This window comes from Labrus mixtus, chromosome 13 (genome assembly GCF_963584025.1).
Source record: "Labrus mixtus chromosome 13, fLabMix1.1, whole genome shotgun sequence".
NCBI lineage: Eukaryota > Metazoa > Chordata > Actinopteri > Labriformes > Labridae > Labrus > Labrus mixtus.
The window spans coordinates 3,233,050-3,794,911 of NC_083624.1; the positions used below are offsets into that span (position 1 = coordinate 3,233,050).

Here is a 561,862-nt window from a genome sequence, read left to right on the forward strand (position 1 = left end):
ATAATTGATTTTTTTGGATAATTGATTCATAATTGATCGTTTTTGTTATACTACAATTTGGCCCTTTGGCAGGGAGAATGAATTGAATGTGGCCCTTGCCGTGACCGAAGTTGCCCATCCCTGGCCTATAGAAACGTAGCCAAAGCTAATGTAGTCTGTTTAACGCAGCTGTAATAAATCATGCGTAAAGGAAGGTAATCATTTTTTTTGTTCATTTCAAAGTTTGACCTGGTTTTTAACATTACCAAACAGCAGCAGATTCACAATCTCAACAAGAACTGTTTGTCCAGCACACTAGTCTTTGGTATTTTTCGGTGGTTATGCTGAAAGCGTTTTTTTCTTTTTGGACAATTTTCATTGATTGATGTTCATTGAGTCACTTTCAATTCAATTATTTTATACTTCAGGCAGTAGCTGGTTGAAAACACAGGGGTCTTGTTTTGTGTTTCAAAGAGGATGTCTGAGGAAGCTTTTGAGAAATGTCATTGTGCAACAAAAGCTAGTGTTGATAGACCATATCAACTATCTATATCTGTACAGCTAAGACGTAATGTACTTCTTCCTGTCACCCACTGGCCGATATATCATCCTGTTTAACATCTTGTCTATCAGTGGCTTGGCTGCCTACAGCAGTGTTTTCTCTCCCGAGGGAGCAGGGTAACAGAATCCCAGGCTTATATAGACATCCACACAAAGGATAGGCCTCCCTGGCAGGTGGCCTCAGCATAGATAAGTGTGTTTTCTGTTTTTGGGGGGGGGGGGGGGGGTGGGTGGCAGGGGTGTGAATGAAGGACAGACTGCTCACTTACAGCGCCTGTTTCTCTTCTGAGGGATGACTCTCACGTGGGCGTAACACACAAGGAGGTGGGACTCAGATTGAGGCTTTCTATGACAGATACGCTGATCTGTTAGCGGGGCAAAAGAATCCCCTCCACCTCAACACAGACATCGCTTTTTATTCCTGCTTTAGGAGGTAAAAGCTACCAGTCATTTATTAAAAACAAAAACACTGAACATAACAACAGATTAATTGACCCTTGACATCCACCTTGCTTTTTAGTCGTTACAAATTCCATATTTAGCTTTCCAGAAGTACTGCGCTGTAAGTAGTAAGCAGTGTTGAATGAGACATTTTTCAGATCTTTGAAATAATAATTCAACATTGACATTAATAAAATCTGCAATGTAACTAAAATCATAGACCGTAGTTAAACATGGACGTAGTCTCAGGGATGTCACCCATTGGTGACAAGGCTGTAAACATGTTTATTCTGAAATGCAATATTTTTCACTTTTGTGGGATAAATGAGAAAAGCTTTAAGACTGAGGACTGAGTATCTTAAGTAAACCTTCTTCACTTGCCCAAAAGAAGAAGCAGACGTTACCTTTTGTGCAACATGATGGACTTACATATAGTGCCAAACAGGCCTGGAAATATTGTTTTCTTAAATTGTAAATTCTACCAATATCTAAGAACATATACGTACCCATTCAACAATACAATCAAATTGATTGATTAAAAGTCTTTCTTCAGAAACAAAGTTGAAACTATTAAAGTGTCGGCCATGACATTGACCCACATCCTCGCATTGTACTGTGCTGTATTTCTATTTTATCAATCAATCAATCAATTTTTATTTGTATAGCGTCAACTCATAAAAAGTGTTATCTCGAGACACTTCACAAAAGAGCAGGTAAAAGACCATACTCATTGTTATGTTACAAAGATAATATATATATATGTAGAGGATATTGTAATGGGAACAACATTGATGGTTCCACCGTCTTCTCACTATCAGCTCTTGGGTTCAGGCTTTAATGTCACTGTTTCCCCCTCGGTCTGTTTTCCAATCCTTCCACTCGTCTCACTATTTAAACACACTCATCTCTCACTCCAGCCGACTCTGACAGCAGAATTTGAGGCAAGTTGCAAGAAACACAAATAACAGAGAGCTACGTTTATGGTATTTGTATAATCCATGAAGTGAAAATTATGCACTATTTAGATGAAAGGCAATTACACAATTACAGCTAATGAGACCAATCCTTTTCTTTCACCCCAAAGAGTCCTCAGACTAATTATCAAATTAAAGAAAGCGTCTTTTCTCCCTCTGACCCTGCGCTGTCGTAAAGGGAGGGAGGGAGCTTTGGGAAAGGCAAACATTGGTCTGCTGTGTGGAGGCCGAGGGTGCAGAACAGGCAGGCAGCATTTAGAAAGTGATGGGTGTATTAATCACTGCTTAAGTTAAGACAGCTTTACGGTCTGCATAGCAGGCATACACACACATGTGGGAGCCTATACAGACACTCTGCTGCTCCGTCCTTTATACATCATATATGACTGTACTAAGAGGGCCACCAGCCAAACAGGAAACGTGGTCATTCCCACGGGAAGTGGAAGTGTTCAGACGACTGGCAGACCCTGCTGGTTAAACTTCCTACTCTGAGGAGGTTAAAGATCCAAAGAAATCCACCTGACCCCCACATGGATGCACCACGATTACATTTTCTTTATTACTTTCTTTGTTTATTTTAAAGTAAATCCGATGCTAAAGGATCAGTGGGTGAGATTTAGTGGCATCTAGTGGTGAGGTTGTGAATGGCAACCAAATGTTATCTTCTCCAATCACTCCACCACCACCTTTTGTTTTAGCGAAGTGCAAACAACTTGCAGTTCCTCGAGTGTCCACATGAGGCTTGCTTCAAAAGACCCAGACGTCACATACACACTCCATATTGAAACAGTCTATGGTTGTAACTCACTTCTTTTGACACTGACCAAGCAATAGTGCTTAATAGTGCATTAAAATGTCCGACATAAAAATGGACGATCTTGACACTGTCTTGTTTGCTTTAAGAGGTCATGAAGAGGCATCATTATTCATTTAAGTCTGTTTCATAACCAGCCAAAAACTCTTCACAGGAGCTTTAATCTTCAAATAAAACTCAGCTTCAATGCCAGATCATTGACTCAATGAAAGAAGTGGACATAGCGTGTTGGCTTCAAAGTGAAGGCAATAGAGAAATGCATCATAACTGGTTTCTTTTTAATACCCAGCAGGGGGCAACTCCACTGGTTGCAATAAAAAAAAAGCCTGATTATATGGATCCAGATTACAATATTATCCTACTTCTCAGTTGTATTGTAACCTCAGTAGACATTTTGTTATTTATGGTCTTTGTCTTTTTTCAGGTCTTCTTCAAAACAGCATGATGTCCCAATTTGAGTAAAATTTAAAACTAAACATGGCATACTTTTGAGCTTGGCTAACTGTGACCTCTCTTCTGGATACCAAAAACAAAGATGGCAACGGCAGATGTTCCAAACTGAGCATTCGAAACCCTCCTCAAAAAAAGAATGGATGTGAGCGGTGTCTATGTACCGTTTATCTTATACTGTCTTTAAACCGGTACAGTAGTTTTGGCAAACAGCTAAAACATTTCAAGAGCTAACTGTGTCACTGTCCTTGATTCAAAATTCATCTGGTTGGGTTGATTCTTTTCCTGACTAATCAAACAGCGTCTGTTTTCTCTTTTAGTGCTGAACGGTGGAACAGGGAAAAATATTCAGCGCCCCCCCCCCCCACCCCTTCACAAGTCTGTTGCCAAATGGGGCAGCAGCTCCTTATGGTACAGAAGGTTTAGCTCCAAAGCAGCTCCCCAAAAATGTTCATGGTCTGTTGATATCATCCCTCAATTAACTCTTAACTTAACTCAAACCATATACCACCACTTGTCTGCTTGTTTATTCACTCTTTAGCTAATAGCAGCTGCACCTTCTGGCAACAGAGAGGCACACTCAGCGTGCAGCACCTTCTCTCTGTTCTTCACCTACCGAATGATTTTTGACTTACAAGGATTGTTCAATGATGCCGTTAAGTGTAAAGTTAGTGCTTGGAAGTACGTCTACCATTACATTTTGCAAGTGTTTCTCCCTTGTGCATGTTAAAAGCACCATAAAACTCCAAATAGAATCACACCTTATGACACCGAAATTTGACTCGTCACACAGCTATCACATTTCAACGCGCACAGCTAACAAGCATCAACTTAACTGCGGCTTTTCCTCCATTTTCCCACTCTCCTGTGCTTTCACTCATCAAACGTAAAGCCATGTCTTCCTCTGCCACCCATTTTACACTTTGAAACAGCGTGAGGGTCAGGGCTCAAAGGTTAAAGAGAAGTTCTTTTCACACTCCCACGCCTGCCCCGGCTTCACAGAGCCATTCTTATATACAGGTGCAGGCTGTCTCTGAAACAACTTAACGGCCTCCTGCCTCCAAGGAAAGACCTCGGCGAGAAAAAAAATACACTCCTAATTGTTCCCTGCTCTGTGCCAATGACCGGCCGAAAACACTCCTTGTTATTGCGTCTTTGCAGAGTATTTTTCCAGTCATAGCGGCTGACAGAGGGGTTGGTGCGAGTTCACAGTCCCCCCCGCTATGACAGTAACTCCTCCTGTCACCTGCTTTCATATGGCAGGGCTGTTGGTGCATGGTGAGAGACTCCAGCTGACACCCCTGACACGGCTGGACTTAATGAGGACTGATGGGAGCCTGTCAGTGGAGTGACACGTTAAGTGGCTTTGTCATAGATCAGCCGGCGAGTTTTATGCAAAAGCAGGACTCACTTTTACTTGGAGATGACCTTCCCGAAGTTCACTGGAAGCGTTGCGGATGCAGAGCTGGGTCGCGTTTAATTTTTTTCAACTTTGGGGGTGAAGGGATTGTGTGGTGAGGAAACAAAGGCGTTCATGAATGCATAAAAGTTACAAAAACACAATCTCTCTGCCTGTTAGAGGACACACATATCCTCTAAATGTCACCTTAAAAAGTTCAACTTGAGGGGAATTTCAAATATTTTTAAGTGCTAAGAAGTCATCACAGTTAGGGTTCAGAGCAGCTGCTTTGCACATCCCTCTTGTAGATATACAACTACTTGTGAGTTTGTTAAGGTAAACAGAGAAGGGATTTGGTTTCAGGTATAAGATGTGGGTAAAGGCTCTGAAGTGTTGCTAAAGCTGAGGGAGTTAAAGAACAAACACAAGGAGAAAAGAAAGACGATGGCTGAGGCTGGATCTGGTCTCTGTGGTCTCTGTGGTCTCTGTATTTACGTAAACACAAAAATAAATATAAGAAATGATTTAAGATGTAGCTACTGTCTCGTCTAGGCAACACAACTAATACGGTGTTTCTGAGATATACAATGATTAGACACAGCGACTTTTAATGAAACCTTAAATTTCAGTAAATGACGTTTGCAGGTCCAGTGGCAATGCAAGCAAGACTTCTCCTAATAAATCTAAATAAACCCAATGTTGATTCGTCTAATGTTAAGTCACTATTTCGTTTCCAGCTACGACATGTTTAGAGCACATTTGTAGCCATTCATCAGATGCAGATGTTAACTTTTTAAACACAGGCCTCCTCAGTTTCACGGGCCGACCCTTCCCATCATAATTCTTAAGAATCAGTCCATTCAAAAGTGGAAATGAGGGGACTCCATGCTGAAAGTTTCCAAAAGTAGTCCCATATTCCCGTCTAAGCCTAACAAGAAGTTATTTGCTCATTTGTCTGAATTGTTAGAATCATTTGTGACTGTGCTTTCATACGTCCCCAGTGGTCCATGAATCACAAACGACTCTTTGTGGCCCACCGACATAATTTGTTTCCTTTTGTTTATCCCACTTTAGTCACGCAAAGCTTGATTCATAGTGAGACAAATCTAACGTGCAGAATTTGTCATGTAGTCAGTTTGAATATATTTTGGGCAGTAAATTCCAGTTTAAACTATTTAGTCAAAGCTACAACCAGTGAGGAGTTCAATCCGCTGACTTTGGTTGCGACCTGAGTCCCGTGAGAGTATTTCACATCAGCTGTCCTGCAGACAACCCTCGTACAGACGATGAACACAAGCTATGCTGAGAAAAAAAAACTGATCTATTTCCACTTTATGCACAGTTGTCTTTTGAGAAACTGTGATCTCATTCTTATTCAGAAAATGATTTCCTTCAGCACCACATTTGTGTTTATTTCTGCTGCTCCATTAGCAACAAAGTCATTTACAGTATGACCATGTTAGCTAAATATAAGCTAACCCTGCACTGAGGTATGAGACACAGTACTTAGAAAGTAGATTTATTGTGTAAGCCAAAGTAAAACTAAAAGACTTTTTAAATGTATGTAAACATGTTAGTCCCACTGAAATGGTACTACATTTTATTTCTCAAAGTCGATCTAATATAATGTGGAGGGAGCTTGATTAACTCTTCCATGTATACGCGTCAATCAGACCCAAACTGGACTAGGTGTTCTGCACATGCTCCACAGTACCTACGCCTGGTTTTGTCCCGGACGTCGAACAGCATAAACAAGTAGCATAGCAGAAGTCTGCTTTGGGATGTCACCATAAGCTTGAGGGATAGCGAGTATCGTATTTGTACCAAAAGTCAAGCATAGACCTTAGAGAATATACGAAATCAACAGAGCTGTAAAGTAGTCTTCATGTTTTCATCGTTCAACATACAACCTCATCTTTGCTGTTTGCTAACTTGCTAACATGTTAGTCCAATATTGACTAGCATAAATGGGGTATATCGCCACCGAATGTAGCGGATTGGGACATACTTCCATCAATAATTTGATTCTCCCCTGGTGCTTATGTGAAGGGACAAGGACAGTATACCAATTAAAGTGATGTATCGAGCTTTAACCATAGCTCCATTCAACTGTGCATGTCAACGTGTGAGTGCTAGATTTTAAAAAAGCCTTAAACCTGCACCACAGGGTGAGATTCCAGTGATTCACAGCAACATTTCTATCATTATTCATGTCAAAAACCTGTTTTCAGTAATAAATACAGTCAGTAGTTTGTAGACTAGTGGTGGGTATTCTCTACCGTATTGTTCTCTTAACAATGGGTTTGACTAACAGGCTTAACAAGGTCAAAATGCTCCAGCAACACTCGTAGTATGAAGATCAACTTTATTAACAAATTAGACCCACATGCATCAGGGTCATCTACTAACAGGCTTAGCGCCTGCTAACCAGCTGCGGCATTAATGCCCAAGATTGCAAAGATTACAAATTTCATGTCAATTATTTTACAATTTAACAGCTTCAGCTACAATCTGGTCACTTTGCTATAAAACTCTGTAGCAGTGATTTGATACTTTTGTACAGATTGCAACAACAACTTATTTTGAATGAAACATTTTTTGTCGAGATTTTTTGTCTTCTTGTATAATTGTAGCCACGGCTGTAACACCTTTAAACCTTCAAGCTTACATTTAGAAAACTTGCAATAAATTGCACAAAATACGTATTTGGTCACATTTACTAACACAAAGTAATGTGATAAAGTTAACAACAATCTTTCCTCACTAACATCACACAAACACAGCCTTATGTTGGGAATTCACTTGAAATGAATATCAATTTTTTTTCCCTTCACAAAGCAGACAGCGCCTATTTGTCATCATGCTGAGCAGTTGTGTGTGTCCATGTGTGTGAGACACAAAGACAGAAAACTTTTCCAGTTTAGCTGCAGGAGTGGGAAAACAATTGTTCCTGACTGATTTTCCTCTAACCCCATAATGAAGCCCATGTGTACGAGCAGCCTTTCAACAAGCTGCAAATCTGTGCCCGGCCCACTCTCCACTTGATTAAAGCAACAGCCACTCACCTGCTCCTCATTAGCCCGGGCCAGGAACAGACCCGGCCAAATAAGTTAGCACCTGTATGTTCCAATTCCACATGCCTTCTGCGTGTATGTAATATTTTTGCGTATTAAGATGACAGCTGTATAAATGATGGCATGGGCTTAGCAGTGCTGATGTTGCTGCTGTGTGTTGTGAGGGAGATGGAGGGGGATGGATGTGTGGAAACTAAAAAAAAGTATTGGGTGGAGAAATAGCAGGGACGTGTTCTGTGTTTTTCAGACTTTGGAGATCGATGAGGGGACTGGACTTGGAAACAGTCATTAGGCTTAATCAGGGTCCCTAAAGGAGAGCAGATGGTGGCGGGAGGGGGGGGAAAGAAAATGTAGATGTATGTGCATGAATCCAAAAAAATAATATACATATATACATATATGTGAAAAATGATCAATCACACGTGCCTTCAAAGGGCCTATGGTGAGCCCATTGTTGTAAAAATCTTTATATTGGTTAGCCTTATAGCTAGTGTGCATTGGTTCCTAATGTAAAGAGGCTGAAGCAGGCGGTCAGGGTTCAAGTCCAACCTGCGGCTCCTTTCCTGTCAGTCATCCCCCCCCCCTCTCTCTCTCTCACTCTCTCTCTCTCTCTCCCCCCAGTTTCCAACTCTATCCACTGTCCTATCTGAATAAAGGTATAAAAACCCAAATATAAGTCATAAATGAAATCTTATGTATGAGCGTGTTTTTTTTTTAATATTCACCTGACAAAGACCTCAGTGGGATAGAAATGCTGTAAAGTTGTTGTGTCTACATATGTTTGTTGCATGGAGGAAGTGTGCAGGCTTTCCTTTTATTATTGGTGTGTAAACAACACTATTTATATCCACTGTGGATGTATGTAGTGCTAAATGTGTCCAGACGTGCTGGTCATTACAGAGCAACCCTAAAGGGCATTGTGTGGGATGGGATCATCAGAGTGCTGTTGTTTCTGTCTGGTTCCTGCTAACCATGTAGTGACTCCTCTGACCTCTGCCTGCTCTGAATGGAAGCATATTAACACTCCAGGCTCTCAGCAACATTTAACCAATTTGGTAAATTATCTGTGAGGCCACTTTTATAGCGCTTTCTTATTATTCAGAAGGAGGGGGAGTGGAAAGAGGGAGAGATAGAGAGACTTGATGAAGGGATATGGGCATGTTTGAGCCAGCTCCCATTTACATACATTATCAGGGCTCTGCTTTTCCCAGAGTCCTATAGAGGAAGCACCTGTTAGCCTCTCACAATCTTTTCCCCCCTCTCTGTACCCCTCTCTCTCTTTTCTGCTCTTTCATCCCTCCATTTCTGTAGCTTCTCAGCCTCGACCCCCTAGATTCACCCCACGAGCAGGTGTTCCCCGTCAAACAACCAGCAGAGAGAAAGAACAGACCAGGAGGGCAAATTGGCCCATGTAGGAAAAAAACCGAAAGATTTACAGTAGAGGTTTGGTGCTGCGTGTAAGCCCCTCCAGGCAGGGGTTGGACTGAACCCCGGCCTGGTCCAGGTGTTTGATACCATCACTTCTTATTTACCGTGTGCGGACATACAGTTGTTCCTCGGGCCTCGACTCAAAACAAATTGCCGGAATGGAGGGTTTGTAAAAGAGATGTCTGTTCTGTCGGCGGAGGGGTTAAAGTTAATTTGATCGGGCATGTGTACTCTGGGCGAGGAGCGGAGAACATCTGCATTCAGTGGCATGGCCCCATTTGTTGCAATTTTGGGTCTCATTTCCATTTGCAAGAGAGATAACTGCTCACATATGGAAGCAATAGATAGAAGAGGTCAGTGCAATTCCTTACACCGGGGGGACGAGGCAGGGAAGGGGGGAAAAAAAAAAAACCTCATGCAGTAATCTCAGTTGGCATAGGAAGAAACAAAAATCTGGGGTTTGGGGGAAGGAATTTCTTTCAATGCAGTGATTCCTTGATTCGTTTACCAGCCAATAACAACCCCACACCCCTTCCAAACCCACTCCAATCACTCCTATTATCACTGATTGGATCTGGTGACATGATGTTGTAGAGCGTGCTCAAGCTCTCACTGGGAGTCAGATTTCAAATGGCATACTGATAATACATTAGGAAAATATACAGCAACCTAATCCCCATGTTTAACAGGAAACCCCAGGTAGTTTGGATATTTGGAGATAAGTTTGTATTAGATACTTATCAGTAGTGTGTATTTAACGTACTGTAATATAGTGATGTAATGGATCACAGTTGATCCATACGGACCAACCAGCGCGGTTTGGAACGCATGTGATCAAGGGATCAATAAGACTTTATCATGATGTGGTAAAATATACCCATAAATTATCCAATCCATTGGAGTTTATGAGTTTTGTGATCCGCTGCAGCCTTACTGAAATCAGTGTTCAGCACAGACTGTATGGAGAAACCTGGAGAAGCCCAGTGGAAAAAAAATATCAGTTTGAGAGTGACGTCTATGAAAATATTTGGACTGCACTGCTTTGCTTTTGGACAGTTTTTTGGCAAGACGTTTTCCGATGAGTGATTATGACAATGAAATTGTCTGACCCAGCATTTTGCTGCAGATTCACGTCCACCGTGGTTCATAGTTTAGCCTCCACGAGGGAACAGTAGCAGGCTATTCCAAACAGAGGCCGCATGCAAAATCCGTAATTATTAAAAACAACCTCTCGGCTCATTGTCCAAAGATACAACTTTGTAGGAAAAGGGAATGTGAATAAGTGACATATTTCAAAATTAAACAAGACTGTTAAAAGTATCCTCTTTCATTCTCTATTTTTTTTTAGCTACTATGTGTAAACAAGTCTTCAAAATCATCAAGATGTATGCGTTGATGATATTTGGGAACAACACAAATCTGTTTTATGAATTGACAACATTATGGTTGGGATTAAGTTTAAATTTTGGGAGAAATTGTAAATGTTCAGAGGAAAATTGTGTTAAGAGGTTTATTTCATTGGGGTAAAGGTTGGTAGTTACAATAGTAAACATGTGGTAGAAGTTATGGACAAGTCACAAAAGATAACTCTAGGTTGGAAATGGTAAATGTTGCTAATGTGATTAAGTTTATCCTATACTCCATCTTTTGCTCCGGTCATAATCCTTATGCTGTTATCGATTTAATACTGTACACTGCTCCTCAATTCTACAATTCATAGCAGACACTTTTATCCAGAGCGACGTACATCAGAGAGTAACTACAACACAAGCAAGGATCTAGAAGAGAGGAAACAACTTCAGTAAGAGCAAACGATCAGCTTTAAGTCCGATCAGACACACAGGTGCTGACAGGAAGTGACCAGAGGCAAAGCACAACATCGACAGTTGTTGTTGAGAGCTCCAATCAGCATCAAAACAACCCTAAAATCGCCATTATCAAATAAAACCATCGTCATCAATAACATCATTAAGTGTGTAGGTATTCATGAAAGAGCTTTCTGTGACACTGTTTGAAAAAACGTTTTGCTGCTTTTTATAAATGTGGTAAGAGGCAATCTAATGTGAAGCTACCAAGCTGTAATGTATCACAGATGTTATGAGTTGTCTTCTCTTTTCTACAATGTTAAACTAGAGCATGCTATTAAGAATTAAGAGCCAAGGGTAGGCTGGCATGCATGAGATGTAGCATGTCAGGGGAAGGTCTTCCATTGCCACGTCATGCAGATGCAATAGGCAACAACAGCTCCTGTCATGTACGTGGATTAAGTTGAACAACAAACCAAAATGCAGCTGCGACATCATGAAATCTCCCAGTCAGGATCGGAGGACTTGCTGTTTGTCAGTACAGTCCCCCAAAAGCCTGACAACTAATGGAAAACTCCAGGCACAAACTCCAGACATCGTTACGCTTCACATAATGACCTAACGACATGTCGCTCAATATTCAAAACAAGAGCCAATCTAATCTTGTGGATGATTCAAATCTTCTCTTTGATTCTCAACGGTCCTAAACTCAACGCGCTGTGAGAGTCTCATAATGAGGCGAGTTAAATCCCCAATCTTACAACTGGTATGAAGCCACCGGAGAGCAATTACACTTGAGTTTGATAGTTAGCAAAGGACCAGAGGAAAGTCTTTTTTCTGCCATAATGTCTGGACTTTGGAGACCAATCTAATTGAGTGTCTTTGTGTGTGTGTGAGTGTGTGTGTGTGTGTGTGTGTGTGTGTGTGTGTGTGTGTGTGTGTGTGAGAGAGAGATTATTTATGATTAGAAAGTGTAAGTGGAAAATCTGGAGGAGATATCTTGTAACAGGGAGTGTTTGATGCGGATCAGTGTCGTGCCGCTCTCTCTGATTAATTACGTCCAGAGCCTCTAATGGGTGCCTCGATGTGCTTGTGAGGGGTTGACTTGTGTGAAGACAAAAGCCCCCCCCCAAAAAAAAACACTTCTAAAGTGTTCTTTGAGCTGAAATTTTTCTCTTTTTTTGGTTTTTGGAACAAGATGACTGATTCCTGGTTGTAAATTCTCAGCTTCAGACAAACTGATTCATGTCGGAGAATGAAAAGAAATAAAGCAAGAAAGACAAAGAGAATGCTTCAGTGTTTTCTGTGACTGATCCGCCGAATATAATGGTTGGATTCTGACTTTTTAACATCTGCTCTGGGTGTGCAGTGTGTGTCCGTGACCCTGCATGTGACTCGGCCTCCCGTCTCCTTACCAGTGCCCCCTGAAGCCCTCATTTCCTGTCGGGAGAAGGCGGAATTGGATGAAGGGACGCGGCTAGAGGCCTCTCGGGGCCTGGATTAGGTCCCGTATAGGAGCACAGAAACCCAGTCTGGACATGTCTCCATCCAAACTTACTCAAGGACTCATTTCAATCCCAACACAAAGAGGAATAACGTCCCTGCAGCCAAAACAGGTGCTTTTTTTATTTTTCCTCGGGCAAAATGAGCGCCAAACAAGGGTTTGGTTACGGTAATGGTTTCAGCTGTAAGAACATTTTCACCAAAAACAGCGGAACAATGGCGCTCCTCCAAGGTAGCGTGGCTTAATTTGAAACCTTGGGGTAGGACCGACAGAGAGACGACTGTGTGTGTGTTGAAGGAGAGCTCATTAAGAGCAGCCGTGTGTGTTTAACAGATACCAAGGGCTCTCTTTCCTCCAATAACAACTCATTAATGAAGGTTTGTGTGTGTAAGGGAATTAGAGCGGCTGTAGTCATGAATCATGAGACACATCAGTCTTGTGTTATTGATCAGATCTCAAACAGCAGAGTGACAGAGATAAACACAGCGGCAATGTGAGAGGCAGGAAGAACAACTGGCTGTTTATATACGTCCATCTATCCACATGCTTTTATGAATGACTATTAAATGGCTGGAATGATTGACTTTCCACCCACTAATTACATCATCCTGAATAGCTTCATAATTCACTTAGTAATGACTTTTGAAATAGCTACATCATGCTAATTTGATGACGAGATTTTACATGTTTTTAGACATTTTTTCTCACAATGCATAAATGCGGACTTGCCAGGTCATCGTAAAAAAAACTAAAAAAACATGAGTGTTGAAAGGACAGTGCTTGAGGCCCGATTCACACAAGGTATTGTGCAGCTTTTTTCGCCCGCCGAACATTTGCAAATTAATTAAAGTGACACTTTCTATTCACAAGATATGCAGGAGATTAAATGCAACCATTTCTGCGATGCACAGCAAACAACATCTCTGTGCATTGGTGCTGATTAATCAAATGTAAATGAGCTATTATGCAGAAATTTGGAAAAAAAATGGGGAAAATTGACTATTCTAGTAAGCCTCATAGCAAAAAAAGCGAATAATTTACAAAACCCCAGCACTAATAGCCATGTGCAGTTACCTTTCTTTGTCCAAAGCATTTTGTCTCTGCTGTGGTTTTGCAGCTTTTTTGTTTTTTGTGTGCCCTTACCTCACTGGGTGCTTTTCTGTAGCGTAGCTGTAAGCAGCTGGATTTCAGGGTTTACAAGACAACAGGAGAACAACCAACAGCTGGTTACTTTGCAATTGCAAGGCTGCTTTCATTACAGTTCTGAACTAATGTTGATCGATTGATAGGTGTACTACAGTATCAGGAGTCTGTACATTGTGTTTTATTTTGAAATTGACTGGATGCACTATGACTTCCTGTTCAGTTGGATATGCTCTGGTCACTGTGCTTGTAGAGGGCTTGAACAAAAATAGACATTTACATTCTGTATTTACTGCAGAGCTTCTTCCTCTTAGTGCAAAGTTAAAATGTTCTACAAAATGTTCCAGAAGTGTTCTCTTAGTAAATAAAGATAAATGAAATGAAAGAATAAACATTGCATACACAGGATTTGTAGGAGTTGTAGATGTGGTGCTAAAAAAAAAATCGAATAAAGCCCCATCCCATGTCATACTGTGTGTGTGCTCAAATTCCTTTCCTGTCGTGTTCAACAAAGTGTTCAGAAAGAGAATTAAAGGTATCACATGGATAAACTGAGCAACGCAGAGCGAACATATGAATGAGGGGAGTGAGAGGGAGTTGTGAGTAATCAGTTATCACTGCTGTGATTTATGGCCTGTTTTTACGTTAAGCATGTTATGTGAACAATGACGACGGCCCAGTTTATTGAAAAAATACCTGCCTGCTTAAAATAAAGTGCTCCATTTTTCCCTCTTCAAAGGATCGGGCCTGCTGCAGGGAACGAAACGCAATTAAAGAACAATAATAACATCTACATGTAAAAAAAAAAAAAAGTGTGTGTGTGTGTGTGGGGGGGGGGGGGGGGGGGGGGGGGGGGGAGTTGGCTGTTGTAAGGGGAGGGGGGTGATATATTAACGGGATACTGGCTCAGTGTTCCCGCCTGTGAGATTCCAGAGTCCTCTGACTCATCTGTGCCTGTGTGGCTCGCTGTGTGTTATCACCCATCAGAAGGATTTTGTGAAGTTCTTTACACAGCGTCAGACTAAAGGAAAAAAAGTAGTTCAACAGCTTGCTAAGTCAATGCACAGCCCCGCAGATTTCACTTCTTCTCCCTGAATGTCTGAAATGGGAAACATGTGTGCTTTGATGGCTGAGATTCTTTTATTATTAGTTTGTTTTGAATTAGGCTTGTGATTGCAGGATCCTGGGAGGCTTTCACTCCACATTAAAGTGCTGATTTGACAGAATACGCTTCATTTTTTTTTGTAAGGATAGTTACCGTTATAAACTCATTGAAAATTTGATTATGCTGCGGTAATGAGATACTTTATCAATCCCTTTTGGAAGGAGGTAGGAGGATCTGTCCAGGACTGCAGACATTCTGCATTTATTGTTTTTTTACCAAACCAAACAGTTAATGGACGACCTGCTGACCCAGAGAAGAACACATTACTGCGAATATGAAAACAAACTATAAAATTAGTATGTTATCAAAAAAGTATCACGAGGAGGACTTTGCCAGGACATTATTTCATGTCATGCAGTTACACCCACATGCTAAATGCTCATTATTTGCTCTGTGTTTTATGTCTGTAACTTGTTTAGTGTGCTGCTTCCTGTCTTGGCCAGGACACCCTTGTAAATAAGATTATTAATCTCAGTGAGGTTTTCCTCATTAAATACATATTACATAAAATAAAATCAATCTGAATTGTTTCATAACAATGTGAGCACACATGTTTTGCCATCTGTTTTTGCCTTCCTCCTTGAATCTATAGAGCAAACACCAAGCACACGTTTTTTTCAAATCTTTCAAAAAATGATTTTATTTTATAACTTTATTAGAGGTACAGAAACGTGGATAGAGTTAGCAAATTGGAGAGAGATAGAGAGAGAGAGAGAGAGCGAGAGAGAGGGGAACATGTCATGTAGGAAAGGAGCCACATGTTGGATTCGAACCAGGGTCGCCCGCTTGAAGGACTACAGCCGCCGTACATGGGACGTGACGTTGGAACTAACGGAGCCACCGGCTTCCTGTTTTTGTGTGTAAATCTTTGATGTCCATAGTTTAGTTGGATTCATGCATCAGATGGGTTTGAACACAGAGCCATCATTTAAAACCACTTGTCACACAAAATTGGCCTCTACATAAACTACTAAAGTTGAATGTAACAGTTATGTGTGTTTTCGGGTTTTTAGTGTTGGATGTGTTGTGGTCTCAGTTTGTAGTCTGAGAAGCATCAAGCAGGTTTCAGTCGAACAATTCTGTGTCGAGGGCAAACGGGCAAAAAGCTGAATTCAATCCCACAACCCATCGGTTATCGTCTAATGGAGATACGGTATTTTACCTCACTCTACAAAAATCCATCTACATAAAAATAAGAAAACAGTCAGACCCATAACCGTCATCTTTCAAATCTAACTCAAGTCTTTCGTCCTAAGTTGTTAGTTGTGACAGCGGGAACACTAAAAACTGGCTGTTGACGAGTCCTAGTGCAAAGCTGTTAGAAGTCTGTGGTTTAGATAGTAAGAGCCCCTTCTCGTGGGTTTCATGAGACCTCAGCCTCCAGGTTCGATCACTTCCCGATCCGTCTTGCTAAACCGTGGCAGCGTTGCATCTCCTGCGCCGTACAGCTTGCACAATAATAGCAGGTAGCCATTCAAAGTGACAGCATGGTCACAACCAATAAGCCAGCGGTGATTGGGCCTCTCTGGGGTTGGATTTATTTTAATTCACTAATCCTATAATGGTGAAGCCGTGTCCTCCTGGCTGTGGGGGCTCCTTATACTAAAGGACTGACAGCGCCCAGCCATGGCCGGCCTGTCTCATTGCTTCAGCAGAAAACTCACAGATGCACTAAGCGGTATTTGACTCCTTAAGCTCTTGGAGGACTAAGGTTAGAGGCTGACGGGGGTGCGGGGATAGAGGAAGGATGCAGGGCAGTTGTTGTTGGTGTCGATTTTGAGGCCGGGAGGAGGGAGGAGTGGACTTTTGAGGGGACCTAACAGACGAAACATTCACCTAAAAAAGTGCATCGCCTGGACTAATGGGGAAATTATTTATGAACTATTTGCAGTGCACCTGAAAATACCTCCAGTGAAATTATGTTTGGCAACCCGAACTGCTTTGAAGTCAATGGAGTGGCAATAAAAATTAGGCCTTCATTAGTGAGCGGGGCCTTTCAAACTGAATTGGCCCAGTCTCGGCGGGTCAGGCTGCAGCACACACATGGAAGCAATTTGCCTGATTCTCTGCTGTTTTTATGATTTTCCCCCCTTTAATTTTTTTTTTCTCGCCGCACTGTGCTCCTTTTATGTTGCATTTAGGAAATTAACACTAACTGACAAATTACTTAGTAAATAAAAAAGTAGAAGCTTTAGATTTTTTTTTTTTTTTTTTTTTTTTTGAAAAGCCAGAATAGCCCAGGGGCTGGCGTTCTCTTAGAAACAAAGAAATCCTTGATAGCTGTTAAAGATACGTCACCTCACAGCCCGGCTTTATTTTATCAAGTGTGTATAATTTTTCATTTGGCATAAATGTAAGGCATTCATCTCCCCTGTGTGCCCACTCAGAAAAATAGTGCACTTAAGAAGAAGAAAAAAAAAATCACTTGAAGGGATTTGGGGGTCATTTGCAAAACTGCTTTATGCTTTGGTCAAGCACAAATCTCATTCACAAAAAAAAAAGAAAAAAGAGAGAGAGCAGCCGACTGAAGCAAAAACTGTGTAATCTTCACAAAGCCAGATGCCCCAAAGTCCAGGGGATTGTAATCTTCAGAGATGTAAGCTAATGACTTAATCACTTGCATTTGTAAATCTTATTATTGTAAAAGAAATTGCTGCAGTGATTAAATTACTGATATTTATCTCCTAATAGCGCTGATTAGGAGGTGATGCTAATCTGTCATTCTGAAAGGCTGATATTAACGGCATCAATCTAAGAACAACAATAAACACTTAATGTGAAAGAGATGTTTTGTGCACTGGGGGACCAGATGGCCTGCTTTAGTCTGGAATGTGTAATACTCTGGCCCTGCTTGGCCACAGCGCTAATGATGGGAACCACAAACTGTTGACTTATTTAATTGAGTTGTTTTGGCCCATTAACCTGTTGTCTGACACGGCGGATATGTGAGTTGGGAAAGAGAACATTCATGCTTCATTTTTAAAGAGTCTTAGTTTCGGCTGGACAGTTATTTTCTTAATACAGTTCAGTCAGAGATCCAGTACTTTCAGTTTAACCCTTAAGACCCCAGTAACAGTTTGTTTCTGCGGGTCATAGATCAGACATCTCCAGCTCAAAAGCAGAAGAAAAAAAAAAAGATTAAATTTGTGTCTTTTTGGAAGGTTTTTTTCACAGCTTGTGTCGAAACATTAAAAAAGAAAAAAAAAATCATACAGCGCTAAAACAATGATCAAAATGTATTTCTGTTTAACCAAACACCTCCAATGAATGAAGCTGCCTTACACAATCTCACTCCTTCCTGTAAAGCTGAATCGTCCTTACCTTGTCTATTTTAAACTGTTGAAGATTACTCAACAGAGTACTGCTGTTTACTTCTTATTTTTCTATTTCCATGTTTACTGTTAGTCTTCAAAAACACAGAGACTATTACCTTGTATCTATAAACCTACTTGGCTATGAACCATTATTTCAGTTATGATTGTAATGTCAAAAAAGTTTAAAAAATAAATAAATAAATAAAAAAGGCCCTTGTATGGGAAAACATTGTAAAAGTATCTGTTAAAATGGCTGTTTCATCATGGAAATGCTAAAACATAGACAGATCATGTTTAAAAGCTGAGTAACAAAATAATGTGTAGCACCTCTATAGACGCTGTATTCTTTTTTCTCTATGAAATTTAAAGTTGAATTCACATGTGTAGCATAAGGAGTCAACTTTCAGAGTCTGACAACAAATTCATCCACTGGAGAACATCTGGCTGTGAAAACTAAAAACAACGTTTCTGCACTAAAAATTTCGGCACTAAAATCAGAACATAAAAAAGTTGTCATTTTTTCTGGACTTGACTATGAAGTCATTTTCATAGAAGAAAGCGAGCATGCAGAGGTTACAGGTAGCTTATGATGACACAATATTAAGAGACCAACATGATGCATTGTTAAGAAACCTTTTCTATAATCAGAGACATTGATAAAGATGACTCTTTATGTCTGTAATTATTTATAATAGTACATGTAAAATATGAGCTTTTACTGTGCTTTTATACCGTGCTGTCTGTCTATGTAGTGTGTTGTCTTGAATAATGGACCTTGAGTCCATAATACACTTTTTAATTGAATGAAATTAAACTGAATATGATTTAAAAACCATGTTAGAAAAACACGTCAAAAAAGAAAAACATCTCAACCATACAAAGTTATGATTCTGGTCATTGACACATTTTAAATGGTCTACTTTGCAAAGTTAGAACTCTATTTTCTGCGTCTGGAAAATATAATCTAAAAAGATTGACTTTGCCGGGCGCTAGTTGCGTCCAAAAGGTTACGAATATCTTTCAAACGGGAAAACTTTATGTTTTTGTCAGAGCATATTCCACAGGCAGTAAATACACACTTTTATAACTTCAACACTGCAGCCGAGGTTTGAGCATTTGAACAGTTTTTATGCTTTTCTTCTCGATTTTCTCCTCGCCCTGATTTTGGCACATCTCCCGCACCTTTCCCTTTGAAAACCCCCCAAACTGTGGTGCCGTGTGAAGCTATTCTCCAGTGCTTGTTCTAATGCTACAGAAGTAGCCATAAATTATGCAGCATGGAATATGTATATGTATTGACTTTAATAAGAGCTATTTCCTACACGCCAGCTTTTGTACCTGCCGAAAGAATCACTTGGGTGCTCTCTAACACTCGACACACTCGCTTGTTCTCTCACTCGCGCGCTCCTCTGCTCACTCTCAGCTGGGGGAAATGAAACTAAAAAGAGCATAATTAAAATAATAATAGAGTCTCCTCTTGTTTGGGTGGGTGGGGGTCGGATGTGTTTTTTTTTTTTAACGGAGGAATTTGCAGGAACTGTCGAGGAGTGTTAGTGTAAATAAGTAAACTCTGCTTTGTAAGATTGTGATACCTAATCAAGTCAGTGCTGACAGGAGTTCTCTCGCTCCGTCTTTCTCTCTGTTTTTCTTTTTTCTCTCTGTCTGACGTGACACTCCGTCGAGCGTTAGTGCTGAATACTTAATGACACAGAAAAACAACAACTCATTTAACAGTGAGACAACAAGCTCAGGGCGCACTGAGACACATTCACAAACAAATGTTACTCCGTCTTCCTCCTCCTTCTCCCCCCAGTCCTGACCCCGAAATGAGGTTTACTGTGCTGCGCATGTCATTTGTCCACCTCTCCTTCCTGTTTTTGGCCTCTAGTGCTTTGTGTCTATGAATGCTAACATGTCTTACCTTGCCCTGGGCGAGAAAGAAAGCAGAGTATACCATGGTATTTGACCATTCTCATCCGGTAGTCTCACTCTCTCTCTCTCTCTCTGGAAACCTCAGACAATAACATTCACAGACTCCCACAAACACACACACTCTCACAAACACACTCCCTGACAGTTGGACTGAGGTCTCGCTGGCACTACTTGTCAAAAGCGTATAAGTGCTTGTGTTTGCTGGCCATGTGGTGCCCTTCACACGGAGAGGGAGGCTAAAATGGCTGTTGACACCGGAAGACAGCAAACTCGCAGTTCAGGAGTGAACTCCAACGCCACACACACTGCACAACCAGCATACCACGTAGTAAGGGGAAAAAAAATGGAGAAGGTCAATCAGTGGCTTGAACCGTGAAAACGACAAAGATGATGTCATCAAGCTGAAATAAAATGTAAAGAACAAACAACAGTGACGTGGTGGTACGCAGCGTCCTTTTTGAGCAACTCATAAAAGAAAAAGACAAAAATAAATCTTAAGATTTGTATGATAACTTAAGTGAGTGTTGTTTTCTTGTTTACAAGATCTACACAGTTTACCCTGGAAATTTAGAAACAGCTAAGATTCTTTCCTTTTTACAAATACTCGTTGCTTGAAATGATTTAAAATATTTTTATTTTCCAGCATGAGTTGCTAAAAATTGCCAAAAAACGCTTTGTTTCCTGATTTAGTTGCCTGAAAAAGCAAGAAAAGTTTTTGTTTCTCAAATTATCTTCAAGAAATGGCTTGAAATATGTTTTTCTAATATGAGTTCCTGAAATGGCTCAAAATGTTTCTTTAAAAATTTACCAGTAGATTTTAAAATCCTAATCGTCATACACTTTGTCGTCCCTCAACCACCGCCCGACGCTCAGCCACCCCATTGGACTGTGTCATCCATACAACCACCGCCGTCCTCATCCATGCACGGCCTGCTCCGACCTCCACCTCAGCTGCGAGGAAGTGTGGACAACAGGAGCACGAGGAATACAAAGGAGAAATCCTGCCTGCATATTATCCCATAGTCTCTTTTGTAGTGTCTCCAGATGACACTTGTTATGAATTGGCCCTATACAAATAATGATTGGTTGATACACTGCAAGCTATTGCATGCTAGTACAAGAAGCTAACTGCCAGTATATGTGTCAAACAGAAAGCGGGTAAAAGCCAACACAAGGTAAACCCGTGTTTTGGAATCAGCTTTTATATCCACGTGGCATTTCGCCTCACTTTGCTGCTACACCCACGTCCGTCATGTTTGCCATTTGCCATCAAGTCCAATCACTGAATAGTATCCACTCCTAAACTCACATGCACGCTGTCATTGCTGCTCCCCGCCCAGAAACATCTCGTGTCAACAAAAACAAAACAAAACATCAAAAACAGGCAGAGGACAGGGTCACAGTGCTGACACAGTCATCATCACACCCTGTATGGAGGCCCATAAGTGATGATTGAGCAGCATTACTTCTGTATAAGTCTGTATTTTATCTTTCAGGAAAAAGCTTCTGACTCTATCTTTCAACTGACTTTAACTATAAATGAACATGACTTATTGTGAAGACGCTGTTTATTTGTGTATATTTAATGTATAAGAACATTTACATCAGTTTCTGGTCATTGATGAAAACTTCCTCTATGTACATACAATGTTGGGTTTAAATACAGGGTGAGGATTATGGGCATTCCTGGGTGCCATAGTGGACACCCGATCCAGGGTGTTATGGGGTGGGCTTGAAGTTCTTGAACACAACACACTTTCCAATCTACATTCCAAACAGCCAAAAAAGAAGGGGGTCAATCAGCGGCCTGAACTGTGAAAACCACAAAGAAGATGTCATCAAACAAAAATGCTTAGGTACTGATGCTGAAAGATGGATGCTAAACAGAGGGGAGGCAGGGCACTATTAAGATGACATAAGGGACAACCTCTCAACAGCTGCATGGGAGTGCTGTCTGCAGAAAATGGAGGGCGATACAAGGGAACACTGATAGACTAACAGCAACAAGGGGAGGGGGGGAGTCATCACCAGTCTAAGCATGTGCTGATTGAGCCCAACTCGTTTTAACCATGCAGGCCTTCGGAGACCCTGTAGTTGGCAGCGAGGTCACAAGAGTACCAGCGGGGGAGACACGGAGCTTCAAAAAGCCTCTCTGTGCTTCATCGAGCAACTGCGCGCTACGTGGAATGCGGCCGCGCCGAGACTCACTCAGTCGTGGTGGGACCTGTTCTGATTGAGCTAACAGCTGGGATATGACATCAGCCATCACAGTGTTGGCCATGTTTTCACTCACTGCAGCACTTCTGCTCTTAAAAGGTTCCATCAGTACCACTCGGGCGAGTTGCAGAGAGTTGCTTTTCATCTCTTTGGCTGTGCAATCCCCCAGCTGGTCAGGCGAGTGCCCCTTTGGTAAGACGGGACGGAGACGCCAGAGCGCTGCTGCTCATAAGTGGCTCATTGTCTGTGTGCACAATACATAAAATAACACATGCACGCACAGATCTGAGTACGAGACAATTACAGTCAAAAAAGAAAGGCCGCATTTTTCCGTTTATGTCCGTTTCTTGAGGCTGTAACTGAAACCAAATGGCACCTATATCTCACTCCAGTGACAAAAATGGATTTCATGTGTGCGAGATGTTTTGGCAACATATACGAAAACTTTTGGTTTGACCTCTGCACAGGTACTTGTGAATGAATTTTCATGAGTTGCGCTGAGCCTCCAGTCACACTTTCCAACAGGGGCCTCTTAAAAATACTAAACCCAACCTCCTCTGAGAACACACTGTGATTTAGCACTTATTTCTAGCATAAAAATGCCTCTCTGTATTTCTTACCCCCGTCTTCTGTCCAAGTATCTTTCCACTGTGACACCGAGGGACCAATTGAGACAGAAATCTATTTGCATTGCTCCGTGGTGCGTTTGAGTCTATGCACACATTGCCTGCAGTGAGCAAATCACCAGGGTGGAAGAAAAGAACGGTGAGAAAAAAAACTTAACAGGCAAAACACTTCTACAAAGCAGCTTATCACATTTAGCATGTGCTTATTAGGCCTCGTGCCTCTGCGCCGGCTGCTGAGAGATTGAGCTGAGTTATTTGAACTGCTTCAGACTGATGGTGAGTCTGGGGTATTCTGATGAAATGCAGTGACATAGTCAAGCTCACATAGAGGCCTGATGTTTCAGCTGCTCTCTGGGTAAATGAGGAAAACTAAACACCTCAGGAAGATGCAGATGCGTATCTCACATGTAGGTAGGAGCCTTTCGAGCGCTGTGACTAAAATGTTCACACCATACTGTTGTTTAAGAATCACTACCCAAAATCTTTTGTGTGGCTGTGCCAACTAAATAACAATGGCAACCATTTTTGAGACAAAACCCCACACTTTGGTCACTGGTAAACCGGAAAATTCTTCATCCTGTTACAGATCGGTTATGCCAATTTATTTCCCATCATTCATTCAGCATGCCATTCCTTTGAAGCTAGCAGAAATATACAGATTTATATCAAATATCTTCCTTTGTACCAGAAAGGTCCCATCATTAAAACCTATCATTGATACTGTACACATGAACATGTTACAAGTTAGAGCTTTCACACTGCTGGCGTGAGCAGTGCGTCTCACAAATATCTCGTGCAAAAAATGAAGAGAACATAGAAGGCTCACCTATATTTCGCTGCGTCTGGTTCTCAGTCTAAATAGACAGTAAAATGGTGTAAACAGCTCCATATTAATGTGCTGCAATCCGTATTTCTATATCGGACGTATGTGGCAGGCATGAAGAGGAAAGTACAGTTGAATTTTCATGGGATTTTCAAAGTAAAAGCTCAGTCTGGCATTTCTGGGGAGAAAATGGAATGAGTGAAAAAGAAAAGCCATTCGACAATCAGTCGACGGGATAGGCTTAATTTGACATATCCGGTTCGACTAAATCCTTAGTTGGGGTCGCCTCTAGTTTACTTTATTTATGTTTATTGATTATGATAAACAGTTGAACACACAGCTATCTTCCCTTTTCTTTCAGAATAACTTTACAACATAAAGAAATATTTTTTTTAAATATTGTTAAAAGCATGAATAGTAGAAAGACAGGGCTGACAACAGGGACACACAGCCAACACTCAGATGCAGCAAACATGCATCCAACAGTCAGCAAACATGCATCCAACATGCATCCAACATGCATCCAACATGCAGCAAACATGCAGCCAACTCACAGCCAACATGCAGTAAACAACATGCAGCCAACACGCATCCAACACGCAGCCAACATGCAGCCAACATGCAGCAAACATGCATCCAACATGCAGCCAACATGCAGCCTACACGCAGCCAACATGCAGCCAACATGAATCCAACATGCAGCAAACATGCATTCAACATGCAGCCAACATGCATCCAACATGCAGCCAACACGCAGCCAACATGCAGCCAACATGCAGCCAACACGCATCCAACATGCAGCCAATACGCAGCCAACATGCAGCAAACATGCAGCAAACATGCATCCAACATGCAGCAAACACGCAGCCAACACGCAGCCAACATGCAGCAAACATGCAGCCAACACACAGCCAACATGCAGCAAACATGCAGCCAACTCACAGCCAACATGCAGCAAACAACATGCAGCCAACACGCAGCCAACATGCAGCAAACATGCATCCAACATGCATCCAACATGCAGCCTACACGCAGCCAACATGCAGCAAACAACATGCAGCCTACACGCATCCAACATGCAGCCAACATGCAGCCAACATGCAGCCAACACGCATCCAACATGCAGCCAACATGCAGCCAACATGCAGCCAACATGCAGCCAACACGCAGCCAACATGCAGCCAACACGCATCCAACATGCAGCCAACATGCAGCCAACATGCAGCCTACACGCAGCCAACACGCATCCAACATGCAGCCAATACGCAGCCAACACACAGCCAACATGCAGCAAACATGCATCCAACATGCAGCAAACACGCAGCAAACACGCAGCCAACACGCAGCCAACATGCAGCAAACATGCATCCAACACGCATCCAACACGCAACCAACATGCAGCAAACATGCAGCCAACATGCATCCAACATGCAGCAAACACGCAGCCAACATGCAGCCAACACGCAGCCAACATGCAGCAAACATGCAGCCAACATGCAGCCTGTGAGAATACCATGATGGCTACACCTGGCAGGTACACTACTGGGTGTAAATATAGGAACAACTCAAGGCTACGTTAGAAGGCAATGGTTAGGTTAAGTTTTAAACCAATAAACAGAAGGGTGCCCACATAGTGAGGACTCTTAAAAACCCTAAAACCATAACCTTAAACATCTCCAATGTTTAAGAGTTTTATGTTTAAGAGAAGGAGCAATGGTCAGTGCTACTCTTCTCAGTGTTTAGGGCATCACTGGTCTTGATAATTTATCTCAAACTGGTAAACGATGTGAAGGTCCAAACTGACCAAAAATAATTAGTCCATGATGGGATTTCTGTTGTCTTGCTAGTTCAAATCAGATTACCACATTTTTCTGACTTCCCTCACAGTGAGTAGATGCTGTAGGTAGTGTGTAGTTCTACCCCATCACTTTTAAAAAGCTCTGGCAGGTTCTCACAACATGCTACCCGTCCTCTGAAGCCTAAAAGGAATCAGCAGCATTGTGACTGCCTCGGCTAACCTAAGCTTCCCTTTGTTTCTCTGCCAAAAAAGGGCTCATAGAGTAGTCGCATGTTACTGCGGCTCATTCTCACGTCATTGCCTTGTCATACAGAATAAAGGGCTCTGATCGGAGCTGCAGTATTGCAAAAAGGTATGAGAAAGAGATGGACGGAGAGAGCTCACATACATGGGGTACTTAAAGCCATACACTGATTTGGTCGGCAGAGAAAAATGGTTTTGTCTTTTAGAAGAGTTGTCGCCAACCCTCCAAACACCATCAAATCAGAATAATGGTTTTCTGTTGGCTCTAACTGATAATACAGCCATAATCATAACCTCCTTTTTGACAGAAATATAAATATAATACATTTACTTTTGCCCAAACAAGACGCACACACATGGATCTTTCCCCCTCTGTTTGCCGTCTTTTTGAAATCTCGAAGCTCCATCTCACACACCAAGTTAATCTGAGCCTGAAAAATTCCTAAAATACTTGGCTTCTTCCCCACTTTGATCTGAGGAAAGTTTTTTAAATTTTTTTGTAGGGAACGCAGCCACCACCACCACCACCACCCCTCCACCCTCGCACCAACAGCCTCCGTCAGCTCCTTGGTTCATTAGCCGACCTTTAGCCACCGAACAACAATTAGGGCCTGTCGTTCGCTCGCTGGCTTGACTCTGCCAGGCAGACTGTGCGGCGAGGAACAGTCCCTGACTAATGATTGGCTAAAGAGAGCTGACAGCATGTTACAGCCACAGCTGTAATTGAATACAAGCTCTAACAAGCCTTTGAACAGGAGCAAGAAATATTTCATAAGCTTGATGCAATTTGGTGGGTGCATGTAATGAAAATAATGAATGTGATTCCTTCACATTTTTAACTTATAATTGATGGGATTTTTTACTTGTTTTTTTTTTTTTTTTAAGGAAATAATCAGATCGAGACAGACACAGGGAGTGAGTCATTTGAAGATTTTGATGCCTTTTGCCTACCAAAAAACAGTTTCCCCAGTATTTTGTAGCTGTATACATTCTAATTTGCTGTTTTCAGCATTTATAACAAGACTGATGTTTTGCCCTTTGAAACTGCTGCTGATACGTTAAACATCGGGTGCTTGACGAGCAGCTTATTATTTCTCGGACAGTTCCCATCCCAGACTCAGTCCTCTGGATAACGATAAATGTTGTGATATACGCTCATTGGGCTTTGCTGTCCTTTCTGATGCTTATCTATAAGCCTGGTCTGCTTTTAGCTCGGCCTGCTCGGCCAATTTTTCAACCTTACATTCCAAGTATTCCTGCTACAAAATGCACTAATCAAAACACGCTAAAAACACATATTTAGATTACCTAACTATTCCCTTATCGTAATTGCGTGCATAATTTAGCTATGTCATTTGCAGGGCATCATAAATACACTCTTTGAGCAACATTTGCAAAAGTTGGAATGGAGTGAGGGGAAAGTTTTCCGCCCTCACTTTGGCCATAATTGGGACAAAAAGAAGAAGAAGAAGAAGAAGAAGAAGAAGAGGAAATCAGAGATCAAAGACTTACACAATATCAGAGTCCAGAAATCAGGACAAATGTCACAGAGCAAGCGAAGGAAAGACCCCAATGATGAATTGGACCAAATTACACAGAGAAAAACAATCAAATATTAAAAGAGGGCACACCACTTTCCCCCTCTGACATCAAGGGTACACAGCGAGCAATCACACGACTGAGATGTTCATCATTGCTTCCATTTAGTGTAAGAGTAATAAAAGAAATGTCAGAGCTGGGAGAAGAATCCCAGCCTGGCCCCTCATTATCCACAGGGGACAGAGAGATTTTGGGTCCTAATAAGGACATAATTTAGGCAAATTAGGACCTTATGATAATGAGGCTGCTCGTAATAAGGCGTTTTTGCTCTTGTTTGTTTTCTTATTTTGCAGCATATTTACCCTACATGGCCACTAAGATTAAAAAGGGTGCTTCTGATTGGCTCTTTGCTTTGATTTTTATTCTCTTGGCCGAGCACCCTTGATGTGTGCTTTGAATTCACCCGGGATGAATCAAGCTGGAGTCTGAATTTTTAAACAAGGACCTCTTTTGCAGCTTATTTTATGGATTATCACTGTCTTTGTGTGGGGGTTGGACATGGAAGTAATTACCTGCGAGACTTAAACTTTTTATTTTTAAGTAGGTTAATGCTTAAAAGTTGGAGGCACTCAATGAAAGTGCAATCGGTTTGACACAGCAGGTGATGCATCTGGTGTTTGGAGTTTTTCCTGCATGTTTTATCTATGAAGAGCTTCAAAAGCAAAGAACAAAGGATAATGCTCTGGTGGAACTACACAAGCTATCAACTACAAATCCCTCTTTGGGTCTCTTTGTCTGGTTCATAATGGTTGGTAACCGGATTATGGTGGATGCATTTAAACATAAGTTTAATCAGCTGACTAATGTATGGATTTACTATGCAAGTCTGTAGAGTTTCAATTTGGTGTTCAGGCTCAACTGTGTCAATCCCTGCAAGTTGAACTAAGGTCATACCTCACAGCAGATAGCATCATGATTCATGTACATCCAGCATATAGGTGGAGGTAAGAGTACGCTACTGTGTATGACCAGGAGCATCAGCGTAACTATTGCTTTCAAGTGTTTGCAGAAAGGTTTGCTAAGGGGCAGTAAATCCCCAGATTAGCTGCTTTATTCACTGCTGAATGTACAATGTTAGCACGGTTGATTCTGTAGGTTATTAAAAAGCATATCAGAAGGAATGCAAAAATAACCCATACAGAAATTTCAGCTATGAACAAAAGAAATTAGAAATTTGGTTTGACTTATGTCACAGCACAGAACTCCTTCTTGCTAGCAGCTGCCTGTCAGATGTAGCTAACTTTAGCCTCAGACAAAAAAAAAAAAAACATAAAACAAATAGGTTTATTTTGACTCAGGACATTAACTTCCCTGACTAAGGCAGCTTGGTCTGACAGCCTTCTCTTTAGCCGTCCTCCTCATTGTCCTCATTTAACCTCATATCTGGCATATGTCCTCCACCATGTTAGCGTTTAGCATCCTCATTTCTTGAATTGGATGTCTGTGAGCCACTGAGTCACTCTGTCTTCATTTATTCTTCTTGTTTACAAAAGTAACTTCAACAAAACGATACATTACCTGTTCTAGCTTCGAGACAACAAACTATCAACATACTTTTATGTTGTCCCACACAAGCTACCCTACTAGCATTGATACAATCCAATTATCACACACAAAAAACAGCTAAAGTAAACTGATACATTTGGGTACATTTTAAATATGATTACAATTGTTATTTTATTTTATCGCTGTCTCCGCTGTCTTAAAAGCAAACCATTTATTTCTGTCAAGCTTAAATCTAGGGACAGAAGTCATTATCTTTGCTTCAATAATTCTTAAGGCTACAAAGTTGGTGGAATTTTCTTTCTTTTTTTTGTTTTTTTCACACGTTTAACAGATGATTGCAAATAACACAGTAGCTTTAACAGGGCAGAGCTTTGAGTTGCTGCATTACATTTTGTTCGACATGGAGAAAGACACAGAGGGAGACAAAGACAAAATAACGGATAGAAACCGCGGCCACTTTGCAGTCGTCAAAGGCAGGTAGAAGAGAAGACAGCGTTACATTGACAGTGAATAAGTGACAGCCGCTCTCATCCTTTAGTGCTACGCTTTGTTCTCGCGTGCCCCATCCCGTGTCTCCCCTCTCACTAATTGCAAGGTGGACATCTCTGACGCACGTTGGGGAATTTCACCCGCGATCTGGCACAGATTAACAGTCCCACAATGCTTTGTTGCTGCTTTATTTGCATGATAATTAGTTGGTGGCTGTGTGTATTCTAATTAATTTATTATTTCACAAATATAGGTACACAGGCAGAGGGAAAGAGAGAGAAAGAGAGGAAGAGGAAAATAGAACAATGTGCATTAATTAAAGTGATTAAAGGATTGACTGAACTTTGCCTTGATGTGTTTATTCAATTAATAAGCAAAGTGGCAGATGACTGTTTGACTTTTATAACAATTAATTGTACCGTTTTCGTTAATTTGGGCTCATTCATCTTACACTCATCCTCCTAAGCCATCACATCAATCTTTCTCAGATTGTTCATAGAGGATTCCCATTCTTAATTTCAAACGGATGTCTTCTTGAAATCAAATTATTAATCAAATGTTCTCTGGCAACTAGTTTGGGTTAGGGCGTGTTGTTTGGTTTGGTGCTTTGTGAGATTAGAAAACCTGTTCTTGCATAGACTTTGAATTACCCCCATATTCATGTCCTTTACCTCAAGGAGGGAAAAATAATGTTGGTATTTCCAAGACAGAAAGCTCACTCCTAAATGAACATCAGTCATGTTGTGTGTACTGCACCCAACTTTCTTGCTCCCAGGATGCTTCTGCTGACGTCAGCAAAACCTCGGCTTCGGAATCTGATCTTTATAAACCTCAATCTTAGTTATTGTGGCGGCTTAAGATTGAAAAATGCAGATAGACTAATGCGAATAGTAGTGGAGTTATAGTAATCCGTTAATACCGCTTGACTATCAACACTGGAGTTATCTTTCTTAGATTTGGAAATTCTGACAAGTAGTTATGTTCCTAAAAGCCTTATAGAAATAATAGCAAATACAACAGCACATCAATGTTGAAAAAACAAAGATCTAGATGTTGCTATGGCTTCATGTCCACGTTGGGTCTCCAAATACAGATCTTACTTAGCAACAATAAATTGAAACTTCTGGTAGGTCTAACTTCTGCAAAATAAAGCTAGACAATATTTCACATTTTTGGTCACTTTTGGTCGTGCAACAATCCCAAACACATGGTACAGTAGAGTTTTTATGGTTTCTGCCTCAAGAACTATTTTGATAGGTCAATTTAAAAAATAAAAAGGTAATAGGTACTTATTTACTGGTTTTGTAACTAGCGTATGGTACACGTCTCCTGAAAGAAAGTCCTGTGTTGTCTGACCCATCCATCAATCCAACCGTAATCACAAGCATAGACTGTATAAAACATTGACGTAGTCCCACAGATGTCACCCATTGGTTTCTGAAGAAGAGTTTTGAAGCTAAACGACTGCGGTTGCCATATTGGAAATCCTATTTCCACCTAACTTTCAGTCAGTCTAGAAACAGGCAGAGAGTTGGAGCTCAGATGGGCCTTAAGCCTCCTGGCGAACACCTACAACACGCTCACTTTTCACTCAATTTGTCACAACACTTATTACGCAAATGTATGGAAAAAGTGTGTACCGTTAAAGATATGAGCTCACGTTTTATCCTAGTGTAAAAAATTAGAATTTAAACATGGGTGTTACTGGAGCTCCCTGAGCATTTGGAGTTAGCCTCAAGTGGACTCTTGAGGAACTGTAGTCTTTTGCACTTCAGCATTGGCTTAATTTTTTAACACCAGAGGTTGCCACTGGATCCCAAGGCGGACTTTTTGCACTCTTATTCACCTAACCTCAATCAAATATGTAAGAGGAGAGGATCCAGAAAAAGAGCCTAGAGGGGTACCAACGATGTCAAATTTTGAAATGATGGGCCACCGACCAAGCTGCTGTATTTGATGACTTTACTGAAGGGTTAGCTGCAATATGAATATGAAAGTTTTAGCTTCTATCTACCATTCCATTTGCCTATCAGTATGGCAGGCAATCATTACACTTTGTCTGTCTCTTACTTGTCCCCTCCTTTGCCTTCTTACTTCCTTAATCTGGGACACGGAGCAGCACTTCCTCCCCCGCCACCTCCTCTGCCTCCGCTCTTGCACGGGCCTCTGTGAGAGCTGTACACCAGGGAGAAGGAGCAGTTGTCTTGCGAAATCAGAACTGTTCTTTATTGTCCGCCTCTGTATCCTCCCTATTCCCTCTGCATTGTCCAGGGGAACAAAGGAAACTGTCTCTTTCTCTGATAGAAGCCAATGGTTGGTAAGAGGTTTGATTTGAGTGTTGAGGATGCTATTTGCCTAGAGAAAGCCCGAGGACGAGGGCTGATCGCGTTTGGCAATAGAACCGGGCTGTCAGCTGGCATCGAGCGGTAATTGCTTCCCATGGCAGGACCCCATCGGCCGGGAGACGAGGAGCACGGTGTGGAGAGTTGACGCGGGAATCCATTTCCACTGCAGCTTGGTCATAATTGTTTCGTGAAACACAAGGATACTTGTTGCCAATCTGCGTGAGGGCCAAGCTCTGATTGACACCCATTGACCGGAGAGACCGGGGGATGCTGGGCGAGAGAGGAGAGGAGGTTTGGAAGGCCTTGAGTATCACCATGATTGTCACTCAAAGATTTGAAGTGGAGGAGGAGAGAGAGGGGGAGGGGAAAATTGGAAGAGAGAGGAAGAAGAGGAGAAAAAAAAGGACCATCATGAGTCCTTAATGATCCTGTTTCTTTTCTGATAGTTTCCTCTTTCATTATTTATCCTTTCAAAATCAGACCTTGTCCCTGGTGAATGATCATTTACACAAGTCAATAAGGCAGTAATCCTGAAAACAAGCAGCGCGGGCAAACGTAATGATTTTCCCGACGCTATACTCTACAGGGGCGAATGTATATTTTATCCACTTTAAGCTGCAGGAGAGCTATTGATTAGTAATTGATAAGCTCGTCTCTTCAAATAGACGCAGCTGCCTGAGTGTTTCATCAAGGAGATCCTTAACACTGATTGTGATTACCATACGCTCGATCACTCAAGTTGCTTTCACAGGAACAGCTTAATATCTAGAACCGCTGGCAAGAGATGGCAAAGTACAAATATTATTTACTCAAGTAGAAGTAAAGATACATGTGGTCACAGACATTTCATTCACTTGATTCCACTCTCCCAAGTCAATTTTAGTCTCTCAGTTTTTTCTTAAAACGTCTATAACACAACGACACAATCTTCATTATTTGTCTGACCTGTGATCTACACTAATTGATGTGTCATAAATGATCTTTTCTGTAGCCCCTTATACATTGCCAGTTGCAAGATTTGACTGCGACTCCTCTGTTACACTTTGCCGTCAGTTGCGGGCCAAGTCTTTGGAACGCTGAGCGATAATCATTGGAAGTAACGGTGTCACTGTAAAGTCCAGAGCAACCACGACAGAGTGGTGCTTTTTTGTGTGTTTGTTTAAAGGCTTTATATGCAATTTTTCACACTTAAATATAATAGAAATCAAGTATATCCTCTGTGAGTCATGACTGTCTACAATGGGTGTAACACCCGAGTCCCACTGTCTGTGATGTTTTCAGAGTTTTCAGAGTCCTATCTTCAGTTTGTTTACATCGCCCGGACAGGCCGGCTGACTCCTCCCCTCACGAATAAAAGTTGTTTAATTGAGGGACTAGAGAAAAGAAGAATAACATACTGTACTCACTGCTTAACTGTGTTTCTAGATCACGCTCATTTCAGGTAAATTTACATGCAGTGTGAAGATACGAGCATAAATAAAGATCGCTAGCATTAGCATGCTAACACAACAAAGCACCGCAAGTTGTTTTGGTTTCATGCTGGTGCTCAAGGGCGACATCTGCTGGATCAAAAAATCGCATAAAAAGCCTTTAAGTGCGTGCAAAGTTGCTTTACACATGGTGCCTCTTGTGGTTTTGCAACACAGGAACAATATGTAAAACACCAACAGTTATGGTGCTCCATGATGCAAAAAGAAAGTCCCCACTTAAGTTAAAGAAAGAAGTCTGTTCTGAAAACTTAAGTATATTTGTGTTAAGATGAAGGGGGTTAAAGTAAAGGGTGGCCAGAAAAATGTATACTCAAGTGAAGTACAGACACCTTAGAAATCTATTTAAGAACACTAAGCATTTGTATTTTGGCACTTCCGACCTTTGCCCATTGCCACACTTCTCCATCTCAGGTGGCTTGGATCTATCTGGCGTGAGCACCCAGGGAACTTATCACTCACCTGTCCAAAGCTAATTCCACCTGGTGTCAAGCATGGAATTGGATTTAAGGACAGAGAAGTAGCGCAGGGTCCGTCTGCTGTCAGCAGGTCCCAGTGCCCCTCTCGTGTGTCACTTCAGCGCTGTGTGAACATGCAGGGTAAAGCGCCATCACAGGCTATCTGAGGCCCTGGGCAAATCTCTGATGACATTCTCCATTCCCCAAATACCCTGTTACTTTGGACCAGGAACCCTATGTGTCTCTAAGCAGAAGCAGCACATTGTAGAGGGAATAGGAAGTCAGAGGAGATCCTGACCATGTGACAGTGATGGCCTGTTAGCTGTCACACACAAGAAAGATACACCCAGGTAGAGTTTACCCTCTCTGATAAACCCGAAGAAACAGCATTTGCTAAAATTACGATTTTAAACATAGCTATGTAATATTCAAATGCAATTCATCAACAATCTAAGGTCTGCTATTAATCTATATCAAGCCACCGCGATGAAGAACAGACCTTTGTAGGGGATAATGCTCGCTGCAGAAACAAGTCCGGTCAGTTTAATGTCCGCCTCTCAAAGTTACACGTCTATGGTTCAATAAAACTGAGAAAGAAAAACAGAAGTAGAAAACACCGAAGAGCTAAAAGACTACGAAATCAATTCATGTTAAGAAGACACAAGATGGACAACTTCGTTTCCCACGAACTAGCAGACTTTGCGAGTTGCAAGGCAGCAAAAGTTGGCCGGCTTCTGCGCTGATTCATACAGTGTCATTTACCTTCTACCGCTTCACCATCTCTGGAAACATTCAGTGAAGTAAGTAATATAAGTTATTCTAGAAGAGGAAGAGATCAGAAATGCCAAGCCAAGTGATTTTAGATTTAATATACGGAAATTATTTTTTTTGCTAGCGCCGTCATAAATTGTAGCTCAAACATTCAGACACAGGCTGATTACATTAAGGTGCAGGACTGAACGATACAGGAAGTTATTTCTAATGTGCACGGTCAGGATAATGTACAGTGGCTAGGCTGTTATAGCACAAAACGGAAACCCATAACAGAACCCTTCATGGTGAAACCAGTCCCACATAACAGTCACTGTACTACATTATTCCTTATATTGTTTATATGTACACCTGAAAAAAGCAAGTCCTAAAAAAACAGATTTTTTTTTTTTTTTTGTATCGTCAGTGTACTTTTTATTCGTTCCGTTCAGAAAGAGGTGGTTACTTCTGTACAACGACAGAGTAATTGACGCGGTAACCGTCTTGTTTAGAGACTGGTCCGGGTCAAGGGTGAGAGATTACCCCTGAAATATTCTCCCCGAGAGGAAATGGCTGCCTGGGTCGTCAGCCACCGCCTGCTCACCACTTTGCCTTGAGGCATTCAAATTGACAGGTCTCATTATGTGTGAACTCCCGATATTCCCCTTCGGATTCCGCGGCCTGTCTGTCTCCACCTGCCCGTCCATCTCACCGCGGCACCCACTCACTGACAACCACCATCTCCTCCACCACTTTTAGACTGGAAACAAGCTGGTGTGTGTGTGTGTGTGTGTGTGTGTGTGTTGTTAGTGTATGTGTGTGGGTGCAGGCAGTGGCAGGCTTTATAGAAAGGCCCTAGCTATCTGCTGACAATCTGACAGGGGTCCTCTTGTAAACAAACTGCAACAACCAGTGTGATCTAACCTATAGCGTTGTACTGCAAATTAGAAGCACACCTCACATGCATACACACCTACATCTAAATACAGAGGTGCACACACACTCACACTCACACTCACACACAAAAGCATGATGGTACCTCAGCAGAATCTTAAGTACCTTATGCAAACTGTATGTTTGTTGGGGAGGCACAGGCAGAGCACTGATGAGTGGCTCATTATGGCAACACCAGCACTACACACTGGGTATCGCATAATCAAAGCCTGGGGGTACGTATTAATTATCCTTTTGAATAGTGATGAAATTTTAAAAAGCTTCTCCTTAAGGCTCACATCACGGATAGATGAAACAAAGCGCGGCACAGCTTGCACGCCCAGGCTCACATGTGTTTTTACATCTGTTCAGGATATTTCAATTTGATGCTCAACAAGCTGAGAGCGAGATTAAAGGATAATAATGTGTCATCCTGCACACAAGCATCTCTTCCAGAGCGAGTAATAGCACATCAGCAGGCAGGCAGGCGGGCGGGCGGGCGGGCGGGCTGGCGGGCGGGCGGATTCTGGAGGAAAAGCTAGCTAACAGCCATCACAGGCAAAGTCGATCCAGTCACGCATGTGTCTCCTGCATGTCTCCAGTCAAGGTTGCTGAGGCACTGTCTCTCTCTCTCAACTGGGAAAAAGAGAATACAGGACTAGGGGGAGGGGTTGATGGGGGGGGCGGATTTGTATTGAGATTTGCTTGAAAGAAAATATTTATGAGCACATTCTTTTTTGTCTTTAATGAACATGTTTAAAGATTGTTTCACCATCTATAATTCATATAGTAGGGCTTCGTCAGGGAAAAAAAGGGCGGCTAGTTGCAGTTTGTACGCGCGAATCCCTGATCTGGAAGGTAAAGAGCATCCTGAACATCTGCTTCAACTGAGAGGTGCGACTGCTTGACACCGCTGTGGCACAAAGAGGGACTCAGGGGATACTGAGGCATTGTATGCATGAGGGTATTTGTAGGCAAATTGTGTGGGAAGCTGATGATTGACACTCATTGACCAGAGAAAGGTGTTATGGAGGGAGAGAGGTTTGGAAGGCATTAAATATCGGAATGACTGTCATTCTCAAGAGAAATGCAATCATGGGAAGGCGAGGGAGAAAGCAGACATCCTGTAAGGCTTTGCTGTAATGTTCTGCTCTTAATAGAACTGATCTTTTACAATATCAAACTTTCTTTAATTTGTATAATCCCATCAATAATCCAGCGAACCTAACAGCAGGCAGCGTTTTATCAAACAAAGATTTATTTTTATCTTCTTTAAACAGCAGACTAGCTATTGATTCCTTGATTCCTAATTAATGACATCCTGTTTTTTAGAACATTCCTGTCTGTTCTAAAGAGGGAGACGCTTTTAACTTTGATTATTATTATCACACTATCTATATGTTGAAAAGGGTGATCATGAAAAGCCTCATCCCCAGAGTCTTCAGCGTAACATGTTAAAGTAACTAACAAAAGGAAATGGGCCACATTGAAATGTAGTCCAAATGGTTGAGTTGGGCTGGGCAGTCCCGTCTGTGACAGAGCAATTAGACAACCACAGTTTGGGATTTTGGATCGGCACCTGGGCAGCCCAATCAGGTTTCAACGAGGGCCTGGACCACCCCTGGACACACCTCTTTGCACAACAAGTCCCCATTCTATAATACATCCAAGGCGTACACCCCTACCCATATCCCCTCTGTCATGACCCCCCACCTCTCAGAGGGTTGAGTCCCACTGTTTGACAACAACAGTAAAGGCTGAATTTACAAAAACATGTAATCCTTCTTTTCCCATAAAGCAATCAATATCAACCTCCCTGCCAGAAAATGCAGACGTTTTCCAAATTCCACTTCCAGTCTGAAATGTAAGCTTTGTGACATAATCAGGATTATATATATATTTTTTTTAGACCTAAGAGCAAATAAAAATGTAACACAGGCTAAGTAGTGCTGCTTGAAGAGTAAACTAGTTTTTAAATTAATCTGTCACCCCAACATGCTTGTAGCAGAACTTGGCTACTTCTGCCATTTCTATTTGTTTCATGATTATTGAGTATATATATTTATTAGAGAAGGGGCCTAACATTGATTTCAATATGATTTATTTTTTAAAATATCCTCTGATGAATTAGAAAAAAGCTAAAAACTGAATTTAACTGAAAGCTAATGTTAGCAAAAGTAAGCAAACCAGCAGAGACGCTTAAACTGTTAGCTATAAGTAAAAATTAATAAACAGTTCCATAAATTATCTTAAAGTCATGAAATGGTCAGCTAACAGTAATTATTAAACAAAGATAGGACACAGTTGTGAGTTGTTAGCCAGTTTAGGGGTGGTGCGTCTTCATGTGTGGCTTAAAGTAATTTAACTGCTAGTAACACATAGTTAGCTTAAAGGCTGAAACAAGTTAGCTTATGAAAGAAACTGATAATGATTAAATAGTTCCCTGAATGTGTTGGATAAACGGTGATATTTGATTAAACTGACTTAAACATTAAGCTATAAACTGTCGCCTGCCGTGCAGGAATCAGTAGCCACAAATGTAGGTTATTTTTGATGTCAAACGTGTTTGATCTGCTATCACGTCAGCATTAAACAAGCTGGAAGAATACAAACACAAAATGAACAAAGAATTTGGCCAGAAAATCTTGTTGTGCTAGTTGTAACGACTGCTATCTAGCTAGCAGTCATATGCTAGGCTATATCACACGTTTTGTTGCTCTCTCTAGAGGTATATTGGTTTGATAACCCTACCTAAGACATGAATTTAGATGTTTTTGATACATTAAAATGTGCAAATTGATTCAGTTAATTAAATATAATTCAGTGTTGGATGACATCCCTTTGAATTTAAGTTAATTCAGCAAATTCTGAACATTTTAGCAGAGTTGATTAGGGGTGATTCAGTTTAGTTGACAGGGTTGTGGGGGTTACCGCAGCCAAAAAAGATTAGGAAGTAATACATAGACTTGAAATATTTCTTGTCCTTGTGAAGCTTGAACATTTGTCAGCAAGGTGTTGATCCAAAACTGCATTCATTTTTGAGTCCTGGTTATGTGAAGGTGTTGTACTGAACTGTATCATATTAAAGGTTTATTGTCATGTATGAAAATGAAGTTGGGCTAATTCTTAGAAACACTTTTCAACGTCTGCTGTAAGAAAAGGTATAACTCACCTGCATGTGGAAAAAGGCTAATTTTTTGTGAGATTTTGAGAGCCAGAGTTTTCTACCTTTAGCAGAAAATATGAAAGTGTTTTTTCAGGTGAACAATATGAAAAGTCAAGGAGCCAGGCTTCATGACAACATGCATCAGACCTCCTTTGGTTCAGCAGAGCAGCATTTGTCTGGATGTCTCCTTCTATGACCAGAGAGAATGATCTAATCGCCTACTGCTGCTGCTCCTGCAGATACACCCTCAGTGATGACAGCACGGGTGAGCAGGTGAGGTCGCAGCCAATTGTCGCTAATAGGAGCGAGATCAGGCACGGCACTAGCAACTGTGCAAAAACTCTAACCTTATTATTTACAAAGCTGCACCTCCAACCTTATCAGACTCAAAAGCGCACGGCTGAGCAAAGATTATCACAGTCAAAAAAAGAAGAGAGGGAAAAACAAGCTATACTGTAGCTGTCAAAATTTCATCCTGTCTGAAATCCTCCTTTACAAGTGCCTCACTATATGTAAACAGAAGCACACACCCACACAAAGACACGCTCAAATACACAAGCCCCAAAAAGTACACACCAAAAAGCACACACTGTGATTTTCTTTTTTTCAGTCTGGGATGTTGGAAAACCTGTCAGACTTTCACAAAGAAAAGCAAATTTATTTATTTATTTGAGTTCAGAGTAATTACAGGCATTACGGCGGTGCTTGGCTGTGACATCTCTTTATAAAATCAGGTTCAGAGTGCGCCAAGTAGAGACGTGCCAGGGAGGAAATGTGACTCTTTTCCTCCTCTAATCTCTAATCAAATTAAATAGGTGAGCACTTTTTTTTTTTCTGCTCCCTCCCTCCCTCTCTCCCTCCCTCCCATCACATGAGACAAGAGAGGATAAGCTTTGCCTGGAACTGCCAAGTGTACATCTAGATACCATGAAAAATTCTACTCGTCAGCACCAACTTCCATAATTTTTTGGTCCTGAGGAATTTTTCAATATGACTGCATGAGTACACATAGCAGCAGCAAAGGGAAAACACCAGAGCCAAGAATCCAATTGAAGGTATTTGTTTCCATTTCCGGCTATTTGGCAAAGACGAGACTAGATAAATATGTTATTCCTTCCTGCCGAACACAGTGGCTTCTGTGGAAATATGTTCCTCTTGCCTCTTTTTCTTTGACTCTAAATAATTGAACAGAGAGAGAGGAAGGCCTCTGCAGGGTTCATATTGAGTTTTTACCCACTTTCCCCACATCTGTTCCTCCTCTTTTTACACACGGAAAAAGATCCACGCTCGCACTGATCAGATGACAACGCGGCTGTCTGAAATAGGCGCCTTTGAGCTTTTTTGAGATAAAGACAATCGCAGGTACAATGTGGTCAGACTCCGCTGGGTTTGCACATGCTATCGCTCCTCTGCTAGCACGAGCGCCACCAGGCGCCCCAGGGCCCTGACAGGAAAGATATGACTTTTTTTTTTTTTTTTAAAAGGGGGGAGAATAAAAACAACTTCCCCCCCCTCATGAAGACGTTAAGAAAGCCTGTGTTTTACATCTCTTTCACAACGACAGCTTCGGGGACAGTTTATATGCGAGAGACGACGATACTTTGACACCGTCAGCTTCTGACACTGACGTTAGCAACCATTGCGGGCTTGGAGGCGCCACAGCAAAGCGGCCGACTCCTCTCGTGTTGATCTGTGTGTCTGTGTGTGAAAAGATACTGTAGGTCTTTTGTGTGTGATTTGATGTCTAGAGGCCTTTATGATAATGAACACCAGGTCTTCCCCCACTAAAACATATCAATAAATAAAACATAGGAACTCCTTCATTGTGGTTGAGGCGCGGGCCCCCTTTTAGCTCACTGCCACTTTAAGGGAGCGTGGCATAGCTGTGATACAAATACACCATCATAAACACTTAAGATGAACAATCCACCTGAGACTGAGAAAGCGGCCCCTTTTATCCACGGTGAAGGAGAAGTATACATAATTAACAGAGTAAAGTGTAAAGATATAATTGGTACGTTGTTGATAATCTTGATTACCATTATTAAGTAGTTTTTAAAGATACATGACTCTGAGCCATATTTAGAGGACCTAACTTATTAATCAGGCAGCTGTTTGCTGTAGCTCTACAGAGAAATGCAGACGAGGTACAGTAATAACTTGTGTAAGAGGAGAGAATATATTGTAATTAAAAGCTAAATTAATAATCTAACAGAGAAATTTGGGAGCTTGAACAGTGGAATGCGCAACAATTTAGCCGAACATTTACGACGGTTTAATAAGAGAGAAACTGAGCCGACGTCAAGAATTAACACAATCAAACTCTTTTATAAATCACTGGCTACATGAAACAAAAAGTTTTTAAATGACTTGAAAATTTCCCCCCCTTTGTGTCCTGATCATCTGTGCAAAAGCCTTTGTTTCTTTGTGTTTTTAAGTCTTCCTGCAGAGGTCACGTTTCAGGTCTTACCCTCAGGTCCCAGGTTTCGCTCGCAGGTGCAGTCTGCCGTCCGGGCTCAGCTCAAATCCCCCCCCTACACACACACACACACACACACACAGACACACACACACACACACACACACACACAAACCGTCCTCAGGCTCCACCGCTGCTCTTCAAACACTGCTAGAAACAAACAGACAACAAAAAAAAAGAGAAAAGGATTAAACATTGATTAGTGAGAAAAACATTGGTGGATGTTTATTTCCAGAGGCAGAACATTTGAAAGAAGGATTAATCAAGCAGGAGAAAAATATCGTAATGAGCCACTCCGACATGTTGGTTTGAAATCAGAAAACAACATAAAAGTGGTTAAATTACCACTTATTACAATCTGATTTGTTCCCCCAATTAACCTTATTGAGCAACGATCGATAAAAAAGTGAAAGTAACTTTGTACCAATGAAATCTGAGACTTTTGATGAGTGAGAGCTGCTGTAAAAACAGACAGATCTAACTTTTGAGCTTAGTTTAGTATATAAAAATCTGCCTGTTTATAACTAAATCTGATGATTTCATACTTAGATCATTAAAATGTTAATGTTTTACCCCTTTTTAGACTTCCAATCTTACCTTCTCTGTCCATCGTCATACCTTCATTAAGGTCACAGGGTCTAAACTGTTTGAACCATCACATCCAAGTGGGCAAAAGTCATCAAACTTTCCATACAGTTTAAATATCATGCATCATGAATCCATACAGCAGCACCCATACAGTAAGGGTGTGAAACATTTCTTATTTGGGCTTCAGCCTTTGTGTTGATGCTTGTCGTCATAGTCATACTGCCCTCCTTTGGTGGAAACTCATATTACAACGAGTGTTCAGCGGGGAGAGTCAGTGTTGACTGAATTTGACTAAATGATTTGATTCGATTATTGATGACAGTGAAAGATTTATCATAACATCTACTTATCATCACAAGGTCCCATGACTACTACCTAGCTCCCAACAGAACACAAAGGGAAGCGTATATTTGATAGACTGGGGATTGTGTAACGTAAAGTTTCTGTCCAAGGTTGCATCTTTTTTTTTTTGCTCTTTTTCCTTTCAATCCCACCGTGCATAAGTCGACATAGATTGCAGGAATCATGTCAAAACTCTCATTCGTTGTGTTCGCCAATATTGATGAATTTCACTTTTTTTTTTTTTTGCATTCCCTGAGGCTACATTACAAAACACATAGCTGAATGTATTCATCACTGGAACATCAGTTTCAATTCATTTAAGTGCTGTTTTGCCCTTCTCTTGTATCACCTAATGTGTGGAAAAACAGCGCTCGCATTACGACTGAAACTTGTTGCATTACAACACATGGATGTCATTGAGGGAGAGGCGCTTTAATGTGCCATTTATTCAAGCTCATACTCCTCATGTGTGACCAAGTGCTTTGACACTCTGAGGAGTGGGATCAAAGAAAGCAGAGTCACTCACTGACTGTCAGATAGCATGATGATGATGATGACGGAAAATCTGATACACTAATAACTATTTTGGATTTGTCTTTGAGTATAATGATCTAACTCATTAATTTACCTAATGTAGATTATAAGAAGGGAGGATGACAGAAGAGAACTGAGCAGGAGTGGTTGCTTTTTAAACTAAATGTAACATCTTATTTCAAAAAGCTGAACTATGAGCACTTATGAAAGAAAATGCTACTTTATTTCTCAGAGATTTATGGCACATAAGAGTAAATAAAAACGTGCATTCCCAATACTTTTACATCAGTGTCATGAATGCTCCCTGAACTGATGTTGCACTTGTAGCAGTGGGAGTTTCCCATGATGCAATGCAAGATCAGTGCTTCTGCTGCATTGCTTTGAAGAGCACATTTATGACGTCATTAAGCCGTTTCATGCACTACAAAATGCACGTGTTTAATCACAGTAAGAACGAAGCTCCATTTATTACATTTCACTTAATGTGTCACTAATACGATTTTTCTCTTGAATGTTTGGGATTGTTGAGACTGCTCTCCTGCGCACCTGTTTGGGCACCTTGTACTGTTATCATTCCGATTGTTGCATGTGTTCGGATGACTTTGCATCATTTCCTGCACAGCTCCGCCCACCTCCAACCTGGGATGACGTCTAAATCAGTAAACACAAGTGGGAATGCCTGTGCCTGTGACGATGTTTGTCAAATCTGCTCTGAAATGCTGAGAGAAATATGCGGTCACATGAGCATCTACAATGACAAAGTGGAGGCCTGACACTGATTGCCATTGGAGGTAAATATGTGAATCTATAAAAACATACAGTGGCTTTTTTTTACAGAAGCAGAAAGTAATCAACTGGCAGCTCACTGTTTTGCAGCAGTTAGTGGTGAACTTTATAGGGAATGTGGTGCTGATTAAATAGTGCATCTGGCATCAGACAGAAGCAGGCGGTCATATGGACCATAGAGTAGTTAAATTTGTTAATGGTTGTTATGCCAAGCTATTAATCTAAAAATGATGTACTGATGTTTTTTTTTTTTAAAAAGGCTAGAGTTACTTTGGGGGTAAGGGCTTTGTGTCAGATATTGCTGGTTTACTGAAATGTGCAGAGTGAGCATATTCACACCGATTGTCTCAACTTTATGAGATATGCTCAGATACATACGATACATAGAGAGAGAGCTGAGACTACATACATTATATCAGGGATGGGGCAACTTTGGTCACAGCAAGGGCCACATTCATTTAATTCTCACTGCCAGAGGGTCAAATTGTAGTATACAAAAAAGATTACAATCAATTATGTCTCAAATTAAACTCAACATATACCAGTGATCAAATATTATTATGGACATATTTCCTGTTTTCATGATTTCATGGCAGATTTTGTCATGTTTTCTTCATGTTTCAAATTACTTGATATGTAAAAATTGACCTGAGGGCCACGTTGAGAGTTGATTGGGGCCGCATATGGCCCCCGGGCCGCCAGTTGCCCACCCCTGCCCTATATTATGACTGCCGTAAGGTCAGGACGATGCTCAATATTGTTGTTCTGTTTCAATGCGTCCTCTTCTGTTACTCTTCTGTCAATATTTGATGACTTTTGTCGTTATGGCGATCATTTCAATCCACTGTGACGCTAACAACCAGCACAGATGATCTCTGAAAGAATACAAGACAAGACTTGTGCTGCTTCGCTTCCTGATTGTTGTCCCCTGAATTTCCTTTGAATTTTCAAAACATCAGCAGTGAGCCGGGGTGAAATTTGGGGATTTAAGCATGCAATTGGTTGCAATAACACAACCAGAAGGCGGGGGTTATCTGAAGAGACAGACAAGCCTCTTCTTTTGCTTGGACTCAAATATACCTGTGAAGATGTCATGAGGAAGTCATAGTTGGTGTAAAAAGGCTGAATTCTGTTCGTTTGTGGGCGTTCTCACAACCGCAAGATTCAGGATCAGCGGCAAATTAATTCATGAAGTTGATGAAAACGCGATAAAAAGACTTTCCATCCAGTGTTGTTAGTGACGATGTTAAGCCACACCTAGAATATATTTAGAGTAATAGTAAACCATGTTATAATGGTGAAAGCAGCTACTGTAAAGTGGCCATTAAGTGCGAGAAGAACGAGAGAAAACCTGACTTCTTTTTGGTCAGTACTGGTGAAAACATTTGGACTTTGTGTAGCTGTCTGAGAGGCCTGACTAGAATAATGAGTGCCTGACGTCTGGGAGGCAGGCGGAGGGAAGCTGATTCAAGAAAGCGGCCATGTTTCGGATATTGCCATGATTGAAACCAGATGGTACAGGGAAAACACACACTTTTCATTTTTCATTACGCTCTCATTTGCTGAAAGAAGTCCTTTAGATGCAATGAAAAACGAGCCTTGAGAACAAGTTCAACCTCCCTGCGATGGAAACATCAGGAATAAAATCATGTTTGTAATTAACCCGGCAACAAATTAATGGGCCTCCTGATGAAAAATGTCCAATGAATGAGGCGAAGTTCATTCTCCTAAGTCAGTGAATCAAAGGCCTGGACATAAACAGGAATCTGTCAGTGGGACATGCTGGTAAAAGAAGCCTGAAACCCTGCTACACCCGGTGTAATGTGTAGGCTTGTGCACATACAGAGACAGTCCCTCAGGGCCAGGAAGATGGTTTGGCAGAGGGATCACGAGGAGCAGGTCAACACGAGGAGCTGCAGGAAGGCGAGGCGAAGACGGAGGAGTCAAAAGCAAAAAACGGGAGAAGTCTTTGAATCCGGTGGAATTCCTCTCCTCCTCCTCGGCGGCTCCTCTGGGAGGCGTCAGGAGCCTGTGGAGAGAGCGAGGTAAGACGGGGACTGTCAGGAACAAAGCTCCAAATTCACATGATATGTTTAGCTAAAAGGGTGAAAGAGAAATGAATCAAAGCTTGGCGGGATCAAAGAAAACGCAACAATAAAGTCAAGGCGGTTGCCATGGGACCAGCAGGAGATGCATATCATTTATAAGTAGTTCTCGGGCTCTGTCAGATGTGGAGGGAATTGATTGTTATTGTTTGGAGGATGATTTGCTGCTGGAGGGGGTTAAGAGCAAGGGTTATCATCGCACAGTGAGAGGAAGATATCTCCTCGCTTGTTTTAAACAGCACACGCCTGTGATCCGTGTCAGAGGCCACCGCCGGAGAACCTTCAACTCACGATAACAGACAACAAGACAGACACAAAGACAACTTTGTCAACCCCATAAATATCTCGTCGGCACCAGCCATTGATAGGCTAAACATTTGTTTTGTATCTTACACTGTCAGAGGTCACAATCATTGGTACTGTTTGAATGTGAAATCAAATAGACTTAAGCTGTTAACTGGAGACTTTCATTTGCCTTCATGCAGAGAACATTTCAAACGAACAACCGTATCAAGGAGTATGCTGTTGTTATTTTTTCAGTCTTTAAACTCTTTAAAAAGTCAGTTGACTTAATTACAAACAGCCCAGATTCTCTCATTGCCCTGGTAGTATCGAGCCGTGCAGATACGTTTGTTTTTATGCACTAACTTATAGAATTTTCCATCCTTTACAAAGTCTACCAATAAACTGACGCAATGCTCAAAGTATTAAATACAAACCTAACTCAATAAGCCACCAATGGCAATTCATAAAACAGCAACATTTCCGGTTCAAGTCCCTCCAGGGAACATATGTTTCATTCTTTCCCCTTCATTTCCTGTCATCTCCTGACTGTCTGCAATAAAAAAGGAAAAAACCAGCATGAGACCAAATAGCAATATGTCTTATGAGATATTGTGTTTTTTGTTACCTTGGATAGGTCTGACATCTCCTAGAAAACTGTCAACAATGAATGTGTCGCTCGTCCAATGTCTTGTAACTTTGGTAGACAGTGTTTTAAACATTTAAAGTGGACGTACCGTCAATGATTAATGAGTAGACTCCTTGGATAGTCACAGTGTTACTCCAGAAGGTGAGTAAGGTACACAAAATAAAACAACTAATTCCCAAAGAAAAAGAAAGAAAAATAGGATTAAGCATTGATACTCACAAGATTCTAGGTTTAGGGGTTATGTTTGGGTTTGGCAAACATTTCAATCTGATTGGCCACTCCTGGTGCCACACTCAAATCCTAAGCCATGATTGGCTTTTGTCTTCTGTTGCAACAAGCGGCTAGTAGATTTCTTTGCTTTTCAACGTCTTTAAAGCAACAATATGTATAAGAACACAGTTTGCTGTGGTTTGAGAGGTCTCTGAGTGCTACTTGCACCGTCACAAAACACCCACAGTGCTGTTACACTTCTGGAACAAGCTGGAACAATTTTGCACAAAGTATGACTCTGGAAGCGTCTACAGCCTGTTTTTTTTTTTTTTTTTGCAAACTGTTGTTTGGAGTATGTGTGTGTGTGTGTTCAGCTGTTGCAATCATGTCTACAGTCCGTGGCTTAATGGCTACATTAAGGGGATAACTTATAACACGCAACATGAGGTTTGTAAGGGTGCAAACTTATAAAGACAACAAGAAGGAAAGAGAGTTGTTTTTGGCTGCTGCGGAACATGACAGAGCGATGACGACATAACGATTTAGCCTAACATTACTTTGCTATCTGTTATGAATAACAACGGCAGGGATGTACACTCATGCTCTTCTTAGCTTCTTCAGTCAGATGAAAGTTATTGTACTGTGCGATCGACTTTCAAACAACTATTTTAAGGTGGAACAGTTACATATTGTACTAAGTCAAAATATGACTTGTGTTTTACTATTATGTCAAAATAAAACTGTGAAACAGTTGACTATCAAAATTTGGCTTACAAATATTTAAAAATGTACTGATGATTGTATAGATGATGATTATATTTGGACTATTCTTCTATTTTTTTTTTTACTTTTCTTGGCACATATGGGCTTCCATACAAATTAAATTACAACACGTGTTTTCCAATAATTCAACATGTTCCTTAATTACTGAGACTGAATGGATTTTCCACATGCACACATGCCCCCAGAAAACCAGCCAATTTGATTGACATGACAGTGGAGCACTTTTTTTAGTATATGCCTGTTAGTGTGTGCATGTGCACTTCTGCGCCCGTGTGTGTGTGTGTGTGTGTGAGTGAGTGCTCGTGCAGAGATGAGACCCGTCTGTCTGCTGCTCTCTCAGATTGCACCCATGAGAGATCCCAAAATAACAACAAAGAGCCCTCAGTGGGTCGGATGAAAGCCCTGTCACCAACCATTTCAGCACGCAGAGTCTCCTCCCCTACTGTATCTCTGAATGACACCTCACACATCACATGGAGACAGGAAGGGGAGACAGTTGCTCGTATTTGACCGCAACTAATATTTCCATATGTTAATGAGTTCGTATTTGGCTTTTAGCAGAGGGCAAATGGATTTGGACTGTGAGCTGAGTGATAGTGTGTTCATAATTTCACAGCTGATGTTCATATTTTCCTTTGGTTTAGTGAGAGTAGTAGTTGGGAGTTTAAAGTGATCAGACAGATAACACAATAAAAACATTTTTAAATAGTTTAATACACTCACAAATACACTCACCTGCCATGAGAAGATTGGTTCCACCTAGACTTGTTCATATGCAGGTAAATCAAGGGATTGTAAAACTGTACTCTTAACAGAAAATAAGGAAGTAATTAGCCTAGTTTAGCACATAAAACAGGGTACAAGGGGAAACAACTAGCATGGCTCTCTCTAAAGTTGCCAGTGAGAGCTGCCATAACCTCAAATGCTTCTTATTTAGCAAAAAACTAAAAACTTATATTAGTAGGCGTACGTTTAAAAAAAAGTGAAAAAAAATGCCATGTGATGTGTGTCTTTTATTCTACAGAATAACTTGCTGAAACAGCTTTTTTTTACATCAAAAATCCACCACTCAAAAGATTTAAAGGAACAGACAAAGATTTAGTGACAGAAGATTAATAGCTGGAATACAGAGGTTTTATTAGCACTGCTTAGCTTTAGCAATGAAACAAGTGGAAACAGCTAACATGACCTTGTTGGTATCTCAAAATAATGACTTTAAACACCAAAAAAAACGGAAATTGTGTTTTTAATCTTAGTGTTTGGGGGGGGAGGGAGGGTGCTCTAATTAACTGAAAGGAACAGTTATAACTTTAGATTTCACCGAAGCCAGGAGCTGATTAGCTGTATGCTAACCTGGTCGAAGCTCTTAATTACGCTAATCTGTACACAAACTTAGATTGGAAACTATTGTTATTTTTACTGTATTGCGGTGAACAACCTGCATTAAAGTCCTGCGGTTTAGTTGTCACATTACGGTGACACAACACGGCTATACACCAAGAAATAGAATACTCAAAAACTTGATTTGTGTAATGTTTTATATAATAGTCATTCATACAGAAAACCTTTACTTCACTCAATGTAACATTTAACATACACAAGCTGTGCCATCGTTAAAAAAAGGGTTTGTTTTTTTATTTAAAGCTGCAAGTTTAAAAAAAACGACTAAAGCAGAAACGTTTTGTTTTGTGATTTTTGTCTACTTATGCGATAAGCAAACACATATATTCCCAATATGTGAAAGTATTACTTTTAAGTAATTTAATCAAACAAGAATTGTTCGAATAATGCGAGGCCCCAAAATAAAGAGCAGCCATAAATCAAATCAATATATCTGCTGAATCACTGAGTACAGTGAGTGTATATTCCACTAATCTGATACACCAACATAAAGCCCCGTTTCATGAAAAGTAGCCGAGTCTTTTAAACAGTCCCAATCCTCTGTGAAAATCCCTCCATGTTCTACAACTGATGTCAGTCCAAAAAACTACAAACAGCCGAGAAGGACTCCATTGTTATTTCTAACTGGTAGAAGCCCTGAGGTTATTTTTCCTCTGCCTTGAAACAAATCAATGAAGCACAACTCACTTTGAACAATCGCACATTTGCTGAAATCAGATGTGGGTTTGAGGAGTCAGCCATCATCCCGCTTATTCTGTTTGTTGACAGAGGAGGCCTTTGATAAACAAGCCCGCTCTTTGAAACAGGTGCCCGAGCATGAGTTCAGTTTTGAGAGGCAATTCAGGGAAAAATCTGACTGATTAGAGAGTGTTTGTTATTCTGCATGCAACCATTTGGGTTGTGCAAATCCTTCCCGAAGTCACAAGAGATGCTTTGGTTTATAAACAATGATGCTGTTTATTTTTTTTGACTAAGATGACACAAGAGTTTGACATGGATGTTTGCAAAAAAATGTCAAATACATCAGCAGTGAAATTGGCTGTCCTCTGCTGTCACTTTGATGCAAATGTCAACAAACAATGAAAGAAAAAGTCGCTGCACTAAAAGTTTATTTAGCCAACACTGCCCCCTAGTGCTGAAAATAGATATTGCATGAAAGTAAAGTTAACGTACAAAGACACTCAAAATACTAAATCTAATGAAACCTTTCACTTGAGATTATTGAAAAGCTGGATTACTTCACTTTAGTATGAAGCATAGTTAGATTTCTGGTCTTAAACATGAATAAAGTTCATCTGTTATGTGTTTTTCTACAACAGGAAACACAACATGCAGTCCTCCTGGTTCCCAAAACCCAGCTTGTCCCCACTATCAACATGTGGAAGTGTTTCCAATTCGCTATCTACTAGCAGCAAATGGTCTTAAATCAGTCATTTTAATATCAAAGCACTTAACACTAGAATGATGATTACTTGCAGGTGGATATCCATGCTGCTTGTCAGGTCTGCATTTGAAGAAAATGACTGAGCTCTTATCCGACACGTACAGTACAGCCAGTGTTCAATAGGCAAGATCACATTACAGAAGATTACTTTGGAGTTTCAGGCAATTTTCCCAAATTACACTGGCCTTTGGTCTCTGCTAAACTTGATTGACTTGAATGGTTTTCATTAGAAAAGGCTCTGAGGAGGCTTTGCTGTAGATGCTCGTACACAAAGCGTTGGAGGCATTCGAGGGTGAGCGGGTGCAGATGGGACACGGGAAGTGAACGGATATGCAAATGTCCTCATGGAAATGCTTCATCGTGTTTTTAAAAAAAAAGGACACAGACTCATGCTGTGATTTGTTCCCTGGCATCTGTGTCGCAATCAACCAAACATTGCTGCATATAAATCCTCTCTTTGAGAAACGGATCTGTAACGCAACATGCAGAGGATTTATTGAATAAATAAAAGGTTTCACAATCACTCTGGAAGACAAGGGTTGTTATTGTATGTGCTTTGATGCCCTCTGTGTGTGCTCACAATAAAAAAAACACCTTCCATGATTTAAACTCAGTGTCATATTTGAACTTCAGTCCACCCTCCCCGTGTCTCTCCTCATCAGAAGAACAAAATCTGAGCAGTAAAAAAATCAGCTGGATGACACAAAGAGCCTGAGCTCGGACTGACAGGAAAATAGCCGTGAATAACGCGACCACCCTTATTACCATTCTAGGAAAATACTTAAGAGAGGGATCCAAAACGAAGTGTAATGCAGATATACTTTCAGTGTCAGAAGGAATAAGAAGTGTTTGTCCTGGCCAGATATCCTCACATACCCATCAGCTGTTTGGCTGCTTTTACCCAAAGCCTGGAAACTGAAACCCAGTAAGATATCCAAAGGAATTAAGGGGCGGTTTTAAAGGCTTCTGAGCTTTTTAAAGAGCTACCTTATAATACAATAAAGCAGGAATGATTGGTTATTGATCTAATGGTGACATAAACTTGAATTTTGAAAAGTGCACCACAGGAAAGAATTAGACAGAGAACTCCACTTTTCATAAAGTTTTCCGCAAAGATATGCAGGTTTTTGGTGCCACCTTGAGGAGGTTAACTGGTACAACAAGGACCTCAAATTCAGTGCAAATATTATAATGGCAGAATAAATGGGTTGTATTTACAGACTAAATAAGGGTGAGCTGCATGTAGTGTTAGTAAAACAGGGGCAACGTGGGCAGGTTTTGAGTTAGTGGACCCATGGGCACAAAGAAATATCACACCCCCAACCCTCTCTATTTAACAAGTGAAAGCCTCAGCTGTATCATTTCTGGGGACTCTGTATGTCATTGGGGATCATTAAGTTGTTGTTTTGCAGCACTGCATTGTGTCTGTTTTGTGTCACTTTTGATTAGTTCTGAGAGTGTGTAGAGGTGTATCTTTGATGGTGTTTCAAAGTTATTCTGAATGTCACTGCAATCGTGTTGTGGTTCTTTGGCTGCATGGTGGTGTTGCATCTTCGCTGTGAGGCAACAGCACTAACCACTGCAACCCCTGTGTAGCCCAAAAGTATTTCAACCGCAGGTCTTCATTTGGTATGGTTTGCAAAGATTATGGTCTTTTACCTGCTTTTTGTAAAGTGTCTCGAGATAACACTTGTTATGAATCGGCGCTATTCAAATAAAGATTGATTGATGGATGGAGATTGATTAGTGTAAGAGTAAGAGTGGTCAGAGTTGAATTATATGTTGAAAAAAAAAAAGATTGTTTATGGTCAATCGAACAAAATTGGATTTTCTTATTTTCCATTTGGAGACAGTACTTAGAAGTGTTTGTCCACTGGTGAGTGCATCTTAAACTATTCAGGAGGAAGGGAGGTCAAGTTAAAATAACACAAGGTTGTTTTTGTGAGTTCAACAAGTTTGTGAAGTTGATAAATGAGGGTGAAAAAAAAAAAAGCAAACCATAAAAACAAGACAAATGCTCCACCCATGCTTCAGAGACGGTTTGACAATCTGTCACTGAAGACTCGGCCTCCCTCATCAATGGCAATCTACCTCAAAACAGCCAATAAAACTGATGCGGGCATGAAGTCATGCACAGAAATGACATCTCTTCACGGGCGAAATCGCTGCTTACATTTTATCATTTCTCTTTAATCATCTCTCTCCCATTGCGTCAGGATTGCATCATCATAATATGACACTTCAGAGTGTTTTAAGAGGCTGGATGCACTCTGCAGCCACAGCCGTCGTCCAGCTGACCACAGTGCGAGTGCTGAAGGAATGAAGAAGCATGTACCAAACTATCAAACAGGCAATTCAACTTCAGAGAATAAGAATCCCCTTTAAAGTAAAAGTACTTCATCTCATTTAACCTAAACAGCCGCTGATTTGTCCACATTCAAATCCAGGGTGAAGACATGAAAGGATGGAACTGTAGCAGCACTTCCTGGAGGCAACTTACAAGAAAAGTGCCTTATTTTTTAATGCAACGTTAAGTGAGTAAACTTTTGCACCACCACAAGGTTCAGCTTGATTTCTGAGTGGCAGTGCCATCTCAGATCTAATTTTGGCAGCTGTATGAAACCAAGTGAGCCATTTCACTGAACACATTGCACTTTTGAAACACCTTTCATGTTAGCGGTTTCAGCAAAGGACACCAAGTCTGCATCTGCATCACAAACAGAGCACTGCTGAGGTTAGATTGTCATTTCAACTTATACTATCTTAATGTGATATCCCTTCCCTTATTGCACTTTTTAAAGTTTTCTAAAATTTGTATTTTATATGTGCCATTGTTCAACTGTGCGGTGATTAAACCAGGTGGGCAAATATTCTGAAGCAACAATGATTTAAATAGTAGTCAAATACTTAAATAGTCACCAAACAGCTGATTTACACTTCAAATCTGTAAAAGTCATTTTTCTACTGTTTAACCACATACAAAAATACATGTGTATAAAATGTACTATGTCTGTGTGTTCTAAGTGAACCAATCTGCAGTATAAAAAAGTTTAAACTAGCATCACTTTTACTTGACACAGTAGACTAAAATGCAGCTTAAACATGAGGTATTGACTGTTCATTATTTCTTTCCCTCAAACTCTTATGAGTATGTTTGCTTTGAACTATTTCCATGCCAACCATTCTGGAGGAGTGATACATTTGACTGTTTAAATAAATAATGAGAGATCTTTTGTGTAAAGGAAAAAAGTGTTAACACATGAACAGGAAGAAGTATGTCTTCCTCCACCGCAGGCACCCAAAACTTGACACAAAACTAAAAATTCCTCAGAGGAGATTTAATTCAAATTATGTCAAATCCATCATCGCATAACAATTTTTTGTTTTTTGTTTTTTTTTACAAAGTTGGCTGTCATAATGCGATGGAAAATGATTTTAATTCTGCATAGTTCACCTGCTACAATTTAATGGAAATAAAAGCATCAAGGAAGTTCCCAGTTTGAACCACACGAGTGTCCCCAAATCCATGTGTGCTCATCATGTCCACATACTGTCTCTGTGTCCTCTCCTTCCCCTCGGCCTGGGCGAGCATGTTCAGAGACTGCAGAGTGGAGTGAGGTCTCAGTCCGTCCAACATGGTCTCTGCTATGAGCACGGCACATCCTGAGACCCAACAGAAGAGATTACACAACACCTTAGAGTATGGGATCAGAATAATCTAGACCAATAAAAAAAAAAAGTCAGTGTTTTATGCCCAAGCTTCATCCATAAAGAGTTTTTTTTTCTTCATATGTCATCGACAAAACCAAAACAGAGATGTTAAAACAAAAAAACACTTTTTATTGGTTCAAGGATGCTACTTGAAAAAAGTTCACACTCAGTAAAAACATGTCTGTCCCTGATTTTGGCGACAGTTATCTACATTTGACAGTTGATCACATACAGTGATTCAGAAGGGAGTTATCAGTCACTCCTTGATGCAGAGCATAGCATCCAGCATGCTGTCTGTGTGTCGGACATGTGCAGTTAGAAAACCGTGGCTCTTCAGAAGCTGACTGTATTCTGTGGCACTCCTCTGTTTCCCCACGCTCATGCTGAGGGCCTGAAGCAGACCGCGACTCGGACCACCTCTGTCTTCATCCAGGAAGATCTCGCTTAGCAGGAGTCCGCAGTCTGGCACAGTGATGAAGTGTATGCAGACGAACAAACTTAACATGACAGTATTTGCTGATTCATAACCCGTCATAGATCCTTTTGCGTTCATTTGCATTGTGAAAACAGTAAAGATCAAGGAGAAAACCAAACAAAGTTGTTGACATTTAACTTGCCAGCTCCTAGAAAAATAACCCGATGACAGATTTAAATCAGAAGCTCTCAACTACTGCAGACCAGTGTTCACATTTCCACTGAAACCAAACCAAACAGCAGCGGATTTAAAAAAAAAGTGATTTCACCGGAAAGTGGAAACTGTTCAGTAAAATCAGACATTGCTTACTGTAGTGTGACGAGAGTGTTTGATAAGAGAAACCTGCAGAGTACGGTGACTGATTTTGAAAGCAGTCAGCGAAGATAATCTGCAAAACAGTTTCCTGGTATTTCACAAAGAATTCACAATACATTACAGTAACTAGTCTCAGGTACTTAAACAGACCATACTGTGTTTAAGTTATTCTTGGTAACACCGTGCATGACACATGCTTCCTCGTATTTTATGATTGTGCAGCGTTTCCTCAACATGTATTCTCCTTGTAGCCTTTTAGCTCACCTTCGCCTCTCGGTGATGTAAATGAAGTTAAAACAAACAAAGCTAGGGGCATCATTTCACAAAGAAGATCAGTGAAATGTCACTGTTAAAAGTTATATTTGACCAAAAAGTTGATGTGCAATATGGGAATTAATAAAAAAATGATTAACATTAACAAAACATATTTTGCCCCCAATGTGATGACGATTCTGACATCAAGTCAGGAGGTCGGGCACCTAATTGTTTTCCGAGTTTCCGAGTTGTTGTTCCGACTTGAGCAGGTGTTCATGTGCATTTTACAACTCGGAAACTCTTTTTTCCAATGTGTCCGACACCGCATGAATGCAGCATAAGCTCCCTGGTGGGCATGTCCTTTAAAAAGCTCCTGTTTTTTTTTTTACTCTAATACATCGGCACAACCTGACGTAAGGTTCTGGCCGAGTCGAGCTAAGGTCTCACAGCAGCAGCTGTGTACCTTTTGATTAAAAAACTTTACCGAGGTTTAATATGGACATCCAACATCGTAACATTATAGGTATGTATTTAAATATGAATCAGAATTATAGATCTCCTTTCAATTATATTAGGATTGATTGTTTATTCAAAATGTAAGACTGAAATTGCAAAAGAATTTTACCTGGTCTGCACGCATCTGAGATCCTCTTCAGCAGAATACCCACTTTCTCATCAGGCCAGTCATGGAGAATTCTTGCCAGGATGTACAAGTCGGCTTTGGGTAAGTCATCTTTAAAGAAGTCTCCTGTACATACAAAGAGGATAAGGCACTGCAGTGGTTAACACGGTGTTTGCAAATATTTGTCGTAAGAAATATAAAACAGAAAACCAAACTGACCTGCGACGAAAGACACCCTGTGCTCTCTGTGCTGAGGAGTGAAATGCTCACTCATGTCAACAACAGCTGGCAAGTCGAACACCGTCACAGACAACCCTGGGTGAGCTTCTGCGAACTCATAAGCCATGGCGCCGGTGCATCCTGGGAAGATAACCCAAACAATAACATGTTAAAGAGGGATTTAGGACCTGAAGACACAATTTGAAACACGGCTGTTCTCTCCTTACCTCCAACATCACACGCCGTTTTAAAACTGGAGAGGTCAAAGGCTGTTGCCACGGCTTTTCCTGTGACTTTGGCGATGCTGTGCATGGCCTTCATGAATCTCAGTTTGACTTCTCGATCGTAGTAAACAGTATCCTGTATGTGAAAACAAATGACCAACAGGAACAATAAAAAAAAACAAATCCAATTGCTTCCATGTCGGGCTGAAACTTGACAGATAATCACCTGAAACATGTCCTTGGATTTCTTGCCAAATGCTTTGTCATGCTGGTTGGTTCCCTCCTGCACGGCGCTCTCGAGGTGGGAGAAAAGAGGCCAAACCGTGCTGTTACAATGCTGGATGTAACCATGCAGCGATGAAGGAGCGTCTGACAGCAGAAAGCGTGCGGCCAGATCCGTGTTCTCGTACATCGGCTTGTGGCTTGCTGGGACGAAGAGACAAGAAGAGGTCCATTAGGTCATATATTAAATGGCATCTGTTTAATAATGACAGTAATGATCTATGCATATGAGCGCTGACTGACTTTGCTCTTTGCTCCTCAACAGTCCCAGAGACACGCAGGCTTCCAGCAGACATTGAGTCCCCTTCAAAGAGGCTTTGATCTCCTGGGCGATCTGCTCTGCCTCCAGCCCGGGTCTGCTTTGTAGCAGGTCAAACACACACATCTTGGAGGCTGTAAACAGTGCCTGGAACAATTTTAGAAAGGCAGAATGAATACAAAGTAAGTGTACGTCATTTATACTGATGTGGATGTTGGATTTTAGACAACTTGTTACATTTTAATTAAAAGGAAGAACGTGCAACTTTTTTGATCCAGCAGATGTCGCCCTTCAGCAGCAGCATTACATCAAAACAAACTTCTGTTTGGCGACACCTCGGCTATTCTGACCCCTCCACTTAAATTTGCACGAACAAGTTTAGCACAAAATTTCCCTTTGCTCGAGCTGCAATTACCTGTGGCCTGCATCGTTGTGTTAGCACACTAATGTTAGCACACTTTAGTTAGCTCGAAGCTTCACATTGCATACAAATTGACACGGAATGAGCGTGCTCTAAACACACTAACGTGACATCCAAATTAGCAGTGGGTATGTTATTCTTCTTTTCTCTAGTCCTTGACTAAAACAGCTTTATATGCAAGGTCGCCCCGTCCATGTAAACACAGCTCAGACAACAACACAGCCAACGGGACTCATTGTAGACAGTCATGACTCAGAGAGGCATTTACAGAGGACATACTGAAGTCCTATATACATTGCATCGGTTGCACTTTGATCAGATGTAACAATGTCTACAAGTATTATCCCCGACAAATAAACTGATAAATAAATACTTAATTTCTGCTATATTTATGTGTAAAATGTCAAAAACAAGAAAAATGGTAAGACTGTGCTTTGGTTCAGTTTCATAAAAACACCATCAAGTCCACACAGTTCAGAAATGGCCATGTTTAAAAAATGTAAGAAGTTTAAGTTTAAGAAAAGTTGATAAACGTATTAATTCTTATTAAAGAAAATAATCCTAACCAACCTGTCCGTTAAATTTAAAGTATAAAAACTCAATCATCCCAGCGTTCTATCGTGTCTGTTAAAGCTATCTGGGTGCCAGGAAACCACCTGTATCTGTCTGAAGATAACCTCAGTATGACTTCCTGAGGTGTTTCTGATAATCTCTCAGTAAAACAACAACATGAGGATTGAATACAGATTCAGACTTTGAAAAGAGCACGGCCAGCTGTTTCCCTGTGTGCCGTGGTTTTATGCTCTGCTGAGTTGGTGAACATACAGGAGAGGATTGTCAAGCTGCTTTTCTAACAACTCAGCAAACAAATATGCCCCCCCCCCCCCCCAACAATTACTAGACTAATCCTTTAAAGCTCTTTTGAGGAGTTTTAAGTGGGGTGTAAAACAGGCTGAAATTCAACTCTATTCAGAATTTTTTTTATGCCTGTAGCTGCTGCTGGGAGGTTAGTAACAGACAGTTACTGCACGTTGCAGACACAGACATTTCTGAGTGTTTGGTGTTGTGTTGCCTTCAGACTACGCTGCCTTTTGCTTTATCTGTTATGGCACTTTCTCAATTCTGCCATATAAATAAAGTTCTAAGGCTGTTCTTACCTTCGAGGCTTTGAATCCATCCATCAATTCCATCATTCTCTGCAAGTCTTCTTTCTTGGGTCCACTGTCCGCATGCACGGTCAGCTGCCCCCTGTTGGTCATCTGTGGTAATGCTGTAGTTTTACAGGTTGCTTTATGTTCAGATGAGTTGTTGACTAACGCCTGGGAACTTTCACCTGCTTCCCTGTCACTACCAGTCCTTTTGACCTAAAACATTGAGAAGGGTTGCCTTTAAGTAATGACACCATTTTTAATGTATTGTTCTCACAGGTTGAAAAAAAAACAACTAACCTTATTGAGGGGGCTGGCTGAGAGGCTGTTCTGGTTGTGGTGTGTTTGACTGGAGCTGTTTGGGAGGTTGTGTTTGGCTGAGGAGCTGAGACTGTTGCTTTGAGTGCCATTTTCACTCAGGCTCACTGACAAACTCTTCTCATCCAAAGAGGAAGTAGATCGGTTGTAAATCAGGTCCAGCTGTTTGCAGAAGTGGTTGAGGGGGAATCCCACAACGTTGAGGAAGTCTCCGTGGACGTACTCTACCAGCATGCCCCCCAGAGCCTGAATACCGTAGCCACCAGCCTTATCCCTGAAACACATGCGTTCATTTACACACAATAAAACACACACACACACAGACGAAGCCTGAGTGATGTCACTCATCTGTTACTGCAGGTGGCTCTGGTGCAGGGGTCTCCAACAGGTAGCTCGGGAGCTACTGGTAGCCCGCGGGCAGGTTTTCAGTAGCTCGCCTATAGGTTGACCGACTGTGTTAAAAATAAAAATAAAAATCTGACGACGGTAAATGCACCTCTTCCCACTATTCATATATTTGGCCCATAAAAACAAGTATGAAGTACTAATGTTTTCTTGGACATTGATGTGAATTTAAGATTATTGATAAGCATTGGCTTATTGCAATTTCACACGTGTACAAACAGTATCTTAATTCAGCTGATGTGAGCTGTGTCACATAATAAATGTGCAAGCGATTTGATGCAAGTAGCCCTTGGCCACTTTCATTTTTATAAAGTAGCTCTCAGATGAAAAAAGGTTGGAGACCCCTGCTCTTGAGGATCAGCAGCAGGCTGTAAATGCCGTCTCAGCCAAACTTTCAGTTAACCTAACGACAGGCTAAGAGCCTATAGTGTTACATCGCGCCTGCCTGTCAATCAGGTCGCTCTCGCGCCTAACTATGCAAAGCACGTTTGTTCCAAAAATCAAAAAGGATGCGTTATTTTTTTTTAATTCACGTCTAATATCTAATCAGCCCAACATTTTTTTGTACCAGGCTGTAAACATGTTTATTTCTTCTGTAAAAACTGGCTTTTTTGAATGTGGTGTGTGTGTGTGTGTGTGACTTCCAGGGCTCTTGCAGCCTCTTGCAGGATTTTGCACTTCTGCATTGGCTTCATTTTTCAACATTGGAGTTTGTCCCGTGACACAGACGAGTCATGTGGCTGTGTGTGTGTGTGATGATACAAGCTAAAAAATAAAAAGGAATTCACACAATGCACTCTAGCTGACTTCTTGCTGACATAATCCCGGTCAAATAGGACAAGGCAAACACAGCTTGAACAGTACTCAGACACCAAAGTCCAAAAAGCAGCAGGTTCATGTGGCTCAGATCCAATAAAATCACCTCTAATGACAAATGTCCAGTGAGGTTACAACGCTTGGAAAGTCAATAGTTTTATGTAAGCGTCTAAGCCTTTATACTCACATTGGTTCACCGCTATTGATGTACTCCCACAGCATACTTTCTGACAGATCTGCAAACTTCACCTTTGTTTCTTCGTAGAAGTCGATCAGCTGGTAATCCACTTCATCATCTGGGTTAAAACAGAGATTTGGAAATGACATGTGTCGCCTAACAGAGACTACATTTGGCAACTGAAGTCCTCTAATACTGTATAAATTCACAAAACTTTCCAACATTTCAGACAGAATTTCTTAATGAGAGATGATCTAATGTTAGATTTTCTTCCCGGATACTGATTTAGCTACACTGCCTCTCATATACAACGATACAGAGTTCAATTCCAGCACCAGTTAGATAGTAAAATAGTAACATGTGACAATATATAGCACAACTATATTCTCACAGGACATTTGGGAAACAGAAAACAATGAAGAAGCAGAGTATTCTCTGGCACAACTTCCCTAACTACCAAGGTGCATGAAGAGAGAAAGGCTTAGAGGAAGACAAAAAGCTCCAGCAACACTTGTGGTTAGAAGATCAACTTTATTAACAAATTAGACCGACGCGTTTCGGTTTGTGTCTTTCATCAGGGTCATGACCTGATGAAGACACACAGGAAACAGACAATAAAACAGCTCCACGAAGTTTGCTTCATCAGCTTTCTACAGAAAATAAACTGGAACAAGCGTTCAGAAGTGACTTACTTTCATTGTCATGGCAGAGAACAATAGCAACACCGGTGTAGACGCTGTGCTCTTTACCGCTCAAGCTAAGAGAGAAATACAGACAAAGAAAGAATTGTTCAAAAATGTATTTTTCTTTTCTGTTTTATCGTTTAAAACTCAGGACAGTGTGAATGTTTCTGACCTTGACAGCATCCTGTAAGCATCATCTTTGTCCACCGGCTTCTCCAGAATCATGCTATCCACAGTCTGTGGAAATGAAACAGAACAGAATTATGAACACATTATAAACAATGTGAGAAATACAGTTTGTATTACATAGACATGGAAGAGAAACCGCTGTAATGCTTTCTTTCTCACCACGATAGTGTCTGCGCCGATGACTATGTCAGGAGTCTTCAAATGTTTCTGCAGAGAATGTTAAGAATCAATGCACCGTGCAACAGGACAGGTAAATAATGTATTGTGCACTACCATACAATAAGGGGTTAAACTCACCAATAGCATCCTCCTGGCCACCTCCAAAGCCTTCTGTTTGGCTGTCTCAACAGCATACTCATGAGGTTCTTTGAAAAGTGACTTATCCAGAGTTTCTTTGAACCAGGATGGTACAACCTCAAACTTTAAGCCCTGAAAGTAGAAGGAAAGTTTACAGTTTAAAAACAAACGTGTGAGTGCTTTCTGTCGATGAAATATCCAACTGAAAACTGCTTTCAAATCACCTTGAACACATCTTCTAAACAGACACTCTTTGGTACTTTTCAACATTGACATCAATATGTTAAAAATAGACAAAGTAAGAGATGTGATAAAACATGTGCCACATTTTTTAGATTAGATTAGATAAACTTTACTGTCTGTCCCAACAGTGACAGAAATTCTTCTTTGACATGGCTCAAACAATAAACTGACAACCCCACAACACATTTAAAAATACAGACATTAGAACGGGACTGTTACAAACAACAGCTGATAAAAAAAAAAAAAAGTCTATTTGATCTAGTTAATTGTGGTTTTTGCAGAGGGAATGAAGGATTTTTTGGAGATGTTTTTCCAGGCCAGAGGGACTTGTAGCATCTGCCTGATGGCGGTAACTGGAAGAAAGGTCTGGAGGAGGTAAGAGGGGTCCTCTGTGATCAGGTTGGCTTTCCTGATCACAGAGCGGTTGTACAGTTTCTCAGCCTTATTCATAGTGTTATCTGGGACATGCAGGATTAACAAGACAGATAGCTGTTTGATCAACTATTGGTTTGTAATTAAACATGATCTATGCTGCACATATTCATATGACAACTTGAAAACTCGGTGTATTTTGGGGTCATAAAAGCAGACTCACAGATGAAAAAGTAGAAACCTTGCACCGGATCAACTCAAGTTATCTGGCTACCTAAACATTTCCAAGTAGTAGATCAATACGCACCGCATTGCGGAGAATGTCCTGTCTCCTAGGAGAAGCACTTGCCAGCACGACCAGTTTATTGGCCAGTTTGGAAATGACAGGGTTCAGCACCATGGTGTCTCCTCGTCTAACTGACCCTATGATGTAAAGAACACAGTTAAACATTACAGATGTGGCCTACTTTATGGTATAGACTCAGCATCAAGATGTCAGGTGACTGCAGTTGTTCAGTCACTGAGGACCTGCAGGTTCATAAAGTGCTGACAAAAAAAATCAATAAATCATTTCAGTGATTCATCGAAGAAAAGAGGTCTCAGCTTCTCTGATTATCTCTGGTGTAAATAATTGTATATTACAAACTGAAGTTTCTTTTACTCATCGTTGCATTTAATGATGAAAATAGTGCAAACTGAGTCACTGAGTCCAGTTCTGGGCAAAACTCCCACCCACCTAATCCTCTCACTTAATCTTGTAGAACGGAAATCAAATCACAGCCTGCTTGCTGTGGACAATGTGCAATGTGTTGCTCCCACAGTTTAAACCGAATAAACTGTATCTACTGCAATGAAAACTAATTATCTTTAGTAATTCTGAATATCTTTTTTTTTTTTTTTTAAACATGCCATGTGTGTGTATAAATTTAACTGATTATTTCAAAATTAATTTAAAGGACCAACTTGAATTATTGGAGGCAAATAAAGTAAATGCATGTTGAGGTGTAAAAGGTTAAAGTCTAATAGGTTTGTGGACTGACAGGTTGATCTATTAAGAAAGAAAGCACCAGTCCTGGGCCAAATCTCATTACATCGTAAAATAATAATGCATCAAAAGAAGTAAGCTGCCCTTAATACTATTAAGACATCCTCACTCATTGTAATAACATACAGTTGTAGCAAATAAGCACTATATAAAAGTAGTTTTCCTATGTGTAGCATTACCATCATTGATATCTCTCTAGCTTAATGTATTCACAAAACGTGTGCGAGTACGACCTGTCAAGTTTATGAGATAATAACTTACAACATGCATAGTTGAAAACACTTTAATCTCTTCAAGCATGGAGTTAGCGAACAGCTAATGTGGGTCGTTTTGGTGACTTAATGTGAAACATGTAGGTGAACTTTTCTGTAAGTGAATGAGACATTTCTCTTCAACGTCACGTTTGCTCAATAAGTTCTCAGAATAAACGACAAGCTACAGTGAGAACGGCTTTACAACGAACAACCAACAAAAAAACACACAACCTAAGAGTAACTTTAAAGAAAACGTGTGAAGTATATCGCTTACCTGGCTGCAGAAATCAGGAAACTGCAAGTGGCAGCTGCTTGCTAGGATTGGACGACCCAACGTGATGACGCATCACGTTGACGTAGCTTAAAGGGGGCGTATACACCATTCACTTCTTCAGAGTGACACAACAGCCACCTCTACAATTGCTATTTCTCATTAAAAAACGATGATAATAATAACGATGGATTAAGACAAGACAAATTAAGGAAAAAATAAACCTTAAAATATTTTATTTGTTGTTTAGTGCCTCAGTTTTTACAATGTTTTCATCCGTTGTGTTTATTTCAAAAACTTGTTTTAACTTGGACAGTTTTATAGTTGTAATTTATTTAATATTATTGCCCCAACTGTTTGGTTGTGCTGTTTTCAATTTTCTCTTGTGAAGCAAGATTTCTGTGGCAAAGTTGAAGCTGAATAGGAGGAACTTAAAGATGGCTTCAGTTAAAGCGGTGAAAGGTCAGCTCTACCCATGCATGGTTAAAAACAATTCAAATGCATTTGCAGACATACAGATAATGTTGACATTTTTTGAAAAGCAAGATTTGTTCTGTCATACAAGGTTTAAAAAAAAAAGTTAATTTATTTACATTATATTTACACTGGTGAATGCTACATCATTTTTCAAAGTTACAGTTGCTTTGCATGTTGATAATAATAAAATAAGACAAAACATTTATTAAGGGAACATAAGGTAATGCAGAAAAAATAGCAATGACAATCAGCTGCCTCTGTGGTTTGAATTTCACATAAAAACAAAAATGGAAGCAAAATAATTTCACATTTTGACCAGTTTTCAAGAGTCTTAAACATTCAGCTCAACCTTAACCACATATTTTTCTTTCACTTCCTCGCACTTTTTCCTCTTTCTTTCACTCCTTTTCTATTCTGCGGTCTACTGTGGCATCAAAGACACTTTGCTGTGTTCCCTCTCTTGACCTTCAAAGGTGCAATGTGCAGAGTACAAGCTGTCTTTGTGGTCAGTCTTCGTGAAGTCTGCACTGCTCTGGCTCGGCAGATTCATTATGTGTCTCAGCTTTTGCCTGAATTCCTTGGAAGCAAAGTAGTAAATGAAGGGATCAAGGCAGCTATTGACACAGGTGAAACAGAGAGATAGTTTGTAGGCCGTATAGAGAGACTGACCATAGAAGATTTTCATGACACCATGAGTCATCAGCAGGATGTTGCTGGGAGCAAAGCAGACGATGAAGACCAGGATGACGACCGCAGCCAGACGTATTGCTCTATTTTTCTGCACTGTCTTGCGATCACTGGCCAGTTTGCATATCACACTGATGTAGCAGAATGTCGTGACACAGAAGGGGAAGAAGAAGAGGATTAACACCATGCCGAACACAAAGGCCGCCCAGGCTGCCTTGGAGGGGAGCATGGTTTTCTTCAGCATGTCAAAGCATGTGGTTATCCCGAGTTCAGGGATATCAAAGGTCAGGTCTGTGGTCATCAGCGGGTTCAGAACGGCCAGGACCACGCCCCACATGAGGACACAGCTTATGACGGCCACAGCTTTCTTCTCTCTGGTCTGTCTGAAGAGCATGGGCCGGACGATGCCCAGGTAGCGATCAATACCGATGGCCATCATGGTCAGGATGGAACAGTACATGTTGGTGTAGAAGGTCAGGGTCAGGAAACTGTAGGTAGATACACAGAAGAAGAAGAAGAAGAAGAAGAAGAAGAAGGTTCAATTCTAAGTAATTCAAAGGATTTATTAGAAGTTTAAGTAGCAGTTTTTCCAAAACACCAAGGTTTTACATGAGCAAATATTCAGTAAGGCAAGTCTGATAATCTAAGATTTAGGAGATTGTGTAAAATCTGAAAAAAGTGCGGGCATACAACTTAGAATATTTATTTGAAAAAGGAAGCTTATCAGTTTAAACATGAAATCATTTGTCTGCTTATTTTATCCAAATGTATTTAAGCAATAACTCAAGAGAGAGAGAGCTGTACTGAATATCAGAAATGCTGATATTCATTCATACATGTAGGTCGAAGATAAACAGCACAACAAGACGGCCTGGAGTGTAATATTGCATTTACACAAGAGAGAAAAAAGAAGCTCAAAGTAATGGGTTGGGGCGCTGGTTTAGCTCAGTGGTTAGAGTGTGCCCACTACAAACAGAGGCTAAGGGTTCAAATCTCACCTCGGCCTTTCAATCAATCGCTTTTTATTTGTATAGCGTCAACTCGTAACAAGTGTTATCTCGAGACACTTTACAAAAAGCAGGTAAAAGACCTTACTTATTGCTATATTACAAAGACCCGGCCTATCCTATTTCAGTCACATGTCATCCCACACTCTCTCTCCTCCCAACATTTTCTGTATCTCTTCAGCTGCCCGATCCAACAAAGGCAAAAATGGCCCAAAAAGTAACAAGCTCCACCAACTCAACTAGTTTCCTAACATGACTCGAACAGGATTGTATGTTTTAATTTGTCATGTTTAGTTTGACATACATAGTTGAAAGTCCAAGTGCTGTTATACTCTATATCCGCCCTCAATGAAAGCCTCTTGTCCAATCCGAATTCTTGGTCAAAACTAAGTTTGGCAATCATCTATTCCCTGTACTTATATCTGTGCCCCAAGTCCTTGTTTTTTATGCTATGGTTAAATAGCAAATACGTTAGATTTACCAAGTTTTGTGAAATTTGTTTTATTTTAGGGAATACGAGAACATGAATACTCGTGTCATTGTTGTCCTGTTAATAAAAATGAACGACAGCAGCTATGAGCTAATGACAGAATAAAGATTCAAGACAGGAGAAAAGTTTTGTTAGCTCTCTTGCTGCTCAGTAATAAAAACTACCCATTGACATTTTATGAGGGTAACATCTATGCTATGCAGCAGGTTATTCTGTGTCATTTAGCCAGAGCATCTAAAGACTCTGAAGAGTCAGCTCACCTGGCCAAGAAATAGTTTTGCGCACTCTTTTGTTATTACTTATTCACCCTATTTCCTGCAGAGATGAACAATACGTATGTCATTTATCAGTTTAAGAAGGTGCTGACGGTTTTGATCAGTGCCAGGCTAGCTCTTTTGCCCTTTAAATGGGCCGACTGTGGCTCAGCTGGTTGGTATTGTAGAGTGGGTTGTCTCTCCACTGGCAGGTCGGGGGTTCGATTCCCAGCTCCTGCAGCAACATGTACGATGTGTCCTTGTCGCAAGACCGAATTGCTCCCGCTGCTTCGTCGGCAGTGTATGAATGTGTATGAATGGGATTGGTTACCTATGATGGACACTTTACATAGATAACCTCTACCATCAGTGTGTGAATGTTTAGGTGTGACCTGCGGTGTAAAAGTGCTTTAAGTAGTCAGAAGACTAGAAAAGCGTTATTTAAGCCCAAGTCAATTTACGCTAGGATAAACTACCTGGTACCGGTAGTAGTTTAATGAACATAAAGCAGTGTATAGGTGTAATATGATCTTCTCACCTCACACTGGGCATGAAGGTAAATTAGTGTATTTCCCAGAATGTCAAACTATTCAAACTGGTTAGCTGCTGAAGGACAATGAGCGGCTGGCTTGATGCATTTTTCCGTTTTATCAGTACTATACCATGTGCCCTTAAGTCATAGATCATACCTGCACATGTTGGATCCCATATTCCAGTGGTAGCCTTGGAGCTGGTAGGCTATCTGAAAGGGTAGAGCCAAGCCAACAGCCAGGTCTGTGAGGGTGAGATGTATCATGAAGATGATGGAGGGAGTCTTTGGGGAGGTGCGGAAGAGGAGGATCCACATGGAGAGGCCGTTTCCCACCAGGTTCACGACGGTGACGATTATGTAGATGATGGAGATGGTGACGCTGACGTGTACGTTCTTCAACAGGGAACGGGTGGCGTTGTCGAGCTTGAAGCTGCTGGAGTTAGCCGTCATGGTTTGAAGAGAATGGCTTCTCATCACCTGTGTGGGAAAAAAAATGTGATGGTTGTGAAAGAGTGTTTGTTAATAAAACATACTGGTTAATACTTTTAAAAACGTTTGAATGCATGTAATGCCAGTGTTTTGTAGCGTATGAATTAAAAAAAAAAAACTGAAACAGCAACGATTACACCTGGTTTGACTAGTCGCATGCCATTGAACGCCTGTGTTTTTTTTCAATTTGAATGTAAAATGTTGCAAAACTGTTTGATCTGGAGGTGTGAAATAGATACCTCAGCATTCAAGTCTATGCCTCCTTGTTCTCATTGTTGTTTGCACCCAAAGAGCCCATGTGCAGGGTGGAGTTATCAAACAGGAAAAAGCCATGCTTGATTTGTGGTGAGTGCTAACTGTCACTCTGAGCAGCTCATGCGTAACTGTCACATGTGCTGTACAGGCAGACAAATGACTGGAAGTGAAGTGCTTGTAAACTCAAACTTATGTGGAGAAAAGAATGATTCTGTTCTTTGCACTACAAGGTAGTCAGTATAGTCAACATTTTGACACAGGTGAGGAGTATAAACATCTAAGTGCCTCGAAGAAAAAACTTCAGTTGCGTGCAGAGTTGCAGGGTGATGGTTTTACTATTTCCTTTCAATTCCAACCCCCACTTCCCATCCTGCTGCTGTTGAGGTTCTTGTTTGTATGTCACTTTTGAAAGTTACACTAAGAAAAGGTTACATGTCTGGTCAGACTCTTGACTCTACCATTTTGATCTGGCTTTAATTTTGAGGATTTTTTAATCCTCATTGAATGTTTGAATAATTTTTCTTTTACAAAAGCTTTTTTTCTGTTTTTTTTATTTTTTTATCTTTTGCTCATTTCTATTCATTTACTATATGGGATGTTATAGTTTTTAATGCTGTATTTGTTATGGCTATTGTCATCTTCTGCTCTTTGTTTTCAACCTATATGATCCTGTGAGAAGCCCTCCTGGTGGCACGTTTGTATGAAAGTTGTTGTATTAATAAAATCAGTTGAAGCAGACACGTGATGCTGGTGGAGGGGATTGCCACGTAAATTACACACTCATAATTTTTACTGGAAGTTGTGAAACGGAAAGCACACTTTTGCTGACCAAATGACAGTTACAACAACACTTTTTTTTTTCTTTTGTTAGCAAATCAAAGAAAAAAAGGTTGCAACATTCACAGTGTCAGACTGTAATGTGGCTGTGCTCTCCAAAAAACAAAACAACAAGCATTTTAAAACACAATGTTAATTAATGTGAGTTATTTATCTGCATGTCTGGCTGTTTATGCTCTCCATTGAGGTATTTGTGAATGATTTTGACAAAAATTAGCTGTTCAGATTTGTTATTTGTGTCTTTTAATGTGTAATGTATTTTTTGTATTTGTATGCTCGTTCTTTGTGTGAACCTCTGTTAATTGTGCTGCTGCCTGTCTTGGCCAGGACACTCTTGAAAAGGAGATTTTTAATCTCAATGAGTTTCTTTCCTGGTGAAATAAAGGTTTAATATAAAAAAAAAAAGTCTTATGCCAATGGATGTTAAGAGTACTAATATTTGATCTTAAATCCAAGTCGTTCTATTGGCCACTGTGTGTTGTTTGTGATATTAATCTAAATAAGAACATCATCCAGAAAGAAGACAGAAAATGCTGTAGTCACACTTCACTTTCTATTTGGACATTTAAAAGATAAAAAGTCACACAGCAGATTTCAAATCATAATTTTTAGATCATTTTACTTTCAAAAAATAAAAGATAAGAACACCAAAAGATGAAGTTCATGACATGCGGTGGAGTCAGTTTGGCTTCATATCCAAGTTCATAATAAAATTAAACTAAACAAACATTTACTGGTCATAAAGGCATCGCTTTACCTGATAAATCTCAGTCTAAAAAAACAGTTACTCACCTTGACAAACACAGAGGAAGGTGACGTAAGTCAGGTAGGCATGTGAGAGGCAGTTACAGATGGAGGTTCAGATGTTGTGACTGCTGAGGAAATGAGGCTGGTTAGAGTGCCAAAGACAGTTTGATAGCAGAGGAAATGGATCATGTGACCATCTTCATCCAATTCCAACGGTGCTAACTTCACCCACCAGTGTCAGTTTGGAAATAGCTTAAAGCACATGTGTACGCCTCCCCACATGGTCAAAGCATGGAAAACACATACCTTTACTCATCATTAGTACCTCCCATTACATCCTTATATATATATATATATAGTGATTGACTTACCTCTGAAGTAACACATTTACACGTGTGGAAGGTTTACAGACAACCTGAAAGAAAAAGTTTCACAAATGTCTGTTTTGGGATTTCCTGATACCACAGAGAGTGAAACTTTCACTTTGAGAGATATTTATGTCGAACAACGTGAAATGAAAAGAAACACAAGAGAGAAGTCACAAAGTTCTACTCAGCAACAGTGCATATAGGAAGTATTCCACCCACTCAGGTGTTTTAACGCCTGACCCCTATGAGCCAGGACGCAGTCTGACATCCTCTGCTGGCCTTCCCAAAGACACAGGCACTGAGCCCCCCCCAGACTTTGAGAGCGCCTGCCAGGGGAGATCAGACTTACAGAGTCCGTCTCTCGTTTTATTTCTCGACTCAAGACATGCTTTTACAGAACAGCTTTCACTCTGTTATTTTATATTTAATCTGATTGCTTTCATTGTCTGTCTACTTTTATTGTTTGCTGTGAAGCACTTTAGCTACCTCTATTGAAAAGTGCAGTACAAATTAAGTATTATTATGACTAAGAGGAAGTCATTTCCTATCATAAACAAACAAACAAAAAAAAAAAAACAGAAGATGTGAAAGTGAAACCTTTATGCTAATTCTCTTTTTGCAGTACTAAAAGGGAGTTTTGGTTCCTTGGAGATGCCAACAGAATTTTGCATTTTTTTACAACTACAATTTAGATCACTTCCAGGAGAACAGGTTTAACTTTCAAATAGAGTCGTATTTATTTGTTGATGTGTGTAAATAAAAACAAATGAAATCCACTGTGATTTGATGTTTTAACACAAAAAGAGTGTTAAAAGTTCTAAGGGGTGTTAAAGGAGCTGTATGAAGGGGGAGCTGGTAGCCTTGTGGTTGGGACGCACGCACCCTGTAAAGAGGCTGGGATCCTCAAAGGCAGGCGGCCCGGGTTCAAATCCAACCAGTGGTTAATTTCCCCACTCTCTCTCTCTCTCTCTCTCTCCAACAAAGGCACAAAGAGCCCAAAAATAAATCTTAAGAAAGAAGTACTGTGTGAAAGCAGAGGGTAATAGATACATGTATGTGTGCTGAGACTGATTTATATGCATTGAATAGTCCATCATATCGTGTGACTGGCCCAGTATACTGTAACGTTGTCACCATTTGCAATACTTCCATACTTTACGATACCATGTGTTTTAAAGCAATACAAGCTCCATTATTATAATGATTGAAAGTACTGAAGCTTTAAGATAACTTCTGATCTTTAGTCATGTTTTTAGAGCGAGTGGAAGATTTAGAGAACTGAAAAAATGAGAGAAACTAAAACTGAGAGAATTACAACATTTCGTCTCTCAACCAGAAGGTCAAGGGTTAAATCCCCAGCTCCTGCAGCCACATGTCCGATGTGTCCTTTGGCAAGACACTTAGCCCCAAATTGTTCCAGCTGCTTCGTTGGGCGGTGTATAAATATGTATGAATGGGATTAGTTCATTCTGATGGTCTCTTTACATAGCAGCCTCTGTCATCAGTGGGTGAATGTGTAGGTGTGACATGCGGTGTAAAAGTGCTTTGAGCAGTCAGAATACTAGAAAAGCGCTACATAAGCTCAAGTCCTTTTACCGAAAGGTTGCCAACATCTTTTTTTTTTTTTTTTTAAATATGACAGTGTGAGAGAGAATGTTTGTGATAAAAAAAGAAAAGAAATGACCCGATATTGGATGCCTCAGACTCGTAATCTTGTTGCTGTTGGTGTCGACACAGATTAGATTTTTATTGCAACCACATGCGAGTTAGAAATCTGGTATTGGGCCAACCCTGGCACACTTTATGTCACACGATCACACATGGTGTTTAAAAGGGATGTTTCAAGTCTACAAGTGAAGTAGGAACGCCAGGTTGAAGTCATCGCTCACAAGATTCACACGATGTGCCGTGTTGTATTCGCTTCCTGTTGATGTGACAGTTCTGCTTTATCTGGATGACAATGTGACAGACACTTTTTTTTCTTCTGGTAACTTCAGTAATAAGTTCTGTTGTCAAAAAAAAAAATCAGTTAAAATAGACAGACGGCCCGTCAGGTTTCACTATGATCTCATCTAAGGTGGGGTTTGGTTTTCAAGCATATCTCCACCCACTTTCATGTGTGTGATCATCCATTGTTTGTTCTAGTTGACTCAAATCTGCCAGATTTACAGTATATGTTTAATAAGGTCAAGGCTGCAGCCTCAGCAAACTGTCATTAAAGAACCAGAACACTGATTTACCTCTTAGCACGTAAAGGGAGCTTTATTCTCTTACAATTCAAAGAACACAAAATATACAAGAGGTATGATAGACAAATGTTCAGTCATGTGCAAAAATAATGTGTAAGGCTTGATCAACAGACTATATCACTATACAAATATCTGTGGCTTCTCTGTTACAAATTAAAAACCATGCACACAGCATAGAAACCAAGTTGATCTGTTACTAGGAAATGCTTCATAGAAAGGTAGAGAACATGTTCTTCCTGGCTCATGGTTGATCATGTCACAAATAAAAGAGTATTCCATCATCTCTGTTATATGACTCTTCAGGATAAGAGGGACCAAATTTAAAAGGAAGCAGAAATGTTCGCGAGAGCCGTCCAACATGTTGACATTGTCCTCTTTGTCGATTATATCTCGTCACCCCTCTCTTTTTTATCTTTACGTACAGTACATAAGACACACACACACACACACACACACACACACAATGTCCTCTTCTGTTCTTCTACATCCACTGTTTGTAGCTCATCCCTACATTATATTTCATTTTTAATCAAATCTATAGGATTATTACAAACATCAGGTTTCAGCACAGTCCACAAAGGCTTCATAAAAAAAGGATCTTTTGATGGATACCACAAGCGAGCTACCTCATATAGGGAACGACTTAAAAACAAAATGACAAAAAAGTTATTACATTGAGTTTTCTCATGAAATAAAGGTTTTAATGCAACTTAAAAGTTAACTTGCAGGAGCTGATTTTAAAAACAGTGCGTGAGAAATGAGAAATTAAGTTGTGCTGTCACTGAAGTTACTACTATCGTTGGGTTATTCCAAAGACACATTTTTTTATATGTCAAACTCTAAGCTACATAGTGTTGTAGTCAAGACCACACTAGCCGGGACCAAGACATACACTAGACCAGAGTGCTCAGAGACCGAGACATTTAGGGAACAAGACTGAGTCAAGACCAAGACCATAAATATCAATTAAAAAATCATCAACTTGTGTGCAGCTGGCATGTCACTCATTTAGACCGAAACACAGGGAAGGTTGCGGCCTTAACCAGGGGGTTAAAAAGATTTATAAATTAATTGAAGTGATCCGTTCATTTAGAAAGGGGCGTATCCCTTCTAATAACAGTAATGACTTTGAAAATTACTCTTTTAGCGGTAGTCTTGAATTTACAATTCAGAGTCCGCCCAGTCAGAGACCGAGACGAGACCGAGTAAAAATTATTTCGATTCCGAGACGAGAACGAGACCTTCAAAAAGTGGTCTCGAGGTCGGTCTTGAGAACAAGACAGATTTTGCGTACTACAACAGTATGCATGTTCATGTTCCTGCAAAACAAAACCTAACAAAACTCTGAATTTAAATGCACCTGAAGCCAATTAAAAAAGCCTAAAAGACTGTAATGAAGTGCTTCTCTTACTCAATAGAGTATTTTTTTTAAAAGCTCAGTGATGACTTCTCAATCCTGCCACAGTAAATGTTATTCATTAAAATTAAATTATATTCATTTACAAACTGCTTACTGTTCATCTTTGCTTTTCTCAAACCCTTTCTCCAGGCCTGTTGCCATAGCTACCACCTCAAAACAATGCTCGGCCCCAGGCTCAGGTGAGAGGCCCACGGGGAGGCAGTCGTAGCCTTTTCCTGCCGAGCTCATGCGCTTCCTGTTTCGTGCGCCCGGCTGGTAGAGCTGCATGGCGGGGCGGTCCTGCAGGGAAGACAAAGAGCAGGGACATGGGAGAGACAAGCAGTGCACAAGTCGAACATTCTTTATGCGTGCTCGGTTATTTTCTTTATTCGGTTTATTCATTATAAGTCCAAATGGCTGATGTTTTTTTTTTTTAACACACACTGGGTTTGTAGGTGCAGAAAACAACCTGGTAACAAAATAAACCTAACACCCTGCAGACTTTCACTAGAATTATGAGAAACTAACAGGAAGTTTAAAAAAAAAAATCCCTTTAGGGCTCACCTCCTTTTCACACTAAACATGACTCACTTCCACTTCAGTCTGAAGTATGTAGCTTAAATGAAGACTTTCAGTAATTGTTTTATGGATTTCTTGGCATGTTTAATAGATCTTTTTGTGGTTTATACTGAGTCAACAATGTTGTCAACCCTAACCCTGAATACCAGGGTTAGGGTTAGGGTTATGGATTCACTAACCAAAGATGGGGAAATGATTTAAGCAGAGTAAAGTAAAGTAAAGTAGACTTGAGTTGAGTTGACTCTGAGGAAGACGCAGTGTGTCAAAACATTAGTCCTTTGCATCAATAGAATTTGCCTTAAGTGGTTCGTGTGCTCAAGTTGTTTCTTTGGATTCTGCCGGAGAGCAGGAGTCCAGTGATTTATATTTTCAACGTCTAAGGTCCTTCTCTGAGAGCACTGACCTCCATTTGTGGAGCGGCTGAAGCGCAACAGATTCCTTCTACCTTAAGTCGAGCTGAGTTGACTTTTGTTTAGTACAATGAAGTAAAGTCATTTCCATTTTCCATTCAGAGTGAGATGCAGATTGTGCACGCCATGACCTTCAGTTGTTAAGCAGCCGGAAGCTCGCTGGATAACAGGCCTTACAAAAGGAGAGGAGCTAAAGCAAGAAAATAAGCATATTATAACAGTTTGTCATTTAATCACGCTCTTCACTAAACCTCAGAAAATGATCAATTTATGGAGCAATCATCGAAGGTGCTATCTCTGCTGGAAGAGAAGTTGGAAGTAAATTTAAAAGTGCTATCTCAATGCGTATGCTTTATGACCTTTACTTCATGACTCAGGTCAATGAGACTGTTTCTTGAAGCAAACACGCTCATGTGAAGAAAAACATGGTTTGTCTGAGTTGATAATCATCCAGGTGTTAACCACTGGACATCAGCAACCATCTGAAACACTGCAAATAGTTGACATCATGAAAGAGAAACCTTTGGTAACCATCCCCCCTTCTCATGCTCACCTTCTCGCTCACCTTGTTTCGCAGACGTTCCTTCCTGTTACCCAGCTCGTCCCTGTCCTCCTTTCCCAGTTTGTCTCCGCTGTCAGGACAATAAGAATAGCCATGATGGTGTCCCTCTTTCTTGGCCCGGTCCTGGCAGTAACCCTTCCCCCACTTGGTTTCGTCTTTGCGGCGCATGAACTTGTCAAACTCATAGTGGTGTCTCTGTCGTTTCCTCTCCTCATCTTTCCCGCGGTGATCCTTGTCTCTCTGTCTTCGGCCGTGCTGCTCTCTGTGCTCTTTGTCGCTCTCTGGCTGCCCTCTAGTGGTCAGAGAGGGGATTGCAGAGAAACAGAGTCCATAATTATTACAGTCGTTCTGTAGTTACATGAGAAATCTTTGAACGACTTTACAGTAATGTCATGTGTCACTAAGTAGCCATCTGACACAATGCCCCACTCCTATATTGATGGAATATCACAGTTCTTACTTTTCTTTGGGATCCTTTGACTTCACCTGTCCTCCAGTTTTCTCCCATTTTCCTCTCTCCGTCTCCCCGATGTCGCTTTTATCCTTCATTCTGTCTGAATCCACGTCATCATCCCGGTCACTCTTCTTCAGGAGCTACAGCACGTACAGAGCAACACGAGACAGAGTCCATAACTACACGCTGATACATCACTCAAAAAGCAATAATAAGTGTGTATGATGAAACAGGTCTTAGTGACAAAGGATCACCTTTATTTTGATGTCTTTATCGGATAATTTCTTCTGCTTCTCTGCCTCTTTTCGTTTGCGCCTCTCCTCCTCTCGCCGCTTTCTCTTTTCTCCTCCCTTTGACGTTTCTTCTCAAGCTCCCTCCTCCTCCGCTCTTCTCTCTTCTCCTCTCTTATTCTCTGTAAATAAAGGTGGAGCACATTATGAAAGGTTTATAAAAATGAATTTAAGCAGAATGATCTTTTTCATATATATCTCTTTGTTTTGTGTCTTACCTGTTTCTCAATTTTCTTATTCTTGATGTACTCCAACAGAGGTGTTGTCCTTTTGGCTGAGAACAAAAGCAAAAGAAAAGAACAGACATGAACTCTTATTGAAACTCATTGTAAAGATGTAAAAACACATATATCAGTGTGTGTGTTACTGTACCTATGAGTTCTCTGGTCTTGGCCTCTATCTCTCCCAGCAGAGTCTCAGGGTTGGCCATCGACTTCTCTTCATCACAGGAGTAGTTCTCCAAGAACCTCCTATATTCAGGGTCTAACGGAGTTTCAAGGCAAAATATAGATTTTCTTTAAATGTCAAATCTATTGAGAAACATATTTAGTATCCGGTTTATTCATCTCCTTGTGCAATCATCAACAGTGCAACATCATTTCCCACTGTGCAATATATATGTAGAGATATTTTACTTCTTCTTTTTTTTTAACCTGTACTACTTAAACCCTTCTACCTGAACATACATTTATTTTTCTCTTTCACAAATCATATTTTTCTACTGCAGAGGACATATTTTCTTACCATTTCAATATTTTAATTTCAGACTGTGCAGTATATATTCATACTCTTTGTGGCAAGCTACTGTTTTAATGTGGAATAATCATTATCTGCTGTTAATAGTGCTGTTATCTACATATGCATTTTACCTTTACTTGAATGCAAGTTGTTGTTTGCAGCTGTGATGCCTCTATGTTGGTGCACTTTAAGGTGAAGCATTTCTTATTCTGTTGTACAATTGCGCAATCACAATAAAGGCTTTCTATTCTTCTATTATTGTTTTTCAGGATGGACCGTTTTCTTATTTCAGTACCTTCCTCGATGCTCCCGGCTTTTGCATCTTTTTTCTTCAGTTTCTTCTTGGAGATTTTCTGGAAGGGGGCAAACTCTACCACAGCAGGATACTCCTGGCCTGAGTAAATATTGGAATAAAGGCAGCGGTTCATTTTATAGACCAAAACGGTATCAATGGCAACAAAGTGTTAAAGCCGACCCTATGTCTATAAAATGCAGCCTGTAGCTGTTACACAACCATGCTTTTGTTTGCATTTCATCTCGTATACTAGGTCGTGTTGTGTGCTGATGACAGGGTATGCAACAAAGTCATACAGAGTCTAAATAAAAAGCAGACATACCCTTGTTATCAATGAAGACATAACCGTCAAATCTGTCCCTAAACAGCAGGATATCTTCAGGGTTTTTAAAGTTGATATACGCTCTGGAGAACAGATGGGGATAAAGACTGTGAAGAAAGGAAAAATATTTCTCTTGTTAGTTCAAAAAGAAACAAGAAATGTTTTTATTATTTATTGATTTAAAGTGTTATGATTACCTTTGATCAGCTGGAAAGAACTCAAAATAGTCGTAAGGTGGAAGAGGGCTGAGTTGTTCCTCTAGCAGGTCTTTTGACAGGTTAGGCGGAAGCCTTCGAATCACCACCTGTAATCAATGAATCGAAAAGTATTTCCTCATCTTATACAGATTAACATTGTAAGTAGTGCACTTATGCTTTTTGACTTGTTACAGCTTTCTTTTTAAATCTATTTTTATCCCTTGCTCCACTTTCCAAAATAATAGCATCTCAAGGGGTTTTTTTTAGGAGAAGGGGTTACACAATAATAAATATGACTTTATTTTCCCTGCAGGGGCAAGTGTTGACATTTGTACTGAACTCCAGCATGGATTAAGCAGATAAATAACATGTCTGACAGTCAAACAACAGATGTCTGCTATCTAAACGATGCTGAAGAAGGCAGAAATAAAGTGTTTATTTTAAAGCTTTTAAAAGTAAGCAAAATGTAACACAGCCTGCTTAAATTTGCAAATACGCATACACAAATAGCAGGCCTTATATGATCTAATATACTAAACTGGGTTTAAGGAGCCCAAAACTGGTCTAACAGGACTTAAAATGCAGTTTTATTACAGAACTTGCAGCCGTGAATGATTAGACAGAGTGTATTAATCTTTGTTGTAAGTGTTGAATACATTCGTTTGAACACTAGCTGACAATGTCAACGTAATCTACAGCCATCATTATCATTGCATTTATCCATCTTATGTGCAATTATAAAGTCTAATCTTATATAAAGGTAAGAGAAAAGGCGGGACCGTGGATAATATGTCCTCCTCTCGTCGCTGTCCGCGGTGCTGAAATGTGCCCACCTGCCTTCATGCCTCCATGTCCGTTTTCCGAACAGCGTAAACAATGCGACACATCTCAAACACTCCCTACCTACCTTCGTGAAAACCTCTTTCCGCTCCTCTTTCTGCTTAAGGTTGCCGGGGATGTTTTCCTGGTCTCTTTGGAGGTCTCTGAACTGTATCTCGACGACGCTTTTCTCCTTGCCAACGGTCATTTGGTCCTTTTCAGACCTCATTTCTCCCCATCTCCCTCTCGTCCGTGTTGTTGCTGTGTCCTCGCGAGAGCGGTAGAATATCGCGAGAACAGAGAGATTTAAAAAGACAGCTTTTGCTGCAGCTGTCAGAGTCTGAAGCCCTCTATGCTGAAGCCGTATACTTTACCCACAAAACTACGATCAGATGTGAGGAGTGGGGCAAGGAAACTATAAATGAAACTGGGGAGGGAATACAGTCAACCACCCTGTCCATCCCAATACTTTTGAAAGTGGTCTAATAATTTAAATCAGATTACATTCAAATTAAATATAAGATTAAATCAAAGTATTTAAAGAATTGATATCCTGATGTAAAAATCACTTTAATAATGCAGCTGGTGAATGTGGAGCCTGGTGGATAACAACCAATAGGCAGCATTCAAGTATCTGAGCCAGTCATATTCATTGATTACAGTTCTAATAATTAATATATTATCAAATGGCATATAGTATATACTACTCATTTACAGAACAAATAGGCCATACTATTAAACTGGACTCAAGCTTCTTGATTTGAGTAGTTACTTCGTAACACTGGTCACATAATTTAAATTTTTTAACCCCACTGATATTTATAATTCACATTAAGTGCAGGTGAAAAACACAAGAAAAATATCAACCACCGCAGTTCTTTATATCACTGCAGAAATTCGTCGCACTGCTGCTTTTGTAGGTTCAGTACATATTTGAAAACTATCACTAACATCTGCTGCGTAATTTCACCAAGTCGGCACATTTCTACATCAAAGAAAAAGAGCAAAAGGTGATAAAGAAACACGTTTATTGCACTTCTTTGAAAATAATCCAACCACCACTTGAATCAGTTCATGTCCCAGAGTAACAGTTAGGCAGTCCCGAAGCCCTTGGTGTCACCTTGCAGGTCCGGAGTCGGGCTGCAGGTCATCCGAACGGCACGAGCTTCCAGGAGAGCTCCAGGACTCTGCGCACGAGGACTGACTCACCGAACGACCGCGCGCATCTCTGTCGGGGACTAGAAGAGAAAACAAAAACGCCCACGAAACTTACATTACTTTAACTCAGAAAGATTGTACTGAATGTTAAAACCAGATGTGGACACATTGAACACTGTTCGAGGATAAACCGACCAAACACTCACCGCTGAGGAAAGGTTGCCACTGTCTAGGTCTCTCCGGTGTGGACACGGAGCTCTTCAGGCTTGGGACAAAAGTGGAGCAGGTGTCCAGGTCCAGACAGACCCTGTCCTGGCTGTAAATGACGGCTGACTTAGACGGTGTACAGCCCATTTCTGTATACATCACTACAGACTCTCTTTATTGGGTGTAACAACGCCAAAAACTACCGTGTATGCTCCTTGAATATCAGGAGGGGAGTGGAGGGGGTGCTGCGTGTTTTCAGTGAGCCTCGGGAGACCACACTCCTCCCCTTCAACATCACATTTGAAGAGATGGTCTGAGCTTCAAACTGTTTCAGACAACACGAAGGCTACATAACTGAAAAGGGTTTGTTTTCTGGAAAGGTTTGGGTGAAGTGGTACATTAACAGAATCGTCCTCCCCAATGATTGTAGTTAAGTGGAGGGATAAAATAAAACCTAAAATAATCACATTCTTGTCAATATCTTAAAGTAGCGTAGTGTGCAGGCAGTATTATATACACTCTGTAACCACTCCAACTACATCCTCTGTTAGAAAATATATAACTATGACAATTAACAGCTGAATTCATTACTTATGTGCTTAAAGATTTCACCAACATTTTGTAAAAGTATCTCATTCGTTTAACCACAACTATAGTCTTGTTTCTAAATAAGAATTTTGTCAATCTGACAGCATGTACAAACATAAAAGTATAGACTGGAAATGAAAATCCCTTGTGTTAAACATTTCCTAGCTCTGATGTACCTATGTGCTTTAAACTACATTATTAGGATCGACACAGAACACTCTTAAGATAAATGCATGGTTTATTTGATCAATTACCAAGAAGATTTTTTTTAATTCAAACTGCTTGTATTTAAGCTGGCTCTTTATTCAAGGTGTAAATCCACAGGTTGAGCAACACGGAGGGTCCTGCCATAGGCAGTAATAATAGGTGACGAGTCTTTTTTATGATGTGAGGTGTTCGGCTGTGTTTGCTCCGTTCAGTCAAGCGTCAGAGGAAACACATGTTCCCAGCGTCTTCAGGCTTAACCCAAGGTTCAAAACTAAACCTATACCAAGGCTCGTGTTAATTCCCCTTTTAAAGTGCATTCTTGCTTAATTCACTCACTTGTAGTCATGTCCATAGAATTCAAAATGGCGTGTTCTATGTCCATACCCTTACAGAAACGATCACATCTAATGCACAAGACGGGGAATCCACAGGAAACCCTTAGTGGATGACGGGTGCCACAGTTTTAGTTTTATTCATTGGGCTCGGATATGTGTACCTATGACGACCTGTTGCTTCGACAGTTCCACCTGCACACAGGGTGACATCACGTGCTGGTGTCAGACAAGGTGTCTAACATGACGTCACTCTCATACATGTCACACTCCAGGGTCAAGGAGAGCCGCAGTGGCGTCTCCAGCATCATCTTGTCCTGATTTGAGAGTGGCGTTTCCATGGATGTGATGCTGGTGTCTTCCATCCTCGGTGTGGCCATGAGCTCCCCGGACTCTGCGGTGTTCAGCATCTTCATCAGTGCAGGAGTGTTCAGGCTGCCTCGCACCTTATCATTGATGTCTGTGCCTTAGTGGAAACACATGAGAAATCATCTTTAGTGCTACTGAGAGAACATAGCTGGACTCAAATGAGATGCAATTCTGGAATGTTAAACTTTTTACAAACCATTTCCCCAAAAAAAATTTTGAGGCATTTCCTACCTATATAGGCGTCCGTGTCACCGATGTACATCTCGATACAGTGGCCAAGCATGGTCACAGAGAAGGTGTCGTCCCTTTTTAGTCCAAGTGCCTGCACAGAGAGGAACAAAACCACCTTCAAACATGTATTCCTTAAGATAAATAAAAATCAACAATCCACAGGTAAAAAAAATACATGCTTTAATAAGATCCTCCATGTTTTTTCTTTTGAAAAGGTGAAACAAAACATTTCATAACAAACATACATCACAGAACATTATGTTGCTTTTTTAGTATAAACTGCATTTTCTACTTTATTCTTTATTTCAACTCTTCAGCTCTCTGTGAAAAGGTTGAGAGTGAGAAACTATAATTTGATGTGTTACAGCTGAAACAGTTTCTTTAGTTTATTAAATAACAGAGATAATGTCAAAACATTACTTTCTGAGGTTAGGGGGGAAAAAAAGACAAGGCAGGAGAAAAAGGAACCATACCGTGTGAAAGTAGTCGATAGCGCTCTCAAAGTCGCCCATTAGGCTGTGCACGTATCCGATGGCGGCGTAGGTGGAGGCGTGCTGAGGGATCAACACCAAAGCCTGACGGTGGTACTCCAACGCCTGGTCGTACTTTCTACAGAAACAAACAGCACAGTGTGCAAAGTTCTTATCACTGCATCCACAAAGACTTCAAAATGGTGTTTGCAGAAACTTCACAAAATACAAATGTGAAATAATAGACATGTGACATGAAATGGAATCAAAACAATGACTTGGTTGGGGCGACTGTTGCCTAGTGGTTAGTGCGCACGCCTCATATACGGAGGCTACAGTCATCAAACTGGGCGGCCCGGGTTCAATTCCGACCTGTGGCTCCTTTCCCGCATGTCATTCCCCAATCTCTGACTCTGTCCACTGCCCTATCTCTAAAAATAAAAGGCATATAAGTCCAAAAATATACCTTTAAAAAAACAATGACTTGGTTGAATACCCCTAACTCAAACTTTTTCCTAACAGCACGTACAAACTGTGTATTTATCGGTTTTCAGATAAGGCATACATGTTTTGATGATGGACCAATAACTTTCAGAATAAAAACTATACAAACCTTTCAATACAGCCTCTTGTGTGGCACACATTCTGCAAGGCCCTTATATCTATGGAGTGGTGGCTATGCATAATTCATTAAAGGGTATTTTCATGAATTCTAAATGAAGGCACTACCTCTGCTGAACGAATGAAAGAGAACAAGTGAGCACATCTGTGAAAATAGTTCATAGCAAACAGGTGAACGAAGGAAAAAAGGAAAAGGAGGGGAAATTAACAAATCAGAGAAGAGTGCACTCCGACCAATCTTCTTTCATCATTCACTAAGGATAAATTTAGCCTCCCTTCTGAGCCCTACATGTGCCCTCTTAAAATAAGACCCTGAAATCCATGATGCTGTTCGGACAAAAGGCAGAGCAGTCTCTCTCTTACGGAGCCTACCTAAGAGCATTCAGATCACTGAAATGAGCGGCATTCTTACTTCAATTTCCGACACACATGACCCAGGTTGTTTAACAGGGGCTCCCATTTATCCACAGTGACCTAAAATGTAAAAGACAAAAGCAGAGAGCATAAATAAAATACCTCAAAGAGAGTGAGTGAGTTTGTTAAGATGCTCAATATTTATATGTTTATACCTTTTTGATTAAATCAGTTACCTCATTCCCTATGGCTTTGATCTTCTCCATTGCATCGAGAAACAACCTCTCTGCCGTCTTCCAGCTGAAACAGAAGAGAAAACATTTTTACAGCCCATCTGAATTTTTAAAATAAACCACATATCACAGTGTATTTCACTGTAGGTCATTGAGGTTTTACATTTCCGGTTGCTCATAAGGTAAGGCAAGTTTATTTAGCTCAGCAACAAGGCAATTCATAGTGCTTCACTCTAGACATCAAAAGCAACTAACATCGACTCAGTGGAAACATCTGTACATATTGTCATTATTATAATAGCTACCTTTGTCAAACTAGAGGTCCATATGTGTGATTGAGTGTGTGTTATTGGCTGAATGACTCACTCTCCGTTTTGAAAGGCAACCACGGCCACCTCGTGTATGACAAACGGGTCCTCTGGAGCGATGCTAAGAGCCTGGCTGAAGAAACGTTCGGCCAGCTTGGAGTTGTTGGTCAGACCGTACTCCAGGCCGATGTAGAGCATGGGGAGGTGACACCTGGAGGAAAGAGTGCAGGAGAAGTCAGCAAACATTATGTTCAAATAAGGTTTTTTTTTTTGCTTGTTAGCCAGAAATAACTGCTGGATACACTTACTTAGTGTTTCCAAAAACCTAAAAAGTTTCTCTTAAAATGCCAATAACTGAACATGTTTTTTCCATATTCAAATTTTACAGTTTTCCCAAAAAAAAGCAAAAAAAAAAAAGCACAAGTTCAGGTGTCAGGTATGCAACGCTACACTCAACTCATGAGCAATACATATCATGATACTGTTATTATTAGGTAATACTTTTTAATTATGAGGTTGTATAATTACAAATTAAACAAAACACTTGTTCTTTATATAAAAGAAACACTAATACCTTTGGATTTGTAAAATTTGAAATAAGGAATTATTAAAAAAAATCTTCAACTACTGACGTCCAACAACAGACACCAAAAGTGGATAGTGCCCTTTACTGGTTGAAAACAAGTGTCTCATCAATTTGTATTGCGAGTTATCGTTACACCCCCGCACCTCTATACTTCTTTATGTTGACATGTCATTTGACTAACTAGTCAACTACTTTTTTTTTTTTTTATACAGAAGATGTATTTTTGGGCTTCTTGTGTTTTTATTGTATTGTCATAGGACAGTGGATAGAGTTGAAAATCAGGGAGAGAAAGATTGGGGAATGGCATGATGGAAAAGAGCCACGGGTTGTTTTGGAACCCGGGCTGCCCACTGGGAGGACTATAGCCTCCGTACATGGGGCGCACGCACTAACCCCTACGCTACCTACTCCCCCTCAAAGTTTTAAACTTTTTACACAACTTGTTTGTGCACCATCAGTCGTGGAAATGTTCGATTTTATTGTCTCATGTCTGCCCACCAAACCAAAATTTGAGAACTCAGTTGCAGTTTTTTTTACAGAGATGAGTCTCATCTATTGAAGCGCCTCTCTGTGATAAAGGCTGACATGTGAATGGTTAATGCACGAAGCATGTGAAGTTGTTGACTCCAAGAAGACATATTGATGTAAGTACCCTTTCATCAGCTGTGCAGCAGTGAAATAGGCAGCCATTGCTTGGTCATGCTCACTCTCCACTGCAAACGAATGTCCATAGGCAATCCATGCAGGACCATACGTCCTCTCCAGCGTGGTGGCTTTGCTGCAGGAGACAAACAGAACACAACATGGATGAGTGAACTGTTAATGTGGCCTTGAACAGGATGTACATCCTTTTGAGCAATAAGATACAAACCTGAGGTATCGCCGAGCGTGTTCGTTTTTATGGCCAACCATGAGATAGTAGCAGCCGACAGCAAACCAGGACACCTGAAAAAAAAAAAAGATAACTTTAAAAGCAAATTCAGTTAAAAGGAAAAGATTGATGTATGTTGATATAGACACAAGTCTTACCGGGTTGTTGGGATACAGGTCTACAAGTTTGTGTGAGAGGTAAAATAACTCTACAAGAGGAAGAAAACACACACACATAAAAAAATATAATTAACAATATAACTGGTAGGCTGGCAAAGCAATCAAACCAAACAATATTTATGCAAGAATCAAAAGATGATAGTTTACCATTTGATTTCCCGAGCTCTACTAGAGTTCCTATGTGGACTGGTAAACAGTTGGCATGGAAAGGGTCTTTGACCATCACCCTGAAATACAAAATTAAAGGCTCTTCAAAGGTTCTGCATTTGCATGACGACATTAACTTGTTGACCTTTTTCTTGTCACTGTTGAATCACAATCATCTGTCCACTTCAGACACGCATCTAAATATTCCCAGCTTCAGATGTATGCCTTTATTTGAACAGAAATGATTGCTGTGCGGCCTAAGAAGCTCTATTCACATCATTTGTAGTTCAGGATTAATACAAAATGGGTGTGTTTTTAGTCTCATCATCCCCTAGTCGGTCTCTACTCAAAAGTAATAAAATCTCAATTCACGTTTTTGCCATTTGCAGAGCAAATTGACGAATGTGTAACACAAAAATTAACAGCAAACTTAAGTAACACATGAAGACACCTACGTTGATGTGAGTTTGTAGCACATCTTGAAATCACAGTTATAATAATGCCTCTCTGCAAGAGACACCACTACATCCAAATTGTCTTGAAGTCCATTGACCATCTCTGGCACCACCAAATCACTGGGCTTGTTATACTGTAGTAAGAAGGAGAGAAGGGGAGAGGGAGAGAGAGAGAGAGAGAGAGAGAGAGAGAGAGAGAGAGGTTGTGTTATGTATTCATACATGTGTGTGGAGGTGGGTGTAGGCTTGAAATGTGGGAGTTAAAACAATGCCATGAAAAAAGCAGAGAAAAGAGACAGATAAAGAGGGGTATGAACAATAACAGGCTGGAATATTTATAACAGTCATTTGCATTCTAATTTGTATTAATGGTAAACAAATTAATCCTGAAGCACGGCAACAATGGACAGAAGCACTTGTTTGTACGTGCACTATAAAAAACAGTTAGGGAGGAGAGTGTCTCTTGGATTGACTGTGTTTATGTACATTGTAATGGGGGAACCCAGACTACAATAACACAATAAAGTGTCCATGTTATAAAGGAATATGCTTTTAAGGCTTTGAATACAAAGACAAAAGTTGGTGTTTGACATTTAGAAAAATCGACAGTATAATAGACGTATCCTTTCATTTATCAATCAACTATTAAATCATTAAAAGATAAATGCAGAGCCCCCTACCTTCTTTAACTTATTCTCAAACAGGAAGTGTAACAGCTCCTCCTCCTCCTCAGTGCACTGTTGACTCAGAGGAAGTGAGTCAAGGAAGTCTTTCTCTGTTGAACAAATGACCAAGACATCTCACATGTTCAAGTTATTAATCGTATAATACATACAAATATCTGTACAAAATAAATAGTATCAATGAACATCATCTCCACAGCTCAGCCTCACCTTCCTGCGCTGTCAACATGTGGTGGGACGTTAAAAGGTCAAAGGCTTCAAAGCAGTAGACATCCAGTTTCAAGGCCTCTTTGTAGCTGGAGGTGGCCAGTGGTCGGTTGTCCATGGCATCATAGATCTTACCCCGCAGGAGGCAGATGGAGCTGCTGACCTGGATTATTCCAGTGACAAAGAACCAGCACAGAAAGAGAACCGAGGTCAGAACCTCTACACACCACGCCCTGAATCTTACTCTTAAGTCAATATGATGCTAAAGCTCCATCAAATCCTGACTAAAACTAGGCAGCATTCTGAAACAAAATACATTTGAAAAAGAAATCCCTCTGTGAAAAAAATTGCTTTCAATGGCTACCTAGTGAGCACAAGTGTCCATATCTGTTTCTGAAGCGAAGGTCTTACAAACTTTAAGCAGATACATGTTATTGATAGGGACTTGATACATGTGATGCTGGTATTGTTTGATTTAAGTGGAACTACATATGGCAAACAGGATGCTAAATGACGGGTACAGTAGCTGTACAGTCAGCCAAAATATTTTCCAGGAGAACATTCAACACATCAATTATTTTAAGAAGAACAAAACCCTGGAAAAAGCAGGGATATGTTGTTTAGTGTAGGCTGTTCTTCCCCCAAAGCAATTTAACAGGACAACAATGAATATATAGATTACGTCATGTAACACTAACACGTAAGAAATGGGCTTTATTATCATAGGCTGTATTTAGTATTTTGGAGTATTTCAGTGGCAGTCTAGACTTACAGAGGCAGGAGACATGTCCCAGTCCTTGTTTGACTCTGATGTCGTGTTGTCCTCTTTCATGCTCCTGTCCCACAGCTTCCTACTAGCTGGCTCCTCTGCATCCAAGATATCCAAGGCCTGCTGGAACTCTTTGGCAGCATACTTCAGAAAGTCAGAAAAAAAGAATACTATTCCTTATTGTCTTTGAATGATATACTGTATGGGAGGTTTCTCTTGATTATAATCTGCAGTGTCTAAAACACTAAAAACAGGGTTTAGAGCTGATTCAGTGAGTTGATTTCAACTACTTACATGGCACCTAGCAGCAAGATACTGACATGCTCCATACAACTGTGTGTGAGAAGACATATGTTTGAAACAAGCATTAAACAAAGACCTTTTCACCCACTTCCCATCACATACATTATACGTTACCTTGTCAAGTTTCCGCGAACGGAGGGCATGGGAGGCTCTGTGGTACTGTGAGGTCAAGTAAAGGCACTGAGCAAGCCAGTAAATGTCTTGGGGATCCTCTGTATAATAAATAAAGAAGCAGGGTCATCAATTAATGACGTTTGAGAGTGAGCAGAGACAGGGTGAGCAACATTACAACTGTTGGTAAGCTCCCCATCTTCCACCTAAACCTGTTTCAGTTATATATTTTTGTTTTCCAATCAGTCAACAACTTACTCCCCCCGTCTGTTTTCAAGATATATTTCAATTCAATTCTCAAATCCATCATTACAACACAAGGTCAGCCAGCTTATCAATTCTCTATCAGATTCAGAGGACCTCATTGTTGGAACAATTTACCCAATCATATTAGAAACAGCACCAGCTTCAACTTATTGAATAGAATAGAATAGGATTACTTTATTGATCCCAAACTGGGAAATTGTGGCGTTACAGCAGCAGGTTATCCAACACACAATACGAGTAAAAAACACAATGTTAGCAAATCTAAACACAATATAATATTTAATACAAAGTAAATAAGCACTAAAAATATCAAAACTAAGAATGGGAATATATACAACCAAGACTTAACTAAGCATTACTAGTCTTAAATAGGAAGATTAAATATGGAAGATTAAATGTAAATGTGCAAAAACAGAGTTGTAAATGGACAGTATTGACATAAGTTAAAGTAAAAAACAAAACAAACCATTTATTTCCTGCTTGGCCAATTAACCAATGCGCCATCATAATCTTTCTCTGCCATAAGAGCTTATTTTCCTTTTCCCCCTCATCTTTAATTTGTCTCTTTCTTGTTTTGCTTTCTTTTACACCTTATTGAGTATGTGCTCTAGCTTCATTGTTTTTGCTTGGACAACATCAGGGGTGGGCAACTGGCGGCCTGGGGGCCACATGCGGCCCTCGTCAACCCTCAATGTGGCCCTCAGGTCAATTTTTATACATCAAAACATGAAGAAAACATGACAAATCTGTCATGAAATCATGAAAACCAAAAATATGTCCATAATAATATTTGATCACTGGTATATGTTGAGTTAAATTTGAGACATAATCGATTGTTATCGTTTTTGTATCCTACAATTTGGCCCTCTGGCAGTGAGAATTTAATGAATGTGGCCCTTGCTGTGACCAAAGTTGCCCCATCCCTGGACTACATTGTCTCTGTGTTACATGTTTCTCTTCAGGAGGGCCACTCGACAAGCACCTCTGGGTTTATTTGGCTCCTCCAGCACATTTCTTTCAAAATTGTATTTATTTATTAGCACACATATAAGAATACATCAAAACAGGATTAACAAAAACATAAAAGGTGTGTCAGGAGAGGTCAAGAAGCCAACAGGCTTATACAAGGGACCTCACCTCTTAAGAGACAAATAAATCAACTAAACAAATCGAACACACACACTTAGACACATACATACAATACAGCTTTTTATTTAAATTGTACTGTGTTCACTTTTTGTCTGCAATCTTTGCTCTTTGCTGCTGTAACAATGTAAATTTCCCCATTGTGGGATAAATAAAGGATTATCTTATCTTATTAGAAAGACTGAGAATGTTAACCCTCTATCAGCTAAATGAAACAGGCATTGATCTATTAAAAATGGAGTGAATAGTATAGTTTGTTAATTAACTAATCATTATGTACTGTCTGTTTTTCCATTGATCTATTATGGTAAATAAATAAATAAATAAATAAAAAAATAAAAAAGTACTATCCATCATCGCAGCTCACGACTAACAGTTTATTTTTCAATCAATCAATCAAACTTTATTTATATAGCACTTTTCAGACAAATTAAATTGCAGTTCAAAGTGCTTAACAAGAGTGCAGAAAAGTTATTGACGAAAAGTAGTTTATAAAATCATTATAAAGCCAAGGTGGAGTAGTGCAAGTGAGCTATTTGTGAATGCAGGAGTTAACACCTTACAAGCTTTATTGAGGAACCTTATGTACAGATTTATCGGTCGCTTGAATGACTCAAAGAATGTAATTATGATGCTGCTGTCGAACCAGAGTTATAGTGCAGTACGCTACCAGTCATACCTTTGGAGACATTGGTATAAGTGCCTTTCATAAGAGGCGGGAATATTTTTATTCTAATGTATATGTGTGTGTTGTCTATTTTTTTTGTATTGTCTTTTAAAATGGACCTTGAGTCTAATAATAAAAGTTGATTTTGATGAGGATGATGATGATGATGATTGATAAAATCATTGAGAGACTAATGCACACCAATAAGAATTAAAAAAGAAAATACATGTATAAAAATAAAATACGACACGTAAAAGATATTAAAATAAATACATAAGAGGAAAATATTTAAAATTGTAGTAGGATAAAAAGACAATACAGTAATGTTAAGATTTGAATTGATATAAAAGCCAGACTGAATAAATGAGTTCTAAGACTGCGTTTAAAAATCTCGTGGTTTTTAGTTTTTGATGCTACCTAACAGAAGAACACTCTCCATATAAACAAACTTTAGTTGTTTATGTAATGGATTAAATAAACTGCTCATTAAAGAACTAACGGAAGTCACTCACCGTGAGAGAGGGATGCTATCTTGTCGGCCCAAAAGAGAGCACTTTGATATTGTTGCTGTAAATAAACAGAAAAGCAGAACAAATAATCACTTGAAGGAGAATTATCGTCGTGGTTAGTTGCACTGCTGTCCTCACAGCTTTAAACTCGGCTGTCAGAGAAAACTGCGAAGGGTTGTTACAGTTCACGCCTGCTATGCTCTTAAGATAGCATCAGCTAGCACTACACAAAACTATGAGCGAAGCAGTAATTCTCACCTGGTCAATGTACTGCCTTACTCGCTTTCGAAGTCTGTCGAGATTCATTTTTATGTCCCTGGAGTTTTGGCCCTGGCTATCAAAACAGTTTCATTATCAGAGACGGTAGAAAATGTTGCATAACAACAGTGCACAAACACAAGTGAGTGCTAACTTGCTAGCAGCGTAAAATCAAATCCGCGGCTTCTTTCTGTACAGTGTGTTCTGCAATATTAGGCCGTTAGGAAACATGTTCTGGATAGATAGTTCCGCACTAAGTCTGGGGTGTTCTTACGTTCACGCAATGTTACTTTCAAAACAAAAAAAACATATAAAAACAATATACATGAACTCTAATTTAATTAATTCATGTATCTACAAAATTCGATTATTATTTTCGAATGAAATATGCACTCTTTAAAAATATTGTGTTATCTAGTGATTGATTGATTGATTACATTTATTTCAGTGTGGCAAGTGGCAGACTGCATGATTAATAGAAGATTGCATGTAAACTCATTGTGCACAGTTGGAATTTGGTCATTTAATTTGCAGATGTCAATCCAGGGCCCCTTCCAGTTTGATCCAGAGCAGACAAACAATGCAGATCAAATTCTCCATCTAAAATGTGTTATGACTGCTTTTATTTTACATTATTTCTTCTCTGCTTCTGTCATGCAATCAATTTACTCCTGCATCAGGAATAGAAGCTGGAATAATGCTCAGTGTTAGAATTGATCATTTATCTCCAGTGGCCACTGTGTAACTGTGAAATCTTTTTTGATTGATTGATTGATCGATTGATTGATTGATTGATTGATTGATTGATTGATTGATTGATTGATTGATTGATTGATTGATTGATTACATTTATTTCAGACATATCAAATAAAATCAAACATATCAAAAATACAAAACAAAATTAAAAGCACGAAAATACAATAAACAAAAAACAATGTTCAAATTATTTCACAAAAAAAGAAAAAGCAAATTACATATATTCAATTGACATGCCTGAAAAGGAGTAGGAATAAGTATAAAATTTATTTAATCCTACCCCTTTTCCACAGCTCAATAATTAATATTTATTAAATTAAATTAACTTCCTGTGTTCCTTGTAATCTCTCTATATATACAATCTATCTATATACAATTTGCTATACTATATTTATGATACTATATTTGAGTGTGTTCTAAGCACACATGCAGGCAACTATTGCTCTTTATGATTTTTAATCTGGTACTATAATCCAGTAGGTCTACTAGATCATATCAGTTACGTAACTTTTAGGTCCAATACTAAGGCACAAAAAATAACTTTTAAACAGCTTATATTGTCACTGAAAGAATCTTTATTGTGCAGAAAACATGACTGTCACAAAATAACCGGATATTTTATCCTTCTGAAAGATTTTCAGGCTCCTTCTTGGGTGTTTCAGGTGTATGAGGGTTGTTGGAGGTTTTGGAACCATCAAGTGGGGGAGATGTTTCAGCAGTATGAATGGCGGAATCAGCTGTAACTTGAATGTTCCCCTTAGACTTTACTTTGCCCATGGCTTTGTTGCTTGCAAGACTCTTAGTGGTTATGTCTCGACTGATCTTTTGGTCTTTACCACAACCGCTTGACTTCTTTATTGCTTTTTCTTGACCCTGATGTTGACACAAAAGAGAATATTTATTATATTATACAATAAAGATCATTTTAAGTAGTTAAGATGTCATTTATATTATACAAGCAGCAAGGTAAAGTTATCTAAAAAGATGAGGAAGATGTGACCTCTTTCTGATTTGTCCATCCTCTGGGGTAGCGTGCGATGCTGTCCATCAGCTTGACATTTTTGTGCCAGTCCTTATGGAAGTTCTTCACATTATAGGTAGACTTACAATGGTCCAGACGGAACAGGATCTTTTGATTTTCCTTGGTAATGCGGAGCAACTCCTGATGTTTTCTCTCCTTACCCAGGCTTAAAAGATGACAACAAACAAGTTTAAGAAGCTGTGTTTTTAGTTTCAGTGTGCCCCTTTTTTGTCAGTACAACTTTGTTGCCTGACTTATTCATATGAATCTTTGCACATTGTTTCTACTTGAACACCAGCTGACCTTTTTCTTTTGTAATAATTCCTGTCGTCAACTCCTCCAGATGTCTTCATGATGTGAAATATCTTTTCAAGAAGAATATTGTTTTCCCTCTGCACCTTCAGGTTCCATTCATCTGCAAGCTTAATGCAATAACATGCGAAAAACAAGTATTAACATGTTAGTTTCACTAATACACTTGAAATGAAAATGTTCTGCTCTTTCCAAAATTAGAAGTACTGCAATTTATACAACAGTTAGTACAACATGGAGTATGGAGTACAACAGCACCGGGTCTTTTATCACTTTCCAAAGCTGTTTGCAAACAGTAGATTCAGCAACATTGTGGCACACTTTGCAGAGCAAATTTGGAGAATATTTCTTCTTAAATAACATTTATAAAGCTGTGAATTGTAAGGTGTATACAATCATAAAGTAGCATTTGTACAGGTACAAGTACAGGTACAGTTAAAGTTGCAGAAGTATTGGTGGAGGCACATGGACACAAATTCTGTTGATGCAGTTTTTACTGATTATATAAATGCCACTTGCAAGAACTGTTGTATAAAAGCTCACAAGAGGTTTTGCTTACCTTGCCTATACTCAGTACAACAGCACTCCCTTCTGGTTTGTGTTGCTTAATTAACACAGTAAATTCAGTTTTACTCAGGCACTTAAAAAAAACAACAAGATTCAAATCATTACGTAATTTTAAATGTTGTAATTTATCCCCATATAAAATAAAAATTATATTAAATGAGCTATTTATTTCTTAGAGTTTGAGACGCCCTTGTATGTTTTAAGCACAGAAAACATCTGCTGCCAGCCTGAACATGATGTGAGTTGAGTTGAAAACATCAATGAAAAAACAGAAACCTTTTGTTTCTTCAGGCCCTGAGTCAGGTGAGAGTAGGTCTTCGGTGCAGTGATGTTTAACATTGATTTTGCTGACTTCACCTTATGTGAGGAAAAAAAAAGAGACATACAGCTTTGATAAATTTGTTTCAAACACAGTAAGTGTTCCTTTAAGAAATTCTACTGTATTGGTTTGTGATTGGATGACAAGTGAGATATAAATGCATTTTACAAACCAACCTTTTCCCTGTGTGCGTCATATGAAGCCTTGTCCCATTTGAACTGCAGATATTTGTTTGCAGAGGGAGGGCAAGGTTGATAAGCCAGATGTGCCTTCATGGTCCTGTCAAGACTAAAAAACAAAACACAAGATAACAATTCTACAAGGTCTAACACTTAACAAAAAGGAAAGGAGCATTCAAATAAAGCATACTTTTTGCATTAATTGCGTGGTTCAGATTCAATCGTAACGTACAGTACAAGTGAAGGGTAATTAACCTAGTACAGAGTCTGTCTCACCTCACAAATGGTTGCCCGCTGGTTTTTGATATCCCGTCTCCTCACCCGTCAAAGCGCTCCTGAGCGTCCAGGTCGACAGGAGCTCAAACACCGCAGTCTGTTTTATGCCAGTCGTACACGGTCGCCATGGCAGCAGCTGGAGAGCGCGCGAGATGAATGGACGGTTTCACTCATGTTAATTAGCGAAGAGTGAATTAGATTCACGCAGTTAAAAGCTGGAAAATGGAACTGAGTTTTCATTATTTCTTCACGGTTTCTAAACTATTAGGGCATGCAAGGAAAAGCAAATGAAGTGGTCGGCCTACATTTTCATGTGCATCCTGCTTTCCACTTAAGTCAACGTTTTTGATCGTAAAATATTTAAATCCAATGCCGAAATAGAACATTAAATACAAAACAAACATGATTGAATAAATGAGGTCAAGGGCATGTAGGCTACTGTATTTTGTTGTTGTTGCATACAGAAAACTACAGCCATGGTAACAGTTACCTGGAAACTTTCATCTGAGCAACTTAAACTATCTAGCTGAATGCAAACACAGATATTACAGAGAACCACACAAAAAACCTGCTGTCATAACCCAGCATATTTCTAAATGGGCATTATAAAAAACACTTAAAATGGAAAAATATTTTTCTCTAATTTGGAATAATTTGAACAAAAAGCAAACACTTTTATACAATGAGCTGCTTTGATGTCATAGGATAATACTTTATTGATCCCCAGAGGGGAAATTCGGACGTTACAGCAGCACAGACAAGAAAGCTCAAAAATACACATTAAACAGAATAGATAAGATAAATAAAAATAAAAACAGGGGGTATATACAGTACAAAATGAATGATGAAGTTAACTGGGGGGAATTGAGAATTGAGGCAGTATTTGCAGAGATGTCAAGTGATGTAATCTTGTAAATTAACCAAATATAGTTAGGACTTTAGGTTACAATAGAGCAAAACAGCAAATATTTATTGAATGAATCTCATTGAGGTGATATGACTTCATGAATGAACATCCAGCACAACGCTCCCTCCTAGTGGGTAAAGCAGGCTATGACAGTTTAAATTGCCAAAATAACTCAAATCCCATGCCAGGGTGAACAAGCAAAGCACCAATGAAAGAGGAATAGATTTAACTGTAATAGATCACTATGTCACGCTTATTCACGCACCATGATAACCTCTGACTTTGTAGTGCCACAAAGACTTAGTTTTCTTTTAAATATAAAATTACATGTAACATAAAAACTATGTAAGCAAGAAGTTCCATATAGGCAGAGTTTTATGAATCTACTGCATGTGTGTATAACAACAGTAGTAATGATTCTTTATATTTGACATATGCCAACACAAATAAATTAATTGTTTCCGCCCAGTGAAGTCGCATCTCAGTGCACAGATGAGCCCTCATGAAATAATTATTGGCAATAAAAGTTTCCAGTCCACCTTCCAAGGGACGGATTGCAGGTTATACAGGGGGATTAAATGGGGACAGATAGGGGCCTTGGTCCCTAAAATTCTTGCAATTTTCTTGCAGCTCATTTTATTTAATATAATTTACAAAAATAGGACTTAATTGATCATGTATGAAGTTTACATTTTTATAACCTTTTTGTTTATACAGCTGATCTTTCATTCAGGGTCATTTACATGTCTGTTGATTAATTATTTTATATTTTTCAAAGATTTAGGGCCAGTAGGGATTCAATTAAACACTTTTTGTTATCTGTAAATATCATCCTCATTAATAAAGAAGGGAGGTAATGCTGTATTTAAGATAATCAGGGATGTTTTTATGCTCAAAATGGCAGGGGATGCTACCTGTTCCAGGTAAGTCCCAAAGGTGGATCTTCCATTGCACCGTTGTGGGAATAAGAGCAGAGAAAGATGCTCTCTTTGGGATAGGTGGCATACAGCAATACATGTGCTCATAACAGAAACAGGGTGTATGTGTTTGCATCAGTTTGTACATGAACACATGCATGTGAGGTTTTTCAAATTCACCAATTCATAATCTTGAAGCCAAAATGCTATTTATGTTAGCTCTTACAGAGATTAAAACATGTTAACGGTTGTAAAATCATGATTAAAAAAAAATGCTTTTCTAACATCTGAGGTGTATTTTGGTCTTATTTGCTTTGTCAGTGTTATTCCTGACTCAGAGAGCTTAAAGAACCCAACGTTTTTGCCATTCCTGTTTAAATTATGTAATGTATCTTAGTGCAGGTGTAACAGGAGCAGCCATAACATCACCACGTATGCAATCAAATACAATCCAACACAACAGTTCTACCATAAACTCCACGTTTACAAAGCTTTTACATTTTTCAGTTTTGAAAGGAGTTAATATTTTGTTAATGGAGTGGCCAAAATATCAGGACCACCTAGATCTTCAATATCAAGCACTCTAATATACCACCGCCACCAACGACAACCTCCATTGTCAATACAAAGTAGAATTATTATCACCTTTCTGATCATGTCAACAAACACTGAAAATGTAGACGCCTCATCTGATTGATGTATAGCTAATTTTAAGTAAGGATATAATCTCTACATTATGTAGCAATCTAATTCAAAAATGGAATTCATTTACACTTGTGTTGTTGTGTTTATGGACCACTGGACAGACACACCACTGTCTCCCCTGCTATAGGAGACCTGTCACCGCTGATTGAGACAAATACCAGGACTCCCCTCAGAGCTCATATTTTACTTTCCTTGTTTGTACCTGAGGCCAGCACCACAATCACATCAGTTTTCAGGCATCATATGGAGTTTGAGCCTTTCCCAAAGGTAAGGATCAAGTTTTTTGTTTTTTGTTTTTTTTTAGCCTGTGTGACGGAAAGTGACTACGGTAACAGGTCCCATGAGAGGAACCTGTTTAGAGGCGGCTACATCACACTCACTCTCTAAGCCTGTGTGTTAGCATTACTAAACAGGCACCTGCAATCAAAGAGCACTGTCTGAAAAAAAAAGAAGTAGATTCTCCCATTTTTCAGTTCCTCCGAGGTCACACCAGAAATACGGCAGACCATGCTTTTGTCGGAATAATTCAATTATGCAGTCAGGTTTCTGAAAAGGGACACTTTATTCCTGCACTTCAGATCGTCAGGCTGTCACAGTGATGCATTGTGAGAGGAGACGTTCAACATCCCAAAGGGAAAAAAAAGGTCTCTTTTCTATCCTTAAGAGCTCTCCCAACCTTTCTCTGTGATCACATATCAGATTCTTGAAGCAGGCAAATGATACATCTCCAGACACGGCTCTCTTACTCCGAGAGTTGACCCTGTTCTGCATATATCTAATATTACTGCATACGCTGTACATTGTAATCATGTCAGAAAGTGCGGCAAACACACATTGCATGTTTGACTCTTCGTATCGGAGTGTTTCCAGCTCTTCTTCCTTCTCCTGCTCCCGACTTTGTGCTAAAAACCTAAACGGAACTCATCCCCTGGTTAGCTGTGACGGAACTTTAACTCTAACAAAATCTGAAAACCCTTCTCACTTGATTTATAGAAAGTACTTTCAAAGTCAACACAATTTTCAGCTAATGGATGGTAGAATAGGTAACGACTCTGAGGCACTATACTCTCAGCCCTGCAGCTCCATTAATGACGCAGGGCTGCAGAGGGATGGATGCTTTGACTCGGATATGGGCTTTACCCCTCTAAAAGAGGCTTTTTTTAACGACCGTTTGGTGCACGCGTATGCCGCACTTCCTCCTGAACGCTGGAAGTTTGTCCCATTTTAATGCTCAAACCCACACAGGCCTATATCCCAGATAGATCTGTGCTATGAAAGCGTATGAATAATGGAAGATGCAGTCTTTACAAGTTAAAAAAGACCCACAGTGCTGTTACGTAACAGTGGAATGAGTTATGAGGATAACAAATTAAGCGACGTGAGGCCGAGCACAGTCACACGCAGGACTAATCGGCTGCTGGAACACAGTCGCAGATATAAGCTCAGACTTCACCTCTTAAATGTGACCTAAATGTTCTACTGTTTCCCTTGGCAACTTCGCCTCTTCTGAACATCTCATCATCTCGGTCACTGGCAAGGTCCCTCATCTTTGAAACCTGCAGAAAAACAAACAATTTCTCTCAATTACTAAATCTCTCAGAGGATAATACAGACCATTCAGTTTTTCATTAGATAGTGCATGATGTTAGGGGTGCTTTAACCTCTTGCTCCTTCTCCAGATTATTTAATGGTTCAAAACCTTTTCACTTTGTTCATAACGGGAGTTTTGAACCTGTGAAACGAATCACTTGAAAATGGAAGACATCTACAGTATGTAACGGAGAATACTATGTAGCCATGTGTAAAGATTAAGAAGAAGAACCCAGGACATTCAGTTTTGTTTTTTTTTATGTTGATTTAGATCCCCATTAGCTTCAGCATAAGCTAGAAGCCATATCAAGTTTGCAAGGAAGCATATCCCCCATCTTGATAGACACAAAGTGCAATAACTAAGTGCAATAACAACAATAGGCGAAAAAGTGCAAAAACACAATGTGCAATATTACTGTATTTATTTGTGAGTGAATAATAGCTATGCAAATATTTTCATGTTCAGAATCAACTGGATAAGACTCCTTTAAAAAAAAAAAAAAAAAGTTTCCATTTTATCTCTGAAATGTGTAAAGCTGACTTCAGGTGCATTGCACACATATTCCAATGTACCTGTACTGTCCTCTATGTGTGCAATTACATAACTAATGCATCTCTATTAGTCTCTATTCTGTTCTGTTCTATGCAGCTGACAGTGTGAACACATTTTAAAACTTTACTGTTGTCATGCGTTGTGTTCAGGTGCTTTTAAGAGGCTCAGAAATCGCATACTTCAAGCTTTGGCTGCATCCAACAGGTACTATATTCTGTCGTGGAAGAATACTGATCATCTTAAAGATACATTATGTAATTTTTTTTTTTTTTTTTAAATCAACAGAAGCTTCAGAAAAATAAATATTTAGTGCCTTTTGGTAAGCTAAGTGAGTCTACGACTGAAGCAGTTCAAAACATCTAAGTATCATTTGGATTGCCAAATATACCGTTTTATAAATGCTGTGAAAAGAGAGCCAGTTTGGTTTCCACACGCGTCGAACCGGGCTGTGAAAGTATTGAAGTAGTTCATGAGGAAACAACCACCTCACGCTTTACACTCTAAATAACCAGATGGTATCACATGTTGTCGTCCTCCTACTTGTTGTGTTTTATTCTGGTACAAGTAGTACGAGATAATCTTTTATCCTGGCTGTAACAGCGTCTTCTACTGCACTCTGTGTACAAGATGTTCAGGATAAAGATAGAGCATGGAGCAGAGTAGAAAGGCAGATCAGTGGTTAAACAGGGAGCTGAAATATTGATTATCTTATTGGCTCTGCAGGAAACAATCAATCAGATGATCACACATGGCTGTATGTTGGGGGTTAACTGTGGGTTCATGAGCTGGACTATGTAACTGCACTGTTACAGGCATGTGGAGCAGGCCAGTGCAGATCACAGCCTTTAAAGAAGAAGCTCACCGCAAAGACAAAACATGGACACAGGCAGCTCTTTAAATAGCAGATGGCTCAAACTACACTGTGAGCAGACAAAGAGAGCTCAAAGAGGATAACACGTTCAACTGTTTGAATCTTAAAAAACACAAATATGTTGCTCACCATATTTTCATTATGGTGTTGTTCAATCAGTAACTCCTTTCCTCAGAATTCTGACTTAAAACTCAAAACATTCATCTCCATGTATCACGATTACTTAGGGGTAACTTTGACTACATCCCAAGAGATCTGAGTTTACATGAACAATTTGGAGAACAAACTCAGAAATCTTGATGATTTAAAATCTTGAAAAAAGGATTTACTTCAGGCCCTGCACATTATCAAGACATGAGTGAGTGTATCTTTAGACTAACTTTAGTTTGGAGGGTGGAGAGGAAGGGCAGTATCAACACTGAACAATGCCTGGCATGAGAGTGACCACATGTCTCATATCTGCACACTTGTTCACGGCTCCATAAGACAGAGACCCCTCCCCATACTTTGGGTGACTCCCTAAGTTAATGCACTTCTTACCTCACCCTTAAAGAAAAATGTACAATATCTAACTTCAACTGTTTCCCGCCCACGCCTCTTTGTGACGGATGTGGATTAATAAAGAAAACGCTGTTTGTGCAGAAACCACAAATGATCTCAGAGTTTTTTGGGGGGGTTTGTAACAGAGGGAGAGATGGACTTCAAAGGAACAGAGAGCCAGCCTGAGGTTGAAACGAACGCCAACCGATCCATTAAACACTTGAAATCAATGCAAAGTTGATTACAAGTCTGCAACGGCTCCTAATATTTCAGAAAATAGCGTTTATTGAACAGCCAAGAAATTGGCTCTGAAGTTCGGTGGGAGGAGAGAACAAGGACAAAAAATTAAGTACAGCACCAAGCATTCTGGGAGAGAAATTAGAGGCCCTTGATGTGCAGTTTGGTAATGATGACATGACAGTTTAATTGAAAATGAATTTATTAATCTAGGGACAGCAGCAGATTAAGTTCTGAAGGTCGTACTCAAGTTTACCAGTTTTTTTTTCTCTGTCATAAATTATTTTAGGGCGATACCCAAATCAGAACTTTTGTCAGCTGAATCAGATTTGTCTTTTCAATACAAGTACTGACTTTTCTTCCTGTTTTTGAAGTTCAGCACCACAACACACACATCTGTCAGCCAATGAGAGTCTCTGATTTTACTTGGAAAACCTACAGCCAACACCCTTTTTTCTTTCAATCCATGTCAAGCTCTTTTGATCTATATCATGTAACTTACAAAAATATATTAGCCGCTGGGTGTCTGGATCTTAAAGCTCCAGTGGGAAGTATTTTATCGGTTATGGAACAATCTTAAATCAATACTGATGTCTCTTTATGACTAACCAATGCAAACAACACCATCATCATAAAGACTTTTTCTAGTATTTTCAATGCCTGAAACGCCTGCTGTGGTGTAGGTGTTTGACAAAGTGATCAGCAGCACTCTGCAGAAAAAGCTTTATTTTTTTTGCTCCATGTTTAAGATTCACAGAGAGTTAGTTAGTTTATGCTGAAAGTTCCTTACAATAGCTTTAAGGCTCTGCTTGTAGCTCTGAAAGAGCGTCAGAGAAACAGTGATTTTTGTAATGACAGTAGTCAGTGTTTTTACCATTTTTAAACCCTGGGTTTGTTGTGGAGATGAGTACACCTCGAAGTGCATAGGTTACAACCTTGTGTTTATTTCCAAATAATGGAATCATTTTTTGTTCCAAAAAAAAAAGCTTCCCAAAAAGTGAAGCTAAAACATTTGGAGCTCATCCTACTGACTGGCCGCAGTATGTGTCATAAGCTCCGCCTCTTACATGTTAAAAGATGAGATGAGATGAGATGAGATGAGATTCAACTTTATTGTCATTACACTTATACAAGTATAGAGTAACGAAATGAGGTTTGGCATCTCACCAGAAGTGCAATAAGCAGAAAGTGCAATAATCTGTGCTATGTACAAGTAATTACAAAATTTACAGATGTAGACTAAAAAAAAGTGAATTATTGGGTATATATGGCTGGATTAATGGGATGCTATAAATATAAATAAATGCTATAAATATAAGTATATTCTTAGGATTATAATATACAGATTAAGGTGCAGTGAGCATGCTATACTATATTACAGCTAATATACAGAATATGGACATTTTGTACAGGTTGATAATTTATTGAGGTGATATGAACATACAATAATACAATAATACAGGTAGATGAGAGATGTGTGTGTATGGCCAGGAGGGTGGGGGGATGATGGGTGTGAGGTGATGTGCAGGGGAAGGGGGGTCAGTGGGGGGCGGAGTTCGGGAGGGAGAGAGAGAGAGAGAGAGACAGAGTTCAGAGTTCGGGGGGTAGAGTTCAGTAGAGAGACAGCTCTGGGGAAAAAGCTGTTCCTCAGTCTGCTGGTTCTGGTCCGGAGGCTTCTGAAGCGCCTACCGGAGGGCAGGAGGGTAAACAGTCTGTGGGCAGGGTGGGAGGAGTCTTTAAGGATGCCGTGAGCTCGCCGCAGACAGCGTTTTCTTTGGACATCCTCAATGATGATCCTCAAAAGATGGGACATGGGTCAAGAAAATATAAATAAAAAACTTTTTTTTTTTTAAATCAAGATGGTGTCTGTCTAATGTTATCATGCTGACCTATGCCTGAGTATTCATTATACTGAGAATATCCTTAGGGACAAGTAAATCTTTTGATACTAATAAAGTCCTATCTTATCTTATCTGTCCAGAGTTAAGTTTAAATGAGGGATTTGATGCTATAAAAAGGGCCATTTTGTGCAGGCTGACTGCTAAAGGGTAATATGTCTTGCTTGTGGCAGGGGGGTAATTTTGGCTTCACATTTGTAAAACAGCGGGAGAAAGAGGCATGTTGTCCATCTTCATGTAGGGTTTGTTTATTGATGTGGCTATAAAAGTTTTTTTTTAAATGTGAAGCTTCGTAACTGATGATTTGGGTATAGTTCAGCAGGCAGCCATTTCTTTACTGGCCTTCTTTGTTAAGATCTATATCATATGAGTCACACAGATGACAAAATGGAAGGGGAAATAAATTGATATGAGGCCTGACATCTTCATTACAAGGCTAGGGCACTGGGCTGAACACCCCGGTAGATAGAATTAGACATTCTCTCTGTGAATGTGGCCCGGCTTGCTGTGCAGTAAAGGGTGCCTGATTCCTCACTGCGCCCCGGTGTCACTGCCCTTATCTCCGTGAAATAATGAAAATTGTTGGTCACAATGGAATTTAAAGAGGAGCCGGTTATTATGTGTGTGGGATTCCTCAATTTGTGCTATTGGTCTTTTGCCCTATTAGTCACAATGTGGGTGCGCTGGAGAGGTTTTACAGCCCATGTCTCAACATCTACATATGGTTGTTGCATTTTAGCCAAGTACCTGTAGCAGAATCAGACGGTGAACCGAAGCTTGATACCATACTGCAATATGTAACATTTCATATCATACATCTACAACTTCTGATTAGACTTGCAACTTTAAAGGAAGAATGTGCGACTTTTCGATCCAGATGTCGCCCTAGAGGACAAGCACTTAACCAAAACAAACTTCTGTTTGGCGACACCTCCGCTATTCTGAAGCCTACGCTCTACCCTCTGGCGGCACACCTCCAGCCCCCCTTCACTTGCATTCTCACAAAGGAGTTATGAATTAGAACGCATGATAATTAAACACTATTAAGTGCAAACGGCGGACAAAATTGTCCTTTGATCGAGCTGCAATTGCTTGTGTCCAATGTTAGCACTCTTTAGTTAGCTCGTAGCTTCATATTGAACACAAATTGAAAAAGAACGACCGTGATCTAAAGACACTGATGTGACATTAAAATAAGCAGTGAGTAGACTATGTTATTCTTCTTTTCTCTAGTCCTTAACTATGTAAACATGATGAAAACACGGCTCCTACGACAATACAGCTGGCAGGACTTGAGCTTCTCACTCTTTGTGAGACAGTCATGACTCAGAGAGACATTGACAGAGGACTTTAAATTTCTGTATTTATGTATCATGTAGCACATTCTTCCTTTAAACAAGTGCAAATCATAAAGTTAGCTAAATGAGTGGAGGTGATCAGTTTGATTATGTTTAGAATGAACACACTTATATCTTATATATCAAACTATTTGTATACATTGTACCTGTGTGTTTGATTAAAGTCTTTCACCATGACTTGGTTTCCAGCAGCTGCTCATCATCTCGCTGACATTTACTCTAAGAATGTCCAAACACGGCCGACTCTCCCTCTCTGATTGGTGGACATGTTGGCGCTGAGTATGCTGGATGATGGTTTTTAATGCTCTTACTTGACTTTGATATACTCTTCATGTGGTTATTAAAAAAAAAGTCTGACAGACTAGAAGCTCCTGAAAGCATTGGACATGACCTTGGCAAGTGCTTAAGTGTCTATTTTAAGTACAAACGTATTGCTTTTAATCACCGAAGGGAGTCATTTTTAAACAGGTTCAAATGTTTAATTATATTACATAACTATCATTAACGAGGCAGGACGCTGGCTCATTTCATGACAGTGCACATTATGTCTAACTTCCTTAAAGTCAAAACACTGGTTCAAATCTATAGCAGAAATAACGTCATTGTTGTGTTTGTCCATAATAAAAAAGTGATGAAATATATATTTAAAATGGTGCATATGATATTCAACTTTGAACAAATGAGCTCAGAGTCCTTCATCATTGTCTCTAATTGCATGATTACACATAATTATGCAAGTGGTGGAAACTCGCGTTTATCAATGCTACTCTTTGATTGCTTATTTAATTTGGGGAAAAAAATTAAATAATAGGAATTTTCACTCCTGTCAAACAAACATGCTGAGGTACAGGCTACTGATGTGTGTGGGCATTTATTATTAAAATTTTGCAATTACTAATGTTACATAATCCACTTATCTCAGCACAGTTTATCACGCTTACTGCCACCTTTCCACTTTATTAAATGTATTAAAATATCTTCAGTCTAATTGAGAACATAGCACTTATCCTAATAGCCGTCCAGATCGTTTGAATTAGGATGCACTCATTACGTCCAACCTCTAAAGAATAGCACTTGTGCAATTCATGCATACTTCACACTCCCCCATGTGTGAGCCTTTAAAATGTGTACAGTAAAACAACAACACAGAGACTATATGAGTAAAACTGGAACCAGTCCATTTATCTCTTAGTGCATCTTCAATCAAGTTATTTTTTCACCACCAGAAGTAAACAGGCTTTTAAAAAAAACTCACAAGGGAGCCACTTCCCCCGACGGCCGCAGCCAGGGCAATCAAAAAGAAGTATTCTAATGATTGCTGACAAAATTGTCAGACAATATCCTCCAGGGTGCTATGATACTTTACATTACAGTAGACAGATCGATAGGGAGGATGACATGAGAGGCCTCTGCAGAGGGAGAGAGAGAGAGAGAGAGAGAGAGAGAGAGAGAGAGAGAGAGAGAGAGAGAGAGAGGGAGAGCTGCAGTGCACCGCTCCGCTCCGGCCTGTGATCACTCCACAGAGAGTTCATCTGACCTCACAGGAGACGTGAAGAAGCAGCAGCACAGCACACATGTAAGAAGGAAACTGCCTGAATTGGTTTGCACACAGTGTCAACGTTTGAAGCTCTTTACTCTCTTACAAAGTTTAGGATTTCAATTTTGAGCCACTTTAATTTACAATTGTGTTTTAATTGAAATCTGATTTACCGTAAAACTTTGAATAAAAGCCCATCATAATTTAAGACCCAGTACCTTGTACTAGCCTGGTGTTGCCGCACTCTCTCTATAGAGGCCACGATGCATTTCAGTTTTGAATTATTGAATCCAGATCAAATGTAAGGAGAAAGACAACAAATAAAGATGAACCTCGCGGGCTTTGAAGATGGAAACAAATGTTTTTTCATCCCTTAAGCTACATTTTAAAGCTATAAAAAAAGCTTTAAACAACTGAAGACGTTCTGATATGTTTACGCAGCACGCATTAGTTACTATATTAACAGGGGTTTCTCTCTGTCTCCCTCACAGAGCAGCAGGTTGTCGTGGAGGGATGGGCCTTTCCCATCTTTGCTGAGCGAGGTTTGTTTGAAAATAATTAAAGGCCCGTCTCGTATTGAAGCCTGTCCCAAATAAAGGTAGGGTCGTTTTATAGACTAAAGAAAAAAACAAGCCCGGGCTATTAAGTTTTACGGTGTATTGTATATAATATGTATTATAAGTACTGCTGTTGTTGCTTGTTTTAATGTGCTTATAATCTGGACGGAATTTGGAAATGAGGTAAACCTTGATGACTTTTTGGGAATAAATAAAGGTTTGAAATGAAATCATTCCATCCGCCTCCCGTCTGAGCCTGTGGACTGGATTTATGTTGGTGGGTGTTCTGCGGCTCTTAATTTGTGCGTACACCTGGCACCGTAAAAGTGCAAGCGGGTACACAACGCGCGCAGTAATTGAAACATTGACAGTCCTCGCTTTAAGAATCAATAAGGATTTCTTAACAGTTGGCCTTTAAACAGTGACACAGCAAAAAATTAGAATGTGGTGGAAAGAAAGTCAATCAGGAAACATTTTGTTTCGAAGTGGCCCACGTCCCCGGGGAACCAGTTATCACTGACAACTGACAAGACCTGAACGCCACAGAACTAGGTCATTAGAGTGGATTAATGCTGTAATTCAGAGATGAACACACAACGCAACCCACTCTAATCAACCCCTCCAGTCTCTCATCGAGCTCACGGCTCTGTGGTTAATACTTGTTCACACAAACTTTGGCTTTCGCTCACTCAACGTGACACTGCTCAAAAGAACCTCTTGATTAAAAAGTCTCCCGTGTTGAGTTCACCTGCAACTGCCAGGACATTATAATGGAACGATAAGAGCCCACAAAATACAGTTTTTTTCAGACCAGTATGGATATGGATTTCTGGAGGGAAAATTCAAAGATTTCCAATATGGCTGCCAATATATGAAATGTATTAGATTTTGGAATAAAAAAGACATTTTCACCTTGCATAGTCAACAAATTGTGCACTGGTATGACTATGTTAATGTACGTAGAAGCCAGCTTTCTTCAAAATAAAACTGATATTAAATCTATTTAAAATGACAATACTTTGTCAACCGATTCCAGTTTGGACCACGGCCCGCTCTGCTGTGACGTTCTGCTAGAAGTGCTGCAGACAGTGCTGAGAGTATCGTTAATCAGTCAGAGCACGCCCTGCTGGACGAACTATGCCATGACACTATTTTTTTTAATCACTCCAAGAATTTCTTTCTGCATTATATTTCTGTGAAATAAAGCTTCCATGCCAACACATAACTACAAACAGAACTGTAACGGATATATCTGTGATTGGTCCATATCAGCTGGTAAGATCGGCAAACAAATATATCAGTCAAGTTCTTAAAACGGAAAGATGAATGAGGTGATCTACTGAAACACTGTTTCCTTTATCAACATTTTTCTTGAGCTCATATAAGCAGTAAATCCAATACTTATCCTGGACAAAAATATTTAAAAATACAGCAAGAAGGAAAACGGTCATTTCTTCTTCGAGGAGTCTTTTTTTGTGTGAATTATAGTCCACAGGAGATGATTTCAGGCAAATAGTATCAAAAACCTGTGAGTGGGGTCAACACTATATGAAGTATCCAATGGGTCAGTTTCTTAATACTGGCAGGCAAACGGGTTTCTGCCATTTGTGCTGGGAGGGGGTCACGCTGACACATCTATGACTTAAACCTCAACAGTAAATTTGGAAAAACTCACAACAAACACCACAAGTCACATATCATATTTTAAAAAGCTTAAGCACAAGTACTTCCTCTCTCTTCTACACTACCCATACCTGCTGAGGGCATACGCACGTAATCAGGGCAACACAACACCTTGTTCTCCTCTCGGTGTGTGATGGAAAATGTTTAAACCCCTGGAGAAAAGTCAACAAACACAGTGGAGAGCAACACTAACGACCCTTGTCCTCTGGGATGAGAGAACAAAACAGCCAGTAAATGTAACCATACATTCTGAATGTTGTGCCAAACAAATATTAAATGATTTGCTTTGACATTTATCCTGCCACGATTAATAATTTCCTTAAATATCGATTTGTTTTTATGGGATGATTAAAGTCCTTTCAAGCACTCTGTGCATTAACTTTTATTATAAGTAGATTTTCTGCAGCCAATGTTGATTGAGGGATCTGTTGCAGAGCCCTCCAGGTTACTCTCCACTCCGCAGCATTGGTTCAGAAAGATGACTTGACACAAACACAACACAGCCTAACCCACTAAGCTAGCACAGGTGAGTCTTAACACCTGGAGCTTTTTGATGCAGAATGTCTTATCTTGATCCTCAAACTGCACCAACTTAAAGGAAACTGAGAGCTTAGAAATGAAACTGAAAATGTATAAAGACAGAGGGGCTGTAATGAGGACTGTTTAACGTGTTGTGCACACATCCTTTGGGGGAAAAAAAAATCCACTTTAGACACTGTCATCTGTTGGAAAATCAAGCTGAATACCGCTTGGGACAAAAGTCTCCGTCAGATCATAAAAATTTCCAGGAGCATCACTGAAATGACGGCGCAGAAACCACGTGTTTACGTAATGGAAAGCCAATCTTTCAATTTAACCCCTCCTCCCCGTCTATTTCTAACAGAGCTCCGCCACCAAAGGAAATTTATGCAAATGTTTTTATAGGCGCACCGGACTTTTTGGAGATGCGAGTGGCGTGGTGCTGAAAAAAAAGGCTGGAGGAAAATACCCCGCACAAAAAAAAAAAGAAAGGGAAGAAACGCACACTTCAGGAATCACGGAGACACAGCAAGAAGCCCCCAAAAGCCTGGCTCTACGAGAAACGGTGCAGTGTGGGACTAGAAGAAATGCAAACTGAGGTTGGTGTTATCTGACCTCACCAAGCGAGCTGCTTTCTGGGAGAAACGAATTGGACCGGATCCGGCAAAGTGCTGTTTTGTTGGGGCTATCATTGCAGCAGTCTGTGCATAGGATGCATCCTCCCTTGGCTTTTGATGCTGTGCAGATCCACCCTCCTCTCCTCAGAGTGATGAACTAATAGGCAATGATTTTCTCCTCGGAAACCCACCGTGTTCTACTGTTTTCACGTTAGTTGTGTTTGTTTACTGGCGGCCCGTCTCCTCCCGGTGCGACACATGCAATTTACAGAGTATATTTTCTATTATCGACTAGTTGAGGAGGCATCCTTTATACGCCAGAAGAAGAAAACACACCGTTATTACGAAGTCTGACAGATGCCGAATATTTTGCCACGTGAATGAAAACGCATAGGACTTGGATATACCTATTTTTCTATGATACAATTGGTAGCCTTGTCCTGGAGAACTGATCCAATTGTGTTATTATGCAACCGCAAGGATCTCATCTATATCTGGGTGTTTAAGCCACTGGATTGCTCTTCGCCCAAATCAATGTGGTTTCTTTGGAACATTTTCAGCAAAGGAACGCATATGCTGCAGTGTCTTTGTGGCAAGAGTCTTAAGAAAAACAAGAATCCAAGTGGTAAGCTCATCACCATTATGCCTACTCCTGCGTCTCTCGCTGTGGACCGGCGTTGTGCGTGCGTGAGAGTTTGTGAGACATAGTGTGTGCGTGTGTGTGTGTGTGTGTGTGTGTGTGTGTGTGTGTGTGTGTGTGTGTGTGTGTGTGCGTTATTCGTTTGTTTGCTGTAGGCTACTGGTGATAGATCTGCAATCATATTTATGCAGCGAGTGGATCATGCAGAGGCGCTGGGAGGGGGGGAGGAGGGGGGGGAAACAACTTATTCTGTGCAGCTATACTATCGGCGACTCCAGGGTTTGGGGACGCGCAGCGCAGACACACAATAAGCCCCCCTGCATCACCACGGCATCATGATCTCCTAACTTTTTAAATAGCGCTCTCTCTCTCTCTCTCTCACACACACACACACACACACATACACACGCGCAGACGCGCACACACGGACACGCTATAGGTGTCTTTTCAGCGGATCAAATCCACGCACAGTCATTCTATTCTGCCCTACGTGATTTCTCTCTCTTTTTTTTTTTTTTTTTTTTTACCAGATTATTCCATCCCCGGGTTTACTGCAGCAGCATTCCCCCCCCCCCCCCCCCCTCTGCAACACCACTTCTCGATTAAATGGGCTACTCGCTGTGCAAACCAGCCGGAGGAGACAGACTATTCTTTCATGTCTATCTCTCGGCTGTTGCAGACCAGCATTCATCATAACCGGGGCCTGGCAATGTAGCCTATGATTTTTACACAAGCACCTCAGTTAATTTTGTGTTTTTTTTAAAAAAAGGTAGTGCAGGTGAGTAGTAGGGCATAAAGAATTGGAACTGGTCGACCTGCTGCACTAATGCAAATCCTGCATTTGTCGATTCAGACTGCACTTTTCCCTTCAACATCACCCTTGTTATTAAGTTACAGCTGTCATCAAATGCAACAGAGTATCAAAGAATGTGCATTTCAACAGGCTGTTAGGTAGAAAAAGCCCCAGGTGGACAGCATGTAGTGCGGGCTACTTGTTACCTCATGTTGTGGGTTTGAAGATGATGTGCTCAGCAGCAGCAGCAGCAGCAGCACAGTTCCTCCACACTGCAGCTGCAGTATAGTAGATCATCATCATACTGTAGCGGGACTATTTCGCCTTGCTGACACTGCAGGAGCAAAGAATGAAAACATGACCCACTATTAGTCGCATTTAAGTTGCATTTCAACCATTCGGATTCTATGTAATATTTAAACACACAGAGATAAAAATTCAGATGACTGTCAAGCCACCACCAGTTTGTGCTTTTTCACGAAGCAGACATCGGTTCTTCTATGTTGGACTTTTACTTTGGTGAACTGCAGGCGAATCACGGAGCTTCCGCTGGGTTAGTCTAGCTGTTTTTAGTAGTTAACAATAACACAAGTTAACTTCTTTATGCACCTCGTAGGTCGTTTGAAACACCTACCACCGATTTTAATTAATTCTGCTTAAAGAATAAACCCACATACACCTTTAAACCCGGTGCCCCAAGTTGGAAATTAAGCATTCAGTCAAACGCGAAAGAAAGCAGGAAGTACTTCACTACCATCGAAAGATCTCCAACAAAAATGATTTAACGTAGCCTAAGTCTATTAATAATAATAATAATAATAATAATAATAATAAAAAAGCTTTCTGCTTTGCTTCTACGCGTATAATACTTTAACAGACATTATTTATATATAACTGTAATATTATAAATAGCATTCAAGCATTTATTTTGTGAGGTGATAAGTTATGTCATATCCGGTTGCCATCTTCGTTTGGAGTAAAGAAGGAGCAGCAGCCAACTCATAAAACTCGGAGTTATTTATGTCTATCTGTAAAAGTATGTTTTTTTTCTTTGGAAAATGACTCAATGTAACCTGGAAAGTATGTCCCCAAAAACAGCAGTAAGTCTTTTCAATCAACCTGTACATTTTTTTCCCCACATTTTGGGAATAGCAAAGTTGTAAAAATGCTGATTAGTCTACTTGAAAGTCACAATGTTTGCCAAATACACAGGAGGCCTATGCTCTGGGGGAAACTGACTGAATGATTGTCAGTGAAAAAGCTGCATTAAGAAACTAACTTCCCTTTAACTGGTATAAGAATCACTGTCAGATGTCTGAGATGTAAATCACATGCCTTTCAAAAATAACATAGCCCACCTTTACCTTGTGGTGGCTCATTATTGAATTATTATAAAGTGGTGGTGTGGGCACAGTCATAGGGGTTTGTGTGGAAACAGCAGACAAAGCTAGCAGCTTGCTGGGAAATGAAGTAGGTCAAGATACAGACTGTGTCAGTGGGGTTCAGTACTGTTTTTTTACGACTTAAAAGTGCAAACTCGTTGATTATACACTGTCATACAATCCACACAACAGCTACAGAGGTTCCTTTAACAACCTTACAGGAATTTGTAGTACCTTTTTTGTTGCAAGACAGACAATCCTCTGTGTGGCCCTCTGTCAACAGAAGCAGGTGTTTTCAGTGTAGTGCTCACTAGGCCTGAGCTGCAAGGCCTAGATATAGTGCTCCAGCTTTTTGGCTTATTTTTAGAAACACAACATAACTGAGAGAACACAAGAGAGACTAAGCCAACGGAGCTGTATCAATAAGACTGTCAGTATTGTCAACATTGAAACATCTGTTTTATAATTCTGATATTGTTTTCTGTATCCCTTTTCCCATGCAAAATTAAGCTTAGACATACTTACTCTACACCTACTACCGTTTAAACCCAATTTTAAGCTGATAGATGTAAATATTGACCTTTCAGTGGTAAAGTGGTGTAAACATATTTTTGACTTTTGTGTTAATGTATCTGTAGCTAGGAAAGTTACTTTAGCCTTGGAAGTGTTTTGATAGATAATTGTAATTTTGTGTTTCTTTATTTCTGGTTTTTGAAAGTTGAAGATAGGAAGGGTGTGCTTGTTGTCTCCAAGAAAACCAGTTTTCATAACAAAAATGTATCCTTGAAAAAACAAAAGCTAGAGAAAAAGTCTCAGCTCGATTAGAATTACCAAAAAGCTTCATAGTATCATGTTGGGGACTTAAAATTTTAAAGTTATGCATCATGGATAAATCATAAGGTAATTTTAAAATGAATGCAAGTGCACTTTAAAAACCTACATGACTGTGAGCCTCCAATGATTTCTTAGAAGATATTTTGACACAGTATGACATATTTAGCTCCTGGATGTTTCTTTAAAGAGTTATTTTTCTTTCCAGTTATCACTATCTTCTGGTTGTGTCTGTGTATGTTTAAAATGATCATATTTTGTGAAATATTGAATATGTAATTTGCCATACAATCTTGAGAAATTGGGAAAGTAAACTTACGGTTTTGTTGCAAAGTAATTTATGATCAATTAGGTTTGATGTACAAGTTTTGATTACTTTTCTTGAAATATACTGAATGGTTTTATCTTGAAGCCAGATGCCACTAATAGAAGGTTTCCATGTAATTAAATTGGCAGTGCATGGAAATAATGTTTGAACGGTTAATGGTGCAAAGCATCTCCTCCCTTTGGGTTGTTCATTCTTTAGAAGCTGTCACTTTGACTTCACCTGGCTTTTAATAATACTCGCCACCAAACATGATGGATTCTGATACAAACGACAGTCAAGATAAGGTTTTATCACAAAATAAAACCACTAACTTTTTAGTCCCTAAATAGTTAATTTGTCTCTTTGTTTCAGTTTTTTCCTGCAGAGTTCTTGCTTTTAGCTACTGTACATTGTCCTAAGGGAATTGGTCTGCAGCAACTGGCATTGCTGACCAACCCCCTAATGTTCACTCTCTTGTCCAAGGATGGGTACACGACTGAACATACTTCATTAAGTCAATTAAGTAATGAACTAGCTGAGTTGTAGGGATGACACTGCCCTGCAGCCTATGTAGCATTTGATATTGTGCGTCTGATCTTGAACTTTGAGAATGTCATTAGGAGGATCGTAGCTACTAAATGACAGGGTAACTATGATTCTGACATTTAAATAGTGAGATTGATCTACTATGTGATAAAGAAAGACAGTTGTTGAGTGCTCACCATAGACTGTGTATAAAACATGGGAAAAGTCTCAGTAACATTGTCCATTGATTTCCAAAGAGGCATTGTGAAGCTAATCAGTGCTGGTCACCATATGGAAAATGCTGGCTCTACCTAACTTTCCATCAATCTAGTAACACTCAGAATGAAAGAGGTGGAGCTGAGGCAGGTCTTAATACTATTGACAAACAGGTACTTCATGTTTGCCTGTCATTAAACTCAACCATGCCCCAAATTATGCAAATTTCTGAATTACTCTCAAGTTTAATTCAATTGAAACGGATGAGTTGTGAAAAATCACCTCATGTAAAGTGTGTTCCAATGAAGACGTGCACTTATGATACCAAATTTTTTTTTTAGAGTAAACATTTTTATGTCTACTGTAAGAATTGGCTGTTTTTTTTACATGGGACCTAAAAGAAATTCCTTGATCTTTGCAGCCTCAAGTGGACACTTGAGAAAATGGATCTTTTTAGTTTTTGTGTGAATTAGTTTCATTATTAAGTAGCCTACTTGAGGTTGCCTCTTGGGCATTACCTTGAGCATTACCAGCGGTTGCAAAAACTTATTTCAGTTAATTCATTACCTCAGTAAACATTTTCCCTATGAGTTTATGGTCTCTCAAGTCATCTTCGATACAAAATGATGACATCTTGGACTTTTTGGTTTCAAACAGCAGAATACTGCTAGTGTAGCCTGGCTGCTGAGAGAGCAGAATTGCAGTGACGTCATGAAGTCAGTAGGTTGCTTCCTGAGAGTAGCACATCAGTGGTTCATTCATTGACAGCAGAGTGACAGTACAGGTCACAGAACAGCCAGGCATCCACGTGAGGATGGTTCATAGCATATCAAGTGAAACTCAACTTGATTAATTGTGACAGAGAACAGGAAGCTGGACTCAAGCTTCAGTGCTTTAATGCTATTGCCGTGTTTGTTCTAAGGCTATACTTCAGCTTTAACTTGACCTCACGCTCATGACTCTGTTACTGAAAATAATTCAATACGATCTGTAACAGGGACAACCATAATGGAAGAGCACAACATTTTACTGGTCTTTGTGATGTCGTTGCTGTCGCATGACTAAAATGTGCAGTGTAACATCTGTTGAGGATCAATAACAACGCTAAATAGTGCCGGGAATTTCAGTGATAACTAATATTATACTGATCGTATTATAACAAAACAGTAAATATAATCCCGTTACTGTATCATCATATGGATAAACTAACGTGTAACTAACGTTACTTTGTCAGTCAAAATGCCCCAAAAAATAAACTTTTTGTGTTTCTCTGTCCGGTCTGAGAGCAGTCAAAAACCACTTTCCCCTTGCAAAAAGCTTTGAACAGCAATGCATGATGGTACACTTCTTGGATAGGGACCATCAGGTATATTTTCATCTATTGTGGGATACAGTGAGTGCACTATGTAGGGTATGATTATGCTCACTTGTTTTTTTTCCAAATTTAAAGTTTGTCACAACTGTTAGAGCTGCTGAGAACACCACAGGTTATTCCCTAGTCCTTTACTTTGTTTTTAAAACTAAAGTGTTATAGAAAGTAAAGTTAAAAGTAGAAAAATGTACTTCTTATGACAGTCTGAGGTAGATGTTGTTGGGAGAAGCCAACGCAGTAATAGCGGCCTGTTAACTTCCAGTTTTGCCCACAGATTGTATCTCAAATCTTGTGTGATCAGTTTTAGACGTTTCAAAGAATACTATTGCTCAGCATCACGTTAAGCTGGTTGCTGTTATATCAAGTAAATGATATTTTGAGTGTAAAATATTCTCCATGCTGTGCACTATTCTTTGCTGAGCAGAGCCTTCCATAGTGTAATCTTAGACTACATATGCAATTTAATAACTCAGATTTTATGCTGCTTCTGCTGTCTCTTCCCCATCTTACTCTCACCTCCGAGGAAGAGCGGCGCATCTCAAATTCAGCTGTTCTCCAAAATCATCTCCGCTCGAGAATCTTGGAGAGGCCAGCATTTTTACACAGTTAAAAAGCTGCATGATTTATTTGTGCTACATACCCACGCCAGTTTTAATTCGTGGTAACAAAGAAACAGCAGTAATAATTAAAGGGGGCCGGTAAGATTCAAACAAGAACTCCTACAATTAGAGTAACAGCAGGGTTGGCTAAAAATATCCACCTCCAACCACCGTGGCATGTTGCTAGGTTTCATACAGAAACATTGCAGTAAGTTTGTAAATGGATCAACTGAAACAGCTTTTCTGGTAACATTAAAGGATTATGTAGACCACAGCAATATTAAAAGAAACATATCTTATATGGTACAAGTTCAGGGCCTCTCACTACATGTTGCAGCTGAGAGTGCATACATCCTCACGATGCATTTAAGTACATAAAAAGATAAAGTTTTCATCCTCTTCTTTTCTTCTCATGGCAGCATACAATCCCATAAATGTTCTGATTCCTGTTGTGTTTTTGAGCTCATCTGGAAAGGGCGAACAGAGTTGCATGTTGCTACAGCGGATATGTCACAGGTCAGCAAAAAAAAATGTCTCACTCTCATCTTTTTTGGCTTTTTTTTTTGTGACAGCAGCATCATCAGTTTTCACTGTGAATTAATTTTGGCTGTCTCTGTCCTGCTCTTGAGAAATATGACCTGCAGCGCTGATGAGATTCTATAGTTCCTGGCTGCCATTCTCCCTCCCTCTGTGAGACAATCAAGTTTACATACAAATAAGCTCAGACAAAGGGGGGGGGGGGGGGGGGGGGATGTATATACAGTGTATGTATAGAGACATATAGGACAGATAAGAGATTGCATGCTGCAGCAGGGTATAGGATTAACAGCTGTGGATAATAAATCTGAATTTACTTGAAGTATCTCCAAGGATGGTCTTAGCACTTCCCTGATGCTCCACTTTGCAGCAGAGAGGAATGATGGGACATGTAGTTCTGATTGGTTGCCCCTGTGTGGCCACTGGATCTTCTGGTGGAGATTTGTTTTAGGTCCCTGCAGGGAGTCGCTCTCTGTTCCTTTAAGGTTAGGGCTGATGGGAGTTCACCTGAAGGGGAAACACTGAAATGGATCAGTTCACTTACAGAGGCCCAGGATGGACAGCCTCTGCTGTTTACCATTTACAATTAGAGGTTTACGAGTCTATGTTTGCATGGGGAAATGAAAATTCATGGATGTAGCTTACAAAGTATTGACATGTCTTTTTAAAGTTCAGGTCAGTGTCAGACGGGGGAAGTTAACAGCATGCTGCACAAACAGCATTTGTTTACATTTTTCATAACAAATACTCAGAGAAGTTTGACTCTTTAAAAAAAAAAAAAGCAGTTGAGATTTTTTATGAAAACTGTACTTACTCATGTGAAGGACAACAGCAGCACAGAGATAATACCTCCAACAACAACAGGAGGTGCCAAGATGGACACAAAAGTTCACACGTAGCTTTATTGTAAAAGGGATGATCTCGAGCACATGACTCTTTGGGTCCTCTCAACTGCAAAGCATAAACTTCTAGTTTTTTTTGTAAGGTTGTCTAAAACTTCCAATACTTTCCATTCCATGTACTTTTTTAAAGACTCATTTTTGTGCTTTTACTTTCATCTGATAAGAATATAGACAGAGTCAGAAATCGGTTAGCAAATGTTGGGAATGACGTGTTAAAGGAGCTCAGGTTGGACTCGAACCCAGGCTACCCGCTTGTAGGACTGTAGTATACTTACATGGGGAGTGACCTGACCGCCAGGCCATCAGTGCCCTAATACCATGTGATTTAAAATTATACAATCTCTATTAATTCATTTATTCAACAGTATCAAAAAGCTTAAAAAAAGGAGAGATCATTCAGTCATAACCTGAATCAGAAGCTGATGAACATTTTGGTACCAAAATTGCAGACGTATTAATCTAATTAAGGCAGTGTGCAGGAGTTTTTTTTTTGTTGCCTTTTTTTGGAAATAATAAATGAGGAATTACACAGTAAGGCCCAGGGTTTCTATTTTTGTTGCTGCTGCATTCAACTAGGTATCGATATCATTTTTTTTTTTAATATAGTAACATATTGAGGTAAAAAAATCTGGTATCATGACAACCCTAGTTTTTGGGCTTATGGTTTTAAATGTATGGCCCCGCTCTGGTTTATTCACATCGCCTTCATAAGTATAATTTCCAGTCACAGTGGGAATTCATCTAGAAAAAAAAAGAATTGTAACGCATAATACATTTCCGCCTCAGCACCAAACAGCAGCCAGACAAGGTAAAAACCCGGTGGACATAGTGGACCATTAAGCAGTCATTTATTCCCCTCAGGAGTTTGTAGTGTCGTCTTTACAGCTCGTTTCTTCTTCCTTCATACGCCAATTTTTTTTTTTTTTAAACAGTCAGTATATAAAACAGTACAATAAGATAAAAAGGCCGGAGTCAGTTCTCCCAAAGCAAAGTCTGAACAATGTCAACTTCTGAGTGCTCGTCTGGTTTTGACCTTTAAAGCCAACTTGAAGAATATGTACCATTTTTTTTTGTCAGCTCATGAGATCAATAATGGTTTGCATATCAGTAAACTTATTACTCAGGAAAATTGTCAGTCACTAATAGTGCAAGGAGGCTGCAGTTTGCTGTAACCTGCACTTAGTGGATTGTTGATTGATATAGTAATACGGTCTTTTGTAGCAGTGGTAACAGCTTTAAAAGGTTATATCATTCTTTGGTTTGGTAGACCATTTAATGCACTTTTCCTTTCTTGAAACATATCCATTAAGATAAAAGGATGGCATCTGTGTCTTGCTCAATGCAGGTGTACAATCACTGTCAATTTAAGCTGTTATAAAGCATACATGACATCTTAATACCTGACATATTTGTTGTAGCCTTGTTAAAAGCCAAACACATATCTTCTGAATGAACCGTGGGAAGGGGAATGAGGATTAGTTGATTGCTTTGTGATTTGAGTCACAGATACAGTTGCTACCTGTGGTGAGAGAGGTTGCTGTGAGGAGCACCCAGCGACTGAATGAGAATCACAAAGTGTTCATTGTGAATGGTGCTGATTTAAGAGATTTAAAGCTTTACAAGAGTGCATTTTATGTTTTTTTATTTTGCTTTTTATGTCCCAATGATAAATCTTTTGTAACAAATACTCTAAAAATTTGAGAGGTGGAGGTGGGAAAAAATAGTTTTTTGTAAAAATCAAGATTCTTATCTTCTGAGAATATAAAGAGATTCATAATTTCCCCCAAAAATTATAATCAGTCACTCCCTGGTAAGTGCTAACGCTAGCTCTTTAACACTTAAAAAAAAGTCGACTTTAAATCATGAATCCAAAATTGTTATGAATCAAAAATAGATTCTGAATTGAATCATGACCCCAAGAATCAAAATGGAAATCGAATGGTGAGACACCCAAAGATTCCTAGCACAATCTTTTCCTGTCCTCAGTTTGTGCAGAAGAGTTTTTTTTTTCTTCTGTATTTCTTGCAGTGACGTTGAGCTCAGAGGGATGGGTTTGACTGCTTGTGGATGGCTACTGGCACGGCTGAGTCTCTTTTGATGGAGTAACTTCAGATAGTTTAATGAATTGTGTCTCATCCGTCAGCTTTATGAACTTCCCTGTCCTCAATCATTTAGAGTCATTTAAGGTCAGCTGAATTTCTCGTCAGGCCAAGAGTGATAATGTCGACCATAGTGCTTAGAGGTCATTTTCTAATCCCAAGACAACAGAAATACAGTACAACCATTTTTAATACAATTAAAGTTCAGTGATATATGAGCAGTTGTTAAAGCAAAAAAAAAAAAAAAAACAGCATTGCAAGTGCCTGCATTGTTGGAGCTTTCTTTTTGCTTTCAACACCATGAGGCAATGAAACGCAATCCAGAAAGTTCTGATCCTTTGACAGATCTGAAAATTTGAAGACACAGACATACTGAAAAAGTGATTTGAAAAACATATTTTGTAGCGATGATATGTTGCAAACAGTCATGATTTTTCAGTAATCTATACCAGGGACGCTTAATACACAAATTGATGCAATTGGCTCCTTATCATAGATGCTAAGCTTTGGATGTAAAATCACTGATAGGGAGTAGTTTGGGAAACACTCACTACAATGAAACACTCACACAGGTCTTCTGGCTGTTTCTGTCCCTTAGTAGTGTACTTAATGGATTCTTTTATTCTGCATTTTACAGAATAAAACATTAAATACTTTTGTCAGTAACTGTATCTTAAAGTGTGTCACATTGATGAAGTTTCAACATGAAACAACACACCATATAGCGTTCATTTCAAGGACTTCATAGTTTCACAGACCTCAATAGCTCATAAGGGAATCAGGACATCAGCACAGTTTTAAAAGTCACTTTTTTATAGGAACACTGGGAAATTGAGGCACATCTTAGAATAGTCATCACAGGAGGATAAATAGTCGACTCCCCCCTCTGTTTTCTTCCCAGTTTCCTATGGAGGCTCCATAAATCATCTTGCAATTTGGCTCATCCTCTGCCCTTAATAGTGGAAGCTGTGTGATATTTCCCCCACATGCGTGCGTGAAGGTGTGTTATGTGAAGGTGTAGAGGTGCACACTCTTAAGTAGGCTCTGTCAGACACATGACCACATTGAACCCTCACTATTTAGATCACAAAGGATTGCACACATGGCATTGCTGTATAGAGCTGCCGAGCCTGGCTGATACTCTGCGCTCACATTCTCAATAATGTAACAAAGTGATAAGAGAAAGAGAATATTTTAGGTTAACCAACTGTGAGATTATTGATAAAAAGGAACAGAACTTTGAATAGTTTCAGTCCAGCTGACACAGGTGCATGCACCAATTAATATTTCCAAAAAGTGGACTCTTTCATTGAAAAAATAGGATGGGACGGACTTCTTTCCCAAGAGAGATATTTTATATCAGGGTTCAGGGTGTGTAACAATTGCTGTGACTTTCTAGTGTTATGTAATTCCCAATGTAACCAGTCTACTATGTTTTGCAACACTGATATGGAGAGCACTGTTATGACTCAGTCTTGTGTTTTTTTTTTTTGCTTTGCTGATTTTACTGAAAAAAAACGAAGTTCAGATGTCAGGGCTCATATTGTGACATTGCCAGATAAAAATACTGAATGGCCACAGAGAGCTGAAATGAAACAAGGGCTTCTTGGTATATGTTCCAGTAAATAGAGATCCAAGTAAGAAAACTACAACTCGGTAAAGACCTTTGGTGGCTGTGATCAACCAAGCTACGATATCACAGTAATAGTTGGTTTGTCTCAAGACTGCGAGGGGTTTCAACTTCTAATAGTAAGTGCTAAATGTAAGCCAACGCAGACCACAGGTTGGGAACCAATGCACTAGACAAATAAATTAGTTGTGCTGCAAACAAAATCGTTATTATATCTATCATGTTAAAATAGTATTAATATTTATCATTGATCTCTGGCTAGCCTTGAGCTGCACATTTTTATTGGGTGCCAGCAATGACATTATCAGCGTCCAGTGATACTGGGAGTAGTGTCCGATCTTTTTTTTTTTTTTTAGAAAATGTTATTGTGTGAATGAGCTCACTATGTACTCCTCCCTAGAACTCCCTCGGTAGGAAGTTATGAATGAGTTTGTGATTTCAGACAAGGCCTTTGTTTCTTTGCAGCCATGGTTCCTTGTTAAGAAGACATGACAGGTTCTCTACAAACTGAATTATCAAAGCTTGAAAAAAAAAAGTAATTCAAGGTGTTTTCTGAGCACTGGTATGGTGCTGTACTCAAGAGGGGCTTATTTAGTTGTAAAAAGAGTTGTGACTTCATGTCAACTATAGAAAAACTTTGACTAGTCTATTTTAATACTGAGGGTGTAACGCAGATTGTGTGGCAGTGCTCACACTTTTAAAGTGTGAACCTAAAAAAAAACAGCTTGTGGCTGACTTTCCTCCATGTTTTCAGATCAGTGACTCAGCTAGAAGAGTTTGGTCCCTGGGAAATGCAGCAAGAACCGGTCTTATATTGGGACCACTTCTCCCACGGAGTCCTTGCTGCTGTTAGTAATTGACTATTCTATTTTTCTGTTACTCCCTGAGAAGCTATGTCCTATAGTCCGAAAGATCTGAACTCTTTTTAGTCAGCTTTAACGCAGTCAAATTGTTACAAAACTTGCAAATATTTATGTTGGAATCTACTAAATATAAAATAAATAGCAGAGTCGTCATCCAGCATGCTTGTATGCTCTCGCTGTAGCTCCTTCCCATTCATTCAGCAGCTCCTTTCCCCCCCGTGCTAACTACATTACTCTTAATAATAAATTTCCTCTTCGGATTGAAAGCTGATGTGATTATAGTGGAGATGTTTTAAAAGGAATATTATAGCTCCTGCTAACAGAAACCCTGGAGATATATATTTCATTCAAACAAGTCAACAGAAGAAGCTGAGAGGTCTGTCTGTATGAAGGCGACTTAGTGTTCATTTAGTGCAGAACGCCACAAAATATATATAAAAACTACCAAGTAGTACCAATAGCATGTAGAGGATAAACCTTTTCTGGGTACATTGGGATAAGTGGGCATTTCTTTTTTTTGTAAAAGAGAACTCTCACTACCTTTAACCTGCTTAAATTCAATACACAAGGATGAAATCTTTTGGACAGTTGGTTTGATTCATCATGTTGACAGATATGGAAATGCTTCCAGTAGGACACTCAGGACGGGACAGAGGATCCACAGTCAAAACAGATAGATGGTAAAACAATGTGTAGAATCCACACTCTAAGCTTGCCATAAAACAGAAAAGAACACACCGCAAAAATAATTCATATTTATAAAAGCACGCTACAAACACCTGCATGTAATGTTGTTTTATAAATCATGATTTATTTGGAGATGTGCTCACGCGGATCAGCATCATTTTTTAAAACAAAAAGGGCCCGCAGACAGTGCATCTTGTTAGAGACTTTGAAAAATATTGACAAAACTACAAGAGGGGCAATGGTACTGAGAGGAAAAAGAGGGTGTACAAGGAATGCATCAACAGATAAGATTTATCTTCACTTCTTTTAGTTTATTTTCTTGCTTTTGTACTTGGATGTAATAGGAAAAAATCTCCAGCAGCTGAAGGGTGTGAGAGCCGACAGAACGCGCTGACTGAGCCCATGTGTTATCAGCAATATTGTTTCCAGTCCATCATCTGGGAGCGGAATATGATGAAGCCACATTAGCATGTTGCCGCGCTCTACGGCAAGCAGCACGGGTCATGTTCCCCGTGGCTCTGATGACAGGAACGCAGCGTCTTTAACCTTTATCAAACACGCGGCTCTGAACATAGTGGCGTGTGTTTGTGTTGTTAGGGCCGCGGTACGTGTTGCTACAAATCCCACAGCCCAGAGGCGTGCTGCTAAACTGATGCCTCTATATGCTGCACTGTTTCAGAGCGATGAGGGCTGCTGGGAGGAGACACAGAGCGGGGTCAGTCGGGCCTGCTCCTGGAAGTACATTTTAATGATTTGATTATGATTGATTGCTGATATGATTTCATGACTCACTGTTGGCCTGGAGCTCATTTATTACAGTTGTCCATCATCTGACTGCGCTGCCTATTGACGGCAAAATCTGAGCAGGGTGCTCACTCTCTCTCTCTCTCTCTCTCTTTATGGCCAAATAAAGGTACTATGTGACAAAAGTTTATTACCTACATATCATTGTAATTTCTGCCTGGGGTTGCTCTTTCAAAAACAATAAGAAGATGTAGTTTTATGACATCATCAAAAGTTGGATTCGGTGGACTTTTTAGTTTCATTGCCAAAAAAATCTTACATTGGACAAATTCATGTATTAGAGTTTAACTTGTGGTATCTATTTTACTTCAATAAAATAGCCAAATCTAATCCAAACAGTTTGCAGACTTTCTTGGCCACTTTTTTGACATATCATCTGTTGTTTTCCTGTTTTCAGGAAAAAGAGCATCTCAATCAAATGCATTAGCTTGAAAAAAAATACGGATCGCTATGGGTTTTAAATTTGTTAGAAACAATTGGATATTGTAACTACAAAGCCTAGATCATAGGACTAGACTTTGTTTGAATACTTTAGACACAGGAAATGTATGGATATTAAACCTTTGGGACAAAAAGACTGAAAGGTTTGCATGTATGATTAAATGGAAAGGCTTTTGGTGAGAACTAAAAGAGAAAAGTGAAACATTGAAAATAAAAAGGAGTCCTATTTTGAATGAGCTCAGTGGAGTTTCACGTGTTCTGGTTTTCCCTCAGGCTGTGACCTTCTCTGACACACTGCATTTTACTGCTTCCATGGCAATGTCAGTATTTCTCTACCCAAGTAAATATTAAATATAGTCTTGGTTGAGAGCATGTGGAGCTCTTGGTAGTGAAGCTGTGCTGTAGTCATGTTGTTGGAAAAAAAAAAAAAAAAAAGGACACTGTTTTCTCTGGGTGGCCAGGTTTGTCTGATTGGCCAGGTTAGGATTACTGCTGTATGTCATTTCAGTATTTCTGTTTCAAACTATGTGTCTTACGATGTTACAAGTTCATTTAGAAGACACTTTTGTACAAATCGATGTACAGCTGAGAGTAAGTGCAACACAAGCAAGGATGTAGAGAGGAGGAAAGAATAAATGCCAACAAACAGCTTGAAGGTAGAGTGGACACAAGGTGCTGACAGGCTGTGCACAGAGCCAATGCAAAGGGTGTGTAGGATTCTTTTTTTAACCTTCAACATCAACAGCCTCATCATTAATATCATCACCATGATATTGTAATCAACAACAAAATGTATTCACATTTACAATCATTGAAATAGCTTCAGCTTGATTCTTTTGTTTCCTATAGGAATGTCCTAACTGCTTGCGAGCTTAGAAGCGTGATGCACCGCTGTTTTAACCCCGACGCCCCCGTTTCCATTTTTCTCTCTGTTGCTCACATTGAAGGATGAGGAACGAGGGGGCTCTACTAGGCACTGGCACTAGCTTTTCTACCTCAACAGAGCTTGTTGTACAAAGTGATAACGGCCCATTAATAATATCCACATCCTTGATTGAAATGTTGAGCTTTGACTTGTATCGACATCGGAGGAAAACTTTGTTCAGCTCACCTCAAGTCGTTTACTGACGAGCCTCAGGCTGTGATTTGAGTCAAAAGCTCCTCAAGACAAAGCCACACACATCTGTTTGTCCGCCTTCAATGCAAAATCACTAGATGGCATACTGTTTGCAAGGGGAAAACTGAAATTCACACAGCAAAGAATTAAATATTGAATGTATGCAGCGTGGACAGCGAGCGCAACATCCACTCGATTGCTGTTAGGACAGGTGAACACATATTTCTAGGTTTTGTATGCAGAGAATAGTCAAAGTGTGTCCTCTTGTATTCCAGCCACTGTTTTCTTTTCTTTTCTTTTTTTAAATGTGTTTTGGTTTGGAAAAATAAGGCCAGTGTGGTTAAGCTGAGCCCCCAGGACTACGGGGCTATGTTGAGGAAAGTGGCCTACGTTAAAACAACAAGTTGACTTTTTATTTGACACAATATTCTAACCCTTGTCTCTCTTCAGTAGGTCCTGCGTTTTTTACCATTTCAATAAAATTAAACTTCAACCCTACACTGCATTAGCTTTTTACGCTAAATCTAACTTAAGTTCATTTTGGGTTTTGTGATAGATGTCTGCTGGTTGATGTTTTTTCTTTTTCCTTTTGTATTTATTTGTTTGGTCTGGATCCAGAAGTCTCTTTTGTGGAGGTGTTCTGTGAGGCCCAATTCAGAGCTGCTGTAGTCCTTTGTGCTGATGAAAACTACAATGAATTACAGTGTTTGAACGTCTTTTAAGTCCTCAAATTCATTGACTAATATTTACCTGATGCAACATCAAAGCAGCTCTTTGCTTTTTTTTAAATGCTGTGCTCTTTTTCAGGCTGAATGGCCATCTAAGAAGCTGGGCTTGATGACCAGCCTGTTGAGGCAGATTCATCATAGACTTTGAGCTTTTGATTCATGAGCTCGATTCATCAAGTCATTTGTTGAATATCTTAAAAATGCATCTTTTCTAATATATTTTTTTACTCAACATGTTCACACTTACACATTGTCTTCCTCCCCCTGTCTCCCATCAGTTGTCTCCCTCTGTACGGGGGTCTGTCTGTGCAGTGCTAGAGGTTGTGTGGTGGCTACGGTATGCTTTGTAGATTTTTGCTGCAGTGCAGCAGGCAGCATTGTGCTGCTGCTGCCTCTGTCTTTCTCCTGCTCTCTCTCTCCCCTCTCTCTCTCTCTCTCTCTCTCTCTGTGTTTGCATTCATTTTTTGTTTACATTGTTTGTGATTAGTGGAACTCTTCCAAACAGTTTGAATATATAAAAGAGAAAGCCCCCAAAAGCTTCGGTCTCATTCATCACACCGGGCATGCCCAACACTTGGGTGCCTTTATTTCATGTTCAGGGACTTAAACAGCTTTGTCAACATTTCCTATGATAACCTTTTGGGAGCTCTTATTTAAGTACTTGTTTTCACCTCTTGCACATCCCTGTCTTGGAGTTCAATTCCCACAGTTTTAGACCAGTCCTCCCCCTGTGGCTGTTTTTCCTTTAGACAGAGAAAAAGCGAGTGAGAGAGAGGGAGAGAGGGAGGGATGATGGGGAGAGCAGTGACTAAGTAACCTGTTTGTGGTGGTGAGTGCTGGGCTCTCCGTGCAGAAAGGCCAGTTGTTTGCAGTTATACACACAAGGCTAGAGACAGAGGAGCACTCAGGTACAGTGTGTCACCGAGCAGACAGACACAGCACCAGGGGACAGAATGGGAGCTGAAACACTTCTGTACAAACAACATGTAGCTAAACTCACCGGCACACAATATCTTTCTGAAACCTTTTTGTTTGGGGACTTAGTGCACTGCCCTCCTTGCTGTCCCTTGTCATAGAGTTATTATTTCACCAACAGCATTTAGCCATGACGTGACAGCACTTGACATTTCTGCTATAGCTAATGTACTGCCAGCTGAGGGAGTGTCACTGTTATCTTTTAGGATATGGTTATCTGCATGCCTGGCTGGGATATGGTGGCGGGGTCATTCACAAGTGGGTGTCAGGCGAAGGTGTGTGTGCGTGTGTGTTTTTTCAAGTGTGAGAAGGTAGCCATGCTCGTGTGATTGGGTTAAAAGGTTGTGTCAAGCTCTGCTGGACATCATGAAGGGCAGTTGTGCAAAGGACATGTTTATTCCAAGTTCTATTAAATGTATCGTCACAGTTTATTAAGATAAATCAAGTCTGATTCAGGGTCGGCCCTTTGCAGCCAGGTCTATGGAGGCAACATCTTTCGCTAAGATTGTGGAGCGGCATGTACGTAAGGCACTAAAGGCTGAAGGAGAGCATGGTGAGTGCAGCGGAGGGATTGGCAAGTTACCGGTTAAGAGTATTTTTTTAAAGGAATTTCTTGCTACAATTTAAGGTTGGAGATATTGTAAAGTGACACACACATTGGCAGTCATGTTTCATCCCAATGTCCTGCTTTTGAAATTGTTCCTCAGTTAAAAAAAAGTAGATGGTGAACTTTGGCGCCTCCTTTAAATCCTCGGATTAATGGAAAAACAGGACTTCCTCAATAACCTAGGCAAATGATTGATTTTTTTAAAACCGTAACCGTGCTTTCATTTCCTTTCAAATTTTCCCGCTTTAAAACACTGTTAAAACTCATACAATACTCCAAATGTTATTTACCTCAGCTGCCTCCTTCAATTTTGTCACATTCCCTGTCATCCAGCCTTTTTGTGATGTGCATCACTGGCTGAATAAACGGCTAAACGACGTCACCTTCAGTAATTGACATCAGAATTACTAGTCTTTAATTCGACTAGTCCTAAAAAGTTTTTAGCCGGAATGTTTGTGGGTTCGATTCCCCAGCTCGTTCAGCAACATGTCCGAAGCGTCCTTGGGCAAGACACTTAACCCCAAGTTGCTCCGGCTGCTTCGTCAGCAGAGTATAAGTGTGTATGAATGGGATTAGTTAATGCTGATGCACACTTTACATAGCAAGCCATCAGTGTGTGAATGTGTGTAAACGGGTGTGACATACGTTGTAAAAGCGCTTGGAGTAGTCAGAAGACTAGAGAAGCTCAAGTCCAATCTCGCACCTTTATTGATTGTAATTAATTAATTAATGCTGACAGGCATATCATTTTATATTTTGGCCCACAATGCCGTTGTTGGGGCTGTAGCCATAGACTGGCTGTAGCCTTGGGCTCTACTGCCTGGATGTAAACGAGCACAGTGAACAGAAGGTAGCATCCTGTAGGAGATGTGCTTCTGGCAGTATTTTTATTTATCAAAAAAAGTGTAAATAAAGTTCTTTCTAGGCTGTGTCTGGTCAACGACTAGAAAATGACTTTCGATGACATCCCTAGTGTTTCTTTCATGCCTCGTTCCTTTTTTTCCGGCCTTTTTACTCTCTTCCCTTTTCCCAGTGTCAGTGACAGTCCAGGACTGACTAGACTTTTTCGGTGGATTGATAAGATTTGAGTTAGTCCTCTAGAGTTCTTGACAATCTATTTATCGTAGCAGTGGTCTGATATACAGAAATAACTGGCCGTGGAATGACTTAATGGACCAATAAGAATTGAGTATTCAGTCCAGCTGTGTTATGAAATAGTTGACAGGTTTTGCATGTTTTTTTTTTTTTGCGAAACAAATCCCTTAATTGATTCACAATGTGAGTTTGATTGACACATAGTCTGTGATATATATTTAAGAAAGCCCCCACTAATGTGAAGTCAACATGAGCAGGAAAACTCTTATCAATGCAGTCTGCTTCCACACTAATGAAACTAATCACTGCATTGCAGATGATCAAACCTGAAGGTCACACTTTGAAGTGTGCGTGTGTGTGTGAGAAAGAGTATGTTTGCATGTCTATGTGTATATGTGGTTCACTCTCCCAATTATTTTCTGTGCAGCTGCATGCCAGCGAGGCTGAGGTAACTTCATTATGTATGCAATGCTTCTGGAGTTTATTTCGTATTATTTGTCCTGCATAAAATATGAACCCTTTTTGAGGCCAAGTGAAGAAGCCGAGATGCTCGGCTGTGTATCTCCGACTTCTCTCCTCTCCTCTTTTAGTCTGCGCTCGGGCCTCAGCAGCTTACCCAACGTGTCGTGTATGAATTTCTCTTTGATAACGGCTGAGAAAGTAGTCACTTTGATGGACCTGCTGTTATAGCAACAGAGTCACGATCCACGGGCTCCAAGGCCAAACATCATGGCTGTGTTTTGTGATGCTCTCAATAGAATCATCTCCCTTTTTTTTTTCTCACTGCAAGAAGAGTTATGTAACAGAGCAACTCAAAGCCAATGTTGGAACACTTTACGCCAAAGTATCAACAAATAAAAACTGCTCTGGATTCAAAACTGACAGTCACCAGATGTGATGTGAAGACGGGTGAGTGTGTCTGCTGCTTGTAGACAAGTGGGAAGTTTGTCACCTGAATTTTGCCAACTCTTTTCCATCAGTGTACTGTAGCATTGTTACTCATCTTCTGAACCCTAGCTTTGTTTAAAAGTGACAACAATCACTCAAGCCATCTGTCTTGCAGCCCCTCAAGAATTAAAGTAGAAAATCATTCTTTTAATTTCATGTTTTGTGGTCCTGTCGTATAAACGTCACTATCTAGCCCATTGATGACTAAAGAAAGTTTTCTAGGGTTATTAATGATATTGTACACAGTTTGTATTCGCCTGGAAAACACACAAATGACCAAGACTTCTCCTGCACTTGAATACATATTATGTGTAAAGAAGATGCCAGGGACAATATGGATCTGCTGCAGCAAAAATGCAGGAGAGGGAAGGTGAACAGTATCGGATAAATACCGCTGCTAACTTCAGTTACGTCATTTGCCAGATTTGTAGATAAAACTTGGATAGCTTGATGGTCTGATTTCTGATTTATTTATTTTTTGTCAGGGTCAGAAAAGGCCAAACGATGCCTATTTTTAAGCACTTTTAAGCGCTGGTTGGTCCAGGCAAGGGTAGAGTACGAGTATGGACTGGGAGCTAGGGAGGCATTTGATTGGGTCTTTCAATCCGGACCTCAAAACAGTGATAGGTCGGAGGATTACAACAGCGAGAGATAACAACTCTTTTCTGACCTTTTCCAGAGCACATAGTTAATTGACTGCTGTCGGGGTGTAAAGACCGTTTTCACAAATATAACAAATAGTATGTGCTCAATAGAATTACCAACCCTACATTTAAATAAGCCAATGTTTGTATCGTTCTTTCCTCCCAGCGTATTACAGTACCACCATCATGATCCAACCGATCAAATACATAATTACACATGCAGACATGAAAACATCCTCCACAAGTTCGCAGAAGTAAAGGAAGATAATAAACACCTCATAAATAGAATGATGCAACTTTTCTAGCACTTTTGGTGGTAGTTGATATATTTACCAATTTTCTGTTCCACTGACTTTGTGTGTCCTGCTGCTGGAACATTTACGGTGTAACAGAGAAAAAAAAACACAAATCGAAACTGTCTTCACCCTTAAGTATCTCTCTTCTTACACGCGCTGTAATTGAAACTTTGTGGTTTTCTTCAAGATCTTTAAAGTACAGAGGGGAAATAGAATATAAGATTACAGAGCTGACCTAATTACCTGAACACCCCCCCCCCCCCCCGAGCTATTCATCTTTGTGATATAACACCCTCACACTTTTCAAAGAGATCAATAGGGAAGCAACCGTTAAAGCACTCTCCATGAGTACTATAATATTCTACGCTGGATTTAATGATTTGTAAGATACAGTTACCTTATGTTAAATATTTCATTCATTGAATTATGTATGATCCACTCACAGCGGACAAATTGATAATTACTTCGACTTTAAGTGAACTTTCAGTTTAAATGTATATATGCCTGAGTCCTTATGGTGTATATAAAGGGAAAGAGAGGGGGGCGAGTTAGTGACAGGTGCTTAGAATTCCCAGTAGAGTCGAAGGAAGCAGCTTTTTTTTCCCGAGGCAGTTGTGAGAGGACAGGCGTAGAGTGGCTGCAAATTGACTTGAAGAACAGTCTTTTGTTGACGATCAATCTTTACAGCTTTCTGGGGTCACTGCCCTGCTGGTGGTGTAAAAAAGTAATCTTAACTTAAACCTGTGATGTAGGGATCTCCTTAGTGCTGATCAAATCCTTCCAAAAAACTGTGGTTGTTGTGCTTTAGCTTATTGTTTCCATGTGCTGTTGAAGTTAGGTTAGTGCTGAAGTGTTTGTGGTTTAAACTTCAGAGTCGGTTGTCTCTCATTTGAAAGATTGGCGGTTCGATCCTGCAGTCTACATTTCTTGCAGTCTTAGGCTAAACGCTGAACCCCAAGTTGCAACTGAAGGCAGAGCCAATGTCCAATCATTGTTTCAGAAATGGCATTTTTTCCAAGTCTTCAATTTCCAACTTTTATTAAATACCATACTGTGGACTTTTTATTGTGAAATTGTGATATTATGAGATTTTGGGGTCATTCCATCTCTATTAATTAGCATATATTTTGCAAACAATAGTCCGGCTTTCTATGCAAATTAGCGTCACTGCAAAAAAGTCAAATTCATAAAACTAAGTGCTGATGGTTAATGGTTCCAAAGTGCAATTAAACGTCATCTCCCGCCCAGACTTCACAGTTACAGCAGAAGTGACGGGGCAAGAGCAAGTTTACGCCAGGTGTGTTCGGTATCGGATACGGTAAAAAACACTGATAAGTACATTCAGATGCATGACGAAGGCAAATTGCTCTTGGCTGTAAAACTTTAAGGGTGTGATTGCAGCGTTTTGTCTTTAGATATCTTCTTCAAACTGGACCTCCAGATTGAACAGATAGTGATTGCATGTGATGCACAATCCATGGTGCGTTCAGTGGACACAGTCCATTCTTTATACACATCTGAGTGTATTCTTTGGCTTGATTGTGATTTGTTTGTGTTCTTCTGGTACATTTTATTGGCAACTTGTTTCCTCTAATCAACTCCTGTGATTGATGGATTGCTGCAGTTGTCTAGAGCAAATGTTAACACACACCGAGACACTACAAATGAAATTAACAATCTAACTGAATCTCTTTAATGTTCATTTGTGAGCTTTTTTTGTGTGTGTGCAATTGACTAGTATTTAAATCATACCCTGAGATGATTCTTTACCCTTTTTCGAAGCAAAAGTCTAATCCTCCGTGGCCTTCACGGAGGGCTCCTTATCTCCCCCTTATCTGTTTGTGGTGCACTTTATTTCCTTTTCCTCCTCCTCTGCTGTATCACTTTTCCCTGCAAGGGCAACACTGGCTCCCCTAGATCTGTTCCAAAATGACCTGTCAGTTAAATCTGATCCCTTTTAGACTGAGCAAGACTGGTCTTTTGCATGCCAAAGTCTTGTTGATCGGGGCCAAACGTCCTCCGGTTGCCCTCCAACTCACCACGGCAGCAAGAAAAGGTCTCCTAATATCTCCACAGTAACTCTAGAATCTGTTGACACTGACAAAGAAGGTTGCGACAGCAGACGGGTGCAGGTATTTCTCTCTAACCAGATCAGCAGTCTTTTTGAGCAGTGAGAATAGAGTTGGAATAGGGATGTGCGACAATCATGGATCAATGCGGGAAAGAGCGAAAAACCGGAACTGAGCCTTCTAATAGAATCAGCATTGACAGGGAAACCGAGTAACTGCCACTGTTAAACCTCCTGATCAGAAAGGGAGAGTGATGTTTTATTCCTGACAGACGGACTTCTGAAAAGAATAAGAATATGGAATGAAACATGTTGAACATGTTATACTCTCGAAATGACTCAGAAAAACACAGGTGAAATACGTTTGTCAGATGAACTTTAAGGCAACTAACTGCTTTGCCACCATCAATAATTTAGCTCATTTGTTGCTGCAGTTTTTCTGTTTTTTTTCTTTACCTTTCTTAGTCCATGACTACAATTGCTGTTGCACAATATCAAGCAGTGACTAGTTGCAACGAGGACTCAGAACATAGACTGTATAAAATATGGATGTAGGCTCAGTGACATCACCCACTAGTTACTGAAGTGTAGTTTTGAAGCCCAAAGATGGCAGTCCCCATATTGGAAATACTGTCTCAACCCCAACCTTTAGTCAACCTATAACAAGCAAAGAGGCAGAGCTAAGGGTCTTTGGTCCCTTGGCAAAAAGCTACGACACGCCTGTTATAAAAAAGGCAGAAAAAGGTAAAAGAAAGTGGACAATGGACAGACTGAGTTTTCTGTATCTTCTGCTTTGACTTTATTTTTCAACCAAGGAGGTTGCAGCATGAATTTGCTGAAACTGAAAATAGTATTAGAGGTTAAAGGGTAATGGAAACCTTTACTGTTGGATGACGTGCAGGCTAGGCTATTTGTCATCTAGACAAATGACCCAACAACCTTTTAAGCCCGAGGTACTTCAACAGCTTTGTCAAATGAATTAATGGACGCCTTTATTAATCCCCACCTGTCATCTTCTGGATATGTATCATTACTGGTTGTATAAAACTGTTTACACTGTTTGAGCTACTTAATTTATCTACCAGCTTTAGCGTACCAAAACAACAGTGTAACATCTGCAACTGTTTTATACAACTTTTAGCTAATAATACAACCCTTAAGCATTAGTTTTAGCTTATTTATCCTAATAAAAATCAATTTCCAAGTTTATTATTTCACGTCTTTATCCAGACCCTAACATACTAGTGATGCACACACAGTGTTTGTTGTACACACAACCACACGAGTCCTGTCTAAATCCAGTTGTCAGCTTAACTGATTCGCACAGGTCCTTATTTGATTACCCCGTTGATGTTAGATGTTGGCGGAAATGTTGATGGTGAGGAAAGGTAAGAGTAACTGACAAGGACACTCAGTGAAGCACCAAGGTCCCTATGTCATATACACCCCGCAGCACGCCACTCCTGGGTGCTTAGCTCTTCAGAAAACCGCCTTCTCAGACTCTCTTTATTAATATGTGTTTGGAGCGGATCTTATTAGAAGTGAGAGGAGGATAAAAATAGATTGAGAAGCAGACCACTGAACACCGCTATATATAGCATGTGTTTATTAAGAAGAAAGTGGGTGACAGGACACCTGAGGGTTAATGGTATTGTCATGAAACTACAACATAAGCAAAAATGAAAGCCATCAAGGCAGTGAGGCAGCAGATGGGCATGCCAGTTAAAAAGTGCTAATCTTTTAGAGTTTATAATGCGGGTGTGTGATGTATTATGTGAACTCCAAAACAGAAACTGTAAAAAAAAAAAAAAAGCTAAGATAATGTAATTCTTAATGTATAGGTGATTTCACAGGTATATTACGACACTTCCCTTTGTCATAAATATCAATAAAGTCCTTGAGTCTTCGCTTAGTTGACAAATTGAAGCTGTCTTGTTGTTTAATTCAGTGGCACAATACAATGCACCCGTGACCCGGTAAATGTGAACATGACTGATATATGTTTCATGGATTTATGGAAGTCGCAGGCTTGCCGTTTTATCCACATTATGTCATGATGAGCAAAGCATCGTGGTCCTTTTTTTATGGCTCAGTATATGACACAGAAGATAGAGGGCCATATGTCCAGGCCCATTGTTATCGCCCTGTAGTACAACGTGATGTATAGTGCACAACCACAATATGGCCATTTGATATGAGGCACCTTGTAAGGCCATTGCTCTGAGCCTCGCCACATAGAAATAGCTTCAGGCTTTCCTGAAGGGAACATGGTGGGAAGATTTGTGTTATTGTTGCTGCTCTTCATCTCCTTGAATGGTGTATGGGAAACTGACGTCGAAAGTAATTTTCATTGTGAAATGACACAAGTGAACACAGGTAATAATCATTGACTGTGTATTAGAAGTGGACATAGCTATCATGATGTCACTTATTGGTTTGTGGCCTGCCATATGGAGGCAGTGAGTTCAGCCTTTTGGCTGTTATTATTCTGGAGTCACAAATGACCATATTAGGTCGCAGGTGTGCAGCTCCAGGAGAGCAGGGGTTGGGGAAGGCAACCTGGTTATAAGTATACCGCAACCTTGTTCACATCCATGTCAGTGTTTCCCCTACCATTAACTTTTTTTTTAAACATTTATTTTTGGGCTTTTTGTGCCTTTATTGCAGAGATAGGATAGTGTATAGAGTCGGAAATCAGGGAAATAAGTCATTTAAGGATACCTTTCCGATAGAAAAGGACAGCTGTCATTAAAAGTAACGCATGAACACCAAGATTCCGTCAAGTGTTTGTGTCGTCGTGTCGGCATGTCGGCTTGTCCCCACCCCCCCAACGCTGTAAACCTAGGGGAAACACTGCATGCTAATTACATAACCAGAGTTGTTTTTTTTATTATACCAAAATAGAACTTGTGAAATGTGCAAACTCACCACTGGCTGTGCCAAGAATAAAGCTATTGCCCACATATCAGTCCACACCCCTGAGTACACTTAACTTTCTGGTTTAATTTAAACTGATGATGTAAGAATTAAATCTCTGTACAGTTGTTGTGAATGGGTTAAGTGGCAACAGTGGCCATTTTTGTACCAGGCTGTTGATTATGTCTGCTTTAAAAATTTGGCATTTAAACATGGGAGTCTATTGGGATTGACTCACTTTTGATGCCAGTCTCAAGTGGCCATTTGAGGAACTGCAGTTTTTACCACTGGCTTTGTCTTTATGCCTTAAGGTTGGCACTTGGTAAAAATAAAAATAGAACCTTTTATTCCACACCAAAAACACCAGCCATGCCAGCGTGTGTCTTATGATTTTCAGAGTCACAGCGGTGCTTTTAGCTTAATGCTAACGTCAACATGCTGTCATGCTCTAAATGAAAATGCACAGAAATATGCACACACTGACAAAAACAGGACTGACAATGGGTGTTTTTTCTTCTGCACTGAGGTAGCCTGACAGGAACTTAACATTTAAGACCTGACATTTGTAAAGTTACTTTCTCTAAGCTCTTGCAAGTCATTTTAGAAAACAAGGTCATAGGTCCCAGGAGCTAAGGAGGCAAGTTGGCTGCATAAAGATTTTAAAACCACATGTGAACTTGTGTTAAGCACCAAGTGATTACTGCCACTTCACTCTGGATGTTGTTTGGACCTAAATAGCTTTCTGTGCGGAGGCCTCGGTTAAGGCTGAGAAAAGCATTACCTATTCAGCACTGCATAATGTTAACAAAAAAAAAACAATAAAAAGTGAAATATTCATAATGCCGTTGTCATGGCTCAGGAAATTGTAATTTATTTATTGATGCAATGCATGTGATGGAACCACGGAGTGCTTCTGTGTGGTTAAAAAAAAACATGCTTATGGAACAAGTGGAATCTGCAAACTTTCATGTAATGGAGCTTTTTTACCCACCCGGCCTGGCCTTGTTTTACAACCCTTTATTCTCCTTACTGTAGCCAGGCCACAGCTTAGAGGCTGCTGCTAGCTTGTTTTGTGCTATCAGTTGTTTAAAACTCTTTTTTTCTTTCTTTGTAGTCAGCCTTTTAGGAGAGATGACCTCTGTAGCTTATATCTGAACAGCATGCCCAGACTTGGGAGGGAGGGAGTCCCACCTGTTCTCACACACAGACACCAGCAGTGAGCACAGGCTTTGATAATCTGATGATTGTACTTTTCTTTCTTCTCCTCTCTCTGTTCCTCTTTGAACATTATTTATTTCCTGTATTTTGCTATTTCTAAGCTGCAGTCAAATCCCTGCACGCTTGTATCTCAATGAATGAATTCACCGCTGCTGTCACAGCAAAAGGCTAGCTACAGGTACAGCAGGTGTTGTGTGTGTGTGTGTGTGTGTGTGTGTGTGTGTGCGACAGAGAATAGAAGAAATGCTGACTAGCAGGAAGTAAAATTGTTTAGGTGTTGCACAGAAACCTGGGAAATGTGTGTGTGTTTAAACTGCTTGTGCATGCATCACTGTGTGTATGTTTGATCCTGTGTGTGTTTTCCCTCTAAACGCCCCGTGTTCACCTGGGATTCATTCAACACCTAGACGCCTTTGTGAAGTGTCCGACCTGTAAAAGAACAAAAGACCTCTCCTACGACAAATTACTCACAATCGGAAACATGTGCATGCATGCACAACATCCCATTGGTTAGCTTCTCACTTCTAATTGGAGTACCATCGTTTCCAGCCCGGAGGCGAGTCTAGACTTGTTTGTACTTAGGATGTAATAAGAGATGTTATGGAGCCTGGGTCAATCATTTTGTGTGTACAGTTTACGCATGCATGTATCTTCTGCGTCTTATGTATGACTCAGATACAAATCTAAATTTATAACAGTATTTTTATCCGTATATTCTTTGCCCTCTCTTCCCACATCTGCTGTCTTTGAGTCTGCCTTGAGTTTGTCTTTGTCGACGTTTTATCTGTATTCCACGAGGAGCTGCTGTCCACGGCGAGCACCACTTTTTTTGAGCGTTCAAACATACAGCGATCTTTGTAATGCGCCTCACTTTAGGTTTGTTAAAAAGTGAATTAGTGTGTTTGTATGTGCTTCAGGCTGCTACTGGTACAGTTGAATACAGTGCAGCAGCTGTTGCCTGCACTCTGTCCTGTTAAATTTATGATGTCTTAAACCCCCCCCCCCCCCCCTTTAGAACATGGAGCAGGAAGCACTTCTGCTGCCTGTTGTGGGTACGGACGCATGGCAGATAAGGCTCTTACGTAACATTAAGGCAGTGATGGGCCCTCCTTTAAACTAGAATGTGTGCATGATGTGTTTTGTGGTGTTCCAGTTAAACCATTATTATATAACATATTGTTTCACAAATGTTGCTTTATGGATGCTTGGTTGGTTCAGAGAGATATTCCATTGCTCCCAGGCTGTATTCACTGATGGTGCATTTTCATGCCATTTAGATGCTGCTTTTGCGACAAGTTTAGCATCCCTTTGAAGTTTCTTCTAAGGTGGATGGGATTAGTCATCTTTAAATATTCAACCTAACTTTACTCCCTTTTCTTTCAGCAGCTGCAAATGTAAGTCCACTAGCTAGGGATGTTTTGCGCGGTTAGTTGAATTACTTCTCTGTTGAACTCATAAATGTTGGCCCCAAATGCCGGTTAAATGTTGTGTTTAAGCTGTAATGCAGACACTGGCCACTAGCCATGTTGTGAGCTACGGAGTAACGGGCGTGCTCTCCCTGCTCTACTTCCTGGATGTAAACCAGCACAGTCGACAGATAGCATCGCATAGGAGCAGCAAAGCATAAAACCATTTGACCAGAGGCCATTCTGAATTAAAAACACACGAGGATTCATGATGGCAGCCCGAGCTGGGAGATGTCTTTTTTTGTTTTTTTGTTGGCCCTTTATGCCTCCGTTTAGAGATACGACAGTGTATCAAGTCATAAATCAGGGAGAGAGTCAGAGTAGGGAACTAAATGCGAGAAAGGAGCCACAGGTCGTACCCGAACCCGGGCCACCTTCCTGCAGGACCACAGCCTCCATACATTCCCTGGGAGATCGTTTCTGATTTATTTTCAGCCCCTACACACAAAAGAGACACAATAAGGTCTTAAATTTTCTTGAAGGAGTCTTGTCTGCAGTCTAATTTCTTGGCCGGCTAAATAAGGTTCATTTGTTCCTCAGAGTCTTTGTTTAAAAAAAAAAAGAAAAAAAAGAAAATAGGAGTCAGTGTGTCTCACTCATCCAGCTTGAGCATCATGCACATAAATTAGATTACTATTACTAATAAATTCTATTACTGTGGTGATAGAGGCAGTGAACTCTCACTGCTCGCTGAGTGCTTACAGTGATTACAGAGGCTTATAATGAGATGTGCATAGCAGGAGAGCTGAAACGGCCTCAGTGACTTTTATCAATGCACAGGCACCTGTTAACACACGCATGTGAAGAGAAACATGTAAACTCAGTTCACTCAGATGTGATTTACTGTTTAAAGTGTTTTTAATTATATAGTGGTGAGAAAATATTGTGCAGGTTGTGACTTCTGATTTATTTGATATTTTTGGCTAACTACAACTCAGAAATGATTGTGTCATTATTTCAACATTGCTTCTTTTTCTGACACTTTGCAGCCGTTGTAAACTTTTATTGTACACGCGTTATTTTTTTTTATCTGAGCACATCCTGTTATTTATTTCCTCTTGTATATGTGGCCCATTCAAAGTACGCTGAATGAATTATAGCTAATTGTTGTTTGATGGCTGGTTTGGCTTGAATTTAAATCAACTTGCTTTACACCACAAGAGCATAAAAATTGTGAGCATTTTTTGAGTGTGTGTTTTAAGACGTAGGCCTTTTTTTTTTTTTTTTTACCACTAAAGGTCTCTACAGCAGCCATAAAGTTATTTTTTTTTGTGTCGCAGAAACTTTCAGTTTTCCCAGGCTAACCTGCAAACAGGCATTAGTCCAGTCTGTTGACTTTTGACCGTGACTCTTGTAAACCAGCATGTTGTGGATTCTGGGGTATGTCCAGTATGTTTTTAGGATCCTGCTACCGGCTCTGTTGGGTGTTCACTTCACAATTTTAAAGTCAAATATGTCTCGTTCACTGTTCCCATTGTGGATTAGCTGGGTCTAGCTGTGTTTAAGCTAAGTGCCCTGCACCAGTCAAATAGTATTTCAGGGGGCACAAGAAGTACGTTCTACGCAAAGGTGGAGCCCTCGCTCAGCAGGGAGGGACGTTTGTTTGTGCTGCCGCTGCATGTGCATGTTTCAGAGACCAAGAGAGAGCGGACAAATTGTTTTTCCATTAAAGTTTTTGCCTGCATGTCCTGGGTGTGTATACACTTTATGTAACTTGAGTGTATGTGTGTGTGTGCATTCTGCCCGCTTGTTCGCTCTTGTCCTACATCAAAGTGTAGTAGCCATACAGTTAGTCTGAGGGGGCACGTTTCAGCTCAGTATTTATGGGAGTGCGTGCTCTGTGAGTTATAGTAGTGGGCCTGCTCTGCCTTCAGATACAAATGGCATCCTTCCAGACGAGAGCACTGTCGATCTGATGAATCTGTTTCAGTGCAGATTCTCCCCACAGCAAAGCCACTACACCACAGTCTAATGGAGCATATTGCCTTAATCCCCCATGTCTTTCTCTGCTTCTTTTCTCCATGCCTGTGCTTGTATTTGAACTGAAATAATGTCAAGCATGTTGCACACCAAAACAATCAAAAAGTATAAGAAAAAGTTGTTATGGTTTGATATAAATAGATAGGACAGTGGATAGAGTCAAAAATCAAGGAGAGAGAGAGAGTGGGGAATGACTGAGGAGCCACAGGTCAGACTATACTCACCACGACTATAATCAGAAATCTTTAATTGTCTGATTATTTTAATTTTCACATTAACTTAGACATTTCTTCGTCTTTTTTTTTAACACCACCACTAACCTGCCCTTTAATTCAGCAGCTCCGTCATGATGATTCCAGTGTTGAAAACTCAAATCTAAATGCAAACTTTGGAATATATTTTCACATGCAAAACATTTAGTTAATTTTAGCCTTCGAATCTAATGGAAAATTGAAGTTGGTGTTGTATGACTTAATGGCTCATATGAACAGAAAAAAATTAAACACATATTTGTCTGAATTAACATTTCCTATGTAAATGATTTAAAAGTGAAAATCAGCCATTCTCAATCCCAAGCCCAAATACAGATGCATCACCAAGTCCTCTGTGTCTCCAACAGACACACAATGTACCATTTGAATGTCTGAATAAGACACACCAGGCTCTCAAACTGCTCCATCTGTTTACATGTTTGATGAAAATGGCAGCTCCTGTTATTAGAAAGACAGTAAAGTTCACTTTAAGGTGTTGGTCAGTTGTGTCAAACAATGCAGGTTCATCCAGGAGCTAAATCCTGTTTAAAACAAAAGAACAAAGATCAACCTATAGAGTCATCAATCTAACTCACTCTATATATATTTTTTTAAATTAAACATCACTAAGAAGTTTTTGTGCTTACTGTAAACTTAACATACCAAGCTGTTTAAATTCAACCGTGTGGTTTGAATGAAGAAAGCAGATGCTTTAGCTCATGTATCTGTGTGACACAGTGTTGGTATTTAAGGACCTGTAAGTAAAACTTGGTGGTAAAAAAAAAAACCATAACCTCTCCTTAATTCAGAGGGTTATGGCAGGTCATAGAGGTACTGGTGCATCCGTTGCACTACCATGTATAAATTATACGTCTCTTTCTTTCCCTCCAACACCTCTCTCCCCCCCCCCCCCCCCCCGTCTCCCCTCTCTTTCTTTGGTGCATATGGAAACTCTAAGAATAGCCCTGTCACCTGATGGGCCTGATAATACTGTATTGATGCCAGCCCTGCTCTGCCCCTGCGCTACCCTGCTGCTGCAAAGTGAGCGAGTCAGGGACTGCGTGTGCGTGTGTGTCTGTGTGTGTGTGTCTGTGTGTGTGTCTGTGTGTGTGTCTGTGTGTGTGTGTGTGTGTGTGTGTGTGTCTGTGTGTGTGTCTGTGTGTGTGTGTGTGTGTGTGTGTGTGTCTGTGTGTGTGTCTGTGTGTGTGTGTGTGTGTGTGTGTTTCTAACCGGGAAGTAGAGGATCAGTGGGTTGTTGACATCCAGAGTCCTGTTCTGCAGGAGCTTAAGTCCCCCAGGGGGGACACTATGGTGCTGATTAGTGCAGCAAGAGGACACACAACTGTACCCCCCCCCCCCCCTTGTCTGCCTGTCTGTCTGTCTCTCATTTTCTCACCCTCTCCGCGTCTGTGTCTGTCTTTTTCACCCTCTTTCGTCTCAACCTCTACTCCTCTCTACCTACCTGCCTCTCTCTTCTGCTCCCCATCTTTCCAATCTCTCTCTCCCTCTCTCTTTAGTCATGCCTCACTATACCAAAAAAACCAAAACGCTTTCCACTCCTCTTTCTTCTCTCTGAGTCACACGTCAATATCTTTGTGTACACTTAACCTTTCCACGTTTTTCCTGTGCCTCTTGCCTCCCTCTCGCTGATCACACACTGGATCTTCTGTGATGACACATGTGGTTTATTCAGCGGAAAACACTGTGTACTCTGCTCCGCGTGCTGTTCTATTATTCTATCAGGGAGAAAGGAAGGAAGGGAGGAGGATGGAGATGCAGAGGCAGGGATAGACAGTTTGTATTCTTTTCAATGATTATCTCGGCCTCAAAATTTCAGAAAGACGGTATTTGAGTCGAAGTTAATCTCAAGCTCTCCTGGAAGGAAAGGAGTCATACCTGAGTTAATGCAATAAGTCCTGCGCTGGTTCTTTCTCGCAAAAAGGCATGATCTTATTTTTAGTAGGACATGTGCAGTTGAAGCAGAGTTTAATCCAAAATAAGAAATCCACTTTTGATGGTGACAAAGGTGATAGTGACTGAAACGGAGATGTTGACGTGAATAGAAAAAAATAAGACCGTAAATGAATCATACAATGGCCTTACTATATCATCAGACATTAAAGAAACACGCTTTGATGAAGTGCTGGCTTCTCTGAAAACAATGCAGCAACCAGTATGTCCTCCTCCTAAAGTTTAGGTTGCGGTCCGGAATGGTTTGATTTTGTTTTGAACAGAGAAGGTAGGCGATTTTAAGAACACCCCCCAAGGCCATTTTGGACACCCCTCGGTTTTCCATGCGAACTGCAAACCAACAGGTTAAGGAAGCAGCCAAGTATAGATACAGTCAGATATAACTGATTCTCCCCGACCTAATATGCCTTAGCATTTTTCTAATAAGCTCCACGAGCAGAAACGTGGTAAAACTAGGATAAATATTTGGAGATTCTTTTAAGAAATTGAGAGAGGTTAGAACGCAGAAAGGCTTAAAGACTGATGTTCTTGTAACTCAAGTTGCTGCTATACTTTCCATCCACAGAGCACTTTGGGGGATGCAACAGTGGGATTTGTAGTTTTTAGTTTCTGAGTTACAGAGCTGGCTAAACACTGAAGCTTCTATGTCCATGACATGGCAACCTGCATGCACATTAACTTAGGGGTGATAGGGCGGGGGGAGACAGCTTTCTGCAATGTTTTGAATTTGGACTGCAAGTTACATATTGCTCCTTTAAATTGAAATTTGAATTGACAATCCATCTGTGGGTTTACATTTAACTTCATGTTAAATGGGCTCAAGCCAGCGCCCCTGAGAATGTGGAGCGACAGACATAACAGAGCAAGCCCTGCTTGGGAATACTTCTTCCATCCACCGGTGTGTCTAGCACACATTAAGTAAACTTGCTGCTAGTAAAACACCATTTTGACAATAAGAAGAAACAACAGTTTGTGTACGGTAAACAAGTCTGTCGTTTACTGTTGCAGCAGCAGAGATCCGTGCAGCAGCCACCGCCTGAGTTTCACCCCGCGGAACAAACTTGTCATGTGTGTTATTCCTCACGATTCCAAGTGAAGTGAGTGTTGTCCAATTATGACATAGTGCAGTTAGTGTGTGTCACTCTCCCTAATGATAAGTGACTGGACACAGAGGATAGGCCTTGTTGTACAGCACACATGCTTTATTCATAGCCACTGCACAAGGAAACTGCATCGGGCTGGACAAGCACGTTTCTGTCTCCATCTGAGGGAAGAAGGTTCAATTTGGGGAAAGGGAGTCAGCCCATTTCCTTCACCCTTTATAATGTATGTGATGTTTTTTAATAGACAGTATTTTATGTATATGTGGAGATAGTAATGTTTGTTTGTTAGCATTTTCCCGGTGTTACACTCATTTTTGTCCGCTTGTAAATGTGAATACTGACAAGACTTGAGGTAATTATGCAACACAGTAACAACATTGGTCCATGATTTGGACCAGAGCAAGACGCCCTTAGCTATTGGTTTAGGCTGACTTCCCATGGCAAAGTAAACTAAAGTTGAACTTCACCGAAATTGTGACAGAGAAACAGTGTGATGTTACATTACTAGACAAAGCAGCCCAATTAGTGTGTTGGAAGGTTTGAAGTCCTGTGAGAAAATTACCTACTACAACATGGGAATTAAAACCATGATTAAAAGCATCTAATTTCAATGTTGATAGAGCAGTGGTCTGCTGCGATAACAGCCTCCGCCCTTCTGGAAAGCCTTCAACACAACTTTAGGGGGTTCAGCCCAGGGCACCATATAGGCCTGTTCCATACTCATATAGTCTCTCTTTAAACAGGATCAACTGTTTGATGTGGGGACGTTTCCAATGATTTCACCACAAACTTTGAAGTGGGACTCTCAATGGGAACTATCCAAAAAACTATGAAAAACAGCCAACCTTCAAAGTACACACACTGCAAGTCGTAGTTAAATAGAGCCATTGTTGTTGATGTTGATTGTGCAGAGCTGGGGAACACCTCTGTGGGTTTCAATGCTCTATTGTGGTGCATTCTTTCTTTCAAGCAAAAATGAGCAGGTGTTTCCTATCAGATATGTTCCTCCTGAATAAAGAAAATACGAGGATTCCCTTTGATATTTGAACAAAGGCAGGAGCAAACAAGCTGAGATTATCAGACCGAGGTGTTGCCACCCTTTTAATATGTGAAACATTTCAGAGGCTTTTTCCTTTTCCTAGAAAGAAGCTGTGATAAAACCACATCAGACTTTTTTTTTTTCTTACATGGGTGGTAATGGGTAGTTCCAATGAACAGAACGGGTTCTATTGTCACAGGATGGAGGGCCAACTCCTGTGAAGAGGTCTCCCCACAGACCGGTCTCTTTCATGAGCTCTATTAGTCTCATGTAATATTTGTCCTGTGTTTGCTTAACAACCAGCAAGCCGCTCTAGACAAAAAGCAATTTTGCCGCCCCTATGTTGCAACGCAGCATACAAATAAAGGGAAAAAAAAGACGCAAACCGCAATATGCAAAACAGAAAGCCCAAGTAGTCCCATGCAATGTAAGTGTGCTTACATTTTCAGCATTATTATAGTATCCAGGAGTCAACATGCACAGATTTTGTATCTCCAAATACAGATAATGCTTATTAAAACATATATCTTCAATAGAACTTGGAAATCATCTAGTTGGCCTACATTGACGCATCAATGCTTACAACTAAACATATCTCTGTCTTTTTCTTGTTGTTCTGATGGTCCTTTTTGATCATTTAACTAGTTACTCTGGTCTTTCAAATTTACCTTCCTTTTAACCCCTCATGACATAGCCTCACTTGTGCGAGTATGATGCATCTTTGTCATCTTTGTCACCTTTGTCATACCTCCGAGCCCGTAAATGTCATGTTCACTGAATTGCTTCTTTGCTGTGTTAAGTCATTAGCCCTCTGAGCCTGCACACTCACTCTTGCTCTCTATGTGGATCACTTTCAGAAATTGCTCGGCATCTTTTGTTTCCTGCAAACTGAAAAACTGTACAAATGTATGCATGAATGGACAGTGCTGTGGACATTTTTTTCCCAATATGAGAAGTGGATATAGACTCTGCTTTCAAAAGTGAAGTCAATGTGGAAGTGTTTTAAACTGCATATTCTATTACTTAATGGCCAGAAGAGGGCAACTCCAGTGGTTGCATAAAAAAGTCAATGTATTAAACTATGGAAAAAGAAAAAACGTCCTACTTTTTACATGATTTTTGTATGATCTCGGTAAACATTCACTTGAGGAGTTAATGGTCTTCACTTTGTAGTATTCAATATAGCTTGGTGTTAATGGTTGATTGAAAAGATCCCATCCAACTCAAACAAGGCCAAAAGGTCAAGTTAAGTGGCTAGAATTGGCTGAGTAGTCTAGTCTAGTAGACATCCAACAGGGTCCGCCTGTCATTTAAAGTGACCCTCGCCCATTAACTTTAACAAGAATTAACCTTAAACAGATGAGTTTTATTAAAATGTATTCCATGTACGGTTGTCATGATAGAAAATTGCTACGCATATTAAGCTTGTCAGGACGGACAAAAAATCCTCTTGCAACGTTTCAAAAAATCCAACAGGAAGTCCACACTTTAAAGTTGAATTTCACAATAATGGCCCAAAATCGCCGATTTCAGCCTTCCTATTTGAACAGACTTGTTTGTGGGCACCCAACCGATCAGCGCGAACTCAGTGTCAGTGTGTTCTAGACAGGCTCAACATATCTCGTTGTGCTCTGCACGTCATTTCGTCAAAAGGCATGTGCGTTTGAACTTTTTTGTGCGTTTTGGCAAAAAAGTTAATGCGAGCTATAAAGAACAAATCTGTTGTTTGTACCATGCTGTAAACATCTACTACTTATAACTGGGCCTAATGGCTTTTGGAACCCAGAACTGCTGGGTTTTTTTTGCAGTAAAGCATTATCTTATTTTTCAGATAAAATGCTAAGACTTCAAAAAGAGAGCGTACAAACCAGTGGATGACATCACAGTGCGAAGTCTTACGGTCTGTGGTTGTAGATCTGTGTACACAGTAGGCCAGATATATTTGACCGAACATGGGGTGTCTTAAATGTGGAGAAGAAGCATATGTAGATGTTTAACTTAGGGATCACTTTAGTTGACTCACAGCTCAAAATCTCAAATTGCCTTGTTTGTTAGGGATTATTTCACAGATGACTACCAGGTGCCATTTTCCAATCCAATGAGTCAGTCCTCGTCATGTTCCAGGAGGTGAGAAGCTTTCCCAGGGTTACAGACACAACAGTGGCAATCACCTCTTCTAAATACCTCATTCGTTGACAGAAAGCGGCGCCCCTGAATGTCTCCGACAGACTGTGACTTCACAGTGGATGATTCACTGACGCCGCTTACCAGTGGCTGCTTTTTCACTGTGTGATCAGGAAGGAGCCTGTCTATCATGCTAAAGCAGTAAATTAACCATTTACCTGCTCTGCCGTCATCATGGCCAGCAGAGAGCAGATGGTGTTGTCAGAGGATCTTGTAGAAGTGATATATTTTTAATGTGCTGTAAGTGCTGAGGCTGAGAGGAGGTACTGTACATAAACGCTTGAGCTGTCGCTGGTTTGACAGGTCAGCTCTGGTCCTCCTGACGTTGTGATATACCCAGAGGAGGTAACGGTGCCATAATAACAACACATATACACAATGCAAATGATGTAAACAGCTATGGTTTTGTTGCATTTCTCTGAATGCATGTTAGTGCCCTCAGTTGACACCAATCCATCGCAGACATACGGAAGCATCTTCTTTTTTTGAGGCATGACAAGAAACAGAAGACCCTTTCACTTGGTTGACGGCCTGCCAGAACAACCCCCCTCCCCACCGGATTGTTGATGGACAGCTTGCCTCCCCCCACCCCCTTGCTCCCTATCCCTCTTCCTGCATCTTATCCCATCTCTCCCCCTATCCCCTTCCAAGCCCCGCACAGTCTAGACCTGTGAAGGCTGTTTCATCATGAGCCGGGGATCCAGCTGAAGATTTCTGCCTTTTAATAAGGCAGTTTTTTCTTACCACTGTAACTTTTGCTGCTTTGCTAAAGTGCTCATGATGGATAGGCCGGGTCTTTGTGACATAGCAATGAGTAAGGTCTTTTACCAGCTTTTTGTAACATAACAATGAGTAAGGTATTTTTACCTCCTCTTTTGTAATGTTAACAGACAAAGAGTAAGGTATTTTACCTGCTTCTTGTAAAGTGTCTCGAGATAACACTTGTTATGAGTTGACGCTATACAAATAAAAATTGATTGATTGATTGATTGAAACCATATAGTCACCATTAGCTCATGAATTTGAGTTTTCTGGAAGATGGATTTGTTGACATATGACTCAGTATCTCCTTTGGTTTAATTCATGCCATTTAGATAAAACCTGGACAAAAAAAAAGTAGTTTAACAAAACAGCTGCAACTTAAGGTCCACCTAGATTTCAAAAGAACATTTAACTTTCAATCAAATTATGTCAATTATGACCTTTGTATGTCACGTTTTAAAGCCTCTGTAGTAACTTTATGTTATTATCTTTGTATCTATTATGTGTTTATGTGTGTTTGAAACACATACATGTTGTTGCACATGGCATAGAAACGGTTTGATTTAAATGTGTGAAGGACTCAACCCCTGCCTTCACATGTCTTTCTTCTTAATCGTAGAAGAAATACAGTCTTAGCCCAAACTGGCTCGCATTCAGGTACAGATGAGTAATATATGCAAATGTCCACCTACTTCATTTTTAACACATTATTATAGTTTAGTTTTTACTGACTATATATATTTTTCTGTTATTTACATGCTTTCTTATTCTCTCCTTCATCAGCTGCAGTTACTCATGTGACAGCTCCAGCTGTATCTGCTTGTGCTTAAGTTTCTCCTTTCCCCGTATAAACAATAATTAAAGCATTACCCGTACTGTTAGCTTTGACACTCTTGCTGTTCGCTTCCTGTTAAAAAGGCAGACCTCCCATTTAATGTGCGCTGAGGTCTCTGTCTAAGTGCTGGCAATCATTTCTTTTAGTGAGCGGGTAAAGAAGGAACCTTTTCTCTTCGTTTTACATTTTTTATTGTGAATGAACGTTACACTGTTATTGATATGTGAACTACTTAGCAACTGTTTGACATTTTCACTACGTAAGATTAGACTAGAGCTGAGATTATTCTGTGACACTGTTCTCTTAAGCTTTTTAAAAAGCTCTGGATAAAAACATCTTTATCTCAATCTGTATTTTAAAATGTGCTCTGATGATTGCAAGCACTAATAATGAGTATAAAGAGACTTGGATAACATTTTCTATATTTTGCCACTCACCCATATTACTGCCAGATATTTGCACACCATCTGTTTCAGATTTTTGCATGTTGCATACAGACATAAGAGTTTACACCATGAAGTCCATTTGATGCTTTGGTAAATTGTCAAACAAATAAAATAAAAGTACGGAAAATGTCAATTGTTGGCGGTATCAAATTCAAACTGGGCTTGTCAATATTGAAACTGTGAAATTTCATTGTAGTTTGGTAAATTACATGTGCACATGAACACATTTAATTTGTGTTATTTTCAGTTAAGTATAGGCTTACCCATTCTGTTTTATTCACATTTAACACAATGTCACGACTTATTAGGAATTGGGGTTGTAAACCTTTTTTTTTAGGGAGGGGGGTGACAGGGCTTTTATTTTGATAGGACAATAGATAGAGTTGGAAACAGAAGAAAAAGAGTATGTGAAGAATGACATGCAGGAAAAGAGTCACATAAGACCTGAAATAAGTATTTATGTGAGCATTACCGTATCAGTTTTTCAGTAGTAGAGGAAGAATTCCTGTGAGTGAGAGGTACAATGCAGCGCAGAGGGCAAAGGTCAAACTCTAGGCTGATACTTGTCAGTGATTCTCTTTGTACCTGTGAGTGTGTGTGTGTGTGTGTGTGTGTATGTGTGTGTTAGAGTGAGAACATAAATACACTTTGTGGTGTGGTGCTACAGTAGCACATCGTGGAGCATTTTTCCGAAAACCACTTGACATATTCATGCCCATCTGTTGTTTAGAGTCAACACAAGGCGGTGCTCCAGAGAGAAGGGTGGTAGTGTCAGACCACATCGGGTTTGTACTACACTGAAGGTCCAGACAAAGTCATTCCTATTTGTTGGGGTTTTAGGCTTGTCATCCAGTGTCTTATTTGCATATTGATGTCAAGAAGCTGATCAAAACTTTCCATATAGTTTCTGGAGTTGCTGAACAATGCCAGGAATGTTACCAGGCAGCAAATATACCCCACGCCTGCCTCCTGCCACTGGTTCACTGTCAGTTTAATATTTCATTGTAAGATTTGAAACTGTTTTATCAATCCGATTTATTAACTCCCAATACTGCACCACTACAGCTTAGCTCTTTTGACTAAACCATAGGATCGAAAAGGTTTTGGTTCAATATGATGTGATGAAATTTGATATAGAGACAATACTATATGATATGATACACTTAGATGCAAAAAAAAAGTCCAATGGCGCATGCCATTAGGATGGAACATAACCAAAGACCGTGACCAAAAAGACGAGCTATATATAAAACTGTGGGCTGACCGTCTTATTCCATCCTAATGTATTGTATCATGTTGTATCCATAACAGAACCAACATGATACAATACATTAGGATGGAATAAGACGGACCATTATGCTTGGACACCATACAACACAATACAATATTATGATACACTATACTACGATGAAGAATGGAACGTGATCACACAGAATAGGAACGATTCAATATTAGACTATCGAATCGGACAGGGTAGGGAAGGATATTATTGGACACGATACCATTCAATAAGATGTGATAGTGCAGTACAGTAGGATACGATAAAATACTTCATTGTCCCCCTTTGGGAAATTTGTAGTCACAGTTTACGCAGTTGGTACATAAAAGAATACACACATACGTAAATGCATATCGCCAAGAAGGAGACACACACATAACAGTGACACCTAACACAGCACACATAACAGTCAAAGTGGCAGTTTGTAGTTAGCATTATCTAGACTCTGTGAGGGGAAATTCGTCCATGACTTGAATGTTTCTGTAGCTGCCTTCACAGTACCAATCATACTAAGGAGACAGTTTTGGTCGCCCCTTGAGCTCAGGGGTAGCTCATGGGTGATCCCCATATATCGACTGTAACTAATAATGAAACGTAGCCTGCGTGACGTCACCCATTGTTTTCTGAAGGGCTGTTTTGGAAGCCTACCATGGCGGTTGCCATATTGGAAATGTTTTCCCCTATCAAACTTTCGAACAACCTGACGGCAGGCAAATAGCTGGATGTGAGGCTGGCTTTAAACCTCCTGACTAACCGCTAACAAACTGCCTCTTGGATATCTCTCTTCCTCTGCTCGCTCTGTGTCTGTCTATAGAACAACCTGACCGCCTGTGTCAGAGCTGTCCCCTTTACTTATTCAAAGCAAAAGCTCTGTTAAATTTGCTCCAAAGAATTATATAATCCGACAACTGTAAATGTGAAAAATATAATTTTACATTATCCGCCCTTCTTCATGAATCGCCTCGTACCAGCATCATTTTTATTGTCATTTAACTTCATTTACATTTGCTTTGTAAAGTGCACACTAATGTTCATGCTGTGCTAAAGGTATAAAAGTGACTTTACTTCCCCGCCCTCTAATACACTTAATGATGAATAAAAAAAATTCAGAAGTTATCTAGATCCACAGCACATTAAGTTCTGCCTAAACTGTGCTGCCGAACCCTCGATGTAATGCACACACTTGACTTTAATGGGATTTACAGAATGATTCAGCCTATTATGTGTCCAGGAGTGACAACACACGCTTTGCAAATGGAAGAATAATTGTAAAAAATGATGTATTATGTGTTGCTCTTTAGTGTTTGTTTATGTTAAGTTCAGTTTATTCAAGATTGACCAAATTAGCACCAATAAACAGGTCAAATTGCTCTCTTTTTTTGTGGAAATAAAAGGCGGATGATTCATGCCTTTACCTGTTGTGCTGAAAGCGTTTGTGATTAGATTTTTCCGTTTCCCCTCTCTGCTTGTAGTTTACACACATCGCACTGAGTATAATGTGGAGCTGAGTGTGTATGGATGATAGCAGTGTCACTTTGGAGTGTGTGAATGGGAGACCAGGTTTGTGCACACGAGGGTTTTGAGTGTCTGCGGATATTGAGTAGCACCGAGTGGCGTTTGTGTGTGCAACAGCAAGACCCACTTACGGCTTAATGAGGGGGACTGTTGGATGGAAGCTAAGCAGGCTGTCCTGGATAGTGTGGTCAAAATATGGGTCAAGACCGGATCCTTCACAGCTCCCTGCTTCACTTTAACCCTCCTGGCTGTTGTACTTTTCCATGGATTCAAGTGTGTGACTGCATGCACGTGCACATGTTGGAGCTAACACTCTTCAAACCTTTTTTTTTGTGTGCTCTGATTTGCAGTCGTTCTACTTGGGTATTTCTCTTCTTGTATTTGTCATTGGCTCTCTGTTTTGACCTTTTGGTTGACCTCTTTTATAGTTTAGAAAACAGGATTTCACTGCTGCACAGGTCACATACGGTCAGTTCTCCACTTTTGATTTGTTACACTCCTGTATCATTGATGTCACGGCTTTACTCCCCCCCCCCACTCCCCCTGTGGTGAGTTCTGAGTGTCCTATGGGTGTCACAGCTTAATCGGTCCCCATGGTCGGCATGTAGACAGAGTGACTAATGAAGGGCACTGCTGCAATCGCCGACTGATCTCGCTGAAACCATCAAAGTCTGTTTTTAGGTGTTTGAGACTAAGACCGTGGACTTGGACGAGAGAGGTGACAACGTTATTAATATTGATTTGTTAAGTTAAACGTTTATTTATACAGTATGTACAGCTTGAGTAAAACATGTATCACAGTTGGTTTGGAGATTGTATAAGGAAGTATTGTAGGGTACTGTAAAATGACAACCTGCCACTGTCTGGTGTTTGAATGGCCTTCCTGTTACATGAACTTTGCACTGAAACTGGACTGTTAAATGAATGTACATGAGAGATTTCTTAAGTGAAATCAATTGTATCAACCTCTTCAAGTATTTGGTTTAGGAATATATGATAAAGAAAACAATCAATCATTATTTATATGCACACAAATCACAAGAAAAGTTATCTCTGGACAAAAAAGAGCGGGCATAGATTGTACTCTTTATGTTTTATTTAGAGAGACGCAACATTAACTCACCAATGAGCCAACAGTGAGAGAAAAACTTTTAACAGGCAGAACCTGACTCGTGACAGGATTGGCTGAGAAAGTGGGATCAAGGGGCAAGCAAAGAGTGAGAGAGGCGTGGGACTAAGAGTATAGAATCCAATTTTTAATGTGAATGATATAATGGAGTAAAGATATTCCTAGGCAACTAATTTCCTAGTCGGTTCATTGGAAATTTAAATTCTGACTTAAGCGACTAGTCTAAAGTTAAGAAAAATCTCAGAAAACTGTCAAAGTTGAGCACAATTTATTTAAAATTGTCTGGGGGTAAAAAGAGCAGAGTGTGGCTAATGTTAGCAGTGTTGGCACAACCACCTTCTGGGGGTTCCCTGCAGGTTAACATCCACATACCTGTACTGAATGTGCTTACTGTTGCTCCAGTCAATATCCCAGTTGAACCTGACACAGCGAGCATACATTTAATTCTCAGTTTTCTAGATCAAGATACAGCCAAACCACACTGCTCCAACAAGATCTTAACATTATTATGCACAGTCTATGAATACTGTTCACTGTGTTGTTTACATCTGGGTAGTAGAGCCGGGAGAGTAGGCCCATTAACCATTAACCCGAACTGTGCTGACTAGCGAGGGCTATAACTTATGATGTTTAACAGTTAAGTCGACTAATTCTCACATCCCTAGAGCGGAGCCTTGCCTGCTTAATTTAGCCCTCCTGATGTGCAAAGTAAAGCTGGAGCTCTCTTCAGACACGATTAAAATGATATCATCAGGGATACACAAGCACTTAGGAACTCTTTCCAAAAAGTCCCCTTAGTTGTCACAAAGTGTTTAGCTTTCGCAGCGTCTTACATCAAGCAAACTGCTGTTGACTATAGCAGCTAAAAGCAGGAGCAGGAATAAGAAAATCTAAGATTTCAACCAGAGACACATTGATGAACTTTAATGGCATTAACCCTGAAACTAATTTCTGATCATTCAAAACATTCAAAAGCAAAAGCAGGTCATTTTGACATGGGAATGTAAATAATTCCATCTCAATTTAAAATGTATGCCTTTTTTCTTTTTTCTTTTTTTTTTTTAACATCATGCTTTTAAAATTTTCTGATGGAGAAAAAGAGAAAATTTCCTTGTTTATAAATCTGTTTATTTGTAGTTGTTACATTACAGTCGGCCAGTGGTGTGTGAAGCATGCACTGTTGTGGTATTTCAAAATGTCTGCACCATAAAGAACTGTGAATGAAATAGTTTAGCAGAGATTGTTCCATTGTTCTAAAATCTACTAAAAAACTTGTGCATTGAAGTTGTGAATCCAAAGATCAACTTTTATTCCATTTCAAATTTGGATTGCTTGCAGTTTGCAGATTTTAAAACATTATTTAAGCAGCACCTTAAATTGCACCTTTGCAATGTTTTCTACCTTTCGAGGGAAGCTCTCTATAGCCTCGTTTCCACCAAGCAGTCCGGTTCAGTTTGGTTGGTACGGTACACATTTATTGGTGTTTCTACTCTCAAAAGTTGAAAAAGAACTGTTTTGTACCGTCCTACTTTCTGTGTGACAGCGGTAATAAAGGGCAATCACAAATTATTATTTTTGATTTTGAGAGAGTCTATTCATGACTGACTTGGCAGGGCAGACCACAGCTGGACGTCCTCCATTGTTACCCTTTGTTAACTGTGTCCCATTCTTCTTCTGCCTTGAACTTATTGGCGGGCTTCCCTGTGCCGCTCGGCAATGATGTCACACTATATTGTAGCTGAAGCAGCTATCTCCATCAAGGTTACACTCCGCCTACCAAGTAAGGGTTTGGTTGGCTGTGGAAAAGCAGGCGAGATCAGGGTTTACCGTACAGAACTTTACCAAACTGTTCTGAACCAAACCAGACCGCTTGGTGGAAATGGGGCTTATGAGTGAGCTCAGGGTAGAGTTCAGCGCTGGTGCTGTCCATGGTGCTGAACTTCCCAAACTGATTTCTAGCCATTCCAACATACACCTCTCAGTTTCATATCATTTAAAAAACAGAGTTCATCTCTTGTATGTTCTTTGCTTCTTTTTCCGACTTATTCATTCCATGTGATGAACATCAAGAGTTGTTTAAAATGCCTTTGGGTGCATTATTTATACGTGTTTTTAGTTTGAGAGTTTTGGTCTGAGGCTTTGTCATGTTATATATTCATCAAAGGCTTTCCTTTCAGACTTTATTCATTTTGCAGATACATTTTCTTTTAATAGCTGACAGTCAGGAGACACAGAGAGAGAGAGAGAGACAGAGAGAGAGACAGAGAGAGATAGATGTTGCTTTGTCTAGTTGTCATTTACCAAGCCGCTCTTGATTACCATTTCAAATTAGCAGCTCCATGCTTCATTACACCACTCGGTGCCCATCTGAATACAGCTCCATGGACGGTTATCACTGCCATTTCCACATGCTACACTGTGTTTGAATGAGATGCCTTCATACGGAGAGAGTAGAAAATTTTTAGTTCTAAAGTAAAAGTAACTTTGAAGAGTGGGCATGAAGCATTTCCTTTATCATAGACCTGGATTCATGTTGTATTCTATCCAATGTTTCCGCAGCTGCTGTGCGGTTTCAATCAGAAAGCTTTGATCAGTTTCTTAGTGATAGCTTCCAACACTCGGTTAAAAGACATTCAATAATATGTTTATTTGTGTGCACACTGGAGGTTTTGATTTATTAGTGCACTGTGTGTCTATACTGTCTAGGATAAGTGAGCGAAAGCTGCCATCGAACTGTCTTAACTGTTGTTACCTATGAGTCGACACAAGACACAGTTAAGATACAGAGACATTGTTGGTATTAGCCTCTAGTGAGGACGTCCCCACTCTTGTAGAATGTCTGAAATCCCTTGTACAATATGATGGCAAATATCAAAATTTAAACATACAACTTCTTAATATGAATGCTGAAGCTGTACTCGATGTTTGTTGGCTCATACCGATGAGTTTTAGATGCCCAGGTGGTGTTCTAATGTGGTTTAGGATCTTCTGCAGAGTAGTCATTATCAATCTGGTCGCCTGATGGTCTTTTTTACTTTTAAGAAATGTTTCCATTTTTAGAATTGGTAGGTTGTACTTTTCAGTGGTGCACAAACTTTTGGATATATCAGCATCACTCATAGCGGCTGCTTGATTCTGATTTGCCGGAGTGGTGGGCTATTTGTTTGTTTTTTCAGTAAAAGATTGGCATAGAAGAGGATCACATAGATTTTGAGAAGCAGTGAAGAATAACGTGCAAAAGATATATTGAAACATAATTTTTTTTCTGCCCTTAAAGTTTCTTCAACCCCCCTAGCACTCCCCGGCGACCCCCACTTTGAAAATCAGTGCTCAAAAACATAGCATACATGTTTATTTAAAGGCTTACATGCAATCTTTTTATTTCATTTTTTCTTACAGATATAGACAAAACTCGAAGACTATCCAAAATGTTGCACTTAGATTGTTTTTATGTTTGTGTATGATTTCATCTAAATGTGCTGATTGCATTAAAAGTAAACTCTGATAATACTCAGATTTTTTTGTGCATATTGCTGTACGTTCTTTGTACTGCAATAGTATCCTAAATCTTGATTTTTTTGATTGCCTAGTTTACACTATTTATAGAAATATTTTGAGCCCTAATCCATTGATCATCTTACTTTATTCTGTCTTCGGTTTTATGCAATACACAGCCGTGGGAGCAATGGGAAGAACTTGCTGCATGTGCATTTCTTTTTTAACTTTCTTTTCTTTTTTTAAAACATTAATAGGAGGAATGTTCACAGCTGGATTGGTTTAAATGTTCTCCTATTTGTCTGCGATTGCTTTACTCTGTATGTCTGCAGTTATCACAGCTAATCTGTATCAGTGCGTAGTCGGATACAGATAAAGAGATGGATGAAAAGATAGAGACAGAGAGCGCGCTGGGAGAGTACATCATGAGTAGGAGGAATGTGAGCCTCTTGGGAGCTTGCCTGCAGGTTAAGTGAGGTTCTTGGAGACGCTGGAGAGGCTCTTTATTCACTTAATTACAGGTTGGCACAAAGTCTTTGATTAAAGACTTTCTTATTGAATTCAGCATGCTTTAACAAGTCACATGTATCTACAACTACAATGTAGTGCTGATTAACATCCAAAGTTTCATAGGAAAGGAGGAGGTGTGCAAGAAATGTGAAAAAAATGTATTTTATGTTTCAAAGCTAAAGATTATACAGGATTAGAAAGTGTTAAAACCTGCTCTGTTATCCTCCATTTAAAAAATAAAATAAAAAAATGCTGAATTCAGGTTTTTGTGAAGCAGTTTGCCAAAAACGGTGAGAATGAAAGGTGCCCTGATGTGTTTGGCGAAGTCTCCCACTCAGAAAGTTTTCACCACATGTGTCTAATGGGGCCTTTTGTCAGTAAAGCTGATCTCGAAGGGAGGACATATAGATGCTCATAGATCACAGGAGCAGTCTTGGCTAAGCTCCCTCTGCCAGCCCACCTTCCTGTCCTTTTTCTTTTTTTTTTTTAAAGATGTGTGCGCCTACACACTCATTTGCTTGATGAAATGCTTTTTTTTGTTTAGCATTTTAAAGGTTTCACTGATGAGAGTTTAAGTGAAAAATTATCACCAAAAGAAACTTTCTGTTTGCTGATGTTCAGGTTACTTTGCCTCCCACACAGAAGCTTCAGTATTCATTTAAGTTTAAAGCATGAAAACTTCACCAAATGTCTCTATCTTTACTTTTACTCATCGTCTTTATGGCATGATCTGATACTGATTCTGATACATCAGGGTCTGTATTTGCCGATAATGTTTACAGATGTTAACATAAAAAAAAACCAACTGATTTTTCTATGGCCTGCATTCAGACATTCTTTTGATATCTGTACCCTGTAAAGTACATTATTGAACTTAAAAATGTAGCAGCTTGAATTAAAAACTAGGGCCTGACCGATATGGGATTACGGGGCCCGATACCGATATTGATACTAGGAAGAGAATAATCCAATACAGATAAGTTTGCAGATATCTTTCTTTGATCTATGTTCGTTCTTTAAAGATAGATAGATAGAGACATTTATTGGGTTAATCTCTCAACACTTGTGGAAAAGATATACATTATAAGGAAGACAAGATGGTCACTCAACTGGAAAGTAACTGGGCATGTACGTGATTCCCCGCTTGACTCTCTGGAAAGTGATAATACGTGTTGTAATCCATATAGTGCCCTCTGCTGGTGACAGAGAACTGCTAGTTGAAACTCAAATGAAATACTATTTGACTGGTAAATAAATGTAGTCATATCTTTGCATATCTGTGATAAAAGTAGCCGATACTGATAGTCACTTGATATCGGCAGAGATAATAGGCTGGCCGATGAATCGGTCAGGCTCCAATTAAAGTGGAAATACAATGTAATTAAAAAGTGGTGCAAAAGTGATGACACTCGATTTGGGTCAAAAAAAGTAGTACATTATAATATTACTTACTTGCTGATACCCAATACCACATTGTCGGTTGTAATTCTGACACAAGTATCAGTATCAGAACAGGAATTATCTATACCTATCAGTCACAGGAACTAATGAAAAAAATAATCAATGAGGAACTACTTTAAAGGCTTTATATGTGATTTTTCACACTTAAATAAAATAGAAATCAAGTATATCCTCTGAAAATAACTCTGTGAGTCATGACTGTCTACAATGGGTGTAACACCCGAGTCCCACTGTCTGTGATGCTTTCAGAGTTTTCAGAGTCCTATCTTCAGTTTGTTTACATCGCCGGGACGGCGGCTGACTCCTCCCCTCGTGTATAAAAGTTGTTTAATTGAGGGACTAGAGAAAAGAAGAATAACATACTGTACTCACTGCTTAACTGTGTTTCTAGATCACGCTCATTTCAGGTAAATTTACATGCAGTGTGAAGATACAAGCATAATAAAGATCGCTAGCATTAGCATGCTAACACAACAATACACCGCAAGTTGTTTTGGTTTCATGCTGGTGCTCAAGGGCGACATCTGCTGGATCAAAAAATCGCATATAAAGCCTTTAAGTGGTAATAAAATACATTTTGCTTTTCTAAGTATTAACTTTCCAATAGTTAAACAAATTCTGTTAAGTATTGATACCACTACTACTATTGATTAAATGTTCCACAGAAGTATATACGTCATCTTTACTCCTCTTCATTATGGATCTTCTATCAATTTACATCCCAACTTACATGTTTCAGATCCAGGAAAGAGGTGAATACTTGATTCTAGTCGAGGGTCAGGGTGACTTTGCTTTTGCTTAAACAGTGTTGGATGTGCTCATAATAAACAAGACCATGTGCTCTAAATCCCACATATACAAAGATCAGGTAAAAGTTCCTGCTTCTGCGTTTGTTCTACTTCTTCAACTTTCACATTGAAGTGAACTCTGAGATGTTATTGCTCCCTTCAAGGCAGCGTTCTCTACTGTACACAAACAGGAGTTCAGTCTGAACTGTGCTGGACTGTTTAGCCCGGCGCCTCTCAAAGTAGGCTGTTTGTAATTGAGGGAGGTTTATTATAGAAGGCCAGAGGATATTTTAAAACCAATAAAGTTCTGAAAAAGCCCCGGCTAGCTCTAAAAGCCCTGATTCTGTCTTGGTGATTTACACCACTGTGTACTGTAGGTCTTCTTGGAGGCTTTTAGCAGAATGATTTAGTCTGTGTTGGTGGCTGTATACATGATGAATTACCTGCTGGTGATGAGATAACACATGTCAAAGTGTCGCTGTCACACAGCCTGCACAGTGGACACACAACGGGGAACAATGGCATGTGCTTTTCTCACTCTGAACGCATAATAGGCGATGACAGGGAGGGGTGGAGATATTGCAGCAGCTCGCTGAATTAAAGAGATCAGAGGTGTTTATTTAAATATACGAGTCAGTGACAGGGAGCGGAGAGATCCAATAATTATCCAGGGCAACTTTACTGTGCATAGGCTGACAATGGCACAGCATCAAAAAGCTGCAAACAAGCCTTTGACCGTGTTACTGTCAGGCCATTCTCAATACCAAGTCAAGAAATACAACAACTTGGTCAACTGCACCCCCTAAATAAAAATATACCATTGAGGTATCACTCTAGCTTCCTTTATGCTATCTTCTAGCTTATGGTTTTGATACAGTATCTAATGCCTTTTACAGACCTTTTTCGCAGTAGTGCTGTAACTAACCTCAACCATATTGATGCTGCGATAATATCGTTAATATTGGTGTTCCAGTCTGGGAATTAAAATTGCGTTTCGGTGTTGTGGAAGTACAGCACAGCGGGAGCTCCACATACACACAGTCAGACATGAACACTGTTACGAGCTACACACAGCCCCACAGCTAAATGTTATCCTAGTGCCTATGCTAAGGCCAGTGAGCCCGTAACCTAAATGCCTCTCCTTCCGTGTTGCGTAAACGTGAAGGTGTATCCTGCCTTACCTGAATGTGTGTGCAACTGTCCTGTCTGTTTGAGGGCGTGCGTGTAGGTGCCTCACCCCGAAGATCCTCGTACGTGCCGCGACCAGCTCACTCGGACAGCCCGATCCGCGGAGCCAATGGTGTACGATCTCCTCCGCCAGCCCTCTCTTTCATATCAGTTTAGTTCAGGTGGAAAAAGCACCCGTGAAGTGTTGAAACAAAAGCAAACATTACTTCAGATTCCAGTGCTAATGAAGATTACAGAGACAGAGCCACCACCCCCCCCCCCCCCCCCCCCCCCCCCCCCCCCCCCCCCCCCCCTCAGGTGTGTCATCAGTACTGACCCTGCTTCTCCTCCTACTAACCACGCCTACCGCTAAAGACACTGAATTGGATCCTCATAACGCATTATCATAACAACACACACACAATGCGCAGACCTTACCTGCTTGGCTACGCTTACTGTAAACGGTCTCACCTCTGTTACTACCTCTGAAGACGGGATGGGGGATCACTTCGCCCCCCCCCATTATGTCTCGGCCATATTCACATTGAAGGTGAAACGTCAGAGGGGCATAAATGTAGCAGTTTGAAAGGGCAGTCTGATTAGGGTTTTTAAGATGATGTGATGACATACAGTATAAAGTGAAGTGAAGGTCTGCTTGGAGTGGCAAATCACACAAACCCAGGACCCAGTTGCCAGAAACACATCCGGAACATTGGCTTCATTTTTTCAGCACCGGAGGTTGCCGTTTGGTTTTGAAGCCGAACGAAGGCAGTCACCACATTGGAAACGCTGGCCGCACCCAACGTTCAGTCAATCTTCTCGCAAAAAAAGCTGGTGAAGCCTCGTGGGAAACAGCTACACCACCGCGCCCGCCTTTCAGTCAAATCAGCAAATATGCTCCACTCTTTGCCTTCATAGCCTCTAAGCCATAACATCATGAAATCAAAGCAGATGAGTTATTAATGAAAAAAATCATTGAAAAACCTGTTCAGTTTTTACCATTAGAGAAATGAGCTGCAACTGTTTTTGGAACCAGGCTGTAAACAAGGGCACTTTTAACATGGGACCTAACAGGATTTTCTTGGCTGTTGGCGCAAGCCTCAAGTCGACACTCTCAGAAGTGCAGTTGTTTGCACTTTTGAATTGGCCTTTTTTTTTTTTTTTTTAAACACAGGAGGTTGCTGTTAGGGTTTCACGTCCAAAAGCCATAAAATGTTATGAATGGTATCTGCAAGCTTTAAATTAAAACATGACTGCAAAAACCAATCTCATGTTCCTTATTTATGACTGTAAACTGCAGCGCTGTATTTTCAAAGTTGTAATGGCGGTGTATTATATATTTTTGCTTGACTTGACAGTGCAGCCCAGGACACAAGAAACTGAGCCTATCTAGTACCTAGATGGTTATTTTTTGGAAGCTTATGGCCGTAGAAGATGTGTCGTATTTGACGAGTTATGAGGGAGAATATGTTGCTGTTGTGTTTTCTGCTTCGTCCCTGTGATTTTCTCCTCCTCTTTGTCGGTCATTTCATGTGAGTGGCCTTTATATCTAAAACATCTTTTCCCCTGATCTCATAAATGTGTGTTTTTTTTATGCATTATGCATGACTGACCTCCCGTAGATCAACATATTGGAATGATGCTTTTTGCCTCGCAGTGCTCTTAAAATGAAGGAGGGAAACGAGGGGTGGGGTGGGGGGGGGGAGGCAGTTGGGCTGGTGGGTGGATGTGTGGTTGATGGGAGAGGACCAGCCACAGGCCTCACACAGTCCTCCCTGATGCCCCAGTGTGCTCTCAATGACAGGCTCCTGTCCACCTCCAGACTCATCACCTTGGAGCACGCAGGGTCATGAATATTCAACAAAGTGTCCGCTGTTTATCACTATGCAGCAAAGATCAATGTGTGCCCTCTGCATGTGAACACACTCTAATCTCTCTCTCTTACTGTACAGACGGAGGGCTGATCAGTAAATGCCAGAACATGGATCCACTGTTTGCGTTGCTCGTTCACACTGGGCTGTTATATGAAGTATAACGATGCAGGAGAACTTCGAAGAGTTGTTCTGATGACAGCATTAGAAAAGTCTCCGATACTGCCTAAAACGCAGGATTGGATATTGGCAAGTGACCCAGTCTTGGCACCGATCTGATACCAGAATGAATTATCAACAGAAGAACCAAGTTCCTTTAACCAGTTATCAATTCTTTCATTTATTTTAAGCCATGTATAACGTGAGCACAGCACACTCAACCAATACAGAGACCGTAAATAAGGCAGAGAAAGGAGGAATAAAGCTATTTAAATGTAAGAGATCATAGTGTTTCTCGAAACGCTGCGCCGAGAGGAGGCTGCTACCTGAGCTGTGACAAATATTGGCCTTCGGTTGTTTTTGGTAGTGCTGGGAGATTATTCGAGTTTCAATTATAACCACGCAGCCGCTGTGGGTTTGAATCTGACCTCGGACCCTTTGCAGATAGCCTAGTGGTTATGTTGCGCGCCCCATGTACAGAGGCTATAGACCTCGTCGCAGCGGCTGTGGGTTCTGACCTCGGCCCTTTGCTGCATGTCATCCCTACTCTCTCTTCCATCACATTTCCTGTCTCTCTTCAGCTGTCCTCTCCATTAAAGGAAACCCTCCCCCCTCCTCGCCCTACCAAAAAAAAAAGAAGAGATACATATGATGGCAACATGTTTGCAGAACCGAAAAATTCTCCATCTCTCTTGCACTCACTTTGTGTCTTCTCTTCTCTGTGGAAGTGCTGCCCCTTGTACGCAGCACTCTCGCTAAAAATGCTAAAACTTTTGGCCCGCTCCGGAGTGAAACTACTCCCCCCCCTCTGCAGCGTGCCAAATAAATATTGAGTTTATGAGTTTGTACTCATTCTCTAATTGGCAGCAGGCTGACTGGGATACTGTAGAACAAATAATTTTATTCCAATTTGGTGTCCCTCCAGTCACTTACTTCTAAATCTGTGGAAGTAAAACATCATAATAGACGGTATATATTGTTGGCTGTGTTAATTACAAGAGGGGGACATGGTAAACATTAAGTAAAGGGAATATGCAAAGTCAGGCAGCGAGATATGTTTTGCACTTTTGATTTCATTCTAATGCATCAACAGATAGATTTCCTGACTTGAGTGTGTTTCTCTGCCACCTCATGAACATTGTTTCCTCGGCCTATTGAACATGGGTTACACCGCATTGTATTTAATCAGCTAATGCTGCGCTAGGTCGACTTTTCCTGATGAAGCCGCGCTAACGCTCGTATCGAGTGTCTGCTGTGCTGAACAGCTGAACTCAGCCACTTACTGAATCCCACCCAACGGGGAGATAGGGCTCATCATAAAACTGCTTTATTGAGAATGCTAAAGCTAGCACATCCATTGCAGTGGGAGGAGGGGGGAGAAGGTGGGTGGGCTTGTTGGGGGGGGGGGGGGGGTAATACAAGGAAATCAGGAGGGACAGAACTTGCAGTGTGTGTGTGTGTGTTTTTGAGCCATTGTCAATGAAAAAGTCTAACTGTTTGAGGTGGACGAGGAGTTAGCTTCATGTAAATACAGATCAGTGTGTGAATGAAAAGCACACACTGTGGGTGAAACGTGTGTGTGTGTGTTTGTGTACACACACATGCATATATGTGAGAGCAGGAGGCGGACCTGTAGGTTTGCACACCAAATGATTCAGCACTTCATGGACAAGATTCATGTTTTATGACTATGGGCTTCCATAAATTACACGGCCTGGCTTTCTGCTGCTGCAGCACAGCTTCACTCTCTCTCTCTCTCTCGCTCTCCCCCTCTACTCTCGCTCTCTCTGTCTTCTCGTTCTCCTTCATTTTTCTCACATTTGTCTCCCTTTGCCCTCCCTGTTGCTTTTTTCTGTTGCTACACTAAGCGTCCTGGAAATTTATGTTGTGGATGTATCTGTAGCTGCTGTATGCCGTTATGTAAATGTTGTCAGAAAACAATAAACCTCAGTAGAAGAAGAGCCTAAGGATGTTTACCGCTCAGCCTACTCGTGCGGGGATAAAGTCCACCACGGCAGAGAGACGTGCATACTTGACTCAGCATGTTTACCTGTGCACCGTGTGTAGGCTTGTGACAAGCGGCTGAACTCGTACTTCGGGGAGCTTCCTGTGTGTTACTAAGCAACCGTGTGCATGCACTGCGGAGTCTGTTTTAGTTTTTTTTTTCTTAAGGAGCACTGTCTCACACTTGGTCCCCTTTGTAAATGTGTTTTTAGCTGTGAAAACAAACAACGAAAGAGAGCAAAAGAGTTAAGAGGTTGTTTTTTTTTTTTATCAACTTCTCTGTGTGCTGGATCAACAGATGTGTGAGGACAGCTTGACTCAGGGGCCCGCTTTCACCTGGCCCTGCTCTTGAACATCTACCTGGTGCTATCCCCGTCCTCTCTGTAGCGACAGGCTGACATGAAAGTCAAAGCTGTGTCAAAAATCATATCTGCAATGTAAAATCTGTCAAAATGCTGGTTATACATTTTCCTCGAAAAGACGGGGGACATGACAGCTCTCGGAAAGTGAAGCCAAATCATTTGGAGCTCCCCCTACTGACAGGCTGCTGCATAGGTCGTAGAGCACACCTCCTCCTTCATAACAGATGGGACATGGGTCACATTATGATATCAAGATACAGCTTGAATACATTTTTCACAAATGTGGCTTCTGTGATTTTATTGTGCTTTATGTATGGTTGTTCATGTTCCTAATAAGTTGACTTTTAATTAGTGTTTTGATGCTATATGAAGGGGCCATGATTGACAGCTCTGTTGACAAATGTGGCGCCTATAACGTTGTGTCGACTGGATTAGCAGAGTAGAGATGAGAGGAAAAGTAACAACAAGGCAAACATAAGAGTCATTGGACTTTTCATATCTGTGAGTGTCTGCCTCAGACCCACACAAGAATCTGATCTGATGATGGATTTCTCACACCTGAGGGCTCTTTGCTGTTTTGAGATGAATGTCTGTTTTTAGTCAGCGGAAATGGCGGAACATCAATACCGCATCTCCACTGTCCAATCTCTGCTGCGTAAATTTGGGTTCAAATTAACGTCACCAGCATTTTTACATGCCATTGCTCGTCGTGGCCGGCACTTTGGCTTCACTTTTGGACATCAGGAGGTAGAGACATGTCATCCATCTTTATATACAGTCAATGGTTTGTACTATTACATTCACATATTTTGGTCTTCAATAGGTAAATCGGTAAACTTGCTTCTCTTCCTGCAGTTTCACAGTTATCAAGTATTTCATCGGTTAATTACAGTTTTGTTACAATGAATGTGTGCAGAGGCTGAATATGAATCTGTTTGTTCTGAGGTTCTGAAGATGAATTATCGCGTCATATTTTACAACAACTATCAAAAGTTTATTGGAACCATTATCAAGGATTTTGCTGAGCTTTCAGTTTCACCCTGGAGGTTAAACAGTTTTTGTTGCTTTTTTTTTTGTGGCAGAAAATCAACATTGACATACATATATATATATATATATATATATATATATATATATATATATAGTGTAGTCAAAATCTTTGTTTGACTTCTGTTTAGGTCAGCGCTGACCACCATTTGTTGTGTCTGCATGCTGAAAAATTCTGGCTTTTTTGATCTGTTATTATGCAACAGATAAAGAGGTTAACACTGGAGTATAAATACATATTCCTGCAAGTTAGAAACTAAGCAGTTAGTCTGCTTACAACCAGAATAGCAAGAGAAAATATGTTGGTACTATCTGCAGATAAATGGCAGAAAATGTCATCATTCTTTGCATGTCTTATGTTAAGCAGATGGCTTTTATATGTGTGTATGTATACATATATAATATTTTTTTCTTAGTAGTAGAGTAGTTTTTGAGCTAAAAAGACACTTAAGACTTCTTGATTTTAAAAGACCCAGAGTCTCAGCACCAAAAGCAGCAGTGAGGACAGCAGACTGAACAGCATCATTGATACCTACTATCTGTTGCAGCTGTATCTTAACAGACCTGCTGGTGCTGTTACACCGAGTAGAAACAAGACGGTGACCTCTCTATAAGACACAGGAGTTAAACCAATCTAATTCGAGCCCGTCGATGAGAAAGGAGCGCGTTTCCCTGAGCAGGAATTGACCAGGTGTCAGGGGGGTCTGATGGAGAGGAATGTGTGAGCGTGTGCAATGAAGTGAGTACGTGTGAGGAGCATCTATTGTAAGTGCAGACATTTGTGTATACCTGGACATCCCAAGAGTCTTGCTTATCCCAGGAGCTTCCCTTTTATTTGATATGTTGCTATTTTTAGAGCTGTGTCGAAAGGTCAACTCCTCCATCGGCCGGAGAAAAAAACCCTTAAACGACGGTTTAACAGAAGAACATGCCTCCTCTGGGAAATACACACGGCTTAGCTACAGTGGCCTGCGACATGCTTTAATGTCCTTAACACAATACCTTGCTCTAATGACACTGCAATGTTTTTTTTGCTAACAATTTCACCTGAGGATTTACCTCACAACCAGCTTTTATTGTTTGCAAGTACGATTATTACTATTTACGCTATATGACGTTTTTAAATCAACACATTTTGCACTTCTTGTCTTGTCAGCATATCCCTTGAAATGATGCTCAATCTAAAGTCTCTGCAGTATTCTACAATAAAACGAGTATTGCAGTCTTGGTGTGCCCGAGTTCAAGTGGGTGCAATGAATTCCAACACTATAAAGTTTTCATGTTGAAACAAGTGTCACAACATTAGCAGACGCTTACAGCATCACTTCCTCTTTCCACCGTCCATTCATATATTCATCAAAACATACATTACCCGCTTTTTTCCTTCGACTTCTTCCCTCCCAGAAGCTCCAGAGGAAGAACGATATTTAGAAGTATTTTGGTAAAACATGACAGTAGAGGTAAGAGAAGAACTTAGAATATTTATACAACAGTAACAATACCACAATGTAAAAATACTAAACAAGCTTTAAAAGCCCTTCATTCAATATTTATATTCAGGTACAAGTGCACAATCATTAAAGGCTAAATTAACTTTAAAGGGACCTTCTGCATTTTTAATGTATTCCATTTTTACTTATTTGACATTAAGTTAAATAATTCAATCATTATCAATTCTCAAAACTTCACACACCGATATTATGTTCTGCACTGATATAAAAATATTCTCTTCACAGAGATAGATTTAGAATTGATTGTCCTTGAGAATACCTATTGTAGTAAAAGCTTTTGAGAGGTACATTTTTGAAAAAAACTCAAAGTTTGTACCTCTCAAGTTCTTAAATGAGTCCACTTTGTTACTTTGATCTATAAGAATCTGTTAAAGCTCCTTTAACTCTAACTTTGTGTTGATTCATTTGCGCCCCTCTGTGGACAAAAACACTACTACACGTCTTGCCCTGCACATGCATACTGTCAGTGGTGTTTTTAGAGAAAAAAAAATCTCACCCTGCTGTTTCTTGCACTGTTTATTGTCTTCTGTGACACCTACCACCTGACAGTGTTTACGTATGTTAAAAGTAACCATGTAGAAGAAGTAAATGTAGTTGCCGATGGTCTTTGTTTGCTATTTTAGGTCATTTAGAGCCAACAATAATAATCAGGTGTCATAACCTCTGAAAAACTCCTCACAGGAGCTTTAATATGTGCTAAAGGACTTGTTCTCTTTTTTCTTCTACAAAAAGTAAACTTGTAAGAATTCAGTCTTTTGTAAGTTTAGGGGATTCAGATTTCTAGTTTGACTGTCAACATGGGCATCAGGTCAGCATGAATGAATCCAGCCAGGAAACTTCAGATTCTTCTTCTTCGGCTCAAATATTCAAGTCAAAAGGGAAGAAAACCCAAAACAGAGTTGTCAAACATCTGAAAGACAAGAACACAACATTAGAACAATAATCAATAAATCAAAGTAGATTAGTCTCTCATATGGAAGTTCTCAGGTTTCATTTATATGGACAGAGAGAAAAACACCTCACTAATGCTTAACTTTTGTCCCATGTAGAGGTCAAAAGAGTGAGTTCATGTGAGAGCAGTGCATGGAGTAATCAGGTGATTTCAATCTGGCTTTCTATTAGGGACAGCAAAGCAACAACCAATCAGTACAGAGGAAAAGAGAAGTCAGGAAGTGACCGAAAGGAAGTGAGGCGTGTGAGAAAAGGAAGAGGTAAGAGGTGTCAAAAGGCTGATTTTTACCTTAGTAACCAATGTGAATTCAAGCTGGGGAAAAAATCACAGAAATAAAGAACTTTTTTTTTTTTTTACATCAATACATCAAAATTGCACAAAGTTGTTAAAAAAAATGAAGTTTCACATCCCAAACTGTGGATTTGGAGTATTACCACGTTAAGCTAATTGGCAGAAGCGAGGTCAGTGATATGTCATAACACATCATCGTCGTCATCATCATCTGCAGATATTTCTTCTGCCAAAACCTTCACCTGGTACATCCTGAGGCCGCAAATAAAAAGAAACCTGTCCCTCCTCCACCTCCTCCTCCTCGTCATCCTCCTCCTCCTCCTCCTCCTCCCCCTCTGGAGGTTGTAGGTAGGCGTGATGGAGGAGGTGAGTGAGCTCGGGCCAGCATCCACGTCCACACAGCGCAGGCTTCGTCCTGCCAATTCCTGCACTCACAAATTAAGTCCCGCCCCAACAGCCTGATTCACAAGGAGAGAGAGTCACAACATTGCTGTTTGTTATTTTTGCCAGGTGAATTTTTAGTTTCAAAGTCATTCGAGATTTCAAGCTGAATGTTGAAAGACACCCTCCCTGCATGTGCAGCGAAGTCATACAGACTTGAGCTCTGGCATCTCACTTACACACCAGCTAATTATAGTCCACAGTAATTACAAATGTGTCATTTCTCATTAGAGCCGAACAGCAGACATGCAAGTGAAACACTCCATTTGATAGAGGGCTTTTTTTTTTTTTTTTTTTAATCTTTTCCTCCACTCTTTTATATCTTTTAAGTCTGACATGGAGTTATAAAACTGCTCAGAGGTACCCATGGTTCCATTTTAATGAAGCTCACATATCTATGATGATTATTTCATTATCCTGATTTGCATATATGTTAATTGGACCCTTTGGGTATAAACAGCAAGGGGTCTATTTTGTCATTGTTATGTCGATTTAATGCTGAGTCTTCACTTTTTGTTTCATTGCATCACCTGCTTTTCTTCTCTTCCTCTAACCTGCACACAACATGAACCTGTTGCAAACAGCCAAAAGAGTAGGAACAGTCTGAAAACATCTCGAGAAGAATCAGTGCAACAGTGAATCAGTGCAACAAGGGGGCACAATCTGTGCCCCCTTGTTGCTACCCTGTTTTTAATAACCGTTTGTTCATGTGTTCATGCGTGTATGCGTGTGCAGTTGGACGTATGGCACTGCAACGACTATTGGAAACTGTGTGACCTGAGGCTCTTATCTATGTATCACACAGCCGCATGTGCCGCTGTTACATAACACACAAAAATGCAAGAACAAATGCCACTTTCTTTTTTTTTTCAAACTTTTATCCTCTTTATTTGATTTCACTTTCCATCTGTGTCACACACACACACACACACACACACACACGCAAACACACACACGTACACACACACACACACACACAGCAATGAATGTATTTGCAGTAATTAGACAGCGCATGAATGTATATACAGCATCAGTCAACAATACAGGATTAATTATCATATAATTATTCACCCAGAAACTCACAATCACATTACGGCCTATCATTGTAAAACAGCCCAATCTCCTCTAGTTGGATTCCCATCCCATACAGTGTTTATCATGCTGTCAGGACTTTGATGACTTTTTGATTGATTGATGCATAGATTTCATCAACTGACTAACAGTTGATGTCATTGTCAGCAATGCTCAAACAGTGTCTCTGTCTTTGGCCTCTTGGGAGCAACATGTTGATCTTAGGAGGAGAGTCTCGTTTGTTGTAAAAGGTTTCAGTTTTTCACCGCTCTTATGACAGCTGGTTGTCTTAATGCAAAGGGAGATTTTAAAAAATGTGAAAACTGTAGTTAAATTCAGGAGAAAAACATTTACATGACAGACTTTTACATCCCAAGAAAGCTGCTTTATGTTTAATTCACTGGATCTGTTTTGCTTCATTATCTAAACTGGAGTTGATGGAGCTCGACCAAAAAGAAAATATATTTCTGTGTTGGCTTGAAAGCAATCACAAAACTTCTATCCTTTGTTTAAGGGGGTGAAAAGTGGTTTTAAAGTGGAGCAACATAGTTTATTCTCTGTACAGTAAGAAGCAGTATGCTGCAGGATTACAGTGTTGTTCATGAAGAGGCAGAGTCCTGCTGAGCTCTGCACTGCCCTCTAGTGGCGGAACAGAAGCAAAGCATGTTCTGAGCAATAATTTAAGCATGACGGTAGGGTTAAAAAAAAAAAAACAGACAGGCACGGTCTGCATTTTCATTCTTGTTGTGAAACACAGAGTGCAGGATTGATTAAACCTCGAGAGGATCAGATTTGACAGGTTCTGTTTGATAGTCTGTAGTGGTGCTCATGCTGGAGAACTGTGCACCAAATGCACTTCTTTTGTTTTAAAAAGCTTTGTTATGTCTACCCAGATTATATGTCAAGGCTCCTTTAAACAAACACTACAACCATATGTCAGGTAAATAATTTGGGGTCTAGCTAAGACAGGGGTCTCCAACCTTTTTTCATCTGAGAGCTACTTTCAAAAAATGAAAGTGACCAAGGGCTGCTTGCATCAAATCGCTTGGATTTATTTACATAGCTCAGCTGAATTAAGATACTGTTTGTACATGTGTGAAATTGCAATAAGCCAATGCTTATCAATAATCTTAAATTCACATCAATGTCCAAGAAAACATTAGTACTTCATACTTGTTTTTATGGGCCAAATATATGAATAGTGGGAAGAGGTGCATTTACCGTCGCCAGATTTTTATTTTTATTTTTAACACAGTCGGTCAACCTATAGGCGAGCTACTGAAAACCTGCCCGCGGGCTACCTGTTGGAGACCCCTGAGCTAAGACATGATAATTCATATACGCTATAAATTCATACCAGATTTTCCTTTGTGTGTGTGTGTGTTTGTGTTTGTGTGTGTGTGCATTAATGCTGCAAGAGGCTTATGAAATCACAATGTTTTTTGGGGAAAAATGTCAACCCCCCTGCTGCTTCAATATGCCTTAGAGTTTCAGTGACTTCATATGGCGAGTAGGGATTTACTGCAAAGTATTCATTATGTTCAGTTTCACCATCAACCCGACTTATCACTTTGAAATGGTTGAACTTTTTTTGTAACTTGAGACCTCACTGTGAGATGCAGAACTTCAGCTTGTGTGTGACTAAACTTGAGGCATGCAAAGGTTTTTTTGTGCACATATTAATGTGTAGAATATTAAAGTTTTTTTTTTTTTATGCTCCACATAATAAATGATCAATTTAGGATCAACCAGAGGAGCGACCTTAAGAGGCAAATTCTGACAGAGAAGAAGAAGTTGAGAAGAATTTCTTCTTCCAAGTCGAGTAGATCAGGGTTCTGCTCATTAGCATGTTTAACACGGACGGTTTTATGTGTATTCGATATGTTTTTCCAGACTTATCAATGACTTTTTTGTTCTAAAATTTTAGGAAATGGTGTCAAATATTTTCACCTAAGCCTGAAACACAACTTCCTCAAACATCTCATTTGACGCAGATACTCAGTTTGTAGTAGTAGATGAATGAAACCGGAAATATCAGAGGAATATGACCTTATTTTTAATCATTTTGATTTAGATGGTTTTAGTTTTGTACAGTAGTAGACATTTAATGTAAAAAGAGTTTCAGAATCAGAAATACTTAATTCAACCTCAGGGGGGGATTTAGTTGTTACAGTTCCTCTTTTCCACAATGTTCAAGTAAGAAATATAATTTGATCAATAGAATTAAGGGTAAAATGAGAAAAATAAATAAGAAATAGGTTAAAAAAGTTCAGATCATTTGAGGGAATAAAGCAGTATGTGCAGAAAGCGTCGTACTGAACAGTAGATATTTTACTCTGAATAAGCCACATTATAGACTAAATGAAAACATTGTTATTCAGTTTAGTATGAGTAGTGCATACTGTGGGTTATTGTTTGTCAGTGTACAGAATTTGAAATGCATGCCTTTAATAATTACATCACTGAAGAGAAAGTTAAAAAAAGAAACATTATCACTTGACTTGACTTGAAGGTCTTGGACTGCATTAATCTGCGGGAAAACATGGATTACAGCTAAAGCCACTATCCCGCTCGTATGAAGAAGGACCAGATTTATTATAAGCACTGCAGTCGTTTTTTAATACAAATCAAGCTGTTAATAGGATGAGCTTAAGATGGAAAAGTAAAACAGATGTAACTCTAATAGAAAACGATGAAAAACCAGGTCCATGATTTCTTGTTTGGACTTAACCTCTTGGGTTTTTTTTTTCACCTCAGAGATCACAGACGAACAGGAACACCTCTGTGGTTGTCCTGCAGTATAAGACTGAGTGTGTGCAGCTGCAGCGGCACAGGACAGGAAGTACTTGATGTATTCGTAGCTTTGGTAACATTTGATCTGTGACAGAGTTAATGGCTGTCTGAGTGTCTGCCTGTAATGACTGCTGTCATACCTAAGCATTAACCCCGTCACTTCAGACTAATCACTGTACTCCCCGTCCCCCCTGTCACCTCCATTAGCTCACAGTCACACACACACACACACACATTATTCCTATAGTGGCAGCATATAATCCATTTCTTCTAACTTTATCCTCACGACCGCGAGGGTCACCGCAGCCAAAGTGTGGCCCCTGCTAATGACGATTAGCGTCATAGCTTTGGCCGTTACAGACATCATTAGTCTTTCATTGTCTCTTGGGGAAAACTTTATTGCTGTTCTCAATCAGAGGTGGCTGAGGTCCCCGTTCACACACTTGTCTCATCGGAGATCTATGGCGCATGTCGTATAATAGACCTCCAGGAATTGGAGACATTAACACACACACTTATGAGACATAATGTTTCATGCATCGTGTTATTTTTTTTATGGCTTTGGTTCCATTAACAAGAGGACAATTTGTCATGTTGTCATAAAGTTTATAACTCATGTTATGTAGCACTACAGTCGTTTTTTTTTTTTTTTGCATGGTATATTTTCAACATGAAATCAAACAATCCTTCTTTCTCTGTTATTATCAGTAGTAAAAACAAAGCTTATTGGTCGCTGGTCTTTGCAGCTTTAGAGGACGTTTTTTACTGCTACAAGTCTCTAAATCAAAACAATCCCAAAAGAGGCGGTTTGACCTGAAGAAGCAGGGGATCATGGGAGTTGTTGTCTTCATTGTTTTACAACCACTAGGGCTTATAAAAATCTGTGTGAACTGACATTAAACCATTTTCATAGACTTGGTAAATGCATCTTTGTAATGTTATGAAAAGTTTAACCACTGCAAATTAATTTCTGGATTCAAAGTTGGGCACTTTGTAAATACAATCAATAACTTAATTCATCAGGTGGCGCGGTGATTAATGCGCGCGCCCCATGTATGGAGGCTTTGCTCCTCCAAGCGGGCGGCCCAGGTTCGAATCCCACCTGTGGCTCCTTTCCTGCATGTCATTCCCTACTCTCTACCTGATTTCTGAATCTATCCACTGTGCTATCTCTCAATTAAAGACACAAAAAGCCCCCCAAAAAATCTTTAAAAAATAAAATCAATTTATCAAAATCTGATTCTAGTTAACCAGATGTGGAGAAACATTTCACATTTGGTGTAAATTGGGTAAAAATCAAAGTTGCAATTCTTACAAGCTGAGGAAGAGGAACTGATGTTTTTATGATCAGACCCAACAAGTGAAAGTGCAGTGGCCTTAAAGTCAGAGTTGGACATTCTGGGAAATATTCTTGAATCTCTTTTTTACCATAAATTGAGCTGAGCTTAGTATAACGTCCTGACACACAGTGGAAATACCTCCTCTAGCCTCTGGCTCTCTATACTCATTTAGATAACATGTTATATCTGGTTGATATAATCAGTACAAAAAACAGAATCTTCAAAGTGATAATTCACCATAACCACACGAACATTTCTTACATCCACGGTTTCATTCACTGACCTGATTTTGCTCATATCACATCTCTGAATTCACAAACTGGCCTGACCTGACTTCACCCTCATTACCATTCTATTAAACCTCCCATCAGCCAAACACACCCCGGACCTTCACCTGCATCACAAGCTGATGAATATTAATGTGCTCACCTATACACTCTATGCATTTCCAAGTTGGTACACACTCTGTCTCTGCTTACCCACACACCTATCCATCAGCACACACACTCGCTGTCTAAGAAATGAAAAAAGAAAGCGCACGCACACACAGCTACACACACTCTCGGTGTCGGCCTTCAGCTCGGCTGCGTGCCTTTCCAGAGGGGTTCGGACTAATTGATATTCTCCCACAATGCTCAGGGCTTCTCCAAGGAAGCTCACTCTGCAGAGCTGCTGACACGGCAAATTCCATCACTGCTGCAGACTTAAAAATAGGATCAAAGGATGAAGCAGTGTGTGTGTGTGTGTGTGTGTGTGAGAGAGAGATGGATAGAAAGACAGAAAGAAGAGAGGGGAAGTGTGTGATGACTCCTCAGTTGTGACAGTTTAGCTTTGTGTCTTTATGTCGGGTTTGTGATCATTTTTGAGGGATTTTCTATTTCCTAGCTTCCCTTTCTTTATAGTTTTGTCCTCTTCTTCCTTGTGGTACATTAACTACTGTGATAAGTTGTTTTTCATGGTTAGGAAACCATTGAATTTGGCACTGGTGTGTGATCATATAACAGCTAGAATAAATGAATATAAATGAATGGGGCAGCAGAAACTCAGTCTGTAGGGAGATGGGTTGCAAACTGGAAGGTCGCTGATTCAAGTCTCAATCTCAAAATGATGCTGGTTGCTGGAGAGGTGTCAGTTCACTTCCAGGCTATTTCCCCTTGCAGGATTAATAAATAAAATATACTGTATATTCTTATTTGAAATGTGTTAAGTACAATTAGAAAGCACTCAACAAAACTTTTTTTTGTATCATCTATGGAGCTCAATGTGGACATCTCTGTAGCTTAAGCCGCTTAAAATATAACATTTAAGATTAACCTATTAGGGAACTAATTATAGCTTCATGAAAAAACACGACCTTTACATTGCAACTGCATGCAATAGTTGTACTCTAGACATGCTGTAAGAACGGGCGGCTTACAGAAAATATTGCTGCTTTTAGAAATAAAAATAATTCAGAAGAAGTTGTGTTTTTTTTTTTTTTTTACATCATATTTGTTAAAAAAAAAAAAATTTATGCAAATGCTAAACCAACAGAGGTACCATGTGTGGCCACAAGAGGGCGCCAAAATTAACACAATAAAAAAGTTGCTCATAGCTGCTTTAAAAACCCTCATTGACTTCATCACAAATTATCCATGGTAAAACTGAATTGTTGTGTATATGGTCATTATTCGGTATTTAACCAATCACTGCTGGCGACAGGGCCACAGGGCTGTGTGTAATCGCTGACACTCATATACTCTCGAAAATGATAGCACTCAGGTTTTTTTTTAGTGGTTGGTTAAAAGCCCCGAGCGACATTTAGGTTTTTGTTTTTTTCCTAAGTGACCTACCTCCCAAAGTTAAAGTTTCCAGGAAGACTTAATTAGGTTGCTTCATTAGCTCTACCACAATGAAAATCCAAAATGTTTATAAGATGTCCCAATATGCTCCCCCTTTCTGATGTTTTCACTTAAACTTAACAACCAATAGTGGTTCATTTTAGTATAATGTATGTTGACTTCAGCAATTTAAGAGTTAATCAGCTTTTTTTTTTATTATTTAGGAGTAAGCTATTTGTGAGTGCAGCTCCCACTGTGTTTCATTAATGGCTCTGTCGGAGGCTCCACACCTCAGGCCCGCTCTAATCTTGGTCCCCGGGGGCGGGACAACACTCCATCATGCTCACAACGGAGAGACATATTGTAATGTGGCCATAAGTATTCTCTGGTGGCATATTTAGTGCAGCCATCGGGGGATTATGTGATGTACATTCAGATGATTTTATGAGCCTCTGTGTGAAATGATGGAGCAGCTTTTTAAAGGTCTGCGAGCAGAAACTTAATGCATGGGCCCGAGCGCTCGTCTGTCTCCGCATCTCTCCGGGGGTGTTTTCTAACCTTTTCAAATCTATTATTCATTGACAGTGAAGAAGGGTCGGGGCGGTGTCGGTGATAAAGCAACACCTAAGGATTTCCTCTCAGTTGATCACACCAGCAAACGGTATTCATTAATTCACCCGCATGTTATCTGAGAGCTTCAGGAAATACACAGAGCCGACCTCTTAAAGATGAAGAGCGATAGTCACATGAAGAGGAATTTAAGGCTTCACCTCATGTTACAGCGGCCGTATCGAGTAATCTGAAGACCAAAAAATACATAGAAGATATATTTAAATTCCAAAGAATATACATTGAGGGATTAAGCTGATCAAAACTGTGTAGGTTAAAGCTTAAGCTTATTATGCTTATCAATTTTACACACATAGACAACCCTTTAACTACTAAGAGTTACACCTTCAACAGTTCATACAAAACAAATACATTTCATGAAATGTTTTTAGTTTGTATTTTTTTTGCATTCATGTGAAATGTTTTTGCCTTTGAACTTGGGGGCCACCGTACAAACCAGACCATCAGCATCAAATTTGAAATTTCTTTATAGTTATTTTTAATGATTGTAACCACTGCCACGGGGTCGGTGTCAGATGAAGTGACTTAGAGTGAGCTGCCTAAACACTCTTTGTTGACCTTATTCACAGCAAAGATTCACAGTGAGTGATGACGTTTAACTGTTTAAAGACAGCAGGAGAATACTTTACATCATAAAACACTATCTACTCATCCTATCCACAGGACAAGATCAGCAAAGAGATAAGTTGTACCCATGATCCCCTGGGGGTCGCCAAAGTTGACACAAACTGAAAGTTCCTCACGGGAGTTTTATATTTGCAATTAAGAAATGAAATGAAAGTTCTGTGTCTGAAAAGAATGTCTCACTGCCCTGTGAGCGGTTTGTAATGAGTGGCATAAATGACAAACTTTACCACAGTAATAAATGTGTTTGCATTATTAATTCATTATGCTCTCTTACTTGTTTTCATTGTACTAATCTTTTTTTAGATTTGGCTTTGAAAAGCATCTAAACTCTGCTGACAAAATAACAAGCCAAACTTACAGAATATGGAGTAAACCATGTATTGCTAGTGAGTGAACACTGAAAAAAAAAAACCTGTACATTGTTTGCTCAACACACAACAACAATGTGTGGCCTTTACTGCATCACCTTTCGCTGTGATATTGTTGGTGCCTTGAGTCTCCTGGATTGACCGGCCCTCGTCCTCCTCCAGGCCTCAGCATTCACTTTTAATTTGTGGCCCATTAACAAAAGCTCTTCATTTCCATCCCCTCGTACATGCCCTTTATGTGCACTTGTCTATCTCCGCTCTGTGATTAGCTCAACTATTAGACTCATCAAAACAAATGAAACACACACACACACACACACACACACACAATGCAGCCCGTAAGCTGGCTATAAGCTGTTATTGCTTCTGTAGACGGACTCATGATACTCAGTGATAAAACAGCCAAAGCAAAAGGGAGGAAGAGATGACAAGCGTTAAAAAAAGAAAATGACATAAATCCCGGCTAAGTCGTAACTCATCACAAATTAAATTAACCCGCTCCTTGATAACGCTTTGTGATCTGGTTCCGGCATGTTGGGCTTTCTTTTTTATTTCCCAACGCCTGAGAAGTGCTGAGTCTCGCTGCTTGTTTTTTCCTATCAGGACGGTGATAAAAGAACACAGCCCTGCAGCAAAGTAACGGCAATAATCAAATGGGTTGTTTATCCCGCTTCCATTTGGGTGACATTTACTTTTTCCTCTGCAGCAGGACATCTAGCTAACAGTAATGTGATTTTCCTCGCAGGAGATTCGATTTAAAATGTTCCGACCCTGATGAAGCTTCACAAGTCTCCATCTGATGCTGCTTTTACTTTAAGTTTTGCATACAGGGGATACAACAATTGTCTCTGGTATTCTCGTCATAAACATATTGCTATTTAAAAGATCTTTTTGCACAGTATTTTTTTTGTCTTTGCGATAGTCTCATGTCTTGCAAATTAGCTCCTCAGGCAGCATTTGAGTCCTCTTTAATTTGCTTCCAGCCTCAGATGAAATGTCCAAACTTATTAATCTAACTTCCTTTCTCTGTTAGCCAGCTAAAACAAATGGATTAAGGTGTTTCTCGTGTTTGAGCTTAGGGCATGTTGTCAGCTCACCATAACAATGTTAGGTGCTAGAAAAGGCCAGTATAAATGGGGTCTGAGAAGTCACGGGAAAAAGGTCTGAGACGCTTCTCGGGCTTTGGAATGGGACCGCCATGGACGGCCACTCATTCACATGCAGGAGGAAAAAAAATGTAGGTATGTGCGCCCTTGTTTCCGCCTCATGAATGACTCATTTCTCAGGGTTTTGATGTGCTTTCTGACAGCTCGCATTGTATTCTGTTTGATGTGAAAAAGGATTCCAGTGGTGAAACTCATGGATTATTCTGGCTCTAACAGTGTGTGCTGTGGTTAAGCTTTTGCATGTCAGTGCAGCATGTAGAAAGATGCTTTGACTGTTCATGCATTCAAACTGATGCTGTGTGAGAGAAACTGTGAAAGCCACAGATCCATCCGGGGTCATTTTGCTCTTTTGTGAGAGTGCCACATGTGTAGAATTTATAGAGCTACCTTATTGCTTACATCCATCTGCTAAAAACACGGATCAAAATCCTGCATAAAGAAATAGTTTTTCGACTATTTGAAGGCTTTATTGGCAGGAAAAATGCATTGAAACCCAATTTTACCAAACCATCAAAGCACAGTTTGATCTACTCCATTAATTATGCAACCACATCAGCAAGAGATTAAAAATATATATATGAAAATCTCATTACTTTCATCATCTTAGCTTCAAATTGAAGATGCATGAAGCACATTCTGTCACATTGGGTCTCCGCTTTCAATTGCCTAATTTTTTGAATTCCCCTTTTTGTGAATTCCCCTGCCTAAAATATACATTGTTAAATGATCATGTATCACATTATCATTCAGTACGCAGACTTATCTTTGTAAAAAGCAATTTGCAGACCCTAGTCTGCTGCTTAAAATGACTAAACCTGCAGGGTTATATTCCCCAATCCCTTATTTTCCTTAAGCTGCAATTTTACAATCAAGCAATACAAGCCTATAGCAGTGCTTCAATGTACATTTACCCAAAGCCTGGTCAGTGTGATTATAATTAAAGATGTGTGCAGAAAAGAGGATCTCTCTCTCTCTCTCTCTCTTTCTCTCTCTCTATCTGGTCCAGCAGTTAAGCTGTGACAGTAACAGGGCTGCTCTTGCTCTGCGCGGTGCTGTGGGTGCTGTGGGTGCAGGGACCATTGTTGATCTGACAGTGTCCGCTGCTGGCTGGAGCGTTAACTGCAGTGTGCTTCTCCTCCAGCAGCGCTGGAGCAGCAGGTTTTCACTGCACTGCCACGAGACACCAACTCCGCGTGCACCCCCAGCTCGAGACCGAAAGAGTGCTGTATGATAACGGGAGACAAAAAAAAACAAAAAACGATTTCGCCGAAATAACAGAATAAGCAGGACCATAAAAACTCCTCCATGCGGATTTATAGGGAATTAAATTTTATAGACGGTATAACAACCAGCACATTTCATCAGTCCCCTGTTTTATAAGACATTGAATTCTTCAGACTATTGTTATTATGGGAATTATTAAAGCAGACTTATCCCACTGAATAGTTGTATATCTGCCGGTTCAACCCCTCCTGTATTCTCACATCCGTACAGCTTGATATCAACAGGTGCCTCTGTCATGGGTAGAATGAATGCGCTTCATATACACGGCGATGCAATGCTCCAACGCTCCTCTCCCCTATGAGCCCAAATGTTTAATTACAGCCACAAACAGCAGATGGCTCTCTTGAGTTTTAATTCCTGTGCCTGTGTGATTGAGTCTTAGATGATGTTGAATCACAAAACAAGTCTAGAGGATCTCATATGGCTTTTTTTACTTTATGTCCAGGCTTGTATTGTGTAGGGGCAGTGCGTCCGGCGCAGCGTTTAAAATATGGATAATTTAGGTGGAGTGGAGCGTTAAGTGGCTCTCCTGGTGCTTGTGGTTCACGTCCACAAGTCCCGCGTGGACGTTCAAGTAAAGGTTATGGTGTCGGACTGAGAGGAAACGTTTCCCCCGATGAATGCTCGGTGCCTGAAATTAGCGGAGCTGTCCGAGGTGCTGAAACCACACAGAGCCGACTCTCAGTAAAAACAGCACGAATTGGCTTCTCTGCCACACTCGTGTTCCCCCTTAGATTCCTAACATACATTTTTTTGTAATTTTCTTGAATTGATAAGCATAAATTAAGCCTTTTTTTGACTGGAAACATAGGAAGAAATACACTTTACAAACACAGCTCCTCCTGTTATTCTTCGATTGATCATTTCTGTTTTGATTTCCATTCATTCTAAAAAGACATAGAAGTGTCTGGTATCTAAATATCAGCTGTATCAGTTCAATGTACATTTACAGGGGAGCCTATATGAATGATATTCATTGTCCATCTGATGATCCGCGCGCTCATTCCCCTTCAAGCAGGGGCCTGGTGGTCGAGAGGAAGGAGGGGAGAGTGAGGGGAGGGCACCCATTCCACTCAGGCGTGTACTGACGAGTGGTTAGGACTTGTTGATAGGGAGGATTTGTTGATCTGAGGTTTATAGGCGGACTGAAGCGTGTGTGTGTGTTTTTTTCTTTTCATTGAGAGTGGGGGGAAATGAACGTCACTTTCTGTAACCGCCTTTACAAACTGATCGCCATACATGCATCTCTCAGCATTCCGTCCAGCTCTGTATGAGAATCCAGGCTTTTCTTCGAATCAACGGGGGGGGGGTCTAAGTTTGTATATGTGTATGCATTTTGTCACACAATGCAGACGTCACCTCCACTGGATCCAGATCAGTTTTGGTGATGTGTGTTTTTTTTTTTTCTTCTTCCTCCCTGGCTCCTTTGGCGCGCAGCAGCAGCAGCAGCAGCATCTAGGCTGTTAATGTGGAATACAGTGAAGACAAGATCTTTTGAGTTTTTTCGAATACAAGTTTGCGTAAAATCGTCCTGCTCTACCTATTTCTAACTCTCCCACTGGTGCATATTTTTTTTTCTCCATCTCCGAACGTGACACTGTTGATCAGTCGCCGTCGCGGATATTTGCTTCTTGCAAAACTTGGAGTTGGTGTCGCCCGGGCTGCCCTGCCTTCACTCGAGTGCTGATCTTCGCAGGAGGCGCCTGTGTTTGCTTGATTTGCTGGAGGCGCACATGCACAGGCGTCCCCACCGCTTCACCCAAAACAGCGACTCCTCCTGACAGAGAAAACCCCCTCGTCTGGAAGGAGGAGGTGGAGGTGGAGAAAAACGGAGGGAGAAAAGCAAGAGAGAGTGGGTGAATGTGCTGTGCGGACGCTGCTGCAGCCGGCTATTGGACATTTAAAGGAGGCGATGCTGCTGAACATGACACAGCCGATGAACTAAAACATCCCTGTGCAGGTATGAAAAATCCTCTCAGACCTCGGTGCGCGTGAGTTTTGGCATATATCCTGTCATCAAGACTGCATGTATGGAATTACGCATGAACTGATCTCATTTCCAACCATGTCCAAGAATTTTCCGACCGACGACGATGACAGCTGTCCTGCAATCGCAGTTATCATGTAGTGTTTGGACTAAAAAGAAACCCATCTCCAGGAAAAAATCGTATTCTTTACATTTCACATCACGGAACGGACCGCTCAGCCGCCAACATGGGACTGTGACACGGGCTGCGAGCTCCGAGAAGCGGCTGTTTGTGTAGTCTGTGCTCCGTGCGCAGACTGGACCTGAGCAGTTGTGACATTTTGAGCCATGGCTGCTGCTATCGCGAGTGGGCTGATCAGGCAGAAGAGACAGGCACGGGAGCAGCATTTGGACCGGCCCGCGACAAACCGACGGAGGAAGAGCCCCAACAAAAACAAGGGGCTCTGCAATGGGAACCTGGTCGACATCTTCTCTAAAGTGCGCATCTTCGGCCTCAGGAAGCGGAGACTACGGAGACAAGGTGTGGGAACTTTGGTGTGAAAGGTGCCTGTTTTGTGCATACAAAAAACCACTGCTTGATAGCTCTAATAAAGCCAACAGTCATTATTACGTCACTACTGTGTGGTTAAAGTGCACAAACAGAATGAATCAAACTCATTTATTTCTCATTAGACTTGCCAAAATTGTGCCTCCGTTCGTAAAAAAGTTCTATTAAGTGGGATAAAGCTGTTCTATTTTGTGCAGTTTCCACATTTTGCTTCAACATGACAAAGCTTCTTCTGATTTCCATGTATTTCCACGTAGCTGACAGGCTCAGGACGAGTTGTGCCTCATGGTTTTGACAGGTATAGCGAGCTGTCACCTGGCTGGTTCTGAACACAGGCCTTTGATCGCTATGAAGCAAATATGCAGTCTGTGATGATTTCCTACATAAACATGCCACCAAAAAAAAAAAGCCAGATATGAAACCCATTCCTAAGCACAAAAGAAAATGCATTTCTCCCAGTGGAGAATGGAGGTTACGCCTTTCAAACCTAATCTTTTCATGAATATTTTCTCCCGTACCAGCTCCTCACCAGTGGCCTCTTCTTGCTCCAGTTGAGATTCAGATCCACTTATGAAAATGTCATGAGCATTTATTTTTTATTTTTATCCCTTTTAATGTGGCAACCTGGGATTTGTTAAAGAGCACTGTCAACACTTATTACTCTGCTGGAATCAGCGCCAACTGTGAGGATAATATTTCTTGCAAAAACGAATTAGGTTAATTCATTTAGGAAATAAATTAGTCTGATTGTTTCCCCTTTTATAAGGGAGTGATGGAAGGCGTCTGTATAGCCTGTGTTCCTCTTGGAATCATCAGGTATCAAACCTGTTGCACCAGTAAAAACTCCATGTTGGATAATTTAATGGCAAACTCGCATTATAAACAGCATTTTCTGTCTTTAAGGGCACCTAGAATCAAGTATAGTCTTTCATCTTGTCCACCAAGAGCCATTTTGACAGCTGATTGTCTCTTTCATTTGCACAAAGCTGTCAGTGCAAATGTCCCCTTCACAAGCCCTTGATCATTACCCGGACTGTAATGGCTTTAAATTGACAAATTTGACAGTATATGGTGTGAAATAAAACCACATCTGGACATTAGAAAGGCTAGATAATAATCAGCTATCCTCCAGGCTCCTGAGTGCACGTTTTAGGATAAATGTGTGTGCGTGTGTGTTTTATTGTGTGTTTAACAGTCTGTCCTTCTCTGTCACCTCGGAATTGGCTTGTGGCTTTTTTTACATCAGTCGTGTCCAGCTTTCTCCAAAATAGAGACGTGCATAGACGCAGCTCGGTCAGGGGTTTTTATATTATTTTCTCATTTCTGTAGATTGTGTTGTAGATTTTAGCCTGTAAACATCTGGTAAAATGACATCTGGCAACACTCTAATGACCTCCCAGTGTCACACTTCCAACGGCCATTTTACAGAGCAACCATAGGGGCCCTCGGAATAAGGATGATAGTGCCAACGTCGGTGCTCTGTGAACTGTGTCGTGAGGCTCCAGAAAGCAACGACCCCGCTGCCTGCAAGAGGAGGAACACTCCCACCAAAAAAATTAAGGGGAAAGCTGCCTACTTTTGTCCTCCTTCTTTGAGGCTCTATTCAGAAACAGTCTGTTTTCTCTTGTGTTATTTGTGATGGGAAGCCTGATGGGAATATACTTCATTAATTTCAGCCTCACTTGAGAGTTATAGGAGGAGCGTTATCCCCTCACACCACTCTTGCACACTTTCCTTCTTTCTCAACATTATCACAAGAGCACACAGCTTAGGAAGACTAATGGCTTGTTTGGTGTGCTTAATTTAATATCAGCCCCCCCCAGAAGGACTTTTCTCTCTTTACATGTATTAGTTGAGTGAATAAATGCACCACTGATCATATTGCTGTGATAACAACAGGCAAACACACACAGTCACCTTTTATTTCCCAGGTGAGACAGAGACATCGGGTTTCCCCCCCCCCCTGACAGCTAAGCCTGCAGAGAACAGAGCAGCTCTCTAACCATCGCAGCTGTGATTATAAATTGAAGCCGCATTCAGATTCCCACAGAGATCTGTCAGGACGATGGAGAGGAGGTGTCTGAAATGTACTCTACATCAGTATTCCCTTTGGCTTTGAGTATTGATCTTGTGAGCAAGACACTAGATTAGCTATTCTTATGGGCTTTATTGATTGGCGCTGACATGGATTGTGTTTTGAAGGCAGATTGCGTGAAGAAAAATTGTATTTAAAAGAAAAAAGTCAGTAATCTACATCTTCATTCTATCATCTTTTTAAGAGCCTCTAGGTTGTAATTGTAAAAATGCATACATGAAATGTGAGAGTCTCCTTCATGGATCCAAAGAAATCTCATTTAAATTAAACATTCACAACTGTTAGAAACCCCAGAAAAGTAGCAGCTCATTTTGCTGTTGAGACCATTTCTCAAGATTGTTTTAGAGGTTGGCCAATCACATTTTAATTGACATCTGACTGGACCATCTGCACATAGTGGATATTATAACCAGCTTAGAGCAGGCCTGACCAGTCTGTATAATTTACTGATTTAGAACGAGTCAAAATGAGAGGATGAAGAAGAAGCACTGTCATCTGAAAAATAATGATTTTTATTGATCAACGATATTTAGGTTTGCTCTCCATAACACATTCATCTGTTAGCTTTCAAATGCAATATCCCTGAGAGTTCTTCAATTTCTGAAGGCTATGTTAAGTTTTGCCCCTTTAACCTAAACTAATGTTATATTATTGTGAATCTAAACTTCTCCTACTGGTGTTCCGCACCAACTGGCCATAAGAAGATCATCAGCATACCCTCACTTAATTTCCAAATCCAAAATAGACGACCACTTTCAGCATTCAACACCTGTTGCTGCCCCTAATCATGATTATTTCCTCAATACTTTGCGGACGATGCAAAGGTTGGGCGTGAGAAAAAGTTGCTGTGTGACTTCTTGTGATTTGGTTCATGGAACTATATAAATATCAGAGTTTATCCATGCTCAATAAACTCTAAACCCCCTACCAGTAAAGTTTACACAAACCAAGCTGCTCACAGTAACCGGCTGTTTGCCATTTACTCTGGTTATGCTTTGGGTTTCTGCCAGTATAAAGTTAGAGGTATGATTTTTCCTGTGATTAGATCGCAGAATTGATGACTTAAGAAATATCTGAGCTTAACTAAATGAAAGTGCACGAGGTAGACAGCTGGTCACAAATGAATCTGGTTCTTTTACCTCCAGTTAAAAGGACTTTTCTTCTTCGTTCGATTTGCAGAATACATGATTTTATTCATAACATTTGACAAACATAGGTGATATACTCATGTAGATTGATTTATATGGATATTCAAGCCTAACCTCACCCAGTTTGAAATCCCAGTAGAGTTTACAGAAACCCATCCAGTCATGACTAAAGGCTGACACCAATGAGTATGGTTCAGCTCGGGGTTTCTGCACTTTGAAAGACGTTTGACTTTTCCTTTTACTGGACAGCAGAATTTAATACTCATTATCCAAGCATGACCAGGTCACTTTTCAATCCAGTATTAGTAATGTTTATAAAGACCCTGCTCTGGGTAGATGGACAGTCACCTATGTGTCTGGTTGTGCTCAGGCTTTCTGTCTGTTAAAATGCAGCTTGTCCTTGCTGCTATTGCCAGGTGCTTCCTGATTGATGGATTGAGTTTCATCTCTTTAAATTGTATTTTAATATTAGGACATATTTTAACCTGCGTCTCTATATGAAGTTCAAAGTAAACTTGGATAGAATTTGGCTATAACTTGTTTCCAATATATTTTTCATGCGTGATGTTATGTACACAAGACTCTACATACAGTAACATGGTTAAAATGATCATAGTTTTTTGAGCTTGCATTGCCTTACAAGTTATTTTTTAGACATATTTTTCATAATATCAGAGCACACATGATGCACAGATGTGGTTTCGTGTCCTCGTCCAAACCATTGAGGAAATTTGCCATTAACTATTTGTGTTTCTCTTGTCATATCATCTTTTATTTTAAATCATTCATGCATTTTGAAAAGCAGACGCAGAGCCGCTGATCACACTGATTTTATTTCGGGATTAGATTTAAGTTGTAAATCCTATTATGCGCCGACCCAGTAAAGTGAGCTGGAGGCAGAGCCAGCTGGGGCCGTCCCATAATCTGGCTGCTCTGGCTCTTATTATCTCACCAGATTTGATCCATAGATCATTAGATCATATTACAAAGATCAGGTTGCCAGATTAGCTTACATGATGTAGAAAGCCATTTGAGATAATGCTTTCCTGCGCTGCGGCTGTTTATTCAAAAGCATGTTGACAGGAAGCAGCGGTGCGTCATCAGTCCTTTCACAGCTGTCCATATCTGATGAGTTATTGTTGAGATGTCAGAGATGTTGTTGATATAAGAGAAACTGCAAAGGAGGGGGAGGCGGGGCAGTGAGGGTCTACTTTTCCATGACAACAGAAGCCACAGAGAAGGCTTTTTTTTTTCCCTTTGCCGGCTGGAAAAGCCCTTTATTTTATTCTAGAAAGATCCAAAGTGGGTCAGACAGGGCAGGGTTGACAGCAGTCTACTACTGCAGCTGTACCCCTGTGTGTGTGTGTGTGTGTGTGTGTGTGTGTGTGTGTGTGTGTGTGTGTGTGTTCTTATACTGTGCTGTTTGCTTTGCCCTGAGCAGTGTCTTTGCACGTACACACACCGACACGGGAATGACACAACAGAAAATAAGACGGGAAAGGAGCAGGGGAGCTGCAGGGAGCCCACTTTAGAAAAGAAACAAGGAAAAAGAAACAGCAATAACAACCTTTTGTGTGACAGTTCAATTTATATGCAGAGAGGACTTCTGCTGCACAACAACATGATTTCAGATCTTACAGTTCTGATGCTTGTTGTTCTCCCCCCCCCTCTTTTTTTTAAGGGAACCCCCCCTGTTGCTGCCAAACCACAACTCTGTTTCCCTAGAAACCAAAAAAAAAAAGTCATTTAGAAACATATTTTGCTCCTGTTGTAAAAAGTAATACCAGAGAGGCTGGGAGAGTCTAAACTGCAGTACAGGCTGAGTATTCCAGCGGTGATAAACAGCAGCGCTTATCGTGAGACAGAACATTCAGACACACAAAGAGATAGAAACAGAGTGAAAAGAGACAGAAAGACAATGAGCTACAAAAGAATAAGGACAAAATGAATCAAAGACCTTCTTGACTTGAGGAATTCCACCGAGACTATACGTCTCAAACCGTTTTGAATTTTTAAGAACGCATTCACCATATCAAGCTTGTCAGAAGTGAAAACGCTCCGTCAGTCCAACCTCACTCCTTACCTTTTCATCCAAGATATCTATCCTCCCATTCTCATATTATCTTTGTCATATTTTCAGAAGATAACTATCTTGCTATTGTTGTCTTTCATCTTATTAAACTGCCTCAAATACTAAATATTGCACAAGTAGAGCCCCAGAAATACAAGTGTCAATGAAAAGTGGTGTAGAACTCCCACGCTCTGTCTTCTGCACTTTCAGTTTGGGAAATGTTTAAAAAAAAAGTGTTGCAGTGCAGAGACCTTCATCTAATTATTTTCTAACACAAAATGAGAGACTGATGTAGAACAATATTGGATCACTCGCCTGAACCAATCAGGTTGCACTACAGACACATGTCACTCATTGAATAATCATCGTACAAACTATCATTATGGCATCATTGGCATATAACTGAAATACATTAAAATCAGGGGGAAAGTAGGTATTAATAATGTAGCAAAGAGAACTCCCATGATTCTCCGCCAGCCTCGACGTCATCTTTTGTTATTGTAGTTTTGATTGAGAGCCCCCTGGTGGTGGATTCTACATACTGTATCTTTAAGAGAAACACAGCTTGTAGAAAAGTAAAAATATGTACTCTAGACCAGTGGTTCTCAACCAGTGGGTCGGGACCCACAAGTGGGTCTATCTGATTAGTTAAATAGTATCTAAAATTTACGGTCGCAATTTTCACAGGGAAGTTGGTAGTGGGTCCTGAGGCTACACCAGTTGAGAACCACTGCTCTAGACTCTGCTGCTTCAAAAAAAAATAGTATTAATCACAAAAATAATAAGCTTATGATTTAAACTGTTATTTGACAAGTGAAGGTTAAAAAATGCTTTATTTATTTACAATAAACGGTCATAGTGGCCTTTCTTTCTAATCGCCAGCAGGGGGCGAGTTGACTTGCTGCAAAAAGTCTGAAACCAATCCAGACCAGAAAATGACTCATTTTGCAGTTAATTTCTCACTTCAGTAATGAGCGTATGTTCTCATTCTCTAGTTTCAAGTCTTCTTTAATGTAGTAAAATGTTCATTTTTACAAATTTCCAATTTTGAGTAAAAATTAGGACAAAGGAGAGTGTGATTCAGGGCGTGGCTACCTGTGATTGACAAGCTGCTACCACGATGACTTCAGAGCGTACCGCTTTCCAAATATGGTCACTCTACCCCCCCCCCCCCACCCACCCCCCACACACACTCACACAAAATTGCCCCAGCCAAAATGCCTAACCTGAATCTTTAAAACAAACAAATACAATGTTCGCTAAACCAAATGGACAACTTATCTTATACACAACCTGCAGACGCACAGACGAAACATTTTACCCATTGCACATGAGTAAGTTTGACCTTCAGCATGAGTTGCATTAATAAGTTGCCAAGCCCATTATGTCACTCTGATGTATGCACTAGCATACATCAGAGTGACATAATGGGCTGATGTCTGATGTGAAATTGTCGCTCATAAATAACGTGCTGGTTTGTTCGAAGACATGACTGAATTCAGGATTTTTCAATCAAACTTTGTTAGTCAACTGTGAATTACTGAAACATGTTAAAACAAAACTATATTTATTTACGTCCACTTTAAGTCCCATTTGACAAATTGTCTCAAATTCCATAGATTTCATCTCGTGTCATTTGCTTCTCTGAATTATAAAATCTTCAAACTAACTGGAGAAAAGTGTGTGTGTGTGTGTGTGTGTGTGTGTGTGTGTGTGTGTGTGTGTGTGTGTGTGTGTGTGTGAGAGAGTGATATACTGGCTGTCTCGCCCCAGGGATCACAGCATGACCATCACCAACATCACCAACATGATTTATAGCATGATGGTGGAGCCAAGTTCACCTCCAAACACACAAACACAAAGAGGGAGTAGAGTCACACAGCCAGCAACCAGTTACACAGTTTTAATGATTACAGATTGCCCCCCACGGATCTGTCTTCAGAATCAAGCTCTCCTCACATCCACACATTGTTTAAATGCTGCTGATCGAAGTCATTAATCGATCACAGGTTAGCAAACCTCAGGTGTCCGCACAACAGTATTTCCCCCGGGGAATTATGTAGTCATTAAATATTCATGTGAAATGGTGTGTAACGTTGGTGTTTGTGTGCAGGGGTGTTTTCTCTCTCTCCTGCATTCCGGTGCTGCAAACTTCACGTCTCTAGATTGCAGAAATATTTGATTATTCCCGAGGTTTTGTTCTATGGTATCTAATTCATAGCTGTTCATGTGTTTTGGGATAATTAACCAATGCATTTCGCCATCATTATGTTACCATATTTCCCATTATAGTGGCTGACAGACAGAGTAATAATAGGTTGATGTTGAAGGTGCAACAAAAAAAGGTAGTAATGCATTTAAAGTCTTGTTTCCCCCCCAGCTATGACATGTCCCGTATTGCTTGAGAACAGCCTCTTGTGTCTGATGAAATACAAAAACATTAAGAAGATGGATCAGTCAGTTTGAACCAGTGGTGCATAAAGAGGAAGGGTTACTCTTAATTTATGTCCCAAATGTTTTCTTTAGGCCCATTTAGCAAAGGATAAACACCCTGTGTTATAAAAAGTGACATGCAGGTCTACTCTTGCATATCTTGCACATTTTTTATAATGGCTGACTTTAACAAAAATGGGTTTCTTTTCTTGGTAAATCAATTTACCCCCCCTACCCCTACCCCCCAAGATTAACCAAACCCCAAAGAACATTTTTATGTTAGCTAGTTAATTATCTAGCCCAGCACTGCTACAGCAGTATGCTTGTGTGAATTAGTTCGGAACCACTCAGTTTTTTTTGTTAAATATGCCATTTCCAAAAGGCACAGAAAAAGAATGCCTTGGAAGCTCCAACTCATCAGAGCAATGAAACATGTAGCTTAGCATGAGGCTACTCGACGAGGATGCAGATCCGAACTAAAATTCCGATTCAGTATAATTTGTTGAGCATGTTTCTTGACTTAGAAGATAAAACTTAAATTTTGAACATAACCTGAACAACCATCACAATTAGTTTTATTCTGACGCTATAGAAGTGGTTGTGACAGGAGGGTACGGGTAATGGCTGCTAGAAAAAATACAATATGATCTTAAAGGCTTGTATGGTTTCCAGATTAGTTCGTTTTGGCCTTAAGATGAAACTGAAGGGTAACACCACCATGGAATTGAAGGGAAGCCAAATATTTCCTCTTCAAAGATAAAAGAATCTATCAGTGTATCACTTCATAAAACACCTTCATTAAAAAAAAGGGACATCTGTCTGATGCAGATTTGTCTTTACTTATATTTGTTTTTCCTGATGTGGTGACAGATATAACTGCCACCATCCTTTCAGCATACTCTGCCTTAGCCACCTTTTCATTGCTAGGGTGAGGCAACAAAGCGACTCTGCAGAATACCATTGTAGCTGGGACATATTACTCGGTGACACCAGCAGAGAAGCATTTTCTCCTCTTTTCAGGCAGCAGGTAAAAGGTCTCAGAGCCACCGAATGCCATCCCCCGACAGAACAGAGCCAATTCAGAAGAGACTGCGTCTAGCTGTACACTGGCAGGAGAGAAAAAAAAGCTTCTGGTGCCCTCAGCAAGACCTCTTGAGTCCTCCTCTGTGGCCATGCTGGCTCTCTCGCTTTCCTCTCTTTGTCTCTCTCTGACACCCACGCACAAACACACACATACTGGAGCTTGCGAGGATCACGGTTAAAGCCCACGTAAAGTTGATTGTTCACCTCCCAGGGGCTTTCTTAGGATGAAATCCGGTGTGATGGCTGTCTCTACAATGAGAATAATGTGGATGGTGTGTGACCCCGATGGTCATCCGGGAACACAGGTTCACACACAGGTACACACACATGTATAGATGTTGAAATATTGTCACATGGCTTGAGCATGAGCTATATCTTTTCTGGAGACATCCCAATGTGCAGAAACGCCAAAGCTTATTCAAATGTGTCCTTTTCCAGCTTTCTATGTCTTTCTTTTCCACTTTCTTGTATGTTCTTAAAAACTCACAAAAACGGCACAATGCAAGATACTGTAAGCTGCTGTGTCGCTCAAATTCAGCCGCAGCAGTGAGTTATTTATCGTAGATTTATGAGGCTAATTCCCCTTTTGGGTCAGCTAAAAGGTGACAGAGCTCAGACGCTTTCACATCCTGCACACTGAATACCCAGAGAGGGTGCTGTTGGGTTCATTATTGGAGTCAGACAACCACAGATTAATTCTGCAGCCTATAATTGGATGGCCTATCTCTGAGCGGGGCAGGGCTTATGTGCCTGGGAAGTTGGCTTTGGGATTTGCTTGTGAAAACACAACAGGAGTCACCAAGTAGTAAAATAGTTCTGTGTGGTGTCAGCATTCAGAAAAAAACAACATTTTCTGTCTTTACAAATGACATTGTCACTCACAGCTTGTCTGCATGTTGCCAATTGCTAATGTTTCTCTCTTCTTTCTCTCTCCCTCCTGCAGATCCCCAGCTCAAGGGTATAGTGACCAGGTTATATTGCAGGCAGGGATACTACTTGCAAATGAACCCCGATGGCTCTCTTGATGGGACCAAGGATGACAGCAGTAATTCCTGTGAGTAACTTTGACAGTGTCTGTTGCCCTTTTAGATCAGATATTTGACAGGTGTCTGGAAACATTTGACGCACTGCTAACAAAAGTCTTTTGGAATGTAAATCCACTTTTAGTAGAGAAGACAGCAATCGAGTAACTGGAACAGGTCATAGACTCTATGTAAGAAGTCGATATTGACTCAGGTTTTAAAATGCCAGAGTATCTAAAGCAGGGGCGTGTATCCACAGGCTTGTTGGGGTGGCCTGGCCCCACCTTGAAATCTGACTGGCCACCCAAGGTCCAACCCCTAAATCCTAAACTTTGACTGGTTTTTTGCCTTTTTCAGATCCGGGACTTATATTAAAATCAACTAGTTTAGCTGTGTTGCAATAAGCTGCTTGTACATACAGTATATAGAATAAGTTGATGCCATTCACAGTGTGATCACACACACCTCATGCCACCCCTGCATAAGTCAGTGCCCCAGGTGGGCCACCCTAGCCAAAAATGTATGGATATACCCCTAGTCTAAAGCCTGCATTGTGTCTAATGACCAGCAGGGGGAGAAGTCAGTGGTTGAAAGAATACTGCTTATATAGAACCGACTGGGATAACAGGCCTACTTCACAGTCAATTTATCACCACAGTAATAATTTTTTTAAATAAGTGTATGGTCTCAATCCCCAGCTTCAAGACTTCTTCAATACTGCATGACTTTCATTTTGTAAATGATGGTCCCATTTAAGAGTAGAAAAGGTGATAAAGCAGGGTATAAGTAAGGGTGCGGCTTCCTGTGATGTGCAGGTTGCTACAACAGTGTCCTGTAAACCAGGGCAGAGACGTAGCAATTCATATTAAACGTCTCATCCTATTATGATCATTTCTGGTTCCAAAAATCCAAGATGGCAACCGCTGATGCCAAAAAAGGGCACTTAAGCCTTCAAAGGGGAGGTTTGCAAAAACACTATTTGATGATACAATGGCTACATCCTCTTCTACTCAGTCATTTGAACTGGTATAGCTTTCTTGTTGACACATATTGTTTTAAGAAAGTGCCTTGCTCATGTCCTGGTCTAGACTTTACCCCAAGGTAACGAATTCAGCAATCTGTCTGTCTAGTTTCTTTAACCTTCAGGCCAATACCTTCCCTTAATTTTTCAGCCTTTCGAGCACAAAAGTCCTCTTACAGCTTTATCTTCCTCCCTGGCAGGGAAAGTGGACCAAGAAACACTGGGCTTAAGAGGAAGAAAAGGGTATTATTAGCTTGTTCTGGCACTGCTCCTCTAACGCTCCAGGCTAGGTGGTTAATTTGATTCCAGTGCTTGGTACTAACTCTATCCTGACACTCTGCATTGTGTCACTTACTCCTGTCAGCATGAGGAGATGTGGCACATTTTTTGTGGAATAGGCTGAGGGGGCTTATTGAAACACAAGGCAATACATACAGTATAGGGTGCACAAATGATGTGTCATGTCATTATGTAAGATAAAATCAAGTGTTAGGACAGAGCGCCAAACATTCAGTTGAATGTTTTTTTAAAATTGGCCAAAAGCCACCAAAGAAGCAAGGTGACGCATCGGTTCTCTCAACCTTCCCCTTGGCTCCAAACCTGCCAATACCAATTACTTACAGGGTCATCTGAGGCCGTTTTGCGCCTTTAAGTCTCCAATATACAGACACTTAATGTCACAGTTTCTCACCAGTTCAAACAATAGCCATTACCTACTAGGCCCAAGGAGTCTGCTACAACAACAAAAGGGACTATTAAATCTGCCACGCACCGCTGGTAGCGTTAATTACAGCGACTACTCAGGTAGTGCTGGGTGGCCATGGCCATGCTAGGCTAGTCATGTTCAGCATCCATACTGTGGTTTTTCAGAGATCACAAACAAGCTATTGTATTAGCCTTGCTCAGTGAAGCGTTACAAATGGACAGCTTACATTTAGATGATGAACTATGTAGGAGATTATTGATTTATCTTCTTTTTCCAATATGTTGAATGTCCATCTAATTGTTGGATCCATCTATGGTTATTTGGTTTGGTAATATTTTATGTATGTATGTGTGTGTCCTTCTCCAATGTGTTTTTCAGCTTTGTTCAACCTTATTCCTGTGGGCCTCAGAGTTGTCGCCATTCAGTCCGTGAAGACAGGGTTATACATCGCCATGAACGGGGAGGGCCTTGTGTACACATCAGTAAGCACCTCCAATTTCTTCTCTTCATGCTGTCGAAAATATGTGAAATGTCTTGAAAATGTTCATCAGAATGTCAAGTGCAAACAAAAAAAAGCAGCATAACACACATGCATAATACATGATCTGATATTTATTCCAATTCGAGACAATGTTTTGACAGAACTATGTGGGGTTCTTATGAATAGAGAGATTCAGATAAAGATGAAGACAAATACATCCATTTTTAATGACACACACACGACACCATTACCAATACGGGGCTCTGAACATGCCTCAGATATTTACCACATTTTCACCCAGGATAATTGCATTCCACTGTAGGTTATAGAGCTCATGAAGCAGAAATTCTTGCATGCATGTTGAAATTCACCGGGTTAAATCCCCCCTGAGTTTGCTTTCCACACATATAAACCATTTACACCCAGTGACATATTTCCGCAGGAACACATCTTCTGTTATCCGTGCCCGCCCGCCTCTGCTTTCATGCTGTTATCCTATCCAATATAAATGTTTAGTCCTGGGAATTGTTGTGATGCTCTGACACACGTTTGGCATAATGTATACCTGAGATGCAGACTGGGCTTCTGAGGAATTTCCAGCTTTTTTTTTTTTTCTTTTTTTTTCATCAAGTCAACTACTGTATTGAGCTCCTCTCATGAAAAAATGACTAGGCTCCTGGTAGCTAGACAGCCAAGGGGGTGATAAGACCTCGTCCGGCACAGATAGAGCCTCTATAGTCTCTCTCCTCCACTCCGTCCTCCCCCTTTCATTCAGATCAATCAGCAGGAGGAACACTGGGAGAAGTGCTCGTCTTCCAGACAGGAGTATCCATCAGACTCACTGTCTCTCCTCCCCTCTGCTGTCCTCGTGTTCCTAATCCGCAGAGCTCGGAGCACACATTTTTTCTTCATTCATTACCTCCGAGGTTTAGAGGGTGTTCTTCTCTTACTTTACAGCGCGCCCATATTCAGCTGGAGTTCTCTAATACATAACCACCGCTTGACTTAAGCCATGAAATGAAAATTCACTTGAGGAGGATTGACCCAGAAGCCTATGGATTTAGTTAAGGGGGTGCACAGCAGGGATTATGAATTAATATATTCCATGGGTGCAATGTGCTGCATATCACAAACAACAACCTAGTTTGTGCAAATTGTTGATTGCATACAGTCGTTTTCCCTTGCAGACACAAAGATCAGCACAACTGGAAATGATAATTCAGAATTGAATGCATATAAAGCAAGAAACACTATAATTATTCAACTGATCATTCAATTTTAATCATTATATTTATTAGAAAAACCAATTAAGGTGTTCCAACAGATATCCCATTCACACCATGACATCAAAACAATAAAAAAATCAATAGGTGATGGATGAATAAAGAAAGAAAATGTGAATGATTCATGGGGAGAAACAGAAAAAGAGCATACATAAATAAACACATGAAACATGTTACAATCAAAAGATGGCAAAGCGACCAGTAACACATTGAAACGCAAGGAAAGCTACAAGCAGCCTGTAACACAGCCCAAACAGTTGAGCGATACATAAGTCCGACCTCTGATCAGGCCAGGGGTGGGCAACTGGCGGCCCCCATCAACCCTCAACGTGGCCCTCAGGTCAATTTTTACATATCAATTAATTGGAAATATGAAGAAAACATGACAAAATCTGCCATGAAATCATGAAAACCAGAAATATGTCCATAATAATATTTGATCACTGGTATATGTTGAGATACATTTGAGACATAATTGACTGTAATCGGTTTTTTGTATACTACAATTTGGCCCTCTGGCAGTGAGAATTTAATGAATGTGGCCCTTGCTGTGACCAAAGTTGCCCCATCCCTGGATCAGGCCAATCATTGTTGAGAACTATGGGGTGGCTCATTGGATGTCTAAGGTGACCTTGGACACCCTTGACGACCCCCCTGCTAACTGACATTCAAACCTTAATCTCTCCCTTTTTGGCAGCATAGTTTTTACTGCTTCTCTTAAAGTTTCTCTTAAAACCTATCTCGGAAGTATTTTTGTTGTTTTTTCCACTAGTCGATGATGGACATGTGCTCGGTCATTAATGCTGGAAATTGGGCCTTGTTGAGCCTGGTCGGTGCGATACTTTCCTTCAGCACCATTTGCCCTGCTCTCCTCTTCACACAGCTCTCTTTGCAGCTTATTTCTGTGCTAATGGAGGTTCTGATCAGACCTCAACTATCCAGCCACCCACTCACAGGTCTCTTTTTTTTTTTGCTCCTCAGTGTGAGAATTACTTCGGTAATGGCAGCCTTGTGAGATGTTCCTCATCCTCCCCCTTCTTTTCTGCCTCTTCTCTCCTCTGTAGGCAAGGTACCAACATTCCGCCCATTAGCACTCTGCTCCTTCGCTTGCCGGTATCAACCTTTTCTAACCATTAAGAGTATTTGATTACAGTGCACTTACGTTTCAGAAAGTACTTTGAAGCCTGTATTAATGCTGAACAACATGTTGCTCAGAACACATCTTATAGAAGTGTGCAGAAAACAACCTGTTTTTAATAGTGAAAAAAAATACTTTTTTCAATATGGCCTCATTTCCCCAAAAAACTGATCCTTTTTCTTAACTGGGATTCACTTGGTCATTTTTTTTATCCCTTTATTAAATTAATCACCAAGGCTTTTACTGGGATGACGTACTTTGAAAATAAATGAAATGCATTTTTTTTTTTTTCAACAAATGAAGTGAATGAAAAGGAAAGTCCCACTCTTTCAGGAGAATAGATGGAAAGCCCATTCAAGCCCTCTGGTAGTGCATCATATTCTTTTGTGCGAGGAACCCAAAGGCGCAGCGAGCAGCTCGAATGACAGAGATAGCATCAAAGTGAGTGTGCAGCCAGGCACAAAGGACACCACCACGGAATAGAGGAGAGTTCAATCATCTCACCCCTTTTTAATCTGCTCCTTTTGTATCTGAGCCAATAAACTCCCAGCTAATTTCTCCTCCTGCAGGCTGCACTCTGGATCAGGCACTTCTTCTGAAATGTATTAAGGGAAAAAAAAGGAATTCTCATAGCTTGTTGAGGGCGGTAGCGGAAACGGAACTTGAATACGTCTCTAGATAATCGTAACTCTTTATGTTAAAAACAGACAATTCAAATGAGAGAAAACATAAAAAAGCTTAATTATTCTGTGGGGACGCGGATATTAAATGCCTAAAAGCAAACAAGGAAGTGTTGGATTGTGTAATTTTGTTACACATGATGAAATAATGCTGCCAGAGAATGCAACTCCCTATAGTGCTGGTTTTGTTGCTGTTTTTTTCTTTCCTGCTGCATACATCCTCCAACCATCTCTCAAGTGAAATGGTTGGGCATTTCATGGTTGGCTGATTTTCTTTAGAGCTAGTTCCCCCCTTTCCCTCACATCGCTGGAGTCTCTCACTGCAGTCTTTTCTTTATCAGGAGTCTGCTACCTTTCATGATTGTCAAATTGACTTGCCACATCACTTGAGTGGTCCCTTTTTTCAGAGTGAAATCCTTGAGAGCAATCTGCAGCGAGCGCGGTGGCTTTTGCTTCACTTGTTAGTGGCAGTATCGTCAGTAGTCCAAGTTTCCTGTAGTGTTTGATTCAGGATGTATGAAAAGTCCAAGAGGCTGGATGTGTGAGGGCTCCCTGAGCTTTCATCAGTGTGAAAATGAAAGTGCATGGAGGCTGTGCACAGGGAGGAATAGAAAAGAGCAGCTTATTCAGAGGTCATTTGTGTGAAAACAGAGTCTTTCCAGAAGGCTCAAGTCTCCCTGGTGAAGGAATTTGATATTTTCCCGCCAACTCTTTTTTTGGCCTTAAACTCCAAGGCCCTTTCAAAATGCTGCTCTATGATATTCTGCCTATTAGGGAAACCCTCCCATGGATGCCCTTTGCTCCTTTACTTTTATTTTCAGATGTCTTGCAAAGACTTGGCATTTCATGGATGGAGAATTCAGTTCCACATGATATTCAAATCACCTTTCATTATTAAAACATCTGATTTGATTTGAACTATTAAAATGCATACGTCGTATCTAATTCAGCATTTACACACCAACCAATCTTAGTGAAAATAGAAATTAACCCATAGCTATAAAAAAAAAAAAAGGGTTAAAAACTGCTCACCTTGATGCTGAGACCATTTCTCTTAAGACTCTATAGGTATGGCAGATCAGGTTTTGACTGACATCTCCATGGTTTCTTTGGTTTTGATTGACATCTCTCTGGCTTTTCCTACAACAATGGTGCATGTGACAGTCAGGGTATTGCAACCCTGTATGTTTGAGATGTCTAAGTAAGACTCTGAGGAGGAAGCAGAAGACCTTTCATTTTTAATATACTGATCCCAATTGGTCACTTTATGGTGAAAAACCAAATCTCTGGCAAAGGAAAAGTAGCAACTAGCACAGTGTCCCTTTCATGAGATATCAAACTGAAATGTGTTTGTGTGGAAATGTATTTCTATCAATTTTAAGCTTTTCTCTATTTTGTATATAAGAAATGGCTGTCCAATAAAAAAAATGGAGATGTTGTATTTCTGTATCGGACCTCTCCCTGCAGTATTTTTAACCCTTTCTCCCGCTGTACGCCCAATTGGTTCTCCCCAGTATCTACCCAGTCTTGTGTGCTTCACTCCTTAATGCGGCTGCTCAGCCCCTCTGATTGCTTCGCTTAGCTTGCTGCCATGAATGTCCAAAATGGGTCCAAAGAACAAATAATAGATAGATAGATAGATTTACTTTATTGATCCCAAACTGGGAAATTGTGGTGCCTCCAAAGTGCAAGACAATGTGCCATTAAATGTAATTTTTCTTTCAATTACGTTTATCTTGTTTTTTTTTTTCTCTGAGGTTTATGGTTATTTGGGGACAGGGTTGCTGGGGATAAGCCACTTTTCCCCAAATCTCCCTGATTTCCTAATCTTCAGGTATAATGTACGAACATATGTTCAACCCTTGCCTTGGAATAGTAAGTACTGCTGATTGGCTGGTCTGGGATAACATCTGGTCAAACAAGAATGAAAAGATAATCAATTAAATTCAATATCAGCAAAGTAAATCCAAAGTAATCCTGCCGATCTTTGGCTAACTTTGACACCCACAATTTGTTCTGCCCAAAACTGCTTTCCATTTGAGGGACAGCATAAGGAGGTTCAAAAGAGGAGAGATGTTACCTAAAGACCTGTAAAGAGCTGTATGCTAGCTGATAACACTAGTTTGATCAGTTATTTTCCCTTACAAGCCCCTTAACGTTCCTGGCTGGTTAGTAAGTAAACAATTTTTACTTTTGATGTGATTGCCTATATATTTCACAAAAAGTCTTGTATTAACATTTCTATTCTTTCTTCCCCTATCCAACTCTTTATGGGGTGACCTAGGCTAAAGTGTTGAGATGTCACTTAAGAAAAAAAAGATTGGGGTTGCTGGCTGGTTAGCTCAGTTGGTAGAGCAGGTGTTTCATGTCCATGAGGTCATTGTCCTTGATGCACTGGTTGCTCGTTCAACGTCTGGCCTTGACCACTTGTGTTGTACAGCCTTCCTGTCAAATTAAGGCTAAGAGGCCAAAATTATTCAGCACACTAAACAATTGTGTCGAACAAATGACTGTGTGATCATGTTTTATTAGTGTTGATTCCTAACCTGCCATGTTAGGAAATTACCTTTTTCACAGTTTGATGGTCGTTCGATGATTAAAAGTAAAGGTGGAGCATCAAGGCATCCCATGTTCAATGAAAGCAAATACAGCTTTTAGATGTGAAGGACAACTGTAAAAAATACTTTAAACACATATGGTTTCCTTTTAAAACTACAAATTCAACAGGATTAAATGATGGGAAAGCATGGCAACCACTGTGAAGATATATAGAAATACGATATTCCTCACAGCCGATAGCCGTGACTGTAATATTTTCACAATGCTACAGATCTCTGATACCTATAGTAATTACTCCGATTATTTTGCCTCCAGAGGAGTGTGAGGCTCAGAGTTGAGGTAGGGGGGAGCCTCATTATTCCTAAAGTGTTGCTCTCTCCTGCCTTTAATGCAGTGTCAGAGTCAGGGAGGGGTGTGGTGGTCATCAGTGCTGGAAGGAGAGCAGCTTCATGCATTAATAAACAACAAGGTCTGAGGTAGGTGTCAAAGCTGATCCGGTGAACTGTTGGTCGGGGCCAAGAGGAGCTAAGAATAGACAGTGCAGTCCTTCAGGTTTCTAATATCACTCCTGTTATTCTCTAGCTAAGATGGACTCTCTTGGTTTTTAATATACATCTTTAAGGTGGAAAAGACAAACTTGCCGCGTATTCGTTGATTGTTGTTTTGGGACATCGTTTTCCTCTACCCAAAAATCCCCAATCACACAATCACAAATAACCTGAGAGGTGAAGTTTAGTGACTGACTACGCTAGGTAGGATAGCTAACAGCACCCACATGTCACTTCGACCAGGCCCCCAATTATGCATTACTTTAACCCAATAAACCGACATTTACGTTTTTTAATAGTAAATGGATGAATGGCGATTTACTCCCTTTTGGAGCCAGCCTCAAGTGGCCCCCTGAGGAACTGCAGTTTGTTTTGTTCTTCCAGACTTGGCTTAATTCCTCAACCCATGAGGTTGCCACTTAGGAGTTTCCCATCATAAGACAGGGAGTCCTCCACAGTTTGTTTATCCTTACCTCTGGGGATTATGCCTCTCTGAACAATAAATCATATATACACTAAATGGCTGATTTGTCCTCTATCTCTTTCCAGGTCATCAACTAGAGGTCTATTAATATCTCATCTCCCCCACTTCCTCAATCACTCTGTTATTCCCCTGTTTATTTAAAGCAATTAAGAGTTGGCAAGTGCGGCTGTTTTCTGAACCACAGGTTTACATCACATATTTATGATATGCAGTATATCAGTAAAGTGACTGAATGTGGTTAGAGGAATATCAGGACAATCGTAAAGGATCATGAAAAGTCTCTTTACACTCTAAGATCAGACGTTCTCTGTTAGCGTGCCATGTTTGTGTACTTTACATTTAGCAGTAGTAGAGAGGCTTTTAAATTCAAATCAGATGTTTTTGCTTTGATGCTCGTTACATCATCTTACTTTTTCATCCTGTCTCTATCTTGCAAATGAATTTCAGTGAGACTGCTGCAAAGTTTTCTTAAGTAGTATATGTACTGTATAGAAGAAAGAAGGTTCAGACAGTGCACTGAAGTTGGGCTTGCATTAGCTGATTGGCATCAGCAACTTCTCTCATTCTTCACTATCAGTGCCTCATTTGTTAGCTTCTTGGCTACCGGCAGACTAAAGATCAATCATACTTTATATAGACTTTACAATCAACTTTTCAAAGTGATGTCTTGGCGTATTCTTAAATGCCAAATATATGCTGATGCATTGTGTCTTTGTGCTGGTAGTAGATTTGATTTAAGAATCAGGTATTTGTTTGTTAAGGGGGAACTTATTCTGGAACAAATACTTCTCTTAGTCTTTCTGATCCCATCTTTCACTTGTAGACCAATCAGCCAAATCATGAGTCTTCACTAAATGCCTTTATTTTTTCAAAAAACTTAATGTTTGTACCACGTTATATTCTTATAGTTATTTATTATGATTCCTTCTGTACAAGGTTTTTAATGGGACCTGAACTATCTTCAAATGCCTCTTTATATTCAAAGAAAAGGTTCATTACAATCACTGAATAAAGCAGTGACAGGTCAAGAATCTGTGTCTCTCCAACTCTCTTCATCATGCACAGGCTATCCGGTGAAGGGGCTGCTAGCTGAGCTGCCATCTATAAAGTCGACATAATGGAACCAGTATTTGGTGAATTTTCCTCTTCTTTGGAGGAGAACAAGAGTTCACTTTTTAAACAAACCTTTGCAGTGGGAAACAGCATTGTATTCCTATTTAACTTTGAATGCTAGCGGGGGGAAAAAGACAGACTAACCGGGCGGCTGTGGCTCAGTGGTAGAGTCAGTCATCTCTCAACCAGAGAGTCTGTGGTTTGATCCCCAGTTCCTGCAGTAATATGCTGATGTGTCCTAGGGCAAGACACGTAACAGCAAATTTCTCCCGCTGCTGTGTCAGCATTATGTGAATGTGATGGACAATTTACCAGACAGACAGCCATCAGAATGTGAATGTGGTGTGAATGGGTTGGAGTGACCTGCAGTGTAAAAAGCATAGAAGACTATTTCCATTCGACTGCCAGTCATCATTTCTCCTCCTGTTCTATCCATATAAATGTTACACCACTACACAGCCCCACAGCTAAATGATATCCTTGAGCCTGACGCTAAGGCCAGTGAGCCCGTAACTTAAATGCCTCTCCTTACGTGTTGCGTAAACGTGAAGGTGTATCCTGCCTTACCTGAATGTGTGTGCAACGGTCTGTTTGAGGGGGTGCGTGTAGGTGCCTCACCGACAAGATCCTTGTGCGTGCCACGACCAGCTCACTCGGACAGCTCGATCCACGGAGTCACTTGGGTACGATCTCCTCCGCCAGCCCTCTCTTTCATATCAGTTTAGTTCATGTGCAAAAAGAACCAGTCTCTCAGGTGTCTTGCGTCCTCCCTCGCGGCGTCTTTTCGACTCAAAACCAAGTTCCCCCGGCTCCTCCGCTGGTGCTGCTAATGAAGGTTACAGAGACAGAGCCACCACACCCCCTCAGGTGTGTCATCAGTACTGACCCTGCTTCTCCCCCTACCAACCACACCTACCGCTGAAGACACTGAAGTGGATCCTCCTAATGCATTATCATAACAGTAAAATTGTCCAAATTTAAGAATTGTTATCAAGGTCATCTTATGGCGCTGCCCTACTAAAACACAGATGATGCACAAATTGAGCTGCAACCTAAAACAAATCCTGAACTTTGGAACCATTCCTCAAAAAAAGGGACAGGCTGTTAATAAAGGTTTTTTTAAAAGAGCTGAGATAGACTTTTGTCTTCTCTTAGCTTTCTCCACCACTATAGATATGTTTCTTTAGTTTTAGGGCTTTTGCTTCAGTGGTTCTGCACAATGTGGTTTTCGTTAACAGCCAGTTGCATGGTTACATGTGCACGTTGGCTACTCTGAGAGCCTCTGCAAGTCCCGTGAGCTACCAGAAATCCATGTTCTGCATCTTCAAAGTTGATTGTCTGTATCTTCATAGAAGCATGCATGTTCCAGCTGTATTTTCTTCCCTGAGTGGGCCGACTTTCTACCATGGTGGCCATCAGCCAAGTATCGATCCGTCAGCCAGAGCTTACCCTGAATATCCCTCATCCATCTGGGATAATCCCTATATCTCTATTAAAATGGAGTAGCCAAAATCACATAGTGGCTAGTCAGTATGGTATAGGGGCCGCAGTGATGGCTGTACAATATGTGCTGCTGACAGATAATTGGAATGCAGGAGACTGGAAAAATACAAATATTCCATCGACTGGGTGGGAGTAGGTGAATTTGGAGAGAGAGGAGGGAAGTCCCATGCGTGTTTTGCAGGGAAAGCCCTGCTTTGGTCAATATAATCAGTGTTCCATGCAGTAAACCTCTGCTCAGTGCTCATATTTATCTCTTTGGAGCCACTTTACACTCCATCCAACAAAACCTTTTTATAAATCAAGCACAGGTATATTACTTAATTCATTTCTTATTAGAGCACATTTTCCTCCTTTGTGTGATGTCCTTTAAAGAGACTAACCGTAGGTAACTTGTATCCATAATTCATATCCATAATTGAACCTTAACCTGGCTACCATAGTCCTTACATTGGAAGACAGGTACTGGATTTTCTAAATATAATTAAATATTTGATTAAGCCAGAAATATTAGATATTTTTTAAATGATTACTTGTTTCTTCTAGGCCAAAGAAAGTCTTCTTTTGGTTTGGAAAGTCTTTTGGTGTTCTTTCAGTTTTACTCTTGCGACAACAATCTGTTATAATGTCTCTTGACACAGCTTGCTTGAGTGGGCGGGCCATAGAGTCCTCGCTGGTGGCTATAGTCAAAATCTGGAGGGAGGTTTGGCTATATTTTGATATAAAACAGCATAGACGATAACCTGTTAGCTATGGTTAATGCTAGCATTTAACCATGTCCTAGCTAAAAATACTATTGCCTCACTCCAGCTATGAAGATAATTCCTAGCTAACATTACAGTAGCTAGCAAGTTACACATTTACTTTTGTATTGTCTCACAATACCAAACAACTATATTAGCTTTTAGCCACTTCCTAACTAACGCCAAAACTAGCAAGAAAGTGCCAAAATGCTAATGTCAGCTGTTATCTTCTTGCATAGGGTTATTAATATTTTGGTAAAACTTGAAATATGGGCTAATATGAAATGATGAGTTGCAATTTACCCGAAATTCAAACGATTGACAGTTTTGAACAAAGCAGTATGAAATCACAGATTCTTAGTTTCCCAGCAACGGTATTACGTTGAAGAAAAATACCCTCTGTGAGAATGTGGTTAATAATCCATGCAAACAGAAATACCCCCATACAATATTACAATTACATTTCCGTCAGAGCGAGTGTTCTGATGCGCAGGCTTTACTTGTGAAAGGGCACTTTTGGCAAACTTTCCCTCTCCCTTGGATAAATAACTGATTCTGTATAAATGATGCAACTGTACTTTATGCACAGTTTTCTGCAGTCTCTCCTCATTCTTCCCTTCTCACTCACTAAACCATCGTATGAGATAGCTCTTACTGTCACTGCAACAATTATGTTCACATCTGTGCAGACAGTTCAGTGCTCATTACTGAGTTGGGGATGCTCACTATTTGATAGTAGTGTCACGATTCATACTCGTTTATTTATACCTATAGGAAATTAAGATGTTTTCCAACTAGACACCAGAACAATATCTTTAGGCAACAGTCGTGATTTGTTTGGTCGTAATACCCATAACTTTTTCCAAAGCAACCGCTACCTTGTGTTTCATCGCTTGTCAAAGAAACAACCTTTAATTTTAAGAGTTGTTTTTAATAGTTTCAGCGTGCAGAGATTAATCATTCCTGCCTGAGGACTCTCTTTCCACTTTCTTTTAATAGCAGTTAGTCACTCACTGATTCACTATTTTGTTGTTTTTAACCTGTGATCCTGCATGACTCCTTTTACCTTGAATTGGCAACATTTATTCATAATAAGCACCCTGTTGCTGTCCTATCCTCCAGTGCTTTAGTCTGTATTTACATTTAACCTGTTTGAAAAATGGATGTTCAGAGAGTGACCCTTTTAGACTGCTCATATTCAGGCCATTAGTGATGAACAAAGTCACATTTTTCTCTTGCATGTTTTGTAGGTGAGTGTAAGTACGTGTTGCACCATGTCGAAGCAGAAATGTAAGAGAAACAGAAGAAGAGTAGGCGCTAGGAGAAGGGGAACCGGATCACCGTCTGTGTTCCTCTGTATGCCAAGAGAGGAAATGTTAATATGTAGATATACAGATGGCATGGTTGTCATTTCTCCATGAATACATATTGAAGTAGCTATCAGAGCAAACACATCTAGTCTGTTCACTGTATTAATGACCCTAGTTCTGGCCTAATTGCTTTCCCATTGTGTAAATGTCAAGCATCATGCAAATACAAATGGCACACTTGTGCTTGTTGCTTCAAGAGCAGAGTTATGTGCAAATGAGCAGCATGAGGGCCGAGACACAAGGGTTCGTAAAGCCACAAGTAGTCCTCGGGAACCTCAGTGTCAATGGCAAACTGGCATCCGATTGTGCGCTTCAGTCCTCTACGCGATCACTTCTGTAATCCCTGTTCTGTTATTACAGTTTAGGTGTTTAAACACTCAGCCAGTCTGGATGGTCTTGGAATCTTGTGAGAGTTCATTCTTCACATAATGGGACTACAACCAGATTTCTAAATGTAGCTTCAGGTAGACTTTACCTCCTGTAGAAATCCCACAACCTAGATATATATATTATGTTATCATCAGGCTCTCCCTCGGTTTCCTGCTCTGCCCACTCTCTATTTGTTCTATTTCTATCACTATATGTTAAACTTAGTAATATCGAATGTTTATCAGCAAATATTAATCTGTCAACAACATGCTTAGCAAAATATTAATATGCTAATGTCATGACGGTGAGTGTTAGTGCTAGACTTCACATTTTTTTTCTGGAATTTGAGCTTTCTTTGCCACATATGTTTCTAAATTTACTATCACCTGAAGTGTACAGTGTCTTTGTCAATCAGGAAAGAACCTGCAACTTTTGAGATTTATTAACATAATACATTTTCAGAAATCAGTTAAACCATTCTGTTCCTTTTTAAAAAGGAAAAAAAACAGTTTACAATGGAAGTTTGGTAGTTTTCTGATGATGCCGCCATTGTAAAAAAAATTTAATTGTCATAGGGAGTGAATAAAAAGAACTATAAAATAAATATTTCTACGAATTATCCTCCTTTCAACTTTTCCCTGATACTATTTGGATGAAGAAGTGATTCATAAAACCATCTGGAAGGGTTATGGCTGATCATGGAAGGACTTTTGTGTCATACCCATAGGAATGCTGGTTGCCATTCTGTTCAAGTTCTTCTCTATAGCTGAATCAAAGTGTGGGTGTGTTTGTGTGAAGGATGGAGGTTGTTATACTGCGACAAAAAAGCCTTCAGTGTTCTGCCTGCCTGCCTGCAGGTGTAACTGCTACACTTTTCTCTTTTCTCTACAAGGATCCTTCTTCTTTTTCTATTTCCGCCCATGAAATGAAAGTAACATTTTATCAAGCTTCACCCCTGGAGTTGTGAAAATCAATATGGTGAGAGCTCTTACAGAAAGGTTGTAAATCATGGAAATTCATTCTCTTAAATCTGAGCTAATCCCTTCTCTGCTGTTTCCATCTGTGTCTTCACACTGGGAGTTAGGTAATACTACAGCGACTTGAGGAGCTCTACAAATCTGCCAGTTCAGTTGTGTGTACTTGTGCAAAAGAATCAGTGCATCATCTGCATAGAGGGGCATTTTATTAGTGCAGCCCTACATAAATCTGAAGTAAATCATAAACCTATGCGTAAATTTGCATTTATTCTGTATGAAAAAAAAGCATCTTACTCCTTTTGTTAAGAATAGCTCTGACCTCTATGTAAATGTTTGTACGGCACAATCTTGTGGTTAACGGTACTTTCACTACAGTTTCACTGTAGAGGCTAGCAGGTCAGGAGGAGTTACTGTGTGATACACCCACGCATACTATTCTGAAGGCTGTTCCTTCCAGTACACACTCACATGCACGCAGGAAAGGAAAGCTTCCACTTGTACTTGTAGCTGTTGAAAATCTGCACTTTCTCACACATTTTTCTGTTGTATATAGGTGTCTTCTCCATTTGAACTCATTTGTCCTAATCGCCACCAACAACTGGTTTATATTTATATCGACTATATATTTTACTGGCACATGCTGTGTCACCGAACTCCTGGATAGGTGCTTGATTGGCTCGCCCGTTCTAGAGCTCATTGAGACAGGGTTAGAGATACTAATGAGCCTCTGAGTGACTCTACATTTGAGTTTTTTTCACCCGATAATTAGACGTTTTCTCCAATGCAACTGCAAGAAAAGTGCTTTCCACAGATAAAAACAGTTCTTAGACATCTGGTCTGGATGAAGTACTTAAACAGGCTTCTCTTAAGAACTGAATGTACAGTTCTGCTGGGTGACTTGAGCCAGGATGAACCTCCAACAGACGATCGAAGGAACCTTCTTCCTTATCCAAAACTTAGCTGTGCTTGGTAACTTGTGCTCATTATGCACTGTCCTTAGAAGATATTTTGTTCAAGCTAGAGATAACTGATGCTAGAAAGATGACAGACTTTGTTGTCTTGTGATCAAATATTCATCTCTATGTGACTGACAGTCAGATAAAGAAGACCCAGAGGTATCCATGGGTCACTTTTTGATGGGTTGTTTTAGGGAGGTGACTAAAAAGGAGGTAAACTGGGAACATTTAGCAAAGGCATTCCTGCAACATCTTTAACTGCCTCAAGAAGAATTGCTCTTGCATCTGGGAGTATTTTGAAGCATGGTACTCTCTAGTGGGCCATGCTCATAGTCTTCATTACGGAGGCAGATGATGATATTGGTGGCCACAGATTTTTATTGCTTGTCCTATTGGACACTCAAGAAAGCTGCAATTACCAAAAGGCCTGTCGAGATCTCAGATTTATGCAAAAGGCTTTCAAGGGTTGTGAGGTTCGTTAAGCATGGAGGAGTAAAGCATTTTGATGTACTGACATGTTGAGGGGTGTTGGCCATCTAGGGTTGAACTAGACCTAAAATAAATAGAAAAGATTTTGTTATGGTTCTTTTTGACGTTAGAAGGTCACAGTTTGTGGCTAGTGGAAGAGTCAAAAGCCTATTCCCGCAAATTGGATCCGAAGCATTGCCAATTGTATACTAATTACCTCAGTGAATAAGTGCGGAAGTGCTATGTTAAAGGACTATCATCTAACCTTAAGGAATTTCACTGTGACTTTAGAAAAGGAACTGAATATAAATTGGGAATGGAGACTTTTATCACTGTCCTAAGATTTTATTGCAGAATTGTGCAGACAAGTATTTATCCCCCTAAAGTGTTCTTGGTCTGTCTATATTTGGTCTATTAAGTTACATAAGTGCTTTAGACTGTAAAATTGAAGTATTGTTGGCATGCAACGCAGTATTCCCCAGATCACATGTGGCAGCTGACGGGCAGGCCGCTTGGTTACGTGGCTCCTTTCTGACTGACTGCTTGAATCAGTCAGCCTTCCAAGTGTAGCCATGCCACATTTTATCCTCATTGACAGACAGACTGCTGGGGAATCCTCTGCTGTCTTCCCCTCATGCACAGACACTCAGGCTGAGTGCTCTGGCTGCTTGTCAACAAGGTTTGAGCCCAGATCGACACTGTGAAATGGCCCCTCTACAGTCAAATTTCATCAAATACCGAAGGGAAAGCAGGATTCTCTGTAACCAAATCCCCCAATCCTATTACATTTTAAGCCAGGTACTTCAAAGAAATCCCATCTTTAACCTAGTTTTTTTTAGGATCTAGTGCTCCAGGTCTTCCAGTTGACTTGACTACAATGCAAGAATCTGCTTTGTGTACTTCTGTCATCAAGCATGTGGCAGTAAGTACATGATATATTATGGTAAACAGTTGATAATACCAAGAGTGGTACTTACATCTACTTATGTAATTATCAGCCATGTTATTATCTGAACACTGCCAATAAGTGATAACCTCTATGTGCCCTTTCAATGATATTGCCATCTAGTATGACCTTTGAATTTCCTCTCTCACACACAAACACGGACAGTTTAATCTCTTGAGCTCCTTTTATGTATACACTTGGAGCTTAAGCTCATGTAGATCCTGTTTACAAGGGGACATAATACTGTATTATTGAGGTTATCCTTTGAATGTTCTTTGGAGTTTGGCATTAAAGGGTCAAACAAGTACTTTTTTTGTAAGTTTAAGCTCCTCAACTACAAATCATTTATTAGCATTAGTATTTACTTTTTTTTCAATGCACTGTAGGGTCCCAGCTTTTTTTCTAGTGAATTTCATTAAAATCCCGGCAGCCATTGGTTGCCATTTATGTCGATATGTTGTGAAAAATAATGAAGCAATATTTTTATTTGCGTTATTTTCAGTCCAGTATTGCGGCGAAAGTTTTTATTTCATTCTCATTTAAAGGTGCCCACACGTCTGACACATCACAATCCCCGCCATGTTTTTAGCACCGTGTCAGAATTTGTCGTCCTGCATCCTTCCGGCACATCCTCCCTCAAACAGCACAGCACTGTTTAAACCATGAAATTGTCATGGTTCCCTTTGCATTTGTGATGAGAGTCTGTGCTCAGGCACAATTTCATGCCAAATCTGGTCCCCAAATTGCAGTGCACTATATTTTATCTGCTTTGCCGTTCCTCTCACTCTGTGAAAGTATTCAGTTTGAAGCAACAAAATTGGCAAAAAGACAAGAGGACGAGAAAATGCAAGTATTCCTAGAAAAAGAGGCATTGCAGTTGGGTTTGTTCTGCCTCTGCTTTTATGAAAATAGAATACTTTATTCTTCGGCCAGCATGTACAGTTCAGTTCCTGCATGTAGGAAAGCACAATAGATATGCTAAAACCCCAGAGTCAACTATGAAATATGGTTTCATAGTACAGGAGCACAGGACATCCCTGGACCATCCTATGATCTCTTGGGTTTATCTTTGAAAGCAGGGGTCATTTATAACTCTACAGTGAACAACTGTCATATTATACATGCTTGTGTATGTGTATTATTTTTGTCAATAGTTTACACACAGGTCCCTTCAGATTCACAAACTGCTTTCACAATTTTTTCTCTTTGGCTGTAAAACCTGAATTTTCCTGATGAGAACAAAACAGGAAAAGACCAAAACTAAAACTTTGTATAAATTCCTTCAAATTTGTTCACATTTTAGGGAGTGCTGCATGTGTGTACAAAAAAAATGCTTTTTTCTTTCTAGCCAAACTTTACCCAAACCCTTTCTTGCCATCCACCTAAATTTCCACATGAAGTCGGTATGAGACGATGCGAGAATGCAGCAGGTAATACCAACCAGTGAGGTCAATGTGCTCGCTTTATGCTCATCGACACACTTACCTTGATACAATTACACAAAACGCCATTATAGCTTTGGACTTTGCTCATGCTATCTTGGATCCCGTGTGAACATTGTGGCTGCAGTGTCCTTTCTCCTGAGACCCTCACCCCCTCCGTCCCGTCTGACAGGGAAGACTTCACGATGTTATGTGACAAGTTAGAACATTTTAAGGGGCATTTCTTTTTTCTAGAAAATTTGTTGGAGTGCTTGTGTCAAAATAGTTCCTAACGGGCATGGGATGTCAAATACTGAGAGTCAGACTTTCAGCGCATTCAGCCATAAGACCATCCATTCCTCCGGGAGATCTGAACCATTTCTCTAAAAAATGTCAAAAATATATTGCTAGATTAAAAACAAGGCAGAGTTAACCCCTACAACAGCTCTATACTATAGTTTGCAGCAAACATAATTCAAACAGGAGTTTAAGGGTTTTTAATGATGGGGACTACTTTCTGCTGCGGATTGATAACACATAGTGCGACCAGGTATTTACTGAACTGGGATATTGGCTGTGATACTCAAAATAAACCACAGTGCCCATGTCCATGGTATTCAAAGATTATGTTACCCATAAGAAATATGTGGCTTACTTATGTATTTTAAGGGCTTTTGGAAAAAAATAATAATATGATTTTAAATGTATATGACATACATTGGATGGTTGGCTCTTTTTATATAACATTTACAACAAGAAATAAGTTAATTATCACAACCCTTATCTTCTGGAACTTTCCTATATCCTAATTAAGTTTTTACAAGTATTTTCTTTAGTTAATTGAACCCTTCAGCTGTAATAGACGGGCCAATAAAACAGAGGGGAGTCTGAATTGTGTTCATTAACACAAGTCACACAACCAATTAAATAGGCACCAGAAGCTTGACAAACAAAATAATACGCAGGAATGCCACCCCTGTCACCCAGAAAAAAACAAGACACCAGAGCAAGGGGACAAAAACATCTAATAATAAAAACACAAAGGCACTGACTGTTTTAGTTTGTGAAATCTGACATGAAAGAAGATCGGAGTCAACAGAAAAGAGGAGTTAGTCTCTCCACAGTCTGCTGTCTGTTCATATAAATAAATGCTCACTAGAGTAAAGATCTGACATATTGAAAAAGCTAAAGAGCAAAGTAGCAAGTGGAAGAGTCACCGACAAGATCATTTACAAGACAAGGACATGCAGTTGTGTTTTCAAAGAAAAATACAGGGATGCTGTCCCTGAGGGTGTAAACAACCTGTGCAGAGACGGAAACACACAGAGGAAAAAACAGACTCCATACCTGAACACACCACCAACATTTTCTCTCTATTTATTTCTTCTTGCAGGAATGTGTGTGTGCTCTTCAAGAAATCAGCACTTGAGTGTGACATGTCTGATATATGCTCGTCAGCTTGTTGCACTGGGCAGGCTGCTGGCTCGCTTGACATGAGATGACGAGCCAATCTAGTAAAAAATCTGGCTTCCTTGACACCAATCTGGCACCAATTTGCAGTTCAACGGCAGCAGAGTGGACAAACACACTCGTGCATACACACTTGCACACACGACACAGACACAGTGGAGTACTTGAAACTGTGCTGATGTATGCGTGGGTGGGTTACGCTTTGTCTGTGTGTTTGCTGGACAGCAAGCTCTCCTACAATGTGTAATTTTCTTATGTAGCATGAGCAAAGGATTTTCTCCACTCAGGATTTTAAAGGTAACCTTTACACTCATTTTCATTAAGTTTAAATAAGTCTCAGAGCTCCCCTAAACATGTCTTTGAAGTTTCTTGCTCAAAATCCACTCCAATCCTGTATTTTCACATGCATACAAACCCCTCTATTTCAGCCCTGCTCAGAATAGGCTGTTTCTGTGTCTGTAGCTTTAAATGCAAATGAGCGGTGTCTGACCATGCCCCTCTCTGAAAGGGGATGTGCCTTAGGCTTTCTTGCACCTTGCCTAACTGTAAACAATGGGCAGAACAAAATCCCAGCTGTGGGAGAGTCACCCTCCTGGGGGAGTGGTTACTTCCCTTTGTGATGTCATGAAGGGAAAATCTCCAAACGGCCTGTTTGAGCACACGTTTTCTGAAAAGTGGAGCAGGCAAAAGATGGAGAGGATGCTCTTTTCTCATAGTTGCAGGGTCGTCGACATGCTTGGGACACATACTAGTGTTAGAAAAACCATGGTGAAGTGCATTTTGCGTTATGTGTGAGCTTTAATGTATTCTTCGACTTCGTCTTGTAATGGCTTTTGATGTAAGCCGATCTCTGTGTTGGGTTTTCTTTGTGTTTTTTGCTCAGACAACGGTCGGGAATTTGGTTTTCATTCAGATAACTTCTGACATGTATTATGAGTTTAATTTTCTCTCACTTACAACAGCAATTTCAATAAGTTAGTTTGCAATCATTTTGGCTGCAGCATTATTTTGCCATTTAACTGATTTCCAACATCCTAAGTGGATCATTTTCCTCTTAATTAACTTCCAAGTTTTTGAGTTTTGCAGGCAGAAAGCTGAACACACAGACAGACATGCCTTGCACATTTTAAACCCCCAGATTGTGACCTAAATCGTGTCTGGACTTTGCCTGCTACAGGTTAATCCCCCACTGAGAGCCGCTCTTCTCTGGAACATTTCTTAGCATGGGCTGTTTTGTGTGTTTGTGTGTGTGTGTGTGTCTGCCAGGGGAGCTGTACTGGGCCTGTGTTAAAGGATCTTTGCCTTCAGGGAAACTTTATTGAACACTTAAGTGCTTCTGGTGGCCAAACAGCTCAAAGCTGTCGGTGTTCTTTCTCTCTCTCTTTTAGTGAAAGGTACATTTTGTGTTCGCTCTGGTTAAAAAAGGCAGTATTGCCACAGTTTTTCAAGGTGACTGTACGCAAATGATCTGACAGGAATGAATGAATGTTAAAATAAAGTCATAAATCAGACAGTAAATTGGCAGTCTGCTGGCTCACTGTTTTATGGCTGCAGATATGACCGTTTGTAGTTATCTTTCTATATCAGTGATTTATAAATACATGAACAAAATATTCAAAAGATATCAGCATGAGGAGGTAAAGACAGGGAGGAGACTTACGTGGATATGTATACAGCAAACAAAATGAAAACTGTGCGTCAAAACTGGATTAGATTATCCAGATTATAAAGAACTAATACAAATAAAGCCTGAATCTTACAGGAAAAAATGTACCAATTACAGTACCAATATGGCAGCCGATATATTGTGAACTTTCTAGCTAGGATGAAAATAGACTTTTACTTACGCTGATTTAGCATCAATTCTGCTCCAATGTGACCCTGAAAAGGTGTTCAGACGTTGCTTTCTATAAACAAATTACTTTATGAGAAAATATGTAACATTTAAAGAGATATTTTGTCAAAAACACCACTTATTCGGGGGCGCTGGTGGCGCAGTGGTTGGTGCGCCCACCCCATGTATGGAGGCTGTCGTCTCAAGCGGGCGGCCCGGGTTTCGCTTCCCACCTGTGGCTTCTTTCCCGCATGTCATTCCCCACTCTCTCGCTGATTTCTGACTCTATCCACTGTCCTATCTCTCCATTAAAGGCACAAAAAGCCCAAAAATCTTGAAAAAAGAAAAAAAAAAAACACCACTTATTCATGTAAAGGACAAGGTTAGCAAAGAGATAAGACGTTTCACTTTGTCCACAGGAGGGCGCCAAATAGACAGAAAAACAAAAGTGACATAAGGGAGCTTTAACACCACGTCGATGTTTCTGTGACAGCCTGGGAATCTTCCTTTGACGTTTAGAGGCTCAGCCAAAAAAAGTCTTTGACTTCTGCCCCTCCCCATTGTCTCTGTTCTACCATAATCAAATGTGAAAATCTAATTAAGCCCCTATATTTTTTATAAATAAATTTTAAGCTTTTTAGAAGATAACAAGTGTTTTCAGACCTTCTGCCTTTCATTATTAACCTTTTATTAAAAAAAAGTAATTTCATTTATAATCCTTCAGGTTAAAACTTTATAGCTTTATTTAATCTGTCATATACAAAAAAGGAAAGGATCTGATATTGTATAGCGTCTGTGTATAAAATCCATCGTGCTGTTGACAAAGTGCCTCTCCTCATTTGGTCTGCGTCTTCCCCTCTTCCTCCTCTGGGTTGGATAATCAGGCGGGTCTACAGAAGCCCCCATTGTCTGCACACACTGCCGACGTGACTCTTATACTTATGAGAGCGGCTTAGCATTGTGAATGCAGCTCAGCTTTCTGGAGGTTGACCTTTTTCCACGGATTAATAGGTTTTATGCTGGCAGCATTAATAAACAATTTCTTCCTTTCCACAGTGGGGTAGCGAGCAGTCACTCTGCATGTTAATGTGCGTCTCCCCCTCCCCGTTTAGGCGTCCTCTCACCTAATTTCAGGCAGTCATGCTTGGAAATCACGACCCGTTATGTGTTCTTTTCTAAAGGATGTTTGTTTTAGAGTGACTCTCTTTGCTCTCTTGTCTTTTAATCCCGATTCACTTCATTTCAGGGCTTCTCATTTAAACTCCCACTCCCTCCATCTGTCTCAATCCATTTGTCTCTTTTCTTTATGTGTTATTTTTCTGCAGGAGCTGTATTCCGCTTTGCCCCTTAACCACCTCTCCCTCTCTCTCAATCTCTGCCTTTTTGTTGCACCTCCACCTGACTGTTCAGCTCTCCTTTATTTCTGCCACTGTTTTTTTTTTTTTTCTTTTCTCTTTGCTTTGGCGGCAGCAGCTGATTATGTGAGGCTGAGCAGTTTTGGCCCTCACGCTGTCAGTGGCCAAGGTCAATTATGGCCTTCCCCTTTCAGAGCGGGGAGCCGCTGATGTGGAGCGCCAGGCGGGGAGATCGAGTGGGAGGAAAATCAAGCGTTCGTCGCCTCAAAAATGATTCGATTTGGTGTTGTGTGCGCCGTGTCCGAGTCTCTCTCTCTTCTTCAATGTCACCCACATTTTAACAAATATTATGTTGATACCTTTTAAAGCTCTGAATGTAAAGATAAAACTGCCACACACATTTGTTTCAGTGGTAAACTGCTACTTTGAAATTTTGCTTTAAACACTTAAAAATTATCACTTGCGCTGCAACTATCAAATATTTCATTATTGATTAAAGCACTTGTAAGGGATGTTTAACTTGTTATAAAACAAGCTGAAATGAATTGTGATGCCTCTTTGCAACCTACAAAATCAAATAATATACTGCATGCAGTTGTAACCTCTGCAGGTAGAGTTACCAGGTGCAGCATCACAACGTTTAAAGTTTGGTATTTTAGCTGCTTATCTGTTGGGCAATCCTCTTTTGGTTTCAGGAGGAATGTATCCATAGATTGACATTTCTCTTTATGAGCTAGGCGTTTCTTTTGACTCTTGCATGTAGTGTGTTGCTTCAGGCATATTCTCTTTCATGCGGGATAAAAAGAAACTTTGGCAAATGTCACAAGCCTTTCTCGGAGTTGCACTCCCCCCGGCTTCATCCTTGGGTAAATACTTTCCAATACTTTGGTAAATCTGCATCTCCTTTTCTTTGTCGTAGTTTCAAAAAGTGCTCTCGTTGCGTGGCAGTGGGGCGTAACACAAGCAACAAGGATGGTGACATGTCGGCGAGGCCCTTGACCCCCACGTGTTTGCTGATTGATGGACATCTGAAACAGTGCCGCCATGATAGCCTTCATTTCCTTTATGCTCAGCCCTGTGAAAACCAGATATGAAAAAGTTAACTCTCCTGCACTTTGGAAAACTAGAGCCAATGAAATGCGGCACATCGTCTCAATTTGCTGAGGCGGGACAAGTGTTTAAAATGCCGTGCAGTCACCGCACAAAGAGGGACCTCAAACTTGTTCACTCTACTTGAGAGCTTTCCAGAGTAGAACGTCATTTCAAGGGTTTTCTTCTACGTTTACATTCACATCCTGAAGACGGAAACTAAAGTGATGTAAGACAGCTAGCGGTTAGCTCATTAATGCAACAATAACATCAAGATGGAGGACGCTTTAATCTCAGCTGCGTGTTTGTTTTGCGGTTTGGTGTTCATGATAATAACAAATAATTACATTTGGTTGTACCTGTACTAAGTCTCAGTAGACACATACTCTTGACCGTGAACTGTGAAGCAATAGTAACAAGGATAAAGACTTATTGTATAATATTAATCAGCAATGTGACATTTCTCATTATGCATCACAAACGGCTGAAGAAAAGTGTCTGTCTTACCTTGTAGGAAGAAAAAGAAAGAACATGATGACAGTGTTCTGCTTGTCATTGACATTTGACACGCTTAAAACATAATCAATGTGTCCCAAGTCAGCTGCCTACATCTCTCTGATCTTCAAAATCAAACTGATTACTCCGGCTGACAGTGTTACTTTTTTTTTTTTTATGTTCGGCATCAAAAATCTCTCCACAAACAAACCACCTCCTCCCACTCCTTTGCCTCAGCACACAAAGGCCGACTTTTCTTTGGAGTCTTTATGAAGGCGTTTGATTAGCCCGCAATTTCGGCCTTGGCTCCGGCTTCTATGATTACTTTGACTCAAGGCTGTTTTGGAATGTGCCGCGTAAGTAATCAGCGCTCGGCTAAACACGGGACCCTGTATCGAAATGTTGAGTCTAATTACACAAACCAAGCAACCTGTGATGGAGCTCACCTGACGAGGAAAAAAAAGAAATAGAAATAATTACTTAATTGAAGCAACTCGGGGGAGCATGAAGGTAAAACTGTTTTGCTGTCTAATCGGCTCAGCGACAGGGTTTTCTTCTGCTTTAGAGAAAAAGGTTATTATGTGTGACAAATGGAGCAGGCACAAATACACTTGTCCTCAGCTTTAAATCAACACAGCAAGTGGTTTAACAATCTCATATAGAATGGGCTGTATATGTTTTTTTTTACAGCGTGTAATATCCTATTCCGTCACATGATCAGATAGCACACAGACGTCCTTTTCTGACACCTTAGCAGCCGTTTGATAAACCTCTGCTCGCTGCTGACATGACTTAAATCCTAATGTGCACGACAAAATGAATGAGGCTGGGGTTGAGCCGGCACAGCGTCCGCAGGGAATTTTTATTTATTTGATATTAAACATGCCAGACAGCCTCTCGCTCAGGGTGTTATCAGGCAACGCTCGGTTTTGTATTGCTCCAGCGTGCAGAGCGTCTGCCTATCAACGGATTGTTCTGCTCAGTCGCTGTGGTCTGCTACAGAAGCAGCATTAATAGTTTTGAACCATATCCTCATATTTTGCCACCGGAATGGTCTGAAGTGAATTCTCTGGTGTAAAGTAATCGCTGGCGAGACAGAATGTAGGGTATCCCTGTGGAATGTGTCCCACTTTGACCTCTCAATTCATGCACACAGTTACTTCTTTGCAATCACAAAATGTGTCTTTTACTTGTAAGGCTTTATCTGTTTGCGCCTTTCACTCAGAAATACCCATGAGTCCTAATCAAGGAAAGAGAGGACACTTAGAATACGGCCGGGTGCTTCTCAGGATCATTACGGACGTCCCAAGTGTTCCTCTGGTTACTTCCTGCTCTGCTCTGCTTGCAGATGAAGACCGTCTGGAGGATACACTCTGACAGGAGTAATCCACCATAGTGCTAATTACAGTGTAATCATGGCACCGGGTGTCCTGGGTTCAAAACGAAGCATTTAGCCCATAAATGGCTTCCCGTGTAGCAGCAGTAGAGAACATTAATAAAGACAGAGCCTCGTCAGAGTTATCCTAAGACCACAATCGGTTGAATTATGAACATCAGGATTGTAGAAGTGAGTCAAAGGGACGTCTTCAAACGTTGAGGGAACTTGAAAAAGCAAATGTTTGACATTTTTGTTAAAAAAAAAAAGACAGTTGGCAAATATATTTTCTTTAAATTGTATTTTGTTTTGAAAATCTCAACAAAACTTATTTCTGGAAATGTTAAACAATCCATCCACCAATTTCTCTAAAGGGAATCCTTTAGACTTTTGGACTTTTGGAATCCCATCTTCTCCTTTAGCAACACTGTTAGGCTGCCATTTTTGCATTCTATCAAAATGTCTCCACAGCTGTTGAACCTTCCTTAGTCTCTTTTTTTTGTAATGCGCTCCAATGACCATCATACCCAGCTCAACTTCCATCAACTTTATCCTCTACTGTTATACTTTTGTGCCAATGTGTGAGGCTGTCTTTGGAAAGCAAAACCAGATTTTGAAGATAGTAAAAAAAAATATCCTAGTAGGGGAACTACAAAGGCCAAATTCACTGCCCTGACCAAGTGAAAATTCTGTTTTTTCCATTCCATTTCAAAAACCAAAAGCAAAGAGATATACAGGCTTGGGTTCGATTAAGCCTGGTGCTGCAGTAAACATGAAAGTCCCACAACAACTATTCTTATCCTGCTAGTGTGTGGCCTTTCCTAATTTTGTTTAGACCACAATGACTCAGCCTCAAGTTGTCACCTTTTCCCTCCTTCATAACAGTCATCTTGAAAACAACCTTCCACAGCACAGTGGAGTCATAGACCTAGCAATGGGGGGGGGGGGGGGGGGTTAGGGACATTAAATTGGCCTGTTGAATGATTTCCCATGATATTTGACTCAGATAATCATTGTGCCTCTAAAATAAAGCCCACTGTCTCCTACAGTCTCAATCTGAAGCCACCAACAGATCAAAGTTTTTACTTATTTGTGGTAATATCGGTGTCAGATTAAAAAAAAAAAAAAAGTACTAAATGCTGCAAAACTGAAGCTGTTTGCACACATGGACTCCTGAAAATATCTAGAAAATTTCAGAATAGCCTGCCGATGAAATCTTCCTGAGTTGTTCTTTCAAACATGACCCTCACAGTAGAGGGGATGTCCCAGGAATCAGGTCCTGTCATAAATTAAAATCCAAGATGGCAAACAAAGCAACAGAGTTTGGCTCTAATGATAGTTTTTTGGCTTTATACCAATGCTCCATAGGATTGGACGTATTTACAGCATCAACAAATGAGCTCACCCCACCTTCACATGGACATTTTTCAAAGGGGCTGGAAGTGCAAAATCCTGTAGTTCATTGAGTGTCCACATGAGGCTGGCTGCAGAAGCACCATAAGTCACATACACACCCATTCAAAAGAGCCTGCATCAATCAACATGTTTACAGCCAGCTTAAAAAAACTTACCTCAGCTCCAGCTCAGTCTGTTCTTGGGCTGCCTGAAAGTTGGTTGAGAAAACATTTTCAGCATGGCGACCACCATCGATGGGACTCCAAAGCCCCCTGCAGTAACAGATGGGTGACGTCACTTAATATTTCGGATCTATGGAATGCGATGAAATGCAATATTTTATAGTATCCTAACTTTTTGGGGTATCAAATTTACGATATCCCCGCTGACATGTTTTTGATATCATCTTCTTTTACAATCGGCCATCGCATCCTAAAACATGGATGAATCAGAGAGGTACAGAAAGACAAAATATTTCAAACACTCTTTTAACACTTCCAATTTCCAGAGACCTGGTTTAATAAAACTGTTTGTGTTGAATCTGTAAAAACATGAATTGATGAAAAGAATTAGAACCATCCCTTATTTTCTCCCTCAACAATCTCCTTAAAGACTCCAGACCCTGAACAGTGGACGTACGACATCCATCAGAGGATTATTACAGATACTGTCAGTAGTTCTCTGAGCCTGCTCTGTGTGAACTGCTCACAACAGATGTGGTGAAACATTGAGATGAGTGCGCTTTGATTAATACACCCCGATGAATGCCTTTATTTTTAGCCTGGCGGGGCGGACAATGTGGAAACGCTTTTTATTACCCTTCTGCTTGGAGATGAATGTGCAACAGTGGAAAGAGATGCGGTGCCCCGGCGTTCATCCGTCATTGCCAGATTGAGGTGTAAAGGATTGAGGAGTCACCGGATTAGTTCTATCATTATTCGTACAAAGTTCAGGAGGCAGTCGCAGACAAATTACATGCGGAAGATTTAGCTTTGGGGAAAAAGTGATTTTACCAATTAGACGGGAATTTTACAACAAGGCTCGAGCGTCGAGCGCAACATCAAGGGTGGAGAAGTGCTGATATTTCCATTGCTGAGGTGCTGGGGTCAGTGCCTAACAATATATACCTTCATCTGGGAACATGAACTAATTGACTAAACGAGTTCTCGTCCTAGTGAAGTCAAGGTTAAGGCCAAGGAGAGGAGGAGAGTTTTATTTCATCAGAGCAGGTCATTAGGCTTGAATCAAACATGATTACAGTGAGAAAGACTCTGCGGTACTCGTCCTTTCCTCGACAGGTAGAGGTATGAAGTCCACTAAACCTGGCGAGGCATCTCCTGTCCCCGCCCTTTAACAATATTCTATACATTGTCAGCGGGAAGTAAGGATGGCATTTATCCCGGTGACCTTCAAGAAAGTTCAGATAAAATGTGAATCTTATAACATGAATGATTTATCTGAATCTGCTGGAATCTTGTCCACATTGTCAATTCAAGTTTAATCTCCGTTTGGTTTTTCACCCGTTTTGATAAACTGTCTGCCTGTGTCTGTCTCCGCAGGAACTCTTTACAGCGGAGTGCAAGTTCAAGGAGTCGGTGTTCGAGAACTACTATGTGATCTACTCGTCCATGTTGTACAGACAACAGGAGTCGGGGAGGGCTTGGTTCCTAGGGCTCAACAAAGACGGCCAAGCCATGAAGGGGAACCGGGTGAAAAAAACAAAACCAGCTGCTCACTTCCTGCCCAAGCCATTAGAAGGTATACGTACTATAATATATACAAAAAGCAAATAAGAAAGATTTGGATTAGTAGTTTGGATGTTGCCTACTTCTTTAACTCACATATTTCTCAAATTAATCAGAAAAACGAAAACTCCTTTTTATAATGAAGGGCTTTGGGTGGGATTCTCTAGGTCCCCCTTTTTGTCTTTTCTTTAAAAACAAAGACCAGAATAAACATATATTGAATCATAATCAATATTTGTTGCTGCAGCCAATGCCTGGTGTATTTTCACGTGTGCCATAGTTAGAGTGTTTCCAAACTTTTCACGATGAGCTCAGTGTAGCTCTGTGGCACTGACACTGGGTGTGTGAGGTGAATAAGCTACATGTAGTTTATTCACCTCACACCCAATGCCTCCCATAAAGGGGGATTAAGCTTTCTGGGGTCCAGTCACATGGGGAGGGCCAATGGAGGTTTGCATAAACATGGTCCATCCTAATTTTAAGCCACAATGTCCACATTTTATTTTACACCTAAATACTCACCAGTACTTCTTAAATCAACAAAAACACATATTTTATTTATTGTTGCTTCAGTAAAATGTACATAAATTATAATAATCTTTTTTTTAATGTTACCTAGAGTTAGCTAATGTTAGCCAGGAGGCTAGCTCTAACACTACTGATATGATGTGCATATGTTGATTTAAATCATATCCTTTGAGGGCCCATACACTGGGCCGTTTAGGGGACATAGTCATTTCTGCAGACGGGCCTGCTCACATATATTTTTCTGGTTGCCCTAAATGTCCACCGAAGCACTGAGTATTAATCCACAGGAGAAAATAGTCCCTGATAAATACACCTTTTTCCTCCTCTTTGTGCATAATATGCCTTGAACATCAGTTCCCTGCCAATTTTTTCAAATAACTGAACCTTTTATTAGTCTGAGTGATATTTTTTATATTGATAGATTTAATTCCTACAGAGGGACAAATAGTCTTTTGGCATAAAGAAGATTATTAGTTGTAGAAATTGAAAAAAAAGAACGAGTACTGGCAAATGATTGGTATAATGTTATGTATGAAAATATTTCACATTTGGAAAATTCTCTATATGACATCTTTATCTTGGATTATGAAGAGTTATATCAGCCAATCCATTAACTTTATATTTTCTCATTGATACATTAGATATCTATAAATCTGCATTGATTTAGACATATACATCCTAAAGGTATTAGGATTCAGAACACAACCTTTGCTTTGGGTGACATGGAATAATTTAATAATTCTATGTTTTGAGTTGAGATGACCTTTTCAAAAACAGGTAAAAGTCAATATTAAAAAAAAATAATCAAACCAAAAACTGCAGTACAAAAAAAAAAAAAATTGCTCTCTGTTTTGTTTTGTTGTTACTTAGAGAGACCCAGGGGGCATCATTAGCATTTGCTCCCTATTTTCTCTGCACCTTTTAGTACCTCAAGCCGTTTCTCAACTGTCAACTTGGCAAAAGAACCTTGTTACTGTAAGCAATGGCATCCTTCTGCTGCAGGAAACATAACTTTTAGGTCGGGGGACATGAGTATATTTGGATATATTTTGGTCACAAACTGTCAAATGTTGAAAGAAATGGCATGACTTCCCATTTTACTGTACAATGGAAAGGCCCCATACCATAAGATAAACTAAATACTTGTTAAAGGTGCAACGATGCGATTTTTTTTTTTTTTATATATATTTATGTGATAATCTGCTGTTTCGCTGCATTAAGCATACAGTGTAGGACGCAGGACAGCTCTGTAAGTGCAACATGAAAAGTTTAAAGTAAAGCAGATGCCACCTTCGCTCTCGTCAGCCGCCAGCCTGATTGCTTCCATCATTTAAATGTGGAATCAAGCTGAAGTGTCCTGTCAAGACATTATACAGCTGGAGAGTACAGGCTGTAAAGTGGAGGATAATGAGACACTTTTCGCTGTTTGGTCAAAAATCGAGTGCCTGGATTCGGAATCAGCAAGTCTGCATGGTTTCACAACTCCTGGAGGCTAAAAATCTATCAGCTCTCCCCACCCCATCTATAATTTGCAGGATTCCCTCACAGCAGGTTGTGGGGGATTTTTGTCAGACTGAAAACTGTTGTAAAAAGTAGCAAATGTTCAGGGGGTGTATTCTCCTTAACTATTTACCAAAGAAGGAAGACATTAAGGCTCTTCTTCCATTTTTTACAGAGAGTAAACTGAGGAGAAAATTGTTGCATCATCATGTTGTACTGCTTACTCCAGGGTGTCATATAAAACAACAAGAGTCTGGCAGAGACCAAGCCTTGTTTAAGGTTAAAAAAAAAAACACACTTGATATGTTACAATTCACAAAAGCAGACGCTTTTATCCAAAGCGACGTACTTCAGAGAGTCAGTACAACACCAATGCATTCATACACCACCACCGAAGCAGCGAAGGAGCAATGCAGGGTTAAGTGTCTTGCCCAAGGACACATCGGACATGTTGCTCAGCTGGGGATTGAAACCTTGACCTCCTGGTTGAGAGGTGATGACTCTACCAACTGAGCCACAGCCGCCCATATCCTATTAGCTACTGTCAAAATACAGAAAGTGTTTGCATTTAGCCACTTCCTTGCTAACGTTTGAAAATCAGAGATACTACAGGAAAGTTTATTTCTAGATATTAATTTCATCTTGAACACATTTAGGTAATTTTAATTAACAGTGAACAAGGTTACAATGTTGGATTAAGTGTGCCCACCTCTGACTTTGCCCATTTGAGTAGTTATAGATTTCCTTTAGTTCAAGTGTTAAACTCAAAACTCAAGTTCCTGCTAACATGTTTCCTCTTCTCTCTCTGCTCTTGTCTTCATCCTCTCCTCCTCCAGTTGCCATGTACAGAGAGCCATCGTTGCATGATGTAGGAGAGACGGTGCCGAAGGCGGCCGTACCCCCCAGTAAAAGCACAAGTGAGCCGGCGGTTATGAACGGAGGTAAACCTGTCAACAAGCCCGACAAGCCCCCCACATAGCCACACCTGGAGGGAACCCAGTGTGTGTGTGTGCGCGTGCTCGGAAGGGCAGGAGGCAGGGCATCTCTTAACTAGACTCCAGACCCTCTTTTCTTCTGCGGATCAAAAACCCAGGCAAACCTCCCACCCTTCCTGTCTCCTCTTTGCTCCTCCCTTCCTCTTTTTTTCTCCGCCTCGTCCTCGTCGGGTTCTGCGGGGGTAGGGGGAGGGGGGGCAGAGTTTCTCCAGCACAGGAGGGAAGAGGACCTCCGATTCATGGAATGCCTTTAGATTCCTCTGAAACTGTGAGAATTCATATTTCACAACGGCGCTTGTGGTACTGTGCTTGCTGACGGTTCATTCAAGAAACCATCCCCCTCTTCCTCTCTGTGCGGCTCTGTGACAGCAGAGTCTGTGTACCTTCAGATCTATTTTCTATACCACAGTTCACCAGCTATGTTCTGGGATAGAGACTGTATAGATAGAGTAAATATTTGGACTGTCGTCCTCTATTTTTTACGAGTATGTTCCCCTCTCCCTCTCTTTCTATCTCTAGTCACACACTTTTCTCTTTGTCAAGTAACCCAAAAAAAGATCAAAACCATTTTGCAAGAGAGTCGTGTGATTTTCTAAGAAACTTATTCACACAGATGGGGCATAAAAACAAAACAAACGTGTAAAAAAAATACAAAAAAAATAGTCTTGCCTACAACATGCACACACACTTACAGACAGACGTTTAAAAGTATGCAGGAAAAATCTGAGATGTTGCTTTTTACTGCTGATCAAAACCACACTGGAGGCTGGCAGAAAGCTCCTGCAATCATAGTTGATGAAGTGCTAATTACCACCACTGCAATCAATGCGAGAAGCTCCCTACACACACAAACGTACACACACAGACTCCCCTCTAAACAGATGTGTGTGTGTGTGTGTGTGTGTGTGGGTGGAAGAGCGCTGTAAAGGAATGGTGTATACATATCACTATCTAAGTCCCACCAGCGGTTCAATCCGCCTTCTCTGGTAAATAGAAAAACCTGAAGTCTATTTTTCTTTAAGCTTATTTCTGAGCGTGGGCTCTAGGAATATCTCTAGGCCTTGTAGGCCTCCGTCCCTCACTCACTGACTTCTCTGGACTGCGAGGCTTGTGGCTTTGACCCAGATGGTCTCTAACTGCAGCACTGGCAGCCATCTTAAGGCAGCGTCTACTTATAGCCAGTAAACAACATGGCTGAAAACCAAGTAGGCGACGTTTATATTGGCTGCACTCCTATTTGGTTCAGCAAACTAAAGCATGGGCAAGGTTAAAAAAATTGTGTTCTCTCTTCTTGCAGCAGTTATACAAGAGATGGCTTCTATTGTAACATTTTCACTGTATAAAACTTAGGGAAAATGACTATTAAAACGTTTTTAAATGACTAGATATTATTATTATTATTACTACTACGAGAGGATTTGTCTCCTAGCTCAGCATGCAGAGTCCAGTACTGATCATCTTGGCCTATCACGTGCCTGTTTGGACCTTGATTCCCGGCATGCAAAAACAGGTTCCCAGTCCCCCACTGGGCCAAAGGTGCCTCACCCACCCGATACTACATCTATGTAGAGGACACGTAGCATTATCCATGTTAAGAAAAAAACCACACTCAGATGTACTCGTTCAGAAATGACCAAAGTCTTTTTTTCATCCCAAGAAGGAACTGATTCTTTAGGACAAAAAAAAACAAAACTGAAAATAAGTCGAATTCTCTGATTCAACCCATCGAAGCTTTCACTGTGATAGCATTTGTTCTGTCCGACTGAATCTCCCTTTGCTCAGACCAACCCCCCCCCCTCCCTCTCCCTCCCCCTCCCTCCCTCCCTCAGAGGTCTTGACTGATGTCATTTTATCGGAGAAGTACGTATACCTTGAATTAATCACGTGCATGTGTTTTCTATGAAGAACAAGGTATGGGTATGGTTCTTCACTCTGTGTTGAGTTCGAGATCGCTGAGGTTCAGTGCATTTGGGGAGTTTGAATGGGCATGTTGTAGGCTACAGCACACTCACGGCTAACCTTAGAGCTAACACACTGCACTTTCTGTTGTCGCATCTTCATCATGACTGTTAGCGGATCATCGAAGCTCGACCTGAACGATCACTTTATACCGTTTGTCTTGCTTTTAACGATTATTTCCTTATAGTTCGATAGGATTTAGAGTGTTAAGTAGATACTGTGTGCTGCTAAAGAGTGCAACTATACTAAGAGATTTATTTGGTGAATATAATTTATTGGGATTATACATGATCATTTCTTATTACAGGACATCAAAGCACATTAGTTCAATACCTGTCTGTACAAAGCTGTTAGTGCGGTGACATAAATGGCGCACTTAAAAACCACTGTACTCTGGGCGGATGGTCTGCCCTCATTACAGCCAATCACCCTCCACTCTTTACAAACTCTACATGCTGGGCTGGCTGCTACTCCAGCCCACAAGGCTGACTTTATTTTTGTAAGTGACCTGGTGTGTAAATGTACATCTGTTTTTATTTCTTCTTCCTTTCTTCCTTTCTTTCCGTGTCTTTCTTTTTTCGACCGTGTGTGATGTCACCGACTGATCTTGATCACGTTTTTCTGTCCCTCTCTTCAGAATATTCTCGCACACTCCAGTTCCTTTCTGTCGCTTCTGTTTTCTACGTCTTATTTTGTACACTGTCCCATCTGTTGCATGGGGAGAGGATGGCATCGATGAACTGCATGTAGTAGGGTATGTCTATCAAGAACTGTTGGTATGTACCGCTAATTTTACATACATATATGCAACGAGTTTGTCTACACTATACAGTTTGTGTTTGTTGTATAACACATATACAACATGTTGATTAAACTATTTATATAAAGGGTGTACTGTACTGTAATGTCAGTCACATACTTAATGCAATATAGTGTGCAGTATATTATTGCACCTTTCATTTCGGATGGGACAAAGTAAACAGAGGGGGGGGGGGGGGTTGGCTAGTTTAAGCATGAAAAAGGCCAAAGTAGAATTTACATTAAATTTTCTTTGTGACTTCTTATTGGTCCTCTTTTCAAGTGGTGACTGAGCTCTTGTGTCAATGCAGCTCTCTTCCCCTGACGCCACCTTTTTGAAATGACATGGACGTCCAGCATGCCACAACTGAACTATGTATGCCCTCTCTTTGTTTCCTCCACCTAGAAATTGAACCTTGTCACTAGTATGAGTTTGAGTGAGATTTGTCTGTCTTGGACTGTAGCTTCAGTACCGCGTGAGTTATCATGGTAAATTGTTGGGTTTGATTTCCCCCCCGTTGGAGAAGAATAGGCACTTATTATTTATTTTCAAAAGGAAATATATATATACCATTGCAAGTATGCCCATTGGAGTTATGTCATGTTATAACAAATTTGTAACCATGTATGATTAAGGTCTTCGCATTGTTTTCCATGCAAAATGTTGTGTCATGCGGCACATTTAATGTTTTATTATTAAAAAAAGAAATAAAAACCTCAAACAGTAACCTCTGTCTCCACCTCGTGTGTGAACTTTCTTTACAGGTTTTGAACAACCAGCATTAAAAAACAAACCTACATTAACCCCTGCAGCATCTCTTCAGACTGTAAAAAAGAAGCAGACATAGCCGCCTTGTTGTCCTGTTTTAAATGAAGGCAAATTTTATACTTTCAAATTGTAAAACCTCTGTAGTAGCTTTGCATGATATACAACCCCCCCCAAAAAAACTTCCTAATCTTTCTAATCTTGCTTAGATGGCCAATTTCAGGTACTGTCTCTTTAGGGCCCCGCTTACTTCAAGCTCACTTTGTTCTCCAAAAACCCTGGGGCGTGTCGTTGTTCCCCCGTACCTCGGGTACATGACCATATAAGGAGTTATGTGACGCTGCGATGTCACAAAATCTCCATGGTTTAAAAAAATTGTCTCAAATCTGAAGTTTAGAGCAACCTGCACACTGAGCTCTGAAGACTGAGGGATTACTCGGACATTCTTGTATTAATATCCAACATTTTTACATGTATGTCTGAAATATTGGAACGGCGTAATATCCCTTTAAGTTGACAGTTTGGCCTTTGCCAAGTTTTTTTAAAATGACCATATTGGATGGGAGGATGGATACACCTTATTTCACTCTAACCTTGTTGACTGTGGAAGGGACTTGTCAATCCCAAGTGTCCCCGCCCAAAACCATCCCCTGCTTTATTGACAACTTTACTCTAAATGTGACCATATTAAACAAAACCAGCACCATGTTGAACTAGACTTTAAACTAACATTTGATGTCATACACATCTTAAGGAAATGCTTACAGAGCTAATGAATCAACCTGGAAGTCAGGTCAATTTTTCAATTCTTCATACAATTTGACTTATTTTTGCGATTATTGGAGTTGCCCCCTACAGGCCATCAAACAGAATGCAGCTGTCGGCACTTCAGTACTGGCTTTGCTTTTGAACCAAGCGGCTACGTCCACTTCTAATGTACAGTCAACAAGTATGCCTCATATTCTAAAGACAACTTTAATATTTATTCTTCTTTCCATCATTTGCATTTGTACTTGCATCATTTTATGTGAATTCATCTTCAAAGCTTTTCTACATTATATAACAATTAAACATAACACTGTTTGTGAACATGGTAATATTTTTGTTTCTTTTATACCTACAACGCCCAGTTTTACAGTTTTAAAAGGAAAACTTGTAACCAGTACAATAAAAGAATGAATGCTGTTTATCATATGCAGAATTTTCCTCTCCGTTTAGTCTTCTTCCTAACTTGGTTTACAACCGGTCTGGTGGTGACCATCCGACTGTCCTCTGGTCGCTCCGGGCAGCCCAGTCCTCTTGTCTCTAAACTCAAGTGTCCTCTTCTCGTCAGTACTCTGCTCCCACCCAGATCTCGCAGGCGTTCCCTGTCCAGCCGTCCCAGCACTCACAGCTGCCACAGTTGCACAGCCCGTTCCCTGCGAGGAAGATGTGAGAAGAAAAGCTGTGAATTAAAAGCTGTGCCATCATGCCTGACCTTTAACAAGGTTCCTCTTTTCACACCCTGGTTCCCTGGGTGCAGCTCGCTGCTGGGCGGAGGGTTGGGTGATTGTTGAGGCTGCGGGGCTGCACTTCTTATGACAGTCTCTGGTTTTCCACTCCCTCTGCCAGCACAGCACAGGAGATACCATGTTTGCAATTAAGAGAGAAAAGACTTTCTATTTTATAAATCTCAATAATCCTTTAATTCAGACTAGTGTTATATGATAGTTTTTCTAAATTCATCTCATCACATTTCTTTCCTTTTTTCTAAACTTCCCCAGCACTGAAGATGCATTTCCTAAAACGGCACATACAAGTAAAATCATTATATTATACTAAAGTTAACCGTCTATCTTTACTGAATCATATCAATCCCCCAAAAAATATCAGTGATCACAAAACACTGGTCAGCTACATGTGGTATTCTACAGTACAAAAATAAAATGAGTTCTTGGAATTATGGGAAATTCAAGCTCCTGTCAGCTGAGTTCCTTTCTGAGCCACACTTGACAAATAATCAATTTGTCTTGCAGACTCTGCTGCCACTCAATAACTTTAGACTGTGGTTTTGATGAATGAAAGTTCGACTGACCTTTCCAGAAAAAAAGCTTACATCAGCCCTTGATTATTTCAAGGAAAAATATTGGTGTCAGAAGTCCTGGGTAGGAGTTCAAGGTGGAGAGCGCCACTTTAAAAAACCTTGTTGGCTCTTTCAGGATGCACGTACAAACAACCTGGTTTAGGTATAAAGAAAAACCACGAGTGTGTAAGTGTCCTATTCTGTGTTATAATCCGGTAGCCTCAAGCTCTCCCCGAGCTCCCCGAGCTGTCAGACATGAGGATGCAGAGGTGAGGACTCCTCCTCCCGCTGGCCTCCAGTCACACAGCTAAAAAAGACATGTTCAACTGCGAATGTGTTGGTGAAAAGGACGGGAAGTGCGCAGTGTTTAAGATAAAACTACAAAAGTCGAATGAAAAAAAGCAGAAGATTGTTGGTTATGTGAGAGAGGAGCAATAAAAGTGAGTTAGGAAAGAAAGGATGTTTTTTAAAAAGGACTGGAGCTGCTCATAGAAATGGTTGATCTGTTTGTTGATCTGCTGAATCCAGCTTTCAGACTACACAGACCTTCCTCTGATTAAAGGATAAAGCCGGCCTTTCACTTTATTCTTCTTATTGACAATAAATCCCCCCAAAAGACCTAAACCAACAATGCCTCAGTCTGTCACTCACAACTCTCCAGGTTTCCTCCTGCTCTTCACTACAGGGAGTAAAGAGAGCATTTGTAGGGGACTATTTTTTTTACTTGTGGATTAACATTCAATTTAATGAAATGTAAGCTGAGGTTTAGAATATAAACACACACTCTCAAGTACTGTACTCAAGTACAATTATCACGACTCTGTCCTTTAGTTGAGTATTTAACTTATATGTTCCTTTATAGTTATTTTTCCACTTTATCTAAAGATGAAAATATTGCACCCTTTCCTGTACTTCATGTATTTGACAAATAGCTTTTTGTTGTTGAAGTACTTCCACCAAAGTTTCTGTTGGCATTGGCTGTATGCAGGAGAACAGACCATTGGGATGGAATAAAATAGAAAGCCTTCATCGTCATTATACAACTGTACAACAAAAATAACAAATGCTTCACCTTAAAGTGTACCAACATTCAGATATCCACAGCAACATTCATGCTGCATTTTTTTTTTAGCAAAAGGGACAGAACACAATCTGCTGTAACGCAATCCAACAGCCCATCAGTGGTCATCTTACAACAATTACACCCTAATTAACGTCTGAAAATAGATATCTGCAAACAAATGCAGCTTATAAATACCCTCTTAGATGTGGTTTATCAACTGCAACCCTTATCTCGCTTTTCAAGTTGCTAGTCGGACAGATAAGGAAGTCCTGGCTGAGAGTCCCCAATCACTAACGGCATGCTTCACTGATAGCCCCAAGAAGGTTTAATGATGTCAATTAGACAATAGCCAATGGGCTCCAAGATTGGTGTTTTGGTAACTCGTAAAACTAATGTTTAACTAATCATCAATCGCCAACATTATAACCTGATTAAAACTTTCTATCCAATATGATCTCTGTCCTCCTTCTAACATCCCTCCAAAGACTCTTTCTGTCGGGTGGTGAGAGCTAGCATGGAGGGGGTTGGCTTTGGGAAGCTGGCGCTCACTGTCCAACCTTTCCGAGGTGTTGTGGAACTAAGTTGACAAAACAACAGTGAAGGGAGGTTCCCATTTGACAACCCCGTTGATGTCCTGGCTCTTGGTGCCCATCGGACTTCAAACTTGGGTTAGGGTGGGCCTGATAACAGCCATGTGGAAGGGTAGGTAGTATCAGTAATGTCACTTCCTGGCTAGCTCACATAAACAGAGCCTGGGTCTGTTGATGGAGGCAATACAGTTGAGGCTGCGGGGTCAACTAAGATTCAAGATTCAAAATTCAAGATTCAAGATTTTTATTTGTCACATGCTCATACAGCTGTGCAGTGAAATGTAAAGACTGTTCCACAAGGCCATGCAATAAACACTCAAATGACTAATACTAAGGGGAATCACATGTAACTTATCAGGAGGGGATAGGGGCATAATTGGGATGAGGGGTTTTCTTCACTGAGTGCTTATCCTTTGATTAGATTTTGGGTTTAATATCAAACAGGGTTAAGAACTGTTGTGTCATTTTTTAAAACACCCATCCATCCATCCATCCATTCTTTTTCTCCCCTTTATTAAGGGTCGATTTGCAGTGGTAACAGGCTTAACAAGTTGACCCAGACGTCCCTCCCTCCAGCAAGGTTTCCCAGCTCCTCCTGGGGGACAATGTGTCCCAGGCCAGATGGAATATTTAATATCTCCAGCAGGCTCAGGGTCTAGCCTTGGGTTTCCTCCCAGTAGGACGTTCCTGGCAAACCTCCAAAAGGGGAGGTGTCCAGGAGGCATCCTAGTCTGTGGTCCAAACCGAAACATGTGATTCATTCCACTGATGTAGAAAGTTCTGAATCTGCAATTGGTATTAATGGAATCGATGGTCGTTCACAATAGATACAAATGGTGTAAGAGATGTAAAAATATACTACATGTTTTTAAACAGGAAGATGGAGCTAGCTACCATTCCTGTAGTTGTATCACATGTTTCCTTGCCCTTATTGGTTGTAACTCCCCTGTAAAGTTAAAACATGTGGCCACATTTTAAAATCATACCGAACAAGAGACTGGGGAGCATACAATTCAAAGTTATTTCTCATTTAACCTTCAAGAGAGTGATACATTAAATGCCTCAGACAAACACGATTCAGTGTTTTGCATGGTGACAAACGTGGTAATTTCACTCTTTACACCTTTGCCTGTAATGCAAACCATTTTTACTGAAGTGGTTGCTGAAATCTTAGCGTCTCATTGAGAGAGCATGAAATTAACCAGCAAGCATCCCTAATGTGCTGAATTTTTCCACATCAGGTGTATGTGCAAAGAGCATCTACATATTTGAGGGCTCCATGAAATCTCCAGATACAGAGGAATCCATTGGCATTCAAAGGCACTGACAACATGGCTGCTTTTATATTCCAGAAGTCCCTTTAGATAAACAACATCATTACATTTTAATTATTCTGATATGTATGGTTATTTTAAGATAATAACCACCCTCCAGTTTGTTATATGGTAATGTGGAATATGAAGCAGACATTGCCATAATACCACCCAGAAGTCCCTTTAAAAATACAACATCTGCACATTTTAAGTATGGTTATTTTAAGATATATACCCTCCAGTTTCTTTTATGGTTATATGGAATATGACCCCACTTCCACCACCACACACACCACCACACACACCCTTTTTAAAGCTGCATTTTTCTGCATCTGGAGCCACTGAAGCTCATTACATGACATTAAGGCTGACATTTGGAGTCATGGAGTCATGATGAGAACCACTTTTGAACAGCTGTCCAGATTTTGACATGCCCCAGGGCAAAAATAATTATAAACATGTACTGAGATTTCCATTATCAGTGTGGAGAAGACGGCTCCTGTGGATAAGCTGCTATAGTGAGAAAAGTGTGTGTGTCTGTGTGTGTGTGTGTCTGTCTCTGTCTGTCTTTTTTTCTCTGTTCTCTGACTCATAACCAAAGCTGTTCACATCAGCGGGATGGGTACAAAATCTACAGATACAAATATCTGTGAGGAACGCTTCGGTCTTCACGGGTTCACTCAGTTCAGCGTAACCAAAACCGAGTCCTGGAGCTGAATTGAAACGTCTCCAAATACTAGAATACTCATTTTTTTAGTCAGGTTGTGAAACGTCTTATCACTCTGTCACAGTCTCGAGTCTGTTTGTCAACATGTCTAACACCTGAGTGTGTCTGTAGTTTGTCAAAAACAAAGTCAGAAAAAAACACCAATGACTAATGCCAGTATATTTTACTTGAAAATAGTGATTGAGATGTATCTATATTCAGATAAAACGAGCAAATCTACCAGGCAGTTATCATTTAATGTACAGCCGTTAGTTCTGACCAAGTCATTTGATTGGACAAGAGGCATTCCATTAGTGCCAATATAATATTTTTAAGTCAACCTGTCAGCCTGGAGGAGACAGGCTTTGTCAAATATGTAACTGGACAACACTTCCATTTCTTAAAGTTTCCTTGAAGAACCTTTTTTTTCTACCTATGTGGTTTTGGTCCCTGAACATCTGATCTCCATAATTTCAAAATGTTAACCCATGTGTTCCAGTGTATTTTTAAATGTTATTATAACATGAGGGCTGGCCATTTTATTACAGTCGCTGGATCATAATAGTTTTTTTTTTTTTTTTTTTTTTTTACAGAACTCAGACAGTTTGTGGTTGTGTGTGTGTCCGTGTCCTACCTGTACAGATGAGTCCATCGTGTTTGTCACACTCTCGGTCGTCACACTCGCAGAACTCTCCGGACACCCAACCCTCTTGGGCGGAGCAGATGCATTGTCCACAGTGACAGGATCCTGCAAACACACACACACACACACACACACACACACGCACACAAACACACCTCTGTTATTTAACATCTCATTTTCCTCACCTAAGCTGAGTAACGTTTTGACAGTGTATATTTCTATTTTCTTCTAACACCATCCCCTTGCTTATGGTGTTTTCGATCAATGCTGTAAGTATGATTTTCTGTAAATTCTTTATTTTACACAGAGGATTTATAGTGTTGGGCAGAGAGGATATGAGATGTTCCCGGGGGAAACAGCTCCTAATATACTATTTCCACCAGGAAGCAAAACCACCCACACTTAGATCTCTCTCTCTCTCTCGTCCCTTACGCTGACTGTGTGTCTGTGAAGGGCAGCAGCAGGATAATAACGTATTAAGGAATGGTAGAGGGAAACAAATCTTCTGCTATCTGCTTCCCTTTTTTTGCCCCCCCACCCCCCAATATGATATTTCTATCAACTTCCACTTCCACGAGTTACAATATAAGAGATGCTGAGGATCGGGAGAGAAAGTGAACCAGACGTGAGATAGGTGAGGTGAGGGGTGGAGCTGAGATGAAGATTGTCCTCGTGTCTGAGAGAAGCCGAGCGTGGAGAATGAACATGCTCATCTTCATTTTCACACCGGGCTCATCTCAGCAGGGGCCCTGACCCGCTCAGTCGCTTCATTCCCGTGGATTTAACGCCACACCAAAGATAAGGGAATCCTACCCTACATTGTCGTTCGTTACCTAATGATGCATCCAGCCACAGTGGTGACGATGTAGAGAGCCTCATTATAGACCTATGCAATACAAGTTACAGGATGCCAAATATGGATGCAACTAATGATATTTTTTAGTTTTGTCCATTAACTGATTTGTTGTTTTGTCAATGAATTGAAAAAGAGAAAGAGAGAAAAGAGCCTCAATAGGCTTTAAGACTTTGTCAGTCCTAAATCAAAGAATGTTAAATTAAGATTTATACAAAATAAAGAAGCGGGAAAATTATCATATTCAAGAAGATGGATTGATTGGATTCATTCTTTATCCATCCACTAATCTGTTCATCTCGAAATCTTCTCTGCTCTACAGGAGGTAATCAAATCTTTTATTGGATCACTTCATTATCTGTTCTGTATGGATATTTTGCAGCTAAAAGTGTGTTGAAAAGCAGTTTATAAATCATAATCTGGATAAAAACTTACAAGAAAAAGTAAATCTTTCCCAAATGATAAAAGACGATGTTAACAAGTAAACTAAACCGGAGTAAAAATGCTCTCGATTCTGAGACGAGACCGAGACCTACCAAAAGATGATCTAGAGATGAAGTCCGGTGATGGACTTCTTTGGACTTCTTTTGTATTTCTTACGACAGAATGTTTTGGAATTCTTATTCCACCTCTTCCAAAAGTGACCTTTCTATAAACCTTCACTCAGCATTATTAAGAAAAGACAGCTGGTCACCTTTCCCGCTGCACACGACTCCGTCAGATGTCTCACAGAGCTCCTTGCTCTGGGCGTCGCTCATGTCACAGGACCTGGGGAACTGGCACAGCTTCCCGAACCAGCCCTCCTGGCAGATGCAGCGTCCGCATGAACAGAAACCGTGACCTGGCGATGGAGGGCAGAGGGGCCTTTATTTAAAAGGAGACAGAATATGATGCACGGCCATGAGAAAAGAAGTAGCAAAAAAAAAAAAGGGGGAGGAAAATAAATAATTAAAGCATTCTTAGGCAGAGCGAAAGTCAGGAGGATTGCCGCTTACGAGGGAAAAAGAAAGCAATGAAGAATATAAGCAGAGAAAGTTGACAGTGCAGACATTGAACCTTGACAGTAATAGGCAGCACGAGCAGACAGTGCCACAGGAAGACGACAGAGACACAGCAGGCTTATTGTATTTCCCCCGGGGACATGAAAGGAACTGTCATCACTGGTCTTGTCCCGTCCGTAATAAATTTGCAGCGCTTCACAGTGGGATGGAAAAAAAAAGAAAAACATAAAGCAAAAGCAGAGGAAAACGTGCACACACACACACACACACACACCAACACTCAGGAAAGAAACCAGAGACGTTTAATTGTTGGAAAAAGGAAGTGGGGCTCTTGGATACCAGACAGCACCACTGTGGTTTTTAACAAGCAAACCCACCCACACACACACACACACACACTCTTTCACTGACGTCCTTCATCTCCAACAGAACCCGTGTATTACTCACAGGTTGCTTACTTCAATACAAATCACATCATGTAGAGGCAGTTACACCGCTGATTGTTTCCTTTGTCTTCACATGTTAACAGACGCCAGTGTGGAGCGCTGGTAATGAGTGTTTCTGTCCACACTATGCTACTGGAGACTCTTTGATGCAGGGCTCCATCCTTCAGTCAAAGAGTGGTTTGATTGATTTCTGACCACTGGCTTCACTACTTCTACTACCGTACTTCTTTAATCCTTCTGCTCTCTCCATCTCTATCACCTCACCTTGCGTCTTTACTTTTTTTCAATTAGAAGTATAGGTGGGAGGATGCTGTATCAAGGACGATGTGTGTGTGTGTGGTTCGGTTTCTGTGGCAGGTTATAAATGAAAGTTAGCTAGCTTCTGTCTCAGGCTGGAGCGGAGTGGCAGCTATGGCGGGCCATGCATGGCTGCCTCAATCAGCTTGGCCTGCGAGAGCGGTTAATTGCTTTGGAGGAACAGCAACCTCGCCCTCATTCAATTAGCCTGCACCTGTCTTTCAGAGAGCGTGCGTTGTGCTATTGCATTTACAGAGGGGTTCTGTGAAGGGTGGATAGTGGAAGGGAATCTGGTATTTAACCCCGCAAAGATGTGTACTGTATGCTGAGAAGGTCTGTGAGAGGTGAAGAGTTCACTGCCACACAGAGAGAGAGAGAGAGAGAGAGGGAGGGTGGAGCAGGGTGAGTCATAGGGGGAGGAAAAAATCTGTTAAGGGAGGGGGAAGATCTAAGCGTGCATCTATACACATACTGTTGCTGCTCCGCAAATATTTCTATCAAATCTATTTTTTATGCGTCCTGTATTATTCTTACTTCTTTATGGACGAAAAAGTTTGATGTTTTTTCCAATATGATCAACCCCTTTCAAGATTTTAGTGCCAACTATAATAAAAACAAAGCAGATGTCGGACAAGACTAAAGAAAAATAAATTGTATGTGTGCAATATTTTTAAAACTTGAAAAGAAGCTGACAACATAATGAAGAACAGGTAGAACAGGAAGTCCTCGTGTATGGACGAAAAGAATATCCCTCTCCCAGTCCAGCACCTTAATAATTATGTATTCGCATTTTAAGACAACAAAATGCTTTAAGCAACTGATTAGTCATCTTCCATTTAACATCTTTTCACTGAGATACTGACTGCGAATAGAGTGGAAGTTATTTTATTGTTTTCAAAGTGAAGCAGTGGAAGTTCCATAACTCTGAATTCTTTCTAACAGCCAGAAGGCAGCAATAAATAAGTTGAAAGTAAGGGCTGATTGTATGTTAGATGCGTCATCCATTGGTTGAGAGTCTTTATGAAGACCAACAATGGTGGTGGCCATATTTGAAATGTTGACTCTTTCTAACTTTCAGTCATCCCAGGAGCAGGCAAAGAGGTGAAGCTAAGGATATTATTATTATCAACCAGGTTTGTCCCATTGGGTTTAAGAACTTCTTTTCTAAGGGAGACCTGGTCAATACGGTCAGCAGCAAAAACAGAAAGTTACAGACAGAGACACAAAGGGAAACAGAGTTCAATTCCCAAACATTAAAACTATTTACTGTATATGTCAAATCTGGGATTCGGTAGTTCAAGCAGTCAAGCTCAAAACATCATTTAGACGCTGTTTCTAAGTCTTTCATTTTAGATTTAAAAAACATTTAAGGACACCAGCTCCTTGAGTTTCAAGTCATTCTGCAACAATTTCCAGGCTGAGGGGGCAGAATACCCAAAAGCCCCTTTCCCAATTTCTGTCCGAGCGTTTTGGATTTCAGGCTGTACGCATGTTTATTTCTGCTGTAAAAAAAAAATGCCATTTTCATATTAGCTCTAGTGGAGATTCCTTGGCTTTTGCAGCCAGCCCTCAACTTCCTCAAGTGTCCAATTCAGGCTGGCAAGTTGACACTTAAAGAACTGCAGTTGATTTTTTTTGACTTCAGCATTTTTTGAACACCAGAAAGTGCTGCTTGGTTAGACGTTGAGAAAGTGAATCTTGGACCAGGATTTTTCTTCAACACAGAATGAAGTTCAGTTTGAAGTAAAATAAAAGATAAAGTCAGGTAACTATAAGGGGTGTGGCTATACCTTTTGATTGACAAGTTGCAAAAGCACCTCTGTTTGTATAGAAAGACAGAAAAAAACAAATCAAAGAGTTATTATAGCTTCACGTGAACCAAAATCTTTGGGTTTTTTCTTGTATGACCATTTCTGCTACTGATTCCAATACTCACAATTAACATATTAAGTATCAGCATCTCTACCATGAATTCCATATCATCCGAATGCACTCCCATTGCATGAAAAATGAGCTTTAATTACAGCGTGAAGAGTGGATGTTTTGCTGTTATCCCCCTTTTCTTTTGAGTAAAGTCATTTACGTCAGGTGTGGATTGAGCTCACTGACTGTCTGTTGGTTCAAATGGTATGCATGCATCCTGTGTTTTTTGTCAGTTCTCCATCAGGAGAACCAGGGTGGCTAACAGCACCACACCCTGGATTGGGGGCAGTTTAAGAGCCCCATCACCATATCGCTCAGTTCTGTTTGACCACCACTGTTTCTCTCCGAGTACACAGACTTAATTGTATAATTGCGTGTGAGCGTGTTTGTTTGTTTGTGTGTGTCTGTGCACAGACAGAGATTCCCTGGACGCCCTCATGAAGGATTGTCTCTGGACAGCCAAGCACACAATGAGCCCCAGTAATCCATTCACATAAATACTGCATCCCCCTTTAAAGCAGAAATGTACCCTATAAGATGCTGCAATGCACCACTGACGCAAAATGGAACAGACGGACCTAAAACAACATTAGGAAGCCATAATCAAAAGGAATGCACTTACAATGACCTGCATATAAGCTGGGTCAAAGGAATGGACAGATATGGCATCAATTTATTAAATAACACAAATAGTTTCAGCAAAAAGTGTCTCTGAGTGAAACGAAAAAATAAAACAAGTGACTTCCTGGTTTGATCGACCCCAAGGGGCGAAGGCTACATGAAGTTTAAGAGATATTTTGGAAATGTGTGTTATGTTTACTCTATGCTTTCGTTGTTTTATCACTTTTGCAACATGTCAAATGTAATAAAAGAGAGGAGTGGATTTAAGAACTGAATGTGCATCCAGTAGAGTCAGTACTGGTTTTCATTAATGCTCAAAATAAACAGGGGAAGCCATAAGCAATACTGAAACAAAAAAAATGTAACAGGTGTGGAATAATGTAGAGCCTTATTTTGGCGACAATAGCCTTAACAATGAGAATTATGTTCGCCTCATTTTCCATCTCTCATCCTCCTGCAGCTGCAAACTGAAATATCAATTCCAATTCAGCCTCTAATGTTTTCAGTGCAATCTATCCATTACACCGGTTTATGCCTAAATGGCTCCAATTAAGGGCACGGACTTCTCAAGACCTCAAACAGAAGCTTCAAAGGCTCGGAGCAATTTCTCTCGAATTCAGTTGAAGGGTTTTAGAGGGTTGTGCCTGTGGATATCAAAGCGAGAGAGCAGATAGGATCAAACTGTATTGATCTCCAGATTCAGCGTCAGCTCCTGGCATCATCTCAAAGTGGGTGAGTGTATGTGTGCACACATGCTGTGCTGAATGTGTGTAGTTTCCTGTGCAATAATTAGGAGCTAGTACTGGTTGAGTTTTTGTCCTCAAGCGGAGAAGTGAAGTGGGAGGAGTTACAGGAGCGTTTTCTCGATCCTGATTTTTTTTAATTTACTAATCTCAGTTTTTCAAATTAGAAAATGAATATTAGAATAAAGGTTGCTATGACAGCAACTAGACTGCTGAATTAATGAATTCCTGCTTTTTCTGCCACAGTTAGACTTAATGATGCCATGGCACCCATGATCCTCATTAGAAACAGCTGTGGACAGGGAGACATTAGGGCCATAGCAAATTCAAAAAGTCTTTGCCGTTGCAATCAAGCAGAACATAGCATACCACTACATGTCACTGTAGCTGAGTTCAATTAAAACACAGTAAAATTGTAATATTTAGCATTGATAATGATTGCTGGTAACATTTAGTCAACCTCTGTTATTTGATGTTTCTCAATGAAATGCTTCTTGCCAATCATTTCTCCTTTTAAATATGTATACACTCAGTCTTGTTTAAGTGTGGAAAATGTAGATTACACTGGGCTTACAGCAAGAACATTTTCATATTCCAGACCCAGAACTTGCAAATTTATTTTCCAAAAAAAAAATATATATATACATATATATATATTTTCCATGGGACTTGGTTGAACAAGAATTCCAAGATGTATTCAGGGAACTCTTTCTTATCTGTTCTTGCCACTTTGAACCTGCTGAATGACATGTCCTCATTTATAGGTGCACGTTTGTGAGATGTACTCATTTGAAAATTAGACTTCTGCTGTCTGCAACTCAAACATCAGAAGACAATTATTTAACTCAGCAAATATAGTCCAGTAGGTCCATTGGGGATTTTTTTTTTTTTAAAGAGAGATATCTGCGCCGCGACATATGCCACTCATATGCGGCATATGCCACGGCACATGAGTGGACTAGAACGGCATATGCCACTCATATTGGGCATGTGGCAGTCAGATTGGCAAACAGTCCAGATGTTGACCTCTTCTAGCCTTTCACTCTTCATGCTCTTCATGCACCTTGGTACCTCTGCTTCTTTCAGACCTTTCATGAATTCTTGTTAGTTTGTTACTGCAAGTGCATATTCATACATGTGTGTGTTCTCACCTCCGCAGACCTCTCCACTGATGTCCTCACACTGCCGGTCGTCACACTCACAGTTTTTGCCGTGAACTCGGTTGTCCCCCGGTGGGTGGCAGATACACTGTCCACACTGACACTGACCTACACAAACAGATTTTATTTTATTTTTTTCCATGTGAGCAGTGGCTTGTTTTAAAGAGCTTTTTCAGTACAACAATCATTACTCTGCTGAAGTGTGTCAGGTACCATTCACATTTTGATTCAGTCAGTAATTCAGTCATTTCTATACAATAGATGTGACGTAAACTCGACTCAGTCTGCCTGACAACACTCCCTCCAGCCACATGGGGGGAAATCTTATATGTAAATCACTCACTCTAATAAACACTCATATGGGGGAAACACACTTACACACACCTCGAGATGTTGCGCTCCCACTTCAATCAGCGAGCTGCCAGTGAAGGAGGCCACAGGGGAACTCACTGAGTGAACACGCTGGCTAATGGTGGAACTCATTAGAAAAACATCATCTATTCTGAACTATCATTGGAGGTGTGCGGCATCTCTGATCGTTGGTCATTTCAGCAGGATGCTCAGAGTTATGTTAATCATAAGCGGAGCTGAGGCCAAAAAAAACATGTTGAGTGAATTAGACGGAGAAATGTCTTCTTAATTGCAATTTAGAGTCACTTTATTGTTGATTCTAAGCTGATTTTTGTTCACATACTACTTTATTTGCATCAAATGTTCTTATGATAACACATACAACTGCACAGATGACAGATTTTCTTTGTTCCATTATCAGAGCACATGAATTATTAATTTCTGTCAGGACCTAAAGACAATTTCAACCAAAATCTTAAAAAGTGTATCCGGAGAAAAATAACAACCCTGCCTTTAAGCAAAAATAAGAAAGAAAGAAAATAAGAGCTAACCACAGGCAGTGTAAAAAAAAAAGGATGAAACTACAGCCCCCTGGAAGTGAAGCCAAAACAAGTTTTCATCCCTCTGCTGTCTCACTGCAGTGTAGGTCATAAACCCTGACTCCTCAGTGTTTACAGACGGGACATCAAAAATTCATCAATTCAAAATTATAATACTCTAATCCTATCAAAACAAATATTTTTCTTAAACCGAGTTCCTGTTGAGATAGTTATTATCACGCTGATTTATGTTCAAGTGTTAATTTTTCTGAGATGTCTCGTTTCAGTTTGTTACTTGGTGTGAAAAAAGAGCACGTTTACGCCATGATTGACAGCTCTGATGATGTCACCAGTGCAATACATCGGTGTTTGTTGCTGGGGTATTTTGGCTTCATTTTTACAACAGTAGCATATGGAATCCCGTTGTCAATATTTGTAAATAGAGCTAAAGATGAACACTACAAAATTGAAGGCGTTGTCGCTGAATGCGGTTTAGCCTTGTGTGCTCTTTGTTGTTATTGTTTAAAAACTTTCCTATCCAGTGACACTGCACACACCCTGAAGGGCTGCAAACAGGTGAGCTGCACGCCATGAAAAATAATTGCACAAAGGGAATTTCCCAGCTCAGTGAAGACAGATGGTTAAAATGCAGCATACTGAGCGTCTCTCTCTCTCTCTCTCTCTCTCTCTCTCTCTCTCTCTTTAGTTTTTATAGAGCTGGGTATCTCCTTTTTGCACAATCATTATTCACTCTAAGAGCTTCCCCTGTTTGTAGGCCTGTAGGGCACATTTATTTGTTTAATGCCACTAAATAACACCTGAAACATCTTTTTATGACTCTTGAGTGGAATTAGAAGCAATAAATAGTGCCGGATGTGAATTTACAAGACAGCGTCATCTAATGTGCTGCTCATGTCACGTCACTGTCAGTTTTATGGCCACACACACACACACACACACACACACACACACACACACACACACACACACACTTTCTCCCTCTAGAAACCTCTCTTCCTGCTACACGTACAGCATACCACCATCTGCTCTGGGGACTCAGTTACCCTAGCAACTGGTGATGTCATAACACCGTGCCTTATCGATTATCGCTCTGGTCGTCAAGCCGTCTACACCAGTGAGTGCATCTGTGTTGGTGTGTGTTGAAGTTTAATTGGTCACCCTGTCTGAGGTGAACAACACCTTAATGACACGATTTGCAACATTAGACTGAGACATTCTGGATCTATTTTGATAAAGCCACAGACAAATCTGTGTATAAAAACAGGGGGCAGGTGAAGGTCAAGTCCTTTTTTTGTATTATTATTGATGAGAATAAGTGCATGTTCACTCGTGTTTCATTCCAGTTCGAACTGGAAAAAGAGCCAAGGGAGCAAGAAGACATTGTTAAATAGATGAATAGTTAATCATCGAGGGCTAGGGTAAGCTTGAATAATGGTCAATCAAGTGAGCTTCTCTCATTCCTCTTAAAAGCAGCAGACAGTTTTCTTAAAGGGCCGGCGTCCAAGAAAGCTTTCCCAAGGGAAACCGCTCTATACCAGTGACTCCCAATGCCTCAGAGCAGTGCAATGTAACTTCTTACATACAGAGACACTCTAATATGATGTCTTTATTTGCAATTCAATGCTGGAAAACTTCAAAAATCAACCAAATTAAAAATATTATAAAATTGCACCATTGATAACCCAATTCCAATCAAACACCCAGGGAGACTCTGTCCCATTTGTCACACTTTGACAAAGGTGCTCTGAGCCCAGTGGTAAAGCCACTTTCATGCCAAAATCAGTGCCAGCATTTGACTGATTTGGCTTATCTGCAAAAATATAACCACACATGTGGCACTCTTCTCACCAAAGAGCTGTGAAACTAGAACACAGGCAAAGTGAATAACACGGAACTTGCATTGCAACCTGTTATCCTTCTGCTGCATGAAAAACTAATTCATTGCCTCAATTAAAAACACAGTAGTTTTGAGTATTAGCATTACAGTCACTGCACAAAGAAGAAATCACACTAACCAACACTAACTAACACATTAACTTGGCTGTTTTGAAATGAGTCATGCAGCCTTCTTATCTCCAAAGTTTGCTTTTTTGTTTTTACCTGATTTCATTGTTAATTGTATGACAGCTGGAATTTGTTGACCACTACACTAAATTGAATGTGTCCAGTCTTTTGACAGCTCCCTTCGTGCTTTGGTGTGAATGGAATCATTCCATTATCACCCAATAGTGGGATACTTATCAAACAGGTGTTTAGTCAGTTTCAGGTTGTGTTTAGTTGTATAATAGTTATTCAATAGAGAAAATAAAATGGACACTATTCCCTGAACAAGTAGCAGTCATTACTCCATTTAGATATCAGGGTTAATGTCATTTGTAACACACATTGCATTAGAGCAGGTTCACGTCCTAAAATGACGATGAGTGTAAATAATCCCAGAGACTCTGACAAACTGTTGGTGAACTACACTCCACAAATGTAATAGTCAAAAACAGTTACTAGTTAAGTTGAGTGCTTTTTTCCCTCCCAAGAGAAAGCATGTGGGTGGGTGAGTTCACAGGAGGGTCAGTGACCAATACATTATTTAGTAGAGTTGCATTGTGGGAAGTTTAGTGAAACAAACAAAAAATACAATCCTCTAATTCCATCAGTTACAGCTATCCTATCTACTGAGCCAAACGTATGCCAAACCTTATCTTGGAATATCTGTCATTCAAAGTCTCTCCCATCCTGTGAAATGTGCACTATATTCAGAGACTGATCCTAGAAATTGGGGGTGAATTAATTAAACTTGATTGCAGAAAAACAGCAAACCCCTTCAATCTTACCATAATAGTTTTAGTGCATTTTAATGTAGTGTAAGTACAGTGTGAGTTTGAAAAGCATGTTGCAGTTTAGTATCTCTCAACAGATTTGTATGGTTTCATATTCAAAAAGCTACACCCTATTTCAAGTTATTTAATCAAATCTTAGAGATTTGATCAACTCTTAAACACTTGTGTGCACCCTTTGTACAGCCTGACTCAGACAAATCATTATGCAAGCTAAGGACACTAGTTAATGCAAATTTAATGGGCCTTTAACCCACACCAAACAAGTCAAGATTTTATCCCTCTACTGTTTAATTTTTAACTTTTTTTTTTAATTAGTCCCTTTCAAGTTAATAGCAGCACAATAAATAACCCCGGCTATCCCTTTAATGTTAGGTATTGGATTACATTAATGTAAAAAAAGGAGTGTGAATTTGTCATTAAATATTTAACATTGCTCACATAGTTAATGTCTACTACAGGCCACGCTGCAGAAAACAGAGATAGGAATCCCGAGAATCAGCAGAAAGATGTTGAAAGCAGGTGTTTCCTTGAGGAAATACCACGGTACAAAGAATCTGCTATCCACCAGCAACTTGCCTCCACCTCTCAGGAAGAAAAGCTTCGAAGCTGCTGTTTCAAATTTCAAGGCTTTTTCCGCTCAAGCTGCCATCTGTACCAGCCGCATTCATCCATGCCTAAGTGATTTTCCTCGTCTGTCTCCTTCACTTTCTCTGCCTTTCTCTCTCTTCCACCCTCCATCCTGTCTCCCTTCATTGTAGTTCTCATAGACCTTCGCACTGTCCCTTCTTCTTTTCATTCGCATCCTTTTCAAGCTATGAAAGCGTCGCATCAAACCCTGTTACAATCAATTGTTTCCAGCCATTATGATCATCCAAACACTAAACCAACCGGGCATCCAGTGGAAACAAGTCTTAAGTGAAAAAACAACACGTGTACCTAGACAGCATCCAAAACAATCAGGTATGAATGGACAACACATTTACTTTCTTTTCTGTACCACAACAGAGGTGGAAGATAATAGTAGTAGTGAATTCATAGACTCTATAACAGAACTGAATCTAGACGTCACTCGCTTGTAAACCCGACCATAAAATAAATATTTTTGAGCGTAGCCATCTTGTTTTCTTGGAGCCAAAGTGACCAGATATGAACAAAAGGAGGAGGATATACATTATTTTGTCTTTAGTTAAAAAGCCGCTGCATACCCTGCTTTTCTTTGATTTAAATCTAAAGAAGGGCATTGTTGACTAAATGAGCTTCACGCTGTATTGAAGAAGATCTGAAACTATCGATTGAGACCATAAACTCATTAAGAAAATGTTGATCCAGTTCATAAACCAAGTGAGAAGTAGAGTCTTTTTCTCAACTGATTTCATACAATCTAATGTTTTTGCATCCAGACGAAGCACTTCTGCTTCAGACACACTTTTAAAATCGTATATACAGCCTATGATTTGAGATGTAATTATTGAAAAATTGTTCATCACTTTTATTCATTGAGGTGTCTGCAAAGAAAATGATCAATTCCATGCTGTATTATGTGGTGGCAATTTACTTAAGCTGCCAATAGCTTCACTAAAATGGCTGGAAAAAGAATTAATTTCCAAAAGAAATAATTCATAGATGATAGGAAGTGTATGTAGTAATTTTGTTGAAGCCATAGGAGAGAATATTAAGGTACTGATGAAGGAATTAAAGCTTAATAATTCTTCAAGCACAAGTTAATCTATGTATCATTATGTGAGGTGGGACGACGTGCCTTCTCAAATCTGCTGTTGTAGAATTGGTTTCATCCAATCACGTCCATCGATGCAGTATGTAACAATTAGTTGAGGTATTCAATGGCACAAGATTGGTTCCATTTACACATAACTTAGTAAATATAAAAAGTCATTTTGGGCCTTTACCATGGTAAACACTTGTAAAGAATGCTTCTAGAAGGTATAGGTGTTGAGCCTCGTTGCCATGGCATTCCTGCCTCTTGTCGTTCTTTCCCATCCACACACCATTTTAATTGTTAATTATCGTGTTGTATTCAATCATATCCTATCAAATGGTATTGTATCATATGACTCTGTATCCTCTTGTATTGCATCCTGTAGTTTTGTATTATATGATATTGGAAAGTGTCATGTCATATTGTATTACAGCGTCTTGTTTTATATACTATCCTATCGTAGTATCGGAGGGTATTGTTAACCAATCGTACAATCTTATCGTTACACAACATGTGGTTTTGTTACATAGTATTGTATCATCGTATCATTTGGTATTGGATCACATGGTGTTGTACCCTGTTGTATCGTATGGTTTTGTATCATATCCTTTTGGATCTCATCGTAACGTATCATATGGTTTTTTGATGTGTCTTATCATCATGGCTTTCCTAACTCTTGTCATCCCTGTCTTATCATAAACTAGCGTATCGTATAATATTGTATCGTCGTGTCTAGTCCAATTATCCAATGGTTTTCTATCACATCATACCATGGTACTGTATAATGCAGTTGTGTGGTATATGGCTTTATATCATATCTATCATATTGTATTGCATCGTAGTCATGTGTACTGTAAGTATATCAAAGACCTACTGCTGTTTTTAGTAGCATTGCTTGCGTATGGTCATTTTGACTTGTTAAGGCGTTTGTAACCATAGTAGCAGCTCTAACATATGTGTTTAAGGTGCCCCTATCTGATCAGAAGCTTTACTTCCATCGTTTTGAAGGATGCATTTGTCCATTAACATTACCTATAGTCGGCTACAGTCCACATACAGTCCACACTTTTCATTTTGAACAAAGCAGCGACTTAAATGCTGTGGATTCCCCGGAGACTTCCCCCACAGTCAAATGAAACAGGAAATCAATGCCTCACATTAACCCTTTGTAAATCCGCAGAGCCCAAAGACCGAGCAGGTTGTGCTTCCTCTTTTATCGCCCACTGCAGATTATATTATTAAGTCGAATCACTGTGAGACTGCCTGAATAAAGCAGGCTTTACTGTACCTTTTCTTATTGTCTTCTAATCCTTTAGTGCAAGACACTAAACAATGGCCCGTACGGAGCTGTAGGGTTGATAGATTAGGGCTGCTGCATCAGTGCAGAGTACAAAGTACAAGCAATACCTCTAAGGAATTGTGTACTGCATAACTACTAGACAATTTATCTTATTAATAAATGGCCATAGTGTGCTGAAGAACAATGCAAGGTGTCAGTCTAGGAACAATGTTAACGTGAGCATTGTCCTTCGTTAGCTGTGGATGTTGGCAATCTATCTACTTGGCAAATATATAAATATATGTTTTCTGCCTTTACTGTTGTCTCACAATTCTATGGAAGAATCATCTTCAGAAATGTTAGAAAGGTCTTTCCTTTCATCAATTTTCATTTATCGAGCCATCGATGGTGGATTTGAAAATGGATTGGGGGCCGAAGATGATGACTTCTGATTTGTCGCAGTTGAGTTTGAGAAAGTTGGTCTGAAGCCAGGATTTTATTTCTGTGATGTAGTCAGTGTGGATTGAGTGAGTGGCAGGAGTGATGGCTTTGGTGGAGATGTGGAGCTGGATATCGTCGGCAAAACAGTGAAACTGGAATCCATTTATTCCTAACTACCCCATACATTATGAAAAGCGCTCTTGCTAGGCTTCTGCACTGTCTGCACTTTTTAGCTCCAAAATGATAAAAAAAAACACATTTTCCGAACGGTGTAACATCCCTCCAGAACTATTCATTTTAAGCCATGCAGTCACATGACAACAATACTTAATTTTACATTTATAAATGTGTACATTTCTTGCCCTTGATGCCATGTACGTCCAATTAATCTAGGTCACATGTTCATGAACAATAGCTCAATGAATGTGTTTTATGTTTGGTTAAAGCTTTGCATTGTTGAGTAGCTGTCCTTTTTGAAACTATGGCGTTTGTTCATTTACCTCCATGAGGAGAGCAATATCAAAACTTTATCTTAAACCTGACTGCAATTTCCATAGTTTTTGGATAGTTTAACTCAAATTGTAAATGTATCTTAGTGTATTAGTTTTCTGATATTTAAAGTTAAAACAGTAAGTTGTAGATGTGGCCAGGGGTCTTTTGTACATTTGTAGTTGTTCGATGAAATCTAGAAGAATGGAATGCGTGCCATTCGGTGGACTAGTTAGGCAGTTAATGGTTTGATTTACGGTGTACTGAAAAAATTGCTTGGCCTCACTCTATCACTACTAAGTCCCAATTTCCACATACTCCGTTCACCGCAGTCCTTCAGTGATGCGCACTACACCACCGTCAATGCTCCTGCTTTCACAGCGAAAAGAAGGTGATGATGTTACAATCTTTTGTGCACTAATCAGCATTTGTTGACCTAAATCTGAATCCACCGTCCATTGTTGGATATCTGGAACTGATAATCAAATCTGATCAAACCACACATATACAGGCCTGGTGAAGCAGATCAGCTGAGTGTTTGAGTGTAAACCTCTGTGTGGAAGTATTTTCTCTAAACGCAAGAGTTGCTTCTCAGTCATTAAGTTCTTAAAGTTAGGCTATTTCTATTGTGTACAGTAAATCTCTCATTTTGTAGAGAAAAACACAAACACAGCCTCTAGCTATTGGATTTCTACAGCTAAAATGTACAGTGCTGTTTCCATAATGTATCTATTCGCCCACTTTCTCCTCACAGTCATCAATCGGTCGGCTCAAGATGAATGTCTAGAACAATGCCATGGAAGCACAGCCCAGACTTTTGTTTTTTTGTCAGTATCGGTTTCCTCAGTATCTACATCCATTATTAGTACCAGACCTAACATTTGGAGGTGCCAAGAAAACAAGCTTCTTCTGTACAGCTGGGCCACTAATGAAGCATACAGTGCATTGTAATAAATCTAGACATATCGACCCACCGCTTGTTCTATTGAGAGAGCAGTTCCAGCATTGGCTTACATTGTTGCAGGCAAACAGGACACCTCAATCTCATACATGCTCATAAACATGCAGATATACCTGTATGAATGAGCACACAAGTATACAGACCTGAGGAAAAAAACACTTTTACAAGTTATAAAGGCATAACCATGTGTATAGGTATTGCACAATAAAAACAGCATGTTTGCTTTTTGTTCAGGGTTTGTTTAAAGATCCTATCTCGTTGATTGCTGGGCACCCTGGCGTCTTTACAGCCCTCTCAAGGATGGATTAAGAGATGTGAAAGGCTGAAAATGGTCTATTTTACACCAAGAGGTGAGGACAGAGTGCTGGCCTGCCTCAGTAACCATGGCAACAGATGGGAATGGGAAGAGCAGGTACCTCGTCCAAAGCAGGGCAAATTGGACGTTCCGCGACACTTCTTCAGACTGCTCTCCAGAGACATGGAGCAGGACAGAGGATGCTCGCACTTCTTCCCGGCCCATCCGTCCTTGCAGTCACACCTGCCACAATTACACTGGCCCTGACCTGTCGAGAGGGGAGAGGGGAAAAGGTGAGGGAAGCAAAGAGGTGAGGCAAAGTGGAGGCTTGTACAAGGAAATTTCAGATTAAGTGTACTGAGAGGGAAAAAAATAACAGCATCCGGTGAAGTGGACACCTCTCACAGAGTAGAGAGTTAGAATGCTTGTGGAGGAGAAAATAAGGCAAAAGGGAAGTTATATGCAAAGGAGAGGATGGGAGAAAGTCAAATAAATAAAGGGCAGGCCATGCTGGGGTCAGAAAATGAGGTAAGATTTATTTAATTTTATTCATTTATTTTGACAGGGACAGTGTACACTAGCCTATGACAGTAGCTGTATTGATGCTGGATGAACAGCATTAATAGGTTATTCTGTCAAGGGGAGCGAAAATATGTATATTAAAAAAAATCTAATAAAGGAGCATTACAATGGGGATGTGGTCTGTATTCTTTAAAAGTGAATCTGCATTAGCAGGTATGTGCCAAAGAACTGCTTGTAGTATGAAAGAATGCTACTGGTGCATAAATCATCATCTTAACCAACAGTGATACAGTGGTAGCATCCATCATATTTTGGTTCATTAATTCTTTAGAGAAACCATGAAAAGGTCATCCCTACTTCTCCCTGGTTTATTTTTGAGTTATATGTCAAGTTCACTTGCACTGCTGTAAAGTTTCTAAAGGGAAAAGAAGCAAATGTGGAGCTGCGGTTGGTCGTTGTAAAAAGCAGAAAGTAGGCTAAAGGCTACATGAAGTTAAAGGTGAAAATGAATATGCATTGAAAAAATCCAATACTGAATACAGATTTAAATTCAATGGGCTAGCTTCTTTAACGTTAAACTGTAATAATACTAATATGCTCTCAGAACTTTCAAGTAACTTCAAATTTAGTTGAGCCAGCAGACAGCCAGCTTAGCTTTGCATAAAGAAAAAAAACCGGAGAAAGGAGCTAGCTGGTTCTGTCGAAAGGTAACAAATCACGCTAACCAAAAGTGCACTGTAACTATCAAAATTGTTGTTGTACACTTCCCTGGTTAGCTTCTAAATGGTCTACTCTACTGTTGCTATGTCAGCACCTGGCTAGCTTCTACCTGGCTAATTGTACAATAGTAATTTTTAAACCTATTCCCACCAGGCTAAGAGTACAATCATTTTAGAGCCTGGGTAATTTATACTGGACGAGTTGAACACTGGCTAGCTTCTACCAGGCTTTGTGTACAATAACATTTTGAAGCCTGGTTAGCTTGTTCCCTAGTTGCTGGTCTTGATGCTTAGCTAACTGAGAGTGGCTCCACATTAAAGCTAAATATTAAGAGGACAGTTATGCGGAATTTTTTTTATCATTCTCATCCAACTCTCAGCAAGAGATGTATTTTAAACAGGCTTCTGATTTCTTAAATACAGTACATCAGTACGCTTACCGGAGCAGAAGTCATCCGTGTATCGGTCGTAGGTTGCATGACAGTTTCTCTCATCACACTCGCATGTGTCCCCATGAATATCTCCCCAGTCGCCTGAGGGATCTACATCGTGGCAGTTACACTCCCCACACACACAGGTACCTAACAGCAGACACAGTTTCACATTGTATTAATTCTCCATTTCATGTGCTTCAGCCTTACAATACAGAAAACAAAAACAAAGCACAAAGCAGCTAATTGACTGTGATGTGAACAACAGGGAGACGCTGCTTACACATACAGTATGTGGGTGGCGTGTGAGTATATATTTTCTTCTACTTTAACAAATCCTGTCCCATCAGGAGGGATATTCCTTCACTTTCTATCTCATTTTTCTTCCTTTTATCTATCTACCTGTCTATGTGTGTCTCTTTTTCTCATTTGTTTTACGTCTTAGGCACGGCATCAGCTGAGCAGCAGCCAGTGGAAAAGCCATTTTCTCTTATCAGCAGTGACAGAGCACAGGGGAACCCCGGGGGAGCCAGGCCAGCTGGCAGGCCTATGGGCAGTGGCTGGCGCGTGTCTGGCCCCTGGCCCTCAATTCAATCCCACTGACCACCTCGTAATCCCAGAGCCTTGGATTATAGAGCCTTGCACTTTAATGACACCAGAGCAGATTACATCACTTTTACTTGTTACTTTTTAAAAAAGGAACACCCATACAATCTATAAAATCAGTTCCCTGTTATGAATACATTCATTTTCCAAATACCGTTTTTCACAAATTTTTCTTGTCTTCCAGCTAAATAGCAGCATCACTTCCACACATGCAGGAGGATGATTCCTCTTTGGGTTTCTCATGCGACCATATTATCTCAGGTTTAAATTGTTTTGCTCAACGAAATCATATATAAATGCATATATTTAGCCTCCAGCATCATCATTTTGACAGCACGCCAGTTGGTTTATTATTAGCTCAACCAAGGAGGCTAGGTGAACGTACAGGCGGAGGGGGGTTGACAGTTTGTTGGTTTGAAAGAGAATAATCTGGTGGGTATTGTCAGTCAAATCATTCACTCATTCATGTCATAGTGTGAGCAGAGCGGGGGATAAAGGTGACTGTTGAGCAAAGTAAAAGAGAGAGAGAAAGATGATATTTCCCATTATTATTCAGAGCACTTAACTCACCCATAACTATACAGGGCAATTAAATAAAATCCACCCTCTTTATGTTACCATTTTTCCTCTATCCATCTCATGATATAATCAACAGGAATTATCTCCACAATGCTTTGAAGAGAATTAATTCAGAGCATAATGGTTACATATGGAACATATATAGGGATGGGAATAGGGAGTTGTTGAAATTATAATCAGAGCCAGATTTTGTCACTTCTCAGATCTATACAGAGTGTGTGAATAATGCTCTATGACAAGATGTTTGCATAAATTGGTGCATGCAATGGGGAAGGCAAAAAATGGAAGGATTTAATATTAATCTTTGGCTACAATAAGGACATGCTTAAACAAGAGTTGTTTTGAAACTACAATAGCAGCATTGCATTTTCACAATTTCATCAGTTACCTTAAGTTCATATGATGTAATGCTATTATTTCAGACATTTCTTACCACCAAAGATTCAAATGCAACAGCTTGGACAGTAGTTTTTATTCCCCATGTCATTGTCATTTCTGAATGCTAACCTCTTGTTATTTTTTCATGAAGAATTCAAGTCGGCTGAAATTAAAAGAGACTGATGACCCAATTTTAGAAGTTGACATATTCATAAATTCTTAAACAGTAACACACTTTTTGTAAAGAACGTTATATAGTATTGTAGGTGAGTAACATAACTAGTGTGCATGCATTATTACGTACTTAAAACCAAAACCTTGTTGTTCTTCTTAAAGGCTTTAAATGCAATTTTTCAGTATATCCTCTGAAAATAACTCTGTGAGTCATGACTGTCTACAATGGGTGTAACACCCGAGTCCCACTGTCTGTGATGTTTTCAGAGTCCTATCTTCACTTTGTTTACATCGTTGGGATGGCCGGCCGACTCCTCCCCTTGTGTATAAAAGTTGTTTAATTGAGGGACTAGAGAAAAGAAGAATAACATACTGTACTCACTGCTTAACTGTGTTTCTAGATCACGCTCATTTCAGGTAAATTTACATGCAGTGTGAAGATACGAGCAGAATAAAGATCGCTAGCATTAGCATGCTAACACAACAATGCACCGCGAGTTGTTTTGGTTTCATGCTGGTGCTCAAGGGCGACATCTGCTGGATCAAAAAATCGCATATAAAGCCTTTAAAGCTAAGTACTTAAGAGCCTGTTTTCAATTGCAATGTTTTTGAGCTGGCAGCGTCCACAGCCTAAGTTTCAGAGTGCTTCTCAAGACACTTACGGAAGTTATCCACTTCCGCTAACGTTGGCAGTCACCGTTAGGTCTGTTTCAAATAGATTTGTGTGTTTAATATTTGCCTTTATTCATAACTTTTACTCAAACAAGGGAAGGGTAAAGTGTTATTTCATTAGGATTAGCTCGAGACCTGGTAAGTGTACTCTCAAATCTCGGTATACATGAGATAATCTGTGTGAGGAAAATAATTAGTCTGTCATTGTTGGTGACAAAGTTGATACCAGAAGTGAAGTTATTGTTTGGGCCATTTTTTGCCTCAATTGGATAAAACAGGTGAAGAGAGACTGTAAATGCTGGGAGGAGAGGGCTTGGGTTGACATACGCAAAGGGCAGTATGTAGTCATGTAAGCCAGGCTGAGATTGCACTAATATTGCCAGCAACTGAAAAGCCCTTTTGATTTATTCTAAATATTAAGTTGCAGTTGTTTGTCAGAAAATGACACATCTTGTAAAAGCTGTTGTGTTTGTTCTTTTCACATAAACAGTTTAGTTTTTGGCTCAACAGAGACACACATAAAACTAAATCATAGCTTTCAAACTTGCTTCTTATTCCAGAGCCATAAAAATGCATCTTTAGGAAAAAGCAAGAATTTGAATGATTAGGGTGCATACACATCAAAGAACTGGGAAATATACAAAGCTGGAAACAAAGGCAGATGAATACATTTAGGTTGATTTATGAGTAAAACCATACATTTCTCAAACTGATATGAACTCCTTTTTCATTACAGCCAAAGCCTCTTTGTTCTTTTCTCTTGCTCCTCATGGGATCCACTGGCCTTTGTTAACCTTTTCTATCCTGAAGAGGAGTACAAAAGGATGCTACAGCATGAACACAGTGGATGGATGTTCATGCTGTGGCAGCTGTGCACTTAACCATAAATCATGGGACTTGGTGCATGTAGCTTACCTTTTAGCCCTATACCACTTAGCCAGCCCTAGCCAGTCCAGTGTAATTAATTTTAGAGAGGTTTACTGAAATCCCTCAGGTCCACTTGAGCTGGGTTAGAGAAGCTATTTCTCTGACTGCCTGTCCGACAAGCTCTGATGACTATCAGTGGAATTTACATGAGAATTTATCAACCCAGAGTATACCCTGCATTTATCATTTTTTTCCCCATTTATCTGCATTTTTTTCCCACAATTGCAATTTTCAAGGTGAATCTCAAGGATGAATCTTTTCATTTGTGGTTTGACAGATGACACAATGAACTTGGGTCTTCTCGTCATCCATGCAAAAATTACGATGGCACACCAATTTTTTTTTATTTTATTCATTTTCCACTATTTCTCTCTGTTGTTTCCTGTTTCCTAACAACACAATTCTTTCAAAATGATCACCACTATGATTCATGGTTAATCACGGTTAAAATCATCATTTCGGTATAATTTTTGCTTTGACATTGCTAAAAACATCCACGTGTAAAAGTGGCTTTCAGAAACAGCATGCTCTAAATATTTGTTATATTTTGGTTGTATTTTTTTGTAATATTTTGTATTTGGGCTGCATTTCAGATAAAAGACAATTCACATTTCAACATGCAATATTATCACAACCAATAATCAAGGCCGAACAATTAAGATTTGTGCCAGACATGAGCTGTATTACAGTGTATGCTGGCTGTGAAACAGGTAAACAGACCTCTGTTGCTGCAGATTTTGCCATCTGGAGATGTGCATCTCCGCTTGCTTTCCCATGGGCTGATGTCACACTGGAATTCACATTTGTCTCCATGCCAACCAGCAGCACAGTAACAGTTTCCACAGTAGCACTGGCCGTGGCCTGTAAGCAGATCAGAAAGCATGTGCAACAACTGTCATTGTTGTAGATTGACAATTAAACAACTGAACTCAGCAACTTCAATATTAACTGTTTATGTTTTTTTGTGGACAATATCGTTATTTTAAAGGATGGCAAGGTTAGGTTAATGATCACCCAAAACCATTAGCTCCCTCTTACTTACGAAAGAAGAACACATCATTTAACTTTAATTTTCTTTGAAAAATATAAAAATAACAGAAAAATCCCAAAAGAAAAATCCCCAATAAAAACACAAAAATAAAAACAACAATGTAGCAATAAAACAAAAAGACAGAGAATAAAATAGAAAGAACGAAAACAATGCAGACCATTCCTGTGGAGTTGGCCAATCAGAATCAAGTATTCAACACAGCCATGTAATAAGAATGGTATAATGTGTTAAACTGCTTTAATAGTCTTTCTCTCACTCTGAGTAAAACAAAAGGCCTTAGAGGTTAACTTAATTTTATTTTTTAAAACAGCTACCGTAATTATCATTGTCAATTAAGCACCAGTACAACCTGTTGTGAATATGCGGTGGGGAACAGGGATAATTAAGCTTAGGCAATAACACAGGCTAATGCAGTAAGCAAGAAACAACAAGAATGGACTTCCAGCAGTCTTTGACCTAAAAAGACACAGAGCTGATAGGTTATCTCAGGGCACAATGCTCATTTAAAACCTTACCTTTGATGGCCTCATGTGGGATAATGCTCGTATGACCTTGAACCAACAATAAAAAGAAGCTGAACAAACAACATATGTAAGTTGTTTAGGATTTTGTTGATTTCCTTTCCTGCTAGTTGGATGTAAAATTCAATATCAATTTCAACTTGTTTCACTCTCCAGAGGAACATACTAAAGCAAGACAAACAGCTGATGTTACCTTGCTGCAGCACCAGAAAACTTTACAGCTCCCTCACTTACACATTTATGTTTTATAGACATGCAAAAAAAGGAATTGTGTTAGCTAAAAAGTTGCAGGTATTTTTTTACATTGGAGGCCTGGCTGAGTTGACAGATGGGCTTGTTGTAGTTATTTAGCAGGAGGCTTAAGGCCTGCACCTCTTTGCCGGGTTTCGATCAATATTTAGTTGGAGTCAGCATTTCCATGTGCCGACCACCATCTTTGGCTCTTGATGTGATGCCACTGAGACTACATCAATGGTGGGGGAGAATGGGGGGAGGAATGGGGTTTTGGGGCATACCTCCACACACCTCTCCGGTGTCTTCTTCCAGGCACTCGCTGTCATCACACTCACAGAAACTTCCCGTCACCAGACCCCTTTTGTCCTCGCTGTTACACATACAGCTGCCACACTGACAGGTGCCTGTAAAAGAGTCCAGTTTTAGTCACAGTTTGAGCTTATTTGTTGGAAAATGTCATGTTTATGTGTGTTTGTATGGTTGTGGATGGAAGTATGTGTGCAGATCCAGGCTTGTGTTCTGTCAGTGTGTGCAATGTGTGTTCATGTGCTTTTTTTAAAAGATGCATTACAGGGACAGAAGGCTCGACAACGACCTATAAGTTTGCATTTCTAAGCTCTCAAACAGGTCCCTCACTTTACTGCACGAGCTTATATAGACACGCAAATACACGTGCGTCCTTCATTTTGATGAGGCCCGTGGTGAGGTTAAGCCCAAGTCATTGAAGGACACAGAGTGGGAAACAACCTCGACCATCACCTCGTTGTGTGTGTGTGTGTGTGTGTGTGTGTGTGTGTGTGTGTGTGTGTGTGAGCCAAAGTTCAGTTGAGTTTCCACAGATATAAACACTAACTGTGGATCCAATACGCTCATTGTGGTGAGATTTAAGACCAAATTGAATTATCAATACTTAATTGCAGTATTGTTAACTCAAGATGTCAGTCCTCCCAATGGCGCTCATCCATGCAAGAATTAATTTATGACCCTGTGTTATTGAAAAATAGATTGTTTATACTGATAGGTCTAAGTACTATCTATTTACATTTTCTTCTGGTTTAATAGAAGAAAATATACAAATCTTTAGTAATTTTCCATTCAAAAGCTCAAACCTACTCATACTATAAACCACAGACATCATGGCTTGGAATAAAACATGTACCACATTATCCAACAATTATTAATGTTTGACCATAGACTGTATATAGAAGTGGATGAATCCTCTTGGTTTCAAAGGTATAGCCTGAGGAAATGCCTTTAACTTGAATACTTCACGATGAACAGCCTGCTGGTGACGTCACAGGTTGGGAAAGGATGTTTGATTCTATGAAAAGCAAATACAATCTAATTGTAATATTTTATTTTTATTTTATTTTTTATAACAGTTTGAGACTCGCTCAACAAATGTAGGTACTGTTTTACGAAGACCTTTTAGGTTAACTTTGACAACTAGAAACAGACGTAGCCTCTTGTTGTCATAAGTGAAGCCAGCGAGGAAGTGCCTTAAACCTGCATTCTTTCAAATGGCCAGCAGGGGGGTCTTCAATGGTTGGAGGAGGAAGTACGATTTTTTTTAAAGCTGATAAGAAAAATACCATACTTTTCAGATTTAAAAACTCTGTAATCAATATTCCAATAAGTTTATGGTGTCAACAGTTAAACAAAGACTTCTTCAAACTAAAACCATTGGTGACAATCTGAGTAAATTTTAAGAAAAGCAGGTTTGCTTTTGTGTATGGCAACCTGTCATTGAATGACAAGTTGTAACCACAATGACCACTTCAAAGGGCAATCCCACACGGTATGTAGTAACGTCCATTTCTTATACACAGTCTATGAGACGACATAGGAGTAAGAAATAAGATTGCAATTATTCTTGCTACTAGATTTTTACTGAAAGATGCATTTATAGATGTATACGCCTATAAAGCATTTTTAACAGCCATTATTTCCAGTGTATAAACCTTTCACAAATAATTGCTTTTTGGTTTAGTAGTTCAAAAAGCAATACACTTCAAAGTCAGTTTCATGTATATATTTTGTGTGTTTATGTATATTTGCAAATTACATTTTTTCAATTCCTTCAGTTTGCCTGTCGCAGTTTTTCTAATGTGTTTTTTTTTTGTTGACGAACATTGTGTCACATGTGTTTGTGTGTGTGTGTGTGTGTTTTTTTTTTTTGTGCACAGCAGGTTACCTCTGTTGGAGCACACCACCCCCTGAGGGTTTTTGCAGAGCTCTTTGCTCTTCTTGTTGGGTAGGTTACACTCCTCCTGGAACTGGCAGGCATCTCCGGACCAGCCCTCATCACACTCACACATCCCACAGTCACAGTAGCCGCGGTCTGAAGGGAAACAAAACACACCACACGCTGTTTACTGTGTCTCAAATCGCTCTATAAACACAAGGAGACACATAAATGTAATCTTAAATGGATATGATGGCAGAGCAGTGCTCGGAAAGTTCAGGAATTGTGTTTATGAGATTAATTAGGCTCCCAGAAACTTTATCCGTCCAAGTGACTCTATTTTAACGGATGTAAAAAATAAGACATTTGCCTTGCACAAATATACACAAATATACGTCTAGAAAGCAAAAGGCAAAACAAAGTCGTACTGTATGTTGTTTAAGCTGAATTTACAACCCTTTTGTTAAAAGCTATACAATCAGTCAGTGTGATCATAACCTTATTCTATAGCGTCCTGAGGACCTGCACACGGATTGGCATGACAATTTTTCTTCATTCTGGTGGCCGTTGTGAGTAATATGGAAACATGAGGAATCATACGATGCAAATGAAAGCTGTTGACAAGTTATTATAAATGTTGCTCCCTTTGCATTTAGCGAGCGAGAGGCCTTGTATGTCACTCTCAATCATCGCCCTGACACGTTCATCATGTAAATGTGGTGTTCATTTCAAGGGCTATCCATCAGTCATTAACTACAGGAAGGTCCCCCGTCCCTCCTCATTATCAGAACCTCTCAGAGGACATTATGGTATTGTGTTCAAGGAAAAGAAGAAAAAGGAAATGTGTGCTTGAGACACAGAGACAAAAATAATCCTTAAAGGAAGAAACATATTTCAATGTAATCTTAAATGTGATTACTATTTGTTAATTTGAAGAATAGTTCATACTTCCAAAGTATTTAAAACTCGTCCATCCCCCTTGTTTTCTCATTTGTTAGTGATTCTTATCATCCCAATTATAAATGAGTAAATCTATCATTAAAGTTTGACCTGGCCATTTGTAACCATTTTATTGCTTAGTTATTTTGTTTGATTACTGCACAGAAAACAGACTCACAGAGATAATCTGAGTGTAATTGTTGACATTTCTTTTTGGATTTTCCATTTATTTGTGCAAGAGCTAACAACCAGACATTAGCTGTTAAATCGAGTTACATTAAAGTCCTTCCAACGTAATTCAGCCGAATATTACCAAGTCACTACCTCCCACGAGCCCCCATTAATCTCTGCTTGGCAATCACTCTGACACATAAAACGGCCCCTCTTTGTCTGCTAGGGGAGAGTTTATGTGTGTGGGAAGGTTCCTGTCTGTCGACAGTTTATCTTTCTTGGTGTTTCCTGAGCAGTAATTCAGTGGCTTGAGGGTGTAAGGGTGCTTCCTACACGCTGCTGTACACACTATCTTGCCTAGTGTGTCCAACCATGCACAGACACATCCAATAAGGGTCAGAAAGAGAGGTTGCATCTCTGTCACCATCAATAGCAGTAATAACAAATGATGTGGTGTTACCATGATTAGCTGCTGATGGGGAGAGGATGGTGACTCATGCAGATAGTCTCATGTTTAGAATAGGAAGCACCTCGTGAAGTGCCAAAAACTGCAGTTCCTTAAGATTCCACTCGAGGCCGGTTCCAAAAGAAAGTCAATCCCCTTTAGGTACTATACTTACACGTAAAATTTTACAGAAACATTAAACATGTCGAAAGCTTTGTACAAAAAAGAGCTTTGACTCTTTAGTTAGTTTCTTACTTCGTAACAGCTGTACAGTCTTTTGGGAAAGTTGGTGCTCTAGCTGTTTGCTATTATCCTGTATTATCTCAGCTAAATTATGTCACTAAACTTTGGTACCTTTTGGGGATATTTCATGCAATGATAAGAAATTGTTTTGCTAGGCCACCCAAATGTCTGTGCTGCAACTTTTTAGGTAATTGAAAAATTGATTGTACTATTTATTTGTTAGCAATTGCAGGTATCTGTGTCGACGCTTATCATACCAAGCGTGTTAGCTTGGTTTTTTCTTGTACGTATTGATTACATTTTGGCAGTCGGTGCGTGGGGATTGTTGCTTGCTTCTTATGGTGTTGAAGACTTCAAATCAATGTGATGAAGAAACCAATTCTGTAAATTAATCGGTTTGTGTTGTACACTGCTGCTAGCTCTATTAATGGAGATGTAATCAGCTAAGCTAGGTGTTGCACACCTGCTAAGAATTTTAGGGTTAGGGTTCATTTCATTCTGTGGGAAAGATGATGGTTAAGTAGCTTATTTGCCAGGTTATGAATTAGCCATGGGAACAGACTCTAAAACTACATTAGCATGCAGTAGCCAACCCGTTGCTCGTCCGTTCGCTCAACCAAATAGCCTATGATCACTTCTGATACCAGAAAAACATCTTTGCAGCGGCTGAGATGCAAAAATTGAGGCTTATAAAGGCAGGTGACATTAGAAGGGGTTGACCTAATGGTGGCAACTTTCAGAATTTAGAATCTGTTACAGAATGTATTTTCATCCTGATTATTAAAGCAGTACTGAAGCGGATACAAAATATGTTGAGCATAAAAAATGCTGGATTTTTTTTTAACAATTACTAGATGATTACATGAAACCAAAAGTAATTTCCTCCTTTTGAGTAGAATACATTTTTATCGCTTCTATTTGCAGCAGTCTTGAGACTATTTGAGTATTTGATACAGTTTCAATTATAAGCAACACTATAATGCCAGTTACAGATAAAATAATGCACATATAAATAAACTCCCAGAGATGGTCTCTGTGCTTATTTATTATTTCCACTTAATTGTTCTCCTCCAAATGACATTTCCCTCACTTATTTTGTTTAGATTACATTCTCCATAACATGATACTCATTTCAGCGGGTAATTATTCCTGCTTGCTTTCTGCTCCCTGAGGGTTATGGAGCGTGAAACGGCTGAACGTCAGCTCATGTTCTGTGGAAAAATATGTAGGAGACACCTGTCTCAGGTAATAACTCAGCCTCTGTGTCTTCCTCCAGCCTCTGTATCTTCCTTCCTGTGTTATATAACTCTCCATCCAGGCATTCAGTTGTCAATTCTGGTGACATCATCATCTAAAAATTTAACCAGTTGTGTTTGAAAGCTGTGGACTACATGTGATTAGTGTAGTTTTGTAGCTACATTTAGCAGTAACATTTTAGAAGTCCATCTACATAGCCTACATAAATTAACCCAAATAGCTGTGAGTTATTATTTTTGTAATGTTAAGTGAATACAATGTCCAGATCTGTTTGCATAAAAAGGACAGTTGTAAATGAATGTATCAAACTACATTACGCTAGAAGCCACCGGAGTGCTGTGTTTTTGAGGCGCTAGCCCCGCTGACTGTAGAACAAAAGCACAAAATAATAATAATAGTAGATTAGTCTCTAATTTTGGTGAAACTAGCTAATTAATTAATAAAGTAATTCTATTCTATTCTAATTACGCTAAGTACTTTCTGATGGAAAGATAGCTACTTAGTGAAATATACAATAGCCATCCGTTAGCTGTGAGCTAACAGTACCAACAGCTAACAGAGAAAATGTACTCCTGCAACAGGGGCTACTTTCTCGGCTCGCTCTGCTGTGGTTAAACTACTTCCACTGTAATTAGCTTGAAGTGTAGCAAACATCTATTTCAAGCTAGCCTTCCAAACGCCGCATAGCTGCAGAGAAAAAACACTTGTTCCGACATCATGAAGTCCTTGGGAGCTGTAAAGGGTCCCAATCAAAACAACTTTTTACCAATAGACTTGGACAGACTTGAGTTGCTTTTTTCTACTCGCAGCCCACGCTGGAATCATTAGGTGACTCACCACTCAGGCACACTGCCTGGCAAAGCTCAGAATATCAAAGTAAGAGCACATCAAAATATGTACTGGGAACAAAAAAAAAATACAATTTAATGGGCTGTAATGGCTCAAGGACTGCATTCCACTGTGTCTCTATTTTCTATTTCTCTCTCTTTCTCTCTCTTTTGGTAATCAACATAAATTCTGCATTAATCCTATTAGTTGGCTTTTACAGATTTCTATTAGGGAGTTTTTATTCCATGATTACTGTTTATATCCTCTGTCTATTATTGTACATTTTGGAAGTCACTTCATAACCTTTACGTAATTCTGGCTGAAAGCACATCTGGAAGAGTTTGATTTGAAACAGCAATGGACAAGCTGACTTCCTATGTACTGCTGACATGAAAACCCCCTTGGGTGGGATCCTCTCTGGCTCTGTTAGGGGTGCAAAGAGCCTGCGGGGCCAAGCCAGGAAAAGAATAGAGGCTCTAGAAACAAAAATAGCCTGGGCGAGAGAAAGTGGAGGAAAGAAGGCTAAAATGTACACTTCCCAGATAACAACAACCATCAAGGGGAAAGGGTTTTTTTCTTGCCTGCTTCTTAGGGAGGGAGGGAAGGACACGTGTATAATAAAGTCTGCCAGAATCATAAAGTTACTGATTTTTCTGGAGCACACAAATACTTGGCCTTCTGCCTCAATCCACATCAGTGGCTCTAGGGAAGGTAGTTTTAGTTTTTAGTAAGACATGTAGACACAATCCCTGTTCTGAGGTCGATTTTTTAAAAAGTAATTACAATTTGAGTTAGAAAACATTCAAAACCATTTGATTCCTTTCAAAAACCAAAGACTGTCCTTGAGTTTGCAGAGTGACTGATACTAAGTACCGATCCAATACTGGTGTGACTTCAAAATAATTAAAACTCTGCACTTAAATGTGAAATGACTTCTCTATTTTTTTATTGGCTGGTTAAAGGCTTTCCTTTCTAAACATGAGCACATAGTTCAACAGTCAGTTATAACTTAGGAAGAACATGAAGAAATAAATATAGGAAAGAAAGTGAGAGAGAGAAATCAAGATTCTAAATTGAACTGCCTTTTCCATTGATGGTTCTGGTTTAGTTTAAAATTACACCGCACTGTTTCTTGTCTAAATGTGATCAATGACCAAGATCAGTTCTTCTGTGATTCTCTTGAACAGTGCCTACGACTGATTCTGTTTTGAAGCAGCAAAAACGAATCGATATCTGTTGAAAAAAGTAGATTTTACTCTGGACTACTTCACCTTTCAGTCACACGACTGGTGCGAAGGGAGTGGCCACCGCTGAACACTGTAGAGTTGCAGCAATGGCTTGTTGTCTTCAAAACAACACGGTTATATCACCTGACAACAACAGAAAAACTGAAATACTGTTCCTGCAAGTTTTAGGCACTAAGGACCCTTATAAAGAAATCGTGATACTATTTAAATTGCTAAGAACAGCAAAGTCGTTACCAGAACTTAATGTCAGTGATTGTTATATCTAGTGGAGAATCATTTCCCTTACACGGCCAGCAGGATGAAAGCCTTAGTGAAAGGACAGGAATATTTTGCTCAAGTTAACCCAATATTTTATTGCAGGAGTAGGAGAAGTATTTTGTTTGTTGCATTAAGCGGAGTGTCAATTAGCATTAATCCACAATGTCCTCCTCTCTGATTTTCTTTCTCAAATGGGATTCTGTTGAAGCACAACCCAGGCTTGTCTCCCCGTCGGTTCGTGCGACCGATAGCACATCAACTGTCCTTTTCTTTAAAAAGATATGACATGGCTGGTGAAAAATTGTAGGTAGCAACTGAGACTGGCAAACTATCTGCCTCATACAGCAGTAGGATACTTTACTTGCCCCACCAGAGGTTCCATAACTTTGTGACGTCACATGAAAACTATGAATTACTGTGTCAAATGGATGCAGGGACAAGCCGATCCCACATTTCAGGAGCAGATTTCTAAATGTTACCCGAATCAGAACAACTCTAATTACAGTAAATGTTATTTCAAAGTCGTTGATGAAGAAACATTTAGCTAAATGGATGTCCCAAAGAAGATTAAACTCAAAGATGATTGCTTTCCAAGGGCTTCAGTCTTGGTATAATAGTCTAATGCTGTTCAATATTGAAGCAGTAATTATTAACAAGTGTTGTAATTACAAGAGTGTTTTCATTGGGACAATTCTATCGTGCAGAGCCCCCGGCCACCCTCTGTGATTCTGACAATGGAAAAGAACCATAAATCGCAGACTCTCTGAACACACACCAGAGAAAAAAACAGTTGGCTGAGTTCAGTTTAGAGAGAGAGAGAGAGAGAGCGACAGCAAGAGTGACAGGGAGAGGGAGGGCTCATCAGTGAGGGGGAAAAAGAGCGACAGCTGTGAAAGAGAGAATGGAAACACTGCCACGTTGACCCTTATCTATGTCAACAGTGGAGTGACGACCGAAATGTAAAAAACTTCAATAGCTTGATCTTAATCTTCCTACAAATTGAGGTAAATGTTCCGTTTAAACCCCCAAAAACACTCCAAACTGGGACAGAGGAAGAGACAGGAAAGGAACAGTTAAATTAAACCAGCTGAGTGAAATGACAGGGAGTTTTTGCACAGTTGGTAGCCAGATGTTAGCCCTGGTCAACATGCATGCCTGTGCACTATACGAGATGTATCAAAGGGAGCAAAAACACGTCAAGGTCAGATTTGTTTATAGAGCAAACAAGGTTTGTACCAAAGTGTAAGAACACATTAAAGAGAAATTAAAAGATGACCACAACACATGAAAAGGAAGAAACACATCTATACCGAGACAGACAAGAATACATGCAAACAAACTCGCACATACATACTGCACATTCAAACAGGTAGACAAACTCACACAAAAGATGAAGGCTTCCAATGAAACAAGAGTTCTATAACACTTTATTTGACTGTTAGCTAGCGTGAGCATGCGGATTAGTGAGAATTAAAATGTGGAGGTTTGATTTTCATAGCAACTAAGTAGGCCCACCATATATTTTTGTAGTCATTTTTTTCTTTCTTTTGAATTGATGGGGATTTAATTGACTATAATATAATAAACTGATAAGCATGCTTTCATCTATTATTGTTCAGGATAAGGAAGTATGTTAAAAAAAAAAAAAGCATGCTGTATGTGGCGTTTTCTCAAAATAAAATGACAAGAACGTTTATTTATTCTCCTCCATTCATTCCTAAATAGAACAGGGACAAGCTCTGGCATATGCTTCCATACAATGCCTCTGTCCCAGCATGCATTGGACAGGAATACCCTGGGCAGAATACATTCATCAGTCTATATAGACATATATATAAATGTAGAGCTTCCATGTTCTGCTGACTTGAATGTCTTGGCTGCAGGACAAAAAGATAGATCATAGAAAATCCCTACAAAAAAAGAGCAGGATTTTTTTTCAAACCAAGTGCCAATGCAGAAGTGCAAGGACAAGCAGTTCCTTGAGTGGCCACTGGAGGCTGGCTCCAAACGTGAGTCAATTTCCATAAGTGTCCTTATTAAAACCCACCTTTTTAATAGCAGATAAACAATATGGGTGATGAGGTCTTGAGTGAGTCATCTGTTTGAATGATATTTAGCATAATTAGAAGCACGGTCACTCTAACAGGTGGATACTGCTTTTAGATAGAAATCAACACAACCAATTCAGTCACTGAGCTTAACCTCCCACAGTGTTTGTGTTATTGGAACCTGTGGGAGATTTTGGCAAGCAAGGTTTTTTTTTTAGCTTTTTGGTCTGGTAAATAAACAACTTCTCTTAGCCACCCAATTTTATGTTGTGGCAAACATTTCTCTAACTTAGAAATAATGGCAGTTTATGAATTGTCAACGTTTGGAGAGTCATTAGCTTTGATAACTTAGTGTTTGAAGATCTCTTGCTTCTCTGCAGCACCAGCCTCTCATCTAAATATTGCCACCTCTGGCCCGAGAAAACCAACATGGCGGCAGCAAAACGCTCACCTTGGGTGATGAATTGGCCAAACCAATGGGTAATGTACAGGATGCTAATTCCTTTGTTTTCAAGCTTTCCCAGCTCCTGCAGTCCATATGTCAAAGGGTCCTTGGGCAAGACACCAAACCCAAAAATGGCTTCTGATGGCATAGCCAGTGTCATGTGACTGCGTATGAATGGGATTAGTTCATGCTGATAGGCACTTTACATCCCAGCCTCTGCCATCAGTGTGAACATGTGAGGGTGAATGTAACATATTGGAAAAACGCTTTGACTGGTTAGAAGACTAGAAAAGCACCATGGAAGTACAGTCCATTTATCATAGCAGCATCTTATTTTGACAATTTGGAAAATAAATTTAGCACACAGGTTTTTATGCCATCAAAATGTGCCCCGCTTCTTGATCCAGCTTGACTTGTTTCTCCGATTTAAAAGCCCTGAATTAGTCCATGTTTGCCCGATGAATGCCATTCAAGCTATAAGACCATCTCCATGCCAGGAAAGCTAATGTTTTTGGAAAAGATAAACACACAGTTTATCCCCGAGGAGAAAAAATCTATCGGATCTTATCAGCGGGCAGTTGTGAGAGGCAGAGATAAGGGAGCCGCGGGGAGAGAAATTGGCTGCAGATCTCAGACAGCAGAGCGTGCATCCTGCATGGGCTGCTGAGTATCCTGGGGGGGAGAGTATAGGGGGGTATTTTTCTCAATATGCTTTGAATATATCGCTGGGCCTTTTATGCACACAGGCATATGATAGTATGTGTGAACGGGTGTAGCTCTCTGAGAATGAGCCTGATCCTGGGTGTGTGTGTGTGTGTGTGTGTGTGTGTGTAGAGTGTGTTTCTGGGTGTTAAAACCCATCCTTCTTCTGATATGTCTAGGTTCCATTTTGCAGCCTGTGTACCAGTGAGTGAAACCCTATTATCAGGCTGAACAGGGCCTTCTCGCTCCAGACTGCTGAACCATAATGAGGTCTTCACAGCAGCCAACTTGTCTGCCCAAATAAATCACTCCACCCCTCACATGCACGCACACACGTGCACGCATATCTCCATTAGGCCTGTTCTGGATGCACACATATCTCCATTAAACCCTGACACTCATAGCTTGGTGGCTGCAGGGGACAGAGAACACAAAGACGGGTGGTTATTTTTTCTTTACATCAACATAAAGTGTCCATCCTCTCTCATTACTTCTGAGATGTCATATCTTGTTTCTGTGTGATTATGTAAAGTCTAGACAAACCTGAGCTTTAACTAATGCAAGCTTATACATGCACACTGTATCTTACTTTTTTGTAATAATTGTGAGGAAAGTGTTGATTGAAATGTAGTCATATTTTAGGCTGTAGTTTGTGGTGAATTTTAATTTCACTGCACTATTCTGAGAAGTGTTTATCTCATGTTTTTTTTTTGCACAATTTATATCATGGAGTTAAAATAAATACCGTATTTGAAAGAACTCTCAATACAATGCCATACAATTAACTGAGTAACAAACAACAGCCTCCAAATGTGTTACCAAAAGTTCATCAAGGTATAGTGGATGTTTTCTTCAGTTTAAACCTCCATTGACGCCTTTACACTATGGCTAGCGCAACAAACTGTGAATGCAACATGCACAAGTATTACCCTTACAAAATTGGTTTCCCAAGGAAGAAATTGCCAATTTGGAGTACTGTTTAGGTCAACCTGATAAATAAAGCCAATATTCACTGTCGTTTTACCTCTGTTGTGCCTTCCAGTGGCTCCTGAGGGAAATATCTGGCTCCTTAGCTACTTAAAATGTTCCAGTGGTTAGTTGCTAATTTTGTCTGCTAAGGTTGGGTTTTTGCTTGCTGGGCAGGTAGCACAGTATGTGTTTCTGCAGGAGCTTTAAGATGAGAATAGCTGGCTGCTGCTGCTACTGAAAATGAAAGTAGTGAGATTTAACAACATTATGGTTTTGGCTCTGAAAACGTAAAGCTTAGGGGAGCTTCAAGATCAATTGATAGTTTCCCTGCATCACAATCATTCCTTACACATAGACTGTATAATAAGATGGACAAAACAACACCTCTCCCAAAGTGAAGTCAAAAGATTTAGAGCTCCTCCTACTGAGTACATTTAAGTTTAAGTCATACAAACTGCCTCCTCCATGTGAACAGGTGGGACGTGGTGCAAACTTTTAAAATGAAAATATGTAAAGTTTAAAAAAAAAATTAAAGCTGGATTCTTGTCTTGGCTCCAAATGACAGCACCAGGGCAATTTGTCACCAGCTGTTGCATTTTTTTTTTGCTTTAATTTTGTCCAATGGATGAAGGTTTATATAGTCTACAATTAAATATCCTAACACATCAGTGATTCCCAAAGTGAGGTGCAGTTATAACAGGGGACGGGGGGTGGGGTGGGGTGGGGTGGGGTGGGGGGGACTTCCAGTTAAACGTGGCTGATTATGAATGTACACCAGACATCACAAATTTGGAGGTTCCGTGTTGCAATTAAACTTTAAATTGCTTCCTCTTTATAAGTGGCTTGTTATTTTTTTCAGTATGTTGGCACACACTGTAGTTACTATTCTACACTTGTTGCAGCCAATGTTTTGAGATGAATTCTGAAAATAAAGGAATTTGTTAGCAAAGAATGTGACTCACAGTGTGTTAAGTGTGTATTTTTTTAAATGTGTGTGCAACAGGAACACCCTTAAAAAGTTAGACTTCGGAGTATGCTTAGCATAGACCAACAGACTAATCTAACTCTCTTTTTTTCTTTTTTTCTTTAAAAATCAAAAGAAAAAAGAAATAGCTCTTTTGTAATATGCTGGTCAGTGAGCTCTGCTTTCATCTTGGAAAATGAACGTGCAAAGTGGCGAGTATCTCAGGAGGCAACTTGTTATTGAGTGTGGATGCACTCTCGAGTGTTCTCTTTTACAACTTGTAAAAATATTCATACAAAGTTCAAAGCTCTGCCTCCCAACAAAAGCTAATGCCTTGGTAACTTACGTGAACAAACCAGCTGTCTATTACCAACAAAAACCCTTTCAAGTGTTGCCAAGGTGATGTTTGCTTTGAAAGACAAAATGCACACCTCTGATTTGGCAATGAAGAGAGACACACAGGGAAACCAATATACTCCAAATACACTCCAATACATGTCTCTTTATATGAAATCACATCAAATGGATGGATATTAAAAGCCTTAACAAAAACAGCAGGATTGTGGACGATTCTTACACTCTTTTTTTCTCTTAGTACCTGTCTGACACAGATGGTAAACATCTGAGGCCTTTTGCCAAACTCCTTTAATGTATGCCCACAGTGAGGAGCTCTGCTGCATCTTTTACTGACCCATCCCTAAAAACCATATCAAGCAGTAAATGCTTGGAGCCATTTGCACTACTTCAGAGTCTCATGAAACATGACAAAAAGCTTGTATAGGACTATATGCCAATAAAAGAACAAGCTCCAGTAACCATCAACCTCTGTTTTGTGTATCACACTTATAATCGTATACGCACCATTGCATGTTTTCCCGTTATATGTGGCACACACCCAGTCATGGCACTCGCAGTGCGGTCCAAAGAACTTCCCTGGATCTCTTGCTTCGCAGATGCAGACGCCGCAGTCACACTGGCCCCGCCCACTGCAGATCTTGCCATCAGGTGTCCGGCAGCGGCGCTGGGATGACTCCGCGGACAGCCTACACTCACCACCCACCTGGCTGGGAAAAAGAGAGAAGGTCAGTTGTAACGCAGCTTTGGAAAACTTCTAAAAGTCAAGGGTCAAATGTGCTGCCATCTGTGTCTGTTTTCAATACAAAGACCACATGTGAGTGGAAACACTTTTGCCCACATGTTGAACCCACATGTCTACCTCTAAACATCAGAGATGACTCAGCCAGGTTGTTTGGTATATATGATAGTGATAGTATAAGAAAATCCATTCATCATTTCTTACACCTAATACACCAGGCTTTGTCTGTAGTCCAAAGCTTCAACGTATGACGATCTTGGTTACACCTTTACATCCATTTGGCAGGGCTATGCAGTCAAGTTGGCAATACATTTGCATGTTTAGCCGTAAAAAATACTGCCTTTTTTAAATCTGATAATCAAAATGAAGCAATTTCCAGTTAAAATAAATAAAGTTCATAATTCTCTGCTCCAGGATTTCTTAACCTTGGGTATAGGATAGTACTTTATTGATCCCCAGAGGGGAAATTCGGGAAAATGGATGTGTTAGGCTGTTTCATTTTCTTACATGGGCCTTCAGAGACTCATTAAAAAAATGACATGGTTGGGTTTAGTAAGAAGATCATGGCTAGGGTTCAATAAAGTGCTAACGTATGTTGTTTGTTTTGTTATTTATAGCCAAGTTCAGACTAAACATTATATTGTAAGCATGGTTACAGCCTGATCTGGCAGACGTAGGCCTTCAGGATCCGTCAGCCCCAAAACTGGGATGCCTCACGACCTCCTACCACCGTTTTTCCTGCCTTTTATGCCGTGTTCCATAACAGCAGTGACGTGGACCAATGAGAGCACAGAGAGCTCTGTGAACAACATCACTGCCTTCATGATTTGTCGTCGAGGGATTACCAAGACATGCAATTAATTGTTTACAGTCTTCTCTCTGGGTGTCTTCTAGCCCAGCCCCTCTTACTTCCAGTGTCATCACATTGGTTGTTATGATTGGTTGGGTATCACCATGTAGTCTGTCATGTTATTTAAAGAAGTCAGCTTGTTCCTGAAGTAAACTTTCAGCATTTGTTTAAAATGGGAACCAAACATCACTCTTCCAGATGCTAGTTGTGTGTATGTTGGATAAATACATCAACTGACTGCCCAAGTGGACTTCAGCACTTTTCACCAACTGAAGTTACGCCCTGTGAACCAATTCAACAATAATACATAAATAAATTATACTAGCAGGATGCATTGGCCAACCGTCCATGCTGTTGTGTTGATGTCTTTGGACTCATAATATACTGAAACATATATAGTGTTTAGTTTCCAGGTGCGCCAGGCTCATTGCTTTGCTGCTATCAATTTTCCATCACCAATCTTTCCGTAAACCAAACCTCAACTTCCATGCCATTTGATGGTATTTTGCTGTATCATCATGAAGTGGAGAACTAGTGGGAAGAATGCTAGGAATGCAACTTGTAAGATCGCGGCGAGTCATTTTGGGTCGCACAAAGAAAAAACAAACTTATCGCAAACAAACAAACAAAAAATTAAAAAATTAATAGAAGGGATTCAACGAATAAATCAAACTTTTGAAATAACTCAGTTTTCTTTTCACTGAGCTCACACCCAAGCAGCTGTTTCTGAGCTCCGTCTCTCCTCTTTGGGATCCCTCTGTGAGATTTGTTTCATTTGGACGCTGTCTGACATTTTTGTTCTATTCCTGCCCTCCCAGACTGGCCAGTTTGGAAATAGTAGACATATTTCAAACAATCAATGGGTCTAGAGTTACCGACACTCCCATCGTAATATGTTCAGAATGTGTGTGATCCATGTGTAATTTGGAGGTTATTCAAGTTTTATTTCGCACAGGCTTCACCCACTAAAAGCCTGAGTTGGCTTCACTACACTCCTTTGTTAACTGCTTCCATACGTGGGTGAGCCATAATTCATTCTTATAACAACAAGGTAGTATTGACCTCTTGACCTCTTGAAGGGCAAGCATATCCCGATTGGGTCTGGTATTATATAACATAGAAACCATTAAAAAAAAAGGGCAATCAAATTGAATATGTTCAGGAACATAACATTGCACATTGTGTTAAAATAAACCCAACCCATTTTATGGAAGTAAAATACATTTGCTACGATAAATATGTTCATGCAAGTTTTGTTTGCATATCTGAAAGATGTCCCCAGATTGAGACTGGCCAATAGACATGTTTAATATACTTCAGCACAAGTTCCATGCATCAGTTCAAAATAGACACCAGTTTAAATTCATATTCAAACATTTATTTTAAATTCTCAAACAAAACAATTTCATTGCCAAGGACACATTGTAAATCGCAAATTTATTTTATTTCTAATAAAACGTTTATAAATGAAGATGAAGAATATTTGAGGGACTCTCAGGTCATCTCATTTTCAACGACTGTGGCAAAAAGGTAGTTCTGATCTTTTTGCTGATCTCTTCCTGTATGTACAAAAAGTGTCTATCGTGCAAGTCACGGGCGATCTTTTGCGCTGAAAAACAGGCTGTTTCGCCAGTGTGCTGTGAATTGACTTGTCTGACACCTACCCTACGGTAGCGATGACAGGCAAATAAAATAAACACACAGAAATAATCTAGTTTGTTTCTTATGGTCTTCTCAGTTTGAAGATGTCATATAGGAGCATCAATGTTATTTTCAGTCTGTTTCATTCCCAGCTAAAAACTCCCCACAGTAGCTTTAAGTTTTACTTTCCTAGCTTCTAAAGAAACAAAAGTTGCTTTTCGAAAAACATTCCCCTCTGAGTTGTAAATTGAGATTTAACTTATTTCTTGTTTACTAAACACTCATTACTGTAACTTTTTGTCTTTACCTTCAACTAATTCACACTGCCCCATCTTGCTTGCTGCCCTGTACACCCAGTAGATGTAAGTGTTACATCTACTGTGAGCCTGTTTCAGTTCTGCTGCTGTCAGGGTTGTTTGGTCTGCAGGGTTCTTTCCTTGACTCAGCCTCAGCAGCATGGGACTTGGTCTTGACAGAGTAATGCAATCCAGAAGATAACAGTAAATGATATTGGAGAGTATCCTTAATTCAGGTTTCAATACTTTTTCTATAAAGACCTGTATTCAGAAATGATGGCTCAATATTAATCTTTAATCTCTTCTGCTTTTGGCGTACTGCAGCTTTTCTTTTTTTTAGTAAAGCTAAAAATAAAGTCTGGCATGTTGACATCATCATAGAACAAATTGTGACATAATTTAATTGTAGGTTCTGTAACTATATGCACAAATATCTGATTGGCCATCTTCTCGTGCCATTTGTTTTTAGTGTAAAAAAAAAAAGTTTCCACTGCTGCAGCACATCATAAACTGGAATCGGGCATGTCAGCCTTATGTTTTTTCCAAATCTGGAGCTTATGTTTCAACAACACGTTTGTATTTCATCATGTGGTCTCAGACCTTTCCAGCTCGAGTAAAGCATCTGTGCGCCCTGTCACTTCCCCAGTGATGTGCCTCCTCCGGGACTCTGGGCTTTTTGAGCCCATAGAAGAGATTTCCCTCGGATACTATTTTTTCTACCAAAGAAAAACAGGTGTGCTTTTATGTCCAGCTCAGTGAATCCCAATGCATTTTATTTCTCCATCTTGGGAAACAAGAAAAAATGGCATGGTATCTGTCTGCCCCATGTGTGCTCTGGTATTGGAACAGACAGCCTCTGTGAGAATGGAAGAAGCAGATGTTTTTGATGTCAATGCCACGCTGTAGAGGCCTGGAATGGAATTTGAATCCAACAACAAATCAATAAACAAAACCAGCGACGAAAAAGCTCACAGCCGTCTGAACTAAAACATGCATGTTTGTTCTAGTATCGAGGTGGTGTCCAGCACACGATGTGGGCTTCATAGATAACTGGCAGTCTTTTTGGGGAAAACCTGGTCTGCTAGCTAGAGACGGCATCCATCCCACTTTGGACGGTGCAGCTCTATTATCTAGAAACATAGCAGAGGTTATTAGTCCAAAACCCTGACAACAACTCAGAGTTCAGACCAGGAGGCAGAGCTGCAGTCTTACACACTTCTCTGCGCCTCCCTTAGATCTGTCTCCCAGTCACTATAGCTGTAATTCTGAATCGAACTGTAGTTATACTATAGGTACTGTGTCTGTCCCCCGGCCCAGACCCGTTTTTATAAGTCATCCAAACGGCGTGAATCATCAGAATCTGATTAGAATCAAAACTACGAATACGATTTTGCTACAAGATCGGAGGATTCACTGCGGACTTTTGAACATTAGGTCCTTAGCATCCAAGTCTCTTTTAGTGAATGATCTGATATCAGATCAGCACATTGATTTACTTTTTTTGACTGAAACCTGGCTGTGTCGAGATGAATATGTTAGTTTGAATGAATCCACTCCTCCCAGTCATTTTAATACTCATATACCTCGAGACACCGGACGAGGTGGTGGAGTAGCAGCTATTTTTAATTCCAGTCTTTTAGTTAACCCTCGACCAAAGCTGAATTTTTCTTCTTTTGAAAGCCTTGTTCTTAGTCTTCCACATCCAGTCTCAAGAACCTTTCAGCCAGTTCTAGTTGCTGTAGTTTACCGCCCTCCTGGCCCATATTCTGAGTTTTTATCTGAGTTTGCAGAATTTTTATCAGATTTAGTCCTTAGCAGTGATAGAATAATTGTTGTAGGTGACTTCAATATCCATGTGGATGTTGAAAATGATAGCCTGAGCACAGCTTTCATGTCACTATTAGACTCTATTGGTTTCACCCAGGGTGTAAACGAACCTACTCATCATTTTAACCACACCCTGGATCTTGTTTTAGCTTATGGAATTGAAATCCATAACCTTACAGTTTTCCTAGAAAATCCTCTGCTATCAGACCATTTTTTTATTACATTTGATTTTGTCCTACTAGAATTACCTCTGCCTGGAAGAGGTGTGCTTTCTAGAAGTTTGTCGGATAGTGCTGTGGCTAGATTTAAGGAAGCTATTTCAGCTGTTTTTGATTCAGTACCGTGTTTCAACCCAGTTGGAAACTCTTATGATAGCTTTAGTCCCTCTCAGCTAGATCAGTTTGTTGATAGTGCAGTGGATTCGCTGAGAGTTACTCTGGATTCGATTGCTCCCCTGAAACAGAAGGTTGTCAAGCGGCGGAGAGTGGCTCCATGGTTCAACTCAGAAACCCGTACTCTGAAACAATCATCACGGAATTTTGAAAGAATATGGCGTTCGACCAAAACGGTAGAATCTCGTTTTTTCTGGCAGGATAGTCATAGAAGATATATGAAGGCTCTACGTCACGCCCGAGCTGCCTACTACTCCTCTCTAATCGAGGAAAACAAAGGCAATCCTAGATACCTTTTCAGCACTGTAGCCAGGCTGACAGAGAGTCATGGCTCCATTGAGCCTTGTATTCCTCTAGCCCTCAGCAGTAATGATTTCCTTAGCTTTTTCAACAACAAAGTTCTAGACATCAGAGACAAAATTGGTAACCTCCTGCCCTTACCTGGTGCAGATACGTCTGTTACGGCAGAGACAGTTCCAGGACCACATATTAGTCTCGACTGTTTTTCTCCAATCGACCTTTCAGAGCTACATTCCATTTTTTCTGCATCGAAACCGTCAACCTGTATTTTGGACCCAATCCCAACCAAGCTGTTTAAGGAAGTCTTTCCCTTAGTTAGCAACTCCATATTAGATATGATCAATATGTCTTTACTGGTAGGCTATGTACCACAGACATTTAAAGTAGCGGTAATCAAACCTCTACTTAAAAAGCCTACTCTGGACTCAGGAACTCTGGCTAACTACAGACCTATATCCAACCTTCCTTTTATCTCGAAGATCCTGGAGAAGGTGGTAGCTAAACAGCTGTGTGACTTTCTCCATGACAACAGTTTATTTGAAGAGTTCCAGTCAGGATTTAGAGTCCACCATAGCACTGAGACTGCACTAGTTAGAGTTACAAACGATCTACTTCTAGCCTCAGACAGGGGACTTCTGTCTGTGCTCGTCTTGTTAGATCTTAGTGCTGCTTTTGACACCATTGACCATCGGATCCTGTTGTACAGACTGGAGCATTTGCTTGGAATTACAGGGACTGCTTTAAGTTGGTTTGAATCCTACTTATCAGACCGATCTCAGTTTGTACATGTTAATGATGAGTCCTCTATGCACACTAAAGTTTGCCATGGAGTCCCACAAGGTTCAGTGCTTGGACCAATTCTTTTTACATTATATATGCTTCCTCTGGGAAATATTATGAGGAAACACTCCATACAGTTTCATTGTTATGCAGATGATACTCAGCTTTATGTATCAATGAAGCCCGATGGTACCAGTCAGTTATGTCAGCTAGAAACGTGCCTTAAGGACGTTAGGACCTGGATGACCAGAAATGTTTTGCTACTTAACTCAGACAAGACTGAAGTTATTGTGCTAGGCCCTAAGAACCTCAGAGAGACTTTTTCTAGTGATGTGACTGTCCTTAATGACATCAGCCTGGCATCTAGCACCACTGTTAGGAATCTAGGAGTTATTTTTGATCAAGATATGTCTTTTAGCTCTCACATCAGTCAAGTTTCAAGAACAGCCTACTTTCACCTTCGTAATATATCCAAGATCAGGAATATCCTGTCGCAAAGTGATGCAGAAAAACTAGTTCATGCATTTGTTACCTCCAGACTGGATTATTGTAACTCTCTTTTGTCAGGGTGCTCTGGCAAATCTCTAAAGACTCTTCAACGGGTCCAGAATGCTGCAGCTCGTGTACTGACCAGAACCAGGAAATGGGACCACATTACTCCTGTCCTGGCTTCTCTGCACTGGCTCCCTATACAGTCTAGAATAGAATTCAAGATCCTTCTTCTCACCTACAAAGCTCTAAATGGCCAGGCACCATCTTATCTTAAGGAGCTACTAGTGCCGTACTGTCCCTTGAGAGCGTTGCGGTCCCGGAGTGCAGGCCTGCTGGTGGTACCTACAGTCTCCAAGTGTACTATGGGGGGTAAAGCCTTCAGTTATCGGGCTCCTCTCCTCTGGAACCGCCTTCCAGCCGGGGTCCGGGAGGCAGACACAGTCTGTATTTTTAAGATTAGACTTAAAACTTTCCTTTTTGATAAATCTTATAGTTAGGGCTGGTGCTGGTGTAGACCAGCTCTTAGTTATGCTGCTATAGGCTTAGACTACCGGGGGAACTGGCACCTTGAGCTCCTCTCTCTCTCTCTCTCTCTCTCTGCATATACAGTACATCATATTACTGCATGTATCTATCTATAAATCTCAGTCACTAACCACCTACTTTCCTGGGAGCTCTTGAGCTCCCCTAGGCTCCTCAAGATCATCGGTTGACGGCTTGCCAGAACAACCCCCACCCCACCACTACCCCCTCCCCACCGGATCGTGGGTTGGCGGCCTGCCAGAACAACCCCCCACACCCCCTCCCCTCCCCACCGGATTGCTGATGGACGGTCTACCTCCCCCCACCCCCTTGCTCTCTATCCCTCTTCCTGCATCTTATCCCATCTCTCCCCCTATCCCTTTCCAAGCCCGGCGCAGTCTAGGCCTGTGAAGACTGTTTCGTCATGAGCCGGGGATCCGGCCGAAGATTTCTGCCTTTTAATAAGGCAGTTTTTTCTTACCACTGTAACTTTTACTGCTTTGCTAAAGTGCTCATGATGGATAGGCCGGATCTTTGTAACATAGCAATAAGTAAGGTCCTTTACCTGCTTTTTGTAACATAACAATGAGTAAGGTCTTTTTACCTGCTCTTTTGTAATGTTAACAGACAATGAGTAAGGTATTTTACCTGCTTCTTGTAAAGTGTCTCGAGATAACACTTGTTATGAGTTGACGCTATACAAATAAAAGTTGATTGATTGATTGATTGATAGTACGCTATCAGAGCCAATCATTTGCAGGAAATTCATGATTCTAATCCAATCAAAATATCTTAGGAGGGGATTGTAAACTATTTTCAGACTAAACAGGAACAAATCCGGAGTCTTTTATATGTACAAGTGCAATTTGAGAAGATGCCTGTTTTAAGTTGAAACTTATGTTGTAACGAGTAATACTGTTAATTCACTTTCATGGAAAACGAATGCCCACATCACAGTCCTCAGGTCAAAGATGTTTTGATTGTTTTTTATTCATATTTTGGCCGATTTTTTGCCTTTATTGTAAAGGACAGTGGAAGAGGGGCCGGGAACGTTGAGAGGAGAGAGAGTACAGGGCCAAGTTCAGATTTGAATCCACAGCCGCTGCGACGCGGAATATAGCCTCTGTAGATTGGCCCACACTCTAACTAACGAGCTAAACTGGTGCCCATTTTGACTGTTTTAAGGCTTTTTTTGTCATGCTTGTGTTTGGGTTAAAATCTCTCTGGGCTCCAATTGCATCATGTCACTGCCAATTTGGATTTTTACCCCTGTGCCAAAATTGCTTCACAACCTGTTGTTGCACCTCTGGGCTTTTGTCTGCTGAACTTTACAGCCCATAAGGGGGCAGCACTGCTATAAAGATGAATAAAGGTTATGTATTGGAGGTCTTAAGAGAACAGGTGGTGCAGAACCTTATTGATGTTGACATTTCGGATGTTGTTTTGCTTGAGTGTTGTCCATACAAAGAAAGGCCATAACATTTAATTTTTGCTTGTTTCACACCCAACCTTTCACAGTGTAAGATTGAATGATGGCATAATACAACCGGTAAACATACAAGGTGGAAAATATTTGGATTCATTGGGTAAAACAATTGAAAACACTGTAATAAGCTGGATTATCAGCTTTCCATGCTACAGCGTGAGTGGGTTTGCCACTGCTGTCAAATAAATGCTATGCACTGTACACTCTGACATACACAATGTAATCACTGCACAGCCACGCTGCACCTGCTTGAAGTAAACACCCCGTCTCCTTCTGCAGCTGAGTTAAGTTAGAATCATATGGGAACATTTACAGTCCTGCTGACTGAGGCGCTCCTTTAAAGGGCCACGGTAAACAGAATTCAGTCTTTAACAGCCGTATTTTACGCTATGTTGTTTTTCCACACTTGTTTTCATCTAAATATAAAACTTAAAAACTTAAAATGTGTAAGATCATTTGAGGTTATTTCACTCGTAAAAAATTACTTTAAAAAAAAAAAAAACAGAATAATATGATCATATACTGCAGAAAGGGTTACTCTTTGCAGTCACTTAAATGCTTTATTGTTATCGGCTTATATCTTTACTTGAGATTTTTGCGTAATATTTTTTTGCAAAAAACCTTTAATCCAGCCAAAATGTCAGTGAAGCTTCAAATCCCCGATCACAAAAGCTGTCATAAAGTTATGTTAATTCCTGTCAGCTGAAGTGGTCCAAATAAAAGCAGATGAAATCGAATGTTCTGATGAATATTGGGGGAGAAAAAGCAGACTTCCCTCGTGACTGGGCATGCAGACTTATTGGCAAGACAAGAAGTGTAAAGAAACCGCAAGAAACAACTGCAGAAGCGGACGACATGTATAGGCTCAAACTTTCCCACATTGTTCTCTCCAACTGTTGTCTTTGTCAGCAAAACTGTGCACCTCCCTCTTCCTCCTTGCTCCCCAACACTACCCCAAAAATAAACAAGAAAAAACAACTCACCTCACCGACTGTAACAAAGTGTCCTCCACGGTAGAGAGCAGAATGAGAAACAACGGCACCAACATGGACTGTACCAAAACTTCAGTGTGCATGTTTAAATCCCACAGAAACCTGAAGTAAAGTAGCTTGAAGGAATTTGCCCAATCTTTCTCCCCTTAAACAGACAGGACAGGAAGAGAGAGTGAGAGAGGAAAAGAAAAAAGGAGAGAAGCAGAGAAGGAGCAGCAGGCTGGGCCTGAACTAGCTCTATCCCTTCAGAGGCCAACAGTCCTCTCCATACAAGTGCCTTTGATTAGTCCTGACTCTCAGACACAGTTCTGGGCCCGAGCTGCAGTGGGGAAAACTGCCAAAATGAAAAGTTAAGTCACCAGTTTGAGATGTAATTAGAAACAGAAAGATTTTTTTATATGTTTTGTTCCCAACTTTTTCCAGATGATGTCTCTTTGGTGTTGGAGGTTTGCTTCTATTTTTCCATTTGATGCTGTTAATCGTAAATAAGAACCAAATTACTCTAGAACTCTAAATGACCTTTTCTTTGAGGACATTTAACAAATGACCTAAATAACAAGAGCACAGTTGTGAACATTGGATAATGATGGCTGCATCCTATTTAGAGGCTATGTGTTCAGGATGATCACTTTCTGGGACTTTGGTCAAAATGGTGACTCATGTGAGGTCAAAACTGAGCTAGAACCATAGACTGTAAATATTGATGGACAAAGCCTGAGGGACGTCACCCATCTGTTACTTCAGGGGGTTTTGGTAGCCTGTTGATGGTGGTCGCCATGCTGATAATGCTGTCTCACCCTAACTTTTCAGTTGTAATAATAACAATAAAGAAAGAATCAGTCTTGTTGCTGATTATCTTATTTGCTTTTGTAGGTCATATAGAAGCATCAGTAATAATTTCAGTCTGTTTCGTTTTAAAAAACTGCTCATAGCAGCTTTAAACACTTAACATTTCTCTGTTGTGGGTTAAATTTAGGTTAATCTTATCTAATTTTCCTGGATTAAACACTTTCCACATTCTTCCCACATTTTAGCTATCACTCAAAGTGTTTTTCAGATTTGATTGGCCATGCAGGGCAAATAAGATGTTTGCTGTTGAATAATACACATTTAGTCTGCAGAAACAATTCAAAATTAATTCCAAATTTTTAAATGGCAAAAGTAAAACTAAACTTTAAACAATATGCATATCAAACAATGTCATGGTTTTAAGCCATTTAACATCTTTGTGCCCATGGCCTGCACATTTTGATCTCTGCCTAGCAGCATTTTGAGAGAATGACACAAGCCTTGGACCAAAGCAAGGCAAAGCTTATGTCAAGGACAAACCGCAGGCTAAAGTGGAAATTTCAACATGCACCGCTCATCCCACAGGAGCTCTGCAGTGTTCTGAGTTGACCTGACAGCACCGTACCAGCTCAATAATTTAAGGGGACTTCAATCAAAGGCATGCATAAAAATTAATGCTTTTTGTCACCTGCTAACTTAAAGCTACTTGAGAGGAGTTTTAACTGGTAATGAAACAGGCTGAAATGAATACGGTTTCCTCAATATGACCTCTGTAAGCAAATGAGTTCACAATCAACATGATGGATTATTTCAGAGTAGGTATCAGACAAGGAGATTAACAGCACTCTGTGGAAATATCCTTTTAAGGGCCTGTGTCCACTTTTTTTGGCAAAGCAACCAATGCAATTCAACGTCTTCAGTTCTCAGCATCCTGACCACAAAAAAAGCCCTCAGCTTCAGTTATTTTATGTCACAACCCTCTCAGTTGAAAATTATTCATATTTTGTAACAGCACCATGCTCGTAAGCAACAATGGTAGAGGAGTAAATAATCTACCTCATCTTTTCAAGGGTACAATTTCCTGGTCTAGAGCGGCTTCTTATGCCATAACACTTTTCATTTAGTTCTCATCTTATATTGGTTAGATTCATTGTGTGTTCTACTTTAGGCTATACATTGGCAATAGAGAAAGAAAATAATTGTATTGTCAGAAAACACTTCTTAAATACTGATCAGTAAATCGATTAGACTTACTCTTTGTCCACAGAGGTTGCCAAAAAAGATAAAAGTTGAAAGTTCCTTGCAGGAGCTTTAAATGATAATTAAAAGAAGCAAAACAAAACAGGCCTCTCATGACTGGAGAGCATGAATTAAAAGACATGAAATGATCAATATTATCATAAAAAAATGCCCTGCCCTCCACCCTCTCACTGTATACATTTAACTGAGTTATATCTGTTTACGTGGCAGACTGTTTTCATATATTTTTGCATATTTATTTTGCTATAGTGAGCTACATTCCTACCTGTAAGCTCTTCCATTGCACCTATTTTACATGTTTTGCGGATATTGTTTTTTTTTTATATTTTTGATCTTATGAGATTTAAGTTCCTTGCTGTTTGATTTTTTATTGTAGGCTACATCTGTGTTCATTGTTTTTGCACCAAAACACCAAGACACATTTTTTTAAAGGCCCTATGTGTAAACTTACTTGGCAATAAACCTAAATCTGATCCTGATTCCTGTTTTTTTAAAATTAAAATTCAATAAGTTTTTATCTGTAACAAAGTGGAATTCTGCAACAATTTACATTTGTCTCATATGTTGCCAAAGACAGTCAGAGCAAACCATATGGGGCAAACAGGCAAACGAAGGTGGGAAACTGTCGTGATGCAGCAATTTCAGGACCCTCGGCTGTTGCCATGGTGACGCGGCTGCGCGCCTCCGCTGGTGCTGTTGATGTGATTGCAACCTGCGCGCGGCCCGCTCTCTCTCCCTCTCTCCCCCCCACACACGATCCAAGCAGCAAACCCGGAAAAAACAACAACACACAGCTGATGTACAGGACAGGACGAGACGCCAGCAGATAAGAGAAATCCTCCTCTCGTAAGTGATTCAGTCTGTTTTTCTTAATCTGCTGCCCTCGTCGTGTTAGTGAGCGAACGGAACATCCAGCTGCTGCAGCGTAAAGAAGGATGCAACTGACCCTTGGTACTGCTGCTGCTCGCTAGCTTGTCGGTTTCTCTCCAGGAAGTGGAGAGATTCTCATCCTCCAGTGTAGGCCTTGATACAATATTGTCGTGTATTTTGATAGTCAATCACCTGGCCAGGTTGTCACATATCACATTAGTTCGATTTAGTACCCACGGTATCCCACATATTTTAAAAACATACTCTGTTTAGCTTGTTTTTGCCCTATGTAGCCCTCTTAGCTCCTAACGGTTTCCATAGTAACCTTGGCTCAGTCGATGTCATCCATTAACTTTTCAATCTCGGTATTGATAATGCATTACCTGATTGACATCTACTTGTATGACAGCTTTTAATCATAGTCATGTGTCTAAGCAGATTGTCCTGTGGTGAAAAGGAGGATGAACAACACTTTCTGGACAATTATTTAAAATCATATGGAAACCTAGGAGGCCAAAGTGGGTTACACTTTGAGGGGCTTTTAATCTTAACTACACATATTGTGTGTGTTTACTACACTACCTCTTCAGGACTCTGCCAACAATAGATGAGGCAAGGCAAGGCAAGTTTATTTATATAGCACATTTCAACAACAAGGCAATTCAAAGTGCTTCACACAAGACATCAAAAGCATCATGACAGAGGAAAGAAAATAAACATTAAAATAGATTTTAAAAAAATCAAAAAAAATCACTGGAATTATTAAATCTGAACATATGTTCAAATAAAAAAATAATTCAAATGAAATTAATTGAAATAAATAAAGTAAAAATATAAAAAGAGTTAAAAGTTACAGTGCAGAGTTCAAATTTAAAATCTTATTAAAATTGGGTAAACAGGTGTGTCTTCAACCTCGATCTAAAAGAGCTGAGAGTTTCAGCAGACCTGCAGTTTTCTGGGAGTTTGATCCAGATATAAGGAGCATAGAAACTGAACGCTGCTTCTCCACGTTTGGTTCTGACTCTGGGGACAGAGAGCAGACCTGTCCCAGACGACCTGAGCGATCTGGATAGTTCGTAATTAATCAGGAGGTCACTAATGTATTTTGGCCCTAAACCTTTAAGCAATTTATAAACCAGCAGCAGGATTTTAAAGTCTATTCTCTGAAAGACTGGGAGCCAGTGTAAGGACATCAGAACTGGACTGATGTGATCCATTTTCTTTTGGTTTTGGTGAGGACTCTAGCAGCAGCGTTCTGGATCAGCTGCAGTTGTCTGGCTGATTTTTTAGGCAGACCTGTAAAGACACTGTTGCAGTAATCAAGACGACTGAAGATAAAAGCATGAGGCATTATTCTTATTGAGAACTTTTTGACAAAACTGAAACTGCCCCTTTTAAAAATAGAAACATACCAGATGATTATGCAAACATAATTTTGCAGGTTACCCATGCAGGTCAAAGATGTGTCAGTTGTGCTGAGGGTCCTGCAGGATGGCCAGTACATAGACAGGCTGGTAAACTGGACAATCGTTTAATTTGGTCTGGATGCAATCATTTTAGAGGGCTTATTACATGCATGCAGCAACTACAGATACCAGTTTGTGAGTTTGTGACAAAATGTAAAAAATAATTTAAACAAATCTAGCAAATTTCCACCAAAATAATAGCATTTTATTTTCAGACTGCTCTAATCTTAAATGGACTTAAGCTTGTTTAGCGCTTTTTCTAGTCTTCTGACTACTCAACCGCGGGTTAACCTACCCATTCACACACTGATGGCAGGGGTTGCTATAAGGCCCTGTGTCAACCCAGCAAATTTTTTTCTGTGCACAAGCGTCTGTTTCCTATTGTTTCCAATGAGGAGAGAGATTTTGCAGCAACAACAGATTTCTTTGACTTGAAAGACTTTCAACTTTCAACTCGTACTCACATCCTCTTTGCTCCATGACTAATCGAGGGGGAAAAAAACTAACTCAAATAAAAAACATACAGTAAAATGCAAGTAACTGTACGTCGCACAGCGGCCATTGTCAACAGACTGTTGTCACTGAGACACGACAGATGTGCTGTGTTTCTATTCGCAGCACATAAACGCTTCTTGCAGGTGCTTCCGAGCGCACAGCCAACTCTCTCCTCCCGGAAAAAATACTAGGGTAGATGCAGGGCCTTAAGTGGCCATAACTAATCGCATACACATTCATATGCTGCCGACAGAGCAGCAGGAGAATCTTGGGGTTATATCACTTGCCCAAGTATGCTTCAACATGTGAATGCAGGAGTTGGGGATCCAACCCCCAACCTCCTGGTTAAGAGACAACCAGCTCTACCACTGAGCCAGAGCTGAGTATTTTTGTAATTGTAACAGGTCACATTACTAAGGGTGAAGTGAAAGAAGTCACAGCACACATGCAAATTCTCAAGAAAGTGCTTTTTACACTTTAATCAGAAACAGAGCAACACTTTGTAAAGTTCTAGTTTTCAGCCTGCTGCTGGTTAAGACAAGGTCATTGAGAGGGAAGTTTGCATACTGTAAACCTAAACAACAACCCCCCTCCTCTTTCTTTACCTTAGAAGATTTGTGAGTGCACCATTACCTTGGAAATACCTTTATCCTTACCAGGAATTAGAACAAACAGAAGCTTCATAAGTAAATGCCTAAATTTCACTAATGGCTCTCTATGGTAGCGTACTGAATAACTTTGGAAATGTGCTGCCCACGTTTTACAAACTTTTTTGTTTGTTGTAATTAACATGATACAGCTAGAGTGTAGTCCTGTAGATTAAAACTTAAAAAAATAAAGTTTGCACACTCCAAACAAATACTTACAGCTACAATTAATCTGCCCAGCGATCGTATCCAGCCTGTAAGAAACATGTCCTCTCTCCAAATGGGAAAGTAATTGCAGTCTCTGCCACCTATACCTCCCACATAATAGCACTTAGACCCTGCAATTTTGTTTTCACTCTTCCTCATGTCTCCATCTGCATATGTTAAGTGTAGCAATTACACAGGGAAATTGCTTCTAACTACATGGGGTTCATAGGATGGACAGTTTCTTTTCTTGGTTAGAGAATAAAAGGAAACATGGGGCGATGATATTACATTGTTCAATCTGTGCTCCCATCCGTGCTGAGTTGTTTTGTTCTCGTGCTTGGATGTTTTTTGTATTTTCGTTTAACTTAATAAAAGATCTACAAAGTTTTTTGCACCTTATGTCAAGGTATGTCAAGAAAAACAGTTATTTGTGTCAGTCTGATCCAGACAGTCAAGGTGCAAAATGTAGCTCAAGATATTTGATATGAGTTGGCTGAGACAGTACTGTAGAATGTCTTTCAGCTGATTTGCTCATTAGCTAATTAAAACCTGAAATGGACTTCTCCCATTGGTCAATCTTATGATTAATTTCTGTTGTCAACAATGGCAATCAGACTTTGAATTGAATTGAATTTATTTATTTGATATGGACTGTTATGTTGCACAGTTCTAGTACATAACTAGAACATGATGTGTTGCACAGTTTTCTAGCTATTGCTAATTTTCAACTCTCACATTCAAATCTGAATGCCTCCGCTTTTTCGACTTCTCATTTTATGTTCATGGTTCAAAAAAATGAGCTGTGACATCTACAAAATGTATTTTTTTCTGTGTATCTTTCCAGTTACATTTTCTTCCCAGCTCACGAGCTGAAATGTGTCTTTGTTGTTGTGTTATCTTATATCTCCTTCAATGAATATCTTGAAGGACTTGTTCCTTGAAATGACAAAAAAAGGGCAATATGTCACTTTCCTTTCATGCAGATAGTTTTGTGTCTTCTGAAGTAAATGTCTTTACTGGTTTCTGCCTCTAGCCTGATTAAGATGACTGGAATTAAGCATGGTGTGCTATGAGCATTGCTACATTTGACATGGTCATCTCCTTCCAGAAAGCAAATTCCTTTCACTCTGGATAATTCAACTTTTGATGAAACTATTTTTTGTCAATGCAATAGTTCCCATTAACTTGGATATGACAGTTTATGCTGGACGGAGTTGTTTTAGGAAAAATATGTTTTTAACTGTGCTGAGCAACATAGACATTGATGATGCACACAACTTATGAACAAAAATGCCAATCATCAGTATGCTACGTACCACCAGAAGTAAAACAGAGAGTATGTTTCCTGTAAGTTTAGTGGATGGAATTATTGCAGATCTTTGTGCTGAAGTTGCTCTTGTGAACATGTTATCTCACCCTCTCTACTGCTCTTATGACTGCTACCATTCACTGACTGCTGCCGCTGCAGGACCTCCAGGCCTTTAGGACATTCTCCTTTTTGCATCTCTAGTCTCTCACTCTGGTTGGTCTCTCCACCCCTCTGTGTCCTGGGGATGAACGCACCAATGAGGAGCCTCACAGTGAGTCCCCCCTGGTCCACCTCCACCCCCCATCTTTTTCTTCCACAACACCTCAGTCACCACTCACTCACAGAGTGTGTCGCATATATGCCTTGATGTCAGACGTGGTGGGCATTCCTGTCTCTATGAGCGTACTGTAGATGTGGGTAGTGTACTGTATACCATATAAACCATGATGTTGACTAACTGTTGTGTGTTATTTACAGGGTATGCCTGATCGCATGTTATGTGCAGTGCTGGAGCAATTTCAGCTTTACTTTTCCCTTTGGTATGTGCGCTTTGTCTCCATTCAGAGTGTCATTTCTTCTTGTTTTACTTCTTATGTTGAAACAGCCTGTATAATTTTCTTTTTCTGCATACACACACAAAAACGCACACACACACACACACACACACACACACACACACACACACACACACAAACAATACATTTTAACAAGGACATGCATAACCCCCAAAAAGTGTGGGTCACTATAGCCTCAAACCAATACTGGGCTAACTTTACCAATGTGTTGCTTTAACTTAGTTTTAGTGTTAATTATTATTTTACTGTTGAGTTTTTTAACCAATATATGACAATTTGAACCCTGCGTTAAGGCAGCAAAAAAGCTAAAAAAAAAAAAAAAGTATGGTATTTAACCATAAAATGTATTTATAGATTTAAAAATTAAAAGGTAATTGGTATTGGTATTAATAAAGAGCTGCCATATTTTTGTTTAAATGGCAAGACAGACATCATAACTGGGTCAAAATAGGTTTTGCTGAATACGCTAAATGTCATGCTAACAACGTTGTCATTTGCGGGCAGAAGGTTAGCCCAAGTACTGGATAGTAAGTATGTAATGGTAGCCTAAGCTTAGCTAACTCCTTCCTTTGAAGTCTTTTTAGGTTCTGTCCGTTGCAGATGAAAGTTTAGGAAAACCAAACCTTCAACACCATTTTTGTTGACCAGCCCTGAACACTATCAGGGTCCGAAATTAATAGTTGACTCACAAATCAAGGTGGCGTGTAGATGAATAACCAGCAACCACCAGCAAAGCAAATTTCTAAACGGCCAAAACTGTACTTGCTATTTTGTTATCCTAATGCTAATGCTAGTTAGCTCCAGACAGGTTGTAGCAGGCTAGCTGAAATCCCGTACAGTAAACATTGGTGTGTGGTGACTGGCAACCAGTGTGTGCATGTGTGTGTATTAGTGTATGTTTGTGTGTGTCAGCCTGCACCTCTGAAGCTCTTGCATGCAGACGGCAAAGGAGGGGGAGAGAGAAGCTGCTGTTTCACAAAAACGGGGTAAAAACAGGATATATTTTTTGATATTACATAATTATTTTGGGACAAAAATGTTCTCACAATGTGGCAACAAGCCCTCTGAGATTTACTCCCCAAACTGAATATGTGCCTGCATTTGATGCTCGGCTGGTGTTAATTTCCTACCCTGTTCACAACACTTCAGTTTATGCATTTTGTTTATTTGACCCAGGGCTGTTGTTGCCAAAAAGTATTGTAAGCTAATATTGTGATTTATTTTGTAGGCAATTACTGGGTAAAGGTGACCCATTATTTTGTTGATGCTATATTGACCCCCACATTGGTTTCAGTCTTGACACAGTGATATTTAGCCTGCAGCTTGCACTAACTCAAACCTCCTCACACTGTACATGAGGTTGTACAGCTTAATCTACTGGTTCCTTGGTGTTCAGTTTATGGAAGATCATTTGTGATCTTTTCAAATGGTAAGTAATGGGAGCAGTTCCGATTAGCTGTTCAGATACACTCGTCTTGTGTTCCATGTGTGCTACGTTGTGTATCACAGTGGCCATTCAACACGGCGACACATGTTTAATTCTAAAGCACACATCTCTGGCAGTTCAAGTCAGGGTAGTTTATTTTTCTAAATACACACCAAAGTAAACAAAAGCCTAATTCTACATGTTTTACATACAGAAGCCACTATTGATTCACATTGTATCTGATTCTGTAGTTATATATTGAATTAGTGGTTGCATAAACTTTATACAGTTATTACATTTTCAAATATTTAGACATACTGCTAACATAGAGCTGCATAGAGCTATACTAAGTCAATATTTAATGTACTGATTTTATCCACATGATTGGAGTTTTGAAAAGTGGTACTGCCCCTGCCCAGACTTGGAAGCAGCCAGAGTGTTCTCCTGTTGCTCATTTAGCTTTGGTCACTGTGTGGTCCGCCTCCCTCTCTCTGTCAGATCCACTCTCTGTATAGCACGGCAAGCCCCAGCATGCTGAAGAGGAAACAAAGCTCACGGGTCGAGGCCCAGCCCATGACGGACTTTGGGCCGGATGAAACCCTCGCAGACAGCGCTGACATCTTCTGGATCAACAAACCAGTGAGTGGAATGGCAATATGAGTCAGGGCTGGCTTAACACAATAAAATCATGCTCTGTTATATCTGTCCCATTTAATCCAAACGTTTAATCCAGATACGATTTAAGAGAGAAAATTTAATACTTTGTTGATGTATTTTCCTTGAAATATTATTCTGAAAACATGGCATGAATATCAAAATAGAGTGGAGTGCGGTGTACACTATTTAAAAGCACAGTTCATGTTTGTATTTTGTTTTGTCCTCTCCCCGCAGTGGGTCCATTCTCTGCTAAGAGCCTGTGCCATCATCAGTGTCATCTCTGTGTGTATGAACACCCCCAAGACATTTGAGCATTACCCTCCACTGCAGTATGTGACATTCACGCTGGACACACTGCTCATGTTCCTCTACACTGCCGAGATGATCGCCAAGATGCACATCAGGGGAATCATCAAGGTAGCTACAGACAGAGATCCATAGTAACAAGAAGCATTGAAACAAATATCACAAAATACTAACACAAATGTTCCTTTAACAAAACTGGAATATTTCACAATACTAAGTAAAAATACTTAAGTTGCAGTTTCACTGACTTGAAACTATGAAGATGGATGATTGAGCTGTTATGTAAGATGGGAAGATTGGATGTTTTCCTTTGGTTTAAGTTGGTGTTGTCTTTAAGGGTTTTCCTTTTTTGGCCACAGTGCGATGGGGCACTGGCGTTCACAATATTCACCAGATGTCATTATCCTCTGACATCACTCAAGAGGTTGCATTTGACTTTCTCACTGTCTGTCATTTTGACAGAAAGGGTCATTATATACATTTGCAGCTAGCATTCTGTTGGCCTGAAATTTACCAGTTTAACAAATTTTGTAATTCTATTTTGTAATTTTGTAAGGAGTTGGCTGATTGCTTATGTTAGGCCTTCTACTATTGATGTCTTTTTAGTTGCTATTCAGTCTGAAACTTTTTTTTACCATTTGCTATCTTGTAAAAAGCAATATGACTTTAAATAACAGCATATGAGCTTCCCACCCTGAGCGTCACTTTAGAAGAAAATTAGAGCTTTTAAATATGCTAATGCTTTCACACAAAACACTAAAGAGTGGATTGTCATTTAAGTCAGTATATCTACTAAAAAACTAGAACAATTACGAAGAGAAACCCATTTTTGCAATCATCTCATCAAAAGTTTTCAAAGGTGTGGCCCCTTTTTTTCTGTAATTGATTTCAACCGCAGTTTAAATTCAACCTCACTTGTTATGATGAGCTGCACATTTGGATGAATCAACACAATTCATAGTCAAGGTAGGCAGATAATGTTGTATAGAAGCTTCCAGGAGCAGACAGCTGGTGGATGAAAAGACCGTAATTACAGCCATAAAAGGAGTGGACAGCTTAATTGGCAAATCACAGATAACAAGCAGGGAGGCACTGGAGGACACAGAACAAGAATCACCAGTTAAACAGCAAAAACAAAAAACCTTGAACATGTGTCTCTCTCTTTCTTGGTTTTAGTTCTTCAAAGCAAAAAAAAACATTTTTTCCACTAAAATTGGAAAATACTTGCTTACTTTACAGATTAAACTTCATTTGCATAAATAGTGCATCACACATCACCTTTAAGTTTTCAAAAAATGTGTTTTTATTTGCATTTTAAAGTATGTTAAATGACAGTTGATATATTCAACATGTCCATCCTCACTGAGTGACAGTTGAAAGTTGTATTTTGGAGCTAGTGAATAAAAAAGTGACTGCATTAAAACGAAACCAGCCGCACAGTGTGTTAAAGATAATTGCATATTTAGCTCCTGTCAGTGTGTGACAAACATGCTGTTATCTTTAAAGTGTTTCAGAACACACCCTCCCATTTGCAGCTTTTCTTCCTGTGGAAGACTGACCCCCCTAAGAGCTTTTAACAGACTCTCTCTGTCTCTGGAAGTGGTAATTAAGTATGCCCATTCTTGCTGCCCCCCCTGACATTTCAGTTTGTTCACACTTCAAGGCCTTAATCATTTTTTGTCTTATCGTGTTCAAAACATAGCTGTTGGAGTATTGTGGTCTGTCTTTTTAAATGGGCAAATATCAGTTTGTTGTTTTCCTTGAACATTGTCATTCCACTTTGCTTTCTTAAGCAAAGGCTTTCTATCACATTAAAAGTGTTCTGTGTCACATTGGTTAGCACTTGATATGGGCAACTTTGAGAACAATTAAGACTTATAGTATTAAATCATTTTAAGATAACATGACGTTTTGTTATTGTTAGAATACACCAACTGCCCTTCAAAATAATAACACCTTCACTCCAATTATAACCTCTGTCTAGGACTTTGTGTTTTGGCTCTGCTTGTTTGTCTGTTTTTTTAACAAACAGCCACAGTCTTTACTCTGAGTTTCTCCTGCCAGACCACTAGTAATTTTACTGCAGCAAGTCCGAGTGAGCTGGATATTATCCAGATTCACCTCGAGCCAATGGGAGGGGGGAGAGATGTTTATATCCTGTAACTGCTGCTTGATGCATAGAGTGAATGCGCAGGACTGCTATGCTCTCTGTGCACATAATTAAAAGGCAGCATTACGTTTTCTGTTCTCCAGTATGTTGTTCTCCGCTCTTTTGTTGACATTGTGAATTTGTTGAACTACACATTGATAAAAAGGCAAATATTTTGATTATGGCGTCATATGGCGGACTCTGCCACCTCTCGTGTCAAACAGGGTTAGTCTTCCATTGTGAGTATGTGAACAGCCAGGTCAGGAGAATCTCCGGAGCAGTCCTCCTGGAAATCATTTCAGGAGTGCATGTGTGAAAACGGCTTTACAAAGCTATTTTTCTTCAAACTTTGTGAAAGGGTGTGGAATTGGCCAAGAGTGAAAGATTATTTCTTGGACCAGATCCGCATCCTACCTCTGAATAAACAACTGTTTTGACTACATTGTAACACCAGTGTCAAGATTAAACTAGAATCAGAACATACTCCAACATTTGGTTTACAGTAGTTAAGCTTGCAGAATTACACATCAGCACACTGGAGTATTTTCAGGCAGAGGCCATTCTATGTTTTCTTTTTTAACTCTGGTTTCTGACACTCTCTTCTCACAGGGGGATAACTCCTATGTCAAGGATCGCTGGTGTATGTTTGATGGTTTCATGGTGTTTTTCATCTGGGTGTCCCTGGTGTTGCAGGTATATATCCTTATATTTACAGTTTTCTGCAATCATACTGCCATTTTCTACCTCAGCAAGTTGTGTTACTGCTCCATATAACAAGTACAAAAAAACCCAAACATCTACAATAATGAACTGCCTTGACAATCCATTACTCTTTGTTTTAGGTGTTTGAAATAGCTGGGCTTGTGGATCAGATGTCTCCATGGGGGATGTTGAGAATCCCTCGAGCGCTCATTATGATCCGGGCCTTCAGGATCTACTTCCGCTTCGAGCTTCCCCGCTCACGCATCACCAACATCCTGAAGTACAAAACTATCATGAGCTCATCACTTCAATTCAGTCCCACCAATTAATCATTAGTTGCACATGCAAAAGTATACGAGACTTAGTTCTGCCTTTCTTCACTCTTTTGCTTTGCAGGCGATCAGGGGAACAGATCTGGAGTGTCTCCATCTTCCTGCTCTTTTTCCTCCTGCTCTATGGAATTCTGGGTGTTCAGATGTTTGGAACATTTAATCATCACTGTGTTACTAACGATACAACGGAAGGGTAAGAACCAAAGTTTAAGGAAGTTCTCAGAGATTGATATATCTATTAATACTGTGCTTCAACTAAGCAGTGTTAATAAACTGTCATCTTCCAGCTCTTTAAAGAACACTTTCAGTACATTTAAAGAGGTTTTACCAGCTTTAACAGCAGTCCATATCATGTTTTCTAGTGCAATAGTAGCTGTAAGAAGGACTTTGAGGATGCTAGGAGATACGTACAAACATTTCACATCTCTTTGGAATGCAGAGTATGAAGCTAACACTTAAGTGCAGAACACAAAAGGTACTCACATAAGGTAGAGATGTACATGGCCTGAAATGAACCCAGCCACACATTAAATCTGTGCATTCAAAGTCTGTGCATTATTAAAGGTAATTAAAACAAGAAAGCTCATTTCAAACTGGAAAACCACAGCATTTTTTACTGCAAATATGCTGCTGCTGCATTTTTTTTTAGCATGAACTCAATTGCATTTTTTAGGTTATCTTACATAACAAGTAAATAACATAAATAAATCCAGACCATAGATAAAATCAGTAACAGTGTGCATATTATGGCATCTGTACTTCAGATATCCAGATTCCAGACAAAAATGGGTCTTTATCGAGTGTGTAACGGAGATAGAGCTTAGGAATCTTGTCCTTCTTTAAAACAACCATAATGAGACATAATGTACTTGTATATTGATTAGTAAAAAAATGTGGAGGGAAATAATAGCTGTAAGTCAGCTTACATAAATCTGGAGCTGGACGCATTTTACTGCATTTGTTGACCAGCTGTTAACAAGGTAGTGAGTGTGTTCTCCCGCCTGAAAAGTTTCCTTCCCCTGCTAATGTACCAAGTCAAGTTTTTTTTTCTCCTGACTGACCTGTCCATATAATCCACTTAGAAAAAACCTGTTTACACCCCACATTGTGATGTACTGCTTTAATTATTACTGCATAAGGAAAAGGAATCGTGTGTTATCCTCATCAGTCTGTAACTGTCCTCTGCAGAGCTGAGTCTAACAGAACCTGACAACATCTCATCACTTGTGATATGTTTGGTGTGACCGTCAAACCAGCAACCCCCAAACACATTTTTTATGTGCTGCAGGAACTGCTTTCTATCTCCCATTGCACAAGTTTAAAGTCAAGATGTATTCATTTTCATAAAAATAGAATTCCGAGCTAAGAACTTAGAGTTTAGTTTCATTGGAAGGAGCTCATGGCTTGTTAACATTGTTTGCTTTATAGTTTTTTTAACATGGAAAAACATTAAACAATTCAGCTGCATTTACGTCTCAACTTATTGATGAACCTGCCTCATGTGTATAAAAAAATCCCAATTAAATGATGTCACAGTATCTTAATTTTAGGATTATATGGAAATCCCTTGGTGGCATTGGCTGGTCTATGTGTGTGATCTAAAGGTGGGAGAGTCTTCACACATTATTGTCAGAATGAGTGCAAATTTAAACCCATTTGTTCGGGTTTTGAATCAAATCATTAAGTAAAGCATGATGATAAAATGATATCCAGAATAGTTCCCTTGTTGAGTCTAAAGATAAGGCTATATTGGTTACAGCCCCAGGCTACAGGCAGAGCTAACACTAATTCTAATAATTAAACTTTCCCTACATGTCCAGCCTTTATATTAAGCTCACTCCTGTTCATCAGTTACCCATCTATCTCTCCTTACTGATTATAGGCCAAAAGCACCCTAGGGACAGGGCCCTCATTGACCATTATAGCAGGAAAGATACTGTAGTGCAGGATATTCTCACAGTTAAAGCACTGAAGCTCCTCTGTTACATCATCCACAAAGTGGCATGGCAGCTGCTCATCTCATTTGTTTGCTGATATGCTTCTTTTTCCCAAAATCCCTCGTATATTTGCTTCTAATGGGGGTATTTTAGAAATATGTCACACAAGGACTGATGTGTTTCATCTTTATCGGCCATATGCCCTTGGCACAAAGTCAAAGCTCCGCAGCTTGTCACACACAAGGGATTGGACGGGAATTAGGGAAACATAGCAGGGGTGACATTTTGTGATATGGATATTAGATGAAAATGGTTTTGGATTTTTGAACTAATCAGGGTCTCCTCCTCTGGATGACAGGATTTCTTCTGTTGACCTCATCGTTATCTAAGTCTGTTGAATGAATAACATTTCCATGTTATATATATTTGTACAGCACAAATAAGATTGTAGGGTGACATTTGTGTGTTGTAGATTTCTTTAAAGCAGCAGTGGGCCTGTGTTTGAGTGGGATTTTCAAATTAAAAGTCTGATAAGACCAAATAATTTTTGGTGGATATGATCAAAAATGCAACATAAATCATTTTAATTATTATGTTTTTAAATTGGGTAAATACATATATATATATATTTTAATGATCAGATTTGCAATTCATTGTATGTTTAACCCTCATATTCTATGGCCTATGAGTCAGCAAGAGGTGGTTGTTAGCAAAGACAACCACCTCTTGTCACACATGATTTTTCACATTTAATTCTGGTGTGATCAAATAACAGATCAGAAAGACAAAAGAAAAATCATTAAATACGTATTATCTCCAATTTATTTTTGTTTTTCATTTGACGTAGCATGGTTATTAATGTCTTGTTATTACAGGACATTTGGTCTCTCATTTGGGGCTTCATCTATCACCCCTTTGTCATCAAGAGACATGGTTTCTATGGTGAGCCACAGTGGTATTATAAAACCCGGCATAATTGGCTTTATCGGGATTCATCACTCTGCCTCTGCTTGCCCTTTGTGATGGTGCAATAAATTATCCCTCCTGATCCCGTAACCCTTAATAAACAATTTGGATGAATGTCTGGGCAGCCAATTTATAGGCATTAATTTTCATTAGCGGGATCAAGGAGCTCCTGGAAAAACACCTGTGGCTGAGAGACAAAGAGACAGGCAGGGGGAGGGGGGGCAGGTGTTGTATGTAATTTGTTTGTGTGCACACACAGGCAGTATTTACCTGTTATTTCTCTTTATTATGTATTTTTAATTAATGTAATTTAATGTATAACCCTGAAATCTTTCAAATCTGTAATTATCAATGATATGTTTAAATGCACTTGTACCTGAGTTTTGAAAACATTTTGCTGTTCTGTTAGTGTCTACTCATTACATTGTCCCCACCAACCCCCTCAGATTTTAACTTCATATACAACAAGGCGTATAGATATTCCTTGATATGTGTTCTTCTTTGTTTTGGTCAGAAATGTGTCGTGGAACAGCTTGGCCATCCCAGACACCCATTGTTCCCCTGATGGGGAGGGCTACCAGTGTCCTCTGGGCTTCAAATGCATGGACCTTGAAGAGCTGGGCCTCAGCCGACAGGAGCTTGGTTATAGTGGCTTCAATGAACTCGGTAAAGTAAAAGCTAAACACGAATACATGTACTGCTTTTAAACACAACCACATTACTCGCTAGCTGTTTTCACAAACACAAAACACAAAAAATTTCTAGGAAATGTCAGGACAGCCTGCCCCTGAAGTCGTCCTACCTTGGTTATTCACACATGTCCCTCAAAGCGTGCAGTTTTCCCTGTGGGCAGAAGGAGGAGTTTCAGGAAAAGCACCCTGAAAAATATCTGGAGCTTGCGTGAATAAACAATCTGATAAAAAAACATCCAGTTCAGAGAAGGTCTTTACACAACAAATAACTCATATTCTTGGATATCCAAAATCAAGATATATCACATTCCTTTGACAAATGTTTATTAAAATAAACTTTTGTAAGAAAGTGAGCGCTTTGAAAGACTTCCATATAACAGCTTTTAGCGTGAAGCTTACCAGCAGCATCCTGCACGCTTATCTGCTGAACAGTGCTAAAATCCAATGTCAGTGCACGATGCAGTGCCCCTAATCTGTAGATATCCATGAAGGAGAGCGAGAGCTTCGCAGTAAACAGGACATTAGAGGACATTATAGCCTGGAATTTGGCACATTCACTGCAACAGGCTGCTTAAATGTATTGGTCTTGCCAAACGCTAAATCTACAAGGCAATAAGATCTAATTAATTTGGCTGATCCTATCCATATGAAAGGTTCCCTCTTGGATTGGTATGAATATATAGTAATATAGCCCAGATTCCCATAGCTTAATAAGCTTAAAGCAATGATATAATATGGTTACTGTATCTGACCGGCTGATCTGCCAGCTGTCTGTCACTCCTCATAACATCTGCCATCAGCTGCTAGTTACTCTCAGTCTAAAACTGATGTTGAAAAGCAATCACTAATCTGTTGGACTTTTAAATCACATAACTCACTCACGGTGTTATTAAACATTACAATGATACGGAGTGATGTGTCCTCTCTGATTAAATCATCGTTGGCTGAGTGTTCAAAGTACAGACAGTTCATTTGCAAAGAGCAGCCAAGAGTCTCATTTTGTAGTTTGGCCACCGCACAGTATTTTGGTTAATTAACTACATCTGACCAAATTTGTCAGCGACGGTGACAAAGACACGCATTAAATATAATTTCATCTGATTAATGAGGCTGCCGAACAGTTAGAGCTCTTACTCTTGTCAGTACAAAGAACGGAAATGTGAGGATACTGGGGTGCTGTATTTTCCCTGCCGTGCGCTGTCATAACATACTTTTACTACAGATAAGATGAGACAAATACTGACACCTTTTTCAATAACAATCTATTCTTTCATGTCTACTTCACATGTTTCTAATGGCTTCTGTGTCTGTCTTTGTTTAGGTACAAGTATCTTTACTGTGTACGAGGCTGCATCACAGGAGGGCTGGGTGTTCCTCATGTACAGAGCCATTGACAGTTTCCCTCGCTGGCGCTCCTACTTCTACTTCATAACTCTCATTTTCTTCTTGGCATGGCTTGTCAAGGTTAGAGCCCGTCTTTCTTTACTGCACTTTTTCCAAATGCTTTCAGCTCCCCTGGCGTGGCTTGCAGGCTATAGCTGAACACATAGAAAGGTTTTTGTTAATTGACATAACCTAATCTTTCACCTGCAGACATAACCATTTCCCCTTGTTAGGAGAATTTTATCCAGCTAATGAGAAAATGAATGTCATGTCATAGATACTGAGGGATGTCAAGAGGCAGACCTGCACTTGGTCATTTATTTTTAATTGTCTCAATACTCTCTCTCCCTCTCTCGCTCTCTCTTTCTCTGTTTTTACTCTCATTTTCTTTTCTCTTCCGCAGAATGTGTTCATAGCAGTCATCATCGAGACATTTGCCGAGATCAGAGTACAATTTCAACAGATGTGGGGGTCAAGGAGCAGCACCACCTCTACTGCTACAACACAGGTACAACCATCACACTCTTGGACACTAAAGCTTACAAAATAGTGCCACTTGGACAGCTTCATATGGCTCTTAAAGCTCACCTCATTCTACACTTCTTGAGTACCTGGTTTCTTTAGAGCTGGTTGTGGTACAGCATGCTCAAAATCTGTTATATCATCAAGGCCTCGCACATTAATGTTGCATGAATTCAGAAAATCAAAGGAATGAACACAAACACATTTTGACAGGGATGGCTTTCTTTAGCTTTGCAAGAGTGCCTGGTCATCAATAAATACCTTCACTTGCATCAAATCAGCTGCCTAAGGGTCCATAGACCATCAGATGCCTGTTTTTGTTTTAAATAAACTGGAAAATGTAATCTTGAAATCTGCTGTATAATAAGTCAGAAGAGATAAAAAAAGTATTATCTTTTCAATAAAGCAGATGAAGCATTCATAAAACTGATAAGGGAGTGCTTGAGGTAGTGCTTGGTAAGCAAAGGCTTGTCCTCTGATGTTGTTCCTTGTGAATTGAAAGTCTCCATTTTTGCAAGGGGACTAACTTCTATTCATTATTCCTGCTTTGGAATCAAACCCCATTAAATATGGAGCCTTATTTTTAATCGCCCAGTTGCTGAGGCATTGGGCTGATGTGGTTATATGCGTTGGGCCAAAGACGGATGATAAATGTTTGAGTTGTTTCCATTATATCTGGATGAATTGGCTTGAAATGCCTCTTGATGGACCTGGTTCACTCAGATTTGAAATAAGTTACTCAGGAATTTCAGTTGATGCCTTTGTTTTAAGAACTTTACCTAAGAAGGAGTATTTGTTTCATCTTCTCTAAATTGGGGACATAAAGTCCAACAGTGCAGCTTTAGTACAGGGAAAAACAAAAAACTCTCTGTGGAGACAATTTAGATCGAAGTTTCTTGGCTCTGTAAAAAGACTTGGCAGTCTCTTGCCAAGGCTTGGCATTTACTGAACATCCAGTCCTCTTATAACCTAAGTGAGAGCTCTATTCCTATGAGTTCTATGTAATAAGTGAAGTAGGTTCCAGGACACTTTATTTTATGGGTTTCCTCTGCCTCTGTTTGTGTTTAGCATGAAAATACTGTTATAGTGCAACCAAGTGGAAGAGAGTGTCAACATAAGTGACTTCAAAGATTGCATCACTGACTTTTGATAATTGGATGTTTCTTCTGGCTTCATCAGTCCAATATATCTGGCTAAGTGACAAACAGTAGGGATGAGACACGACACATACAAGTCCGAGGCCATGGTTTTATTCTTCCTGTTATTAGTAGATTGCTCTGTTTCGGTTAGGAGTGAGTCACTCAGCTGAGAACGCTTTGGGATTATATGGTTCTGTTTCAAAGATAGGTAAAGATAAAGCAAGAAACAGACAAGCAGAAAAGTTCATGACCAACAGTAACCAAACTGGGTTGGTAAAGAGCAAGCTGAGCCTTGAGGGAAGGTTCTAGATTTACCAGTAGGTTTCTGTTCAAACCATTCTCAAAGGTTATGAGCTCTGGGCACTCACCGAAATGTGATCAAAGATGCAAGTAGCCAAAATAAGTTAAAGTCACAGGTTGGGCCAGGTAAGACGGTTGGACCTCTGGAACGAGTTTGGAGAAGATTTGTTTCTTTTTGGTGAGATTGTCTTGGCATCTTTTCAGGATGTTGCCATGATAAATCTCTTTGGAGATATTCCGGGAATATCTGTACAAAGACCCTAGGGCAGACCCAGAATATCCCCCCAGGATCCACCTGAAAGAGTTGGAGTACAGGGCCTTGGAGAAGAATCCAGGGAGCCTTGCTTAGCCTTACCTTGCTCAGTCTTACATTGGCTTGTTATTTACTGTATAAGCCACCTTTGTACAGTATTGAAAAGTTAAAATGAATAACATTTAACATCAGTCTACTTATATTATCTTTAAAGCCACATTTACATGTGGCTTATGATCCCCAACAGGGTTGTTGAAAATCCAATTACAAAATTTACCTCAGAATGCTCTTAGTGCTCTCATGTTTCTTTCTAATCACTTCCTGTGTAAATGTTATGAGTTTAGGCCATAGAGGGATCCACAGTAGAGAAGCATAATGAGGAATATTGACACTTTTGGTCTAACAGACATTCAGTCTAATTGAGAAGTGATTCAAGTTAAAGGAAAGCTATAATGAAGACAGATTCTTTTGGAGGTTCATTAAACAAAGGTGTGCAGATTCCTCACCATAATTCAGTCTAGACGGCACTAATTAATGTCAGTGATTTGTATTGGTTTGATATTTATTCAAGTCTGAATATTTAGCTATCTCACAAATGTCCTTTTAGGTGTAAGGAGTTGTGTCTTTGGTCTTGATTTTGCGCATCTTTTTCTGCTACAGAAATGTGATTGCTTCTTCCACACTTACAGTAGACTTCTCTGGGTTGGAAATCAAGAGAAAGAGAAAATATTGTACAGAAAAAACACACATTACACATCACATTACACATCACATTACGAATGAAAGGCCGTTTTGGAGCTCGATGATGTCACATTTCACTGGAATTGTTCATGAAGCTATACAAATACATCAAGTTGAATTGAAGATGGTTGGTGGATGCATGGATCTGAATTTGTATTCTGCCTCTGTTGGTTAATTGAAAAGATAAATACCTGACATTTTTAACCATAATGGAGTTGCCCTGACAAGCAGCCATCTATTTTAATAGCTGTTTTTCCTCCTCAGTCTTTGAATTGATGCATCTTGGAAAGTCAAGTAACTGGCACCACTGTTCCCTCAGTCCTGATGGAAGACAGTCTGGTGCCACTGGCATGCCTACACCGCTATGACCTTGAAAACAATTAACCTTTCTTCCCATTATCGGAATAATTGTAATCACATCGTCATGCCCCAGTCTTTATCTTAGAGGGGGGAAAACTAATTAGTTATGGTGTAACACTTAACTGTCAATCACAGAAGCTGCAACAATATGCTCCCCGATTCATGTTCCCCTCAGACATGGGCTGCTATTATGTGGCCCGAGGAGACACAACCCATGCCACACTCTTCATTCCTTGACTTTTCCATACTGTCTTCAGATTTAGATCTTTCAATAGAGCTGTGCACAGAGCCTGAGATTTGGTTGAATCCAATTCTGTTTTGCAGGATTAGGCTAATGTATCCCATATTCTGATGAGTGGAGTTGTAATTAAGGTTGAACATTCAGTTAAGTTACTCGCAAGGCTGCTCTGTTTTTTCTAAAGCTGAAGAATATCAACCCTGTGTGTTTAATTAAAGGGTTAAAGATAGTTATTGTTCGCATTGTATTCAAAAGATAAATATTTTATTTTGGGACAACAGGTTGTGAGTCATTCTCATTTTATAAAATAAAATAAATAAAACACTCTCTACTCCTCTAGTTAACTACCAAACCGTTCACCACTTAAAACATTGATGTTGGACTATGCTGTCAAATTCGAGTGCTACTGTATGTCCATTTTCTTTTCTTTTCTTAAATTTGTTGTATGTAGTCATGCTGGTGTCAAGGGGATCTGTCAGTTTGGTCAGTCAGTCATATTAACCATATACAGTATAGGTAATAGTGAACCCTAACACTCATTTTTGGCCACAGATGTTTTATGAAGATGTTGCCAAAGGGTAGACGCGTATGTTTTGAAATTTGTACAGTGCTGAATTGTATGCAAGTATTTTTGTTGGTGTGGTCTGCCCCTCACGTAGTGTCCTTGTGCCACAGATGTTCCATGAAGACGCTGCTGGGGGATGGCAGCTTGTGGCTGTGGACGTCAACAAACCACATGGCCGAGCGCCTGCCTGCCTCCAGGTAAACACACCACATAATTAATATGCTGCTGATGCTGCTGGTGTTAAGTGCTTCTCCTCTCTCTCATCATATCCAAGAAAACATTGACAACTTGACACCTTTTTAGCCCAACTGAATTATACATTCTGATCCATGCATTTTCTTGTGTGTGACACTAACAATTTTTGTTTAATGGCTCTCATTGTTTTAATGCTTTGTATAAATAGAGAATCAGTGCCCTCATCTATTTAAGAACTGCCACAGAGGCTACACTATCTCTTCATCATTCCTACATTTCTCTGTGTCTTCAATAGCTGTGTCAAAAGTCAAAATGATGGGATTTTAAATCGTGTTTGATGTGTAGAACCTCACTAATGATGTCGTTTCAGTGATAGATGAGTTTTAAATGACATCTACATGATAGACGCTGCTGTTGCTTTCGTGGTCAGTGTGATCCAAATGGTTGGGCTTTAAAGATAAGCTGAAAGCAGCAGGCGTTGCTTACAGCTGGCTCACTGTTGATAGCGGTGTGGAGTAAAAAGGCTGAGCCCTTGCTGTGAGAGACTGCCAATAGAGTCTAAAGCTATGAGAGGGAGGATGGCTGTCAACAAAACGTCATGTTGAATATACTATTCCAGCGCTAAGCTTGAAGGAGGTACATACACACAAACAAAAAGTAGGGGGAAAGAAAATGGGAAGAAACGAAAGAGAACAGAGGACCTGAAATATGCAGTACTTCCATTAAAGCAGCATGTCCCCTAGAGCCTCATCATCAGTTGGAGGCAAGATTTAGAAAGAGGGATAACCAGAGGGATAAACACGGCTGACTTCCCTCTGAGCCCTGTGCTCCATTACGTCGAACACCCAAAGACTGCTTCATCTGCCTCATTCCCTCAAAACAAAATAGCTATTATTCTCTTCCTGTACCAACAAGGAGCCCAGTTTTGACTGTAAAATGAAGGGTTAACAGATTGTTTGAAAGAGGCATTGGACAAAGCTTAGACCACCAATGGCACCGTGTCAAAACACTTTAACTTTAGTGTGACTGCTGTGTTGGTGGGGGTTCCAACGCTTTGGGCTAAACAACGCAGAGTTGTCAGACAAAAAAAAGTTTAACCTGGCTTAACTTTACATGCAATACAACATAATCAAGGTTTGCATATTGATATGTTCCAGCTAGGGATGTGCGGGATTAGCCGACTAAACAATTAAACATCGCCACCCTTGCTAGTCAGCACAATAACCAGTTGGTAAAATAAATCTTCGGTATTTTCAATGCAATGTCGGTCAAATCTTGTGTGTAAACTGTAAAGTAGCCCCCGCTACTAGCCAGGGCTGTAGCTCCTGTTAATAGCTGCTGCCGTACTGCTCTAATGCTTTGACTGCTTTCTGAGTGTTTTGTCAACTCTCGACTAATCGATTAGTCTGAATTTAAATGTGTGTTTATTTGTCATCGGAACATCCTTAGTTTGAGCTACAGACTACATACAGTATAAGAAGTGAATGTAGTACTGTACTAGAAGTATAGCAAAAATGTGGAATTGCCTTGAAGATACATTCTTTCAAATGGCCAGCAGAGCAGACACAGCTGGTTGCAAAAGGTAATTTTTTAAAATAATGATCCCTTTTATAGAAAAGGTGACGATAAAGCAGGGTATACTTTTGGGCATGGTTCCATGTGATTGGCAAGTTGCCTTCAAGGGGACCCTTGAATCGGGATAGAGATGTTACAATGTGGTTCCTAGTACAGTCACTCCTGGTTCCAAAAATCAAGTTTTCCAAAAATGCCAAACTCAAGGCTTCAAAAGGGGGTTTGCAACTCCAATTCATGGCTAATTGGATTTGTTAAATAAAGTCTATGTATATTGAGGATTGGTAGATCTAAATGACATAATTCAGCTGTTCAGCTGGTCATAGTTCAGCAGGAGAAAGTTGCAACCATATAAACTTAAAAACAAACAAACCACTAAACCTTTCCTGTAGCACTTTATCCTCTCAAATACAGACGCTATGTTTTTTATATTCAACCACAGCACTATTTCAGGTCTGCACAGCGCCTTAAGGATGTCGACTCTGTGATCACGACTTCCCGCTAGACGACAGAGTTGCTGAGTGTTTTAGAGGGCCAGAGTGTAGAACAACTCACACCTCCATCACATGGAGTGTTTCAGCCCGAGGCAATGGTCCAGAAATTGTGATAGATGTCTGCTGTCAAATAAAGTCTGACACATGAAAAGGACCCTAGAAAGAGAAATAGTCGAGTGAAACAGAGAAATAAATCCTCAACTTAACATTTGATCTTGGTTACAATATGAGAGCAGTATATTTCATTGTAGGACCTGTGGTACAAGGTCATAGGGGGAGAGGGAATTGTACATGAGAAAATACTACATCAAAACAGAGACAACGTTGTTAGATGACTTCTCCATGTGAAAATTAAACAGACTGTAGTTTTGGTCAGTGTGCAATTCAAATTGGAATTTGAGTTCCTTTGAAGCAAACTGTAATATCTGAAATTGATGTATTCAGTTTTATTTTGAAAATGATACCATTCAGCTTTAAGTATCAAAGTATTCACTGTGAAGCTTTACATCTGTTGCCTTGCATCTTAGATAATCTGGTATCAAAAACTGAGTACCACATGGTACCACAAAGAGTTCATGCCGATGTTCTGGTATTTTTTTGTTTTGTGGACATTCTAGGAACCTATAAGTGTATGTTTTTATGCTAACTGCAGTCCTTGTGAAAGATGAAGTAACATACATTTCACAGCCACATTGGAAGCTTAAACAGAGAAAGCATTTGGCACTGAATTTTGCCAGAAGAGCCATTTGTTTTTGTTTCTGCTTTTGTTTTTATTCAAATTGCAGCCCACTGAAGGCGTCAATGAGGCAAATAATAATCAAGTAGTGTAAAAGTTGAATGTGACTCAGAGTGACTTTGACATGCATCATGTTGTACTTCCATTGTTTTGAGTCAGCAGTCACCCACTGACAGCACTTCATGGCATGTTCATCCATCACAGACACTTATAAAAATGTTTTAAATTTGCTGATGGTGTCAAGAAACTAAGCCGGCTGTGTGATCCAAACCACAAAGGCCTCATCACAGATCAGAGAGGACTAAAATGTAACATCATGTTTTATGTTTTTACAGATTCTCAGCAGGAAAGGCTCCATTTAGTCTCTTTTCAAACCCACTTTGACTTTAAAACATCCAGTTTATTAGAACTGTTTTTTTTTTTTTTTGCTGAAGGTTATTTCATTAACCGGGACACTGCTCATAATGTTGCTTTGATAGCTAATGAAAATAAACATGAATAGAAGCAAATGTCCCTCCATCTATTAAAAAAAAACTGTGAAATTTGAGAGAACATTTGTGCTGCAGATGGTGCCCTAATATCTGAATTCTCCACACGCTTTTGCAACTTTGAAGTAATTATATATTTCATATAAAAACAGTACATTTAAATATTTTAAAACAAAACCATTGGGACACTGTAAAATCTTTTTTAATAAAATGATACAGGAAATGAGAATGGACCAGATTATAATGGATTCAGTTACCAGAGTACCAGAGAAACACTGTCTATATAAATGAGTAGATGATGCTGTTGACAAAATACAAGGTAGTTTGGTTTGCCGAATGTGGCTAACGTTAGCACTACCAGCCTTTGGCCCTTCCTGCAGGTTAACATCAGCACGTGCTAATTGTGGTTATGCATTGCTCCGGTCGTTATGCCGGTGTAACCTTACACAGCCTACATACATTTCCATCTCAATTTTCTAGATCGAAACAATGCAACAATGATGCGCTCCTCCTGTAAGAAGCTATCCGTTCACTGTGCTTGCTTACATCTGGGTAGTAGAGTTAGGAGGACAGGCCCATTAAGCGGAGCTACAGATATGGCTTCAGCCCCGGCTAGTAGCAGATGACGGCGTTGCAGTTTCAGCATAATATTTAACCCACATTGAGGGCCAACATATAAAATCTTACTAATTTGCTGCCAATTTATTCTGGTGATGTCAAGCGAGGGAGATGACGTTTAACCATTAAGTCGACTAAACATGCACATCCCTAGAACACTTGGCTGAGGCGGAGTGATACATAGAGTGAAAAGTCCCCGTGATGATGTCAATATCAGCACCCATAGAATGCCTCAGATGTCTAGTCAGATTGCTTGGTTAAACTTAACTGTTGTATAATGGTATTTTTTTTTACCATTCTCTGCTTTTTCATGTTATAATAGATGATCTGTCAAGGCCCATTGAATTACAGTGTCATCATTTTTGATTAATGATGGATATCCTCTTTTCTTTCCCTCTAAAGCCTTGCCAAACACCCTATTACATTGCTTTTTCACCCATATCAGAAAGAAGCAGAGCTGGCTGAGTAGACATGTAGAGTGAAGACAGAAAGACAGGCAGTGGAGCTCCAGCCTGCAGGCCCATCTGCGAGTGCCAGGGAAGTGAAGTGTGAGTTTCTGTTCTGCTCCGCCTGGCTTTAGAGTAATTGGCCGTCAAATGATTAAAATGTTTCAGGGCTGGCAGGTGGGCGCTATCTACAGGCAGCCTGTGTGTGTGTTCATCTGTTTGTATGCTGCTAGTTCACCCGCACACGTCCAACGTGTCTTCTAAACCACCTGTTGGTGTCCGGTCAGGCCTCTGTGTGTCTGAGTGTCAGCCTGTCAATCTGCCTGTTGACGTCAGATGGTCTGTCTGGGTCTGCAGCAGTTGGGAATAACACACAATTGATTAACTACCTGCTCCTTGAGACAGGAAGGCAAAAGGCAACTTCCCCTACTGAGGGACTACAAACCAAAAAAAACTAGACTCCAAACAGGAAGTAATTTCTCTCCTACATTGACAGTATTTTAGATTTGTTTGATTAATCTTTACAGTCACTTAATATTAACAAAATATTAATTTTGAAAAAAAATTCTAAAATCCTAATATTTAAGAATCTGGACGAAGCCTATTTTAAAATTTTTGCTCCAAAAAATCATGATAAAGAGTCATTAATAATCAAATATTTGGTGATTCATTCAAATTATAGCTACTTGTTCATGTTTGGAAACCTACCAATCTACAGTAGAATTTAAATTATGATTATGTGATGGAATTCTTAAGCGACTATTTGTCACGCCCTTCAGGTGTCGGTACAAATCCATGTGATATACTTATATAAATAATTATTTATCCCACAGCTCTTTGTTTGTTTTTTGGACTTTCCTGTTTTTTTCATCGTATTTTTCCTCATGGTAGCAGCTCAGAGCAGTGAAGGTTAATGACGCTTCTTGTTTTTTTCCCCAGAGACGTGCTCTAATTAGCCCCTTGTGCTCCACCATGCCATAATTACACTACTGATTGACTTTGGCTGCTCAATGCAAAAATAGAGGTAGACACTCCATACAGGTGCACATCCACCGGAAAAAGTAATAGAAGTGAAGTCTGTGGAATGTGACTTACTTTTACAATTAGAAATGTCTAAATTGTAAAAGCTGAAGAAAGCTTTCGAATGGCTAAAGGAAGGTATGAAAAATGGTTTCATCCAGTAAGAACATTTTTAAATTGCCTTTTTGTTGATAAGCAGCTGCTAACTCCCCAGCCTCCCCCCTGTCTACAGAGCTAAATTCAGAGTTACGGATAACCAAGCAGCTCACTGGGTGGTACTGAAGTCCAATGAAAGAAACACCTTTCTGACCTCTTCTTCCTGAGCAAGAGGTTATTGATTCTCTGGAACCCTTCTTTTACCCCTGCCACCAATCTTCACCCTCAGGATGTTCCCCAGTGACACTGCTTGTATCATTTTAAGCTCACACTCACACATAGACACACACAGTGTCAAGGTTAAGGTCAGTGTGTCTGTGTATGTGTGGGAGGAGAGGGATGGCACAGAGAAAAGGGTAATTGAGTGGATAGAAATAAAGAAGGAAAATAATAGGCATTTTTTAAGCTATTGAGCATAGAAGGTTAGATCAATATGTATGATAGGAAATTGCCACCAACAACAACTACATCACATCAGACCTTATTTAATAACTGTTCCAAGAAAGAACTTGTAAAACTCACTCATGACTTTCCAAGAAGATTCCAACATTCACCATTGTTTTTTAATTTCTTCTGTATTATTCAAGGCTTTTGTTTCTATTTGACTGCTACAGTTCGCTCATAAATCCTTAAAGACCTTCGCTAAATATATATGAATATTAATATGTACCATATATGTTTCCACTCTGATGAATAGATTTTTAAATTAAACTGAGAACAGGAATGTAACGACTGAATTATACTTTTACGTTGGTAGTTAAAGAAGATAGAGAATACACAAAAGTAAAATAAATGTGTTTGTCCACACAAATAATTCCTGCCAATCCCTGGTAAGCTCCCTAGTTGGTCCATCCTGGTCAAGATAGTCTGAAAATGCAAATGCAAATTCGTTTTAGCATTCTTGTGTTGTCTTTCTTCCTCTCTTCTTTTGCTTAAATTCTGTGTGCACACAAGTTAGGATCACAAGCGTTAACAAGTGTATGCTGTGTGAGAACTAGGGAGGTTGTTAGCAGCTAGTTTCTCTGTCAATCATACAAAAATTTAAATTCAGACTAGTCTGAAAACAGCTAAACGTCATGGTATCACAGCGTCTGCAGATCTACAGTACAATGTCAAAGAATTGTTTGCAAAGTGTGGCTAACGATAGCAGTGCTAGCTGTGCCAGCTATTGGTCCTCCTGGCAGGTTAACGTCCACATATAGTTTAGTATTAAATTAGTTTGGCGAAAGAGTGCATTTAATACGTCATTAATCTGGCCTAGACTCTTCCAAGGATCCTTTTTAAGAACACGTTTGAGGAGGGAAAAAAACTTGACTGGATGTTAGCGAATGAAACCCATGGTTTGTTATGTCTAGACTTCAATCAGCCTGATGCACATCTATTGATATAAACTGAAATTAAATGAAGCGCAAGTGTATAAGGAAAGGCCTCCAGGAACTTAGAGGTGGCGGAAGCACAGCTGATATTATGGAGAGTAGGAGGCTGCAGACAGGACGACCATCATGTTTTATTAAGACCTGTTTTCTAGCCAGACCCATGAGTCAGCCCGCTTAAGTTAGGGCCGTAATAAGCCAAGGGGCTGCCACTTCACTGGATCCCCAACCCAGCAAGATTGAACACACCCACTCCTTCTGCACAAAGATTAGAACAAGTCTGTGTTGATAGCACACTTAGCCAGGATTTAGCTTTGTTTTTTTTCCACAATTTGACAATAGATTTCTGAATTGTTATGTTCCGAGTTGTTTACCATCCAAATGGCAGAATGTGGACACTCTGATTGTCACCACTTGTTTATTCCACTTCAACAAACACCAGTGAAGAGATAAATCAAGTTAGGCAGTCTGTAATCCCACTCAGTTTTTTTCTTAATCTCGGTAAACAGGAGAAAGAGAACTGTAGCAGGAGTCTGTTGCCAGAACAAGGCCCTGTCTGTTGGTGACAATTCCTGTGTGAATGCTGCTACATCCTGCCAGCTCTGTGCACATGTGCTACACTCCTCTCATGTACCGGCAGAAAGAGCATTTGTCCTTCTTGGCAGTGCGAGTGAACAGACGGAGTGTGAGGAAGCAGTCATTGGTCTGTCAGTCTGCCTCTCTGTCCTGGCGGTGTTACAGTTGCTGCCACTGGAGATGCTCCAGGTATGATGCATACACCCCTGCCCCCCCCCCTCACCTCACCTCCTCCAGATGAGCCGTCTCTTTATTGACAGCTGATCACGTTGGGACTCGTTCAGTTGCATTGTCTCACTCTTTGTGTGAGATAGCACGATGTGTCAGCCTTTAGAGAATGAGACTTTGCTGCACTGTTTAAATTGACTGGGCATAAATTGGATAATAAAGGACACAGGGACTCAGACGAGAAGCCAGAAGGCATAATGAAAAGAGAAATTAGCTGTTTGTTACTTCTTATTACTAATTTGTGTCTTATCTCTCTGTTGTAAAAAGGAACTCCAATGTTTCCTCCAAAAACCAATTTACACATCAGTTGAAAAGGTGTCTAATCTATATAACTTTTGGGCAAATTGTAATCTTTATGACGCGATTCTTTGCATGAATTCAGAATCTGTTGGAGGAGGAGAAGATGTAGTTTCTCTTTGTATTGGTAGTATATTGTCCAATGTCGTGTGGAGAGCTGAAAGAAAAGGGCAGAAAGAATCAACCATATTGCAATCCTGGAAACCATTGCTTATCAAGTAGAGATGCTCTGATTCAATTTTTCCTTCCTGATTCCGATTCCAACAGAGTATTGGATGTATTGTAAATGATGACAAAGGCACGGAAGAGAATGCCTTGGTACTGAAATCAAAACAGCTTATTCTATGTACCCACATACACTGGAGGCTTGAAAAAATGACGGCAAAAGCTGATAACTGTTGATGAGGCAGAAATGAGGGGGATAATGAGTTTTTATAACTTTCTGAAGTTCACGAACCCATTAATCCATTCATTGTTAAATAACTGATTAATTGATATGAAAAATAATAGTTTATTTCATAGGGCTGCTTTTCTATCAGATAGAATGATGCCAGTGATCCCTTTCTAAATGTCAGCCCGAGCCACAACTTAATGCGTGGCTTCTGCTGTTGTATGTGTGTGTGTGTGTGTTTGTGTGTGTGTGTGTGTGTGTGTGTGTCTGTGCACACATCGAGCACCTGGTGTTTCAAAGAGCCAGCCAGAGGCACCACAAATAAATAGCATCCATCAAAGAAGTGTGAAAGGTTTTCAGAGACACACAGGCTCACAAGAAACATCAAACAGCAGGGGATGGCCATCTTGTCCCACAATTGATGCTGTAAAAATTGATTTTGACATCTTGAGGCCATAAAAGGAGTGACAGTGCCTCCAGCTGCACTGGGCTAACTCGGCCATTTTGCCTTAGGAAGAGGTATGTGGAGTGTTATCTGGTGAATTGCACCATAGAAGGGGAATGTGAGGGAAGGATTTAAAGGTTGTTTTGTGGCAGGGTTTGGCTGTTATCTTCACATGACAGAGGTCACAAACACACACTGTGCTCCAGCTAGCGCTCCAACTTTTCTTAGTCATGTGATTCCCAGAAGCTGACAGAGAATATGGGCAGTGTCAGGACCTTGAGAAAGCCAACCATTTCATACACACAGCCATGTACTTTCTGTTCTCTGTCAGTCTGCCTCAGTCTCTCTCTCATACTCAAACCTACACACACACACACACGCACACACACACACACACACACACACACACACACACACACACACTACCACACAAGTCCTTTCAGCCAAAACACCCATGGGGGGAGAGCGTCTGGTTGCTGGAAATGTCAAACTGCTTTGTCACGTCCAATCTCAGTCAAGGAGTCCAGTAACCAGAGAGTGTGTGGAGTGGGTTTGTGTGTACATTCTCCACAAACACCCAATCCCAAGGCTATCAGTCTGGACCTCAAGTGAAGCTTAAAAATATGGCAAGAATTCACCTTTGTGACAAACATTAACGGCATGCTGCGAGCAATAATAGGCTTACACACTCAGATAAAGAGTAAAGACAGACTGACCCCCCAATCCCGCGGTCCATCAGCGACGCGGTTTTGCTCCGCCGGACGGTGCGCAAATCCCGCTGGATCCGTTTCTGGAACGTAAGCGCAGCCATGAGCCGCTGTACGCACATCACAGGAGAACTACAAGATCACGCGGGAATAAAGGGAAAAAACAACATATTACTTTGTCTTTCTGAGGATGATTTGTTGTTCATTTGGCTCCTGTGATGAAAATGAGAATCAGTGATGAAAATTACGATCGGGAGTCCGGATATTGTGTTTCATTTTGAAAATGACCAGATGCTCTGTGTGTTTCCGTGTCTGACAGGAAGTCAGACAAGGAAATATCTGTCCAGCTTGACGCGAACCTGCAGCGTACTCGGTCGAAAACAATTTAGACTCGCAGCGTAATTGAAACGGAGCAGAGCGTAGTGGCGCTGGTGGCACGCTCTCAAGCTAGCACTAGCTGTGGAAACACGATTGACTAGAGTGGCAGCGAACTACGGCGTAGTGCATGGTGCTGACTGATATGGGAATATAAAATAGTTTAAGTCATGAGAGCAATAAAAGTAGCACAGTAGGTAAGGGCTAAGAGATTTGAATGGAATGTGGTGAGAAAAAACTGAAAGCCCTCTTTAGAGCGAGTGTTTTGTTTGTCCTATCCTAGCTACTGTAGAAGCAGGAGGAAGTTGAACTTTAGTGTCTGTATGAGAACCTGCTCTTTCAAAGGTGACAGAAGATGTCAAATAATATTTTCAAGGGTTTATACAGAAATGAAAATGTACTCATAGCTTCTTATCTGCTGATAGGTTCCCCTCAATACCATCTTTTATTCTGAGAATAACTGAAGTGGTCTACCTCTTTTACTTTTTGCAGTATAGGGTGGTATCCAACATACTTCACACCGCTAGTGACAATCTGCTGCTCAATAGCAATCATTCTATCTTCACCGTCCTTGCCTCTGACAAATTGCAATCATTTCCTCGGCCGTAAAAGGTCCTTGTCAGGTTAGCGCTAATATAAGTCATTTTATGTGTTTAAATGCTGACGTTCGTCTGGTGAGGAGTGAGGACGTTTGGTCTAAATCATTGGTCTCCCCACTTGTCACTCTAATCCTTTTTACACTTATTCTAAGTTCCTTAAAGAAACACTTCAAAAGTTCAAGCTCAATCCCATGATTTTATCTACAAACCATCACTTGTTTTCCAAGCACCAAACCCATTTGCAGACTTGGTAGACTTTAAAGACTTTGTTCTGTAAGTGTATTTGTGTCGAGGAGGAGGAGGAGGAGGAGGAAGAGGAGGAGGAGGATGGATGGCAGTGGTCCCGCTCTCCTGCGGAGTTTTTGATCTTTTCAGCAATGCTGCAAACACTCTTCATCTGTCTTTAATTCTTACTCTCCATTTTCAGTTCCTATTGCCACTCTCACATGCAAGTCTTTTTTTAGGGCGAGTGGTTCTACCCACTCACAAGCTGTTTGCTCTGCCACATACATGCAGGCAGTTCAGGGCCGCGATCACAGCTGTCATATTGTCTCAAAAACCAACACAGCTCTAAATCTTTGTGGAAAGGAGTGCATTGTTAGTCCAATTGTTTCAAGCGCTTTAGGTTGGGTATGGGTACCGTCTGGGGTATTGTTTCTATTACTGTATGTCATGTTGTTGTCGTTCCATGCTACCTATATCCCCACAGGTAATAACACACATTTATTGCCTCTTTCCTTTCCTCTTTCTGCCTGTCTGAATACACAATGCCTCTCTGTCTTGGTGGATGTTTTCCAGCAGCCAATGAAAGGTTCTTGATTGCTTTGAAATTTCTGCAGTTTAGCTGCTGCCCCTCTCCTCGCCTGTTTCCACCTACAGTGTTCAGACACTGTGCAGTCTTTGGTTGGCACCTTAGAAAAGAGAGAACCAAAGTCTGTGTTCGCTGAAAATGTTCCTATATATATGCGCAGTCTTTCTCTTTTTGAACATTTGACTGTCACTCATCTGTCTTCCAACCTGGGTATTTTTAAACTTTTATATTTAAACTTTTAATTTCTGCATATTAATGTAGAGACATAAATATATATTATATTGTTAGTACAAATTTACTCTGATACTTTAACTCAGAGCTATACAATACCTGTCTGTCTTCCTGTCTGAGTAATGACCTTCAATCAGGCTCAAATTATAAACGTCTGACTATTCTGTAATCATTCATCATTATATCTCTGGCTCAAATCCGAACCGGTTCAATGGGAAACAAATAAAAATGACTGTTGATTTATTTTCTCTTTACCCATCTTGCAAAATTCAAAGTTCATTACAAGTGTACACCTCTCTGTTTCCACAGCAACTGATGCGCTCGTCTGTGTTCCACATGTTCATCCTGAGTATGGTCGCTGTGGACGTCATCGTTGCTGCTAGCAACTATTATAAAGGCGAGAACCACCGCAGGCACTATGATGAGTTCTACCTGGCAGAGGTGAGGCACTTTTTTGTTTTGTTCTCATTTCTTCTTCTTCAGATGTTCCTGCTGTTTCTGACAATACCAAACATCCACCACAAAAACCCTCAACTTTTTAATATTCAAAAACATCCATCCGTTGACCGAGGATTTTACGTTTGTTTGAAGGCGTTTTAGATCATGCTCCAGGTAGTGGATTTGTTAAAAGTCTCTTGAATAACACATGGTCCATTTGTAAATGTTTTTTATGGTACTGTCTGTTATTAAAAGCTATTCAATCGAGCATTTTGTACCAACAACAGTATGATCTAAACATCTCTATGTGTTTTTCTTCAATAATGTGCATAAACGATTTCATTTCTATTCAATAATTAATCGACTTAAAGGAGCAACATCTAAGATACCTACTGAATTCAATGATAAAATGCTATTTCATCAGACATTAAGGAAACATGCTATGTTGAAGTGCTGTCTTCTCTGACAACAATGCAGCAGCCAGTATGTCCTCCTCCTAGCCTAGGTTTTGATTCCGGTCCGGTATGGTCTGTTCTTGTTTTGACCAGAGAAGGGAGGCGGTTTTAAGAACACCCTCAATGGCTGTTTTGGACACCCCTCGGTTTGCCAGGCAAACGGCAAACCAACAGGTGTTGCAGCGATGAACGTGGGCAAGCAAACTGGTTCAGATTTAACTGATTCTACCCGAATCAACTAATAAGCTCCACGAACAGAAACATGGTAAAACTAGGACTTCAGCGTCCGCAACATGGCATCCCCCGTGCAAATCGGCAGCAGAGTGTAAAGGGGCGAGGGGAGACAGCTCTCTCCAATGTTTGAATTTGGATGCAGTACCAATTTTAAACGCTAGGTGTCAGAGTTACATGTTGCTCCTTCATTTAATTTATTTAGTTTTACTGCTGCTTTCTTTCTTCTTAACATACTCACAGGCACATTCAAACTGCACTCTACATGTTAACTAGGTATGTTTGATGTCATCAGTATTCAGGTGATAAAGCTCCAACTAAGACGGATTGCAACCCCATCATACCTCTCTCTCTCTCTCTCTCTCAAACACAGCTGAATGAAGGAGATAAGAAAAGGGGAAAAAAACACACATATTACTTTCTCTCTCTCCCTCCATCCGTGTGATACAGACATCGATCCACAGATTTGTTCCAACCTGTGTGAAGGATGTGAGGTGAAAATAAGAAATGGAGCCACTGGGTTTTAGAGTTAGCTTAGTGGCGAGGTGCCAGATTTACTTCCTCCTTCCTATCATATTCCCCTGCTGAGGACTGCGGAGGCCTCAGTGTTCAAATCCTTTACTTAAAAGAGTTCTCCGATGATTTCGTAGTGCAGTAAAATCAAGTTGGGGGACAGCAAAAAAAAAACAGATTTTAAAAATAGAAAAAGCTTGATCAACACAACGGAAAATACTGTATGCAGTGTTTTTACCCTGGGTAATGCTCCAAAAACATCCTATATTTGTTTGCTTATCCTGTTTGCGGTCGCGGAGAGCTGATTCCAGCTGTAATCGGGTGAGAGGCAGAAAGGCCCGTTCCGATGGGGGAATTCAAAACTAGGAACCTTCTTGCTGTGAGGCGACAGCCCAAACAACTGCACCACTGTGCAGCGCGCTCAAAAGAAAGAAATACAAGATTCTGAATTTCCCTAATGTTTCCCTAGTTGTGTCTTGTGTTCTAACCTTTCTGACGGATAAATCCTCAATTTCTAAAGATTTTTGAATCCCAGATCCAAATTTCTATTACAGGCTAGGAAGACAAGTAGCTCTTTGACAAGTAAAGACATGTTAACATCTAAAATATTTTGAATGCCTTCAGGGTCAAAGTCAGGATACATCTATAGACTGTAAATATGAATGGACAAAACCTCAGTGACGTCAGCCATCTGTTATGGCAGGGAGTTCTGGAGGCTCATCACACCCCATGTACAGTGTGTGCCCATGATGACAATAACTAATCAGACCTATTTCCTTTGTTTGTACCAGGCTGTAAACATGTTTATTCATGCTGTAAAACTGGCTTTTTTTGGCTGTGGTGTGTATGTGAGTCAGCCTCAAGTGGACACTCAGCGAAACTGCAGGATTTTGCACTTCCGCATTTGCTTCATTTTTCAAGACTGGAGGTTGCCGCTTGGTTACAACACAATCAAAATGTTCTGTTACATTTTAAACCCCTTCAAAATGATACTTATGTTATAGAACAATGATATTATTTAAACAATTACTGTATTATTTCTTATGATTCACATACATATAAACTGCAAATAAGTGTTATAGCTAGCAGAAGATACTTTTACTTTTGGGAAATGTTATCTGTAATCAGACTTCATTTTTTTATATTGATAATATGTATGTGTGTTACATCATTATCTGCAAAGTATAAAGCAACTACAGCTGTCAAATTAAAAGAAGTAGAGTGAAAAAGACTATTTCTGCCTGAACTTTATCAAAGTAGAAGTTTGAAGGAGCACTAATTAGAAATGTCAGAGTAAAGTTCAAGTAGCCCAACATTGTCATTAAAGGGAAGTAGTGCTCTGCTGCAGTTTGACAATATGAGTGGTTTCAGGAAGAAAATGCCAACAATGATTTATATCGTCTCTATTTTTCTTTTAGGTGGCGTTCACTGTTTTATTTGACCTTGAAGCTCTTCTGAAAATCTGGTGTCTGGGCTTCACCGGCTACATCAGCTCCTCTCTGCACAAGTTTGAATCTCTGCTGGTGGTGGGCACGACACTGCACATCTACCCAGACCTCTACCATTCTCAGTTCACCTACTTTCAGGTATGGATACTCACATGCACATGTTCATACTTTCACTTTTCACACAAATGTTTGAGTGCACAAACAGACCATAATCCCTCCATGTTTTAAATAATAGAGGAATAGGCTTAATTTACCTCACTAGTGCGGGTAATGGCAGCATGGCATGTCCGGGCTGTCACAGTGACCACCAGCCTATTGTATTAATTTCTTCTCTGATGATCCCCTGATCACGACAAAAGTTTTTTTCAACATAATTAGATACATTAACCTCTTTTAATGAGAAAAACAAACTGTTTTGTTGTCTGATATATCCAGATAAACAAGTTGTGATCTCAAGTAAACTATCAAAATTTACTAGATATCGTGGAAGTGTATCTCAAAATAACAACATAAAGAAGAAGAAATGTCTTTTATGGGGAAAATGGAGGTAATAATATTTATGGATGCAAGTCCACTTCTGTGTTGCAGAGAGGAACAGAAGCTGTGAATCATTTTATGGTGTTTTTTCCCTGTGCTCATGCATAAATGAGAACAAATCAATCATATCACTCTTCAGTGATAGCCCACCCCCTTCCAACACACACACACACACACACACACACAGACACGCACACACACGCACACACTGAAACTTATTCTTTTGAAGTACTTTAAATTTACTATCACCACAAATGACACAACAGATTTTGGCTTCTCCGAGTTAAACAAAAATTTAAGACTTGTGAAGCAGTTTGGGGGACATTTACACTTGATGTATGTAAGTGCAAGGAGCTTTTTTCTGATGGTTTCATTTCATGATATTAAGCATATATCTGGGCTGCAGTGTGGAGTCTTCAATACTGCACACAAGGCAGAGAGCTGAGATATTTTTTTCGCTCCCCAGTTCTCAGAGCAGCAGTACAAATCAACCATGAATATGGTGACCCATGTGGCACTGGTCCATTGTACTGTAGCATAATCATCTTTGAACAGAGCCTGTAAGTAATTCACCCAAAAGTTAACCCCGCAACCTTGCTGTAGGTCACATAATGTAGGCGATAAAAAAGCTCTGAGGATGATCTGATGGGAAAAGGCTTCTTGATATCTCATTAATGAGCCTTGACCACACAAGCTGCCCTGATGCTTCCCTGCTCTCCCACAGTAACAGCTGCCACCCAGGCAGGCAGGTGCAATGCTAACACATGAGGTTAACACATATATTCATAGAACATAACAAACAATTGTTGATTTACCTTTTCACTGGGATTTTTCCTGCATTTTAACATTTTCTGCATATGCCTGCAGTGCATATTCCAAAACACACTTTGTTTTTCTGTTAAATGTGTTTTTCCTTGCAGGCAGTCATTTCGGTACAAAATGAAAATTACCTGCAATAACTTGAGAATTGATTTAGCTGGAAAATCTTTTCCATTGCAAAAGGTCTGTTTCTTGTTGTATTGTGTTTCTCTAATCACAGTTGCTTGTTTTTGAATGGTAATACGGTTTTTCGGTCTGAATGCTGAATGCTGTATTCATGAGCTTTCATGAAGCTCCATTATCCTCACATATTAGAGAGGGTTGTATTCATAAGCTCAGTTGAGATTTGAGGAGAGAATTGGATTCACACTTCATGGCAGTGTTGTGTTACTCATGGGAAAGAGTTTGTCATTCTCTCCTCCTGCTGATACTTTTCCATGTATGTTGCTCTTTAAACTGTTGACTTTAAGCACAAGTGATGAACCTTAAATCTCTCTATGTGAATCAGAAGTGTTTGCAGGCTGCAGGAGGAGAACAGGCCTACAATAATCAATGATTTTCAGGTTTTAATTTTTATTTCCTCTACTCAAGGGTCTGATCACTGCTAAAGGTTAGCCTTACTAATTGTCTGAAACAAATGTCACATGCTTTGGAGCCCCATGTACAGCTCTTACACACACACAAATACTCTATACTTGGCAGAACGATTTTTAATCAGCCAATGGAACCCACCTCAACACTTCCTGTCTGTGTGTTCAGAATTGCAATGACTTCAGTAGCAGCACATTGAACAGCTTAGTCAATTCATTCAATCAGACCTGCAGGACATTGTGTCATTTTTTGACAAATCTGGCGGAGGTGCTCTGATCCCATTCTGGTTATTGTTATTTGGCCAATATTGGTTGAAAATGCTGCCTGGGACATCTGTGGTGAATTCAATTGTATGTTAAGCATCGCTTTGTCTTGCAAGAAGCCAGAGCCAGGAGCGCACACAGGCAGCACAGCTGGGAAGCCATTCTCCAGATGAATTATTGCTCTTATCATGTGTGCAATGCAGGGGAGTAGATGTGGTTTTCACTTGAAACAGTCAAGATTATTCCCTTTATTTCATATTGTATCATATATTTTGGTCCTATTCTTTGTGTCATGCCAGTAGATATTGTTTTGTTGGCTTTGATGCTACTTGAAAGGGGGCTATGCTGATTTCACACTCCTACTCTCAAATGAATGAGTCTGCCCCCAACTCAAGACAAAATCTCATCAATATATATTCCAAGTTTAAAGAGCAATTAAACCAAACTATGATGACATGCTCTCAAAATATAAATAAACATGTTATCAGTGGTATTCACAGAGCAAGACACTTATTGAAAGACTTCAAAAACAAGCAAGAACATTCATTTTACTTTCTTTTCAGCCATCCAAACCTTAGCTGGGGAAACTGCTGGTTTCATAAAACAAAACAAAAAATCATAAAAAAACTCTAAAAATCTCAGAGAGAACTTGACTTGACTGAAGTTAAGAAGATATTTGAAAACGGTGCTACAATGGCACAGAAATTCCAGAATAAGGGCTGTGTCAATAAAATGCGGAAGAACAGAACTAAAAGAAATCTAAAAACTGATTAAAAACTGGCAAAGTCATCCTTTAATGCAAATTGGTTGTGATTTTGCCCTACCTGTTACTCCCGACTGGCTAACTAAATAAGAAGAGAATAAAAATGGTGCAATGTAGTGTTAACACTGCATAAAACAGCTGCTTTATTCACCCAATAAAGGAACAAGATAATCCCCTTTTCCTAATCACCGTACCTGAGCCTGAGCCTATCAGGACACATTTAAAGGTACACTATAGAGTTTTGGTAGAGGAATGTGAAAGTTGGAGAAGGGTACAGATTCTATGGTATATGTTCATAACTCCATACACAACCTGTCCTCAGAGGAAAATTTGGTCCCTGTAATACTGTTTGAAGATAAAATGCCACTGGAGAAGTTATGGTGGGGGGCCCGCTTCAGTGAAACCGTTACTCTCCTGGTAGCTTTTAAGCTCCAAACAGTGTTCCAGGGACCCGTTTTTTCTTTGAGTAAAGTCTGTGTATTCAGTTCAGAAAATAAAACATAGAATTATTTCACTTCTCCAACTTTCAAATTTAATAACAACCAATAGAAAGAATGTGAATTTCGCTGTATCTTCTTGAACTTTTATACCTTGCACAAAGGAGAAAATTACTTCCTATAACAGATATATGCCAGACCACATGACTTTTCACAAAGCCACTTTGCTAGAAGAGGTGGGCTTTATTACTCTATGGACTTTTTTCATTGACTGTTATACCTATACATATTTCATTACATTGACCTTACTCACTACTGCCACTTCTGCTTGTAGCTTTTGAAGCTGTAAATATGATCCTGGGGTACATCAAATTCAAATATGTGCCTATTATTGTTTTCTATATTCTATCAATGCCAGCCCTAACTAAATTTGAAAGCTGTGTGGTCTCAGACATGAGAAAAGAGAGGAGAAGAATTACCTTTGCTGTAATAGCCTTATACCCTTTGTGGACTTGCCCTCAAAGTCTCAGATCTGCGTCTGCTGTGAAATGGATAGTGGTCATCACTGTCTGTCAGGAGTAGAAGGTAGTGTCTCCTCATCCCATCTGTCATCATGCTGTGATTGTTATTGCTGTATTTGTTTACTGTGGGTTTTCTTTCATCCAGCGTTCCCTGTTTGTCTCCTTTATTTCGCTGCAATATCTGGGGAATGAGAGAAAATTCTATGGCCATAGGCATCAGAGAGAGGAGCACGATCAATAGCCACTCTCTGGATCCCCGATCAAAGGATGACCAAGATGCATTACCTTTCGGGGCCTGTTGTCACCGCAAGCTATTTAAGGGCTAAGCCAGATGACAGAGCACGACATCAATGCACCTTCACCACGGGGTCTTGATCAATGTGCTCTTTTTAAAATCAATATGTAATCAATCGGCCACTCTTTTTTTTTTCTCTAATAATTCTTTTTAAAATGATCTTTAAAATAAACCGAGTCTCTTCTAATGGATAAAAACAACAGCAACAACAGAGTTCCAAAGATAACGGTAACAATGATTGTTTTTCTTCTCCTCAGGTGCTCCGTGTGGTGCGTCTGATAAAGATTTCCCCGGCTCTGGAGGACTTTGTGTATAAGATTTTTGGTCCAGGTAAAAAACTAGGCAGTCTGGTGGTGTTCACAGCCAGCCTCCTCATCGTCATGTCGGCCATCAGTCTACAGATGTTCTGCTTTGTGGAGGAGCTGGACCGCTTCACAACATTCCCCAGGGTGAGGAGCCACTTACACTCACCAAAGAAATCTGTAATAGCTGTGATCAAATCTTTAGCTTATTTTTTAAGGTTAATTTGTATAGGAGTTGAATCATGACTCGTGAGTACTGAATACTTAATCTCCAATCGACGCTGAAGTTTAAAAACGGTCTGTCCCATTAAGGGCTGCCCCTAACTTAAGTCTGAGATCTTAGTCTGTCAGTAGTTGTTCGCTCAAATCAATGTTTGACTAGTTAATGTATGTTAAAAATGAAAATTGTTGTCCATGAGTAGAGAGCGTTGTGGAAAATGGGGGAAAAGCACAGCGCCCAGCGTCTTTTCCTCTGAGTGGTCAAGTTGAAAATCTTCAAACTTTTCAGAAAGGCGCTGTTGACGTCACCGGCGCTCTTTTCCAGTGTTTTTGCCGCCTACAGATCGTATCTTGTGCCCACATCCTCTTTGCTTCGTGTCTGATCGGGTAAAAAACTATCTGAAAACATGCAGCAAAAAGTAACATAGCAGTGTTGGTCATACAGCGGCCGTTTTCAACAGACTGTTGTCATAGAGACAGGACGGACGTGCAGCGCTTTTCTTCTTAGCCAACAAACGTTTCATGAAAACACTCCCGAGTGCACAGCCAGCACTTTTCTGCCTGGAAGTGGACACGGGGCCTAAGGTGTCAGGGTTGGGAACACTTGTTAGGATTAAACATTTAGTTCTTTTTTTAATCTAACACAGTAGGATTTTGTCACTTCTGTATCTCAGTCAACCCCCACTTTATACAGTAAGAGAGTAACTTCCCACTGCTGGCTGTGCCTCACACATACATTACATACAAGTTACCGTCTTTAGATTCTTTAGGTTCTTTTGTCTTCCTCAACTTCCTGACTAATTCAAACTTAGTTGGTCAATTTAGGGGCGTCTGTTAATGTTAAATGTAGTTATCTTCCCTGTGAGAATAGGAGGTGAAAATCCCTAAATATAAAGCCTGATGTGACCTCTATTCACATTGTATTTTGCAAGGCTTCCTACAAGTGACATATGGAGTACCGGTAATCAGTTTATCATTGCTTGGACCCTCAAAATGCAGCATTCTGATTATTCGTACTTCCTTTAGTTTGGGGTTTCTGCTTCATTCTTTTCACCTGCGCAGATGATGCAGTCCAAACCAGTAAACGCTCTAAACACTTAAATTAGCTGCTACAAACACACTTGTCTAATTAAACCCTGATGTCTAAGTAATTTCCTCCCACAAAATGAAATGTTCTTAATTTAGAAGATGCAGGTAAAATAGGCAACATAAAAAACGACATGAGCCGTTCCAGGAGGACACCTCAGACGAGCGATGGGGAGGCCTGCAGATGTTGAAGATGGGTGCATGATGGGTCGACAGATGTGGTTCCTCCTTTGATTTTTAAGTGCTCATGAGCTCCTTTCTCTCTCATTAGCCACATCGTTTCATCGTCTGTTTTTTTTTTTATCCTCCCCTCAAACATTTCACTGAACCCAGGCACTGCGGGACACATAGAGACAGTCATAAACAGATGCCACTTGTAGGCTGTATTACCCTTCCCTCACATTTTCCCTTCATTTCCATATCCGTTTCTGCCTCACAAAGACACACATAAGCATGCAGACACACACCGACACCACACACATCATAGCTAATGATGTTTGGCTGTATCCCCTACAGGCAGACCTGTTGCTGGGTTTATCTTTATCTGCAGTGACTGGGACATGCATGGGAGCAGGTGGGAGGGGCTGGGAAGAGGGGGGGGGGGTACTGTCTGGGCGTGAGATGCTAAGGAGGTGGCGCAGGCGTGCCATTTGACTCCAGGGGCCAGAGTGTTGCAGCTGGCTGGTCCCTACACCTTCATGTGACCTCTAACAAGTAGAGAGGAAGCCAGCAGAATAGAGTGAAAAAACATGGCTGCTTGCTCATTTTTTTTCTTCTCTCTATTTTGCTTAAATTAGAAAATATCCCCAACGCTAGCAAAAAAAGTATGTTCAAAATAATGTAAATTGTGTTTTTGAGGGATCTTAAGCAGGTGCTTTCGATTTGTTTTACCCGACAAACAATAAAAAGAAATGTAACTCCAAACGGATTAAAATGAAATTAGTAGATAACTGAATGCATTTACCAGTTCAGTAACCAGTTAAATCCAGTGAACCCCGTTCTAAATGTCCACCCTGAGTGAAATCAAAGAGCTAATTATCTTTAATACGATTAGTTGTTTTAGCCCAAATAGATTTTTGTGTTAACTGCTGGATTAGAAACTTCTAGACGTGTATGCTATGTGTTTTCCTGCAGATGCCTTTAGGCTTAGTAATCCCCACAACAGGCAGCAAATGTCAAAGGTATCATTACTACATTCATTTGTATTTTTAAAATGTAAACATGTTTTTTTTTCCACATTGTTGGTGAAATGTATTATAGTGTGTCTCTGTTTAAACTATGTTTTATACTTACTAATGAAAGCATTGGACTGAGTTCTCACTTAGGGAGTGTCATTGGCTATTTCAGGGGAAGAAGCTTGAGATGCTGCTAACCAATTCCTCCCTTTGTATGCACGTCAGCAGTGTGATATTTGCTCTTCTGTGTAAAAATAACGCATGTTCCAAATGTCACATCTTTCTTTTTTTCCGTGTGTATCTCCTATTTCCTTCCTTTCTCAACCTGTCATTCCCTCTCTTCACCGCTTCCACGCTGTGTACTCGTTTGCCCTTTCTAGCCTTCTGTGTCTCTCACTTTTTTTTCTTACCTCATGTTTCTCTCCCTGTAGGCATTCATGTCCATGTTTCAGATCCTAACCCAGGAGGGCTGGGTGGATGTCATGGACCAGACTCTGGTGGCTGTAGGTCACATGTGGGCTCCTGTAGTCGCCATTTACTTCATCCTCTACCATCTGTTTGCTACTCTGGTGAGGAACTTACTTTTAAAGATAGAAGTCAAATAAGTCAAAGACTGTGAGAGTGTAATTGGGTTTTAGCTTATTACATTGGCTGGAGTATTCTTTTCAAACTCACATTCCTTTATTTTAGTAAAAACAGGTTGAGGAAATTATTGGCAAAAGGGTACATTTATTGTTTTCTTAATGCATTCAATTAGTGCCCGCCATTCCTCTAGTGTGCTCTCAAGTAGTACATCTAATCACAGTTAATCAGACTTGCAGGCGTAAGAAGTGCTGACATTTCATTGTTTGGCCTTCTGATACGGGGAGCCATCAGACAGCACACACAGTCTGAGGATGACTCACACTTCACCCCAGACAGACAGGAAGTCTTCCAGAACAGAGCAAACGACAAATCCAATTACCGAGCAGACTTTGTACTTTTTAAATAGTCTATTTTTGTGTTAAGGCAATCATATTATCATGTTACCAAATTTGTATTCACATCCTCTTGTTGCATTTCAGATCCTGCTCAGTCTCTTTGTGGCTGTCATCCTGGACAATCTGGAGTTGGATGAGGACTTAAAGAAGCTCAAACAGGTAGGAAGCGCTCAGTATGCAACTCAAGAGTCCAGAGAGGGGTGAAAAACATCTCTTTATAATGAAGATTTTGAAGATTTGAGGCATGTCTGAGTTACTTGTTTCATGGGCAATGTTGTTTATAACCCCGCTTTTGTGAAACCGTTCAGAGAAATACACAATTTAACAGAGATTTCTTATTTTTTCTCGTTTTAAAATCAGTAAACGAGAACGTTAAGAATAATCAACGTAATGAGGGTTTTTTTTGTCAGCATGACATGACTTTGCCACGCTAACCCACTCAAATGGTTGATTAAAGTATTTGCTTCACTCACTGATTGTTGCATTTGGTTCCTTGAAGTGGTTAATCTAAACCCAGACCATTTTTATTTATTTATCTGTTTCGCAAGCTCTTCTGTGGGCAGGAACAAGGACAAAGCATTTCACTAATACTAGAGATCAGGGCAACTTCTAAGGTCAATCATATGACCTTGAGTGTTCTATTTGAGTTGTTGCAGTAAATAGGGTCTCCATCCGTCATGTGCTGTACTTTCAGGCTTTTCAGTATCTGACTGTTTCAAGATGGATGGTACATTGATGGTAATTTGAGTTGTTCTCAGACCTTGTGTTCCGTTTTTCTGGGGGTGTAAATGTTAGAAAAGAGGCTGGTAGATATTTAGGACTAAGTTTCAATAGACATAAAACCTAATAAAAATGGTATTATTATAAAACAACAAAATGTCACAGATGAAAGGCTGATTTGTCTGCTGCATTCTCATTTCTGCTTGTTTTCTGCTCCGTGTTATGTAAACACTGAACATTTTGTGTTTCTTCCCTGGGAGGAAACACAGGGTTGTGTTTTATGTGCTCACATGTGGACAGGGAAGTGCTTTCTTCACTCTCACCTTTTTTGAGGGCTTTTCTCGTGAGGTTTGAGTAAGTGGGCAATTCAAAGCAAAACCCTGTTATGTGAGAGAGCTGCAACTTAAACGTTGCACGACACGTACACACAAAAGGCATTGATGCTATATCACTGAGTGGGGGGACTTGGGGAAGCATTTTCTGTCGTTAGATTACACCTAAACCATATATCGTTTTAACATCGCAATTACTGTGCGCGCATGCAGTCACATTGCAGAACGTGCAATGTCATCGAAGTGACCTAAAGCACGTCATGCTCATACATTGTGTTGTCTGATGCAACCAAAAAGTTTTCTTTTTTCCAAGATGAATCTACTAAGAAAAGTCAGTCACAGATACAACATCATGACGCTCAAGGCAAACACACAATTAGGCGTGTGAGTGTATTCAAGCTATAAAAAGCACCTCATCCCGGTGCTCATTAATGCTTTGGCCACATATATGGAACGTAAACAGAGCTGATGGGCCACTGATTGTTTACCTTTAGCGGCTACACCTGTAGCGCACACGGTGGAGTGTTGTGTGTGAGTCATAGGCAGCTCAAGACGGTGAGCTCTCATTTAATTAAAAGTTACAATCACGGGGCAAGTCATGAAACACAACTGCAAGCCAACAGGTTTATTTGTTAGGTTTATGATGAAATGTGTGAATCCACCATGTTTCCTCCTCCTATACTCCATGTGTTTGTCAGAGCTGTCTGTCAGAGGACTGGACCCAGTGTGTGATTAATGTAGGAGAGGGTTTGGATTTGAAGAAAAAGACAGATTTAAAGATCACAAAAATACAAAGAAAAATAGTTTAATTCAAATTTTAATTGATGTTTGTCAAAGGGCACTGCATTTATTTTGTATAATTATTATTTTTTTCTTTTTAAAAAGAACATTTTGGATGCAAATAACATTTTGTTACAGATTAAAATGTAGGAATATATATATTTTCCAAGGCCAAATAGAGAAATATATAAAATGAAACTCCTCTGGTCAGTCTCTGTTTGTGTCCAATGTTTTACATGTTTGCCAATGATCTTAAGCTCACTGGCATTAACAGGTTTGCACACACATGCTCACATTAACTCTGTGTGCTCTGTGTGCTCATCGCTGTCTGCCCGCTCTCAGCTTGCCAGTGACGGTTATTTCCCACCCACAGTTGAGTGATTAGGCGCACTGGCTGTAAAATTGCCTATTTTACAGGTGCTTCATTCACGGATACGCAGACTGACTATAAATAGACCATAGATTGTGATCACCCTCCCACAAGAGAAGGCTTCTGCAAACATTTGGCAAAAGAACCAATGACATGACTATCCTTTCTATAAGATACACACACGTTGGCTAGCGATGAGAAACCAATTATAGTGCATGTGATGAATCATTTGTGTCCCTGTGTTTGATGAACGACTCCATGGAGCTGCTAATGTTTGTTATTTGTCATTAAAGTGACTTGTGTCCATGACAAGCTCTTTTAAAAAGACTGTGTAGAAAGAAAAAAAGTAATTTTTTTCAGCTGGTTGAACTGTTTTGTTCCAGCGAGTGTTATGAGTTTGGAGAGGATATCAATCAAAATTTAGAGGGAGAGTTTGACACACAAAACCCACGTGTGTATTCTCCTCCTCGAGACATTTTTTAATCCTTTCTTCTTCACACTTGGTTGAACACACAGACACTTGCTGTGTTCGAATTAATTGGAAATAATGGGACAACAAATTGGAGCCGAATAAACTATTCAAAGAGTCTGTTCATGCAAATCGTGGGATTTTTGGACTTGGTATTATTGGAAGGCAAATAAAGGAGGCTGTGTGTGGTTTTGCTGGAGAGTGGGATTGAATGCAGAAAACAAATTCATACGGTATTATTGTTGATGGTTCAATTAAGGGACGCTAATGTGTCCAAATGAGCTCATCAAGGGTGCATTTACTGTCATACAGAATAATGGATTCACATTATTAAAAGTATTCAATGACAGTGTTTCTTGACCCAACATCCCTTTCATCGTCTTGATTTATGTCTGTCAGAACAAGTGTTTGGAAACTATTCAAACATGTCAACTCCTTTGAGACACCATTGTATTTTCTTTCTACCCATGAAAGATTTTGATCATACAAGACGTGTGCTTACAGGTTGCTGTCGCTTGTTTGGTGCGTACGTGTCACACTGAAAAGTAACATTTACATGTGCAGCCGAGCTTTGATTGATAAGATCCATCTGCACAGCACAGTTGAGAAAGATGATTGACCATTGTTCTAACAGTTTACTATGTATGTTGATTACTCACAGTGAGAATGTCATGTTTTATGTGAATTCTATATTATACTTGTGCAATACAGTACCATTTTTAATATAAAGTAACCACTGTTTACATGTAACACAGTAGGACTAAACTTACATTAAACTCATGAGTAAACGTTTATAATGAGGTACTTTATGTTATTAAAAGGAGGGACATTTTTTTCCCATCTGATCTATAAGATTCAGACTCTGGTGTTGAAAAATGAAGCCAATGCTAAAGTGAACGTTTTCTGTTTGTTTTTGTTTTACAGCTGAAATAAATGTTTACAGCCTGGTCCCGATAATACATTTGGTATCAATAGCTTGGTTTTTGATTGTTACACGCTGTGTAGGGTTTGATATTTTTCTAAATAAGTGTTCCTTTTGATTATATCAAGCCTAAGAGTTGTTCATAAGTTTGCATAATTAGAAGCATTTAGAGTTGACTGACAGCTTGCTGCATTGTAGCTGTTTGCCAGGAGGCTCAAGTCCCACCTCAGCTCAACTTCTTAGCCTGTTTCATGATTTGATTAAAAGTTAGGTGGAGATAGCTTGTCCAATATGGCAACCACCACCGTTAGAGCTTCATAATGCTTCTTCAGATACCAATGGGTGATGTCACTGAGATTATGTCCATGTTTTTCAACAGTTGAGTCAGACTCTTTTTTGCAACACTTGTAGGGACATTAAAAATAATTAAACTTTCAGGCATTTATTTTTATTTTTTGCATCTGCTTCACTTTTAAAAAGCAAGGCCATCTCCTTCTTGTATGCAGTTTATGACTTATCATAACCCCCGGGTGCAATGGCGGGCTTATTAGCCGTGCCATGCATACAATATATTCACAGTTTTCCTCAGTCAGCCTACAGAGCCACTGTCCCATGCTGGGAATTCATTTTTAGTTCCAAGCATAATAGGTTTTTAAAATAGTCCTGTGAGTATGTTTTTCTGCAGCGTCAGTAGTTGCATATAGACAAGGAAATACCTGTGAGTCATAACGTATAAAATATTACACACCGTAGAGGCCAAACACTCTGTTTGGCTGCAGGTATAGGACTACCTCATGACTCACAGAGCTAAAAGTAGACACATGTGGTAACAACTGCATAAAAGTAAAGCACCTGTGACTGACTGCACACAAAAAAAACTTCTATGAGCATTCTAAAGCCAAATTTAAACGCTTTAACTTTTATCTGCCAATATATTTTTATTGCTTATATCTGTTCTCAGTGGAGCATTTTTTTTAAACTGATCAGCTCGGATTGTTACCAGGCAACACATTTTGGTCGTCATCATAACGTCATCAGAACTAGTTTTATATTTCCACCTGTCACTACATATGAGCTACTTTCCCATCAGTTTGCCTAACCAGGTGTATGTGCGTGTGGGTTTTGTGGAGCAGCAGCAGTGTGCTACGTCTGCCCATGTTGCTGATTCGATAATGACATCCTCAATAAGGCTTGTAAGCCAAAAAACATCTGTCATCATTTGTATGCTGATTTCAGTCCAGCCTTTCAGGGGAACGACTTACATCTGTCAACCCCCGACAGACCATTTGTCTTGATTAGGTGTTGTTCATCTGAGAGTCTTAACTTAAAGCGTCAGGGGGCTTGTGGGTAGCCTCATTGAACTGATCAGCGTTATGGCTTGTGCTGAAAGATCTAAATATCTGCTACACTGATGTTTTAGGTGAACTGTTGGAAAGTAAATCTGTTATATTGCAATCACATCCTTAAAAGAGCAGTTGTTGTTGTTGCATGCAACACACAAAATGTTTTGATGTTTTCGTGCATATAAAGAGAGGTCAATAACAAGTAGAGAAAGGAAGGTAAGCAGGGATGTAGCAACTGATTTATTCCATCATAAAACAACCAGGAGCACAGGAAGAAGCAGGAATTTCTTGATAGCACAGACACAGACACACACACACACACACACACACACACACACACACACACACACACACACACACAGAGATGAATGTGTGCACCAGTGCATGCTTCACTCATCAGTGTTGATTAGGATAATGCATTTATTGCGTGAAATTAGGTTTGCTAGAAATTCTTAATGAAATGAGTCCTGGGATAGGAGAAAAGTAGACAGCTGAGGAAAACGGAAGTGAAGGGAGGAAGTAGACCCCCACCCACCACCACCACCACCAACTTGCAATCACAAACATATCAGCCCCAGGGGCCGATTGCATCGACAGGGTGATTAGTTAGTTACCTTAAATGACCTTAGTTAAGCCCTGTTGGTGCAATTGGCCCGCTGTTGTGTTTCTGCTCATTGATAATGTGAAACATGGGAAAGCTTTTAACTGCTCTTGAAATTTAATTTAGAAACATTTCAGCTTTGCAGTATAAAACGGATTGTTTGTCCGTGCTCGTGTTGCAGTTGTTGCTGCGTAAACAAAATAATCATGAACACATTTTCACACATTTTAAGAATGAAAGTTTGCAAAGATCTGCAGGTGCATACTTCAGTCTCTTAACACATGTTCAAAACTTGTCAACAAAACAGGCTCAGGGAGAAACCCGAAACAACTAGCAGTTATTGCCTCCTACAGCCCAACATTTTGAAACAGTACTTGGGCTAAGTGGGATTGTCGACTGGTAATGTATTCAGAAGATTGTTGTAAAGGGATTTCCACGTTTTAAAAAAATATATATTCTACAATTCACTTCAAAGCGACATACATCAGAGAGTGAGTACAACACTAATCCATTCATAAACTGTCACCAAAGCAGCGGGAGCAATGCAGGGTTAAGCGGGGATCGAACCCTCGACCTTCCAGTTGAGAGGCGACGACTCTACTAACTGAGCGACAGCTGCCTCTTTTTCTCATAGAGTATCATTGCCTGGTATTTTCTTTGAGCTCAAAATACACTTGTAGACCAGATATATTACTTTGCAGAAATTGTGCACGATCAATTGAAGAGAATTGTTTTGTTCCTTCATTACAGCTTTTGTACGGAGATTTGAAAGGAATATGCCAATGTGACAGATTGACTGACTGACTGACTGACTGACTTTATTGTCCCCAATAGTGTGTTCAGCTTCAGATTCAGATTTGTGCCAATGCAAGTCAGCAGATAAAACTGTTATTTTTCTGTGTCTGGAATTTTTCAGTTTGTCATGTGAAACAAAAGAAAAGCTGAAATATGGACCCTGCTTATCCACGTAATATGAGTGTTATTTTCATCGCTGGACGACAACCCTGTAGGAGTATGTAAAGCTCCTGTGAGGAGTTTTAGCTGCTTATGAAATAGACTGAAACGAATATACCTCTGTGTGGGAGTCAGACGAGGAGATTAACAGCAAGCCGCCTTTGTTTATAAGATACGTGAAATGTCTGATTGTTGAAAAGATTTGAGGATATGCTTTTTTGTCATGCTACAACGCTCCAATGTAACCTCTGCTGATAGGGACCATAACGCTGCAGCTGTTTCTATGCATGCATCTGCAATGTGCAACCCAACAAACGCCTTTTTTTCCATCAGAGGGAGAAAACAAGGACGAGCCAATGGCTGCATTTCATATGAAAAAACAACATCGTCTCTCCGCCTGTTGGACGTTGTTATTGCTCCGCCTTCATCTGTGGTGTCACAGGTGGGTGGGCTTTGTGATGGGAGAGAGCGATGGTGCATCTCCATCCAACAAATCATTCCTGCCCACAGAGCAACACTGCAGGAGCGAGGGGAGGTGCAGGGAGAGGGGAAAATGTTTATCCTGAGCTGCAAGATATCAACCAAATAGAAAGAGGTGTTTACCCCCGAGGGCAGTGATGACGATGATAATGTGTGTAAGAGTGTGTGTGTGTATGAAAAGGAATTGTTAGTGGGGATACATTTTTTGTGCACACTTTTTTTTTGTGCATTTTTGTATGTGTTTGTGTGAAAGTGGAAATGTGTGGCAATCAAACAGGTCCTGAGGCCAGGTAGATGAGTCATGAGGAGTACTTTTGGGAAAGTTAAAAGCACAGGCACAGAGCGAGGAAAAGCTAAAGGCATAGCTACTGTGGCTCTGTCTACAGTCCGTGTGCATAATACATGCAGACAAATAGACGTTTGAATCCCTTTCCGGTTGACCACGAAAACCTCTCACTTTGACCTCTGACATTTTCTTTTGTCTTCTTCAAAGTGTGCCATCCCTCTGAGCCGGGGTGTATTCTGGGAGACACACTGTATCTGCTCTTAAGGCACAGTAATGTTTTTCAACTCAGTTTGTCCTTATTGTAGCCAAAATGAGGGCATGTGGGCTAGCATTTATATTTTCTTGGTCAGTCTTAAGGTCATGTTTTATTTAGAGATGCACATATGTTTTGGTTGAACATTGGTATCCGCTGATTTCGGCCCTGTTGACAGTTATGGACCCATCAGCAAAAAATGTGGCATGCACTAACATCAGTAGCCGCTGCTTATCCGTTGTGTTATATCAATTTAATTCTGGAAGGCTATTATGACTAAGTGCTGATTCAGGGAGGAGGTTTTTTATTGAGCAGAAGAAGTCACCTGTTGGACAAACTTTGATCGGTTACATGGTGAAATGTGAGAAAAAGTGTTGTCATGGGGAAGTATTACACCGTTTCTGAGAAAGATCAGTGACATGCTGTTTGTAAGAATTACAAAGAAATAATGCAATTTTTTTTTTTTCAAATTAACTTTTGATTGAATTGTTATTTTCAACATCAGCTGTATTGGCTCTGATTGGTGCATTTCTACAGTAGTTCTGGTCAAGTTCAGAGAAAGTAATGGTTGATTGATAAGCCATTGTTATTGTAGCCAGCAGATATCTGAATGGGTCTTTGGATGGGTGACAACAAATTAGTGCACTTTAATGCTGGATATATTGCATTTTAAGAACACCAAATTTCACCTTGCCTATCCATTCTTTAGATATCAATAAAAGATCTGTTATTCACCCTAACACCAGCTGAATGTCAACTCCAACACTTTTTCCCTGATGGAGAAATGTTGTCAAGTTGTGGTCAGTGGGGTGGGGTGCTATCCTTTGTCACATTGGCAACAATATAGCCTCATGAAGCGGTGTTGCCATTGGTTCCATCCACATACTTTTATTGCGCATACACAGAATCCTCTGTCCTTGGCCTTTTTTTTTTTTTTAGGGCAGACCCACAACTGCCTAGGGATAGGATTTCCACTGCACTCGCTCGAGGATAATTGTTGTGCTCAGAGATCGATTCCTGAATTGTCAGAACAAGTTTGGTCCAGTTTCAAGCTGCAAATGTCAAAGAGGACTGCTTTGTTTTATAGCCTGTACCAGCTAACCATGCTGCCATCTAGTGTACGAGCTACACATGCAAAAAGTTGAATGATGAGATGTTGGTGTTCAAGGATTTATGGCTCTACCAGACAGATGTGTGTGTGTGTTAATGATTGCCTCTGTGTGCGGCAGAGGTTCGTGTACGCATCAATTGGGATCTGAAGGCGTATAATGCATGACTTCTCTCTCCCATCCCCAATTTATTATCAGTTTAACCGACATGTTTTCGAGGGAGAGCTCAGTAACAACATGAACATCCTTAAGGAAACACTGTGGGGAGTTCCAGCCGCCACAGACAGATGGTGCGATGTGACACAGAGGTAATCAGATTGCTGCCCCCAGCGTGTCAGGCTTGTCAAAACCGGCGTGGAGAGACGCATGGCACTGACAGTGTGTGGTCGGCTGTGGAGTTGCGTCTATCTTTTTGCTCCATATTTGTCAGCGAATGTGGCATTGATGGTGAGAGATCAAACAGGAGTAGGAGGAGGGGGGGTGAAGGCAGTGAAAGAGGTAAAATAAAAAAGAGTGGAGAAAAAGGAGGGATTTTTTTGGGGAGGGGGGTGTAGATGATGTTTTGGAGTAGTCACTGTTCCACAGCTGTGACAGGAAACTTCTCTTTTCCTAACACCTGAGAGAGAATGATAGTGTTAATCAGGGAAGCCTTTGTGCCTTTCTGACGGTCCTACTCAGCTGAGCAGGTAACGGCTGATGAGCCTCCCAGCTCCACCAGCATGCCAACTCCAAGCACCTGAAAGAGTAACCCTGCATTCATGGGGTGTCGGAAGCAGACAGAAAAACGTATAAAATGTATAAGAACACCTGCTCAAGTTGGAACATCAACTCGGAAACTCGGGACAGAATTAGGTGCCCAAGTTGTCGACTTGACGTCATCTCGTGGATGTTTGAAGATGTTTTGTTAATGTGAAGATACTTTTTATTAAGTCACGTAGTGCACACCAGCTTTTTACTCAAATATAACTTGTAACAGTGACGTTCCACACATCGTCTTCGTAGCACCCATGCTGTTTGTTTGTTTGTTGTTATTAAATGTCGACTTTCCGACTTGAAAGCACGTGAACACACTGAAGTCAGGACAACGTCTTCCCAACTCAGAAACTGAGACCAGCAGAGGAGCACATGAGTGCAGCATAAGACTGAGTACTGAGAGAGAAGCAAGCATGCAGACAGGCAGAGTGGGAGCAGAGAGGGAGGGAGGGGTCGTCACAGCATGTGTTTGCATTTGGGTCGCCGTGTTTTTACACGTGCAGTCGTGCAGGCTCTCTCTAATTCATTCACACCTAGAACTGAATGTACGTTTTTGTGGAGCAGAATTTAGTTTGATCAAATGAGTAATGGAGTGGTTGTGTTATGGCTTCCCACCAAGGATTTCATTATTTATGAATTAAACTAAAAGCCTGTCCTCCATTTGCGTGATTAAAGGACAAAAGTCACATTTGGGGATTTAGTGGAGGAGAAGAAAGGCGAGGAAGATGGAAGAGGCAGAGGAAAGAGCAGCGTGTTTCTTAGAGGTTCAAAAAACAATGTGCTCTTATCTTTATAATGTCACCTTCAGTTTTGTATTGGACGACACTCCAGGCCCTGTGCCCCTGCTACTGTCTGTTTGAAACCTAGCATTAACACACACAAACACACACACACACACACACACACACACACACACACACACACACACACACACACACACACACACACACACACACACACACACCAAACATACTCGCATGCACAATCAAACACAGTCAGAACATTATCTGTATTTAAAATGACTTGTTTGTTGCATGTTTGCTCTTGGCTGCAATCACAGATTAATTTTGCTCAGAGAGTAAATGTGTCTTTTCTGTAAACTCACCACTTGAGTTTATAATCCTGTAAACAGATGGTGCGGAACAAAAAAAGAAAAGATATGATGCAAAAATGGAGGAAAACAAGGGACTTTTATACAGCCTTTTCAAAGCATTTTCATTCTTAAAAGCACTGGCTTAGATATAGATTGAACAGGGACGACTAAGCAAAGAGTAACAAGTTGCAACCTGTTGATTTGTTCAGTTTCAGAGTAAATGTCTCCAATGATGTGTCGGATTAAATGTAGATGAAAATAAAGATTTCATGGTGCTTGTCTAGATACAAAAATGTTTTGGTAGATATTTTCTGATGTTGAAATTCATCGTTTATTGAAAAGAAAAAGTGAAAACATTTCATGACCCTTTTTTGAAAGTTAACTTTATTTTCCATTTGTACACTTTATTGAGAGCATTGAATGGAGGCAGGCAGGGAACATGTGGAATGAAAAGGGGAATGACACCTGACAAAGGGTTTGCAGCCAGGCATGCTGCCATTCAGGGAATCAAATTAGCGCCTGCCACCTGCCAGACACAGGGGCAAGATTTCAGGCCACCTGCCACAACTGCATACAGGTTTTCATCATATTTATAGATGTGGTTTAATGTTTAATTGACACACAGTTTGGTTGAGTGTTATCTGGGAAATCTGTATAAAATAGTGTTATTAACTCAGTGTTTATTCTTTTAAATCATTTTACATAGATCTTAGAAGATGCAGACTTAAACACATCGTCCAGTGGAAATGTTCAGTGACCTGCCAACGTGTTATGTAAGCAAAAAAAACAACTATTTTCAGACCTGTTTGACATGAATACATGGCAAGAGCTTTAACCACATGCCTCCAGACGTCATCACAGCACAAGACCTGAACACAATCCCCCCAGATATATAGTGCTGGATGTTGATGAATGATATATCTGCAGTTGTTTTGGGTGTTGGGGGTAGCTAGCTATTAGAGGTTTACAGGCTGTGTGGCTTTACAGCAGCTCCATAGCACGGCTCATTACCCAGCTAATGAGAGGAGAGGGCGACCCCGCTGACTCGCTCTCAGCTCTTCCACCCCTGGGTGTTACAGCTCGACTGGCCCCGAGGCCTGGGGAACCCAACCAAGACCGAGGGAATGTAGAGTGTATAAGTGGCAGGGACCACACATGCTTATACTTTTAATATTTTAAAGCTGTTTTGTGCCTTCGATATAGCAAACTAACTTACTGAATGATTGATTACACATAAAGTCAGGCTGGGCAGTCTGTGATCACACATGTACATGCTCGCACACATCCACAGCTGTTTTCTGGTGATGTTGGTGAATGGCAGGCTCTGATGTCTGAATGGTAAAATGCAGAAGATCGTACATACCCTCCTGCAGACACTCTGGGAGTGTGTGTGGGCAGCAGTTGTGTGGGCGGCTGCTCATCAGTTCCTCGTTGTTCTGGTGGCTACTAACACAGATATTCATTCTTTCTCTTTTCAAGCCTCTGAGGCACTTTTACTGGTCTGATCGGAGAGTTGAGAGGAATTAGACATATAACGAGTATTTATTGGCATACTGAGTCAACAACTACTGCTTGTAGTTTATGCTAAAAGGCACAGATGAGAATTTTTCAGAGAGGTCAAAGATTTTGACTTTTTCTTTTTGTACAGACATAGCTGTGATTTGGTTGTGTTTTTCTCCCTGTTGTTAAAAAGCTATGAGGTCATTTTGAACTTGTTGCTGCCTCAAATTCGGATAAAGGGGTGTGTTTGCCTACTTGCAGGTCAGCTTGAAGCATAGCATGTTTGGGTCATATTACAGTGTTTCCCCTACCATTATATTGGGTATAATGGTAGGGGAATCTTTTTGAAAGATTTATTTTTGGGCTTTTTGTGCCTTTATTGTAAGGATAGGATAGTGGATAGAGTCGGAAATCAGGGAAAGAAGTCATTTAAGGATACCTTTCCGAGAGAAAAGGACAGCTGTCATTAAAAGTAACACCAAGATTCCTTCAAGTGTTTGTGTCGTTGTGTCGCCGTGTCGGCATGTCGGCTTGTCCCCACCCCCCCAACGCTGTAACCTAGGGGAAACACTGTATTAGTATTATTATCTTCTGAGAAAGCCTAAAATGCGGCTAAGGTATTGGCAGACGTGCCAGTCGATGTTAATTTTTCAAAAAAAGTAGCTTACAATGCGGTAATATGTATCATAAATGCCAATAGCAAATACTGCTTAAGAGCTGCAAAGAAGAACGGATTTTGGGTTGATTAGCTTGTCACCATTGTCGACTCCAACAGTGAAATGCTAGCACAGAGTGTACAGCTGTAGAGATGTTCCTCGCGACTTAGTCCTCGATCCTTGATTAATTCCTTAATAAAGTTAATAGAACACTCATTAAACAGTCAAACTGAGCACAATTTATTTAACATTGTTAAACACAGGATCACAGCGTCTGCAGGTAAACGGTGTCAGATTGGTTTGCAGAGTGCTGCTAACGTTAGCAGTGCTAGCACCGCCAACCCTCGGCCCTTCCTGCTGGTTGACGTCCACATGCCTCTGGTGGTTACGTCTTGCTCCGGCCGATATGTCAGTTTCAAATGACAAATACAATTGAATCTTCATTTTCTAGATCAAAACACTCTGCACTAAGAGATGCTATACGTCCACTGTGCTGGTCGACATCCGGGTAGTAGAGTACTAATGCAGTGTGGCAAAAGCCGTTGAGCGGAGGGACACAACCGCTAGGACTTCAGTTAAGAGCCGAACTGCCGCTAACGTTAGCTCAGCTTGCTTCTAGCTGCTCAGCTTCTCTTAAGAAGAGTCTTGTCTGGTCCTGCAGCTGTGTATTAAAGCTGCTTCAGTATGACAGCCTGAATGTCTTCTATGGTACCAACCTTGTCATATGAAGGCATTAAAAGTAAATGCACTAGTAAGTACTGCCATTATTCAGGAGTTTTTTTTCCATTCAAAAAAGTCTTTCGCACTTTTTTTTAAATGCCATCATCCCTGCTGGTTTTCATTCCACATGGTATTAGACTCTTCAGCAGCTCTGAGACCATTTTAATGCTGACCACTTTATCTCCTCCCTATGCACCCCACTGAATTATGGCTATGACTGAACTTGCTCTAATGCTGCTGATGGCCAGCATTCTTTTTTTTATTTTTTATTTTTTATTCTTCTCTCCTTCAGCGTTGGTCAGGTAAGCTGCAGAAATCCCAGACGGAAAGCTCCCCAGCTCAGCCGAGCCTGAAATTGGCTTGAATGGAGGGGGAAGCAGCGGCAGGTCACCTGAATGGGTCTCCAGGCAAAAAACATTAGTCTCGGCTCTATTGTTACACCAGCATACACTAAATCTCCTTTGTGGCAAGCCACACACTGCTTTTGATTTATAACCCATTGACTTTGACAAAAAAGAGAAACACCAGAGACATATTCATACAGTAGGTGAAATGTACAGATGAGTCCCATGCACAAACACACACTAAGTAATAGATCATACCCGCTGACCCCCCGTGTTTTTGGGAAACGCAGCACCATTAGCTATTTAGCTAATGGTGCTGTCTTTGGGTTCAACTAGCAGCAGTGTCAAATATAATCTCAAAACTCTGTTTAAGCGTCCACACACTTCTCACTTCTAATAGGAAGAAAGAATCTCCTCAGTCTAAAAGTTCCGGGTACTTTTGTTGGAAACGCAGCTACAGGCCGCAAAGGGCACGCTCCATAGTAAGTCTCAAATGTGTAACTGCATATTAAATGATGTCCTTGTGTATTTGTTAGAGACAGTCTTTCCTCTTGTATGATACAGTAACACGTAAAACCAATAATCTGTAGAAAATCGATCTCGCTCGTGGGCTCTTCTCCTGAGCTCTTGCACGTCTTATCGATCTCATGTATTGACCAGATGGGAAGGTCCAGGACCATAGTGATTTATGGCAGTTTACTTGTGAACCCACTCAAATCTTTCACAGATAAGCCTTACACGGTGTCAGTGGTAAGGACACTTTTATTTTACTTTTTACATTATTAGCCTCCTGGACATCCTCTGCTGATTTGTAAAGCATCATATCACTTCTTCAAATGAAAAACATCTTATTGGTTCATGGAGGAGTGGATTCTGATTTGCTTTCCTGGGGTAAATTGGAATTAAATTCAGTGCCTTCTCATTTATTTTCACAGTAGGTGGGTTCCCAGATGCAGCATATAAATAAATAAACACATAAATTGAAGCACATGAAGAAGTGTGCATCACTCACACATAGTAATCTTTTAATGCGAAAAATATTTAAAGCATTTTTTTTTTTTTTTTTTTATATCAAAGTGTGCTCCTGTCAGTGCAGCTTTCTTTTCTTTTTTTTCCTGGGAAGTAGAAAGGAAGGAGATCAGAGAGGGAAGGAGGCAATGAACAGAATCTAACGTTAAAACCAAGGAAGAGCGACCGTGCAGTGTTGTATAAAAGATGCGGATTGATGCTCTCTTTGACAGGAGTGAGCAGACTCTTTTTTTTCAACGGTAGAAAAAAGTTAAGAACAATGGATAGCACAGAAAGTTTTGCTTTAACAAGACACTGCTGCAGATAAGGGCCTGAAGCCTCGGATAAACTGTACATCTCGCTGAGTTGGCCCAATTGATTAGGACCTTTGGGAACAGTATGGCCCATATTAATTCTACACTGTGTGTGTGCGCGTGTGTTTTTGTGTGTACGTGTTTGTTGTGCATGCTCGTTTGTAGACATTTTGTTTGCGTGTGTTTTGCTTGCTGGGAATTTCAGCAACCAAATGTAAAGTTACTATATAAGATGACTGCAGCACTTTCTACAAGTTTCACACAGAGAGCTGCAGCACTAAAGGAGCTGAACACATTTTCATTTTCATTTTGATGTGGGAATAGTCTTAAGACAGTGATTCGTTTAATCCACTATCCACTCGTGTGGTTGTTTTTATGCCTCGAAACATGTTGTCTCCTGCTTATTTTTCCATGTGGGTTCCTCTTTCTCTCTTTTTCGTGTTTTAGTTTTCATGCTCTGTTTCCATCCATCTCTTCATCTCTCCATCCCGTGTCTATCTTGGGATTCAGAATATAGACAGAAAGCCTAGGCAAGCAAATACTGATGCATAATTCTGTCTTCACAGCATGCCACTCACCACTCATCCCACTCAGGGTAAAATAGACGCTCCTATATTTCAGTCTTTTTTGGAAAAAAAATAAAATAGATGGGCAGATTTCCATCCCCTCCTTTGTCAGGTTTCTCCTTCCACTGGCTGTTACCTCCTCAATATGAGGGGCCGTTCCAGTCATTCGAGGACTTGCAGTCAGACGAACGCTGACAGAAATTCCATTGCACATGGAAAGTGTTTGCATTGCAAGACAGAGAGACGTTCAAAAACGCGTGACTGACGGAGAAAAATTCAGCCAGCCCAGTCAATATGTCTCACAGCGGTTCCCTGCTCTGCATGATAAGCTGCCACTCACCATCGCTCCCTAATCTGTAATGCATCAAGGGTTATCTCCAGGCACCCAGACAGAGAATACCTGCAAGGGAATTTCACCCAGCCTCCCCATATGTAATTAAATGGAAATAATTGTTTCCATTTCCCTTTGTCATCTTTTTTGTTTCACCAGACTGCACATGTGCAGGCTGTTCTGTCTCGACCCTTTATTTGACGTTTTGTCCATTAACCACTCCAAAGTAATCTTTTCTTTTTCTTTTGTTGCCTTCTCCATTCTTTTCTGAAAAGTAAGTGGGATCTCATGCTAAACGTGGTTGTCTGTGCACTGTGTGGTGTGATTGTGTGCTGGTGTAGGTAAGTGTTCTGCTGCCATCATCAGGCAGAAACATTAAGCTGCACTCATCAAACCCTGATAAAACCTTTCTCTTGCAAAAATCAGGCTAAAGCTCAGCCTTCCTCTCCTGAAATACCATGGGTAACTTCATACATTTCTGTACAGTAACTGCTTCCTTCTTTCCCTTTAATATCTCATTTTAATCCCTCTCTTCTACATTTTCATCCAGTGGCTGACTCCCCCTTGCATCTTATCGTACTCTCTGTCCTCTGCCTAAACTGGCTCTTTTTCTCACTTCTTCTAGCTCAAGCAAAGTGAAGCCAACGCTGACACCAAAGAAAAGCTCCCTCTGAGACTCCGGATCTTTGAGAAGTTTCCCAACAGGCCTCAGATGGTGAAGATCTCCAAGCTCCCTTCTGATTTCACTGTTCCCAGAATCAGGTACACAGTCAAGTTATACAGCATCTTAATCAACCTAAATGTGTGTTTTGATGCTAAAGGTTGTTAAAGCCCTGCTGTATAACCATTCTTATTTTATTTGCGCTCATATGCATGCTCTTCTTGTCTTTATACCGCTGCACCACTTGAATTTCCTCACTGGGGATCAATAATGGATAATATTTTCTTATCTATTTAGAACGTTTTTTGGTCAAAGTCATCTTTATAATCATGCTTTGTCATTTCTACTGGACATACAGACAAATCAACAAATTGTTTCTTTTCGACCCATGGTGCAGAGAATGTTATAATACAAAAATACAAAGATTGCATTATGTCACAATGAAACACATCAATGGCTCTACATTATCATGAAGCCTGCTTAGGTTACAAGACAGATCGACTCAAAAAATAAAATAATAAAAGGCAAGGGCAGTTGAGTCCGCATCCGCACATCGGAGAACAAGTTTACTGATTTTGTGGCTTATTTTGAGTCATTTAAGTCAGATGAAGTCATAACACTCTGGGATGTCTCGATAACTGAAGGCTGGTGCTTGTGCTCGTGCATGAACTGTACCATGCGGGAGCACACCTCTTCCAAGTGTACCAGGGCCAAGAAAGTGTAACAACATGGAGACCAACAGGCACTATGGTTGCAAAACCTGTATGCATTTTTCGGCATTAACTCCATATGTCTTTAGGGAAAGTACCAGGAGAGGACATTTGATACCTGCTTGTGGTAGACCCAAATGTACTCAGCCAGAAAAACAGTTAGTCTGCAACACATTCTATTGTATCTTGTGCAGTTTTCAGCAGGAGAACCTAACTGTGTCCAACAAAGTAGACATAATCAGTTTAATCATTTAGTTGCTGATTAGTGCACAGAGAAGTACTTCACTCCCCCAGAATGCCCCCCTCCCCTGCAGCCCATCTGCCGGGCCACTGCAGCAAAGAGCCTCCCCTGACATAATCTGCAGCAAGAATATGCACCATGATGGTTTGGCTATATTATAGCCTTGTTAACACTTTGAATACCTTTAAACACATAGATTATTACAGTAGGAAAGCATGCATCACAATTCAATGTTTTATGTGTATATTCTTTTGTTGTGCACTCCAGGGAGAGTTTTATGAAGCAGTTCATTGATCGACAGCAGCAGGACACCAGCTGTTTGTTCCGACGTCTCCCCTCCGCCTCATCCTCCTCCTGTGACCACTCCAAACGCTCCGCCATCGAAGACAACAAGTACATTGACCAAAAGGTACTTTCACATGATTGTTCTCTCTTACTCACACCTGCTCTGTCTCTTCTACACAATAGAGGATAAAAAGGTAATAACTTTTCTTATTGCTGTAGACACAGGAGATAGATCACAGCAATAAGAATTACAGCAGCAGTGTTTTTGATCTTCATTGAACAAACTGCCAAGAAATGGACTCTCACTGTTCGCTCTCTCAGCTTCGCAGGTCAATTTTTAGTATCCGAGCTCGAAACCTGCTGGAAAAAGAAACTACTATCAATAAAATCCTGCGGTAAGAACACAGCTACACCTCCTAAGTAAGCTTTGCTTTTGTGAAATGTAGGTACAACTGAGATTATTTAGGTCGCATTTAAGGGTTCTTTCATAAACATTTCAATTTGGGGCGCCGATGGCCTAACAGTCAGGTCAAGGCCTCATGTACGCTGGCTATCCTCCGAGAGGGCGGCCTGGATTCAAATCCGACCTGCAGCTTCTTTCCTGCATGTCATTGCCCACTCTCTCTCCCCTGGTTTCTTATTCTATCTACTGTCCTGTCAAATAAAGGCACAAGAGCCCAAACATATCCTGTATATGCGTCCATTTTGGCGCCCCCTGTGGACAAAGTGGTGTGTCTTAACTCTTTGCTGAACTTGTCCTTTACATGTTTAGGTAGTAAAAATCCTATCCTGCTTTTTTTTATCGGTCAATCGTTCAACTAATTGTAAATATTTGATTTGGAAAATGTAACGAAGAAAAAAGTATTTTTCATCTGTTTTGTTAACGGTCTTGTATGACACCTACCCCATAGAAGCAGCTATGAACATTCAAACATCACCATATATAAATGGTCCATCTTATCGCTTATGGTCCTGTTTGCTTTTGTAGGTCATAGAGAGGCATCACTATTCATTTCAATCTGTTTGATTACCAGGTAAAAACTCCTCACAGCAGCTTTAAACAATGGCAGATTGTGCTCAAGAATCGAAAAGACTTAGCCCAATTTTAACCCACATGTGAGGACACGTGTAGCCTGCAACTTTAAACAGCTCCACATTTATGACTCTCAGTTGTTTGTGTTATTTTATTATTAATCAGGACATCATAAGATTTGGGCTTGACACCATCCTCAGAGATCTCAGCTCGATGTGTTTAATATGTATCATCCACAGTCATGGAACACATGCCAGCCTTTGTGTGGGTGAAAGTAATAACGTGTGTGCATATTAGATGTAGCGCTCCTGCTACAGCACTCTGATATTGTTAATTTCTCTCTCTCTCTCTCTCTCTCTCTCTCTCTCTCTCTCTCTCTCTCTCATGCACACACATATTAAGACACACACAGACCCACTTCAGACTCATTTACTGTCATGTGGAGGTAAATGGACAATTCACTGTTTAGCACGGCAGAGCTGGCACTAAGTGTAGATTATCTCGCCGGCACCATGTCCAATCTATCCTCCCCACCCCACCCTCCCTTATTCAGTCAGTCTGAAGGATAGACAGCATATCAGCAGTCATAACACGTTCTGTCTGGCTTGTCGTCTTACACACAAACACACAATTAGGCTCTCACAATCGTACCAACACACACACACACACACACACACACACACACACACACACACACAAACAATGCAGCATACGCAGGCACTCATGCATGCTTACTGCCAATAAACAAGTAATCACTCTGAGTCTCTCTAATGATTAAGGTACACATGCTGCTTGTGCCCACAGTGTCATTAGCTCTGTTCTGGTACATGACTCTGCTGTTAGCCAGGACAGGCAGGGATGCCCACACACACACACACACACACACACACACACTGACTAATGGAATGATTGGATCCTGACAGCCTGGGCCGCGTCTCATATGGGCCAAGAATGAGGAAAGCCAAATATAGCCTTTTATTCAGAAACATGGACCAGATCCAGCTGTGTTCTGATCACACACACTCATATTTTTCAGTGTATTGATCACAAGGAGAGAAAAATAAATTATGTCTGTGTTTGTGTTTTTTCCAGTGCTTGTACCAGACAGCGTATGTTAAGTGGATCCTTTGAAGGCCAGCCTGCCAAAGAACGCTCCATACTCAGCGTCCAGCATCACATTCGGCAGGAGCGCAGGTTTGACAACATGCACGCACAGATACAGATGTAGACTAGTACCTGAACGTTAGAGATGCACTGATACCCATTTTTTAAGTCGACTACTGTAACTGTTTTTTTCCGTTATTTCCTCATAACCCTTCCTGTGTTTTTCTAATGCTCATTGGATTGGATGTTTTTAAATTGATTTTAATAGTCTCTCCTCTTGAAACAAATCTGTGTGTCCAGCTAGGGACTTCTTCTGTCCAATAATAAAACCTCTTCTCTGAATCAGCACTTAGTTATACTAGCTTGTTTGCATGAAATTGGTGAGACCCAACAGATACACATCGGCCACTCACATCGGTGCATGCCACATTACGATGTCTGTCATCAAACCAATACTGGCTCATACTGATGTTCCATCGATACATCTCTACTGAAAAGAAGTACCCATGATCCTCTCTGTGTGTCTGCAGGTCTCTGAGACACGGCTCAACCAGTCAGAGGATCAGCCGAGGGAAGTCGCTGGAGACGCTCACCCAGGATGTAAGAAAAAATACACACAATATTCATATACTGGGAATAACTGTTTGAACTCCTCAAGCGAGGTAAAAGTTGTTTTAGCATTTCACTGTTATTGCAAAGGATAAAATAGTTTTGAGATTTTATTTTGTTTTTATCTTTACGTCATTTTCACCTTTTGTCTTAGTTTTGTTTCGCTGGTATATTTAACCAGAGAAGAATGTACAAAGACAAAAAATAAAAACATCATCTTTATAGATTTTACCTTTTTGTTACTTTGGGGACTGTTTCAATTATTTATATTATTTATTATTTTAGTTATTTTGTATTTGTAAAGCCTCATTTTATGTTTTTTTTTCTGTGAACAGGAGATTTTTTTGACTTATTTTTCATTATTTCATTGCTTTTCATTAACACTAACAACCTTGTTCCAAAGATTATCTAGGACATACAAACATATAAATGAACCATAAAACAGATCCTTTATTACCTTCATTGTCTTGTTTCTAGCATTCAAGTACCGTACGCTATCGTAACGCACAGAGAGAGGACAGCGAGATCAAGATGATCCAAGAAAAGAAAGAACAAGCAGAGATGAAAAGGTAACAACACACACATACGCTTAAAATCAGCTTGGATGTAAGTTTTGAAAAAGGATAAGCAACATTTAGACCTTGCTGTTTTATTGATATTTGTTGTTTTTCTTTGTCTCCCTGATCAGAAAAGTCCAGGAGGAGGAACTGAGAGAAAACCATCCATACTTTGATAAGCCTCTTTTCATCGTGGGCCGGGAGCACCGCTTCAGGAACTTCTGCCGGATGATTGTTCGAGCTCGCTTCAACGCGTGAGGAGACTCTTAGTAGTCTGCATATTGTCTGAATATGTTTTATAGTCTCTCCTGACTCTCAATAGCCACAAATGGGGCTTCAGCACTGAATATCTGTTTAATGTAACCATCAAAGGTATTTACATATAAACACCTGGCTCTGATTTCTTGATGCCAATGTCATGCTGATTTTACAAAATGTTACAATTCATTTTATTCGTATGAATTCAACTCTAGATCCAAAACGGACCCCATAACAGGAGCGGTGAAGAACACCAAGTACCACCAGCTGTAGTAAGTGTGATGAATTATTGATCCCTTCACTGCTTATTGATCTGTTGGTTCTACATGAGTGAAGTCCTCATTAAGTCTCTAGCCAAATGATGTGCCTGTTGTGCTTCTCCAAAGACACTGTGGTGAGGATTTAAAAAAAAAACGTGTGAAAGTGAAGAGCTGTGAAATAGATTTCAGCCATTATGCAACCCTGATTGTAATTCAGCCGAGCACAGAGGCTGATTATTAAAGTGAGAGCAAGTCCTTTTGTATCAGATAGTGCTAGAGCCGGGGGATCTTTTTTTTTTTTTTTTTTTTTTACTGACTACCTGCTGTAGAAAAGATTGGTCTGCGCACACACACACACAGATTAATTCACTCTCACTTTTTGATAGCTCTCCTCACATATCCTCCTCCGTCTTTGTCTGGCTCCTCTTCTTACTCTTGAATTATCCTTGAGTATACGCCGGTTTGCATACTGAATCTCTTTTTTTGACCTACTTAGTTCTAATTTGTTTTTTTTTTTCTATGTATTTTCTAAAAAAAAACAATATTCATGTGTGTCCCTGCAGCGATCTTTTGGGCCTCGTCACTTATCTGGATTGGGTCATGATCGTTGTAACCATCTGCTCCTGCATCTCCATGATGTTTGAATCACCCTTCACCAGGGTCATGCATGTCCCCACGCTGCAGGTATTAAAAAACAGTTTCACGCTGAATAGAACGAGAGAGCAGATGCATAATAGCGAGACAGATGTTGTTAACGCCTGTGTCCTCTGTTTCAGATCGGGGAGTATGTGTTTGTGATCTTCATGAGCATCGAGCTCAACCTGAAGATCATGGCCGACGGTCTCTTCTTCACCCCCACAGCTGTCATCAGAGACTTTGGAGGAGTCATGGACATCTTCATCTATCTTGTAAGGAATCTCGGCCCTAAACAAAAACTTCTGCATTTCGGCGTATTGAGAGATTATACTGGATGAATGAGTGGATAAGGTCCCTGATAGTAAACCAGTCACATAGCATTCGTCTTATTTAAACCTACTTTGGGGAGATTTATTTTTTTCCTGAAACAATCCACCAACATGATTGTATTAGCTGCAGCGAGAAGATTCCAAATTACTTTATAATCGTGGTACATGCATGTCAGTCTTGTAATCAGGTCAGAATTCCAGCAAAGTTTGTTACAACATGCTGACCAAAGAGATCTAGGGTCAGAATTTGAATGCAAATTCCTCAGTGAAAAAAGGTAGGTAAGTTAAAAGTATGAAGTAGAGGAAATGGACACTGATGAGGCAGGTAACTTTTGACTATCTTACCTTCGGTTTTCTCTCTTCCTGCACAACAAATGTGCCAAATAGACTGTATAACACATGGAAGTAATCTCAGTGATGTCATCCATTAGTTTCTGAAGAGGTGTTTTGAAGCCAAACAGCTGCAGCGCATTGGCCTGCCAGTTAACCGAGTACCCTAATTAACCCTAACCCTAATTATGCATATTACAGTGTACTGTTAAGTGTTTATCAATAAAGAAATGAGCTACTGATACCACATTAATTATTAAAACATGCCGTAAACATGTTTATTTCTGCTGTAAAAATGGGCATATTAACATGAGACTTTAAGGGGATTCCTTGGCTTCTGCAGCGTGCCTCAAGTGGACACTCAGTGTTTTTTTTGCTGTTGTGCATTGGCTTCATTTTTCAACACAACTTTGTGGTGATGTGCTTGATGTCCATATTAATTGCTGTATGTCCATACACATTGTGAGATACATTTCAAGACATGGCTGCGTACAGTCCATGGTGTTTATGATATGGTCAGTTAATCTTTCATTCCTGTTTGCCTTGCAACCAAGCTTTAATTTTCTGTTGGATGATTATTCTGAAGACATTCCACTACAAAGAAATCTTGACAACTGAAGCATCATCAATAAAATTCCTCTTATAACAGAACAACTCGATTTGTTAGCTGTAGGCTTAATGAAGTGTATAACTGGTTACCTTACTAAAACTTCATGACATTTCTCTCTAGGTGAGTCTGATCTTTCTGTGCTGGCTGCCTCCTGACGTCCCTCCTGAGTCTGGGGCTCAGCTGCTGATGATGCTGCGCTGCCTGCGTCCGCTCAGGATCTTCAAGCTGGTACCCCAGATGAGGAAGGTGGTGCGGGAGGTTCTGAAAGGATTCAAGGAGATTTTCCTGGTTAGTGGTTGATCATCAGAGCCGGACTGATATGTTATTTAGAAACTAATCAACCAAATCAAGAGCAAAAAGAAGTGCTCAATAGTATGTTTATTGAGTAGATATAAATGAATACTCAGCATTTTTATTTTGTGTGTGAATCATTCTATCCACCTATTAAATAAGTAAACCCATGTTTTAGTCTGGTTTTATATTCCATGTTAAATCTTTGCGTGTGTGTTGTAGATAAGTGTAACCTGTTTGCAAATATTTGCTACTTTTGAAGTATTTAAATCGTTTTTCATCAGATAATCAACTCGTTCATTTACTGAATGTTTAAAAAAAACATTCATATCATGTTTGTGAATTTTTTTAGCTGCAAAGACTGCTCTTGTGCATCAGTTTCTTATCATTTTTTACCCGCTTTTCAGCTGACTGCCATGAAATAAATGAAGAGGAAACTATTTGAAAAGCTTTCATAGGAGAAGCATCGTCTTTGTTTGACTTATCCGGTTGGTAGTTCGTTCATTTTTCACCTCAGAGGGGAAAAAAGGTGAAATTTAGTAAACTTAGAATGATACACTGACATGACTGATGTTTGAAAAACATAATTTAATTTAGAATTTGCAGACATGTACACAGGATTTGAACTAATTTTCACCTTCACGGAATTTATGTTTGTTGATATTACACTCCCTGCTGTTTCTGAGCTTTGCTCACCTTCTGCCTTTCCAACCATAGGCTTTATTACGTTATCAGAACTTTGCAGTAGTTTGAGATTCTCTGTGCGACTGTCTCAGACTTTCCCAGCTGAGGTCTCTACATCCACAGCGGCCTGACATCCTGAGCTGGCTCTTTAATCTTACAGGCTCGGATTATGTGGAACTGTCTCTCTTTAAACTCCTGATTGATTCTCCTGCAGGTTTCCATTCTGCTCCTCACACTAATGCTGGTGTTCGCAAGCTTCGGAGTTCAACTGTTTGCCGGAAAGCTTGCCAAGTGCAACGACCCCCACATCCACATCCGGGTACTGCAAGAAACCTAATCTCCTCACTAAACCATCCCCTCCCGGTGCACGCTCCCTGCAGAGAAGTACAGGCTGAAGAAGTACAAGGGGTTTCCCCTGAAGAATCAATAAGCCAATGAGTCCTTTTATCCTACTGCTCAACACTTGTTATAGTATATGCAACAGCAAATCTTCAGCTACATACAATACACTTTACATGTGTTTCTGACAGTTTAATCCTCACGCATGCATTATCCATAGATAATATTTGATTCATATTATAAATTAATTAACAGATGTGGGACATTGTTTGTGTTGTTTTATATAACTTGGATATTACATTTCTTCAATGACCGCTCTGTTTTCTGTTTTAATGATCTCTTTTTTTGTGTTTTGCTGTTTTTTCGTTTAAAGGATGAGTGTCACGGTATTTTCCGAATAAATGTCAGCGTTTCCAAAAACCTCAACTTGAAACTGAAGCCTGGGGAAAAGAAGCCTGGTTTCTGGGTACCCAGAGTCTGGTAAAGCTGCTGTTTTTTTTATTATTACTGCTTGATTTAAGATCGTTTTCTTTTTCTTCAGCCAGAGATTGATTCGTCCATTCTTTCTGTCCTTAAGGGCCAACCCTCGTAACTTCAACTTTGACAATGTGGGAAATGCCATGTTGGCTCTGTTTGAAGTGTTGTCGCTCAAAGGCTGGGTGGAAGTCCGAGATGTCATAATTCACCGCGTTGGACCGGTACTGAGCCTTACCTTATCGTTTACCTCACCTAACCTCATCATTTCAATCCAACACTTCTATTTACTGCATTTTAAGACGACTGTAACAGTTTATATACGCCTGTACCTGCAGATCCACGGCATCTACATCCATGTCTTTGTGTTTCTGGGATGCATGATTGGACTCACTCTGTTCGTAGGTGTCGTGATTGCAAACTTTAACGAGAACAAGGTAAGACCAGTGCATAAAGATTCAGATGATTTAAAGGTGTTTTTACCTGCTACATTTAAGTTTGTTGTTTCTCCCATCATCAGGGCACTGCTCTCCTCACAGTAGACCAGAGGAGATGGGAGGATCTGAAGAGTCGACTGAAGATAGCCCAACCTCTCCACCTGCCTCCTCGCCCAGGTGATCACACATGAAATAAAACACAATTCACAAAAGACAAAAGACATGCAATCATTGACAATCCTTTATTATATGAATTCAATGTGCCTGATCAGTGTATCTGTCAGCCAATATTATCTGCAGGCTGGTTAATATTCTTCCACAGATTTATCGTTCAATATGGGTCTGAATCTTTTTAACAGAACACATGATTAGAATAAAACAATCTTGGGAGGATTTAGAAATAGTTTAATCTCTTAATTAACTCTCAGCACTGTCTGCAGCACATTTATCAGAGAATCACATCAAGGCAGGAGATGGTATGCAGTAGAACTGAGAATTTAAGTATTTTCTACATTGCATATATTTTTTAGTAGGAAAGCATCAACTTTCCAGACACTTGGTGGAAAATCGGTTTTCAATACAAACATAAAGGCCTCCTCAATGAAAATTTCAGAGAGCTTCTCACAAGTGTTTACTGACACTGGGTTAAGAAGTTGTCTCACTGCACTTCTGCTTCCCTTGGTAGTGTCAGTTACGTCTAAATTAAATTGCTCCATATGCTTAACGAAACGTTAAAACAGTGGAAAGGAATCTGGTCATGACATTAGACGCAGTTCTAGATTTGGAAATAGTGTCTTCAAACAAACAAGTCTTTATGCGTGATATAAACTGTGTGAGGAAAAGGATTAGTTTCTCCTCTGTCGTCGTTTTTTTTATATTAGACGTCCTGCCCCTTCTTGAATTTGATTGTTCTGTGAGGGAGAAGTGACATCGACACATGTGGCGGTTTTCCAAAAGGTAAATTTTTCCACCTGAGAGTGTTGTGTGCACACTTAGCAACAATAAAACACCTGACGATGAGGACGCTGAAAACACTAAACTGGAGGTTTGGTATAAAAGATAGCTGCTGCTGGTGAAGGAAACTAGCTAGTGGAAAGGTAGAAAATGTACTATATTACTATTACTATATTCATATGTTATTTTCCCAGTATAAACAATACCAGTATCAGTCTTTAAAGTCCGGTAGGTTCTACAAAGCAAGCACAACAGTGTGAAAGTCACGTCTTCACCCCTTTCCCTGATTGGTCATGCGATTTGTATGCGCGCCTGTGTGATGATAAGCAGCACCTGGATGATTAATTTATATTTGATAGTCCGTGTTTTTCATCAAGGATTGATGTCTTCAGGGATTCAACATGATCCCTTAATGACGACGTGTAGCACTAATGAAAAGGCTGAATAGGAGGGTAGATAGCACGGATGACTCAGTCACTGAATCATGCATGTCACGCAGGTTTCTGCAGGGAATGTATTCACAGAATTTATCAAATTTTCACACCTCTCAGCTCCATGCTCACTAAATTCACCTTTATAGACGAGCAGACACGAGGTGGATGATAAGTCCACTTAAATCTTATACACGCTCGTACTCTATATTACTATCGATCGTCTGTAGACACGGGGTTACTGTACTATTACACTGTTGCTCTTCCCTCTGTGATTAGAGTCGTGAGAATAGTTTAAAGGGCCTCAGAGGCATTGTGGGAAATGTCCTGTTAGTACAGCTGAGGCTGAGAACTAACAGAAAATCAATGGCCTCAGTTTCAGTCAGCAGTGCCGCTGACACCAGCAGTACCAACCTGACTTTGATCCACATCCAAAGGCCCCTCGGCACTGGCACCACTCACTCACTACTGGCAGATCATTACAGCACTGAGATGGCCTTCCCTCACACATTTCTGCTCAAAGTACTCCCAAAAATGGTCTCTGTGGTCAGCAGTCATGGGTAATCACAGAGCCGGTTGTTACATCTCTATTTCATGTTCATGAGATATTAAAATCACTGCTTTGAAGTGAACAACAGGGATAGATTGAAACATAATTTGCAAACAGAACAAGATTTTTTTTGTGACTAGGATAAAGTTTTTCAACTGCAATGCCAGATTCCTGATACACAAACTTGAAATGCAAATCCAAATACATGTATTGAAATTGATATTGATAGAACTTTATTGTCAGATGTGGTCTGAGATTTGTCTTGCATCACAGCAGCTCCATTCACGACATGAAAATTAGAGCAATGCAAACAGATATACAAACATTTAACACAATATTCAATCACCAAACAAACATTCAGAGGCCTTAAACATGCTTTGATCTGGGATTCAGCTCCGCATTCAATTTTAGAATTGACTGGTGAACCGAAGAGTGTTTCAGTCTGACCTTTTTAAAAACATGGAGCCCCTGAATCTCCGGTTTGATGGTAATTCTGCATGTGAATGAAGAAATACATTTCCACATTTTTTGAAAGCCGCACTGCAGTAACTGCTTTCTGCTGGAGGAAGAGTATAGCATCATTTAGTGGAGTTGGGTCGGGCTTCATTAATGGCCCATCACATTAGCTCTTTAATTCCCTTTATAAAACTGCTTCAGTTTAATAATGGCCTCAAGAAGAGACTCTCAATCTCATGTTTGGGAGATTGATTTTTGTTAAAGCCAGTCACTTTTAAAGCCAGTAGCGTCCCTGTTTCAATAATTAAAATCTTAGGCCCGTTTACACTTTCTGTGCCGTTGTTTCACCGAATGTTAACAAAAAGGTTTTTACATACATAAAAAGTGTAAACCTGCTGTACATGTATGTGCTCTCACTCTGATGGAAACACCGAAGCAGTCCATGAGTGCCATCTGCTGGATGGTAGAGGACATTACCACAGAATGAAGCATCAGCTGAGTCATAAAGCCCACTGCTGAAGACACTGAAATTCTCCCCCTGACTGTTGAAATAAACCTTCTCCACACATTTGATTTTTTTTTTTTTTTGTATAGCTCTTTAGAAACATCTCTGGTCTTTTATCTCTCTGACAGAAAATGGTGGCTTCAGAGCCAAGATGTATGACATCACCCAACACCCCTTCTTCAAACGAGGCATCGCTGTGCTGGTGCTGGCGCAGTCAGTGCTGCTCTCAGTCAAGGTAGAGCATCACGTCATCTTAGGTCTTAGGGGTTTTATATTTTCTTAATGTTTCCTTTGTCTTTTGAACACTTTTTGTATGTGCAGCAATTTATAGAATTTGATTTGAAATCTGCTGTAAAGGTCAAATGTAAGCTGACTTCTGTACATGTGTGTTTGAATGTGATCTTTTCCAGTGGGACGTAGAAGACGTAGAAGTCACATACCCTCTCGCCACCTTGTCTGTAGTCTTCACTTTTATATTTGTACTAGAGGTGAGCATGTTTTTTTGGTTTTTTTCAGTTTTCATGGTTTACTTTGATTGGTTCCTCTGGTTTCTCACGTCTGTCTAATGTCACTTGTTGATGTTGTTACCTAGGTGACCATGAAGCTGATAGCCATGTCTCCAGCGGGTTACTGGCAGAGCAGACGGAACCGCTACGACCTGCTGGTGACATCACTGGGTGTCATCTGGATAGTCCTGCACTTTGCCTTACTGGTTAGACAAATTACTCTCACATTCAGGGAACACTGTATTCATTCTTATAACGACAAAGTCAACTAAATCAATTATCCCCCCCCCTGTAGAATGCATATACCTACATGATGGGGACATGTGTGATTGTCTTCAGATTCTTTACCATATGTGGGAAACATGTGAGTACACTTTGGTTCAAGAACAGAATCTACTAAAGCCCTAAAAGAAAATGTGTTTTAATGTTTCTGAGTGTGTGTGTGTGTGTGTGTGTGTGTGTGTCTCCGTGATGAATGAAGGTGACTCTGAAGATGCTGCTCCTGACTGTGGTGGTCAGCATGTACAAGAGCTTCTTCATCATCGTGGGCATGTTCCTCCTCCTCCTCTGCTATGCATTCGCTGGTGTTGTTCTCTTCGGGACTGTGAAATATGGAGAGAACATAAACCGGTAAGGATCAAATCTTCTGTCCTCCTTGCTGTTGACAAAGAGCAGTGATGTATGCAGTAGATAAAGTCAAATGCAGCTTTATAAAGGGATCTGATTCCGTCTTCCTCACATCGTTGCAGGCATGCCAACTTCTCCACAGCAGGCAAAGCCATCACGGTTCTCTTCCGAATCGTCACAGGGGAAGATTGGAATAAAATCATGCACGACTGCATGGTAAGATGAACTGCAGGTCCAGCACACATTTCCACAAGGAGAGAACAATGTACACAGTCCCACAGGTTTAAAGTGGTCATGAAATGAACTGAAATGAATACAGATGCCTCTTGGTGAAAGGTGAAGCAAAAAAGGCCATCAAAGAGAAGATTGATTATTTCTATAGAATTGTTTTATGCTCTTCTCACCCTCCCACGGGTAAGGTGTCCGATGAGTTTTCTAACGGCATGCTGAGGAAAAAAAAAACCTTTTAAAAGACTTCAAAGCCAAAGATTTATCATGAGTTGCATGTTAGACATTTAAAACAAAGAAGGATGAGATGCTTAGTAGAAGGAACCGTCATACTTACGCATGCACTGGACAAGATCAGCAAAGAGATAAGACTTATTCTTTGTCTCCTGTATTTTCTGCTGCTATCCAAACACAATGGCAGTGTACGGATTTACTCTTTCTTGTACTCAAAGCAAAATTAACAGTAACTCCCAGTTGTTTTTTGGATGCTCCACAGACCTCACTGTCAGCAGTTTTCACTTCAACTACTTTCCAACAAATAAAAAAAACCCTCAATGAAAACTGCTGACGTGACTTTCTGCAAGGCTACATAGTTCTTTGTGAACTTTGTTTGTTGTTATTTCAGTGAAACATCCTTTTTTTAACATGACATCACAGTAAATCTTTGAGATGCTGTGATGCCCCTACATTGATTCAAACAATGTCCTGTTTGTCTTTCCCCAGGTACAGGCTCCTTTCTGCACCCCCGATAAACTTCGCTACTGGGAGACGGACTGCGGCAACTATGCCGGAGCTCTCATCTACTTCTGCTCCTTCTACGTGATCATCGCCTACATCATGCTCAACCTACTCGTAGGTCAGTGTGTGCGGCAGTACTTTTATTACCAACATAATGGGGACCAAATCTTGTCTCACAGAGTTGTATATTGGGAGCTCACCTTCAATTTGAGGACAAAAAGCTAGTTGACATTACTCGGCTATTACATTTTATGGTTAAGACTTTTATTGAGGTAATTTTCCAGCCAATGTAACATCCCAAAGGGATAAAAACAAGTGTGTGTGTGTGTATGCATAAAAGCCAGTCCAGATGAGGATCTTGTGCTTTGACAGCAGCATCGGCTCTATTTCATTTTCTGTTGTCTTTCTGTTACGCAACACTGCACAACTCATAAAGCACACTTTCGTTTAGTTTTGTCATCTCTCCAAAGATGCTGCAGAGTGTCTTCTGAGACGAGGGTTTAATCTATTTCAGCTTATTATCATCATGATGAAAAAAAAACCCTCCTCATACAGAAATCCTTATTTTATTCACGCTTCAAACACTGTAATACGAGGATGAGGAGCAAGGTGCATTGACGGGGCTGATAAAAAGGAAAAGAGGAACGCCGAGAACATGAGTAGAATCAAAATCAGCTTGAGTGGTAAAAAAAAAAGGAACCAAAGCATTACTACATTTTTTATGTTAACTACACAACCGAGAGAATGGTGAGTATTAAACCACAGATATGTTTCATGATTTGAGAGCCATCACTGACCTTTCACCAAGAACACTTAAAAAGATGGTCCCTTTAAACCACAGACACAAGAGAAGCAACTCATGTGAACGACTCCTCGGGAGGAGCAAGAGTGATGGTCCCATTACAATTCAAATCATGCAACTGATGCAGCAAAAAGAAAAGTACTGTGGAATTTTCTGCATCTCCAATTATTAATATATTTTGCTATTGCTGCAGCCATCATTGTGGAGAACTTCTCCCTGTTCTACTCCACCGAGGAGGACCAGCTGCTGAGCTATAATGACCTGAGGCACTTCCAGATCATCTGGAACATGGTGGATGACAAACGGGAGGTGAGAAATTAGCAATAAGAAAGGAGGGTGAGGAAACAGCGGAGGGGGAGAGGGTGACAATCGTACAGCTATGAGCTGAGGACAATATGGAAAAAGATAAAAGCAGGAAGAGAGCTAATGAGAAGGCCTGAAGGAAATGAAGTGTAGCACTGAGAAATAGAAGTCAAAGTAATTGGAACAGTGGGTGCTGGATTATAAATGTAGACCTCCTCCTATCCATCCATGATGGCATATGGACGTTTTGTCAACTTATTTTTAGTGTAAGCAGCAGCCCATATCTATACTTTTGTCCAACCCCAACCGTCTCAACCTTTTCTTGGTAAGCTATTTAATTATTTGTTTATTTGGATCCCCATTTGCCACGGCCTAAGTAGCAGCTACTCTTCCTGGGGTCCTCTCGTATAAACATGAGATTAAAATCCACACAAATAACATTAAAAGGCAAGGCAAGGCCAAGGCAGAACAAAAAAGAGAAAAATAGAAGTAATAACAGGCAAAGTACACATCAAGAAGTCCAAGATGAACCTATATAAAATACAGTGTTGGACAAATATTTTAATTATTTTTTCTACTTAAAATATTGCAGCTATAACAGTAGTCTTACAGCTCTTACAGTTTTAGTCTCAGGAGAAGAAGGCATGTTTGCATAAATCACATTTATTCATGTAAGATTGTAAAGAGTTTAAAAAAAAAAAAGGGGAGACCTTTAAGGTGCACTGAATTATTTTCAAGATTGAACTTTAACACGTTTGCAAAAGATCACATACAGTATTCATGCAGCCAGATAATACAGAAGTTGTAACTTTCTTCTTTATATTGTAACAGCTTATTATTCCAGGCTGTAGAACTATACAGGAGCAGTTTGTGTTTAAATCCAATGAAATTGAAAAGAAGTAGTTAGGCATCCGAGGTATCTTAAAGATTTGAAATGAAGCAGTCTCTCTCTCAGCATCATCTTCAGGAAAGTCGCTGCCTCTCGTCTAACCCTGTGACTACTCTGACTGTTTCCCTAGGGTGTCATCCCCACATCCAGGGTGAAGTTCCTGCTCCGCCTGCTCCGAGGCAGGCTGGAGGTGGATTTAGACAAAGACAAGCTGCTCTTCAAACACATGTGTTATGAGATGGAGCGACTTCACAGTGGAGGGGATGTTACCTTCCATGATGTTCTCAGGTGACCATGACAACCTCATGCACGTCAAACAGTACTCCTCAGTATTTAATGAGGGCCTACGAGTATGAAACCATGTGAGATAAGTAATCAGTTGTGTGTGTGTGTTTATGTGTGTGTGCAGCATGCTGTCATATCGCTCAGTGGACATTAGGAAGTCTCTCCAGTTGGAGGAGCTGTTGGCCAGGGAACAGTTGGAGTACACAATTGAAGAAGAGGTTGCCAAACAGACCATACGCATGTGGCTCAAGAAGTGCCTCAAACGCATCCGAGCGGTTAGTTTCCTAACAGTTAAACACACAAACATGCCTTGAGAAAACACGCTCATGCTCAGGGTCTTTTACAAACATACTGTACTAGTGCAGCCTGTCTGTATTTCACACACTGACCACATGTGTCCCTGTGCACTTGTAGAAGCAGCAGCAGTCGTGTAGCATCATCCACAGCCTGAGAGAGAGCCAGCAACAGGAGCTGAGCCGCTTCCTCAACCCCCCCAGCATAGAGACCACCGTGCCAAGTGAGGACCACAATGCTAACAACCCAGACAACCCCTCGCAGCCTGAGGTAAAGGCCCACATCCATACCAACACAGCACACACTCAAACATCGTCACAGCGGGATGTTTAGCAGGCACATCATACGATCGGCAGGTGTGCAGTTACACATGTGACACAAAGGATGTCTCCTCTTTGTTTAGATGAGTGGTCTCCAGCAGCTCCTGAGCCCCACATTGTCAGACAGAGGAGGCTACAGGCAGGACTCCTCAGACCTGGGGAGACCGCAGAGGAAGCTGGGGCAGTGGCGTCTGCCTGCAGGTGTGTACACCGCTGGAAACTTTCTACTGCAATGTGACACATTTTTTTTAAGTGATTTGGATCAGAGAAAAAAAAATGTTTTACTCAAGTTTCTCCCTTTCTGCCCTGGAAAACCAGGGCTTGATGCTACATCATATAAAGAAATGTTTAAAAAATCCACCTTATAATTCACAGATCTGACAAGAGGCCAATTAGAGCCCAAGTGTTATATCAGATGATCATTACTGCCCTATAACAAGTTAGGGTTAGGGTTAGGTTTATCAGGGAATACAGATCTTTGTTTTAAAGAAAACAAGGGCATGAAACCAAGCTTGAGCTTATTGAAATATGGTTTCATCATCTAGTGTGTCTTTCAAAGTGTGCTCCAACTTCCATTACCTAGAATAGACTCAGTAAACATTGTTGATAGAGTTATTTGTTAATGCTGATGAAAAACAACAGCCTTCCAGTTAAACATTAGAGTTAAAAACAGGTTCAGTATTCACACAAAGAAGCTCCATTTTACTTCCTGCTTTACTGGCTGCAATATTGCTATTGGTCAATTGTCCCTCTTCTGAGATTGGTCTCAGTGTCGGTATCGATATCAAAACTTCCCCATCGGTCGAGCTCTCCTTTTTTATTTTCAATCGCAGGATAAAGAAATGCACTCAGGCTGTGAATTCTCTCTTCTTTTTGTGTACATGTTTTAGGACGCACAAGTGTCAAGTCCATAGTGTGCAAGATGAACCCGGTCAACGACGAGGCGTCCTCGGGGTCCGAGGTGAAGAAGTGGTGGACTCGTCAGCTGACAGTGGAGAGCGACGAGAGCGGCGACGACCTCATCAACATTTAGAGACCGAGGCTCAGAGCATCCTGCCGGTTTTTTTTTTTGTTTTGTTTTTTTTCAAGGGAAGCTTGCTGGTTTACTGCAGTCTGTTTTCTTCTTGCTCTTCCCTCAATAAAGAAACACTTTTTAAAGTCTTCTTTTCATCAGGTTTAGGACTGTTAAAGAATGGCAGGCTGTATGTGCAAGTTAGTGACAGTTTTTATATATATATATCTAGCAGCTGTTTTTCACCTGCAGCAGCCATTATTTTATACCTCTCTGTGGTCAAAACCTTTTTTTTTTCTGTCATTTCCACTGGCTGAGTTTTTCTATGCAGACACATGTTGTTAAAGCAGACCACGAGTGAAAAGGGACATACAGTATTTCATTCATGGATCGCACCAAGAAGCTGCTTCTGTTCGGTGTTTTTTACTGTTCTGCTGCTTCATGTTTCACACCAGTTAACAATGTCGATGCAGCTACTTTAATTTGTGTTGTCCTTTTATGTCAAAGCTTCGTCTCTGTTTAAATCAGTGTTTCTAAAAAAAACTGTCTCAGAGTATTAATAATTGTCTAAAATAGAGATTTTTCATATATTGTCCCTTTATACTTAAAGCCTCTTGTTCTTGTTGGTGAAACAAGCAAAGGAAAGCAACTTTTTCGATTGATGACTGTGAATGTAAATGAAAGTCAGATCTATCTTATGTATTAGTGTGGAGTTGAATCATGAAATATTTTGTAAATTATTATAAATGAGGAGCTTTATCTAGTATTTATCATTATTCTAATAAAGGCCTACAGTGTGAGGCATTTATGGACAAAACGTTCTGTCAGACTCTCTCTGTGTTCAATAGTTTGAACTGACCCGTCGTCATGCCAACATCATCAATATCAATGAATAGGATCATTTCATACCTTAAAGTATTAATTAAAATATTAATCGTAAAGTCATTTATCTTATGGAGTCATGAGTTTCATAAAAAAAAAGATAGGAAGGAAAAGAAAAGTATACTAAAGAAATGAAGAGCAATGAAAAACAATTCTTAAATGATTTGTTTAATTCACATTTTTAACTTTTTTTTTTTTTTTTTAAATACAATTCCATCTATGTATTTGTTTGATATTTTTCTTATTAATTTGCCAATTTCTCTTTTTTATTTTAGGTCGTCTATCAGGTAGCTCTGAAAAGGTCTCCTGACCCCAGGCTTTCATGATGTGTTAAGAAAATAATCAACTAAATCATAAAAAATAATGATATGAATTGATCAAAGTAAATACTGCTCTGCTTTCTTTTGCAGTTTTTCTTTTTTCCCTTTCATGTCACGCATGTGATGACTGCATTCTCCTGTCCAACGAAAACCAAGCATCTACAAAATTTCATTTTGTAATTTTGATTCAAAAATGTTTTATTTTACACACTTAAAAAAAACAATCAAAAAACAATCTGAAGAATGCTCTGACACAAAGCTGAAAAACGACTCTTCTGGAGATGCATGGTTTTCATTGAACAGAGGTAAACAATATACACTGATCAGTGTGTGTGTGTGTAGCCTTTAACTTTGTTGTTGTTTTGACTATTCAATGATTCCTTGAGGAAGCCTGTTGCCCCCTTTGTTGTCACGAGCCGATGTACACAGTAATCCAACTCAATTCATGAGGAATTTAATTACCCCTCTCTGATTAAAAAAACATGGGATTAGACTAACGATGGGGGTAATTGGGTGGACAGATGCTGTTTAATGATTCTCTTGGAACACATCTGCTCAGATCAGACACCTACCCACGTTTTGATTACACTGCCCCCAGCTGGATAAAAGCAGAACTACACCGCTTAAACTGTCCTCTGCATACATGGTCCAAATGTTTAGAATGTTTCTAAATGTAGGACCTGCAAACAGGTGACCGAAAAGTTCAAGTTCAAGTGTACTTTTCACATGTTACCATACAGTGTTTCCTGCAGGGTTGACTACTTTATATTTCTCAGTGTTTCTCTCCTCCGTATCACTCTCTCTCTCTCTCTCTCTCTCTCTCTGAGTCACTGCTTATCCTGCTGCCCAGCACTTTCTCCAACTCACAGTGACGCCTCGTGATGACAGTCCCGACATCTGCCGCGAGCAGCTTGCTGTGAATCGAGATGACTTTCCATCCAGCCATCGGGGTCAGAGTGAGTCTGCCATCCACAGAATGACACTTGGTTGACCCAGCAGAGACAGGCAATGTGAGTACACACACTCACACAAACAAACTCATACACAGAGGTGAGTGTTGTATTTGCATCTCATTATCTTCCTCTTGGTCTTTGATGATGTGTTTCTTTTGAGTTAATTCATCAGGACTTGATCTAATTGACTAATGCACTCAACTGCCGGCTGCAGCGAAAGCATTTCCACGCAGAATTAGCCCATTAAAACGAACAGGGTCTTCATTTGTCCATTGAAAACCCCTTTAAGTTTCACAGTTCATGGAGTGTGTATGGGGGCAGCCTGGATAATGAATGCGAGGGGAAAGCACTGGAGAGAGTGGAGAGAATCAGCTGCCGGTGGGACGTCTCCTTGCTCTATAGAAATCATGTCTTACTCACACATTCCAGTCTCTTGATGACTGAGTACTCCCCCCGACATATGGTCCTGTAGGGAAACAGTGTGACATCAGCCCTCTTGCCAATCAACTGTCTTTAATTTCTCCTTTTCTCGCTCTTTTCTTCTCCTCAACCATCGCCTCTTAAGCTCCACTGGCTCATCAAAGGCCTCTTTCTTATTTTTTTCTCATTTTCTCTGCGTGGTGGACCACTTTTTTTGTCTTTTAATTGCCTCTGCATCACACCAGCTCTTACGGGGCCTGTTGTTTTTACCCTCTCTATTGTAATTTGCCCATCTCTCTCCCTCGTGCATGTCCACTGCTTATTTAGGGCCTAATTGAGGCACTTTGGTAATTGAGGAGGAAGTTCTTAAGAGCAGAGGGAGAGTGTCTGGGAGTTGAGATTACCTGTAATTAAAGTACATGATGGCTTTGATGGCTCGGTTCCCTCCTGGTGAGATGACGCCTTCGGTTTTCTGACGGCAGCCGGCAGCATCACATGGACCAGAAACTGCCTCTTTTGCCTCCGCTCCAGTACTGGACTTGTGCACGCCTGACACACAGAGCCCTCAGGAAAAAAACCTTAATATAAAACTCACACACATTCTGTATTGTTCACCCCCCCCCCCCCCCCCCCCCCAGTGCAGTTGTTGAAAGCTCTCCTACAGCTAATTAAAAAAAAAATGGTTCTGTAGGAGGACGTGTTAAAAAGTAGGTATAAATCAGAGCTTTATTGTCACCCTCCTCCAGAGAGTCCGGATTTAAACCATGGAGACTTCACACAGAGACGATGTGACCAGTCGGATTATTAACTAGAAAAGAGGTGAGATTACCCTAAAGAGTGTAAACGCGTTTGAAGCGGCCGAGATGTTGGAGTAAGTTTCTCACCAACTTTTAATCGGACCTATCATTGACAAATTTAGTATATAAAGGATTATAAAATACTCTTTTTAGACAGGTTTGGAATTCACAGTGTCTGCAGAACATAAGCAGAGCAAAAACAAGAGTAATGGTGTTTTCACACATGCACCAAACTCAACATTTCCCTGACATTTTCAGGGTTTTTTACTCGCTCATTGGAACCAAATACGTCCAATTACACAAAGCACTGACATTAAAGCAGGAAACTGTCATCATAGCCTCGCCTGCCACCTTAGAGTTTGGAAGCATCTTTTTTTCACGTCTTGTCTAGCCTCCTGAGACCCCCCTCCCTCCCTCCCTCCCTCTCTCCCTCCCTCCTGTCCAACAGAGACAACATCACGCTGGCTGTAAGAGCAATTTAGGATTTCAGGGGCAGTCTACCCAGAAATTTAACATGCTAAGGCATGCACATTTCTAAACCGAGGTTTAATTAAACATTTCAACGGGAAGCCATACACAGGAATGTTTAAAAAGGTGGTCACAGCTCTGAGAAACCGTCTACTGAGATTTTGATGTGACTCCAATGTAATTCTTAGCTCTATGTTAGTCAGTTGATCCTGTTCTTCACTTTTTAATGAAATCTTAAAATTCTTGTAGTCATTGAAAAATTGTTTTTAGTTTAAGAGTCTGATGAATTGCTTCACTTTCAGGTCCTGGAGCTGACATCCTTCACATTGACCTTTATTTAACTTATGATGAGACAAATCTGTAATAATTCAGGAGGAAATTCTCGTTCCAGATTGATGCAAAATCGCAATACAATAAAATAAGACTCACACAAAGAGCTTCAAATAGAAGTGAAATAAAAGATATAACGTTTTAAGCGTTGAATGCAAAGTGATAGTGCCTGATAAAGAACAACAGCTGTATGTGTACATTAAAAACATAAGGAAGCAAGTACATGATAATGAAAAGTCACATTCATCTTCTGGCCTGAGGATACACCAGAGGAACTGGTGCTCAAACAGTGACATAACTTGGCATTACAATCATGTTATTATTATTATTATTATTATTATTATTATTATTATTATTATTATTATTACACAATCAGTGCCCCTGCTTTATCATCCTCATCACAGTTTCTAATGTTAATATTAGACTGATCAATCTATGATCATACTTACTACTTACTTACTGCTAATACTTCACATACTTTTACCATTATTACTGACTTTATAGCTATAAATCTATCTCGTCAATTGTAATTTTTGTTGCTCTGTTTCAGCAGATGTCTGTTCATCATGACTCTGGTTCTGCTCGAGGTTTCTGCCTCTTAAAGGAAGTTCTTCCTTGTCACTGTAACTTTTCTATGTGTTGCTTAGAGCAGTGCTCACGATGGATTCATGCTGGGTCTTTGAAGATAATAGAACAAAGAGTCATGTCTTTTACCTGCTCTTTTGTAAAGTGTCTTAAGAAACAATTTGCTTTTAAATTGGCGCCATTCAATTAATTCATCTTGATTGATCACCCACCTGGGGGAGGGGTTACTGCCCTTTGTGATGTCATGAAGGGGAATCCTCCAAACGGCCTGTTTGAAAACATTTTCTGAAAAGTGGAGCAGGACAAAAGACGGAGAGGAAGGTCTTTCTCCTAATTGGTGGGTTTGTAGACAGACTAGAGACACAATTTAGAGTTTGAAAAACATAGTGAAGTGTATTTTGCACAATATGTGACCTTAAACAATTGGCTGTAATTGTTTGTGTGATCATCTATCTCTCCGTCTATTCACCATTTTCGTCCTCAGCTTGACAAACTCTTAAGCCTCTTAAAAGTCCTCTTTACTACTCCTGTACACCTTAGGGGCTAAGATGCTGTGTGAATAAATCCTTAGAAAACGTCATGAGTCTAAGAATTTTCTGAGAATTGTGTCACAACTCTTTGGACTTTAGGAGGCTTTGTGAATACGGCCCCAGAGTTCTGAGCAGAGGCATTATTAGCTCAGTCCATGAAGCCGGTGCTGTAAGAACAGAAAACCTGATTCGAGTAAAAAGAGGTGAAAAGGGGTAAAAGCTCTCTCTCACTGAGCTCCTCTTTTCTTTCTAGACGTTTCTGAGAGAGTCTCTGCAGCCTTGAACTAATACAGGTCTGACACCTCATAATAAGGCCGCTGTTCCTGGAGGCCGAAATGACATCTTGTTGGAATGATTCATGGGATAATCTTACGGATAAATGTGTACAGCAGTGAGCTACACATTCTTTTTGGTGCTTGAAATACTTTGACTGACGGCCCCTTTTTTTATATATATACATGTGAAAACAGATATTGTGTTTTCATCATTTTCGCATAGCTGGATCTCTGTTTACCCCCACGTCGTGAATCTTTCCCTCCTTTCCACACGTTCTTTTGCCTCATAAATAAGGTGACGGCAGTGCAAATTAGCCGCCTGTAACTCATGTCAACATCCACCCCGGGTCCGAGGCCCGATCCTGTAGCCCTTGTTTTGAAACAGATGGCTACTACTACAATAAAAAAGTAGCAAATTATTTTAGCAGCAGGCGGCAGAAGCAATTAACAACTGGCATAATGTGTTGATTAAAATCCATTCCGGTCTCAATGAAGGGAGAAAAAACTCTCATTTTCCACTCAGTCAGCTGGCGTGCATCCACCGCTCAAAGTACGCTGACCTTGACTCGACCACAGCTGTCGTTCACTTAGGACCAGTGTGCAAATCTTTAACCTCATTCCCTAAACACTGGTGTAAGGATGCAGCAAAAAGAAGTCCCAGTGTTTGAAGCATATTAGCTTGTTTTAAAAGATCTAATATTACTTTTTTTTTTAAATCACTTTGCTTTCATGGTGTGGACTAAATCAAACCACTGGTATATGTTATGGTGTAAAGGAAACTTCTTTGTAAGATGTTTGACACTTGAATTATTGATGGTAACGTCACTGAGCTGGGAGCAACTTGAAATGTATGTATGTATTTATTTAATAGTGATAATTTAATTTAACATAGCTGCATTACAAAGCATGAAGCTGATGTGCTGCACAGAGAGTTTATAGATATTGCTACTTTAAAACTCTTGTCCATATTGGGTCTTCGGGGCGAACAAAAAGAGTAAAAATGACCAACATTGGATCACCTAAAACCACATATCACTATATGAGGATACATTCAAATACATATGCAACAATCTGACAACACAAAATACTATAAACCAATTTAAATGACACTTTAAAGCAGCTGGGTGCAGCTCTGGTTTCCTTTCAGCCAGCGTTTCACCTTTTTTTAATAACTGATTTTAAATCTGAGTTTAATTTAATTTCAGGTTGTAATGTTTGAATGATGTTTTTAAGTGAAGACCAGCTGTCTTTAAAGGCACATATCCAGTACTTTACTGAAAAGCTGAAGGTATTTCTGAGACTGGAAACAGGACTTCCTTATCTTTTAAAGGGAAAAAGAAACTAGTGGATTAATGGTGTGTTACATAAATGTCTCCGCTCATATAGGTTTCATAGAGTGAACTGTGCAACACGGTGACTCTAGATTCATTGTGAAGAGCAGCTTTCTTTCTCAACGTTGTATTTTATTTACATCATTGAATTGTGCTGCTTTAATATGACAACTTAGACTTTTTATTTACAAAGCCATTCTGTGGAAAAAACACGTATCCTCTATAGGATGGAAATCAGACTCTAACCAGTCTGATGCTACTAAAGTCTGAACAAAATTAAAAAGAATTCTGTCAGATTTACTGCACCTACTGCGAAGAAAGTTACTGATGTTAAACTTCAAAACTTGTTTAACTTCAACAGAAAATGTCGAGTGAAATCAACTGGTTCAGGGCTGTCTGTGGGGGAATGATCTCACTTTTCATTTAAATGTGACTTTGACCCACTTGATTATGTTTGTTTGTTAAAATATGGTTCGCTGCTTCTATGGCTGCTGCTTCTTTCTACAAACGAGAACCTTCTTGATCTCTCTTGTAAAGGAGATCTCTGATTTCAATGGGAAACAACAAGTAACACAGAGGTTTGATAACAGCGTAAAACTGACTCAATTTAAATTCAATTCAATTCAGTCGTACACTGACCAAAACATTTTTTTTAAAGGCTGTTCTGTTTTCACTGTTGTTCTCCGGGCTTCATAATCTCCACCACTGATGTGACACAGGCTGTTTTCTGCCTAATTAGACCCCAAATCTTCTATTTCTCCATAAAAGTTTGATTTCAAAGCCTGTTTCATGCTTGACATGTATCCCTCAGATTTCAACTCGCACTTTTGGCTGCTTTTGTAAATGTGATGAACGCTGGAAGTCATTTTCAGGGGACTTTACCTCATGTACCTCATCACCAGCAGTCAATTGCCACCCCACCGAACACGGAGCAGCGAGTGAGAGGCTGCACTTTGTCTTTGAGCCAGAAAATCTCATTTTCACTTAACACATAATCAGCCCCATTCATCTGGCTCTTGTTCCCCAGTTCCCCCAGTTCTACACCTGGCTTTGGCGTCTTTAATTACTGGGAGACGGGGCTTTGTGTGATCAGGAGCCAAGATTGGAATATAAGTGGCAAATACGGAAGGAAATCATACAGGCTCGAACCAATTCAATTACCCACCAATCAAAGTAGAAAGGCCTGTAATTGCAGTGAAAGGGTAACAATGAGGCTCAGTTTCAGTCCGAGCACTGTGGGTATTATTAGCGAGGAATAATGCGTGCCTGCAGGGGGTGCTATGCTCAAACTATTAAACCTCACTGCAGCGGGCAATCTTACAGATCACTGGGAAAGCATTTTTTAATGTGACTATAGCCCTCGGTGAGACATTACCTTATAATTTGCTGTTTTTAACTCTAAAAATATATTTTATTATTATGTCAAATTGTGCATTGTGAGATTAAACACTCAGGCTGCAGGAGAAAAAAATAAAATCACACAAAAGAACAACATGTTTTTTCAGCTCAATAGGCATCCATACGTCACTCCGTTTTTTGACCGAGATCAAAGACTGCCTCTAATTTTTTTATCCCGCACCTGCCAGCTTCCCCCTCCTCCTCTTCCTGAGTAAATTGTGAATGATTTTAATTTCTGTATTTGTCCTCTAACTGTCTCATTCTCATCCCCCGGACCCAGAGCGGTATAAAAGCCCAGACACAAAAAAACAGGAATGGTGGAGAAAGAGGCAGAGAAATAAAGACGTTTTTTCTTCCGGCTGACAGAATCCCCCCGTCTGGCTGCAGAATGGGATAGTGTGGGACAACTCAGGTACAAGCTGACAACTTCAATTTTACCTTTCCTTTGTCTGCCTCCTTTTATTCCTCTTTGTTCGGCTGCATTTGAAGATTGCAAATCAGGATATCAAACGGGAATCCTGTTGTCGTATAGTTTGTTTTTCCAAATGTGACCTCTTTGCCGCTCGGCAGTCACACTCCATTTTTCAGATTCCTAAAATTCAAACTCAAGCTCTCACACACACACACAGTACCCCCCCCCCCCCCACACACACACACACACACTCACACAAACACACACACAAACAAATAAAATCAAACAACATCAAACAGTATCAAAGTGAGAATCAGTGTCCTTCATGGATCGTGTGATGTTACAGATTATTTTCTGCTCGGCTTGTCACAGCTCTGATTTTTTAAGACAGTGTAGATCTGATTTAAAAAAAAATAAGATTTCGATATTTGGCATGACAACTTCACAGCAATTAATTTCACACCAGGGATGGGACTTATGAGGATCACCTGAGTGTCTGATCAAAAGATTGTAGAGAAAATCTGTTTTCATCCAAATTTAATTACCTGAGAAAACCCTATTATCATACCTCACTAAGACGTGACTTTCACTCATTTGAATTTGAAGCACTTTTTTCCAGATACAATCCTGGTGAATACTTTCTAAACACATGTACAAGCAAGTCAATAATCCTACAGTCAAAGATTTTTTACAAGATTGATCATTGATCATCGAGGTTATCAAAGTTAAATCTAAGAGTTCCCCCTTCCAGAAACAGCCACTTTAGTTTACCAAACAATACACGACGACTGATTCTCCTGGTGTCTCTATGGGGACTCAAACTTAAGGGTCACACTTAAAGGAAGAATATGCCACTTTTTGATCCAGCAGATGTCGCCCCTTGAGCACCAGCATGAATCCAAAACAACTCGAGCTGCATTGTTGTGTTGGCATGCTAATGTGCTCGTATCTTCACACTGCATGTACACAAAATGAGCGTGATCTAGAAACGCAAAAGGAACATTAAAATAAGCAGTGAGTACAGTATGTTATTCTTCTTTTCTCTAGTCCCTCAATTAAACAACTTTTATACACGAGGGGATGATCCGGCCGTTGACACGCTGTAGATACGGCTCGGAAAGCATCACAAACAGCAGCATACTTGATTTCTGCTACATTGAAGTGTTAAATGTTGCATATATTCAGCCTGTAAGGAATATGGGTATATGTTATATATGTTTATTAATTATTTAAAATGAAGTGTAACTTATTATCTCGTTGGTATCTTTGTATTATCGTGTTGTATCGTAATAGTACTCATACTGTATGGTACCATAACTTATCATTGTGCGTTGTATGGAATCTATATGGTACTGTATGGTATGGTTATTATAGCATGCTGTGTTATATAGTGTCTTTATTGTACAGGTATTGTATGGTATAATAATGTATCGTATCATAATCTGTATCGTACTGTATGATGTGGTATCCTCACGTATCGTGCTGTATTGTGTATTATCATTTCTTAACGTATCGTTATGTATCAGATCATAGTAGATCGTATCATAATGCATCGTATTGTCTCATAATGCATCGTATTGTCTCATAGTATATTGTATAGTATTGATTGTAACATACAGTAACATATCATTATGTTTCCTATATGATCTCATATTGCATCGTATCGTCTCTTTAAATATCGTATTGCATCGTATTAATCGTATCGTACAAACACAAAAGCTATAAGAAGAGTACACTTACCAGAGCACTGTGTCACTTTGTGAACTAAGCTCATACTCTACACTGTTTAGAAATGACTCGCCCTGAATCAGTGGTAAGCAGTAATGGAGGCCGAGGGATCCACACTCACTGGAGCGCAGCTGCAGGGTTTTATTGCAGTGGTCTCTGGGTGGGAGAGGGGGGAAGAAGGAGTCCAGACGCTCGACAACACAAAACAAATCTAAATCAAAAATACACAAGTGCAGCTTCTTTCCTGTGCCTTCTTCTGTCTTTAAGTGTCCTCATAACCCAGAGTCCTTGAGCTGTTGTACACTGAGCAGACGGTTGCATTTGATATCGCTCCCGCCATCTTTATGTATTTAATCAGAATTTTATAAAATCTTGGTGATGATACAGTGTCTATGAAGTCGGCACCACTCCAACTTTCAATGACAGAAGAATGATTATGTTTTGACAAACTCTGCAATGTCAGGAAATATAAAACTTTGTCAAGCAGATCCAAATTTATTTCACCTATAAAAGAGGAAGAAAATATCTCAAAAGTGTTCATTCCCTTTCTATTGGACTATCTAGTAATCACTAAGTGGTGCTGATTTGATTTGAATGGAAATCCATTCATCATTCATGAAATGAAATCATATAAGGGTAATAAGCTGGCGTCTGATTGGAGGATATGAAGCTGGTTAGTCATAACTAAAGCAAAACAACTAAAAACTTCAAAAATAAATCAAATGTGGACTCAATGCTGCAGTACTGTGAAACCTGAAAGAATAAAACTGTGTTTTGAGAGGAGTTTAAGGAGATATGTCAAACAACTCAATACTTGGTAGAAGTATTACTATACAAATAATAATATAACATCTCTCTCTCTCTCTCTCTCTCTCTCTCTCTCTCTCTCTCTCTCTCTCACCTCTTGCTCTCCCTTGTATGAGGTATTTATTGAGTCATAGCAGTGTTTTTGTGTTGAATTGTTAACTTTATCTTTGTATCATTTTTGTATTTGTTTCGTTTTGTGTCAGTGTGATGGCACAAGGAAATGTTTTTTTTTTTTATGAGTCTAAACAATCGAATAAGGGGGGGGGGGGGGGCAGACACGATTTTCATTTTTTTATTCAGTCATTCATTCATAGAGGTCATCAAAGTAAAATATCACGTTCTGTGTCAGCACCAATAAGAAGGAGGAAGTCAAAACAAAAGGTCATAACCAAAAGAAAGTTAAATATGTAAGAATCTTTTCTTAACACTTTAAAAAAGTTCCGAAAAATAATACTCAAGCAAAAATTTTTATAAAAAAAAAGAACCAACCAGCCCCACTAACAAATACATGAACATGTGAAAAATTAAGTGTTTAAAATAAGTTACACTCAAAGAAGCATATGGTCCATATTTTAAACAGCAGACAAAAAGAAACCTGATATATTTATATAGCATTGCATTAGGGGACACAATAGCAGCAAAAAGGACCAAAAGTGACATGAAATTTAAACAGAGTCAAAGTGCAACTTTTCAAGAAGTAAATAGAACTATAGATATCTCAATATACGACCAAAAACATCTATTTATACTCTGGTTTTTTTTGTATCCATGATATTTGCATCAGCTGTGGGGTTTATTTCAATTGTTTTTCTAGACACATCGAGACAAACCAAACACGGTCTCGACGAGTACGTTTTTTAAAGTGTCTTAATTTACCAAGGGAGGTTTTCTTTTTTACTCTCAACTTTGATTTTATTCATATAAAGTCATGAATATTTAATGTAATGTTTAATAGCACATGTACTGGAAATACTTCAAAAGTTTTCAGGAAGTTTAACATTAACTTTGAGTGTACTTTTCTCTATCTGGGGGATAAAACATGAAAGACCAGAGGGGTTGGGGTTTTGAATACTTTTTTTTTTTTTTTTGGCTTCATATACATGACTGTTCTTCTTTTGTGCTCGTTGTTATGTCTCTGATGTATTCCCACTGCATCTCTTTGTTTTTGTTATTGGTGAAGACTTTAAATATAGAATAAAGCACCAAAAACAAGCCCAGACCTCCAAAACAAAGAGTTATTCTCATATACTGCACCTATAACATGGACCATATTTAATATCAAAATGACTGTGTCAAGTGAGGATACCCATATAATACAGTGCAATAACACTGAAATCACCTGTGAACCTTTCTTTTTCTTTTTTTTTAAGTCATGGTAAACTTTCTCTAATGTCCTTTTTCTTTCTCTCTATGACAACAGGAGGCATCATATACACACAGCACGACCTCTTTTTGTAACTGTTATAGAGAAGGGCATGACATCTATCACTCTGCATGCGCTGAAGTGGCTACAGCGACTCGGCTACTGATTCTAAACTCCTCATTGGACCTAGTTGTGCCTTTGGTAACTCTTAAGTTCACAGATATGTTCAAAGCAGGTTTTTCTTAAGTCATCTCATGATTCTTTTTGGCAGGAGAATTGAAGCGCCTATGAGGATTTTTACGTTGGTTATAAAACAGACAGATGATAATACCAAAGATTAAACAGGACCATCAGTATTAAAAAAAAAACTATTTCTTCATTGTTATTTGAAATGTCCAAGCAATAAAAATGTACAACTTCCTCCTGAATTAATGTTTTTTTTTACATTTTCTTCAGCAGATTTTCACAATGAGTGATACATATGCATATAAAAGAAAGCTGGTGGCTGGGTGGTCAGTTTGCACGTCCCATGTACAGAGGCTGTAGTCCTTGTCACGGGTGGCCCAGGTTTGAATCTGACCTGCAGTTACTGTTTCCCTTCCTCAACTTTCCTGTGTCTCTGTATAATGAAATCTATCAAACAGGTCATTTTAAAATGTTTGAGTTTGAGAAGAGAAGAGAAGAGAATAAGGAAGTGTATCAAAAGCTTAGAAAAATAACCATCTTCTTCTTGTCCATGAGACTAGCTGTGACTCAGTTAACATCTCATGCAACAGCTGTAATGGTCATTTATATACTGTAGGTCTAAAACAAGAATACGTTAGGTGCCAATTAGTTATTAATACCTGAACTCAAATTGTCCCTAAAGAATTCCTTCCAACTGGAGGATTGCGGCTCAGTATGTGAATCTGTATCTTATTCTACGGGAAACGGTTTCTGTTGGTTATTAAAATATTTACAGCCTAAAGATGATTTGAGATATAACCCTGTTATTTCAATTTTTTTTTCTTATTTTACATTGCGCTGGTACGCCATAAAATATGAAGCTGTTAACAGAAAAGAATAAGCTGTACGATGTACACCATTATCTAAAGTGTATCTAAATGTATCCTTCTGCCCTTCAGCTAAAATGCCAGGTTGCTCGAGGAACATAAGCAAAGAGCTGCCTCAAAAGACCAATTACCACTTTTAACCCTTCAATGTTCAGTTGCACGCTTACTTCTAAATGTGACTATGCATTAGGATGAAAAAATGATTTACTCCATGCTGTGTGAATGACAGAAAAACAGAGCATTAGTGTAGTGCAGGTATAAGAATGAAAAGACTCCTTTCATGTTGTGTGGCAGTTACATATGATCTTTACAGAGATTGACCCCGTGTACAGTAATACACGACTGCAGGCTAAGCATCTCTCGACTGTACCCCAAACACTAATGACTCATAAAGCCTTGCTGCCACCTCAACTTGACAAATGGCAAATGTCAGCGGCATATTCTCCTGGTAGGCATAATTTTATTAAGTGCAAATATCACTGTGCTCCTTAGGAGACACTCAAAGGTTAGACCAACAGCTGCAGCAGTTTCATGTGTATTAGCTGGGATTCTTTGCAGCGAGTCAGGCTCCCCTGAGTTGATGGACACAACCAGTCAAGCATGAGGAAGGATGCTCTAACTAAATGCAATAAGGAGAAGCTAAGGCTAAGATCATGTTTATTTAAAAGCCTAGGACAATAACCCTAATGGAGGACAGTGGGGTAAAGGCGGGGGAGAGACAGGAAGGGAAAGGGAGGGAAAATAAGAGACTGGTGGCAGATCATTTTTTCCCATTTATTGGCTGTGGTAATTTGTTGACTCATTCATCCATGCAGGGTCTTTATGTTTAATGCAGGCCTCTAGAGGGGGAAAGGAGGGGAAAGAGGGGGCGGTTAGGAAATGGAAAGACAGGCAATAGGGGGTTGGGGGGGTACCCTGAGAGATTAGCCTCCACCTCACAGTGTGAAAGACGGAGGTGGATGAATATCAGCCCTTAAAGTGGGCCTCAGATGCTAATGGGGGCTTCATATTGGATCGACTCTCCTCGATACACCTGCCAAATAATTAATGGGGAAAATTAACCTTACAGATGGTGTGTATGGGTGAAATAAACAGTATTTATCATTCACAAAAATGACTAAAAGTAGTGAATTTTAGAGTTGTTCTGGTACCAATATCGATACAATATTTGTCATTCGCCTCTAATGCGATACTTGAATTGGTTACAGAAGCCTATACTGCCTAAATATAGTATTTGGTCAATGCACTGATAAACAATTCCTTACCAAAACCAACTGTTTTCAGATAATAAACACGTGTCAAAGACTAAAAACAGTGTTCTGATATAATATAATGGTTATAAAAGCTATGAAAATGTCTGCAATTACTAGCTGGTTGCGCTTTTTACATGTCATTATACAACCACAATCAGATTTGCATTGGAGTGAACTAAAATGTTGTATATATATATATTTTTTTTTTAAACGAACAATATCAGTATCGGAATCAGTCGATATCATACAGTCCCCATATAAACAAACTTGAAGAGTATCTCACTGCCCTTGCGTGACATATTTCCACCCGAAAATGTAAAGAACCAATCACAAGATAGAAGGTGCAACATAAAGTCTGGATGAACTTGATTGGACTGTTAGCTTAGACAAAGCTTTTTTTAACTGGGTGAAGAATTAGTAAACGCACCTGAGTGCAGGATGAACAGATATTTAAAGGTTTTGCATGAAGATAAATTACAAGTTAAAGTCAAATTGTCAGATGATGCTTTATTGAAATATGTTTGGCAGATAGTAACAGATACATTTAAAACAAAAACACTGAATTAAAAGCTAGAAAATGTGTTTTTCATTCATGGGGACTTTAAATGTTGTAATGGGACTTGTCTTGTTGTGGCAGCCACCATGACAGACATGTTTATCGTTGCCGTGGCATCTCCGGATGTTAAGTCAAAGACCACTACTGTACATACAGTATTTCAACTGAACGCTGACGTACTTTGCTGTATGTGCTGCCGTGATAAAAACATCCTGTAAATTATACTTGGATACATCGTTGGTGAACATATTCTCTTGCTGAGGTCTGTTTCACATGTTTGTAGGTAGCAGAGAGAACTCCCATGATTCCCCGCCAGCCTCAACTTCATCTTTTGTTATTGTATTGATTGAGAGCGCCCCTGGTGGTGGAATCTACATACTGTGCCTTTAAGACATCAGAAATTCTAACCATGAAAGTAAAAAGTGTATAGGAGAATCTCTACAGAATTTCACCATCTTTAAAACATCATAATAAGGACAATACAAACACATCTATTGACTCATACTGAAGATGAACTCAATGGCAGATTCTCCTTAACTCCCCCGGTCAATGTCATCCAGCTGTCAGATCATCGTCTGGGCTTTGACGTGTGCTGTGGTCTGACACCCATCATCCTCACCCAGCTGTTACCGTCCTGCCTGCCCTGACCTGGCCCTTCTAAAGGGTCATACCCATGTGGTCAAACATTGGTGGCCCACTGCTGGCAATGGCTCCCTGTGAATCCCATTCACAGAGAGGGTAACCACTGTCCGCTCAGCTTAGAGACCTGAAAACATCAACCTGTCCTTAACAAGTCCTGACGAAGATTGAAGCCTCCAACATTTCATATTTTTGGTGTTTTTTAGTCATACTGTGAGGTTTCATGGTAAATAAGTGTTAAAATATATCATTTCTGAAAACATTTTGGCAGATTTTCACTTCTACTTCCAAAAGATGTCTGTTGAAAGTAAAGAGTAGGACAGCTTAGCAGGATATTGGCATGTGATGGCCTGGACAGCAAAGTAGAAGCTTGAAGGACAAATCCCAGGATCAAAATCAGGGACAAAGAACGCTTGTTTCCACCATGTTGGCACAACCTGGAAGATTGGCTGAAAGTTTGAAAGCATATTTTGCAAAACTCTACAATTCTTTGAGATCTGAATAAAAGTTAAAACAATTAGATTTGCAATTGAGTCCATAGAGATTAAACTGAAACATGCTCTGTATCTTACCACAGTGCCATTGGCGAAGTCATTCATGTTTTTAATTGTGTTTTATGACTCTTGTGTTGTTCATTTTATACCCCTTGGGTGGCTAAAATCTGTTTTCAAAAGAACTGATATAAAAACAAAATCTGTTTCATCATAACGGTAATATTAATGATGGAAATAACTATGCTTAAAAATCACAGGTAACTCCGATGTACAACTTTGAACAAATAAATGCCTGACTTCATGTCAAACTCTTTAATGTGTTTCATGCTTGATGCTAAAGTTCAGAGCTTGTTTGAAAGTCCACAGAAACATGTCAAACAAAAAGGAATTTAAATTGTTCAACAATAGAGTACACTTAAAGTTTCCAAGTGATTTGATGTGTTAAATAATCCAAAGCAATCCTTAAACTTACCACTTTAGCTCCAGGAAGTGCTGCAATCTTCAATTCTTTTTGGGTAACTATAACGATAATTATACGGCCATCAGAGGGTACTTCTTTCTGAAAGTGCTGCAACAAAAACAAAGACTCAAATGCATGTAGATTTCCTGTGTCCCAACAAAGTTATTTGAATACTTTCTGCAGTGGACACGGACCAATAGTGGAGTATTGGAGCACACATGTTTTAAGTCTCTCATCATCTCCCATTACATTTGTAGGTACAACAATTATAAAACATATCTTAGCATTTTAAATTGAATTTCAATAACATGCTGAAAGCTGTTGTTTTGGACAAACCCTTAAAAAGGAAAAACATGCCACAGATTTAACCACCTCCACCTCACCTCATATGAAGTTTAGAGAACAGATGAGACAAACATTAACTCTCTTTGTTTGACTTTCATCTATATTTAGTTCTCTTTGCTGATTTAATTCTCCTTGATTTACATGCCACAGAAGTGACAGTGTTACATTAGGAGCATCTCTTGGGTATAGAACGACATAAATAAAAGCCTGGAGACACCTCCAGCTATAGACACCGTTGTTCATCTCATAATAAAGGAACCAGCGGACTGTTCCATACACCCTGCTGCCAGAAATAGCACGCACGATGTACGCGATGTGCAAAACATCTGCGCCCCTCTATGAACCTTTCCCCAGCGTTTGCTAAAATGTGCCTCCAGAGCATGATGCACACACACACACACACACACACACACACACAGCTGCATGCCCTGGTAGATATGTGTGTCCAATACACAGCTAAACTGTGTTAGAGTTCCTTAGGGTGTGTTTGCGTCTGCTGTATAAGTGTGTGAGCCAGTCCCCAGATTCTTCCCAGTATCACTCCTCAGCACTCTCTCTCCACCAGCGCTGTCATAAGATAATGTGACAGGCTGTCAATCAAAACGGGGCCTGGGGTGCCAAGAGAGGTTTTTGGCGGAACACTTTTGTGAGCAACACCAGGGAGAAGGCAGCAGCAGGGACCAGGATGCTGAAAAAAAAAATCAACCTTGCCTATGCCAGGTCTCACACATCCGCAGATCTTTTTTTCCTCCAACCCGCCTCCGGCCATCCGATTCTTTAGAGCGTCCTTCTAAGTCTGAATCCTGACCCCTGTAAGAGAGAACCCCGTGGGGGTCACAAGCAGACAAAATGTTCCTCCATAATCCCCCTGAGAGAATCAGCCTCGGTGTCTGGAGAATGATCTGAGTACCGGTCCTGTCTCCGAGCCCAGCGGCTGACACTGTACAGTTAGGCTAGCTGGGTGCTGCCACTCTTCCACCCTGAGCTCTGATGTGTTATGAAGGCTCCGTCACTGGGGGAGTCAGGGCCACAGACACCTGTGGAGGAACTCGGTAAAATGATGGAAATGGACAGGAGCTGATCTTTAACATTGTCTGAAGAGGAGTTTTGACAACTGCAGGTGTTGAGAATCGTGAAAGTTGCTGATAGAATTGAGTTTAGATTTCTTAAAGTTTCTTCTTCTTTGGGTTTTATACCTTTACCTACTGATTACAAGTATTTCCATTGTTTGGTGACGTATGGCCAGGTGTGTTTGGTAGACAAACCTGAAGTTTTGTATTTAGTTAATGTTATACTTACTTGGACAGTAGACATTTACCCAGATTTTTGCTTAACTACTCAATGTTAGAGTTGGGTTAGGTTAATGGTTAACAACAAATCAAAGGTCGCTCAGTGTTGAGCTCCCACATAGAATCTGCAGCGCTGAGGGCCTAAGCCTTAAGTTTTACACATTTTGATTTTTTTTGTAATTGGTCAGTTTCACAGCTTTTATCATCACAATTTTTCAGCTACCGCTTTTTGTTTTTAAAACCCAAATTACACTGATAACTTTATTGTGAAACCACCTGCACCAAAAGTCAAGACAAATACCCGGTTTCATTCTCATGGGACGTCCTACAAGGAAGTGTCACGTCAGCGGGTGTCAGTCAGTCAAAGCTCCATAGGGCAGGACATTCAGCAGGGCAGTAAGGGATAAAGTTCTTTCTTTAAGAATGGCTTGGTGTGGAGGTATATGGCTATTTCATGGTGTTGAAGTGACAATAAGCTAAGAATATCATCATGTTGAGAGCATGTTACTTGAACTTGAAAAATTAACAAGAGGAAAGTACTTGACACCAAAAGCCAAGTCAAGTCGAGTCAGGCCAGCCCAACAATGCAGTAGAAATGAGGCTAATGATAGCAACCAGGTAGTGTTGCTAAGAAAGGAAAGGAGTCTTCAAGAGCCACGACTCTGTCGCTTGAGTTGCTGCAAGTATTTCTGTCCAGAGGTTCAGTCAGTTAATGAAACTCCATTCAACCTAATCCTCAATTTGTTTTAAGATAATCTCTGGTGTTGAAAAATGAAGCCAATGCAGAGGTGCAAAAAAACTGCATGTCCACTTGAAACTGGCTGCAGAAGCCAAGGAAACCTCTTCAGATCCCACATTAAAATGGACATTTATACAGCAGGAATAAAACATGTTTACTGCCTGATTTTAAAAAACAACAACAACGTTTTGATCTCTACAGCTTATTCCGAGGTGATTCTTTTATTAATTTTTCTGTTTTTAGTTCATTAAGGGAAAGAGTTGTGCATTAAATTGGTTGTGGTTGAGTTGACTGACAGCTGGGCTCCCTGTTGCTGTTTAGGAGGCTTAAGCCCCGCCTCAACTCAACTCAACCTCTTCACCTGTTTCTCTATTAATCTAAAGTAAGGTGGAGAAAGCATTTCCAACATGGTGAATGCCTTTTTTTTTGTTGCTCCATAACGCCTCTCCAGAAACCAGTGGATGACGTCACAGAGACCATGTTTTACACAGTCTACTCTTAAGACACCTTCAAGTAATCTATCAGTGTTTTCAATTATTTGAAGAATGGTAATGCCTTGAGAAGTAAAAAAAAACAAAAAAAAAACCTATGCTCGCTGTAGTTTCATTTTGCGTGCACAGTTTTGTGTTGGCATATTTCTGTTAGCACAGCCTGATGTAGCCAGCATGCATTTTCCCCCGAACAATATGGATGTGACATTTGTGGCATTAAATTTAGAGATATAGAACACAACCCACAGAGGAATCTTTGCAGGATTGAAGTCAGCACAAATGCGTGCCATGTGCCATCACAGCAGAATGTAAATACAATAAGAAGGGCTTCCTGCCTGCAGAGGTTTCCCGATGGTGACTCCATAATGGATGGCCGGTCTGCTGGGGGCTCATAATGATGTGAAAGCCCTTATCATAAAGGATCCCTGTCCCCAACTGGTTGTTCTCTGGCCTCATGGAGAGAACAAAAGAGTGCTTCACCAGCAGCCGAGGTGCAAAGAACAACAAGTACACACACACACGCCCACACACTTCATACACAATGCTTGAATTCAGTGTGTAGAAGCTGAATCCGTTTAAGCCCAATGTAAGGGAGGAGTGATGAATGTATTGCATGTGGCTTAGTATGGCTGTTAAATGAATGACCTGCTTCTATTAACAGAATGGTCAGCAACGGTTTTTCTAATGTTTCAGATGCAATTAATGCACACCAAGTAGATCCACACTTTTAAAACACTGCAATTGTATATTTTCCCTCTCTGGCATCTGCATTTGGCGTTTTTTAACTTGTGCCTTCTTCTTCAGAACACAGCACAATAAAATGAAATAGGTGTGTTCTCACTTCTCTAACAAAGTAAATAAAACTAAAGTCCAAAAAAAGTCAAAGCAAATACTGAGACAGAAATGCTGAGGCTTTTTATGAATACATAAAGGTTTCATCGTGTTTTTTTTCTTGCTGAAGGGGAAACTGTTTCGAATAAAAGAGGCTTGCGATTTCGTCTCCCACCTTTGAAAAACGAGTTTCCTCTGACACATTGGCAGCCTAATGAAGCTGCAAACTTCCCGGCAGAAAATCTCTCCCAAGTTTGTTGCCCGTTTTTCTTTGAAACAAATTTACTTTGTTTCACTCCAAAATGCTTACTCTGCACTTATGCACAATCATTACAATGTGTCATCTCATCGCTTTTTTTCTTCTGTAGACAATGGATATTAGCGGCCGTCTTTAGCTCTTTAAGTGATAGTTTCTTTGCTCTGCCCGCTGTGCTTCCCCCTCATTAATGCAAGCGATTCTCCATCACCAGCCTCTGTGAAGGGACTCTCCTCGTGCAGGCCACACAACTCTGACAAGAATGAAATTACTGTTAGCTTTCACGCCTAATTAAAGTGCAGACTGCACACCTTAGATGGATATGACTGTATTGATGTCATTCTTTTACAAGACAAGGCTTTGACTGTAAGTAGCCGCTCTTATGGTCGCTGTATGGATTCCGTGCGCGGCGCTTTTTTGAGGATGTTTCTCAGACTGTCCTGCAGCTGCAGCTGTCTGAGAGATTCCAGCTGTTTTCCACTCAGCTGTACAGAGCACACATTGTTTATTATGAATGCAGCAAATTGCAATCAGGTTAGTAACTTTATGATATCCACTATATGATAACTTGAGATGGATTTTTTTTTAAAAGCTTGCAGACATGCGACAGGATGCATTGTTTAAAAGCTGCAGCCTCACTAAAGCATCACTTTAAAGCCCTTCTTTGACCATATACTTGCTTCAAATACACAAAGCAAGGTATTCAAACATTCAAAACAATTTCAAATGTATCCTTGTCTTTAAGCTCCTTTCCTTAGTTTTTCTTTCGAGGCAGTTGAATCAAAGGCTTAGGCTATGAATCTAAGATTAAGTAGTCGGTATAGTTTTCCATAAACCAACTATGCTTAAGTGATACCAACTGATTTCCTGACTTGCAGCTGGATTCTGGAGAAAAAGAGAACATCTGCAACCAGGGACGGAGTGGGACTAAAAAAATAGCCCCAGACTGTGACCCATCCACACAACAATAAGTTCATGGAAATGCAAGCGCCCCCCCCCCCCCCCCCCGGCAGCAGTTTCACCATCACTTAATCTTGACTCACGACATTATTCAGGATATCACAATACCACCATGTTGTGTTTAGAGATGCACTGATTGCAGTTTCTTTCGCCGATTCCGATTTCAGCTTGATTTCAGGTCTGACTTGTCAATGCTGACTCTGGCTGAATCTGATTTTCTTTCTTTCAAAACTGTAATCAAAAGCAAATTCAGACATCCTCTTACATTGAATACAGACTTAAACTAATACCGATGCCTCTACATACAGTAACCTGCAAAAGCAAACCAGATCATCCTCAATAAGATTGACTGTTTCTGTATAGAGATTTTAAACGCCTCTTGCTGGGCCAGTGTTGGACTACTTAACATGTGACTTGCAGGAACAGCCTTTGTTTACATTTTTCCAGCGCAAAGAATCACAATCTGTTAAAAGAAAGGAGTTTTTTTTTTTATCAGCAAACACTTCTTGTGTTTAGGAAGAAATAAGCCGAGAGACATGACATATTGCTTTAACCACATGGGCCACCAACATACATACAAAATGAAAGTTCCTCACAGTAGCTTTGAGGTGGAAAAGATTTGATTTTGTTAAATTTCCGACTGACACTGGCAAAATTATTCCAGAAGGAAAGTAATTCACTCCAAAATCCCAATACCCCTATGTATGCTTAGCTACACTCTGCAAGCTTTCATTTTGCTGGAAGTTGTTTTTGAAATCCTTCAGTGGGCTTGTTAAATAAATGAATTTTCACTGTCTGCGAGAACATGCTGTATTTTTCCGAGCGGCTGAACAGACGGAAATGAGAGTGAACTGAAGAGTAACTGAGCACCCTCAGCTGAGAAAAAGAACACGCGGGGGTATAAGAGAGGAAGAACTGGTATAAATAGGTTTACTTGATAAAAGTCAGTTCTGAGCAAGTATCTACGTCTGTGTGAGGCTCTTCGTCTGCTGCATACGTAAGTGAGTGACAAAAGGTGAGCAAATTAGCAGTTCTTACATGCAGGTTGGCAGGGGGAGCTTTAGAAGAGCCTTGAACATCAGCAGCACCTGATGAAGAGCTCGGGAGTGCTTGAAACGGCGTTTGATATTCCACGAGGCTCAGCTCAATCGTGGAGACATTTGGATTCAGCACCTTTGAGGTGAACATTTCAAAAGAGGATGGTTCAGCTCCACCGCATCGATAGTCACTTACAAGAACTTTAGAGAAGATGAAACATGTATTAACGATACAATACTGCCTTTAAGAATAACTTTGGGGATTGTGATATTAAGAAACTTTTGATCAGATAAGGTGAGGCTTACAGTTTTTAGCAGAATAATAAAGTAAAAAGCGCCTTTTAAAGAGGTATACGCAGGGCATGTGACAAGGGATGACTCTGTACCGGGTTTATAGTCAATTATGTCTCGCTCACCTTTTGTTGTAGACGTCTGTTCCACCTCTGTCACCCAGACAAAAATAGGAATGTATTACAAGAACACTTTGGAGTCCAGTGACTTTAATGGGGGACGTTGAAGACAAGTCGCTTAACGGTTCTCTTGCCTCCAGAAGAAAATAGACAACTACAGTTTTAGAAAGCAGAATAATGAATGGATCTCGGCTTTGTGAGATTTGCAACAGATGCAAATCTGCCATCACCTACGAGTTTAAGCCCTTCCCCTGGACAACATCTATCACAGGCATTCAACCTCTCCCTATAACTAACATCATGAATTCAAGCCTTTTCCATGGAGTTTACTCTTTTCCTGTCATATTCACAACACTTTCAAATAATAAATTCATCTGGAATTGATTAACAATCAGTTTGCTGATCCATGATAATAAAACAATAAGAACTTGACCCATCCCTACAATATACAATTTTTCAACCTGAAACAAAAGGACACAAATTTACACTTTCCATGACAGAATTTATTCATAACCTTAGGTGACATTTGAGGAAACCGTGTGAGCATGGAACCTTAAAGTTGATAAAAATCATGACACAAATACATCTAAAGTTTACAATTCACAAAATTGCCATCAGGTTAGTTTATACCTATCCCTTTTCTTTGTGCCACTTTTTCTGCTAAATGGTGTGTTTTTTTCCCCCACCATTATCTGACGTTTCACAAGGTTCAAACTCAGAACAACTTGAGCTGTCTTCTTGTGCAATGTTGTCAAATTGACTTGATCATTTGAGAAATGATCATCCAATCTAAATTGTCTAAAGTGGCTAATTGATGCTACAAAAAACAGCTTGTTTAATGAGTGAAATGTTTATTCCAGCCTCATACACCATCAGATTAAAAAGTGTTATTAGCCTTGTGAATATGTTATGGCCTAATGTCCAGTAATATAGACAGTGTTCCTCACATGAAGTCACAGTACATATTTTAAGATTTAATGATATTATGTGAGATTATATGTATACAAGACACAATCAAAAGTTTCTAACTACAATAGTTTGATATGGAGGCAGAAGTCAACATTTAAAGAACAATCTTTTTCTACAGGTTCAACCAAAATATATTTGTTGTTTGGGGTCTAAAGGGGATAAAGACGCATTAGCCTGGGAGATTATTCGTTTTCCCGGGTGCAGAAGTAATTCTGGTACATCTATTCTTGCCAGACGCAGTCTTTTAAAAAATGTAAAATATTTCTGCACAAAGCGTGTTTAACAAATATAAACTTTGCCTGTCATTAGTAAACATGTTCTTTAATAAACAAGGCTTTGGAGAATATCATTGTATATCACCCGCTGTGATCAGAGAGAAAGAAAACTGTGAAGACTGCGATTAACAGCTAATGATGAAAAACACATGCAGGCTGCATCCCTCGTCGCTGAACGTTGTGTGATGCTCAGCCATTTCTGCACTTTCACGCCATTTGACCCTGACCTTTCCTTTCCGCTGTGACTCTGATGTCAGACTGCACACGATCAATGTCTGTCACCTTCTGCGTGATCACAAAAACAGTGGACCCGCCCTGACAGGGTCCCTCAGCCCTGTCTCCCTGCATTTGGGCCACTGGATCTTGTATTGGTGGTACTGGGACATCCTCCCTCATTATCTCCTCCGCCCCGCCCCGCCCTCCCCCCGGCCTGCTGAAAGTGATGCTAATAATATGAATTCCTACTGACTGACATGGGTGAAAAACCAGGAGATGTAATCCATACTTCATGCATTTTGCATGGAGTGGTAATTAGACATTTTCGGGGTACTAAATGCTCCTGCCAAAGTATCGGTGTTCCTAGTGAGACAGGAAAAAGTCAGCTGAAAGTGTTTAATATCAAGGCCAGATGTAAAAACTGACTAAATCAAGAATTATGAGAGTGCTCTTGCCGGATTTGAACATTTTTAAGTCGTCAAACACAAATTCTGCAGACCATGAAGCTTCAGCAGCACCCATAAAAATGTTATTTTACTGCGCATATACTAAGGATCATGTTTTGAAGCTTGGCCTTAATTATGTGTGCTTTCTAGCTGAATAAGTGTCTGCTTCTCTAACCAACCCTGAGACCAATGTTAAAGGTCTGAGAATCTGCCCTTGACAATCTGTCCCCCCTTGTCGCCCTGGGCCCCTGGCCCTGGCCCTGGCCATTAGGGAGATTTCTTGTCTTCCCCTAAGCAATGACAGGTGAAGTGGAGCACAAAATCCCAAAGCCAGGGATGGGCCTCTCCACAAGCTTAGAACCTCTAATTCTTACAGACACTCATCTTTCTATTATCACTTTTATCAGTGTAAATGTCCTGTGACAGACAACAGATTACCAGTGTTTTAGAAGACAGCTTCACCATCCGTGACTAAGATACACCATGCTGTTATTCCATGCAGTGACAAATGCAGGAAACTAACGGACAGCTATACGATTAGTTCAGACCATGCCAGTGCAAGATGGAGACTGTGCACCAAATGTAGCATCACATCACATTAAAAGAACACTTCCCTGCCCACCTTTTGAAATACATAACATTTTATAATTTGGCCTAAATATCATGAAGCTTCTGTTTGTTTCTGATAACACTGGATTCATGCTTTGACTTAGATCACTAACCAAATTACATTCTTACATTATATTGAGTGGTTATCTCCCATGCATAAAAAGCCTCCTCCAACCACTTAATCAAGCCAGCTGATCCTTTACATGAACCTGTAACCCAATGTTTGAGCACCAGAAACATGCAAGTTCACACCTTCCAAGAAACTTAAAGGTGAATCAGAATCAGAATCAGAATCAGATTTATTGGCCAGGTATGCTTACACACACAAGGAATTTAACTTGGGTGAACTATGCTCTCTTATGTACAGGTACAACATTAGATATAAACAATAAACATAATAAGAAAAGACTAATATTTACATGACTAAATATGAAACAGTGCAGTGGGGAATAGTGCAAAAGATGCTGAAGTAACAAAAGGATCAAGAAAATATGTGTACTGTAAAATATATATTGTAATTCACCTTGTTTTATGCAAAACAAGAACGCTTCACTCACTCCGTGTTCATGTAGTGAATGAAAACCTGGTTGGCAGTGTTTTGAAATTGTCTCTGCTCTGATCAATCAATCGATCTTTATTTGTATGGCACCAATTCATAACAAATGTTATCTCAAGACACTTTACAAAAAGAGCCGGTCTAGACTTCACACCAGCAGTTCTGCAACAGGGGAACAGGGACTCTCAATGTTGGGATGAAAACTTTTTGTCAGATGCAGAGCCAGCGATAAACAGATAGGGTAAGGGAGGGTGTGATGCAATGGAGGAACGAAAGGTGTTGCATTGAAAAACTCAGAAAGTGAAGAGTAAAGATCTCTGTTTTCAATGCGTAGGCTATATATGAGGGGGGTGAGAGCATCCTCCAACTCCTCTTTAAAAAAAATCTTAAATAGGTCTACCGTGAATCAAGGAACCACGAGAGGGAGTTAATCATAGGAATACATTTTTACAAAAAAGGGTAGATTGGCACAGTATGCAGATAAGGTCAAACAAACAGATACACACTAAAACAACAGGACCAAAAACTGGATCCTCTCCAGCCTGATAACACTCTATTCGTCATTTACAAAAACATCACAGCATAGAAAAATGAATAAACTGTGGTTGCATTCAAATGCATGCTATAGCATACAGAGTGAAATTGAGATGTTGAAAAGTACACTTGTTTTGTACGGTGGCTGGGAAGTGCAAAGCAAAATTACAAAGTGTTAAACACTTTTACAAAATGTGAGACAAATTTACATTTTGAAAAACATTTTTACATTTTATGAAACAAAATTACAAAACCAAAAACACTCACCAAGGACAAAACAAATTTACAAGATGTGAAACACTTTTACACTCGCTGAGACAAATTTACAAGAGGCAGAACACTTTTACCGACCCCGCAAACAAATTTACAAACGACAGAATCTTCACGGAAAGGGAACGTACCGCGACAAAACAAAACAAACAAAATGACCCCCTCACTCGATCGCTTCTGGGTCACTTCCGACATTTGGTACATTCCCATTTTTGTCCAGATTCTGTCGTTTGTAAATTTGTTTTATAAGATGTAAATGTGTTTTGTTTTTTCTTGGTATAAGTGTTTTTGGTTTTGTAATTTTGTTTTCTAAAAATGTGAAAAGGTTTTTCAAAATGTAAATTTGTCTCACATTTGTAATTTTGCTTTGCACTTCCCAGCCACCGTAGGGAACATGTTGCTAAACTCAGTCTGAAAATTAATGGTTATACACTCTAGATTTCCCTAGAGAAATAAAGGAAGTCAAGCTTTAGAAGAGCATTTCGCCTCAGCTGTATGAATGGCATTTCGTCAAAGTCGGTATTTTTATTGTATTTTAATACATTTTAGCTTTTCTCTGAAACACAAAACTTATTTTTTATTTTTCAGCTTTGAACATGCTCTACGTGTGTACTCCACCTTAGACTTTTCATAAAAAACATTCTGTTACCCTATTACCCCCCCGCCCCCCCCTTTTCAGGACCGTCTCTGTCCACCGCTTCACCCATTGGTCAAACAAAGAACACGTGGCAGTGACGATGTACCGGAAGTCCTGCAGCTTGGAGCGTGTATATTTGTTTACAGCCGCGAGTTTTCCCGTCTTCCCCTCGCCGGGTCTTTCTCGTGTGAATGAAAACCTGCTGAATGTTCGGCGAAACACCTGCAATAGATGTTGTGTTGTAACGATACACCAACAGCTGTGTGTCAGTGATGTTTCAGCCGCATGCATGGTAAGAGCTCCCGCTAACAACACTTGCTAAAGACACGCTTTATTATTATTATTATTTAACCCTTCACTTTACAGCAGCAGGTGTCACTGAAAGTGTCATTATTTCGCCCTCCTTTGACTTATCACCACGTTTATGTGCAGGTGCAGCTGGTGGCTTCTCCAGGAAATTAATGTTTTAGCTTCCTAGTTAGCCAGCAGGCTAGTAAGCTAAGACACACAGGACAGGGTGACCTCTCACAACATGTATTTCAAAAGATAAGGTATGAATCCACCCACTTTATAGAGATCATGCTTTCATTTCAAGGCTGTTTTATGTGTTTACAACCTGCTACTCATATATTTTATGGCTGCTGTCTTGTTGTTGCACTCAGGGATCAAATGATGAACGACCAAAGACCCAGTGCATCATGGCATTATCTGAGGTTTATTGGGATCACCAGATCCCCCTGCCAAAGCTCGCTCCAGTCCAGGCCAAGGTCACTGTGGCCCTGCTGGCCCTCCTGTGCTTTATCAACAGTTATGACGGGGAGTTTGTCTTTGATGATTCAGAAGCTATTGTCAACAACAAGGTATTGTATCCCTCTCACAATCAAACACCTTGTTGTTGTTTTCATTTATTCATCTGCCCGTGTAAGGACCACTGGCATCATTCAATAGAATAGAATAGAATAGAATAGAATTACTTTATTGATCCCAAACTGGGAAATTGTGGCGTTACAGCAGCAGGTGATCCAAACACACAATATGAGCAAAAAAACCCACAATATTAGCAAATTTAAACACAATATAATATTTAATACAAAGTAAATAAGCACTAAAAATATCAAAACTAAGAATGTGAATATATACAACCAGGATTTAACTCAGCATTACTAGTCTTAAATATGAAAGATTAAATGTAAATGTGCAAAAACAGAGTCGTAAATGGTTGTAAATTAGATATGGAGAGATACCGCAGGTCCTTCCTTCCTGCTGCAGTCAGCCTGTTTAACCAAGCCTGCTCCCAGTAGATCACAAAACACACACAACCGGACAATTTACCCTGACATTGTGCAATAATAATGTTATATTATGTTTACCAATCCACTTTGTGCAATAACATGTTACACTTTATGTGTGCATGTCTGTGTTACACTGAATATTACAGACTACACTTTGTCAAATAGCTGATCTATTTTTTATTTTTTAAATCAATTTTTTAGTATCTATTTTTTTGTACATTCTTAATTTTTATTTAAATTGTACTGTGTTCACTCTTTGCTGCTGTAACAATGTAAATTTCCCCATTGTGGGATAAATAAAGGATTATCTTATCTTATCTTATGAAAGATTAAATGTAAATGTGTGTTGTAAATGGACAGTATTGACATAAGTTAAAGTGCATGAGTGTAGACATATTGTAAGCAGAAACTATACAATGTAACGGCGAGTAGACAGCCAAATGAAGTGAACGTGAGTGCAGGGATAATTTGTAAATTTAACATGTGCAGAACAGATTACAGTATGGAGAGACAGATATTATCATGATGACAGTTCTCTTTTTGATTTGTTTCAGGACTTGAGACCAGCCACACCTCTGAACAATATCTGGAGCAATGATTTCTGGGGAAGCAACCTGAGTAGCAACTCCAGTCACAAATCTTACAGACCTCTCACTGTCCTAACATTTAGGTAAGAGCACATATTAACCTTGTTGAAACCACAGGGCTAAATGCTATTTTCCAGGAAGATTCTGCTTTGTTTCAAGCTGCTGTGTTTCCCACAGATGTGGCTTTTGTGGTTTTATTGGTTGTGCTAACTTTGCACTTGTATTTTGGGGGCAACTGGCCGGATGGCCTATTGCTTTAAAATTGAACTTCTGCTATTTTGGGACTTGTTTGTTCGACAATGAATGAATGTAATGCTGTCTGCAGCTGTACTGGTATCAGCTCTGTATAAAGGTGAAGTAGTGGTTGAATTAAATCAATGCTTCTTGAAAATTATAAACAAAAAACGGTCAGAAGAATTTCTATGTAAACCAAAAATAAGAACTGATCACAAGAGATTCCAGTCTGGAGCTCGATGTGACTCTTACCCTAACCAGGGTACAGCTGAGATGTGGTATCCTTCCTCTCGCTCTGGAAACAGGTCGTTTCCACTCCACACTGATGTCGACTGTAGTGACTTTTTGTAAATATCTAGTTGGTCATTGCTTGACATGACCAACTGATTATGGTATTGCTCTTGTCTGTTTTGTTCATCAGTGTCTTGTTAGAAAAGTGGACTCTTCCAGATGCACTGTCAGCTTCTAGGTTTTCTAAGATCCTCTTGCCCAGTCTTTCTTTGGCGTGGCAGGATTTTCATCATGTCAACACAGTGTTGGAGAATTCAGTCAGACTTTGTTGATGGCAAGAAAAAGCTAATTCTGAAGCAGCTCGCACATTTAGGGCTGCATTCCTCTAAAGGTTTAACACTTTGGGTCACTATTAGGTTCAAGGCTGCTCAAAGCAAACACAGAAAAATGATTGTCTATATGTGGAATACTGGGCTGGTCTGTATATGTAGCATGGTGACACTTCCAGGGTTGCCTCTCCGTTCACTCAGAATCTTACTGTGGGAGCTCAGTGCAGTCTCAAGGATTTCCAGGCTTCAGTTAAAGCAACATAATGCAATATGGCATTCAAACGAGTGTGTTATTTGCAGGTGAAAGTACAATTTAAAGTGAAGTTTATGCTCCCGCAGACTAACTAAAATGTTTGAGATTTACTGCTGTTCAGCTTCCTGCTTGCTCACACTCTCTTTAACCTTCTAACATGACTGTCCTCTTTGCTCTCTTAACTTTGGCCGGGATGTCTGTGCCGAGAATACAAAGCTGTAAGAAGTTTGCCTTCAGGGCGATTTCCCACAAAGCCATTCTGCAAAGAGTTATTGCTCTTCTTTCAAAAGTTTGTCCATGTTGGAGCAACGCTACATCAAAAAAAAAAAAGGTTTAAAGGCAAAGATTTGGAATAAAATGGACATCGATTATTCTTGCACCTGCAATGCTGTCTCTGCTGCATCATGTTCTCTCTGTTCCCCCAAACCTTCCATATGTTTAACATCGGGTATTTCCACCTCTTTCGTGTTGCAGGCTGAGCTACCTCTTGGCGGGAGGCCTGCACCCTGTCGGCTTCCATGTGCTGAACATCATCCTCCATGCTGTCATTTCTGCCCTCATGATTGACGTGTTTGCTATCCTGATTGGTGGACTGGCTCATGATGAGACTGGTCGTGTACTTAACAACGCTCCCAAGACCTCTCTGCTCGCTGCCCTCTTCTTTGCTGCGCACCCTGTTCACACAGAAAGTGTGAGTAGAGTTTGAGTGTTTGTATGATTTAAGATAGAAGACGAGTACAGATGAGAGCGTGGATCAGGCCCAAAAAAAATCCAACAGAAACCGAGTGAGCGCATGCCCGGCCGGTCTCATTAACTGTATTTATGGGCTCGAGCCTGACTAAAACCCGACATTTGTTTTGGCTTTTTTGATTAAAGTTTAAAGCTGTTTGAACGACAGAAATCCTGCCAGATGAGATCTTAATGAGCGCAACATGGAAGCATGTATTTTATACAAAAAAAACTGTATTCATTCGGATCCCTAAATCACAGATTAAAACGCCTTTTTAAAGAAGAACCATTTTTTACAAACTGTCTGCTTCTCTCCCAGGCTGAGTGGTGATCTATCAGCGTGAGTGTATCTGGACAATTAGCTGCGGATCCCCGTGGGCCTGTGACTCTGTGCCTGTGTTGTTGCGCCCGGCTGACACACCGGGTCGCATGCACGCATTTTGTGTGAAGTATGCCAATGAGAATCAGTCCTTTTCGGGTAGTGTTGAGAGAATGATGTGGCTCACTATGGAATCACTACGACATAGATGAGGCGAAATTCTCATTTGTAGATACCAAGATCATATATTCCCCTTCTGATGCTCCAGTTGTGCCCAATTATGTGACTCTCCTTCTTGCTTTTAAAATGTGGTCTTGGCTTATGAACTGTAAAATCTTTGAGTCTGTGATTTTTGGGTTTCAAATAAAGTTTTCCAAACAACACGGACTCCTACAGCAGCCCCTCATGCCATCTTGGCATACCAGCCTGGAGGTTCTTTTACTAGACATTCAGTGGTTCCATGCCAACAACAAAAGCCTCACCACAGCTGGGAGCGCAGAGCCAAGGTCCGTGTGTTAGCGCGGCCCGATTATTAGCCGAGTTGGGATGCTTATTGACCTGCCAGAATATGTGTGTTCTCGCTGTAAAGCCTGGCTGGAAGGCGGCAGTTCCCCCTCTCCGTTCTCTTTAATCATACAGGTCAAGGACTGGGTGAGACCTGGGGGGTGGGAGGCAGGCAGCCTGTTGGCTTAGGCCTGCTGTATGTATCAAAGCAGGCAACCCCAGGATGCCAACCTAACTGTACCCACACACTGTATAGAGCACACACACACACAAATAGAGCATGCTGCTAATGAGAGCTTCTTTCTCCCTCTGTTAATAAGCCTCCATTTGTTGCTGGATGCAAAACAGAATATCATATAAACAAATGAAATAATTGATCAAAGGATGCATATATTAATACTGCTTCTTAAAGTATACGTTTTCATCTCGTCTTCTTTTTTTCATTCTCCTTTTCCCTCTAATAAGGTGGCTGGTATTGTGGGCCGTGCGGATCTTTTGTGCGCTCTGTTCTTCCAGCTCTCTTTCCTCACCTACTGCAAAGCCTTCAAGAGAGGTAGGCACCTAAACCCAACTATTACTCTTTACTGCAACACTGTGCTGTACAAAGATCTGTCCATATGTGCTGATAAACACAGAGCCGGCATCAAACATCGTGGACCTGCTTGTTTTATGAAATCATCTGTTTGAACAGCAACTTTTTTTTTTTTCTTCGACTGTCAATAACCAGCGTCGGCCTTGTCTTTGTTTTCCCAGGGAGCGACAGAGATGACAGGTTTTCTGTGCAGTGGGTTGTGGTCAGCCTCTCGCTGTGTGCTGCAGCGATGCTCTGCAAAGAACAAGGCATCACAGTCTTGGTACAAAGTCTTTCTTGTTTTTAAAAGCTTCTGTAGCAGTGAGATGATGATTTCATTTGACCCAGGAAGAACGATGGTTTAAGGGGGTGGGGGGAAATGATCAGTGATGTTTCAGAATAGAGAATGTGGAGAGATGTTTGAGACTTAATCAGTGATCACTGATGATCACATGTTAACACAGTGAAGGCACACATGAATGTGGTCCCTTCTTTATTCTTCTGGCTCTCATGGATAACTGACATGTTTTTCATAGGTATGATAGAGTTTTTCCTTTACAGATACTAGTTTGGAAATGGCTTCAAAACAGCAAAAAAGAAAAACGCAGTCAGTGTTAACTGCACTAGTTTTGGAGGGGTACCTCGATCTCCACCAATACGTAAAGCTGTTAACACATTACTGTTCAACAGCAGGGCCGTAATGTAGTTCTGCTATCATTGGGCCTTTGTCGTTACTTTGTACTTACGTGTCTGTTACTATCTCCAATATTAATCATTGGCCGAACAACTTCCCCCCCCCCCACCATCCTGACTCCATGGGTTACAAATGGCAAGTTCCTGCCTGGAACGAGCAATATATACTTAAGTGACATGAGTCCTGGTATTGTGAAGGGAAAAAATGGTATCTGAACATCTCTACCTTTTGAGGTCAGAGTCTTTACACTGTCCTAAACCAGGCCATAAAACAATATTCATATCTATATAGGGTAACTAGTATACAGCTGTTTAAAAAACTGAACGATGAGATTAATTTTTATTACCTTGAACTGGTATCTCAGTTGTAGTCTGGATCTGCCGATACTAAAGCCTAGGTTTTGGATACCCAAAGCTATTGGAAAGAGAAGAACATCTCGTGATAGGAGCTTGAGATCTATTTCTTGCTGACCTATATACATTTGAAATGTCATTTCTACATCGTCCTCTATGTATGTTCCTTCAGGGTGTGAATGCAGCTTTTGATGTCCTCCTGATCTGCAATGTTAATGTGTACGAACTCAGCCAGAGGCTACTCCTTAGGAAGAATCCACTCGATGTGAGTTACAGTTCATTAACCCCCCCCCCCTCCCTTTTCTTTTCTGTCATAAATTATGCACTCCTCCTGTATGATTAATGTCACATCACATACATCCTTATTGTAAAATGAATAGGGCTCATAGTTCACTGTGTTACACTCATGGATTTCTGTTTGTCAGTGACATGGTTCTATTTTTCCTGACAGGTGAGTGAGATATTGCGAACGGGATTGCTAACACGGTTGGCCCTCATGGGTCTCGGAGGACTCTCGATGCTCTATGCACGCTGGAGGATCATGGGAACGGGACCACCAGCATTCACTGAAGTGGACAACCCAGCGTCTTTTGAAGAAAACGTGTTTCTTAGAGTGAGTATGATTTATTTGTGTTATTTAATGTGAGATAAAACACATTAACAGCCAATTTTATTTGATTTGTCAAATTAAAAAATGTGATTTCCCCTGATAAACCTTAGAAATTTCTAAAAACACTGATTGACTTTATTCTTATCTTTCCTTCTCTCCCCCCCCTACCCTCTCTTATTCTTCAACCCCCCCTGTTCCCCCTTTGATTGGCAGATTGTGAACTATAATTACTACTACTCTCTGAATGCCTGGCTGCTGCTGTGTCCCTGGTGGCTGTGTTTTGATTGGTCCATGGGCTGTGTGCCTCTCATTAAGTCAGCCACTGATTGGAGGATGGTGTGGCTGCTGCTGCTCTGGTGCGTCCTGATAGGCTTGATAAGTCAAGCCTTATGCTCGCAGGACAACCAGAGAAGGAGGTAAGAAAGCACAACCAGCTATCATTACACTCACTGTAGATGAGATGGAGTACATGCTGGCCTCTCTAGGCCTTAGACCTGATTATGAAAATATTGCCTCAACCACTGCAGTGTGACCACAGAAACATCGAAATGGAGTTTAAAAAGTCTCTGTTGGTTCTCAAAGTTTCCCGTGTTTTGGAGAAGTTTGTTCAGGCTAAATTTCCTCTCCATAAAGCATCAGAGTGTCATGTTCATATATAATCCTCTGGCCTTGTCTGTGCCCTCTCTCCCTGCCAGGACACTGACCTTGGGCCTGGTGCTGCTCGTGGTCCCCTTTCTGCCAGCCTGTAACCTTTTTTTCAGGGTGGGCTTCGTCATTGCTGAGAGAGTGCTCTACCTCTCGTCGGCTGGCTACTGCTTACTGCTGGCCTACTCCCTGGGACACTGCTGCTGCCGCTGGTCCAAACACAAGGTAAGGCTCTAGAACACACTGAAAAGATCACACACACACACACACAAAATAAAGGACACCACACCCTGCAAAGATTTAACCCTGTGAACTTTGCCTTAAGCCTTGAGAGTCACTTTGTCCTGTTTTTAAAACTCTTTTATTTAACCGCCTCTTCCTGCAGCTTCGATGATGTATAAAGTCAGTGATGCATGGCAGGAACTGACATGAGAAATCTCCAATGACTCACCTATAAGTAGATTAATGTTACATACTGCAGATACTGTACATTTGTAGGATATTACCTGTGAGTCACAGAGGACATTTTCTTAAACTTTAAGGTTATACGAACATAATCGACCAACTTATGGTCAAGTTATTAAAGTCATGCTAACTAAAATATAAAGAAAACTTTATATTTTATCTTAAATAAAGGCACAGGTGGCTCTCAAACAAAACAATAAGAAAAGACGATATTGAGGCCGGAGGGGAATCATGGGAGTTCTCTCTGCTAAAAACTTTTTACATATTTAAAATTGTTACTTCGCTTCACTTTTTTTTCACTACCGGTAATTGTTTTTAATATTCCTGCTCTCAGTATCATTTAAAATCATCTGGATTATAATTTTTGCCAAAATGGAGCAGCTCTGTCTTTTAACTTTGAAACATTTTCTGTACTTTGATCCTAGTGCAATATATAAAAAAAACGAGCTGAACTAGTTTTATAAATGATTTTAGGGACACAAGGCTTCATAGAGGAATTACAAACCTGGTTGTTTGAAATCGGCATTTTCTCTTTTCCCCTTCTCTCAGAAGCTGCTGTGTGTGTCTGTTGTCGGGCTGTTGTCTGTCTATGTAGCTCGCTGTGCTCTCCGCAGTCACCAGTGGCGCTCAGAGCGAAGCCTCTTCACCAGCGCCCTCTCCGTCTGTCCGCTCAATGCCAAGGTAAATACCCATTGTTCTGCCTGTTTGTTCTGTGTCTGTAAAATGCAGACTTTAGATCATGTAAATCTCTGATGCCTTATGTGTTTGATCCCTCAGGTCCATTATAATGTCGGTAAAAACCTGGCAGACCGAGGGAACACTACCACTGCCATTCAATATTACAGGGAGGCAGTCAGGTATGCATCCAGTCATGCTTGTTGATTTAAAGACATATATGTGATAGAGGGGTTGAGTCGTGTTTACTGCTGTTTTTTTTTTTTTTGTGGCTTCCAGGCTCCATCCGAGCTACGTCCATGCCATGAACAACCTGGGGAATATCCTGAAGGAGAGGAACGAACTGATCGAGGCGGAGCAGCTGTTGTCTAAAGCTGTTTCCATTCAGTACGTCACCCAGCACATAATTACCACTGCACCTTCCACTACACATCAACGACCATGTCATTAGCTAATTCCAAAACCAAATTTCCTGGAAAAGCTCCCTACTGATTGCTTTTTTCTTTTTTCTTTTTTTGTGAATATGTTTGCAGGCCTGACTTCGCTGCAGCTTGGATGAACCTGGGAATAGTTCAGAACAGCCTGCAGAAGTTTGAGGATGCAGAGCTGAGCTACTGGAACGCCATCCGCTTCCGGAAAAAATACCCTGACTGCTACTATAACCTCGGACGCTTGGTGAGACCCGAGTGTGAAAAACACTGCTTTTCAGCTTTTAGGAAGAAATAAGAAGTTGTTTTAAAGAAAGAAAAATCAGTTTTGGAGCCGTTTGTTTCCAAAATATTTAAACAAAACTCCTCACAGAAGACGTTCCATCACTTCTTCTCTCATGTTTCGACAGTACGCTGACCAGAACAGACATGTGGATGCCCTGAATGCATGGAGGAATGCAACGGTGCTAAAACCGGACCATAGTCTGGCCTGGAACAACATGGTCATCCTGCTGGACAACACTGGTGTGTACAAAGGCATTCACAATGAGAAACACTCAAATCAATCGCCACTTTATTTACATCATCTTCCATTCAAACGCACTGCGCACTACGCCGTAGTTCGCTGCCACTCTAGTCAATTGTTTTGTTTCCACAGCGAGCGCCAATACGCTCCGTTTCAAATACACTGCGAGTCTATTTTTCGACTGAGTACGCTGCAGGCACGCGTCAAGCTGGACAGAATGTAACAACCCGGACAGGAAGTGAGACAAGCAAACGCACAGAGCGCCTGGTCAGTTTCAAAATAAAACAGACTTATCATATTTGTCATCACTTTATCAACATTACGTCAAAACATGCACGATATGAACAACAAATCATCCTCAAGAAGACAAAGCTACCCCGTTATCTATCCTTGCCGAAAACTGACTCTCCCCCCCCCCCCACCCGTCACAGCTGCTGAAATAGGTGTAGACTCACTAGCATAGTAACGTTTTAGCAGCTTGACATGGCAGAGTTGAGTCGATTTTCCGCGCTTCAGCGTGGACAGGAGATAGTTTCCGGTCAGACACCTGACACAGCGCTGTAGATTTAGCCTGACACGGTGTATTAACAAGCGACATAGACATTGAAATAACATCTGTTAAGGGTATTATTTAACCTTGGGAACATGTTTGCTGTCTCCTGCTTCTTGTTGGTTTTTATGTTTTTTTTTTGTTGTTTTGTTGAGCTAAAGTAAATCTGCACCCTTGTGGACATTAATGACACATTTTTTCTCATTTACAACATGAGGAAATGTTGAATTTATGTTTCATGTCATGCCATGGAAAACTTGATATTTTTTAGTACTTATAATGATGATGATGTGTCCAAGGATTTGTACATTTTGGTTCAGACGTCTCTCTTTAGTCTTCATCACGTTCCAGCTTTAACAGCCAAGTAAAGCCAGCGTTTGTTATTTTGGAAATGCAGGAAATCTAAATGGCCAACAAGATTAGACCGGAAGAGCAGGAATCAGTAATGCTTGAAATTTATGTATTAAAGCTTTGTGTTGTGAGTTTTTGAAGGCACTCTTCCCTGCCGTGTGGAGAATGCTCTGATTTCCAAACGCTCGAGCCGTTTTGTCAGAAGCTGCTCCCGCGGGGGCGGAGTCTCCCAGGAGGGCACTGGAACTGTCCAATCAGGGCCCAGTATGTTCCTGATCAAACATGGGCAAGCACAGCCAGAACAGCGCTCGCTTAGAGTCCCCCCCCCCCCCCCCCCCCCCCCTCCACATTTGTTCCCCAAATCTGACATAAATAATTCTCCCCGGCTCCCCAGAAAACAACAAAAAGAGGGAAAGAAGAACAATAGGTGTCTCTTTCAACCAAAAAAAAAAAAGCAAAGAATCTGGAATTTTCTTTTCTCTTTGGCGTTCAGCCCCTCTCTTTGGTTTTGTTTATTATGCAAACAGAAGGCCGAACCAGTGTAGACAGAGGCTGATCTACCACACAGTCAATGTAGTCACATGTTAGAAAGCTGCGTCTGAAGGGCAGCGGCCATGACTCAGGACATGACATGTCATTGTCTGTCTCTCTGACTGTCTGCCTGTCTCTCTGACTGTCTGTTCCCCATTTCTGGCCAAACATCAGACAGGCTCCGTGACAGAGATCAATAACCCAGTGGGCCTTGTGTTCAACCTTAATTAGGAGACTAAACCGCTCCTCCATGTGTGGAGAGGAAAAAACTCTGTTCTAGACACTGCTGACCAAATTCAGATTCTCCCATTGCCAGCTCTTATTACCGGTGTGTCTCTAGAAATGTGTTTTTTTTTACTGGTGTGACAGTTTGAGGAGCATATTTTGGCTTCTTAAAATACAGAATTTATCTGTCAAGCTGCAGGTGTGGTGAGTATGTCACTAAAATCAGAATAAGAATCAGAATCTGCTTTATTTGCTGATGTGCACGACATGGAGTTTTAGCTGGTTAACTTTGCTCTCCATGTAAAAACATGTAACATTAAATATTCACTCAGTATGTTCAGGCCTACATAAGACAACAGTGCAGGGGAGAGGAGTGCAGAGACTCTCAGATAAACATGATAATGAAATGTGTAACAGATGGGTTCATTTACAAGAGGTAGATAGTTTAAACTGTAAGGTAAATGGTTTTTATAGTCAAATGATGTATCAGTGATTATCTGTCGCGCCATCTTGGGCGGCTGTGGTCGGGCATCTATCAACCGGACGGTCAGGGGTTCAAACCCCAGCTCATGCAGCAATATGTGCGACGTGTCCTTGGGCAAGACACTTATCCCCCCGAATTGCTTCCCGCTGCTTTGTCGGGTACGGTATGAAGCAAGTAAACCGTTGCCACACACTTTTAGCCGAAGCTAATTTGCAGTTCCTGTCCCTAGATGGGCCTTTTAAAAAGTAATTAGTTGTTGTTGTTTGTCTTTTCCATTTTGTTTCTGTCTTCAAGGTAACTTGGGTCAAGCTGAGCTGATTGGCCGCGAGGCTCTGAAGCTCCTCCCCAATGACCACACTATCATGTTTTCACTCGCTAACGTCCTGGGGAAACAACAAAAATACAAGGTCAGTTTGTCCTAGTTTATCATACTTCATATAAATATATTAATTTGTACTTCTTATAGACCGATGTCTGAGGCAGAATTGTGACATTTTTCTACAAATTGACGATGTTTAAATTTTGTTTTCAGGAATCAGAAGGCTTCTTTCTTCAAGCTCTTCGCATCAACCCAAACTCTGCTAGTTGCCATGGCAATTTAGGTAAGCAGCAGCTACTTTTACAGAGCTGTCAAGCGATTCAACACACTCAGAAGTTAAAAGATGTATTCTGTGTGCCAGCAGAGGCGTTCATGTGCAGCCTCGACGACCTATATTGCACACACTAAATGAAAACAATTAAAGTCGCTGCTGCTTCTCAGCTTGAACATCGTTTTTTTTTTTTTCCCCCCGTCTTTTCCTCAGCTGTGCTGTATCACCGCTGGGGAAAGCTGGAGCTGGCAAAGAAACACTATGAGCTGTCTCTAAACTTGGACCCAGAGGCTCCCGGGACCAGAGAGAACTACAACATGCTGCGACGCAAACTGGACCAGCTTAAACGCCTCACGCCCTGAGGGAGCCGGCCGGGACCCCTGCCTGGCATACAACACATTATTCCATTGTTTCTTTTTGGTATCATTTTTATCTCACTAATTCTAGCTTTGTACCATTTGGAAATAAAGACCATGATCTGTGTATCCGAGTTTGCTTTCTTTTTCTCTCCGGGGCTGTGCTTCTCAAAAGGGAACACAAAAGGGAGAAGCAGTGTGTTGCACATTCTCATGTTGTGGTTTTGTAGATTTTATTTTTATTACCGACTCTTTCATGTGTCTAATTAGATTTCCTGGGTGTGAGATGTGTCTTAATGTTGGATGCAGGTGTCCTGGTTACATGCTCGTCGGCTCTGTGCTGTTTTGTTGCCCCATTCGAGGGCCATGTGGAACTGATCCACGGTGAACCCCATCCTCTTTTCATCTCTGACCCTGTGTTGTGTCAGCTGGACGCGGCAGCACACATGTGTGCACCCAGAGAATCTGTTATAAAATAGATTTGATGTGTTTGGCTATTTTTCAAGAGATCCAAAATGTTCTTTGAAAGCGGATGAAGCGAAGTCTGAACATGGCTGCATGATTTTTTTAATCTTTATTCAAGCAGGACTAGTCCACGAGAGGCCTCGGCTGGTTACTGCAGAGCCCTGATGGGCTGGTAGATTATTTTATTCTCTTCTGTCAATATGATTATTTTACACTTAAAAAAAATCTCAATAACGACAAAATAAAACACACAAACTCCAAGCTGACAAGAACAAGACAAGAAAAAAAACAACTCATCACCTTTAAGCCAGACAAATCAAACACACAAGCTTAACCGCAGTAAATCATCTCTTCTACTGAAATAAACTTGAGAGTCAAATAAACATCATGTACAACTCAAATACTGCTCCCCAACACCTGTCTTTCACAGACTGACACTTCAAACACATAGTTTAGTTAGTACATCTGAACAACCAACACATAACAAAGGGAACACAGTAAAGGATATATTAACCAGAAATCAAAGGCTAACCCCCTAAAATGACTACCTTCATTACTTTCACCCACACGTGTTCAAATGAAGTTTCTTTGTTCCTCTCAAATAGTCTTTTCCATATTCACACACAAGTGAAAGAGTACAAATGTTTTAAATAAGTTTCTAAAACAGTCTAAGAGAAATAATTCACCCATGGTCATACCACACAGTAGAATGTAAAACATCATGAAAATACAAACTGAGGCATTAAAATGAGCCTTCAGCCCAAACTACAGATATAAAAGCTCCTTTTCAAAATAAACTTTTTACATTTTACTTCAGTCCAAAACTGTAGGAATGAATGAATCTGTCATTCCACATGTTTACCAACTCCTCTTAACATAATGATAACTTTATTTATAGAGCACTTTTCAAAATCAGATTGCAAAGTGCTTTACAGTACATGGAAGGCAATGATAAAACAAATGTAAAAACAGACAACGACAAACATTTTAAGACATGAAATTCATTTCAAAGAACTACAAGTGTCAAACAATTTGTTTAAAGGAGTTTTAAGAAGTCACATTCAAGTAACAATCCACAGTTTTGGAGCCATCACTGCAAAATATTACCATCATGTTTTTTGTACGTTGTCTTATATCAAAATGCAGATTTCCATTGACTCTAATATCTGGTATTATATTCCAACATTCCCTTTGTCTTTCATTAATACCCCTTCTGAGTCTTTGTTCCAAGTGTCAACAGAAACTTATTTCTGCAAACTTTATCAACTTCTTCTAATTCAAACATAAAAGATTTTTTTTTTTGGTTCCTGAGTGGGATGCCCGCTCCCCTCTGCTCCTCCTGCAGCCTCTGTAGTTAATGGGAGAAAGGTGTTTGTGTCGGTCCGTTTTTCTGAAGTGTCCACGAGGAGACGCGGGGTCAGCTGAGACAGGAAACCGATGGCCGGTGCTGTATGAAAACAGCTCTGTAGCACGGAAACCTTCAAAGAGAGACGGGGATGATCCCCCTGGGGACTATTCACACACACACACACACACACACACACAAAACACACACTGATTGCCTCTATGCTAAGGGGAAAAGGCGACCCCAGTTTGAAACATCAGTCAACAAGTGTGCACCCGGGGTCAGAGCTCAACGCACTTCTATTTTTTCACCTGCTTCCTACGGCTCGCGGGGAACTTTTGAAGCTGTGGCGGGCTGGTATGGCTTTGGTTTAAGGCCTGTTTAGTTTGTTTACACTTACAGTACAATACACCAGTTTCAGCTTTGATGCTCGGACGATGTTACTGATATGCACATCGGGGGGTCTCTGCAGCAACACACGACCATCACAATCCTGCTATATGACCTCCTCAACATGCGACTGATACCACATGATGAAACTTCCGTCTGGCTTAAATGTGTTTTTTATTTTTGCTGCTTTGATGTTTAGAGTAAGTCTGAAAGCACAACAAATAGTGCGTACACACACAGAGGGTTTAAGATGAAACCTGTTTCAACAAGCCTCATGTAAAGGTCACGATGGTGAAAGGGCTTCATGCTATGGAGCGAATGCAGACAGAATAAGATCAAAAAAGGTTTGAAAAGTGACATTCAAGACTCGAAGCTTTTCCCCCTCACATTATTTTTCCGTCATGCAGCGTAACACGCCGTGCAGCCAACGTTTCGGCCGGCTACAAAACCATCAGCCATTCGCTATGTGTACTCATGATTTTCTTTTCTTTACTTTCCGTGTGATCATTTCATTGGGTGCCTGCAGCTGACTGTCGAGCTGCAGCACAGCTGTGCTGGCACACCAGTGGGGGAGCGCACTTTTATCATAATCATTCTTTGAATACCTTTCATTATCATAAAATATGTGAGTATTAAAGGGATGGATTCACCGGCCCCGCCAACATCTTCATTATCCATTCTGACTGACAAAAACCTGCTGTCCTACGGAGTGACATTAATAAAAGATGGGATACTTCTGCCTTATGAAGTCCTCTCCTTGTGCTCCTTGTGGTTTTCACTGTGCACCTTTTACCTGCTTGGATGCTCCATCACAATGCTCTAATGAAATCACATCTCCGCAGGGGTTCTTTATTGTGTTCTATTAATCACACTGATGACTTTTGATCATTGTAATCAATGGACTTGAGGAGAATCATGTCTGATTGTTCCCAGTCAAAACCACTCACGAATCTGAAATGCTAAATTCAACAAACTCGTTATGAAAAGAAAGAGTGGGAAAAAAATCATTGTCGTTTCTTTTGTTGCTGCGGTATATTCAACAGAGGAACGAGAGGCAGGGGAGCACTAATTTGAACCCACTGAGGGCGGTTTGGAACAGCAGGTGTGCTATTTTGCATTTGATAAGCAGCAACAAGCCAGCGCGCCAACAAAATAAAGAAACGCAGGGCTTATCAAAACTGCAAAAATGAAACGTCCCGAGACATTAAATGAGGCAGCGGTGGGAATACGCGTGATGGTCACAATACAATTTGAGCCACTGGGGTTGCAAAAACAGGCTTTTTTTAAGTATGGTTGGGAGAAAACTGGACATTTTTTGGAAATGGATTCTGCATCTAACACAAGCTTTAAATGTTTATTATTTTTTTCTTCTAAGCATCACATCTTTGTGATTCAGTGGCCCAATGAATGAGGCAGTTCCATAATATTACCTAACTCAGTTAATTCTTTATAAATGGCCGACTGACAACAACAATATGAAGACCGATAACCATAATCACCCATCTTTAAAACGACCTAACACATCAGGAATGTCAACTTGAAATGTAAAGCTGCTCTCAATCCAGCTCTCAGATCAATAGAACTGAAACAGTGACATAAAAAAGATGTAACTTTAGGGGCTGTTTAAGAAGAGGGATTTCAGGAGAGACAAATATAATTTAAAAAAAGATGTTAAGTGAGTCTGAGGAGTTTCTAGAAAACAGGATTTGATTTTTCAAGGTGTTTGATTAAAGCTCACCAATTCCTTCAAAATAAAGGAAGTTTAATACAGTGTATTTGCTCTCTTTACAGTAAAGCTCCTTTGAGGACCATTTGGTTTGTGTCCATTTCGGGCCCCCATAGACAAGGTGGTCCCTGCTGATTTTGTTCTGTAAGTAAAAGGCCAGTTTATTTATATTCAAAGTGCTTTACACAGGCACAAAAAGCAATTCAAACATTTCATAAAATAATATAAAAGTGTGTGTATATAAGAAATACACAATTTCTACAGAATGCATAAACCATTTACACAAACTAGACGATTATATTCAAAAGTTCAGCAAAAACGATAAACGGGTGAGGTATAAACCGTAGGTATAAATACTGTACATGTGCCAAGTCATGTTTTTTTTTTAACAAAGAAATCTCACCTGCTTCCTTTTAACAGTCAAACGTTTCACTCGAGAATATTTGCAGTGTAGAGTGTAAAAAAACAAAAGGCTGTTTCTGCAGTGTGCTGGAGATCGCTCTGACACCTACCCATTTCCAGACACACAAAATGATTATGAAGAAAGAGCCAACCTTGTCTCTGAAGGTCTCGTTTGCTTTTTGCAGCTCTTATAGAAGCATCAGTGTGAAGTTCAATCTGTTTCATAACCAACTTAAAACTCCCCATAGGAGCTTTAATTTTTTTCTCTTTTAATTTTGCCTTTTTAAATGTTTTTGTCTTATTTACAAAAACTCTTTTGTAGTATCATTTTTTAATTTTCTTGGATGCCCAAACATCAAAGATCATTGATAACAAGCCTTTCAGGAAGTGTATTTACCTCCTTTTGATGTTGAAATAAAAAAAAAGACAAGCAACATTGGTTGTATTAAAAGAGGAAGGCACAGCTACACGGAACACACACACACACACACACACACACACACACACACACACACACACACACTGTACATCTGAAGGAGTGTCTTTGACAGAGTTCTCATCAATGTGACAGGATGTGATCAAGGGCAGTCCTGTGATGTGTCCGCTGGGCCTCCGTAGAGCCCCTCACTGGCCCTCCAACCACGCCCACCAACTCCCTCCCCAACCCCAACAACCCTAATGGACTCTGATGGGCACCTCCATCTTGCTTGTCTAATTGATGTAAATACTGCGCATTTGAACCCGCACTCCTTCCCACCATCCCCGGTCCGCCCCCCGCCCCCCCCCCCACCCTCCCCTCTCTGTTTCCTCTAACAGTCGGGCTCAGAGGTCAGGCTGACTGAGTGATCATTAGAATGGCAGGCCTTATTAGAGGAGCAGCTTGTCTGACACCCTCGTCCACGTCCCGGAGAGGGAGCCACCCTGTCCGCTCCATCTAGATCAGATTACATGACACGACCTCGGAGCGGATACTACCAGCGCTCTTACGACACTGTAGGGCCAGTGGGGCACAGTGGCATTTTTGAGAGGGGTCCCCTTGCCTGTCACCGCGCTTCCCTGACACCACTCTCTCTGTCTGGCTGCGATGCACTCTGTCATTTTAAGGAGGGCCACTGTCACCGGGCATCGCGACTGTTGTGTCTACATGCCCTGGCATTTTCAGCAGCCTTCCCTCTAACCGAGCACCGAGCCACCCTCTTGAGAGTCGGTGATGTCGCAGCCAGTGATTAATAGTTCGAGATGGGCTATAAAACGTCCGGTGTGGCCAGATGCTAGCCAGGGCTTTGCTGAACTGATATAATGGACAAAGTCTGCCAATTTGGCTCCCTTACAAAGGCCTGGAAGTTCCCCAAGATTGATTCTGTTTCTGTGTAGCGGTGCCCTGGGGGCTGAGCGTTGAGGATGCACTCTAGTGAAAAATGTTTCGCTGTATTATCTTCAGTTGAGAAAAGCACTGAATGATCATGGTTGTAACAAAATGGCCAATATACTCGCTGACATTTGCATGCAACAGTGGAAATCTGAGCCAATTTTGTCATTTCTTAAGTCAAGGAAAGGCTCTGTGGCTGTGGATGAAAAAAAAGAAAAAATAGAAGGAGGGGGGTGGGGGTGTTGGGATCATTTGCAGCAGGAGCCTTCTGAGACTGTTTTGCAAAACAAAACGAAGCAGCCAGACCCCTTATTGAAAAATATAGTGCAGTGAGACGGAAATTTATTAACTGGCACCAGTTAATGTGTGCATTATTCATTTCTGGCGAGCATGAAAAATGATCTAAAGAGGTTTGAAATTGCAGACGCGCAGGCTGACTGCACAGTGGTCTGGGCTCGCTGGTTCGTTTCATCCCCTCTTGCAGGGGTGTTTGGGGCAGAGAGCGGAGAGGGTGGAGGGCTGGAGGAGAGGAGCGGAGGGACGGAGGAGGGATGGCTGATGGAGGGACGGAGGGGAGGAGTGCGAGGCCCTTTTCTGGACAGTAGGGCTTTCCAGTAACAGCTGTGCTGCTCTCACGAGGGGGCTGCAGCAGCACTGGGAGAGAGGCTGCTTGGGACAGATGGAGCAGCCCGGCGCCACCTCCCCTCTCACCTCCCACTATGGCTTCTCTTATTAAAAATACATCTCCACTACTAATAATGTGAAGCTGAGTTCTTGTATATGTGGATGCATGTTGTATGTGCATGATTGAGTATCTGCTCTAGGAGGTGCATGTAAGCTTTGCTGCAACCAACACATTTTGAGGCAACTTTTTCATTGCATTACATTGTTAAATATTTATTTTGTTTTTCACCTTATATGCATGTCTCCTTTTGTACCCAGTCTCTTGTACCCTCTTCTTCTGCAGCACTACTAAAGAAGGAAGTGCAGGGCAGGAGTCGGTGCCAGTGGCATATGGCTTTCCACTGCGCTAAACATCCATACAAAAGACAGGCCCATCAGTCATGGCTGTGTCCGGATGAGGGGAGAGAGCAGGCCTCTGATGAATGGTGTTTAGGACTTACCTGCTGTTAAAACATTACCTCCACAACACACCGGCTCCCCGAAGCACACGCAACATTCAGATCTGTAAAATACCCTGAAATGCGGCCCTTGTGAGCACACATCATGTACGCCAGGTTATAGCAAATAATAAATATGCTTCTTGCACAGAACCCCGGGTCAGGCCTTCATAGACCAATTACTGCAGAGCATCTGCTGTATAGAGGGAGCACGCTAAAGAACTTCCCATTTGACAAGAAGGAGAGCTGCTTCCTGCTTCTTCCAATAGCTCTCAGTGCTGGAGTAAGCATGGTAAGGGTCTCCTCGATTAGACCAAATTAATCCATTCTTCAGGGATTCTTTTTTTTTCTGGTTCTATGGTGGAACCGGGGGCCTTTGTTCTTCCTCGAGCCCCGGCGTTTTTTCTGCCAAATTTAACAGAAGGCTCGGAGGGTAACAGGGGTCCGGCCCGGTTTCACCTTCTGGAGCGGAGCAACTAGCAGAGAAATACAATCAGGCTGAACCCTGCTGTCTGCAGCACAAAGTGAAAAGACTCTAATTGGGCTTTTTTACGCTGCATTTTACCGCAGGATTGCTGGATCATGAAAAAGCAATTAAACCTCAGAGCTGCACTTCATTCACTCATTTTTATCCTTTCACTGGAAGAGGCAAATTTGAAATCACTTATGTGAGTCAAGACTTGTTCTTTTTCTAATTCCTTTTTTTCTTTTTTTTTTCATGTGAGCGAGAGCAGCTGCCTGCTCCAGGGATTTTTATCTCACACAAGAGGACAAATAGTCAAATTAGCAGAAAAAGAAGGATCCTCTGGTAAATAACCTCAGAGGTGGCATTTAAAATGCTAATTTGATACTAAACTAAACTGCAATATTTTTACCCCCCCCCAAAAAAGAAAAAGGATGCTTGAAGTACTAGTAGGACTGTAGTTCTCAATGTGACCTTTAGAGGCAGCGTTGCCCACAAAACCATGACCTCAAGTCTGCAGGGGGAAAAAAGTCAGAAAACACTCCAGATGAATAATCTGAAGGAACATTGATTAAATTCTGTCTGTAAAGCATGAAACATAAAGTCAAAAAGCAGGCTGCAGAGGTCTAAGGTTGGATATCAAAGCTCTAAAATAAAACATCATTAAATAACATGAAGTTAGAGTAAGTGATGAGGCCGTTTTAAAGATCTTGAATTATTGTGTAAAATGTTGACGGATTGATAACAGATTTTTTTCTTCTTAAAATCATAAAATAATAACCAAGCATTTAGATAATAGAATATATAATAAAGTAGACGACTATTCAACTTCATGCAACGGGACATTTCCTTTCCTTCAAAATAAAGCAGTTATCATCACTCTGAAATTATATCCATAACATTTTATTTCACTAAATATCTTTGGAGTTTCTTTTTCAGAACCTGTAATCCACGGGAGCTTTGATTGGAGTTTCACTCACTGTGTGGATTAAAAAGTAATCATAGCGATCGTCTGTCATTTCCATCAAGCAAAATGAAAACACATCTCGTTTAGACAAGCACATTTTTATTTTTCTGGAATGTGTTGGAAAAAAACAAAGAAGTTAAAAATGTTTCCAAGTAAATGAGCCTCAAAAGATTTTATTGTGAAATATGAAAAAAATACAAATAAAATTCAGGAGATCAAACAGTCACATGCACATTTTCAAACCTGAAGTGTTTCAAACATACACATTTTAATCTGTAAAAATGAAAGGGTTAAAAAATCCAGTTTTCATTTCACCACATAATATAATTAAAACAACAACTTATTTTTGCATTCTAATAATTACAGACTTGTCTTTTTATTTGCAAAAAGTCTGGCAGTAATAACTCATAATTAGAGACACACACCGTGAGCAGCAGCAGCAGCCTCTGGCCCCGTCTTCAGACCAGGCTTTGTTAACCAAGCGCTTAACTATCTCATAACTCACAATGTTCCAGTCGGCAGAGTCCATACATTGTAAATTAGGCCTGTTAATGTACTCTAGTCTGCTCAGAGACACAGAGTGGGACAGTGGAGGGTGTAACCACACACACACACACACACACACACACACACACACACACACACACACACAGACCCTGGCTTTGAATGCACTTTAGTTTTTTTTTTCTCTTCTTCTCACCCTGCACAAAGTGATCAGCTCTCACACCCCAGAAAGTGACATGTCAACATGAAATACCTTCATTTGCATCGGCTTTTTAAACGGCCTGACTTCTTGTTATGCCTGCGACCCGCCAGCGTCTCCATAAAATTCACTTTAGCTGCGGGGGTCCTGAGACCTTGCTAAATACTGCCCAATACTGCTGTCAACAGTCCGTCAATCACATGACAAATCCTTGTGATTAAACAGAGTGTCGCTGGCTGCTTCACAATGGACTGGAAACTACGGAGTTTGCGCCTCTGTGTCCCAAAACTACGTCATTGTTTGGTCTTTAAATACTTTTTTTTTTTTTTTTTTAAAGATGGAGCACATTTAACATTATGTAAGTTGTAAATTCAACTTTGATATTTTGATTCAAGGCATTAAATAAAATCCTTAAAGAGTTTTAAACTTCTTTCTTACATCTGTTTGTTTGTTTTTTAAATTCATTTTTCAAATCAAAAGAACGAGAAAGAGTTTTAATGAGATTACATACCTACAAAAAAAAACATCAATTCAATGCAGTAAATTTAATTTGTCAACTGTTACAACTTTCTGTTAGTTTTTTATGGTTGATTTGATAAGAAACCAGCACATAGAAGCACCAAAATTACAATCTAAGCAGCCTGCAGAAAGCCTCAGACAGACAGCCGAATAAAAGACTGTGGTTAAGATAAGAGGCAACATCTAATCTGACTCGGTTCGCTGATACAGCCCTGCCTCGTCTAAATCCTGGAGGTTTGGTCTGAAGAGGAAGGATTTAACTTAAACCCCCTTTCAACGTGCTAAATGTGTTTTTGTAATTAAACCCATACAATTAACGCTGACAAGCACAGGTCACAGAGAGCACGGCTCCTCGAATGGAGGGAGAGAGAGAGAGAGAGAAGGGGGACGGAGAAAGAGAGAAGAAGAGGGGGAAGACGAGGGAGAGAGAAAGTTACAAAGGCAGCTTGAGTGAGGGAGGAAAAAGAAAAAAGAAGCAGTGGATGAATGAAGGGTGAGGTGGAGGCTCCTTCATTGAAGCCGTATGCATTTCAGCATTCGGGCTATATGCTGCTCTGCAAGTTAACCTCCAGACCACAGTGTTTATTCTGGGACTGTGTTCCAGATCTGGGGGGATATCCAGTGTCCCGACTTCAAAGACGCAGAGCTGTTGGAGCAAAGCTTTTAGCTGCTCCTCAAAGCCCCCACATTAAGTGAATTGGAGCAGCTGTGGCAATGTGTGACAATATTTTTACTATAAATACAGCTCCACGCGGCTGTGGGGAATAGATTACCAACAGCAGGAGGACTGTAGTTTAAACACAGTAAATGTTTGTAGTAGGACAACAACAGACACTAAATACTAATGCATAACTTTAGAATTTAAAATGAGAGAGAGAGAAATGCAGACAGTAAAAGACAAAATCACATCATTTCAAATGTTTTAAAAACCAAAGCAAAAAGGATTTTTACAGCAGGAGAACAAAAGTGGATTATAAATCGTAAGATAGAGAAGAGGATTAGAAATCTTTGATAAATTTCACACAGGAAAAAAAAGAAAAGTCAGTTTAAAATGCTATTCTGTATAAAGAAGAAAACCTTTTAAACAAAATAAATTGTAATGAATATCAGATAACTGATTTTTACTGCTTTACACACAGACAGGCAAATCTTTCGGGCTTCTATGACTGAAAAAGTATTTCAAAATAACGTATAAATCATGTAAGTCGAAGCAAAAATTCTGTTTTTTAAAAAATATATATTTAAACAAAATGTGTGTTGAAAATCGTTGATGTTCATTCTCAGTTTTGCATCTTGCCATCATGAAATATTCCGAGCTCATCTGGCAGTGAAGTCCATTCTTTGTGTAAATTTATTTATATTAACTGGACGTGCAACAACTAGATGTGCAAATTCATATTAAAATCCTGAAACATCGTCATTTCTTTTATATCTTCTTTTAGTGTAATACAAAATAAAAGAAGCAGGTAACACTGAGTGAAGCAGACAACACCTTTTTTTTTTTTTTTTTTTTTTTTTTTACAGAGCGTGCAGTCAAACCTCTGCTCAACCAGCCATGAAATCATAATGGATCTCATTCAGAGGCTCAGTGATGGTCCACTCATTATTTCTGAACCATTCAAAACATGGCTTCTTCTATTGCTGCCAGCGACATGAAAGGCTTTAATAGAGGGAAGTGAGGCCTGCAGACACAAAAACCTTCCCTCACTCTTTGTGCCGACTGACTTTTCTGTCTAATTCTAATTAAAGGTAACTGCTGCTCTACATTTGAACCTCTATATTCGTAACCAATGTGTCTCTTTTTAGACTATTATACCAATTGTCACAATAATTCGCTTCTGGTTGCGATTCCCACTTTTGCTTACTTTACACAAGTACAGAGGCCAAAAGATGGCATCCGTTTGTTCCACACTGGGAACCGAAAGAGGGGTAGAATACAGTGTTTTTTCTTTCCTTTTTTTTAAATTAATAATAACAAATGATGTTTAAGTCTTTGTACGAGGGTCATGAGGGACCCTCTCCCTGCACAAACAACAAGACGAGCCGCTCGGCTATCGTGATCTTAGTGGGCTCTTAGCATGTGACCGTGTCACGGACCCCACGGCCTGATGGACACAGCTGTCTTGCCGCAGGCCAGAAAAAAAAAGGGAGGAAGGAGGGATAGTGGGAAAAAGATACAGACAGTGAAAAAGGAGAGAGAGATTGTGTGTGTAGTTGTGTGTGTGTGTGTGTGTGTGTGTGTGTGTGTGTGTGTGTGTGTGTGTGTGTGTGTGTGTGTGTGTTTGTGTGTGTGTGTGTATGTGGCGACTGTGTTCGATTGTCCTCTGGCACTTTCTGGGGCATGTGCCCACTCAGCGTGGCTTCCCGCTTATTCAGCACCCCGACGAAAAACTCTACACAACAGACAGCAGAGGAACACACAAAGTAAAGTCACACAGACACAGAAGGAAACAGCAGCTTCTCATGTTGCTGACCAATCGCAACACATTAAGACTACAAAGCAGGTAACACCAAGACACACAAACACAGGTGGACATGGGCCCGGACATCACCCCGTTACATGAGAAAACAGAGGCGGAGAAGCTGCTGCTCGTCATTAAGGAAGTCACACAGACGTCCCATGAGATCATTGTTGTTTTAATTTTGTGTTAAATGAGCTACAAGACTTTGATGAGGTAGTGTGGGGGAATAAAATATAAGCATACATGTGGAGTTTAAAATTAATAAGACTTCAACTAAGACAAGAAACATGTTTTATAGAGTACCCTACTCTGTGAGAGTTAGAGGAATGACAATATGACACTGGCAGTTTATTCAGGTAAGGATACACAATGATGTGCAATAAGAATCCACCCTTAAACTTTTCCACATTATTTGCATGTTACAGCTGCAGATTAAAATGAATTTTATTGGGGAAGTGTGTTATGGACCAACACAAAAGTCCATAATTTGAAGTAGAGGGGGGAAAATGACATGATATTGAAAATTAACTACAAATAAAAATGTGAACATCTGCTGTTCCTTTGCTGTGAAGGACTTAGATCAAGTGCAGGCATCCACCTGATGTTAGTTTTCAGACTTGTTTTGTTTATTTAACTGTCAAAAGCCAATAAAGTTATATGAATTTGGGTTGCAACCTTGTAAAAATAAAAGAAGGGAAAACTCCAAGGGGTTTGAAAGCATATTATCTCAAATCTAAGTTTTACATTTTAGTGCAAGGTGCTATGTCCTTTCTTGTGTGAATTTGTCTTAATGAAGCTTATTTCCTGTTGGATTAGAGCTGCAAGTGGATGTAGGCAAAATGATTTTGCTGTGCTTGTTCTTGTTGCAGCTACCTGTGACAATAAAGAACCTTGTTCATGAGTCTGGTTGTAGTTCTGTGGAATCTCATCTATACCTTCAGGTACAGTAAACGTCTGTGTCCCCTCAGTGCGGCCCTGTCTGTGCCGAGCTGGGGCCGAGCGGGGCCGGTCAGGGCTGGGGAGTCTCAGAGCTCATGTTAGACGCAGAGGAGAGAGCCACTCAGACCGGAGGAGAGCCACATGTGCCGGGGCTGCACAGAGACACTCCGACACCGCTCATGCTGTCAACATGCTGACATATACATACGCAAACACGTCTGTGGAGGAGGCACAGACACACACCAGCGCACGTACACACTGCAGGGCCAGGCCAATTAACACCCTGCCACAGTGCAGATCATTCTCAGAGCAGTGCTGGAACAGGAGGGCATATGTGGATAATCATACATGCAAATTAGACGAACAAGGAAGGCATCGGAAATTCTGGCAACGACTCCTGACATCACCTGAAAGTAGAGTCTTGAGTTACCCACACTTGTATAGTATTGCTTAACAAGAGTAATCATAATTCTATATTCTAATGTACAACATGTATTCATTATTGTTTACCATATTGTTCATAAGATGCAGAAGAAAGGCACCAACTCACATCTCATGACAACACCTAAAGGTAGGGGAGCCCTGAGTTACCAGTCCTAAATGTTCATTTTTTCATGACAGGAACAGCAACATTCCTAAAATTAACCATTTATAAGATTCTTTGACATCTAGATGAACGAGAATGGCATCTAAATTCTGACAACTCCTAAAAAAAAAAAAACATCTCAAAGAAGGGTTTTGAGGTAACATTCAAAAACATGGATTCGTATATTACAGGGTACAAGAGTTCTCAGAAATGGCATTTATTTATTTATTATTGTTTTATTTATAATGTGTTTAGATAAAAGTCAAAATGAAAAGGGAAAAAAAGAAAAGTGTTTTGTGGAAGTTGACCCTGACCTTTTAGCAACCAATTAGGCTTTAGCTGTGGCTTTTATGGCTTTTATTTTTGTAAATGCATTTTATTTTGAAATACAAAAATTAAAAATTAAAAATGTAATCTGAGAGTGCTTCCAATCTGAAGTGAAATTATATCTTTATTCAAGTCTCAGATCTCAAATCTCAAATATATGGAGCCCTGAAGGTCTGAGTGCAAATTCCTTCCTTCCCTGAAGTTTGACTCCAAAACCAGAAGATGGCAACATACCTCTGGCTGAGACTCGGGCCTGCAGCCTCTCCTTTCCTCCTTTTTTACTTATTTATGCATTCACATATTCACCTAGTGCTTCATTTATTTATTTATTCATCTGCTTGTGCTGCAATACAAACATTATCAGGCTTGAAGAGAGGAGCAGGTAAATATAGTGAATTATTCACCGCGTTTCTTTTTACTTGAATACTGGATGGTTATATAGACGGGATAAAAGCCGGACACAATATTCCCTACAGGTTCTGTTGAGTGTGTCTGACATTAGATGCATGTGTGTGTGTGTGTGTGTGTGTGTGTGTGTGTGTGTGTGTCATAGTCTGTAAAGATAAAGGGAGTTATATGGACGTCTGAATTGAGAATTTAGCACAAATCTCTAAAAAGTCTTTGCTCCGTAGAACAATTCTCTACTATTCCTTTCTGCTTTTCTCTGCTTCCTCTTCTTCCTCTTCTTCCTCTTCTTCTTCTTCTTCTTCACTGTCTGATGTTTGTTACATAAGCAAACACACTCAGACCACTGCAGGGTTCCAACGTTTACACCCAAAAGGAAAGATATCAGCGTCATGTCCTGACTAATGCAGAGTGGGTGCCTGATCTCCAACATGAGTGTGTGTGTGTGTGTGTGTGTGTGTGTGTGTGTGTGTGTGTGTGTAGAAGTGACACAACAGAGTGAATGGGAAATGAGTGCGTTAGTTACAGTAGTAAGTCCCCCGCTCTACGATGAGTGGCTGATCCGCTTTACCCACGACTCGCAGTCATGACTGTCACTTCAAACAGACTGAGCCGGGACGAGTCTATTTGCCATCGTAAACAATTTAATATTTGATGTACAGTACAGTGAGCGAGCCCGCCCTGCATCTTTTCCTCCCCTCTGCTGTTTGTTTTGTAGTGTGTGTGTGTATGTGTGTGTGTGTGTGTGTGTATGTGTGTGTTTGTGTGTTTGTGTGTGTGTGTGTGTTTGTGTGTGTGTGTGTGTGTGTGTGTGCTTGAGTGTATTCAGCGAGGCTACATGAGGCAATGAGAGCAGTTAAGTGCATGCATAATAATGTCACACAGGGATGACGATGAAGAAAAACATGCTGGCTGTTAAGTAAACACTCAGATGGTGATACAGATACTCACACATCATCATCTTTTTTTTACATTTTTATTTCAAATCTTTTTTCTTCAAAAATGTACCTCACAGAGATCATACAAAAAAATCAAATTTAAAGGGCCAGTTCACTCTAATCACACATCAAATCTCTCGTCTATGTTGCTATGCAGTTTGAGTCATATTTTTTTCTCCATTGTATCGGTGTGAGGAGGAGAGGCGATCACCAGAGGCCAGGAAACATGATATTAATGATACTTTAGTCGCAGTTTGATTTTATCCTGATCTTTGCATTTGATTTCTTGTGAGTTGTGCTGTAACATTTATCTCTTTTTTACTCATCTTTGGACTGAAATTCTCCACAGAGGAAAACATTGTCAGCAACACTTTTATATAAAGATGAAGTTTTCAGTGCGTTTCATATTTTCCTTATGCAGCATTCATTTTAAGAAGCAAGCAGAAATATATAATATAAAAAAAAACATTAATGTTGAACATGACAAACTGAAGTGGTCAAAACTTCAGATGTCCAACTCGTGTAAATCAAACATGGCATGAAGAACTGCACCATTACAGGTATTTTAAACATGGCAACAAGTATGAAAAGGTAATGCAGTGCCTTCTGCAAAACTAAACAAAACTTAACTAAAACTGAATTGTGATGTCTCAGACTTTTATGTAAAGCTCCTGTGAGGAACTTTCTGTTTGTACAGCTTATGGCATGTGGACAAACAGGTATATCTGTTATCGTTGTTGATTTTGTCCTGTACACACAAATAAGTGTCTCCTTTCTTTTTACTGTCAAATGTATCACAAATCAAGAATCTTTGCTGTGAAAAATATTTGATAAAAGTCAGCTTCTACAGTGTGAAGTTAATCTCTTCGTCTGACACCTAACCCCCCCAGCAGCAGTGTCAGATATAAAGAAATAATCACTCTATATGCTGATGATCTTGTTTGCGTTTTGAAGGTCGTAAAGAAGAATCAGTATTAATTCCATATTGTTTCATAACCTGATAAAATCTCCTCACAGGAGCTTTAACTTCCCACCAACCCTGCAGACATCACCAGAGGTGAGGCAACACGACTGATTAGCATTGCAATATTACTTTTCCATATTATTTAACGTTTTAAATAACATGTAAGTTGTTTATTTCACAATATTATCACCACCATTTGCAATATCATTTGCTTTTACTATCATGTACAATCATGTTTAATATGATATAATATGAAGGTGTCACTACCTGGAGCTTGCACGAAGCCTGGGTCTGAACTGCCACTACTACTGCCATTTATGCCAATACTGTTGAACTTAGCTAACTCTGTAGCGTACCTTATCATACTTTAAAGACACGGTTTCTTAGAATGAAACCCTCATCCATTCAATACTTTATGACAAACTGAACGCTTTATGTATTTCACTTATATCTGGTGCTCTTTGTAATGTATTGTTGGCTGTCATTAGACTGGAAAAAACATTTGTTTGTTAATTTCCACACCAAAAAGTTCTTTATTTTTGTGATGCTACCTTGATATTATACATATTCGGAGATCAATACCTGATATTGATGTGGTGATACAATACAAACTAAAAATATCCAAATGATATGCTATATTTACCTTTTACCTGTCCCTAATTGGCTGGCATGCAGAACTGTAATTCTGCATAACTTAATATAAAAGTTATTTGGCTTTTGGCAATAGAAAATGATGATGTGTTTACAGTATCAAACACAAAATATGGATTTCTTATTGAATCCTTCTTCTTTTCATTGAATCCAGAGAGTACTGATGTCAGGATGAGAGTCATGTAAGCGCTGTAGTCATTCATCTGAAAAAATTCCACATCAACATCAATCCGTACAGTCGTATTAAATCTCTTTGTCAGGGGGCCGTGGGTTCGTGCCAAGATGGCCCATGAGGGCAATGTGGCACGACCAGGAGGATGGAGCCAGTTGGTTGGCTGAAGTGTCGGAGCTGGGAGCGGAACAATTACAGCAGTCACTTACCATCACAGTGTCTGGTTGAGGCAATGGCACAGCGGGACGCCGCGGGGCAAGAATGAAGCTTTCATCCAGCTGGTATCACAAGATCAGGCTGGTCAGGCCAGAAATGACAAAACAATGTGTTGAGCCAAGGAAACGCTTTTAAACACTTTTTTTTTTTTTTTTTAAACAATTGAAACATACAAGTGAGAGATCAAATAGAATCTTCTTTTCTGACAAGTTGTGTGAACGGATGTCAGACTTTGTGATCTATCATGGAGAAAAAATGTAATTTCTTCAACTTCTGTTTGCTAACTCATCTCTTTTTAACTCAAATCGGTGTATTTACCTCACCATGTGTCATTTGGCAGCTGTTGGAGTTTTACGAAAAGCCCAACAGCAGACATGACAAACATTAAGAATTAAACACTGATATTTTGTCAGCTTTCAAACTAAATATTTAACATCCTACAGCTAATGAAATACTTTGGGTCCAGATGGAGAATGTGACTGGAGTGGAAAATCTAAGAAAAAAAAAAAAGATTGCATGTGCCAAAATAACCACCCACAGACACGGGCCTTCAAACCCATGCACTGACACAAAGACTTACATATCTGCATGCAAACATGCAAACACACACAAACACACACACACATAAGCACACGCATACACAGAGCGCTAAGGCAGCTGACCGCATCTGCCCCTCGTCCTCAGGTTCAGTGATGGCCACTCCTGCAGCCTCACCTCCCCCTGTCATGTTTGATTCTCCTGGTAGGATCCATCATCTGGTTGGCAGTCTGGGTGCCAGTCAGCTGCTTCCCAGGGGACCTCGCAGGCAATGGGAGCTGCAAGGCACTGGGCTGAAGCCTCCCCAGCCTCGGCAGCAGCTGTGTGGGAGACAGAGAGAGGTGCGGCACAGATGTGGGAGTCTGGAGCCAACAGAAGGTACGGCTGATTTCGACGTCGGCCATGTTTGTTATTCCACCTTTTCCTGGGAGGAAGAAGCAGGCCCTTGATCTGGCTCACAGCTAAACACTTAGCTTTTGTTCCCCGAGATGAAAAACTGCAAGGAGAACGAGACGCGAGGGAGAACCAGAGAAATATGAGAGGAGAAAAGACTCAGGGGCCACAGAAGAAATCTGTTGACCAAGTGAAGAGTGACTTGTGCCTTCACTTCTCCGTTAAAGCTGAGCCCCAATTTCAAAATCCGAGCTTTCTGAGTTTTGGCACACCTTTCCTTTCCTTTTGCTACAGTTCCTTATAGCCACTGACAAATGTACTTTTATGTTATGTCACAAAGCCTGCACACAAGTGAAAAAATAGAGGCACTATATCATTCATTTGTTGTTATCAATCATCTTTCTATCAATATTCCACCTTTATGAAAACATGCAGTCAAGCATTGGTTTTAAAAATGCGGAAAAAAGTCTATATTTATTCTAAATTTGTCTTAAAACCTCTCAAATTTAGCTTGAAATAGCAAAAAAAAAAAAAAGCATACAATATCAAATTTGAGAGTCGCTTAAAACTTGATCAAAAAACAACAAATATTGCTGTTTAGTTTTCAAGACTTTAGTGCTTTGGCCTCCAGGTTTGCTAGACACCTGCCCTGAATGAATTCATGGTAATTGGTGACTGAATGGTGAATCCCAAAATGCTTTGCTATCCATTACATCGTTAGCAGTTAGCAGTTAGCTTACACATGAAAAGGTAGCTTAGATTACACATATTTGTTCTAAAAGCTACGAATGCGATGCTAAATGATTGCTCCAATGTCTTACCTAGTGCTTTATCGTTCAAGAGCTAAATCCCCTCCTAAGAAACACAAGACTTGCCTTTGAAGAACATATTATCGCCCATACTCATTTCCCGGCAGAAAAAAAACAGACATCGGCAGTTTAGCCTCAACGTTGCCATTACTACCCTTACGCTTATTGTAAGAAGTAGAATAGCTGCTGTGTGGCTATCAATAAGACTGATTAGTTGAAGTTAAGGCATCATTTCCGTAACAAATAAACAAGCCCATCTACGCCAAATTCAACCCAATATCACAAAGGATTTCAGAAAGTTAAAAGACTGTCAGAGTGCGGTTGAGGATTTAGGTTTCTAGTGGCTTTACTCGCAAATAAGTTTGGATTTTTGGACTATAATTCCCCTTATTAACAGCTTTTAACACTCTTCTTCTAAAGGTGGGAAGATATTCATCCCACCGTAAACAAACGGGCTTGGCTGACTCTCAGTGGACCCATGTGATGAATAGTAGCAGTCAAAATCAGAGCTAACGCTCATAACCAGATTTTCACAGGCGATTTTGCACAACTTCATTTTGTAGTAACACTATCCACCTTGTAAAAATGAACACCCTCTCCTAACAGCACAAGTGAGAAATGGGATAGTTTTCCCACTGAGTTCCCAGATGTAGGATTGCCATTGTATTCACACACCCGGTGTTAGCCCAAGACGGCACCCTCAAATACAGCTCTGTCTTTGCTCTGCAGAAAAAACAAGGCTGTGATATGTGAAGAGGTGGCAGTGTGAAGCAGTCGGTACAAAATGCTTGTTTATACTAGAATAACCCCGAAAGCAAGATTCCATTTGAAATCTGACAGCCTCGTCTCATATTGCATCCAAAAACCATTGTCCTAATAAATATTTGAGTTCCCATGATGTGCCTCAAAAAACGCTGTGTGTGTGTGTCAGTAAAGTGTGTGTGTGTGCAGTACAGCGGAGCAGAGTACATCTGCAGTGGTAAGGGAACAGGCTGTTAGCATACAGCTTTGACAACTCCATCAGGCCAGTCTCAAGGTAGCTGTCAATCACCACAAATCATCTCATCCCTCAGCGCTGCAAGGACCTTCTCTCTCCTACTACACACATGACAGGCCCCTACAGCTCTATTTACCCATGCACACCCTCCCCGCGTGCCAACGGGCTTGTAATTAGAAAACAGGAAAACAGAAAAAAAACCAGACGGGGGTAGGGTGGTAAAAGTAAGTCGGTAACAAGTTTGGATACAAAGCGGGTGAATGGTGCCTTTTCAGTGGCCATGTTGGCATTTGAAGAGTGGGCTGGCACTTGTGTGGTGGCATTGAAAAGCAAAGGCATTCACTCTCCTATTTAGAGGGCAATTTGTGTTTGTGTGTTTGTGTATTTGGTGAGGGGAAGGGGTGTCAGACACACACTCCTGATTTGCAAGACTCATTTTCAGCTATCTATAATTAGATTAATGTGGCGATGGCGTAGCACAAAGCCAAAGCAACTCCACGTTCTTTTCTGGAGCAGATGAATTAGAGACTAAACGCGTCTCTTTATTTTCCAGGCAGAGAAAGTGTGTGCGAGCGTTTAGCATACCCTTTATGATGAGGAAAGATGTTAATTGTGTGCCATTACCTCGGAAACTGTTTGCTTGTTGTATTAATCACTGTGCTAATTGATGCAGAAATAAAATTGTTGCCACAGGCGAGGGAAGGGAGTGAACCAGAGTCAGGGATGGCGGATAAAAGATTATCGCGGTGAACATATGGAGATGGCACCGCTTTGAAAGTGCGCTCTATATTCCCACCAGCGCCACATGGGATGATGAGTGGAGTGCCAATAGCAGCACCGTCTCCTTATGTAAGGTTTGTGCAGAATGAAACAAAGCATGTCAGAGGAATTGTCTGCATATTCAGCAGACGACAAATGATTTTAGGCAGAATGGCTTTTATAATATGATAATCTGGACCTTGACTTTGCTGGATGAATAAAACATTCTGTTGATCTAACGGTAGCTACTGTATGATTCGGGAACATTGTGCTCAGGTTCAGTCACACAAAAGCCTTATGAAAGTGCACCTTTGAACAAGTATAAGCAATAGTATATATAGAATAAGTATCCTGCTGAATTTCATTCTGTGAGTGAGAACGTAATATATCATTGTGCCTATAAATGGAACAGGTGAGGTTCAATTTTCTTCAAAAGAAGTCAAGCACACAATGATCTTGTAACTGAATGGTTCAAAGTAATAGAAAACTCTTACTCTCTGACTGAGTTACGGGGAGAAAAACTTCTTTTTTTTTACTTTTTAAAATTGTGGAGTGTTTTTTTTTAAATTTTTTTAGATATTTGCTTTATTCTGATTTGTTTTCTAATTACAGAGGAGTAAAAACACATTGGAAAGTAATTAAAGCTAACTTTTATGGATTCAAATGTTCTAAGAGGCATGCAATTAAAGGTGTGTTGGGCCCTGCAAGGCATAATAAGACCTTATGAACCATAGGTATATAATATATTAGTGTTCATTAATGTATCGTTGCAGTGTAACAACCCATCCTAAGGTGGCCCTATTTGGCAAAAACCTAGCCACAAACCAAATTAACCACACCTTAAACCTTGGACACCTTAAAAAAACTCAAATCCATGGGATGAACTATCACTTGACACAGAAAGACTTAAATCAACCCAATTAGGATCAATTTAAGACTAAATTAGCAAAACACAATGACAAAGAGGCGCGTGACACAACAGTCCTCACTCTAAAAGCCTGCCTCTTCTGCAGTCAGCTGTGAAGGTTTTTAAGCATCTAAGCCAAAGTTCAACTCGCCGATAATAATACGTGTCACCTGAAGCGCCGGAGAGACAACAGAAGTGGGAACACAGAGGAAATAAACATCTGTAACAGCAGTGTTCGGCAAAAAAAAGGTAAAGAAATAGCATAGTTCTAAAGTTTCTGGGTTTGGCTAAGTCGGTATTAGCATGTGCAGGTGCCAGCCGGTAACACAGAGGATTGAATGTGCAGCTGTATGCCTCGCCGCCTCGCCGCCTCGCAATATGAAAAGGGGATAAACAGAGGCGGCCATTTAAAGAAGCATGAGTCCGTAAGGAGCAGGCAGTGAATGAAGAGATTCAGGGAGAGCTTCAGAGGCCCTCACCAGAGGACTGGCCGCTGCCTTCAAACCTGCTGTGTTTTTGTATGCAGATTCCCCTTGTCAGAACTCATTTGATTCAACGGGAGATATCTGAGAGTGCGGGTTATGAGACCAAAAATAGTCGCATTCACATTTGTCCTGAAAAACATTTGGAATGCTAATGCCATGAGAACACGCCGTTGATGTGCCCGTGTTTGCGTAAGAATCTGATCCAACACTGCCTTGGTTTGCTGGCCGAACAGCCCAGTTCACATATACAGGAGAGCTCTGATACCGCTTACAGGGTTCAATAGTCTAAATCTGCTCTTGGGGAACATTTTTTTATATTGCCAGGAACATTTACCATTGGCACTCTCTGTATGAAGCTGCTTGAGACGAAAAAAATCCATATTTTTTTAAAGGGTTATTAGATCATTCTGCTTACAGTCAATCTTTCTAAAATTGCATCTTTGTTTATCAAAATAGATGTCCTTGGTGATGATGACAAAATTGCCTCACCTAAACGAAGAAACGATAAATCTCCAGCACTCAAACCATGCCGTCACAATCTCACTCTCTCTGTCTGTTTGTCTCCTTCTCCCCCACTTTCTCTTCCTCTGCACAGGTGGTAGGAGCTTCCTGCTAGAGTCTTTCTCATTCCTTTTTGTTCCCCTTCAATTGCTCTGATCGTGGACTGTTGATTATGATGACAGTGCTAGCTGTCCATTGATTTGCTGTGGCCCCTGGTCGTGAGTTCACAGCAGATGACACTCTTCCTTTGGCTTTAATTAGAGCTAGCCTCATCTTCTCTTCCCTGCAGACCTGGATGTGGTTCGACACATGAACACAAAAAGCTCCTGCTCAGACAGCTCCCTGCTGGAAATAGCCACTACCGCCTACCGCAGCTAGCCTTTACTCGTCATTATCTGCATGGTTGAGAAGATGTTTTGTCTCTTGTACTTTTAAAAAGACCACACTGTGAGACGAAACTACGTGCACCATTGTTTTCAACAAATAGATTTCCTTTTGTGCACATGTGTATATCTATCAGTAGCCTGACGGGCTGGAAAAAAATATGCTGAAGAGGAAGTGCTAAGAAGTGCAGTACCACGAGGGGCCACTTGAGGCTAATCTCAAAGTGAGTCGAACCCCATTACCTACCATATTAATTTGTCCAGCTCTAAAGCAGAATTTAACGATGATTTCAACAAGTCACAAAAATCGTTTGTGTCTCTGGAGATCATTTGCCTGTAGTGACAAGTGAGGGATGAATTTTTATATAACTCAAATGTTTACACTATAATAACCCTTAAATCTAGAATCAGTTCGGTGTTTGGTACTTGACTGACAGGTGGATGTTTCTATTTTGGATATTTTTTCATACAATCATTTGATAAATAATATGGCTTGCTGTATGGTTTATTGCACTAACAGACCTTTTTAAGAAGTCTGTGCTCCATGTTTTCTGCTAAATGGAAGTCATTATGGCATTTATATGCTCGCACACATTATTCAGTATTGGCGTCGGCACATACCTGGCTAGCTCATTCAGTGTTTCTAAATGAGCTAGCTAGGCCTGGCCATATGCATCAGTATTATTTTTGGCTTTGCACTGAGAGGACAGTGTGAAACTGTGAACACTTCTTCTCTTAAGTTACCCCATGTGGGCTGTTCATCCACAGTGGCTAGCTTACCTGTGATCTGAGCGAGTGAGCGCTCGTCTACAACGTTCCAGGAAGGTCCTACAAAATTTGTAACTCCAGTCAGCTACCACCACGCATGGAATCTAAATTCTGTAGGTTCACAATCGGTGAACAGCTTTTTGACCAGCTAATGAATTAGCTAAAGACACAAAAACTGATTCACAGAAGGATTACGTGGCTGAGAAAACCAGAGTTTTCTCACAAAATACATGCAAAGGGTTCAATGCACCCCTAAGCGTGCTGCAGAACAAACTGCGCCTTTGTTTGCCATTGCTGTTCTGCGTGTATTTAAATGAGCCATTATGAAGTTACATTGGGGAAAAAGTAACTGCATAATTCTATATAAATCAGCCTAACTGCAGAATCATCTAATTCCCAAACGCTGGTGGGAATTACCACACACAGTTAGAGTGAAAAAAAAAAAAAAGTTGGTGACCGTGACGTAGTATAAGACATGTCATGTGCAAATTCTCCAGTAATCAGGAATAGATTTCCACCTCCATATGACCTAAAAATAGAATAATCTGTAAGGTCTGTTAATATTACTTTAACATTACTATAAGTAATATAGCCAGGGGTTAAATCAGTCAGGGGCCGTAAGCTGCTCTACTCTTCTCATGTGGAGCCGATACACATGTTGCCCTTCTTTTATCCATTCAGGTAAAAAGCTTTGCTTTAATCACTGAAACTCATATCACGTTTTTTCCCCCTCAGGGTTTCCCCTCCCCTCTTAACTCATCATCTTCATGTGGACAGAATAGAGCTTTTTCCGCATAAGAGGGCAGCTCTGTGCAGAGTAAAAGTGCAGATGGCTTCTAACCACATTCAGATGCGAAACAAGAGCAAACTGCACAGAGCAGGTTAACTATCTGTGCGTGTGTTTGCCTCTTTGTGCTAGCGTTTGCTTATGCTATAAGCTTAGTAAATTTGACCTTGAGACGAGAGCAAATGCATCACAATTTTTGGAGCTATAGCTGGCCACAATTCCGTCTCAGGGAATCAGGCCCATTGACTGTGTAGCTTCAAGGGCCTGTTGTTTGCTAACTTGTCGAACCTCTACAGCGCCAACTTTTCATGACAATATGGTCACTTTTGGCAACAGAAAACCAAAATGGTGATGCTAAAAATACTGAAATGATGAGCTGGCTATGTCCATTTTTTTATATCCTCACTGGTGTTTAAACACGAATTCTGTACCCAAATGCATGAACATGCACAGATACGCCCACATGCACTCCTGCATTATTATCTTATTTTACCTTTTTTGTTCATCCTTATATCCTCCATGAGCCATTGTCCTTCCCCCAGCTCTGCCAGGAGATACAGGGGCCTCATCTTACCATCTGTCCCAGACATGCAGGCACTCCAAACCCAGGTGGGAGTGGAGTAGAGCAGAGAGTGGACAGAGAGAATCCACAGTCAGGGCAGAGACTATTATCTCAGTGGTCATGGGTCCTTGCACATATTTCATGGTTACTCTGAGGGTGTCTCCTCGCAGCTATTAGCAGACCGTATTCACTTGTGGGTTACTTGCCTGGGTAGCACTCTTTCACTGTTTAAAAATAAAATAAGTAAAAAATGTTTGAGATAAGATTTGACAGTCAAATGCAAGACATTTTAATAACATTTTGTACAACTCTGACTCCCAAAGAAGTCATCATAGTTGTTGTTGTAGTTGTCTCCTTCTCCGTGGAGGGGTAGGTGGACACTTTTTGCCGCTGACACAGACACACAAGTTTACTATGATAGTGTCAGTTGTCAGATAGTTTAATGCTTTAATTCTGTGGTGTGTCCATAATTTTTTGCATTTTTGTACTGGTTTGTTTTTTGGTTTTTTTTACAGGACACTGGCCTATGTGAAACCTTCCTGACCTTGGGGTTACAGAAAAAAATAAGAATTCCTTTATTCACTGTGGTTTCTCCATAATGTTTTGGCTACAAAAAAAATGTTTTTGACTCGCACAAAGGACGCAGAGCACACAATACCTGGGCAAAACAAAGCGAAGCAAACATTGCAGTTCATGTTGCAACTTTTGAGCAGACTTGTTCTTAATTTGTATTCCAGGCATGACAAGGCTGTTAATTAGGTTCACTGTAGCATAAAAACGGATCGACTGGTAGATTTTTTGTCTTTGTTTTTATATGCCTTTTTTGTTGTTGTTAAAACAATACACACTATACTAGCTAATTATTTCCACACACACTGGTGATGATCATATGTGCATGTCAGGGGTCAGCTTGTTGTCACATGAATACATTCTTTGTTGTATTTAAAACTTAAAAAAAATAAAAAAATATGAGGCATCAGTCTGCTTATATCCACGCTGGATTTTTAGCCCAGAATGAATGCACTTCCTGATGGCAGAAGTTGTTCCATAATGTAAGTGAAAAATGGACTATTACATTGGAGTTGGATCACAAACAAAACTTAATTTAAAAATGTGCCGATACGGGGTGCTTGTGGTGTGATGGTTTGTGCCCGCGCCCCATATACAGAGGCTACAGTCCTCTGGACGGGCGGCCCGGGTTCGAATCTAGCCTATGGCTCCAGCATGTCAGTCCCCACTCTCTCTCTCTAATAAAGGCATAAAAAGGCAAAAAAAAAAACTGCTGCCAGGGGGGTAGGTGTCAGTTGAAGAGAATAGCATTATGCTAAAAAACAAACTTATTTTTACTTTACATTTCCTTCTGCAAATATTCACAGTGAGTTACATTTGACTGGTAAAACAGAATGAGATTTTTTTCGGATAACACAGAACCAGATCACAAATAATTAAAATTTACTTATTTAAACACAACCCAAAGTTCCTCACAGGAGCTGTCAATTACACATACTCAGCCCTCAGTTAAACGCCGACAAACCAATGAAGATGAAAATATGATTTTGAGCAGTCACATGCATTGTTTTAGTGCAGGGACTTGCCAATGGATATACACTTGAAGCAAACACACACACACACACACACACACACACACACACACACACACACACACACACACAGATCCCCCAAAAAACATATGCCCACATAGAGTACGTGCAGATGCTAAAATGCACATGCTTGACTGCATGCTTGCAGACAAGCACATAATCAATGCAGCCGTACAGCAGGGCTGACCAGTGGGGGGGCATGACCTGCCAGGTGACCCATGTATGTCTCGACTAGTGCCAGTCCATGCCTGTGAGTGTGTGTGTGTTTGTGTCTATTAGAGTGAAAGTCAGCTGCTCATCCATGCGAGTACAGTATATTTCAGTTTACAAGTTTAAAGAGGTACAAAAACATGAAGTAGCAACATGTGTACCCTGTTACAGACACGGACAATGCACCACACACTGCTAACTTATCCTCAACCAATGTGTTTCCTTTGATAAATTACCCCCATTACGGTTACGCAGCTTTATCATCCCATGTGTCACTCGTCTTTCCAACCACTTCATCTTCAAGAGGAGCCTAAGTTTAGAGTTAAAGACCCCCAAACGACAGCAATAGTAGAGCCTAGACTGGAAGTCCTGTCATAAAGCCAATCAGGGGAGTCCTCGTTGGGCCTCGTAAATCTCACGCTTTGTAAGGTTACTGGGAGGTCTGGGAAGTGAAGATTTCCCACTCATTATTGTCAGGAAACCCCAGACAACCTCCCCCTGAACCCAGGTCACACAAGGTTATGACCTTGGGACGATCGTCATTGTTGTTTTAGTAACTATGGAGATCAAGGGCCTGAGTGATGTGCGATTCACACCCTCTATGTATAAAACAGGGTGTGAATCTCTATTAACATTCCAATATATATTCCTGTATACACATATATTAATGTTCATGTTGTAAAGGTTCATTTCAAATTATTAAGAAAAGACGAGCTCAGTGGAATCCAAGAGGTTCAAACAGAGCTTTTCAACCACTCTGCTTGTTCATTTGACTATTTCCAAACACCATGTGTAAAGAGCCCTTTTAAAGGCCTATCTTTGAGATTGAGAAAACTTCCACACAAGATGACTGGGGGGATTCAGAAGCCGAGACCGCAGCCTGAAAGAAACAGAAACCATACTAAAATATGACGGCTCCTGCCTCAGTGTTTTTAAGACAATGAGATTGTTACTGTCAAGATTTCAAATGGTAAATCTTGGACATTCATAGTATTTGCACATCCATTAATTATGTGTGTTTAAATATGGGTATAGGGGAAGATTATTTGAAAAAAACAGCAATGCATAATTAATTTTTTTGATCAAATTTCTTATCAAACACATCATCACCAGTGATGAGCTGAATTAAAATTTGTATGATTTTGGAAATAAATCGTGCTGCACTTCTTGTACACTTTCACATACACATGACAGCATTGAATAGGTACATTTTTTAATGGATTTAGGTTTTACCCATCTCTCAAACTACACTTATCTGTTGAAGCGTATATATCAATACTAAAAAAAAAAAGCAGAGAGAATTGGTAAAGCAAGTCAAAATATATTTAAGGAAAGTCGACGTGTTTCATTTGTAGAGTGCCGTTAAAAAGCAGTGATTTTTTTTTCATGCAATCATTAGGAGTGCTTAATCACAGAAAATGTATGTTTATTATGATGAACCATTTCAGCTCACATAACATAGTAAAAAAAACATTTATTTACACTTTTATATATTACCTATTCAAAGAGATGTGAAATTCTGTGGTTCATTTTAGTATACTTTCAGTTACATTGTCGCTACAGAGCTGCGTGTACAGTATGTGCGTCTTTGTTTTTTCACTGCAGAGCCTTCAGAAAATATCTCTGTGCCAATGTTCCTGCAGACACCTTAACAGGCATGAGACACATTTCCAGTGGGACACCGACCATCTCTTTCTGTCTCAGCAGAGAGCAGTGCTCCGGTGCCAGCGCAGTGCCATCAGCACAGGGATAAGCGTCCTGGCAGAACATTGACAGGCTTTCAGAGTCTCCTGAGGCCATCCCAGACCCAGAGAGGATCAGCGGGTTCCCAACAAGTGGTCTTCAGGGCAGCACGGGCTTTCACACTGTGAGGGTCTCTGACAAGTGAACCACAAGACAGTAAGTGACAGGCGCTAAGAACCAAACTGATCAAAGGCCCCTTCAGTCCCGTCGTGTACTGTATGCAGACATAGAGATATTCGGTTATACATATTGTATTGTATCATTTCAACCTGTTTTAGACAGACCTTCTTTTCTGTGTTATATTTATGTCAAACATCATGTCTGTTTCCTATAATAATAAAAAATATAGAGCAGGAAAACAGATGGAGTACACTTTTCACCTTAAGCACTTAAACCAAAAGTTTCCCTTAAAATATCAAAATGTCTTTTTATGACTTCTGTTCCACTTCTAGTTCCTGTAACAGCCATATAGGCCATGCCAAATGTGCCCAGAAATAAGCTGGGCCACCCCACTGTCTCTGAGATTGCCCACCCAGGAGTCTGGCACACGCCACAGCGAGCAGGAGGCCCTCTGGATTACAGTAATACACACTATCTCATAATGGAAAGCTGCCTTGCACATTTCCCTCTCTCCGCCCTCATTGTCCACACTACCAACTGCACAATCAGGATATGAGACTGTGATTGCACCCAGTAGCATCTGTGAGTTTTGTTGGTGTGTTGCTTCTCTGCCACATTTTTTTCTGGCCTGGGCAGTGCTTGGCTGCTCCAAAAAAAAAAAGGAGTGAAAATCTAGGTACCATTTACTGCTCATAACAATGTCATGCCAAATAAACTACAATAAACACAGCACTAAAACCAGCTTCAAAAGTGAGCTCTTGGCTGCAGCAAGAAGAAGTAGTTTTAAAATAGATACAATGAACTGATAATAACCATGTCATGCTAAAATAAACCACCACAAATACTTCAACATATCTAGTTTTAAAATAGATTTCCTTTTCCTTCATCAGCTCAAAAAGTTGTTAGAAAACATTGGTGCCATATAAGGCTAACATGTGTCAATGTCATGTAAGCTGACATAACCATGAAACCTTATATACATATATAAAAAGCCACAGCTTGGGAAGTTTAAACTTAAAAAAAAAGTAGTGGAGAAGTTGGTAACATATACTGCTAATAACGGTGCCATTTAATGTAAAATAAACTACCAATTGCACTGAGCTACAACTAGCCTAGAACTGCTGTGCTTAAACAGGGTAAGAAAAAAGTATCGGACAACGATGTACCATAGAATAGAATAGAGTAGAATATAATTACTTTATTGATCCCAAACTGGGAAATTGTGGCGTTACAACAGCAGGTTATCCAAACACACAATATGAGTAAAAAACACAATATTAGCAAATCTAAACACAATATAATATTAAATACAAAGTAAATAAGCACTAAAAATATCAAAACTAAGAATGGGAATATACAACCAGGATTTAACTTAGCCACAATTTCCCAGTTTGGGATCAATAAAGTAATTCTATTCTATTCTATTCTAGAAAGTAGCTTAAAATGCACTTGACTTGAAAAAAAACAACAACCGTGAACCCTCAGCCGCGGATGGCTTGATTAATTTCAGGCAGCAGAGGTCAAGAGTCACAAGGAAACAATGGCATGAATACTTAACCTGAGATACCTACATGGTTAAATAAACAGTCAAAGCTGCCCCTTTTGGACCCGCCACACGCTAGGCAAACTCCGCCACTTTCCCTCTCACCCTGTAATCACCAGGAGCTGTATTTAATGGGGAGGCTGACCTACGGTTCAGGGCAGTGGAGAGGAAAGCCAAACAAAGTTGAAAGCCATTAAGAGGAAAAGGGGGAAGAGAGAGACACACAAGCATGCGTCTTGTCTTCCCTGGGTGGCTAACAAAGGGGCAGGTGGGCCAAGGGGAGCAGAGGTGCTCTCTGGCCGGAGTTTATACCACCAGGTTACCACAGACTGTACGTAATTACACCACAGAGGTAATTTACTCTGCTAAGTGGCTTGCCTACCAACCATACCGGTGAGTGCACGCTAATCAGGCTTGGTGCCCTTAACAATGGACCATGTGTGCCTCTGAGTGTTGTGGGAGGGGCAGAGGTAACCTGGACGCAAAGTTTCAAAAGGACACAAAAGCTCAAAAGCGTGAGGAGAGGCCAGAGACAGACAGACGGACAAGAAGGGTCCGCTAAAGTTGCAGACTGGCACGTCTTCAAACCGGTATTTATCCAGGAGGTTCTGGAGGATCAAGGCGGATACAGTGACACTTAGGACAAGCGTAGAACAGATGCTGTCTCACACAAGGACAAAGAGGATTTAAAGACATTAACAAACCACAAGGCTCAGATATCCACTTTATTAAAATATGTTATTGGCCTTCACTGTTTTGTTCATACAGCTGTATTGTGACAGTGGTTTGTCCTCATAGATTAAAACTTCAAAATGCGTAACCAGTGATCTGTCCTCACATTTAGTTTGTCACTGGTTGTGTTGAAATAGCACAAGGCTTAATATGTTTCTAATCAGCTAAATGCTAACGTAAAGAGCGTTGATGATGGCGCTACAAGTAGCGGAGGAAAGCCAAGTTGGACTACATGTACTGCTACAAGGTGGTACCCGCTTTTTCTGAATCAGTTAGCTTCACATGTAGCTGCAGTGAAGCTACATTTTCCCAAGTGGGCGGATTGTAGGCAGAGAGACGTAGTGCTTGACAAGTATATACATTTTAGAGATACAATAGAGACAAAATTATCTGTTTAGATGATTAATTTGCAAACCCAAGAAAAAGATATTAGTAGGCTACAAATAATCACTTGATTCTTGAACAAGCACAATTATAGCCAAATAAGCTAACAATCCCAATTAATCGCTCTTTGTAAACACCAGTTAGCACTAGCTGGCTACAATGTTTGCACAGCTGGCAGAAAATGAACAAATTAATTATGGGGTGTTGGCTGTGACGTAGGCAAAGTACTTAAAATAAACAAAATGTACATACGAGGGGGGGAAAGAGGGTAATTAGGAAAAGTTAAAAAGTCAATAAAAATAAAAATGTTGTGTTCAAAGTTTGTTGTTTTTATTTATTTATCAGTAAATGGTTAAACATAAATCCCAAATGGATACAAAAGTGTTACAGAAGCCTCTTGAAATAAATCAGACTACAATGAGGAAGAGGTTCATAATCAGTTAAAACATTATCATCAAATAGCTTAACAGGCTAATTAACACTTAAACCATGAATAAAAAAATGAAACCGTGGAATATAACCTAAATAATGTTCGTTTAATTGTTCATTTTTTGAATATAAAAAGCAACCCCCGCTAACAGATCAAATATATACTCATATCATGCTGTTATTGTTGGCTTCTGTCCTCATGGCTTGGTGTAATGTCTTCCATCATAAAAGCTAACGCAACATAACAATAAACTGATCTGCCCTACTTAGCGCTGCGCTGACCCTGCTACACTGGCTGCGAGTTACACCGGAGTTTGGCAGTATGATATATGTGTACATTGCTAACAAGCCAATCAGGCCTGCCAACAGAAGCAGTGGAAGCACAGAGAGCCATTAAAGGCCTGGCTGCAGCTACACAAACAAAAACTATCCACCTGAGACCACAGAGGGACAGGATGCAGGCTACTTATAGCAACCCAAAACCAGCCCACAAGAATAGCAGGAAAAAACGACTCAGTGCGGGAGCTTCAGTGAACCCTTTTGAAGTGCGCCACCTCTAAACTATTCAGATGGCCACCCCAGCATCTTTGAAGGCAGGTTATCCTCCGCGGCCGTGTGTCCTGTTGTGGACGAATTGTTTCCTCTTTCACTTTGTCTCTATTTCCCTGCAGAAACTGACACTGTTTTATTGTTCTCCTGGGCCAAACTGTTGTGTAGCAGAGCGCAGGGGACGAGACCGCTCGCTGTTCTCCGGTTGGTAGAGGAGAACCAGGGCGGGCCGTTCTGGCAACACGCACAGTAAGTTGGTCACAGGTGACGCAAGGGCGCATTACCTAAAGAATCAGCAGAAGGATGACCCCCTGCTTATCGAAACCATTTCCTCTATCCTCAAGGTCGTGACCTTACAATGCCCCGGCTCCTAAGAATGGGCCATTGGAGTAATCAATCAGTCAGCGGGCAGTGATGTCATTGCACAAACATGGCACAAGAATAGGGAGAACAGTGACATATTTTGTTGTTTTTGGTGAGGTGCTGATGGTCCCGCTCGTAAATACAACAGATTTATGGTTAGAAAACATGCACCTGCCACTTCATGGGTAAAGAAAACAAGCAAAAAAACAAGCAGCTACAGTCTTTAAAGCTCCTGTGAGGAACTTTCTGTTTGTGTCATTTTGGCGCCCCTTGTGGTCAAAGCAGTACCTCGAATGTCTTGGCTGATTTCCTCCACATGTGTAGGTCATGTTTTTTCAGCAAAAATCGCATCCTGCTTTCTTGAAATGGTAAAATGTATCATTTATTGAGTATCTTTGCTGTTGAAAATGTAAAAAAAAAGAAAAAAGAAGCTGCTTCTGCAGGGTGCTGTAACTCACCTTGTCTGACACATACCCCCCCCTTGCAGCGAAATCAGATATCAAAATAACTTCATGCTTTTGGTCTTGTTTGAGTTTTTAGGTCACAAAGAGGCATCCATGTTAGTTTCAGTCTGTTTTACAACCAGTTAAAAACTCCTCACAGCAGCTTTTAGTAATCCCGGAGTTAAAATCTCATTCCTGAATGAATTGGAAGAATAATTTCAAATGCAGCTTTAAGGCAACTCATCGGATTTCCAAGGACAGAATAGTCTCTAAAATATGAAAAAATATAGCTCAACTGTTTCTTTTATAAAACTGCATCCAACTATTTCACACCCTGGCGAAGAAAATAAAAGTATATTGCATGCTTTATAAAAAAAAAGGATATTTATATGAGTGAAAAAGCCAAACCTCTGCTGCCAATAGCATTGTAACTGAGTATTATCTGTGTAATCTCAGATAGAGGTACAGTACATGTGCTTCCGTTGACTCCCGCAGAGAAAGAGAGCTCTTTTTAACACTCAATATCAGGGAATCTAATTGCACTTACAAAGCGTTCGTTGTGGCTTGACTCTCTGGAAGAGTCTATAGCAAATGGTGTCATATCACAGTCCTATCATTCTTATTACAGGCCCCATTTCAAAGGATAAGAAATACATCATCAACTGTGTGATATAGGATCTGCTCCTTTGTATAGAAGTTAACTTACAGTGTGCTGGATATTCCAGAAATCAACACATTTAGATATTGTATGTTTAAAAATGGTCATAAAATCAATAAAATTTCATCTGAATCATGTTTTCATTTTCTTCGTTTTTACCAATTGGTTATCTTTTTAAAATGTTAATAACACAATGGAGGAGCTCATTAGTCCAATGCTGTTGATGTTTTCAGATTGTATTCCATTGTTAAGTTGTCCTTATTTTCTGGTTTAGATGAACTTTGTAAACTTTATAATGAGAAACTCCTGGTTTAAGTTGGTCTTTGTTATCCTCATCTGACTAAGCGATGACAATCAGACAACCATAGCAACCCATGGCTTTGGAGTAACACTGAACAAATTGAGAAAATGTTATTTAAAGCAACATTTTGTAATTCCTAAATTACATCAGAATTTATCAAACTTCGGCATTTTTGCTGCGATTTTTTTCTCCATGCAAAGTGGAAGAAGTAGAGTTTTACTTTACTTCTGTTAAATACAGCCATTCATCATTTTCTTGCAACTGTTGCTGCAGCACAACACTATCTACAACATCAAGCTTTACCTTCTCCCTCTCCCCCTCCCCTCTTTATTTTCTGCGTTTATCGTACCGTGCACTATGAGCAGAGAAAGCTCTGGCATTTCCTGCTTAGAGTCTTCTTAACGTGAACGTGCAGATCAGCACTGATTCTTCTCTGTGCAGGAGCAATGGATCAAAGTGCAGCCTGAATCCTCACCAGAGCTAAAAATATTACATTTGATTCGGGGCAGAGGTTAAGTGTCTCACTTCTGGCAAATACCTGAGTTTACATTTAACTCAGACTCTGATTGGTCTCTTTGATGACTTTCCCTTGGCTTATCTGGGAAGCCACTTCCACTCCAATACAATAATATAGTTTTCCTCCATTGTTCATGTGCACCTCCAATGATCCCATTATTAAACTGGGCATGCTGAGGTCCGATAGTAAAAAGTAAAATGCAGTGAGCTTTTTTTCTGGTTCATGCCACTCAATTGTCTCATAGAAAACATTGTGCAAACAAGTGTGCACAATATTCTAAACTTTTTCTGTTTTATTGTTCCATTGGGAGGGTCTGCTGGCTGTTCCTTGTACAAGACTGAAATCAGAAGGAGACTGTGCCTTTCAGGTTGTGGCACCTACATGTTGGAACTGTCTTCCCGTGGAACTGAGAGCCGTGAACTCTGTGGACACAAAAAAGCAGCTAAAGACCCATCTGTATAGACTGGCCCTTGTTTGATCTGTCTGTTTTTGATTTGATGTAAATGTCTGTTTGTAATGTCTCTGCTTTTTCTAATCCTTTCTGTAAAGCACTTTGTCACGTGTGCTCTTGAAAGGTGCTATATAAATAAACTTTACTTACTTACTACTGACATTGCTGTACAAATGAAATTAAATAATTACACTTTTCACTGTGTAACACTTTTCAGTACCATGTGTTTTAAACAATACAGTTGTTGTTTAATGTTACGCTTTTGAAGACTTCAGATCTTCAGCCATATTTGGACAAAAGCTGCCATGAGCAGTAAAAAAAGAGAGCAGCTGGGTCCAATCAAATCTACAGTTTGGTACTGTAAGATGTGAAAATATGAAGAGTTGTAGTTCCACAGTTTTATCATACTAAATTGCAACAAATAAATAATATATAACAAAAACTCTACTATACAGCTAATGGGAGACATTGGGTTGATCACTTTGGACAAAGTGGTACCTCTATCTCTTCACTAATCGTGTTCCTTACATGTATAAGAAGTGTTTTCAGACCAAAGATCTTATCCTGCTTCCCTTTAACTGTCAATTGCATCACTCACTGTGAACCTTTTCCATGTAAATTGTAAAAAATAAAAAAGGCATTTATAGTCTTCTCTATGCATGTTCCTTCATCAGACGCCCAATGGTAGCTCTGAAAGGCATTACAAGTAGCTTTATAGATATAATCAAACTTCTGCCTGATGGCCTTCATGTGGTATTTGTGTTCCCAAAGCTTCTGTGTAAGAACGTAACATGTGCATGGAAATGTATTTTCTGCTCTAAATGTTAGGCGAGGCATGGTAAACACACGGTCGATATGATTATGTCTTCAGAAATTGTTAAGTGGCTCATGTTCATAGCTCCTAATAGGGAGGAGTTCCTTATCATAGTATTACCTTTTTAATGCATCATAAAGTAGTAACGTTGATGTATGAGGGGGTCTAAAAAAAAAATCACAATATTAAGGATGCAATACAAAACAATCTGCGGCTCCCGGCCTTGATGCAGACAGCCTGTGTCAGTGCTTGCAGGACAGCAAATTACCATTCATCTAAATGAAGAGAGCTAAACAAGAGAACTTAAACTAATGGGGAATTGCTTACAGTAATGACACAAAGAGCAGAATAATAGATTGTTAGTTGGCTTCATAATGACGTTAGATATCCGGGGATGTGTAGATAGGCACATTAGAAGTCAATACAGTTCCAGAATAATAGGGAAGGCTCAGAGATAATGTACTCACACGAGGGGGCCTCGACATTAGCAACAGCCCAGCAGGACTCGGCTCGCACGTGTGCCAATGACGCATTAAATCCCTCAATGACAAAAGATGAAAGAAAGGTAAATGTGAAGGCACATTGTTTGGCCACTGTCGTACAGCAGACACCAGACTGTACACATGCCAGTGGCACACAGGGATGCTGAGGTGGCTGGTTTTGGTTTGTAAATAAAGGAGGGAAGATATTGAAATAATGTGTGTAAGGCCAGCCTCAGGATAGCCCAAATTAAAAAAATAAATAAGGCTCCTTGCTGTCTGAAGTTCAAAACACAAGCAAAAAAAAGGGTTTGAAATCCGTTGTTCACTATTTTAAAACAATTATAAAGACTGCTCACAAGAGTCAGAAATCTTTCATCAACCCACACTGTGATGAAAGCGCACTTCCAGCTTGAACCTCAGCAGATAAAAATAAAAATAAGACAAGGGAACAAAAAGTACAGATGACATTAACTTCTGCTCAAATGAGCACAGTGGGAGAGCACGCAAAGTATTTAGCACCACTCTTTCTCTCTTTTGATGTTGTTTGTCAATTCACAGCACCCAGCGCAGTATTTAGCGTCTTCAGCCCCCGTCTTTCCCCTAGACGGGGGTGAGTGTAATCGCGGCGCTCCCCTTCATTAGATATTAATTTATTCATTGCATGTTAACTCTGCGAGACCTTGGAAGGAGACGCCAGGTGACTCTTCTTCATTTGGTCCCCAGCGCTCTCCACTGGGCCTGGGAACACCGCAGTAATGCCACGCAGTCGGGGAAGTGGAGAGCAAATTATTCAGCTCCATAGAGAGGGACTCTTTGTGGTAAACACACGGTGGGACGCTTCTGCTGTCATAATTAAATCTGCAAATCCATAAGAGCAGGGTGCTTCCACTTTAGAGCTCAAACATATTGTGGGGTAAACACAATGAAGCCAAAGCCCAAAACAAGTACAGCACATACTTTAAAAATACAAGAACAAATAAATGTACTTACATAGTGCACAATCTCATGTTTACACAGCCAGAGGTTTACTGTATACATATGCATGAGCTTTCTGACGCTACATATCCAATTTGGCTCTCAATGTATCTCAAATACACTTTCTGGTTAATATTTCTTCTAACTGGGGCACCAGTGGCCAAGCGGTAAGGTCGCGCCCCATGTACTGAGGCTGCCGTCTTTCAAGAGGATGACCTGGGTTCAAGTCCGAGCCGTGGCTCCTCTACCTCAGGTCATTCCCCACTCTCTGTCCTCGATCCACTGTCCTCTCTAATAAAAAAGGCGTAACTCAGTAATAGCCCCAAAAATTAGTCTTAAAAAAATCTTCCAATTTGTCACTTTTTAACTCCATGGCACTCGGTTGAACTGTTATAACTTGTATTAGTGTAAAACATTTAAAACTGAAATAAAACCTAAGTAACTAAAATGTGTCCAACATTTCCAACATGCATGCTTATTCTACATTTTTTATTTTTTTATTTTTACCCGTTACATAATGAGAATAAAAAACACAGTACTAAAACTTTTTCCGCTTGTTTTTCTATGCCTTGTTGCACAGCTAAAAGCTAAGGACATTAACCGAAGGTAAAAGATGCCCCCGAAACAACAATGTTCTGATGCACTCACTTCGAGAGATGTTTTCATTGGACTTTTATATTTCATTCATTTCATTATAATTTCACATCTTTTTTGTAAACTTAAGTGAATGTTGCTTTCTAAAATCTCATCATGGATCATTTGCCATGTCCTTCCTGTGACAGTGTGATTGGCCTGTTAATGTCTGTCCTTAAAGAAGTAAACTAGCATTGAAATATTGTTCATGTTTATTAGTTGTTGTATCCTCAGATACAAGGAGGAATGATTGAGTTTTTATTTTACAAAGGAAACAATAGACACTATTTAATTCAGTCATTTATCAGTGGGTCCTGCAATTGTTGATTTCCTTTCTAATTTTCACATTCATTAGAGTGTAAATATATTGTCCTTGTGTTTATTTTTACCTCTTCTGAAGATCTCTATTTCCTTTCCGTACATTACAGATGCAATATTTCTGGATTATATATCAATTGAAAATCATGTGTATGTGGTAGTTTAAGCAATCAAAACCTTGCTACGTCGCTATTTGAGATTTGAATTCAGGAGAAAAAAAAGTAACAGAGATATTGGAATAGGGAAAGAAACGAGGGGATGAGAGAGAAGGGGACCTTAGAGAGGGGAGGGGGGTGGGGGGCTCTTAAACTTCCTTATACGCGCCCGAAAGAGCTCTCAATCTTTGACCAAACCGTGGCAGATCAGAGAGAAAGACGCCAAAGAGCATCAATCCCTGCTTCTCTGAGTCCCCCCATCAATGGGGAGAAAATCCCCAGTGAACAGGCAGCCAGGCTAATCCACAGCTAAATGACACCTCCAGACGCTAATGCCCAGACTGACCACAGAAGCAATCCTCGGCGACTCCTCCACACACGTACCCGTTGATGCTTTTCAGCCGAAGGGGGGGGGGGGGAGAACTTGAAAGGGACCGGGGGCTGTCTCTGTCCCTCTGTGTGCCACCTGCTTAGCATCCCTGCGCTGCAAGCTGCTATAGAGAGACATCTCCGGCAGAGGAGAAAGGCCCATTGTGTCCAGACGCCTTTGAGGGCATTGTTCTGCTTCAGTGAGGCCAGGCCGACATCTGCACCATTCACACTGAAGGAAGTTGTAATCACTCCCCTGCTCTTAGCTTGCCGGCTCCAACTTCATACCAAGAGGGCCTATGAAGTAAGGCCTGTAAACAACAAGGCAAGAGGAGGGGGGGGGGGGGGGGGGGGGGATTTGGAAGGGTGGCGGTTTTTGTTGGGAGGCATCAGTTTAAATAGAAACTCTTACATACCCCCATACAGGCCCCCTGATCCCCCAACTCTCCCTTTCAACCCCCAACTCAACCAAGTGCACTTATTCTGTACAATACAAAGCCTGCAAGTGATTCATAGAGTTACCTCTCCATCAAAAGCGCTCGTTAACAAGGAGGGTAACGATTTCAAACGTGTCTGTGTAAAGTATAAAAGTAGCTGCATGCGTTCTCAGAATGCTGTTTCGCTTTCGCTTTTCATTAGTTGCAATGTGGAAGGAAAAAAAAGGAAAGGAGGCATTGAAAGAAAGGATTGTTTGAGTGGTCAACTTGAGAAGAGGTTTTTATGTAGTTTTCATTTACATATAATTACTCTTTAATGGAAGTCTGACTGGTGTGGGGTAAGAGTCTTGGCCATGCAGGCTGCTGTGGAGACCCCCTATGATACTGGATGACAGGCTGTAGCGCTAGCTCCATCTCCGGCTAATTAAACGAATCAATTAAGAGACTATTGTCGTAACTGTGTAACTGATGTTCTGTAGTGGCAAAAATGGTCCCTTGGGGAGGCCTTCCAACCATATTAAAAGACCTATCCTCTACATCTCCATCTGATACCAATATAGACACTTATTTGCGCCGTGCTGTCATGTCATTGGAGGCGGGCGCATTATGGAAATTGAAATGGAGGGGTTGAGGGGAGCAGGGATGCGCTCAGTGTGAAGCGGCGGGGTTCACTTCCCATCACCCTCCAAGGAGAACTCGCTTCAGCAAACTCCAAAGTCCCTCAAAGTTCCCCTAATAGCAAAGCGAGAGCCGGCACACCCAGCTGTGTGCATCCAGTCACTAGGTAAGGGTCGCGCAATTAGCATACTCCTCCCTGCCAGGCGAGTCGCGTTGATGCAGATAAATTATCATATTAGATTTACCCTCCTCAGTTCAACTGATTGGCTCCCAAATTGTTTTAGATGGCCGTCATTAATCCTTAGCATAGGCTAAGTGCTTTGGCTTCAGATCTGATTGCATAGAGGCGCCTTGGGTCAAATTAACGGAATACTAATGTCTGAACTCTATCTCATTTGCAGTGTCAGGATGCTGCTTCTATTATAGGAAACAGAAGAGTCAATTGCCATTTATCTAATGCAAGGCTTAGAAACTCTCGGGATGATAATTGAGGTCCAAGGTAAGAGCGGAGAGAATGTTATCCCTCTCATTTAAAAAAAAATAATTGTATATAAGAGGCTTTCAGATGAGAAATTGTCAAAGAATGTCAAAGCATTTTGTAACTTCAAAGGCAGCTTGTTAAAGTAAAGGTAAATGCTTCAACTGCGGCAACGCTTTCCCATATGTTTCTGTACGAGAATTCATCAAAAGGAAAAGACTTTGAAGCTGCAAAAAGCAAAAGCAGATATGTCAAATACGTACACATATCTGCTTGGCTTGGATAATGAACCTCCAGCTGCTATAAATACATCTGTTCGCGGGGAGACTGACAGATAGAGCAAATCTACAGACTTGACTGAGACTCCAGTGGATCCATGTCCCGCCTTTGTCTTTGTGAGCTGACCCTGTTTGTTTAAGGCCCACAGTGCTGGCAGCACATGAGTGGAACTGGGCTGCTACAGCGCCTCGGCTTTCCAAAGTCAGCATCGGCATGTCGCTGGGGCCTTCTGATGGAGATCAAGGGATTATCCACACCTCACACACACAGAGAAACACATCATGCATATTCAGTAATTTATTATACTACAAGTAATGTAACCTAAAACAGTTATTTGACAAGGGGCATCGGGTTCCTAAAGAAGCACTGGTGGCACCCATAGTCTGCACAGACATGACATTTACAATCAGTCAGTGGAACCCGAGACTGCAGACAAGACTCTTAAGAGTTTGTACTGGCAATCAGCTCTTACTGACCAATGAGGTAGCACATCAGGAAATCCATATTTGGTATGAAACTGTCCAATGACTCAAAGATAGAGGGATTTTTTTCAACCAATACTCTTTTGGCTTTTTGCCAAAGAGAGACAGAAAATGTGGGAAAGAGAGAGTGGTGACATGCACCAAATGGTCCCGGGTCAGAGATAAAACCAGCATCTAGGACTTTGCAGCTGTACAGTATATGTTGCCCCTGCCGAACGAGCTTAACCAGTACCATCATTTTCCCGAATTTCCCCTCTGGGGATCAATAAAGTATTATCCCTATCATCACAGACATGGTTAAATGGGAAACAAAATAATTTGATTATTATGCTAATGTCAGTAAAAAATATGACATTTTGTGGAATATGCAGTTGCAAGTTTACCTTTAACCTACCTCTACTGTTAAGTGAAAAAGTTATGAAGCCATCACAATATACTTTATATCATAAAATGTCCTTATATCTGTATACTTTGCTGAACACATTGCAATACAGAGAATAAGAGGAGGTTATGGCATGGCCAGAAATGGCCATCATGATTGGACAATGAAAGAATCAAATACTGTGGACACTTATCAGAAACAGAATAATTCAATAAAAGGTCAGAAGTGACAGAGCTGGATCTCTAATGAGTGCTGGATACAAAGCAACAAAAACATGAAATAAAAAAGTTTGAAAAAATGAAAAAAGAGGGCGGGATTCACAAAATAGTATGGGCACAATTCATCCACATGTGGGGCGACCTCCAGAAGACGTTACCCCGACGAGAAGGCCAAATTTTCACTCCTTTCCTTGCACCAACCAGGAAGGAAGCTTTGTTTTAATCGGCGAAACTAATATATCACCTGGCCTCACAATAAACCGGAAGTAGTGTCCCCTCCGCACCCAACTGATCATCTGTATGTGGACAGACTTAAGTTCCTCATCATGAGAGTCCAGCTTTGTGCAGAGTAAAGGCGCAGATAGCTTCTCTCCAAATTCAGGCGCAAAACAGATGCAAACTGCAATGACAAGTTCAACTTTATGGCTGTGTTTCGGATGGAATATCGTCAGCGCATTGTGCTTTGTGAGTTGGATTTTGGTACATAGCAACAGGAGCAAATAATGCGCAATTATTGGTGTATATTATTTATATAGTGGCCACAATCTACTCTTAATGAAGACTTGTAGATTACACTTTCAGTCAAGAAAGCTTGGGCAAAACTTTATCAAATGTCAAACTTTTCCGTATATTGATTTACACTTTGTCCTGTGTTTTTCTTTGCTCTGTGATTAAAACACCATCTCCCCTGAGGGTTTTTATTTCCAGCTGTGTTGCCGAGGTCTAAACCCCTCATTGTCCTTCAGCTGGCCATGTGTGTGTGAGCCAGTCTATGTGTGTTTAGGTGTGTTGATGCAGCCAGCCTTGTGTTTCTTTCTTTATACCTCCTGAGTCTCTCTCTCTCTCCCTGCCTCCCTCATACCTGTCATCTGGCAAGGCTAACCCCTGGTAGCTCCCCGCCAAATGCACACACACATACACACACTTTGTATATCCCCGCCAAATGCCCGCCCTTCCAGCCCCCGCACACGCCAGCCGGTGTCAGCGAATCAGCTGAACCGTCTCCGCCCCGAGAATAACCCCATGACAGACAGCCCTAGTGGCCTCCCCTTGTCAACACAGCCTGCCTGGAAAGCTGACAGCCAGGGCACAGGGTGGACAGGCTACTGTAGGCAGGAGTTTACACCGGGCTGGGCCTGGAGAGTGCGGGCCTTTTGGGTTTAGATAGAAGTAGAGGTAGAGAAGGAGAGTGGGCTTTAGATAGGGGTTATATGAGTACAAAAGCAGGGCCAGGATAGAAGATAGGGCTTATTATAAAGCTAAGGATATGAGCAGGGTTGAAGATGGGAATAGCGAGTGTGAGGCCTGGTGTAGAAACTTGTTAAAGCTGGGGTACTCTTTCACTCTTCGACGTGGAATAAGGAGAAAAAAAAAACGCCAATACTTCAGAAAAATAGGGATTATAATTGCAGAGGTCAGCTTCTGTCAAGGTGACTGCAGCATTCAGCGTACAGTACTTGGCTGGCAGAGTTGAGTGGTCAGTCCCTGCAGAGCAAAGATTGAAAGGTTCGTTTTGGCTCGCGGCCGGGAGACTGTCATTCTTCTATCCTCCCTACAACAAATCAGATACGAGACAGTCCCACAAACTTTTTCTCTAAAACTTCTTCATAAGGAACCCTTGCTCACATTAAAAAGATAAATCACATGTTATATTATGTTTTTTGTTGTTCTTTTGACGAATAGGTTTTTGATATATTCTTTATTAATCCCAAAGGGGAAATTCAGGTTTTAAGTCTGTGATCGAGAGACATCCTACTTACACACATGCCTGAATATACATTAGCACAAACAGGACCTATGGACATGCATAAATGGAGAGATGTCAGAGTTAAGGGGCTGCACACAGGTGGTGCCCCAAGAAGCTGGGGGGTTCAGTGGATTGCTCAAGGGAACCTCAGCAGTACTGAGGAAGAGAGTAACCAGAAAAATTCCCATTCTTTGGTCAGAGAGAGGAACCGGCGACCCTTTGGTTCCCAACCCAAGTGTGTACAGACTAAGCTACTGCCACCCCAGTTGACACCATATTGATCTTTAATAATCTTATCTTGGGAACATTCCACAATTGGATGATTTATTTGTTTTAGAAAGACGGATGTACATAAAGATCAGTTACATCTGCATCTCCCCAAGTCTCTCTTGTCACGTTCATACGGATTTCTATTCTAGCTGTTGGCCTTATACATACAGTATGTGCAAACGACACGCATGCACACCTGGAGGGTGTTAAAAATGAAGCCATTGCAGACATGCAAACATCTGCAAGTCTTCAAGTGTGCACTTGAGAGACAGGCTCCGAAAGCCAAGGAATCCTCATTAGGTCCCATATTAAAAAAGGCCTTTGTAACGGCAGAAATAAACATGTTTACAGCCTGGTTAAAAAAAAAAGAAAGAAGCTGTATGGGGGTGAATGTTTCACAAATCAGTAATTTTGATTATATTTATGCTAAGAGTTATCCTTAATTATGGCTGTTCCGCTATGTGATTGTTTGAAAGGAGTCCTGCCTCAACTCCATCTCTTTGTCTGTTACTAGATTGACCAAAAGTTAAGTAGTGTAAGAATTCCCAATATGGTGACCGCCATCAGTTGGCCTTCTAACACCTCTTCAGAAACCAATGGGTGACATCACTGAGACTATGTCCATGGTTAATACAGTCTATGATGCAAACAAACAAAACTAAATGAAGCTAAATGGCTGATTTCTAAGTAGAACAATGCAGACTTCAAGAATGGAACAAAATAATGATATAATAAAAGGGGTTTATTAAATGGCAGGGATCTTGAATAGTGGTTTTGGTTTTTAGGGGAACTCCTAGTTTGCTTTAAAATGTCTCACGTGGTTTCATGTTGCAGTAAAACAGTACGCTGAAAAGACTGGCAACCCTGCAGGGAAATAAGCAGCATAAGCTATATTCCACATATGGGATTCTAATCCCTTTTATATAAGATCAATCAGCATGCTGTTATTTAAGACCAGCTTTCTAACTCTAACTAGATAGCTGCAGAGAAGCAACTATGATGAAACCATCTTGGTGCCCTTTGAGCTTCCTCTGTACTATACTGCACTTTGCATTTAGGAATGACAGCAACATTGCTCCTGTTTTCTGATCAAGGCGTACAAGCTACATCTTTCCAGGCAGGCATTAATTCTTGTTTGTTGGGGGATCTTAACAATTTCTGAGAAATGTCAGAGAACAGAAACACTTGCTCCGTCTGAGCTCTAATAATAGAGTAGTTACGAATAAAGGCAGGAACAGTCACATAAGCAGAAACGAAGGCAAGGAAGGAAGGAGCAGCTTGACAATATAGAGCCCCTGATTGCTTCAAATAGAGTTGTAAAATGAAAGAGGAAATCAATTATTGAGCACTGACATGGTTTTTAACTGCAAAATATGGATATGCACGTTCTCGCTAAGCTGACTGCAAATGGGCGACCTGGGAAACACAAAGATGGATGAGTGAGAAAGAGAGATGGATATTCAGTGCTTGATATAAAGATATAGCTCGCTGGCACACACATGCATGCTTACTCACACTCATGCACACTCGCACACACACACATGCCAACTGTGTAGATAAAAAGGGATTGTCACATGACACATTCCCAGCAGATTGGACACGCAGAGATCTTAGGTCTTAGCTTCTGTGCCTTTTGACTTGAAGTGCATACAGAACGAGTGCAGCCCTCAGAAAAGACATGCTGCAGCCTAAATCAAAATTCAGGATCAGGAATATGTGCTCAGTCGGACATATCTCAACTTATTATATGTAATAATTCTTCACCTTTTTAAGTGAATCCATGAATAGATCGATACATAGATAGATAGATAGATAGATGGATGGGTAGATGGGTAGAAATGTAGAGTACAGTATTTCACATCTTCCCTAAGAACCAAATTCTCTTAAGATTTCCCAGTCGTGACACAGATCTTTTAATCCCTTGGATGTTTATGTGTTGCACCACTGCCAAGAATATGGTGCAGCAGCGGTGGTGAGAGCCACAAGATTCTTCATTTGAAAGATTTTTTTTTCCCCCTACAACGATGGCATTTACCTGGATTTTATCTCTGCAAACCTGAACGACCCTTCTGCCAGCCTAAAGGAATATCCTCCCGGAGTGGTGACCTGTAATAGAATAAACCGGCATGCCTCGATCATGCTTTTTGTTCGGCTTTTTCCACGAGTTATGCCCCAGGAAAGGTGCATCCTCAACTCGTGAAGGGGCTGACGAGCGAAGAGGAGCATAAGGTTTGGGTGAGTAAAGCGAAGCAAAGAGCAGTGGGACTACGCGGCTTAAGCCAAATACCTATTTATGAGGAGCATCCACCCACAAGCCTGACTTTTCAAACCTAGCCAAGCTCAGGAAGGCATGCAGGCACACAAGCTGGGCCAGAACAGGGGCAGGCTGATTGGGCCAGAATCAGCAGGGGCTCAGGTCTCCACTCAACTTTGTTTACGTATTATTGTGTCCTCTCCTTTTAATGGTGCCTTAAGAATATGCTACATTTTGATGAAATATGTTTCTCTGTTGCCCATTAAAGATAGAATCCTGCAAAGTGTATGTAATGGGTGTAAGGTTGAAGGACACGGGGGAAGGAGTTGGATGAAAGAAGGATTTTGCGGAGCCTCTTGAAGAACACTGTTTTGAAGGTGTTTGTCCTTTGAATAATTTCACTACAAAGTATCTACCTCTTCCTGTTGATATCCCTCTTACCTTTTCTTTCATGACCTTTTGTACCACAAGGGTTTGTGAATAAGGTGGAAGGATATCAGGCAGAGGAGAATAAAAGAGGTTTTGGGGGAGCCCAATCAAACATTTCGAGAGTATTTCTCCCTTCGACTAATTTTGCTGTATCTTCAGATGATTGATTACCTTTATTTCATGAGCCTTACCTCCTATAGCAGCCCTATTCAACTGGTGACTATCGACTCCTTTTTACATTTTCTATGGCCTGCAAGAGATCCCCTAAACATAGGGCAGGTGTGTCTAGAATATGTTCAATTATACTGAGATAGGGGCCCCGGGATTAGTGGTTAGCTTTTGCTACCCATGTACAGTTGCTAAAGTCCCCAAAAACTGACGGCCTGGGTCCGAACCCGACTTGTGGCTCCTTCCCCGCACGTCATTCCCCACTCTCTTTCTCTCTCCCCCGTTTTACAACTCCATCCACTGTCCTGTTGTTCTAATAAAAGCATAAAAAGCCTAAGAAGTGAGTGAAGCAAAGAGAGCAGACTCATGTTTTTTGTGAGGAAAACATCACAACAATGCTGATAATAAAGTACTTGTCTTGTCTATTTTATCTGAGAGATTTCAGTGAATTATTTCACTACTCAGTTTATTCTGATGTTCCATTTCCATTTGCTCCCATGACCCTTTCCTTCACAAGGATGTTGTGCGAGACCATGGACAGCCCAAGAAGAAGAAGTAAGTGCTCAAATATTTGGGAAATGTTGGCGCAATGCAGCTGTACGACTATTGACTGATCCCATCCAGCGTGGCTACAACCGCCACAGTTTGGTCTCCTTCTCTTCTTCATTGCTTCCTCGGGACAATACAAATTATTTTGTGAAATGAACATCTTACTTGCAGGAAAATGGTGCAATGTTTAGGTATATGTTGTTGAGTGCTTCATCAAGGTTGGAGTAGAATGTAAAAAAAGAGTCTGTGAAGATCTTTCAATATTTCATAGTTTGGAAAAGGTGTCTCTGCTTGGTTTCTTCCTCTTTCTGTTGCACCCTTCTCTTTCCTTTCACGACCCTTTACCACTCAAGGTTATTATACCAGTCGGTAAGCTCTGGCAGCCTCTAGAAGGAGAGAAAAGATGGTAGCTATACTTGGAGTAGCGGTGCATGCAGTGGGTCGACTATCGACTGGCCCATCCGGTGTGGCTACAACCACCACAGTTTGGTCTCCTTCACCCACTTCTTCAAGGCTGCCTTTAATCTCTCCCTGTGCCTCCCAATCCATGCCTTTGATGTGGGGATGCCCTTCCTTCACTTACTCAATATTTGATCTATCTCACTTCATACAGCTAAATCCAGTTGAAGTGGATTCACATAGACAGGGTACTCCCTTTTTTTTCTTCCAGGTCGTCCAGCTTTTTCCTCCCTCTCTCGCTCTCTCTCGTGTTCGGCAAAGTGACCACCTAACCGACTACAGGAAATCACTTTCCCTTTGCCGTGTAGCACAGAACTGAAGATAGTGTTAATTGATAGAACAGTCAATTCCATCTGCTTCAACACAAGGTACACAGGACTTATAGATGGACTTGTAAAGAGGTTGCAGACATGCCTTGCTCGCAACCATGAACACATTCACGCTGCAGTGTCTCAATAAAAGTCAAGCAGCTGCTGTGCACCCACCCACCTTGTCAAACCAGAGGTGTAAGTATCAAGGCACCCACAGATGAGCCTACGAAGTCGAAACAAGATACAGAATTACTGCCTCTTTACTTCAACTGGAGACCTAACACATGTTGTGTAGGAAGATGGACTTTATTGTCAGAGTGGAGAAAAAAAAGCCTTGGCTGTAGTTCCATAAACATAACAGATGTTTAACAGTACAGCACATCTAACGCTGAATGTGTACAGTTCTTTCATACAGCTTGCAGGCTATCCGTAGACGGGCTGTGTGTATATAATTGCTGTCTCTTTATGGTGCACAGCGCTCGGTGTCAAAGAGTGACCCCGCAGCCCATTCCCCGAGTCTTCTCTCCGTCAGGATGGGTGATGAGACAACTACCATATGGCCTAGCCTTCTGCATCCTTGTCCCTGCATAATCACAAGACCAATGCTGTACGCAGGGTAACAATTCAGCAGAAACGGGAAAAACAATAGAACCTCTAGAAGTATACAGCCAACATGAGCAAGGTGAATAAGCTTTTTTTCCCATTATGTTTGGAATTTAAATAGACCTTTTCTGTGCCAATTAAGACGAAGAAAAGCCCCCAAAACAAACAGACAACCTTATACAACAACAACAACAACAAACAAACGCTGTATTTGTTCCAGCCATGACTCAGATCATTGAAGCCCTCTTTCCCCACTTAACGCCAATCAGAGATTCCTTATTACAGAGCAGAGGGTTTGTGTAACACTGAACCCCAAACCCCTCTACTATTCTGCTCCCACATTAGTTCCACTTAGTTGGGTCCCAATGACCTATTCAATGTAAATGCACTGAGCAGTAATGAGTGGCGGGCCGTGGCAGCTCTTTAATGGGCGAGTACGTTCAGGAGGAGCGAAATGACAAGGCAAAGGGAGAGAGAGAGAGCGGGGAAGAAAGCAAGTGAGGGAGGGAGGGGTGCAAGGCCTTTCAGGGTGGGTGAGTTTAGGCGGGTAATGATGGGAAAGTAAACAACTTAAAAAATAATTAGGCAACGGCCAGCCATGTCTTAACATATACACCGCTGGATTCATGATATTTATTTATTGCATATGTTTTGTGACAATCTGTCAAAATTGAACATTTAATGTCTGCTAAAAGTCACTTTTTGGTTCCAACAGATTAGAAATGATGTTTTGTTGGATAAGTTGAATCCTTGGCTAATTTCTTTATTGGTTAAACTTTCAGGGTTGGGATTTTCTTTTCATAAAACATCAATTTTTAATGATATTTAGGCTAAGGGGCTTATGCATAAGCACATTACAGGTCTTTGCCTTAACTCCACCTCTTCTTCTTTTACGAGATTGACAGAACGTTGGGTTGAGTCAGCATTTCCAATATGGGGACCACCATCGTTGGGTTTCATGACACCATTTTAGAAACGTATGGCTCACGTAACCGAGAGTACTGTCATGTTTTATGAAGTCTATGGCTCCGACCTAATCTCAGGACTACCTCCAAAAATTAAGTCCACTACTTTCAACGTCAACCATTTGATGGTAAAATGTCTATGAGGCTGTTGAAACTGTTGAAACTGTTGAAACTGTTGCCAGAATAAGGACAAAGAAAAAGAGAAGGAGAAAACAATGACAAGAAGGACAATATAGAAATCAAAAAGAAGGCACTGAAAGTAAACAGGAAACTGAACAGGGTATAGCAAAGGTAGTTTTTTATGAATGGAAGGAAATGTCAACAAACTAGGCAGAACATGTCAATCAGCTATGGTTCTTGGGGCCATGTTTACCACCTTTTCATGCTTTACCAGCAATAGAAATGTGAAGTTTAATGTGATTTTTATGGCTAGGATGACTGATTTTAAGAAGCCTAGAGATTTTAAAGATGCTATGGACCAAGTTTAATCTATAGAATCTTAAAGAATATTTTTCAGTTTAAGTATTACGATTATGATTGAACTGAGAAATGGATTTCCTTTTTAAGGTGTCCAATATTGACAACTTTAGTAATGAGCTTTTTTTTCATTTATTAGCGGTTTAAGGGTCCTGTTTTACTTGGTTGGGGTCTCTGCAGTCTGCTGTACATTATACCCATATAAGTTACAGTTTCAGCCTTGTTAGTCTCAAGCAAAGGACAACTTAGGAAAAAAAGAAATTGCATCTGTGATACTGTTAAGCCGACGATCTCAGAGGTAAAAGACCTGCAAATCAATCCGAGTCACACCTCAAAGCTCTGCTCGCTGTTTTGATTCATATGCCATTTAAGATTCGAAAAGGACTCAAATTAATGAGTGAGGTGAACAAATGAGTGCATCAGAGACATATTAATGACTTAAGTGTTAAGAGGAGTGCAACAGCCTCTTCTCTTCTTCCTCCCATTTTGGCACGAGGAGGTGTTGAGGGAAATAGGCTTTTGACACAACGCCGTGTCTGCAGCCAGAGAGTGTTAGACGAACTTGACTCAATCTGTCACGCTCTGGGACCGCCTTTCTTAATACTGCTTCAGCTTAATGGCCTGAGGTGTTTGTGTGTCTGCACTCTGTGTTGAAGAGGGTGTGTGTGTATTTTGTTTCCCTGTGTATGTGTGAGAGTGATCAGGGTGTACCTGTAGGTCCTCAGGGTGCTGTTTTATGCTAGCTAGCACTTGCAGATGCCAAGTTCAACTCACTGGACTCCCTCTCTCTTTTCTCGCTTTCTCTCATCCGCCTCCCGTCTCTCTCCCCGTCAGATTCCCCCTCGTAGCAGCCAGGAGACAGGACTGTTACCTCGGAGACAGACACCGAGCAGATCTCAGGTTGAGCTCCCTGTTACCATGCGGCAGCCATTGGAAACAGATGGTCTCCAAACAGCCTGTCATGTTTACTGCTGCTGCCATAAAAGACAAGAGTCCAACAACACGCTCCCTCAGGAGCCCCACGGGATCGCACAGGGGCCTGCAAACAGCTGCCTAGGGGGCCCATTGGCCCTGCACACTCACTCATACACACACAAATACACCTTGAACTGACTCCTACCTTAACTACCATCCAAATACCTCTATTACCAAACACACACACACATACCTCTATTGTGCATACCGACAGAAAAATGGCCAGGCACGCACTCCAAATGTCCTCCGCCAACCTGTCCGGACATGCTACATTTACTGCAATTAAACAAGCATGCCATTTGAATATCTGATGACACCTTGCAACCTGCTCCATGGGCTCTGAATATAATGGTGTCCCTGCGGAGCCCGGGAGAAATTGTCCATGTCACAGTTAATGAAGGGAATTTGCATTGTTATCTCAATTAAGGGCAGAGGAATAATGAAGCTCACTTCTGAATTAGTTAATCGACAAAAACTTGTACAAATGTGTTTGCATGGCCCATAGGTATGGCCCTGCGGCTAATGTATATTCTACAGGGTTAGCGGGGTTACGTCAGGTGGAGGAGGTGGGGGGGGGGGGGGGGGGGCAGCCGATAATGAGGCAGGTGCTACCGGACACTTATCTTCCTCTCCGAGGGAAGTCGAGAAGCCCACTCTGACCTCCCGACGCCTCATCCCGCGTCTCTCCCTCCCTGTCTCGCTCGCGCCATGTCTCCCACACCCTCTGTTGATTAGTTCCCTGAGGTGCCCCATTCTTTCACCTGCTCATGAAATCAAACACACAAATCAGACCTCAGAAAATCGGACCTGGAACCCTGGGTGCCTGGCGTTCCTCCCTACCATGATCGAGGTAGGCGATAAAAGCCTGCACTGGAAAAATACATTTTTCAGTTGGAAAAAAATCCCTGCGTTGCTCTTAAGGGATAATGTTAAGTTTGCTCCTTCTATGGATCTGCTGTGACAGTTTAAGTGGCTGCTTTGGTGCTGTTTGAGACGAGTGTATTCTTGTTCAAGTGGCTGTTTGTAAGAAGTGACTAAAGACCGTCACTAAAGGCTCGCACAAGTGCTCTTCTGCTCCGGGGGCCTCAAATGGCCAATGAATTATTTATAACAACCACGACATGAGTTGATGTTAGGGTAGAGGAGGGGTGGCACACACACACACACACACACACTCATTCACAAACAAACAGAGTTACACACACAATGTGGCCTCTTAAGGGGGTCAGTGTGCCAGACTGCCACAGGCTAAGCAGACAGCTCATATAGTCAGAGAGCACTGTGGGACAGTAGAGAGAACAGGACCGGTCAAAGGGGAAATGGAGAGTTTCAACGCTGTTTTCTGCTCAATCTATTCACAAGTGAAGCTTAAGGGATTCGAGGGAAGACACGGAGGATACTCTAAAAGAGAGTGCATCACAAGAAGTTATTGTAGGGTAGACAGGTCACTGTACAAGCCGAATAGACAAATACCAGCCACCCATTGACGAAGACTCAGAAACTGAATATTGGACGCCAACAGGATATCTCTGGTCTAAAAACAGTCTTTTACTGTTATTTCCAGAGCTGGGCACACTTCTGTTTTTTAATGGCGTTATTTTTTTAAATGTATTTCTAATTGAAAAAATGATTATTGAGACATTTAACTTCCAGTAAATTAGTTTTCTGTTCCTGTCATTTTCGTTACTTGAATTAAATTTTTCCAACTCAAGTCAGCTGACCTCATTTACTCTTAATGTCAACAGTTCAACAGTTTTTTGGAATTGGATTAACTGTGCCGACCTTAGGCTATTTCCACTTCAAGTCGAAACAGGCAGTACCCAAAGCAACTCCAAAAGCAACTATATGTCCCGTCGTGTCACATGCTATTGTCCTTTTTTCCACTTTTTCTGTAAATACAACATTTTATGTTCTCTGGAGATCAAACCCAGTGGCAAATATAAATGCATGTGGGGAATTGGGCATATAGGGTATGGATCTTAACCCTGATTTACTCCTTTTTCTTAAGCCAACACTTTGTGCAGTTAATATACATTTTAATAACGATACGATGAGTCTAGCATAATCCTAAATAAAAACTGATCAGCACTAATATGATTATAATAAAACAAATGTTGCTGTGTATAAAGAATTGTAATTTATGCCTTCTCATTTTCCAAATGTACATTTGATTTTCCACCAGCTTTGTATGACACATCACAACATTTCTTTTACTGCCACATCAAACATGGCTTTTAAGGAGCGTATTACTTTCCTGTCCGACTCTGTAACAGGAGCATTATAACAGATCTGCATTATTAACAGTCTCTTAACTCCACATTGTGAGCGCTAAAGACATGTGCATGCATAATGAAGAATAGGATGAGATTATAAAAAAACGTTGATATAATTAGTGCTGATGTACAGCAGATTGAGATTTCCTCAGCCTTTTTTTCCTTTAGCCTGTAGGACTAAAACCTTGAGCCTCAGGCTCAGGTCTGTAATATCTGAATATTACTGAAGGGATTAAACTAAACTTCTACATGGTACAATAAAGACACATGAGGTTGTAGGCACACACTCATACATCCATGCACTGAGTTATAGTAGAAATACTTTAAGTCATGTGATATCGCTAAATCCAGGTATGGAATTGTGAGTTCACCAACTCAAATTATTTCACAGCTCAAGGAGACTGAATCCTTTTTCACACGTGCACTCCTGAACATTTCAGGACAGGTCGCCCTGTGAAAGCTTTCTGAATTCACAGATGACTGTCACTGTCGGAATGAGGGGGGGCTCTGGAGGCAGGACATGATGTATAAAAGACGCTGCAGAAACATTTATATATATATATCTATATATAATATAGATATATAGAGATTATCTAAATCCCACTATATCAATTATATCAACCTTGCCCTTGCAGGACATTTTCCTGAATATTACCTGTTGTGTTCAGAAACGGTTTTACCCCGAATTCCCATGGAAATTTTACTGGGGCCCAGCTGGGAAAATTCTGGACAAAGATGGAGTGAAAAATTCAGCTGTTTGCATTCACACCAAGCTGCTACCTCTAGTGGTGAGAAATGAAGCCAGTGCGGAAGTTCCGAAAGCTGCTGTAAACGTGTTAAGAGCCTGGTTCAAAAAAACTAAAGTGGTCTGAAGAGCTTAACTCACTGGTTTTTATTTTATGAAGGATTAGAGGTATTGATAATAAGATGTGTGGATGACCTGACTGACAGGCAGGCACATTGTAGCTGTTTGTGTTGAGGTTTAAAACCTGTGTCAGCTCCAGCTCTTTGCCTGTCGTTAGGTTGACTGAAGTTTAGGTAAAGACAGCATTTCTAAAAAGATCTGCACACCAAATTTATTTAGCAAGAGGTGGCATTTCAAGCCAACATGCTGACTCAGCAATTGTTTTCCCATGTTTACAGACAATGGTTCATGCAGCTCACCCAAAAAAACTTCTGGAATTTTTCAGGAGTTTTGTGCATGTGTGAAAACACCCCGAGATGGTAATTTCGGTCTTTTTCTCAATGAACATCCACAACCTCATGTTCTCCTTCTGTTGACTGCTAGGTACATAAAGTTTGAACTCCTTCAGACTGCAGATGCTGATCGGTAACTACCCCATTTTCTCAAATGGGACATAATCTCTCCGGCCTAGGCTTCAATGAGTTCTCTACAGCGGCCCAAAGATTGGGATTTTCGATTGTTTAATGCCGCTTCCAGTTCAATTCCTGAGAATGTCAGATATTAGGGATCCCTCCAATAATAGTGCATTTAAAAATCATTGGTGACAAAAGTGCTGGTTGTTTACATTTAAAATCTCTGTAACCCAGTTTTGTATGTATGTATTTTCTCTAAAGCAAAGTACGAGGCATTTCACCAACCCGAAGGGACCATAACTAAATCTGGACTGCGATTTGAAATGTATGACCAAACAAAATAAATCATTAGATATGTTCTTAAGTGTACAGATAGAGACAGATAAAATAGCATTGAGGTGAGGGAAGAGAAAATAAGTAATGGACAAGAAGGAAGGAAGGAGTGAAAGGGCATGCAAGAGGGAATAACATCATCTCCGGGGTTCAATGAGGGTTAAATTGAAAACAAAACAAAGTGAATGTGGATGTCAGTAATAAAAGCTTCATTAAAAGGTCAGGAGTTCCAGAGGTCACTCAGATGGATCCTCCCCACCTCTGAATTGTCTCCCTCATTCCCTGCAACACTTGAGTCGCATCCCAGCAGCCTCTCTGCCTCTGATGCAAGGTGGCATCTTAAAACAAGTACTTTACATTCAAAGGTCAGCCGGGGGGGAGGGCAGCGCGCTGACTCTGTGGCTCCAGATGAAGAGGGCATCCAGCAACAGAAACAATACAGCACAAACACACACACAAATACATGCACACACACACACACACACACACAAAGAGACAGTCCTGTCTGTCTTTTTGCTTTGTTTCATAAGCACATACTGGCATACTGTAGGTAGTGGGCGCATACAAAATCACATAGACAAACCGCTACACTGTCTCCATCACAAAGTACCCAAACACGTGTTCAAATACCAAAGAAGCACAGACTCGCCTCCAAAAGGTTAGTGAAATCCAAAAAATCAGCAAGAGCAGAGTTTAAATGCCAAACAATTTCAGATGCAGACATGTTTACAGTCACATCAATGTAAAAAAAAACTGACAAAGAAGGTTAATCTACGGCTTTAAAAAATCCACGCTAACCTGAAAGTATTTTAAGCTCTTTGACAAAATGCACAACGACACCGTTTACTAATCAACTTAGTTTTAATGAATTTTATAATGAGATGTGTAAAATAGATGCAGTTGCAAGGTTAAATATCTATATGTGTTGTAATTGTGTGTGTGTGTTCGTGTGTGTTCATCGGCTTCTAACAGCTCCCTCCTCTGACACATGCAGCCACAGTGAACGGCTGCTTGATTAATTCTGATCCACTTAATTAGAAAAGCTGACGATTTCCCGCGTGAATACTGATAACGGGGAGAAACTGCTGTCATTGACTGTTATTGACTGATGAGTTCATTAAGACGGAGGAGCACGGAGGTCGAATTTAAACTTTTCTTACCTGCAAAATAAAAAATAAGAAAAAACAACATAAAACCTGCGATAGTGCAAAGTGGTTGATGCCATGTGGAGTGGTTTACACACACAGTTACGAGCAATGTGCTAAAACAATAAAGCTATTGTGTAAAGTAACATTGACACTCTGACATGAGACTACTAACAAGGAGGCTGTCACCCTCCTAATAGCGTATGTGCTAAATCTCACCTTGCGCTAAAGTTCACTGCCAATGCTGAAGGTGTGTGCAAAACCTAAAACAAATCAACAATTATATCATGTGCATACATTGCACATACAAGTTATACCCCCTGTTAAGTGTGTTTTTGTAGGCGCACGTGTGAGTTCCTTGGGATGCCATTTTTACAGCTGGAAGTGTGTATGTGTAACCTCTTTGTTTCCACAAGCAAAGAGATCGTTACACTGGTGTTCTGTAAATTTGAAAGCAACATGCACAAACTGCATGACCGCACAGCATAAACATCCCGAATTATGATCCCTGTTCACCTTTTATTTACTTTTTCTTTGTCGAAACAGGCAAATTCACAGCTCCAACTTTACTCAGTGCACCGAAGCAAACAGACTACGCTTGTAGAAGTTTTTTTTCTGTGATGTGAAGTAACATATTAGCCGAAGAAACAAAGAGCAGAGCAAGAAGGAAGATGGACAGGCTAATAGTGAGACTATGTGAGGAATGTGTGTGAGGAGGTGCGAGGGGTGCGGGGATGGATATGTCAGGGGTACAAGGGGGACAGAGGGCAATCTCCCCCCCCTCCCCCGTGGAGATCTCTCCAGTAGGGTAGACAGTGATAGCATGGACCCCAGATCTCCAGCTCCGCAAACAATCTCTGCACGTCCAACTCCTGCTGATTGGCGGCGACTCTGTGAAACAATGCAGAAAATCACCATGTCTGCATTGTCATTCTCTCAGTGTCGGTCAGTGTCAGTCCCTCTAGGATACCCTTTTTTTAGGCCTAAAATGCCAATTGCTTTATTTTTTATTGCAAGGCTAGTTGCACTGTTTTTTTCTGTTTGACACCTAACACATCCACTGTAAGCAACAAGGACTTTATTACTTTAATTGGAGCGGCAGTTGCTCAGTCCGTAGGAACTTGGGATGGGAACCGGAGGGTCGCTGGTTCAAGTCCAGATGCAGACCATAATATGGAAGTTGGTCTGGTAGCTGGAGAGAGAGAGTACTGCAGAGATGTCCTTGAGCAAGGACCAACTGCTCTGATGCGCTCCCTGCGTAGCAGTGTGTAGCAGCCCCTCTCTGACATCTCTCCACTAATGCATGCCCTGTTTGTACATGTGTGTGAGAAGCATGTCTCTAAAATAACTGAGAGTAAAACCAGAATTTCCCTCAGGGATTAATAAAGTATATAAAATTTAAGAAATTCTAAAAAAAAAAATGGTATTAGACCGAGATTTGGAAATCTTAATGTATCCTAAAGGACAGTGGATAGAATAGTAACTCAGGGAAAGAGAGTGGGGAATGACATGTGGGAGAGGAGCCACAGGTTAGACTCGCCGCCTGCTTAAAGGACTGCAGCCTCCACACATGTGGAGTGACTTAACCACTACAACTAGAGACCCTCGGCTGTGCAAAAATAAGATCAAATGTATTTATTAATCAAATGTATTCACACTGTACTTCTCATAATTTCTTCTGCTGCGGTAATGTAAAACCACTGCTAAGAGACAGGTGGATAACTATCTTACTGAACAATGAACAGCCCTAACACACAACAGTGATAACAACTCTGGTAAGTCAAAACTTGGGAGCATAGCCTCTGATTGGTTGATTTGACCAGGGCGTTATGGGATGGCAAAATGGACCGCTAAGAGCTATTGTCACACAAACCACCAGACAAGAATATTGGATTTATTATTGATTTAATTTCCTGACAAGTTGTGCTCATTGGAAAAAAATGGCAAAGTTGCACAGAATGCATTGGGATTGTGATGAGTGTGTGTTAATTGTGGTAACAAAGACATTGCTTCTTTTTAAAGGAGCTGGTCCGTCTCGCTCTGTTTCTGTCATTTTCACTATCTATGTCTAAATTGCACTCACGCCCAGATCACTAGAAAAGTCATGCTAGCTCTGTCAGTCATTGTTGATATGTATTCTTAAATGATAAAGGCACCAAAGTCCTGCAACTCAAAAATGATCACACAAGCATCGGTTCATGGGTGACACATCTTGTAAGTTTGCACCCAAAGTCAAAAGATGGATCCACATCAGCACAATTTATCATGAAAATTTGAACGTTTGTTTGCTTCACTATAGGGGAATAAATACATACATACTCCCTAAGTGAATTGGTTACAGGCCTCTCGTCTCCTACACACGTCTCACACAAATCAACTTAGCCAATATTGAAAAGCCCTGATTATGCATAATTCTGATGTATTGCTTTGGTTTATTAGGAAAAAACACAGAAAACAGAAATATGATCTATTTCTGTGTTGCTCCCTTCGCCATTTTGTTGGCACCCACTCACTTCTCCAAAACCCATTAAGATGTGGAGTCTTGCACATAAACACACACACACCTCCAAGAACACAGACACACAACATGCAAAAACTTTGGGGAGGTCCAGTTTGGCATCAAGTTCCAAGCTTTATGAGGTTTTTATTCAAGCCATATTTAGGTCACGTATCAATCTGAAGAAGACAAAAAAAAGTGCAAACAAACTATTTCCACGAGAGACGGGCTGTAGCGTTTCCCTTCTGAGAGAGGTCGTTTGCGTTGTTCGCCGTTCATAGCTCTGCCCACAAGCCAACAGTTGCACCCCAGCCTCCTTTGAAGTCAGCTAGAATTACTTATGACACAATAAGCTGCAACAATGAAGCAACAAAAGAGACTGGATTTTAAAAGGGCATTCCACTTTACCAAACTCCACCCAAAACATTGCTAGGAATTCTCGAGCAGACACGGCTTCTGATTGGTTTTTCCTGTAAAAGGCAGCAATCTAAAAAAAAGTGCTTGCAGGTGGCAGATTGTCCAACCGCTGAAATGTAGTTCCAGTTTGGAAAGTGAAAGTATATGATTGTGTTTTTAAATATGCTCTCCGATGATTAACATCTCGTAGTAATCCAGACTTGGCAGAGCGACTTAACCAGAGCTTCCATGCTGGCCGGGAGCCAGGCCAACGCTGTGACTTGTCTTCCCACAGACAGAGGGATGAGCTTGGGACAGGATGGGAGATGCGGGGGCCTGGATCGACTGGCTGCAGACACAATACTGGCACGGTGACAACAGACACCAATCAAGACTAATCTCACACTACCAAACAAAACACACACACACACACATATTCTTATGGACCGTATAGACTGTGTAACTTGAAAGCCCATTTCTACTTCCCACAGAAAGATTACGATGTTGTTTTACACAGCAAGAATCAACTGTTCTACGAGCACAATGCAGCATGTTGATGATCTGAAATGACTTAATTTGCTTTTAATGTATTATTATGTTGAGGCCGCCTAATTGGGGATCCGTATTGTATCATATTGAATCACATTGTATTGTAATGTATGGAATCGTGCCGTGCCTTATTGTATCCTACCACCATCTTTTAGCATTCAACTCATGGGCACTCATTTTATGTGATTGTCCTTTTTATTTGTCTCAATAATTCAACAGTTCTTTGTATCTCTACATCATTGCAAATGAGAATTTAGAGAGTTAAGCGTCTTTCTAGGCTTAAATTTACATATTTGACTGAATGGTAATGAATTAAAGATTCATATTTTTTACATTTTGATTTTGGGATCAATCACATCATCTCCCTACATCATCCTATTTCTCTTTATGCATATTGTGAGAGGTATATTCTTCATGATATGGTTCAAATTGTGTAAATGAATTGGTTTTGAAGCTGTAACCTGAATAGGAAAAAAAAAACCTGCCATGTACAGAAAGCTAAAGGAACAGAATTTAGGGACAAACTTTCTTTAAAAAGCAAAAAATATCCAGCGACTGAAGTGCACCATGTGGAGGCTCTTGTAAATTCAGGCACAGTCAGTTCTCCTTTTGTAATGCTTGAACCCACTGTCATCAGACTGTGCACTTCACTTGGCAATTATCGCCATAATCAAACAGGCTTATGTATGTTTTACCAAAATCTTGTCAGTGCAGATTCCCTGCTTTCTTGTATCTATATTTGCCCGCTTGGTTAGGAGAACGAGGGAGACATTTGGACATAAAACACTGTTAATAGTCAGAGCATCATTAAGGGATCTTTCCTCATAACTGGCTTCACGGGGGGCAGAGGAATGATCAAGAATAATGTGCGGTGCTTTGTAGCCACCCAGGTCACAGCCTGCATACAAATCCGCAATAAGGAGGAGAGGCAGGGAAGGAGGGGAAGGCCGGGGACGAGGCGGGGGGTCTCCAATGGTGAATGGCTTGGAGAGGGGAAGAGGGAGAGAGACAGAGGGTGAGGATAAGCGATCTCAATAAGGCGGGTCATTTCTGTGTAGCAAGTTCAGAGATTCTGCGGGTCCTTGTGGGGAAGAGGTGGAGGGAAGTAAAGGGGAAAGGAGGGAGGTTTTTTTTTTTTGGGGGAGGGAGAGGTAAGCGGGGTAGAGATGGGGGAGTCTTGTGCGAGGCGGAGGCCCTGAGCTGTATTCAGTGGGGGTAGGTTGCTCCAGCTCCAACACTACTACAAAGCTGGACTCCTAGGGTTCATGAATAAGGCGAGGAAATGATCAGAAAAAAAAAGGGAAAAGAACCCTGAGAGATGTTTAGACAGATGGCCCACTTGAAACGACGCAAGGACACAGAGAGAGAGAAAAGTGATTTTAATGAAACTTCAGATTCGGCACATAATTGATCTTTATTTCCCCCCCCTCCTCAAAATCCCAGCAGAAAGGTGAGCATAAATTTGATGTGTTACAAGTGCCTTTCCAACAGACATTAAAAGATACTGGTCGCTTTAAATCCTTTAGATTGAATTAAATTGACATCATGAGAAGGGACTGGAAGAGAGAGGGAGGGGAAAAAAAAAGAAAGAGAGGCAGGGAATCAAATGGAAGACGTTCAGAAACGAGCTGTGGCGCCAAAGAAAATAGATAGCAGGGGACTTCTCTCCTTCTCCAGCCGTTCTTAAAGGGCCACTGAGAGCCTTTGAGGGAGAACATGCTCGTCAGTATTTTTAGAAATTTCATTTGATGGGATTCTGGCAAACATCTCTGCTCTGGGCCTTAGATGTAATATCAAATGTTACTTGCTGGGGACTGGATGATGTTTTATGAATTTAGCGGCCATGAATTATTAATATCCAAACCGCTATCAAATATCTAAAATGTGCAACTAATTATTTGAAGGGGGGCGGAAATGTATCGCTTTTGTGATTCTACCAAATTATTGCTGATTATTTGACCATATCAAACCTCCACACTTGAGTTCTCTCATAAGAGGGGGGGGGGGGGAAGCCAGAGGAGGTTTCATACGTTCTCGGGTTGCTTGGCGGAGGTTTTTATTGAAGGGTTTGAATGGAGGGAACATAAAGTGGAAGGTGTAGCGCACAGGCACGGTATATCACGGTAAAGTATGTACAGAAAAAAAATGGCATAAAGAAAAAACACGAAGCCTACAGTTTAGGCACAAAGGACTGGGAGCCCTCCTGCTGGGAGCTTCGCCATATTAATTCGGCTCAGTGTAGGTACGCTGCCAACCAGCTACCTATCCTTTATAATCATAATCCATTTCCACTGCTATTGTCCTCCATGGAAAAAGGCTCGCTCCATGAGATCACCAAATGAGACAGAGGGAAAAAAAGAAGGAGAAAGAGCAATAACAGTGTAGAAATAGTCTGTGTGAGTGTGTGTGGTGAAGGGGGCTGCTCTAGACCAACTGAACGCCTATTAGAAAGTCCCCCTGAAATCAACCTGCCCATCCCACCCACAGTCTCCCCTCGGCCGTACCCAAACCCACGAGGCCCTAATCATACGCTTGGATTTCTCTTAGATTACGTGACCATAGCATTGTGGCGTTAGCACTTAACTACTCCGCTTCTAGAACATGGAATCAGATTTAGGATGGCGATAAAACCCAGAACAGCTCGATTTTTTTCGGGCGCTGCGTTCAACTCTTAACCAACATTTGAGCTGTGTTTATTAACCCTCTCCAAGTCAACTCTCTAAGGTGTTTTTGAGCGTGTGTGCGTGTGTGTGTGTGTGTGTGTGTGTACGTTTGCCCAAAGGCCCGTCTGCCCTGCTCAGGCTCTCATTACTGAGTGAGTGAGTGATAGCTGTTCTGCTTGGGCGGCGACGAGAGCAAAGAGGTACGCCTCAGAAAATGGGTTTTCTGGATTTTGATTAAACAGATTTGGTGTTTCTCGGTTAGAGGAATCAAATCGAAAGCAAGCGGATGGACTTTAAACCTTCGTAACATTTGGGAACTCACACGCCCTCTGTGCAAAGATGTGTTGAACTTGAAGACAACAGGAGAAGCTAATCTATTTTTTAAATCAGGACATTTGCTAGTTTTACCAACGTTACCTTGAAGCTAAGATGTTTTTGTGTTGTTTATTTTTACTCCATATTGAAGACAGGTTTCCTTTTTTTTGCATTTAGTTTGATGACAGCATTGGGCGGGGTTCCTTACATCATGCAAAAAAAAAAACCCAGTGAATTTGATATTTGTTAATCCAGTAATCAAACAAGTTGAGTACAGATTTGAGAGAGCGTACAGGGTTCGATATAACCTTGACCTTAAATATGCATTGCTTTCGGTTACCTTTCGGTTACCTTTGACAAATACATATTGTGCCCCCAAAATAATCATGAAGTAAATACAAGGCAGAGGACGGGAAGAAAAAAAAAAAAGAGAAGAGAAAAATACAAACAGTAGCTGGTGATTGCCATTGTTTGTGTATTTTCTTATATATGAAGTAGTGGAGAATGCACACTTATAGACCCAAACACGGTGACCTCTCTAAGTGTCCTGCGATTATGATAGCCTGTCATTACTTCAAACACCCCATGTGAACACACTGTTCAGCTTACACACACACACACACACACACACACTGTGGCCTCAGCAGCTCACCAGCATTGCTTTTCACTTAAGTCTTCCAGGTCCAGCACACACCTCTAACCCTCAAGCCTCCACAATATTTACCTAGCTGCCAACAGGGGATTGTCAGGGCGGTGTGGTGACAGATAGGTGTACAATGTGGCTGAAAGGCCTCTCCTTTGACACTTGTGCTGTGTCTATTCAGCCGGGCACGGCAGGGGAGCAGTGTATGAGATGCCCTTTCATTTGTTCGCTCCTGCTCCGTCTCCATCCAGTCGCCCATCTAACTGCTCCATTTCTCCCATCCTTGTTCTTCCAACCTTTTGTCACCTTCTGTCTGTATAGTGGTTGCTTTTTTTTTTTTTTTTGCTTTTTTTCATCCGAAGTAATCACAGCCTTCCATAATAAACTGTGGTCTCTTTAGATGGGCTTCATTGTGAGCAACTGAAACCTCACAAAGTCACAGACTAAATCAACAAACGGGGAAAGGGACCAGCACATGAAGAGGCACAAATAACCTTTCTGTAATTAAATTCTATGTCTGTGCTCTGTTCTTGAGCACAGACCTGTCGTCCAGTGTGTAGTCCTTCCATTGAAACACAAAATGTGTGCTTTCAACCTCAGATCTCACACCAGAGAACTACATCGCGGGCCCGGTGTAGTTGTCGAGAGGCTCAAACCAACCTAAACTCTAGCTCTCAGCCGGAGGTTAGGTTAACTAAACGTTAGGCTGAAACAGAATTTCCAGCATGGCGACCGCCATCAATGGGCTTGCAAAAGCCTTCTGCAGTAACAGATCGGTGACGTCACTCAAGCTTTGTCCATTGATATTTACAGTCTATGAAAGTACCCTTAACTTAAGACAGTATTTGACATTGTACATTTAAGACATTGTACAATGTATTGTCTTTATTGAATATCATATTACATTATATTGTATTGTATCATATCCTGGATGTATTTTGTGTAGCATGGTGTCATATGATAAGTCTAATATCATATTGTATGAAACCATTTAACATTGTAACTTATTGTGTCTATTATATTGTATCATACCTTTTCATTTAATATTGTATAGTATTATATCATTGTGTAACGTAGTATTGCATCGTATTGTATCGTCTTGACCGTATATTAGTTGTGCATTAAATCTGCAACTCAAACCACAATGAAAAAACATGCTTGAAATCTAGATCAGATTTCTGCCTGTCCATTTTCATGGGCACTCCACTAGTATATTTTTTTTAAACATATCTAAAATACATGTAGTTGGGATTACCAATGATGGTAAGGCAAGACGGGTTAGGGCTCAAGCCAGTACAGTTGTCTCCTTGGCGATGGATACTGCTGAAAAAGAGAAAATCTGGGGCCTGTCTTTCTCCAAGTGGCTAACAAGGAAACCCTTGTTCAGAAAATCTGTGGTCAACAGGGAAAAGTGACATGCCAATGAGCTTCAAATATCATATGTATAGCATAATGTTTGCCCATATGAAGTTAACAGACACACACACACATCAGTATGAATAGGGTGCTGTCTCATATGGCTGGTGTGTTCCAGTCAGAAAGTCAATCAATGGGAAACAAAAAAGTAAAACATATTGGTCCCTTCTTCCAACAGGCTTCTTAAAAGGTTTGTGCAGGATGAGTCACTCTCTCAGAGTTGCAGCAGGTAATGTTCGATATTACAGCAACCACTGTACCTGAATATTCATGGATGGCGCGTTTCCAAGTCCAGCGGTGAAGGAGAAATACAGAGCGAAAGAGCAGATTAAAAGCACAAGTCAAAGTCCTGGGGAGGAAGGTTGTAGGAGTGTGTGTGTGGGATGTTTGTGTGTGTGTGTGTGTGTGTGTCTGTGTGTGTAGATTTTAATGCATGGTCAGATGCAGGCATCATTGATTTCAACACTAAGTGAAGGACAAGGAGTGCAGAGCTCGATTCCAAATCAATGACACAGTCCAAAATGTCTGCCATGCTGAGTGCAAGGCTCCCAGATTAGTGTGCAAAACCTAGAGTGGCACAAATTCTTTTGTCGGACGCACACGAGAGGAAACCTCGGAGACACAGTCAGACACACAGACAATCAGACCATACAGCCGGATCCCATGTGACATACATAATGTTTGTTTTTTCATCCCATCATTTCAAAACACAAATAAAGGAAGCTTGTCTATGAAATTGCGTGGCATATGCAAAGGAGAAGCACTTGCGGGGATCCTATAGAGACCAAAGCAGTGGGTGTGATGGACTAATTAAGTAGGGGCCTGTGTACTCAGACATCAATAGGTTCCATCAGACTGCACATAGCTTTCTATAATGGCACATGCATGCCCAATCATAGAGGGAATTTTGCTGATTACTCACCTGCACATATGCACACATTTAAACTTATGCAACCGTTAAAGGATGTAGCTGAAAAACTTCATATTTAATCAGAGCAATATTCAATCGGTCCCCGCATTCAAGTTGCTTTCCCTGCTTGTAAAGTTAATTTAAATCAATAAAAACGCAGAAAATAGGAAACTGAAGAGACAACTACAAATCAATTTTACACTGACTGGTTAAAGATCTCGACCAAAAAAAAAGAGATGTTGGATGAAGAGAGAGAAAGAAAACCTCTGACTGATGCACAAGTGGAGGCGGGAGCAGAAATTAAAATGTTTCATATCGAGCAATCCGAAATGAATTGGGCGAAGCTTGAGGACAGAAAGGAAGAGGAGAAAAAAAAATCAATGGCTCTTTGGCTGCAGTGAAAGGGACGGCATCGCGAATGGGATTTGCCAGTGGGGCACAGCAGCTGCCAAATAACCTAGAGCTAAAGAATTACAATAATACTGATGAAGTGTGTGAGGGGCTTTTAGAGGCATTGCTGGAAAATTGCTCTGATGGAGGCATAACAAAGCTACCTAATTCGACTGCCCTCTCTGCTGCTCTCAAAAGGCACAACAAAAAGATGGAACACCACCTTCTCCACACGCTAGGTCCGGTTCTGCAGAGAGAAAGACACGGATTGAGACAGAGGAGAATTTTTTTCTATTATTTTCCTGTGTGATGTGTGAATGAAAGGCTTGTCGTCACCTCAATACAAAACTCCCATCAAACCTCAGGAAACTACCTGCACCCCGCACGTTGCCACTGTTTTTTATTACGCCAGTATGTGAAGTGATTAAAGTCAAGGGAAGGAACACAAGTGGGCAACTCTTCCCCCATTACATTTAGAGTGAGCAGCTGCAAAAAAAAAAAAAAAATAGGGAACAGGAAAGGAGGAAACGACGAGATGGGGTGAATAAAGGGATGAGAGGAAACAAGCTCCCATCATCTATTTTTATGCTGCGTTTAATTTACATTTTCTTTTTGCTGCCGATAAAAGCGGACAGGGAACACAAGGACGGTGACACCAGGAGAGCTCCCCGGGTCAGAGGGCAGCAGTTAACCTGTCAGAAGCAGAGTACTGATTAGAATAAATCTACACACACACTAGAGGTCAGCTCTGGCCTCTGCTACCAGCCTGACCCACACCACTCTATCAGGGTGTGTGTTTACCGACCAACTAGTGCGCTTGTATGAGTTGGAGTGCACACACACACACACACACACACACACACACACACACACACACACACACACACAAACACAAACACACATGTTTGTATCTGAGAGTGTAATAATGCTGAAATTCAGCATTCATGTATGTATACTTGTATGCATTTTCTTTTTGTTTTCCTCATATTCATATATTTTTCTCTACCCAAATAATGTTGAATCAGAGGGTTGTCATCTGATTGACACCAGTCAACAAAGTTCTAAACTGTGAGGCCATTGACCCATACAAGGATTTGGGGGGATTTGAATTACACTGTAGCAGGGTTGGTACCTTATTTGTGGACTTACATTTAAAGCTCCTGTGCAGACTTTTTAGCTGCTAATGAATTTGACTAAAATTAAAAGCAATGCCTCTTTATGACCTACAAAAGCAAACTAGACCATCTGCGACAAGTCGGACTATTATAGTTATTTTAATGCTTGTAATCTGTTGTCAGGGAGTAGGTGGCAAACCTGACGATTTACAGCATCTTGTCTTACAGTTTTCTGCAGACAATATTAACAATGCTTAATCAATTTGAATGTTAAACATAAAACTACCTACACATGCAAAGGACATGTTCAGCAAATTAGATAAGATGTACTGCTGTGTCCACTGGGGGAACCAATAATGACACAAACCAAAAGTTCCCCACAGGAGCTTTCATATAAAGTCATACTTTAACTGTTTGGTTATTGTACTGTTTCTTTTATTTCATTTATTGTGATTTTTTTAATAATATTTTTTCTAAAAGAACATTGAGATCAGTGCTGGGGGCGTTACTGTCTCCATGTGACATTTGTCTCTAATGCAGTGATGTACGTACAGCATCACTGTTTCTCACTTCAGTAATCAGACCATCACTAATTTAAACAATTATCTCATTACTTGCATTACTTCCAGTTCTTTATCTACCGGTATCTGCATAACAGGAGGACAGAAAATACAAATCAAATGTCGCTTTTCATGCACATTAGAGCAACACGTCTGACCTTACTTATATGATGTTGGCCCTGGTCCATGGAGGAGGAAAGGAAAATCAAGACATCTTTTAAGGCTTGGAGATATGCACGTACTTCAAATTTGTTGCACGAAATGCTGTCTCAACCTAATTTTCAGTCAACCTAACAACAGGCGAAGGCTGGCCTTTACGCTTCCCCCGCCTGTCAATCAGGTCAGCGACGCGCCTTATTCTGAATAACTCTTATCCTTCTTAACATCAAAAGAGATGAGTTATCCAAAAATTCATCCCCTGTACAGTGGGTGCCGTCTTAGACATGAGCTAATCAGATCTATTTTGTTTTTGGAGCCAGGTTGTAAACATGTCAATATATGTTAAAAAAACAAAAAACGATATATTTTTGGAATGGGGTGTGAGTGTGACTTTTGGTGCTTCTGCAGCGAGCCTCAAGTGGACACTCAACAAACTGCAAGATTTTGCACTTCCGCATCGGCTTCAATTTTCAACACCAGAAGCTGTTTGGGTTTAACTTTTCTTTTTTTTATTGGAACTTCAGTGACAGTTGCTGATGCTACAGGGTAATACAAAAATGATGTAACTAGTAGAGTAACTTATTACTTTCATCAGTGAGTAATTTAGTAAAGTGATGCATAACTTTTTTGGAGTAACTAAACACTGCTTGATGTATTGCTGTGTTTTTAAAACTTTTTGTATTATATATTTTTAATGCAAAGAAGTAGCACTTCAGAAAAATATTATATTTTTCTAATAAACTCAATAATTCAAATTCAAATTCAATCCGTTAGGAACTTCATTTGTGTAAAAGAGCATCAGTGCGCATACAGCTTGACACAAAAACAACAACAGAAACACACACATACAAGTGGCTCTATTAAAAGCATGATAAATAGGTCATAAATAATTGTTATAAGCGGTTAAAAGAGTGCTGTTAATAAGAGTCTTATTAAGGACACGAAAAAAAAAACTTTAGCACTATCAGAGAATTAAGATAGTAGATAGTCAGTAATAATAGTAATAGTATGAGGTCCAAGGCTGCCTGTAGGAACTGACAACACTAAAAATGTAAACCAGTGAGCTGCTGTCCACATCTCTTCTTTAATGTGAGTAGGGAGGGAGGGCCCGCTCTGTGGGAGGCAAATCTAACGCACATAAACACTAGACTTCATCTCTGGGCTCAGAGGGCAAGACCCTGCGGCCCTCTTACACAGGATGAAAGAGCCATCCCTGAATAAAAGAGTGAGGCTGCCAGTGTACACATACACACACGCGCACTGCCAGATACATGCGCCACGCACACACAGAATACTTCATATGAGGAGCTGGAGGCTATCACAGTGTGAGCTACCATGTGGGATGTTTCTTGGGCCCACACCTATGGAGGGTGTAAAGCTGCGGCTGAACGTGTAGGGTGAGCTGAGGTTACCCACCAGAGGACTGAAAGGCTGGGTTTGTGCATTTAACAAATTGTTAATGAATACTTTGGGTTTTTCTTCTTCTTTGTCTTTTTTCACTGGGAGTACATTTTTCAGACATTTAGGGATTTAGTGCAACAATTGAATCGGCCTCTTTCCTTAATTGCCAATGTAGCAAGCAACCAATACTAATGACTACAAGGGTCATCCTCTGCATCCAGACAATACAGGGAACAAATACCTCTGTGTGCCTTGAATTTTCATTTATCAGAGGCCACTAACAAGGCAGTTCATAGATTTGCATGTCATCTGTTTGCAGAGACTGTACTGTATGTTGATATTCTTGCTATCAATACAAAAACTGTTTTGGCCTCCAGTCTGCATACTTAAATTTTCCTAACCTATTTTATTTATGTGGAGAGGGGCAGGAAACTTCAATAAGCATAGATACAGATTTACATTTGGTTCAACTGCACCAAAACCATCGAAAGCTTAATACTTTAAACTAACTTAAACTACTCTATGTTAAAGGGGACATATTATGAAAAATCCACTGTTACAGTATTTGTGAACATATATTTGGGGAACCTGAGTGTCTACCAACCAACAAAATGTGAAATAAACCCATCCAGTCCTTTGTGGTCTGCATAAGTATTAAAACACAGAGAAAATTCTCCATTTCAAAGTTGCTCTCCTTGTGACATCATAGTGGGATTCTGCTTAAAAAATGCCCTCCCCTCCCCTGGTATCTCCACCCATGAACTTCACCCCCAGCTTAGAACAAAACTTTTGCACAGGTCTGCCATTTTTATTCTCGCTAGCCAAGGAGTGATGTCCACCGGGAAAACTCAGGGGGGGGGGGGGGGGGGGGGGGGGGGGGGGGGGGGGGGGGGCGGCTCATTGCATTTAAAGAGACACACACACCAAAACGGAGCATTCTGAGAGAGCTGGTTTATACAGGGTCACAAACCTCCTCTGGTGCTTCATTCATGTTATATTTTGACCAAAGCACAGCACAGATGTTTCATTTAGACCACAGGGGGACTGTTTGAAAAGGTGGAAAAGGGGGTATAATATGTCCTCTTTAAGGTCCAAACTCAACTCCCTGTACTAAAAGCCTACCACAAAGCTGTTACTTGCATCTTAAACGGCAGATGTCATTTTCCAAAATGTGACAATAAAAACCGGAAAAAAGAACCAGAATTGTTCAGGGAGAGCAGTGGAGCAAACAATGAAGCTATCATCAATCATCTCTGCTGGTTTCCTGGAGGAAGCGACATGTGGTGGTGTAGTAGACAAGGTAAACACACACTTGCACAGGTGGCTGTCACAAACACCCTGGTGGATGCGTACAGTGCTTGGCTTGATACCATTGAATGTGCTATTGATCTCCCTGATCAGAACCCCCCCCCCCCCAAAAAAAAGAAAAATATCTTGTGGTGTTTTTCTTCAACAAAATTCATCTTGAAAGTATCAAAGACAAATCAAACGTGTACCCTTTAAAACTATTGATGCCACTTTCTCTAAATGTCTCAATACACGGACACAATTATTTTAAATTCAGGAGAAACAATACATTTCACTTCTGTGATAACATTTTGACACTGAAGCACTATACTGCCTGTTTTGGTGCCAAATCACTGTGATGTATCTCTCACTGCATCTACCACAATGTAAAGTCAAGTGGCTCAGATATCCGCTGAAACAGGTGAAAGATAACGTGATGAAGAATTAGCTAAATTGTTTAACTCAGTCACATTTTGAGCGACTTTTTTGTTGCACACAGGTAAACGCAGTGCTGTGACTTGGCCTAAGCTTTCCCCGTTCTTATTCTGCGTACTACGTTGCTTTGCTAGCTAGCATCTTTGATAAGCAGAGCGACTTCACAGCATCACGTCACTGCTTATCGTCATTTTAACGTCAGCTCTAAAGAAAGAATCATAACTGTCAGACTGACTCGCTGTTATACTTGTAAAACCCAACAGTATCTGAAAACTCCAAGTGTCTCTGTTTCACCTAATGTAAACAATATTTTAAAACAGAACGTTAACTTACCAGCTTCTCTGCTTGCAAGTTTCGTTAGCCGAGGTAACTCCCCCCTCTTCAAATCCTGATCCAGACTGCGTTTCAGTTTTTTTTCGCTTGAAATCTAAAACGTACAGATGGTGAATTATTTAATGATGTTTCCCTCCAACCCATACACAACAAGATTTTAACTTTTCTCTTGATGAAAATTCTAGTTTGTGTGTAACAGGTAGGTTTTGGATCTGCAGGGAGATCGTTTTAGGCAATAATGAAGAAATAGGTGTTTAAATTAAAAATTAGTCAAATCTTCTATTTTAGCTTTAATTAATCAAGAAGATCTGAAATTAATACAAATATTTTAATCGCATTGATTGCATGCTATTTTGTCCCTTAAGGCGCACCTTAGCTAAGCCACCACGCAGACGGCAGCGTCTCCTGTGATGGAAAAGAACACAATGCGCCTTTGAGTGGCTCATTTCACATTTAAAAAACTTATTCGATGGCTTATTTGATGAGTCAAAAGTAATATCCACCTCTTGAAATCAAACATTTCACCTTCTTACTGTTCTCTCTGTTTCCATTTAGCCTACTTTTCGATCCGTAACCATTTCCTCTTTTTCTGTGGTTAAGCTAATGTTGTAGCCTTCAGTGTACCACAAGTTGCTAATTTAAAAACAGAACAAAACAAGCAGGTGTGCAGCCAAACTGGAGGTAAAGTACCTTTAGCTTAAGACAGTGCAAAAAAACAAAATATAAACGTTTTTGAAACGCAAAATAATGTGATTTGAAACGTGATTTCAAATGTGATTAATCGCATTTTACTGTTGAACTATTGATCTTTGAATCGCAATTGAAAGATTTGACTTGTTTGACAGCCCTGGAAATAAAACATAATTATCCTAAATTATCATAATGTTAAAAGGGAGCTAGGGTCTTATGATTAAACATGAGCTACTGTATTTCTCTGATCTTTTTATGCTCAATAAGCTAAAATTGCAATAAAATTCTTGAAATAGGCAGGTGCCCATGCAGCAGCCCACAATGCCCACAGGTATCTGCTATCTCTTTCTTTGTGCGAGTCAGCCGCAGAGATCAGTGGTGTCAGAACTATCAGGGCCCGGCCTCAACAGAAGGGGGGGTCAGGTCAGGGAACTCTTTCTTCCTCTGACCTATTGTTCTTCCTCGGTTTGAAAACACACCGCAGCTCTTTCATCCGCGGCTCTGCGCCCAGAGAAACAGGAAGTGTCTGCATCATAGACTCCATCCATCATCTCCAGCCAAAAGACCTGTCACATTTATAGACTTTTGACTCTCATTGTTATCCACTTCTTACATGACTGACTCGCACTATTACTCATGGCAGAATGGACATTGTCATGATAATATCCCTCTCCTATGCGTTGCCCTTTTTCTTAATAATTTACCTTTTTACCACTTTATTATGATTACAGTTTGAGATTAAAATGTCAAGTATTTGAATCTGATTTGGACAAAGTCAGGCCACTTCAATTACTTTTTCATAAGGGATGTATTTTGGGGGGAAAGTGCCAATGGGCCAACTGCACAATTTTATGTCTAATCTGTTAAACTACTTTTTTTGACTTTTTGTTAGACTGCCAAGTCAATAAAACGTCTTTCCAGATCAAGCACAGGGAGTGTGCACCTATTTTTAATGGTAATTCAACATTTTGACATTTTGGGTGTTGGTAGGCCGTAAGTACACATCAGCTGTTAAAACTAAATTTCACTCTGTTAGCAGTTTAAGTGGAAACTTCTTGTTTTGAAAGAAAGTTGAAAGTTTACATTTTACATTTATTTTAATATTTGTAAGTTTCTTTATAAGGCTAGAGGGTCGGATCGAGGCTGTTAGAGATGCCAACAGGCAGCTAATTGGGTGGGTCTAAGTTAGGTTCTCCTTCTAGAGACTGACTGGAGCAGTCCACTCAGACCGGCTTAACTCTCCTCTTCTCTCCTCCACCCAGCTCCAGGCCAACTCTAATAGCAATCAATGAAGTTCCAGACACAATAGCTAATTCAATTTCCCTGGACCAGTTTTCTCATCAGGGCTCAAGGTCCTGTCCCCAGCTGATAGGGCCCCAGAACATGTCTGGAAGAGGGAGGATTTATCCCGACTGTCAGCCACCCTTCTGTAATAGACACAGATAACCGGATTGTTCAAAGAGGAGGAGGAGCAGGGTGAGGTGAGGAGCAGCTCACCTGCCTGCGTGCCCAAAGTTAGGCCCTTACACCCAGCCGCGAGACACATCCCTCTGCCCTATCTGCCACCTGGTTTCCCTCTCCTCTTCTATTAAAAATGGAACTCAATCAAGAGACTTCAACTCCCCACTTTGCTGTCTTCAATGAGATTTCAGGGACTTAGGGCAAGAGGGACAAGGAGAAGAAAAGGAAGGAAGGGACCTAGAAGGAGGTGGAGGGGGGGAGGGGGGCTAAGGGGAGATTAACATCTGTGTGGCTTCGGTTCACTTACCTGGGGTTCCCAAATGATTCCCAGGGTGCAAAACGTATCCCAAACAGCAAAAAAAAAAAAAAGTGAGAGAAGAGAGGATAAGAAGAGAGGCGGCACCCTCCTCTGGCTGTCTGACAGCTGGTGACCCATGGGGGCAGAGGTTTGAGGAGAAGGGATCAAAGATGAAATGGGAAAAGGAGAGAGGAGCTGTATGTGAACAAATATAAGGGGGGAAAGGTATAGTCAATGATGTCTCTCTGTCTCCTTCGATTTTTGCCTCCTTTATTCCTCGCTCTGTTTGTTCGCCCTCTCAGCTCTCCTGGACAGTAACCTGCTGTCCGCACCAGTCAGAGTAAATAATACAAGGCTGGACTGAGGCCTAAGTGCGCAACAATCTCCTACATGCACTGGGACAACAGAGTAAACAATACAAACATCAGAGACACAACAGCCCTCAGGCTCTGCATTCTGGCTCTCACACAGCCTCTGTGAAGTCTGGGAGTGTGTGTTTGTGTGTGTGTGTGTTGCGCGCACGGAGGTTTCTCTCCCTTTTTTTTTTTTTTCCTTTTACATGCACGTTCAAATGTCATGTTCAGCAGTGTGAAAGCAGATACACTCGCATCTCCAGCGCCATTCGGGATCCCCGGTGAGAAGACACCTGATGGCAGATGCTGCAGTCTGATGGCAACTTGGAATTATCCAAATGCACCAAACCATTACCTCTACCTCGCTCAAGTTGTGTGCGCACACAGCAGCAGCTATTAAACAAAGCGACGGAAGAAAATTTCAGCCTCAGTTCATGCAGAAACAGGCATCATTTTACAACAAAGATAAAAACCAACACAAACGCTGGCTTCCGTCCATAATGCATCGGACATGCTTTGGAGATGTTGTTTCTGAGGTCTTGAATGGCGTGCAGGCAGTTGTCATCTGTCGGCCGTACAGCGAGTTAGAGCCGCCATGGCAGCGCGGTCCAGACTGGTGTACAATGAGCTGGATTGGAGCCAAAATGTCTCCTCACAACATCACACATCGCAGTCGTCCCTTTCAACTTGTGCAGGATTGGAGGGAAGGAAAATTTCAAGGAAGCAAAAGAAAAAAAAAAGCCAATAATTCAATTTCTTATGAGCATGAAAGAAGAGTTAAGAGGGTTGGAAATTTATGGAAAACTCTCCTTACATTTCTAAATAGAGCTGGAATAGTGTGATTAATAGAAATGTCGGATAATTGTTTTCCTCCCAGCGTTTCATTATTCTGTGTCCCCTCTACAAAAGGCCTGGACTAAAGACGAAGAATTCATAAAATATGTAATTTAGCACTGACCTTTGGCAGAGTTCATCAGGTCCCCATCTGTGTGTGAGGAGCGGAGAGAGAGAGAAGAATGATGACCCCTTTAACAGCTTGCCTGCGACTACCTGCTGATCCAAAAACACTGGCCAGACATGAAGCCCCTGCATAGTCAAAGGATCAAACAGGGCCAGAGAATACTGCTTATTTCAGAGAAACAGAAAGAGGGGGTTTGGGTGGATGTTTGTGGGCATGGGGGGGGGGGGGGGGGGGGGGGGGGTGTTCCAGCAGTACGTTTTGTGCTACTTTGGCCACCAGGGAAAGAAGAGAGGAGGGGGTGAGAAACAAGGGGGATGTAAGAGAAAAAGAGATGAAGACAGTGAGGAGGACAGGAACGACTGTGCTCAGGAAAATAACACAAGAGGGCGATTAATGGGCAACATTAGAGCTAACCCGTACCTCGACTGCTGGGCGAGAGAAGGAAACGACAAAAAAAACTGTGCCGTTTGAAGCCTAATCCCCTTTTTACATTCTTAATTAGGAAACAACAAGCCATAAGCTCCTTTGTTGTGCTGACCCGCACATACTAAACGCCTATTGTGTGTGGGTGTGTTAAGATCTGAGGAGGAAGAATTTCTCCGTGGCGTCGGACGGAAACAGAAACACGTCGCCATATGAAGTCATTTTTTGCCATTCAGCCAGTTTAGCTCCTTGAGAGGCTGAGGCGAATTTATATTCTGTAACCAGTTTACTTGTTCCAAATCGCTGAGTGACTGTCCAGAAGGAGGGATGTGGACGCACAGACGCAGATTTGCACTAGCTGTGTTTCAGCATGCCCTTGTGAATCAATACAAGGAAACAAAGGGGAATGGGAATATTTTTCAAAAGGGGAAAAAAAAAGTGGCTGATTCTGACTATGACAACATAGTCATCTTATTCAAGTTAGAGACACAACATCCCTCTTCACATCACATGATTATCTCTCATCATGACAGTAAACATTGACTTAATTTTCGCATTATTGATAATGTTATTGTATCAGCTCACACACATTTTCCGCCCAGTATGGGCCTTTTATATCACATGCAGGCCACACACACAGCCTTAAATTTATATCCTCACACACACACACGCGCACACACACGCACACAGAAGCAGCTGGGGAGCACGGTGGCGGGTGACGTGAAATGCCTACAATGGCTCCAGAGGGATTAATTTCTCCCACTTTATTTGTTTATCACTGCATGGAGAGCAACTGGGGTGGCAGCGGCACAACAACCGGGGATGTAATAGTGAGTGGCTTCCTCCTGCGGTTCCTGATGCCTCATGCTGGTCCCTATATTATGATGACTCAATCCACTGCGATATACAGTGTGTTACATTGTTCTCCAATATCCCGTACAGTGAGGTTACTATTTTTCACTTAACACTGCTTGGAACAAAAGTGTCTGCCAAAACGTGCGTACTATTTATTTAAATAGACAAACAAACTAGTTATTTTGTCCATGTGTTAAATTAAATTAAATGGATAAATGTGTAGTTGGCTCCACAGTAAGGATAAAAGAGCTTAGAAATAGCTTTTTTCCAGTATATGCTATCAGTCAGACGTTGTATTGGTCAACAAAGAACAATAAATTGATAAATCAGATACCTGTGAATTACATCAATATCTCATATCTTTATGGCTTACACTTGTACGGGGGTTATTCATTCATTTTCATCATTAGGAGTGTGTTTGAGTTGACTGACAGCTAGGTGCATTGTAGCTTCCAGCAGGCTAAACGACTCAGCTGCGCCTTTTTGCCTCTTTTCTAGATTGATCTAAAGTTAGGTTGAGATAGCGTTTCCATTATGGCGACCACCACCATTGAGCTTCACAATGCCTATTCAGGAGCTAATGGATGACATCAATGGAGCACGTCCATGTTTTATACAGTCAAAGATTTTGTTAAAAGTCATACTGTACAATGTTCCTACCTGCAGAATCAGCACTCCTCTCTACCAATGTGTATTAAGATTTCAAAGTAAAAGTCATAACGACATTGACCTTGCTTTATCATTGTTTTGGGGTCCCAGTGACTTTAGTCAGTATATATTTTTTTCATTTTCAAAATGTCTTCTTATCAACACCTGATGTATGTATTGTTGACCCATTGGGACAAAATGTATACAAAACCAATAGCACTGTTATTACTTTACCTGAATAAAACAGTTCATGTTTAAAGGGCTATTCATGTGTTCCAAAAAGCCAATCACATAAAATTAAATGTAGGTGTAGAATGTATATGCAACCTATTATTAGTATCATTTAATTGGGTTGTTAGTCCCTGAATTAGAAAAAAACATTTTATTTTACAATGTGCTAAAGCATAAAGAGCTCATTCAATTTGTTGTGATTTGAGCGTCAAGTTGAACTGGTAAAAAGTGTGAATAAGTTGAATAAGTATTTGTGTCTTTTCTTTGACATACTTTAATCGGACTTTCAGGGGGCTCACTTTTTGTAAAGGGGGGATGCTTTCAATGCATCAAACAGCGGACTGACTCTGTCTTCTTTTGCAAAAAAATTATTCCTAACTGTAAGCATGTAGGCTTTATTGTGATTATACTGATTCATGTCAGCACATCTGATGTATGGTAGTTAGTTAAATCTCATATAAGACCGTCTGACTTTAATACCTGATGTGTTCAACAAAGGGGTTAAGGGGCTTTTAATGTAGGCAGTATCAACCTCTGGATGGGTCACACTGGTTAAGAAACAGTCTACACTATATTATGAACAGCCTAATTAAAAGACGACCACTAAAGATTGTATTATGTAATCTTAAAGGAAACAACTCAGAAGTAAGAAAACGTCACGTGGAACAGAATTCCCAGTTTGGGATAAGGACTGTGAAATCAGTGGGACTTAATCTGGTTTCCAGTGTCACCAAGACGAGCTTGACCTCCTTTTTTTTTATTACATGCCGAGGTATTTTTGTATCTTCTTAAGCCTGTACCTCCCGCCTCACAGCAAGGATCCCAATCCCGATACTCACACAGGACCTCTGAAAGTCATACAGTACAGTCGTCTCACACACACATACAAGCATTAGCACATTTTGCGATTCACTCATAGGGCTGTGAGGAATCAAAAATATCCAAAAGTTTGCATGACTTCATATAAAAACATGAAAAGAACCCCCCCCTTTGAAACGGGCACTTCTGCAGCTTTGCTAAAACGAAAAATGAGCATCACTTGAATGAAAAGCGGTAATTATGCACAATGGAATAAGAATCAGCCCTCATCATCAGACCATTAGCTTTTGCAAGAAAAAGGCGTTCTTTCAAATCCATTTAATAATGTCCGTTGAGTGCCGTGTTTGTCCGTGTTTTAATATCCAGCTAATTTCCAGCTAACTGGCAAAATGATATTCAATTAGTTAATTAACTCTGATCCAGCTGCGTGCCATCTCTCCGCACCGGGGGCTGTATCCCTGTGGGCCGCTGGTTTAAGCCTCTCTGCACTAATTATCACACTGACATTATCAGGCTGTACCTGGCACTCTCAGTTACCTCAAGCACTGCACCAATATGTGCTGCTACCACTGCATCACAGTAAAGGGCAGTTAGGGAGTCATGTAAAAACTTGGCATATAAAAGTGTAAAGAAGCATGACGTACCTTTTTTATCCGCTTTCAGTTGCTCTTGTGGAGGATTTAGCATACCTCACTGTGATTTAAAATGCCTCTGGAGACGTGGCTTAAACTAGCTAAACATGCTTACATTACAGAAGAGTTCATGATGCCTAATCCTCTGAGCACTAGCTACTGATAAACTATGACAAAATGAACCTTTTTCATGCCAACCTCATTACCTGATGACAAAGGCTGATCATAAACAGGCCTTAGTTAACTCCTACAGCCGAAAGCAGAGTAAAACCGAGGTTAACGGTGAACACTGACGGCTTGCTATACTTCAAGCTAAAGCTCGGTGTAAACACCATAGCTGCCGGCTGTGAGTCTTTTACAAAAATGATTTTGTGGACTGCATTCATTTCATAGGAATTTACCCAAACACAAGGGTTCCCTTGGAGCCTAAAATAGTCTTAAAAAGTCTCTTAAATTTAAGGTCATATAATGTCATAATCCACCAACCGATTCACAGACTTCAGGCCTTTTTTTCCTGATTGCACAAACTGTCAAACAGTGACCAAAACACCAGCAGGTATGAGGTGTCTGTCGGTTGTTCCCAGCAATCGGAGCGTACAGTGTTAGCACCTTAATCGTGAGTTTGGGTCGTGTGTCGTAAGCGAATCAGTCTTACTGTGTGAGCTGACATTTCCCCCGCAACATTTTTAAAATCTTGAGGTGTGAGGCGTTCAATGTTATATTATCATACGTTTAATGTGGATTTGCTTGTTTCCGTCACAATTCATGGGATTACATGCTTGTAAAACAAAAACATGACTGGAAAAGAGCAGGAGAAGAAAGTGGGGGAAAGCAAGTTCAAGGATATTTGGCTTCGAGATTGGGAAATACAGAGATGGTTGGCGGGGGAAAACAACGATTATGATGCGACTTTCACGATATGAAAATAATCTTTTCAACTCAGGACAGTGGGAATCAAAGCCGTTCAGTCACACATGAAATCAAAAAAGCATTGATCAAGTGTGTCGTCGAGTTCATGGGGGCTGAAGTGTAGCGGGTTCTGCTCACGATAAGCTGACACTTTTAAAACAAGGTAAATGAGGACAACCACCCATTTCTGTTAAATATGCTACCCCTGTGTTAACTGCTGTTTGTTCTGCTGTGAGATAGATTATTAAAACACCTAAGGCAATGTTATGTTATATCTTACATGCGTCTAGGTTTCTTAAAAACTCTGGTCTTTTAGTTTTTAACTGCAAATTAAACGTATCACTGCAAAGTAAAAACAAACAGGGGAATCATTGAGACAATGGTTGTTTTTGCTGTTATATGGAGGGACAAAGAGATGCTATAGATAACCAGACATCCGGAGGGCTGTAATAATACATCCTATTAATGACCACATGAACACACAGTCCACCTACGCTCCTGTTCTATAAACACACACACACACACACAAGCATCTTAGTGGACCCTCTACTCCATTCAGGTGTATTTTCATGTTCCTTTTATCTTATAACAGTGTCATCTGTTTTGATGGGGACACCTAATTAAAAACACTTATGGACCCAAGTCGGTGCACACACAGGGTCCGGTCCACCCGTCTCTACCTGACAACTGACAACGCAATCTGATTAAAGGCTGCCTGGAGGAGGGGCCTCTGTCGGCCATCCACAGAGGGCCAAAAGTGATCACCATGGCGATGGGTAATTACAGCTGTCAACGCATCCTCCGTCCTGCTGGCACAAGTTTGATTGCACTCTGCAACAGTGATGGACAAGCTTAGCATGCGCTCTCCTAACCGCCAATCACATCATCCCCCTTCTTCGCTCCATTTAGCTGACATGCAACATTCACATGGCCACACAACACAGGCCCGTCATGGCATCCCGGCCATGTTTTTTTAATTGTTTCTCTCTCCTTCTCTTCTACCTCTTCCCAGCCGCCTCCTCCTCCTCCTCCCCATGTTCCCTCCTCTGTTCTCCCGTCTCCCTCTCTTCTCCCTCTCGCTCATGCGGACAGCTCAGAAGTGCAAGTGTTATTACATGAAACTCCCGCTGTAGCATTAATTGAAGGGAGATATGGTGGGACAAAAGCGACGGGGGGTAGAGCATGCCCATTATCACTCCTGCTTTCAACAGGTCTCACATTTGGAAACTGCAAATTGCAAAAACTTGCAAGGGCAAAATGTTTGACATTATTTGATCTGCAACCATATGGTGTGAGTAGGGAGGGGGGGGGAGGGAGGGAGAGGGGGAGGTAAACACAAAAATAGATAAATAAAGTAAACAAGAGCAGAGAGAAATACAGCGAAGCACAATGGGACATGTGGCCAGAGAGAGCAAACAAATCAAGAAAATAATTATCTTTAGGGTGTAATTAATGAGGGCGTTTGCTTGCGAGAGGGGATGTCAAGTGCTTTCTTCCCAAACTTCTCCCCTCTGCCATGCCCTTGCCTCCCATCCTATGGCTGACAGTGACAATAGCCATACTGTGGATGCTAAGCAGCCTATTGTGAAGGCTGGGAGGCAGGACTACAAGTTCACATTGAGAAAAACACAGCCTACCTGCTAGCATTGTGACGGTTGATTTAAGCTAGCTGTATTAATGAAGTCAAGTGTAGCTGGACAGGGGCTGACTCGGGCTTCCATACCCTCTCTTAATTACCTGGCTTTGTCTCGGCATGCTTGTCCTTAATCTGACCTAATGTGGCTAATAACTGAACTTGAAAACAATCAAAACAGCAATTAGCAACGGCGGCACAGAAATGTTGAATTCTCAAATTAACGGGTTAAAATCTGTTTTCGTCTTTCTTGTCAAATTGCTTTCAAGGTTTTTTTTTTTAACAAAAGATTAAAACCAGAGGAAAAAGAGGATTTAGTTTTAATAAAACCATCGAAACATAAAAGCTATTTGTGATAAAAAAGAACAGAGTCCTTTATGATGTGCAGTAAAAATGAGATTTGGACTGAAATATCACATCAAAGGTCACGTTTGAATATAGATTTTTATCTCCCCACATTCTCAGAATAACATGGCAAAGCATTTGAACAACCTTTTCTTCCTTTTTTTTTTTACTCTTTTCTAACACAAATATGTCTTCAAGGAGGTCTTACTTGAGCCTGTAAATTCCTTGAAAGTGGATGACTGATACAGTCCCGGCATGGTACTGACAAAAACAGATGAGTGTTTTTCCTGAGGGAGAGGGTTGTGGGTATGGAATGAGTTAGCGCTGCCTGTTATTGCAGCTGATCATAAAAGGCTACATGCATGGGAATTCCACTGTAAAAACTGGAAAATGTTTGTTCTAATAAAAACATGTTAATGCAAAACAGTTAGGTGAAAGACAAAACTTAACAACAGACGGTAAGGTCATAAAAGTAGGAGCATTTTATTCACAGTGTGTTCATTAAGGAAATGGAGCTCTGAGCATATGCTTCTGCAGGGAAATAACAGAATTTATTCAGATACACAAAAGAACAGAGTGACTCAGACATTAACTTGTAGAATTAAAACAATGTAATAAAAAACACTTTCTGAAACATACAAATGTAAAAAAAAAAAAAAAAAGACCATCTCAAATTCTCCATATTTTCTCATAGAATATGATAAGAGGGAAGCGTCCCGGGTGGAGCAGCAGCCTGTTAAGTGTTTTAAGTTTTATTCTTTATTTGTAATTTTTTTTCCATTTTATTTAAATGATTATATTTTCAGTTTTTCTGTGCCTAAATGTAATGTTCAGCGTTAGATATGCTCTCTTCGACGTGATTATAGCTGCTGGGACTGTCTATTATCCTCCAAAGGATTAATACAATGGTTCCCAAAGTGGGGGTCGGGCCCCCCCAGAGGGTCACGAGCCTCCTAGAAAGGGGTCGCAAGATGCCTTCCAAAAAAACAAAAAACAAAAATAATTTTAAATTGTATGCGTATGGTACCTGTTATTGTAAAAGTAGATTAAAAAATGAATTCCGTTTTTAAAAAAAACAAACATTAAGTGACATGAAAATGAAATTAATTTGTAAGAAGACTTTGAATGTAAGTTTGCACATGAAAGCAACAATGTCGGCATCTGCTGCTCTTTACACATAAATATGAACATGCATGTGTGTCTTTTAAATTTTGAATGTCCACTCAGTTTTAAAGTCTGTACATGTTTTTTTTTTTTCAGATGTTCGCACATCGAACTATCTCAGGTGCACAAGGCAACAAACTAATACTTGAAAAGAAAAAAATCCCGCTCACTACTCTTGCTAAGTATCACCAATTTATTATAAAAATCACAACATTTCTGTCGCTCTGAACCTTTCTCACGTGTATGTTTTATTTATTTTCAAGTAAAAGTCTGTATATGGAAAACTACTTGTATTCTGCTTCCAGCCTTTCTTACACTAAATAAATATATATAATAATGTTTAGACTGTTATACTTTTGTGTTGTTCTTTTTTGTTAGCAGTGTTTGGATATGCCTATGTGCATGTGCGCTACATTATAAGCCATAACTACCTCCAGACAGTGGACCCCAGTCTCTGACACCCTTATTTCGGGGGTCGCGACCCCTGGATTAATAAAATATCTATCCATCTATGAAAATACATCAATCATTTTAAAACTCTATTTGCCCTCACCAAACTGAACTCTGGCTGTTGTCATACATCCTCACTGGGGTTTGATTGAATTCAGCCCCTCCTCTCTGTGGCCCCCAATGCTGCTCCAATCCACCAATAGGGCTCCGGCAGGCAGATTAGCAGGAATCCCTGAGAGGAAGTTTAAACAAGAGGAAACATTAAGTTTGAAATAAAACACAGGAAACAGGGTTAACTGCTACTCCTCCCAGTCAGTGCCAGTGGCCTGGCTATTTTTTGCCCAATTATCCTTGGTTAACAGGACTAACTTCTCCTTCTTTCCTTCCCCTCCAAGCAAACGGGTAATAAATCCTTCTCCCTGCAACCCAGTCTGAGAGGGCCGCGCTAATTAGCATAACAAGTTACAAAATCATTACGGCCTTAAAAGTGCTTACAGAGAAAACAACATCAGAAGCACACAGGATGCAGGATGGGATTTAGGAGGGCTATTTAATTGAATAAAAATGTTTGGAGAGGTGGGAGGAGGGGGCCAACACAACAGAGGTGGCTCAGGGGGAGGACAGGGACACAAGTTGGGGGGCTTGACTTCCACAGGACTGACACATGCAAACAGAAAATAAAGGGTTAATGTGTACCAGAGAAACAGGATTTGCTGTATTGATCCTAAGCCACCACAACTGGTGTGAATCATAAATAATTTTATGATAGAAAAAGGTTTGTTTTGCAAATAAAAAGGACTTCCCTTGATTACACGAAAAGGTTGACATTGTTTTTCTGAAAAAAACAGACAGCCCTGAAACAAATCGCTGCGGTTATGAAACCCTTCACCATCCGCCGCCCTGTGCCAGAGCCCACATCGCAGAGTCTGAGGGCAAAAACAGCCGTTTTCTAGCCAACCTGTTTAGCATGAGTCCCACCCAGTCGTCTGCTTTCACTAACCTGTCCTGACAAGTACCCAGATTAACGTAATCTTATATCAGTGCAGAGGAGCAGAAGAGAGCAGATGGACCCCCTGTGCACCCCCCTCTCCATCCGACACTAGCACACATATACACAAACACACACACGCACACATAGAAATATGCGAGCGCAAAAGCAAATAACAAACTCTCTCGTACACACGTATTACAGACGTTGCTGCAGAGAGTGCTTAGCATGCACAACCTGGGCCCCAGCCACAGCAATTAATGTTCTCACAGCAAATTGCCACAGCTTTGGATGATGCTGTTTGGGGAATGTAACCCTGTATCTTCATATGCTGTGCCTCAGCGAACACTCCAGTCCTGCTGGTGTGTGAGAGTGCTCTTTTTTATCGAAAAGAAGAGTCAGACAAAAAAAAAAAAAAAAAAGGCTGGTATAATTCATTTGCAGATATAAATAAAGAATTATTAATAGACAAGTAATTGAAAAAGAGACTCAACAAGAGGCTGCAGGCTGGGGAGTTGAATTTTTGGGATTTCTAACACTTGTCATCTGCCGTGTGGAAGCGAGCTTGTCTTTTTACAGTTTCTGTGGTAAATCTCAACAACTTTGCTAAACTGAACAGATGGGCTTGCTAATTAGCAGCGCTCAGGCTGTAAGTTTGTTTATAAAGAGAGAAAGGGTTCCAGACATCTTGACACATTTTATTAACATATCATACCTTAAAGCTATGCCTCTTCATACCCACCAGGCTCTTTAGCTAAATGCACACACACATGGTGGGGGGGGGGGGCAGGCACACACACACACAAACACACACACACACACACACATGCTTTCACACATGCGCTCACACTCTTATATAAACATGCTCATGTGCGTCAGTGCACACACACATACACTGTACACACCAGGGAAACAATAAAAGTCAGCCTTGCGAAACGGAACACCCTGTATGTATGCTCATGAATATGCACAATTAACTCTGAGTGTGTGTGCGTGTGTGTGTGTGTGTGTGTGTGTGTCTGTCTGTGTGTGTGTGTGTGTGTGTGTGTGGACACAAGTGCATGTCTTTACAGAACTGTAACAGCACATTTTTCACAAGTGTGTATGCACTGTAAAATTATGTGTGCATGTGAGAGTTGGTGTTTGTTTTTAAGGTGTCTGTGTGTGTGTGTGTGTGTGTGTGTGTGTGTGTGTGTGTGTGCGTGTGTCATGCATCCATGTCCTTGCTGGAGCGTTGGCATGCGTCTCTCTCCTCTCCTAAATTCCCACCCCCTGTGGTTTTGTCAGATTTCACTATTGTGTGTCAGGACACTGACACTAGATGATGTCCCAAGGAGACGGGGACGACAAGCTCCCCGAGGGGCCCCGGAGTATTCAGCAGCGGGGTTGGGATGGACTGCGGATCCATCAGGGCTATTTAAGCCTCCTGCGGGGCCCCTGTTAAGGACAGGGGGCGACATGTCGGCACCAAAACCGCCACGCTAAAGCAGGGCGATGTGAAAATGTACTGGAGAAAGACAATGACGGAGGAAAACCGAAAAAAAATGCATCACCAATGCCGAGTAATACAGCTCATGTCCAATTTTTTTTTTGTGTGTGTGTATCCGACACACACATACCCACAGACACCGGCTTGATTTTTCGGCAGCCACATATTGCCATGGTGATCCTGGTTAAGAGGCTTACATTCGGCCCATGCTGATGGTTGCTGGGGGACACTCCCATTGCCATGGTGATGGCTACCAGGAGGACACTCACATTGCCATGGTGATGATGGCCAATGACCAACCAATGAGATGATGGATGGATGCCATGCAGGAGGCGAGGGAGAAACGTGACTAGAATGCCCGCTTGTCATGGCTACTGTCAAGGAGACTTCATAAATGGCATCCTAACACATGCCTACGTCCAGCTGCAGCCAGCAGATTTTTTTTTTTTGCAAATAGACCTGTTTAGGCTTTCATTAGGGAAAAAAGAATGAAAACATTTATTTTGATGTTTTTATCTCTAAATATATCAGGACAAGTTCACAGGCTACTCTAAAGATCACTAAAGAAAACACTGCAGATTACACATTTAAGATTGTAGATGACATGAATTATGGATAGGAAACATGCAAAAGAGGAGCTTCAAATTCAGAGCATGTAGAAATGCAAAATACATCAGAGCAAAACACAGATCCAGTCATTGATGCTACAAGGTTGGAGCTTATTTGTGTCAGCGTTTGTGTGTGAAATATGCATGCCCACCTAATTCCACATTCCATCAGTTATAGTAATAATAATACAAAAGCTGCAAAAGACGATAGCAATCTGGTGATTTAGCTCCAGATAATAGCCCAAGCCGTTTCTCCTGTTTCCCAGTAGAGGGAGGCTGGGGCTGGGTTTGAGGGCCAGCGGGACAAGGCTGGGAATCAAGGGACTGGAGCTGCCTGAAGGCATGGCCCCGGTCCAAATCTGGCCAAGCGTAAATGACTAACCAAGAGTTGTTGTACGTGTGTTTGTGTGAGGAACAGAGCAAAGGCAGGGGACTTGATCCATCCTGTGCACACACACACACACACACACACACACACACACACACACACACAAACAACCATATACACATCACAGTTTCACCTGCCCCTGCTTTCCTACCGAGCTGTTTTTCTCCAAGATGGGCACTTAAAAATACTGATCCCCTACAAAGAAACAGGCCAACACCTAAAAGGTCATAGAACCATCTCATCCAGCTTTGCCACTAATACTTTAAACCTGCTCAAAAACATACACACACTTCCAAGCACACACGAGGATGCACCACATGTTGCTTGTCTTCTCTGTGTCATGAGAGCCTGTGAATCTGTCAGCCAATAAGAACCAACAGTCTTATCACTGACCCTCAGGCAATGGGACTTTAAAAAAAGAACACACTGACCAGACAACCCCATGGGTGTATGTGTGTGTGTGTGTGTGTGTGTGTGTGTGTGTGTGTGTGTGTGTGTGTGTGTTTGTGCGTGCATGTCCTCATGCATCTACCATGTTTAGCAGGGGACGCTTTAACCACCTTTATTTTTGCTTAAGTTGACAGTTCAGCAAAGATAAAAGATTTACCTTTCTTCCTGACAAAGTGAAACACAATAAATCAGATAAAGAGGTATTAAAGACGCATGCAGGAGTTTGTCATGTCTACAAATCTATCTCTGCGCGCCATGGGTAGAAGTGCCTGCAGGATGCTATCTCCTATATCGAAGGTACAGAGAAACATCCCTCACACTCAAAAGACTCGACAGATTACACAAACTTAAAATTATACACAAAATATATCCGGAAAGTATATTTCTTATATGCTGTGCATCATTATGCATGTATTGTAAAACTGCACCTGAGTATCTTCATTTAACTCACTCACCTGCTGGAAACTGTCTGCCTCTTGTGCTCCTTCCCGGAGACCTGCACTCTCCAGGTGGAGCCACAAACACACTATAAATATCTATGGAACGCAGCATGATGAATACTACAACAGCTTGTGTGCAATAAAAAACCATTCAGCGCAAATGCAGAGATGATTTTTTCACATTTCAACCACACGGAAATCCAGTCAAACGCAGCGACCTTCCAACAGTATGGAATCACCAAACACAGCGAGTGGAGGAATTACATCATGTAACAGCAATTGAAAATAAAAGACACAAGAGATGTGTCAAACTGACGTTGAAAAGCTCAACACGTGCATGTGATGAGAGGCAGTAGCATATCGTTTCACACATAATGTATTGAGTAGAAATACTGACCTGAGCCTCTTGTTTCTTTGATGTTGAACCAGACATTAATTTGTTTTGTTTTTTATCGGAAGATTTTCAATTTCACCACCTTCCATCCTTGCAGCCATCGGTTTTGCTTCTGTTACTAGCCAAAAGAATGACCTGTTAGGAAACCTGCGTGGGCATGTTGCTCAGACTAGAACTGATTTGGCAAGGAAAAGTAACCCCACTTTTTGTATGTGAAGTAAAGAGCATCTGCATGCTGCCGGCAAGACACTGTTAAGATTTTGCCATGAGTCGTTGATGGTAATGGGTATTGTTATAGCGTCCCGATAAGATTGAAAATGAAAGGTAGCAGCTGTGTTAAGAGGGCCCCTGTTTTTGTTAACAGCAGCAGTGGAAAATTAGGCTCCAGCTGAGGCACAAAGTCTCATCATCTTTCATCATCACAGTGGTCCTGGCTAGCTAGTTAACAAATTAATGCAAGGCTCAATCAGTGTGCCCACAACAAAGTGCAGGGTCCTGAAGCTGGACAGAAAGATAACACAATCATTAAATTTCAACATGAAAGACAGCAAGTGAACAAACGTGGACATTTTTTTTTTTTTACTAAAGGTAAGTCCTTGGAGTCTTTAATTCCATACCACTAACATATACATACAAAGAAAAGATAACGATAGTGATGAATTAAAGTATTAGCTGATGTGATGTCAGGAAAAATAAACTCTAAACTCTCCTAAAACTCTAAACTCTATGATAAAACTCCACAAAACTATGGCAAAAACGGAGGGCTATAATGAGATATTTGTAATTCCTTTGTGATTTTTTTTTGTTTGTTTTTTGTTTCCATATACAGGCCCTTAGGGAAGGGAATATGTGTGGATTACACCTTAAAAGACACCCCCAAAACTAGCCCAGCCCCTGAGGAGACCAATAGAGAACCGTGTTACCAAAGTCCCCGCAGAGACAACAAGCCATGTGAAGTGTGAAACCTCTCGCCAACCACGGATTTAAGATTTCAGAAAACGTACATCAGTAAGAATGGAAATATTCGGGGGTAGAAAGAAGAGAACGGAGGGAGAAGGAGAAAGAATGGACAGACTGCTGTTTGACAAATATTGTGAGACGTGGTAGAGGGCTGGTGGTGTTTTCATTGCTGACATCAACATAAATTTTCCTGGCGTGGCTCTCCTTGCCCAGCGTGGGCTCAGCACTGGGAAACTGGAGAGGAAATTCTCAGAGCCGCAAGGGAGTGGAATCAAAGAGCCGGGGCTCCGAGACCTCTGACACACTGAACTCCTGCCTGACCCCACAACTCTCTCACACACACACACACACACACACACACACACATCGCAAAGCTACAATCCCACACACACACACACACACATACATACACACACTCTGGGATCGACAGTAAGAAGTGCACAAACAAAACTCCTTTTTCAAGAGCATTTGGGATCAATGCTCATCACGTTGTGTCTTCTGTGTGTGATCTTTCTGAAAGCAGTGCATCTGTTTCTGCCATCTGATCGGCAGTGTTTGTCCCTGAGTGTCTCTTTACGGGTGGCACACACTAGCCCACATCAGAGCTGCGAGGCGTTCAACGTTAGACCAAAGATTCAATGAGCTATGTCTGAGGAGCCTCATTAAAACCTGACGGACACCCACAGTTCCGCGCATGTCACACCGAACATGCATGCACACAAACACATGCGAACACGTGCGGGCCTGAGTTGATGATGATGTAATTAGCCCTGATCTCCTGAAATGTCGGGTGCCAGGAAGTGGGGACATGCTTCGTGGCCTCTGCAGAGTGTGAATGTGTGCACGCACTACGTGCCTTCAAAGTTGCTTGAGACTGTACAATGAACATGATGGTCTCCCCCATTCTGCGCCGCAGTGAGTCTTTCCACCCCAGCTCCTCTGAAAAGAACGCAATGGTCACCATAATGAGGGACTCTTCCAAGCGGTCGCACAAACGCACAATTTGAGCAGGTGTGTTCGCAAACCGCTGCAGATACTGAAGGTATTTTTTGAGAAGGGGATTGTTGTGTGCATGCAAGTGGGTTTCAGACTTTGTATGTCCTCGCCCTCGATCCAGGGTCCATCCATTCATGATTGGGCACTAGGTGAAAGAGGCTGCAGCTGCCTGTCATGAATGAATGCTTTTCCCTCTGGCCCCTCTGTGTATATCTGTGTGTGTATAGATAGAGGGTGCGGGGCGTGGGAGGGCATGATGAGTGGACAAAGCGACTTTCAGATGCCACCACAAAAACACATCATTGGAATGAGAGGAAGGGCACAGAGGTGAAGGGAAGAGAGGGTTTACAACACTGCTCAAGCATGGCAACTTGTTCAGACCTCCTTTTTATTGTGTTTGGAACAGTCTCACCCCATCACCCACTGTTTGTCAATGCACCCTGTTCACATGGAGGCCATTTTCATCTGACATCATGTTCAGGAAGGGGAAGTTGCAATGCTGTTATGTGGAATGTGTAGAGAAAAAGGGACACCAGGCCCATTTTGGCATTAAAACTAATTATTTGATAACCAACATTAGGGGTCAAATAGCTTAGCTTTCAACCATCTACCTAACAGTCCCTTTTATTAGTTAGCATAACATTTATCTGACATTATACGTGCTGGTTGATCTAGCCAGCTAGCAGTACCAAAAGTTGGTTGACATAAGCTTCAGCTAGCTAACCTTAAAAGTGGCTTATGAAATATTTAGCTAAATAATATTACCATTTGATTTAGCTTACATTACAGTAATTAAGTTAGCATGAATTTAGCTAGCTAACATTTTCCATAGCTGGTAAACATAATCTTGACTACTTCATTTGGTGGTTAATATAACCTTTAGCTATGTGTCATTACTAGCTATGTATTCTGGTTAACATGCCCTTAAGCTAACTAATACCTAAATTAGCTTGGAAAGCAGGCCTTTCCTATCAAACCAATATGTTAGCTACTAGAAGCTGTTGAAAGCTAACATTAGCTGCTACCTTATGGTACCTAATACATTATATATGGCCCAATTTGACTAAATTGTCTCTTTAGATGTGGATCAATCAAGAAGAAGTCAGATTTGGTACACTTGTTTAGTTTGACGGCTAGCACAAAGCAGATGAAAATGGCTGCTGTGTAAATATGAGAATCAGACACGATTCTCAGAGCTGGAGAGCGGGTTCCAGTCCTATTCTGTAAATTATGTTAAAGAAATATTAACAGCATTTGTGCAGCAGGGTTTTTTTTGTTTTATTCCACAGTTGTTGATTTTTCTAAACACAGAGGTGATGTTCTGCTGTTGCCCTGCTTTTTGAGTGTCACCAACCGGAGAAGCAACAAGGTCCCCAATCAGAGCTCAGAACAGACGCTGGGGCCCACAGAGGTCCGTCAAAGTGTGCAGGCTGTTTTAATCCACTCTGTTGGAAGTCTCCTCTGTAGACGTGTGTATGTGTGTGCATGTGTGAATGTCTGGAACAGTGGGCACGATAAGCCACAACAAGATAAAAGCTGGCTTGAACAATGATGTCATAGATTTCCACAGATTTTCTGGGAGGTCGGCGGAGTCAGACCCTGAATGAAGCCGAAGCCCCTGTTATGCTCCAGCTATCCGCCTTTCCCTCCATCATAATAAGCGATAGTTGCAGGATTAGCCGGCGCAATGGGTTTGAAGCTTTCACTTATCCGTCAATATCATACTTAGAGCTCCTGAGTGTTAGTCTGCCCTCGCTCCCTCAGCGTATCTTTTTGATCCTTAGTTCTCTGTATCAGTAAACACTTGTTCTCCCCTTCCATCAAGAAGGAAAGAGGAGGGTGACTAGAGGACTCCAAATAATGCAATTAAACACTGACCGCAGGGTTCAGTGCTGCTTATCAATACACCCAGCAGGGGAGCAAAGAGACCAGCTCAAACCAGGGCTTCAGCTGTCTACTCTATAGAGACAGGCACTTTATTAGGCCGCTACTATATCCTCCAGCTTTCCTCTGCTGTCTGAAAACTAGACCATTTGTGAAACTAAGACTAATACAGGTTTAAAACTATAGCAACAACATTAAAAGAAGAAAAAAAAGCTAGCCATCAAATGCTGGCTATCACATAATACAAAAGGTGTGCTGCAGGGGAGATACTCCCTGCTCTGTGGTGAGGACAGGTGTGCTCAACTTATCTTTTTCCTCTTTGCGTTGTTTCACTGTTGGCACAGCTGACCTCCACAGGAGGCTTGTCTGAAGCAGAGCCAGATTGAGAGCTAGCACACTAGCCTGGGAGCCCACAGAGCACATAAACGAGGCCTAAACCAGGGACTCCGCCAAGCAGTAGAGCTCCAGGCCACGCCTACCTCTGTCACCCCTCAGTCAGCAGCCGACAAACGCCGGGTCGCTCCCCTGGTTTCCTCGAACCTGGACACAGGGCACCCAGAGGATAAACCCACTCATACATAATAAACACCGGCCCCAGGGCCTGTTGTGTGATCTCATCATGCATGTGTCCTCTGCAGAAAGAAATGTGACAGACTGCAGCGAGGAAGTGTGCGTCAGGGAGGGTGGCATGTGTAGAGAGCGGCAAGGGTGCCAAACAGAGAGGTACACAACATCAGCATGCATCCTCTTCTGCCCAGTGTGCAATGCCCTGCTGGCCCCCCGCTCATCTGCATAATGATAATGTGCACTGGTTAAACTGACACAATGCCTAATCAGGAATAATGTCTTTGGACCACCGCGATCGGCTTTAAGAAGGCCGAGACTGAAGCGTTTCAGAGCTGAAAGTGCGGGACAAGAATCCGCAAGAATCTCGATTTTAACACACACATACCCTAACATGCAAAAAAAAAGGGGAAAAGACGAAGAAATTGATAACAGAGGGACTTTCTTCTTCAAAGCCTGACTGGATTGATGAGTGATTCTAAACAAACAGTGCTTCAGAGTTTAGTGAACAGAGCCAAGCACTTAGAGAACATGAAAAGCTGCAAAGCCCTGGCGAGGTGGTCCGGCTGTTTCATCGCTCTGCAGGCTGAGTAATCAATGGGAGCAGAGAGAGAGGGCATTCTTGGACGACTGACTAACTGACACGGAGAGAAAAGAGGGAGGACATCACAGATTTCCAGATAGAGGGAAGAAAAGTTATCAAGTGAGTCAGTCTAAACTTGCTCAAGCTTACTCAAAACATCATCACTATTCTCTCAATGATGCATAGTTCCATTTGTCTATAGAAAAAAAAGTTAGAGCCAGACCAGGGGGGTGGGCCTCAGAGAGGGACAATAAGCAATGCTTTGACGTGCAGTCTTCTTCTCGCTGCAGCTGGACCAATGGACTATTGAGACAGGTGGACAGCATACGGATTAAAAGCACATACCCTAATGGGGCGGCAGTTTTCATCCAAATGCAAGAATATAGGGAAGACACATCGATGCTGTTACAGATATATTTGAAAATACTCTTTCTTACGTTTTTCTGTAAGGCCTTGAATTCAAGTGGGAGTTTGGATTTTTTAAAAGTGGGTTTATAAAGCTGATTGCACATATGCAGAAAATGTCAGGAAAATTTCAGGACAGCCTGCTCCTGAAGTCTTTTCCCTGAAGAACAAATTGGCGAGTAGAAGAAAGTACAAGGCTGCATTATTACGTTGGTTAGGTTGCTCACGTTGCTTAGTCGGTGGCGTATGATTGTGTATGAACGGGATTAGTTAATACTGATGGACACCTTACATAGCGACCTCTGCTATCAGTGTGTGAATGTGGCGTAAAGGGGTAGGTGTGTCCTGTGTTGTGTCCAAGCTCAAGTCCATTTATCATAGGTGGTTTGCAGGAAAAAGTCCTGGTAAAGACAATTTCCAGGATTTTTTTGGGGGGGTGTTTTGTGTTTATGGTAAAGCAGCCTATCAGATATTAACTAAAATACATGGCACTGTACATGGCAAGCCAAGGGAACTTCACGGAAGCTCAACTGTTTACGACAAAGCCCCCCCCTTATAATGAAAGTGAAAGCTATATTTGAATTTTGTATTTATTTCTTTGCCTTGTCATCTTCAGCCCTTTCATTTGGCACAGTACACAGGTTCTGTATTCCCAAACATGCCACACACTGTTTCTGATCAGAAGTTTGGGTCAGCTGATTGCCAAATGTAGGTAATTAATTGTGTAAAAAAAAAAAAAAGTAGAACAAAAGTACCTCCTAACCCCAACCATCCATTTAGGTTCAATGTCTATTTTGTTTTAGCAAAGAAAACATAAACAAATCAACACTTTTAATCTGCTAAATACATAATCATGAGGGATGTGCGTGGTTAGCAGACAAAAGACCTCAACGCTGTCATTCTCAACACCAGAATTAGTCAAACTAACTATTTATATTTTATTTATTCAGGCCTGCAATGCCAGTCAGTTGTTGTGTTTAAGCTGTGACACAACTATACTGCCATAATGCTCGGCAGCCCAGATGAAATGCTGCACAGTGGACGGTTAGCATCTTGCAGCGTGGAGCTGTTTGGCAGTATTTTGATGTATAAAATGGAGATAAAGTTGAAGGTCGGCTGTGTTTTGTTAAGCTGGCATTTAAATACACGACCATTGCAACCACATTCAGCCAAGACATGTGGACGTAAACGCGCAAGCATTGCTAACGTTTTTCCAAAATCCAAACCTAATTCACATAGCCGACGCAGTGATCCTGGTTCTTGCTGGATTTAATCATTTGTGCTCGGTTTCGATTGTTGCTTCCTCAACTTTAGACCAGTCGACTAGTCTGAATTTGAATTTGGAATCGTGGAAATTAGTTGCTAGGAACATCCCTAATAATTACACATAATAACGAGTAATAAAAAATAAGAGTGTGAAGCGCCTTTTTTGAACAGAGCTAGCTTACAGCAGAGGACACACAAAGTCCACAATATTCTGTATTTCAGCCGAAGCAATTAGCCAAACAGGGAGCTCACAGAGGTGGGCTTTGATCACGCAACTGTGAAATATTTATGAAGAGATGTGATACATGAAATGAGCTCGGCGAATGAGGATCTGTGGGGGTCCTAGGAGCTCCACCTCGGAGGGACCTTCAGGGGAGGACGACTGCTCGGACAAACAGTGGGGATTTCTGCGGGCCCATTCAAAATGAAGGGCAGGAGGGGACGGGGCAGGCCTAAAATGGCGTCCTACTTTTTTCGAGGCAGAGAAGGGAACGCAGGGAGTTAATCCAGGGGTTTTTGGAGAACGGAGTGGAGGCAGACATGGTGCTGGTGGGACATTGAGCTTTTTGTGTGTGTGTGTGTGTGTGTGTGTGTGTGTGTGTGTGTGTGTGTTCTCAGCTGACGTGCTCAGTTCCACTTGGATCCACTCAGACTGAGCGCAGGAGTTTTAACACACTCAAGCATGCGCTAATTAAAAATCCACACTTTGCACCACTACTGCAGCAATCAATATGCTTGATTAACTCATCTATACATCACTACTGCGCATAATGGACACCAATTTTTGGACAACAGCTAAGAAAGTGAAAGCTATTTTCATTTGTAATTGTTACATTAAATCCCTGTGTTGTTTCGAAAAACTTTTTTTTTTCTTCTAATTTTAACAATGTCATTATCATTTTTCTCCCCCTACAGCCTCTTTTATCATCAAAATCATGAGGATTAATTTGTTTTCCTATCTAGAAATGTCATCTCATCTTGTAGAAGCTGATTTGTACATACTTGTGATTAATGATAACCAGGTTTGGAGATAACTGCACATGTCTCACCGCTCCTCTTCCTAATGAATTCACCCTGAGAGACTCGAACGAGGGAATAGTTTCATCTTCCAGCCCAGGTTATAATCAAACTGCCCCCTGGAATAATTTCACACTTCAGCGTGGTCGGGAACTTGGGAACCTTAATGCAGCCCAGGTTTCTTTAGCAAGTGCTAATTTGATAACATTGGAATATCAGAGGGGGAATACAGCCTATTAATAATTCCTGCGAGTTTTGATCGGAGTGGGAATTAAATCTGCAACCCGGGGAAGGTTATTAACATACAAAAATCTGTTAGTTTGCCAACTTTTCCAATGAAAGAAGTGCTCAGAACACAGAAAAAGATATTAGAAGTCAATGAAAAAATTTGGCATGATGTGGATTGAATTTTCTTTCAAGCAGCTGTGAGAAATTGTAATAAAGGTTTTGGCGTGAGCTGTGGACAAAGTGGTTTGTCTTCGCTCCTTCATGATCCTGTCGTGAAGCTTTTTCTGTTCTTTTTCACCGGATAAATTGACTGGGATTTTTCTTTATGGGGAAATTTTCAACAAAGAATTCTTCATCTGCAGGTTGTTTTTGATTTTTTTTTTTTTTTGAATCCAACACTAATGTTGGCCCCCAATAAAAAAAAATGTATATACAGTACATCATATACTATGATATATAGATATACTTGATGGTCTGGTTTGCTTTTGTAGGTCATATAGAGACATCAGTATTAAATTGAGACAGCTGCAATCTCCTTATAGTATGTACAACTTGTCCCTTACATGCATTCATCTGTAAGTGAGCGAAGGCTACAGCGAAGTAGCTGCCTTACTTTGCATACAAAAACTCTCGGGGGGGGGCAAGAAGGCTCTTATTTGAATGGAGTTACAGTAATGATTTTGCTCCATTGCAACAATTGATCCGCTCACTATCAGTGTCCCGGAGCAAGTTGTGCATGCAGCATTTGACAACATTCAGGATTCAGAAGTAGGCATAAATAATCAGTCAAAGAAAAAACAATTTACTGTTTGACTACAGCGACACACATCAGCAAAGTATGGAGGGCTTGATGCAAAATAATTGAAATTCATGTTCTGATGAAGAAGTGCAAGCAGCTGTAATGCACAGTTAAGAAGTTTGAGAGCAGAATGATTTTGTTCTTTTTGAGGGGATTTTGTCCTTTTTGTACATATTCACCCTGTAAGTTTAAACCAATTTGTTGAAAATGTGTGTTGATGCTGTGAACTGTCTTTTCAGCTTGATATGATCTATTTTGTCCATGGCTTCAGCTGTCTCGCCCTACCTCTCTCTCTCTCTCTGCTGTTCTTAGCTCAGCCTGAGCCGGGGCCCCAAACTCAGGCTTCAAGTACCCCTTATGGCCCTCCTCTCCTTGAAGAGAGCCTGCAGCCTTTCTCTGCTGTTTGTTGAGAGAGAGAGAGAGAGAGAGAGAGTAGAAAGGAGAACCTTGAACATGACCCTCTAAAGGGCTTTTATTGCCAGTTCACGCAACACCGTTCACGAGAACTCCCTCCTTCATGTCGCACTCTTTACTTAACCCTGACTATTTGCAGAGTTTCTGCTAAAAATCCAATTAGGTTAATTCAAAACAGCCCTGGTGAGAGAACTTTATCCTTTTGGTGCATAGATAAGTAACCTAATTAAGACTAGACCTCTACCTCTGTCCTCTTTGAGCCTGCAAATTAAGGAAAGAAAAAGAAAACTTGTCAGAGATTAGGGCTCAGATTAGATTGCTAAAGTAAACACCGAGGGGGGAGACTACAACTTCAAATGCCCTTTAATTTGTTTAGAGCTCTCAACACCGTGGGTTTCACAGCCACCAACACCATGAAGGAAAGATAAGGAGAGCAGCTAATACAGTCTTTTAAAATAATATAAATGATGATACTTATGAAATAGTTTGAAAGAGAGGTCAACATGTGCTTAGAGCACCTGTGAAAGTAGAACTTGATGGATTGTGTTTTTATAGAGAACCTTCAAAGGTGCTGGAACATGTGAACCAATAAAAGGGATGTACTGTTCAGCGCCCCCCCCCCCCCACACACACACACACGCATAGTGTAAACACAAACACCAGGCCTGCTGAGTTTAGTTTACTCCTATCAGCTGGCTCTGACCGGCCACACGGACCACCCCGACTCCTCAACTCCTCACTCTCATTGGGACAGGAAGGGGGGTGGGGGTGTGGGGGGTGCAGAGAGGGAGTAGGGGGGGGGGATTTGGACTGAAGGGGGATGGGTGCGGCAGTTGAAGAGGGCCCTCCACCAAATTAAAACCCAATCAATGTGAATCTCTCTCGGCCTGGTCAAAGCCCCTTTCCAGCGAAAAGCCCTTTTTTCCTCCCCTCCCCATCCCCCACTTCCAGTCACTCTGGATGTAACCCCCCCCCCTCCCTGTGACCCACACTCACCCTGCACTGTCATGGAGCACTGACTTCAGGCACTGGCCTCTATTCCTCTGCTCCACACCAGGCAAAGCAGGCACATCAGAAATACAACACAGTGGGGATCAAACCCTGAAAAAAAAACCTGTTAAAAAAACAACCTGATTATATAAAATTAAAGCTTTTTTTGCATGCATGTTTGAGGGGGCTGTAGAGGCAGGGGGAAATAACAAATTTTAAAAGAACTTTCATTCATTGTGCCTTCATCAAAACATCAGGAAAATCAATGCAAACCTTCCTTTGCAACGACAGAGTAAAATAAAAGCTAAATTGTTTTTCAATGTGCACGAATCAAGAACTGTTAATAATGACCTCTAACGATGTATTTAGAGAGCGGTGATTCAAATCAGAGTTAGAAAGTGCTTCGTGTGGACAGCAAAATAAAGGAAGTGAAACATGACAGTAAGATATCAGTGCGAGCTTTCGAAATAAAAAGATAAATCAGTGCCTGTCACTTCTACCTGTTAGAGAATATACAGTTTAACAGCTGACTTTCAGCCTCCATGGTGTTACATTATACAGTATATTTATTTATTTAATCTTTTATTTAACCAGCAGAAAATTTGCTGAGATTAAAAATCTCTTTTTCAAAAGTGTCCTGACCAAGACAGGCAGCAGCACAGTGTACAAATACACTGCTTTACTGCCATCTTACCTCTGCAACCTTCTTTATTTTAGTCCAGGTCACCAGTCACAGTCTTCTTATTTGATGCTCTTCACTGTATACCCCATGTTTTCACAGATCTGGGGAAAGCTGTCTTTATAAAGCACCTTGGGCATAGAATAATCTTCAAAAAGAGCTCAAATTGGAGTCACTGACATCGATAAAAACTTAAACTCCCTTTTCCACAGTTCAGACGATTTAAGAAAAGGTCCTGAAGCAGAAGATTGTAAGTTCCTGTACTCTTCTGTCTGATGTAGGTCAGAAGGTACGATGAAGGCGGAGCTTAATTAGCCTCATAAATAAGAATGTGTCAGTGGTTTAGTCTGGTGGGCAAGGAAGACCAACGTATACATCCATACAGCGAACAATGATGAGTAAGGCCTGTAAAATGAGTGAAGAACCTGAAAGCTCCACAGCACAACATTGGAATGAATTTTTTAATTCAAATTAAACGATTAAAATGAAGCTTAAAGTTAAAAATACATCTAGAGCACATAGAAAGTGTAATCTAATTTTTTTATCTAGTGTGCTGGAGGACGGAGCAAATCTCCTAATATTTACAGACTACACTGCTCACACACACACACACACGCATACACATACACGCCACCTGCTGAAGCCTAGACGGAGAGAGTCCTTGCTGGCTGAAGCCTAACAGTGGGGTACAATTAAACCAAAGAGCAGCCTTTGATCACTTGGTCATATGAACATGACAGGTGACCATATGGCTGATAAAATGTACACGACAGTCAGAGCTGAAAACTCTCAGGATGCAAAACCAAAGGAAGACGAGGGAACAAAAAATAAAGCAAAGATTTTCTTTTAATGACGTTTACTGAACCAGATCCTGTTCGGTGCTGGATTTTCCATGCCCTAAGTGTTAAAAAAGGTTAATTTTTATGTAGTGTCAATGTCTCTTTTTTTGGCTTCTTGGTCTGTTTTCATTCTCATCCCGCCCCCTTATGAGGATAGTGGGAACCATCCTGAGCAGTTTGTACTCCACACAAACACTCGTTTAAAGACAGAAAAGACACATTATGGATCATTAGACTTTTATAGCGGGCCAGGCAGACAAAAAGGAAAAAGGAGGCTGAGCAACAGTCAGCAGCCACAAACAATCGCTTGCAGATGCCGGTGCTGTTGTTACCGAGTGGAGCAGGGGTGAGCGAATGGAAGGTGAGGTCAGGTACATATTTGTGGCAGGATGCAGCAGAGTAGACCTACTGTGTAATGTGATGGGATGCAGAGCTGCACACACCGGCTGGCACATGCAATACTTAGAACCCAAAACTAACCTTCTCTTACATGCACACACGCAGAGCTCAGGGAGTGATACGGGGCCCAGAGGCAGTTTCCCTCTCCAAGCAGCAGGGGGAGCAGCTCCACTGTTGTTCTGACTGGATCCAGGCCCAGGGCACAGGGTTGGGGGGAAGTGTGTGCTCAAAAAGTGTTTGTGTATGCAATTGCTTTTTGTGTGCTTGTGCATGCATGTTCAATGTGAGAGATGAGAGAGGAATAATAAACTATCCATCCTATTTTCATTCTTTTTGTCATTCTTTACAGCACCTGGAATTTTGGGTAAGACAAGCACAAGGAGGTGTTTAAATCTGAACTTACAAAGGTTGCCTTTTGTTGCAAGACTGCATAAAACAGTGCAGGAAACTGCATACTACAGATTTTAAGACAGCAAATAATGAATAAAAATGAAAGCCCTGAATTGCAAAAAAGTAGCAGGATCTATATTTTAATGATTAACAATAAATATTGTGAAAGAAATAAAGAAGGCTCCAATAAGATTAACATGCATGGAGTAGTGTATTTGCAGCTGCTTCTTCTTTATTTAACTTCATTGACATTATAAAGAAGTTACACCGAAAAAGTTAAGCTTAAATCATTCGGTCAACTTCATTCTGGACAAAGTTTTTAGAGTTCTGGGTTCATTGCAGTGCAGGTCAGGAATCTGCAACCCAGTGCAGCCATGAGCCTCTTTAATGTGTTTATAAAATGTCTTACTAAGGTGAATTTAAGTGGCATGTAAGCATAAACATGTAAAACAATGCTTGATTTAGTTTTTCGTAATCATATTCAAACAATATTGCAGCGTGAATATGCATGGACTGTTTTTCACAGACAAAGGACTGGTTTAAGAAAATATATCCTGACTGTATTTAACCCTTTAAGTGTTTTGTTTAAGTTCTCGTTCATTCAAACTCTATACAAATCAGTCTATTTGATTCTGCTGTAACATATTAACTATTTTCCCAGAGACTTTTCCCTCAGTTATGTTTTGCCAATAAAAAAAACTTGGAGCTGCTGAATTATGAAAGGTAGATTTACGATGCTGTGAACAACTTAACTTCTGTTCTGCTCTGTAATAAAACAATATACAAAGAATTTAAACTGCCTCTTAAAGGTACATTCAACGTTTTTTTGTTAAACTTTTGGAATACTCAGCCTCTATACGAATCATACATGGGTCTGTTACACAAAACCAACATCCCATATCTTCAAACCAAACACAAAACAACTTCACTGCTGAGTCATTTTATTGTCTTTTCAACAGGCAGCCTGCAAAAGATATCCACTGTTTGTGTAAGTCCTGTTTGCATGTGTGTATGTGTGTGTGTCTCACACAACCGTGGCTGGTCTGTGTGCTTGTAGTCCTTTGTCTTCCCTTCACAGTTGTGTGAGGACACTCCTGTTTAATGGCTGTTAACAGCACAAGTGTTAAAGCATCAAAATGCGGACAATTAAAGAGCCGCTCTGCCAGAAAAGATGGATGAGTGCTGTTGGTGCAGAGAAGAGCTTTTATTCAGCAGCTCACACTTTTCTTTTTTTAAGCAACGTCTCCACTTTAACGGGCCACTTCACCCCAAGGGCCGTCGTTCAGCGCACTGAACATATATGCACATACTGGATGTGCTAGCATCGTCACAATACCAGATTTTTAAACTTTGATATGATTCCACTTAGAGACAAACATTAGTGATAACTGTACAAACCACGGCAAAAAAGAAAGTCCTAAGAATACAATTAGGGCATTTCTTGATATCATTTTTGCAACTCAGACTGTACTTTGGTTTTTTTGCATGCACACAATAATGTTTTTGTTGTTTTTTGTACTTGCCCAATATGGCAATGTATGTAAAGTATCAACTATTTTAACAACCTTATATGTAGGCTACACACAGGCACACTCACATCCATTGTGACTGACATTTTCACTAACTGTCAATTGTCTATACTGTGTTATTTATTTTATTTTGAAAGAAAATGTTAAGTAAGTGTAACTTCCATCATAAAAGATGTATTTACAACAGTTATTTTCTGAGCATGCGTTCAATGTGAGATTTTCAAAATAAAATGCATTGTTAGTAGAGTTTTCAAATTGCATATACAGTTCATTTCAAAATAAAAGCCATTTAACAGAAATGTGTTTAAGATGTGATTTCTGTGTTTCTGTAAGAATCTATGAAGTGTCAGCATCATTTTAAATGATGATTTGCAGTCCTGTTGTATCTCGTTTTATGACCGAGCACTTTTTTTCAAAATAAGAGACATTCTTTTAACAGTTTGTGAAATATACAAACAATAGTTTTTCAACTAAGAATTTGTTCATAGAAAAATGTCTACAGCTTCAAACAACCTTAAACAATTTTTTATATATTTAATTTTTTTGAAGAATATGTTCTGATCGTAAAATGTTAATACAATTTTGTATTAATATTTTTGGAAATGTATTTAGAGTACGGATCATTTAATTAAAAGAGATTCTGTTGACTGAATGTAGTATCCACTTCCTCTATCCATCCCTTGATGAAGCCATCAAAGTGAGAGAAAAAGTTAGAGGACATCATTTGAGTGAATGATAGTTAGCGGTTCAGCAGATGATATCACATAGAGTCTGACTGAAATACACGCAGTCAATCTCATCCTTCATCCCTCTCTACTCCCTGCTGAACAACAGACCTGAGTCATTTGCAATGGGCTCTCTGTACGTGTGTGCACGTGTGTGTGCATGTGTCCCTTTGCCTCCAACGGGACCCATCACCTTGACCACAGCAAACCCAAGCCACACTGACCTTGGCTTTTCCATCAACCATTAATTCTGAGTCTTTCTGTCCATCTCCTCCTCAAAGCCTTCATCTCTCAGCCTTGTCTCCCATGGTTTGAGTTGTGTGTGTACACATGTGTGTGTGTGTGTGTGGTCTCCCATGGTTAGGGGAGCGTGCATGTGTCAGGTCCAGTGAAGGTGACACCTTATGCCTCGTGCCGAGATAATGAAGGCTTTAACTTTACAACTCAAGCATATCAGATTGCAGCACCACAGTCCCTGAGACACGCGGCCACAACATGAGTGATCTGAACGGGTCGCCACCCTCCATTTCATGTGCACCGAGGAGTGTGCGCTGTAAAATTTGCCAAAAGGCCTCATCATCATAACCGTCGCTTATTTCAGAGTGGGTTTAGTGAGACATATCAGAGTACACATGCTTGTGCAGAAACACACACCCTTCAAGGAGGGGAGACAAGGGGGTTGCAAACTGTTTACCAACTGTTACGGCAGCCGGAGGCGCCAAAAAAAAGGCATCTCTGTGTGCATAACCTCTGAACATGTGAGAGCCAAGATGTCAGAAATCATTCATGTAGCTCACAACTGGGCTAAGGAAAGAAAAAAAAAAACATCCATCCTAAATTCCCTCACTGCCTCTCCTCTACCCCTTTCTCCTCGACTCACCTTTTCCTCCCCCTTTCATTCAGGAAGGGTTCTTTCCATAATAAAAGGAACCTGTGGAACTAATCCTTGCAAATCTCCTGTGCTTTCTGTCCTATACCTCCAGGCAACACAGCACACTGAAATCCTCCATTTGCATGCCTAAACTGCACTAACTGTGAATAAACCCTTTTAGCTGCTAATGTAATAACATCTCCATTTCAGGAAAAGGAGCAGGGGGTTAGCCAGCCCTCAGAGATTCAAGCAAACTCACCCCCTTCCCCCCCCGTTCCCTGCTCCTCTGCAGTACAATAGGCCTGGCATACAGATGCATCCAGTGGCCCGCCTTATCTGCCCCCATCTAGTTAGGGCCAGCTTTGGAAATGGAAGTGGAGTCCTGATTACAAGTAGATAAGCAGGAACACACACACACTCGCCTGCCTTCACTTCACCTTGGCTGGGGGATTAAAAGTGAAGTTGAACATGATTTGTATTTCTCTCTTGCTATTGAGATATAAAAAAGAGTGATATTTATACTAATTGTATCTTAATAAAAATATTATCTCAAAGGGATTTCTTGATCAGAGCTACGACTTTGCAGTATACAGTAAACTTGATATCCTCACTTATAGACTTGAATCACTGTTTGTTTTTTCAGAGGACACACTAAAAAGTATTTTCCCAGGGGTGCACATGTAAAACTACAAAATAAAATTGGCAACCTTGCAGATTAATCCAAAAAAGAAAAATCTAAACTTCTATTGGTTTGCCCCAGTACAAATCAAAACATGGTCACCTCAGTATAAGTTCTAAAAAGGACCCACTTAAACCTAAAACAAAAAAACCCTCAAAGGGGGCCCCAGAAAAAGTCACCCTAACAGAAGTAATATAAAATGATCCACTTAATTTTAATGTAAAAAATATAGACTTTTAGAGGAGCCCTAGTAGAGGTCAACCAGCAATGTCTCAATAAAAGTAAAAAAGGGTGACTCAGTAAAGTTTAATCACAGGGGTGCCCCTATATTAGTGATATATAAGGACTAAATAAAACTAGAAAAAGTAAAAAAAAAAAAAAAAAAAAGAATTGTTATGATGCCAAGTCAAACCAGGGGTGCCAAAGTCAGTTTAAAACAGAGGTGCCCTTAATATAACCAATATATATGGACCCACTAATAAAGAGGGAAACAACTTTTATTGGGATGTCACATTACAAATCAAAAAATGGTCACCCTAGTTTATGTAATATCAAAGGATCCAATTAAAACAGGGTTTTTAAGGGTGCCCCAGTAGAGGTCAAACAGGAATACCTCGTGAAAAAAGGGTGCCTCAGTACTAGTTTAAATCAGGGTGCACTAATGTAAGCAATGTATAAGGACCCACTTGTAAAGGACACAAAGTGGGGTGTCCCAGGTCAATGCAAGGGTGCCCCAATATAAGTGATATTTAAATACCAACCTAAAGTGAAATCTTTTTTCAGGGGGTAACTCAATAAGAGTAAATGAAAAAGTATGAAAAATGAAGAAATAACTGAAAATCATGAAGAAAAAGGGGGTACATTTATGAAAAAGAATCCCACTCCCAGCATTAGATTCAATTTAAGAACATCTAATTGGACACGCTCCCTCGTTTCTCAGCAAAAAAATAACCCTCAGAACCTCTTTCACTGTCTTTCATCTCCAACTGAATTACATTAACACTGCCAAGTAATTCAGAGGCCAAAAAAACATGCTCCCTTTCTTTTTACCACACACAGACAAACTCACACACAGACACGTAGAGTTACGTTGCATTATTTTCCTCAGTCATATCAAGACGAGGGTCAGAATACATTACAAGCCCTCGTATTTTTTTTTCTTCCTCCCTCTGAGCAGGCAGCGAGAGATGCCAAGATACCGCTTTAATTGTCCAATTACACGGAATATAGCTGTTCCAGCACACCCTGAACGAGCTACTCCTCCCCGAATTCTGTGTTTTTTGGGAAGATCGGTTTTGGTTTTTGCAGTGATCCCCCCCCCCCCCCCCCTTCTTCTCAGGAATTAGGGGGATTGAACAGTGGAGATAACTGAGACATCTCACACGTTTCCCCCTCGGAGAGCCGGCGTTCACTACCTCACAGAGTTCACATGAATAATATTAACATCAAAGAGAATTTCTAGGAAAGCATCTGATCAAGCTGTATCATACATGGCTGTGACATGCCTATAACACATCCCCCCTCTCTCTACACGTGCATACACACATATACTGTACTGACACGCCTTACATACATTGGTATTCTTCTAGTGTAAGAGGGAGATTCAGTAACTTCAAAGGTCCCATTTCCACTACTACTACGAGTACAACTACTACTTACTGACACAATAAGACATCAAGTGCTGCCACGCTGCACTCAGAGCCAAACACAGCAGATGAAAAACGGAGCGTTATTATGTGTACGTTGAAACGTTTTTCACACAAATTGTTTGCAGCGGATGTATTCTGCTGACCCATTTTCTTTTCAGCTGATCGTTTATACTCTTCTTTTTCAGATCTCCAAGCCTAGCGCCTGCAGCCACTCCAAAATCCACCTGCTTCAACACGTTTGAATGCAATAATACACACTCATTACGTTGCATGAATGCTTATATATACAGGAGAGTCACGACATCTTAGGAACAAGATGAGAAAGGAAAAATGGAGATGTCTTTTTTTTTTCTCCCCGTATTTGACAACTAAATAAATGAACACACACACACACACACGAGAAAGACAAGAAAGCGGCATGAGAAAACACATGAGGAGGAACAGCTTGCAGCTCCGCCACTCATCCAAACCAACCAACCAACCAACCAAATGCCAAGCAAGCCCCCCGAAAAAAGAAAAAAACCACACACATGAAAAAGATGAACTTATTGAGGTCTCTATTTCCATGGCAACACAGAATAGTTTTGATGATGTTCCTTCCCAGTCGGCAGGCAGGGTTTGGCCGAATCACGGCACAGATTGGTGCTCCGTGGCTTGTTACTAAGGGCGGGTTTAAAGCATTGCAGGGAGAGAGAGAGAGAGAGAGAGAGAGAAGGGGAGAGAGAGAGAGGCGCAGATGGTTGGAAGAATTGCCACTTTGAAGAAAAACCCCAACCCACACTCACAACTGGGTTCTGCAATATTGATTTGAATGGATGGAAGGGAAGAAAAACCTAGTGGCCTATGAATAAGTAAGTAATGGATAATATGGGCTAAATCAAAAGCCATTCAAACTGAATAGGATATGCGTTCTCAATGATGCAGAGGTCCAGTGCGTCTTTCTCTCTACATGAGGGCTCAGCAAAGTGTGGTACTGAACACCACTGTCAAGCCTCCTCATGTCACGTCTCTGATATCCTGACGACGACTATAAAGCTCAGAATGAAGACGTAGTAGAGAGAGGAAAAATCTAAAAAGATGTTACATCTTTGCTGAATTCGTGTCATTTAAAAGAACTAAATCTTCCTGGCACACATTGTAAAATATTCATCGTTATTTTACATCAGAACTGCGAGAAGTATGTATTCGGAAAATGGGGTTTTGACGGACAGATCCACTTACCACTGTGAGTATCACAGTCATCTCACCACCACTACATTTTACCAGATCGCTCCGATGAGTGTACGTTGTATGACTTTTTAAAATCCTTCATTACACATTTCCCCAGAAGGCTCCAGTTCCTTTTTGAATAAACAACACACAATCATTAGGGGTTTTTTAATTTACCCAGCAGGAGGAGTTGTGCTAAATACCATCTATTTGAAAGAAGAACCCCCCCCCCCCCCCCCCCCCCTCCTCCCAACCCCCAACTTCCTCTCCTCCCTATCTAGAATGTCCTACTCTCCTCTTCCTCTGCAAGAAACAGCATTGGAGCACAGGGCCCTGTCAGGCCCCTGCTAGCTGTGATGCGTGTTCGACACGACGACACTGCTGTTCAGACAGACACGGCTGAAGACGCCAGGTTGATAACGTGGCATCATTTACAAAAAGCTCCCGCACACCTTCCCTCTGTTGTACCCCCAGCTTCCTACACCTTTTCAGCAGCCACCCCCCTTTCCCTCTCTTTTTCACTCCGACCCCACAACCCTAAATCCCTCCAGCACACGGGACATGGCAGACAGGCCGCCACGCAGACAGGTGACCGTAAACAATTAATCAACATGGTGACACCTCTACATCTGCTAGGCCCAACATGGGGAGGGGAGCTGTCAGCTAGCAAAACAAAGCAAGCCCCCGACACACACTTTAACACACACACACACACAATAGTGTTTGCTGACTGGCACTCCAGCTCATAAAGAATGTCACTCATAAAATGTAGTAGCTTGTAGATATGAAATATTTACCCAACACACTGAGAGGCAGTGACATGACACACTGCTTTTAACAACTGATTCATTTCAGCGCCTCTTGGGTGCCATTTGCCAGTCGTGGTGCAGCAGCAAAATGTGTCAGAATCTGATATAAAAAAAAAAAAACAGTCCACATCAACTGAAATGCTACAGATTTTTTCGCTGTTTCATGGCCTTCTCCACATCAATGAGCTGTAGCTGAACAATTGTAAGCACTTTTTAGTCGTTTGACTTCAACAAAGACGTTGGCAATAAACAAAACGGTTCAGTTCCACCATCGAGTACTGGAAGATCAGTAAACGAAATAAAAGAAAACCTGTCTATTGAGTTGATTTTTGCTCCATATAAACTGAAAAGAGGGGGGGGGGCAGTCCCTGTCTTCTTCTGTGAAAGGTTTTCAGAGGGACTATAACCTTGATAGAATGTGATCCCTAATTTTGTAGCTTTACTTGAGTGTTTATTTGCGCCTCTATGATCAATTTGCAATCAACTGTAAGGATCAAAAAAGCTTTTTTTTCCTCCTCCATTCATACTACACCACTATGATACCTAATGTCTTCATGTTCCTTGAAGAGTTTTTTAAAAATATATTTCCAGCAGTAAATCAAGTTTCAAGTTGATCTGAAACAGGGATATTGCCTGTTATGTGGCACACTTGCAGCGTTGAGGATGTTTTTCTTGATTTGCCACCTTTGTTTTAATCCACCACGCCCCCCCCCCCCCCCCCCCCCACGCATGCCCTCAAATCATCCTGCAGGCCGGAGAACAGGACTGAGAGGCATATTCATATGGATGAGTGTCGCTAACAGGTGATGAATGTCAGAGCCGCTGGTGGCCCATTGTCACGGGGAACAAGGACAATACATGGGGGAGATTGAGAGGTCAGTGTTGGGATGTCTGCTGACAAAGTTTAACCAATGCTGACCTGTGTCATCCATCAGTGCAGACACTTTAAAATAGGGCAACAGCTCCCCAGGCTAAGATAAACTCATTCATTTTGTGCATGTGTAAAGTCGCTGTTTGAACTCATCTTCACACATTTAACCAAACATTACATTTTGAGGTAGTAAATCAAAAAATCAATCATTTGAGGAAAATAGATATAAGAAGAAAAATACTTTTGAGTTAAAAATTTAGAGACCTAAGGTGATGCATGCGTCTCCTCCATATTGAATTAAAATTTGTAAATTATTCAGGACATTAGGGATTCCAATATTGAAAACTCTGTGGATGCCTATAGGAAAAAAGATACAGGTGACATTTCAAGATAAGATACATTTTTTTTTTTTAAATCCAGAAATCCCAACACATCCTAATAAAAAATCTTAAATCTAGGCATTGAAACTTACTTTAAAGCAGTGACTGTCAACTGGTCTAGCGTCAGGACTGACCACCAACTCCATCATGACAAATCATGACCCAAATTTTACAATATTTTTCAACCAATCTGATCTCTTCGATGAGAATTTTTGCAGTTTTGACCTCGGCAGGTATAAAACATGTGGCTGAACAAAGAAACAGAAGGAAAAAAAGACGTTTAAAAATCCCTTCATAGACGTTGTGACACAGTGTTTTTCCAGGCACACATTCGTGACCTACTGAGAACAGCAACATGACCCACTTTTGGGTCCAAACCCCACCAGTTGAAAACCACTGCTTTCAAGCATCATTAACAAAGAGTCGGAGGTTTCAGTTTCACAGTTCAGAACATTGGTCCTCGAAGTCTGCAGGTTTGAAAATACTGTGGACAACAGCTTTGCAATGAATTGAGAGAAATCAAAAATATAACGCCATTACAAACGTATTGTCCTTATCGCCACTGTTTCTACCACTCTGCCACTTTTCCCTTTATCCCGTGTGTCCCATAAATAAGCACTAGGAGGCCTTCTATGTTTGTTTTTATGCTCTTAAACAACAGAACCAATGGCTCTGGTTATCAAAATGGGCAAGCTCTTTTTGGAATAAAAAAATCAAAGACCGTCCTTTTTCATTTTGGATTTTAACTTTGAGTTAAGTCTTGCAAACTTTGATCTTTTTAGTCTGTTTGTTCCTATGTAATGTATGCTAAGATACAGTTGGACATGTACTGGGTCCTGAAGGGTCTTTATAATTAAATTTGAGTTGAGTTGTGCTGGTATGTTATCTTTAAATTTGTTTTTTTTCTCCTCGCTTTTTTCAAATAATGATGTATTGGGATCAATTATTAGGCAGGGTATGTTATTAATGCAGGCCTAAGGCACATAATCAAAATCAGTCAGATAATTCAGTGATCTTGTTGACACATTCATATTATTCAAATATTAAGCCAGGTGCTTTAGCTGGATGTTGTTGGCATGATGTTATGAGGGACAGAGTGTGCCTGTGCACACACTCCTGGGGATTCTAATAACAATGCTACAGTCCCGGGGAGCCACCGAGCAGCTAGAGCTGTCAGGCCCTTTTGTTTCAAAGGGGGCCCCTCATTACATTACAATCCCAAAGATAAGGCTCCTTTAAGGGGTACAGAAGGCCACGGAGGAGGAGGTATTGTTCCTCTCTCCATGCTCACCTCTCAGCTTTTGCAAACCCACAGGAAACGGTCCTGTGAGATAAACAGAGTTCACAAAAGGAAGGACTCTCGGAAGATGTAGGCAGAAGGCACAGCTCACCTGGTGATTTGGGGGAGAAAAGAAGAGGAGGAGAAAATAAACTTGTGTTTAGATTAACCTGCCACTTTCATAAAGGTGATCATTATGCTGCCAGTGGGGAAACCTGTGGGACGCGAGCTCAAAGCGAAAACACACAAAGCTCCCGTCTAGTTTTGTTTGTTCTTTACAGGATGGCGATCAGTTTGAGGAGGAGGTTCGAACTGTACAGTGGCGGGGGAGATGTTTATGATGCTTTTGGCTTCTTCTAGGGGTGGGTAGGGGGGGGGTTGGTTGGTGTTCAGGTTTGACTACATCTCACACATCGAATTGAAGTAAAGTGTAACATGTGAATGCTGTGACAAATGAGACGCACATGACAGAAAGCAGGAGTAGGTGAGAATTGGGAGGCGAGGGGAAGACTTCCCTGGGGAGTGTGTGCACGCGCGTGTGTGTCACTATATATTTACATATATATAAAAAAATTTGTGTATAACCTGCGTTTATGTGAATAACATAATGTGGAATATTAATGGCTGACAGCATGACATGTATTACATTGATATACAGTAATAATCCAAGTCCAAAGCACTCTATGGTTACATACTCAGGGCACACTCACAATAGGTTCCAGTTGTTTTTTACCGAAGCACGATTATCCCCCCTCCCGTCCCTTGCAAATATTTGTAGTCAAAGGGCATTCTGGAAGTTGTTGCGTGACATTTTAATAACAGTGTCTTTTCATTATGTTGATTAAGAAAATATTATTGCAAAATAACATATCTCTCAAACAAAAAGTGATGTGGTAAATGAGCGGTATATGAAAAGCTGTTTGTGGAGACAATGTTGTTGTGAGAGGAAGCAAAGTAACACAGATTTTCTCCAGGCTGTGAGATTGCAGATATATTTTAAGCATGATAGTGCATGCATGTAAAAAACATATGTAAATACATCACAACTCCTTTGCGAGTATGTGTACCGGGAAAAAAAATAAGAAAATGGGGTCTTCCTCCCCACAAATACAAAAACCTGCAAGACAGAATATGAAGAAAAAGATCTGATACCCAACTTCAACACTGTTCAGAGTTATTATCAAACTATAAATACAAAAAGTGTTTGATGTTAGATTTATTTTTTCAATTTGAATTTGTTGTTCAGCGTTGTGGTCATTAAGGTCTGAAAGCCAAGCCTGCAAGGAAATAAGGGGATGAAAATAGCTCAGTGGTTCCCCTCAGTATGTAAAAACATGACACCACTTTTATCACCTCCATGTCCCTTTCTTTCTGTGGCCCTTTAATGTACCACAAACACCACCCAGATCATCTTTAAAGGCAAGATTAAAAGATGATCATGATTTACAGAGATGTCTGTTTCACTCCGTCTGTTTTGCATCTTTTCAAAGAGCCCAGTATGCGAGCTCTCTCTTGGCTGGAATAAGGCAGCGTATAAATATACTGTATGTTGATATAATTAAGGATGAATTGAGAATAAATGTTTTTTTTTTAATGACATGCTGCCCTTTACTCATTCTCCATTTTTCACAAACAAATAATGAGCCCAAAACGAACACTACCCTTTTTTATGATGGCCACACAAGTGCAAAGCCAATTTAACTATTCTGTTCACTACTATTAAAGCATTTGTCAAAGGTATCTGTGGTAATAGATGTTGTACTGTCATTTGTACCATTCCCATGCTCCGTCGTGCTGTTATAATGGCTCTAAAGCTTTCTGGTTGTAGTATTTATTATACTGTGTGGAAGTCAAACTCCAAGGTCGAAGGTCAGAGCCCGTATTCCTAAATTTCTTCTCCCTTGGTGTATACCATAAATTGCCCTCCCCTTACCAACATTACCCCTAAATGATGATACCATGTCTTTTAGCATTTTGTCATTTGTTATCCTAATCTAACCCCTTAACCCCCAATTTGCATATTCTTTTGTTTGGCCTATTGTTTAATACCCACAGCGCTAAATGATCCTTCCCAACCTGTGAATGTTTTGATATCAACAAAGTGTCATTGGAAAAAAATTGAAGTTTTGGGACATGTGCTTTAGGTGTTTGCTAATTAACTTAACGAACATTGTTGAGCAGTCATGTCATTTGTTAGAGCAGGAGTAGCAGTAGAACAGAACTATCATGGAGGTTATGTTTCACTTGGTGTTTATCAGAAATCCCTTTTTTTTCTTAGCTTTTCCATGTTTCACTCTTTTCTACATTTCTGCCATCTGAGGTAGGTGTAATATATTTAAGCTTGTTTATTATCCTAATTCAAGCCCCTGCTCCTCATATATTTCTATGTATTTGTGTAACCCACAGTCAGTACATTTACTTGTAGTTAGAAAAAACCTTCAGGTAGCTTCTGCCCTGACTAGAAGAACAAACCTGAGAGCGCCCAACTGAAACTGAAAGCGTTGCTTTCCCAATACAATAGAATACTGTAACCTAATGGTAAATGTCTCGGCCTGACATTATTCTTTCCCCTTCGCCCTGCTCTGCTTGAAAGGCCATTTAAGTTGTCTAATTATCCATGCAGAAATAATTGACCCTCCTCCGTGTACAATGACCCCTGTGTTTGGTGCATATGCGTGGGCAAGCACATGCGTGAATGCGTGTATGTGTGCAAATCAAGTTTTCACCCTGACAATCACAGCTCTAATTAAATTAAAGCAAAGGTGTTAAAGCTGTTGATTGTCAATGTGAGGGAGTGAGGAGCTCATAATACAATGCATATCAATGCAGCCATGAGTGACTGCAGTCCCCCAGGTGTCAGCCAAATGAGTGTGAATATTCAGCTTTTTCCCCTCCACTTAACTCTCATTTCACTCTGATGACATTTTATTAGCCTTCCCTTGGCAGTGCTGGCGGGTAGGCGATCCGCAGAAAACGACTTCTTTGTACTGTTCATTCCTTCCAAACACAAAAAGATGCTAATTAGAATAAACAAGACAAAAAAGGGTCCTCTTCTTTGTTGGTGTTGAGGCTGCAACCTTTGGGGTTCATATTTTGTATGTTTTTGTGACAAGTTCGAGGGCAAAAAATAAAATACAGAACTAATGGAGCATTTTTCTTAATGTCTACCATGTTTGTTTTATTCCAAGGAATACATTAGAGGGTAGTTCCAGTGTTTTAAACCCATTGTTGTTGTTGTAGTCACTTTGTATGTTGGTCTCTATCCATCTCCCTCTGTCCCACTTTCCAAGCCCAACACAGTTTTGGCAGTTGGCTGCTCAACATGAGTCTTGTTCTGCTCAAAGTTTCTGTCGGCTAAAAAGCAGTTTTTCCTTGCCACTGTGACTTTGCAAAATGTTGCTGAGGGCTGTGGTCATGGTGGATCAATGTTGGGTTTTTGTAAACACCCAAATATCAAGGTTTAGGTTCATTTTTTTGGACTCCCTTGAAAATGAGACGATGCCTCTCAAGGGGCTATCCTTTAATAAATTCAACTTCTATGCGCGTCAGTCCAGCTCTGAGGAATTTGATTTTGTACCATTTCAGCAGGACTAACATGTTTACAAGAGACGTGGAGGGGATAAAAGTCCAGTTTTAATTCAACTAACACTATGAATGGACTTCTTCTAACGCCATGTCAACGTAGTGATGAGTAATATAACCTTTGAGGAAACAGAAGTAGCTATCTTCTGCTGTGTTGGTTGGTAGGTTTGTTTGTGTAAGTGTGTCTTTGGTGGTTCAAATTGTTAGTTCTAATCAAAGACAAAATCTCTGTAACACATAAACTAAATAACTGATCCATGCAGCGATCGACCAGCCACTGCAATGAGGTATGAGTGAACTTACTGTTTTTTATCAGTGTAGTCTGTTGGCTTGTAAGAGAGATCTTGCACGTAAGGCCCCAAGGATTACATTGCAGTCATTACAGCTTAATCACAGCTGGCTGCAACCAAATACAACATCATTCCATTCCATGTTATTGTACCTTTAGGACATCAAGAACCCAAAATATGAAGAAAAAAAAAACTAGAGTTTTCCTTAAGGACATGGATTTTCAAAGCATACATCAGTTCTTCATGTCAGGGTGGATCAGTGCCCGTTCCTGATGGCCACTCCCCTCCTCTGTCCGACTTTTTTTTTTTCTCTGGGCAACGTATCGATTCAAATGAAAACAAGTTGCCAGTCCAAATAAACACCATGTCAAGGAGTCATCCAAGCAGACAGAAATATCAGCCCAGCATGATACCATAGGGCAGAAAACCACGGGGGCCCTGGAGCTCCTGACCTCACAGGGGGTCCACAGAGGCAACTGAGGTGTACATATGTGTGTATGGACACATACGTACGCTCATATGTGCATGGATGAACATAAGAGTGGCTAATCATGTGTGGGCTTGTGACTCTATCGGAGACATTTATCTGGTCAATAAGTGCTATCACTGTTATTGCAGGCGATGCACTGTACTATAAGCAATTCTGAAAGGGCTCTGATATAGATTTGCTCATGTAGGAACGACCGCTGATCAAGTTCTGCCTGTAACATTATATGTTACAGGCAGAGTAGAGTGCTGTCTATAATGATTTCTCAATTGCCCTGACTGCCATGTGCTTCAGCATTGTGTATTTATGATCTTTTGTGCAAGTAAAGAGTTCTGGAGGACTAAAATCTTGTACTAAAAATGATGAACATCTAATTCATGTTGGGTGAAATTACTTAGCAGAAGGTGCAACATGTTGTACTTTAATTTAAGGTTGCTGGCAGCAAAGGCCTCTTTGATTTAGAGTAGTGCTGGTGTGATAGTTTGGATGTTAAATGCTAGATAAGATAGAAAAAAATGACATGCCGTCAGTGAGCATTTTCCTGATAAGTTCAGAATCAAGAAATGTCAATTTACACTATTTCCTAATAATGGTTGGTGAGGAATTTATAGGCATGTCTTTACTTTCTTACCAAACTTCTGGAGTGTTTCAAAGCGCTGTGATCAAAATTGTGTGGAACAAAAGTTTCAAAGTCGTCTAACAAGCTTTACAGAGCTTAAAGCTTAAATGTTGTAATTTAAGGGATGTTAGGACTGTATTGGGGAACCCTTTCGGTGCTTTGTAAAATGAAATTCAGAATTTCTTAGCATGCCTCAAAGTGAAGCCATCCTTAAGGGTAGCAATTTAAAATCTAGCAGCAGTCGCTTCCCGCACCCCGTATTTGAGTAATGATGATTTGGGGTTAGGACGCACGGAAACTCCCTCAAGGAACCTAGGGAACCTCTGACCTGTACTTGTGTCCTGATGTGGTCTCCCAGGGCCCGGTGGAGCTGAGGGGCCACAATAATCGGTTGGACCCCACTGAGTCTGAACATAGCCACAGCACACCAGGGTCAGAAAGAAGGACGGGCAGAGCGAGCGGTCCACAGGGCAAAGGGGAATGTGCGGGGGGTGATGGCCAAGGCTCTCATGGTGTTTTTAAGGTCATGCTAATTGCCACGGATGTGCAGCATGCCTTCAGTTAGCCCTGAGTCTGGCACTGAGGAGGAGGTGGTGGCGAAGGATGGGGGTTGAGGAGGTGGTGGTACAGGTGTGGACCTTTAATTAAATACCACTGCAAAGGTTAATGCATAGAACCAGGAACCGCAGCCACCGTTAAGTGGAGGACATTTAAACACGGCCAAGAATAAGCCTCACACTGTGCATGCGTGTGTGTGAGTGAGTGTGTGCATGTGAACAAGTGCATTAGTGAGAGCAAAGAACATCAAAATATAAAAATGAGTACAAATTCAATAATTCTTTCCTTGGAGGTGCAAGAAGTTAAGTGGGTGATATTTCAATATAACGAATCTTGACATCCTTTGAATATAAAGGAATTGAACTCTATATCTACTAAGGGCTGGTAGATTATCCAATGCATGAACAGTAAAAGAATGTTCCTTGAATGCGCTTATAGCATCATCAATTAATTACATTCAGTTACGTGTGATCTCTGGCATCTGTGGGATGTTCACAAAACATATTACGAGCTATATTAAGAGGTATTGTCACTCCTTTAATAACCTTAAACACTTGTGTGTGTGTGTGTGTGTGTGTGTGACCCTTGATAATTAGAACCATCTGTCATATTAGAACACCTCTGGAGAGACAGGTTTGTCTTCACGCAAGCAGGAAGGACAGTTTAACGTAAATATCCCTGCTACTGACAAAGACAACAACAAGGACAAATGGATAAATGGAGACTGATTGAGATATTGTAAATGAGAGGGGCATTAATATTTGGTAAATGGAAAAGCATTCTTGCTAGGGCTGCGCTCTAAAAGGCGGTACAGCTCAAAACAACTGTCAAGAAAACCCAACTTACATCGTGTCCATCGAATATCCTCACTTTCGTTTTTAACTTGAGCTGTGCCATTGTAGGCTACACTTTGCAAAGCAGAAGGAGGCAGGCAGTGAAGTTTACAAACTGAGTCCAAAAAAAAACGACCCTTTAGTCATAGATGAATAATCCACAGAGATCTTTTCATCTCCAAGACAAACACACCCGGTGAAAAGGAATGATAGAAACTATGACATGAAGCGGCTTAATGTTTGAAATTTGTTTTTCGAATACATTGTTTGTTGCTGAGATGCAGCTAGCACGCTTGCTAGTGCATAACTAGCTTATTTTCTGGTTAGTAGCCTATTCATTTTCTGTTCATCCTTCCCAAAACTTTTCACCAAGCACCAAACAACAATAACCAATCTGTGTAAAGCAGTTTAGTTAAGTTTTTTTTTAAAATCAGCGTTTCCCTGATGCTAATTAGAGGGGCTCTGCCAACTTGAGTTCATTATAGTTGATTATATTGTTAAATGCTGAAAACAACGGTGAAAGAATTAGTCTACTAGCTATGTTTTAATAAAGGATTCACGTTAAAATATAAGACCCATGTCTAGGCTAAGATTTTACTGAAATGAAAAAAGCAACAAACAAAGCTATGTATGAACCAGCTAACTATAGCTTGAATGACAAAATTCTGTGTCAAGTAGTGCGCAGGCTTGTGTTTCAGTCCTTCGTCAAACTTTTTGATCACTTTCTCTTCATGTGTTCTTCTTTAATTTACTGTTTAAAGATGTTGTATGGACGTATACTCAGGTGCAAAGACAACACCAGAGACTTACAGTACCATTCGAGTTCACAGCTGCTTGTGGATGTTCTAATTACTAAAAAAAAAAAGAAGATGTCTGACCCCCATTACAATATTGGCTCAAAATCAACATTAGGAGCACTCGCCCGCACACGAACGTCGCCACACATAACGTGTTCCTCTGAGTCACCGCCAGGAAACTGCAGATGGGAAAAAAAAAGAGCTCAGGGACCAGTACAGCACATCGAAGATATCCACAAAGCCAAAGAATACCAACAGCCCAAAATCCAAACACTCAAATATGTCCTCCTTAGAGAGAAGCAGCTTTCATCTCACATCTCAAATTAGGCAAAACACACAATTTATTGTCTTGGACCATCAACAGCAAGCTTGTGTGGAAACTGTCCTTGCCACACTTCCATGTAATGGCTCGTCATGGATCTCTGCAGCGCGTAGTGTGTGGTATACTGCTATGGGGCCGTGGAGGGAGGCCAAGCTGTGGTTTTTGGTTACTCCAAACCAAACCCAAACATGCCATTAGGCCTTCACTCGGAGCACTAATTGGGTATTCATGTGGTGTTTTGTTTGTTTATCACCATGTTACCACTGCAAGTCGTGGTTCAACACGCCTCATTTTCATCCTCGACATGAAAGCCGGAGACAGTGGAATTTCTGCACTGTATGTTAGCCACGGAGCATAATCTCTGTTAACACAAGCCCATCCCAGCTCCCCTTTTGCTTTGAATCACCACCCGCCGTGGTTTTGTTGTCCCCCCCCCCCCCCCCCCACCATCTTCCCCCCATGTTTTGTTAAATAATTTATTCTGCCTTTAAGAATTCACTCATATTATATACCTTTTTTTTCTATGCAGAGGAGTGAGGAGAAAGACATCTTTTGTCATGAGGAGGTGGTAGTATTGAGCTCTATGCATGACTGTGTAGTTAAGATTTCCATTTAACAATTTTTATTTTGTCACAGCTCATACAATATAGCATCTATGCTCCATCCCCCAACCTATATATATATATATGCTGCAACGCTGCAATGCAATGTGAGCTCACACACAGGGACACCGATAATACGCTGTTATGGGTGCAATAACTAACTTACTTTGTTACAGCACTGTTCCTGAGCCGTAATCTTAGAGCAGCTAATGTCTTTACTTAAGGATTCAACACTCAAACTTAATCAGAGATGTAGCCTGTAATAAAGTACAACAGTCTTCTTCCTTGGTAACTCAGCGCTCTCTTTATGCTCCCCCCCACCCTACGCTCCCTCCATAAATGTGTTGTCATGTCTGAATAAAGAAGAAAGGCAAAAAAAAGGACTACTGACAATGCTGCACTACTTCATCAGAACTTTGTTTCACTGCCTTTAGAGTATTGCACCTCCGAGCAGAAAAAGAACAGTTTATAATTGAAATGCAAAAGATTTCTCAAACTCTTTTCACATACTTAGCCACATTCCCCTCTCATCATCAAGCGCTCTGGTTGCTGCTACCTGTTTGAAAATGGTTGTCATGACTTATTACCTCTTTTGATTTCCTTTTCCCTGGGATTTAATTTGACGTAGACATGCACATGTGTGGACTGAACTGAACAGCGGGAACAGACAGATGTGCGACACAGTCTACAGAGGAGGAGGAGGACTCTATGATCTCCTAACAGGGGAAAAAAAAAATCTTGTCACTGATAGGTGTGAAAGCAATGTGTTTTAGTACATCTAGAACAAACGAGGGGAGCCTTTTAACGGTTACACACTCATCTCCTCTCAACACTAATTCCCAACTGCTGTTTCCTCCCAATTAACAGAGTTTGTGTTGCAGAGGAGGCCATTGAACCTCAACTGCACTCCCGGATCAACTTTGTTCTCCTAGTCATAGTTGCTTCCCCTAACATATACCAGTAAGAAAGCAAAACGGAAATTGTCTTGCTTGGGTAACCAAACAGACAACCGATTTTACATGATTTTGTAGACTTATCATCAAATGCAGCGCCATCACAACAAATCTAGTCTAGGCAGATGAGTCTGGTTCTGCTCAAGGATTCTGCCTGTTGAAAGGGAGTTTTTTTACTTGTATAAATGGCAAATGATTCCTCGATTGATGTCTCTCTGAAAAAAACATTTAGGGACCTTTTTGAGAAATTAAAGCGTTATAATTTGTTGTAGCCTCAGTTTTGATAACCCAATGATATAGTTTTACTTTTTTAAGCTTAAAAATGTTTTAAAAAATAAGCAAATTTTAGGTCACACTGATTTAGAGAAGGTCATTCATGCTTTAATCTCATCTCATTTACACTAATGAAATTATTTTCCTTTTACATTTTTTTTTATATCTTCTATTTATATCTATCTATATATTTAAAGATATGACAGTTGATAGAGTCAGAAATCAAGGAGAGAGAGAGAGAGGGAAATGACATGGGGGAAAGGAGCCACAGGTTTGAACCCGGGCCGTCCGCATGGAGGACTATAGCCTCGGCACTAATGAAATCTCTTAATCAATCAGACAGTCAGTCAATTTTTAGCACCAAATGAAAACATAAATGATCTCAGGGCACTTTCAATAACAAGCTGGTCTATACTGTACTTCGTCATATTACTTACAGAGACCCAACACGAGTCCAAAAGGAGCAAGCACTTAAATATAGTGTTGAAGAAAAACATCCTTTTAACAGGCAGAAACCTCAAGCAGATCCAGACCTATTGGTGAACAGCCATCTGCCCAGATAGTGGGATGGAGCGAGAGCCAGAAAGAGAGAGATAAACAGAGAACATGCACCAAAAGCAAAATACGTAAAAATAGAATAAATTAAACTTTTATCACTCAGTCAATAATCGATCACACATCTCCAGCTCATCCAAACACAGCCACATGACTTCTATCAGGAACTTAACGTACAGAGACCTGCTGTTTCCATACATCTGCACTAAAGTAAGTTTTAGAACCTTTTAGATCGATTGATTGCTTTGAAAGCACAAAAGGGACAAGTCCCAAGCTATATCTTAACTTTTAAAGAAAACAGGTGAAAGCTGATATTCCTATTTTTTTTATTTAACAGTTTAGGCGCAAGACAAAACATGACTGTGATTCCTCGTGGTGGTGCCGGCAACCTTCATGTGGAAATAGGGCGGACAAAATCAATTGAATCTTTTAAATCCCTTCTCAAAGCATAACTGTATGAAAGGCATGAATGCAAAAATAAAAATAGTGTTTGATCTTTACCAATACTTGAGCCAAAAGGTGATTTTAAGTCTTTGAGAGTATCTTTGGTTGTGTGTGGTATTTTTTTATTTCTGTCTTCCTCTTATTGTTGTACTGTTTCTTTCTGTACTCTGTGAACTTGCTTCTCAAAAAGGTTCCTTGCAGATAAAGTTTATTTTTTAACATTGTATGTGTTTCTTATGTTCAAGACAGGGTCTACTGGTCACCCAGGCTCCTCCTGGCTGCTAACATTGTTTATACATGCAGATTGAAGAAGCAACTTCAAGATGCTGCTCTGTGCCGGGCACCCTGGGTGGACTTGCATAATTAAATGAATTGACTTAAAGGGATGCAATGAATATCCCAACACAGTGTCAGGTCAGCCTCGCTCGCAAATTAAAGCCAGGGGCCAAAGAGGGTAAGCATGAATTTATCTGAAGAGGGAAAGCAGAGGAAAGTATTCAGGCGGATGTTTCCCTTCCTGTCAGCATGATGTGTATTCTTGTGTGGTATGGAATAACTTGATCTGATCAATTACATGAATTTATTCAATTGCGATGTTTACAGTTAAATAAGAACGGATATGATGGTAATGTGGTGTAGCTGCTCCATCTTCTCTCACACGTGGGAATAAGCTATAAATAAACAAACATAAACACAACAATTACACTTTACCAAACAAACAACAATCGCGTCCTCATTTTCAGCTGCATATGCACACAAACACAAACAAACGTACCTGAGGAGCATGTGGTGCTAAAACATGAGGCTAATTAAGTGACAGACAACGGCTCGAAGGGGGGAAGCATTCTGGGAATCATTTCACTAACTGCATCACAACAACAGCAGCAGCAGCATTACAGTATAGAAGCTTTACCCAAGCACTTGTTGTCAGCTCGTCTTCTTCACTGCAGAGCTTCTGATGCTTGTATTGCTTCCTCTTGAACTCGTGGTTTCAGTGTGTGTGATGGAGCACTAAGAGCATTATGAAAGAAGAAAACGTGGTTCATCAGACAGGCTTTTAAATCACTGACATGATCTGTATACAAAAAAAAATAGGATTATTAAACTTACTTTTATCACAGGCAACCAACTGCAGACTAGATAGCATGAAACCAGGTAACGCAGGCGCACACACAGGTATGTAGATAGTCACATGATGTGCATTAACAGTCATGCTAATAAACTTTGAGTTTATTTCTTAAGCTTTGCTGAAATACGTGTTTTGGTGATGATTGTTTAGGAATTTTTGTCTTGTTGTGCAGTTGGTCAGAGTTTCAACGAACAAGTCGCGAGAGTGATCGTCTGGGAATAATGAACTTCTGTGCAAAATGTCGTTTTTATCCATTCTGTGGATGTTGATATATGAGTGAATGCAATACTAAATGTGGTCATTCAAAGTTCATCATCTGGGCACTTAGCATATTTACATAAATATGATGAACATCCATTATTATATGTCAAGAGATTTCACGAGAAATGGCTTCTGCCGCTGTGGGATATACAAACTAAGTGCAAACCGGTCAGTAGTTGTTTCATGTTGATAGACAAACCTACTGTCTGTCATTTGCAGAGCCAATAAGCTAGCAATGCTAAAATGGCTAAAATGTTTATATTTCCAATTTGCATGAATATTTATTTCCTTGGAAGATGTATTGAGGGACAGCGCTCATTTTCAATGGTGAAGAAATCCAAAGAGCAATAGAGCAGATACAACTAAAAAGTAGATGCAGGACAACTAAGAAGTAACAGGACATGAGGCAAGACTTAACAATAAAATAGATTAAATCATTAATTGAACTCAGTGAGATCTTAAATTAAAAGTTAGATTTGTCTCAGTGGTTTTAATGTGGTCAGTTATTTTATCTTGGGGGGGCGGGCGGGGGGGGGATTCCAAGCACATCATCCTTATTATACTCTGCATGAATTTTGGGAACCTGCAGGTTGAGCCATGACAGGGAGCTCACATTTTAAAAATAATGGTCAAAATGTGCTAAAACATAGAGCATACACATGTCAGATACATGAGCTGAGATGAGCTCCTTACTGACCTGCATTAAAACGGCTGTGAATCGATGATAGAAAAGTGAGCATATTCAGTGTGGTGAGACGAGGACAGAAACCAGAAGCACAGCAGAATGCGACACGCTGCAAACCGGTTGCTTGACTAATTTTCTCGCTATCTGAAGAGTTCCTCAATTCAACTCAGTCTCATTAATTCACTTCATTAAACCAAATGTAATCAAGTCAATACGAGCTGGTTTGCATAAAAAAAAATAAAAAAAAATGTGATTAACTTGCAGATGACACCTTGCGTCTTGACACCATGCCAGCTACACACCTCAAGCTCGCTGTGTGTGTATCTAAAATGACCCCAGTATGTTCTGGGCTCTGATTGATAATGACCCCGTCTGTGGGGCTAACCTGGTGCTCCATCTGTAGCTGGAAACAATAGCACCAAACATGGTCACGAACGCTCCTCATCTCTAAGCTCTGCAAGACGATGCGTTTGCATTGTTGGCCCAATGATGTATGTGTATTGTCATGTAAATTCTCTTCTGCTGTAGGCGTAAATCTAAATGCAGCGATAGGATAAATGTGCAATTCCAGTGCTATTACTTTCGCACAGCCATTGATTCAGAGAGTATGTGCTTAAGAAAACTACAGAGCACTTCTGGATCACCGTGTCAAAGTCACACAATTCCCTATATTCACCCCGGCCCTACAGATCAGGAGAGAGGTGTCGAACTAGCTGTTGCGCATCTCTGCCTTCGACTTCCGAGCCCCCATACTGTAAGTGTCCCATTAACAGTTCCTCTAGGAGATTGCCGAGATTGACTCTCAAAAGCTTTCCCCCTTTGTGTTTCTAATGTATGGCGCTATTGTTGGCTTAGTAAGAAGGTACGACATGAGCGAGCACGGCAATCAAAACAATCGAGCATTCACATGAAATTAGAAAGTGCAAGAAAAAGCAAAGCAAGTGCATCATGAACAGTAGAAATTCAATTCACGGGTGTGAAAAGTAATGAAAAACACGTACAGGTCTGACCAGAAGCTTGTTGTTTATAACGGTAAGGTGAAGCGGCTGGTGACTACTCTATTGTGCAGGAGGCATGCCTCTTATTGGTGAGCAGAGCCCCTGCATGTCAGGCAGAGGTGGGGCACTGTCCCTAGAGTCCACTATCACAGCAGGTTAACCTGGCACTGCTTTTCTAAGGACTGATTGCCCGGCCCCCCGCAGCTCGAGGTAAACTGACAATTTTCCATCAGCAGGGAACACAGCTTTATTAGTAAAAGTAAGGGGGAGGGTGGGAGGTAAGAGAGAAAAGTGAAATCAAGTTTACAGAGAAGTGGAGTCGTTAAAAGCGGAGGGCAATGAAGGGGGGATGAAAGAATCGAACAAATCCTGGAATGTATTATATCAACGTTAAGAACCGGATTTCCTTCATATAATTCATGTGACTACAACACTAAATGAACATGCTCAAATCTCAGTAATAGTTGATCTTGAAAGTCACAATGTACAAAGACAATGCACAGAACACAAATAAAGCTTTTACCTGTTTATTGGTATCCGATCTTGTGAACTTAATGGAACAGGCATTTATACTAAAAAACATGAAAATGACATAAAGCAAAGATGTATTTTGAAGAGGTTTAACTTGCGGAATAGCGGTAAAAACAAATGAAGCATGTGTTGCTCACTTTTTGAATTTAACATTCTGTTTACATCGAGGTGGTAAAGACATTTTAAACTAAAATGTACTTTTACAGGTAAGCCTAAATCAATGTAAAGTTCCACTATTAACCAACTAATTAGCCAACATTCTTGCATAAAAATCATTTAAACGGGTGTCGAACTAAATCAAACTAGACATCTAGTACTTGCAACAGCTTCGCTAGCAGCCAAGGTAGCCAACTCGAGGGCTACTTGAATGTTCATTTTTATCTTCGCCACCAACGTTGAATGCTAACCCTAAACACCTCACAAAAAAATGTTGTCTTTGTTTAGTCTTGTTTTTAAATTAAATGTTGAAGCTTTGATCGCTGATTTGTTCTAGTATAACTTCATTCTTAAGTGTTAAATATGTAAAACAGGGTAAGAACAATTAGCTAACATTTTAGCCTACACCTTCTTAGTTTTCCTTTTAGATTTGTTTTATGTTTTATGTTTTATTTGATAAGGACAGATACAATATAAATAGACACACTGAAAACAGCAATCCAATGAAAGTATCTTAAGTGTTTACGTTTTTTGTGTGCCGTTTTGTTTTTGGGGGGGTCGGGGATGTTAATACAGACCAAAATAAACTACTAGACGAATAAGAAAATATAATCTATCCAAAAATATGTCATCCTTTCTGAAGCTTAAACAAAGAATTTGTGGAGATATGTTTTGCAAACATGCTCTCATTGAAGGAAGTAGTCAGACGAGACTGTAAAATACAATTGTGCATCTAAAATTATTGAATGTCATGCAGGAGAAGCCTTTCTGACAGGTGGGGAAAACATTCACCTGAATAAAAACTGCAACTCCCTTAGTTGTACCAGAGATGAGACAGACTCTCCAAACAGCAAATCAATATCATCCCCCGGGCTGCATTTGAATTTCCAAGGACCAACTCTGCCAAAGATTTTACATTTTGAACAAAAAAAACAAGTAAATTCACAAACAAAAACAAGTCGTGAAGCTATCAGGGTAAAATGAAAGAACAAAAAAAACAAAAAGAAAGAACAACTTAGAGGGCAAACAAGCAGCACCTTATGGTTTTCAAGGTCTCCATTTGTTTTTCCGTGTTCCTCTGTCAGGTTCCGAGAGAGGAGCGGGCAGTGGAGAGAACGGCGAGCTGGAGAGGGTTAAAAGGCCATGGCTGGGATTATAGCACAAGTAAGGACCCCATACTGTGGCCTGACATGCCTACCAGCTTACAGTGCATTTTTCTCTGACAATGCAGGGTCACACTCGGTCAGAAAGCATGACATGTTTTCACACACATGTTGAAAGACAAGCGAGATGTTCAATGGTGAAGAGCCTCTTTTCGTAGAGGTTATCTTTGCATGATGCTTTTTAGTGACTAAGTCGTGCTGCAAAGTCAAAATACAATTAAAAAATTTGAAAAAGAACGTGGTTTCGATAGTCTTTTGTTTGTAACATGTGACCCTTAATGGACAGTGTAACATTCTAACATACTGTATATGTTGGATAGTTAATAGTTCAATGTGAATGACTGTGTTCACTAGAGGCCAGAAAATGTCAAAATCATCCATCATATATAGACACAATCCTTAATCAGGGTTTGCTTACCACTCATCAGTGCCATTTAGTAAAATTATGATTTAAAAAAATGGTGCACGATATCAAAATTAATTGTGTCATTAGCACTAAAAATCAGAGTGAAATTTATCTTTTGTATAAAATGATATCAAGAACAGCTGATATTGCTATCAAGATCCTTTCTCAAATGTGTGGGTTTAGCTCATTACGTTTTGATTGACATCTGCCTAGCTCACACATAACAATGGCACGTGTGACAGCCAGCAAAATGCATTCAGAATCTGTGCTATTCAACATTCATTTATTAGAATTAGTCACTGTATGGTGAGTTGCTGCTTTGCTATCTATATCCCATGGTACTTTCACACATGCACAAAACGCCTAGAAATGTTAGGGCCAGGTTGCATGTGTGAATGCAAACCAACACATTTTTCAGCCCATCTTTATCTAGACCTTTTCCTGCTAGGCCTCAGTAGACATTTCCACCTGAAGTCGGGGTTAGCTGATGTGTGAATGCAGCAGGACCTATTCAGGAAAATTCACAGTGAGTGGTTTTCCACTGGTTTGTTATTGATTCTGTGAACATGCCCTGTAACATGTAGCATTAATATAAAGGAAGATAACTGTCATTATTGGGTCAGACTGTTGCTTTGTCAAACATCTGATGATGATGATGCCAATACTGGATGTAAGCAGAATAGCTGCTGGTTGACAATCCCTATGATTGGATCTTTATTTGATTATTAATACCTAAGCTCAATAACACCAAATTTAACACCAAAAATCACTGAAGTGAACAGTCAGGGAGATAAGTTTTAGAACATGAATTGAAACTTATATTTAAAACATATCAGACACTTACAACATATAGTTTCAAGTGGTTTCAAAGGACAGTGTGAAATGTTAACCCATTTGCTGTAAAGTTTGGGGTTCGATGTCTACCTTCATAAAAAAAGGAAAAAGTCAACACGGCGATTTTGTGAAAAGACAAACACCGGTGATGCAACGTTCACCAACGATTCCTCAGTGCCTTTAAAATGATTCTGCAGTGTACATACAGCATGGCACTCCCTCCTCTCTTAATGAGAGGCCACTGCGCGTGAGGACATAGCGAGGGCCGGGTGGTAGTTAGCGATCAGCATGGGAGCCAGCTAATCCTGCCACTGATGAACTCATCTGTCTGTCCGTCCACTCCATGCTCAGACATGTGCTAACACGCCATAATCGTCATAATTCTGCTCCAGCTTCAGGTCCGCCACCTCAGCCACCTGATTAAGGTCTAAGTCCCGAAGGTATCAGTGTTAAAGCTTTGGTAATTCCACCCTTAGCTTCACACCAGCCTGTCAATAGCCTTTCCATTAAGTATGGTAAATCTGAGGCTGTTAGACAGAGGCGTAGTGTTAAAGCAGACCAGGGGGGGAGAGGGGCTGGTATTTCAGCGAGGCTCTGATAAAAACAAGGATTCTTTCACAATATGTCATCTACATTTCTCCCACATGCAGCATTGGATTGTCTTTTATCAACATCCAACAATGACACTTTCCAAACATTGAACACATGGGGGAATTTCTCATTCAATCTGAGTGAACTGTATTCCCTTCAAAAGAAAAGCCCCCCAGAAAGTTGTGTTTATTTTCCACCAGGCGTGAAAATATCGGTCATGAAAACCACTCTTTTCATGTAATTCCCCGTCCTCTTGCTTCACTGTAATCGCCTGTCAACGGTACGTCTGATTTATTTGTCAAGTGTTGGTGGGACAGGGGCTCCCGCACGGCACTCCTGCACCTGTAGGGAGGGTGTTCCAGAGGGGAAAGCAAAGCCCCAGCTCCGCGCCAGCTCGGGAGACCGTAGGTGGGAAGTAAACTTGGCCAACACCGCTGAAACAGGGCGCAGCGCACCCATCAACGCCTCCTTTGCAGGTGAGCGAAGAAAAACAGGAGACAGGAGGGGATGTCAGCCTGCAGCGGAGCGCTGAGAGGAGCGGCGCGTGAGGAAGCTTTTTGGAGTCATGTTTATATTCATGTTGTGCAAGACAAATATGGATCCTTCAAAAAATATATGCAGACGCCTGACACTGAGAGGAGTAAAAGCGCACTGACAGACGTGTCATTGTTTGACATTTTACTACACCATCATTTGACAGACACAACACACGTTACTATCTGTCAGTGTTACAGTGCTACTCATTGTTTGGCCTTATCTATAGGAAGTGACTCTCCTGTAAAGAAAAAAAAGATGAACTGGGTGTTAAAACTAAATAGTAACTAAATAGTAAACACCATAAATTTGAATTCTCTTCTGGCTGTAACCAACTCTGAATTATTTCAGTTGAATCAAATTTAGCCATTCTATATAACTTACAAGTATTTGCTCATGTTCAGTCTTGTGTTCTACTTGTAAAACGTATGCTGAGTGTTTCAAGTCAGACATCCATTATTTTCTTCTATATCACTTAAACTGGAGAAGAAATTTAATCAGAAAATGAGCTAATGTTAGTGACAGCTAAGCAAGCAGCCAAGTTAGCCCCTCCAACGTCAAAAAGACAATGTTTTTCAACTTTAAACAGCTTTATTCATTGTTTTTAATGTTTTTATTAACTTGTCTGTATGTCTTTAGGAGGTCTTCTGTAAAAAACAGAACTTTAAATGATAAATACTGAATGAATTCAAACCTACAAACAAGCTAAGCACCGTCAAACAAGCTAGCTGCGGCTCGGCTCTGTCCCTCCTGATATCTTGCAACCGATGAATCTGAGAAGCACTTTGTAAGTCAGTGCAGTGTTTTCTTTTGTTTTTACAGAGAGGAGGTCTCTTTGGACGGTTTAGTTTTAAAACAGAAGTTCACAGATGTGATCTATAAATGTAATACCTTCAAATGTCTACTTAGAAAACGTCTAACAACCAAATTGTTTTTCTTTGGGGGCTCAGAAATGCTAAGTTGGCTTTGTTTGGTTTAACATATCAGCACCAAATGGTTGAGATTAAATCAGAGGTTGTGGAAAAGTCACAGCTTTGCATAAGAATATGCAATGAGGGAAACAAAATACACTACTGGGGGATTTTCTTTATGACTCGATGCAACCTGCAGGCAGCTAACTCATGAGTGAAAAAACTCTTACAGAACTAAAGTATGAACCACATATTTGTAATCAGTTAATTTACAGTTAGTCGTGGTATCTTGAGGAGTATTCGCACTGAATAACAAAGCCGTAGAGTGTTAGATTGCTGTGAAACAAATCAATCTTGTCAATGAGAAACATACAAGCACACTCTGAACCTAACTGTATGGACTAGACTTGGCATTGACATGTCAAGTGCTAACTGACGGCCTGCCAATACACTCGCTGACCAGAAAGGTCTCGTACTGTCAGGGGACTGTGAGGTATAAGGCAGGAGAGTGAGAGAGACAAAAATGGAAGTGAAAGTCAATCAAATTAGCCCCTTACAGTCCACTCGAGTGAAGAAGAAAAAGGGAAGGGAGAAGAGGAAGCTGAAGAACAGAGCACTCTTCACACAGAACTGACTATGTCTATTGGGTGCAATCTGAGCGGCACCCTGCGGAGAAAGGCTAAACCTGAAAAAAAATTGCATGACCTCTTCAAATTTTCATTAAAATTAAACATATAAAGACTGAATTTACAGCATGTATCAAGCTGCTGCTTAATATGGAGATAAGAGATTAAAAAAAAGTTTGTCAGTGCTGATTTGCATGTGACAAACCCTACATCGGCGTGTTATTTGTTTGTCTTCCCCCGGTGAATGGAACCCTCCGGAGAGAAGCAGACAGTGAAAATGCTGTTAAGATCAGAGTGATAATGACTTACAGAATAGGAGTCTGCATCACGGGGACCGCGACTGGTTTTGATCCCTGTCCTCTTTCATTTCTGTCTCATTAGACAAAACCTGTGGAAGTCAGACAGCCTTTTACCACCAATGTGTTTAAAGACATTAAACATTCAACACAGTCACGTCACAACACATCACAAATTAAATCATCTCAAAGTGACAGGAACATTTTTTTTTTTTGCAGAAAAGTCTCCTCTCGCTGTTTTTTTTTCTTCTTTTCTTTAGATTGAGCTTATGTCAAAGGGTTGTCTTGTAAGATTTTAGAAGAAAATCAATAAACAGTGTGTAAAAAGAGGAGAAAACAGAGCAGGTGACAGATGGCTGGGAGGCTAGTGTGTGTGTGTTTGCATGTGTGTGTGTATGCGTGCATTTGCGTGTCTGTGTGTGTGTGTATGTGTGTGTGTGTGTGTGTGTGTGTGTGTGTGCGTGCATTTGCATGTGTGTGTGTGTGTGTAACGGGAGTAGTAGGGGGCATATTCAACTCATTCCTGTGTCATGTCATATAAATCTTTTTTGAATATGATGGCTGACTTTTGTCGTCTGATCACTTTTGAATTGAATGTGAGTGACAGCTGAAGGGGGCGGGAACACTGCGCTCACACCTAGGTTCACAGTCATGAATAGGTATTTTAAAAGAAAGCAGTCCCTTCTGAAACTTTTCTAATGTGTCACAACGAATGTTCACACAGAAAGATCAACGATTGGGAGCTGATTTGCAAGCGATCACTTTTTCACATCTTTGTAACTTTTAAAGCGCCACTTTTGATTTTGTTATCACTGTCAGAACAAGCTAATCAAATGCAAAATAAAAAAGCACAAATCTCCCTTTTTAATGGGTTGTCATGTTGTCTGTTTGAATAAAGATAACAGTAAACAATAAAGCTGAGGTGTCCAATATGATCATGCTAAAACAGATCAGCGGAATGAGCCAAAATGGTGTTAAGACACAGTATTAGTTCTTGTACTTTATCTCACATTTAATTTGTTTTTTCCTGAACTTCTTACTCATTCTGTTTAACTCGATCGCTCAAAATCATCAAAATGGCCAAATATATTTATTTTACCATGCTGAAATGATGTGTTACCTCTATTTTTAGCTATAGTGTTATATGAAACACTAATTTTAAATGGGACAAAGCTGATTAAATAAAGTTGGAATTCAAAAATGATTAAAGAAAGTGTATGTTAGTGAGATAAGTAAAGCTGAAGAATTGCAGTGTACTCTGGTTTTCATCTATTTTCATGTTAACCACATTAGTTTGCTTCTAATTCAGCCTCCTGCTTCTGAACGTGACTGTGTTTGGTCCTTAGCTTTATCTAAGGTCGCCTTAATGATGTTGAATGTACTGTGGATGCCTTTTTTCACCCCAACATTATAGCTCAAAATATGAAACACAAAGTGGCCGCGAGGAATGTTCCATTACTTGCTGGCATTCCTATAAAACAGAAAACACACACCACCCAGTCACCTCTCTGCACTGATGGTGTCCCTCAGGGCACGGTTCTGGTCTGTTTGAAGATCAAAGCGGCTGAGGTAAAACAGCATGTTTACAGGTGTTAGGAAATTGAAAATTTCCTTGGCTGAGTGTGGTTTTGAATGGAAGAGGAAGTCTCGGTTCATACGTGTGTGGTGGTGTTTCTGTTGGGGGAGCCTGGCAGGTTTTTTTGCTTAATTTTTCTCAACATTTAGCTTCTGTAAACTTGTTGCAATACTGTATGAATGGACAATATATGCAAAAAAAGTTATACTTGTAGCTGCATGTAGATAATTGGTCTTTATTGGTAATCCCGCCTTAAAGAGCAGAGAGACCCACTTTAAAACGTCTTTAACTGAGAGCATATTTGTGACAAATAAACAGGATTTGCCAAGCTTTTGTGTTTGAGCCGTAAGATTCTCACTGCAAAAGCAAAAAAACACACAGGAGGATGCTGAGCTTGTGAGGGATTATTTCAATTCTTACATTTTTTGGGGGGTAGGAAGAGGAGGAGGGTGGGGGGGGGCAAAACAGTGAGCACACCTCAGTCAAACTCAAGTATGTCATTTACTCTGCACCTCTCCACTTTGTGTTTCTCTGTGTGCATGAGAGCAGCAGCCATGCCAAGCTTTTCTGCATGAAAGGGAGAGTGTTTAGCTTTTGAGGCTATTTGTGCGTCTGACTCTGTGGTGTTTGTGTCCGATGGGAGGTGCCTGAGCCAGCTTCCTTAAAGGAGCAGGGGGTTTTGTTTGTTTCTGCGCCGTGCCAGGAGAAGTGACAGCCATTCCGGCTTCTTTCACAGAAAACACATTCATCTGTGTGAGAAAGGCGGCCGCTCAACTCACATGAAAGGCCAATGGGGGCTGCGTTGCACAGGAAGGCAGACTGTACATGGACTTCTGTGCAAACACAACACAAGCCAGGTCACAGACAGACAGTCAGAGATAAGAGAAAGAAAGAAAGAAAGAAAGAAAGAAAGAAGTATAACATAAGCAGCATATAAGAAAGAAAACTGCAATTGCTACATTAACTAAAGTTTAGGGATATTTTGTGTTTTTCAGTTTCTATATTATCAGTTCATATTATATATTTACACATGATATGGACTTTCCTGCAAGAATGCATGAAGACCCTGTTACAAATAGCCTATACTGTTAAATAATCTAAATAATCAGGTTTTGTGGAATGATCTGCATCATTCATGTATTCTTTATGTTATGTATTTCTTTTACTGTATGAAATATGTGGTGAAATGTATATATCACATGTTAAACTAGTTGTTTTGTGGGGGGGGGTTGGGGTGGGGGTGTCACCGTGTGACTATAAATAACAGAGGCGGCCTCATTCATTTCATTAGGGCAGCTCCAATTCAATTAGAGGATATGGCGTTTGTTTTCAAAGTTTTCTCTCAAAACATGGCCGCCGACAAACGCTTAAAAGTGTCTCTGTTGTTTCTGTTGAGGAGGAAGCATTACCGAGAGAAACGAATTGGAAAGACACGCACAGAGGGGTTTATATGAAGGGAAATATTTGATTAACTCCATAATTAACATTAATTGATTGGCAGATTTCATACATGGCGTTTTTTTTTTCTCCCCCAGAAAGACAGAAAGAAAACAGCAAGTCTACAACACATCACTTATCTCTAAATCTTCTCCATGTGTCATTAGAACACATTCAGCAATTGGTTATACATACTGCTCATTAAGTTGACGTTAATTATTCACAACAAACAACATATTTCTTAAATCTAAAGAGTCAGGCAGCTTCGTCAACTTCATTAAGTATGCTGAACTTCTATTCAGTTATATTTATGTCTTGAATACATTTATTTTAAATATTTTCTACTTATGTTACAAATACGTCATTGATTCGTTTTTTTTAAATTATTATTTGGACGTCACAGAATGGTGTGTTTGTGTAAAAAGTGACGAAATAGACTAACCTCAGCGTATTTTTAACCATTTATTTATTTAATTAATTATTTATGTATAACTGCATTGTAATAATACGTTTTACTGTTAAGTTATGCCTGCAGGTTATTCTGCTTACATTCCTCTCTTTTGATTTCCTTTCATTCAGCAGCACAGCAGGCCACCTGTTTGTGCTTAAATGCGGCCTTCATCATTACAACTTTCACAACACGCAGTGTGACGCATCATATCTTAAAGGTAGTCCGTTCAATTTGACTCATGACGTGGGCTGGGTAGAAAAAGGTGAAGCAGGTCAAGCTCGTCACCAGGCCTCAAATAATAAATAAATAAATAAATAAATGACCAACTGAGAAAAAAAATACCTTCAAGGCCTTGAACCAACACGCATGAGAAAAATACACTTACTTGAAATGCTTATAAAGGTGTGACCATGCAAACAAAGAGAAAACAAAAATACATCAACACAGATTTATTGATTCAAGTTTTGGAAAATTAAAAGAAGTTGAACGTGCACTGGTAGTGAGGTCTATAGTGCAGCCAGAGAGAGTGTGTGCAAGAGAGAGAGAGAAAGAGAGAGAGAGAATTATTAAATAAAACCATAAACTCACTGATCTGAGTCAACGCAGCAGCTCACTTCACCTGTAATGATTGACAGCTCTCATGTGTTGTTGCAGCTACACACCAACAAGTGCAATTCACATACACACACCCACAGGCGCGCGCCGATTTCTTTCCCCTGGATGCCTCTAATTATTCCTGTTGTTCTCAAACTTCAACCTTAAACAATTAAATTGAAAAAAAAAATAACCATGTTTGTCTAGGGAAGCACAACTATGACGAGGCTCCATATCAACAGCATTGTTCCAAATATGGACATAGCGGAAACTGTCAACTAGTGTTGATCAAAATGATGTCCACAAAAATGGCCTATCCACCTCTCCGTTAGACACACAAACACACTCTTACAGAAACTCTCTCTCTCTCTCACTCACACTCACACTCACACACACACACACACACACACACACACACACACACACACACACACACACACACACACACACACACACACACACACACACACACACACACACACACACACACACACACACACACACACACAAATGCGGGGGCGCAACACTCATCTTTACTGACTCAGTAGTAAATATAGTTTTGTGCCATAACACATCCAGTCATCCAGCAGTGGTTATATAAATAAATAATGGACATTCTGTTATAATTAGCTCTCACGAATTTCAACAAATCCTTTTCTTGCTCTATTCTGATTTCCATTTTCGTATGCCTTATCATGCCTGAAGGTTACAGTAAATAAAATTAAAAAAAGACCGCTGTTTCCCTGGTGGTTTCCTCTTCCACCGGACATGATAGGATGCCAGTTTCGAAAAACTCATAGGAAGATGTGGCTGTAGAGGTTGTGTGGTATTTAAAAAGACGTGTATCTGTATTATCGTGTCTAAGGGTTAGCCTATGATGTGGTGGTATACAACTAACCACTGAAAATGAGAAGTTGCATTTTTATTTATTTTTTTGCAAGTAGCTTAAATAATAAGGGTGAGCCGGTTTTACGCACAGGTGGTTCTCCCTGCAGCCAGCGCGCGATAACGCCGATTGCCTGCACGTATGAAGAACAAGTCAAATTGTGCAGTGAACTTTTGATATGACCCCAAACACTTCCCCCTGATCTTCGGCCTTTTGGAGTCCAAATGAGAACCCTTGAAAAACACCCCTATAGCCTTGTCTCACAGGGCCAGAAACACAGGTTATAGGTGTGTACAGTTTCCTTCCAGAAACAGACAGCAGTGAGCCTACAAGGAGCTGGAAGAAGAAAAAAGGAGAAGAAAAAAAAAAGCTTTTCCTTCTCCGCGGATCAATATCAGCGCAGCTGGAGCCGAACAGGAACCGGCATCGACGCACTGTGGAGCTGACCTTTCCCACTCCCTACAACTCATCCCTTCCTCTGCCGGAGAGGTCAGCGGGCCGGCCAAACGAAGGGGCCATCAGGAGGCGATTTCTATTATTCAACAAGATGCAAAATATACAATAATGTTCTTTCTATTCTTTTGACAATAAAGCAATAAACCCATCTTAATTTACTTTTTTTTCTTTTGCCAAAAAATACAAATTGTTTGCAGTGTACATGTGGGAGGAAATCAGCGCAACAAAACTGAGAAACATTTTAAAAGTGTAAAACAAACAATCTTTTTAAGAGGTTCTAATTGATTTCAGTGTCAGATGTGATCGCTTGCTTGCAATCAGCATCGCCTTCCTTCAAAATCAGCATTTTATTTACCACATCCTCCAGTGAGCAGCTTTTACAACATCGTCGCCTGCAGTATTATACCCACACACAGACATGCCACTTGCTGCTGCAGCGGAGCCTCTGCCCGGCCTGCAGCGGATTTCCACAATCATAAAGAAGTCCCACTACGTGTTGTCCATGTTCCTGGACAAATATGAACTCATACAACAATAGTAAATGCAACGCAGAAATTGCATACCCTACAGCAGAGACCATATCTTGCAGGAGAGCAATAATGTAAATTGACAAAAGTTCTATGTCCAGCATATTTAATTGATCTACTGTACTCATTTCTGCCCACTCGGGCTGTGACATGAAAACTCTAGAAGAGCCTGAGATCTATAAGACTGCAATCTACACCATTCTCTCTCCTCTGCAGCTTCACAAAAACCTTTAATGATAATCACAAACAAAACCGCCTCAAGCGTCTTCACAACAACCGGAATAAATCACAGACCCACACAGACATATGGCCTGCTCTCAAACCCGGTTACAAACAGAGCGCGGAGAGGGTCTCACAGACTACAAGCCCAGTCAAGTTCAAGTTCACTAACTCCTGAGCACTGGAGTGTCCAGTCTGTATGTAGGGGGGGGGGGGGGGGGGGGGGGGGTAGAGAAGGAGGGGGAGTGGGAGCGTTTAAGGGTTGCAAATTAAGTCTGAACTAAGATTTTAAAAATTAAAAAGATGTAATATTTTTTAAAGAGAAGAAAATGTTTTTGTTTTTTTCAAACAGATCTGCAGACAAACAAGCAGATAGTGTGCTTGCTGTGGGGGAAAATGCATCATTTGACAAAAATGTCTTGTGTGTTCACGAGACTGAAGCTTTTTTTAACTGTGATTTAGTAGAAAAAATAGATTTTCCTCTAAGTGTATTTTCTCCTTTTTTAAATTGCATCCTGTTATCACACTTTACTTTGAATCTAGGTTGTTTTTTTTTGCATCACAACAGCCGTATTGTGTTTATGCCATTAAACTTCTTTAATAAGCTTGAGTTAAAAGACCAAATGTTTTTTTAGCCTATGAGCACAATAAATAAGGAATCATGACAATGGTAAAAAAGGTATGTCTATAAGTGTCTCTAAATGTGTCTGAGTCCTTTAGAATCTCCCAAAAATAAACTAATCTACACGGGCAACCACCAGAAAAAGCATGAAAAAGCAAAAGCAATGGTTAGCACTTGCAACACCTTTTATTATATTTGTATGCAGTAAAATTCTTATCACAATAAAGAAGAAAACACCTCTTAAAACTTTGAACAAAAGCACAGAACGAAACAACTGCCCATGTTTAGCTCGTCATTGTACATATTTATAGTAAAGAAACATTCTTTATAAATACTGTTTCATCTGTAGCAAGTAAATACCATAATTTAATTACAAATGGATAAATATGGCAGTTGATATTTACAAAAAAAAAAGAAAGAAGGGTGTAGTTACAGAAAAAAAAAAAAAAAAATCCAACGGCACAATGTTTATTTTCCTCACAATCTTCCAGATAGTATTTCACAATTCAAACTTGCAAAGCACAAAAACATCACAAGTTAAGCCCGGCAAACTAAAAAATATACATTCACAAGCATAATATTGTGGTGTGTTGGAGTTAAATGTTAACTTTGGCACTCTTTCCAGTTTATAGATGTTTAGTATAGTACAATCAGTTTGCCTTAGGATCACAATATTCAACATTATAGTACAATTTCAGCGTAATATGTGCCCTAAGAGTCCAGTTAGAGAAATAGCTACCATTGAAGGAACATCTATACACCAAAGACTGACAAACTATCACAACCAATGGGAATGTGGGCTTTTTAGGAATTATTTACAATATGAAACACTCCTCGCTATTATACATATTCTCCTCTGTTGGTAATCGCCTTCCTCCCTGGTGAGTCAAAAATCAACCAAAAAACAAAAAATGTTTGTGTGCCTCCTGTCCCCCAAATAAACATCTCCTGCTGGATGGTCCCAGTGCTGTGAAATGAGAGTGTGTGTGGCTTCGTTTCAGCTCAGTCCTACACATACCATTCACTGAAATTGGAGGATAGGCCACTGTGGCTGGTGGTGTTGTGCACAGCTGAGGCGGGGGACATGGTGGTGTTGCTTTGGGTCTCGGTGGTGGGAGACACCAGGCCCGGGGGTGTGGAGGACTCATACCCGGAGCTGGCTGCTGGTGAGGAGTCTGATGCTGGTGGGGACGCTTCATGGACCTTTTTTGGAGAAAAGAAAACAATTGAATATTAAGCATCTTTTAATTTTAAATGACTATCAATATTAAAACAGAATTACATTTGGTGAGGTTTAGGCCCTCCACACACATTTCCATTGAACACAATATTTACCTTCATGTGTTTCCGTAGGGAGCTGGGGTGTGTGTAGGACTTGTCGCACATTTTGCACAGATAAGGCTTGTCCGACGTGTGCACGTGCATGTGTTTCTTTCGGTCGCTGCTGTTTGCAAACCTTCTGTCGCAGCCTTCAAACTCACACTGGAACGGCTTCTCTCCTGCAGGGGAAAAAAAGAGTAGAGGAAGAAGCACAGTCAGATTTTGTATTGAGAGACGCCTCGGGCTGCAAAAAAAAACAACGAGCTCAACCAATGCGTAAAATTAAAAACAAAGTTCAGTATCTGCAGGAATATTCAAAAAAATCACAGAAACAATTTTAGAACCACTCATCCTAAGATCCTAGTTGTGTGACTCTAAGTTTAGGGCGTATTTTAAAAAAAAAAGGGATAGGGGGATTGCCACATCTTATTTAGCTTGTATAAATAATGCGCATAGTGATTTGGAGGGGGGCAGGGACAGAGAGGGACTCTGAGGGCCGTCCTCAGTAGGCCTACAGAAGGCGAGCCATTTGCTTGGGAGACAATAAAAATCTAATTAGCACCTGACCAATTTCATGGCACGGCACCAGAATGTATGTCCCCAAGAAAATAGGTCCAAAATGTGAAAGGCTGGTAATGGCCCTGTCTAGCACCTTGGATCCTATCAAAGGGGACCCATCAGATAACAAAAGGCATTCTTTACGCATAAACAACAGAGCTTGTGCTGGTGATTTGCTCACCTAAACCTAAACACAACAGTGGAATTAGAAACCGATCTTTGAAATAATTCCTGACCGGCCAAAGCAGAAAGATTTTTTTTTTTGAATGAGGGAGAATGTGGGTTATACAAGCACACTATCGAGATCAGACATTAAACCGATTGATAAAGATTTACTACGAGCCTGGCTGCCCCCACGTTGCACGCAACACGCTCTATCACTGCCCTGTGGCTCGTTTTAAAGTTATTCTACGAAATAAAAAAAATCAACAGGCCCTGCTGAGTTGTTTTCTGCACGTTTGAAAAATGTTTTACGCAATAAGGATTGATAAAATATCTCCGGTGTGGGCGAAATTATTTCGCTAATCCAAACTGGTGCCCTGTCAGTACTCCTAATTCTACTTTTGTTATAGAATAGTAGTAGAAGGATACTTCACTTCTTTAGCAGCCTGAAATAGCCTCTGATAATTAGATCCTTATTTGTGTTTGCTCTTGGCAAAGCGCATGTTTACATCTTTACAGCAGCGAAATAAACGAACATGAAGGCTTCCTAAAAACAACACCAGCGATCTCACTAAATAAAGACAATTAATTAAAACGTCAAACAGTGGGGTTTTTTTATTTTTATAATTACCTGTGTGTGTTCTTTTGTGGATCTTCAAGTTCTCTGACCGTGCGAACACCTTCCCGCAGCCGGGGAACGGGCACGGGAAAGGCTTCTCTCCGGTGTGCACCCGAATGTGGTTCACCAGTTTGTATTTCGCCTTGAACGGTTTGCTCTCCCGGGCGCAGTCCTCCCAGAAGCAGACGTGGTTGGTCTGCTCCGGTCCGCCGACGTGCTCCACGGAGACGTGCGTGACCAACTCGTGCATGGTGCTAAAAGTTTTGTTGCAGCTCTTTTTGGGGTTGCTGAGCTGCTCGGGGTCGATCCACTTGCAGATGAGCTCCTGCTTGATGCACTGTTGCCTCATGTAGCGGAAAAAGGCACCGGGGTGGTGATGGGCTGCCATGTTCATACCCATGTTCATATTCATGGAGCCGTATTGATTGTGCAGCTGCGCCGCCGAGTAGGGGTCGGTCCTCGGACTGGAGACCTGGTGGTACTGGTCGGAGCGTCCGAAAACTTCTCCCGGTAGTCCGAGCCTCATTTGGCCGTTCAGGACATTGGGGGAACCGTGGGAGCCGTGCTGCTCGTGGATCCCCGGGAACAAAATGTGGCCTTGCGTGTCTGTGTGGGAGTGATGAAGGGATCCCGCCGTGGGGCCAAAAATAGTATGTTGGCCGCTCGCCGGAGAGGATTCTCCGAAGCCACGACTGCGAAAGAGAAAGTCCCTGGTGGAGTTAAAAGGAGAGCTCGCGTACGACGTGACATGGGCGGCGTGAGCCCCAAGAGCCGCAGCAGGGTAGCCCGGCGCCTGTGTGGTGAAGGCAGAGCTCTGTCCCGGGGAGAGATCATGGTTGAGCTTAAACGCACCCATGTGTGCGGAGTCCACAAAGCTGTTTTGTGCCAAACTCAAGTCTCTGTCCTGCATCTCGCTCGCTGAGTGATGCCTGGCGAAGGACCCCACTCCCAGTCCGGGGAACTGGTGACCAGCGTCCAGTAACATAATGTCAGTTAGGGTGATACTGTTAGCTATAAATCAGATGCAGCTAATAAGTTCAAAATCAAACGTTGATGCTGGTGGGCAACGATTCAACTTCCAGCCTTGGAAACACCATATCAGACGGGCTTCAACAAGAAAAAAAATCAGCTCGGATTATCGAATTTACTTCTATTTAAGTTGTGCGTAAAAAAAAAAAAAAATCCAAATGTAACGAAATGATGAGTTTCCTTGTGTCCTCTTCTCTCGGATTCGTTCAAATGCACTCGAAGAATTAAATAATTATCTTACTGGGTGTCCTCTGTGCGCGCAGAGCGAGAGTTCGTTGGAGCATCTCAGAAATCGCTGCTCCGATTGGGTATGTATTTATGTCTCTGGCTCGCCCGTGTTTATCGCGGAGGGTCCCTGTTACTCCGTGGACTGACTCTACCCCCTCTTCCGCCCCCTTTAACTGGAGCCCGTTCATTCATTGCGCGCAGTCTCATTGGCCACTGCGCCTCATCAATCCCAGGTGCCCATCCAATAGCAGGTAGCGCTTGGGCGACTTAATAGTGCAACGCCATTTTCCACTAATAATTACCGCCTACTTTTTAGGAGAAGATTTGGAGGGGGTGTACGAGCGAGAGGATCACGACGAGAGAGAGAAGAAGACGTGGATTTGTTGTTTATGTTCAGTGGGTGCCAAGTTGTAGTGGGTATGAAAGATAAATGTATGGAATTTGATGAGAATTTAGAAGATTTTAGACGTTTTTTTTTTTTATCAGATCAGGAGAGAAGAAAAAGTCAATCAGAGTGCTGGGTTGAAGAGGTGGTTGCTGGGTATTTACTTTATGTAAATAAAACGCAACAGCTCTCTGTATTTTGTACGTGAGAAATGATAAATGACGTCCATACAGAACAATACAGAGACGTGTTTTAGACTCACAATAAACCAAAGAGGTATCCAACATGACACAATATGCGCTAAATGTTCTTTACGCACAGCCGCAAAAGGGATCCGATTTTAAAATGAAATCTGAGCATTTTTAATCCTAAAAAACGACAAACATTATTTACATATTTCACTTACTGTAACCTTTTTAAATTTCAAGATAAAATCATCAAACCTATTTGGGAAAATCCTCGAGAGGTTTTTGATGTACTGCAAATTAAATTGTTACATTTCATCCTGCAGTAACACCTCGCCTTTTACATTTATTTAGATTCAATATTAGGCCAAAACATTTAGGATCATTTGTTAAATAGTTCAACATGTACATTCTGAATGTTGCTCTATGTAAGAATGTAGATTGAACATGTAAATACACTAGAGATGCATTGAAATGCGACCAAACTGTAACTCTCCGCAGCTGAAACAGCATTTGTGGCTCCATATGGACTCCAGCGGTTTGTTCACTGCTTGTAGAACCACAACTGGGCCTTTAGTGGTGCTCTCTCTCTCTCTCTCTCTCTCTCACACACACACACACACACACATATGTACGTACACACACACATATGTACGTACACACACACATACACACTCGCTGGTAACCGCTGCAGTGGTAGCTCTTAGTTCTTTTGTTAATGGTTCCATATGTTGCTGGTTCTGCGTTTTCCTCGGTGGTTCTCACGTTCACCACAGCAAATTACGCGACATGTTCTTGGTGGTGAACTGCACTCAGACGCTAGTTAACCATCCGTGAGGTCGAGCCCCCCTCCTCAGCTGACGATCATGAAGTTTTACGCAAAAAAAAAAAAAGTGGCATGTTTGTTCGGTTTGAAATGAGTGAAGGTGTTGAGGTGATCCCGTTGAGAATAGGTGTGTACTATTATTTAGTTTGAGCCAATCAGAAAAATTAAGCTATAAATTGTATTTTTACATTCTTAACACACATTTCTCTTCATTATATGTCCTCTTTCTTAGCACTCAATACGTGCAACCACGCTTAAAACTGCCCGAGGGAAGTCATTTTCAGCAAAGATCTGCTTCATTTACTGGCAATTTTCCATTACAAGCATGAACTCAATCTGCGTTTCGAATAGGGATATACAGGCCACACTCCACAGCTGCTCATTCACACTCAAGTGAGGAGAAGTTTTACTCACATTTTCACTGAAGCAGAGTCCCAACAGTCCCGTCTCCACTCTCTCCCTGGCTCTCTTTCTCCCTGCAAAGTGGCGATAAAATGTGTGAAGGCGCAAGGAAACGTTTTTACCAAACTTTTTTTCTGAAATAGTGTGTCTCTAAGCTCAGAGTGGGACAGGCTGTGCGTTGTGTGTGCCATTCTTCCAAGTCCTATTTCAACCCGCACCACAGGAAACTGCAGGAGCTGATCCAAGTTCAAAGTCACGTCTTCCGACCCCTATAAGAAGTTCTTTATTTCTGTGGAAAAGCACAAAAACCTTCCACAGATAGGCAGAAGAGAAAGAAAATTAAAAAGGGGGAAAAAAAATCTTAGGGGTATAGAGGCACATAGCTGCAGGTTTTTCCTACTGAAAGGCTATTGAAAATTCCCAAAAGACCCTCTATTTCAACAGGTTCTCGGGCCAGCTTTACACAATGGGACATAGCCAACAGATGTTACATTTAAAGTGTAGAAATATAACTATATAAAATGTGATCTGAAGTTTTAAATATAACGCAAAGATGCACTAGTCTTGGTCGAAAAATGGGGCTCTGCTTGTGCGTAATAACGGGGGCCAAAGGCGTATTTCAACTCTCTGTTATCTGACAATATCAATATGTTGACACACTGGAAGGTTACTTGTGTGGCTTCCGTGACCTTGTGTTTCATGGATGTTTGACCTCTGACCCGTTAAGACCACATATGTTGGCCTCTTGACTCCTTTTGGTAAAATAACCCTGTTTATGACAAAGCGTCTTTGTTTTAAAGCGACAGAGGGAGGGAGGGAAAGAGAGAGAGGGGACGAGAGAAGGAGAGAGAGAGAGAGAGAGAGAGGTTTAAGATGTAGCCCTCTTCCGTCTGAGGCATCGACAGCTTTGAAGTAATTTGGAGGATACAAGTCAATAAATATTAACCCTCTCCTTCAAGGCAGAAACGCCTCTGTATTCATAAAAATAAATAAAAAACAGAATGCGTAAATAGAAGTGTACAGCAAAAATCTCACATGCATGATATTCACTAACTGTCAATAAAATGATAATACTTGTTTACTTAATGTGTAATAGGTCTCCTTTAACGTGGTGTATAATTTAATGTGTAGGAATCAGGGGCCCCTGAACGAATCCTAAACAATGCCCCCACTGCTCCTCTGTGCTGAATTTTTTTGGGGCTTTCCAGAAGCTTCCATTGAAGCCGGGTTACATTTTTATTTATTTAATTAAATCCCAGATAATATTCACCACGGCCATGTGGCAATTGGAGTTTTACATTTGTATATTTTTTAGCTTTTTAATACAATTTTGAATCAATAAAAAAAAAATACAATATTTGTCTATTGACAATAAATACACCAGTTTACAAATAAGTAAAAAACAACTTTATTTTTGATCATATTTATTTATCCTATAATTTATTAATTTTTTACTCCAGACACACATTTTGAAACGTTTTGCTAGAAAAGCCTCTGCTGCTGATTTGAACAAGTTCATAAATCATCTGAGGGTAACGGGTAAAGCCTTCCTCTTGAACAGGATGGAAATCAATTATGAACCTGTTCACCTGTTGTGTTCAGTGATATGTTCTCTCCCTTCCTATGACTAACTCCTGTTGAAGTGACACAAACTTTAGATGTCGTGATGGTTTTGCTGTCAGATCGATTTGTGGAGGTGAGTGAATGAAGACATATCAGTGACAGATTCACGTCCTGCTGTCAACAGGGACTCTTCAAATGGCGTGATCCGTCACACTCAACTTACAAACACTTTAACGACCCCCAGTTTGAACAAAGGTTATAAAAAGTGGGAGAAAATGATAAGCTGAGAGAAAAAAAAAATCCATGACACTTTTTTTTTTCCAAGACCTGCCAAAATATTTAATTTAACACGTCTATGCTCCGCTGTTATATCCTACACTTGTTTAAGTAAAACACAAGAGGTTTGCCACTTGTACTTTATTTAATCTAAGAGTTATTTTAAAGAGAGGTTTTCAAGGCGTAACATTTTTTTTTCTGAACAATTAAATTTAAAGACACTTTTATTGGTTTTCCCACTTCAGCAGTGGGCTGTAACAACAGAGTCCCATATCCAAAACGGAATTTAAAGATGATATTAGTACAAGCATAGGGGGCATATCATTTATAGAATCATGAGAATAGTGACAAAATCCCATATCAAATGGAAAACTGGACAATTGGGACAGGGACGAAAGGGGCTCAGATTTAAGAAAATGACCAAAAGTAACAAAAGGAAAAAGAGACGCTTAAATTATTTTCTTGAGTTTTGTTTACTTGTCTGTTTCCAGGAAACGATTTTATTTAATAAAGAATAACGCCTTGCACAGGTGCGCTTTTGTTAATTAATATTTTTATTTTATGCCTTCAGTGTTTGCTGAAAGATTCTTATGAATGAAAAGATTTCCAATAACAAATAAATCCACTTTACGCATTTGTCCTTGTGTTTTTTTTTACACATAAACACACTGTTCAAAAATTGTAGTCACATAACCATAACAACAGCAGTGATTTTTCTTTCCCTTTCTAATGCCTACATCAAATCAGCAGCGCGACACCTGAACAAACCAAAGCAGAGAGGGACACAAACTGACATGTCGGTCATCCACATGGACCGGCACCAGTCAACACAGAGCCGCACAAACAGATCCGCTGCTAACTTTGTGAGTACAACTTTTTGGAGTCAACAGCGATAAAGAGAGTGAGGGGGCGGAACCCTGCTGAGCCCCTGCGCTGAACGACAGCCAATCGCTTCGTTCTCCTAACTGCCAGTCACCGAAATCCGTCCAATACCCGCAGTGCCATTTCTAAACTGTATTCCCCACTGTGTCCTCCAACTGTTGTATGTTCTGCCAATCGCTTGAGGACAGAGTGGGAAAAGGAGCAAGCAGAGTTAGACGCCGGACAAAAGAACTTATAGAGCCCTTATATCCATATTTTCCCAATGTTTTAGAGCGCGTGGTGTGGTAAGAAAAGTAGTGCGCTGAGTGCGGATGGACTTGTTAGTGTAGTTATGGAGCCCCCTTTAAGCAAGAGGAACCCGGCGCTAAGATTAGCGGATTTGGCAGCGACTCAACCCCTTCCTCATCAGAATATGACAGGCTTCCCGGGGCTAGGGGGGCATCACCCTCTCTCCCACCATGCCCACCTCCACCCTGGGGAGCTGGGCAACGACCCCGGAGTGGCACTCACTCCATTTGGACCCGAGCACATGGCACAGACAAATGCTCTCAAACTTAGCCCATCTCAGCACATTCAGAGCCATCACGAAGCCCAGACCGCGGCATCTTTCACTTCTGCTCAGACCACAGTTGGTTTCCCCGTGGCTCACCCCCACTCAGGCTACTCAAGCAGCAGGGACTTCATCCTCAGGAGAGAACTCTCAGCCTCTGCTATGCATGCACTTGGCGACCAGCATAGTTCCGCCTCCTCCCCTCATCACCATGGCATGTTCATCTCCCCAACAGGTGCTTATGGGCACGCGGAAAGTGGGGCCCATTCACTTTTCACTGGACTTCACGACCAGGCGTCCCCAGGTGCCCACCACCATGCCCTTAACGGGCAGATGCGCCTGGGTATACCGGGGGACATCTACGGCAGGCCGGAGCACTTCGGGCACAGGCCGGAGCACTATGGACCTTCTTCCCTCCACAGCTACAACTCCATGAACCTCAATGTGAACATCGCTTCTGCTCCTCACGGAGCGGCGGGGGCGTTTTTGAGATACATGCGGCAGCCCATAAAGCAAGAGCTTATCTGCAAATGGATCGACCAGGAGCAGAATCAGAAGAAGCCCTGCTCGAAAACTTACAGCACCATGCACGAGCTGGTCAACCACGTCACGGTGGAGCATGTCGGGGGACCGGAGCAGAGCAGCCACGTCTGTTTTTGGGAGGAATGTCCGCGGGAAGGGAAGGCTTTCAAAGCGAAGTACAAACTGATCAATCACATCCGAGTTCACACGGGAGAAAAGCCCTTCCCGTGTCCTTTCCCGGGCTGTGGAAAAGTGTTCGCTCGCTCAGAGAATTTAAAGATTCACAAGAGGACTCACACAGGTCAGTGCTTCTAAATGTGTTAAACTAAACCCTAATGTGAAAAAAAAATATCCCCCCTATCAAAGAGTACTATGATCTACCCCGAGACGATCTTGTCTTGCATGAAACAGAAAGACGATCGTGCGTAATTGCGCGCACAAGCCAGTAAAAAGTTTTATTCAGTGACGCATTGGCACAGTGAGGTAACGTGTTTCATTTCCTTTCTGACATTCAAACTCTTTAACTCGCTGAGACGCCTGCAGTAGGCGTGAGAGGATTAAGGCATATGATTTGTAAAACGTGCTTACGTACGTGCAGGACAGCGCTGGAACACGCGTAAATGTAATTATCCTGAGGCGTAGGACGGTTCGAAGCCGAAGATCGCTTTCTGTTCCCTGCGAGGCTCATGCATATAGTTTGAAATTATTTACATAAGCCAGATTTGTTATATTAAAGCACTAGGCTGCAGTTAAAGATCCGGGGTTTAAGCTTTGGCCGATGGTGCATGTCTTTGAAGAAGTATCAAAAGGACACTATTCAAGTAAAACAAGTGCATCGAGTTGACTTGTCAGAGTTGCACAGGTCGAGGAAGCGAGTTTTTTTTTCCAAATCAAACTTTCCACAGCGTTAAACTGTCATGTGTGTTTTTGTGTGGTGGTGTTTATTTGCATATATTAAGAGACGGGGTTTGACTAAGAAGGAGCTTCATTTGGCATTATGCCATCAGTTTCAATAGGCCTGTACACCTGGCGATGATGTTAAATCCCAGGGGAAATAAATAAGTAATCTAGCAAAATGCATGTCACCAGAAGGTCCACCTTTTTTATTATTTATCATCTCAGAAGCACTCTGACTTAAATCCATTTTTTTTAATCTACTAATTTAGAAAAAATTGACATGTTTTCCACTTAGACAAAATGCTTATATATGTGAGTGTGTGTGTGAGGAGTTCTAACCAACACGGTGCATAAACTGTTCCTGGTGGTCTCCAGAGTGCCCACTCCCCCCCTCACAACATACACACATACGTGTAACCATAAGGCCTAAAGGCATGTTACACGTGTTCACACAGGAAAATGCTTTGGACAAGTGGGTGTGGAGGTGTGTGGCTCTGTGGTTACATGTTTGGTGAATAAGCTGTGGTGGAGAAGAGGCCCCAGAGGAGAAGTGAAGGCTGTTGCACAGAGCAGTTAATGAGAAATGTCTCTTCATGTTGAAGTTATTTAAGGTGGAATGGAAAGAAAAAAAAAGTTGGTATAAGAGTTTTGGAAGGTCCATTTTGATAGGTTGGAATGTAAACTACCTACACAGAGGCTTTAATGACAGTTGTTTAAGGGGTGACATGTTTTTTTGACTGCATCTGTTTCTCATTTCTTCAAAGGGGAGAAACCTTTCAAGTGCGAGTTCGATGGCTGCGACAGGAAATTCGCCAACAGCAGCGACCGAAAGAAGCACTCCCACGTCCACACCAGCGACAAGCCTTACTACTGCAAAGTCCGCGGCTGCGACAAGTCCTACACGCACCCGAGCTCGCTGAGGAAGCACATGAAGGTGCACTGCAAGTCCCCGCCGCCCCCTTCCACCAACGTCAACTACATCTCCTCCACGAACCCCCTCGGAGACCCCCTCTCGCCCAACTCGGAGCCGCACAGGAACCGCTCCTCCAACCTCTCCCCGCAGGTCACCAACCTGAACGAGTGGTACGTGTGCCAAGGGAGCGGGGGCCCCAACCACCTCCACACCCCCTCCAGCGATGTGCCAACGTCAGAGTCAGACGACGAGGACTCTTTCAGGAACTCAGACCCGAGGACGATGCTCTGATAGCACTGTTTACAACCACTGACTGTCAGACTTTGTAGTTGTTCCGCTTAAAGTGTGCAGTTCCAATGCTGGCCCGCGCGCTTTGGGTATTGATCCGTTATTTTCACTGTAGTATTACTTAACGACTGTGCTAAACACAGATAATTCACTATTATCGTGGGAGCAATAGAGGCCTGATTTCTAAGAGAATGACCCCTGAACTCCTAAAACTGTGGCTGAACTCTCCAAAATAAAAGCCCATTCTTGACATTTGGCTGAAAATTGACAAAATAAAACCCTCTTTCTTAAAATGTGGCTGCAACTTAAAGCCCCTGTGAGGAGTTTTTCACTGGTTATGAAACAGACTCAAATTAATACTGATGCATCTATATGACCTACAAAAGCAAACTAGATCATCAGTGACAACATCACTATTGCTATATAATAATTAATAATGCCTAATACAACTGCGGCGGGGTAGGTGTCGGATGAAGCGAGATCCAGCACACTACAGAACCTGTGTTGTTCATATCTTCCACAACAGAGATTTTCCAGATGAGCGATACGTTTGACTTTCACAGTCAGCAGGATGAGATTTGGTTGTTTTTTTTATAAACTATTTAAACATGTACAGAACAAAATCTGCAAAGAAATAGGGCGTTTCATTTTGTCCACAAGGGGTGCAGGAATCAACACAAACAGAAAGTTCCTCACAGGAGCTTTAAACTAAAACTCACATTAGAGCAACAATTAGATCATCTGTTTCTCATGACTGCTATGCAGGCCTGATTACATGAAGGAGAAATCATTAGAGTGTCTAACTGTCTTATTTAAAATGTCCATGAAAACGTGACTGAAAAAAAAACTCAAATAAGAGAACTATTATAAGGGTTAGAATTAAGATACTTCATGCTTCTTGTTGGTGTAATGAAGGCCTGGTAACAGGAAGGAGGAAGTCCTACAAGATGATCTCAGATCTTTCTTAAATTGGGGCTAAAAACTGCCAGAATAAAACTCACATTAGAGCTCAAAATAGATGATTTCCTGTTTTCGTGGGTGCAATGCAGGCTGAGGTGACCCCTGACTTTTCTTAAAATGTGTATGAATCTTGTGAAAAATTAACCCTTCTTTTAATGACGCTGAAAATAAAAAATCGAAATTAAACTCATATTAGAGCTAAAATAAGATGATGCACAGACCATGTGGTTGCGGTGCAGGCCTGATTTAAGGAAGGAGAAACTATTGAAGTTGAGCCCTAAACCAACCAAAAAAAAAAAAAATAGACTTCAACAAAATGTAAAACAAAAAAATTAACACCTTTCTAAAAATCTCGTGGAAAATTATCAAATTAACAGAGACGCTTATATTCTTTCTTGAGCTCAATTTGAACACGAAAAGCAAACAATCTAAAAAAAAGGACCAAAAAAAAGTCAACTTGAGAAAACTGCTGAAAATGAAAAATGTTTTCTTCCAGGAGCAATATGCAGGGTTTAATTAACTGCATGACTTAAGGCTGAATTGACATCTTTTACGTGACCTCTCATCATCCCCTTGCAGTTTAATAACTTGCCTGCTATCAATCACTGTCTTATCCCAGACATGTAAGGAAATAAATGGTACCACTTTCAACCCCACTACTGGCAACAAATGCTAAAGGACAGAATGTGGAAGTTCTTTTTTTTTTTTTTTTTTTTTTTACATGTGGTACAAACTTTGATAAGGAAAAAAGAAAAAAAAATGGGGCAAACATTTTAGTGTCTTAAGGGTTCTCATTAACCTTTTCAGATTTATACAATACATGTGTTGGGATGGAATTTTGTAATATTTAAGAACTATTTAAGACTATATTTTATGCAAAATACACAAGTGTTATGCTCGTTACAGAGTACGAGTACGTCCACCGAGACCCTAAATGTCTACACTGACAGGCTTTGACCCTGTACGATTTGTATATATGTAATTGTACTGATGCTTGTGAATGTTGTGTAGTTTTAATTACAAGAAAAAAAAATGTTGTTTTGTACATTGTAATTTATTTGCTGGTATCAATGTTGTACTGGAATTACAGGAACACCAAAGAATAATAATATCAGTTTTGGTGATGCATAGTACCCTGCTGATGTTTTTTTTCTTTTTCTAATTTTATGTTTAATTTTTTTCACTTTTTTTTTTTGTTAAATTGTGGTCTGTAAAAGAAGAAAACATTGACTTGAATAGGCTGTGTAATGTGAAACGTCCCCTTTCTCGCATGCCTTTTTGTAGTGATCTATCTGTCTTTCTGTTTGAGGTGCATGGTGCCATTGGACATGATGGATAAAAAAAAAAAAAGGAGAATCAGCTTTGACTGTGCAGACCCTTGATGTTCACAATTAAATTTACAATATAAATTTCATGCTAAAATTAATAAAAAAAAAACAGGACATATATGATTACTGATATAAAAGTGTCAAATTATTCAGATGTATCAGAGAGTTGAATTTGAAAAAGTTTTGGGAATAATAGAATCATTGATATCAGGAAGAATGGCAACACTTTTAAGGGGAGGAAGTTGAAGGTGGGATGCTTCTTGTAGACATTAATTATAAAATGTATTCCTGTTTTTGACGTGAAATGCAACAAAACATCCACGTCCTCCCCACTTCAGATGAACAAGTAGAAGTGTTCCCTTCCCATTCTGACATGAGCAGAAAATCTCAGCCTGTTATCTCAGAAATAGGCCTGTCGGGCCAAGGAGGCTTCTATAAACTAATCAGCGAGCTAATGGGAAAACTTATAGTCCCCTGATGGCGCTACCTCTGAAAGGCGCGACAGCACAAAGCAGCCGAGGCATGAATCATTCATGGGAAAAATAAAAGATAAAAAGATATGTGACAATGCGCAGGGCCTTGTATAGAGTGTATAAAACAAGTTCCCCCTCTTATTTCCTCCATTAAAACGCACAATCTCACTTTCAAAGAGTTGCCTGTCCAGCCTATAGAATTAAAATTGACCAACGCGAGTCCTGCACCACTTCAAAGGCTGCAGCTTCTGAGAGGAAGGGCCGGCCCGCTTTGACAGTCTTCATGGTGCGTTAGGATTTCTATGGCAATTGGGGAGCGAGACGCTCACATTTGGATGTGTCAGCTTGGAAAAAACACTAACTGCCACTAAATGAAGTAGAATCAAAGCTCAGGATCCTCCCCTCCTTCGACAAAATGTGTGTTTAAACGACTACCAATACACCGTTGTGCAGGTGGATGACACGCAAGTTGTCAGACACTTTGGTTGCACCTGTCCGGTAAGAGGAGCACAAATCCAAAAGAGAAATAAATGACAAATGCATCCTTAGAAAATAAAAAAAAGAGAGAGGGAAAGAGAGTCATACCTTGGAAAAATACGAGGGACTATTTTTTTACTGAATCAATTAAGACTCAGGAGGCATCTTAGGATATTGGCTATAAAAATGCACACACAATAAGAGTGGTAAAAAATCTCTAATATTAAACAGAATTTACAACCACTTTAGCAGCACTGAGAGGCTTTTTACAAAAGAGAAACAACTGCACGTTTGTTCAGCTGTATTTTATGGTTATTTTTATCAATTTAACAGCTGCCCTTTTACCATTTCAAAAAACGCTTTCTGCTCCATTCAGAGTAAAAAGGGGGGAAAAAGGCACTTGTGGGCCTCCTCTCCTTGTATACGTAGACTTTTACTGGGATAAAGAGCTGAGGAGTTGCCTGCTCTTGTTAAGGTCCTGTTTGGAAACAAGAGCTCAATGAATGTAACAAAATAAACACGATGAAAAATAACCAGAGACAGTTCCTCGGGTATTAAAGGGAGGGAGACTTAATAAAAAGGAGTGAAGCAGTCACCCTTCAGTGAGAAACGCTTTGAAGTCCAACTTATTATCTGAGAAATACTTTTTGGTTGTCCTAACGACGCCGCTGAATGGGAAAGGCGCTCCTTTGTCAGCGATTTGTTCTCCTTTAGTGGGATGCCCGTGGAAATCACTTACATGGGCCACCTTAACACACTGCCTGCAAATCAGTAACCGGCGGAGTCAGACATGCAGACGCCACTTTGGAGAGGACAAAGCAAGAAGTCGCAGTGAAAACGCCGCAGCTTCTCAATTGCGCCCTTTAAAGGGGTTGAAAGATAATTTCTCAGACGAGCGTAGAGGCAAAAAAAACGCACTCTTGTCAGACTTTACAAGCATTATCCATCTCCTGAATGCCGTGGACACAAAGCGCGTGAAGATGGTTTTGTGAAGTGATCATTTTGGTCACAAAAGTTAAGAGGCTCTGGGAGAAACGCAGGTCACTTGATCCGAGCACCTGCGCCTGGAACACGGCAGTGCGCATGGATCACCTTGACGGAGGAGAAGGGAAGTGTGCAGAGACAACAAAGAAGAAAAGTCAAAAACAACAACAGACTATTTCAATGTGTGACTTGGATTTAAATTGTTTGTGAGCAAGTGAGCAGGTGTGTGCAGCCTCACCAACCACCATCCAGATATCAAATCTAGCAGAACAGCAGCACCTTGTGACAGCTTTGGCCCCTTTTTTACGCTCGGTTAAAAAAATAAATCACACATTTCTTGATCCGTAATAAGTCAAGTGGATAAATAGAAGTGGTGGACACATTGAAGCACATATTATGTAAATGTAAAAGGGGAGATTATGATATATTTAGATTGCTTTTCCCTGTGCAGTTATGGCGCTATAAGAGCACAGTACTGAAATATGGAGCCATGTCTTAGAAAAAAAAGTAGTTCATTTTATTTTTCAGAGGAGAAAAAGTCAGCCTTGTTTTCATGATACCTCATTTATTATTTCTGCTCTGAATTTAACAACTCCTCTTTGCAACAACTGCGCAATCCTGCTCAAAGAAAGTTTTTGATTACGCAAAAAAATATCATCTGAGCACTGTCAAACTTTGCCTTGAACTTGAGCCACAAACAGAACTAATTAACAAATGTTTCATAAAATGATTACAAACTAGAAATACATTTCATGTCCAAGAGCTTGGAGGTAAACACACCTGTTTCTAAACTTCCTCACAGTGTGAATTCTCTGCTTCACATTCTTCCCCTTTTCTTACAAACACAACTCGTTTAACGGCCACATATTTGCGATCCAGGCATTTTGCCAACTTTTCCCCCTCCATGCTCCCTACCTGACTACTGTCTTAAGTTTCATGAACAAGTCAGAGAACTACAGTCCCAGTTCTTTTTGCAGCCTCGAGTCAATACTTAAGGAAAGACTGCCTCCGGATATATTTTTTTTTCACCCTTTTTAATAGAAGCAAGCGCGCAGGCTGATTTTGATTTGATTTTTTACTGAACATCCACTCCAAGACTGGCAGGAGAACTCTTGGCAGAAAGTTAAAGGGGCGACCCAAAACTTCTGTATTTTTCAAGGGAGGACTCTTTCCCCGCTGATTCATGCTTACACGGGAAGCTGAACATTCTTTCCCCGGGGTTTACGCACGGACTGTCGGACACGTGCAGGGTGGAACACCGCTCCTCTCTCCAGCCCAACTTCAGCAGCTGTGGTTTCACCTATTAGCCCCGGTGTCTCTCCCAAAGGAGCGCGAGAGTTAAACATCTGACAGTTAGCCTACCGGGGGGGTTCTCAACTGACCTGTACTTGGTTTTACTTTCATAGGAACTTCATTAAATCAATTACCTAGTGAGCACGTCAGAATATTTTTTGGGGGGTTTTTTATGACAAAAATGTTTTTTCCTTCACATTCTCAGCCTCTGTTATCAAAAATTATAAAAGCATGATGGTGTCTAGCTGATTTAGACACTTCTAGAGTTTAATAACCCGCACAGCACACTGTGAAATATAATTATTCTTGTTCTGACATTTGGACAGTGTTGTTTATCACCTTCTATTTCAGGCTAAGTGGTACTAAGGAAGAATGTCAGCAGACACATTATCATTGTTTTACTAATGTACTGATAAGAAAAAAAAAAGGTCCATTTGGAAAATTGCAAAAGCAGGTGCCAGAGGGCCTGTCTTAGATGTGGACATATTTGCAATATCACTAAGAAAGTATGCTGTGAAATTGAAAAGCAAATTCTCAGAAGATAAAAATATATATTTACAAAACTTTAAATATTTAGTTATGGGTTTCTCAATTCCTATTTCTTCTTCAATTATAACGATTTTCACTTGAAAATGAGTAGATGTCCTAATAAGTTGCCTCGATCTATTAACCATCTTTGCATCATTTTAAGCCCGCCTTTCAGGACCCAGGTTACTTTTCTTGTTGTCTCTGATGTCACGAGTATCACAGCCACTTTACAGTCTCTGCTATTCAGAGCAGCCTGATACATCACTCAGAACCTGACATAATATCTGGTGGCTCAGTAACATCTGTGGGGGTAGAGACTTGGTGCCGGTCCAAAATGCCCCATCCCAGGACTGGGAGCCACTCCAAGGCAGTAGGTGAGGAGAGCAAGGTCGTCCACGGACATCCGCATGAGCAGGGCCCAGCTACCTGGCCCTCATACAACCGAGCGGCCAAAAAAGTAGAAAGTAAAAAACGCAGATAAGCGCGCAGAGCATGCTGCCCCGGTAGTCTCTGACTGAATGACAGGGCTTTCCTAAAAGCCTCTAAATGCAGGATGTAGGCTTCAGTGTACTTGGAAACTAGGGCTGGTGGGGCGGAGGTGCAGGTGGAGGGAAATGGTGAACTATATACTCAATCAAAGAGAAGCAGATGGACTTTTTAGTGTAGGATATTTCTGATTTGTGCCCAGGGATGGTACTGCTTACAAGGTACTTTAGAGTGGACTAAAAGAAACAGATTCATGTCTGGCACAAGAAGAACTTTGTGTACGACCCTGAATCCATTTCAGTTACAACAACATACCTATTTTCTAATGTTTATGGCTATTTTTTAAATATGTGAGCAGACAAAAACCTCTTAAAATACTGGTTAAACTCCATTCTTTAGCCTTATATTGTCACATGCTATTGCAGATATGATACATACAACTTGACCTGAGATTAAAACACCAGAATGTAAAGGGGATTACCATCACCAAAACCATCCCATGCAATCCATTTCAAATCCATGTATCTCCTTTCCATTTCCAAACCAGACATATCTTAAAAACCTAAATCTATGATTGATCAAAATGATTTCAAAAGCTTAGTGCCAGTCCGCCGTTTAATCCACTCCCCTAGTCCTTTGGCTCATCTTTTTTACCATCACTTCCTCGGTTGTCGGCAAAGATTGGTATCAGAGCCATATTTGCAACATCAGAGGGGTGGGCCTTGAATGCATCTGGCTTTATTGCAGTAAAGGTCAGTGGTAAGAGAGGAGGGAAATCACTCCATCGCAGCTGGTAAGATGGGAGTGAAGGAACAGGCAGATGTCCAGGTGAGGAGAGAAGGAACTCAAGAATCAGTCTTGGTAATAGAGAGAGACAAGATGTGCCAATAACAGATAAAAGGTCTGACTCTTGCTCTGGCTGTCTTCTCATGGCTTGGCTGCTCACGTTCATCTTGGGCAAACTTGGTTACCAATCATCCTGAGCCTGCAGTCTCCCTGTAGGAGCTCTAATCCAATGTGATAAGCCAACACACTACAGCAGTCAAAGTCTCCAGTGTGGAGGCCACCATTGCCTCCTCAGCCATGCCGAGCCAAGACCTCCCTCTGACTTCATGGAGGTGTCCCCCCCCCAACATCACAAGCCCCCACACCCCCGTTCTCTTAAACCGACCTGGGTTTGGAAGCGGCAGATATGGCTCTGGACGGCCAGAAGAAAATGTGGCGTCTTGATGTTTTTCCAACTGACCAGGGATAAGCCAGAGCGGATATGTGGCTGGATAGGCAATGAGATTGAGATATGGGGCCTCCATCTGACTGCTGGCTTCAAAGGGAGGTGTGGTGTTGGGTCTGCAGAGGCCCCAGATGAGACTTAAGACAGAAACGATTGAATAGCAAGATGACCTATGGTATTAATGGTGTCCAGTAAGCAGCTCTCCATCCACTTTTCCATTACTTACCTCGATTTGTGCTGCAGAAAAAGACATTTAGCTGGCGTTCAAGACGTTCTATTTAAGACACAGAAGCGTGAGACATGTTGAATCAGAGAAACCCAAGCCTTCTGCACCCGTCGAAGGACATAAACAGCACGATTATTAGCCTGAGCTCTCCTGCGTGCTGTGAAGATACTGATGACAGCCATAATGTGTCTGCCTGTCCCACAGGACACTTAGCGCTGGACTGTCCCAATCACAAGACTAATTGTATAATTAGGCCAGCTCCGTTGGGGACGGGGCACCTTTTGGCCTTTCGCAGACATTCGCCAATGCTAAATGACAGTATATTGCACAAACTATCAAAGCTTATCCATCTTTGTGACACTAAACCTTGAGAGATGGCAACATTTTTATTAACGTGACTGATAGTTTGGTGAAAATATAAAAAAACACGGGCTGGAACACTCAGGAGGGTTGGATCGCTCATCCCAGGTCGTAGAATACAGAGGCTTCGTCGTGCACTTTGGCATTTAATTCACACGTTTTTTTAATAGTATTATTGGCGGTTTAACTGTAGCTCTCTGTTAGTTCTTTTGCTGGGCTGTTCATTTGTCTCTATCCAGCACTATTCCACATGCTCAGCCAATATCATTGTTCACTAAAGAGTCTGGTTCTGCTGGAGGTATCTGCCTATTCAAAATAATGTACTTCCTTGATTGTTGATGGTGAATTAATGTTATGTCAATCTGAAGAATATGGCAAATAGTCCAGTCTATACTCTGCTCTTTTTGTAAAGTGTCCAAGCGAACTGGTTTACCACTATATAAAAAATAATGATGGATTGAATATGTGTCCTGTTGCCTCCATAGACTATTGTCCCAAAGGAAATGTCTGCTGCATGTCAGTGTCAGCATGTCAGTGATTTTCAGTCCTTATACTAAGTCACCAATAACCGTCAAACATTACACAGCAAGGGGTTGTATAACATTTGGGTGGAAGCCTGGTGCGTCTCATGAAGACGTTGAAGAAGCGTCAATATTTGATGCCTTACGAATAACAACGTTTCTTATCAAGGCTTGGGGGAAACTTATCTTGGACTAAAATGCTGCACACATGAGTTTTTTTGAGTAGTTTATAACATTTTGTTTGAGTCTATTTTGACGTTTTAAAGCAGATGTCTGAATAGAAACTGTTCCCTGTGGACTGTGAGAAGACCAGGCAGCCAGATTATGCATTCATCAGTCCAGTGGGAGGCTGCAGAGTGGTGCTTTTCCATCACAAGTGAAATGGTCCTGAGGAGAAATGTAAGTGCCCCTCCCCTGGCACGGACACCGAGAGTCCTTATTTCCCTACTTCAGCCCCTCCTTAGATTTTCAGCATCACCATGCACATCATTATCGTTGTCAAAACTTACGCGCGGAGTATGAACTCTCGGTGACGGGGGGCTGCCCGGAGGGGGGGGGGGGGGCAAGAAGGAGGAGGAGTAGGAGGGAGGGGTGACGCGCAGGTGTCGGCTGCTTCAATTCCTGACCGGCCGTGGCGAGGTTAGGACACCTCTCCATCCAGGAGGGCCCCCATAGGTGCCCTCATTACGCAGGATCCCGTAGCACCGAGCGGCGTGCGCGTGGAGAGGAAAGGTGTGCATCTTACGCTCGGAGTCTGCCTCTCCCACCTGGCCTCTGTCTGTCTGTCACAGCTCCTATAGGGAGAACTCCTCATATGAATTATAATAAGCATAATAATAACAACCCCGTGGATGCAGGAGAACTGGAAAGGTATTGTAATGCAAAAATTAGGCAGGCATCATCCCCACAACAAGTCTGAGATGTCACCAAGACTGAGTCATCACTTTAAAAAGTTACACATCCACATGCTAATCTATCTCTAAGCCCTCTCTATAATTACTCTATCTTTTAAAACAGAATGTAAAAATCACATATGGCGCAATCAGATCCTCCTCTCCATATTTCATGACGCACGCACTGGAAGTATGAAGTTTCTCCAAACTTCCCCGCTGCACACTGTGACCGAGATTCAAAGGGCAAGTGGTGCTTCATTAACCGTATCCCCGTTTACTTTAGATCCCCCCCTGAGTCTCAGAGCGAGCGGATTAATGTCAATTACCTGTCATTTTGCAACACCTTCAATATGTTATGGCGGCTCGAGCTGAACGGAATTAATGTCGCCTTTCTGCTCAGAAACAATTTATTTAAAAAAATAAAATAAAATACAGCTGGTGTGACACATTTTCTGTTCTTATTAAATTACTCGCCAAAGCTTAATTTTATTTTCTTATAATTCAGGAATAAGAATATTTTGCTTTGGGTTTAGGGTTAGGGCTTTTGAGTGGAAGTGGAAAGATTAATTCAAAAATGGTTATTTATTCCAGAACTTGCTCTGAAAAGTGCTTGTGTTTAGGAGGGGCTGATTAAAGCTGATGACTGAATGTTGTTGTTTTTTCCTGTAAAAAGTCTAATCTGCTTAAAGCACTTGAACAAACACTAATTAATAATTACACTTTAAACCTAAAATTGTTCCCTTAATCCTAATTAGTAGCTTCTATGGATTACACCAAGTTTAAACTCTTTAACAGGATAATAAATACAGACTAGTCGTGGTTATTTATTAAGTTTTAATAGTGTAGATTCTTGCCTGATACAGACTAATAACTGTCACCAGCCAGACGGGATTTCCCTCTAACAAGAAGCCAGAGTCCCGCACAAAGAAAACACCATCAAGCTCGAGGACCAATGAGGGGTTTCTTTCACTTTTCAATCACTGCTAGTCGTGCCCGGGATTAAGAGAGGGCTCTTGACTCTCTCTTTCACACAAAACCAAGAGTACTTGTCAGCAACTCGAGGCAGAAAAGGAAGAGAATAATACGTGAGTCCAGGGTTATCGTGTTTAATTGGATTAGGTGGTGTCATGTTGAAGTCTGGAGCATGACAAACAGACAGAAAGACGGCTGGGAAATACATAGAAATCAGTGTCCTGTTTGGGAAATATTTAATTAAACAAGCGCAATTATAAAGAGATTTTTTGTTTGTTTGTCTATTTTCATCTATAGAGAAAAAATAGTTCAAAACCTCCCAATTCATTCATAAAAAAAAAATAGTGCGCGTCTTGATGTGCCTCCACAAAAAAAGAAGTGAATCACGCTGCGGCGCAGGAGAGGTGGTTTATATTGTCGGGATTGTGTTGTTGTTGGCTGTGGGGCTGCGCTCATCTGTGCGTCAAGCAGCGGCAGCAATAACAAGGTGCGCGCAGCTGTGCGTGCAGGTGCGCGGCCTCCACCTGCTCAGCTGCACGGAGAGGGAGTGAGAAAGGGAGGGAAAGAAAGAAAGAGAAAGAGAGAAAGAGAAAAAGGGAGGCGGAGGCAGATTAACAGCTTGGTATTCGATTGTGCAGAGAAAAGTGGGGAAATTATCACCGAGTTTATATGTAGGGGTTTTAATGCGCAAAATGAGAGTTTGGAGCATTTTTTAAAAGGAGGTCAAAAGTTTAAGAGAAACAAAGTTAATATTTAGTTTTACATTTTGGAGCATGATGTAGACACACGCGTAAGGTTGCACGTCCAAAGTTCTAAATGTTCCCCCCCCCAAAAAATAATCCTGTGTTCGCAATTTGCTCGAAAACAAAACGAAGAATAAAAGCGAGGTTCGATGGAGCATTTATCGAAAATCCCAACAAAATTCTGTTGCCTAGGTGTAAATTGCAGAACAAAACAGAGCAGGACATTTCAACGAAAAGTTTCCCATTGGAAGATTTCTTTCTCAAAGCCTTAACTATTTTGTTTTTAATGTTTTAATGACATTTTGACAAGAGATGAATCTGGACACATTTGATGCAACATTTACCCGATTGAAGTGATCTTTGGGAGGCAGGTGTGAGATCTGATCTGCGTTTCTGTCTGTGTGGCTGCAGACCTGCTCCGTTTATGATCTGCTGTCTTTTTTTTTCTCTCTCTCTCTCCTTTAAACTGTCTGTGTCGGTCGCGTAAACTTTCTATTGGTCTGTCTTGTCTGCTGCGTTCAGGGACAACAGAGGGCAAACAAACAAATAAACATGACAGTAAAAGAAGCTGCGTTTCCTTAATTGATTAAAGAGGTCGACAGTGTGGCGTGAATGTTGCTTTCAGATGTTTAACATGCATCCTACTTCAGTTGTGAATAACAACAAAAATACATTCTGGCAAACTTGACATTATTTTGTTTTGTATTTTAAACCTCCAAATCTGCTGCTGTGCGCCTCCAGGAAATGAAGCTCTCAGTAGGCCTGGTATTAAAGCAAGCAGATGAACTCCAAAGATCCACATCTGACAACAGATGAACACTCGAGGTAAAAAAAAAAAAAAAAAAAAACAACAACAACAACGACAAAGTTGCAGAGACTTTCTGCCGCTCAGTAACGAGTCTCATTACCATGTCACTCCTCTATCCCCCCTTCTCCTCCTCCTCCTCCTCCTCCTCCTCGACACCCTTCCTCACTCCTGGCAACAGCAGACAAAGCGGGCGGGTTTTAGTGGTCTCCGCCGGGGCCGACCAGCCTTTGATCTGAGCCCGTTAAGGAGAAGGAGTCTGAGGGGGCGTCAGACCCAGAGGAGGAGGTAAAGTCACCTTAATTTTGGTTTAGCTACATTTTCTTTAATAACCTGACAAACAATTGTGTTACCCTTTACATTGGACAACATACTTCCTTATTTGCATGTCCAATACCTCTAAAAGAGGGGGAAGATGTTGCAGCCTGAAGTGTGTTTCATTTCTCTGAATGTGCTGTTCGTTTCTGCAGATCAGGTAAACAGGCCCCGGGGCAGCCTGGACCCAAAGAGGAAGGGACCTCCAAGAGATTAAATCTGCAAGATGCATGAAGGGGCCTTCAGATACACAGAGGCCTGCAGGTTTGATGGGTTACATTTAATAGAAAGAGAAGCCTTCTGCACACCAAATCTTAATCTAGACATATTTAGCAGATGTGCTGCAGACAAAAAAAAACAAACACATTTTATGGAGAGGACAAAAAAAATGTCAAAGTGGCAAAAACTAAATCAATGTAAAAAAAAAAAAAATGTATTTGCGTAGTAAATCATATTTTGATTTATTTGGTGTTACAGGCCAAGAGGGCGAGATGGCTAATGTCTGTGTGGATCAAAAAAAATCTAAATTTGGGATTGAACATCTCTGCTCTGCATGCCTCGCCGCTCTGACGGAGACACTCAGACAAAAGGTCTGGTCTTAAATGAAGTTAGTGATGGTCCACATGTGCCAGATCAGTCAGGCAGCACAGACACAGCCGCCGAGCTCAATTTCAGATCATGCAAAAAAGACAGAAAAAAAAACACAGAGGAAGAAGAAGAGGAGGATGATGAGGAAGAAGAAGAGGGGGCTGCACATGCGCCTGTCAGCAGAACGGAATAAAAGGAAAAAAAACGAAATGACTGATTCAGGGAGTTTAAGAGGGAAAACAAACAAACAAATAGTCTCTCAAAATACGTCAGAGTGCAGAGTGAATATTTGTGTCGTTGCTGTTTGTTCTAGAAAATAACAAAATAAAGAGAAGAAGAAAGTAGATAAACATGAAAAAAAAAATCGAGATTTCAGATAAATTCACCAATTTCGTTTAAATAAATATATCGTACCTTTATTCTAACATTTTATTTAAAAAAAATGCTTTTTTGTAGAACAATATTTTCAAATAACAGAATATTTATTGACATAAAGCCTTTTTATGATACTTTTCAAATGGAATGGTTTATAAAAAAGGGACACACACATTTTTGTGATCATTAATCCTTTAACATTAAGACCCAATTCAGGAAAAAAAGACTCCAGGAAATTCTCCTCCATATAATTGTCTTAATTCAAAAACAAAAATAGATTTCTAAATATTGAAAGAGAGCTAATGAGTGTAAGCTAAACGTCTCGTGTTGATCATCTCTGCACACGTTCTATTTTAAACCATTTGAGCTAATAGGTTTACTCTCCTCAAACTGTGCTGCAGCTAGAATAACGAGGCATTTTATTGCTTTAGAATCATCTTTTTTTTTTTTGCTGCAATTACTTGGCCATATATTGTCATTAGAAGTCTATTAAAACATCAAGTCATTATTTGGGCATCCCCGGGAGGAGGGAATTAGAATAAAACCATCTTTGCCACACGGGTCCCATTTAGATTAATGGAAAAATATGTAAAACATTTCGTTTTAATTTTCCTCTGACAGTGTTTTGCATACATGCATTTTCCTCCGCCTGCGCTGTCCCCCTCATCATTTATGAAAGCAATCTCCAGCAGCACATTAACGGCCTGTGAAATACTGCTCGCAGCCTAATTGATTCCCGTCACTAGTTTTGTGAGGTTATAATCGTGTTAATTGTAATTTACTCTCTCAGGGAATAGAAGGAGAGATGTGTTTAAATAAAGGCGGCCGCGCGGACTGAGGAGATTATATCAGCTGCACGCATAATAGAAACGTCATGTAGAATTACACAGCGGAGGAAGACAGGGATGCATTCCTCTAATCGACAGAGCTGCAGCTCGTATCTGTCGCTTCTTCTCCACGTTGCTGAACTGCAAGGTCGTCAAGGTGCAATGCCAAACGAGCTCCATGAGCATCAAAGCACAAAAGTTTGTTTCACCTCTGAACTGAAATGAGAAGAGATGTTGGTGCAAAGAATCACAGGAGAAGAGGATTCTTAAAAAGGGAAGGGGAAGGGGGGGGGGGGGGGGGGATAATATTTGGGGCTTTTTGTTTGGCTAAACTTGCCATATTATTTCCTGATCCTCCTCTGAAGAG

General features: G+C 40.6%; 11 protein-coding genes and 1 long non-coding RNA gene across 19 annotated transcripts; 4 read left to right on the forward strand and 8 right to left on the reverse strand.

The window, feature by feature from the left end:
- Positions 1-53,349: 53,349 nt before the first annotated feature.
- asmtl (acetylserotonin O-methyltransferase-like) lies at positions 53,350-296,885 on the reverse strand. Of its 3 annotated transcripts, none has more exons than XM_061053182.1 (15): positions 296,882-296,885; positions 61,766-61,883; positions 60,844-60,975; positions 60,706-60,753; positions 60,530-60,594; positions 60,367-60,431; positions 59,684-59,792; positions 58,258-58,549; positions 57,967-58,173; positions 56,373-56,535; positions 56,074-56,273; positions 55,851-55,983; positions 55,624-55,764; positions 55,408-55,530; positions 53,350-53,689 (listed from the first exon to the last, which is right to left on the reverse strand). In XM_061053182.1, exons 2-15 carry the CDS (start codon positions 61,856-61,858, stop codon positions 53,484-53,486), a joined length of 1,977 nt encoding a protein of 658 aa, XP_060909165.1. In that variant the 5' UTR covers positions 61,859-61,883; positions 296,882-296,885; the 3' UTR covers positions 53,350-53,483. The 3 variants fall into 3 exon arrangements, with proteins under 3 accessions (XP_060909165.1, XP_060909164.1, XP_060909163.1); XM_061053181.1 differs by lacking the exon at positions 296,882-296,885 and adding an exon at positions 63,032-63,086 and having other exon boundaries at positions 61,766-61,881; XM_061053180.1 differs by lacking the exons at positions 53,350-53,689; positions 296,882-296,885 and adding exons at positions 53,846-54,199; positions 63,032-63,088 and having other exon boundaries at positions 61,766-61,881.
- p2ry8 (P2Y receptor family member 8) lies at positions 63,595-69,061 on the reverse strand. Its single transcript, XM_061053170.1, has 3 exons — positions 68,849-69,061; positions 66,633-66,952; positions 63,595-64,680 (listed from the first exon to the last, which is right to left on the reverse strand). Exons 2-3 carry the CDS (start codon positions 66,947-66,949, stop codon positions 63,927-63,929), a joined length of 1,071 nt encoding a protein of 356 aa, XP_060909153.1. The 5' UTR covers positions 66,950-66,952; positions 68,849-69,061; the 3' UTR covers positions 63,595-63,926.
- upf3a (UPF3A regulator of nonsense mediated mRNA decay) lies at positions 71,407-77,763 on the reverse strand. The gene is given in 11 exon segments (XM_061053183.1): positions 71,407-73,119; positions 74,362-74,662; positions 74,831-74,964; positions 75,079-75,170; positions 75,173-75,236; positions 75,333-75,388; positions 75,487-75,597; positions 76,148-76,246; positions 76,470-76,576; positions 76,667-76,773; positions 77,574-77,763. Coding segments are annotated over 11 exon segments (1,401 nt in total). The 5' UTR covers positions 77,715-77,763; the 3' UTR covers positions 71,407-72,930.
- cdc16 (cell division cycle 16 homolog (S. cerevisiae)) lies at positions 79,659-89,936 on the reverse strand. 2 transcript variants are annotated; one of them, XM_061053171.1, is made up of 18 exons: positions 89,722-89,936; positions 89,467-89,521; positions 86,878-86,975; positions 86,755-86,793; positions 86,464-86,604; positions 85,695-85,854; positions 85,482-85,576; positions 84,802-84,935; positions 84,347-84,426; positions 84,179-84,228; positions 84,021-84,094; positions 83,802-83,927; positions 82,622-82,774; positions 82,238-82,322; positions 82,081-82,142; positions 81,051-81,186; positions 80,578-80,668; positions 79,659-80,443 (listed from the first exon to the last, which is right to left on the reverse strand). In XM_061053171.1, the coding sequence occupies exons 1-18, from the start codon at positions 89,767-89,769 to the stop codon at positions 80,190-80,192; spliced, it is 1,881 nt and encodes a 626-aa protein (XP_060909154.1). In that variant the 5' UTR covers positions 89,770-89,936; the 3' UTR covers positions 79,659-80,189. The 2 variants fall into 2 exon arrangements, with proteins under 2 accessions (XP_060909154.1, XP_060909155.1); XM_061053172.1 differs by having other exon boundaries at positions 82,259-82,322; positions 89,722-89,935.
- On the reverse strand, positions 91,085-93,158 carry cfap97d2 (CFAP97 domain containing 2). The gene is made up of 5 exons (XM_061054628.1): positions 92,873-93,158; positions 92,654-92,734; positions 91,802-91,920; positions 91,478-91,664; positions 91,085-91,350 (listed from the first exon to the last, which is right to left on the reverse strand). Exons 1-5 carry the CDS (start codon positions 92,969-92,971, stop codon positions 91,096-91,098), a joined length of 741 nt encoding a protein of 246 aa, XP_060910611.1. The 5' UTR covers positions 92,972-93,158; the 3' UTR covers positions 91,085-91,095.
- On the forward strand, positions 107,370-224,620 carry fgf14 (fibroblast growth factor 14). Of its 3 annotated transcripts, none has more exons than XM_061053174.1 (5): positions 107,370-108,265; positions 190,306-190,416; positions 192,490-192,593; positions 219,720-219,918; positions 222,770-224,620. In XM_061053174.1, the coding sequence occupies exons 1-5, from the start codon at positions 108,058-108,060 to the stop codon at positions 222,910-222,912; spliced, it is 765 nt and encodes a 254-aa protein (XP_060909157.1). In that variant the 5' UTR covers positions 107,370-108,057; the 3' UTR covers positions 222,913-224,620. The 3 variants fall into 3 exon arrangements, with proteins under 3 accessions (XP_060909157.1, XP_060909159.1, XP_060909158.1); XM_061053176.1 differs by lacking the exon at positions 107,370-108,265 and adding an exon at positions 125,499-125,641; XM_061053175.1 differs by lacking the exon at positions 107,370-108,265 and adding an exon at positions 179,447-180,505.
- Positions 226,358-279,268, reverse strand: itgbl1 (integrin, beta-like 1). 2 transcript variants are annotated; one of them, XM_061053173.1, is made up of 11 exons: positions 278,980-279,266; positions 269,176-269,378; positions 257,808-257,954; positions 255,895-256,017; positions 254,528-254,668; positions 250,481-250,621; positions 248,921-249,067; positions 239,864-239,980; positions 234,376-234,522; positions 232,820-232,933; positions 226,358-227,869 (listed from the first exon to the last, which is right to left on the reverse strand). In XM_061053173.1, the coding sequence occupies exons 1-11, from the start codon at positions 279,069-279,071 to the stop codon at positions 227,781-227,783; spliced, it is 1,461 nt and encodes a 486-aa protein (XP_060909156.1). In that variant the 5' UTR covers positions 279,072-279,266; the 3' UTR covers positions 226,358-227,780. The 2 variants fall into 2 exon arrangements, 1 of the variants encoding a protein (XP_060909156.1); XR_009675535.1 differs by lacking the exon at positions 226,358-227,869 and having other exon boundaries at positions 234,376-234,545; positions 278,980-279,268.
- nalcn (sodium leak channel, non-selective) lies at positions 281,789-359,579 on the forward strand. 2 transcript variants are annotated; one of them, XM_061053177.1, is made up of 46 exons: positions 281,797-281,883; positions 286,191-286,302; positions 286,509-286,570; positions 288,531-288,671; positions 288,924-289,106; positions 291,754-291,837; positions 291,987-292,126; positions 292,243-292,371; positions 295,596-295,747; positions 297,095-297,237; positions 297,560-297,664; positions 301,385-301,471; positions 313,342-313,473; positions 316,088-316,255; positions 320,601-320,792; positions 323,557-323,694; positions 324,190-324,264; positions 340,635-340,771; positions 341,889-342,030; positions 342,228-342,301; positions 344,032-344,133; positions 344,574-344,643; positions 345,130-345,221; positions 345,341-345,463; positions 345,683-345,739; positions 346,291-346,411; positions 346,504-346,635; positions 347,753-347,920; positions 348,822-348,926; positions 349,320-349,426; positions 349,524-349,644; positions 349,759-349,857; positions 349,941-350,034; positions 352,882-352,988; positions 353,164-353,241; positions 353,346-353,465; positions 353,555-353,623; positions 353,741-353,889; positions 354,009-354,102; positions 354,838-354,970; positions 355,848-355,963; positions 356,977-357,134; positions 357,256-357,406; positions 357,546-357,695; positions 357,829-357,946; positions 358,636-359,579. In XM_061053177.1, exons 3-46 carry the CDS (start codon positions 286,529-286,531, stop codon positions 358,776-358,778), a joined length of 5,241 nt encoding a protein of 1,746 aa, XP_060909160.1. In that variant the 5' UTR covers positions 281,797-281,883; positions 286,191-286,302; positions 286,509-286,528; the 3' UTR covers positions 358,779-359,579. The 2 variants fall into 2 exon arrangements, with proteins under 2 accessions (XP_060909161.1, XP_060909160.1); XM_061053178.1 differs by lacking the exon at positions 286,509-286,570 and having other exon boundaries at positions 281,789-281,883.
- Positions 359,580-386,796: 27,217 nt separating this feature from the next.
- Positions 386,797-399,339, forward strand: tmtc4 (transmembrane O-mannosyltransferase targeting cadherins 4). Its single transcript, XM_061053184.1, has 20 exons — positions 386,797-386,972; positions 387,113-387,132; positions 387,211-387,231; positions 387,343-387,540; positions 388,527-388,642; positions 390,081-390,297; positions 391,624-391,711; positions 391,912-392,012; positions 392,949-393,041; positions 393,228-393,389; positions 393,600-393,802; positions 394,082-394,256; positions 395,046-395,177; positions 395,274-395,353; positions 395,451-395,558; positions 395,705-395,846; positions 396,010-396,124; positions 398,561-398,673; positions 398,799-398,868; positions 399,070-399,339. The coding sequence occupies exons 1-20, from the start codon at positions 386,966-386,968 to the stop codon at positions 399,216-399,218; spliced, it is 2,310 nt and encodes a 769-aa protein (XP_060909167.1). The 5' UTR covers positions 386,797-386,965; the 3' UTR covers positions 399,219-399,339.
- Positions 399,340-481,807: 82,468 nt separating this feature from the next.
- On the reverse strand, positions 481,808-542,069 carry LOC132987519 (uncharacterized). Its single transcript, XR_009675624.1, has 3 exons — positions 541,232-542,069; positions 528,751-528,829; positions 481,808-482,362 (listed from the first exon to the last, which is right to left on the reverse strand). It is a non-coding gene; the product is annotated as an uncharacterized LOC132987519 (long non-coding RNA).
- Positions 535,673-539,271, reverse strand: zic2a (zic family member 2 (odd-paired homolog, Drosophila), a). Its single transcript, XM_061053185.1, has 3 exons — positions 538,177-539,271; positions 536,841-537,004; positions 535,673-536,708 (listed from the first exon to the last, which is right to left on the reverse strand). The coding sequence occupies exons 1-3, from the start codon at positions 539,147-539,149 to the stop codon at positions 536,514-536,516; spliced, it is 1,332 nt and encodes a 443-aa protein (XP_060909168.1). The 5' UTR covers positions 539,150-539,271; the 3' UTR covers positions 535,673-536,513.
- A 1,689-nt stretch (positions 542,070-543,758) lies between the features above and the next one.
- On the forward strand, positions 543,759-549,546 carry zic5 (zic family member 5 (odd-paired homolog, Drosophila)). Its single transcript, XM_061053186.1, has 2 exons — positions 543,759-545,313; positions 546,674-549,546. Exons 1-2 carry the CDS (start codon positions 544,272-544,274, stop codon positions 547,111-547,113), a joined length of 1,482 nt encoding a protein of 493 aa, XP_060909169.1. The 5' UTR covers positions 543,759-544,271; the 3' UTR covers positions 547,114-549,546.
- Positions 549,547-561,862: the final 12,316 nt, after the last annotated feature.

What these genes read in the sequence shown, in the direction of transcription:
- asmtl (XM_061053182.1), bottom strand. Translation starts at nt 61,858, where the DNA reads ATGGTGCTGAACCCTGTCATTTCCAAACTGGCCAATAAACTGGTCGTG. An exon ending in TCGGCGCAGACACTATCGTG is followed by an intron (nt 60,595 to 60,705) that starts GTGAGAAAGAAA and finishes TCATTTCCACAG; the next exon opens with ACTGTGGATAGCATGATTCT. An exon ending in AATCCAAGGACATGTTTCAG is followed by an intron (nt 55,984 to 56,073) that starts GTGATTATCTGT and finishes TTTCACATACAG; the next exon opens with GATACTGTTTACTACGATCG.
- p2ry8 (XM_061053170.1), bottom strand. Translation starts at nt 66,949, where the DNA reads ATGAGAAGCCATTCTCTTCAAACCATGACGGCTAACTCCAGCAGCTTC. An exon ending in ATGGGATCCAACATGTGCAG is followed by an intron (nt 64,681 to 66,632) that starts GTATGATCTATG and finishes ATCTACCTACAG; the next exon opens with TTTCCTGACCCTGACCTTCT.
- cdc16 (XM_061053171.1), bottom strand. Translation starts at nt 89,769, where the DNA reads ATGAATCTCGACAGACTTCGAAAGCGAGTAAGGCAGTACATTGACCAG. An exon ending in ATCTTGCTGCTAGGTGCCAT is followed by an intron (nt 86,605 to 86,754) that starts GTAAGTAGTTGA and finishes GACTTTCTGAAG; the next exon opens with TATGCTGCCAAAGAGTTCCA. An exon ending in TAACTGATTTAATCAAAAAG is followed by an intron (nt 82,143 to 82,237) that starts GTATAAACATAT and finishes TTTACATTTTAG; the next exon opens with GTCACTGTGGATAAATGGGA.
- cfap97d2 (XM_061054628.1), bottom strand. Translation starts at nt 92,971, where the DNA reads ATGAAGGCACATCTGGCTTATCAACCTTGCCCTCCCTCTGCAAACAAA. An exon ending in ATGACGCACACAGGGAAAAG is followed by an intron (nt 92,735 to 92,872) that starts GTTGGTTTGTAA and finishes TCCTCACATAAG; the next exon opens with GTGAAGTCAGCAAAATCAAT. An exon ending in GATGGACAAATCAGAAAGAG is followed by an intron (nt 91,351 to 91,477) that starts GTCACATCTTCC and finishes TGTCAACATCAG; the next exon opens with GGTCAAGAAAAAGCAATAAA.
- fgf14 (XM_061053174.1), top strand. Translation starts at nt 108,058, where the DNA reads ATGATACAATTGGTAGCCTTGTCCTGGAGAACTGATCCAATTGTGTTA. An exon ending in GAAAAACAAGAATCCAAGTG is followed by an intron (nt 108,266 to 190,305) that starts GTAAGCTCATCA and finishes TCCCTCCTGCAG; the next exon opens with ATCCCCAGCTCAAGGGTATA. An exon ending in AGGGCCTTGTGTACACATCA is followed by an intron (nt 192,594 to 219,719) that starts GTAAGCACCTCC and finishes CTGTCTCCGCAG; the next exon opens with GAACTCTTTACAGCGGAGTG.
- itgbl1 (XM_061053173.1), bottom strand. Translation starts at nt 279,071, where the DNA reads ATGCACACTGAAGTTTTGGTACAGTCCATGTTGGTGCCGTTGTTTCTC. An exon ending in GGTGGTGTGCTCCAACAGAG is followed by an intron (nt 256,018 to 257,807) that starts GTAACCTGCTGT and finishes ACTCTTTTACAG; the next exon opens with GCACCTGTCAGTGTGGCAGC. An exon ending in CACCGGAGAGGTGTGTGGAG is followed by an intron (nt 254,669 to 255,894) that starts GTATGCCCCAAA and finishes ATCTGCTTACAG; the next exon opens with GCCACGGCCAGTGCTACTGT.
- nalcn (XM_061053177.1), top strand. Translation starts at nt 286,529, where the DNA reads ATGTGCAGTGCTGGAGCAATTTCAGCTTTACTTTTCCCTTTG. An exon ending in GAGCGCCTGCCTGCCTCCAG is followed by an intron (nt 301,472 to 313,341) that starts GTAAACACACCA and finishes CTGTTTCCACAG; the next exon opens with CAACTGATGCGCTCGTCTGT. An exon ending in TTCTGGGTACCCAGAGTCTG is followed by an intron (nt 349,427 to 349,523) that starts GTAAAGCTGCTG and finishes TCTGTCCTTAAG; the next exon opens with GGCCAACCCTCGTAACTTCA.
- tmtc4 (XM_061053184.1), top strand. An exon ending in TCTGTCCGCTCAATGCCAAG is followed by an intron (nt 395,178 to 395,273) that starts GTAAATACCCAT and finishes TTGATCCCTCAG; the next exon opens with GTCCATTATAATGTCGGTAA. An exon ending in TATTACAGGGAGGCAGTCAG is followed by an intron (nt 395,354 to 395,450) that starts GTATGCATCCAG and finishes TGTGGCTTCCAG; the next exon opens with GCTCCATCCGAGCTACGTCC.
- zic2a (XM_061053185.1), bottom strand. Translation starts at nt 539,149, where the DNA reads ATGTTACTGGACGCTGGTCACCAGTTCCCCGGACTGGGAGTGGGGTCC. An exon ending in CCACAAAAGAACACACACAG is followed by an intron (nt 537,005 to 538,176) that starts GTAATTATAAAA and finishes TTTCCCCTGCAG; the next exon opens with GAGAGAAGCCGTTCCAGTGT. An exon ending in CCCTACGGAAACACATGAAG is followed by an intron (nt 536,709 to 536,840) that starts GTAAATATTGTG and finishes TCTCCAAAAAAG; the next exon opens with GTCCATGAAGCGTCCCCACC.
- zic5 (XM_061053186.1), top strand. Translation starts at nt 544,272, where the DNA reads ATGGAGCCCCCTTTAAGCAAGAGGAACCCGGCGCTAAGATTAGCGGAT. An exon ending in TCACAAGAGGACTCACACAG is followed by an intron (nt 545,314 to 546,673) that starts GTCAGTGCTTCT and finishes ATTTCTTCAAAG; the next exon opens with GGGAGAAACCTTTCAAGTGC.